The 498923-nt window shown below is 47.5% G+C and overlaps 173 protein-coding genes and 2 non-coding genes across 175 annotated transcripts; 91 read left to right on the forward strand and 84 right to left on the reverse strand.

Annotated features, from left to right (window-relative positions):
- Positions 1 to 2723: 2723 nt before the first annotated feature.
- Positions 2724 to 6003, reverse strand: F5147DRAFT_769130 (uncharacterized protein; the record flags this gene model as incomplete). The annotated part of the gene is made up of 11 exons (XM_041441021.1): positions 2724 to 3141; positions 3216 to 3942; positions 3997 to 4103; positions 4153 to 4281; positions 4342 to 4443; positions 4547 to 4770; positions 4825 to 5061; positions 5113 to 5159; positions 5473 to 5651; positions 5706 to 5867; positions 5924 to 6003. The coding sequence occupies 11 exons, from the start codon at positions 6001 to 6003 to the stop codon at positions 2724 to 2726; spliced, it is 2412 nt and encodes an 803-aa protein (XP_041297093.1).
- Positions 6004 to 6442: 439 nt separating this feature from the next.
- On the reverse strand, positions 6443 to 7028 carry F5147DRAFT_769131 (uncharacterized protein; the record flags this gene model as incomplete). Its single annotated transcript, XM_041441022.1, has 3 exons — positions 6443 to 6572; positions 6623 to 6764; positions 6815 to 7028. The coding sequence occupies 3 exons, from the start codon at positions 7026 to 7028 to the stop codon at positions 6443 to 6445; spliced, it is 486 nt and encodes a 161-aa protein (XP_041297094.1).
- Positions 7029 to 7601: 573 nt separating this feature from the next.
- F5147DRAFT_743324 (uncharacterized protein) lies at positions 7602 to 11134 on the forward strand (the record flags this gene model as incomplete). Its single annotated transcript, XM_041439596.1, has 11 exons — positions 7602 to 7829; positions 7879 to 8094; positions 8200 to 8532; positions 8580 to 8773; positions 8823 to 8988; positions 9039 to 9187; positions 9243 to 9637; positions 9698 to 9874; positions 9921 to 10059; positions 10111 to 10775; positions 10830 to 11134. The coding sequence occupies 11 exons, from the start codon at positions 7602 to 7604 to the stop codon at positions 11132 to 11134; spliced, it is 2967 nt and encodes a 988-aa protein (XP_041297095.1).
- Positions 11135 to 11560: 426 nt separating this feature from the next.
- Positions 11561 to 13317, forward strand: F5147DRAFT_628973 (cytochrome P450). Its single transcript, XM_041432744.1, has 12 exons — positions 11561 to 11683; positions 11740 to 11882; positions 11935 to 12047; positions 12102 to 12207; positions 12267 to 12280; positions 12329 to 12518; positions 12571 to 12627; positions 12681 to 12705; positions 12755 to 12877; positions 12929 to 12942; positions 12995 to 13127; positions 13178 to 13317. The coding sequence occupies exons 1-12, from the start codon at positions 11607 to 11609 to the stop codon at positions 13260 to 13262; spliced, it is 1080 nt and encodes a 359-aa protein (XP_041297096.1). The 5' UTR covers positions 11561 to 11606; the 3' UTR covers positions 13263 to 13317.
- A 500-nt stretch (positions 13318 to 13817) lies between these two features.
- Positions 13818 to 16403, reverse strand: F5147DRAFT_833901 (cytochrome P450). Its single transcript, XM_041443888.1, has 14 exons — positions 15914 to 16403; positions 15729 to 15858; positions 15485 to 15676; positions 15261 to 15412; positions 15096 to 15208; positions 14938 to 15043; positions 14865 to 14878; positions 14628 to 14817; positions 14519 to 14575; positions 14441 to 14465; positions 14270 to 14392; positions 14205 to 14218; positions 14016 to 14148; positions 13818 to 13969 (listed from the first exon to the last, which is right to left on the reverse strand). Exons 1-14 carry the CDS (start codon positions 16107 to 16109, stop codon positions 13885 to 13887), a joined length of 1530 nt encoding a protein of 509 aa, XP_041297097.1. The 5' UTR covers positions 16110 to 16403; the 3' UTR covers positions 13818 to 13884.
- A 1983-nt stretch (positions 16404 to 18386) lies between these two features.
- Positions 18387 to 19517, forward strand: F5147DRAFT_743325 (terpenoid synthase; the record flags this gene model as incomplete). Its single annotated transcript, XM_041439597.1, has 5 exons — positions 18387 to 18540; positions 18594 to 18632; positions 18691 to 18865; positions 18912 to 19194; positions 19245 to 19517. 5 exons carry the CDS (start codon positions 18387 to 18389, stop codon positions 19515 to 19517), a joined length of 924 nt encoding a protein of 307 aa, XP_041297098.1.
- A 651-nt stretch (positions 19518 to 20168) lies between these two features.
- On the forward strand, positions 20169 to 22590 carry F5147DRAFT_833903 (cytochrome P450). Its single transcript, XM_041443889.1, has 14 exons — positions 20169 to 20495; positions 20559 to 20688; positions 20741 to 20929; positions 20996 to 21147; positions 21200 to 21309; positions 21361 to 21466; positions 21526 to 21539; positions 21588 to 21777; positions 21830 to 21886; positions 21940 to 21964; positions 22014 to 22136; positions 22188 to 22201; positions 22254 to 22383; positions 22434 to 22590. The coding sequence occupies exons 1-14, from the start codon at positions 20300 to 20302 to the stop codon at positions 22516 to 22518; spliced, it is 1521 nt and encodes a 506-aa protein (XP_041297099.1). The 5' UTR covers positions 20169 to 20299; the 3' UTR covers positions 22519 to 22590.
- Positions 22591 to 24845: 2255 nt separating this feature from the next.
- F5147DRAFT_569056 (cytochrome P450) lies at positions 24846 to 27062 on the reverse strand (the record flags this gene model as incomplete). The annotated part of the gene is made up of 13 exons (XM_041430933.1): positions 24846 to 24930; positions 24981 to 25113; positions 25166 to 25179; positions 25241 to 25354; positions 25454 to 25538; positions 25591 to 25780; positions 25829 to 25842; positions 25902 to 26007; positions 26062 to 26174; positions 26227 to 26369; positions 26436 to 26627; positions 26680 to 26809; positions 26867 to 27062. 13 exons carry the CDS (start codon positions 27060 to 27062, stop codon positions 24846 to 24848), a joined length of 1515 nt encoding a protein of 504 aa, XP_041297100.1.
- Positions 27063 to 28463: 1401 nt separating this feature from the next.
- F5147DRAFT_379691 (terpenoid synthase) lies at positions 28464 to 30399 on the forward strand. Its single transcript, XM_041429471.1, has 6 exons — positions 28464 to 29026; positions 29083 to 29121; positions 29180 to 29354; positions 29407 to 29689; positions 29740 to 30005; positions 30064 to 30399. Exons 1-6 carry the CDS (start codon positions 28855 to 28857, stop codon positions 30227 to 30229), a joined length of 1101 nt encoding a protein of 366 aa, XP_041297101.1. The 5' UTR covers positions 28464 to 28854; the 3' UTR covers positions 30230 to 30399.
- A 1191-nt stretch (positions 30400 to 31590) lies between these two features.
- Positions 31591 to 32669, reverse strand: F5147DRAFT_569143 (peptidase S8/S53 domain-containing protein; the record flags this gene model as incomplete). Its single annotated transcript, XM_041430941.1, has 6 exons — positions 31591 to 31737; positions 31794 to 32045; positions 32096 to 32105; positions 32161 to 32246; positions 32304 to 32379; positions 32425 to 32669. The coding sequence occupies 6 exons, from the start codon at positions 32667 to 32669 to the stop codon at positions 31591 to 31593; spliced, it is 816 nt and encodes a 271-aa protein (XP_041297102.1).
- On the reverse strand, positions 32557 to 33976 carry F5147DRAFT_833908 (uncharacterized protein; the record flags this gene model as incomplete). The annotated part of the gene is made up of 2 exons (XM_041443890.1): positions 32557 to 32831; positions 32881 to 33976. The coding sequence occupies one exon, from the start codon at positions 33974 to 33976 to the stop codon at positions 32909 to 32911; it is 1068 nt and encodes a 355-aa protein (XP_041297103.1). The 3' UTR covers positions 32557 to 32831; positions 32881 to 32908.
- A 6569-nt stretch (positions 33977 to 40545) lies between these two features.
- On the reverse strand, positions 40546 to 40794 carry F5147DRAFT_568880 (uncharacterized protein; the record flags this gene model as incomplete). The annotated part of the gene is made up of 1 exon (XM_041430920.1): positions 40546 to 40794. A coding segment is annotated over one exon (249 nt), but the record flags the coding sequence as incomplete, so codon positions are not given.
- A 349-nt stretch (positions 40795 to 41143) lies between these two features.
- On the reverse strand, positions 41144 to 42124 carry F5147DRAFT_568656 (uncharacterized protein; the record flags this gene model as incomplete). Its single annotated transcript, XM_041430910.1, has 1 exon — positions 41144 to 42124. One exon carries the CDS (start codon positions 42122 to 42124, stop codon positions 41144 to 41146), a length of 981 nt encoding a protein of 326 aa, XP_041297105.1.
- Positions 42125 to 43503: 1379 nt separating this feature from the next.
- Positions 43504 to 44308, reverse strand: F5147DRAFT_568475 (uncharacterized protein; the record flags this gene model as incomplete). Its single annotated transcript, XM_041430904.1, has 4 exons — positions 43504 to 43665; positions 43728 to 43919; positions 43975 to 44113; positions 44163 to 44308. Coding segments are annotated over 4 exons (639 nt in total), but the record flags the coding sequence as incomplete, so codon positions are not given.
- Positions 44309 to 51416: 7108 nt separating this feature from the next.
- F5147DRAFT_649203 (uncharacterized protein) lies at positions 51417 to 53180 on the forward strand (the record flags this gene model as incomplete). The annotated part of the gene is made up of 8 exons (XM_041433325.1): positions 51417 to 51597; positions 51647 to 51750; positions 51879 to 51988; positions 52017 to 52045; positions 52143 to 52816; positions 52873 to 52893; positions 52954 to 53070; positions 53139 to 53180. The coding sequence occupies 8 exons, from the start codon at positions 51417 to 51419 to the stop codon at positions 53178 to 53180; spliced, it is 1278 nt and encodes a 425-aa protein (XP_041297107.1).
- A 412-nt stretch (positions 53181 to 53592) lies between these two features.
- On the reverse strand, positions 53593 to 54424 carry F5147DRAFT_817358 (uncharacterized protein; the record flags this gene model as incomplete). The annotated part of the gene is made up of 2 exons (XM_041443592.1): positions 53593 to 53738; positions 53794 to 54424. 2 exons carry the CDS (start codon positions 54422 to 54424, stop codon positions 53593 to 53595), a joined length of 777 nt encoding a protein of 258 aa, XP_041297108.1.
- Positions 54425 to 54457: 33 nt separating this feature from the next.
- On the reverse strand, positions 54458 to 55806 carry F5147DRAFT_769149 (uncharacterized protein; the record flags this gene model as incomplete). The annotated part of the gene is made up of 10 exons (XM_041441023.1): positions 54458 to 54542; positions 54593 to 54768; positions 54823 to 54887; positions 54955 to 55018; positions 55055 to 55105; positions 55167 to 55193; positions 55242 to 55547; positions 55602 to 55626; positions 55682 to 55704; positions 55765 to 55806. The coding sequence occupies 10 exons, from the start codon at positions 55804 to 55806 to the stop codon at positions 54458 to 54460; spliced, it is 864 nt and encodes a 287-aa protein (XP_041297109.1).
- A 773-nt stretch (positions 55807 to 56579) lies between these two features.
- Positions 56580 to 58907, reverse strand: F5147DRAFT_769150 (uncharacterized protein; the record flags this gene model as incomplete). Its single annotated transcript, XM_041441024.1, has 5 exons — positions 56580 to 56930; positions 56979 to 57122; positions 57842 to 58184; positions 58273 to 58467; positions 58522 to 58907. The coding sequence occupies 5 exons, from the start codon at positions 58905 to 58907 to the stop codon at positions 56580 to 56582; spliced, it is 1419 nt and encodes a 472-aa protein (XP_041297110.1).
- A 190-nt stretch (positions 58908 to 59097) lies between these two features.
- F5147DRAFT_743328 (uncharacterized protein) lies at positions 59098 to 62523 on the forward strand (the record flags this gene model as incomplete). The annotated part of the gene is made up of 10 exons (XM_041439598.1): positions 59098 to 59380; positions 59440 to 59954; positions 60008 to 60209; positions 60264 to 60492; positions 60575 to 60704; positions 60766 to 60941; positions 61087 to 61090; positions 61146 to 61584; positions 61634 to 61810; positions 61961 to 62523. The coding sequence occupies 10 exons, from the start codon at positions 59098 to 59100 to the stop codon at positions 62521 to 62523; spliced, it is 2718 nt and encodes a 905-aa protein (XP_041297111.1).
- Positions 62524 to 62879: 356 nt separating this feature from the next.
- On the forward strand, positions 62880 to 63303 carry F5147DRAFT_769153 (uncharacterized protein; the record flags this gene model as incomplete). Its single annotated transcript, XM_041441025.1, has 2 exons — positions 62880 to 63026; positions 63079 to 63303. The coding sequence occupies 2 exons, from the start codon at positions 62880 to 62882 to the stop codon at positions 63301 to 63303; spliced, it is 372 nt and encodes a 123-aa protein (XP_041297112.1).
- A 6115-nt stretch (positions 63304 to 69418) lies between these two features.
- On the forward strand, positions 69419 to 70642 carry F5147DRAFT_758307 (uncharacterized protein; the record flags this gene model as incomplete). Its single annotated transcript, XM_041440398.1, has 9 exons — positions 69419 to 69676; positions 69731 to 69746; positions 69794 to 69818; positions 69848 to 69899; positions 69947 to 70101; positions 70155 to 70195; positions 70284 to 70368; positions 70492 to 70531; positions 70589 to 70642. 9 exons carry the CDS (start codon positions 69419 to 69421, stop codon positions 70640 to 70642), a joined length of 726 nt encoding a protein of 241 aa, XP_041297113.1.
- A 4267-nt stretch (positions 70643 to 74909) lies between these two features.
- Positions 74910 to 76234, forward strand: F5147DRAFT_769157 (terpenoid synthase; the record flags this gene model as incomplete). The annotated part of the gene is made up of 6 exons (XM_041441026.1): positions 74910 to 75081; positions 75145 to 75183; positions 75242 to 75416; positions 75472 to 75754; positions 75805 to 76070; positions 76129 to 76234. 6 exons carry the CDS (start codon positions 74910 to 74912, stop codon positions 76232 to 76234), a joined length of 1041 nt encoding a protein of 346 aa, XP_041297114.1.
- A 1704-nt stretch (positions 76235 to 77938) lies between these two features.
- On the reverse strand, positions 77939 to 78405 carry F5147DRAFT_379775 (uncharacterized protein). Its single transcript, XM_041429472.1, has 2 exons — positions 78241 to 78405; positions 77939 to 78188 (listed from the first exon to the last, which is right to left on the reverse strand). The coding sequence occupies exons 1-2, from the start codon at positions 78368 to 78370 to the stop codon at positions 78010 to 78012; spliced, it is 309 nt and encodes a 102-aa protein (XP_041297115.1). The 5' UTR covers positions 78371 to 78405; the 3' UTR covers positions 77939 to 78009.
- A 1363-nt stretch (positions 78406 to 79768) lies between these two features.
- On the reverse strand, positions 79769 to 82274 carry F5147DRAFT_674414 (peptidase S8/S53 domain-containing protein). The gene is made up of 10 exons (XM_041435838.1): positions 81831 to 82274; positions 81342 to 81774; positions 81116 to 81288; positions 80792 to 81060; positions 80667 to 80742; positions 80524 to 80609; positions 80459 to 80468; positions 80157 to 80408; positions 80079 to 80100; positions 79769 to 80020 (listed from the first exon to the last, which is right to left on the reverse strand). The coding sequence occupies exons 1-10, from the start codon at positions 82251 to 82253 to the stop codon at positions 79959 to 79961; spliced, it is 1806 nt and encodes a 601-aa protein (XP_041297116.1). The 5' UTR covers positions 82254 to 82274; the 3' UTR covers positions 79769 to 79958.
- Positions 82275 to 84354: 2080 nt separating this feature from the next.
- On the forward strand, positions 84355 to 86795 carry F5147DRAFT_674418 (peptidase S8/S53 domain-containing protein). Its single transcript, XM_041435839.1, has 10 exons — positions 84355 to 84817; positions 84875 to 85307; positions 85360 to 85532; positions 85588 to 85856; positions 85912 to 85987; positions 86045 to 86130; positions 86187 to 86196; positions 86247 to 86498; positions 86555 to 86576; positions 86630 to 86795. The coding sequence occupies exons 1-10, from the start codon at positions 84389 to 84391 to the stop codon at positions 86689 to 86691; spliced, it is 1812 nt and encodes a 603-aa protein (XP_041297117.1). The 5' UTR covers positions 84355 to 84388; the 3' UTR covers positions 86692 to 86795.
- A 948-nt stretch (positions 86796 to 87743) lies between these two features.
- Positions 87744 to 88846, reverse strand: F5147DRAFT_674424 (uncharacterized protein). The gene is made up of 2 exons (XM_041435840.1): positions 88558 to 88846; positions 87744 to 88508 (listed from the first exon to the last, which is right to left on the reverse strand). The coding sequence occupies exons 1-2, from the start codon at positions 88720 to 88722 to the stop codon at positions 87954 to 87956; spliced, it is 720 nt and encodes a 239-aa protein (XP_041297118.1). The 5' UTR covers positions 88723 to 88846; the 3' UTR covers positions 87744 to 87953.
- A 3278-nt stretch (positions 88847 to 92124) lies between these two features.
- F5147DRAFT_674430 (uncharacterized protein) lies at positions 92125 to 93370 on the reverse strand. The gene is made up of 2 exons (XM_041435841.1): positions 93118 to 93370; positions 92125 to 93061 (listed from the first exon to the last, which is right to left on the reverse strand). Exons 1-2 carry the CDS (start codon positions 93283 to 93285, stop codon positions 92507 to 92509), a joined length of 723 nt encoding a protein of 240 aa, XP_041297119.1. The 5' UTR covers positions 93286 to 93370; the 3' UTR covers positions 92125 to 92506.
- Positions 93371 to 93890: 520 nt separating this feature from the next.
- On the forward strand, positions 93891 to 95607 carry F5147DRAFT_379944 (uncharacterized protein). The gene is made up of 2 exons (XM_041429473.1): positions 93891 to 94358; positions 94408 to 95607. The coding sequence occupies exons 1-2, from the start codon at positions 94149 to 94151 to the stop codon at positions 95350 to 95352; spliced, it is 1155 nt and encodes a 384-aa protein (XP_041297120.1). The 5' UTR covers positions 93891 to 94148; the 3' UTR covers positions 95353 to 95607.
- F5147DRAFT_379953 (uncharacterized protein) lies at positions 95505 to 97141 on the forward strand. Its single transcript, XM_041429474.1, has 2 exons — positions 95505 to 96065; positions 96121 to 97141. Exons 1-2 carry the CDS (start codon positions 95862 to 95864, stop codon positions 97066 to 97068), a joined length of 1152 nt encoding a protein of 383 aa, XP_041297121.1. The 5' UTR covers positions 95505 to 95861; the 3' UTR covers positions 97069 to 97141.
- Positions 97136 to 99716, reverse strand: F5147DRAFT_674436 (uncharacterized protein). Its single transcript, XM_041435842.1, has 7 exons — positions 99369 to 99716; positions 99136 to 99311; positions 98596 to 99081; positions 98055 to 98544; positions 97778 to 98005; positions 97431 to 97721; positions 97136 to 97379 (listed from the first exon to the last, which is right to left on the reverse strand). Exons 1-7 carry the CDS (start codon positions 99592 to 99594, stop codon positions 97351 to 97353), a joined length of 1926 nt encoding a protein of 641 aa, XP_041297122.1. The 5' UTR covers positions 99595 to 99716; the 3' UTR covers positions 97136 to 97350.
- A 67-nt stretch (positions 99717 to 99783) lies between these two features.
- F5147DRAFT_674438 (vacuolar membrane protein-domain-containing protein) lies at positions 99784 to 101382 on the reverse strand. The gene is made up of 5 exons (XM_041435843.1): positions 101217 to 101382; positions 101058 to 101146; positions 100857 to 100999; positions 100538 to 100805; positions 99784 to 100487 (listed from the first exon to the last, which is right to left on the reverse strand). The coding sequence occupies exons 1-5, from the start codon at positions 101295 to 101297 to the stop codon at positions 99878 to 99880; spliced, it is 1191 nt and encodes a 396-aa protein (XP_041297123.1). The 5' UTR covers positions 101298 to 101382; the 3' UTR covers positions 99784 to 99877.
- A 365-nt stretch (positions 101383 to 101747) lies between these two features.
- F5147DRAFT_674439 (P-loop containing nucleoside triphosphate hydrolase protein) lies at positions 101748 to 104763 on the forward strand. Its single transcript, XM_041435844.1, has 11 exons — positions 101748 to 101860; positions 101898 to 101986; positions 102036 to 102182; positions 102233 to 102688; positions 102738 to 102895; positions 102951 to 103123; positions 103177 to 103311; positions 103359 to 103826; positions 103871 to 104153; positions 104203 to 104282; positions 104335 to 104763. The coding sequence occupies exons 1-11, from the start codon at positions 101792 to 101794 to the stop codon at positions 104683 to 104685; spliced, it is 2409 nt and encodes an 802-aa protein (XP_041297124.1). The 5' UTR covers positions 101748 to 101791; the 3' UTR covers positions 104686 to 104763.
- A 63-nt stretch (positions 104764 to 104826) lies between these two features.
- F5147DRAFT_674441 (uncharacterized protein) lies at positions 104827 to 105986 on the forward strand. The gene is made up of 5 exons (XM_041435845.1): positions 104827 to 105043; positions 105100 to 105224; positions 105281 to 105562; positions 105614 to 105684; positions 105736 to 105986. Exons 1-5 carry the CDS (start codon positions 104919 to 104921, stop codon positions 105844 to 105846), a joined length of 714 nt encoding a protein of 237 aa, XP_041297125.1. The 5' UTR covers positions 104827 to 104918; the 3' UTR covers positions 105847 to 105986.
- A 167-nt stretch (positions 105987 to 106153) lies between these two features.
- Positions 106154 to 108154, forward strand: F5147DRAFT_674445 (NAD(P)-binding protein). Its single transcript, XM_041435846.1, has 9 exons — positions 106154 to 106591; positions 106639 to 106668; positions 106728 to 106745; positions 106804 to 106868; positions 106924 to 107142; positions 107197 to 107281; positions 107339 to 107572; positions 107649 to 107707; positions 107947 to 108154. Exons 1-9 carry the CDS (start codon positions 106265 to 106267, stop codon positions 108014 to 108016), a joined length of 1107 nt encoding a protein of 368 aa, XP_041297126.1. The 5' UTR covers positions 106154 to 106264; the 3' UTR covers positions 108017 to 108154.
- Positions 108155 to 109259, reverse strand: F5147DRAFT_674449 (ORMDL family-domain-containing protein). Its single transcript, XM_041435847.1, has 5 exons — positions 109051 to 109259; positions 108886 to 108998; positions 108668 to 108822; positions 108516 to 108615; positions 108155 to 108423 (listed from the first exon to the last, which is right to left on the reverse strand). The coding sequence occupies exons 1-5, from the start codon at positions 109223 to 109225 to the stop codon at positions 108292 to 108294; spliced, it is 675 nt and encodes a 224-aa protein (XP_041297127.1). The 5' UTR covers positions 109226 to 109259; the 3' UTR covers positions 108155 to 108291.
- A 5692-nt stretch (positions 109260 to 114951) lies between these two features.
- Positions 114952 to 115537, forward strand: F5147DRAFT_568928 (uncharacterized protein; the record flags this gene model as incomplete). Its single annotated transcript, XM_041430925.1, has 3 exons — positions 114952 to 114999; positions 115047 to 115259; positions 115316 to 115537. Coding segments are annotated over 3 exons (483 nt in total), but the record flags the coding sequence as incomplete, so codon positions are not given.
- A 20655-nt stretch (positions 115538 to 136192) lies between these two features.
- On the reverse strand, positions 136193 to 136390 carry F5147DRAFT_544285 (uncharacterized protein; the record flags this gene model as incomplete). Its single annotated transcript, XM_041430299.1, has 1 exon — positions 136193 to 136390. A coding segment is annotated over one exon (198 nt), but the record flags the coding sequence as incomplete, so codon positions are not given.
- Positions 136391 to 142029: 5639 nt separating this feature from the next.
- F5147DRAFT_769180 (uncharacterized protein) lies at positions 142030 to 143049 on the forward strand (the record flags this gene model as incomplete). Its single annotated transcript, XM_041441027.1, has 1 exon — positions 142030 to 143049. The coding sequence occupies one exon, from the start codon at positions 142030 to 142032 to the stop codon at positions 143047 to 143049; it is 1020 nt and encodes a 339-aa protein (XP_041297130.1).
- A 6076-nt stretch (positions 143050 to 149125) lies between these two features.
- On the reverse strand, positions 149126 to 150080 carry F5147DRAFT_769181 (uncharacterized protein; the record flags this gene model as incomplete). The annotated part of the gene is made up of 2 exons (XM_041441028.1): positions 149126 to 149349; positions 149930 to 150080. The coding sequence occupies 2 exons, from the start codon at positions 150078 to 150080 to the stop codon at positions 149126 to 149128; spliced, it is 375 nt and encodes a 124-aa protein (XP_041297131.1).
- A 3818-nt stretch (positions 150081 to 153898) lies between these two features.
- On the forward strand, positions 153899 to 154105 carry F5147DRAFT_568920 (uncharacterized protein; the record flags this gene model as incomplete). Its single annotated transcript, XM_041430924.1, has 1 exon — positions 153899 to 154105. The coding sequence occupies one exon, from the start codon at positions 153899 to 153901 to the stop codon at positions 154103 to 154105; it is 207 nt and encodes a 68-aa protein (XP_041297132.1).
- A 4844-nt stretch (positions 154106 to 158949) lies between these two features.
- On the reverse strand, positions 158950 to 159470 carry F5147DRAFT_649219 (uncharacterized protein; the record flags this gene model as incomplete). Its single annotated transcript, XM_041433326.1, has 3 exons — positions 158950 to 158965; positions 159063 to 159175; positions 159228 to 159470. 3 exons carry the CDS (start codon positions 159468 to 159470, stop codon positions 158950 to 158952), a joined length of 372 nt encoding a protein of 123 aa, XP_041297133.1.
- A 1556-nt stretch (positions 159471 to 161026) lies between these two features.
- On the forward strand, positions 161027 to 163323 carry F5147DRAFT_833921 (peptidase S8/S53 domain-containing protein; the record flags this gene model as incomplete). Its single annotated transcript, XM_041443891.1, has 10 exons — positions 161027 to 161446; positions 161500 to 161932; positions 161985 to 162157; positions 162211 to 162488; positions 162544 to 162619; positions 162677 to 162762; positions 162817 to 162826; positions 162877 to 163128; positions 163185 to 163206; positions 163265 to 163323. 10 exons carry the CDS (start codon positions 161027 to 161029, stop codon positions 163321 to 163323), a joined length of 1809 nt encoding a protein of 602 aa, XP_041297134.1.
- Positions 163197 to 164675, reverse strand: F5147DRAFT_674459 (hepatocellular carcinoma-associated antigen 59-domain-containing protein). Its single transcript, XM_041435848.1, has 7 exons — positions 164486 to 164675; positions 164276 to 164434; positions 164129 to 164221; positions 163886 to 164083; positions 163724 to 163833; positions 163538 to 163671; positions 163197 to 163489 (listed from the first exon to the last, which is right to left on the reverse strand). Exons 1-7 carry the CDS (start codon positions 164590 to 164592, stop codon positions 163454 to 163456), a joined length of 837 nt encoding a protein of 278 aa, XP_041297135.1. The 5' UTR covers positions 164593 to 164675; the 3' UTR covers positions 163197 to 163453.
- Positions 164676 to 164732: 57 nt separating this feature from the next.
- F5147DRAFT_674463 (uncharacterized protein) lies at positions 164733 to 166384 on the reverse strand. Its single transcript, XM_041435849.1, has 4 exons — positions 166245 to 166384; positions 166139 to 166189; positions 165957 to 166080; positions 164733 to 165907 (listed from the first exon to the last, which is right to left on the reverse strand). The coding sequence occupies exons 1-4, from the start codon at positions 166253 to 166255 to the stop codon at positions 164861 to 164863; spliced, it is 1233 nt and encodes a 410-aa protein (XP_041297136.1). The 5' UTR covers positions 166256 to 166384; the 3' UTR covers positions 164733 to 164860.
- Positions 166385 to 166391: 7 nt separating this feature from the next.
- F5147DRAFT_674467 (dynein light intermediate chain-domain-containing protein) lies at positions 166392 to 168434 on the reverse strand. The gene is made up of 5 exons (XM_041435850.1): positions 168092 to 168434; positions 167789 to 168034; positions 167453 to 167740; positions 167044 to 167405; positions 166392 to 166988 (listed from the first exon to the last, which is right to left on the reverse strand). The coding sequence occupies exons 1-5, from the start codon at positions 168342 to 168344 to the stop codon at positions 166488 to 166490; spliced, it is 1650 nt and encodes a 549-aa protein (XP_041297137.1). The 5' UTR covers positions 168345 to 168434; the 3' UTR covers positions 166392 to 166487.
- A 91-nt stretch (positions 168435 to 168525) lies between these two features.
- F5147DRAFT_568494 (TIP41-like family-domain-containing protein) lies at positions 168526 to 169629 on the forward strand (the record flags this gene model as incomplete). The annotated part of the gene is made up of 4 exons (XM_041430905.1): positions 168526 to 168848; positions 168902 to 169184; positions 169238 to 169405; positions 169462 to 169629. 4 exons carry the CDS (start codon positions 168526 to 168528, stop codon positions 169627 to 169629), a joined length of 942 nt encoding a protein of 313 aa, XP_041297138.1.
- Positions 169630 to 171253: 1624 nt separating this feature from the next.
- F5147DRAFT_t31 lies at positions 171254 to 171338 on the forward strand. Its single transcript has one exon. It is a non-coding gene; the product is annotated as a tRNA-Arg (tRNA).
- A 1204-nt stretch (positions 171339 to 172542) lies between these two features.
- F5147DRAFT_674473 (uncharacterized protein) lies at positions 172543 to 173305 on the reverse strand. Its single transcript, XM_041435851.1, has 2 exons — positions 173084 to 173305; positions 172543 to 172991 (listed from the first exon to the last, which is right to left on the reverse strand). Exons 1-2 carry the CDS (start codon positions 173228 to 173230, stop codon positions 172671 to 172673), a joined length of 468 nt encoding a protein of 155 aa, XP_041297139.1. The 5' UTR covers positions 173231 to 173305; the 3' UTR covers positions 172543 to 172670.
- A 279-nt stretch (positions 173306 to 173584) lies between these two features.
- On the reverse strand, positions 173585 to 174055 carry F5147DRAFT_649225 (uncharacterized protein; the record flags this gene model as incomplete). Its single annotated transcript, XM_041433327.1, has 4 exons — positions 173585 to 173725; positions 173781 to 173791; positions 173837 to 173975; positions 174020 to 174055. The coding sequence occupies 4 exons, from the start codon at positions 174053 to 174055 to the stop codon at positions 173585 to 173587; spliced, it is 327 nt and encodes a 108-aa protein (XP_041297140.1).
- Positions 174056 to 174421: 366 nt separating this feature from the next.
- On the forward strand, positions 174422 to 177216 carry F5147DRAFT_380271 (uncharacterized protein). The gene is made up of 8 exons (XM_041429476.1): positions 174422 to 174514; positions 174576 to 175997; positions 176047 to 176229; positions 176280 to 176624; positions 176675 to 176698; positions 176753 to 176933; positions 176986 to 177029; positions 177079 to 177216. Exons 2-8 carry the CDS (start codon positions 174585 to 174587, stop codon positions 177172 to 177174), a joined length of 2286 nt encoding a protein of 761 aa, XP_041297141.1. The 5' UTR covers positions 174422 to 174514; positions 174576 to 174584; the 3' UTR covers positions 177175 to 177216.
- A 307-nt stretch (positions 177217 to 177523) lies between these two features.
- Positions 177524 to 183610, reverse strand: F5147DRAFT_817416 (PLU-1-like protein-domain-containing protein; the record flags this gene model as incomplete). Its single annotated transcript, XM_041443593.1, has 12 exons — positions 182888 to 183610; positions 182617 to 182817; positions 182186 to 182567; positions 182043 to 182131; positions 181926 to 181995; positions 181520 to 181871; positions 181272 to 181452; positions 181180 to 181207; positions 180881 to 181128; positions 180663 to 180826; positions 178251 to 180601; positions 177524 to 178203 (listed from the first exon to the last, which is right to left on the reverse strand). The coding sequence occupies exons 1-12, from the start codon at positions 183506 to 183508 to the stop codon at positions 177524 to 177526; spliced, it is 5367 nt and encodes a 1788-aa protein (XP_041297142.1). The 5' UTR covers positions 183509 to 183610.
- Positions 183611 to 185607: 1997 nt separating this feature from the next.
- F5147DRAFT_674507 (uncharacterized protein) lies at positions 185608 to 188331 on the reverse strand. Its single transcript, XM_041435852.1, has 14 exons — positions 187858 to 188331; positions 187754 to 187810; positions 187627 to 187705; positions 187300 to 187576; positions 187223 to 187247; positions 187028 to 187116; positions 186893 to 186976; positions 186811 to 186846; positions 186742 to 186762; positions 186442 to 186695; positions 186204 to 186389; positions 186057 to 186148; positions 185782 to 185998; positions 185608 to 185723 (listed from the first exon to the last, which is right to left on the reverse strand). The coding sequence occupies exons 1-13, from the start codon at positions 188310 to 188312 to the stop codon at positions 185791 to 185793; spliced, it is 1863 nt and encodes a 620-aa protein (XP_041297143.1). The 5' UTR covers positions 188313 to 188331; the 3' UTR covers positions 185608 to 185723; positions 185782 to 185790.
- A 2915-nt stretch (positions 188332 to 191246) lies between these two features.
- F5147DRAFT_605755 (kinase-like domain-containing protein) lies at positions 191247 to 193921 on the forward strand. Its single transcript, XM_041432329.1, has 9 exons — positions 191247 to 191913; positions 191970 to 192005; positions 192061 to 192633; positions 192686 to 192754; positions 192808 to 192993; positions 193045 to 193075; positions 193129 to 193166; positions 193219 to 193443; positions 193496 to 193921. Exons 1-9 carry the CDS (start codon positions 191500 to 191502, stop codon positions 193721 to 193723), a joined length of 1800 nt encoding a protein of 599 aa, XP_041297144.1. The 5' UTR covers positions 191247 to 191499; the 3' UTR covers positions 193724 to 193921.
- Positions 193922 to 194608: 687 nt separating this feature from the next.
- Positions 194609 to 195409, reverse strand: F5147DRAFT_531288 (uncharacterized protein; the record flags this gene model as incomplete). Its single annotated transcript, XM_041430085.1, has 4 exons — positions 194609 to 194717; positions 194777 to 194868; positions 194925 to 195110; positions 195164 to 195409. Coding segments are annotated over 4 exons (633 nt in total), but the record flags the coding sequence as incomplete, so codon positions are not given.
- Positions 195410 to 195778: 369 nt separating this feature from the next.
- Positions 195779 to 197042, reverse strand: F5147DRAFT_380512 (uncharacterized protein). Its single transcript, XM_041429477.1, has 6 exons — positions 196593 to 197042; positions 196490 to 196543; positions 196366 to 196438; positions 196040 to 196316; positions 195945 to 195983; positions 195779 to 195897 (listed from the first exon to the last, which is right to left on the reverse strand). Coding segments are annotated over exons 1-6 (861 nt in total). The 5' UTR covers positions 197009 to 197042; the 3' UTR covers positions 195779 to 195895.
- Positions 197043 to 197071: 29 nt separating this feature from the next.
- F5147DRAFT_674536 (14-3-3 protein) lies at positions 197072 to 198573 on the reverse strand. Its single transcript, XM_041435853.1, has 6 exons — positions 198504 to 198573; positions 198403 to 198433; positions 198281 to 198347; positions 197925 to 198231; positions 197528 to 197871; positions 197072 to 197477 (listed from the first exon to the last, which is right to left on the reverse strand). The coding sequence occupies exons 3-6, from the start codon at positions 198345 to 198347 to the stop codon at positions 197431 to 197433; spliced, it is 765 nt and encodes a 254-aa protein (XP_041297147.1). The 5' UTR covers positions 198403 to 198433; positions 198504 to 198573; the 3' UTR covers positions 197072 to 197430.
- A 2033-nt stretch (positions 198574 to 200606) lies between these two features.
- On the reverse strand, positions 200607 to 200999 carry F5147DRAFT_569106 (uncharacterized protein; the record flags this gene model as incomplete). Its single annotated transcript, XM_041430939.1, has 1 exon — positions 200607 to 200999. A coding segment is annotated over one exon (393 nt), but the record flags the coding sequence as incomplete, so codon positions are not given.
- A 2432-nt stretch (positions 201000 to 203431) lies between these two features.
- Positions 203432 to 206459, forward strand: F5147DRAFT_674551 (cleft lip and palate associated transmembrane protein). Its single transcript, XM_041435854.1, has 17 exons — positions 203432 to 203525; positions 203581 to 203614; positions 203669 to 203991; positions 204042 to 204156; positions 204211 to 204296; positions 204352 to 204390; positions 204440 to 204512; positions 204561 to 204888; positions 204943 to 205017; positions 205149 to 205269; positions 205321 to 205396; positions 205445 to 205484; positions 205546 to 205696; positions 205758 to 205799; positions 205857 to 205927; positions 205992 to 206070; positions 206125 to 206459. The coding sequence occupies exons 1-17, from the start codon at positions 203442 to 203444 to the stop codon at positions 206230 to 206232; spliced, it is 1845 nt and encodes a 614-aa protein (XP_041297149.1). The 5' UTR covers positions 203432 to 203441; the 3' UTR covers positions 206233 to 206459.
- A 115-nt stretch (positions 206460 to 206574) lies between these two features.
- On the forward strand, positions 206575 to 209619 carry F5147DRAFT_674556 (uncharacterized protein). Its single transcript, XM_041435855.1, has 5 exons — positions 206575 to 206849; positions 206911 to 207153; positions 207309 to 208467; positions 208521 to 209021; positions 209071 to 209619. Exons 1-5 carry the CDS (start codon positions 206682 to 206684, stop codon positions 209472 to 209474), a joined length of 2475 nt encoding a protein of 824 aa, XP_041297150.1. The 5' UTR covers positions 206575 to 206681; the 3' UTR covers positions 209475 to 209619.
- Positions 209620 to 209923: 304 nt separating this feature from the next.
- Positions 209924 to 212285, forward strand: F5147DRAFT_769198 (MoaB/Mog domain-containing protein; the record flags this gene model as incomplete). Its single annotated transcript, XM_041441029.1, has 9 exons — positions 209924 to 209954; positions 210014 to 210240; positions 210291 to 210645; positions 210701 to 210804; positions 210851 to 210953; positions 211006 to 211355; positions 211404 to 211591; positions 211639 to 211984; positions 212037 to 212285. 9 exons carry the CDS (start codon positions 209924 to 209926, stop codon positions 212283 to 212285), a joined length of 1953 nt encoding a protein of 650 aa, XP_041297151.1.
- A 2056-nt stretch (positions 212286 to 214341) lies between these two features.
- On the reverse strand, positions 214342 to 215819 carry F5147DRAFT_674580 (uncharacterized protein). Its single transcript, XM_041435856.1, has 7 exons — positions 215531 to 215819; positions 215319 to 215481; positions 215021 to 215260; positions 214869 to 214963; positions 214745 to 214817; positions 214601 to 214696; positions 214342 to 214549 (listed from the first exon to the last, which is right to left on the reverse strand). Exons 1-7 carry the CDS (start codon positions 215747 to 215749, stop codon positions 214470 to 214472), a joined length of 966 nt encoding a protein of 321 aa, XP_041297152.1. The 5' UTR covers positions 215750 to 215819; the 3' UTR covers positions 214342 to 214469.
- Positions 215820 to 216524: 705 nt separating this feature from the next.
- Positions 216525 to 218479, forward strand: F5147DRAFT_833936 (uncharacterized protein). Its single transcript, XM_041443892.1, has 10 exons — positions 216525 to 216617; positions 216673 to 216705; positions 216765 to 216784; positions 217087 to 217100; positions 217152 to 217183; positions 217367 to 217426; positions 217488 to 217622; positions 217681 to 217915; positions 217970 to 218021; positions 218071 to 218479. The coding sequence occupies exons 1-10, from the start codon at positions 216545 to 216547 to the stop codon at positions 218263 to 218265; spliced, it is 849 nt and encodes a 282-aa protein (XP_041297153.1). The 5' UTR covers positions 216525 to 216544; the 3' UTR covers positions 218266 to 218479.
- A 476-nt stretch (positions 218480 to 218955) lies between these two features.
- On the reverse strand, positions 218956 to 221765 carry F5147DRAFT_758332 (alpha beta-hydrolase). Its single transcript, XM_041440399.1, has 13 exons — positions 221543 to 221765; positions 221279 to 221484; positions 221108 to 221231; positions 220974 to 221041; positions 220848 to 220916; positions 220752 to 220800; positions 220559 to 220698; positions 220373 to 220500; positions 220206 to 220320; positions 219908 to 220150; positions 219779 to 219859; positions 219507 to 219732; positions 218956 to 219450 (listed from the first exon to the last, which is right to left on the reverse strand). The coding sequence occupies exons 1-13, from the start codon at positions 221634 to 221636 to the stop codon at positions 219167 to 219169; spliced, it is 1827 nt and encodes a 608-aa protein (XP_041297154.1). The 5' UTR covers positions 221637 to 221765; the 3' UTR covers positions 218956 to 219166.
- A 1227-nt stretch (positions 221766 to 222992) lies between these two features.
- On the forward strand, positions 222993 to 224349 carry F5147DRAFT_674588 (uncharacterized protein). Its single transcript, XM_041435857.1, has 4 exons — positions 222993 to 223413; positions 223462 to 223626; positions 223678 to 223839; positions 223892 to 224349. The coding sequence occupies exons 1-4, from the start codon at positions 223043 to 223045 to the stop codon at positions 224154 to 224156; spliced, it is 963 nt and encodes a 320-aa protein (XP_041297155.1). The 5' UTR covers positions 222993 to 223042; the 3' UTR covers positions 224157 to 224349.
- A 117-nt stretch (positions 224350 to 224466) lies between these two features.
- Positions 224467 to 226156, reverse strand: F5147DRAFT_380832 (kinase-like domain-containing protein). The gene is made up of 7 exons (XM_041429478.1): positions 225721 to 226156; positions 225601 to 225669; positions 225356 to 225541; positions 225274 to 225304; positions 225186 to 225223; positions 224907 to 225134; positions 224467 to 224852 (listed from the first exon to the last, which is right to left on the reverse strand). Exons 1-7 carry the CDS (start codon positions 225832 to 225834, stop codon positions 224625 to 224627), a joined length of 894 nt encoding a protein of 297 aa, XP_041297156.1. The 5' UTR covers positions 225835 to 226156; the 3' UTR covers positions 224467 to 224624.
- A 301-nt stretch (positions 226157 to 226457) lies between these two features.
- F5147DRAFT_674596 (WD40-repeat-containing domain protein) lies at positions 226458 to 227892 on the reverse strand. Its single transcript, XM_041435858.1, has one exon. It carries the CDS (start codon positions 227619 to 227621, stop codon positions 226596 to 226598), a length of 1026 nt encoding a protein of 341 aa, XP_041297157.1. The 5' UTR covers positions 227622 to 227892; the 3' UTR covers positions 226458 to 226595.
- A 2151-nt stretch (positions 227893 to 230043) lies between these two features.
- Positions 230044 to 230711, forward strand: F5147DRAFT_769204 (ribosomal protein L13-domain-containing protein; the record flags this gene model as incomplete). The annotated part of the gene is made up of 4 exons (XM_041441030.1): positions 230044 to 230064; positions 230122 to 230245; positions 230297 to 230451; positions 230511 to 230711. The coding sequence occupies 4 exons, from the start codon at positions 230044 to 230046 to the stop codon at positions 230709 to 230711; spliced, it is 501 nt and encodes a 166-aa protein (XP_041297158.1).
- On the reverse strand, positions 230712 to 232025 carry F5147DRAFT_380854 (uncharacterized protein). The gene is made up of 3 exons (XM_041429479.1): positions 231358 to 232025; positions 230973 to 231312; positions 230712 to 230926 (listed from the first exon to the last, which is right to left on the reverse strand). The coding sequence occupies exons 1-3, from the start codon at positions 231886 to 231888 to the stop codon at positions 230796 to 230798; spliced, it is 1002 nt and encodes a 333-aa protein (XP_041297159.1). The 5' UTR covers positions 231889 to 232025; the 3' UTR covers positions 230712 to 230795.
- A 171-nt stretch (positions 232026 to 232196) lies between these two features.
- On the forward strand, positions 232197 to 237001 carry F5147DRAFT_649241 (P-loop containing nucleoside triphosphate hydrolase protein; the record flags this gene model as incomplete). The annotated part of the gene is made up of 23 exons (XM_041433328.1): positions 232197 to 232582; positions 232639 to 232804; positions 232855 to 233127; positions 233156 to 233297; positions 233335 to 233450; positions 233502 to 233811; positions 233850 to 234022; positions 234077 to 234198; positions 234252 to 234459; positions 234515 to 234664; positions 234711 to 234809; positions 234863 to 235052; positions 235105 to 235247; positions 235300 to 235372; positions 235421 to 235545; positions 235599 to 235749; positions 235807 to 235922; positions 235980 to 236108; positions 236164 to 236241; positions 236290 to 236359; positions 236415 to 236545; positions 236597 to 236683; positions 236738 to 237001. The coding sequence occupies 23 exons, from the start codon at positions 232197 to 232199 to the stop codon at positions 236999 to 237001; spliced, it is 3702 nt and encodes a 1233-aa protein (XP_041297160.1).
- A 220-nt stretch (positions 237002 to 237221) lies between these two features.
- On the reverse strand, positions 237222 to 238400 carry F5147DRAFT_743357 (aspartate-semialdehyde dehydrogenase; the record flags this gene model as incomplete). Its single annotated transcript, XM_041439599.1, has 3 exons — positions 237222 to 237926; positions 237970 to 238049; positions 238106 to 238400. 3 exons carry the CDS (start codon positions 238398 to 238400, stop codon positions 237222 to 237224), a joined length of 1080 nt encoding a protein of 359 aa, XP_041297161.1.
- A 201-nt stretch (positions 238401 to 238601) lies between these two features.
- Positions 238602 to 239397, forward strand: F5147DRAFT_674612 (uncharacterized protein). The gene is made up of 4 exons (XM_041435859.1): positions 238602 to 238915; positions 238975 to 238986; positions 239050 to 239146; positions 239214 to 239397. The coding sequence occupies exons 1-3, from the start codon at positions 238609 to 238611 to the stop codon at positions 239058 to 239060; spliced, it is 330 nt and encodes a 109-aa protein (XP_041297162.1). The 5' UTR covers positions 238602 to 238608; the 3' UTR covers positions 239061 to 239146; positions 239214 to 239397.
- A 96-nt stretch (positions 239398 to 239493) lies between these two features.
- On the forward strand, positions 239494 to 240501 carry F5147DRAFT_674614 (uncharacterized protein). The gene is made up of 5 exons (XM_041435860.1): positions 239494 to 239683; positions 239742 to 239748; positions 239802 to 239995; positions 240047 to 240113; positions 240164 to 240501. The coding sequence occupies exons 1-5, from the start codon at positions 239595 to 239597 to the stop codon at positions 240326 to 240328; spliced, it is 522 nt and encodes a 173-aa protein (XP_041297163.1). The 5' UTR covers positions 239494 to 239594; the 3' UTR covers positions 240329 to 240501.
- Positions 240171 to 243399, reverse strand: F5147DRAFT_380993 (uncharacterized protein). The gene is made up of 2 exons (XM_041429480.1): positions 241307 to 243399; positions 240171 to 241254 (listed from the first exon to the last, which is right to left on the reverse strand). Exons 1-2 carry the CDS (start codon positions 243275 to 243277, stop codon positions 240532 to 240534), a joined length of 2694 nt encoding a protein of 897 aa, XP_041297164.1. The 5' UTR covers positions 243278 to 243399; the 3' UTR covers positions 240171 to 240531.
- Positions 243400 to 243668: 269 nt separating this feature from the next.
- F5147DRAFT_674621 (uncharacterized protein) lies at positions 243669 to 244329 on the forward strand. Its single transcript, XM_041435861.1, has 3 exons — positions 243669 to 243740; positions 243791 to 243966; positions 244019 to 244329. Exons 2-3 carry the CDS (start codon positions 243884 to 243886, stop codon positions 244278 to 244280), a joined length of 345 nt encoding a protein of 114 aa, XP_041297165.1. The 5' UTR covers positions 243669 to 243740; positions 243791 to 243883; the 3' UTR covers positions 244281 to 244329.
- Positions 244330 to 245442: 1113 nt separating this feature from the next.
- On the reverse strand, positions 245443 to 247988 carry F5147DRAFT_569043 (P-loop containing nucleoside triphosphate hydrolase protein; the record flags this gene model as incomplete). The annotated part of the gene is made up of 11 exons (XM_041430931.1): positions 245443 to 245532; positions 245583 to 245651; positions 245702 to 246258; positions 246306 to 246477; positions 246524 to 246597; positions 246647 to 246845; positions 246898 to 246971; positions 247021 to 247172; positions 247221 to 247674; positions 247735 to 247815; positions 247868 to 247988. 11 exons carry the CDS (start codon positions 247986 to 247988, stop codon positions 245443 to 245445), a joined length of 2043 nt encoding a protein of 680 aa, XP_041297166.1.
- Positions 247989 to 248558: 570 nt separating this feature from the next.
- On the reverse strand, positions 248559 to 249854 carry F5147DRAFT_674631 (inosine triphosphate pyrophosphatase-like protein). The gene is made up of 6 exons (XM_041435862.1): positions 249630 to 249854; positions 249483 to 249575; positions 249368 to 249432; positions 249194 to 249299; positions 248945 to 249134; positions 248559 to 248886 (listed from the first exon to the last, which is right to left on the reverse strand). Exons 1-6 carry the CDS (start codon positions 249712 to 249714, stop codon positions 248778 to 248780), a joined length of 648 nt encoding a protein of 215 aa, XP_041297167.1. The 5' UTR covers positions 249715 to 249854; the 3' UTR covers positions 248559 to 248777.
- Positions 249855 to 249956: 102 nt separating this feature from the next.
- Positions 249957 to 254629, forward strand: F5147DRAFT_674634 (uncharacterized protein). The gene is made up of 9 exons (XM_041435863.1): positions 249957 to 250357; positions 250530 to 251742; positions 251794 to 252266; positions 252316 to 252435; positions 252488 to 252822; positions 252873 to 253332; positions 253387 to 253582; positions 253634 to 253968; positions 254025 to 254629. The coding sequence occupies exons 1-9, from the start codon at positions 250232 to 250234 to the stop codon at positions 254442 to 254444; spliced, it is 3678 nt and encodes a 1225-aa protein (XP_041297168.1). The 5' UTR covers positions 249957 to 250231; the 3' UTR covers positions 254445 to 254629.
- Positions 254569 to 255676, reverse strand: F5147DRAFT_381136 (HotDog domain-containing protein). Its single transcript, XM_041429482.1, has 6 exons — positions 255669 to 255676; positions 255220 to 255615; positions 255105 to 255162; positions 254952 to 255056; positions 254833 to 254902; positions 254569 to 254773 (listed from the first exon to the last, which is right to left on the reverse strand). The coding sequence occupies exons 2-6, from the start codon at positions 255464 to 255466 to the stop codon at positions 254693 to 254695; spliced, it is 561 nt and encodes a 186-aa protein (XP_041297169.1). The 5' UTR covers positions 255467 to 255615; positions 255669 to 255676; the 3' UTR covers positions 254569 to 254692.
- A 2487-nt stretch (positions 255677 to 258163) lies between these two features.
- F5147DRAFT_674642 (HotDog domain-containing protein) lies at positions 258164 to 259368 on the reverse strand. The gene is made up of 6 exons (XM_041435864.1): positions 259158 to 259368; positions 258870 to 259101; positions 258765 to 258822; positions 258612 to 258716; positions 258493 to 258562; positions 258164 to 258441 (listed from the first exon to the last, which is right to left on the reverse strand). The coding sequence occupies exons 2-6, from the start codon at positions 259015 to 259017 to the stop codon at positions 258346 to 258348; spliced, it is 477 nt and encodes a 158-aa protein (XP_041297170.1). The 5' UTR covers positions 259018 to 259101; positions 259158 to 259368; the 3' UTR covers positions 258164 to 258345.
- A 1461-nt stretch (positions 259369 to 260829) lies between these two features.
- On the forward strand, positions 260830 to 262888 carry F5147DRAFT_817475 (kinase-like domain-containing protein; the record flags this gene model as incomplete). Its single annotated transcript, XM_041443594.1, has 6 exons — positions 260830 to 261474; positions 261522 to 261602; positions 261663 to 261956; positions 262016 to 262168; positions 262220 to 262328; positions 262380 to 262888. Coding segments are annotated over 6 exons (1563 nt in total), but the record flags the coding sequence as incomplete, so codon positions are not given.
- Positions 262889 to 263595: 707 nt separating this feature from the next.
- On the forward strand, positions 263596 to 265353 carry F5147DRAFT_674648 (histidine phosphatase superfamily). The gene is made up of 9 exons (XM_041435865.1): positions 263596 to 263808; positions 263876 to 263932; positions 264055 to 264196; positions 264268 to 264299; positions 264444 to 264474; positions 264527 to 264717; positions 264767 to 264974; positions 265026 to 265109; positions 265159 to 265353. Exons 1-9 carry the CDS (start codon positions 263788 to 263790, stop codon positions 265194 to 265196), a joined length of 804 nt encoding a protein of 267 aa, XP_041297172.1. The 5' UTR covers positions 263596 to 263787; the 3' UTR covers positions 265197 to 265353.
- Positions 265354 to 265356: 3 nt separating this feature from the next.
- On the forward strand, positions 265357 to 266229 carry F5147DRAFT_751262 (uncharacterized protein; the record flags this gene model as incomplete). The annotated part of the gene is made up of 3 exons (XM_041440185.1): positions 265357 to 265416; positions 265502 to 265933; positions 265988 to 266229. Exons 1-3 carry the CDS (start codon positions 265395 to 265397, stop codon positions 266227 to 266229), a joined length of 696 nt encoding a protein of 231 aa, XP_041297173.1. The 5' UTR covers positions 265357 to 265394.
- A 215-nt stretch (positions 266230 to 266444) lies between these two features.
- Positions 266445 to 266907, reverse strand: F5147DRAFT_743367 (ubiquitin-related domain-containing protein; the record flags this gene model as incomplete). The annotated part of the gene is made up of 5 exons (XM_041439600.1): positions 266445 to 266529; positions 266588 to 266670; positions 266727 to 266756; positions 266815 to 266832; positions 266890 to 266907. The coding sequence occupies 5 exons, from the start codon at positions 266905 to 266907 to the stop codon at positions 266445 to 266447; spliced, it is 234 nt and encodes a 77-aa protein (XP_041297174.1).
- A 437-nt stretch (positions 266908 to 267344) lies between these two features.
- Positions 267345 to 270278, reverse strand: F5147DRAFT_629114 (uncharacterized protein; the record flags this gene model as incomplete). The annotated part of the gene is made up of 5 exons (XM_041432745.1): positions 267345 to 267373; positions 267432 to 267834; positions 267893 to 269585; positions 269634 to 269924; positions 269976 to 270278. The coding sequence occupies 4 exons, from the start codon at positions 270276 to 270278 to the stop codon at positions 267479 to 267481; spliced, it is 2643 nt and encodes an 880-aa protein (XP_041297175.1). The 3' UTR covers positions 267345 to 267373; positions 267432 to 267478.
- Positions 270279 to 271849: 1571 nt separating this feature from the next.
- On the forward strand, positions 271850 to 274198 carry F5147DRAFT_758345 (uncharacterized protein; the record flags this gene model as incomplete). The annotated part of the gene is made up of 11 exons (XM_041440400.1): positions 271850 to 271874; positions 271937 to 271975; positions 272038 to 272202; positions 272277 to 272375; positions 272437 to 272609; positions 272666 to 272737; positions 272789 to 273163; positions 273225 to 273371; positions 273546 to 273740; positions 273790 to 273959; positions 274021 to 274198. 11 exons carry the CDS (start codon positions 271850 to 271852, stop codon positions 274109 to 274111), a joined length of 1551 nt encoding a protein of 516 aa, XP_041297176.1. The 3' UTR covers positions 274112 to 274198.
- Positions 274199 to 281012: 6814 nt separating this feature from the next.
- F5147DRAFT_833954 (copper amine oxidase) lies at positions 281013 to 284030 on the reverse strand. Its single transcript, XM_041443893.1, has 12 exons — positions 283587 to 284030; positions 283344 to 283535; positions 282972 to 283292; positions 282885 to 282915; positions 282547 to 282832; positions 282475 to 282487; positions 282233 to 282356; positions 282141 to 282175; positions 281819 to 282091; positions 281551 to 281766; positions 281450 to 281499; positions 281013 to 281396 (listed from the first exon to the last, which is right to left on the reverse strand). The coding sequence occupies exons 1-12, from the start codon at positions 283980 to 283982 to the stop codon at positions 281123 to 281125; spliced, it is 2211 nt and encodes a 736-aa protein (XP_041297177.1). The 5' UTR covers positions 283983 to 284030; the 3' UTR covers positions 281013 to 281122.
- Positions 284031 to 284394: 364 nt separating this feature from the next.
- Positions 284395 to 288147, reverse strand: F5147DRAFT_674692 (copper amine oxidase). The gene is made up of 12 exons (XM_041435866.1): positions 288004 to 288147; positions 286979 to 287945; positions 286731 to 286922; positions 286359 to 286676; positions 286273 to 286303; positions 285928 to 286217; positions 285632 to 285755; positions 285551 to 285585; positions 285228 to 285500; positions 284961 to 285176; positions 284852 to 284901; positions 284395 to 284796 (listed from the first exon to the last, which is right to left on the reverse strand). The coding sequence occupies exons 2-12, from the start codon at positions 287648 to 287650 to the stop codon at positions 284523 to 284525; spliced, it is 2475 nt and encodes an 824-aa protein (XP_041297178.1). The 5' UTR covers positions 287651 to 287945; positions 288004 to 288147; the 3' UTR covers positions 284395 to 284522.
- Positions 288148 to 288278: 131 nt separating this feature from the next.
- On the forward strand, positions 288279 to 289288 carry F5147DRAFT_568681 (Sin3 associated polypeptide p18-domain-containing protein; the record flags this gene model as incomplete). The annotated part of the gene is made up of 3 exons (XM_041430913.1): positions 288279 to 288326; positions 288384 to 288493; positions 288544 to 289288. 3 exons carry the CDS (start codon positions 288279 to 288281, stop codon positions 289286 to 289288), a joined length of 903 nt encoding a protein of 300 aa, XP_041297179.1.
- A 1563-nt stretch (positions 289289 to 290851) lies between these two features.
- Positions 290852 to 291383, forward strand: F5147DRAFT_568964 (uncharacterized protein; the record flags this gene model as incomplete). Its single annotated transcript, XM_041430927.1, has 2 exons — positions 290852 to 291118; positions 291183 to 291383. The coding sequence occupies 2 exons, from the start codon at positions 290852 to 290854 to the stop codon at positions 291381 to 291383; spliced, it is 468 nt and encodes a 155-aa protein (XP_041297180.1).
- A 187-nt stretch (positions 291384 to 291570) lies between these two features.
- Positions 291571 to 294006, forward strand: F5147DRAFT_381484 (kinase-like domain-containing protein). Its single transcript, XM_041429484.1, has 10 exons — positions 291571 to 292038; positions 292094 to 292207; positions 292260 to 292398; positions 292457 to 292633; positions 292691 to 292936; positions 292991 to 293094; positions 293146 to 293227; positions 293281 to 293349; positions 293399 to 293458; positions 293513 to 294006. The coding sequence occupies exons 1-10, from the start codon at positions 291893 to 291895 to the stop codon at positions 293924 to 293926; spliced, it is 1551 nt and encodes a 516-aa protein (XP_041297181.1). The 5' UTR covers positions 291571 to 291892; the 3' UTR covers positions 293927 to 294006.
- Positions 294007 to 294219: 213 nt separating this feature from the next.
- Positions 294220 to 294726, reverse strand: F5147DRAFT_674698 (uncharacterized protein). Its single transcript, XM_041435867.1, has one exon. The coding sequence runs from the start codon at positions 294571 to 294573 to the stop codon at positions 294286 to 294288; it is 288 nt and encodes a 95-aa protein (XP_041297182.1). The 5' UTR covers positions 294574 to 294726; the 3' UTR covers positions 294220 to 294285.
- Positions 294727 to 296714, reverse strand: F5147DRAFT_674700 (uncharacterized protein). The gene is made up of 4 exons (XM_041435868.1): positions 296266 to 296714; positions 295919 to 296211; positions 295232 to 295873; positions 294727 to 295183 (listed from the first exon to the last, which is right to left on the reverse strand). The coding sequence occupies exons 1-4, from the start codon at positions 296591 to 296593 to the stop codon at positions 294869 to 294871; spliced, it is 1578 nt and encodes a 525-aa protein (XP_041297183.1). The 5' UTR covers positions 296594 to 296714; the 3' UTR covers positions 294727 to 294868.
- A 995-nt stretch (positions 296715 to 297709) lies between these two features.
- F5147DRAFT_674703 (uncharacterized protein) lies at positions 297710 to 298144 on the reverse strand. Its single transcript, XM_041435869.1, has one exon. It carries the CDS (start codon positions 297994 to 297996, stop codon positions 297736 to 297738), a length of 261 nt encoding a protein of 86 aa, XP_041297184.1. The 5' UTR covers positions 297997 to 298144; the 3' UTR covers positions 297710 to 297735.
- A 969-nt stretch (positions 298145 to 299113) lies between these two features.
- F5147DRAFT_674704 (uncharacterized protein) lies at positions 299114 to 301180 on the forward strand (the record flags this gene model as incomplete). The annotated part of the gene is made up of 3 exons (XM_041435870.1): positions 299114 to 299143; positions 299187 to 300658; positions 301155 to 301180. Exons 2-3 carry the CDS (start codon positions 299338 to 299340, stop codon positions 301178 to 301180), a joined length of 1347 nt encoding a protein of 448 aa, XP_041297185.1. The 5' UTR covers positions 299114 to 299143; positions 299187 to 299337.
- Positions 301181 to 302365: 1185 nt separating this feature from the next.
- Positions 302366 to 302793, forward strand: F5147DRAFT_758350 (uncharacterized protein; the record flags this gene model as incomplete). The annotated part of the gene is made up of 2 exons (XM_041440401.1): positions 302366 to 302598; positions 302653 to 302793. Coding segments are annotated over exons 1-2 (180 nt in total), but the record flags the coding sequence as incomplete, so codon positions are not given.
- A 192-nt stretch (positions 302794 to 302985) lies between these two features.
- F5147DRAFT_817523 (uncharacterized protein) lies at positions 302986 to 304080 on the forward strand (the record flags this gene model as incomplete). Its single annotated transcript, XM_041443595.1, has 2 exons — positions 302986 to 303651; positions 303823 to 304080. Coding segments are annotated over 2 exons (924 nt in total), but the record flags the coding sequence as incomplete, so codon positions are not given.
- A 183-nt stretch (positions 304081 to 304263) lies between these two features.
- On the forward strand, positions 304264 to 305128 carry F5147DRAFT_817527 (uncharacterized protein). Its single transcript, XM_041443596.1, has 2 exons — positions 304264 to 304755; positions 304791 to 305128. The coding sequence occupies exons 1-2, from the start codon at positions 304559 to 304561 to the stop codon at positions 305053 to 305055; spliced, it is 462 nt and encodes a 153-aa protein (XP_041297188.1). The 5' UTR covers positions 304264 to 304558; the 3' UTR covers positions 305056 to 305128.
- A 482-nt stretch (positions 305129 to 305610) lies between these two features.
- On the forward strand, positions 305611 to 305948 carry F5147DRAFT_674718 (uncharacterized protein). The gene has a single exon (XM_041435871.1). The coding sequence runs from the start codon at positions 305695 to 305697 to the stop codon at positions 305911 to 305913; it is 219 nt and encodes a 72-aa protein (XP_041297189.1). The 5' UTR covers positions 305611 to 305694; the 3' UTR covers positions 305914 to 305948.
- Positions 305949 to 305979: 31 nt separating this feature from the next.
- Positions 305980 to 308070, forward strand: F5147DRAFT_674720 (uncharacterized protein). Its single transcript, XM_041435872.1, has 2 exons — positions 305980 to 307663; positions 307922 to 308070. Exon 1 carries the CDS (start codon positions 306258 to 306260, stop codon positions 307587 to 307589), a length of 1332 nt encoding a protein of 443 aa, XP_041297190.1. The 5' UTR covers positions 305980 to 306257; the 3' UTR covers positions 307590 to 307663; positions 307922 to 308070.
- Positions 308071 to 308740: 670 nt separating this feature from the next.
- Positions 308741 to 311364, forward strand: F5147DRAFT_817531 (autophagy-related protein 22-like protein; the record flags this gene model as incomplete). Its single annotated transcript, XM_041443597.1, has 13 exons — positions 308741 to 308909; positions 308965 to 308984; positions 309042 to 309357; positions 309410 to 309627; positions 309684 to 309784; positions 309837 to 309874; positions 309927 to 310000; positions 310051 to 310128; positions 310177 to 310344; positions 310398 to 310471; positions 310528 to 310551; positions 310600 to 310696; positions 310756 to 311364. 13 exons carry the CDS (start codon positions 308741 to 308743, stop codon positions 310975 to 310977), a joined length of 1599 nt encoding a protein of 532 aa, XP_041297191.1. The 3' UTR covers positions 310978 to 311364.
- Positions 311365 to 311852: 488 nt separating this feature from the next.
- Positions 311853 to 314326, forward strand: F5147DRAFT_674747 (autophagy-related protein 22-like protein). Its single transcript, XM_041435873.1, has 13 exons — positions 311853 to 312118; positions 312176 to 312195; positions 312257 to 312569; positions 312624 to 312841; positions 312890 to 312990; positions 313040 to 313077; positions 313129 to 313202; positions 313250 to 313327; positions 313380 to 313547; positions 313600 to 313673; positions 313730 to 313753; positions 313804 to 313900; positions 313957 to 314326. Exons 1-13 carry the CDS (start codon positions 311872 to 311874, stop codon positions 314176 to 314178), a joined length of 1674 nt encoding a protein of 557 aa, XP_041297192.1. The 5' UTR covers positions 311853 to 311871; the 3' UTR covers positions 314179 to 314326.
- An 18-nt stretch (positions 314327 to 314344) lies between these two features.
- On the forward strand, positions 314345 to 315916 carry F5147DRAFT_674765 (WD40-repeat-containing domain protein). The gene is made up of 5 exons (XM_041435874.1): positions 314345 to 314611; positions 314664 to 314736; positions 314789 to 315513; positions 315563 to 315620; positions 315668 to 315916. The coding sequence occupies exons 1-5, from the start codon at positions 314417 to 314419 to the stop codon at positions 315724 to 315726; spliced, it is 1110 nt and encodes a 369-aa protein (XP_041297193.1). The 5' UTR covers positions 314345 to 314416; the 3' UTR covers positions 315727 to 315916.
- A 153-nt stretch (positions 315917 to 316069) lies between these two features.
- On the reverse strand, positions 316070 to 316148 carry F5147DRAFT_t39. The gene has a single exon. It is a non-coding gene; the product is annotated as a tRNA-Arg (tRNA).
- Positions 316149 to 316249: 101 nt separating this feature from the next.
- Positions 316250 to 319308, forward strand: F5147DRAFT_605836 (uncharacterized protein). The gene is made up of 2 exons (XM_041432330.1): positions 316250 to 316727; positions 316786 to 319308. Exons 1-2 carry the CDS (start codon positions 316433 to 316435, stop codon positions 318915 to 318917), a joined length of 2427 nt encoding a protein of 808 aa, XP_041297194.1. The 5' UTR covers positions 316250 to 316432; the 3' UTR covers positions 318918 to 319308.
- Positions 319309 to 319890: 582 nt separating this feature from the next.
- Positions 319891 to 323412, forward strand: F5147DRAFT_674779 (uncharacterized protein). Its single transcript, XM_041435875.1, has 23 exons — positions 319891 to 320090; positions 320145 to 320378; positions 320430 to 320542; positions 320598 to 320652; positions 320708 to 320889; positions 320944 to 321028; positions 321077 to 321188; positions 321241 to 321284; positions 321338 to 321425; positions 321473 to 321539; positions 321587 to 321634; positions 321686 to 321693; positions 321751 to 321803; positions 321857 to 321992; positions 322050 to 322139; positions 322187 to 322261; positions 322327 to 322434; positions 322531 to 322575; positions 322624 to 322656; positions 322704 to 322818; positions 322874 to 322996; positions 323044 to 323095; positions 323151 to 323412. Exons 2-23 carry the CDS (start codon positions 320254 to 320256, stop codon positions 323236 to 323238), a joined length of 1845 nt encoding a protein of 614 aa, XP_041297195.1. The 5' UTR covers positions 319891 to 320090; positions 320145 to 320253; the 3' UTR covers positions 323239 to 323412.
- A 161-nt stretch (positions 323413 to 323573) lies between these two features.
- On the forward strand, positions 323574 to 324684 carry F5147DRAFT_381774 (uncharacterized protein). The gene is made up of 4 exons (XM_041429486.1): positions 323574 to 323925; positions 323978 to 324075; positions 324139 to 324481; positions 324532 to 324684. Exons 1-4 carry the CDS (start codon positions 323888 to 323890, stop codon positions 324647 to 324649), a joined length of 597 nt encoding a protein of 198 aa, XP_041297196.1. The 5' UTR covers positions 323574 to 323887; the 3' UTR covers positions 324650 to 324684.
- A 1021-nt stretch (positions 324685 to 325705) lies between these two features.
- On the forward strand, positions 325706 to 328792 carry F5147DRAFT_381763 (uncharacterized protein). The gene is made up of 19 exons (XM_041429485.1): positions 325706 to 325771; positions 325834 to 326373; positions 326425 to 326537; positions 326586 to 326640; positions 326696 to 326877; positions 326932 to 327016; positions 327065 to 327176; positions 327229 to 327272; positions 327326 to 327413; positions 327461 to 327527; positions 327575 to 327622; positions 327674 to 327681; positions 327739 to 327791; positions 327847 to 327982; positions 328040 to 328129; positions 328177 to 328251; positions 328317 to 328469; positions 328520 to 328564; positions 328613 to 328792. The coding sequence occupies exons 2-19, from the start codon at positions 326117 to 326119 to the stop codon at positions 328679 to 328681; spliced, it is 1680 nt and encodes a 559-aa protein (XP_041297197.1). The 5' UTR covers positions 325706 to 325771; positions 325834 to 326116; the 3' UTR covers positions 328682 to 328792.
- Positions 328793 to 329611: 819 nt separating this feature from the next.
- Positions 329612 to 330670, forward strand: F5147DRAFT_381861 (uncharacterized protein). Its single transcript, XM_041429487.1, has 4 exons — positions 329612 to 329911; positions 329964 to 330061; positions 330125 to 330467; positions 330518 to 330670. The coding sequence occupies exons 1-4, from the start codon at positions 329649 to 329651 to the stop codon at positions 330633 to 330635; spliced, it is 822 nt and encodes a 273-aa protein (XP_041297198.1). The 5' UTR covers positions 329612 to 329648; the 3' UTR covers positions 330636 to 330670.
- Positions 330671 to 333137: 2467 nt separating this feature from the next.
- F5147DRAFT_381880 (uncharacterized protein) lies at positions 333138 to 335466 on the forward strand. Its single transcript, XM_041429488.1, has 17 exons — positions 333138 to 333245; positions 333298 to 333341; positions 333395 to 333439; positions 333546 to 333596; positions 333644 to 333691; positions 333743 to 333750; positions 333808 to 333860; positions 333914 to 334049; positions 334107 to 334196; positions 334244 to 334318; positions 334384 to 334536; positions 334587 to 334631; positions 334680 to 334712; positions 334760 to 334874; positions 334930 to 335052; positions 335100 to 335151; positions 335207 to 335466. The coding sequence occupies exons 2-17, from the start codon at positions 333329 to 333331 to the stop codon at positions 335292 to 335294; spliced, it is 1128 nt and encodes a 375-aa protein (XP_041297199.1). The 5' UTR covers positions 333138 to 333245; positions 333298 to 333328; the 3' UTR covers positions 335295 to 335466.
- A 121-nt stretch (positions 335467 to 335587) lies between these two features.
- Positions 335588 to 337057, forward strand: F5147DRAFT_769234 (uncharacterized protein; the record flags this gene model as incomplete). Its single annotated transcript, XM_041441031.1, has 4 exons — positions 335588 to 336006; positions 336059 to 336156; positions 336220 to 336574; positions 336625 to 337057. 4 exons carry the CDS (start codon positions 335588 to 335590, stop codon positions 337055 to 337057), a joined length of 1305 nt encoding a protein of 434 aa, XP_041297200.1.
- A 112-nt stretch (positions 337058 to 337169) lies between these two features.
- F5147DRAFT_743381 (nuclear protein) lies at positions 337170 to 339169 on the reverse strand (the record flags this gene model as incomplete). Its single annotated transcript, XM_041439601.1, has 4 exons — positions 337170 to 337451; positions 337503 to 338198; positions 338253 to 338822; positions 338876 to 339169. 4 exons carry the CDS (start codon positions 339167 to 339169, stop codon positions 337170 to 337172), a joined length of 1842 nt encoding a protein of 613 aa, XP_041297201.1.
- Positions 339170 to 339261: 92 nt separating this feature from the next.
- On the reverse strand, positions 339262 to 340838 carry F5147DRAFT_382051 (uncharacterized protein). Its single transcript, XM_041429489.1, has 2 exons — positions 340678 to 340838; positions 339262 to 340627 (listed from the first exon to the last, which is right to left on the reverse strand). Exon 2 carries the CDS (start codon positions 340571 to 340573, stop codon positions 339338 to 339340), a length of 1236 nt encoding a protein of 411 aa, XP_041297202.1. The 5' UTR covers positions 340574 to 340627; positions 340678 to 340838; the 3' UTR covers positions 339262 to 339337.
- Positions 340717 to 340950, reverse strand: F5147DRAFT_545472 (uncharacterized protein; the record flags this gene model as incomplete). Its single annotated transcript, XM_041430317.1, has 1 exon — positions 340717 to 340950. A coding segment is annotated over one exon (234 nt), but the record flags the coding sequence as incomplete, so codon positions are not given.
- A 3724-nt stretch (positions 340951 to 344674) lies between these two features.
- Positions 344675 to 345685, reverse strand: F5147DRAFT_758358 (uncharacterized protein; the record flags this gene model as incomplete). Its single annotated transcript, XM_041440402.1, has 3 exons — positions 344675 to 345058; positions 345127 to 345384; positions 345440 to 345685. The coding sequence occupies 3 exons, from the start codon at positions 345683 to 345685 to the stop codon at positions 344675 to 344677; spliced, it is 888 nt and encodes a 295-aa protein (XP_041297204.1).
- A 1304-nt stretch (positions 345686 to 346989) lies between these two features.
- F5147DRAFT_382086 (P-loop containing nucleoside triphosphate hydrolase protein) lies at positions 346990 to 350292 on the forward strand. Its single transcript, XM_041429490.1, has 22 exons — positions 346990 to 347212; positions 347287 to 347357; positions 347411 to 347526; positions 347594 to 347648; positions 347702 to 347883; positions 347941 to 348037; positions 348089 to 348197; positions 348246 to 348289; positions 348339 to 348426; positions 348475 to 348541; positions 348597 to 348647; positions 348697 to 348704; positions 348763 to 348821; positions 348872 to 348953; positions 349010 to 349099; positions 349151 to 349243; positions 349297 to 349449; positions 349502 to 349576; positions 349632 to 349755; positions 349808 to 349990; positions 350041 to 350092; positions 350146 to 350292. The coding sequence occupies exons 1-22, from the start codon at positions 347129 to 347131 to the stop codon at positions 350231 to 350233; spliced, it is 1971 nt and encodes a 656-aa protein (XP_041297205.1). The 5' UTR covers positions 346990 to 347128; the 3' UTR covers positions 350234 to 350292.
- A 17-nt stretch (positions 350293 to 350309) lies between these two features.
- Positions 350310 to 352048, reverse strand: F5147DRAFT_674849 (cell division control protein 14, SIN component-domain-containing protein). Its single transcript, XM_041435876.1, has 6 exons — positions 351935 to 352048; positions 351726 to 351870; positions 351600 to 351674; positions 351424 to 351548; positions 351127 to 351368; positions 350310 to 351080 (listed from the first exon to the last, which is right to left on the reverse strand). Exons 1-6 carry the CDS (start codon positions 351986 to 351988, stop codon positions 350351 to 350353), a joined length of 1371 nt encoding a protein of 456 aa, XP_041297206.1. The 5' UTR covers positions 351989 to 352048; the 3' UTR covers positions 350310 to 350350.
- Positions 352049 to 352255: 207 nt separating this feature from the next.
- Positions 352256 to 353568, forward strand: F5147DRAFT_769240 (uncharacterized protein; the record flags this gene model as incomplete). The annotated part of the gene is made up of 8 exons (XM_041441032.1): positions 352256 to 352273; positions 352332 to 352413; positions 352473 to 352651; positions 352704 to 352729; positions 352794 to 352995; positions 353056 to 353113; positions 353171 to 353285; positions 353343 to 353568. The coding sequence occupies 8 exons, from the start codon at positions 352256 to 352258 to the stop codon at positions 353566 to 353568; spliced, it is 906 nt and encodes a 301-aa protein (XP_041297207.1).
- A 1342-nt stretch (positions 353569 to 354910) lies between these two features.
- On the forward strand, positions 354911 to 356135 carry F5147DRAFT_674853 (uncharacterized protein). The gene is made up of 6 exons (XM_041435877.1): positions 354911 to 355018; positions 355075 to 355197; positions 355259 to 355377; positions 355534 to 355755; positions 355812 to 355860; positions 355899 to 356135. The coding sequence occupies exons 2-6, from the start codon at positions 355139 to 355141 to the stop codon at positions 356002 to 356004; spliced, it is 555 nt and encodes a 184-aa protein (XP_041297208.1). The 5' UTR covers positions 354911 to 355018; positions 355075 to 355138; the 3' UTR covers positions 356005 to 356135.
- A 201-nt stretch (positions 356136 to 356336) lies between these two features.
- Positions 356337 to 357383, reverse strand: F5147DRAFT_769242 (uncharacterized protein; the record flags this gene model as incomplete). The annotated part of the gene is made up of 1 exon (XM_041441033.1): positions 356337 to 357383. The coding sequence occupies one exon, from the start codon at positions 357381 to 357383 to the stop codon at positions 356337 to 356339; it is 1047 nt and encodes a 348-aa protein (XP_041297209.1).
- A 2970-nt stretch (positions 357384 to 360353) lies between these two features.
- Positions 360354 to 360968, reverse strand: F5147DRAFT_542787 (uncharacterized protein; the record flags this gene model as incomplete). Its single annotated transcript, XM_041430274.1, has 1 exon — positions 360354 to 360968. A coding segment is annotated over one exon (615 nt), but the record flags the coding sequence as incomplete, so codon positions are not given.
- A 458-nt stretch (positions 360969 to 361426) lies between these two features.
- F5147DRAFT_649275 (uncharacterized protein) lies at positions 361427 to 362186 on the forward strand (the record flags this gene model as incomplete). The annotated part of the gene is made up of 2 exons (XM_041433329.1): positions 361427 to 361555; positions 361893 to 362186. 2 exons carry the CDS (start codon positions 361427 to 361429, stop codon positions 362184 to 362186), a joined length of 423 nt encoding a protein of 140 aa, XP_041297211.1.
- Positions 362187 to 362268: 82 nt separating this feature from the next.
- F5147DRAFT_547411 (uncharacterized protein) lies at positions 362269 to 362652 on the forward strand (the record flags this gene model as incomplete). Its single annotated transcript, XM_041430347.1, has 1 exon — positions 362269 to 362652. A coding segment is annotated over one exon (384 nt), but the record flags the coding sequence as incomplete, so codon positions are not given.
- Positions 362653 to 363192: 540 nt separating this feature from the next.
- On the forward strand, positions 363193 to 363441 carry F5147DRAFT_569121 (uncharacterized protein; the record flags this gene model as incomplete). The annotated part of the gene is made up of 1 exon (XM_041430940.1): positions 363193 to 363441. A coding segment is annotated over one exon (249 nt), but the record flags the coding sequence as incomplete, so codon positions are not given.
- Positions 363442 to 368371: 4930 nt separating this feature from the next.
- Positions 368372 to 370047, forward strand: F5147DRAFT_382218 (uncharacterized protein). The gene is made up of 8 exons (XM_041429492.1): positions 368372 to 368587; positions 368652 to 368733; positions 368793 to 368971; positions 369024 to 369049; positions 369105 to 369306; positions 369361 to 369418; positions 369472 to 369586; positions 369639 to 370047. Exons 1-8 carry the CDS (start codon positions 368570 to 368572, stop codon positions 369862 to 369864), a joined length of 906 nt encoding a protein of 301 aa, XP_041297214.1. The 5' UTR covers positions 368372 to 368569; the 3' UTR covers positions 369865 to 370047.
- On the reverse strand, positions 369980 to 372293 carry F5147DRAFT_568421 (Aldehyde/histidinol dehydrogenase; the record flags this gene model as incomplete). Its single annotated transcript, XM_041430901.1, has 15 exons — positions 369980 to 370047; positions 370104 to 370507; positions 370558 to 370708; positions 370761 to 370834; positions 370883 to 371058; positions 371119 to 371251; positions 371303 to 371366; positions 371416 to 371442; positions 371495 to 371501; positions 371551 to 371583; positions 371635 to 371670; positions 371725 to 371796; positions 371851 to 371966; positions 372023 to 372116; positions 372165 to 372293. 15 exons carry the CDS (start codon positions 372291 to 372293, stop codon positions 369980 to 369982), a joined length of 1584 nt encoding a protein of 527 aa, XP_041297215.1.
- A 276-nt stretch (positions 372294 to 372569) lies between these two features.
- F5147DRAFT_743387 (uncharacterized protein) lies at positions 372570 to 373110 on the forward strand (the record flags this gene model as incomplete). The annotated part of the gene is made up of 3 exons (XM_041439602.1): positions 372570 to 372632; positions 372699 to 372945; positions 372968 to 373110. 3 exons carry the CDS (start codon positions 372570 to 372572, stop codon positions 373108 to 373110), a joined length of 453 nt encoding a protein of 150 aa, XP_041297216.1.
- A 441-nt stretch (positions 373111 to 373551) lies between these two features.
- On the reverse strand, positions 373552 to 374703 carry F5147DRAFT_568427 (ribonuclease III domain-containing protein; the record flags this gene model as incomplete). The annotated part of the gene is made up of 5 exons (XM_041430902.1): positions 373552 to 373995; positions 374051 to 374064; positions 374117 to 374243; positions 374300 to 374390; positions 374516 to 374703. 5 exons carry the CDS (start codon positions 374701 to 374703, stop codon positions 373552 to 373554), a joined length of 864 nt encoding a protein of 287 aa, XP_041297217.1.
- A 626-nt stretch (positions 374704 to 375329) lies between these two features.
- F5147DRAFT_674883 (uncharacterized protein) lies at positions 375330 to 376470 on the reverse strand. The gene is made up of 4 exons (XM_041435878.1): positions 375924 to 376470; positions 375764 to 375868; positions 375507 to 375707; positions 375330 to 375455 (listed from the first exon to the last, which is right to left on the reverse strand). Exons 1-4 carry the CDS (start codon positions 376320 to 376322, stop codon positions 375387 to 375389), a joined length of 774 nt encoding a protein of 257 aa, XP_041297218.1. The 5' UTR covers positions 376323 to 376470; the 3' UTR covers positions 375330 to 375386.
- F5147DRAFT_382364 (TFIID-18kDa-domain-containing protein) lies at positions 376442 to 378041 on the forward strand. The gene is made up of 5 exons (XM_041429494.1): positions 376442 to 376682; positions 376739 to 376825; positions 376877 to 377084; positions 377134 to 377379; positions 377433 to 378041. Exons 1-5 carry the CDS (start codon positions 376560 to 376562, stop codon positions 377888 to 377890), a joined length of 1122 nt encoding a protein of 373 aa, XP_041297219.1. The 5' UTR covers positions 376442 to 376559; the 3' UTR covers positions 377891 to 378041.
- Position 378042: 1 nt separating this feature from the next.
- F5147DRAFT_382365 (uncharacterized protein) lies at positions 378043 to 379060 on the forward strand. The gene has a single exon (XM_041429495.1). It carries the CDS (start codon positions 378379 to 378381, stop codon positions 378976 to 378978), a length of 600 nt encoding a protein of 199 aa, XP_041297220.1. The 5' UTR covers positions 378043 to 378378; the 3' UTR covers positions 378979 to 379060.
- A 392-nt stretch (positions 379061 to 379452) lies between these two features.
- F5147DRAFT_382309 (uncharacterized protein) lies at positions 379453 to 380268 on the reverse strand. The gene is made up of 3 exons (XM_041429493.1): positions 379934 to 380268; positions 379657 to 379802; positions 379453 to 379597 (listed from the first exon to the last, which is right to left on the reverse strand). Exons 1-3 carry the CDS (start codon positions 380030 to 380032, stop codon positions 379495 to 379497), a joined length of 348 nt encoding a protein of 115 aa, XP_041297221.1. The 5' UTR covers positions 380033 to 380268; the 3' UTR covers positions 379453 to 379494.
- Positions 380269 to 380287: 19 nt separating this feature from the next.
- F5147DRAFT_674899 (uncharacterized protein) lies at positions 380288 to 382035 on the reverse strand. Its single transcript, XM_041435879.1, has 5 exons — positions 381847 to 382035; positions 381706 to 381787; positions 380717 to 381652; positions 380594 to 380666; positions 380288 to 380533 (listed from the first exon to the last, which is right to left on the reverse strand). Exons 1-5 carry the CDS (start codon positions 381925 to 381927, stop codon positions 380488 to 380490), a joined length of 1218 nt encoding a protein of 405 aa, XP_041297222.1. The 5' UTR covers positions 381928 to 382035; the 3' UTR covers positions 380288 to 380487.
- A 34-nt stretch (positions 382036 to 382069) lies between these two features.
- On the forward strand, positions 382070 to 383062 carry F5147DRAFT_382424 (uncharacterized protein). Its single transcript, XM_041429496.1, has 4 exons — positions 382070 to 382173; positions 382221 to 382343; positions 382403 to 382536; positions 382593 to 383062. The coding sequence occupies exons 1-4, from the start codon at positions 382113 to 382115 to the stop codon at positions 382884 to 382886; spliced, it is 612 nt and encodes a 203-aa protein (XP_041297223.1). The 5' UTR covers positions 382070 to 382112; the 3' UTR covers positions 382887 to 383062.
- Positions 383062 to 385618, reverse strand: F5147DRAFT_382427 (uncharacterized protein). Its single transcript, XM_041429497.1, has 5 exons — positions 384886 to 385618; positions 384418 to 384838; positions 384339 to 384367; positions 384024 to 384283; positions 383062 to 383968 (listed from the first exon to the last, which is right to left on the reverse strand). Exons 1-5 carry the CDS (start codon positions 385548 to 385550, stop codon positions 383238 to 383240), a joined length of 2106 nt encoding a protein of 701 aa, XP_041297224.1. The 5' UTR covers positions 385551 to 385618; the 3' UTR covers positions 383062 to 383237.
- A 1464-nt stretch (positions 385619 to 387082) lies between these two features.
- Positions 387083 to 389007, forward strand: F5147DRAFT_674912 (uncharacterized protein). Its single transcript, XM_041435880.1, has 6 exons — positions 387083 to 387344; positions 387393 to 387522; positions 387575 to 388055; positions 388111 to 388216; positions 388267 to 388328; positions 388380 to 389007. The coding sequence occupies exons 1-6, from the start codon at positions 387227 to 387229 to the stop codon at positions 388557 to 388559; spliced, it is 1077 nt and encodes a 358-aa protein (XP_041297225.1). The 5' UTR covers positions 387083 to 387226; the 3' UTR covers positions 388560 to 389007.
- Positions 389008 to 389159: 152 nt separating this feature from the next.
- F5147DRAFT_569079 (yeats family-domain-containing protein) lies at positions 389160 to 390038 on the reverse strand (the record flags this gene model as incomplete). The annotated part of the gene is made up of 3 exons (XM_041430936.1): positions 389160 to 389673; positions 389725 to 389761; positions 389810 to 390038. Coding segments are annotated over 3 exons (780 nt in total), but the record flags the coding sequence as incomplete, so codon positions are not given.
- Positions 390039 to 390167: 129 nt separating this feature from the next.
- On the forward strand, positions 390168 to 390741 carry F5147DRAFT_674922 (uncharacterized protein). The gene is made up of 5 exons (XM_041435881.1): positions 390168 to 390257; positions 390317 to 390354; positions 390405 to 390456; positions 390515 to 390582; positions 390633 to 390741. Exons 1-5 carry the CDS (start codon positions 390236 to 390238, stop codon positions 390651 to 390653), a joined length of 201 nt encoding a protein of 66 aa, XP_041297227.1. The 5' UTR covers positions 390168 to 390235; the 3' UTR covers positions 390654 to 390741.
- On the reverse strand, positions 390742 to 397887 carry F5147DRAFT_751291 (uncharacterized protein; the record flags this gene model as incomplete). Its single annotated transcript, XM_041440186.1, has 22 exons — positions 390742 to 390867; positions 390920 to 391171; positions 391230 to 391442; positions 391492 to 391579; positions 391632 to 391754; positions 391806 to 391894; positions 391941 to 392065; positions 392115 to 392312; positions 392363 to 392636; positions 392692 to 392886; positions 392938 to 393139; positions 393197 to 393375; positions 393426 to 393717; positions 393773 to 394262; positions 394313 to 394829; positions 394882 to 396123; positions 396170 to 396394; positions 396447 to 396929; positions 396979 to 397075; positions 397134 to 397292; positions 397346 to 397666; positions 397718 to 397887. 22 exons carry the CDS (start codon positions 397885 to 397887, stop codon positions 390832 to 390834), a joined length of 5970 nt encoding a protein of 1989 aa, XP_041297228.1. The 3' UTR covers positions 390742 to 390831.
- A 465-nt stretch (positions 397888 to 398352) lies between these two features.
- F5147DRAFT_629182 (uncharacterized protein) lies at positions 398353 to 399324 on the reverse strand (the record flags this gene model as incomplete). Its single annotated transcript, XM_041432746.1, has 3 exons — positions 398353 to 398555; positions 398604 to 398701; positions 398754 to 399324. Coding segments are annotated over 3 exons (870 nt in total), but the record flags the coding sequence as incomplete, so codon positions are not given.
- Positions 399325 to 399617: 293 nt separating this feature from the next.
- F5147DRAFT_817592 (uncharacterized protein) lies at positions 399618 to 400694 on the forward strand (the record flags this gene model as incomplete). The annotated part of the gene is made up of 4 exons (XM_041443598.1): positions 399618 to 399744; positions 399802 to 399863; positions 399918 to 400077; positions 400137 to 400694. 4 exons carry the CDS (start codon positions 399618 to 399620, stop codon positions 400313 to 400315), a joined length of 528 nt encoding a protein of 175 aa, XP_041297230.1. The 3' UTR covers positions 400316 to 400694.
- Positions 400695 to 401045: 351 nt separating this feature from the next.
- F5147DRAFT_382601 (WD40-repeat-containing domain protein) lies at positions 401046 to 402148 on the forward strand. Its single transcript, XM_041429498.1, has one exon. It carries the CDS (start codon positions 401180 to 401182, stop codon positions 401969 to 401971), a length of 792 nt encoding a protein of 263 aa, XP_041297231.1. The 5' UTR covers positions 401046 to 401179; the 3' UTR covers positions 401972 to 402148.
- Positions 402149 to 402369: 221 nt separating this feature from the next.
- F5147DRAFT_649284 (uncharacterized protein) lies at positions 402370 to 403928 on the forward strand (the record flags this gene model as incomplete). The annotated part of the gene is made up of 8 exons (XM_041433330.1): positions 402370 to 402389; positions 402442 to 402468; positions 402522 to 402540; positions 402655 to 402831; positions 402887 to 403036; positions 403091 to 403242; positions 403486 to 403539; positions 403736 to 403928. 8 exons carry the CDS (start codon positions 402370 to 402372, stop codon positions 403926 to 403928), a joined length of 792 nt encoding a protein of 263 aa, XP_041297232.1.
- Positions 403929 to 404375: 447 nt separating this feature from the next.
- F5147DRAFT_382645 (uncharacterized protein) lies at positions 404376 to 405724 on the reverse strand. The gene is made up of 3 exons (XM_041429499.1): positions 405302 to 405724; positions 405062 to 405245; positions 404376 to 405001 (listed from the first exon to the last, which is right to left on the reverse strand). Exons 1-3 carry the CDS (start codon positions 405548 to 405550, stop codon positions 404688 to 404690), a joined length of 747 nt encoding a protein of 248 aa, XP_041297233.1. The 5' UTR covers positions 405551 to 405724; the 3' UTR covers positions 404376 to 404687.
- F5147DRAFT_769261 (uncharacterized protein) lies at positions 405592 to 406394 on the forward strand (the record flags this gene model as incomplete). Its single annotated transcript, XM_041441034.1, has 4 exons — positions 405592 to 405759; positions 405857 to 406016; positions 406069 to 406221; positions 406270 to 406394. The coding sequence occupies 4 exons, from the start codon at positions 405592 to 405594 to the stop codon at positions 406392 to 406394; spliced, it is 606 nt and encodes a 201-aa protein (XP_041297234.1).
- Positions 406395 to 406540: 146 nt separating this feature from the next.
- On the reverse strand, positions 406541 to 407141 carry F5147DRAFT_382650 (uncharacterized protein). The gene has a single exon (XM_041429500.1). It carries the CDS (start codon positions 407013 to 407015, stop codon positions 406662 to 406664), a length of 354 nt encoding a protein of 117 aa, XP_041297235.1. The 5' UTR covers positions 407016 to 407141; the 3' UTR covers positions 406541 to 406661.
- A 615-nt stretch (positions 407142 to 407756) lies between these two features.
- F5147DRAFT_758370 (uncharacterized protein) lies at positions 407757 to 410034 on the reverse strand. Its single transcript, XM_041440403.1, has 16 exons — positions 409787 to 410034; positions 409663 to 409728; positions 409577 to 409606; positions 409415 to 409521; positions 409325 to 409364; positions 409194 to 409266; positions 409111 to 409144; positions 409040 to 409062; positions 408982 to 408986; positions 408802 to 408930; positions 408732 to 408752; positions 408640 to 408680; positions 408540 to 408592; positions 408471 to 408478; positions 408354 to 408415; positions 407757 to 408255 (listed from the first exon to the last, which is right to left on the reverse strand). Exons 1-16 carry the CDS (start codon positions 409861 to 409863, stop codon positions 407975 to 407977), a joined length of 1050 nt encoding a protein of 349 aa, XP_041297236.1. The 5' UTR covers positions 409864 to 410034; the 3' UTR covers positions 407757 to 407974.
- A 4753-nt stretch (positions 410035 to 414787) lies between these two features.
- On the forward strand, positions 414788 to 418413 carry F5147DRAFT_382844 (uncharacterized protein). The gene is made up of 6 exons (XM_041429503.1): positions 414788 to 415173; positions 415229 to 415732; positions 415787 to 415873; positions 415926 to 415967; positions 416016 to 417013; positions 417061 to 418413. Exons 1-6 carry the CDS (start codon positions 414915 to 414917, stop codon positions 418267 to 418269), a joined length of 3099 nt encoding a protein of 1032 aa, XP_041297237.1. The 5' UTR covers positions 414788 to 414914; the 3' UTR covers positions 418270 to 418413.
- Positions 418413 to 421285, reverse strand: F5147DRAFT_382865 (uncharacterized protein). Its single transcript, XM_041429505.1, has 7 exons — positions 421056 to 421285; positions 420966 to 420998; positions 420826 to 420916; positions 420358 to 420770; positions 420106 to 420298; positions 419627 to 420046; positions 418413 to 419579 (listed from the first exon to the last, which is right to left on the reverse strand). The coding sequence occupies exons 1-7, from the start codon at positions 421184 to 421186 to the stop codon at positions 418557 to 418559; spliced, it is 2304 nt and encodes a 767-aa protein (XP_041297238.1). The 5' UTR covers positions 421187 to 421285; the 3' UTR covers positions 418413 to 418556.
- On the reverse strand, positions 421286 to 422801 carry F5147DRAFT_382864 (uncharacterized protein). Its single transcript, XM_041429504.1, has 2 exons — positions 422744 to 422801; positions 421286 to 422677 (listed from the first exon to the last, which is right to left on the reverse strand). The coding sequence occupies exon 2, from the start codon at positions 422508 to 422510 to the stop codon at positions 421386 to 421388; it is 1125 nt and encodes a 374-aa protein (XP_041297239.1). The 5' UTR covers positions 422511 to 422677; positions 422744 to 422801; the 3' UTR covers positions 421286 to 421385.
- Positions 422802 to 424082: 1281 nt separating this feature from the next.
- F5147DRAFT_382799 (uncharacterized protein) lies at positions 424083 to 425194 on the reverse strand. The gene is made up of 5 exons (XM_041429502.1): positions 425153 to 425194; positions 425009 to 425088; positions 424882 to 424954; positions 424575 to 424831; positions 424083 to 424518 (listed from the first exon to the last, which is right to left on the reverse strand). The coding sequence occupies exons 1-5, from the start codon at positions 425155 to 425157 to the stop codon at positions 424334 to 424336; spliced, it is 600 nt and encodes a 199-aa protein (XP_041297240.1). The 5' UTR covers positions 425158 to 425194; the 3' UTR covers positions 424083 to 424333.
- Position 425195: 1 nt separating this feature from the next.
- Positions 425196 to 427353, forward strand: F5147DRAFT_674985 (eukaryotic translation initiation factor 3 subunit D). The gene is made up of 7 exons (XM_041435882.1): positions 425196 to 425669; positions 425692 to 425738; positions 425792 to 425907; positions 425960 to 426092; positions 426141 to 426853; positions 426949 to 427141; positions 427192 to 427353. Exons 1-7 carry the CDS (start codon positions 425246 to 425248, stop codon positions 427288 to 427290), a joined length of 1725 nt encoding a protein of 574 aa, XP_041297241.1. The 5' UTR covers positions 425196 to 425245; the 3' UTR covers positions 427291 to 427353.
- Positions 427354 to 428810, reverse strand: F5147DRAFT_674988 (uncharacterized protein). The gene is made up of 6 exons (XM_041435883.1): positions 428679 to 428810; positions 428544 to 428617; positions 428454 to 428483; positions 428266 to 428388; positions 427996 to 428214; positions 427354 to 427945 (listed from the first exon to the last, which is right to left on the reverse strand). The coding sequence occupies exons 1-6, from the start codon at positions 428707 to 428709 to the stop codon at positions 427478 to 427480; spliced, it is 945 nt and encodes a 314-aa protein (XP_041297242.1). The 5' UTR covers positions 428710 to 428810; the 3' UTR covers positions 427354 to 427477.
- A 3638-nt stretch (positions 428811 to 432448) lies between these two features.
- On the forward strand, positions 432449 to 434168 carry F5147DRAFT_605900 (uncharacterized protein). Its single transcript, XM_041432331.1, has 5 exons — positions 432449 to 432553; positions 432610 to 432681; positions 432734 to 433228; positions 433280 to 433569; positions 433620 to 434168. Exons 1-5 carry the CDS (start codon positions 432490 to 432492, stop codon positions 433737 to 433739), a joined length of 1041 nt encoding a protein of 346 aa, XP_041297243.1. The 5' UTR covers positions 432449 to 432489; the 3' UTR covers positions 433740 to 434168.
- A 4366-nt stretch (positions 434169 to 438534) lies between these two features.
- On the forward strand, positions 438535 to 440749 carry F5147DRAFT_833995 (uncharacterized protein). Its single transcript, XM_041443894.1, has 2 exons — positions 438535 to 439744; positions 439798 to 440749. The coding sequence occupies exons 1-2, from the start codon at positions 438697 to 438699 to the stop codon at positions 440274 to 440276; spliced, it is 1527 nt and encodes a 508-aa protein (XP_041297244.1). The 5' UTR covers positions 438535 to 438696; the 3' UTR covers positions 440277 to 440749.
- On the forward strand, positions 440627 to 443022 carry F5147DRAFT_649295 (uncharacterized protein; the record flags this gene model as incomplete). The annotated part of the gene is made up of 12 exons (XM_041433331.1): positions 440627 to 440662; positions 440726 to 440852; positions 441012 to 441066; positions 441111 to 441228; positions 441447 to 441500; positions 441561 to 441593; positions 441631 to 441699; positions 441795 to 441859; positions 441962 to 442061; positions 442275 to 442457; positions 442650 to 442686; positions 442862 to 443022. The coding sequence occupies 12 exons, from the start codon at positions 440627 to 440629 to the stop codon at positions 443020 to 443022; spliced, it is 1038 nt and encodes a 345-aa protein (XP_041297245.1).
- A 1426-nt stretch (positions 443023 to 444448) lies between these two features.
- Positions 444449 to 446728, forward strand: F5147DRAFT_383048 (uncharacterized protein). Its single transcript, XM_041429506.1, has 4 exons — positions 444449 to 444755; positions 444813 to 445378; positions 445438 to 445672; positions 445726 to 446728. The coding sequence occupies exons 1-4, from the start codon at positions 444582 to 444584 to the stop codon at positions 446650 to 446652; spliced, it is 1902 nt and encodes a 633-aa protein (XP_041297246.1). The 5' UTR covers positions 444449 to 444581; the 3' UTR covers positions 446653 to 446728.
- Positions 446729 to 446735: 7 nt separating this feature from the next.
- On the reverse strand, positions 446736 to 451107 carry F5147DRAFT_675025 (component of IIS longevity pathway SMK-1-domain-containing protein). The gene is made up of 12 exons (XM_041435884.1): positions 450613 to 451107; positions 450199 to 450370; positions 450018 to 450140; positions 449750 to 449934; positions 449600 to 449696; positions 449470 to 449550; positions 448546 to 449411; positions 448361 to 448496; positions 448132 to 448305; positions 447913 to 448082; positions 447703 to 447863; positions 446736 to 447653 (listed from the first exon to the last, which is right to left on the reverse strand). Exons 1-12 carry the CDS (start codon positions 450967 to 450969, stop codon positions 446804 to 446806), a joined length of 3372 nt encoding a protein of 1123 aa, XP_041297247.1. The 5' UTR covers positions 450970 to 451107; the 3' UTR covers positions 446736 to 446803.
- Positions 451108 to 452198: 1091 nt separating this feature from the next.
- F5147DRAFT_383109 (kinase-like domain-containing protein) lies at positions 452199 to 454625 on the forward strand. Its single transcript, XM_041429507.1, has 6 exons — positions 452199 to 453334; positions 453390 to 453470; positions 453531 to 453824; positions 453884 to 454036; positions 454087 to 454195; positions 454247 to 454625. The coding sequence occupies exons 1-6, from the start codon at positions 452213 to 452215 to the stop codon at positions 454528 to 454530; spliced, it is 2043 nt and encodes a 680-aa protein (XP_041297248.1). The 5' UTR covers positions 452199 to 452212; the 3' UTR covers positions 454531 to 454625.
- Positions 454626 to 454743: 118 nt separating this feature from the next.
- On the forward strand, positions 454744 to 457405 carry F5147DRAFT_675033 (uncharacterized protein). The gene is made up of 9 exons (XM_041435885.1): positions 454744 to 454872; positions 454925 to 455125; positions 455177 to 455292; positions 455343 to 455369; positions 455667 to 455685; positions 455735 to 455874; positions 455925 to 456545; positions 456596 to 456694; positions 456745 to 457405. The coding sequence occupies exons 1-9, from the start codon at positions 454755 to 454757 to the stop codon at positions 457048 to 457050; spliced, it is 1647 nt and encodes a 548-aa protein (XP_041297249.1). The 5' UTR covers positions 454744 to 454754; the 3' UTR covers positions 457051 to 457405.
- Positions 457406 to 457421: 16 nt separating this feature from the next.
- On the forward strand, positions 457422 to 458041 carry F5147DRAFT_743409 (NADH dehydrogenase 1 alpha subcomplex assembly factor 3; the record flags this gene model as incomplete). Its single annotated transcript, XM_041439603.1, has 3 exons — positions 457422 to 457725; positions 457779 to 457879; positions 457946 to 458041. 3 exons carry the CDS (start codon positions 457422 to 457424, stop codon positions 458039 to 458041), a joined length of 501 nt encoding a protein of 166 aa, XP_041297250.1.
- On the reverse strand, positions 457844 to 458735 carry F5147DRAFT_383134 (uncharacterized protein). The gene is made up of 3 exons (XM_041429508.1): positions 458687 to 458735; positions 458308 to 458626; positions 457844 to 458240 (listed from the first exon to the last, which is right to left on the reverse strand). Exons 1-3 carry the CDS (start codon positions 458687 to 458689, stop codon positions 458140 to 458142), a joined length of 423 nt encoding a protein of 140 aa, XP_041297251.1. The 5' UTR covers positions 458690 to 458735; the 3' UTR covers positions 457844 to 458139.
- Positions 458736 to 458803: 68 nt separating this feature from the next.
- F5147DRAFT_605915 (Ndufa8, NADH-ubiquinone oxidoreductase complex I 19kd subunit) lies at positions 458804 to 459731 on the forward strand. Its single transcript, XM_041432332.1, has 5 exons — positions 458804 to 458986; positions 459042 to 459132; positions 459181 to 459253; positions 459313 to 459372; positions 459439 to 459731. Exons 1-5 carry the CDS (start codon positions 458830 to 458832, stop codon positions 459526 to 459528), a joined length of 471 nt encoding a protein of 156 aa, XP_041297252.1. The 5' UTR covers positions 458804 to 458829; the 3' UTR covers positions 459529 to 459731.
- Positions 459732 to 459762: 31 nt separating this feature from the next.
- F5147DRAFT_568662 (uncharacterized protein) lies at positions 459763 to 461243 on the forward strand (the record flags this gene model as incomplete). The annotated part of the gene is made up of 7 exons (XM_041430911.1): positions 459763 to 459911; positions 460017 to 460188; positions 460264 to 460566; positions 460612 to 460752; positions 460806 to 460877; positions 460927 to 461001; positions 461052 to 461243. 7 exons carry the CDS (start codon positions 459763 to 459765, stop codon positions 461241 to 461243), a joined length of 1104 nt encoding a protein of 367 aa, XP_041297253.1.
- A 125-nt stretch (positions 461244 to 461368) lies between these two features.
- F5147DRAFT_383170 (NADH dehydrogenase 1 alpha subcomplex) lies at positions 461369 to 462069 on the reverse strand. The gene is made up of 4 exons (XM_041429509.1): positions 461957 to 462069; positions 461813 to 461886; positions 461616 to 461699; positions 461369 to 461559 (listed from the first exon to the last, which is right to left on the reverse strand). The coding sequence occupies exons 1-4, from the start codon at positions 461988 to 461990 to the stop codon at positions 461494 to 461496; spliced, it is 258 nt and encodes an 85-aa protein (XP_041297254.1). The 5' UTR covers positions 461991 to 462069; the 3' UTR covers positions 461369 to 461493.
- A 7377-nt stretch (positions 462070 to 469446) lies between these two features.
- Positions 469447 to 470536, reverse strand: F5147DRAFT_675059 (Phospholipase/carboxylesterase/thioesterase). The gene is made up of 3 exons (XM_041435886.1): positions 470330 to 470536; positions 469817 to 470275; positions 469447 to 469763 (listed from the first exon to the last, which is right to left on the reverse strand). Exons 1-3 carry the CDS (start codon positions 470399 to 470401, stop codon positions 469509 to 469511), a joined length of 786 nt encoding a protein of 261 aa, XP_041297255.1. The 5' UTR covers positions 470402 to 470536; the 3' UTR covers positions 469447 to 469508.
- Positions 470537 to 470715: 179 nt separating this feature from the next.
- On the reverse strand, positions 470716 to 471673 carry F5147DRAFT_569031 (Phospholipase/carboxylesterase/thioesterase; the record flags this gene model as incomplete). Its single annotated transcript, XM_041430930.1, has 3 exons — positions 470716 to 471009; positions 471081 to 471548; positions 471614 to 471673. 3 exons carry the CDS (start codon positions 471671 to 471673, stop codon positions 470716 to 470718), a joined length of 822 nt encoding a protein of 273 aa, XP_041297256.1.
- Positions 471674 to 472091: 418 nt separating this feature from the next.
- F5147DRAFT_675069 (guanine-1-methyltransferase-domain-containing protein) lies at positions 472092 to 473801 on the reverse strand. The gene is made up of 5 exons (XM_041435887.1): positions 473485 to 473801; positions 473084 to 473431; positions 472817 to 472924; positions 472225 to 472753; positions 472092 to 472161 (listed from the first exon to the last, which is right to left on the reverse strand). Exons 1-4 carry the CDS (start codon positions 473764 to 473766, stop codon positions 472478 to 472480), a joined length of 1014 nt encoding a protein of 337 aa, XP_041297257.1. The 5' UTR covers positions 473767 to 473801; the 3' UTR covers positions 472092 to 472161; positions 472225 to 472477.
- A 144-nt stretch (positions 473802 to 473945) lies between these two features.
- Positions 473946 to 475349, forward strand: F5147DRAFT_383425 (Phospholipase/Carboxylesterase-domain-containing protein). Its single transcript, XM_041429511.1, has 2 exons — positions 473946 to 474145; positions 474265 to 475349. Exons 1-2 carry the CDS (start codon positions 474080 to 474082, stop codon positions 474955 to 474957), a joined length of 759 nt encoding a protein of 252 aa, XP_041297258.1. The 5' UTR covers positions 473946 to 474079; the 3' UTR covers positions 474958 to 475349.
- On the reverse strand, positions 475067 to 476589 carry F5147DRAFT_383362 (S-adenosyl-L-methionine-dependent methyltransferase). The gene is made up of 9 exons (XM_041429510.1): positions 476351 to 476589; positions 476187 to 476298; positions 476098 to 476136; positions 475839 to 476040; positions 475720 to 475787; positions 475509 to 475656; positions 475407 to 475459; positions 475303 to 475358; positions 475067 to 475256 (listed from the first exon to the last, which is right to left on the reverse strand). Exons 1-9 carry the CDS (start codon positions 476582 to 476584, stop codon positions 475176 to 475178), a joined length of 993 nt encoding a protein of 330 aa, XP_041297259.1. The 5' UTR covers positions 476585 to 476589; the 3' UTR covers positions 475067 to 475175.
- Positions 476590 to 479968: 3379 nt separating this feature from the next.
- On the forward strand, positions 479969 to 481369 carry F5147DRAFT_568911 (uncharacterized protein; the record flags this gene model as incomplete). Its single annotated transcript, XM_041430923.1, has 5 exons — positions 479969 to 480176; positions 480228 to 480382; positions 480434 to 480545; positions 480597 to 480829; positions 480887 to 481369. 5 exons carry the CDS (start codon positions 479969 to 479971, stop codon positions 481367 to 481369), a joined length of 1191 nt encoding a protein of 396 aa, XP_041297260.1.
- A 224-nt stretch (positions 481370 to 481593) lies between these two features.
- On the forward strand, positions 481594 to 484858 carry F5147DRAFT_383487 (uncharacterized protein). Its single transcript, XM_041429512.1, has 8 exons — positions 481594 to 481665; positions 481723 to 482039; positions 482096 to 482256; positions 482311 to 482322; positions 482382 to 482509; positions 482571 to 482962; positions 483018 to 483107; positions 483163 to 484858. The coding sequence occupies exons 1-8, from the start codon at positions 481641 to 481643 to the stop codon at positions 484717 to 484719; spliced, it is 2682 nt and encodes an 893-aa protein (XP_041297261.1). The 5' UTR covers positions 481594 to 481640; the 3' UTR covers positions 484720 to 484858.
- Positions 484813 to 489249, reverse strand: F5147DRAFT_817638 (uncharacterized protein; the record flags this gene model as incomplete). The annotated part of the gene is made up of 11 exons (XM_041443599.1): positions 484813 to 485468; positions 485520 to 485748; positions 485796 to 486658; positions 486711 to 486737; positions 486787 to 487340; positions 487391 to 487639; positions 487692 to 487897; positions 487948 to 488561; positions 488611 to 488736; positions 488811 to 488896; positions 488949 to 489249. 11 exons carry the CDS (start codon positions 489247 to 489249, stop codon positions 484998 to 485000), a joined length of 3726 nt encoding a protein of 1241 aa, XP_041297262.1. The 3' UTR covers positions 484813 to 484997.
- Positions 489250 to 489416: 167 nt separating this feature from the next.
- F5147DRAFT_675094 (nucleoporin autopeptidase-domain-containing protein) lies at positions 489417 to 493103 on the forward strand. The gene is made up of 8 exons (XM_041435888.1): positions 489417 to 489551; positions 489607 to 489705; positions 489760 to 489999; positions 490056 to 490207; positions 490269 to 490722; positions 490772 to 490903; positions 490956 to 491177; positions 491230 to 493103. The coding sequence occupies exons 1-8, from the start codon at positions 489443 to 489445 to the stop codon at positions 492759 to 492761; spliced, it is 2940 nt and encodes a 979-aa protein (XP_041297263.1). The 5' UTR covers positions 489417 to 489442; the 3' UTR covers positions 492762 to 493103.
- F5147DRAFT_675096 (uncharacterized protein) lies at positions 493087 to 494053 on the forward strand. The gene is made up of 6 exons (XM_041435889.1): positions 493087 to 493334; positions 493392 to 493582; positions 493637 to 493658; positions 493730 to 493834; positions 493891 to 493920; positions 493971 to 494053. Exons 1-6 carry the CDS (start codon positions 493125 to 493127, stop codon positions 494013 to 494015), a joined length of 603 nt encoding a protein of 200 aa, XP_041297264.1. The 5' UTR covers positions 493087 to 493124; the 3' UTR covers positions 494016 to 494053.
- Positions 494054 to 495088, reverse strand: F5147DRAFT_675101 (cytochrome b5-like heme/steroid binding domain-containing protein). The gene is given in 8 exon segments (XM_041435891.1): positions 494054 to 494184; positions 494246 to 494412; positions 494462 to 494535; positions 494588 to 494638; positions 494658 to 494686; positions 494744 to 494780; positions 494844 to 494872; positions 494926 to 495088. The coding sequence occupies 7 exon segments, from the start codon at positions 495002 to 495004 to the stop codon at positions 494346 to 494348; spliced, it is 366 nt and encodes a 121-aa protein (XP_041297265.1). The 5' UTR covers positions 495005 to 495088; the 3' UTR covers positions 494054 to 494184; positions 494246 to 494345.
- Between the last annotated feature and the right edge of the window lie 3835 nt (positions 495089 to 498923).

The following is a 498923-nucleotide window of genomic DNA, read 5'->3' on the forward strand; positions in this document are numbered from 1 at the left end:
TTTTTTGGGATGCATACGGGTGGGCGTGAACACATTGTAAGTCTAAGAGAAGACGCCATTGAGTTGTGAAATGAGTATGCCAGCTGGCTAAAAGGTACGTGTATAAATACTTACATGGATTTGAATCTTATGCCAGATGGTGCGAAGATGAGCTGAGAGGAATAGTGGGATGAGTGGTATCCTGAGGCTGGTGAGGAAGTTAGAGCATTATCATGTTTAGAAATGAATACAAGGTGAAGGGTAGGAACGAAATGGAAATATGAACGTAGCGTTATGTATACATGGGTAGCCAGCCGGACGTTTTGGAGTTTGTGGCGTATAAAAGATGTACACTAGCACTCAGCCTTAGTGCAGCAGTACTCGCAGTAGACTGAATGGGTAGTAGAAGTGGCAGCCAATGTCCTTGAGCACGAGGAAGACTGTGTCTGGAGGACCTGTCACAGGAGCAAACACTTTAGATAAGTACTAGGAAGACCAAATACTAGATGGAATAGTCGTTCCTTCTAATTTTGATACCAGTGCCTGTCCATCGAGCTTCACGAGCATGTCGATTCTTGTCCTCCATGATATGATCGATGCAAGAGAGTCAACAAGAGAGTATGAAGGGCGCCAGCGGACAAAATTCACAGCGGTCCACGCGCGAGCCCTGGTTGAGTTTTACTCCCGGGTTAATTGGGTTCGAACCCCAGCCCTCCACACTGTTGGACTACATGTCGACACCAGCAGCTTTCCCACCACTCACCCCAAGAGGTGTGCGATCGAGTAGTTCAAGACACTAACCTGTCGTAACTTGGGTACCCCCTACGCCTACCGTGACAGCGTGATGACAGCGTTACTGATCATGTAATTTAGCCATATTAGGTAGTCGTTCGTCGTACAATGTCAAGTCAAAATGAATCAATTCAACTATTGCAAAGCAAAACAGACAGCTGCAGCGTGAAAACGAGTACGTATGCGACTGGAATAGGTGCGTAAAGTAAGTAATCACGAATGTCCAGATGATGTATTAGAATAATGTGAATGATGATTTGATCCGTAATGCATCGTTTGATAGGAATCGTCCTCGAAGTCCGTGATGTATGCAGTTTTGTCGTCGTTATTACTTGAAGCAAACCATGAGTCGTAACGTGTAAATTGATGAGTCGTAGAATACATAATGAATGAGGTTTAAGAGAGAGAGATGCGAGTCATTGACGAGACACGTTGAATCGATATTGATGTGTCGTATTGATATAATCAGTGATCACTCACGTGTTCTCGAAAATCACATCCAAGATCTGACATTTAGCAGGTACCGTCTTTACATGCTCGTGTTTCATTAAGATAACTATCTAAACCTATTCTACAGTAGTAAAAACACCCCCTTTACAGTACTCGCCTAACAATTTTACGATGATTTGAGGCTGGGCGAGGAACTTAAAATGTGTTGCTCGTAACTTCATGTGGCTATGTATTAATGTTTTTTTGCTTCTAATGTTGAGCTCTGTGTTCGGGATTTTGCGAACGCACACCTCTTGACTCACCCCACACGCTTCACATGCAATGACGTCATCATGGACCGGTGATGTCATGTGACATTAGCATGACTCCACCCAGCACTATTGGGAGCTTAGTCAACCCAAGTGTTGGAACCAAGTCCTGGGGACTTGCTCCCCTGGTGGTAGAGGCCTTATCAGCTTCGGTCGGGAGGATGGCCTGAAGTTAAATAATTAATACCACACCACGGGCAGTTTGCAAGTTCAGTCGGCACCACCGTTCACACCTTTCGCAATTTTGTGTCAAGATATGCCCTTATATAGGAATTTCCCACGTAAGCCGAGTTTCCTGCGCAACATAAGCTGCTGGCACCTGAAGATGCCAGTGCAATATAAGCCGTAGAACACGCAGTCATAGGGGCCTGAGGGTCACACCAAGAATATTGCTGAAGGATAACACTGGTCAGGCTATGCTGTCATATTCATGTATGATATAACTAGTACTGTAGTTATGTAGTCATGCATGTTTGTACTGTAATGAGAATCATAGATAGACCATGCATGCCACCATGCATGATGTGTAGAAATGAGAATCACAGATAGCAGACCATGCATGGTAGCATGCATGACTGCCACTGCGGCGGTCAACCTACCATACCATCATGCATGGCTCACGTGGATCGGCACAATTGTTCTCCCACTGTTTTATGCATGGTATCATGCATGGGGTGCTAGTACTAGTATTACTACTACCGCCACCTTACTATGCATGATATCGTGCATGACCCTGATACCATGCATGGTTACTGTACTTCAAGTTTTTCCTGCCCGGTTATGCGTGGCATCATGCATGGCCTACTAATCATGCATGATCGTCCGAATCTGCTGTATGTATATATGTAACACTACCACAAGACTTGTTTACTTAATTCCCCCATGTCTTACTACTGTCATCCTGCTATTACTAGCCCGTTATTGAACATTTACCTTCGTATGCGCGTGATAGCGACTCTCTCAAAAAGCTAGTAAGTTCCCCCATTCACAACTCGGATGCTACAAGATATGAATATATTGCTCAAGATTACATTACGAATATGTTTGCTACGAAGATACGGGTATGGGGATTATCAAGATGCGTCACTAATCACTTTCAAGAAGACAAGAATAAGTAAAACGAAGAGTCAGATACCTGTGCACTAAGCCTGGGCCGTGGAAATAGCAGCCACCTTTTTTTTCCTAAACCAACGGTCAGTGGCCATTATTTCCGATGAAGCGTACGCAGTACTTAGCAATAGGCTCTCCACCTGCTTCCAGTCCGTGTTTACGGACCTTTTTTCCCCCCACGGTGGCCGTATTTTCCTTCTCCCGCATTTCGCTGAGGGCATTAGCGCCAATGGCATTAGCGGTTTCGTTGCGAGTAGATGGTTTCGGTGGACGTCTGGACTTGCGAGTAGTGGGTTCGGGCTGGCTGGTAGAAGCTGCGCGTTTAGCTTTACCACCTGCTGCCTTCTGAGGAAGGCCTGCTGGAACCGAGGGAGGATCGCCTGTGGGCACGGGTGGCAGTGGTGGTAAGGTGACCGAAGGAGACGGAGTGGGAACGGGTGGCAGCGGTGGTAAACCGTCTGAAACAGACGGTGTGGAACAGGTGGCAGCGGTGGTAGGCCGTCTGAAACAGACGGAGTGGGAATAGGTGACAGCGGTGGTAAGCCGTCTGAAAGAGACGGTGTGGGAATAGGTGACAGTGGTGGTGAGCCGTCTGAAGAAGACGAAGGAGAATTGTCGGTGGCAGGTGGTGACGGTGGTAAAGCATGGCTCAGATGGCCACTGGATTGCTGGAGGTAGCTCGCAGGCTGGGGGAAGTTTGAAGGCTGGTAGTTCGAAGGCTGGGGATAGCCCATAGGCTGGGGGTAGGGGTAGCTAGGGACTGGGTTGAAATGGTTGAAACTGTTGAAATTTTGAAGCGGATCATAGATTGGTGGAGGGGCGAAAGTCCACAATTGAGGATTGCTGAGCAGTTGACCGAGATCCGCAGAGTGACCATCATTGCTGAAGTTGGTAGAGTTGGCGAAGTATGATGAGTTGGCATCATGCATGGCGAGATTTGCCTGACCCTCAGGCTGCTGGAGGCCATGCATGTTGATGGGTTGCTGGAGGCCATGCATGTTGATGGGCTGCAATGAGTCATGCATGGTGTCAGGCTTCTGAGTCGGATTGTCATGCATGGGCATAGCATAGTTAGGCGAATAAATATCGAGAATCTGCTCTTGACGTTCCTCCCTCCCGTCCAAAACATTCCCCTCACTCTGCGACACCTCTATTTCCTCCTCCGGCTCATCTGTGAAAGGGTCAGCATCTACTTCGTCTTGATCTTCAAGGTCCGTCTGGTCTCCATCCCCGGCCTCTCCGTTGTCCGCAGCTACCGCTCTTTTGGCATCGCCTTTCATCTCAGGTTCGGGGGAGGAATAGCCTACATCATTGTCGCGTAAGTGCAATGCCCTTTTGACAGTAACGATTAACTTACCTTGTACACCTTGAAGGAATTTCAGATACGTTCCAAGAAAGTGTTCCTTGAAGTCAGGCAATAATTGCGGGGCTGAATGTCCCAGCTTGGTGGTACCGACGTCAACCCTGCTACTAGTAAGCGCTCCATTTGTTCACAAGACATTCACAAACTTACGATGCGACAGAGATTTTGTTGTTGTTCGAGGGATCTGGCCCACCCATTAACACCAAGAACGAAAACCCAGTTTGGTGCTCGAGGTACGTGAGGATTGTGTTGAAGATAGCAGGTAAGTTTTCCTGTGCTCTGTTTGAATGACATGTTGCTCAACAAACAAATCAAAAAAAATAGTCGAGAAGAACGTACTCAAGCATATCCTCGGTGGTTGGTGATTGCTCCTCTTCATCTTCGTCCTCCAGAGCCTCGGCGTCTTCATCATCTGCATCAGTATTCGCCTTCCTCGATTTCCTTTGCTTTCATCATCTGGCCTTGACGTCCGCAATAATAGTCTCATCGGCTTCTCGCTCCCAACATTGACGTGTGACCTCTCGTACAATCGTTAGTCTTTCACCTCTCTGTTGTGGAGCCACGTTCGCTAACTGCAGCTTCGACAGTTGGACGGATATTGGTTTTATAATATAGTCGGGAGTACATTTCGGCCTCGCTCAGAGCTCTTGCACCACGAGGCTGGAGGAGGTCCTTGAGTAAACGAGTGGCCCGTGTGGAAGATTGCGCCACTCTGCCTTTGCGAGATGCGGAATTACCCGAATGCCACGACATCCAGGTGCGCAGTTGCTTCATTTACTTTTCGGTTAAGATCTCAAGCTCACAATTAACTAACGACATCACCTTCTGACGCCTCTTTACTGCCTTCCCCTTTGCTGCCGATTGTACGGCATTCAGACCATCCTCATCGGGAAGTTCTGGCCAGAGCTCTTTATATATGGGCCATTGCTGCTCCCATTGCTCATAGATGGGGGGCCAGAACTTTGCATAGCTAGATTTAGTCGAGCACTTTTGATACCCGGGAAGCTGTGCCGTTAACCACTCCTTCTGCTCCTTAGATGTCCATTCACTAGCAACCATCTGTGAGATATATGTTAGGCAATTGTGTGAAAAATTGATCGGCCCGCGCACCTTTCGCTCTCTTTGAATTTCGTGATGGGGATTTAACGTTTTGACGCCTGAGTGCAAAAATAACAAAATGAAAATTTTACAGCATCAATACAGCTCCATCAAGCCACAAGGCAATTGCCGAATGACATGAACACACGGCAGCACACGGCACGCTTGAGTCTATTAACCTGAATCTCATTGATGCGGTCACCCAATCTACACGTAGTACAGCTATCAACCTGTATCACTACATAATAATGAAATCGGATGTCAACTGATACCTAAGAAATCCTCGACTATGTGCAGATGTGATGTCATCATCTTCAAAAACACGCAAGAGAATGTCTTCAAGAAATAGTATGACTTGCCGGCACTGCATACCATCATCTCCACTTCTTGTAACTGCTTCTTCGGCCTCTTGAGCGATATCAAGTGCATCCAGAATAGGCCGCCGTGAGTCTTCGGAACGAGTGCTACCCGTATACTGCAACACCAGGTCATCCAAGAACTTATGGGTGGACCCATTGACAAGCCTATGGAATTTAATCTGCGGTTCAGATCTAAAGGTTTGTTGTCAAAGTGAGTTTGAAATGATATGGCGATTGAGTACATACAATCTAGTAGTGAGGTCGCTGGCTCCTGTATCGCCGCTGTCTCCTGTATCGTTTGACTCGGAGTTCTGAAGGGTTGTGCGTAGATACCTTGGATGCTGCGGATGCTTCGATGTACTATCATGATACTTTAATTTCATCTTTTTCAAGATGGCGACTTTGTTTCTGTTGGAGGATGCAATGAACACTAGCGACTGCGACTCGAAAGAACATGAACGTACCTCTCATAATACACCTTTCTGTATCCCTTAGCAGCTTCTTGGCGTTCTTTGTTGGACTTGTGCAGTTTTTTCCGAGCCATGGTAGGAGTGTGAAAGAGGTGTTGAATGTCGAGACTGAGAGAGAGAGAAAGACTAGTAAGTAGTACGAATGATGCGTGATCACATCCGAGTCGCTAAGTTACCTAATTCGAGTTTGAATGCCTGTTCGTTGTATGCACTGCAAGACTCAAGAATACATGCTCAGCAACATTTTTTCATGCAACATACCAAGATAAACGACTGTATTCATGAAATAAACAGAGTCTGATGCAGGACAAGGCCAGCATTACATGGTGGTAGGCGTGTTGTATGTTTTACCTGCCGCAGAATACTTTCTTAGGATTTATTTATCAGTGCCGCGTTCGTTCAACTACTGGCCTTCCCTTCACTCGTATGTTCGATCAAGAGAACCAATTCAGTATTGCCGTGACTCGGATGATACACACTATGAACAACTACTTGACTTGTATATACAGTATATCACGCCCCCAAGTACTGACAATTATTGCGTTCAATGGCTGCATGGATCCGTGCAACGCCTACTTCAACTGACGGACAGCGGCTATGGATAGCACCACTGACCCCCGTGACTTGGGGAGAAGTGTCTTCCCTGTTGGTTGATTGTTAAGTGCGTAAGATAGAGCCAAAAAAAAGGCGTACCAAGTGGCCAAAACTCCAACACGTTTGCCTTTAATCACGCAGTAGAAGGGCCCTTCAGCAGACAGATCCGGAATCTCGTATGGGAACCCTTTATACGAAACTGATCTGGGCGGAAGCCCAACTAAGTCTGCGTTGGTCCCAACTAAGTCTGCATTGTTGCAGAGCGAGAGTTTCGCGATGGCTTCAGCATACTGCCGATATCGGGTGCCAGTGTGGTGGAGGAGAGCGGTGGAGTGGTGGTGGAGGCTGGAGTAGCCTCAGCTCCCTCATCAGCATTGTCTTCAACATCACAATCGGCTGTGTGATCTTTCTGTCCAGGGTGAACGGCTGCTGACGGAATGGTCTGGCCACCATCTGCAATTGCTTGGATGATGGTAACGAGTGCATGGGCAGTGACAGAACTCATGTTAAGATTCATGAGTGCTGTCACAAGAGCATCTAGAGAGAGTCAGTGCACATTTTAAAAAAAATATCATAAACTTACCGACTGCGTGACTAGAAGACACCGAGCCTTGGGTTGTTTGATGTCATCTAGTAAAGTAATGTTCGTGTTCGGGTTGAAGTGGAGTGATGGGAGAAAGACACTTACCGTCTGGCAGCTTATTTATGGTAGTACCATGGAGGCTCGCGACTGATTCTGGGTGGGAGAGGAAGGCGATAGATTCATCGCCCACAACGTAATAGTCATGGTGTATGCAAGTGTAATACTAGGTGAGTCTCAGGAAGGCTTGGCGGATGCGTCTAAATTCAACAGATACAAACAAACACTTCTTTGATTCACCACTGCAAGATCCTTGGATGTCGGGTGATGCAATTGATAAGGCGTGTCTCAAATTTATTCGCTGTGATGAATTCATTCGTTTTTTCATTCGTTTTTTACTGTCTGCGTTCACAATGGGCAAGAAAAAAACAGAAGTTAGTGCGTCATACTGCTGAGCAGCTTGCAGACACGCCTTCAGCCAACATCCACACGGCCTCCATGTACACATTCCAATCTGGCAAGCCCTTAGTACGCACGGAGTCCCTGGTTGGCGCCCATGTTGCTCCCACAACTGTCCCCCCTATGACTCTTCTCCGTAATGAGGATTCACCACCAGCATCTAACCAATGGCAAATATACCAAGCTGGCTCTTTCCTCGACTATATGCCGATTCCTGACGAGTTTCGCGTCGAGACTGAGACTTCGAAGAGGAAACGCACAGCCGGGGTAAGTTTGTTCTTTATTCTCAACATTTTGCTTATCCTGTACCTACCAGGATCACCCCCTTGCAGCATGGCAGCCGGAATGCCCCACATTTTTGGACGAGATGATTCGCCTGGAAGGCCGCAGAGATTACGCCGAGGATTCTGTCTGTCGACACTGTCAAGAACATGCCCCAACCATCCGATGCGCAGATTGCTTCTTACAGGAACTCTACTGCCCTTCGTGTACTGTGGAACGGCACCGATGTCTGCCCTTACATCGTCTTCAGGTAATGTGATTCCCAAGATCTATACTTTAGGATCCGCTGACATCCGGTATTTACTATTATGCAGCGCTGGAATGGTAACTACTCTTCGAACGAATCACCCTCAAGTCATTGGGGTTACGCATTCAGCTGGGGCACCGTATCGGAGACACGTGCTGCAACCCTCACCGTGCGTTCAATGACGACTTCATAATAATCGACTCGACTGGAATACATGAAGTGGGACTGGATTTCTGTGCTTGTGGGACCATGCAAACACACGTTAAGCAACTGCTATGCTCTCGACTCTTTCCAGCAACCGTTACTGACCCCAAAACTGCGGCTACTTTCGGCGTGCTCGAACAGTATCACTTACTGTCTTTTGAGTCTAAAGCCTCCGCGTTTGAGTTCTATCAAGCCCTCGCGCGCTTATCCAACAATATGGGCATGGATCCGCCAAAGGTATTTTATTTACTTATTGCGAAGCACTGTGATAACAAGAACTACAGGACCGTTATCCTACATTCTTGCGAGTAGTGCACGAATGGCGAATCCTCAAGTTGCTCAAACGTTTCGCTCGGGGACACTGTCCGGATGGCGTCGTGACAACAGAGCCTGGACAGTGCGCAGTGCTCTGCCCTGCCTGTCCGCACCCCGGAAAAAACCTGCCGGAGAACTGGGAGAACGCCTCGCTTGATAAGCGGTAAGTTCCATATTGGTTCAAAATTCTTTACCTTCTAATCCAAACACAGATGGCTGTATGCTTTATTCGTTGGCATCGATGCCAACTTCCGTCTGAAGCGGAAGTTGGTATCAAGTGATATTGTTGATCCTGGAGTCAGTAAGGGATGGTCGTATTTTGTGGAGGAGAAGGCGTACAAATCATATCTAGAAGACAATAAAGACCGGAACCAGGAGGTAAGTCTTTTTTGGTCAACGATTGTTGCAAACAACTCAGTCACCGATAGCGCAGTACATGCGCCAGTCACAACGCTGTGAATATGGCCGATACAAAGAAGTCTAGAGGCCTTGCCGCTACAGGTGTTGGGACGGTGGATTGTGCCAGGCACAATATGAAACTTCGCAACGCAGTTGGTGACTTACAGAAGGGCGAGAAGTATGTATTCCCCATTGTTTATTTTGTCACGCTACCGCCTTACAACACTGCACAGGTATATTAATATGGATTACCTATTTTTTTCGGCAATGAAACACCACGACGTCATCGTTCTCAACATATCATACGATATCGCGTGTCAATGGTCCAAGCATCTGTGGTCGCGGATGTCAAAGCTTCCTTCCGCGTTTCATCTGGATCACGACAACAAACAGGTCAACTTTCTTATTCCAAAATTCCATCTACCGGCCCACATCGAGCCATGCCAGATTGATTTTTCTTTTAATTTCTCTCGGCATGTTGGTCGTACTGATGGCGAAGCTCCGGAACGCGGGTGGGCTAATATTAACCCGATCGCATCAAGCACCAAGGAGATGGGCCCAGGCTCTCGGCGTGATACACTCGATGACCATTTCGGTGATTGGAATTGGAAGCGTGTTGTCCAGCTTGGTAAGCATTGTCGTTGGCATTTTGTTCTTTCTACTAATCATGATGCAATATTGCACTTAGGACGACTCACTGCTCGAAAATTAGCAAACGCCGTGGAGCAAAAAGCCGATCATCAACGCGAGCTTTTGGAACTTGAAAGCTGCCTGCAAGCACAAGATATTTCCGAATGGAGAATTGACATAGAGGCTTGGGAACTGGATCGCATGCAGCCAAATCCATTCAAGGTCCGAGTAGCACGTATGTGTTTTTGTTCGTTTCAATTTCTCTCCGTTGACTTTATTAGCCGAGACACAGGCTGCTATTCGTCTAGAACTCGCACGTATTGAAGCCGCAGAACTTGAGTCTGGCACAAATGTCTCCCTTCATGCAGAAGTCCCCCCCTCGGTATTAATCAGTTCCGCAATTGACCTAGAAGATCAACAGTAAGTTAACCAGCTCGTGAATTCACGAGCAAAGAACTAATGAGCACACAGACGACGTTTATCGCATGAGATAGCAGCACTCGGCGCCCATGCAACCGACCACCAACTCGCTAAGGTCCAGCTGCATGCCAATACATTACGCAGGAAAGTTGATGGGTGGCAGGAGATCCAATTGCTTTATATGCCATTCGTGTCTCGCCTACGCGCCAATGAAGATTGTGCACGCTCCTCTACGGATGCAACACCCGCTGTCAAAGCTATTAATCTGTGGCTACCATCTGCAGTCGGCCCAGACACACAGTGTCCTACTCAGCTTCATCGCTTCGAATGGATGTTACGCTACGCCCAAGCAAATGATGCGTTAAAGGACATTCGAAATCTTTTGCGTCTCCGCTCACACCTATATAAATTCAAGGATAACAACATCGTCGGCCAAGCAGCTAATACCCGCGCAAGAAGTACTATCAATAAGACCGATGTCAAAGTCAGCATGGCCGCTGAGCGTTATGAAGTTGCGAGGGCGGCGCTCACTGCTCTGGCGCAGATTCTCGATGAAGGCCCGGCCTGGCAAGATATATTCAAGCCTCTCAATCGCAACAGGGACCTGAAATCGTTGAAGGACATGTGGGAAAAGGAGACGGAGGGGACGAGACACCTGTCGTGGATCTGGAAGACACCGGGGGTGGCAGAGGACGCCAGTGTTGGCCTACATGATGGTAAGGCCTAATATTTTTCAATTTGCTTGCACTGACAGACATGCTTATGGTTAGCCCTTCGTATCGAATGGTGCAAGGCGCGCGCGCGCGCGATGCGATGGGAGGAGGAGGTCGATTTGCTGAAGGAGGAGCAACGGCGGGTCATTGCATTCCTGGACTGGCAGGCAGACTGGTGGTGGTGTCAAAGACAAGGCCGCGATTCAGAACACTTGGATGACTGCTTGAGGGAAGGTTTGAAGGCCTATGCCGAACGCCAGGCATCGCTGCGCAGGGCTTTATCGGCTCAATTTCAGGCATTGTGGACGACACCTACCCTCCCAGCAGCAACAAGCATCGACACAGCAACATTCACTGTTTGATTTTTGAGATACATGCTTGTACAGTAGTCACGTTTTATCTACTATGATGCATTTTGGCCTGCTATTCTCAGTGTGGTATGGGTGTCGGTCACCGTGAGAGGCAACAGTGGGCGTCGGTCACCGTGGGAGGCAACTATCATGCGTCGTGCATGATATCATGCAAGGCAGCGGCTGTCGTGCATGGCAAGACGCAATGCAAGACTGCGGCTGTCATGTATGGTGCCATGATTGTCATGCATGGGGTAACACTGCGGGTATCATGCAAGGCAGCGGCTGTCATGCATGGCAAGACACTATGCAAGGCGGTGGCTATCATGCATGACGGCAAGACACTACTATGCAAGACTGGGGGTGCAGCCAAGACACCATGCATGGCAAGGGACAGTGTAGCCTGATGTATACCATGCATGAATGACAGACTAGGATAGCAGTACAAGATGCATGACGTCTGTACTCTAGTAACAGTACTATCATGCATGACTACCCCACCATCAGGTGGGTCATCAATCTCTTAGGTGCCACCTATGACCTACAGCAACATACTGAAGCGTTTGTACCCAATCCACTGGTGTCGTTGTGCAGTTGACGATCAATCCCTATGACAGATACACGGGATCCCTAATCGTAGCCGTGACATACGGACACCTTTCTCACGGCTCACATCTTACCCGCGCGCACGAACTCATCGATATTGCAAAACAGATTGTTACTCCCGAGAAGACTGCCATGTTCATAGCCTTTCCTTTCTGTGAGTGCCTCTGTCGACGACATCATTATGAATATTTAGCATGAGGTTGCAGTCGAAAAGTTACCGTTTTGGTGCTTCGGTGGAGCACATTCCCAGATGGGACGCAGTAGAGAATTATCTCAACAGCTTTTGAACGAGCCCTTTAACGAAGTGAAGGCACAGATAGTACGTTTGCTCACAGTTGTGGATGAAAATCTCGCCTGATCTATTTGCGTGAAGGCAAATGGCACTGCTTCACACTCATTAATCAGTGACTTTCTCAGCCAACCTCACGATGACGCTGACGAAGATATAATGAAGGCTATTGCGTTGACAGGATTCATAGGTAAGAGTCTTTATTTACCAGGATAGAATTCATCTATTGACGGGAATTCGGCATCTTAGCTGGCATGGAAACCGTGAGTCGCCACTTGAGCAGTCCTGATTTTTACTTTGATGTCCCGCAGACTGCATCCGCATTGCAGACATTCCTGCTGGCTATGGTGCTATATCCTGACGTCCAAGCTCGGGCTCGTGCAGAAATTGATCAAGCTGTGAGGCATGATAGAATGCCGTGCCTCAACGACAGGGCGTCCCTGCCTTATCTTGATGCCATTCTCCGCGAGGTCATGAGATGGTATCCTGTCGCCCCCATAGGTTTGTCGTCAGTAATATAGCTTTGTGTTTGCATGACTTACCCCTTGCATAGGATTTCCACATACAACTTTAGATGATGATGTTTACGACGGGCATTTTATACCCAAAGGTTCGAATTGGTATCAGTCAAGGTTGCCGTTGACTCATCTGTAGTTCGATCAGGTACAGCAGTAATAGTCAATCAGTGGTATGTCAGGGTGGAGTGCATGCAACGGTTTGAGCTGAACATTGCTCAGGGCACTGTCTCGGGATGAAGACATATTTCCCGATGCATCGCGCTTCGATCCCAGTCGCCATCTAACTGTTGACGGGAAGCTGAAGAACCCTTTCGTCAACCATTTTGCCTTTGGTCACGGCAGGTGAATATTCCACACTTGCTATCATTTTAAATCATTCACTGACCCTTGCAGACGTATTTGTCCTGGTAGGCTGATCAATGATCTGGCAGTGCTGAAAATGACAAATGCTCTCGGTAGGTCGTTGGTTTGTAGAGAACAGTCTATGGACTGCGATTGCTGCCATACTCGCTGTCTTGCGCATCGATCATGCCAAAGACTCAAACGGAGACAGGATTAAAGTGAAACCAAAGTTCACCACCGGCGTGACGATGTAAGTGCCCTAGTATGCATCCAATAACCTGCGGGCTGACTCTGTCGAAGTCAGCCTGAACCATTTCACTGCTCTTTTGAAAGCGTGAGCACAGCAAGAGAAGGACAGATCCGAGCAATGATGAATTCTGAGTAGACTTAGTATGTACTACGATGAACAAGAGAATTGCTTTCGAATACATTGATTCCTCAGAAACTGTCAGGAAAAACATTGACAAACAACCCATCGCATGCAGCTCTCCGAGTCCTGGAAGAGATAATTGACCTCACACGATCTCAGACTATCGCCAGATGCAACATGCAGCGGCGACGATAAAACACAACCAATTCAGACCAGTGCTATCACTGGGATTTAGACACGGCATGAACACACTGCCAGCATGATCATCCAGGTTTCGTCGTTCTTCTCCGTCTCTTATTGTCTTATTTTTGTTCGTTTCTCTGCTTCGTTATTGTTTTCATTGCTACCCCAGAATAAAGTCATGTACCCGGATCTCTGATGGAATAAACACCTCACTCCTGCTCGCTGAAGGTTCTACGAAACACACCAGTCTTGCATAAGATCCAAGAGGAGACTCCTGCGGAGGTGGACGCCTTTGGTACCTTTTCCAAGTGGTGCCAAGGGTGGCCCGTGAACCGATCAACGATATGCAGCCTGGTTACGCCGGTTCACGAGATTTTGGAAACGGATCTATTAGTAGTTTCTGAAGAATCAATGTATTCGAAATCAATTCTCTTGTTCATCGTACAGACTAAGTCTACTCCGAATTCATCATCGCTCGAAGGTGTCCTTCTCTCGCTGTGTTAATGCTTTCAAACAAGCAGTGAAATGGTTCGGGGCGACTTTGGCAGAGTCAGCTGCAGGCGCTTGAATATATACTACACTTACATCAATGAGCCGGTAGTGAACTCCGGGTTCACCTCAATCCTGTTTCCGTCTGGGTCTTTGGCATGGTCGATGCGCAAAACAGCGAGTATGGAAGCAGCTGCAGTCCACAGACTGTACTCTACAAACCAACGACCTGCCAAGGGAATTTGTCATCCTCAACACTCCCAGATCAACCATGAATCAGCCTACCAGGACAAATACGCCTGCGAGGATCAATGAATGATTGGAAATGATAACAAGTGTGAAATATTCACCTGCCGTGACCAAAGGCAAGATGGTTGACAAAAGGGTTTTTCAGCTTCCCGTCAACAGTTAGATGGCGACTAGGATCAAAGCGCGACGCATCGGGAAATATGTCTTCATCCCGAGACAGTGCCCTGAACAGTGTTCAGCTCAACCATCGCATGTACTCCACCCTGACATACCACTGATTGACCATTACTATTGTACCTGATTGAACTACGAATGAGTCAACAACAACCTTGACACATGCGACTTCGAACCTTTGGGTATAAAGTGCCCACCGTAAACATCATCATTGGCGGTTGTATGTGCAACTCCTGTGCACATGGTTAGCCATGCAAACACAAATTTATGTTACTGTCGGCCAACCTAGGGGGACGGGAGGATGCCACCTCATGACCTCACAGAGAATGGCATCAATATAGGGCAGGGACGCCCTGTCATTAAGGCACGGCATTTTATCATGCCTCACAGCTTGATCAATTTCTGCACGAGCCCGGGCTTGGACATCAGGATAGAGCACCATAGCCAGCAGGAATGTCTGCAATACGGTTGCACTCTGCGGGACATCAAAGTAAAATCAGGACTACTCAAGTGGCGACTCACGGTTTCCATGCCAGCTAAGAAGCCGAATTCCCGTCAATAGATGAATTCTGTCCTGATAAATGAAGTCTCTTACCCATGTATGATGTGAACGCAACAGGCTTTATCGTATCTTCGTCAGCGTCATCGTGAGGTTGGCTGAGAAAGTCACTGATTAATGAGCGTGAAGCAGTGCCATTTGCCTTCACGCAAACAGATCAGGCGAAATCTTCATTCACAACTGCGCAAACGTACCATCTGTGCCTTCACTTCGTCGAAGGGCTCGTTTAAAAGCTGTTGAGATAATTCTCTAGTGCGTCCTATCAGGGAATGTGCTCCACCGAAGCACCAAGACGGCAACTTTTCGACTGCAACCTCATGCTAAATATTCAAAATGATGTCGTCGACAGAGGCACTCACGGAAAGGAAAGGCTGTGAACATGGCACCCTTTTCAGGAGTAACAACCTGTTGTGAAAGCTCAGCGAGTTCGTGCGCGCGGGCAAGATATGAGCCTTCATTGCCGTGAGCAAGGTCTCCGTATGTCACGGCTACGATTACGGTTCCCGCGTATCTGTCACAAGGATTGATCGTTAGCTGGACGATACGTCACAACGACTCAGGCACCGGTGGATTAGGTACGAACGCTTCAGCGTGGTGCTGTATGTCATCAGTGGCACCTAGTAAAAGATTGATGACCAGTCTATTTGCATGGCGAGAGTATATCTCGTGGTATGAGGCCGAGACTTCGGCCTTGAAGACTTGATGGAAAATCTTGCGATGTTGTCGTAAAGTCTCACCATACGGAAGCAGTGCAGTATTGAAATCCAGTCCAGCTCTGCGTCATCAGTGGATGAAAAACAAATTGAATGAAGACCGGCAATGCATACAATTCGTTGATGCGAAAAATGGGGCGACCAGAGTAATTTGCAGAGCGCTTTTCCAGCAAGTCCTGCGCGATGGTTTCGGAGTTTATGATGATCAAGTCGATCCCAAGTACGCGGCAGCGAATGATGTTTCCTGTGATCAGGTAGTATGAAATCGAATACAAGAAGGTTATTGGCTTGCTACCAACCATATGCCTTCCCCCACGCAGTATATGTGAGCCAAGGTCGTTTAGTATCCAATTGCAGCGCGTTGCCTAAGAATGGTAAGGGACGAGGGCCAGGTGGCAAAGGCATAGGGTAGACGCGTCTGCGAATGAGACCCAAAGGGACAACCAGGGCAATAATGCACGATATCCCTAGAGCGAGAATAGCAGAGGAGAGCATGAGAAAGGATTATGCTAGTCGAGCGCAACACATGTGTTAGTTCGTCTTATATTATTCAAATCGTCAGTTTGCTTCTTCAACATGTAAGAAACTAACACTGCGTAACCCGTTCATTACCCATTACCGCCTTAGTTATGGATGTGTTTAGAGTTCCGAATATGCGTTCCAAACAAGAAGTTCCTCCCCATCATTTGTTTAATGTAGTCTCGGGCGACTCGGATGTGTTGGATGCTATTCTCGTGCGTACCACTGTTTAGTGTAGTCTCGGGCGACTCGGATGTGTGGGATGCTATTAATCTTGTGCGTACGCTATCTCGGTTAGTGCTGCCGTGCAAGCGAGTAAACAAACTAGAACAAGTTACTAAGATGTACTTATGGTTGTTCACCTAGGTCCTAGCCGAGTTCGGCCGGTCAGACCGGTCAAGCCTGTCCAGGAAAACGGGACTTATACCTACGCGCAGCGCCAACACCTGGTGTAGTACAGGCTACTACAAGCAGTCTATACTCTGTAGAAAGGGTCAGGAAAAGGGTCAGGAACGGCTTTTCTCCTGCTATTCGAATGATATTGAATTAAGATACAGAGCAAGGAGGCAAATCGGTAGCATGGCACCCAATAGTACTTGGTGCTGATCTGTGCAAACTATTCTTCGCCAGGCGCGCTAATGATCGACTTCAACATTAATTAGAGCCACGATCCCTGTATCAATCTACGAACTCAACGCGTCGAGACCATCGGAGTTCCCTTCCAAGAGCACACTGACTTTGCTCTTGCACTCTTGTTTGACGACGTTCTCCTCGACAGTGCTTTCTATGACAAAACCATGAAGCTTTCAAGTTGGGCCGTCTGGTTCCGACAGTTCTTTGCCTCCTTCGACGGCGACCTTGTCCTGGAAGCTCTCATATTCTCACCTGACTCACTTCGACTGGCTCGCACGTTTTACGATGAATCCAATGTCTACATACACAAACCGACCTCCGCTCTACTTGCTATACAGTCTATCCCTCCCCAAAGTACGCATAGGCCCACATGAATCCATCTTTTGTGAAACTAACCTTCTCTCAAAGACCGATGCTACTCTCTAGCATTTCCTTGAGGTATGTATCCCACTATTATCATCACGTTACGCCAATTCACATGAATTATAACAGTCTGACACAACCCGTCGTCATGCCGTCGTACGCAGAATCCCAACGAGACGGCCTGTCATTGTATCATCTTTTTTTCCCAGGCATCAAATCCATTCGCCTACAAGTAGACCATCAACAACCTCTTTTCCTTCGCCATGTCCGCAAACTCTTTCACTTTACTTCTCGAACGAATCCAGTTCCTCCTCTATAGCCTCGCGATCCATGGAATGTTCGTCTAATATCTACTTATCTCGTTTTTTAGAGTTGATTTGACCGTTTCTCAGTTCCCTGCTACGTCGCCCTTGCCTCCCAGCAGCTCAGCCTCGCTACAGGCCACCACTCAGTTTGATGATGTCAGTCCTTCAGTCTTAGTATACTCGCAATGCATGACTGAGTTCGTATTCAGTTAGCAATGAACTCTCCGTCCCATATGGTCGGGCATCTCGGAGACGTTGTAAGACTATATTACAAACCACTGGCAGAATGGGATATGAATTTTGTGTGAATGTTACTATCTGAGCCTTTTGAGCTTCTAACTGAGCTTAGGCCGTCAGAGAATCCTGAAACCTACTCAGAGTCCCACCAATCTTTGGTCGAGTTACGCACGATGAACGATTTCCATTGGCCGATTATGCTACTGAGGCACTACATACTCGTAAGTGATCACGAGGTACAGAAGTCAGGAAGTCTCCATTAATTTGCGAAGTATTGATGGACATCAAGATACACGAGATTCAGATTCAGGAATCAGAATCGAAAGTGGCTGCCGCAGCACTAACCAATATAGCGTACGTACGAGAATGCAACCAACACATTGTCCGAGACTAAACTAAATAGGGATCGTAAAATCTTAAAAGTTGGACGAGAGTTTCAACTCTAAATGTACCGCTTAGACTGTGAGTTACCGGTTACCGATAGTATGGATAACGGAACTGACAAGACACTCCTCCACTAGTGTTAATGCGGGAGACAGAAACCAAGGACTTATCGATTTACTGATGCGGATCGCAGGTGGGGCATTCCATAAATTGTTGTCCTCACATTTTGTATAAAAGGGACACTGCACGCCTTTTATCCTCAGCCCCCCTGCAGTTCATAGGCTCTATCACTGTTCATCAGAAATAGGAGGCCATGGAAACTCGCCCAAAGATGTTTTACCTCCCAGATACCATGGCCAACTGGCCGTGGCCTCGCATAATCAGCCCTCATTATGAAGCTGTGAAAATTGAAGCTGAGGCTTGGTTTCGTAGCTTCAAAGCTGTGGATCCTGACACATTGAAAGAATTCAACAAGTGCGATCCAGGTTCGAGCTATGTTACTACCTCTAAAGATCGTTGACGCGTATCATTCTTATAGCTCTCGTAGTAGCACTGTGTTATCCCACTGTGTCAAAAGGTCCGTATTCAACCCCTGGCGCGCACGACTGACCCTTGATTTTATTCTTGCAATGTAGAACATCTTCAAGTCATTTGCGAAATGATGAATATGACCGTAATTATAGAGGACACCACCGATAAAAGCACTGCAGCGGGCGCCAGAGGAATAGTGGACATCGTCCTCGATGCCTCACACAATCCGCATAAGACCAGACCAAAAGGTGAACACATCATTGGAGAAATGATGCGACAGTAAGCACCCCCTGCTTGTTTGATGATGCATCTGAATTTTATGTAGATCTTCGGCTCGTATGGTACAGACCATGAGCATGACTTGTCATTCCCGCTTTGTCGATGGCTTGGCAACATACCTTCGTGCAGTAGCTGTCGAGGCCATCGACCGTGAACAAAGACGTTGTCTCAGTATCGATGGCAATTTCAAGTATCGACGGGAAACATCTGGCATATTACCTTGGCTCGGACTATGTGCAATGGATGTCGATCTTCCTGATGAAGTATTCTACCATCCTGCTATCGTGGATATAGTGGAATGCGCCGCAGATTTGATTACAGTTGATAATGTAAAGTCACACAAAAAACTTAGTTTCCGGTATCCTAACGGCCTTCACAGGATATGCTCTCGTACAATAAAGAACAAGCGAGCGGGATCGACCACAATTCACTGATAACTGCGGTCATGCTAGAACTTGGCCTTGACATAGGCAGTGCGATGGGTTGGGCAGCCGCTTATCACACTAAACTCGAGGAAAGATTTACCAACGGTCTTGCAAATCTTCCTTCATGGGGTCCTTCCACCGATATCCTGGTCAAGGAATACCTTGATGGACTAGCAAACTGGGTGCGAGGACATTATTGTTGGAGTATCGAAGTTGAAAGGTCCTAAGAATTTCAGTGGTATGGATTGTCACTTACGATGATTTAATTTGCAGGTACTTTGGCACACTGGCAATGGCTGCGGAGACACAGCAAACTAGGCTTGTCCCATTATCGCCAAGTGTTCAATGGAAAGCCACTGGCGAAGGATCGCACCAATTGCCGCCGCAGTCAGTAACGGGGTCTCTCCTTTCGTTTATTATGTCCTTTGTCTACAATAAATAACAGGAATGTATGTACTATGTATCATAACAGCACTTACGCACCATGCCCCGAAATTTCTCCTCTTATCGAATTTATTTGTCTTTGAGCTTGAAACGAACGTTGCCCTATTAGCTAAAAAAAACTGAGTGCTTTTTTCGACCAACCCGATCAGGGTGGGGTACTGTTAGGTATCGCAACAGCACTCACGCACCAATCGCACGTACAAGAAAAGATTGGAAAAATCTTCAGCGACATCACGCCCCCTGAAATCAAAAGATCAATTAGGCAATCGAGCGCAGAAAGCACAGAACACCCCACAATCCTACATACTAGTACATACTAAGTGATTAGCTAAGATGATCTGGGATTGCGGACAGAAGTCAGGAAGCCTCTATTACATAATACAGCGCATGGATCTAGATATAACTTATAAGGAACCGAGGAACGTCTTTGTCAGTGTACGTCATGATCCATCATTTAGCACTAAGCTAAGGCGGGCAGCACACGAAGATTCGTCGAAGAAGCAAGTTACCGGTCTTAGTATATGAAGACAACCAACATGTCTGGGTGCGACTATAATCCCTTCCCATGCTCTCCACTGCTACTCTCGCTCTAGGGATATCGTGCGTTATTGCCCTGGGTGTCGCTTCGGGCCTCATTCGTAGACGTGTCTACCCTTTACCTCTGCCACCTGGCCCTCGTCCGATACCATTTTTGGGCAACGTGCTACAATTGGATACTAAACGACCTTGGCTCACATATACTGCGTGGGGAAAGATATATGGTTGGTAGCAGGCCAATAGCCTTTTTGCAAAGTTCTTGTACTCAATTTCATACCTAATCATAGGAAACATCATTCGCTGCCGCGTACTTGGGATCGACTTGATCATCATAAACTCCGAAACCATCGCGCAGGACTTGCTGGACAAACGTTCTGCAAATTACTCTAGTCGCCCCGTTTTTCACGCCAACGAAAAGTATGCATTGCCGGTCTTCATTCAATTTATTTTTCATCTACTGATGACGCAGAGCTGGAGTGGCTCTCCTTACTCCAATGTATCCGTATGGTGAGACTTTACGACAACATCGCAGGATCTTCCATCAAGTCCTCAAGGCCGAAGCCTCGGTGTCATACCACGAGATATACTCTCGCCATGCAAATAGACTAGTCGTCAATCTTTTAGGTGGCACTGTTGACATACAGCACTACGCTGAAGCGTTCGTACATATTCCACTGGTGTCGTTGTGATGTATGGTCCAGCTAACGATCAATCCTTGTGACAGATACGCGGGAAGCATAATCGTAGCCGTGACATACGGACACCTTGCTCACGGCAATGAAAGCTCATATCTTACTGACGCGCACGAACTCGTTCGTATTGTAAAACAGATTGTTACTCCTGAGAAGGCTGCCATGTTCACAACCTTTCCTTTTCGTGAGTGCCTCTGTCGTCGACATCATTTTGAATATTTAGCATGACGTTGCAGTCGAAAAGTTACCGTCTTGGTGCTTCGGTGTACATTCCCTGATAGAACGCAGTAGAGAATTATCTCAACAGCTTTTGAATGAGCCCTTCGACGACGTGAAGGCACAAGTGGTACGTTTACGCAGTTGTAATGAAAATTTTGCCTGATCTGTTTGCGTGAAGGCAAATGGCACTGCTTCGCACTCATTAATCAGTGACTTTCTCAGCCAACCTCACGATGATGCTGACGAAGATACAATGAAGGCTATTGCGTTGTCAGTATACTCGGGTAAGAGTCTTTATTTACCAGGACAGAATTCATCTATTGACGGGAATTCGGCATCTTAGCTGGCATGGAAACCGTGAGTCGCCACTTGAGCAGTCCTGATTCTTACTTTGATGTCCCGCAGACTGCAACCGTATTGCAGACATTCCTGCTGGCTATGGTGCTCTTTCCTGACATCCAAGTCCGGGCTCGTGCAGAAATTGATCAAGTTGTGAGGCATGATAAAATGCCGTGCCTTGATGACAGGGCGTCCCTGCCCTATATTGATGCCATTCTCCGCGAGGTCATGAGATGGTATCCTATCACCCCCCTAGGTTTGTCGGCAGTGATATAGCTTTTTGCTTGCATGACTTACCTCTTGCATAGGATTTGCGCATGCAACTTTAGATGATGATGTGTACGAGGGGCATTTTATACCCAAAGGTTCGAATTGGTATGAGTCAAGGTTGCCGTTGACTCATCTGTAGTTCGATCAGGTACAACAGTAATGGTCAATCAGTGGTATGTCAGGGTAGAGTGCATGCAATGGTTTGAGCTGAACATTGCTCAGGGCACTGTCTCGGAATGAAGACATATTCCCCGATGCATCGCGCTTCGATCCTAGTCGCCATCTAACTGTTGACGGGAAGCTGAAGAGCCCTGTCGTCAACCATTTTGCCTTTGGTCACGGCAGGTGAATATTCCACACTTGCTATCATTTTAAATCATTCACTGACTCTTGCAGACGTATTTGTCCTGGTAGGCTGATCAATGATCTGTCAGCGCTGAGAATGACAAATTCCCTTGGTAGGTCGTTGGTTTGCAGACAACAGTATGTGGACTGTGATTGCTACCATACTCGCTGTCTTGCGCATCAATCATGCAAAATACTCAAACGGAGACAAGATTGAGGAGCCAAAGTTCACCACCGGCTTGGGGATGTAAGTGACTTAGTATGTATCCAATAACCTGCGGGCTAACTTTGTCGAAGTCAGCCTGAACCATTTTACTGCTCTTTTGAAAGCGTGAGCACAGCAAGAGAAGGACAGATCCGAGCAATGATGAATTCTGAGTAGACTTAGTTTGTACGATGAACAAGATAATTGCTTTCGAATACATTGAGAAACTAGATCCGTTTCCAACATCTCGTGACTCGGCGCAAGCAGGCTGCACACCGTTGATCAGTTCACCAGCCTTGGCACCACAAGGTACCGAAGACTTTTCAGGGTAGGTTTCATTATAGTAAGTAGTACATTGATGGTAATACGGCATCCAAAGATGTCAGCAACTTGAACGCGAGTGGTAATGACAAGGAGCAAACATCTAGGGAAGAGTCCGGGGTCTTGTCAGTATGAACATGATGTGGGTATTTGTTTTTTCAGGGATTGAAGGAAGCGAGGAAGGTCTGAGTGATTATCAGCGCCGATCAACAAGAGACCCACGCACCGGCAGTTTGCAACATTCTTACTATACATTTTGACATGATAAGAAAGCAAACTTTATCACTGACATTTGGAAACAAATCTTGCATAGAGAAAAACTCCCAAACCGCCGGTGTGGCCGCTTGTCAAAGTTTGATGCTTACGGCGCTGGTGATCTCGGAGCAGCGTTGCGTTTGGACTAATACCGTATTTAGATTAGGATTTTAGACTATCACGCTAAAAATAACACCCACTCCAGTCGTGTCTGGATGTCATCGACTTGCCAAAAGTGCAATGGCTCGCGAAGCTCTTTCTATTTACAAAATCGCAGCCGCCGAAGATGAGGATGAGGAACTGATCGGCTATGTAATTGTCGTTGCCATGCTTGCTTTAGCCGAGGGCCCGTGAGGGAGCAATAAGCTTTAGTATGGTTTGCGTGTACCGTGTATCTTATAGCCAGGTAACATCGGAGAACTTCCAGGAAATTTTGGTCCGCCATCATTAGGTGTGATACAGTGATCGTAGGCGTTGTATTCAGGAAAAATCCAGTTCGGCAGTGTGTCCATTGCGCACACTCGTTCCAACACTGTCGGTGGGACCTATTTGCGTAATAAAATAAGAATTGAGTGGGGCTAGTAACTACCCAAGCTTTTTGAGCTTCTAACTGCGCTTACCCGGGGTCTGACATACTTGTCCCGAGACTAGGTCCATTATGCATTAGTGCTTGGACGTTCTGAACGTTGAATGACAGTTTCAACTCTATGTAGCACCTTAGATTGTAACCAGTTACCGATTACTGATGGTATGGAGCCTCCTCCACTATTAACGCGGGAGACGAAAACCAGGGACACTGATGCGGACATTGCGGAGATTAATCCTGAGGAAGCATCTAACACGTGATCTTGACCAAATATAAAAATTCAAATTCAAATTCAAATTCAAATTCAAACTAAACAGAACAATGCTTGAATCAATGTAAGTATAACTGCCGTTTCATGTATAGATATCCAGCTGCCACCTTAGACCGTGACCGGTTACAGATTACCGATAGTACGGAACCGACAAAGTCCTCCACTAACGCAGGAGGAGTCGGAGATCAAGGACTTATCTTACTGAGTACTGATCAGTAGCGGCGGAGTGCTTTGCAAGTCTCTTTGTAAGCTCATCTGAACTGCCAGTACGGGTAAACTGACCATCGGTTAGTCTCTTGCCCCATGTTAAACGATGGTGAAAAATTCACCATGTCTCCCGAATGCGCTACAGGCTGAACGAGTGGTGAAGATAACATTTCGACCCCTGTATGTAGTTAGATGACTGAACACACAAAAAGAAAATGGAGATGAGGGACCTGGGACTGGGGTTGGGGTTGGGACTGGTTTTCGTAAGGGAGAAGTGACTCGGGATGAAGCAGGCGATGCCGAGCGGTCTGAGCCGTTGGCGTCGTTACCGTTCCCAGCCTCAGTGCTACTGATGACTGTTTCTTGTTTTTCTTGATGAAAAGTCCCGGAGTTGTCGTAAGAGGAGAACCTTCGGAAGAAGGCAGGGTTGACGGTGCTGGCAATATAGGTGTTACCGTAGGTGTTGGTGGTGTTGGTGAACTGGTAGACGAGCTTCCGCCTCCCCAAAGTTTGCGAACATCATTTGTTTGTAGTATAATTGGCAGATTGGCCTGCCCGCAGAGAGCAGTGCGCAACTAGCCAGCAAGCCTTGGGAAATCCGGTGTTCGTTCATTAGGTATTGTTCCGGGGGAAGGGGCTTGAAGTTTCTCTGGGTGTATATCCAATATTCGAATTTTGCACACCTCTTGAACACACTACGGTCTTCAACAGCGGGTATTCAGCCAGATTACTACTTATACTGAAACCTACCCTGAAAAGTCTTTGGTATGCAGCCTGGTTGCGCCGAGTCACGAGATGTTGGAAACGGATCTAGTTTCTCAATGTATTCGAAAGCAATTTTCTTGTTCATCGTATAAACTAAGTCTACTCAGAATTCATCATTGCTCGGATCTGTCCTTCTCTTGCTGTGCTCACGCTTTCAAAAGAGCAGTGAAATGGTTCAGGCTGACTTCGACGGAGTTAGCCCGCAGGTTATTGGATGCATACTAGGTCACTTACATCCCCACGCCGGTGGTGAAATTTGGCTTCACCTCAATCCTGTCTCCGTTTGAGTCTTTGGCATGATCGATGCGCAAGACAGCGAGTATGGCAGCAATTGCAGTCCACATAGTGTACTCTGCAAACCAACGACCTACCAAGGGCATTTGTTATTCTCAGCACTGCCAGATCATTGATCAGCCTACCAGGACAAATACGTCTGCAAGAGTCAGCGAATGATTTAAAATGATAGCAAGTGTGGAATATTCACCTGCCGTGACCGAAGGCAAAATGGTTGACGACTAGGGCTCTTCAGCTTCCCGTCAACAGTTAGATGGCGACTAGGATCGAAGCGCGATGCATCGGGGAATATGTCTTCATCCCGAGACAGTGCCCTGAGCAATGTTCAGCTCAAACCATTGCATGCACTCTACCCTGACATACCACTGATTGACCATTACTGTTGTACCTGATCGAACTACAGATGAGTCAACGGCAACCTTGACTCATACCAATTCGAACCTTTGGGTATAAAATACCCCTCGTACACATCATCATCTAAAGTTGCATGCGCAAATCCTATGCAAGAGGTAAGTCATGCAAACACAAAGCTATATTACTGCCGACAAACCTAGGGGGGCGACAGGATACCATCTCATGACCTCGCAGAGAATGGCATCAATATAGGGCAGGGACGCCCTGTCATCAAGGCACGGCATTTCATTATGCCTCACAGTCTGATCAATTTCTGCACGAGCCCGGGCTTGGACGTCAGGATATAGCACCATAGCCAGCAGGAATATATGCAATACGGATGCAGTCTGCAGGACATCAAAGTAAGAATCAGGACTGCTTAAGTGGCGACTCACAGTTTCCATGCCAGCTAAGATGCCGAACTCCCGTCAATAGATGAATTATGTCCTGGTAAATAAAGACTCTTACCTACGTATCCTGACAACGCAATAGCCTTCATTGTATCTTCGTCAGCATCATCGTGAGGTTGGCTGAGAAAGTCACTGATTAATGAGTGTGAAGCAGTGCCATTTGCCTTCACGCAAACAGATCAGGCGAGATTTTCATCCACAACTGTGCGCAAACGTACCATCTGTGCCTTCACTTCGTCAAAGGGCTCATTCAAAAGCTGTTGAGATAATTCTCTATTGCGTCCCATCTGGGAATGTGCTCCACCGAAGCACCAAAACGGTAACTTTTCGACTGCAACCTCATGCTAAACATTCAAAATGATGTCGACGACAGAGGCACTCACGGAAAGGAAAGGCTGTGAACATGGCAGCCTTCTCGGGGGTAACAATCTGTTTTGTAATATCAATGAGTTCTTGCGCGCGGGTAAGATATGAGCCGTGAGCAAGGTCTCCGTATGTCACGGCTACCATTACGCTGCCCGCGTATCTGTAACAAGGATTGATCGTCAACTGGACCATACGTCACAACGACACCAGTAGATTAGATACGAACGCTTCAGTGCGGTGCTGTAGGTCATCAGTGGCACCTAGTAAAAGATCGATGACTAGTCTATTTGCATGGCGAGAGTATATCTCCTGGTATAACACCGAGACTTCGGCCTTGAGGACTTGATGGAAGATCTTACGATGTCGTCGTAAAGTCTCACCATACGGAAGCATTGGAGTAGCGAAAGCCAGTCCAGCTCTGCATCATCAGTGGATGAAAAACAAATTAAATGAAAACAGGCAATGCATACAATTCGTTGGTGCGAATAACGGGGCGAGCAGAGTAATTCGCAGAACGTTTTTCCAGCAACTCTTTCGCGATGGTTTCGGAGTTTATGATGATCAAGTCGATCCCAAGTATGCAGCAGTAAATGATTTTTCCTGTGATCATCGATCAGGTATGAAATTGAATACAACAACCATTGGTTTGCTACCAACCATATGTCTTTCCCCACGTAGTATATGTGAGCCAAGGTCGTTTAGTGTCCAATTGTAGCACGTTGCCCAAAAATGGTATCGGACAAGGGCCAGGTGGCAGAGGTAAAGGGTAGACACGTCTGCGAATGAGACCCGAAGCGACACCCAGGGCAATAACGCAAGATATCCCTAGAGCGAGAATAGCAGTGGAGAGCATGATAAAGGATTATAGTCACACCCAAGACATGTTGGTTCGTCTTCATATAAGGTCGGCAGCTTGCTTCTTTGGGTGCTGCCCGCCTCATCTTGAACAATGGACCATCAGCAGAAGTGGCGCAGCCAGCTGGCAAGCCCTTTCTAGACATGGCAAGATACCACCAGTCTGACGAACTTCACCAAGACTTAATACGGCTTGCAGACAACCTCTCCGTCGTGCCAGATGGGCACCAGGCTGGGCAAAAGCCATCAGAATCGTGTATTTTGAAAAGTCTTGAGGCACCTTGCAATGTTGATCCAGCCTTGCCAGTTCCAAGCAGGCTGTTCATAGTTTACATGACTCGTACCAGACAGATAGCTGCAATGCAATAAATGGAATCCAGCTAATAGTTGAGCCGTAAATTATATAAGCTGGGACCATTTGCCGGTTCAGCTTTTCATAGCTCGGGCCGCAGCTAAAACCGGCAATAAGCCGGAGCCGCGGCAACATTACCAGGTCGCCTACGCTCCGATGACGATGGTAAATTTGGCTATCGCGCTGTTGTGCCAAATAGCGTACCCAACTCCTGGAGACGTAAGTCGATGTTTCATGCCTACATGATTCTCACACTGAATGTCGTCTCTAATCACCCGCCCTCACATCTTCACCCCTCCTCGCATCTTCACCGACCTCACACGTTTACCTGCCCTCGTATCTTCACCCCTCCTCTCATTCTCACCCTCACCCGCCCTCGCATCTTCACCCGCCCCCGTATCTTCAAGCCTTCCTGTCATTCCTGTATCCCGTCCTCAAAGTACACGAAGATACCCATTTGTGCATGGTCGCCGTCGGCATCATCGAGGATATCTCACGTGCACCAGATGGATGGATGTGGATATGGGGGAATTGATGAGGAAGAAGAAGGGACTAATGAAGAAGGAGGTGAGCCTGGTCTTGAGGAGGCCAATGATGAGGTGGGACCGGAGGATGGTGAAGATGATGCTGTAGATGAGTATGAGGGGTACGCAGAGCTCTAGCAACTGATTGTCTTGTACGACACTGAATTTCAGTGATTTCCTGAATTGTTGCAAGTACTAGGATGGGTAAGCAGCGCTGACTTGGTAGCGAGAGTTGATAAATATGATTTTAGACTCGACCTTGCGGCAGCGACGAATGTAAACCAACAGTAGTCTTTTAATTATCATACAAGTCGCTACCGGTCTTTGCTACCTCCATCATACAAGTAACCACCAGTCTTCCCGCATCCATGCAAATCTCCGTGACACTGGCTTGAGATTACAAGAAATTCACCTGCAGTCTGCTGCACTCATACAAGATCACTGCAAGACCATATAATGATAAACAGACGTGCGTGCTGATATAAGCTTCACAAGACCATATATGATCATATATGCTAGTAACGCTACGTGTTGTTTTGTTGATGAGTATCGACGGAACGCGCCATTTGTCGACGCTCATATACGCCAGCTGTTCAGATTCCATCGATTTCCGTCATACCCCATGCGAGGGCATCTGTCCAATTCTTACTGGGCCTCAGGCCTCAGGCTCGAGCTCCGGCGCCCTATCTCAGGCTATCTGCAACTGGAACTGACAAAGAACATTCTCCACGATTGCAATAGTTGGAGGTGACGTCGAAGACTTATCAATTTACTGATCGGCGGCGGTGGAATGCAGGTAAGGCCAAATTTCTGTCCTCACATTGTATAAAAGGGACGGTATGTGACATGCCATCTATTCTCAGCCCCCCCTACAACTCATAAGCTCTGTTACTGATCATCAGAAATAAGAGGTCATGGATTCTCGCACAAAGACGATTTACCTCCCGAATACCATGACCAACTGGCCATGGCCTCGCGCACTCAACCCTCATTACGAAGCTGTGAAAATCGAAGCTGGTTTTTGGTTTCGTAGTTTCGAAACTTTGGATCCAGAGTTATTGAAAGCGTTCGACAAATATGATTTAGGTTGGAACTATTCACGATGTCACCTCTGAAGATAGTTGACGCGTATCGTTTTATAGCTTACGCGGTAGCACTGGCTCATCCCACTGTATCAGGAGGTTAGTATCCAACCCCTGGCGCACACTACTGAGCCTTGACTTTATTCTTGCCGAGTAGAACATCTTCGAGTCGGTTGCGAAGTACTGGATGTGCAACTCGTTGTAGACGAGGTCACCGATAGAAGCACTGCAGCAGGTGCCAAAGGAATAATAGACATCGTCATCGATGCCTTGCACAATCCTCATAAGATACGACCAGAAGGTGAATACATCGTTGGAGAAATGATGCGACAGTAAGTACCTTCTGCCAGTGCTTGTTTGAACATGATTCTGAATTTTGTGTAGATGTTCGGCTCGTGCGATGCGGACTATAAGCACGACTTGTTACCCCCGCTTTATTGATAGCTTTACGACATACCTTCGTGCAGTAGCTGTCGAGGCTATTGACCGCGAACAAGGACATTGTCTCGGTATCGATGACCATTTCAAGTACCGACGGGAGTCAGGTGGCATGTTACCTTGGTTCGCACTATGTGGAATGGAGATGAATCTCCCTGATGAAGTGTATCGCCATCCCGCCATCGTGGATATGCTTGAATGTGCTGCAGATTTGATTACAGTCGACAATGTAAAGTCGTACTAAAGACCTGGTTTCGAGTATGCTGACGATTTTAATAGGATATGGTCTCGTACAATAAAGAACAAGCAGACGGGACCGACTATAATTCGTTGATAACCGTTGTCATGGTAGAGTTTGGCCTCGACATAGGCAGTGCGATGGGGTGGGCAGCCGCCTATCACACCAAACTCGAGACAAGGTTTATCAACGGTCTTGCGAAGATCCCTTCATGGGGCCCTTCCACCGACATCCTAGTCAAGGAGTACCTTGATGGAGTAGGGAACTGGGTGCGAGCAAATTATTGCTGGAGTTTTGACGATCAAAGGTCCTAAGAATTTCCCAATGATATATTGAATTGTCATTTACGATGAATTATTTTGCAGGTATTTTGGCACAATGGCTACGGAGATACAGGAAAGTAGGCTCGTCCCATTATGGCCAAAGGTCCACAGCAAAGCCAGCATCCTGGGTGGGTGGCGAAGAACCATACTGATTGCCGCTGCGATCAGTAGCGGGTTTTTTGTATTTGTTTCAATCCATTTCCCCTAGATCATCTGTTAGCTGCCATTCGTCTACATGTTCCTATGTTGTCTCACGATATTGCCTCTCCGAATCCTCTCGTTTGTTATGTCCTTCCGAACGGGCCTGCAGGACTGAGCATGCACCATTGCAGTTACCAGTAGCATTATTTGAACCGAAGTGCCACGTCAAACTCTGAGCCGTTCGAGTCACGTCAATGCTTCAAGGATTTTGTTTGGATTAGAGGCTCTCGCCAAACAAACTACAACCGAGTCATTGACACATGCACAGCTTCCCTACCATGACAGTGGATATGACCCGAAGTTGTGCTGCGCCTTAAGCTTTGTGATTAGTACTAAGTGCAACAAAGCTGGTGAGCGGTGTAAAATCGATTTTGGCCTATCAATATTAAAATCGACGTGGTTCTAGTCTATCACCTCCCACACCTTGTGTCTGCTGCCACCCTTGTGCATGATCGATATTTCCCGCCCACTCATGCGAGTCTCCGAGTCTTCGATGCTCCTGCCTGTCTCGACATTGATTATAATTTGAATTAGTTCATACTTGAAATTTTGAAATTCAATCTATTTGTAGATCTCTTCGTACGTAGTGTGGCTCAAGAAGACAAAATTCGAGTATTCGATATCACAAGACCGTACCATATCATCACACACCGCCGGACCGCGTGCTATTTCACTACCATCGAATCTCCACCAGGACTCGGCCAGCCACCAAAGCCCCAGAGTGACCGTTTCCCGGACGTCCTCAATCATTATCATTTAGTGACTCACCGTTGCTAAGAGCTGTTAAGACGGACAGCGTTGAAGCCTCAACGAGCTTGGGAACGGGAACCATCATCGGGCCCCGAGTCCAGGCTGACACGCGCAAGCATCGCCGAAGATCACAGACAACCTTATGCTCGGAGGTCCGAAATATCTATCGGTGCAACACCAAGGACTGCAATACGAGTGACACAGCCTGCCTGCGAGTGGAATAAGGGCTGTTGGAAATACTGACTTGTGTAGATCGTGGTGATGGATCGCGCGGACGCCGGAATAAGGGATTAGATGCTCTGATGGGCCTATATCATATAACTGTACTCTTGCGCTCCTTCGGAAGTGGTTGTTCTGTGCCGGTTGAAGGAATACTTGGGAAGACCTCGAGAAGAATGCGGAGATGAAAGATTAAAACAACATCACTTTGCTGCTCCGGATGTCCTTGTTTTGTTGTCCATCATATAGCATCGGTCCGAGTTACTGCCTTGAACTGCGCAGTACATAATTTTGCTCGCTCATATAAAATTATTCGGTGAAAACCCTACAGGAGTGAATGTATACGATGCACGTACATCCATCGTAGATGCTATCTACCAAAATGGATTTCGTGTGGATTTAATTTAAGGCAAGGCCAAGACCAAGTCTTTCAATTTTTCGAAGTTGGGTGTGCCGTGTCCAGTGACTACAGGTATGATCAGCATGTAGACACGTCATAACTCTGTTTGCCTTCATGAACTCACCAGGATCCCATCCAACCGTGGCCTGCATACAGGTATCACATCAGCAATGTGACCTGAAGGCGTGCAGACATGACCTACATTGAAGCCCGGAGTTCCACATCCTGGGTTGCTCCCTTGGGTGATATCATTTAATGCAGTGTAGCCAGTGGAATATAACATTGGATTCAAAAAGCCGAGAGGAGTCTTTCCAGCATTGATGCGTACGTCGTTCAGCATGGATACAAATGCGGCAAAGGCGGGCGAAGCACAGGATGTACCACCGATTGGACTCTCCTGACCTTGATAAATAATAGAGAAGTATTCTGCTTGTGCTACCACGTCTAGATATGCCTAGAAAAATGGTTTTCATAAGATTTACGCAAGTTGAGGAGTCAACATACACGTCCGGTCCTAGAGATGATGAGTCAATTGTGCGTTGTGCGTTCGCCAGTTTGTAGTGACTTACGAATTATAGAGACCTTTGAACGTGCCGGGAGCGAGCATCGCTAAGTATTCAGAGACAGCAGCCTCCCGGTACGCAGGACGAGCAAACTTATACATTGTAATGCATGGGTCAGAAGGTTTTCATGTGGGGCAGAGATTACTTACATAGTCGCTGAATCCACCCCCAGAAAAAGACACGGCAGTCTCTGGGATGTTGACGGTACCACCAACAGCAGTCACGCTTTGGTCCAAATTGGTCACTGTACCCCTTGATCATATGCCTCACTATGGGCAGGAACAGGGGAATGTTGGCAGGAATTCTGTGACATTGCGCCCATCGTTGGATTTACATGACTGAGTGGCAAGGTCGGTATCGCCATCACCAACACCACTATCACTAGAGGCAAACAACAAAGAAACACCGCGAGCACCGAGAGACGACGCCATACCAGCGCAAACACGGATCGCATAGGTGTACGGGACAGTTTGTTCATGATCACCGTAACTGGTAGAGATTGTCTGAGGATCCATGGAAAGGTTTCGGAGGTGTCATTTGCTGTTGAGTTTCGAGGCGCGAAGTTCGGGCGCGGGGAGGATGTTCCAGATGGGTTGGAGAATGTCGATGATGTCCGCTGCTTCGCCTGTGTATTCGACTGGAGGTTCGGAAGGTGTTGACGAGGCATCGATGAGTTCCTGTGGTTGGGATGAGCACTTTTCATACTGTGAAATAATAGAATGTTACCTTGACTCGTGACTCAAGGGATTGGACTTCAAGTTGTGCGTTGTCCCTTTCCAGGCGAACGGCGTCCAGATCCTTTGAGAGAGTTTCGTTCCATATGCACTCGCAGCTCATCTCCGAGGCGTGCATGCTTATCACTATGCCCCTGCAGCGCAGCTGCTAACGTTTCAAGATGCGACGCGACCGAGGCAAGTAGACCCTGCAAGGACGTATCGGGGGAAATCTGGATACCATGCAGTGGCATGACCGTCCGAAGTGCCTCGGTAGCTTCATCCAACTCTGCTCGTGCTTCACCACCAGCCCTCGCATTATCCAGCTCATCCTGTAACGCACCACGCTCTGTGAATTTGTTATCCTCCAACACAGTTCTCTCCGCCTCCCATTCCTCTCTTGCATCCTCGAGCTCATCCTGGAGGGCACCAAGCTCTGCAAGTTTATCTTCCTCCATCACAGCTTTCTCCGCCTCCCATTCCTCTTTGGCATCCTCCCGCTCTGTCTTCAGCGCCGCGACCTCCTCATCCTTTTTCTGCAGTTCCGCATCGCACTTTGCCTGCATGTCTGAGAGTGCGCGTTCCATTTCAGTTGCTTCGCCGCTCTGCTCCTCTAAGACCTTCAACCGCCTCTCCAACCTCTCCACCTCCTTTTCCCTTGCAGTCAACTGAGTCCTGTCCTTTTCCCACTGCGCACGTTCCTCGAGTAATTCTTGACATTTCGCATTCAGCTCCTCGAGATGCGAAAACTCTTGCTCTAGCGCAGCGACAGTTTCCTCAGCAGTCTGAAGCTGCATACCCATCTTCGTCTCAATCTGTTCCTTCTCGAGACAGAGGTGAGATGATTCGCGTGCCATCTCAGCTTGTTTCTGGTTCGCAATGCTGAGGGCTTCAGTTGCAGCGCGGAGCTCGTCTTCGAGCGCGACGACATCATTGACGGATGGTGGAGCTTTGGGTATTTGTGCATCGGCGTGGCCTGCGAATAGGTGTGCACCGTCGAATCGCGCTTTCAGTGGTGGAGAGGTAGTCGTAACGGGGCTAAAGGCCGAACTCCTATTGGGCGTGTTCAAACCCGATGCATCCCCACTGGGCGTCATCTTTCTCTCCATCTTGGCGACGGAGAAACCAAGCACGCCTGTACGATGTTCCAAAAGTTTTCGTTCGACCTCGTTTGCTCGTTCTGAAATGCACCATAGTTCAGTCTATGCAGCATTGACTCTGCGTTCTGCAGCATCTAGCTGGTCGTTTGTGGCTTGTGACACTTTTTTGTGCGCAGTGTTTACTTTTGAAAGAGATAGAGCTGCATCGCGTATCTTTGTTTCTAACTTGAGCTTCCTCTGTGCTGCAGCGAGCCGAATCTTAAGAATTTGGTGTTCCTAAAGAAACAGTTTGTTTAAATTAAATACAAAGGCGCAGATCGAGTGAATGAATGGAAATCGAACCTTTTTGAATTCTTCGACTTCTTCCCCCCTAAGATCTCACATTCGCGACTTTCTACGATTGCTTCGCTTGTGAGAAGACTCATGAGGAGGTCGTCTCTTATATTGAGTAATCCTGAGGTGCGTTTCCATCCTGAAGCGGTAGACGTTCTTGGTTGTAGGGGGGTAAAATTCTTGGAGATGAGGGATCTGGGACTGGGGTTGGGGTTGGGACTGGTTTTCGTAAGGGAGAAGTGACTCGGGATGAAGCAGGCGATGCCGAGCGGTCTGAGCCGTTGGCGTCGTTACCGTTCCCAGTGTCAGTAACGGATGCTACCGATGACTGTTTCTTGTTTTTCTTGATGAAAAGTCCCGGAGTTGTCGTAAGAGGAGAACCTTCGGAAGAAGGCAGGGCTGACGGTGCTGGCGATATAAGTGTTACAGGTGTTGGTGGTGTTGGTGAACTGGTGGACGAGCTCCCGCCTCCCAAAAGTTTTCGGACGCCATTCATTTGTAGTATAATTGGCAGATTGGCCTGCCTGCAGAGAGCAGTGCGCAACTAGCCAGCAAGCCTTGGGAAATCCGGTGTTCGTTCATTAGGTATTGTTCCGGGGCGGTTGTTTATAATTGTTGAATTCAGAAGATTAGGACAAACCTTGACAAACAACCCATCGCATGCGACACGACATCAGTGAACCTATGAACATATTAAAATGTCATAGTTGACTATGTATTGACAGCAATCACAAGAATCCTCGAAAATGTGGCGGGGGGGGGGGTTACATGACCTTATGTGGGAACGATGAATTTTCCAGGTAGGCTACGAAGCTGTCCTATGTTCTGCATACCATCTTCTGCTTGGATTATCCTGCCAACACATAGTGAAACTCAAGCGAACAAAGCAAAATGCTAGTTCGTAATGGTGAGGGTAGATGTAGAAATTTGCCAACTGGCACTGGTGCAAAGTCCTTTCGTCATGTGGCAATCTGCAATTTGATATGTCCAGTGCGAGAGCTGCAACTCCTCAGACTAGTTGTGAATTGCTGCTGTTAATATTTGCTTGCATAATATCAAATGTGAACTTCACATTTGACAACTTGTTCGTTCAGTGAAACTCAGGGCACAAGACACCTGCATTGCACAAAATTACCCATACTGACTAACATGTCTATCATAAGCTTCGCATGGAGTCCTGTGACTACTTCACATCGCATCCATCGTTAAAGTATTTTGTCAATCATGCTCTACCGGCGCTGATTGGAAGAGTGAACTCAACTTACGACACCGGAGTTCAAGATAGTCTCCTTTGTGACGTCCGATATTCATAGTCATGGGTTTCAATGAATATTTGTAAGCCGCTGGTCTAGACTCCTTGTCGACCTAGATATTTCCAGACTGCCGTATTGAACATAATTCTATGTTTCAATGCTCATGAGGGACTCAAACCAAACAAGTCCAATATTTTATTCAACTGCGAGACAACAGTCAGGAAGGACTCAGAAACTAGATATGGTATTGTTGAACTATCAATGTTTTGGGGAAAGGAACCTCTTTTAGGTTCGTTCGACAGAAGACTAACTCCAGGACCCTAATGAGAGGGAAAAGGGCAAGAATGAGCGATGTTTCCCCCAAGTAGAGGGAGCAGAGGCGCACACAAAGGGCCAAAGAATCAGACGTCAAGTCAAGGCATTTCAACCATAGAACCAAGTTCTAAGGGCAAACATAAGAAATGTCAAAGAATACCTAAAGGCAACACACCTGAGGCTACAGGCAAATCTGTCCTCGAGTTAACCCTAGGTGGTCTGCAGGTCTTTTCAACCACACTGCAACGTCTCATTCCATGACATCTGGGCCAAGGGAAAAGCCACCCCCAGAGACGTTCTATGATGGACAAGCGACAGACTGAGAAAGGCAGCTGGATAGTGGTGGGAGGGGTGGGCCAGACACTGTGAACTTCAACCCCAAACTCCACTGTGGAGGAGCCCCAGCCAACAATGTGGGAAAGATTCCCAACAAAGACAGGTTGATGAAGATGGGGTTCAATCCCCAAGGAGGCATCCCAAGCCTGACGATAGACAGCAATGGTATCACCAGCACCCAGAAAGGGGATGCCAGAGTTACCAGTGTCAAAATGACAATCGAACATCCAGGAATCGTGGTCAGATAGGGGTCGAGATCCATCAATAAATAAAGATGCAGCAACAGAAATGACAGATGAGGAGACTAGAGGGAGGGAGGGAGTGAAACCGTGCTCAAGAGAGAGGTCTGGGGTATTAGGACGGTCGACAGATAGAATATGCATGTGAAGGAGAGGAAAGGGAGACTGGAGCTATGCAAGACCCTGCAACGCTTGTTAAATACTCCAATGTCATCAACTGGGTCCCTAAATGAGGAGCCGAACAGGTGACAATCGCGCCCACAAATTAATGGGACAAAGATCCATAAGGTCAAATTAAGGCTAATGGATCTGCCTAGCCCAAGCATGAGGCCAGGGAGAGAAAAGGGTCTGACAACCAATTGATGTTAATGACAATGAAAATCATGTGTCCTAACTGACCCAATACCAAGGAGCATGAAATACTCTGGAGCAGGAAGCCTGCCCACTGGTATCCAAGAACATCTTGATGATAAACAAACACAGAGGGATGGGAGGGAGGGAATTTAAAAGAGCAGATCGATGTTCAAAGGTAATGACTCTAGGAGATGATCGATGTGCTGATACACGCGCCAGGCTGTTGGTAGCGAGAAAGAGGAGAACGAAGCTGTCCTTACTCGGCTCATACATAGACTTTGTTCTATGCGCGTGTTCGTTCCTCACTCTTACATAAAACCTGATCTATGTTTCAATGCTCGTGAGGGACTCAAACCAAACAAGTCCAATATTTTATTCAACTGCGAGACAACAGTCAGGAAGGACTCAGAAACTAGATATGGTATCATTGAACTATCAATGTTTTGGGGAAAGGAACCTCTTTTAGGTTCGTTCGACAGAAGACTAACTCCAGGACCCTAATGAGAGGGAAAAGGGCAAGAATGAGCGATGTTTCCCCAGAAAGGTAGGAGCTTGACGACGCAAATAGCGCAAGCTTGCCCCAAGTGATAGGAGGGAAGTGAAGACTCACAACAAAATTTTTAACGCACAGGAGGCAATGCATAACGTGTGAAAGGTTCGAGTATTGGCGTGTCTTGAAGGTATGGTGCCATGATGACAGCGTGTTGTCTTAAATACCTTAAGAAAGCATCACCACCCCATCTACCCATAGACTTCACCGTTTCGAAGGGAACTCCCCGCAACAAGTACTCCAGTGTGCCTCCAATGCGGATACCATGGCCTTTCAAAGGCTCGATCTGAAGAGAGCATGAGGCGCGGTCCAGACCATGCAGAAACTCAGAGCGAGTGAGTGGACGAAGACCAGTGCGATGCTTCCAGCTAAAAAGAGGAGCTGATGCGGGCGCGGAGTTTACTGCAAGATGATTCGACAATGCATAAGCCGGGTCTGCATCACCAGATTGTGGTGCGAAGTACAGGTCTTCCCCAGTTGGGGACATCTTGGTGCAAGGTAAGTGTAAGATGGTGACACGTAAGCCGTGACGGTCCTCTCCATAACGAATGTCTGAGCGTTTGACATGCAAGGAGGGATCAAAGGCAGACAAAGAGCGGAGAGTTACCTCTCCCACGCGTGCGAGAGAGAAAAAGGATACAGTGAGGCATCCAAAGATTGCGGCGTCGAGAGGAGCTGACAGATCTAGTACTGAGTGTATAGCAAGCAAAGTACTGATGGTGAAGGGGTGACACTTTACATGTTTTGATGTAGCTGGTGCTAAACACGCAGCACCTGCTAATGCCGAGGAGATTTGCGCTGAGTCTGGTAACCAGTCGAGTCCATGTAACAGGTGCCAGGCTCGGACACCATAAAAGTAATTCTCTAGGGTTTTTCCGGAGTACAATCCAGCGCAGCTAGCAATGAAGCTCAGCAGTAAAATGGAGGAGGCAGGGCCACGTTGGTCTTCGGGAATAAGCCGGGCATCGCAAAACACATGAAATACTAGTAATCCAGCACCGTAGGTCTCACGAGTGCCGGAGGCAAGCGAGTACCCAATAACTGTGAGGATGCGATTGAGATCAACATCTGTCAAAGCAATATACGTCCCACTATGACCAAGAGGTTTACGGCGAGTTGAAGGCAGCCAGAGGCGAAGACGGTCTTGAGCTAAACAGTGAGGACGAAGGTTTGAAGGTAAAGGATTGAGGGAAACTGCGTAAGGTCTGGGACTGGCGGTGGGCAGTGACTCTGGCGCTAACGTGGCCATGTTTACAAAGCGTGACTCGTTAATCACTCCAACTCTCTCGGAACCATAAGAGTTCCTCTCCATAATCCCAGTGCTCTGGCCTGTCAGCCACTGAGAAAGTACTTGAGTGCCGTTGAGAGTGGGAACAGGAGGAGGAAGACAGGGTGTCAAATTCATCGTGCACGAAGTCTTGAAGGGCGGAGGGGAGAATAATGGGGGGAAGAAGCATGGTGGTGGGAGGGAATACTCCACGCGAGGGACCATCTGCTGGGTTGGACACACTGGGGACATAAGAGAGGTGGAAGGAGGTGTGAGGACCAAGAGGTTCGAGCATAGAGAGAATGCGTCGAAAGACGCAGTTGGTTGCCCAGTTTCGGCTTCTTCCATTCTTCCAGCCCTCAACGACTCCGAGGTTGTCGCAGTGTAAGCGGAAATGTCCACCAGCCGAGGGAATGCCAAGGCGGATGATGCAGAGTATGAGTAGTTCGAAACCAACTGCTTCGGCCCAGCCGATGTCTTTGGCTCCGTTGAGAGATTGCCAATCTCGGCGCAAGCTCCAAGCGCGCCAAAACCCCTTGATAACAACTCCAATTCCGACACCGGAGCTTGCATCAGAGAATGCATGGATGTCGATGATTGAGAATGGCTGAGGGATGATCCGGTGGAGGGAAGGGCAGGACAATTGCTCTGTCCACCATGCAAGGTCCTCGTTGAGATGCTGGACAGAGTGATATGGCACGAATGGACGTGAACTGGCAATGCTGAGCATGGATTCCAAGGACGTGAGATAGGCACGGCCCTGGGGAAGAACGAGGCAGGCATGTAACAGTTTGCCATAGAGCTGCTGTGTTTCGAGAAGGACATGAGTGGGACATTTGAGCCACCGAGCGATGGCCGCCAAGTACTTTTCTCTTTTGGCATCAGCCAATGCAATGATGAGACGTGTGAGGTTCCACAGAAGTCCAATGAATAAAACGGTATAAGCGAACTGAGTATCCTTTGTAATCTCCCAAGGAATGCCCAAATTGATGGAAGACTCGTCAATATCAGCGAAAGAACTACTGAAAGGTTGGTCTTCAGGAGTGCGATTAGAAACTGTGGAGAAGTCTCGTAGCGGGAAACGATGATCCTCACTGAATACCTCGCATGTTCCATCCTCAAAGGTATCACCCTCAAACCAAATTCGACCCCCCGTTTGACGCATGCCACCAGTAGACAGGTGCTGGCGTACAGAATCGCGATAGCTGTTATAAGCACGAAGATGTTCACACCTAATCCTGAAGAATAAGTGGTCATCGACCCACTTCGTGAGAGGACCGAGTCCCAATGCGCAAAATAAGTCTGCACCAGCATCAGCAACGTAACCGTAGGCTCCTGCTGAGGGCCCCATACCAAACGAAGTACAGGTGTCCACATAAAACGAGTCAAGGTCGGACCGCACAACAGTAGCCGGCCATTGGGCAGACAGAAGAGGGATAGTTCTGTAAGCTTCTGCAACATCTCTGGTTGCAGCCTGCGAACCAGGGGGAAGGTGGCGTATAATGGAACAGACCGTGTCAAAAGTGCCCCAGGTGCAAGGGAAGTTGTCGGATATAACCATGGAGTTGATCGAGGGCTGCGGAGCATGTGGAGAGGGAGAATGCGGAAAAGAGAAGTTTTGAATGACCCGAAATCTACCGGGTTTACCAGACTTAGGAATGATCGAGACTGGTGACGTTTGAAAGGGTCCCACCAGAGACTGTAAGTCAGAACGTGTGAATGGGCCGATGTACCGACCAGCAAGAAGTTCTCAATCGATGATGTCATCAAGTGCCTTGCTATGTTCCATGAGAGAGGGACTGTTGAGGGGAATTTGAGAAACGAGAATGTGAGGGAGATCCAGGTCAAAACCAAAGCGAAAGCCGTTTGTAATCTTGTGGTAACGCTCCCGAAGACCATGTTCCTCAAGCAAAGCTTCCCAAGCCAACACATTATAAGGACACACTGGATGAGAGCGTCTGTGCTCGAGGGCAGTTTTGAGCTCCATGGGAGAGCGAGAGACACCCGGAGCATAGGTGTCGTTCGTCGTGCAAGCGAGATGGGCAACTTCGACCTCGTTGCCAATCGACACAAAGCGGCTTGTTGCTGCTTCGGACGAGCAACTGGCGAAGGACCCGTTTGCTGACGGTAGAATAGGAATTGTCCCACAGGCGGTCTGCGGGACATTCGGCGAAAGGATGATTGTTGCGCCTGAGACAAACGGCGCACACGGCGGGAGAGCGTTGGCCGTGTGCGCCGTTGGAAAAACCCGCAGATGAACGCGGTGTTTTGTCCTGCCTAGCGCTTTTGTTACGCGAGGAGGGGGAAGGAGAGCGCTCACGCTCAGCCACTGATGAGCGCTGATTGACAGAAGGTATGGAAGCGTGAGGTCTCTTTTTGGAGGTGCGATAGTCCTCTCCTGATGACCTGGGGTTCAGACTGTGCAACCTCTAGAGACCAAACATAATCGCAAATGCAAAACGCAGATCGCATACCGCAAAATGAAAATGCAACGCAACGCAAGTAACCAAATATAAGTCATAGATAGTATCATGACAACAAGTGTGGATAACAAGTGGAAATGAAGCAAACAACATTAATATCGATTTGAAATTTTAAAATGAAGGAACGAACCTTGAACTCGAAGTCTAAGTCAGCACGCTCTCGTTCAGCGTGATAGAGACGATCGAAGGTCCGTGACAATTCAACTTCGTCAATCAGAGCGATGTTCCATGCTCCAGCAGGCAATGGAATAGCTTGATGCCACGCCCGACGTTGTTCCTCCTGATAGGCAAGGAGAGCATGCCGCTCAAGAGCATTGTCAGACGTCCAATAGGTGTGTGACATGAGTGCACCGAAGAAGTTAGCCAACATAAGAACGCGTGAGCTGTCCCAGCCGCGTTGTTGTAAAGAGGCAATGAAGCGAGGGATGGCATGAGAGAAGTCGAGCGGAGCGAGGAGATGATCAGCGATCACACCAGAGGCAGGACACGCAGCGTTGGCAGCAATCCAGGTGGTGGAGCCATCTGTGGCAGTTGTCGGTACTAAACTATCGTCATCAGTAGTGTGGAAATTCAGCCGCGCATCTGCGAGCCCTTTGTTGGTCCAGTAGTAAAGCTCAATGAATTGTACTTTGTCCAATTTACGTAGAGCGAAGTCAGACACAAGTATAGCTTCGGAAGCCCGTGTGGGACAAGGGCGGTCAGGGATGGGAATATGGTGTAGACGGTTTTTCTTCTTGTCCTCTTCAGCAAGCAGGTCGGCTTGAAGCTTTTCAGCGGCCACATGCTGGGTGGATGCTTCGTCGATGATACGTTGCTCCTCCGCGGCCGCTAGAGCATCAGCTGCAAGTTGCCCCTGCCAGCGGATCCTTAAAGTTGAATTAGTGGCGGTCCAGATGGTGGTCAAGATGGCCGCAGCTTGCTCGTCGGTGGTCGAAGGACCGAGCAAAGGCGCGCAACTGCTCTGAAGATCGGTGGAGGTGAAATCCGGACACTGTTCAAGATGCGGATCAGCCGAAAGTCGAGTCATAGTAAGATGTAAAAGAAAATTTAAAAGAGCAGATCGATGTTCAAAGGTAATGACTCTAGGAGATGATCGATGTGCTGATACACGCGCCAGGCTGTTGGTAGCGAGAAAGAGGAGAACGAAGCTGTCCTTACTCGGCTCATACATAGACTTTGTTCTATGCATGTGTTCATTCCTCACTCTTACATAAAACCTGAATTGTGATGCTGCCCAATCTTCTGCTCAACGATACGAAAGTTAAAAATTCTTGATCAAAACCCTAGTCCGCAAACTCATACACAACAAATGCATTTGGTAGGCGGGGAACTGTCGTAGGTGTTGGCACGTCAAAATACAGATCAACCAAAAGCACAAACGCGAAAAAAAACCCCGATTTGAATATATATATATATTGTGCTCTGTCTAAGCAAGGACCGAGCATCTCACTGGAATGAGAGATACAGCAGATGCTAAAGCCAAACTGCAAGACTGTCAGGAAAAAAACACATCAGCCAATGGCACAAACGCGAAAAAAAACTGATTTGAATATATATATATATTGTGCTCCGTTTGAGCAAGGACTGAGCATCTCACTGGAATGAGGGATGCGGCAGATGCTAAAGCCAAACAGCAAGACTGTCAGGTTGGTGCCAGTTCTAAACAAGACAGGAAAAGTCTTCTGACGGGAAGCATGGTGAAAATCAACTGGAAGACACATGGTTCTGGAATCGTTTGTGTAGAGAAAGATGAGTTACTCTTGGGAAAGACAACAAATGGTGACAACAACTATTTCTCCATCCCGCTTGCAGGCTGGATACAACAAATCTGGCATGGAAGAATGATTTGCCCCTTGGATACCGAAGAGCAAGGTGACGGGTTTGCGAGGAGATGATGGGGTATGTTTAGTATTTCATTTAGCGACTAATTAGTCTGGCTTCAAACGACCTGACGTCTTGGAGGAGTTACAGCATACGTGCAATGAAACATTTGTTGTCACAGTCATAGACACATTTGATCACATAGACGGTATCCCCATAACTTGACCGGATTGGAAGGAAGGATAGTATTGGCAGTAGACAGCATACTGAGCAGTATTGAAACTACTTGGTATTGTGAATCAAAATCATTCATGCCTCAAATAATGTTCCATCCCTGTAGCAGTACGTACGACAATATGATTGCATGAAAGAAAGCTATTGTAAATGGTATATAATATATGACAATGAGACTGGATCCAGTTAATCAGAATCGAAAGCGGCATCCTCCAGCGCCTTTCTCTGTTCTGCTAGTGCCGTAACGGACATCTGGGATACGACCTCTGGTGTCAGATCCTCGTGATGGTTTTTACCGAAAATCTTTCTAGAGAGTGGCATTAGATAATTGATAAAAACCAGAAAAGAGAGTCAATACCTGGTCCACCATTCCAGGAGATGGTTCACCCGCTGTTGTGTGATGGGGCCAGGGACGTTCTCGAAAAAGTCTACGACATTGCTCCAGAATACTTCATAGTCAAAGTCGCTGTCAACGGTGTGCCAGGATGAGATGTTGGATAGTGCGAAACGAACCTGTCACAGGCTGTCAGATACACATTGTATAGACGCGGATGTACATAATAGCATTTACTCACTTGGCAGACAACATACGCCAGGGAGCGAGGAGTGACTTTCCTCATGTTGATGATGGTGGCCACACAAGTTTTAACCTTGACCTGGTTTAATTGTTGCCGGGCACGCCTGTTATTTTCAAGTATGTCAGCTCTGTCGCCGTCTCTATCAGCTTCTCTTGCGGAGGATGGAGATGTAAATACAGCCTTGAAAGCCTAACACAATAACGATGAACATAGTCATCATGAAATAAGACCGGAGGCAACTGACCTGAACAAGAATCTTTGACTTGAAGAGGCCCTGCTCCAAGTTGTCAAGCTTGACTGTGTAATTCTCGTACAAGAATAACGGCCAAGAATTTTCTGACACGATATAATCCGACGTTCTGTCGCGGATGCCAGCCTTCACACTGTGCAACCATAAGGGTTATATAATGGTTGACAAAGGCCGACACTCACCGGTTATCATCCCAATCCCACTCAGAAGGACACAGTAACTTCCCGCAAACATCGTGGACGAAGCCACGGGCATGCTTGTCATCAGACTTGAGTAGAGAGGGTGGATGAAAGTCTTGATTGATCCAAGTAGCAACAAGGTCCTTGAGAGTGGAGGTGTCGTCACCGCGCGCAGCATCTGCTCCTCTCTTAAGCTATGACACCATCAGTATGTTGAAGAAGCAGTTGGAAATTAAGAGCTTAGACCTGTTTCAGCATGTCTTGAGAGTCATCCACGTCGAGTTGCGCAAGCCTTTCATGCAGCCATGGCAGGACCTGCACGAGTATGATATAACCACGCTGCAAGCGATCTTGTCTGATTTATACTATTAGACTTAGTATAGAACAAAAAGGTAATGACATACTCTGGGGTGGCGCCCTCCGAGCCCTCCTCGTACCTCCGATCATTTTCAGCAATCAGGTCCTCCACATTGGTGTAAAGGACGCCCATGTGGCGAATCGCCCTGCCCTGAGAAACGTAGAAGGTCGTCTTCCTGCAAGGTTCGATGAGCAAACAAGATGACCAGAGTGCAAGACAACAAACCTCTGCTTCCCTCTTCTTTCTTGCTTCATGTTTTCCAATTCGTCTTCCAACGCAGCAATGCGACACTTAGCCCTCGCCTCTGCGGAGGTAGGGACTACCCCAGAGATGTCTGGAAGCACGAGGGTGTATGACCTGTTATGATGGTCAGCCTCTGGCGTAGACATAGTAGAAGTGAGAGAATTAAGGTGAGGTGTAGCACAATAAGAAAAATAAAGAGCATGAGTGACAAATAGAGAGAATGGGGGAGATGGATGAAGAGAAGATGCAAGCGAGAAAACTCACCTGCACCATTAAATACCGCTAAATGCTAAGATATATAGGGCAATGCTGAATGAGGACGCGCAAACTGCAATGATTTCGATATTAGTAAGCAGTCTCGCACCTGGGAAAAAAAAATGGCACCATAATGTACTAGTACTAGTACTAGGTCGAGTCTCAGGCTGTAGATGAGTCTATAGATGCATGCTCGTCCTATGCTGAATAAATTGCGAAAGATCTCGTTGATGCCGCATAAGCTGCCTGAGATCAATCGTTGAGATGTTGGCGGTGCACGCGAAAAGAGAGAGCAGAAACCTACTACTAGTAGTACACATTAAGCATCAGAGACGAACAAGATATTTGATAAACGAAATACGTACTCTCGACAATGCTGACAATTCCACACAATTTGCTGCCCATGGACAAACTTGGAGATGAGCGGGTGGGCTCGAAATCACAATCAGTTACGAAGAGTACGTGCGCATTGGCTGACCACTGAAGTCATCAGCCTATGCCATTCTGCGAGACAGAGGAAAATGAATGCACTCACAAGCACGTTCTGAATCGCATATGAGTGTGCTAGTGAGGAGGACGACATACGTGACTGTGTGGCACATGCATCAGTTAAACTAACCCCGATACCAAAACAAATAGCCACGAACCACACAAGGAGGTGGAATCACAAATAAAGGCGAGGCAAGATACGAACCAGAATACCGGTCTGCTCCATCTGTGCTTTTATCTGGCTCCTTAATCTGTGTGACAAACTGGTGCGAAGGCGCGAGGAGAGCGCGGTCTGAGACTGCACCAAGGTAGGTAGTCCTTGTTCTTGTCGTCTCCGGAGCAATACTATACTCTGCGGGAGCTGTGGGTAGGGTGGCTTCTAAAAGAACATAACAGAATGCAATGCATGGAGATAGGTGTTAGCAGAAGAAAAAAATAGGCGGACACTATTATGCTACCTAGGGAGTCTTGGTTCCTTCTTGCCTTCACAAATGTATGTCATATGCTCCTCCAGAGATGCATCTTGCTCTGGATTGTGGTCTGTAAAGTTCCACCTTCCCAATAGGTTTCTTGAGGTGGTGGAAAGCATTCCAAGCAGCTTCGTTGTCAGCTTAATCGAAATTTAGTCTTTCAAGTCTTTGGGACTATGGTGAACACGAACTTTGTTTGATACCTTCGCCTGCACTGTGGAGCATATTAGACATGGGAGTCATGTGCTTGACTTGAGTAACATTGCAATCACCACACTCTTGCTCCAATTCTAGGTCCCATTCTTGTTCATGATTAGGCTCGATTTCTTCTTGGGGCGTAGGCTCATAATCAATCATGGCATCAACATCCACACCAACATGCTCTCGCATCAACTGCATTCGCAAGGTGTGTGCAAACCACCCGACCTTGAAGGGTTTTCTTGTCATCGTGCTGATGCACCACAGCTATCAGAATATTAGCAGACAAGACCGAGAAAGTCGTACCCGTCAATTAGGTCAGTGTCTCGGATGACTGCAGCAATTTCAGAATCTTGATCGCCACATTGAGAATGCTCATTGATGTTTGCACTGCCAAGAATTGCCAGACGATCATCCACAATACAAACCTGATGAGATCGGTGGGTCTGAGTATTCAGTTTTAAGGATTGAATCGGTATTTATACCTTGCCATGAATATATAACTATAGCGTGGTCAGGGGATTCGAAAGCACAGCAGCATAGGCACTTACTATCTCAGTAGTCAATACACCATTCCGCATTTTAGCCCAGTTTCTCAGTGAAAAAACAGAGATATATTCCTCAGGCTAATGATACAAGGATAAGCACAGTGGTTCCAATCGTAAAATCAACTACGTACCTCCATACCCTCTTTGCGAAGTTGAGTAAATATTGAATTGGGCCCACAGCAGATAGTGCGGTTCTGACACTCAACAATGATTCAAATCTGGTATGTTTGTTCAGTAATATTTCAGAAAATGTATTTCTTAACTAACTGTGCTAGCGTCGCTGTGACCAATGGAAAAGGGGAAGCCAGGGAGGAGGGGAATGACCATGCAACATTTCCACGGAGTGCCCTCACGATGTGCACGGATGATCCAATCGACCAACGCATCACCAATCCGGTTCTCAACCTTGAAATCATTCACGACGGTCCTGCGAGACAAATCAGCAAGCAGTGGTAGCAGAGGAGTGAGTACTCACGAGGTTATGAAGAATTGGTTCTCAATGTACACGAAGTGTTCCGACACTGCACACCGTTCCTGTTAGGTGTTGTTTGCTAAAGGTGCATGTGTGAAGGTTACACGTGATTTGACGCACGTCAATGCGTCAACATATCAGTAAAACAAAGTCATTGTGAAATCATGGACGCGGTTACAAGTATAGTAATGAGATTTTATGGGCTAAATGTTCGGACTCATACGACATGCAAAGAAATTGTATTGTAGCATGAGTGGCAGCTAGTAGCTTGCGATGAACGACGTAACAATGTGTGAGCAAAAATCCCCTTCAACAACACCCGGCTTCCTCCCTAAGCAACACTAAGCCTTCACACGCTTACTACAGTGTTTGCATGTACACCTCAACCCCGCAAGGTCATGAGCAAGGCTGTCTTGAGAAGAGATAGTGGCCGATACTTGCGAGTCCGAGGAGCTGCACTCCGACTCAGTAGGCACGTAGGACTCGTCGTCGTGCGAGCATTTGACGCCTCTGAAGACTTCATCATGCCAGAGATCATAACGCTGATGTGCAGTGAGATCGGCTGCTTTCATCACGTTCTTGGCACCACGACGCCACACAAGGGGCAGCCCGACTACTGCGTTTTCTAAGTCGGAGCAATCAACTTCATCGCTCAGCTGCAGCGAGAAGGAGACCAAGCAATCTCTGATTTTGCGTATGCCTCTCTCGAGCATGGCCGTCACAGTGTCCATGTTCAAGGTGGGGGCCAAAGTCTGCAAGATTGTTATATAGATCCAAAACACGACCATCGATGTGACTTACCCCGTGAGCCATGAATTGAGGATCATGATTACGAATGTTGATCCGATCTTGATGATCGCCTTTCACCCACACGAAGTACTCAACAGACTGGATGTGGCACCAGTCATGCTCACCAACCCTAATAGGTGTGTCGAAAGATTGTGGCATTGTGCATTGGCTAATGAATTGGTCCAGAGAGAGAGGTTGAGGGTCATCTTCCCCATTACGTAACTCCCTCGATGCAATTGAGTCGGGATTAGGATAGGCGTAATGTATGCCTTTGCGCACGAGTACTATGACTGCTAAGACCGCATCTGGGTGTGCTTCGATTTCATCTTCCACCCTGTTGAACACGTTAACCCTGTGCTGCAAGAATGCACATTCCCCGACAGCGGGAACTAGGACCACCGATGGTGCATCATCAACCGCGGTAATGGTGATGGTCATATCCGGGTTTACTATCTTACCACCGCCAATCTTCAACGGATAATTCATACTAATCGTCGGTTCAACTAGCTCAGGATCATACGGAAGTTGAGCTATGGCCAGTGTGAGGTGATGCTTGAGATAATTGAAAGAAGCTTCGTGTAGAAAACTAAGCATGTCGATGGACAATATGTGCTTGTCATAGTCGTAAGCAAGCCTGTATGAGTTTAGCAATCCTCGAAATAGACAGATTTGTTAACTCACCTCGGCTTTGTTAAAATTTGGCCCGCTTCTCCTACCTCGTGTTGTATTGACCTGAATTCTGCCGGTCTCACGCCATGAAATTCCTGTTAGTAAGCACATCAGTCGTATTCACTGACTCAGAAGACTTCCAAGTTACCTTGTGGCCTTTATCAGGAGTCAGTTCACCCACATAGTCCAATATCCTCTTCACATCTTCAACACAATAAGAATTCTATCCGATAAATGCTTTATTTCTCGGAACTTACTTGAGGTAAGAACTTTGGAATGCAGAGACCTCTTGGGAACATCGCCACACAACACATCTGTCGCTATGGTAGGGACGCTCTCTACTGGTTTGCTCTGCTCTATCTCCTCTGCACGCGAGGGTGTTTTAGCGGATGCTGCTTTTTCGGCTCTGTTTGGTAGAGGGAGAGTTGAGGCATGTAATTTCTTGTGTTTGGGCTTGTGATCTGATTCTGTGAGTGCTGGTGTTGTCAATGGACTTGTAGATATCAATCTGGCCTCATAGCACTTGTATGTTTTGGGCACCAAAGTGGTGTAGAAGGAACGGTGGTCCACTTGAGTTACTACTGTAGACATGGCTGTTGGATGTCAAGTGTTGTTGAGTGCTGAGCAATGCCTTTGTGTGAAACATAAGATCAAACGTGGAAGCTCCAAAGATAACTTGAGATTACAAATGATAATGATCAAATCGGGTAGTGGGAATAACAAATGCCATCATCCTGCTGTAGTACTGACTTACTAGCCTAGCTAGTCATCTCTCCCTCCTCAACCCCTTTCCAACGGAGTATATAGAGTATAATACCCCCGGCCATACACTCGATTATGTATAGCACCTGGTCTGTACCACATGTTTGCTACCCTTCTATTTCGCTTCTGACACTACTTAATTCGCTAGAGTATTGCAAGTTAGATTCATAATTATCAGTATTAACTCCACATCCTATAAGTACTATTACATGTTATCTGAGGTCTGAGCCTTTCAGATAGTGAAATCGTAGCATAGATCACCTCATGCTACGCGATGGTACCACCCACACAATAACCGCTTCTCAGCGGCAACTTTCATCTTGCCAACATCATGTCATATCGCCTTCAGCCACATTCCGATGTGAACAGCACCAATCATTCATTTCTGTAGGTCATGGGTAAGTCATGGTGTACATCCCTGACAGCCCGGCCTTAACCACATTCAACATCCGCCGGTTCCTCCTGTCGCCTTATCTTCTGCTGCATTTCCAAAATAAATACAATCCATGATCAGCACAGCTCACCACGATGTAGAAGCAAGGTTTTACTATCTCCAACAAAATATATCAGCCATTTATTATTAACACCAGGGCCAGTAGCCAGCAGTAGCCTTCCAGCTACACTACATAGCTAGTGAGGGAGAGGGATTTGGAGTTTAAGCTATAGAACCAGAACTCTACCTCAAAATCAAAAAAGGTCCATTCGCACTCGCAGGTTTCTTCTGATGACTCTCCAAATGTCCACGTCGTATCTGAGCAGCACGGAGATCTATCATAGTCACGACTTCCAGTTCGTGCAGTGTTCGATGGCTCTGGAGATTTGTACTTGTTCGGATGCTGCGCGTGAACAGTTGGCTTCAATTTAGGATAGCTGTCACAGTGCTGTGTTAGGTGAGATATGATAGGAATGATTGGACTAAGGTTTACCTCTTTTTCATATTTTTGGCCTAGCAGGCGTTTTTTGAGAATTTCCCGACGCGTGAAGGGGCAGGAGGAAAGGTGCTGTGGGAGGTTTGGGCATTTCACCTTGGGGGTCTTCTGGTATTGGGTGTTTGAAGGGCGAAGAGAGAGACACTGCATTTTGATAGCGTGCTAAGCTGAGTGAGACCGTGACGGTCACGGTAGATCAGGGGAATGGTCGCGCATCTTGAAAAGTCTCCTTCAGCATCTTGGTCTATGGGCTCATCCTTGGCTTTTGAGCTTGAAGCTCGAGAGCGGCCGTCTTCAAGGATTGACTCGACTTTGAGATGAAAGTGGAGTGTGTAGGTCATCGCTATGAGAGGCGCTGGTTTCTCACGGAGATTGAATTGAGTCAGTAAATTCGCATTGTCACAGTACCGCTCTGAGTCAGATCATGATTGATGCTAGTGGGCTTCAAGTTCATCATATACCATTCTTGCTGCACTTACATCATGTTCATTGCATTCACACCGTTTTTGCTACATTCTTCATGTTCTCGATTGACTGCTACTGTTCTCATGGTCTTTTGTATTGTCCTCGCTGTCATTTTTACTGTTTTACGGTATCGTCATAGGTTGTTATGTATGTTTCAATTGATATCTACTCAATCTATGCTAGTTTCTGTATCTACTAGTAAGTACGCTCAGGTTTGAGCCCCAGCCTGAGCCTGAGAGAGGTGTAGAATGAATGGACCTCCGAGTCGCTGGGGCTTTTTTTATATGATATATACTAGCCCCAGCGAGAACTAAAATAACGAACCTCAGCGAGCTGATTTGGCAGGTGCGCTGAGACTCGCTGGCGTGCTCTCTCGCTCTCGCGACCTTTCACTGGGGAGCACTCTGTACCTACATAATCATCATCGTGATTGTGCGGCGATTAAAAATTTGGTACCAGTGGTGTGGGAGATTTGATCAAGTCCTTGAGCCGGGCCCCTGGGATCATGATACCAATGGTTGAAGTCAGCAAGAAAACCAACCACCAGTAATTATTAATTACTACTTGCGGGGTACTACATCAGGCACTGTGCCGCATCCTCAATTTCTTAATGTTCGGGTGTATATCAACACGACTCTCAGGCTCAGACTATGGCAGCTGTTCGCAAGTTAAGTTAACTCAAACATCTTCAAGACAGGCTACCGTGACTAGTAGTGCACGAACTTCAAGTCAGGCATACAGTTTTGGGGACAGCTTCTGCTTGCGCAGGCATGAGCGTATCATCAACCCCTGTGAGTCAACTCAAAACCTAGCCTATGATGCTGTTACTAATCTGTACAGTTTTAGTTCTGAACCCTGCAAGAATCAATACGCGTGCAGCAGCGAGCTGCACTCAGGCTAATATGCCGTTTCAGGCTCCAGCCGAAGGCCTATTCGGTACATGGGTAAGCGTCCTTGAGTCTGGAGGCCCTGTAAAGCTTCAGATTTGTACCCCATTTAATTCAACCATGCTGCTCTAATATCCTGATAATATGTAATAGGCACCTTGAGGTGAGTTTAAATGCCCTTCCAGATCGAAGTTCTACCAACCCTCAAACTCATTGTCACGGTTCCCTCTGCAAAGCGGCTCGACCGTCCTGTAGCCGTTTGCAGTGTTTACATCAATAAAATTCATGCCCCCAAGTAAGTTATTTCTCATTTTGATGGCCAGTCCAGACACTGACAACTTCAACATCAACAGTACGCATGCAGGATGACCCCTTCATTCACTGGAAGGTGGACATCGAACATGCAGAAGCAGCTAACTTGGCTCCTCTGACAACTTCGACATCAACAGTATGCATGCATGCTGACCCCTTCATTCACTGCAAGGTGGACTTCGAACGTGCAGAAGTGGCCAAGGCTTCTCGGCAACAAAGGCAAAAATTCATCACCAGCGCCATGACTACCATGGGATCTACTATTAGTGCTGCCCCAGAGAACGCAGGTCAGATGTTGGAAGGCCTTGCCAACGTGTTCTACCACTACGTCCCCCCCACGGTCCCTATGACAAGTCAAGTCTCCCTTCCTCAGCCTTACGTCCAATTGTCCTCCTTCCAGGCACCCTGGCAAGCACCTCTCACCCTGATGCCCTTTCAACCACCACTTGCTCCGCCATTGCCATCACCATCACCCCAACCACTCCCACCTTCCATACTACCCATATTGCCCATCCTGTCCCCATCGCCCATCCTGCCCCCATATGAATCACCCCCATCGCCCATACTGTCCCCATCACCCTCATGGCCCATACTGCCTCCACCGCCCCCACTGTCCCCATCTTTTCCATATCAGATCATGTGGCAAGATCCAGAGACAACACCAGCATGCTCAGGGTCAGCCTCCATCTGGCAGTGGGCACGTGAGCCAGCCTTGGGTAGCGAATTCAACTTGGACGAGTTGGTAGCAAAGTTGAATCTTGTGTGGGACGTGCGGAATCAGACATTCTGGGAGCAATTCACTCAAGATGTAGTAGAGTGAAACCTGTCATCGTGTTGTTGTCGTTTACTGCTAGTAGTACCACTTAGGATGGTTGGATTGGAAGTTCAGTCAGTGTTCGGGAGCTTTAATTGCATACTGGCTGATCCGCAGCATGCATGTTCTTAAAGGGAAATGCCAGATATATTAGGGGGACACGTGATAAGCACTCGCAAATTCAGAGGGCAGCTGCACCATGGGAAGTGGAGGCTTACTACAAATGGTCGACTGTTTGTTTTGCAAAGCACGTGAGTTTCGGCATCACATGACATGTTGAGCGTTAAAGTAGATTCGGCGCTGCCATGGCCGATTGCAGGCACAACTAAACAATCTTAGCTTATCACCGGAGGCTACATAGTGGGATGTAGTACAACAAGGAGGATAAGGAGAATATAAGGAGATTGCCGTCGACGAGAATGCATAGCAACTCAGGATCCAGATACATGGCAAGAATGACACAATAATTATTGGCAACAATGAGCAGTGAGGGGACCAAAAAGGCAAAGAAATTTATTGTATGGATAGACGAAAAATTAGGGTATGTAAGGCCAATGGTATCTATAGTCAAAATGAGATGAGACATCGAGTGTGTCGAATTTGAAGATTGGCATGGCGGGGAATGAAGCAAGGATAATATGGAGGTGTAGCTATTGTTCCTGCATGCCCAAGACGCGAATGCACACAAAGGAGTGTCCAGTTCTGACGTGACGTGTACAACGGCCGGGGTGTTTGGCAGACCTGAGTGAAAGGGTTGCAGCATAATGCCAAGTTTAAAGTAAGTCGGAAAAAGGAAGATCCTTGTGACGCTTCCTGCTCTGTTCGTGGCGTTTGCAGTCGCTCTGATTGAAGAACGCCTGACGACAGCCAGGAACACTGCAGACAAATGGTCGGACACCAGAGTGAGATTGCATACGACCTATTGCATTTATCTCAGTGACACCGTAGGAGGTAGTTTGACATATAGAACTTACACTTTAAGCTAAACACAGCTGTGAAGGTTTGCCCACATTCATTGCACCTATGGGTAGCTTCGTGGCGCCGACGTTGTTGATTGGCATCGAGCATAGCTTGATTCGCAACGGGACAAGTCATGCTTGACTCTGAATGTGAGCGAACGTGCCTACTGCCGACAGCCGGGGGTTGAAGATAAAATGTGGAATCACTTTGGGAATGGTGGTGTCGGAGAGAAGCTGAGCTCCCCCGACACGAAAGACTTAAATGGGGGATCATAGGAGACACGCTACCCTCAGAAGAAGGGGTAGTAATTTTGGACCATGGAGACGAAGGCGACTCGTGACTGGGGCTGGGGGAGAGTGTGGTGTAGGATGAGGTGGGCGATGGGGTATATATGGGTATAAGGCGCATGTTGTCAGTTGTACTATGTAACATCGTTTGTGGTGGTGGGGAAGGTGGAATGACCTGGAAGGTATCAGGAGACGGCGAAAACATATCAGGGCCAGAGATGTATTGCATTGGGCAGAATATGTCTTGTGACTGCTGAGGTTCGTTGAAAAGTTGCAGGAAATCATCAGGGCTCATATCATCCGATGGCGAGAATTGAGGATCGTAAGATGCAGCTGGGAATCTGTTCAGCTTGAGCATAGACAACACGACATGCATCGACTTACATCCTTCTTAAAAAAGTGTAGAAGAAGACGTAAATGGCAGATCATTGTTGTACATAGTATATGGAAAGGAGTCAGTATCGGGCCTATGCGAGCTGATGTATGAGTTGAGAGTCAATGATAGAAAGTACGAAAACAAACGTACTGTGCGGGAGCACGTCTGATTTGGTCAGATCCAGAAGGTGACTCTATATGAATGTGAGGGAGCGATGTGACCTGCACACGACGAGAGGGACTGTTGTTGGTAAAAGACATTGTAGTGGTGAGCGGATAACAGACCATGGAACAAGATGACTCGCGATTAAATAGAGGTCCAGCCTCCTACATATGATCCTATTTAAGCCAGTGCCGAGGCGACTATACGGTATCACAAACCTCGGCAACTTCTTTTGGGGAGACGCCCAAAAACGCCTGTCTCCATAGTGTTGCCACGGCTCCGGCTTGTTGCCGGTTTTAGCCGTGGCTAGAGCCGTCAATAGCTGAGCTGAACACACGGTTATAGCTTACGTAATTTACAGCCCGGCCCGGTTGAAGTAGCTGCAGTTGCAGCTTGGATCCAGTTCAAAGCCAACTAAATTAATATATTTAAAACTAAAACTAAAAATACATTAAGATCAAGCGCTGAAGATGCTGTAGCTTCAGCCTTCGAGTTGATCGTCTGAATCACAACGAAAATATAAACATATATTTGAAGCCAATGGGCCCTCAAAAAAATGTACATGTTCTTCCTGGTGTTCAATCAAACACTAAAACAAATTAGATCTGCTGCAGCTTTGAGCGCGCACGAAAGATACAAGAGTGGGAGAGGGAATTTGAGCGCCACTGTGCATCAATGAGGAGGGAGGCAGATCAAAAGACAAGAGAGCAGGAGAGGGAAGAGCGCAGATGCGCATCAAGGAGGAGGGAAGCGGATCGAAAGATGAAGGAGCAGGAGAGGAAAGAGCACCGATGCGCATCGAGGAGGAGGGAAGCAGATCGAGCTGATGGGCCATCGAGCTCGAAGTTGAAATGGAAGCCGAAGTGGAGATGTTGGATCTTGAGGATTTGGGGTCGCAAGGTGTGGGAGGAGGCAAAATAGTGTTGAGTGATACAACTGGCTTCTGTTCAGGTGAAGTAGTAAGTAGGTATCCTGTAAGAGTAGATAAGAATGTTACCTTTGGAAAATTGGGTCCAATGTGTCTTGAGGGTAGCACTATAATTCAATTGTAAGCAGAAAATGAAAAAAAACACATACCTGACATTTTGTGATCGTGCGGACTGAGATGGGAGTGATCATAAGCAGAAAATGGAAAAAAAACACTCGCTTGGAGTACATACCTGACATTTTGTGATTGTCCGGACCGGGATGGGAGTGATCATAAGCAGAAAATGAAAAAAACACTCACTCGAAGTACATACCTGACATTTTGTGATCATCCAGACCGGGATGGGAGATGAGCGACTTTACACACGATGCAGGACTCAGAGTAGGGTAGAATAGGCTGAGGGGTGTGATGTGAGTATAGATGAGGATTCTGATAAAAGGATGATGCACGGATTAGTCATATCGTAGACGACTAGCCGCAGGCTGCCAGGATGTCAGGACCTGAGCTGTCTGCTTGGTCTGTTTTCTGTCGATGAATGCTTGCAAACCGCTATGATTCGATCGTAAGCAGAAAATGAAAAAAAAAAACATTCGCTCAAAGCACATACCTGACATTTTGTGATTGTCCGGACCGGGATGGGACATATAGCAACTTTACGCATGATGCGGGACTCGGAGTAGGGTAGAATAAGCTGAGGGTGTGATGTGAGTATAGACGAGGGTTTTGATAAAGTATGACGCACGAATTAGTTATATCGTGGACAACCAGCCGCAGGCTGCCAGGATGTCAGGACCTGAGCTGTCTGCTTGGTCTGTTTGCCGTCGATGAATGCTTGCAAACCGCTATAATTCGATCATAAGCAGAAAATGAAAAAAAAAAACATTCACTTGAAGCACATACCTGACATTTTGTGATTGTCCAGACCAGGATGGGACATATAGCGACTTTACGCATGATGTGGGACTCGGAGTAGGGTAGAATAAGCTGAGGGTGTGATGTGAGTATAGACAAGGGTTTTGATAAAGGATGACACACAGATTAGTTATATCATGGACAACCAGCCGCAGGCTGCCAGGATGTCAGGACATCATCCTCATCAGGCGCATCACTGGTGGTAGTCCCTGAGTTCCCAACACTTTTTGCATGCTTGGCATACTGTTGTGCCTCCTCAACAATGCTCGCGAAGACGTTGTCAAAAAGTGCTACAATGGGCCCCATGAGCTTGATGGTCATATACCCCCAGATAGGTTTGCTGAAAGCAAACTGCTCACCCTTTGTGATGACGGGTGTCCAGATATCACCGCCATTGGTCTTCATGCCTTTGCGTTTGCCACGGGATTCTTGAATGACTTCAAAAGTGATGTTCCCATCAACGATTAGCTGGAGAGTACGATAAACCTGAAAAGAATATTTTAGAAAAAACACAGCAGAAATTGAATTACTTACAGCAGTAACAGCGAGGGCAAATGCAGCCCATGCACTAATGCTCTTGGTGTTGAGGTCAGGGACTTCAACACGGCCAAAAGTGAAATTGAGGTGCGATGCAAATGTCTGAAGTATGAAGGGAGATCTCCACATGCCTGTCCAGTCCTTTGAACAGACAATTGAGATGATTTCATAGTAATAATTATGGGTACTTGTGTAGAAGGGGGGGCACAAGGAGGGGGGGAGGATAAGGACTCGGTCCTTGCCATTATTGGTGGGCGTTTTTTTGGTCGTGATGGAGGTGGCGATAATGAACTACTATCACTAACCTCCAATACATCCTGAGTGGGGAGTGAGTGTGATGTGAATGCGCAAAAGATAAAAGAAATGTAAGGTGGCTATACGAGTTCGGAAGGGAATTGATCGAGGATGAAGTAGATAGACAATTATGAAGATGAGTATGCGACTGACAGCGACAGACTTTGAGACGAGCTAGACGGAGCGACTGTTATTAGAGACGTTCTGAGGACACTTGGAGTGGGGAATCATGGTGTTAGATTCTACTACTGAAAATGAGAGTACATGTGCCGTATATATACGTTTGAACGAGTTGACTAGTCCTGAAGGAGCGTGAAGACCGTATGGTAGAGTGAAGGAAAGACTGGAAAGACTGGAAAGGAATGGCAAGAAAAAGGGTCCAGTTGGTAAGTGTACTGTAAAGCGATGAAAGAGAAAGGAAAAGGTCAGGGATGTGTCCTCGCTGCTCGGACGCAAAGCGTGAAGCTTCTTCGCATCAATGAGTCATGTGGAACGTCGGATGGATCCGAGCATCTATCTAAAGTTGTGGTCGGTGTGTAGAGGACATAGGGTCCTTACAGAAATACCATAGAAGATGTGTGCCTGGCACCAGGCTTTTTAGTAGCCTTGAAGGCAGCCTGACGCTCGAGTGAATCGTCCTCATCCAAAAATGCTGTGGTAGGTTCTTCAAGATTGCCTTGGACATTGTTTGTGGGGTGTGGGCTGTGAGTGGGATCAGCACCGGCGCTAGTCACTTTTGAGATCTTTGAGATGGCAGTTGAGGTGGTAATCGAGGACACCTGTCTGTGTGATGTGGTTCGAAGGCTTTCAAGTTGAGGCCGGAGCAACTTGCTTGTTGCAAGTTTCTCAGCCCAGTCCTTTGTTTTCCCCATCCCCACATAGTCATCCTTGGCTGTGCAGACGTCCGCACTGAATTGATTGAGGCGATCAAGATGAAAAAGTGTCGTTTCAGTGAGTAACAACATGGTAGTAGATGGGAACAATTAGAATCACTTACATGAATCCTTTCTTGCCTTTCTGGTCACCATGTGCCTTTGTGCGATCAGCATCTGATACGACATCATTCTGATGGCTCATGCCATCATGTTTGATGCCCATATTATTAACACTTCGCTCAGCATGGACAGCCTCACGATATGCTGTCTTCTGTAAACGCTTGTTCCTCGGCTGCACCTCTGCATTCTCCTCCTCACTGGATACAACATGGTCAGCCCGAGTGTGCATGGTGAGTCCCCTGGAAACTTACCTTAGATGAAAGTCCTCATCGCCATCATTATCATCTGCAGCTATATTCCTCATTTCAACTTCCTCCATCTCAGCCGCACCTTCCGCAATCCCGTCATCATACTCAATGTTTGGCTCGCTCACCTTTGACTTTGAAATAGGATGCGCCCGAGGCCTAGGCTTTGGTGCATGCATGAGGATCTTCAAGTCCTTCAACGTCTTCTTGTCTTCAATAGAGGCAATCTTCTCAGTGGTGTGCTGAGCGGCAGCTTCCTTCTCCTGCCATTCATGCTCAACTTGCTCGTTGTCTTCCTGGATTTGATGAGCAGTGCGTCTTTTCCTTTTGTTTTGGAGGAGAATCTCACCAGGATGCTGGTTTGCATTTTTAGGACAAGTGTTTGGGCGCATCATTGTTTGAAAGGTTGGGCTTGCAGAGGAGAAAATTTATGGTGTAAGGCAGAGCGGTTGCGATGGTCTTTGAAACTTTAAGATATGTGTCACACACTCTGTTTTGTATGTATTACATTACATTCTACCTAGCGTGTTTGCTAATGGTTCAGGCTTTTCAGTTGGTTTTCTGGGATTCTTCCCATCCATCATGCTGGACAAGATCCCTCATGTGCAACTCAAACGACAGGCATTTAGTGCCCGACACATTCAATGTTCCTACCCAGGCTGCAAATGCTGGTTGAAAAATGCCTCTGGGCTGAAGTGTCATCAAAGCTCGGCCCATAGCCACTTGTTTACCCATCCTGGTTTGCAATGCACGCAACGTGCTTCTGTTGAAGAAATCGAAGACGAAGAAGCTCCGAGACGCACTAACAATGAGCTCTGGGAGTTAAAGCATGGACTCATTCAGGATTATCACGAGACGCTGACTGGTAAGTCGATGGTCATGCTGCAGTACCAGCTTGTATCTGATGAAAACCTATACCCACAGGTCGTATTTGTGATGAGAATGGCAACTTTCTCAATCCTGGTACTCCTCCTCCACCATACATGGCAAAAAGTCCTGACAACTGGACTCCGTATCGCAACCGACTAGAGTTTGAGTGTGCAGATTTTATATACACTGAAAACCAGATGTCTGCTGGGGATATCAACAAGATTCTCTACTTGTGGGGAATCACTTCCGCTGTTCATCATGACAATCTGCCATTTTCTGACTACAGGGACTTATACAATACTATCAACGCAACACCGCTAGGTGATGTTGCATGGGAAAACTTCTCCCTGAAGTACAACAGCAATAAACCCACTGGAGAGTGTCTGCTCTGGATGGAACAGTCATACGAGGTTTGGTTCCGGGACCCTCATACTGTTGCCAAGAACATGCTTGCAAATCCGGATTTCAAAGGTGGAATAGATTATACACCCTACTGTGAATTTCAGGAGAAGGATGAGCAATGCCGCTATAAGGACTTCATGTCAGGAGACTGGGCCTGGCAGCAAGCAGTATGTATTTTGTGTCTGGTAGTACTACATTCTTATGTTGATGTCATGTACAGGACGAAATTTCACAGGACCCACAAACACATGGTGCAGCTTTCGTTCCCATCATCATAGGCAGCAACAAGACAACAGTGTCCATCGCTACCGGTCAAAATGACTACTATCCTTTGTATCTTTTGATTGGAAACGTCCACAATAATATTCAGCAGGCGCATCGCAACACATTGGCTCTGGTTGGATTCTTGGCAATCCCTAAGAGTATGTACCAGTTTCTCTCCCAATCTACTTTGATGTTTACACTATTGTATACAGCAGAAAAAAAGAATTCAGATGACATAAAATACCGCAAGTTCAAGAAGCAGTTGTTTCACTCCTCATTGTCGAAGATCTTTGCCAATCTCAAACCTGGAATGACGACTCCAGAAGTCACACAATGTGGTGATGGACACTACCAGCGCATTATATATGGACTCAGACCCTACATTGCAGACTACGAAGAGCAGGTGGTATTGGTGTGCATGGTCAAAGATTGGTGTGGAAGGTAAGTGGCTACCAGAGATCCTCAGGACACCACCTATTCACGTCCGCATTCATTTTATGCTGAGTCTCATTTACATTTGCAGATGCCTTGCATTTCCCTCAAATCTTGATGAAGGAAGCATTTCTTGGTCATGTGAACACACTGATGCGCTTGTGGATTCTGTCGATTTTGGTATACTTTGGGATGAGTATGGTATTATTGGCGAGCTAGTGGTATGTTCCCCCCACATCATTTGTGCGTGGTTGTGATCGCATTAACTGTCGCACTTCGTAGCCCTTCACCAATGACTTTCCTCGTGCTGACATTCATGAGTTGCTCGCCCCCAACATACTGCACCAGCTCATCAAAGGAACATTCAAGGATCACCTTGTTGAATGGGTGGGTCAATACCTCGAACTCACGCATGGAAAAACACGTGCCAAGGCAATTTTAGATGATATTGACCGAAGGTACTTTCAATCTGCCACTGTCTATCATGATGACTGACAATACACTAGAATTGCTGCCGCACCACCCTTCCCTGGCCTATGACACTTTCCACAAGGGCGTGGATTCTCACAATGGACGGGCGATGACTCCAAGGCACTGATGAAGATATGTTTTTGTGCTTTAATTATCTTGCATTTGTTAAATTTACACAACTGTTTATCTAGGTCTATCTACTAGCAATTGAAGGCCATGTACCAGACGATATGGTTCGGGCATTTCGAGCCTTGCTAGAGTTCTGCTACATCGTGCGCGTGGATGTGGTTACGGACGACACTCTTGCAGAGCTGAATGATGCCCTTAGGCGTTTTCATACTTACCGTACCATTTTCCAGACTACCGGTGTCCGTTTCGACATTTCCCTACCCCAACAACACTCTCTCATCCGAATGTTTGGTGCTCCAAATGGCCTCTGCTTGTCGATCACGGAATCAAAACATATCAAGGCAGTAAAGCAACCATGGCGATGTTCAAGCAAGTACAATGCACTCAGCCAGATGCTCCTTGCCAATCAGTGCCTGGACAAAATCACAGCAGCAAGAGTTGACTTTACGATGCGTGGCATGCTCAAAGGGTCTTGCACCTTCAGCTACTACAATCCATTTTGTACATGGTCTGTATGATTTTAATTGAATTTTACTCATTGAATTTCCAGTTGAGAATCCCTCATATATTGGCAATGATGATGGAGACCTGGAGGTCCAACAGAGCCAAGCACGTGCAGGGAATAATCTTTTTGCTATTGAGAGTGACGACTTCGACGATGTTGAGGATCAGGGCATCGTGGATGACATGGATGTCATTGCTGATGTGCAGTTAGCACGGACTCTTTGTGTGTATTCAACCTTTTGGTGATCTTCTTTCTTAACACAACATTCAGAATGAAAACGCGCCCGCACCGTTGCTGATCTCGCAGGTGAACTTGGCATCCCATCATTCCCAACCCTCATTTGTCTCTTCTTGTACGACCAAATACATGCAGACAACCACCATTCTTCTGCCGACGTTCCACTTTGTGACTGTCCATCCTACATGGGACCAATCAAGATTTTCCATTCAGCCGCTGCAACTTTTGTTGCACCCAGTGATCCAAGTGGAATCACTGGCATGCGCCATCAGCACATCCATGCTGTGCCTTCGTGGCGCAACGGACCAGCCCGCTTTGACTGTGCCTTTGTCAACATGGATGATAGGCATGATGGAATGTTAAGCATGATTGTTGTTCAAATATTCTGCTTTTTTTCTTTCACTTTCACTAACGGTTGCACATATCCATGTGCCCTCATTCACTGGTTCTATCGCATCACTGAGGAACGAGACGAGCTCACAGGAATGTGGATGGTGGCACTGTCTTTCAACGAAGATGGCTCTCGTGATCTGTCAATCATCCATATTGACAGTATCATTCGTAGTGCTCACTTACTCCCAATATTCGGTATGCAGTTCGTACCACGCGGTCTTCAATTCTACGATTCTCTGGATGTCTATCGAGGATTCTATGTAAATCGGTTCATAGATCACCATGCTTTCATGCTGGCATCTTAATACACTCATTTTTCTTGCAACACTTAAGTTTAAAAATTATCTTAAAAATGCTTTTCAGCTCTGAGTGTCTTTGTCAGCTTGATGTTAAGATATTCAAGTCACCCTCCAAGTCAAATCGAGACCTTGGACATCTTGACATACTTGGGCGCCAAACCAAGTGGAGTAAGTTCTAAATAAGTTAATTTAAGCAACGTGGTGTTTTACTGATGTACTAGATTGAATCTAGTGGTATTCAGAGTCCTACTGCTCGGCTTTCCACCATTTAAAGCCCCGATGGCTCCGATCAAATATCTCATTCAATCTTTATATCATGGCTCATTCAACGTTTTAGACCCATACATAATATTAGAGTTAGAATGTCACCACCGTCAACAACGCCGTTATCGTCACCCTACCACATCGGGGGTTCTCTTTGTGACATCACAGGCAACATGCCTGAACTCGCCGGTCCAATTTTCCAGGTCGAAACTGCTGGGCGCAAGCGAGAGATGCAGACATATATGGTTGGATCTTCCCATTGCACTTAGTAGCAGGCACTGACTTTCTTGTTATAAGATGGTGCTCGATGGAATCGAGACAGAAGCTGATGAGCAGGACGCACTGTTTACGAAATTATGCATCGAAACAGTGCATTCGAGCTATCTTGCGGTGCAGAATCATGTGCGCCAGTACACCCAATTCTTGACACTGCTAAAGTGTGAGGAGGATGCATGGGCACAGAGAGCTAGCAGGGCATGTTGTCTAATGCCGGATTACAAGCCTGGCAGTCACTCATTCTAGGGATTTTTTAATTTTTCTGTAGCAAACTCATTGAAGTTCCTACTAGTTTTAGGATATTTTATCTTAGCAGGTGATCGCATCACTTGTCTTGTTCTTTATGTTTCCATATACCGTACTATTCCGCTTATCTACATTCCGCTATCAACTTTGTACTAGGATCTGAACCCGACAATGTATCCCTTACTTGCTCATTATGCTTGGCAAATGAACGACTTGTCAGTTAAAACTGTATATGGTAATGTCTGAAAGAGGACAAAACTGTCGCACGCAACTATATTATTGCCGCCAGAGCTTGAAGTCAAGTCGTCAGATGCGTCTTTCTCAACTGCCTTGGCCCGGCATTCTGTTGCTTATCTTCGTCGTCTCAATGGTGCTCTGCGGTGCACCACGTTGCTCTTGGGAGAGGGGTACGGATTTTCGTGGACTTAGCAGACACCGCTCGGTCTGCAAGCACTACCAGAAGGCAAGCACATTAGCTACGGAGAGAAGGCGAGACCGGGCAAGAGGGTCCATTCAAACCTTGCAAAAGTCCTCGCAGCTCACAACTACTAGCGGTACAGTTCCTAGCGTAAGTCTCTAACTTCATACTGTACATGATTTACCCTACTAAACCCTCATATGACTCTCCTACTACCTCCCATCACAGCTTGGGCCGATCCAATTTACCAAGGATTGTTGCTTGAAACCCATAGCTCAGTGCGAATCTGGGGTATCTTCCAGTAGTAGCTTCGAGTCCAAGTCGTCACCTGGGCCTGCTATCGTCGCAGGCAGCACTGCTCACGCTACTAGTACTTCAACCTTTACATTTCAAGACCCCCAAGTTTTTGATGTTGCAATGGAGGATGCTGGTGAACGGGCCCATGACATCTGAGGTGTGAACCTTCCCATCGTCTTGTACACAGCACTCAAATCGCAAGCCAATTTAGTTCTACATTCCTCGCGACAGAATCTCGGGCCGATCCCAAGAAATTTTGAAGATGTTCTACCTGCTGACGAAGACATTAACATTTCGGATGCTTCTTGGAATCATACCGCGACCGAAACTCAGAATCTGCCTCAGTGCAGAATCCAAAGAGTCCTTTTGACTCTGCGGGATTCTCTTCAGACTGCGCTCAATGCTTTTGGACTTTATCGACAATATCCTAGGCGACCTTCCTTTGAGCCTGATAAATATATCCCGTCTTCGCTACTCGCTAAGTCCTGTCCAATGGCTACTGACGGACATTACGCCCAAAGGCCTGATACATCTCCCAAGCCACCTCATCCCTTCCCCAATATGACCACCTACCGCCTCATGACTTGGATGAACTCTGGAAGTCATTATAAATCGGAGGCTGAGGTGTCGCGCTTAGTTAAAGATGTGATTCAAGCGGAGGACTTTAATCCAAGGGACCTCGATGGATTTTCTGTGAGGAAGAGCTTGCGTGCATTAGACCACGATGATGACGGAGAAAAGAGGACTTGTGCTTTCCCAGATGACTGGTTAGAAGCTGATATCACTCTGGACATACCTACTAAGTCAAGAGATGACCCTTCCAAGTCGTTCACCGTTCCGGGGTTTCATTATCAACCGCTCCTAGGAGTCATCCGCTCCGTATTCACCGACATCCAAGCTAACGCGTTCCACCTACTTCCTTTCAAGCGACTGTGGAAGGACCCTCTTGATGACAGCCACCAATGGGTATTTGATGAGCTGTATACATCTGACTCATGGCTACAGGCTCAGGATGACCTACAGCGGCAGCCGAGAGAACCTAATTGCACACTAGAGTGTGTCATTGCCGGACTTATGTTCTTCTCCGATGCGACTCATCTTGCAACCTTTGGAACGGCGAAGGCTTGGCCCCTTTACCTATACTTTGGAAATCTAACCAAGTATGCACGCTCAGCACCTAAATCTGGTGCATGTCATCTTATCGTGTTTCTACCTTCGATACGTTAACGGTCTCTAGCTTCATACACATCTCATGTTAGATTTTCAGCTTCCGGATAGTGTCAAGGATGTCCTCAGCAGCTTACCTCGGATATCGAAAACCGGGATAGCTGCCCTCCACACACATTGTCGGCAGGACTTATTTCATGCCTGTTGGAAACACTTACTGGACGCAGACTTTCTTGAAGCATACCGTCATGGAATTGTGTTACAGTGTCCGGATAGTATACTGAGATGGGTATTTCCACGCATATTTACTTACTCCGCAGATTACCCAGAAAAGTGCGCACTTTTTACTTTGTCTTCCTCGTTGAAATGAAACTCGACTTCCTAGGGTTTTGATAGCAACAATAAAGGACATGGGATCTTGCCCATGTCCACGCTGCCTCACGCCGAAAGCCTCCTTCTATCTCCTGGGCCTGTTGAAAGATATGCGAAGTCGTATAGGTAACCTCCAAACTTACTGTCTGGACAGGGTGACAAGTGCCCAGGGGTTCATCTATGGGTTGGGAAATACCGTCGATGGTTCAAAGGTGCAGGCAACTCTGGGAGAAGGTTCATGGGTGCCAACGGTGGTGAGTACCTTTGAATTCATTGGTCTTAGATTACTACCTGACTTTTTACCAGAACACTTTTGCAGAAAAACTGGGACATTTAGGATTCGATACCTTTCGCATGCTGGTGGTCGATTTCATGCACGAATGTGAGCTGGGCACTTGGAAGGCCCTGTTTACCCACCTCATCCGTCTACTCTATGCATGTCCGGGTGGCGAACACCTTGTCGCAACTCTTGACAACAGGTTCGTCCCTCACCTTTATTCACCTTATTGATTTAATAAGTGATGGCACTGAAACCAGATTTCGCCATGTTCCATCATATGGTAATGGAATCATACAGAAATTTTCAAACAACACTTCAGAAATAAAAAGACTCGCAGCGAGAGATTTTGAGGATATCTTACAAGTATGTCGCATTGATCGAGTTGAGTTGTGGATGTGCGCTGTTGACATCTATCTCAGTGTGTCATGCCAGTCTTCGAGGGGCTTTTCCCAGAAAGCCATGATGAGCTGGTACAATCTCTTTTGTACAGGTTTGCCCTATGGCATGCCCTGGCCAAACTAAGAATCCATTCCGACACTACGTTGTCATTTTTAGATGAGACCTTCAAGCGGCTCTCCCGTCAACTACGCAAGTTCCGAGACTTTACCTGCGCTGCTTTCACTACCTTGGAGTTACCAAAAGAAAAGGCCGCTCGAGATCGCAAGGCCGCCCATGAACGCTCATGTGTCAACAACCCAGACACTACGAGTAACAGCCGAAAGACTAAGAAATTCAATTTGAGTACGTACAAATTTCACGCCATGGGTGATTATCTCTAGTCAATATGGCTCTTTGGGACCACAGACTCCTTTACATCACAAATTGTAGGTGAACGTCTGCTGTACTATTGCCTTCCCATCTTAATTTGATTTTGGGCAGGGAGAATTGGCGCACAGAGCATTGAAGGCCTTCTATCCACTAACAAATAAAATAGATACCCCAGCACAGCTTGCTAAGCACGAGCATTGTCGTCGTATCCTTTGGCGAGTCGCAGAGTCAGACCACAGTCTATACACTAGCAATCAGGTGCCGGTCGACTTGCCTGTAGGGTTCAAAGATCACCACTACATACCGAAGAACTACAATAACCCATTGCATATCTTCACTTTTCTTCGAGATCATGGTGATGATCCGGCTGTAGCAGTAGGTCCTGGCTCCTCTTATTGTTCATATCGTTCATGCTAAGGCCCAGGCGTTCATACCGAGGCTTAAGGATCATATACTATATCGTCTGCGCAAGTTAGACATCACCCATTGCGACCACGTGTTCACAGATGAGGAGTGCAATTCTGTCATAATATCAGACAGTAGACTATACTCAGTCCAGACCATGCAGGTATTTGATTCACCCCTTGAGTCTTGCTAGCCTACTCAGGCTAGTGTTCGCCCTCATAGGTCCATTACACAACCTATGACCTTCGACGAGAGTACGACACCGTCAATCCTCGGACCCACTCTGATATTATGGTATTATCCAGCGAAACCAGGCCACAACATCCATATTTGTATGCCCGAGTTCTCGGCATCTATCATGTAGATGCATGGCTGAATGTCGAAGCTACAATGAAACGACACCAAATCAAGGTTCTTTATGTTAGATGGATGGCACCCTTGGCAGACCACCGGTCAGGCATGAGTTGCGCTAAACTGCCAAAGGTTGCTTTCATTGACGAGTCTGACCACGATGCCTTTGGCTTTCTTGATCCAGGTCAGGTAATCCGAAGTGCGCACCTCATTCCAGCTTTTGCCTCTGGGCGCGGAACCACCTCCCTTCGCTACAAAAAATCATTCGCTTGTCAGAGTGGTGATTTAGATGATTGGGAGGCATACTACATTGGAATGTAAGCGAAACCTCCAACCCTGTTATCCTGACTCAAGCCGTAGCTCGCTCAGTTTTGTTGACCGGGATATGCTTATGCATTATACACCTCATGGAATAGGGCATCCAATGGTCGTGCAGGAGATATTACGAAATTGTGCCAATGCGGAACTCATGGACAATGCACCGTGCGAGCATAGCATCCAACCCTGCGAGGGCGATGTTGAGCAGGGTGGGAGTGACGACGACAATGAAGGAGAGAGTGATGACGACAATGAAGGAGAAAGTGATGATGGTGACAGTGAGGAGTCCGATGCTCAGGATTCAGATGATCAGGAGATGGAAGATGGGGAAGGCAAGGAAGACAATTTTATGTCCTTCTAATTCACTAGGATCGTCGAAGCTTGTACCTGCCGCCACTTTTCGTTTTCAGGCTAGATCGCCATCATTCTGTGCTCCATCGCTTTCACTCAATGGCTCACGAAGGGCGATTTGTTCTGTCCGGCTCTCAGGCCACTAGTCCAAAGGTTTCACCACACTTATCATAGCTTTCGGGCTGCATCATGGCTGTACATGGGCCATAGCGCACTGAGCGTCACCGTCAGGATATAAGAGTTATCTGATTTGATTCACAAGTAGTACAGATTTGAGACGAATAGCTAGATAAAAGCAAGTCATAAGCCAAAACACCCTCAGATCGGGACAGATGTGAGCCATGTCACCAACCCAACAAACATTGAATAAGAGATATACATTTAGCATATCTTGGTTATGCATCAGCAGGAGATCCGTTATGGAACAGCGAATGACATACCTGGATATGCACAGTTCTCAATGACATCCGTCACAGGCTGCTCTGCCTTCAAAAATAGCACCAGCGAGAGAAAGAGGACAGTACAAGTTATGATACGTGCGTATGTCAGGGTGGTCCCCATCTTTTTGCGTGGTGTTTCCCTGAGTGTGTACTAAGTCATGATGACAAAGCACATTGAAAGACATCTTTATTAACAAGGTAATGAGCCCCGATACATCCACTTCATATCACTCACCAACTAGAAGCTGCACCACGATATGCGGTTAGAATGGGTACCCGGGTGTAGTAGTAGAGGACGACGAACGTTAGCTTGAAGGCAGGAGAGTCCGTGTACTTTTTCGAGTTCTCAACTTATATCACGTGATGAATGATGTAATACTGTACCCGCTACGCATAAGCATCAACAGCTTCAAGTTGAACAGCATTGAATATTGAATATTGAAGAACCTTCTCCACAACTAAGACCGTTCTCGTCACTGCCAGCGAGAATCGTCCAATTCCAGACGGCAAGTACCACTAGTTCACTGCCAGCCTTCCTTCAATTTGCTCATACGCAACTGTGTAATGTAACTCATGGAGACCTGCTTCGCTCCCGGTATAGTCCCCCCTGTCGCCCACCCCGCAGGCCAAACTGGCTAGACTCAATAAACGCTGGCATCTTTCTTCTCTGGCAAGGTGCCAAGTCCACATACGTCTGTAGGCGCTACGCTCTCATTAAGCTAAGGTATAGGGTGCAGCTAACAACCATCCACAGCAAACCACTTGTGACCCCACACTCTGGATATTCCTTTGGAACAACTTTTCAGTGAATTGGGAGAACATCACCTCCAGTCGCATGTGCATCTGACTCTTGTTGGGCGTTGCTTCGGATCTTACCTGATTCATCTGGCAGGTTTCTCCCATCAAGACATAGAGCACATATTGTTCAATGGCCTTTCATTCTACTTCATGTCGCCTGGTGTCATGCAAGTCCTCGAGAACTCGCGTTTCTTGGGCCTCTGCTGTCTCGGTATTTCTCCACTTCTCACTCACGCAACACCACTAACGAAAAATACCAGGCGGCATCGCATCCAGGGTGACGAGTCTCGCATGAATCCAACTACTCTTCACATGGCGCAAGCAGTTCGTCCATCTCATGTCAGATCTTCAAAGCATTCAAAGAGTATTGGTAACTTTTTCAATGCTTTCTTGGCTGTCACAAATCCTGTGGGTACCTTCTTATGTCTTCGAGTAACTTAGCATTGCTTATCTGCTCATTAGGTTTTTGCATATGCAGGTACGGAATTTTGTGATGTTAATCAGCATTCCTAGATACTTTACTAGGGCACTTCATGCGACTTTTGGCATGGTATTCCTGCTGAAACTGACCTATGACAGGTTCTTTATTCTGATATATAAGATGCATAAACCCGAGGGCACTATGATAAAGGTCAGAACGCTCCTGTACTCGATGTTGTGACTGAAGGCCATTTTCAGGCAGCATGGTGTCTACAGGGCTTCGCTACAGTATTCGTTTTCAGCGTAGTCATGTATGTCAACATTGGAAACACAATCCAGTCCCCGATCCTCTTTTCTCTTCCTATGGTATGGGCAAAGGCAGTGTTTGCCATTGCTCTCCCAAATTTCCTGTGGTCAGTGATGCCTTGCTGTTTCGTTTAGTCCTCACTAATTCTTTTTCGGGAAGCTCTTCCGGGCTACTAATACACTCATCCAGCTACAAAGCTGGTGTTTGTTTGCATATTTCATCATTCAGAACACGTCCATTCGCATACCTTACTCGGGTGGACGGTTTGGACTCTGCTGTGTTTTGCAGGCACAGCTATTGCCACAATTCTCGCCATCACAGTCCCAATATTATCCTACCTAATTGGCATCGTGGCAGCCCTCTTTGCCGCATGGTACACGTAGGGTTTGGCCGAATTCTTCTGGTTACATGACACATATCATCTCGAAGGTGGCATGGACGGGCTGGAACAACCACCAATCAGGACCACACTCACAGTGTTGACTATTATTTCCAGCACTTCCATCTGTGTCACTGGGACTTATGTGTCGATAAAGGTCAGTGTTCGTGTCTTCGCATCTGACACTTGTCTCACTGTCAGTGATTGATGATAGCTCATCGTCAAAGTATACGCCAATGGCCAAGTTGGGAAACCTTTCGTTTGCTAGGGGGGATTCTATTGTGGCGTAATGTGTAGTCCGTGTTGAGTCCTTTGAATTTAACTTTTAGAGCTTTTCCTAGGACAATTAAATCATAGATGTGGGCCTGACTGCTTTACTCTCGGCTCTCCTGTTTCTTTGTATCTAAATTTCCTGGTGGGAATTAGCGAATGTACTCGATTTTAAACTTTTCTGTCTGCTAAAAGTTCGCTTGGAGAAGCCCTGACAATGCTGGAGAAGGTTAAGAACCATCGCAAAAGTGGTGCTGGTGGCAGCATGTCACAATTTTGTTACGAAGTCTAATGCTATTCTAGATTTGTTAACTGGTCCCAAAAGACACAAAGGTCCTGAATAGCATCTTAAATCAAAAGATAAATCAGGCAAAACTAGAACAATCAACGAGATTGAGAAAAGTGCGCTGCTGAGCCTTGCCTGCTGCGGTGACAGCATGTTATATTTTTGTTATGAAATGTAATAATATTCTATATCTGTTGACAAGTGCTAAAGGCACCTCCCACAACAAGGTCTTGGATGGTCTCTTAATTCTAACCATACGTGACGAAACACGAGAGCATCCGAGAGGTATGAGGGAAGTACACCACCGTCCTATGTTGATGTTCACTGCCACAGGTCACAACTTCATTACAAAGTCACACGCTATTCTACATTTGTTGACGAGTGATAAAGGCACCTCCCACGGGAATGTCTTAGATGAGATTATAATGCAAAGCAAAGTAAGACAAAATGACAATACTCAAAATGATTGCCACCAGTATACTACCACCCCTCATTGACTGCAATGCAGGAATGTCATCATATTTTTGTGCACTACTCATGTGACTCTAAATTTGCAGGCACTGATGGCTATGTATCTACAACTCAAAATTTTCACAGTATAGATGAGCATATTTAGTAGAGCAGAATTATATTCTTCTACAGTTCGCACTAGGGCTGCACACCGTACCGTATACGGTAGACGGCCATATACATACGGTATAAATACGGTATATGGCTAACCCGTACACCGTACATGACATTGGTGGTGGACGAAGTGGACGGTACAGTACAGTGAATTATACGGACGTATACGGCAGTGTACGGTACATATGGAATGCAAATCAACTATGAACGACCCAAACGAAGCCTCGCCTTCACGAGCATCAATGTCCTGATAGTCTCAGGCTTGAGACTAGCGCGCCGCAGTGAAACCGTGTCATGACCACCAGAGAAAACTCGTTCAACAGCAACAGCAGATCCTACAAAGAAGAGAACTAAGTACAGACACCTGGGACATGGAGTAAGTACTCACCAGGTATTGAAAGGATATCACGCGCAAGTCGAGAGAGGTTCGGAAATTGTGCTCGGTGACCTGCCCACCATTGAATGGGGTCACAAAGGTCAAAGTCCTCTTGCGGAAGCTTCAGATACTCCTCGAATTCGTCCACTGACAGATTCGACTGCTTCTTATACCTCGCTGTAAAGTTCACCTTTGATGGGGACATTCTGCCATCTGACACATTTGCATGGCGGCCTGTGCTGGTAGATGGTGTGCAGTCCCGTGCAACGGATGTAGCGATATAGTCAGCTTTATATAGGGCATGTAGGTCGTTCTTCAGCGAGTCAATTTGCAACTGCATATTTCAGTAAATATTGTAACAAACATACTGACAGTGATGCTTCCATTAGTGTAAAGCACATGCAGAAAGCCATCAGACTCGTCGCTGTCGTTGTCGTTGGTGGTGCAGGGCATGGCGGTTCAGGGCAAGAAGCTACCGGGTAAAGCGGCACCCTGTTCCGACCGTATAAGCCGTAAAGGTACCGTCGACGGCCGTATGGAAGACGGTTTGTACGGTGTACGGCCAAGCCGTACACCGTACCTGTCTGCCTCCCTTTGCAGACCAGCCGGTACGGCAACCGTATCCGTCGACGGTCGCCGTACAAACCGTCTATTACGGCGACGGTGTGCAGCCCTAGTTCGCACGGCTACAATACCAAAGTCTCATCAATTCACTGATGGATGCGAGGGACTCGGTTCCGCTAGAAACTTGAATGCGGTCCAGAACTAGAATCCAGGTTAAGCTTTTCGTGGTGTATCTCCTGCTACTAGAATGGTACTGAATTAGGATACAGAGCAAGGAGGCAACTCAGTAGCATGGCATCCAATACTTGATGCTGATCTGTACAGACTATTCTTCGCCGTGCACTGCTATGGATGCTAAGCCAGGCGCATTAATTATCAACTTCAAGATTCAGAGCCACGATTTCCGTATTAATCTACGGACTCGACGCGTCGACGCTGAAGTCCATCGGAGTTCCCTTCCAAGGGCACACCGACCTCAGTGCTCTTGCACTCTTGTTTGACAACGTTCTCCTCGACAATACTTCCTATGACAAAACCATGAAGCTTTGTGCCTTCTATTTCCGACAGTTCTTTGCCTCCTTTGACGGCGAACTTGTCCTGGAAGCTTTCATATTCTCACCTGACTCACTTCGACTGGCTTGCACTTTTTTTTACGATGAATCCAACGTCTATATACACAAACTGACCCCCGTTCTACTTGCTATACAGTCTACCCTCCACAAAGTACGCATCGGCACGCATGAATTCATATTTTGTGAAACTAACCTTCTCTCGAAGACCGATGCTACTCTCCAGCATTTACTTGAAGTATGCATCCCACTATTATTCTCACGTTACGCCCATTCACATGAATCATAACAGTCGGACACAACCCATTGTCATGCCATCGTACGCAGAACCCCAACGAGATGGCCTGTCATTGTATCCTCTTTCTCCAGGCATCAGATCCATTCACTTACCATAGACCATCAATAACCTACTTTCCTTCGCTATGTCCGCAAACTCTTTCACTTTACTTCTCGAACCAATTCAGTTCCTCCTCTACAGCCTTGCGATCCATGGAATATTCGTCTAATATCTACTTATCTCGTTTTTAGAGTTGATTTGACCGTTTCTAAGTTCCCTGCTACGTCGCCCTTGCCTCCCAGCCGCTCAGCCTCGCTACAGGCCGCAACTCGGTTTGATGATGCCAGTCTTCAGTTTTAGAATACTCGCAATGCATGACTGACGTCGAAACGAGCTCTCTGTCCCATATGGTCGGGCGTTTCCAAGACGTTGTAAGACTATACTATTGCTAACCACTGGCAGAATGGCATAAGAATTTTGTGTGAATGCGAGCCTTTTGAGGAGCTCAGGCCGCCAGAGAATCCTGAAACCTACTCTCAGAGTCCCACTAATCTTTGGTCGAGTTACGCACGATGAACGATTTCCATTGGCTGATTATGCTACTGAGGCACTACATACTCGTAAGTGATTACCTCGGGTGGTCCAGGGATTGTCGATCGCGGAGGGTGATCATGAGGTGTTAATTCGCGAAGTATCGATGATACACGAGATTCAGATTCAGAACCGAAAGTACTGCGGCGCCGGCAGCACTCACCGAGATAGCGCACTTATGAGAATGCATCCGACACTAGTGTTACGAGGTGACCTCGAGATGAGTTCAATTCGGTTCGAAAATGAGGCAGTGTAAGCCTGCTCTGACGCAGCATGTGACGCTACTTATGACGCAACACCTCTTCGATGACGCGTTGTGTTCATATCGCTGATTGGACAGTGTGGAACTGATCAGTGCAAATTATTTTTAGTCGTTATGGGGCAAGAACCGAGGGGCTATTTAAAGCAACAAGAACCGAGAGGAAGATATGAGGATCAGCCAAAGAAGTTCAACACTTAAATATTAAATATTAAATATTAACACCCAACGCCTACGATCACTGTATCACACCTATTAATGATGGCGGACCAAAATATCCTAAAAGTTCTCCGATTTTACCTGGCTATAAGATACACGGTACACGCATACCATACTAAAGCTTGTTCCTCCCTCACGTTTTTTCTCGGGCCCTCAACTAAAGCAAGCACGGCAATGACCATGGCCGATAAGTTCCTCGTCCTTATCTTCGGCGGCTGCGATTGTGTAAATAGAAAGAGCTTGGCAAGCCACTGAACTTTGACATCCAGAGTCCAGACACGACGGGAGTGATGACATCTAGTGTACGGTCAATTTGGAACTGTCAGGGTAAATTTACAATGCGCCCAGGGGCCTTCAAATTCACCACCGTGAATTACCGTAAATTAACACAAATTTCTATCCTCACATTTTGTATAAAAGGGACGCTATGTGACATGGCATTTATCCTTGGTCCCCCTACAACTCATAAGCTCTATTACTGATCTCAGAAATAAGAGGTCATGAATGCTCGCCCAAAGATGTTTTACCTCCCGGATATCATGACCAACTGGCCATGGCTTCGCGCAGTCAACCCTCGTTACGAAGCTGTGAAAATCGAAGCTGATGCTTGGTTTCGTAGTTTCAAAACTCTGGATCCAGAGTTGTTGAAAGCGTTCGACAAGTGTAATCCAGGTTGGAGCTATCCATGATGTTAGTAGTACCTCTGAAGATCGTTGACCCGTATCATTTTTGTAGCTTACGCGGTAGCACTGGCTCATCCCACTGCATCAGGAGGTTAGCATCCAACCCCTGGCGCGCACTACTGAGCCTTGACTTTATGCTTGCCGAGTAGAACATCTTCGAGTCGGTTGCGAAGTCCTGGATGTGCAACTGGTTGTAGACGACGTCACCGATAGAATCACTGCGGCAGATGCCAAAGGACTAGTAGACATCGTTATCGATGCCTTACACAATCCTCATAAGATACGACCAGAAGGTGAATACATTGTTGGAGAAATGATGCGACAGTAAGCACCCTTTGCCAGTGCTTGTTTGAACATGATTCTGAATTTTGTGTACTAGATGTTCGGCTCGTGCGATGCAGACCATAAGCACTACTTGTTATCCCCGCTTCATTGATAGCTTTACGACATGGCTTCGTGCAGTAGCTGTCGAAGCTATTGACCGCGAACAAGAACATTGTCTCGGTATCGATGACCATTTCAAGTACCGACGGGAGTCAGGTGGCATGTTACCTTGGTTCGCACTATGTGGAATGGAGATGAATCTCCCTGATGAAGTGTATCACCATCCCGCCATCGTGGATATGATTGAATGTGCTGCAGATTTGATTGAAGTCGATAATGTAAAGTCATACTAAAGACCTGGTTTCGAGTGTGCTGACGATTTTAATAGGACATGGTCTCGTACAACAAAGAACAATCGGACGGGACCGACTATAATTCGCTGATAACCGTTGTCATGGTAGAGTTTGGCCTCGACATAGGCAGTGCGATGGGTTGGGCAGCTGCCCATCACACCAAACTTAAGACAAGATTTATCAACGGTCTTGCGAAGATCCCTTCATGGGGTCCTTCCACCGACATCCTAGTCAAGGAGTACCTTGATGGACTAGGAATCTGTGTGCGAGCAAATTATTGTTGGAGTTCCGACAATCAAAGGTCCTGAAAATTTCCCAATGATATATTGAATTGTCATTTACGATGATTTATTTTGCAGGTATTTTGGCGCAATGACTGCGGAGATACAGGAAAGTAGGCTCGTCCCATTATGGCCAAAGGTCCACAGCAAAGCCAGCATCCCGGGTGGCGAAGGACCATACTGATTGCCGCTGCGGTCAGTAACGGGTTTTTTGTATTTGTTTCAATCCATTTTCCCTAGATCATCTGTTAGCTGCCATTCGTCTACATGTTCCTATGTTGTCTCATGCTGTTGCCTCTCCGAATCCTTTCGTTTGTTACGTCCTTCGTCTACTGTAAATAGCAGAAATGTATTACAACGGTACTCACGCACCAAGCCCCCCGCTAGAACGTATTTCTCTCCTGTTATAGAATTTATGTGTCTTTTAGCTTGAAGCGAACGTTGCATTATCAGCAAAAAAAACTGAGTGCTTCCTAGACCTGATCCCTGGATCCGATCAGGCTGAAGGTATCGTAACAGCAACCACACACAAGCCCCCGACCAGAGCGAAGTTCTCTCCTATTATCGAATTTATTTTTGAAACGAACGTTGACTGTGGATTATCGCTGCGCTCCTTATTCCACGGATTTCACCTACGCATTTGAAGGAGCTGGTTGATGGGGAATGGAAATTGGCGCTCTACAGGAACTTGCGTCATGACGGTGGGCCTGTGAATGAAAAGGAAAGTTTAATGATGAATATACGAGATGCACAGGTAGCACTGCCGTGCAGGAGCGCGTTACGATATATGCAAGGAAGACTGCTATGCTCGCATGCAAGAAACCCTCGCTCTTTATCTCTGCAAGCTCATCAGGACTGCCAGCGTAGGCGAACTGACCATCAGCTCAGTGCTGTCATCATTCAATTTGATATCAGCGTCAATGCACGGGGACAGCTCAACTTTGAACGCATCCAAAGAATATAGCCATTGGCTACTTAAACCACGACTTCGCTCGCAGAAACACAACCATGACTTCCACATCAACAAAACCGTTCGGTGTAGAAATCAATATGACCCTGACACCGGTAGAGATGGGAAGAGACTGGGTAATATATCCCTAGCCTACTTTCCAGACTACAGGCGAATGATCAGCGGATGAGCCTTCTTCATCTCGGGGTTCACCGTCGGCAGCGCAAGGACAGCTGGTAAGACATTAGGAAACCACGATGCCTTCAACAACCGCGATATATCGGGATTTGTGGATGCATCCAAAAGTGTGAATAAAGCGTCTTCATCTAAGTTGACGGGTCAAATATTGTCTCGAGTTCGAGCGCTTGTTGGGAGAGTGAAAACAACCTAAGAATGTGCAAATCCAGGAGTCTGCGAAGCAGAGCGAGAAGGAATGCATGCAATGGGATAGGACTGTGCATCGTCCTACGAAACGAGTTAATGGGTTCAGGTGAGGATTAACTTCGGAAGACGTACCCTGGGACCGGCAGCCTCTGAGACCTTTTTTGCAAAACGATGCGATTGATCTGATAAAATGACATCCACCACAGGATGGCTCAAAGATCGGAATGCAGTATCTCAATCAATACCCATTTCTTGTTCAGGTCGGAGCAAAGACGCGGAAATTCCGGGAGGTTCCAATCATCATTAGGTTGCTCGAGGCAGAACATAAGGCGGATGACGAGGGAAAGGGAGGACGCATTGGGAATGAGTGCCAGCAAATTCCTCGCAAGAGCAGTTGGATCGTTACTCTAAGCCCTTTGCAGCATCTAAGGCATGCACGAAGGGAACAGAGGAATGGGTGGGTAGAGATAGGAGAGAATAAGTAGTTAGCTTGGGTGGACTATCTGAAACAACTTCACCTTATATTGCCACGATACTGTTTCAAAATCTCCACATACAATTGTTGAACAAGTCGCGAACTGAGATTTCAGTTGAAAATACAAGATATAAATGGCATTCAAAGTGCCTCAGAGCTTGTGTTCACTCGGCACTGCATTTTCCACTATACCGTCTGCGTATGGAATGACGGTTGGCATGAGTGCATTAGTAGGTGCCTCGAGCTTTTGCTTCGCGTCCACCAGTGAGCCTACGAGGTAGGCATTGAAATATACATCAAGAAAGGGCGCTTCTGGTCCTGTGCGGCCGACTATATGGTTATCTCTATATCATGCAACATGATCAAAAATAGTCGCACTTACGCGATGATGTCTGGACACTGACCAAAGGGCTGCAAGTCTGGGAAATATCTTGATAGAATGTACTCTGCTTGGTGACGAGAATTCGATAGCAGAAAGCTTGGACGGGCCTGCAGGACTGAGCGTGCGCCATTGCAGTAGCATCATTTAAACCGAAGTGGGTCAAACTCCGACCCGTTGGCACATCAATGATTTCAGTGTTTGGATTAGAGGCCAAACAAACTACTGAGTCATTGGCCGCCGACACATGCACAACAATTAGACGATTCCCTACCGTGACAGTGGATATGATGTTTCGATCTCGAAGTTGTGCTATGCCTTTGTGACTAGGTACTCCAAAGATAAATATCAAACAGAGTTGGTGAGTGGTGTAAAATTGATTTCGGCCTATCAATATTAAAATCAACGGTTTGCCTCATAGACGGGCTGGTCACCAGTCTAGGTGCAGACAGCGTTATAGGGACAGTTTCATCTCTAACAATAGACGCACGCTGCATCAAGCACTTCAACAGTTCTGACTCCGTACGCCTCGTCTTCGTTTATCCGCACATCTCTTAATGTTTTACACTGTCACACCTTTGCTCATATTTAACCACCTTCTTCACTACTTGGTCTGATTGTTATCTCATTTTTCACGATTGAGAATAATTGCATAGAAAAATGTCACAAATGAAGGTATTAGATTCTGGGTACTGAATAGAACAAAGGCTGTAGTGCATATACGGAACGGTGGCACTACCAAATGATACTGATGTAGACTTGCTCGTTGTTTTAATCTATCAGATACTATATCACCACCTTGTGCCTGTTGCCACCCTTGTGCATGATCGATATTTCCCGTCCACTCATGTGAGCTCCGAGTCTTCGATGCTCCTGCCTTGTCTCTATGATGACGACATTAATGATGATTTGAATTAGTTCATACTTGAAATTCAAGATTTCTTCGTAGTGTGGCTCAAGAAGACAAAATTTGAGTATTCGATATCACAAGACCGTACTACATCATCACACCGCCGGATCGCGAGCTGTTTCACCACCATCGAGCAGCGTTTAATCTCCATCCAGAGCCAGCCGCGAAAGCCGTTTCCCGGACGTTCTCAATCATTTAGTAACTCACCGTTGCTAAGAGCTGTTAAGACGGGCAACGTTGAAGCCTCAACGAGCTTGGGAATGGGAGCTACCATCGGACCCCGAGTCCAGGCTGACACGCGCAAGCATCGCCGAAGATCACAGGCAACCTTATACTCGGAGGTCCGAAATACTCATCGGTGCAACGCCAGGGACTGCAATGCAAGTGACACAGCCTGCCTGTGAGTGAAATAAGGGCTGTTGGAAATACTGACTTGTGTAGATCGTGGTGATGGATCGCGCGGACGCCGGAATAAGGGATTAGACGCTCTGATGGGCCTATATCATATAACTGTACTCTTGCGCTCCTTCGAAAGTGGTTGTTCTGTGCCGGTTTATGATATACTTGGGAAGACCTCAAGAAGAATGCGGAGATGAAAGATTAAAACAACATCAGTTTCCTGCTCCGAATGTCCTTGTTTTGTTGTCCATCATATAGCATCGGTCCGAGTTACTGCCTTGAACTGCGCAGTACATAATTTTGCTCGCTCATATAAATTATTCGGTGAAAACCCTACAGGAGTGAATGTATACGATGCACGTACATCCATCGTAGATGCTATCTACCAAAATGGATTTCGTGTGGATTTAATTCAAGGCAAGGCCAAGACCAAGTCCTTCAATTTTTCGAAGTTGGGTGTGCCGTGTCCAGTGACTACAGGTATGATCAGCAGGTAGACACGTCATAACCCTGTTTGCCTTCATGAACTCACCAGGATCCCATCCAACAGTGGCCTGCATACAGGTATCACATCAGCAATGCGACCTGAAGGCGTGCAGACATGACCTACATTGAAGCCCGGAGTTCCACATCCTGGGTTATTCCCTTTGGTGATATCATTTAATGCAGTGTAGCCAGTGGAATATAACATTGGATTCAAAAAGCCAAGAGGAGTCTTTCCAGCATTGATGCGTGCGTCGTTCAGCATGGATACAAATGCGGCAAAGGCGGGCGAAGCACAGGATGTACCACCGATTGGACTCTCCTGACCTTGATAAATAATAGAGAAGTATTCTGCTTGTGCTGCCACGTCTGGATATGCCTAGAAAAACGGTTTCCATAAGATTTACGCAAGTTGAGGAGTCAACATACACGTCCGGTCCTAGAGATGATGAGTCAATTGTGCGTTGTGCGTTCGCCAGCTTGTAGTGACTTACGAATTATAGAGACCTTTGAACGTGCCGGGAGCGAGCATCGCTAAGTATTCAGAGACAGCAGCCTCCTGGTACGCAGGACGAGCAAACTTATACATTGTAATGTATGGGTCAGAAGGTTTTCATGTGGGGCAGAGATTACTTACATAGTTGCTGAATCCACCACCAGAAAAAGACACGGCAGTCTCTGGGATGTTGACAGTACCACCAACAGCAGTCACGCTGTAATCCAAATTGGTTGCTGTACTCCTTGATTAGAAATACCACTCACTATGGGCAGGAAGCGGGAAAAGCAGGCAAGAATTCCGTAACATTGCGCCCATCATTGGATTTACATAACTGAATGGCAGGGTCACCATTACCAGCGCCAACGCCACCATCACCAGAGGCAAACAACAAAGAAACACCACGAGCACCGAGAGACGCCATACCAGCGCAAACACGGTTCGCATAGGTGTACGGGACAGTTTGTTCATTATCACCGTAACTGGTAGAAATTGTCTGAGGAATATCATTCTGTGAAAGTAAGTGTTCAAGCCACTGAAGATCGTAGCCATTAATACATTAAACCCCAATCGTGATGGTCTGAACGCACGTATGTGTACGGCTCATTTTGATTATTTGGGTACGGCAGGTCGGGGATGTAAGGAGGCTGGCCACCAGTTGTGTAGAACGTTCCAGGAGTGGGCCATACGAGTCCGAAACCAAACTGAGTGTCAAGGTTGGCTTCCCCACCTGCCTCCGCATAGCTCTGGTTGTTCTTTCCGCCTGTGAAGCAAATGAACAATATGACTATCGACGAGGCCCGGACTGCAACACACCATGAATAGAAACCAAAGTATAATTCGAACCGTAAGCGGAAGGATTTTGGGCCTGGTAGAATTGCTGAAGGTCCTTATTATTGGCATACTGGTCAAGATAACCAGTGATACCCAGCTTGTTGCAGTTTGTGGCGGTTGTTTTATATTTTTCTGCATTATACAATTGTCTCAAGCAAGAAAGGGTGATCGTAGAGTTGCAGCTCGCATCGACGGGATTGCCTGCAGGCCCCGTGATCGTTTTGCCCGGCGGGGATGGCGCCGCAGGCTGTGCCTGGTTAGTCCAGTGCAGTGTGCTCTTGAATGCCTTGAAACGAGCGAACATGGTCGTAGGCTGAATAAGATCAACATGATGGTGCAAGATGTCAGGAAGACTGTAGCTCGTAGTCCTGACAATACTCTCTCCAGTCTCGGCGTGTTTATAAACATGGTAGGTCTAGAAATAAACTGTCAATGCATTGTAATCTCCGAAGGTGGCATTGCCTCGCTCACAGTATCCAGCATCTCTTCTGCGAGACCGATCGGGACACGAATAGTGACCCAATCGCGTGCGGATGAATGGATAACTTCTTCTTCTGCCAGACCGTGCAAGGTAAGCCATTCGCTGACGACGGCCAGACTCTCAGGGTGGGGGGCCATGAGTATCTCAGTCTCCTGCTTCGACAAGTACGCCCCATAACGTGCGTGGCTAGGATCGCTTATCTCCCAGAGGTGCTGCTCGAGTTCCGGGAACCTGGGCTGAGAGAGAGCGATCTTGAGCTCAAGCATGTGGTGCTTTGGTGCGGGAGCATGCTTGTACCACCCGCGGGGTGGGCCGTGGATACTCTCTTTCACCTTTTGCTGGCAGCCCTTGAAGGGTACGATGCTAGCGAGAGCAGCCGCGAAGGGAAACACAAGCAGAGTGACGAACTTCATCGTCAGGCTTCAGCGCACAACACAAACTGGGTTGGTACTCACGATAATTTCTCGAGTACTTACATATAGTGAGATCGACATTAACCAAGACAATGGAATACGTATCCAATGGTTTGATTGACGTGGCCGGCCGTGTGCCGACGTTCTTCTGTCACTAAGCTGGCAAATGACAAGGCTTCGTTATACGTGTCGATAGACCTGAAACATTATGTTTGGCCCATTAATTTGCTTCCACCGTGACAAGCCCGATTGCTCAGGCTAATCTCGGAGAAATACACCATTGCAACTTGCCTGTCATATGCATGAAGTAGAGCATACGGTTGGGGTAGAGCAAACCATGTGGTTAAAGTTGCCATGATCCTCCGCCAACACACAAGAGATTCCTAGTATATAAATATTCACTGCGTCACAACGAAGAACTCAAGGTGTTGTTGAGGAGTGCTCTTCGCGCATGAAACAGCCATAAACCTGTATCACTTGATGTGATTGACATTGTATGAGTACTGCGTGTGCTGATCGTGGGCCCGACGTTGTCCACACGAGAGGTTTGCGAGAGGTAAGATCATCTATATCATATATGGCCTTATTCATATACACGTAGATCACATGACTTTTCGTGATGTTCATGTAACTACCTTATGTAATTAAGAGTGTTTGTTCGCATCAGACAAGTTGTTCGCATGCTACAATGCATGCACTTTCTACTTATTGCACGAGAAAAGTAAGGTAAGGGACCAGGTGTTTTACTGATGGGCCTACAGTGACAGTGGCATCGAAAGCTCAGCGTCGCCAAAATCATCATGGGTCGCAAAAGGCCTCATGTTATACGCACTCGAATACTGCCCCAAACAATTTACTACATTGTTGGTGTGCCTTCATAGAAGCCTTGGTATCCTTTTCGATGCCTGAAGTCACATACCGATATCGAGTATGAGTAACTACTAGAACGGAGACAGCAGAAGCTCGAGCTCGCTTCATGGGACCATTGTGTGTCCCATGAGCAGATCCCCGGAGTCATTTGCCTCAGCGAGGAGTGCAACTGTGATGGTTTCCAAGAGGTTCGTTGTGGATTCTTCTCTCTTGCCGCTCCAGCGGCGGTGACATTGTCGATGCAAGTTATCGTGCACGGTGCACCATGATGTACTGGGTGTTCCTTCACAGCACAGTGTCGGTAAGTCATGATGTTTCACTCTCCGCGACAGAACAGCACACAAACCTTACTTGACAGTTTATCGCAGTTCATTTCATCCTGCATGCTCAAAAAAATGAACTGACAACATAAACCGTTGCTGAGTAGCGTATTGGAGTATGACGGATAGAAATAATTGAAATGAGTTTTGATTGACGAGCGCTTGATTTTATTCGTGACGAACAGCAGTGCGGACTGTGATTATATTAGAATATGCCGAGACGCCACAACGCAGCTCGCTGCTTGAAGCTTGAAAGCTTAAACGTTCAACGTTCAACGTCGACAGTCATGGATGATTAGTAGACAAAAACACTCATCCCCCGCTTGCATTGTCATAAGTTAATAACTTCAATATAACTGAAATGAAGAGCGCATCACTACGGCCGCATCATAATCATCAGTTCTCTGATGGCTATTGAATCGTGGGAAGTATAGCACGAACTTCTGTTTTTTTTTCTTCTGTTCTATTCCGCTTGTATTCCGCGCGCGGTATTTGAGCTCTACGTACGAATAATATTATAATAGTCGCCCAGTAACTATGGAGGAATATTTGACAGCTTGAGAATGTCTTATATAATTACAGGTACCGGTGGCGCCATTCGCAAGCCTGGTCATTAAGAAGTTCAATTCACAGGGCAGAACTCATCCCGCAAGCCTCTCGGCCGTTCTGACTGCAACTTGTCAGCTTGAAATGGGTACTATATCACAGCTATCTTATCACGGTCAATGGTCTGATGGGCCAGTTGTCCAATCAAATCAGTACCACGGGGAGACTGCATGTGGATCAAACAGATTTTCTCAGCAATGCATGCGGACTGAGGTCTGAGGATCCGAGTTGAGAGCATGATCATTTGGGGAATCGGCTAACGTCACACGGGATCGCCAAAATTATCGCATATAACAATCTGTCAGGTTCTCGTGAGTGCAAGCATTTCCCGTACTGACGATGAGACTCATCTCTCTGCTCGGGCTCCCCTTTGTGGCTGCTCTTGCTAGCGCAGCCGCAGTACCCTTCAAGGGCTGCCAGCACAAGGTGAAAGAGAGCATTCATGGTCCACCCCGCGGATGGTCCAAGCATACTTCTGCGCCCAAGCACCATATGCTTGAGCTTAAGATCGCTTTACCTCAGCCCAAGTTCCCGGAGCTCGAGCAGCACCTCTGGGAGGTGAGCGACCCTAGTCACTCACGTTATGGGGCGCACCTGTCGAAGGAGGAGACTGATGCTCTCATGGCTCCCCATCCTGAATCTTTGGACATTGTCAACGAATGGCTTGCTTCATACGGCCTAGCAGAAGAAAGTCTCCTTCGTTCATCTGCCAACGATTGGGTCACTATTCGTGTCCCAGTCAGCCTTGCCGAACAAATGCTGGATACCGTAAGCAAAATAATATCGTCTCCAGAGATTACAGTCCATTGACTCCTGGATGTCTAGACTTATTCTGTTTATAAGCACGCTGAGACCGGAGAGAGCATTGTCCGCACCACGAGCTACAGTCTCCCAGAGATCTTGCATGATCATGTTGATCTTATACAGCCAACGACCATGTTCGCTCGCTTCAAGGCGTTCAAGAGCACGCTGCACTGGACTAACCAGGCTCAAGCTCCAGTCTTGAGCACATCTAGTGGAACGATCACAGGACCTGCAGGCAATCAGGTTGATGCAAGTTGCAACAGCTCGATCACGATTTCATGCTTAAAGCAGTTGTATAATTCAGTAGCTTACAACACGTCTGCTACAAACGGCAACAAGATGGGTCTCACTGCTTACCTGGACCAGTATGCCAACAACATGGACCTCCAACAATTCTTCCAGCTTGAAAACCCATCTGCTTACGGTTCAAACTACACTTTCGTTTCCGTTAACGGTACTATGCTGCACTCAAAGCTCGGTAGCTATGTTACTGATTTGTTCCACAGGTGGATTGAACAATCAGTCCTATGCGGCAGCAGGCGTTGAAGCTAACCTTGACACTCAATTTGGCTTTGGACTCACATGGCCCACTCCTGGAACGTTTTACTCGACTGCTGGCGAGCCCCCTTTTGACCCTGATTACTTCACGCCGACTGATACGAATGAGCCATACTCATACGTAAGCTTGGGCCACTATAATCCAACTTCTAATGTGCTGATGTCTATGACCCCAGTGGCTCGACTACGTTCTTTCGCAGCCTTCACTTCCTCAAACAATCTCTACCAGTTATGGTGATGATGAGCAAACTGTCCCATTCACCTATGCAGACCGTGTCTGCGCTGGCATGGCAGCTCTCGGTGCTCGTGGAGTTTCTATCTTGTTCTCCTCTGGTGATTCTGGTGTTGGTGATGGCGATCCCAATCCTGCCACACAGATGTGCCACTCCAATGACGGGCTCAACGTCACGAAATTCTTGCCCGCTTTTCCCGCTTCCTGTCCATAGTGAGTGATCTTGGTGATCGAGGAGAGGAGTATAACAACTAAAGATCGAATAAAGTGTGACAGCCGTGGGCGCCACTGTCAATATCCCAGAGACTGCTGTATCCTTTTCCGGTGGTGGCTTCAGTAACTATGTGAGGAATTTGACGGCTATGCTTGACACCTACTGGAATGCTAACACGCTCCCACAGTTTGTTCGTCCAGCCTACCAAGAAGTTGCTGTCTTAGAGTACCTAACAAAACTCGCTCCTGGTACCTACGAGGGTCTCTACGCTCCGTAAGTGCATTGAGCTACTCCTATTGGTGTACATTAATCGAGTCGTTTATCTGCAGCGAAGGGCGCGTAAGTGACCTCTTCAGCGTGTGAGGATATGAAGGCTAACATCCATACAGGCATATCCCGATGTGTCAGCCCAGGGGGTTAACTTCAGTGTTGTCTACCAGGGCCAGACGATACCCGTTGACGGCACATCCTGTTCTTCACCCACATTTGCCTCGTTCGTATCCATGCTGAATGACGCACGCCTTACTGCCTTCAAATCCCCTCTCGGCTTCCTCAACCCTTTCTTGTACTCCGCTGGGTACTCCGCGCTAAATGATATCACCATGGGCCACAACCCAGGATGTGGAACTGAGGGCTTTAATGTATGTCATATCTGCATACTCTCAAGTCGTGACACTGATCTGATGCCCGTGCGCAGGCCACGACTGGCTGGGATCCTGGTGAGTGCATGTATTTGGCAAGTGATTTCCTATGTCGCTGACAATACCTGCAGTTTCAGGCTTTGGGACACCCAATTTCGAGAAATTGTTGGCACTGGTCTTGAGCCTGCCCTAAATATAGTAGATGAATAAATCATCTATGTATGATGTATTTACTATCTATGCTGTGTACATCATGAATAAGTTAAGGTTACAACGGTACCATTACTAGAGAGGCCCTCCGCTGAAGCCAATGACTAAAGGTAATTACAGGAAAGTGCACGTAGTGTTTCCTCTACAATCGTGGGCCGCAGCTTGTAAGCAATTAAACGTTGCTTCACACAGTGTGGACGTCAGTGAGAAATCGTGCATCTACCATCATGTCAATGATTGCAAAGTCCATTAGAATTCAACCTCGTGCTCGATTGACATGAACAAATTCAGGCATATGCAGAGCACCTAGAAATGGTGTTTCATACAAGTAGAACAAAATATTCTTACATGTTGCAGTACACGAGTGGTTCAATCCATCATACGCGGCATCTGTCCTCTGCTCGAGTCTCACAGATGTTAGTTTCCCGTCACATCGTGTTGCATCATTCTCTCCAACATTCACCACATCACAGGAAGGTAACCCAAGCAAAAGCCGACGATACCGCTCGCGATGTCAACATTACGGCCGCTATCCAGGCTGTCAGAAAAAAGGGGGCTCAAAACCGATTGGCAGCAGCTGGCCGGTTTAACGTCCCATACCATACCCTTCGTCGGCGTGCGCAGAACCTCGCACGACCTCATTTGAAGCAAATTTGTCACGGCTACTTACCGAAGAGCAGGACAAAACTGTGTGGCACCGGGCCACCATGACAGGGACACCCACCGCAACCTTCGTGCAAACCCTCATTTGCACCAGTAAGTCGCGGTAATACGAATTTCCGAGTCGGGGACACCTAGTGCAGACTATGCAGGGCATCAATTCTATTCAGCGGCCTATCAGCGACACAAGTATGATCAGTATGATTGCAGTAATTGTCATCGTCAGTATTATTGAACTGAGATACTCAATATACTGCTATATTCAGCGTTTTCGAGCCTTTCGCGATGCGCGCACTTTGAGTTCGACGGTTGCAGAGAGTGAAGGTCGACTATGCTGCTACTATGTTGAGGCGTGACAGGACATGACCGAATTGATCCGGTGGGTAGACCCTGGGTTTTATCGGGTTTGCTCCGACACCACACTACATCATCCTAAAAATCAGTAAAATCGGATCCATGTAGAGGAGATGCGAATCTATGATGGGTCAAGAAAGAATATGTGATATCATCGAAGAGCTACAAAAGATTCGTTGAAAATGTTGCATATTATCGTAATAGGCCTTCCCGACACAGTGGGGATTGGGTTTAGTAGATGCCGGGTATGATGCGGTACCTAACCGCATTGGCCCACCTCTGCCATTCGTCTCCAAACATTGACTTCACGACCTCCTCCTCTTGATTGATCCTGCGCACGAGGCTTGTGACAGTAATCGTTCTCTCCAACAACCATGCTAGGAGAACCAGTTTCACTCCAGGGAGATCTAAGACCCCTGATTGTCTAACCCACGAAGCCGCAGATCCGTGCAAGATCGTTACACCGATATACTGCAGAATAGCAGCTGCGTAGGAGGGATGGCGTACGATCGAATATGGTCCACTCGTGACAAGCTGGTGACCCTTGCGGGCGGTAAGCTCGAATGTGAAGAAATGACCAAGGGTCCGAAAACACGACCAGCGGAGGTATCCCGCTGAGGCAACAAGTGCGGTGCCGAGAATGAAAGGACGAGTGATTGGCACGTCCTGGATCCTTGGAAGAAATGGACCGATTGTGCTTTGCACCACGCTGGGAAGTGTTTTGAGGTCCATCGTACGAGATACGATGAGAGCTATTTCTGCCAAAGAAATACCCCAGTAAACTATCTGGGCGTAGTTCCATCAAAGAGGATTGTGGACAATCGTAAACAGGTACCTTTGATATCGGGAGCCCGTATCTAACGTGCTGGATGATAACCCACTCATTAAAGGTATCATGAACAACTTCGCTCTTCGATGGAGCGTGCGGGGGAGTGAGCGCTACGTGCACAGCGACAGCAGACGAAAGAATGAGTGGGATTTTGAGGAGGGACATTTTCATAAAGAACCCTTGACCATTTGGTTGCTTTTATAGAATCCAATCGCCGAGTACGGCAGGGCGGGTAATTCAAAAAGTTACGTGTATGCGTTGTCACTGACCGGTCTTATGGATGCTCAATTCAATTGTTGTCGCAAACACACGCTAAGCGTCACCAAACCTAAAGGGACTTACGGCGCGCAGCGCCAACACTTTCAGTCTTAAAACACATCCTAAACCTCAGCCAAACCTCAGCAATGCTCAATCCTTGTGGTTCATGGCATGTTCATGTTCTTAACCCTTAGCAGACTTAATCCTTAACATTCCTAAACCTTTTCTGACCCTCTCCATAGAGTATGTCCAGTGCTATGTAGTATGTTTATGAATATAATGCACCTCTCACTCGAAAAATGGAATTGATTGATTATATATTTCCTACATAAAAAGGTTTAGATGCGGGTTGCGGGTTAGACCTACGGCGGGCCAGGAACCACGAGGATTAGGAGCACTGCTGAGGTCTAGGATGTGGTGTAAGACTGAAAGTGTTGGCGCTGCGCGCCGTAAGTCCCTTTTAATAGGACAGGTTTGGTGACGGTTAGCGTGTGTTTGGCTTGCAAACGACAACGACATTTTGGAATTGAGCATCCCCCGAGGCAGCACGGAGGTTCCAATCAGATTGGAGCGGTTATACTATATTTACACCAGGTGACAATTGAGTGACAACTTTGGTTCTTCCACGCGAGTCTGATTGGTCGATATGTTTTAAGTTTTGTCGCGCGGGCCGATGGGTAGTGAAACGATAAGAATGGTGAACAACGAAATGACGTAGAGGGATGTATCCGCGTTGGCCTGGCGCAGCTGGCAATGTGCCTGGCAGACGGAAGCTGGTGCCAGCCTGATGATGGTCGCTACCTCGCCCGGAGGCTCTACCCCCACCGACTAAGCCATGCAAAAATGGTAGCAAACACCCACCTGCACCACCCCCATTGGAGGGATATACGATCCTTACACGAGTCTGACTCGGATATGGGGCTCTTGGCTGGCTAATTATGGCCAGCGAGAATCTTGGTATCAAATCGAAGATTCTTGCATGGCGCAGTGTTTGACGCAACGTCCTTGCTCATAGTTAACCCTAAACTGTTCACATGAGTGCAATATGAAAACGTAGATTGATGCAAACAGCCTTACTCGCTTCCGGAAGATAGTGCTAGCAAATGTAGCTATTGACGTCTGATCCTCTTGGGATGTATATGGACGTCTAAACTCATACATTAGCCGGCGTCCTTCCTAAGGGATCAATTACACAATTGACAGGAAGCAGAGAGGGATACGGTGATCACAGTTGAAGACACCGAGTTAGTGTCCCGTATCGAAAACCACGGTGAATTATATGCTGAGAAAATCAGATGGAAAATCTCGCGCAGATCCTGGCCAAAATGCATTGCAAGTCATTGTCGTCATCCTAAAGTGCAGGTAAAAAGCGTCGGGATCTCCAATATCCTGGTCTACCCCCCTCCGATAGTTCTGAAGGGATTCGCTAAAAGGCTCCGTTGATGCGGGTAGCCCTCAAAGGAATGAGACAAACGTTGCCAATCTTGGACGTTTGCTGACGAGGAACAAATTAATTCCGGTACACGAATCATCCGAGGGGGGTACGTAGCATGGATATGCATGTGAAAGTGATAAAACAAGGTCTCTGTTGCTCACAACATGTAAGAAGTTCGTCGGGACGTGTACGCCTTCAAGCCCAGAATTGAACGTGAGACTCGGATGCACGAGATGTCGGACAGGTGGCAGTGAAACACAGAAAGCCAATAACGTCTCCAGGTATCCCTACAACACAGTGAGAACACGGATTGAACTCCGAGTTGCGCCTGCGCTGTCTGCCAGCTGTGAAATCTCCCATTACTAAGGACCTCGAAGTTGTCGAGCTTCATGAATTTGGTAAGTGGGAACGCACCAAAGCTCGACGGGTTCGAAGTCACCGCCGTGTATTTTGATATCCACCAATTCTCATATGCCTTCGCCACTGCGGCGGGCAAGGACATGCATGCCTTGTTTATGGTGAGCGAGCTGCACGACATCAATGCCACGCGTAAATAGAGATTCCCTTGATCTTGCTCGCGGCGACGTCGACAGCCTTCTCGAATCTCGACATCGTGGCTCTCTAAAATTGTCACGCAAGAGATCCAGGAGATCAGTCGCCGTCACTTGGGAAGGCGTTCGGAAGGAACCGGTTATTCGTCTTGCCCGTTCCAGAACTCCTACCCGGATCAGCGGGCGTGTAAGAGAGCCCCCGGCCACAACAGACCAAACAAAACCAAGCGCAGTGGCCCCGGGTATATTGTCGGAGAAACTTCGCTTGGTTTTGTTTTGTTTGTGGCGATGCCATCTTGGCTTGTATGTCTGCTCCGAGAGGCCTGCGTGCGCATCGATATATATGTTCAACCTCTAGTACTTGCAGCTCCTTCTTTCTCGCCACTAGTGACTCCCGGTTATTCACTCATCAATCATGCTTACGCATTCTTGGATGTCAAACGTTAAGTATTGAGCCCTCAGCACTTTTACTTATAACTGTAGTCAATTCTAGAAGTTGCGACAAGTTTAGCTTTAGGCTGCCGCCTGGGAGCAGAGCTGTGACATGATGCATGATGCATGACGCGGACAACCCGCCAATCCTTCCTACATATGAAATTTCCATGTGTCCATCATGATCCAAGCCTCCGTCTTGTCGGGCGAAGGTTCATCGCTCTTTGTTGCTTCCTCGTGGTGGCAATATTATCTTCTTTACCCACTCTCCTGCGGAAGTGTTACTTCTATTTGATGGCTGAGTAAAACCATTGCAAATATATCCCTTCCAGATAGTGGCCCTAGGCTAGGCTTCCAGATCCTCGTACGAATGGTCTGATTTTAGTAAGTACTGATTTCTAATTGGTGCACAAGTTTGACCGTCATCACTGACGAGTATCCCTTTTTGTCCTCTCCAACATTTTTGCTGTGTTACCGCCCGTATCGATTCGAAACAATGACCAAAGGAACATCTCCTTACAAGTGAGGATTCTGTAACGACGCATAAGACACGATACGGTGATAAGTGCAGCGACAAAAGTGACACTACCAGTTGTATACGTCCGAAAGACCATCCGACTCGACATGTTCTTAAAAAGCAGATGTGGACATTGGTTCCAACTTTAACTTTAACTTTGACTCCTCGGTCAGGATTCAGGAGGATAATTCACACATAATACGCTGGGCGGATTCCGAGCCCACACAAGCAATAGTTGCATTTCAGATACACAATCCGAATAGCGAGCTCCGCAGACTATTAAAATGTCAAAACGTTTTCAAAAATTCCAGTCAGTACTGCTGACTTAATTCAGGGCTCCATCCTTCGCACGCGGATACTATCCAGTTATTCAGCATCAGGTCCCTCGCTTACTGATTTTTTTGATCATCAGATGAGATCACTCGGCCAACCGTTGTATGTTTTTGGATGCTTTCAAGAGGGTTGTTGTTTGTCGGCCCACCTCTTTTTAAATACTCACGTATGATTGACCCATGGCTGCCAGTTGCTGTACTACATAATATGGTGAATCGTTGGTCGCATCTAAATATCTGTGACTTGTCGCGCAGTTTCAGTCAAGTAACATAGCCTTGGGCGATGTTGCTTGAGAGTACAACTTCAAACCATTTGTATTTTGATTCTAAGTCACTTGGTACTAATCATACACGAAGTACTAAGGTACAAGACTTTCGGGCCTATTGAAATTAAACAGACGCTTGATGTGGTCACACTCAACACACGGCTTCAGTACACGCCAGGTATAACCCGATACTTCACATTTCTTGCCCACGCTTCCCATTCTTCTCCGAAGGCAGAATGCATCATCCTATCTTCTCTCTTCATTCTTGAAAATAATGCGAAATTCACCGCTGTACAAAAAATGGAAGTTCCAGCGACGACCGGTAACACTCCAGGGATCCTTGCTGATACACCAGAAGCCCTTAACCATGAGTTGTGAGAGCCATGCAGAATGATGATTCCAAGGCACAACATCATCATTCCTGTGTAAGAAGGGTGCCGAACGATTGCGTAAGGACCGGTGGTGATAAGTCGATGGTCTTGGCGTACGCTGAGCAGAAACGTGAAATAGCGACCGAGGGTTCGGTAGCAGAGCCAGCGGATGAATCCACCGCTAGTCACGAGGCCAGAGCCCACAAGAAAAGAAGGAGTAATAGGGACATCTGTGAGAGTGCTCAGAGCTTCGGATGCCGTTCGCAAAACTGATGGTATTTTTGAGGAATCGACGTGACGAGCTATGATGGCAGTTATTTCAGCCACTGCCCCCGCCCAGTACAACCCCTGAGCGAACCTTGTTCAGTGAAAATCTCCTAAAAATACGCAAAATTCGGACGAACAGCTATCATTTGCGAAGGATATCTCATTTTACGAAAATAAGATGGGAGACGAATCAGGGTCCGACCATTATGATATAATTCATTGTCGGATGCAGAATGAGGAGGAGTGACTGCTACCTGGACTGCGATAGCTGATGAGAGAACTAGAGGTATTTTGAGGAGTGACATGTTTTAGTTGAATGGATAATTTCTGGCATGAGTTACTGCAGGTCTTTGATATAAAGCTTTAGTACTTTGGTAGTGACACCAACACCGTATGTATGATTTGATCGGGATTGCACGGATGTACGATATTAATAGAGTGCTACGTAGCATTCTAGAGCCGTGACGTAGAAGCACTTTGCCACGAGGTGCCACATCGAAGATCTGATCCCGGCCCCAAGTTTTTGGGGCTGCCAGGTACATACATCATGCTGGATCTTTGGGGATCTTTATTCATGGTTGGATTTGCCGTTATGCCGTAGAAAATTTTCACAGTCCGCCACATTTATTGTTGTATATCCTAGTACATGCAAAACACGCGAGGCCCGCGTTGAATATCAACACTGCCGTTGGACAGATATGAGACTAACACCGACTGGACAATGGATAGCATGAAGTGGTGCTGCAGTTGAGCTCTCTTTTGCCCACACAGCGAGCATGGCCTACATTGGTGACGTTATATTATTGTTAGAAAATAAGAAATACAGCGGACTATGAAAAATGTATTCGGCATGACGGCAAATCGACACCATGACCGGGGCCCCGTACTTTTCGACTTGAACGTAAGCCGTCAGCGCCCGAGTCACCCGCTTCTTCATACCCGACCGTTTACCAATGCTGCGGATGTCTCTGGGTAGCACCGTTTTAAATTTACACCATCCCACTCCTATAGGATCCACGGCGGACTACCACTGGCACCAAGAATAATGGATGGCATCAATTACGTCTTGACGCAGGTGTCATACGAGCGGATCCCGGCCGTTCTCGCTCTTATAAAATGGCTCAGTTGTATCAAGCACAAGTACAATTGAACATCAACATCAGTATTCATGGCTCAAATGGCATCTCCTCATGCGCTCTACATATCAGAGATATTGTTTGCTATCTCATACTACCTTGAGGATGACAGGAAAGCGCTAGCACGTCTTGCTCGTTGCTGTCATGCATTTTCAGAACCTGCTCTGAGTGTCCTATGGTCCTCAGTGCGGTCTTTCTCGCCATTCATTCCCCTCCTACCGCCGACCGTGAAGTTCTTATGGGTGAGCATAAAATCCTTGAAGTCATTACGTCATACTCAAGGACTTTTAGGACCACAGTCAGTTTGACGAAGTCACCCTTGCCGAGTTCCAGTGCCCGCCTGAAGAAGAATGGAGGGTATTTGACAGTTACGCCCGCAAAGTGCGCAGGCTATATTCTGGATCGCATGGTCACCAAATAGTAGCCCGCATACGCTCCGAAACCACTTTATTCCCTTTGCTACGATCCCTGTCTCTTCAACTCGTCGAGCCCCTTGACATGCAAAGCCACCTCTTCCCAGACTCGCTACGCTCTTTGAAGATATCCGGACCTGCATATGTACACTGCGAGGATGACCGCGTCCAAATGGCCATCGCAAACGTAGCCCGCGATGCGCCGTTGGTAGAATATCTTCACATCGAAGATTATACCTATTCTGTTGCCCAGTCATCACTGCCGCCTCTCCATTTTGCTCATCTCCGAGCTGTCGAAATATCTGCATTTTTCGATTACACCCTCCTACAGTCTCTATGTCACATCCTTTCCCAAGCACCTGTTACACAACTCAAACTCGAGCTTCCACCACTCCCAAATAAGGAGTGGAATATTTCAACCCCTGTCTTTCCCGCTCTAATATCATTGCAAATTTGTGGTCCTCCGGCTTCTGCCGAACAATTTATATTCCATCTTGCCAGCAAGGGTCTTCAGGAGCTTAGTATCCACCACACAAGAGGACCCGCGAGCGTTGCGGATTACCGCCATCTTCTTTCGCGTATTGCGGATAAATACAGCAAGACTCTTCAGCAACTCTCGCTGTCACTCAGTCAGTCGCCCACCCCGGGCTACCCGTACGATCTTTCCCAAGCAGTCCTCGATTCCTTTTACGCACTCGCACCAAGTTTCAGTCGACTAGAGACTCTACACCTGTCGTTGCCACATAATCGCTACGTTCATCTAGCGCCTGAGCTCACATTTGAGTCTCCTACATGGCCATCTCTCAAGCTTCTTGACTTTTAAGCGGCATAGTGTTTATACGGAGGAACTGAAGGGGCGCCCGGTGCTGTATATTTTAGGAAGTATATATAACATGTTGATCAGATGTTAGGTTGCTGTTAATGCGAGTGTAGAACATGAGAAGACTGTGGCAGTGTGGGAGTGTTGGTGAACACTGAGAACGGTGCGTCACGCGTCAAGGGGGACAAGGCAAGCTATTATGAGACGATACCGCTGACCATGTGTGGCGCTGCTGACTATACGATCCCACAAGCAAGGCCCACGGCTTACTACAGTAACAAATTCTCGTCTTCCCGTGAAGCATGATTTCCACTTGCATTCATTGTATTCACAGGAACCCATGCACTTTACTAATGGGTGAGCGTCACTCTCGAGCAAGATGAAACACTCGCACCCATGATATAGTACCAGTATCAAAAACACCTGGTCTTGTATTGACTCACATCCTCACTTCTCGCCAACCCCAACTTATCCTCCCAACAAGTACATGATAAGAGTTTGATTGATTAGCCATGGTCTCAAGTTTTCGCGCCCTCTACATTTCCGAGATTCTTTCAGAAATCACATCCCAGCTAGAGGATGATAGGCAGTCCCTTTCATGTCTTGCACGTTGTTGCAAGGCATTCTCAGACCAAGCTTTGGATGTCCTGTGGAAGCGGATGAGCCTTTTCTGTCCTTTCATTCCCCTTTTGCCCCCAAAAGTTTTAACACTTTGGGTACGTATTATCCTTGGGCGGGTTTGGACTGGTATAATTTTGACGCATCCTACAGGTGGAGTACCAGTTCAGCGCAGAGAGTCTCGCGGGCTTCCAATGCCCCCCTATGCATGAATGGCGAGCGTTTGATGCTTATGCTAGGCGTGTGCGGATTTTATACAGCGGCGCCTCGCACTTCCTCGCAGGTGTGGCCACCATCCGAGCAGACATTAACGTCTTCCCCTTCCTTCGATCCATAACGATGCAGCTTCAGGAACCTATACACCCAGGGATCCGGCTGTTCCCCGAAACACTGCAAAGGTTGCAAATTTCGGGCCCCGCTTACATCAACTGCAAAGATTCCTGCATCCAGACTGCTCTTGCGCACGCGGCGCGCGATGCACCCTTCCTAAAACATCTGCACGTCGAAGACTACAGCTACAACAGTGACCGCTTGGACACGCCACCCCTGCATTTCAAACACTTGCGAAGCGCCGAGATATCCGCATTCATCAGCTCTAATGTCCTTGGATCATTATGTCGTGTGCTTTCGCAATCACCCGTGATCGAGCTCAAGATCGAGCTTCCTCCTACTAGCTGTATATGGGATACTCCGCAATCCCTCTTCCCACATCTGGAGAAGCTGGAGATACACGGCACCCCTGCGCTTGCGGAAGCCTTCATCACGAATGTGTCTAGTCCGTGTATCCGCTCGTTGACTATCAAGCACAGTCGTGGGCCCGCACGACTGACAGACTGCAGCCGGTTATTCTCTACCGTCGTGAAACAGTACAGTTCATCACTGCAGTCGCTATCTCTCACAATCAGCCGCTCGCCAGTACTCCACAATCACGATGGCGTGGCGCATGATATAATGGATGCGCTGTTCCCTTTGATGCCGAATTTCGAGCACTTGGAGGAACTTCATTTATCATTGCCTAGTGCAACTCAAGTTGACGACTACCCTGCTGTTGAAGTGTCTGGTTGGCCAGCTCTGAGGCGGGTGGAGTTCATGGCCACATGATGATTCACAGGATGATCACGAGAGGCTTGAAAGCTGGTTTTCTTTCAATAGTGGAATGGCCGGACCATAGAAATGTTTTGATCACATGTATTTGTATCTGGGTACTTATGAACTATCGAGATCTGCACTGCAATGATACTCATAGGTCAGGCATAGTGAGGGAAACAGTATACTTTTGGGCACCCTAGGGACGCACAGTGCGTAGCCATGCAAGGTGTCAAAGATCGCCGGTACTTAACCGAGAACAGATAACAATCAGATGGAACAGCATATATCCAACCCTTACCAATCACCATCGAATCCAACAAATCCTGCGCAGGCAGTCAGTTACAAACAGTCGTCAAGTTTTATAACAAGCATACCTGTGAGCAAAAACACAGGGAAATACCTCTTCTTTTCCAATTGTGCACACCAATTCCATGCGCTGGTCAAACGGCCGTCGATACAGCTTCCCGCGTCAAAGAAGTTATCGGCTCCAGAACCATCGAAGCCATGCTGGAAGAAATCGCACAGGATCTCGCGCATACAATTATCTATCGAGCCGAAGTCATCCTCGATGTAGGAGCGTAGCGCAGGTTTTTCCGCAAGGCTGGGTATCTGTGAGAGGGTATTACAGATAGGCAGTAGGATCCGGTAGATCTGGGAATATTTATCTGCGTGAAGCATGTCTGAATTAAGACACGGGCGGCGCTGTGATAGTAAAACATACCGATGAACATGAGTGCGTTGGGCACATTATGATCACCCATGTGGATGGCGGACGAACCAATCCAGGTTCCCACGCTTTGTTGCGCACGGTGTAGGATCGTGTGCATCATGCGGAAGGTTTTGGGAGCTGCTTGCACACGATTTAGCCCTTGGCCGGTATCCCTCAGCCGGTAAGGTACGTTCTCCGCAAGTAAATCCTGTTCAGCGAGCGACCATAACCGGAACATGTCTGTCGAACAGAATTAGCATGACAAACAATAACACCTTCAGAGACTAACCATGCAGGATCTCCCGCCATAAGGTAAGACTCTGTAGGACATACGCGTATTGTTTTGCATGATCGTGACTAAGTCTCGCGCCCTGCTTGCCACTTCTTATTGCCAAGCTAGACTTGTTGTCTTTTGCTTGCGTTGGATGGAAGTATTGCTTCAAGTACGTGATCATCTTTTCGCAGGGATCTCGGTTCGTCCGCAAGAAAGCGTGATTATCGCCGATGCTGTATATGCATTGACGAACTTGTTCCTGATTTAACCCCGAGCGCTGGTATTTCGAAGCGAGCGTCTCAATCGCGCGCTCCTTGTTTTTGATATCCCGCTGGACTTCTCTTTTTGAGCGTCCTTCAGAATAGATTTCCTGCGTGGCAACCATGATGAGATCATCTCGTAACATGTTGAGAGCATCTTTTTCTTCAAGAACGGTGTACACAGATACGATGGGTTTGACGCAAGAAAAGCTGAGCATGTCTCGAACGTCTGGGGACTGGCTGTCCTATGGAGAGCAGTGTTTGCATAGACAAAGACTGTGAAGTTCAGAGCTTACCTGCAACAAATAGATCAACTTTCCATACGTCGTGCGCATTTTATCTGGGTTCATGATTTTATGTCTCCGACCGAGCTCAAAGATAGTCTGGTAGAAGTCCGCATTGGACTGAAAATCACGGTCAGTGAACAATTCTTGGCCCTGTTTGTAGTCTGCGGCAAGGACGAGGCCAGATAGAATCGCACACAGCTCGCGAATCTGATGCACAATACGCTTCGGCTTCGAAAGTCCAAAGCCCAGCGTGTCGATCTTATCTGTGTACTCGGATACCTGAAGTGCAGCGTCGAGGAGGCGTAGGTACTTGCGCTCGCCGTACGTGAGTCGAAGAGGGATGTATTTCGAACGGTCGACGAACCACTCGCCGACTTTGGATCCAATTGTAGGTTGGGCGCCTAGTAACTGGGTAGAGACGGGCGCCTTGGATGCTTCGATTGATATACGGTCGAGTTCTTCATAAGAGTCATCCATATCAACATCGTTTTCTTGCTGAGTACGGAAGTAAGTATCGGATCCACCACGGTCAAGCTGAAAAATTCGTACCTCCCCATTTTTCTTGACATCTTCCGCCACATCATTTTGCACCGACCTGGACTTGGCGCTACTTGGGATTGGCTTTGCGATGTGCTTCTTTCTCGACCCCTTCCGGTGCTGCGCCGCAAAGCACACTTCACAGTAATTATCTACGCATGTGTCGCACACAACCTGAGCAGGCTGATCTATATAGGCGGTAAGCTCGACCTCATCCGTACGATCACTTCCTATCAACCACAGACCTTCACATTCGATGCAAAACCCGTCCGCAGCAGGCCTGACAGCTGATTCTTCGTCCCATCCATGACCGGGCTCAGTAGCATCGCCTGAATCTTTTTCCTTGAGTCGTGGGTGTTCAACTGCTTCGTGGTTCGTTCCGAGGATGTTTTCTAGGGTGAAATTGCCACTCGTGGATCCATCTGGTTGTAAGGTAGGTTCTATAGAGGCTGAGGATGTGTTTACGGCCATTATTTCTAGGGATATGACATCTATCTGTTCAAGATTTGCACGAGAAACGGTGAGAAGCGAGTAAGGGACGCGTGTATGGAGGGAATTCTGCTGCCAATGTGACACGCCTGACCGTCCTGACGTAATTAAGGCGAGCGTGTAAATATCTCAAAAAGTTGAGCGAACGCTCTAATATTATGTAATATTAATCCGCGAACATATGATACAAATGGGTGGTGCAGCGGAATGGAAATCATACATGATGAATGAATGAATGTGGGATGATGACAAGGAAACCGATGCTTCACAAGCTCCTAAGCGTACGGCGCCAAATCATATCGACAATACCCTTGGTCTGTTCTATCCGTGTGCCAGCCCGCTCCTCATCCGCTACTTGTTCATCACAATCCTCTCTTTCCAATGTGCTATGGTCCACATCTGTTAGATGCGATCGAGGTGGATCGGGGGAGTTGATTGCCGGTATATGAGACGTTTGGAACTCAAGTGGAGATGGCGGTGAACGCTTGTACTTGTGCCGAGAACGGGAGCTCTGAGACGACAAACTTCCAACGCTTGGAGGATAATCGTGCGGCACCAGAGAAGACGTGGAGTGTGGTATCGATAATGGAGAGGCGGTTCCGCTGTATTTTCCCTTGGACTCTTCAGATGCAACTATCGTCTCTGCGTCATCTCCAGTTGACATCCTTATGTAAGGGAGTCGAGGATTCTCTATATCGCAATGAGCATCGTCCTCTTCGTCTTCTGGCGCACGAAAGAGCGGTTCTCGATCATGCACATCAGACATACGGGGTGAATTGGTGAGAAATTCGACTGAGTTTGAAGAAGCTTTAACAATGGAATCAATGAGCCAGAATTGAAGGATGTTCATGATGATAGGGAAGAGACCCATGACACTATGAAGGCACGATAAGACCATTATCACCATGAAGAAAGGATAACACACAATATAATTTGAAAGGCATCGCCGTTACCGATAGCAGTCCAACTGAGCAACCAGTCCCCCACTTGCGAAATCCCTGGCCACACTGTAAACAACCCTACAACAAGCATTTTCATCGTCGTCAACGCAACAACGTAGACTGCGGCCTGACGCGCCCAATACGACATTAACGGTGGGGAACCATATTGTCCCGACTCGTAACCTTTGAGGTGGAATCTCTTTGCGAAGAGGTATGTGAGACCATGGTGCACGACGTATATTATAGTAACACCTATGAAAAAGGTGAGCATTGAAGGTAAGAGTGAGATCCATTGATATTCACCGAGAGTGGTATCGATGAGAACATTGAGAAAGTAGTAAGTGCAGGCATTGCCGGCATTATGATGTGAACCAAGGTTGGAAATCAGAACGTTGACGCCGTGTACAAACATCTGTCCAACAATTTGCTTGGATACATCAAAGAGCCTGTGATTATAGAAGGCTTCAGTGGTTTCCTACATCGCTGTAAGCCATGAGGACGAACCATATTCTCCAAGGTCGTTTCTGTGGTTCACGATGCCTCTTATACACAAGCGAAAGTATTACGAGCACACCCATGAGCGCCTGGACAACCTGATGGATGATGTGACATTAATTGTGAACCTCTCCTGTACAGTGTTCTACGAAAGAGTTTTTGACCTACCAAAGCAGTCGGACCAAACAATTGACATGAACGTCGATCCATAGGAAAATCATGGTCGATAATACGTGCAACAGAGAACATGGCTGGTTGAAAAGGAAGACTGTGGCTGCTCGCAAGTGTGCGAACTTCTTGGACGTGCTAGTGATGGCAGAGTCATCTCCTCTCCTTCTCAGCTGGTATGCCCTATTTTGGTAACTTCACTTTGGTGAGAACAAGATTTCGGTTACAAAACCTCAATTTGTAATAATAAGCTTCACATGTATGAAACAACTGGGACTCCGCTTGAGCATATGATTTATTAGGTAGTTAGAATGAATGTGGGCATCTTCATGCACTCATTTACAAACATTGTTTTTAGGTAGAATTAATACTCTAGCCCGTATAATTCGAAGTGCTGCGGCGTCGACAGGTTGAGCATTTCAAATGCGTTTGTTTGCTGCGACCAAGGGAGTGGGTTTATTATTGATGACTATTTGGCAAGAGCTTTAGAATTTAATAAATACAAACAACCTTCTACCATTTGCAGCTGCGGCCACGACTGCGTTAATATTTGGATTCACTACAACTACCATACAATGTCCTTTTTCTCCAGATCTTCCCAACCATCGCCTTCCCCGTCATACTCAAGTGTTCCTCGTGAATCTGTTCCAAGGTCCCATGGCACGTAACCTTCCTCCACAGACACAATACAACGACCCTTCTCAGTCTCTCTTCGAGAAAAGATCATACGATCGCAAGCCCCCTCCGTCACGTTCTGGTCCTGGAATGAGGTATGTCTGCATGACCCTACACGTCTACTCATGCTGACTACACTTATAGCTACGCAGTAGTTACTACGCCAAACGAGGGTCTTGCTCTCAGGAACTGCTTGGTTGTTTGCCCCTCGGACTTTTCAAATGGTGCGCAGGTTTTGGTACGCAAGATAGATCGTGATTCTGTGCAGAGGGAATATCCCTTTACAACATGGTTGGTACGGCATCTTCTACCTGATTCAAGTCATGTTAAACATGATGTAGCCATGACACTTCTGGAACAATCAGACCGGGCACAGTCGCCATCGGACTCACGCAGCGCCAATGGATAGGTGTATCTCTGTCAGGCGACGACGTCACCATTGACATGATCCCTCAAGCACCCCCATTTCTTGAATCCATCGATATTCAAGTCGGCTTTATACGAAATCGCAATGAAAACCAAGAGCCTTACTCTGCAGATGAGATCTCGCGCAACTTCGTCAAGATCTTCAATAATGTTGTCTTTGCCCCGGGCGAGATACTCATTTTCGACTTCAAAGGAGAGAAGCTCAAAATGACTGTTGCATCTATAAGCGTGGTAGAGCTCCCGAATCAGCAAGACAACTCCCGCTTCGGAAAACAACCACATATGGAGATGGGTGTTGTGATGGACAGGACTGACGTCACTATCATGAAGGCAAGCGATAGTATGATTAAGATTAAATCAAGTGCGAAAAAGTGAGTCTTATAATCTCAGGATTAGGCTCCACTTATTATTCATGTCTAGGGCTGCGTCGAATGCTATCATCGCGCCCAATTTCAAATTTGAAGAGATGGGTATCGGTGGTCTTGACGAGGAATTCGGTGCTATCTTCCGTCGTGCATTTGCGTCACGCGTATTCCCTCCAGCACTCGTCGAGAAGCTTGGAATACAGCATGTAAAGGGTAAGTTTTCATTTAAAAAAACGAATTGAAAAACGTCTAATGTCGTACATGAAAGGTATTCTTCTCCACGGTCCACCAGGAACTGGTAAAACCCTCATAGCTCGTCAGATTGGAAAAATGCTGAATGCTCGGGAGCCCAAAATTGTCAATGGTCCTGAGATTCTAAACAAGTACGTTGGTGCATCAGAGGAGAATGTCCGGAAGCTTTTCGCGGATGCTGAGAAAGAGGTTAGTTACGGCTTCTGTTCCCACTTACCCATTTGTGTTGAAACAATGAACAGTACAAGGAAAAGGGAGACGAGAGTGGCCTTCATATCATCATCTTCGACGAACTAGATGCTATCTTCAAACAACGTGGTTCCACGAACAGTGGAACAGGCGTCGGTGATAGCGTGGTCAACCAGCTTTTGTCAAAGGTAATGTACAGTATTTCCTTGCTAGCTCAATCTCTCACTTCTCTCAGATGGATGGTATCGATCAACTGAACAACATACTCGTCATCGGTATGACAAATCGTATCGACATGATTGACGAGGCCTTGCTGCGTCCTGGACGTCTTGAAGTACATATGGAAATTTCCCTACCGGATGAGCATGGACGGTTCCAGATCCTGCGCATTCACACTGCTAAAATGCGCACCAATAATGTGATGGACGCTGATGTTGACCTGGCTGAACTCGCTGCCATGATGAAGAACTATTCGGGTGCAGAGATTGAGGGCTTCGTGAAGAGTGCAACCAGTTTTGCCTTCAATCGCCATGTCAAGGTTGGCACCATGGCAGGCATTTCGGAGGACGTCGACAAGCTTAGAGTCAATCATGGTGATTTCCTCAAGGCACTTGAGGAAATCAAGCCAGCGTATGGTGTGTCGGAAGAGGAGCTGACGGATGTTATTGTGAATGGGATCATTCATCATGACCCAATTGTTGAGGTATGCTACGCGTCTTCAGTATATGTTGTACTGATGTTTTCCAGGAAATCCTCGATAAAGGCAAGCTATTTGTCAACCAGGTTGCCAGGTCGACACGGACACCGCGTGTTAGCATCCTGCTCCACGGACCCCCTTCGTCAGGAAAAACTGTGCTGGCTGCATCCATTGCTTGGGCTTCCCAATTCCCGTTCATCAAGCTCATTTCACCTGATCGCATGGTTGGATTCTCGGAAGCCCAGAAAATACAGTTCATCACCAGAACATTTACCGACAGCTATAAGAGTCCACTGAGCGTTATCGTCGTTGACAACCTTGAACGACTGCTAGGTGGGATCGCTCATAAGGCTGTATCCATTACACTGACTTTAACCGGCAGAGTGGACGTCGCTCGGTAGCAGGTTCTCGAATCCTGTTTTGCAGACGCTTCTTGTCCTTATTGCTCGCAAACCACCTAAAGTTCGCATTTCTGTCAGATATATGTGGAGTGTGTCTAATCCCATGTCCTCAGGACAAACGTCTACTCGTGATAGCAACAACCTCACTGCGTCCCCTTCTCACAGAGCTTGGCCTGTCTGATGTGTTCGATTCTGAGTTGCGCGTACCTCCGATTTCTAACCTTTCGTCACTCGAACGAGTCCTACGCGAAGTGCAGCTCTTCTCCTCAGAAGACGAACTCCGACAAACAATGCGCATGCTTGCAGATGCAGGGTTTGCTATTGACCTCAACGCGGAGGAGGATGCGGCCTTGCATTTGCAAGTTGGCATCAAGAAGCTTTTGAGCATCATCGAGATGGCGAGGCAGGAACCCGAGAGGGCTGGAGAGAGACTCGTGAGCGCGATCATCAACCTGAATTCGTAGATTCTAGTCGCATACCTGTTGGATCGATATCATTTGTAGAGTACATACAATCTGGACATCATACGCATCACTTTTAAACGCTTGGCCAGGAAAGGTATTACATGCCTGATATGGTATGCTCCTCAAAGATGGGGAAGTTCAACATGACTTCCAGCTGGCTCCGGCACATCCACGATCACCTACAGCCGCATCTTAACTACTAGTACTGACAGCAACGACAAAGAATCACTATCATGTCTTCCGTTGAGATTATCAAAGACCCAGCTCAACCAGCCCGCTTGCCACGATCAGCCTCTAATCCCAAACCAAAGGGGATCCTCAAGAACGCAGTTCCACAACAACCAGGGTCACAATCGCAGTAAGCCTCCGCGCAGATACTAATCAGTGTCCTTGTTAATCTCCTTGAGTGTGTAGTAGCTTGCAATGGGACGAAGAGAATCTCGCGTTGACTGAGATCCAGAAAGACAGTCTTATGAAGATTACGGAACCCAAGACGCCATACGTACGGTATAACGCTGAAACAGACCAAGTGGAGGGCGGTATGGTCCCTTTTATCAATCATTCATTACATGTGATCTAAAACTGTATATAACAGATATCCCATCGCTTGACCTAGGCGGGCGCGTGCCCTCTCCAATGGAATATTTGTCGTCCTCTCCACGATCGGTATCACCGACAGGCGCAGATACATCAAGGCGGTCTTCTCGCAGAACCTCTCTTAGCAGCGCGGGGCGCGCTTCATCTGGAAGGTCAGCTAGCACTGGATCTAGCAGGAGCACGAGCTTCAATCTCCCGAATGAGGCTAAAGCGGAGATAAGAGCTGTGCAAGGCAGCCCAGGTGAAGAAGTCGAGACGGATGAGGAGATGGATGAGGAATGTGCGTCGCATTCATCATTTCTCAATGCGAGAGATTTATTTGCTGGTACAGCTGCTGCTAAGCATGCAGCTTTCGTACGAGCTAGAGGACGGCACTATTCCAATGAAGCAGAGGCGATGAAGGTGAGTAGTTGTTGTCAAGTATTTGGATTATACTCAGCAGAAACTACACAGCGGGCGGCGAAGATGGCGGATGAAGAAGAAGAAGAAGCAACTGAGGACTCGGCCTCAGCACTTGCGGACGGTGTCGAGGATGTTGCAGTCAACGGCGTTCACGGTGAATGATGGGACGACATAGGACGACATATGCATATGCTCTGCGTGTTTTCTGGATGGAGTAGATGTGGACATGCTCACGAACTTTGAATTCTTCCACAGGTATATATTGTATTTTTTTTACCAGAATATTATCAGTCTTGAGTCCATTCGGTTGCACCCTACCACTGACACTATTCTGTGGATGGGAATTTTAAGAATCGGGCCCATTGACACGGTCCTTCAATGATATTGAGCCAGCGATGACCTTGGGCTTGAGGTCTGTTTACATAAGGGTTGTGGCTTTCCAAAATAATTATTTCGACCACGTGGTTATCAATGATCGACAAGGTGATCGCAAAGTCGTCGCAAAGCAGGTAAATTTTACTAGACAGCTCGTTTTAACGGCGGAACAAAATCGACTACATCTACCCTCCACATCGGTAGAATGGCCCCAGATGCTGCTGGAAAAGGTGTTCTCCTCAAAGTCGACCCTATCGCGGAGGCTTTCCGCGCTGAAGTTAAGGATGGACTTGCAGCCTTGCGGCATCGTACACCGACGCTTATCGGAATCTTGGCAACCAACGCGTCTCCGAGTAGGTTCTATGCTGACTTCACGAGGAAGCAATGTGAGGGGCTTGGAGTAAGGTTTATTCTCAAGGAGGTGGGGAGTGCAGTGAAGCAGAATGAAGGAGAGGAAGCGAGGTCAGATGGGGACGGTGTGGAGGAGGTAATAATTGAGGCTAATGAGGATGATAACGTTGATGGTATTATGGTGAGTTCAACGGAGGCCTCGTGGAACACTTGTTGATTATTACAAAGGTGTATTATCCAATATTTGGAGGCCAGCAGGTGCGCACCGGGGAGCACGAATTAGCAAATCACTTTAAATTGATGAAAAGATTTTGTAGGACCATTATCTGCAGCAGGTACTGTGTTTATATCATCATGATGTACCTGCGCGAATATCTAAGTGTGCTGTCCTAGATTGTCTCTCCACTGAAGGATGTGGAAGGTCTTCATTCGAAATTTCACTATAATCTGTACCACAAGTACGTTCATATCTCCCCTGACATTATCAGGCTATTATTAACTCAAAATAATCAGCATCCGTTTCATCACGCCTGCCTCGCTTGCATCTACTATTCCGTCTTCAAAAGTCACCCAGCCAATAATAGACGATATTCCTCCACCAGGAACAGTCAAATCCATCATCCCTTGCACTCCCCTTGGCGTTGTCAAATGCCTTGAGTATATTGGAGTGTATAACAACATCCTTACATATGGCGATCGCGCTTACGGAAAGACTGTGACCGTAATCAATCGGTAAGGCTCCGGTGCAGTCAGTTTCTAAGGAATGTCGCCTAGAATATCGCACAGGTCAGAAGTTGTAGGACGCCCTCTCGCCGCACTCCTTGCGAATGATGGCGCGAGAGTGTTTTCCGCCGATATTGATTCTATCCAGGTAGCTCACCACCTACCTACCTTTCTTTTCTTCTACTTACGCTTATTTGCTTCGAAGGAATATACAAAGCGGCCTCGTTTCTCAAACCCGACCTCTGCTCGGCAATACCTCCCACACCATACTTCGCACCTGTGCACGCTCTCACTGGAAGAATGTCTTGCGATCTCAGACGTCGTTATCAGTGCTGTGCCCAGTGCATCATACAAGGTCAAGACAGAATGGTTAAAAGAAGGATGTATATGTGTCAACGTCGCAGCAGACAAGAATTTTGAAAAAGATGTAAGAGATAAGGTGCGTTTCAGCGGATTCTCAGATTGTTCCCTATCAGCCGTCTATGTCCGGACGGCCACTAACATGTTGGATGCAGGCATCTATATACATCCCAGCAGTCGGCAAAGTGACTATTTTGATGCTCCTTCGGAATTTGTGCGTCCGATCTTGTATTGCGTTTTATTTCCTTCGTCACACCATGGTTTCTCGCACTGGTGTCAACGTTCAGCCACCGCTGGTGCATTGTCACACACTTTCACTCTGTGGCCATGTCTTCCTGTTCTTCATTTGTTTAATCCTCTCGCTCGCAAGGGGTTTTCTGTGTTCATTTTCACATCGTAACGACTCATGTGTATGTTTTACTTTGCTGCGAGCTCTGTGCTTATTATGTTTAGGCTGCGTCTTTCACACTACAACGATGTGTCGGCCCCGAGTGGGAGCGAAGACATCATACCCGCTCAATAAGTGAGATTCCTCGTGGAATCATGTCGGTGCCGCAGGTGGAAAGGAAATAATTAGAGGGTAAGATCTAACTCAGAAGCAGGAGTCACGTAGAATCTAGCACAATGCATTACAATTGCCATTGCCCGGATATATACACCATTAGTTGAGATTATCACTGCAGCATGGGAATTTATGTATATGTTGTGCAGATTGCGTTCCTCCCCTGATGGCTAAAGAAAACCTCCTTACGTAAAGAGATAACACTAGTGCTGAACAATGCGAAGGGATGCACGATACTACCCGAAGTGAGCATCTGCTGGGTTTGTGGCATGTAGTGGATTCTGGTCCATCCTCGGGAAGGAGGGCGTGACAGGCGTTGAGACGCCTGAGGCGTCGCCTGTAAGGAAACGAACGCGTTGTCTGTGAAGCTGAAGTAAAGTGGTCATGTTTGGATATTCATTAATTTGGACGCAAGGGGAATTGAGTGGGAAGTCAGGTGGTTGTGACGTGGACGACGTACCTGAGGGAGTTTTGGGATGATGGCAAGTACGATGAGAGCGGTGAGATTGATAGCGAATAGCCAAGGATTGTAATTCGTGTAGTGTGTCGAAGCCAAGAAACTGGTATGCATGCCGTGAGTGAAATACGGTGCGTCACAAGCACAAGACGTACAGTAATATAGGTGCAGTGAATAACCACTTTTTAGATGGTGTATATTGCGCGCCGTCATCAATTTGCTCCCAGAGTGTGAGATCGTCATATGCGCCGCCGTGAAGCTCGTTGTCGAAGGGAATGCCGGTAACCCAGTGGAACATGAGATACGAGAGCTGCGGAGATGCATGGCATGTCAAATATAACGCAGAACAGACCGAAGGATGAACGGAGCGTACATTGAGGTATATAAGGTTAACGAGTGTCCAGCTGATTTGTTGCGTCATACCAGGTATAGTATCGATAATGATCTTTCCCATGAAGACCAAAACGACGTGTATGAGCCATGCACCTGAGCAGGTGGTTTAGTGGAATAATCACATTACTTGAGTAGTGTTATGCACCCTTTGCATTCACCCAGTTAGCATTGATATTGAGGTACGCGCTACGGTCCAAAAGTTCCTCTGTACGCCCACCGACTTCTTCGACCTTGACGATGCTCCCGCTTCGCCGACGACCTTTGATATCAGCCGGAACAGATACCGTAAGATGTAGTAACTTTGGTGAAGGGCGCGACATTGATTGCGACGATGGCGAAACGCTGATGCGTTGGTTGGGAACGAAGGAGGATGGCCGCAGTCTTGACCGAATATTAAATTCATGAGCGCTGACCAAATAGTAACATACAAACCGTAGTACCTCTGGGTCGTCGGCGGCCAATTCGACAGTTCTGCGTAGCTCTACAAGTACTTCTACAATCCTTGTGCACACAAAGGACCGTTCAAAAGCTTTACTGTATAAATAATGGATTATTAGGAGGTAAGCATTGCAATCTGGCGCTTAAGTATTCTGGACTTTTAGCACTAAAAATTCAAGCTTGTGGGCCCGATACAGAAATGGCCTCATGAATTCGGAGACTCCAGAGGAACAGCATGATATACCTGCCACTAGCATATGTTCAATTAATGAAATCAAGTCCCTTACCTCCCTCTACGTCACACCACTTCCCCCGTTCTGACACGTCCTTCTGGGAGAATGGCAATTGATAAATAACTGGGCCCAGGAAAGTTAATATGAAGGACGTTCTCTCTCATGTATCTGGATTCCCTCTGTAAGCTTTGTGGAATTTCTTCGCTCCAGCCCAAGTTTCTACTCAGCGTGACTAGTGCCTGAGAAGAAAGCAATCGCGCCTCTACATATTGACGTCGTTCGATACAGCCCCATTGCCTTTTTCAGTTCTCCTCGTATTGTCAAGATGTGATCTCCGACTTTGCTGCGGCGGATGCAAGAAAGTCGAGTGCTCCCTAGTTGGCTCAGCTTTTCACAGCCTGGCCTTGTGTAATATTATATTCGAGGCTTGGATGCGCTCACTTCATCAGAGATATTTCGGAGACCAAGAGCTTCCGTGAGTCTTCAAGCTGTTGCACGTTCTACACACTCACCTACCATGTAAGCATTGTACTCGTTTCTAATGCAACAACTATACATTTCTCTTCAGGTGAACTACTGGACCTCAGTGGTATAACTTATGCAGCGAATGCAGGATTGATACCAAGAAACCATGCCTGCAAGGGACGCGCACAGAAGTACTCTCCCAGATCACAGATTGGGTGAACAGCGTTGGAGACGAGGTTTCATGCGTACTGGGCTATCTGGCCCTGCAGGCAAGTCAAGCGAGTTGAAACGATCGGGGACGAACGGGATCAGCTAGAACGAATATATTATCTCAGTCTCAGGAAAACGGACTCTTCATAGGACTAGTAAGTACCTAGAACGAATATATTCTATGGATAGTTAGCTCTGATGTGATAATGAGAATGGGGGGACTTTGACTCACATCTCAGTCTCGGGAAAATGGACTGAGATGCTCATTTGTACGACTCGTAGCTTTAAGCTAGTTAGCATAGTGATAGGTAATGAAGTAGCATATAAAAAATAAATGGTTGCATATTGTGTACCTTGGCTGATGTCACTTTGTCATCCATTGTGCCTTCAGGTAGTGCTCGTAATGTTTCACTTTGACGTCTCCTATTTGGCCTTTGATTCTGAATCCAACACTCCCCCTTGAGCACTATCCAGGCTCATTAGGCCACATAACTTCTGGAGCCGTGGACGGGGTAAGGGCTTGGTAAAGGCATCCACGATGTTATCATCCATTGGGCAGTACGAGAGCTTGAAGTTTCCATTCCTGACGTGTGCACGGATGTAATGGAAGCAGAGGTTGATATGCTTTGTGCAAGAGTGGAACTTTTGGTCTGAGGCCAGGGCTATAGCAGCCTGGTTGTCACAATAGATGGGAGTGGGGATAGTAGAGGTACCGTAGAGCTCCTCAATGAGGAAGTGTAGGTAGTGAATCTCCTGTCCAATTGTAGTTAGTGCAACATATTCAGCCTCAGCTGTAGATAGCACTATGATGGGCTGCTTTCATGCGCTCCACGCTACTGGACCTCCATTTAGCAAGACAACATACCCTGACATCGAGTGACAATGTGCCTGTGACACCCAATCCGAGTCAACATAGGCCTCCAGGCCAGCATCCGTGCTGCCTAGGGTTATACCGTAGTCAGCAGTACCCTTCAGGTAGCAAAGGACATGTTTGGTAGCTTCCCAATGGGCAGTACCGGGGTTACACATAAATTGGGATAGTGTTGCAATGGAGAATGCAATGTTGGGACACATAGAAGTGGCTGCATACATCAAGGAGCTGATACCCTGCTGGTATGGGATATCCTTCATGGCCTCATGCTGTGTGTGGGTCACTGGGGAGTGTGTGTCAGATAAAATGGCACCTACTTCCATTGGTGTCTGAGTGCTCTTGGCATCCATGAGTTGGAAATGCTCTAGAATCGTGTCAATGTAAGCCTTTTGTGACAGAGTGATAGTTTGGGCGGAACAATCATGCTCAACCTTAAGACCCAACAGCCAGTTGAGTTCTCCAAGGTCCGAGATTTCGAAGTATTGACTGAGCTGCTCCTTGAATAGAGTAATGTGATGGAGATGCTTCAAAGTTACAGCCATATTGTCGACCGAGATGGTGACAATGGTGTGTTTGTCTGCGGTTCACTTGAAGTACACTGCCTGATCCACCTGTGAGCATCTGAAACCCAACTTCCCAAATACTCCTGCTAATTCCTCCGCCCACTCGTATCCAGCCTGCTTCAGACCTGGTGTGGAAACAATGATCTTGCTGTGTGGCAAGAAAAGGTTGGGTCAAGCTAATGCCTAGCTGCTATGTCTAAACAGATGTGTTTGACCCTAAAGGGAATTGCTACTAGAATGATGATGGATATGTGCGACCCAAGGGCACATTAAGCGCGGGAAAATAGTGGACAGGTAATGTATGAGGTATAGGAATGTATCTGAGGCTATTCGAGGTGCGGGAACATGCGGCTGAAGGTGCGGAAAGCACGGGAAAGTGCAGACAAGGTATAGGGAAGTCAAGGAACGAGGTTCGGGGAGAGTGAGGGCAAAGGTATATTGTGAGGTAAGGAAAGTCTAGGTATAGAGAGGTATAAGGAACCTAATAGGGGCTAAAAAGCGCACACTACAAGGGACTACTCCGAAGGTAAACCTATAGAGAAAGGTATACAGTATGAGGGAAGTATAGTAAGTAATACTAAGAAGTAGTCAACTTATACTGTCTAAACTCTCACTCAGAGAGGGAAGGGATAGGAAATATAGGAAATATGGAAGGACATGTAATAAGGCTGCAACACATTTTACAAGCCTTGAGGTAAGGAAATTCACATACCAATGGGGTTTGGATGGACTATGGATAGATGAGGGACCTTCCTAATGCGTTTCTGAGGTATCCGAAGCACGGGAAAGTGTGGATAAGCGGATGTGCGAAGCGCAGGAAAAGCAGATTTGGTTTCGGACAAGATTATTTGCAGGATAATGAATGTGTGAGGACAGGAAACTCATAGTGTTCTATGCTCCTTGATACAAGTATCAAAATGGCCTATTTGCTGCCCAGCGTGGGTCCGAGCGTCACACCAGTAAACTCCTCTTCAGCCTCAACACCTTCCTTTCATCTCCTTCCCTCAAGTATCCCAGTGGCGCCCACATGAAAATTTCCTCCTTGAGTTCTGCATAAAAATAAGCACTCTTGATGTCGACCTGGTGAATTTCCCAGTCACGTTTGGCTGCCATAGTAAGGACTGTTTGAATTGTTGACATGTTGGAGGTGGGGGCGAACATGTCAAAGTAGTCTATCCCATATTTCTGTTGTTGACTGTTTGCTACTAAGCAAGCATGCAGCTTCAGCTTCTCACCGTTGGGTCCACATTTCATTGCCAAGATGTAATGACACGGTATCAGGTTCACACCTGCAGGTGCATCTACCACTTCCCACATGCCCAATTTTTCCAGCTGACTAATCTTGTAGTCGATGGCCTTTTGCCATTCAATGGCATCCGGACTGTTCAATGCTTGCTGAAGCATGACTTTCAGCTCAACTGTGGCCATGGCAAATTGCTGGTAAGTGAGTACCTCTTCATCAACGAAGTCTGACTCTTCAGGTTCGAAGCTGGCCTCAACAGCAAGGGAGACACTCTCCCCCTCATTAAGGGCACTGTAGTAGCCCAGGGGTGGTCTTACTCGAGTCGCCCTTGGCGCTGGCAGAGTTACAGGTTGATGAGTCAGTTTAGTGGAAGTTGTAGGAGCTTGGGGTGGGGAGGTGGCCTGAACACCTGGATTCTGTGTGCCAATGGTAAGTGGTTTAGACTCCCCCTCATTTGGGACATCCTCTCCTACCACAACCTCCATGGGCGCAAAGGTCACATTATGTTCCATGGAAATCCGACACTTCAATGGCCAATACACTCTGTAGCCTTTGCTCTCAACATCTACACTCACAAAAATTGCTTCTTCCACCTTGGCCTCAAGTTTTCCCCCATCCAGGACCTGAACATACACTGTGCTGCTGAACTCATGTGCCAGGCTAAGGTTCGGCTTGCCCTTGTGCACTAGCTCATATGGAGTTCCGGGAGTTGCCCTAGAAGGTATGTGGTTCTTGAGCCAAGTGGCATAGTTGATAGCTTCTGCTCACAGGAACTTTGGGAGGTTCTTCACGATCAGCATGGCCCGTGCGTGCTTGACAAGGGTATGGATCAATTGTTCGGCCATGCTGTTCTGTTGTATGGAATCATGCATGGTAAGCTGGCGTTCATCACTCCTTGGTCTCATGCCAAGTGTAGTGATGTGCAGGGCCAGGGCTCAGGCCCGCAGGCCCACATGGCCCAGCCCTATAGAAGCCCAGCCCAGCCCAGCCCTATGAGTGGGCTGACGAGGGCCATGGGCTGGGCCCACAACATCTGCAGGCCCATACCCAGGGCTCAGGCCCGGGCCTGTAACTTACTTTCTCGGTTCGTGCTGACAGTATTGCGACAGCATCTATACAGTTAATATACGTATTTCAAATGCAGAAACCTTCCATTGACTCGGACCATACAAACCCATTGCAGTCAGAAATATGCCGGCAACAAATCAAACTGACCAAGAGCCACCATTGCATTCTAAACGCGCACCTGCTCCCTCGAAGAAATTAACCGATGCGTCTAACACCGCTACTCCCGAAATCAGTGCACACTCTGAAGCTGTTGCCCTCAAACGAGCCGAGGATGCCAAGCGTGCATCTGAGCAATACCAGCAATGTCTACCACTACCTCCTGCAGCGGCAGAAACTTCTCACGTTCTACCACCTGGCATCAAAAGATCTCGAGATGTATCTGAGGCCGATTTGAGCTACCACTCTTCCAGTGGTGAAGATGACAATGACAGCTCGATGGCTCCGAAAAGGCCAAAGAGTATGTTGGTTTACAAATACTTATCCATGTATGTCACTCAACCTCACTTTGTGCAGAGAAGAAGTCTCGAAATGCAGCTAGTACTACCATCTTGTCTGAATCAGACTTGGAACACACTGGCTCTGGCGGTCCTTCATTGTCTACCACTACAAAGGCACCAAAGAAGAAAAACAAAGGTGCGATTTCAAACCTCATTACTGTAACTCACTCATGCAACCAAAAAATATGCAGATGCAGTTGATGACAGTGGCTTCCTTGCTGATATCGACGTCGCGAGCCTTTCAAATGGCAATGACAAGCCGAGGCATGAGAATAGAGGTCAAGATGTTGATAAATTTTTCAGTGCCAAGTACTCTGAAAATGGTATTGATGGAAAGCCTCGCACTTACCGTGACTGTAAGCTATGCTCGTAAGTCTGAATCAACTTTGATGGTAGCATCGTGTCACTACTGATACACCACCACCCATACTAGCCAAAAAGGTCCGCATAAACGATTTGTGAAGGACTTATCAACCTGTCACCGTCACCTCGAAAAGGATCACGAGGTGCGTAGTATATTTGAGTGTGTAAAATTGCTCAATGTACATTCTAGCTTACATATAACAAATGGGCGGGCGAAAATTCGTTTGATTCAATGCTTCCGAAAGCCGTTGCTAAGCGCAGAAATGACACGCTAAAGGCCAGTGCAAGTCAAACTGGTCTCGACAACCATCTACATGAGCGTCCGAAAGCTGAACGTATCTTGCCATACTCCGATAAGCTGTTCCGAGAGGCAGCAACTGAGTGGCTCATTGCCACAGATCAGGTCCGTCATTTAACTTATGCATACTTCGAACATGTTGTCTGAGCCACAGCAATTAGCCAATACAAGCACTCGACCATCCTAACTTCCATAAATTGGTTGACGTGGCCTCGAGGGCCACAAATGGCGTCAAAATTCCAGATCGTAAAGTAACGCGGGCCGAGATCATTGCTATGTTTCAAAAACAGATGAAACACCTTCGTGAACGGCTGAATGTAGCTTCATGCTTTTATTTAATATATATATACATTGTGATCACTATTTCCAGAGTAACGCTGTGAAAGGCGAGGTTAGCAATACGTGCGATGCGTGGCAAGCCTCCAATATTGATGGGTACTTTGCCGTCTCTGGCCACTGGATCGAAGAGCTATCACCCAGCGTATGGGAGCTTGAAAGTGCACTATTCGGCTTTACAGTCCTCAATAACTCCCATAACGGACAACACCTCGGTCAGGTCCTTTTCAAGATTGTTGATCGACTCGACATCTCACACAAGGTAGGGTTTAATTCTGTTGAGAGTCCTCATGTTCTCATATCATGTTTAGATTGGACACATTACCTGCGATAATGCAACAAATAACGACTCAATGATGGATGAATTCTTGGAACAGATTATGAAGAAGACGGGGAAGGAATTTGATGCGAAGGGACGCCGCATCCGGTATGTAGTTCATCAATTAATCTAGGGTGTATTAGTTTGATGCTTTGCCCAGGTGTCTTGCCCACGTTATCAATATCGCAACACAGGCACTCATCAAGACTCATACGAAATCAAAATACTATAACCCTGCAAGCCCCGAAGAGCATGTGCCGAGTACTATGGGGCGTGATCGAGACGAAGTTGGGCTCATTCGAGCAATCTCTGTGAAGGTATATATAATTTGATTGATTCATAACTACTAACTAAACTGAATGAACAGGAACGATCATCAGCACAACGGAAACAACTTTTTAAGGACATCCAGATCCGAGAGGGTGTTGAACGCCCCCTTCAGCTGCTACTCGATATGCCTGTTCGATGGTCATCAACATTTACGATGCTAGAGCACGCAGAAACACAACGACAGGTAAGTAATGTTAGCAGTGCCATATTTAATCCTATAACGTGTGGCATACAGTATATCAATACCTTTATCTATGAAATGGGCCTGAAGGAGCCGAACTTGGACAAGCGGAAGAAGATTGGCGAGTTAGAGCTACGGAATGATGAATGGGATCGCGTCAAACTGTTTCTCGATCTCCTCGCTGTATGTATTCTCATTTCTCATCATCTGGCTTGCTTTTCCGGTGTGATATTCACATCTTATTTAAAGCACGCAGATCACGCGCAACAAGCCTTTTCATCTGACCGACACCCGAGTCTACACCTTGCCATTCCAGCACTAGAAGCACTACATAAAGCATGGAATTCGAGACTTGCAAGACCGAAGTACGGCCACTTCAAACGACCCCTTCAAGCTGCAATAGACAAGATCACGGTTTACTATGAGAAGACTGGTGGCTCCGATGCTTATATCATAGCGATGTGTGAGTTATAACTTATTGTTTTTAGTCCTACCCAGTAACGTCTGATTGAATTGATGAACAGTACTTGATCCGAATGAGAAGATGAACCACTTCAAGAAGTATTGGGACGAGGGTCTGCAACACGAGGCTCGCGAGAATGCAGAACATATTGTAAGTTTTTAAATTATCATTGTGACAATTATTTGACACCATATGATCAGTTTCAGAAGTATTATGTGCACATTCACGGTGATGCTGAGCACCATGCTCCCATAAGGAAAGGTCGTGGATCTGGCAGCAAAGTTACTCGGCTTCTGCGGGAACTTAGTGACAATGACACGGAAGATGACGACGATGACATTTCAGCGCATCAGCATCGTCAATTGACCCACGGAAACCTTGGCTACAAGACTTCAACTACTATGTGAATATGTTTGACCAGCTTGCCGAAAACCAAACCATTGTTCAGTGGTGGGGGGTATGTATTCTTTGACGAATTCACTCAACGAAGATACTGAATCTATTGAAAGTTAAATGCAACGAGGTATGGGCCAGTTTGGACGGCTATTGCTCGCGACTTCTTAGGAATCATGGCCTCATCGGTCTCGAGCGAGCGTGCATTTTCTTCAGCTGCGCTAACAATTACAAAGCGCCGCAACCGTCTCAAAGGTGATGTTGTAGAGGCACTACAGGTAATGAAATGCCTTCTTCGTCATGACCTGGTCTTCCGCAAGTCAGGACCTTCGTCATTGACTGAAGATCCTGCAGATGAGGAGGATGAATTACTTGATGGGTGTACAGAGAACTCTGGTGAAGATAGTATGGTATGACTGGGAGTCTAGAATGATGTTACGAGTCCATGTTTCATTGTCACACAATGCTATCTGTACTGTAGGACATGTTCACTTATTTTACAATTTCAGGCCCGGGCTTCAGCCCAAGCCCAGCCCAGCCCAAGCCCAAGCCCGATGTCAGGGCTGGGCCAAAATGTTAGGAAGCCCATACCTGCTCAAGCCCAGGCCCAGCCCTGGGCCACAGGCCCAAGCCCAGCCCGCACAACACTAGCCAAGTGGCACCCCAACTAGGACCCCAAAAAAACTCAACCATCAACGCGCCCAATGGCGTCAAAGTCGCCCAATGGCGGCCCAAACATCGACAAAGAACACCTAACAAATAAAAAAACTCACTAAATATGTCACTACTAAAGAAAAACCCCAACAAAAACCCAGGAACAACGTCGGCAGGAGGCCCTTCGCCACCACCGCTGACAAATGGCACTACCACCCGTCAAACCAGGAAGTCAACACTATCCCAGGAAGACATAGAAGCATTGCCATATACTGTCATGAATACTAACCAAGCCAAAGAATACCTCACAAAAAACCTACTGTGCCATATCGACCAGCCGTTCACTCTATGTCATATAACTTCCGTTCTGTTCCATATCACACAACTCAAAGCAATCCCGCTCCCAGCAATAGAAGCCATTAGAGCAGTTGCGTTCATTCTAAAATTACACGAAGCTAATGAAATCGCAGAATTAGTATCCGAACATATCACCACTAACCTTACCCCGAGAATAGTAGACCACGTCGTCGCGGCAATTGCCCCCCAAGTAGCAAAGATCCTCACCACATCAGAAAGCCTGGACAACACCCTCAAGGAAGCAGACCGGATGAGACTTATGTTGGAAAGAGAAACGGAAGAAAGAGACAGCAACATGAACACCGCTGTGGAACACTTCGAAGAGGCAGCAGGAACCCTCCTCGACTCCATCGAGGAATGCAACGGGTCTATGAAACTTCTATCACCCTCACTGGACAAATCTATTGAATGCCTAAGTCAAGCCTCACAAGCAGCATCCCCGGCAGACGAAAACACGATCCCATACCAGCACCAATGGCTGACATACAGCACAATAACAGCAGCTCACCTCCCCCCATCAATCGATCAAGCACTAGCAAGAGCAGCGATATGAGCACGTCAAATTATCCTAGACCCATTGCCTGGCGGAAAGATGTTCCCCTCGGATACCCCTCACGCGGACATCATCAAACTAATCAAGGAAGCCATAACACTCATCTCAGATGAGACCACCCCCGAAGGAGGAGTCCATGCAGTCACGCTCTTTCATAACAGAGGTCTGATGGTAGAAATGGAGAGCGATTCACTTGCCACATGGCTCAGGAAACCGGTAAACAGAACGGCACTGATGAACAAACTAGGACCCACTGTATCGTTCCGCAGCAGCGCCTTCCCAGTAGTAATCGAATACTTACCAATTCACACACAGATCACCGACGAAGACTTCATATGGGCAACGGAGAAGGAAAACAACCTCCCAGAAAAATCCCTCATCAGCGCCAGATGGATCAAACCGGTAACAAGAAGATCCCAAACCCAAACTAAGGCCTTCGCACTCCTACAAGCACTAGATGCCCCGACAGCCAACAAGATCATCAAGGAGGGGCTATACATCCGCAATGAATGCTTCTCGACATGAAAGGACAGGAAGGAGCCCATCAAGTGCGCCAAATGTCAGAAATTTGGTCACATCACCTGCAACTGTATGGCAACTTCGGACACATGCAGGACTTGCGGGGATCAACACCGAACAGCCGACTGTAGCGCCTACAAAACAGAATTTTGCACCAACTGTAATGTCAAGAATCACACAAGTTGGAGCAGGAAGTGCCCGGAATTCCTCTGTTGTCTCGACATCCTCAACAACAGCTATCCTGAAAACCGAATGCCATATTATCCGACGGAGACCCCATGGACCCAAGTAGCCCACCCTCCACGCAATACCAACAACTCCCAACAACCTCCAACACGCACATCCTCCCAACCTCAACCTCAACATCAAAACTGCTCCCAATCCGCATTTTCTTCCCTCCCGGCATCTCACTTCACCCAAACTAAACTAACCTTCAACAGCAGTCCTCCTAGGGGACAATCTTTCATCCCTCTCATGCAACCCGAACCTGACTCTAACCTCTTCCCCCCGCCCCCACAGATGAATCCGACGAATCCAGCAAGCACACCTCCAGCTGGTTCGATGCCTGAAGAACACCATGAGCCAACCCCCAATCCCGCCAGACTATGTATATGGCAGCAGAACCTAAACACATCTCTATCCGCCCAAGAATCTCTTCTCAACAGCCCAGTCACCAACCACTGGGACATAATAATAATTCAAGAACCTCATATAAATTTCCTCCATAATACTCGAGCTAACCACAGGTGGCACGTCCTCTATCTGACGCACCACTACACTCACCTACAGAAACGCACCCGTGTGATAACTCTCGTTAACTCTAAAATAAACACTAACACATGGTCTCAAATAGCCTTCCCATCATCGGACGTAGTCGTCCTACAGATATCAAGCAACCACAGTAAAGTAGCCATATTCAACATTTACAACGCCTGCGAGAATCAAGATACACTCACTGCCATGAGCCACTTCCTCGAACGGAATATTCAAACAATCAGACCATCGGGCGAAGATCAAATGTTATGGATGGGAGACTTTAACTGTCATCACCCATCGTGGGAAGACATGCGCAATAGACATTTATTCAACTACACTACGTCCCAACCACTAATTGACCTCATTGCTGACTATGGACTCCTACAGCTTCTCCCAATAGGTATCCCCACCCTTCAATCATTAAGTACAGGAAACTGGACAAGGCCAGACAATGTTTTCAGGATGGAACAGATGCTCAACATGGTCATATCCTGCAACACCGACCCCGAAGCAAGAGGACCTAAAACGGACCACCTCCCAATTCAGCTCATCCTCGACATGAACATCCCCTCAACAGAAGACAAACCTCAGAGAAATTGGAGAGACGTTGATTGGGAAAAATTCAATAAAATGCTAAGCAATTCCCTATCCTCTCATCCACCTCTACCGCTAGCATCTGATGAGGAGTTTCAATTCATGGCAGAGTTCATCACCCGGTGTATCACTGAAACCATCGATAATCACGTCCCACGATCCAAACCGTGCCCTCACTCAAAGCGCTGGTGGACGAAGGATCTATCATTACATCGTAAGGAGGTAGCAAAGCTGCATCGCCTAGCCTACCAGATGAGAGGAACTCCTTCACACGAGGTACATGAGGAACTCAAATGGACCAAGAACGAGTACGCCAACTTAATTCAAGAAACAAAAAGCAGCACTGGCAGGAATGGCTAGAAGATGTCGAAGGGAACAACATTTGGACCGCCAACCAATACATCATGATGCCCCCCACGGATGGCGGGAAAACGAGGATCCCAATGCTTACCAAGACGAACCCGGATGGAACAGTAACTACGGCTAGTACTAATGAAGAGAAGAGTCATATGATCGTGCAGGCCCTATTCCCAAGTCCCCCGCTCATTGATAGCACCCCAACTGACTTCATTTACCCAAATCCCATCGCAAGACATGTCCCATTCACGGAGGACCAGCTCTCCAAAGCAATCTCAAACCTCAGTGGTTTCAAGGCACCGGGCCCGGACGGCATATGCAACATAGTGTTCAAACGTTGCAGCACCCACCTACTACCCTACCTCACCCACCTATTCAACGGGGTCTTCACCCACCGTACATATTATGAACCCTGGCGAAGATTTACAACGGTAGTATTACAAAAACCCGGCAAACCCAGCTACTCGACACCGAAGGCATACAGGCCCATTGCTCTCCTGAACATGCTATGTAAATTGCTAACTGCCATAGTTGCGGAACGAATGACCTACCTCCTCAAACGACACCAACTCCTCCCAAGCACACACTTTGGAGGACGGCCGGGAAGATCCACATCTGACTTGTTACACCTCCTGGAGGAAATGATCCACAACCCCTGGCGATACAAGAAAGTCACCTCAGTGCTATTTCTGGACATCGAGGGAGCATTCCCCAACACCGTCACCAGCAGACTACTGCATAATATGTGCAAACGTAAACTACCGAGGGAACTAGTAGAATTTACAAAGAGATTACTAACGGGAAGGAAGACCCAACTGCGATTCGACAGGTACACATCTGAGTGGATCCCCATCAACAATGGCATTGGCCAAGGGGACCCTCTATCGATGATCCTTTATATCATCTACAACTCAGACTTAGTGGAGGTCGCCAAACCAAGGTCAGGAAGGGAATCACTTAAGGAACTAACACTTGCCTTTGTAGATGATACAGTGTTCATAGCCATAGCCAAGGACTTTGAAATGGCACACAGTACACTACAGGACATGCTAGAGCGAGAAGGCGGCGGATTTGAATGGTCCCAGGAACACAATTCCCGATTCAAAACAAGTAAGTTCACGCTAATGGACTTTTCAATGAACAGGAGAAGGAACCGCCCAAACATGATGATACAAGGCAATGTCATCCGTCCCTCACCCACCCATAAGTTCCTTGGGGTGATGCTGGACCAGGAACTCAGATGGCACACCCAAGTGGACCATGCGATAGCGAAGGGTGTCGCACACGTCCTGCAGATCAAACGACTCTCAACCATGACCAAAGGGATCCCCATGAGACTCATGTGTCAGCTCTACCACGCGGTAGCAATACCGAAAATGTTATACGCAGCCAATCTATGGTTCACCCCGGCATATTGTGACACGTCGGATACCCCCCAGAGAGGTTCATTGGGAGTAGCAAAACACCTCACTACTGTTCAATGCATTGCCCTACTGGCAATTACAGGAGCGATGTGCAGCACAGCTACTGACATCCTCGAAGTACATGCTAACATACTCCCAATAACATTACTCCTGCAGAATGTCTGCCACAGAGCAATAGTCCACCTATCAGCACTCCCCAAAACCCATCCCCTTTACGGCCCAGTCCGCAGGGCAGCAAAGATCCAAGTATCCTCTCACCGTTCATCACTCCACAAACTGATGTGTTTATACTCCATCATACCAGAAGACATTGAAACTCTGAATCCGGCGTGCAGAGCACTGTCAGTATCACGTCCTTACAAAGTAAGAGTGACAGACTGGAAGACTGGAAGACAGCCATCAACGAACACACGCACCTTATGGATAACATCCAAATATACTGTGATGGCTCCGGATTCAAAGAAGGTATAGGCGCAGTGGCAGTGTTGTTCTGAACAGGCTCCCATCCAAGGACACTCTGGTTCTACCTGGGAAAAGACGAGGAACATACCATCTTCGAGGCAGAGGAAGTAGGGCTCACTCTCGCAGCCAAACTGCTAGCGACAGAGGAAGATTTAATGTTCCCAATCTCTATATTGATTGACAACCAAGCAGCAATACAAGCCGGTGAGAACTCACAACCTCGGTCCAGCTCCTATATTGCAGATTATTTTGATAGGGAAATGAGAAACCTCGCTAAGCAGCACCCCAACTTCGACGTCACGCTGAGGTGGTCACCAGGACACGAGGGAATACATGGAAATGAGATGGCAGATAGAGAAGTGAAGTTAGCAGCGACCAGCAGGACCAATAACAGTGAGAGAGAGCACCTACCTCACTACCTTCGACACAGCACCCTCCCACTCAGTATCTCAGCGCTTAAGCAAGCCCAACGGAAGGAAAACCATTCCAGATGGAGGAGACTATGGGCCGCATCCCCCAGATACACATGCACCCAAAGACTGGACCCAGACGTCATCAATCGCTCATTCATTAAGCTAACTGCCACCTACCCCAAATGACTCACAGGACTGCTCATGGGTCTTCGGTCACAACACATTCCGCTCAACCACCACCTCCATCACATCAACAAGTCTGAGCACCCGTACTGCCCTCATTGCCCCATGATCAAAGAAACAACTCACCACTTCCTGATCGAATGCCCGCAATATCAAAGAGACCGTCACATCCTGCACTGTGCGCTAGGATGAGACGCCTCGTCCATCCCGCACCTCCTTTCCAATCAAAACGCAATCCCTCATCTCGTTAGATTCGTGAACTTGACATGTCGTATGAAGTCGACATTCGGTGAGGTACCAACCATCAAAAAACGTAAAGACTGAATCGCTGTTTTAGAATCGACCCACAGCCGCAGACATCAAAACCAAATATACTAAGACTCCCCAAAATAATCGTACAAACTTCTACCCTTCTCACATAATCATCCCTAATCTCTCGGCTACACGGGCTCCAGACCACAAACAGAGTGCAGAAGACAAGACAACCTCAACCTGTCGTCCCACTAACCATCTTCTACAACTCGCTCCCTTAGATCCCTGCACTAATCCACGAAAGTGGACGAGAAACGAGTACCATCACCGCACATATCATATACCCAATAGCTAGAACATCACTCTACCATGCACTTATGAAATGCGCGTCTAAAACGGCCAGCAGGAACGGCGGACTGATGGGGCACATCCCACATCAGGGCATTCGCGATTTCAGCATACAAGGACACCAGGGGTCCAGTAGAATAGAAAGTATTGTCCTACATAGAGATATCTCTCAATGGACAGAAATTGGAATAAAAAATAAAAAAAAGCTGGTGTTCTATGCCTTGACTCCGAAGATACTGATCAAATTGTGTGCTAAGGTACTTGCCACCTCAGTCAGAGCGGAGCTTGGAGATTTGAGCATCAGGATGCTGACAGGTGAGGTTAGCCTCATATTCCTTGAAAGCTGTGAGTGCCTCGCTCTTGAGTTTCAGGAATTTGACCTGTGTCTCACATGAGAAGTCATCAGTGAAACTGATATAATATGAACACCCTCCTAAGCTCGCGGTCTGTGCAGGACCCCACAAGTCCATGTGGACAGTCTCTGCATAGGTAAGTACCCGATTTTTCGACTCCTCGGGGAAAGATTGACGGGTAGCTTTGGCCTTGGTACAGGCTTTGCAAAACTCCGGCATTGATGTCGCATCCAGCTCTATACCCTCAACAAGTCCTTTTTCCACCATCTGCTTTACGGTGGCCTGAGACATATGGCTGAGGACGTGATGCAATTCACAAACAGTAAGCTTATGTCTGGCAATGTTTGTGTGTTCCTTCTGGTGGTTGACTATGCTGTAGAGACCCTCCACTTGCGGTATCTCCACAATCAGCTGCTATTTGGGACCAGGTGAGAGTATTTTGCACATTTTCCCTTCAAAATGGACAGCTAATCTGGCTGCAGTTATCCTATTCGTGGAAATGAGGGTAAACACCATCTTTGGTGGATAGAGGGTGTTTTTCAGCATCACAGAGGTGCACTTATCACCTAAAGGCAAGTTGATTTTCACGTTGTAGAGATACAACAATGGCTGAGCACTACACGAAGTAAGTAGCCAGCAATATAAAAATGTTGTGGTCGTGCACAGCCTAGTCTGCTTTACTTGGAAGACAAGTGCGTTCGACCCAAGGGGTTAGCTATTGGATTGGTCTGTAGTTTGTGAAATGATAAATCGGTCAAAAGTCCGAGCGCGGGAAACAAAGTCCGAAGGTATATCTACGATGTCCAATGCCAAAGTGTCAGGTCCGATGATTTCAGGTTTCGGGTTCGGGTTTAGCGGGTTAGCAGGAATGGCGATAGCGAACATTGGGAAAGCGAGCGGTGTGTGGATATATGATAATGACGGGTATTTCGGATAGAAAGAGCGGTAATATTCGCAATGTCAACTAAGAACTACAAAATATCGGGTTTGACCACAAGATATCGGGAAACGGCTCCCTACTACTTGGATAATGAAAATACTCGTAGTCAGTCCAATATATATATAAGTACGTAGAAATTTGGAACCCTATAGGCGAAAGTAGCAGCCAATGATTTCGGGTCCGAAGTACATGTAAACTAACATGAGGCGCTGCGGATGATGGGAAAACATGTAATGGTGCTTGCTATGACATGAGTAATGTGTGAAATAATCAACTACGCACCTAGTGGGGCTAGCAGGATGGGACGGGACACGGATAGGGCAAGTGCGCGGGAAAATATCGGGTCCAATGCGGCCGAAACGTCGGGTCCGCTAGTCAAAGCATCGGGTTTGCGTCGGGTTGTGCAGGTTACAGCGGATAGTGACGGGCATTGAATGTATATCGGAAAATCAATGAATATGAGCCTAGCGCGAGCTCAAGTGCTACAATGTCACCCTTTCCTACAACGCTGAGAGCAGAGCCATTGGCAGTGTGGACATCTTGGGGGGTAATAGAGACGAAATTGTTGAATTTTGAGTGATTGGGACAGAAGTGAGAGGTTGTGCCTGAATTCATGATGGCTCCATGATGTTTGGGAGGTATGACAAGCTGCTTTGCGACAGCTGCTAAATCTGATGTCACAAAGGTGTACTCATCCTTGGACTCATTCTGCATTGCGCTATTAGTGGCTTCTTTTGGTGTGTGGCTCCCTTTTCTCTGATTCTGCCTTAGTCCTTGACCCTCCTTGCCTCCCCCTGCTCTCCAGCAGTCACTTTTATAGTGACCCTTCTGGTCACAATTGAAACAGGTGATCTCTGGATTTCTCTGGCTCATGTTGCCCATTGTAGGAACTGATTCCTGGCTAGGCTTGTAGAGACTGTTCTTACCTTAGTGTTATGTTGGCACTTTTGTAGCTTACATAATCAAGTTATCTTTTCACCAGTTACCAGTATGGGTCTGAGTCTTCAGCAAGTTTTCATGGCAGTTCCTCTCTTCTGAGCCTTGAGCCTGGTCCAGAAACCCTTTAGGGTCGAATAGTAGCTAGGTTCTGCAAGACCCAACACATTGTTCTGAATCACCATCAGAATTGTTGTACCCACACCATCCCTTGGGGCTTATTCTGGGCAGCCTTGGCTGATAGCGCAAAGTTTGTGCCCTTTTTCATAGGACGATGTTCAGTGAGTAGTCTATGTTCATACTCCTCGGTCACAACACTGATAAGTTTATGGGGAGTAAGAGGCTTCTGGGCAATTTTAGCTGCTGCGTTTATAGACAATAGCAATGGATGGTGGGATTCGGGGAGGAAACCGAGAACTATGGCGTAGAAATTGCAGTGTTCAATGTTGGCACCCATGCCAGCAAGGGACTCGTGCAAGCGCAGAAGTTTGCTAAAGTGAGCTTTCACATTGCCATTCTTGTCATATCTCATATCCTGCAGACATTGTTGAAGGTCTATCTGGACCAATTCAGTCTTGCCTTCATGGATGTCATGAATCTCCTCCCAGATCTTTGCAGCACCCTCAAGCTTCTGCACACGCAAGAGCAGTTGATCTGTGATCATACTGAACAATTGCTGCTTTACCAGCAAGTCTTTTTGAAAATGCTCATCAATTTTCTTATCTAGCTTGTCTATCTCTGTTTGCGTAGGTGTCAAACTGTCTGGTTTTGACATGGCCCTCATCGACAGATCAATCACATATGGAATCAGTTTTATAGCATGACTGTCAATATACCATATCAGCCCTCTTGCTCCAACAGCAGTCAACATGCATTCCTTATAGGTAATCCAGTTGCTGCTGTCCTCAGCTAGCTTTGGGACATTGAAGAGTGCAGAGTTGGTACTAGGGAGAGTGGAATCCATGGCCATGGCAGGGCTCATAACCTCAAGCGAGTTGAAACGATTAGGGATGAGTGGGATCAGCTAGAATGAATATATTATCTCAGTCTCAGGAAAATGGACTCTTCATAGGACTAGTAAGTACTTAGAATGAATATATTCTACAGATAGTTAGCTCTGATGTGATAATGAGAACGGGAGGACTTTGACTCACATCTCAGTCTCCGGAAAACGGACTGAGATGCTCATTTGTATGACTCGTAGCTTCAAGCTAGTTAGCATAGTGATAGGTAATGAAGTAGCATATAAAAAATAAATGGTTGCATATTGTGTACCTCAGCCAATGTCACTTTGTCATCCATTGTGCCTTCAGGTAGCACTCATAATGTTTCACCTTGATGTCTCCTGCTTGGCCTTCAATCCTGAATCCAACAGCAAGGACAAAACAGCCATCGCTATAGAAGCTCTCAGAGGCAGAGTCCTATTGTGATCAATGCACTAGACAAGAGCGGTGTGGTCAAGACATGATCTGATCTTCTTCATATTTTTTCTAGTAAACTTTAGAACTCTGCTGTTCCTTGAATCACGGAGGTCCCAAGGAACTTCCAGTTTATCATCGCCTCTCACCCGCTTCTTAACATTCAGAATGCATTTGTGGGCACTCAACACATTTAAAGGATTTCCAGGACAACATTCCACCAGAAGTCGCAGACATGAACTACCCTTCAATATCTGTGATTTAAAATCATCTCATCTCCCTAACTCTGAAGATCCTGGTCTACAAGAATGAGCTGAAAAGTGTATCCCCCCATACCTGTCTTATGCCTGTCCATTCTGGCCTACACATACAATGAGCCACTGGCTTCAATGCAGAACTCACCAAAGACATTAAATTATTCTTCAACTATGAGCGACTGTTCTTCTGGCTCAAAGTACTCTGCCTTATCAATGCATTGTAGCACTTGAGTTCGCACTAGGCTCGTATTCAGCTATTTCCCAATGCATGTCAGATACCCGTCACACACGAATCACTTCCTGATGTTATCCGACACTTACCTGCTCAATCCGATGTTTATCCGCTAAATCCGACACTAATCCAATGAAACCTGATACAAACCTGATGTTTTGGGTCCTCCCTATGTCATGTCCTTCGCATCTATCCCCACTGGTGTGCAGTTACTTGTTTTCACATCACTAACATTGTAGACCGCTGTAGCACTCGAGCTTGCACTAGGCTCGTATTCTGCTAATTTCCGATGCATGTCAAACACCTGTCACACACAAATCACTTCCCGATGTTATCCGACACTTACCCACTCAATCCTATGTTTATCCGCTAATTCTGATGCTAATCTGACGAAACCTGATGCTAACCCGACAAAAATGCCCTCCCTATGTCATGTCCTGTTGCATCTATCCCCACTAGGTGCACAGTTATTCATTTTCGTGTCACTAACATTGTAGAATGTGTTATTACATGTCCGGAGTACCACATGTCTTATGTATTACATAGGACATTGGACCTGAAAATCAGTGCTACTACTTTTGCCTATAGCACTCCGAAATTCTACATAGACACTATATATTTCACATACCTCCTACCTATTTACTTACCTTTCTACCTCCAAGTAGGAGGAGGTCATTCAATATTTAGTAGTTCTTAGCTGAATTCCACAATATCATCCATTCTTTATCTGAAACACTCCAAAACATCTGACATTTGCTATCCCTGACATTTGCTATATTCCTGACGCAAACCCAATGGAACCCGCTAACCCAAAAACATTGGACTTATAATTATACCTTCGAACTTTGTTTCCCACGCTTTGGACTATCTTCCTTTTCGTATAACTGATTATTCTAATACCAAATAGCAAACCCCTCGGGTCGAATGCACTTGTTTTGCAAGTGCAGCAGACTAGGCAGTGCTAGACCACGACATTATATATTTGGCTATGAGTTTATCTACAAGTTCCCTACTCAGCCATAGTTGTATCATTACACCGCATTATTACATGTCCGCAGTACATTGTGTCTTATTACATAGGACATCGGACCCAAAAATTAGCACTACTACTTTTGCCTATAGCACTCTGAAATTCTACATAGACACTATGTATTTTGCATACCTCCTACCTATTACTTTATCTTTCTACCTCCGAGTAGGAGGAGGTCATTCAATATTCAGTAGTTCTTAGTTGAATTCCACAAATATCATCCTTTCTTTATCCGAAACACTCCGAAACATCCGACATTTGCTATCCCCAACATTTGCTATATTCCTGACACAAACCTGATGAAACCCGCTAACACGAAAACATCGGACTCATAATTATACCTTTGGACTTTGTTTCCCATGCTTTGGACTATCTTCCTTTTCATATAACTGATTTTTCTTATACCATACAGCAAACCCCTTGGGCCAAATGCACTTGCTCTGCAAGTATAGCAGACTAGGCTGTGCAAGACCACAACACATTTTATATTGCTAATCACTTACTTCATATAGTGTTCAGCAATTGTTGTATCATTACAGCGCTCAGCAGCGCAGTCCTCAGCCTTCTGTTTATTGCCAAGTGGTTCTTATTTTTTATTCCAATTTCTGTCCTTTGCAGAGTTGTACTCTATGTAGGACATTACATCAGACTTTGATGCACTTTTATCAACAGTGAAATATCAACAGAAAGAGTAGATATTTGGCACAATAATTGACGATTTTTAGATTAGTGGAATATTGTTGGAATGAGCCCATGTTCATCTGTTTTTGATGTCAAAAATTTGAGATTCTCCCTAATTATCTACCTGCAGGCTATAGTGTCATATTAATGCATTAATTGAATGGTAGTTACAAGACTCATGTTGTGCATTAAGTGTTGTAACTATCAGTGCACCAGCCTTTAATTTACTTTTAATTTCACTTTTCACTTTCCAAGACAGAATATAATCATAGCTGACAACTAACTAATCGCTAACTAACTCTAACTAACCACTAACCTCTAACTAACCAACAAACACTCTAACATCTAACATTCAACCCCCAACCTCTAACTAAAATTAATAGTAATCATTATGTAAATGTGTCATAAGTGATTACAATGAATAATGCACAACATGTGTCTTGTAATTACAATGGTAATGCATTAATATGACAGGATCAGGTGCTACCTGTCAAAAATTGTCTATATGTAGTTCAATACAGTGTGAGCTCTCTTCTTGCTGGGAGTGGCAACTCAGCTAAATAAAGTGTGGCATTATGTAAGCAAGAAATGTGATCAACAACAATGTGGAAACAACAATCTTTAACAAAACATTAACAAAATATATTTTATTATTTATTATATTATTTTTCAATATTCTTAGATCAAACATATTGTGAACAGGATAAAGTAATTGACATTTTTGCTATACAGAACATTGTAAAAATATAGGCTGTTTCTTGGGGGAAAATAACTCATTTTTAGATTATGTCTCACATACAGAAAATCTTCAATATATTTATTATTATTTTTAAATGTTTGAATATACAAAATGCAAGGAAATTCAACTAAGTTGGAGACTTAGTTGAAAAGGATATTTCAGGTATAATCCAGTAGATTCTATATAGTGACTGTTCAAGCAGAGCTTATAAATGGTATAGCCAGGATAAGAAAACATGAGGTAGATAGCCTGCTTGATAAGAGATAGAAGATAAGTGGTCTGGATGATGATAGAAAGAATGCAGACAGCCTACTTAGAGATAGCAAGAATAGATGGTCTAGGTGGAGTCTAGACCATGACATAGGTAGCAAGATAAGGAAAATGAATAGGGGCATAATGTTATTATAACAGACACCAGCAGTGTTCTATCTATATCACCTGATTCTTATTCAGCTAGAAGCTTATTATATCATGTATCCAGCCTATTATGAATCATGGCTACTGACATTAGACTCACAAGGCAGTTATGCCTCTCAGTGATAGCATTTGCTGTAACTTTTGTACCTATCAGTGAAGCAGCAAATTCAACAAATGAACTTACCTTCTTCCAGTTAAACCCTAAAACTTATAGTCCTTGCAGAGACTGGGCATGAGAAAGAACGACACATAGCTGCTCTAATGATAATATTAACTCTTGATACTTAAAGAATTGATGACACTTGCCAGAGAAAAACATGTGGAAATGGTCTACAGAAACTTTCTAAAATCCAGAACCTTGGCTTCTGTGAATAGTCATCACCCACCCCAGAGAAAGAGGCACCTAAACAAATGTTAGAAAGATGACTAATCAGTAAATGAGCAGTAATGACTTGAATTTATGGAGATCCCATCATTTTCTCTTGTTCTTTATAATCAAAGGTAAACTTTTCATCTAAAACAAGAACATGTTTGTGAGTGTCCACTTATTTAAACTTTACAAGAGGAAAGAAATTTTCTTTGTGACCTCCAATAGCATGATGAGTGTCTAGCTGAGCATGAAGAGGTCTGGAGTTCTCATTGACTTTAATCTTACAGATGCTAAACAAAGCCTGTGGTGAAGAAGACCTATCTTCTTCAGGTTGTACATTGTATGATGTGTAAAATCCAAGTATAACTTCTGGGCTACTGTTGTGTAATTTAATACCAAGATTCTTTCACAGGATGACCTATGCTTCTATCTTAAGTTTGACTAAATGTTCAGCTGGGCCATTGTCAACTAGCTTTTTTGCATGATCAGTCATGGTGTCATCTATATAAGTGTACCTTGTTGTATGACTACATATCTCACTCAAATGTTCCTTATTCATAGTGTTTGCATGTGAGCAAGTGAAGAACAGAAGAATGACCTCTACCTCAGGCAAATAAATGTGCAGAATTGTCCAGATTATTTGGGTCAGTATGAGAGTTGATGTAATGTAGTATGTTGTTCCATTGGCAACCATGGAACAGCTCATTTATCTTTGCCTTCATATCATCCAGAGATAAATTAACTGAGTTTTTGAAGGTTTTTAATAGTATTAGGAATCCATTGATAGACGCCATAGCCATCTCAGGGTTCCTTGCAAAGCAAGAGAGTCTAGATTCTGAATATGATAGGACAGACAAGAAGGCCATTTTCTGTTGCAGACCTATGAAAAGAGTCTAAGGGCCATTAATAAGATAGTATTAGACGAGAACCTCATATGTCTTATGGAAACAGTGGTTAGTGAAAGGTGTAGCATGGAGTAGTGATTATACCTACTTTAAGAGTCATTCTTATAATAAGGCATCATTTGCATAATCTCATATGCTATTGTAGCACTCAGGTTGGTACTGGCTGCATATTCAGCCAAATGGACAGGTATCTCTCATAAGTATTCCTTGACACTCCTATTCTAGTTCCAAAAGCTCTACATACCATCCGAGTTATCCAAAGGCATCTGCTTGCTTCTGAGGTCTGTGTTCCTCCGTAATTCACTGTATCATCTCCTGTCCATATTCATTTGACTTTGCTGGTGCATTTTCATTTTGTTCTCTAAGTATTGAATATGTCATAGGATGTCAGCCTGTTGGATACTTGATTAAGTATAGAAGAGTAACGACTGAAAGCATCCAGGAGTAGAGCAGATCCATAGGAGAGCTTATAATTATATAATAGCTTTATATTCAAATGCTAATCTGATGTAAATATGATAGTATTCAGACTGCGATCAGACATGTGGACACTACAAACTGTCATTAACAATGAAGCAAGGAATAGCAAGATGAAATTTACATGGCAAGAGATGAGTTCAACTTGGAGATCTTGATTATGTAATGGATGGCACATGGAACTGTAAACACAGCAGGAAAAGCAAGAAGTGTTGTGATAGATGGGTTAGATCCATGGAAAGCTATCTGGAAACTTTATACAATTAATGTTCAGGGGTTTTTATTTCCTTAGTGAGTGGTTATGCTTTAGTGCATATATGATTTTGTTCTAGGTGCTCTGAGTCATATAGTTATTACCAAAGGACTAACCCATGTACACCCAGGCTTGCTGACTGATATGAGTAGTTAAGTCACTTCAAATTCTTCCTATTCAAATTTTGATCCTCCATGAATTACTGGGTTCCCCAACTATGTTATATTCATAAACTTCACTGGCTATACATGACACACCCTGTAAATCCCTTAAAAATGTCATGATGATGTCACATGCACTTGCATCAGTGCACCTGCACTGGAGAACAGTCACAATCTGCAACCACAGCTTGTGGTTAAGCCTTATTATTGATCTTCAGAAGATCATCTGCAACCAAACCAACAGGGGCTTGATATTTGCAACTACAATAATTACACGATCAGGATAGTCCTTAGTAAATATTATTATCCAAGCAGAACAAGAAGTACTGAAAGAATGATATAAGATGCCCATCAATTTCAGTCAAGGATAGCTGTCTAAATGTCTGCCTTTAGGAAAAGAGAAACAAATTTTACCAAAACAAAGGCCTAATTCACTGACTGTATGCCCACTATTTTTAATATTGTATTTCCCAAGATATATTAATGATGTTTGCTATAAATTATTAGTAACACTCAGTTATCGATTCACCAAGCTCTCCAAATTCTTAATGCACACAGGATGACATTTGGGCTTAGTAAAAAGTAGATGTTAGAAAGGCTTGGTCAGTATCCATGTTGCAAAATATTATCAAATCTTAGCAGATTAAGCAGTTTTTTGGCCTTAGTGCTTCTAGGGAAAATATGGCCAGTCATGCTATGTGAGTACACTAGCTTAGCTGATATTTACTAAGTTTCTTTAATTGCTGCACAAATTAAGTGAAATAAGTTATGCATGCAATTGAGTGTGGGTGATCACAATATATATGTAATATATACTCTGGACCCTACACTGAGTCTGGAAGTAGCATGTATATGATGAAGATTCCTTACCATATCTATCCTATATGAGAGTGACAGAAACTTCATCTGTGACATTTTCATAAATACAGCATACACTTATATGTATTAGTTAATGTATGCACTAATAACATGTAATTCTAGATGACTAAGAGGTGGTTTATATTATGAGCGGCATGATTATGGCCATGTACTATGGTATCAGCTTGAATAAGCTTTATCTCTGCACATCATCTAGTTTGAAGGTTTCTACATAAAACAATGACTAACCCTGTGCAATACTAATCTTAGATGCTATGTCATGTTAGTACAACTGCATGTACAGTCATACATCAACTGCCTCATTAGGCATGGAGTTGGCATGTTGAAGACCTTAAGTCCATAAATCAGAAACAGAATATTGTGGTTAATGGTACTATGGTGTTTTTCAAACACTTCTGTCATTACTTTTCAACTTTCTCTTTGTCTCTTATACAATATTATATAAGCTATAGATGAGGCTGAGATATAATCACTCAAGCTTTCCATACTGGACTTATCATCAAGTGCCATATGTTATATGTTTAACACACTTATACTATATTTTCTTAAATACAAGCTATAACATATATGCTCATGTCTCTTGAGACAATCTACACTAGTTAATTAGTAATATATGATCTATTATATGAGCTATCATTACCTATAGCAGTGTATGCCCTAGTCTATATCCAACCAGAGAGACTGAATACTATCAATCTAATTCTAAAGTTAAGGGTGACATAACTTAGTACTACAATGACAATAACTATAGAAGGGTACTAGAATAAGTAGGCAGTCTAAAACAGAGGCAATTGATCAAGTACATCTTATCAAACAGAAGAACTTTAATTAACTTTCAATTAGTTTGGCTCATAGAAGATAAATGTGATACCATTGAGTTTTAGCTATTCCCTTCTATAATAAGCTTTAGCAGTATATTTTGTTCTCATTAGCTTTGCTTTCAATCACTTTATAAGTTAGTCTAACTTACTGCACTAATTAGAGTATTAAATTACAAAATGCTACTCTCAACAACTTCTAATCATTTATTATACCACCTCATGAAGGCAAATATAATGACATTGTATGAAGATATAGTTGTTTTTAATTTGATGACTCATTAGAATACTTTTTTGACTTTAAGTTTAACCAATATAATCTCTATAATTCTAGTACTTTGTGTGACCTCCTTTTGTCTTAATCACTTCTACCACTCTTCTAGATATAATTCTCAATCAGTTTGGGATATTCCTCCCTAGTAATCTTGTAGTATACTAAAAAGTTAATATCACTAAGAATCTAATAAGAATATTAATATACTCTCTTAGCCCAGTTGTTAAAAGTCTCAAAGTATGAATATATGAAACCTATATGGGTTATAAGTGTGGATATGAGGATTAAAAAGTATTATTATGTTTTAGTGTTTTAATGAAAGTCGTGGTACTAGCTAAAGTGATTATATAGATTGACTTATATTACTAAATTGCTCATAATTTGAGTCAACAACAGCTTAAATATATATTGCTGCTACAGTAGATATGCTCATAATGCATACTGTCGGGACTGTCAATAGTTTATGCATTATGAGAGATATGCAACACCACATATGTCACATTTCTGTGACGCATGTGACCTCCGCCAAAAGTGTGACATCAAGTATCTGCTGATTATACCGAGAAAAATTGTCCTAGAGAGGTCTGTCTAGCATTAAGTAGTTCTTCTCATCGTAGTTGAGCACGAAATATACGAAGTTGTGATGATAAGTCGAGTGAAAACTGTGGATTACCATATTGCATGCATCCAACTTCGAGTTGCTGGCACAAATCAAGAAGATCTGTCCATGTAATTGACGCAGCCGCTGAATCGTCGTCGTCATCATCATCAGAATCAATCTCGATGACATCACCGCTTGCAATGGTAACTTCACGACGGACCTCATCCGCAATGGCTTTGTCACCACCTTCGAATGCGGGAAACTCTCCCATATCTCTCTCCTCGGCAGGGTCCAGGAGTTCATCAAGAGTTGGCAATTGACCGAAAATACGATTGCGCGCCTTGAGATTGTTGACAGACTGCATAAGGTCAGCTTCAGCGGAGGAAAGTTGGTTATCCGCTTGCTGTGGACACGCGGGAATATGAATTTTGAGCCCAGTGCGACAAGACGCAGCTTCTGCAAGTGCATTTACAGCATTCAAGGCAACATCTGTGTCTCCTTCGGCATCCATGATGGCTTTAAGAGCTGGTCTCCAATCTGAATCTACATAGTGTTCACGAAGATGAGCCTTTAGGTCATTCTCGACTGCTGGAAGGGACATTTCAGTGGTCGTGAACTTGCGGATGATATTCCATGCGGCAGGATTGACATGAGGCCTCGAGTCTAGGCCTACTACTGTTGGATCACTGCCACGAAAAATTGAGCACTGAAAATGAGAACATCAAATAATTGACTCACGGTTGGATTTCAGTGTGATCCCAGCAATGTTTGATGGTCTCAGATGTAATGGTGTACCATGCCTGCTTTGCCATTGTCATGCCTTCGAGAATGTTGAGTTTATAAATGTCTTGTTCACCAGCATCATCAAGAACAATCGCGCGCGCGCAAAAATTACGGCGATATATTGCCTTGAAGCATCGGATGATTCCAGCATCGCATGGTTGCACAAACGGTGTCATATTGGGCCCGAAATACTCGAGATCGATGTTTGATGGTTGATACAAGATGCTGTGACCAGAGAAGTTATCAATAAACATGCAAATGTGCCGGTTTTGTTGTTTCATTTGAAGATCAAACTTTTTAACCCATCTAGACAGCGCATTAGGTATCATTGACAGTCACAGGATCATGTTAACATACTCTTCAAATAGAACTGCTGTCATCCAAGCCTTCTTGTTGTTTCGATAATAGAACCCATGCTGTTCTGGTGACTGCTTCTTGAAGCATCGTGGTTTCTTTGCCTTGCCGATAAAAATAGGCTCGAGCCTCTCACTCCCATCTGCATTGCAAGCTAACCCAATGGATATGCGAAATTTCTCCTTCTTGCCATTCATTTGTCGTGTTGCAAGACCACAATCTGGAGGTGTGCTAAAAATGAATAAATCAAGCACTGCAAATTACAAAATGAAATAAACACTCACTATGGAAAGAAGGATGTCTCGTCGAAGTTCCACCGATCTTGAGGAGCAAACTTTGCTAAGATCCTGCGACAATGTTCTCGTTCTGCAGCAACAGCTTCAGTGTCCACAGATCCAGATTCCCCATGCTGTCGGTACTTGCGGATTTTGTAGGTTTTGCAAAATGACTGAATCCATGCTTCCCCTAACAGCCTTTCATTGTCTGAGACATCAAACTCGTCCTCAAACCTTTTCCGTTTCTCTCGTAACATAGGCCCAGTCACCATTTCATGTTTGTTTTCCATGTGCCTGATCCACAGAATCAAGGCATGCTCGACATCAGGTCTGGTGACAACCCTTGGCCGTTTTGATGACAATGCATCAGGGTTATCGTTGACACAGGCTTCCATTTTGGACCTTTCCCTTAACTTGTGAGACAAAGTTGACTGTGTGAAAATGAGAGCACCAGATTTGAGAGATTTAAAGTGTTCTACAATTTGGGCTTGTGTGACATTAGGATGAGAGTCGATGAATGAATAGACCGTCATCCAGTCTGAGAGAGTGAGATTTTGATGAGAAGAGCATTCAGGTGAAAGAGCCGAAGTTTGAGGAGTGTCCTTTGTGATGATTTTTCGCTGTTTCACAGGTCGGTTGTATGCTGTGGGCTTATCATGGGGTTTCCACTTCAAGTTTAGGGACACTTTTGTGTATGATACTGCTGTAATTACTTGCTAGCTTCTATACATAGTTCAAAGAAACAATGCCGCACAAGCGGAACAATACATTTATGCAGTACCTTATGTCCCACCCTATTAATTTCGCACTTCATAATGCATACAAGCCATGCCGAGGCCATGCATTATGCAATATGCAATATGTAAACAATTACATAGGAACATCATCGGGATCCTGAAAAGTTCATGCATTATGAGATTTATGCATTGTTACGATATGCATTATGAGCATATCTACTGTATATAGAAATATAAAATATAAGTAATCCTACTGTAAGCTAGAAGTAACTGTAAGGAAAGATAATACATAATAAGCATACATAGAAGAATGAAAAATAATAGAATGATGAAGTTTCTCAGGACATAATCATAATATCTTACATCTGTAGCTAAGTGACTTTGTACTTGTACTGACCAAACAGAAACCCCTTCACTATCTAGTAGTATCATTAATGTTAGTAATATAAAAATATGCAAAAATCTTTACCTGGTTGTCTATAGCCATTATAATCTACCTCAATATCCTACATATATCTTGAGTTAGTTACAGTTCTTGCCTAGAATTTTGCTACTAAGGTATTACTACCTTGGTAAAGGTTAGAGTGGTCCTTGTAGGGTAAGCTAGTCCTTTTGGTTATGTAATTATTCATACAATTACTGATATATACAAGTTGTATGTTCTAAGCAAGGAGTTTGGTTTATATTGCTTAAAACCAATCTAGCAGATGCTGAAGAATAAGAAGAAAGCATATGATTAAGACATCTGGCAAGATTACAGTAATGCACTTGAGCATAGTTAAAGGTTAGAATATCATCTAATCAACTTGAGTACTTGAGCCATAACTTGGCTTACATAATTGCTGCATATCAATATACCTATCTGTCTAGCCATAAGTTTGATACCAGCAGCTGACAGTGCTCACTATTCTGCTTATTATTTGCTACTCTATTGATAGCACATGAGCACATTGATTTTTTGTCTAATTTAAGCATTCCTGATCAAAACAATTGATCTGTACTAGTAGAATAAGAGGCAAGATTATAAAGGCAACTCAGTTTAAGTATCATATAGTGGCTCAAAAAACTTTTTATATGTTTTCATATTTTTTACTATCTATGATATTGTGTAAGAATACACAAGCACCTTAAGAACATTCTGGTACCATATTGTAGTACTACTTCAGGGCCCCCATTTTAGCACTATTTTATGAGAATTAGTAAAGACATGACAAAGATATAAGGCTTATAAATAATAACTTATACAGGCAGTTTTTTGACTTAAGTATTTTACAGTAATAATCAGATATTCTAGTACTTTGTGTGACCTTTCCTTAGCTTTAATTGCTGCCTCTATCCTTCTAGCATACTCTCAATCAATTTCTAGCAATCCTCTGCTATAATATTTCTCCATTCCACTATTATTTTTCTCATAGCTTCTATACTCTTTTAGAATAAGTTTCATCAGCTTAAAGCTTCTTCTTAAGTGTTTCTGTCATATCCTGCATTCCAGACCTACATCCGACAATGTTCCCACGCCTCATCCAGACCTCCGGACCCCTTCCTTGTCCATGTCTCCAGTCCTCTATCTGTTTAGATCCCCATACACCTGGTGTGGGTACAACAATTCTAATGATGATGTTGGGTCTTACAGAACCTAGCTGCTATTCAACCCTAAAGGGTTTCTGGACCAGGCTCAAGGCTCAGAGGAGAGGAAATATGATAGAAACTTACTGAAGACTCAGACTCATACTGGTAACTAGTGAACAGATAACTTCTTATGTAAGCTAAGGTGCAAATATAACACTGAGTAAAACAGTCTCTATAAGCCTAGCCAGAAATCAGTCCCTACACCGGATTCCTGCACCTCCACACATCCACATTGAGACCCCTGTATCTCTGTACAAATGGACCCTAAATCCGATCTGATCTGATGGACAAATCCGTTGTAACGATATAACAATGGCTGAGTAGGGAACATGTAGATAAACTCTCAGCCAAATATATAATGTTGTTGTGGTCTTGCACAGCCTAGTCTGCTATACTTGCAAGACAAGTGCATTCGACCCAAGGGGTTTGCTATAAGGTATTAGAATAATCAGTTATATGAAAAGAAAGATAGTCCAAAGGTATAATTATGAGTCCAATGTTTTTGGGTTTCAGGTTAGCGGGTTTCATCGGGTTGGCATCGGGTTTGTGTTAGGTTAGCGTCCAGAATATGGCAAATGTCAGGGATAGCGAATGTCGGATGTTTTTGAGTGTTTTGGATAAAGAAAGGATGATATTTGTGGAATTCAGCTAAGAACTACTAAATATTGAATGACCTCCTCCTACTTGGAGGTAGAAAGGTAAAGTAATAGGTAGGAGGTATGCAAAATATATAGTGTCTATGTAGAATTTCAGAGTGCTATAGGCGAAAGTAGTAGTGCTGATTTTCAGGTCCGATGTCCTATGTAATAAGACATGGTGTACTGCAGACATGTAATAACACATTTTATGATGTTAGTGATGTGAAAACAAGTAACTGCGCACCTAGTGGGGATAGATGCGACAGGACATGACATAGGAAGGACATTTTTGTTGGGTTAGCATCGGGTTTTGTCAGATTAGTGTCAGATTAGTGGATTAGCATCGTGTTTAGCAGATAAACATTGGATTGAGCAGGTAAGTGTCAGATATCATTGGGAAGTGATTCGTGTGTGATGGGTATTTGACATGCATGGGAAAATAGCTGAATATGAGCCTAGCACAAGCTCGAGTGCTACACTATTTCTGATCCAAGATCCAATAAAGCTTTTGAATCCATTTCCTGTTCATATCACATTAACACAGCTTATTTCTCTATATGGTATTCCTTGTTCCCAGCTTCTTGGTTATGCTTACTTCCACTACTCTTACTGATCCATAAACCTGTGTTTAATTTCTGACTCTCGATTGATGAGCAATGCTCATTACTGATAGACTTTGCTTATACTTCATACATAGCCTCAGACCCTTGCTTACTGATCTTTCCATTAGTCACTTAGTATATAAACTCTTGTATATGTCCTGTTACGACTAGGATAGGTCTTCTCAACACTGGTCTGAATGGACCGTCGTGCTGTAGCACTTGAGCTCGCGCTAGGCTCGTATTCACTGATTTCCCGATACACGTTCAATGCCCGTCACTTTCTAATGTAACCCACACAACCCGACGCAAACCTGACGCTTTGACAAGCGGACCCGACGTTTTGGCCGCATCGGACCCGATATTTTCCCGCGCTCTTGCCCTATCCGTGTCCCGTCCCGTCTTGCTAGCCCCACTAGGTGAGTAGTTGATTATTTCACACATTACTCACATCGTAGCAAGCGCTATTACATGTTTTCCCATCATCCACAGCGCCTCATGTTAGTTTACATGTACTTCGGACCCGAAATCGTCGGCCGCTACTTTCGCCTATAAGGTTCCGGATTTCTACGTACTTATATATATATTGGACTGACTACGAGTATTTTCATTATCCAAGTAGTAGGGAGCTGTTCCCCGATACTTAGTGGTCAAACCCAATATTTCGTAGTTCTTAGTTGACATTGCGAATATTACCGCTCTTTCTGTCCGAAATACCCGCCGTTATCATATATCCGCATACCGCTCGCTTTCCCGACGTTCGCTATCGCCCTTCCCGCTAACCCACTAAACCCGCACCTGAAACCCGCTAACCCGAAACCCGAAAACATCGGACCCGACGCTTTGGCATCGGACATCATAGATATACCTTCGGACTTTGTTTCCCGTGCTCGGACTTTTGACTGTTTTATCATTTCACTAACTACAGACCAATCCAATAGCTAACCCCTCGGGTCAAATGCACTTGTCTTGCAAGTATAAGCAGACTAGGCTGTGCACAACCACAACATTTTTATATTGCTGGCTACTTACTTTGTGTAGTGCCCAGCGATTGTTGTATCTCTACAACTGGAGCCCACTGCGAGGGGTTTCTTTGGTTTAGTTGATTTTTGTTATCTAGGTCATTCCGCCGTTTCCGACATCCCGATTTTCGGACCCAAAGCCCCTATCTTCGGATCCGACGCACCCGACATTTTTGTATTTTGACTACGACATTTCCTGCACCATGGACGCAACCCGAAACACACACAGTATGCCAATAGCCAATTCCCGATTAGCCCCGCGTTTTTCAGGTAACCCGTATGAAGTTCTAGACTTCTTGAACACAGTAGACCAGCTCAGACAACACGCTGATTTACCCGAAAATATTCGGATTAAGTATGCCTTGAAGTATATGGACTACAATGAAAGAGAACTATGGCAAACTTGCGAAGAATGCACTGGTAACAACTACGAAGATTTTGCTAACACGATTTTGGACTTGTACCCAGAAATAGGCCGACGATATGTCCGACCCGAAAGTCCGGACCCGATGTCCGACCCAATGCACAGTTCCCAAGAACCAGAAGCATCCAAAGTTCAAGAGAAGATCTCCGAATCTGCAACCATCTCTGAAACCCACACCAAATCTGAAGAACTTGAAGTATCTGAAGCAGTATACTCCATTGTAGTTTCTGCCAACCCGATTTTCGGGTCTGATGCACCCGAAATTTCGGACATGATCTTCGGACATATCAATTCAGCTTCGGAAAATTCAGAGACCTTTGTTGAGACCGTTGAAACTAATGTACTGACATCCGAAACACAGAGTATAGAGCTAAAGCTCCTAGGACACGATATACCCGAAAATTTCGGATCAGATCATTCAGAAATCAGAGATATTGACATTGGAGCTTCAGATTATGAACTTGGACAAGTAGTATGTCAATCGGACATCACTGACAATTTTGTTCTTGCAGCAATTGCCACTTTAGCATTCACAGGTTATGTTTATTTTTGTAGGATCATATCGCACCAGTCAGGAAAAGAAACACCCCAGTCACCATCCGAAACCCCTGAAAGACCTCCCCAAAGCAATCCGAAGATATCCGACAATTTTCTGAAAGTATATGCTACAGTTTCACTAACCCGATGTTTTTCATACCAGGTCCGAAAATTCCGTCACAAGTATCCCGTCAATCGCTCCTACCAGTATTGCCGACCCTCGCACTCCCGGATCGCATTTGACCTATACGAAAGCCGATGAAGATCATCTATCAGGAAGAAACCGTAGTATGACACCCGAAAACATCGGACAGTCCGAAACCCGAAATTTCGGACATATACATATGGTATTTCGCACATACGATATCACTTGTTTTACCCCAGGATTAGGCTGGAGATTCCTTGCACATACCCCCCTCACATACCCATCAAAGGACTAGAATTTCGGACAAGAATTTCGGACAGACATTTTCGGACATTTGATTTTCGGACATTGTGCGGACTCACCCGATTAATTAGCATTTCACCTTCGCACCGCAGCCTCGCACCTGCACCATTATCTATGTAGAGAATCGGACAATCAGAAAACCAGACAAAGAGAAAGAAGAAAGTTGCTCGAAGAAACCAAGTCAGACGGTACTCTGCACCCAGTATTGTTTTGATGTCCGAAAATTTGTGTTTTGCTTGCACTTATGATTATTTTTTTCTTGTTTTTTGTTAGCACCCTAGTGGGGGACATATAGTACGAACTCGAGACTCGGACATAGGGAAATCGGACATCGGACATCGGACATTCGCAAAACATCGGACCCGACCCTTGGAATTTCGGACATTGCACTTGGACACTCGGACATTGAGTTGTTCACACTGGATATATTTGTGCAGATGGAGAAAAGTGATAGATTGCGCAGAGAAGCTGAAAAAGATGACAGAACAAGAGCAGATGCATATCAGTGCATTTTCGGACTTGCACTCGGAAAGTTCCCGCGCTAACATCGGCTGCTCGGATACATTCCTGCACTTTGCATACCCTCGCATCACTTCCCCTATGCTTGAAATACCTCGCATTATCAGATTCATTCAGCCTGGTACTTATACTGCGGAACGCCGAAACAATCACACATCCCCGCTGTTTTACCCGATTTTCCCGCGCATCAGCCGAAGAATTCGGACATTCGGAAACACATTTGTTCGAACCAGAACATTATTCCCTCCAACATGTCCCCTATCTAATCCGACGCATTCTTATGATTTCCGACAGATTTTCATGCACCTGACATTTCAGGTTATTGACGAAGTTTATGACTGAGGACAGTCAGTATTCAAAGCCCCTAGGAGATGTAGCACTCGAGCTCATGCTAGGCTCGTATTCAGCTATTTTTCCATGCATGTCAGACACACGAATCACTTCCAATGTTATCTGACACTCATCCGCACAATCCAATGTTTATCCGCTAAACCTGACGCTAATCCGATGGACCCAATGTTTCCCGCACATCGGACCCGATGTTTTCCCGCGCACTTGTCCTCCCTATGTCTTGTCCTGTCGTATCTATCCCCACTAGGTGCGCAGTTATTCATTTTCACGTCGCTAACATTGTAGAACATGTTATTACATGTCTGCAGTACATCGTGTCTTATTACATAGGACATCGGACCCGAAAATTAGCGCTACTACTTTCGCCTATGGCACTCCGAAATTCTACATAGACACTATATATTTCACATACCTCCTACCTATTACTTTACCTTTCTACCTCCGAGTAGGAGGAGGTCATCCGATATTCGTAGTTCTTAGTTGGATTCCGCAATATCATCCATTCTTTATCCGAAACATCTGACAGTAACCCGCTGTTCGCTATCCCCGACATTCGCTATATTCCCAATGCAAACCCGACACTAACCCAACGCAAACCCGCTAACCCGAAACCCAAAAACATCGGACCCGACGTTTTTGACGTTGGACTCATAATTATACCTTCGGACTTTGTTTCCCGCACTTTGGACTATCTTCCTTTTGTTATAACTGATTATTCTAATACCATACGGTAAACCCCTCGGGTCGAATGCACTTGTCTTGCAAGTATAGCAGACTAGGCTGTGCACGACCACAACATTTTTATATTGCTGGCTACTTACTTTGTGTAGTGCCCAGCAATTGTTGTATCTCTACAGCGCGTAGCGTGTCAAGGGTGTCTTACAGGTCGATTGAAGGTCGACAGGTCTCTCTGTCTATCTTGGTAAGGTAGGGCGCCTCGTCGAGATGAAGGTCTAGTGAGAATATGGCTAAGGCGTGGGGAGCGACTTAGAAGTGCGATCAGAGGTTCAAAAGAGCGAGTTGTTTAGACAAGCTGGTTCAAGATGAACCTAGTTTCTGGGATACAACCTAGTAGATTAAGTAAAGAACTAATACAATAATATATCGGCTTATATACTGTCTGTACATAAGGGTTCAAGCTCAGTCTGTATCTATGGATCTATGCTATCAGAGATAGCCATACATGAGGTTTAACCATGAGGATCTGATAAGAAGATAAGATACATGAGGCTTAACCTCTGATCAACCATGAGGCGCAAAGAGGTGCTGCGGATCTACATGAGGCAGCATGAGGCATACATGCGCCAGTCTAGGTGTCCATGAGGTGTACAGCCTCTGGAGATCAGGTACAAGGCCTTCTAGGCCAGGGGCGGTGTCACAGCGGTGTAGCACTCGAGCTCGCGCTAGGCTCGTATTCAGCTATTTTCCAATGCATGTCAAATGCCCATCGCACATAACCACTTCCCGATGTTATCCAACACTCACCTGCTCAATCCAATGTTTATCTGCTAAACCCGACACTAACCTGCTAAACCCGACGCTAATCCGACAGACCCGACGTTTCCCACGCATCGGACCCGATGTTTTCCCACGCATTTGTCCTCCCTATGTCTTGTCCTGTCGTATCTATCCCCACTAGGTGTGCAGTTACTTGTTTTCACATCGCTAACATTGTAGAACGCGTTATTACATGTCCACAGTACATCGTGTCTTATTACATAGGACATCAGACCCGAAAATCAGTGCTACTACTTTCGCCTATAGCACTCCGAAATTCTACATAGATACTATATATTTCGCATACCTCCTACCTATTACTTTACCTTTCTACCTCCGAGTAGGAGGAGGTCATCCGATATTCATAGTTCTTAGTTGGATTCCACAATATCATCCATTCTTTATCCGAAACATCTGACAGTAACCCGCTGTTTGCTATCCCCGACATTCGCTATATTCCCAACGCAAACCCAACGCTAACCCAACGCAACCCAATGCAAACCTGCTAACCTGAAACCCGAAAACATCGGACCTGACATTTTTGACATCGGACTCGTAATTATACCTTCAGACTTTGTTTCCCGCGCTTCGGACTATCTTCCTTTTGTTATAACTGATTATTCTAATACCATACAGCAAACCCCTCGGGTCGAATGCACTTGTCTTGCAAGTATAGCAGACTAGGCTGTGCACGACCACAACTTTTTATATTGCTGGCTACTTACTTTGTGTAGTGTCCAGCAATTGTTGTATCTCTACAGTGGTCCAGACCGCTGTCTTTCTAGGTGCTGGCGGCGTACCACTGCATTGGGAGTCTAGCAGAGCGGGGGCTCTTGTAGATGTTGCAGTAGACTGTAACATGTCCTGTAGTACCTCAGTTCGAATATCAACTTAGTTTGTCCTCTTTCCATCCTCTGGACTCGAGTCTAAATAACTCTTGTCACCCTCTGAGACTTAGGATCAATTCCTATAGTCTATCCTCTGTTGGTTTCTAGTTCAGACTTGTCTGGATTAGCCTTACACATGTTTCCGATATTTGGAAGTCTTCCAGATATTACTATGATACTCATCCAACCCTCTGGGCACATTATCCTCAGTCTCTGAAATAAGGGGTAGTACTTGGGAAAGGGGCACAGCATACAAGCTGAGGCCAAAGCCCTTCGAATCCATTCCCCCGAGAGCACGACCTTAACAGTTTCCCAGAGATGTTCAATAACATTGACATTAGGAAACTGTCATGGTATTAGCCAGTCAAAAATATTAATATCACTGTAGGCATTTTCCCATTTTCCTCCACCAAACATCCAAAAAACATTGATTGAGAAGATAGCATTTTCCTCTCATTTTGTCTGTCAAAACATTGAAAAAAAGTAATTCATGTTTCAATGATTTTCTGTGTGTGGGACATGATGCAAAAATTCATCATGTTCCTTCAAGGAGAATGCTATATTTTCCATCTATTGTCCTTTAAATAGCAGCTTACAATAATGTTAATTTTCTTCTCTGTGTTTTTCAAACATACTATGTTTTTCAAATGTTCTGTGTATATTTGAAAAATAAGTGAATATGGCGGGTATGTCAAAGTATGTCGAAGTATAAGACTTGTGAGAGTACCGAAGTATGACTATGCAAAGTCTATTGAAAGAAATCTAAGACAGCAAGATGCGAAATAGCAGCAGCCAAGCCAAACAATCACTCTGAATGAACAAAAGATTGATTGTGTGAAGTATGACTATCTGAAAGTGACTCTACTAACTATGACTCGTAGCAAGGGAAGTGAAGTGAAGTGCAAGGTAGCTAGCAAGCCAGATTATATCCTACAGCATGAAAATCTGGAATTGCATAGGTGAAACTAGTAGCAAGATAACTATCCAAAATGTAATAAGACTTGAGGCAAGTCGCTACACAGATATGCATGTAATAATGCACAAGGCATGCTGCTATACATACTATTCAAATAAACAAAGCTTCAAACAGGCCAATAATGTATCTGTCCCTATGACATATTCAATAATAGACAAACAAAGTGAAAATGCACCAGCAAAGTTAAATGGACACAGACAGGTCATGGTGCAGTGGATCATGAGTGAAAATAGGCTTTGGAAATGAATGGACGGCCTTCAGATGACTTGGATGAATGTGTGGAGCTTTCGGAAGGTCAAGGGAGTGTCAGGGAATACAATGTGGGTTATCGAAGTGAATTTGGCAGGATACATGCTCAGCGCTGACCTGAGTGCTACAGTGATTCCAACAGTGGTCCAATCATGTAAAATGATTAAGATTTGATAAAGTTATGAGACTTACAAGAAAAACCCACAAATTCATGTGATGTCTTGTATCTTAGCTTTTATCTAAACAAAATCATAATCAATTGATAAGGTAGGACAAGTGATAGACTCATCTATGCTATGACTACAGTTAGTATTGAGACACCTAACCCTTGTAACAACTTTTATTTTTTGATATTTCATATTTGACTCACTTACAGGGCACAGTTTGGTAAAATGCTCATATCTCGCTTAAATCTCAACTGTTTAATACAAATATAGCACCGTTAAAATTGCAGGAAGGAATAATACACTTCTACATGACTGGTTTTGGTTGCAACTAGTCTAAAAATGGATGTAGGACTGCAAAAGACCAAAAATATTGGTCTTTATCAGTCCAGTCCAGTCTTTTTGATATTGTGGGGAATAAAAAGACTGGACCAAACCAGACTTTAAAACACTATTCAAAACAGCCAAGGAGTGTTGAGAAGTACTTCTGTGAGACATGTAGAAATTGCAGGACATGAGTCCAGCACTAGGACCATCACTACAATATTTAGAGTCATATTATACACACCATCTCTCTCTGATTAGGGTCTGGCTAAGATCTTATTTCTGCAGTGAATATCTAAGAAGTAAAGTATAATGGGTTTCAGGAATGGCTGGGCACTCACATGGCTTTTGCTAAAGGCCATATATGAGCACTTAGCTCACTTAGACTGTTATGCACTCAAATAGATCTGTTATGCGGAGCCCTAAGAGGGGTGTCGTCCGCTAACGTTCGTGACGTAACCAGAAGGATCCGGTATGGCAAGTGAGACTGGCAACGACGAGTCGGCAGTGATCACAGTACGTGCGTGTCACGTGACTTCTAAGACAGATGTCTATGAAGTCACTCAAAGTAAGGACAGTCTTGTCTGAACAATGAGGTCGATCGAGATAGACTTAGTCGCGATGAGCAACTAAGAAAAGATACTAGAGACTGAAGCCAAAGGGGCGTTCAGAGAGGAGTATGTTCCAGGGAAGATTGAGTAGATTCAAGTTAGAGAATCTAATACAAGATGACCGACTACTTATACTAAGTGGAGAGAGTTAAGGGCAAGGCTACCGCACAGTAGGTAAGGGTAAAGGGGAAATGAGAATGGTATAGGTGCATTGGCAACAGAGCCGGATTAGTGATGGATGGTCGAATGTGGAATGAGACCGAGAAACGTTGGAACAGACCAACGGTAAGAATACAACGTGCGGGGATCCTGTTAAGACCGTGCACAAAGGGTAGGACTGGTTCCAAAGGGCTTGGCTTCAGCTTGTGCGCTGCACCCCTTACCCAAGTATGTGCCCTTAATTGCAGATGACATCCGGAGGAAGTCCAAGGAAGTCCATAGGACTTCCAAAGGAGCACGGGAAAGTCCGGAAGGACTATCCGGATCCGGATGAGTGCGAGAAACTTTTGGAGGGGTGCGGGAAAGTTCCGGAGGAACTTCCGGAAATTACTATGAGGTTTTGTCCTGGTACAGATATGTGTAATGGCTACTCAGGATGAATCCTGAGTAGAATGGATACAGAGGAAAGGCTGCAGGGACAAAGTCCGAAGCAGAATAGGTCCGGAGGACCGCGGGAAAGTTCCGGAGGAACTTCCGGAAACTCGGAGGAGTGTAGGATCAGAGGAGCAGAGGAGCAGAGGAGCAGAGGAGCAGAGGAGCGGAGCTCCGGCCTAGGGAATTCCTCCCTAGGCCTGAGATGGATATTGACTAAGTCGGAGGACTAGAACTAGTATGAGGACTTAGTGTGAGGTCTAGTGCGAGGACTAATATGTGTAATATTCAGACTAAGGAAATACAGGAGTTTCTACAGGGTTTATATACTATGGAGGACATAACGGAGAATCAGTCAGCGCAGTCCGAAGCTATGCGAGGCTGTGGATGGAGGATGTAGAAAAGTCAAACACTAGTCTATCGGAAAATAGTAAATGAAGACGGAAATGAGAACATAGGAAAATAAAGGCGGAAATGAAATGAGGTATGGAAAATGAATATAGACTAACTCGAGAAGGAACATACAAAGGGAAAAGGCACGGAAGATAGATGCGGGTCGGATCCAGATGTCCAGAGATGTTTGGATGTGAGGGAGTGATTGGTCCGGGTCCAGAAACAGGTGATTACCATAAGGGGATGAGCGCTGATTTAAGGTTTGGGTTTGGATATGGAGCATAGGTCGGATCCGGAGATCCTGGCAGGTGGATATCAGATTTGAGTGTCTGGGTTTCGGATCCGGATGTGTGGATATGCAAAGGTACAGGGATCCGGGTGTACAGGCATCTGGACAGATAAAGGACATGGACAGGGGGTCCGGAGGTCCGGATGAGGCGTGGGAACATTGTCGGATGTAGGTCCGGAATATGGGATATGACAGATCCGCAGTCAGAAGGGAACAGAAAAGGAAAGCCACATTGGTGGCATGAGTCAGACCGAGTCACAGGTGTGGGACCACATTGGTGGTCGAATCAAAGGAGGAATGTGCGTGCACGTGCATAGAGGCAGGCGATGCGAGGGACGTGAATGGTCCCGAGGATCCGGTCAATGGAAAGTCAGTAAAGGAGGACAAGCCGGTAGATGGTGAGGGTGAGGATGAAGGGAAAATGATAGGGGGGCCACGTGACTGATGTTACTTGTAACATAGACCTCTTTTTGGTAACTCACATGGTTTTCATTTATATTTCAAGTGGCAACTCAAATAACGTCACCTGTTGGAACTTAGCATAATGTTGATAACTGTATATGTACATGGCATTAAATAATAATAAAAGATGTGTTTGAGTAGGAGAAGATAGATTTGAGTTTTTTCCCTACTGTAATTGTTATGGTAGTATATGTATATATACAGCAAATAATGGAACAACATATAATACAATTACAGACAGGGAGAAAACAAATATGTGGTGATATGAGATAAAAGAAATCAGGAATGAGTGACAGAAGATTATGAAAAAATAAAAAGGAAGAAAAAGACAATGTAGAGACTTGAAAACAGTAAGGAGATGGGAGAGAGAAGGTGGGAAAATAAATACATTCAATGATATTGTTACATATTTTGTAATTTTACTTTGTCAAAATCCTGCTCAAAGAATGTAGAACTGATTGATCTTATGTACTATATGTACTTTGAGTTTTTTCGAGATGCTGCTCATAAATGTACCTCTTTTTCAAAATGCACAATTTATTAGGATGCAGCCTGAGGCCAGGAAGCCAAAGGAGGGCACAGCCCTCCTTGGCTTCCTGTGATGAAGGAACAATGCTCATCAAGAGCCTTCAGAATTATTAGGCAGCAGCTGAGGCTGAAAAGCTAAAAAAAGTGTGTGAAGCACTCTTTTTTGCTTCTTGTGCTGAAGGCAGAACAAGTAGCTGATGTAAAATTTCAAGCCCCGCATGATTTTGCTGAGCTGCCACCATTCTGCCACTGGTCGAGACACTGGCCTGTTGAAAAACCACTAGATGGTCCCAGAAGTCTGTGTCCCAAGAGTCCATGCATTGACTCTAGCACATGTAATTCTGCACAGAATCCTTATCTATGATAGATCTGGATTCATTTAAACATAATACACACTGCCATATATATATATTTTTGAAGAAAACCAAAGTAGATCTTGTTCTATGGGCAACTTATCAGTGTGAGAGACATAGAAGGCTTGCTCTAAAGGTCAGATCTCCACATATAATTCTGAAATATTGTGAGATGGTTATACATTATTAGAGAATACTAAAACAAATTTATTCAGGGCACATGCTTGTCAGGATCATCTGTGATAAAGAAATAAGCCCCAGACGTGACAATCTGCCCAAAGTGTTACATAGAGACTGTGTAATTAGTGTTGTGCAAGGCCCATCTTGGCCCAAAAGCCAGGGCTTGGGCTCAGCTTACCAGGGCTCAGGCCTACTCAGATTGCAGGCTGGGCTCAGGCTCAGGCTGGGGCTTTGTATTCATTTAACAGATGAGTCCGTGACATACGGATCCGACAGAGGTGCGAGAGGGTGCAACATGCAACAGAGGTGCGACAGAGGCGCAAGAGAGTGAGACAGAGGTACAACAGAGGTGTGAAAGGATGTGACAGAAGGCGCGACAGAGGTGTGACAGAGGTGCAAGAGGGTGTGAGAGAATGTGACAAAGTGTGCGACAGAGGATGCATCAGAGAATGCAGTGGATATATGAGAGGGATGCAAGATGATGCGCAGGATATTAATTAGTGTATTAAGAACTTGGGAATGATATGATCACGTTGACACGCACCAAACTTGTTTTGTGCATGGTCATGGCTACTTTTTAGCTTTGACATTCTCTGCTATACTTTACAAAATTACTAACAATTTTCCATAACACATTATGATTTGATTTGAGTAATTTTCAGACATAACAAACCCATAATACTACATAATAATTCAATTAACACTTATCCAACTTAAAAATAAGTTCCAAACATACCACAACACATTAGTCAGCATTCTCTCACAATCTCATGATTGTTTTTTACAATTCTTCATATTTTTTCTGTATGTTCTGAAACATATTTACAGTAGCATTCCAATATTTCAACAGTTCATGTGTGATCAATGGCTTAGTCAGATGAAATGGATTAGTAAGATGAGATGGATTAGTCAGGAAACTGAAGGAAGAAAGTTGATAGATGGGAATATTTGAGAAGTGAACAAGTCATCATGAGACATTTCAACTATGACTCAGTATGAGTCAGGATGAGTCATATTTTATTAAATAGATAGTTACACAGCCACATTTAGAGTAGTATATAAGGGGCCCAGTTTCCCCTCTGAATAATGATAATCTCCCTTTTGAAATAAGCTTCCTTTGAGAGGACAGACATCCCCCTTTTAGAGAGAGGGAGGAGGATTTGAGTATCTTCCTGAATTTCTCACCCTATATTTGTGTGAACATCTGAGTGAATATTAGTTTATTCCCTCCATTCTTTTGTCATCATTTCCCACAACATACTGATCTTCTGAGGCCTACCTTGAGCCAATCCTTGAATTACACTAGCTGGTACACAGTTATCAGTCATCTAGTTGTAGTTTCGTCACATTCTCTTTACAAACACAGGATACCTTTTCTGTTGGGAGAATTTACGTATTTTTAACAATTAGGAGGACGACAAATAAGACTAGCACTTTATTCAACAATATTAAGAGCTTGGCTGCTTTAGGACTACATCAAGAGGGTGTACTCTGTTCTGATTCTGTGTCATACTCATTGTGAGTGCCTGAGCAGCAGAGAAGTTAGTTTCGAAGCCACATATTTCGGTTGATTCGATTGTGTTAGAGGCTTAGTTTGATCTCCTCTCATTTTTGAGAATAGGGAGTGTTTACAAGATATTACTCTGATTCATTGTGTACTGTGTGACTCATATCTTCATCTTCATATTGCACACCTTTGCAATCCTCTTCTAGTAGCATCGTAGTACTGCATCAAGCCAGTTATTGATTTGGCTACACCATTTACAATCCTTATCTTTAGCATTCTAAGCACTGCATCAAGCCAGTTAATGAACTATCAACCTTCAAGTACCTAAGCACTGCATCAAGCCAGTTAACGATCACTATCTCAACCCACCTAAAGTCATTAGAAGTTGTTTAGATTGACCCAGCTATTTACGCCTCCTCCCACAAACGACCACGTTATCAACCATTGGTATTTGTCTGAACCGTTGACCATGGAGGATAGTGAGAACTGGTGATTTTATTGCCAATCACATCCTAGTAAGACACCACAGTGGAGAGTATCTGAGTGACAAATTCACTCAACACCTTCGATCACATGAAACAGTTCGAAAACTCACCACCCACAACACCCCACAGCACAATGGAGTTGCCGAAAGGTTGAATCAGATGCTACTAGAACGCGTCCGCGCAGTGCTACATGCAAGCGGTCTACCAAAGAACCTGTGGGGAGAAGCCATCAAGCACGCCGTTTATGTGAAGAATCGCACCGCCACACGCTCGCTGGAAGGAAAGACACCATATGAGATGTTAACAGGGAAGAAACCGCACTTAGGGGACCTACCAGTCTGGGGGACCAAGGTATGGGTACATGACCCAACCGGTTCCAAGCTAGATATGCGAGCACACATGGGTCGGTGGATAGGCTTTGATGTGGAAAGTGGGGTGCATAGAGTCTATTTCGAGGATCACCGGAATATCGCCGTCGAACGCAACGTCTCATTTGACAGATGAACCGAGGAAGGTCCAGCACTAACACCACATTCACTGATTGAGAGGGAGAGCGAAACTACAAAAACCAATCAGCAAATGCCCAATCATCAGGACGCAAACCCACCAGTAGACCAAGAACCCCAGAATGACTCACTCGGCCCAAACTTTGAACAGCCACCAACTGGTCCAAGACAATCCACTCGCCAGCGGACAGAGTCTCCCTACATGCGCATGTTGCGCAGTGGTGAAGGTACCCATGATGGTAGAGGAGGCAACCCAGTTATTCCAAGAGGAATGCAGGAAGTAGAGAAAGAGGGAGAGCAAGGTGGTGAAAGCATGGGAGCCTATGGAGAAGGGTTAGGAAGTAACCAGGATTTGATGAAGAACCTACCGCTTATGCGATGTTCGCAGGAATGAGCGAGGCTGAAGGACTGGAACCATGCACCATAGAAGATGCGAAGATGCGATCTGATTGGACGAAGTGGAAAGAAGCTGTTAGTGCGGAAATAAAGAGTCTCAACGAAGCACATACCTGGGACATCGTCAAACGACCCAAGAACAAGAACGTCATCAGCTGCAAGTGGGTCTTCAAGATAAAAAGGAACACTGAAGGAGAAATCAATAAGTACAAAACCCAATTGGTGGCGCGAGGCTTCACCCAAGTGTATGGGGTGGACTACTATGAGACTTACTCACCCGTTGCTCGTCTCGCATCATTGAGACTAATCCTTGCCATCGCAGCATGCCAGGACTGGGACATTGATGTATTCGACTTCCACAGCGTGTTCTTGAACGGCAAGCTAGACGCCAATGAAGAGATCTATATGGAGTTGCCACCAGGAGTGGACTTAGGAAGAAAAGACGAAGTCGCGAAGCTTCAAGTCGCGCTGTATGGATCTAAGCAAGGCGCATTGAAATGGTACAAACGCCTATGTGGAGAACTCACCATGTTAGGATTCACTCGGATGGAAAGTGACTGGGGAGTGTTCACAGCACACATAGGTTAAGACATACTCATCCTTGCAGCGCACATCGATGACTGCACGATAACTGGCAGCTCGAAAGAGCTAATCAAAGAGTTCAAGTCCGAAATTGCATCACAGTTCAGGATAACGGACCTAGGACCTATCAGCTGGTTGTTAGGGATGAAAGTAACAAGGAATCGCAAAGCACGCACCATTTCGTTATCACAGGAATCATTCGTCAGCGCCATCATCATGAAGTACAACTTCATTGACGCCAAGCCTGCAGCAGTGCCCATGGACCCAAGCATCCAATACACAAAGGACCAATCCCCTACGACAACAATGCAAATTGCTGAGTTGAAGAGAGTCCCATTTTGTTCGGCACTTGGATCCTTGATGTATCTGGCTGTTGGAATGTGCCCAGATATAGTGTTCGCTGTATTGACACTCGCGCAGTTCGCAGACAAGCCCGGATGGACACACTGGGAGGGAGTGAAACGAGTCTATCATTATTTGCTGGGAACAAGGAAGTTGGGACTTACATTTGGCACTAGTGGAGCAGGGCTAGTGGGCTACACTGATGCTGATGGCACAAGCCAAGAACATAGGCGTGCAATAACCGGATTCGCATTCTTGGTGGATGGAGGTGCAGTACTGTGGGGCTCAAGGAAGCAGGAGTTGGTGACACTGTCAACGGCAGAATCAGAGTTTGTGGCGGCCACTCACACAGCCAAGGAGACCCAATGGCTCCATTGTTTCATCGGAGAGGTCTTCCGGCCATTACAACACCCTACAACACTGTATAGTGACAATCAGTCAGTGATCGCACTCACGAAGGACGGAAGCTATCACGCACGCACCAAACACATCGATATCCGTTACCATTACATTTGTTTCTGTGTTGAGGATGGCTCCATTCAACTCCTATACTGTCCAATGGAGAACATGGTCGCCGACACGCTAACGAAAGCCCTTCTGAGCGTCAAGGCAAAGCACTTCGCATATGAGCTTGGTCTTCGAGTCGTCGTTTGAAAGGGAGTGTTGGAAGTTAGTACAAACGACGATGATGGTTATTGTCACACGTGACTTATCTACTTACATAATCACATTCGTTTATTCTCGGTCTTCGTACTCAACACACCTCAGTTGCTTGTATAGTCAACTGAGGTGAGACACTTTCATTAATGGTCTATCTATCTAACTAATACTCTCATTCAGTCTATATATTCAATAGGTATATCTAACAATTCAGTTGCTTGTATAGTCAACTGAGTCTATATATTCAATACAAAAGCCCTCATAGACCCTACTCCAAAGCCCGGCTCAGCCCAGCCCAACAGGGCCTGGCTTGGCTCAGAGCATGTTCGGATAGAAATATTTGCATGAAGTTTTGAAATATTGATCACGCAAATTCGTCAGCATTGTGCCGAAAGTTCGTCGGAGCTTTAATTAAATAAGCAGCTGTTATCAATTGATATTCAAAGGTATATCACATATCATATATCTCCTCGTCATGGATGCTCAAGAAGATCAATTCGAAATGGATCGTCAACGGCTCGCCTTGCTCGTTTCCAATCCTCAACCGGAGGTTCGGGATCGTCTTGTTAAATGTATAGGACTTGTTATCAGTATAGTAGTCGCTGCAACACATGGTACATTGCAGACCATATATCCCAAGGACCGACAACCATATCACACCTCGGCCCTCTCTGGGCAGGACTGGGTTATTGAATTACTAACTGGTCACCCAGAGCGCATCCGCTGTGAACTTGGCATGCATGCCTCTGCCTTTGTGGAGCTTATCACTCAGCTTCGCGCTATGGGCCACTCAGATTCCAAATTCATCTCCCTCGAGGAACAACTCGCTATCTTTCTGTACGCTTCGGTGACCAGCCTATCAGTCAGACATGTCGGGGAGAGATTCCAACACTCAAACGAAACAATATCTAAGTACATTTATTTTTATCTAGGATGCAGTGGATATCTGACTCTAGTGCATAGGTACTTTCGCAAGATCCTCGTTTCTTTCTCCTCCGAACCATTCTATTCAACATACGTCCAGTTTCCTGATGGGTCCGTCCCTCGCGAAGTCCGCAGAAACCCTAAGTGGTGGCCTTTTTTTAAAGGTGCCATTGGTGCAATAGATGGGAGCCATATTCAGGTGACCCCCAGGGCTACTGACCGTGCTGTGTATCGTAATCGGAAGGGGTTCCTATCTCAAAATTGCCTTTTTGCGTGTGATTTCGATCTCAAATTTACCTACGCGCTCACCGGCTGGGAAGGCTCTGCAACGGACGCTCGTGTTTATGAAGATGCGTGTCTGAACGACTTCAAAGTTCCCCCACGCAAGTATTTTCTTGCAGATGCGGGTTATCCACTCCGTCCCGGCTTACTTGTGCCATACCGAGGTGTGCGCTATCACCTAGCTGAATGGGGACGCGCAAACACCAGGTAGGTCCTTTTACTTGAATCAAGCTCAATTTGGAACTCATCTTCCCTACAGGCCTGCTAATAAAGAAGAACTATTTAATTTGCGACACGCATCAGCAAGAAACGTCATCGAGCGCATCTTTGGTGTTTTGAAGCGTCGTTTTCGGATCTTGCTGTTGCCGCCTGCATATGCCATGGAGTTGCAAGCGCGAATTCCCGCCGCATTGTGCGCCGTTCACAACTTCATCCGCGTGCATGATCCCACAAACATCCCCACCAACGAAGCCGACGATGAAGATGACGACGAAGACTGGCAGGGTGGATATTCTGGTGGAAATGCTGAAGAAGACGATATTGCGGCTATCGAAGAAGATAACGAACTTGAGTTTCGTCAAGGATCTGCGATGCGTGATCGCATTGCATCTGCGATGTGGAATGACTATCAGCGCATCTTGTTAGAACGTACTTTCGAAGGGATAGATCTTGATGAGGGGGATGAGGACCTCGAGGACGCTTTTGATGAGGATGAGGATCAGGACAGTTTTGCTTCGGAATAATTCACACTTCGAGTACCACTTTGTAGCCTCCAAAATCAGACAAACATTGATGCATTGCGACAGTTGTGAACATGTAGTATTGTACATACATTGAAACGAAAGCAAGCGGTAAAGAACAAGGTACATGATATATTTTCAGCCCGCCATTGCATCTGTGATGAGCTTCTCAATAAACGGACGCCTGATTGCTTTGTCCGTGAGGGACACATAGAACTTCAGGAATCTCTCGTTGTTCTTCTCACCAAGGACCATTATCAAGACAGCACGCTGGTCAGCAGGCATGTCAGCATCCTCAGTTTGCAGTAGGTGTGCCGCGCATGTCACCAAGTCCATGCTGTCCTCAGGCTTAGGCACAGGTGGAGGCGGAGGCGGAGGCGGAAGGGTACCATTATTCATGGAACTAACAATGAATTTTTCAAAGATATCTGTCAGACGGTTGACAGTGCCCTGCAGTCCCATCACGGCAGCAGCAGGCGTGATCTTGGCGGCCTGTGTTGCACTGCTCATCTTGGCCGCATTGGTCATCTTCTGAGAGACGTGCGAACGTGCTTTCTTTGAGGGGGGGGCGGACACCAAGGTGGTGGAGACCGGCTGAGCCGAATCATGGGTCGACGCGAACGAAGTGGTCTCAACAGAATCCACATTGGTGCCCTCATAAGGGCGCTTGGCACCAGCAGAGCTGGTAGCGGTAGAGAGACCACCGGTGTTAGAGCGAGGACCGGTGGTGAATGAAGGGCCGGTGACAGATGAATGATTGGCAGTGGTGGAAGGACTGGCAGAAGAGAGGGCTGGAGCCTGAGCAAGGCCAGGCTCATCCTCATCAGCGTCTGGTACTGGTGGAGGACCCATAACACCTGGGTGGAAGGCATGGCGCCCTCTAGCGCCACCCAAGGGAATTATTTCCTGCATTTTCTCAAAGTAAGGCCAGCCTGTGTTGCGGAATGAACGCATGTGAGAATTGGACTAAAAAATGTTAGCTTTTATTTGAAAAATAAAAGGGGCTGACGTACACTGAGCGCAACATACGAATCCCACACAGCGGACGCTGCAGGGCCATGGATCCCAGCTCCATTGGCACCGTCCCAGTGTGTACCGGTCTGGTTGCGGTATTTATCGATAGCGTGATGAATAGACTTGAGCTGAAATATTGAATCAGTAAAGTGAGTGAAGGACAGAGTTGGATGGACGCACTGATGCCCACTTGCTCTTCACCATCTTGACGGTCTTTGCTGGACCGATCCGCAATGGTTGAAGGTCGGGATCATCGTTGATGACTGTTAGTGCAGAAGTATACACCTGTGGCTTGAAGTTGCCGGAGGTATCACCACTTGCACGGTTATCGTACATATGATTAACAAGTGCGGTGATTTCTTTGTTTCTCCAGTGCGCAGGTGTGCGCCTTGTAGGGATTTCATGGGCCTCAGGTTGAGCCATGATAAGATTGGTATATTGAGTACAGATCGCAGTGATCGCGATGACACCAGCGATCAGTCTATTGCGCTGGTGGATATCAAAGGAGGAGGAGGAGCAAGAGATCTCCATCGATTAGTATGTACAGTAGGAGACAAGGAAGGTTTAAGCTCCGACGAACTTTCGGGACAATGCCGACGAATTTGCGTGATCAATATTTCAAAACTTCATGCAAATATTTCTATCCGAACATGCTCTCAGCCTAGGGCTTCAGGCCAGGCTTTGCACAACACTATGTGTAATCAAAACTCCGCAATGCCGAAATGCTTTACACCATACATAACTTCATAACACTCAAACGGTGCGGACTATGCGGAGCGTGAAAAGGCATTGCGGCAGACGTGTGACATAGTGTGACGAAGTGCACGAACTTTAGGGAAAATGCACTTTTCTGCACAGTAACTCTCTGCTGGACTCAACACGTCGATTTTCGAAGAAGAAACTAGCAGACGTTGTACTTTTGATGTCACACTATCAAACTGTCAAAGAATTAATTTTGTTTGTTTGTGCAATGTGGAGTAATAACCGTTTTGCGAAAAATGCGCGAACTCCCGTGGACACGTAGTAGACTTTCTGAGAATTTGATGCCGGTCTTAACTCCGCTCGGCTTTGCACGGCAACTCCTGTCTACCGTCACCAACTGACTTCTACCTGTAATAGACACCTCTTTGGACTGCAAACTTCACTCATTGGATACTCAACTTTTCACTCGAAGCAGGAGGCAGACGGCCCTAAATTTTGGCCCCATGGTCTACGTGGAATGGGCCTAGAGTGTGGTAATTTTGAGAGCAGTTCGAGATATGGAGGCCTGCAACACAGTGCCTTGCGTTGCAGTGGATTCTGTAAATCCATTATAGTAAGAATAGGTATAAACGTGCTGGAGGAGACAGATTGTGAGTCTGTCAAATCTCCGTTAGAAGACTTGCACAATATTCAGACTGGGGTTTAGTGCAGCGGCATCAACGTTGCGAATTACAAGGATGTGTCATGAGGTGGCATTGATCAAGACTGCAGCTACCACGATCGGCGCGTTACAGACCATGGGAGGTTCCAATCAGAAGGAAAGAAGGGCCCATACATCTAGAATTGCCGGTATTAGAATTTGCAATGAGACTACCTACCCATTACGGTGCGTGTGGCACATACGGAATTCCTGATGAGTAGACTTTAATAATAACGTGCATCCTACCTGCATATTCTACATACAAATAGTATGCAAGGGCAGATTATGATGGTTTTGTTAGTGTACGTGCTCACACTCACCGTATGACCCACATCACTCCAGCGATTTTGACGCCTGATGCATTTGGCTTTGGTCATTTGTCGTGAAGTAATCAACTACAGTAAGTACTAGAACACCTATTGCATCAACGAGATCTAATAACGTTTTAAGTGCAGAGCCAATTTAGTAAACAGATTGCCTGACGTTATTCGAAGTTTTGTTCTCGATATAAATTAACGATGCGAGCTCTGACTGACTCGTAGGCGTTGAAACCCTCCCCAATTGTTGCATGCTGACGATGAGACTCGCTCTGCTTAGTCTCCCCTTCGCGGCTGCCCTGGCTAGTGCGATGCCTTTCTGGGGTTACCAGCAAAAGGTGAAAGAGAGTATCCATGGTCCACCTAGTGGGTGGTACAAGCATGCTCCTGCACCAAAGCATCACATGCTTGAGCTCAAGATCGCTCTGCCTCAGCCCAAGTTTCCGGAACTCGAGCAACACCTTCGGGAAGTTAGCGACCCAAGCCACGCACGTTATGGGGCGCACTTGTCGAAGCAGGAGACCGAAGCACTCATGGCTCCCCACCCTGAGACTCTTGCCGTCGTCAGGAAATGGCTTGCCTTGCACGGTTTAGCGGAAGAAGATGTCATCCAATCACCTGCAAAGGATTGGGTTACTATCCGTGTCCCTGTCGGTCTCGCTGAGGTGATGCTGACTACTGTAAGCAAGTGGATGTCATTTGTGAATATCTGCATTGATGGCTAGATACCTAGGATTATCATGTTTACAAGCACGCTCAGACTGGAGAGAGCATCATCCGGACGATGAGCTACAGCCTCCCTGAGATCTTGCACGATCACGTCGATCTCATTCAGCCCACTACTATGTTTGCTCGTTTCAAGGCGTTCAAAAGCACGCTGCACTGGACTAATCATGTGCAGCCTGCGGATTCCAGTCTATCTGGTTCAACGATCACAGGGCCTGCAGGCAACCAGGTTGATGCGAGGTGCAACAACACAATCACCGTTTCGTGCTTACGACAGTTATATAACGCGGTGGATTATAAAACGTCTGCCACTAACGACAATGCTCTTGGTATCACTGGTTATCTCAACGAGTCTACCAATGACGTGGATCTTCAGCAATTCTACCAGGTTCAGAACCCATCTGCTTATGGCTCAAATTACACCTCTTTGTCCGTTCATGGTATGTCGAGATCGAGTTACTGTCGGCGATGCCTTATTGTTGTGCTTCGTAGGTGGCAAGAACAACCAGAGCTATGAAGCAGCAGGCCTCGAGGCCAACCTTGACACTCAGTTCAGTTTTGGGCTTACTTGGCCCACGCCCGGAACGTTCTACTCCACTAGAGGGGAGCCTCCTTTTGACTCTGATTTATTGACAGCGAGTGATACAAACGAGCCCTACTCATACGTGCGTTTAAGCGATTGCGGTTAAAACTCAATGTTGACAATCCAGATAATCAGTGGCTTGAATATGTCCTTTCGCAGGTTAAAATTCCTCAATCGATTTCTACAAGTTATGGTGACGATGAGCAAAGCGTGCCGCAGTCTTACGCGACTCGTATTTGCAATGGCATGGCAGCACTCGGTGCTCGTGGTGTCTCAGTGATGTTCTCGTCTGGCGACGGGGGCGTGGGTGACGGCGTTGCCATTGCTGATGAGCCTCTCGGGCACCAGTGTTATTCCAATGATGAACTTAAAACCCCGAAGTTCTTGCCTGTGTTCCCTGCTTCATGCCCATAGTAAGTGACCTGTCTGAACGAGCACTGAACTAAAATAATCAATTGCTACTTGAAGTGTGACTGCTGTTGGTGGAACTGTCAACATCCCCGAGACTGCAGCGTCCTTTTCTGGGGGTGGATTTAGTAACTATGTGCGTGGCCTCTGCCTTCCGTAACACCTCCTGACCAATAGGGCTCGTTCACACCAGTTTCCTCGTCCTTCATACCAGGATGATGCTGTCTCGGCATATTTGGCAACGCTCGCTCCCGGCACCTACGAAGGTCTCTATAACTCGTAAGTCATCACGAGCTGGCAAATGGATATATCCAATTAACTCCTCATCTTCAGGACTGGACGTGTAAGTTGACCCTTCAACTTGCGAAGGTCTTGTAAAAAATATTTCTTTAGGCATACCCCGACGTGTCATCACAAGCAGCAAGCTTCTCGGTGGTTTACCAAGGCCAGGTGACACTACTGGATGGTACATCCTGCGCTGCGCCTGCATTCACTGCGTTCGTTTCCATGCTGAACGACGCACGCCTTTCTGCCGGAAAGACTGCTCTTGGATTCTTAAACCCTTTCTTATATTCGGTTGGATACACAGCATTGAATGACATCACCGAGGGTCGCAACCCAGGGTGTCAAACTGAGGGCTTTAATGTAAGTTATATCCATGTTTCACGATCCTCAGCGACTGATGTGATAACTGTACGCAGGCCGCGGTTGGATGGGATCCTGGTGAGTTCATGAATGCGCCGAACAAGGTTACATATTTATATGCTGATAATCATTGCAGTCACTGGATACGGTACACCCAACTTTGGAAAGTTGAAGGATTTGGTCTTGGCCATGTAGAGGAATAGACGGGATTTAAGGTGTATATCTTTCCGCGATTCGTAACGAGCAAGAGGTACTGAGCGATTCGAGGCAACCAGGTAGCGCTGGAAACAAAGCAGGAGATCATTCGCAGGAAAGAGATAGTAGTTCACCTGCGCATTCTTTTCTTGAAGCGCTCCATGACCTGAGAGATATGAGTTAATGATTATGACAAATAGACCAGTCTTCATACCACTTCATCGGTCGCCATTTGTGGACGTTCACCGCGAGGTCTTCTGTCTTCTTGAGGTGGTAAACCCATTGCTTCGAGTTTGGCATCTCGCATAATTTCTGCGTCAGACTTCTGCTTGAGATGCGGCCGATAAACTAAGCAGTCCGTCAATAGTGAATTCACAATAGCAAGCTAGAGACAACGAACATCGAGTTGCGACGAGATGCTCCTCATCATTAGGTCGTTTGCGTTCTTTGCGGACTTCAGCAACTTGTCGTTTCGCTTTCTCGGTTTCTTCAATATTCTTCAATCGTGTGCTATCTCACGAAGTCAGCCAAATCAGATGGATTAGAATGGAGGAAACCCTACTCCATACCGAGATCAACCTCGGGAATGGCGGTTAGCATAGCCATGCTGTTAGTAACATTGCCCTCATCCGCAGTTTTCTTTTCTCCTTTCCACCGCTCGGAAAGAGAAAATTCGTCTTGAGCATTTGCCCCAGGCTTGGATTCGGATGGGTCTGAGGGGCGGCTGCGAATCTTCAGATTCTCTTCAATATATGCCATCCTACAACAAGGTCAGAATATAAGTTAAGACAGACACCACACTCACATGTGTTTGTCGACATCCAAAACATTCGTCTGCTGCGTAAAGTTGCTCGTTCGAACAGCTCGCCTTGCTTTCGCATCCGTACTGGTTTCTTCGCTGTGTGTTCAGAGTGAGCGGAACTACAAACACTGGAGTATCATGTTCACGTACTCATCCACTCTCGCACCAGGCCTCAGACCGCCCTCGGCTTCTTGTCCATCCTCTGCAGTTTTGCGCTTCCTCTTCTTGGCATCGCCTTTCGATAGTTTTGAAACATCAATTCCTTGTCTGGACTTCCTGAGCTTCCTGAGCTCAATGAGCTCCGAGATGCTGTCTGCGTTTTATTCTCTGAATTGAACTAGCTCTTGGGTCATAACGTACGGGAGTGATTTGTCTTCGTCCTCGCCTTCCTCTAGCTCTGAAGGTTGCTCTGTGCCTGGCGACGATTCTCGTACCCGGGGCTGTGGTCTGTTGCGTCTCTTGATCATGGATGTTCGGAATAGATCTTATTTGGCTATTACAACCTTGATTCACATGACTGGCGTTCGAATGCGGTGCATGCAGATCTAAGTAAGATCCGGAGTACACTTTAGACGTGGCAAACTCGTAACTTTAGTTACTTTACAAATTCAGTATGATCCGTCTAAATAGTGTTCTGTTTTGCTAGCATGTGCTACGAAACATATGCAAAGTGGAGGCGTAAAAGTAAAAATAATACAAATATCCTACCGAGGAATAAATCATATCTCTACGAGTCTATGGTCCACCAATAGAGTGTAATATCTCTTCTGATACAGATCGCGTCTGCTCTTGACGCTCAGCTGCCGCGTTCTCAATAGCAGCTATCTCCTCTGATACCCTCAGTGCCAGCCCTGCGTTAATGGCAGGCGAAGCATGCCGTGAGAGCATAGATTCCGGTGCTCTAAGGCCGCCTCGCCGGAGCCGAGGTGCCTGGGAGCGCTCTTCACCAACTTGGCTATCGAGTGCCAAGGATGCAGTGCGGTCTGATGGGGATGATGACCACGGGGCTGGTGGGAAGAGCCAGTCTTCACCCGTACTGGGTGCAGGTCGAGGTGTGGGAATGACTTCAAAGCGTCTTGAGCGGAAAGGGAAAAACCGCCTGGCCTGGCCCGGCTGTCCAGATGAAGGGGGGTCGGAATCCTCCCTGGGTGCACCGACGTGTGGACCAGGGAATGTGCTGGACGAATCGAGTCTCGATGGGCCCTCCTCATCAGCTAGGTGTCGCGAAGAGTTTCGACGCCGTGCGCTGAAGTCACTGAAATCCGCTGTTCTGCTTCTGACAGGACGGCGAATGGAGGGCTGTCGACTCAGTGAGGTATGGAGCAGGCCACTCGCTGATGGAAGTGTCAAACCACCGAGTCGTGGAGCAGGGGGTGAATCTAGAGGAGGAAGCACCCTGTCGTCTGGCACAGGTGCTGGATTCGGTGCAGGGTAGAAAGCAGGAGAGAACGCATGGTAGGCTGTTGTTGGAGGATTCGGCCGTGGAGGATGCCGGTATGCCTCATACAACTCAGTGTTCATACGAGCGCCCTCGAGTGGCACGAGGCCATACTGCTCTAGTGACTCAAGCTCATCAGCCTCTTCGTCCATTTCGAGTTCATCCGGAGGTCGCGACAAGTACTCTGAAAGGTCCACTGCTCTTCGACCACTGGTGGCGCGCCAAGTATAACGTTCCCTGTAGGTAGTGGTTGGATTAGATAGCCTCCTCAGCGCTCTAGCGGTGCGATCTCCAATTAGACCACGGTCAGTGGCGTTCTGGCGATGGTGTCGGTCTGCCACTTCCTGTAGCTGAGGTGAGAAGTGAACAAAGGGTATGTGGCAGAAAGCGCACCTTGACCAGAATCTCAATCAACGAAGTGGTAAACGAGTCACCACCGTCTAAGTCCTCCACGAAATGCTCATAGCTTATCGTGGGTTCGATTTTCTCAAGCCTATGGCGCTTGATTGCTCCGGAGCTGCAGCAGAGCAGAGGTCTCCTTAGCCAGAAGTTATGTAGTAAGAAGACACTCATACACCAAGCTCCTCATTTTCGCGCCGAACAGTTCGTCACAATATTCGGCTGTCCTACACGCCGCGACATGCGTGATTAGATAGACTTGAACTGATTAGATTAACGCACCATCTGCCCATGTTGTGGTGTCAGGGGAATGCGGTTACAACGAGGCTGACAAGTTAGCGAGACGAAACTAGTTAAGACCGGACTTTGCTGCAAATTTCGGCTGCCCGTTGATGGAGGTAGGGTCTTAAGGTGACGGTCGCTTTTGTTTGGTCACTTGTTTATTGTCCGAAAACACACAATAATAGTGTCCACTGCGTGTATGATACAAAATCCATCATTCTAAAGTACACCAGAAGAATACAATCAGCTTGTATCGTCTGTACCACTAGTATTGCCATTTGTTTTTGGGCCCACGCTCTTAGCTGTTGCACTGGCACCACCGCGATCCCGTGAGCTAAGCAAACTTTGGAAGAAGTTTTGTAAGACTTCATGTTGAGTTTGTCCTCCAGGACTAGGTGAAGTTCCAGTAGTCGGCGAACTTGGTGGTCGACCAACGTGAGTGGTCGCGTTTGCACCCGTTGCAGCCCTTTGTGGTAGTCTGCGCGCCCCATCAGCGGTCGTGCTGGCGTTGAGTGAACTGGTCATTCCCATCCCGGCCTCCATCTCGCTGAGGGCACGCTCAACGTTTGGAAGATTGAAACTACTGCTCCCCAGTGGCCCAACAATGCCGGCTGCGGCCGTATCCGTGGGATTTCGGAAAGCGCCACGGGGATCCCGGTCTGGCTTTTTGGCGTTTTCGTCATAATGCTTGGCAAGGAACGCCTGCTCCGCCATGGGGGAATTAAACGGAGGTAAAGGGGGTGGCTGCACAAAAAAAGATGAGGTCCGTGTGCCAGATTACCAGAATAACGTATTTCACCTTCGCGCCTCGATCTGGTACTAGCACCTTATACATCTTTGTTGCACCTGAATGATCCTCGGACTCCACGTCGGCATCAAGGTCTGCTTCCCAAGCTTCGCCCCAAACCTTCGCCTCAAACCCTTCTCGAAGGACACCAATCTTACCCCAACTATCCCAACCAGCAGGAACGACGATGCGATCGCGGTCTAGGGGATTTGGCTTATGATGAAAGACAAATGGATTGCGTAGAGGAGCCGGAGCCTCGGATCCCGATGCCATAGGAGACGGTGCCGGTGGGATAAATAAGAGGTGCAGGGCATATTGCCTCAGCACCTGTAATGTGTTAGGTTGCTGCGTGGTATAAAATAATGATGCTCCATCTAGAGTAGTGTGATGAGATGCTCAATATAGTTTACAGAAAACTTACATTTTAAACAAATCGTTCGTAGAACCTGCATTACGCCATCCGTACGTTCCTCCCACTCACCACCTTTACCTTTCACCATGCCACCCATACCGGAACTGCTGGCGCCCACGAGATCATTTCCCTCGTCTATCAGGTCTGATTTGGTGCAGACAACAATAATCGGCACACCGGCAGAATTGTGGGTTAGAGTGCCAGGGCCGAGCGGTAGGACTGTATTCGAGGAAATATTAGATGTGGTAGGGACTGCGTCGACGGAGGGCTCAGTGTAATGCTGTAAATGATGTTGCACTGCAGGATAATGTCAGCTATCGGATTGACTCAATCAAATGAACATACATCTTTCATGATTCTCTTCTCGAACGATTTCGAGATCCCGAGATCCATCACCCTTCGCCCATATCTCTACCCACTTGAGCCACGTCTGAAGATTGTCTAAAAATGTCCAAGGGCGCGTCCAATCCAAGACAATCATTACAAGGGTATGAGGCAGCGATACCCGAGGAGGCAGAAAGTGTGGTATCAAAGAAGTATGAGCTATCGCATCCGAAGGTACTGTGTACACCGATAGACGCGCCAAGGTGTCTAGTCACGGCATTAGCACGCTTCATGTACAGAAACTTGAGAAGCAGTGAAGCACACCCTCGTCGCCGTCATCTCTTATATCGGCCCAATCATATCCAAGAGCGAAATCTGACCGTGTCTCGTCTTTGCTCTCTTCAGAAACTGGTTTCTGTAGCAAGGCCGAGGCAAGTACGGACTTGCCAGACGACGAAGGACCTAGAAGCAGAACTTGTTTTGAAGGGATTGATCGTGAAGAAGAAACTGAATCCAATATCGACGACCATAGGTTTTCTGGAGGTGCTTCTGGTGTCGCTGGACGAGACCCCTCCATGATCTCTAGTGTACTTACTTCTAGTCGAGTTCGAGTACTTGAGAGTCAGACTACTAGAGTACTACACTTGTAGTTTTGAAACTCCGATCAAGGTTGATCATCTTTGACGACGACAGCTACGACGGCGACAACAGTCACTTCCTAGGAGATCATATCAAAGAGTTACTTTCTTACTGAAGTCATGTCTTCAGTAGCCGCGGTACCGCAACACAAGCTATCAGAGACTCCCAACTCACGTGCAATCGAAATCAATGATTGGGTGATAATCGCGTCCACCAACCCAATATCTAGCGCGTCAGAGTGCGACGCGTTGCAAGCTTCGCTGGGATTCCCGTTGCCTGAAATGACGTTTGGAAGTAACTATCTATCTCTCGAACATCAGCCATCTGGGTGGAAGATGATGTTTGACACTCATAATGCCCTCAAGTGTGTGAAAAAAGGTGAGCTCGGGGAGGGCGATGGTGGAGTCAAGGTTGGCTATGCAGATGCCTGGCTTAAAAGCCGGTGAGGAATCCGTGCTACATATCTACCAATGTGATTTTGAGCGTACCCACCAGCACAGACCCTGGAACGAACCTTCCGTTGCCTGTTACAGTCGCAGCCAAGCATTATGACTGGACTTACACCATGACTTATCCTGGTCATCACCTTGATTCTGCACTAGGCACCTATTCGCCAAGTTCTTCAATACAATGGATAGATGCCGATCAAGACAACCCATCTCATTCTATTCCGCTCTCTGAGCTCACGCGACCAGATCCGATATTATTCTACGCGGAAATCCCTCTTTTTGAGGATGAACTACATGATAATGGATCATCCAACCTTCTCGTGCGAATAGTTCGTGCTGTTGTCCCTATAGTTTTCTGTTATCTGACTAGGCCGGATTGAAGCGCGTCATGCCAACGTGTATATTCATTTTGTCGCGATTCACGCTTCGTGTGGATAATGTGCTTTTCCGCACACATGACACGAGAATATATCATTCTTTCAGCTCAAGCCCTTCGTTAGTCATACGTCAATTGAGTGGTTGGGAAGCACCGTATGATGGCGTTAAGAGGGTGCGTCTAATGTTTCCTTTCGTGTTGACTCATCCCTTGATAACTGTCAACTTCAGCGACTTCCCAGTCGCCATGATTTGACCCCTCTGACGGACGCAAACTTCATTGCGAAGGTGCTGACGGAATTACCTGTTACGGAATCTCAGCAGATAGGGGCGAGGACACGTTGGAGGGGTTTGAGGACAAAAGTAGAGATAGCGGTACTGGCAAGAGATGGACCCTAATGCACCAGTGATAAGTGGTAGAACCATCTGCATTGTATTTGTAGCTCATGGATTCTGTTTTCATATCCGAACCTTCCCAGCAGAATTCGGGGTACAGTCAGACTTTGGGAATTTTTCCAGAACGCATGTTCAACACCCTTTTGCAGCATGCATTCTTAATCAATGACTTGCTTGCATAGAAGATTGACTGCCGAACAATGAGCGTTATCCCCGCTGGCGGGGCTTTCATGTGGCTGACGCAACGGAAGCAGTCGTAGATGCCCAATCCATGGTAAGGTTTGCAACTACGTTGGACAAGCGGAAGGATCCTAGTCGGTATGAGACAAAATAGTGGTACGTGCATTACTATTGGCTGACTATATATATGCTATGTGTAGAACGATTCCTGAAAATGAAGGAACGCCGTCTTCCTTCTTCCAAGGCATGGCTACGGGAATGAATTGCGATCACTCTATGGTGTGTTGGCCGCCTGGGCCACTTACATCCATGCTGTGAGCAAGCCGTTCAACCTTGAATATGAGAAGGTGTATCTTCACCTAGAAGAGTATGGTATGATCAGCTCAGTGCGATCAATTATGACAGGCTACTGACCAGAGTGTCACCAGCACCTCAAGCAGCGCCAAAGACCACCCCACCATGACCAGCATCCAGCGTGTTCGTCTGAACTTCCGAAAGTATCGGATGAGACGGATGATAACTGCGAGGCGCCATCATATACATATGATGGAGTGTACACCTTACGACGAGACACCTGGTGATCTCCTGTTCAATCTTCGCAATCGAAATTAAGAAAGAAGATGATCATACATTATAGACAGACCGACTTTCCATGGTGAACTTGTGCGTGTAGGGAAACAAAGGTGTGGAGCACGCTGACGTCGCTGAGCGTTTGAGGAATGTGAGTTGGAGGAAAGGGGAAAATTCCTGATGCAATTTATACCCAAGAACATGGGATCATTACGAGCACGAGGCAGGCTGGGTGCCGGGTTTGGTCCGACACTAGGGGGTTGTGGTCTGTTTTTTTTACCGTCATGCAGGAATCTGGGGAACTCTCTTTTGATGACGAGGTAATTGTAATGACCCCACGCACTACGTAGCGATATGTTACGTGGCACTCGCTACTTAATAGTAACTCTGTGCTGTCTATGTGGGAGTTTAAACACTCGAAGTCTTTGCCATCATGAGTCGATGTAACGTGGCCGAAGCAACCGTCTGGTAAATGTAAGTTATCCTCATAAGTGTAAGAAATTCTATTCAATGTCGATTCTTCTATGTGCTGCTATGCTACTGCTGTCATGACTCCAAATGCCCCAAAGCAATACAAATTTTCCACATATGGTCACGGTGTTTAGCAACACATGTTTTTTTGGCCATCCTCCGCGGCCCGAATCCTCGAATCAGAATTGTTCAACTCGTGGAGGTCTTCAGAACCATTGATACACGCTTCAAGTGAATTGATTTGTCTGGCCGTTATTTATAACCAGTGCAACAGGTTTTTGTGCGGCGCTAGCTAGCTACAGAACCCTAAACGGTTCCAACGAGACTTGGAGAACGATCATCTGGGATATGTTACATGGGAAAATGAGCTCAGGATCATGAACGTCATTTGGCGCTTGTCACACAAGCCCTTGTTGTCTAATGGCTATGACGTCAGACTTCTACTAATGAAGCGCATCTGGAGGTTGCGGGTTCGAGTCCCGCCAGGGGTTGATTTTTATTCTTTGTCTATTTTACGTTATAACCTTTTCTCGATGGGGGAATTTGATGATTTTGATGTTCATCTCGGATCAACATGAGAGAATTAGTAAGTCACAGTTAATCGATACACCAGATTTCCGTTTTACCGCTTCTATATATTTACTCGTGGAGCTGGACAAACAAAAGGGTCCCCTTGGTCGGGCGGAGTACCTTGGAATGGCACTGAGGGTGCACAACGTACCACCAAATGCGCGATAGCGGGTTGTCAGAAGCAGCGAATTTCCAAGTTCTTAGCTAGCCATCCTGGGAGGTATTCCACCCTTGTTCCGCCTGAACAATATGTAAAAGGTGGGACCCTGTTTCCAGCACCACGAGCTTGCTAAATAGAAGTGGTAAGCTAGATGACCAAAATGAATAATCAAGAGCTATCAATCCGTCTGAGTTTTTTCGTGGTAATATCCATTCCCATGAATTATTTCATGGAGAAACATAGCCCAATAAATAACGGTGAATTTCATGATACCTAATTGACTTCTTCAGGCTTCAGGCTTCCTGCCCCGAACACGACTTTAGTAGTAATTAGGTCCCGATAGAGTTCGAACCCCAACTTAGCAGAATTGTTTTGCCACGCTATCTCTGGGACAAATGCGAAGGATCCTGATTTACTTATCCATGCTTCTGATTCAAGTTAAAGCCGCTCTTGCAATGAGTCAAACTCACAGTACCAGCGTGTTCCACCTGCACAAATGCACAAGGAACATATGCAACCAACGCTCGGAACATGATCCCGAAAACTGGAGTCCAGTTGCGAGGTGGGTGACTTCGTCGGGCGTCTCCTTATTGCCAACAGCGGTATGACACACTGATAACAATGCGAATTCAGAGTGTGAAGTGTCGTTCTCCATGATATCAAAGGTTTGTCTCTCATGTCGCAACGTGAGTCATAAGGCTGCTTGCGGTCCTGCTTTCCATGACAAACGAGGTGCACCCAGGTGTTGCGTTGGAAAGCATCGAGTGCACCTACTCATGTGAAGTTGTCGCCAGGGTGAGTAGTGGGGTTGGTTGTTGTAGAGACAAAGCTCAGTCTCGCTGTCGATAGTCAAGAGCGCCTCGCCTTGTCCCGCGCCCGGTTCACTTTGTACAATTGCAGTGAAAGATGGAGTCCCACATGCCTTCATCATATGTCTAGATCCCATCTGAGCTGAAAGTGTCGGCGAGTAAGAACAGATGTAATAGTTCCCGCCCACGTCCGTCTGCCTTCGTTCGAAAGGGATGAGCTGCGTAGAGTGCTGACCCGGAACATTGAGCATCAGAAACCTTGTTGAGCTCTGAGAACTTGTGGGCTAGGTTGAAACTCGTGAACTCGAGATCTTCCTCAGGCGAGGACAACGACCACCGCTGGCCACGATCCTGCTCCACGAGTTCATCTGCGTGTCATAGATCGTCACGGCGGATGCCGCATCTACAGGGAGTGATCTGGCACTGATGAAGGCAGTGGCAACTTCGCGCCGTGAAATTGTCAATGATCGTGTTGCCAAATTACCGGCAAGAAGGTCAAAATATGTGTTATAGGCCTCCAATGTAGATGTATGATAGTACTGCTCTGCTGCGGTGACTGTGCCCAACAGGGCGCAGGCGCAGCGCTTCTTTGTACAAAAAATGGCCTCGTTGAGACCAAGAGAGTTGCTGTGGTGGTAGAAGCAGTAATACGGCGACGAGGCCAAGTTAGCGTTCAGAACCCCCAAGGCAGAGAAACGGCTTCACGATAACATTGTATGCACTCGTCTAAACAATCAAAACTGTTGAATATTGTTGAAGGCGTTACACAAAGGCCCACGCAAGCTTGTCGAGCGATCCCGGACGGTGTCCATTGCCAAGAGGACAGAGTCCGAGCACGATTCATCGAAGGTGGATGCCTTCATCGGATGCGTCTATTAGAAGTTGGTTTTATTCGTGGAACACATAATCGACGCGATTTGCTCCTACCGCGATGCTACGAAGGTAGGTGCCCTCTGGACAGAGTGATAATGGCTTGCAGGATGGCAGTTGCGTGGATTCGTGGATATATACGGCGGTGTGCACCCTGTTGTAACACCATGTCAACAGTTCGGTGAGATAATAGATGGATAAGGATGATTGGGGTGGCCATGCGGACGCAACGCAAGGGCTTCGCAAAAGATAAAAGTGACTCGAACAAAGTCGATAAGGGGGGCTCATGCGAGGTTGGTGAGAGCTGCTTCCTGGCCAGGATGGCCGACTAAGCACTGGTCCAGAACAACTGAAAACGCTTGACGGCATCATTCAGGTAAGAAACCCTCTTGATTTTGCGTGTCACATATTTTGCGAGTCGTGCATGGCCTGCATCTGCATTTCGAGCAATCTCGCAGTTGATGATGGACTGCAGTTGGTGTTTGGTCAACAAAAGTCAACAACAAATGCAAAGGTCAGCGTACTTTACACTGTCCTGATTATCACAAGCAATTGTATGAATGGGAAGCAGGTTACTCACTGGATGGCTCATCTCCATGACCGAGCAGCTCATATCGTGAAATCTCTAATTTTCTGATGACTTCCCTATTGCCTAACATTTGATCGAGCTCGATGGACGCCCACATGACAGTGATAATGATGATGATGCATCGACTGTTCTACAAATAGAAGATGAGTCGTCGAATCGTGTTCAAAAGTCTACATTGGGAACTTGGAAGGTTTCGGTCTCGCCCCACATTACATATCCGTCTGATGACAGGACTCTGACGGTTGATTTCCAGCTTTTCCTGGGGAAAGGGATATGTAAATCCCAGCTGGAATGCGCTCGAAAGGGACTTTGATATTTTTACCGCTGATGACTGAAGTTGACGACGCCTTTCCTATATCGTATCTTCTCAACTTCCGAAGTTGCATGGACCGAGGCTTGGAGGGCCTCGTCCTCACGTCCTCTCCATATGTTTGTTGGTAATTATCTGTTAAAGACCAGTGATACGATTCCAGAAAGAACAGGCACTTCTATGGGGTCTATTTGGTCATGTTTGGATGAGAGGCCTCTTGCCAAATAGCGCACTCACCTTCATAATGAGTTGCTGCAGTGGAAATTGGTTTGTCTTTCAAGGTTAATGTGTCAAGCAACTTAACTTAAGACAGGTTATCAATTAGGTGAGCTATTAGCATACACTTTTCTTCAAATCTGGTACGGCGCTCAGCATTTAAAGCTCCATAAATTTGCGCGGTTCGCTGACCAGGCCTCGTAGGTTGGCCCCATGACTTCTCCAACTTTCCATGATCCGCCCGTGCTCTCGAGCTCCCCTGTTTCAATCAGAGCCGCTTCTCCTGTTCGACGAAGGGATAATAGAGAATGTTTGTCGTGTCAAACTGACGCGGTGGAATCTGGGTCTCGACCCCACATCTCGCCGACGCTTATCTCCTCTTATGATCTGAATGACCCAGAAGTGAGGGAGAGGCAGAGAACATTGGATGTAGACATGGCTCTGCATTTGTCCAGGGCCCGGAGAGAGACTACAACGACGCCTCCAGCAGCATTACTTGAATACGAATCGGTCCCGCACCCTGAAACAGCGCCCCCTTTCTCTCACTTCTCAGCTATCGAGGAACACGACATCGATATAGCTCGTGGGGACAGAATTAATAACATCAATCATGATGGTGTGAACTGCGGCTCTGACGGGCTGCACTCGCCACGATCCCTAACTCCTATCGACTTGCGGATGCAGCACCTTGACCAAACCCATGACCCAGCGCTTCTTACGACTATGACAAGCGAGTATCAACCGATTCGCAGTGAAGCTCTCGCTTCCATGCCCGGCCTTCCCGTGTATCAAGCGAATGCATCTCGTTCCGCTTTTTCCTTTGCTCATCTGGAAGCCTTTGCGGCTCAAGAAAAGACTCAGTTAGGCATATCATCACCTACGGATACCCATGGCACAGCATTCCGGTTGCGTCTCCCAAGCTTTGCACAGAACGGGGGTCCAGAACTGGCCGCATCTCTACCTGGAGGAACTCCTCCATTTGACGCTGCATTTGACTCTTCTTATCGCGGTAATATTCGACAACGTAAGCTCAGCCAGAGCAGTCCTGTCCCAAGGCATAGTCGGAAAAGCACCCGGGGCAAGATGGCCCTATTTGAGAACCACGGTGGAGACCCAAACTTCACTCTTCCAAGCCGGCTTATGGGACATGGGCATTTAAGTGCCATCCCATCCTCAGATAACGTGTCAACAAATCAGTACAACGCTGCAGGGATGGGTGGGATCATGACACCTGGTCATGACAGACCTTACCGCTTCTCGTTTTACTCCAATGCGTTGTCTGCAACTATTCATGCGCGAAGCCTCAGCGAACTTCCTGCAGACGGGCAGTCCTTCGAGGATTTGTTTACTGGTCTGGCTCCTCCTGACCGTCCGCGAGATGCAAAGGATGGGTCTGCCCCTGTTCCCGTGCCTTCACTACACCAAGGGGCAGCTTCTGTTCAAGACGCGAACAAGCGGCCCCCAGATTTCGCAACCCTTAACCAAAACGGGGGTCGTCCAGAGAAGGGCGGTGCTAGTAATTCAGGCCCACCAAATAGTCTCAGGAGTGGTGGCGAGCTTGAGGGGAATACGTGGTGGCTAGATGTTCTAAGCCCGACAGATGAAGAGATGAAGGTTCTGAGCAAGGTGCTGCCTACGCAAACGGTTGGTTCTCTGAACTCAAGCATTGTCTTAGGTATTCTCTATCCACCCTTTGACCGTTGAAGACATCCAAATGGAAGAAGCTCGCGAAAAAATTGAATTGTTCCGGAACTACTACCTTGTCTGTTTCCGGAGCTTCGATCAGGATCCTTACAGCCCCATGCACCTGGAGCCCCTGAACATGTACATTATTGTATTTAGAGAGGGAACTTTATCTGTAAGTGCTTCGTTTGTTTTCCTATAATGTGTTATTTACAAGCCTTCTAGTTCCATTTTCGTCCCACCCCACATCCACAAAATGTCCGCCGAAGAATAAAGCAGCTCAAAGACTACATTAATGTCACATCAGACTGGATATCGTATGCATTGATCGATGATATCACCGATGCCTTCGGACCTCTTATCCAATCCATTGAATATGAAGTGGACTCTATCGATGAGCTCGTCCTTATTTTGAAGGAGGCAGAGCAAAGTGACATGTTGAGAAGGATCGGAACATGTCGCAAGAAAGTCATGGGATTACTGCGCTTGATGGGTAATAAGGCGGATGTAGTCAAGGGGCTCGCGAAGAGATGCAACGAAAACTGGAGGGTGGCACCAACGTCAGACATCGTGAGTTATTCGGTACAGGTCATCCGTGCCACGACTCATCTTTATAAAAGGGTCTATATCTTTCCGACATTCAGGTTAGTTGCTGCCGACGCTAAATTTACTACTTATTGATTCCAATGAGTTGTTAGGACCACTTGATAACCATGACGCAAAATCTAAATCACTACGAAAAAATCCTGTCCCGGTCGCACTCCAACTACTTGGCGCAGATTTCCATCGAAATGACAGATGCTAACAACCAGATCAACGATGTCCTCTCGAAGTTGACGGCATTGGGTACGATTCTCATCCCTATGAACTTGGTAACGGGTCAGTGCCTTCTCTTCACCGTCGATGATCTGTGTCCTCATGACTCATCCAGGTATGTGGGGTATGAATGTACACGTCCCAGGCCAGGATGATACGGTATGTAGGCTACCATTTGCGAACCGCCGCTGTTTATTTGTTTTTTTAGGTCACTTACCACTGGTTCGCTGGGATCCTTGCCGCGCTTGCAGCCTTTGGCATCATTGGCGGGTACACTACATACAAACTCATGGTTAAACGATAAACGCATTGAGGGTTGATCGTTTTGTTTTAATTCTGTTCTCAGTATCTAGACCTCTAGACCTTCGCCTTTCTGGTTCGCTGTCATCATTTGTTATTCCAGATCTCGTTATCGTGATTTGCGCCTAGACTTTTATCGAGTTCGCGGGAGAACTCCAGGATCGTCCTCAATTTCCCATTCGCAACTTCGCTTCTTTTCCCATTCATATATGTAATATTCACGTACATCAACATTCCATAGAAAGGGTAGTGAGGACGATTGCAACTACGGTCAACAAATAACAAGTACACCATAGACTTATCAAAACCAAACCAAAATTCGTAAATGACGCATGAAAGAATACACTAGAGGTCTATTTGTGATTTCCAACCAACAACTTTACTGACTTCACAGAAGAGCTTTCTCCATTCATTGTGTTAAGAGACGGGGAGGAAGGTGGTCTAGCATAAGGAGGAGGGATTGAAGGCGGTCGCCGAGGGGAAGGCTCGGTGTCAACTGGTGATACAATCATGGCCAGTGAAGGTGAAAGCGTCTGCTGCATCGAACGAGCTGCTACGCTCGCGGGCGGGAGAACAGGAGTTTGAGGAAGGCGTCGCTGCTTGGGTGATCTCGGCTCCGGGTTGTCTTGTGGAGTGTCATCCGCATACTTACGCTTCTTGTTGTGTGGTGACTGTGGGTAGGATTGCCAAGGTGGGGGAGGTGGGACGTGATGCCCGTTTGCTGATGGCTGCCTTGCAAGCTCATAAACAGGTGTTGGTGGTGTGGGAAGTGGTATGGGAGCGCTGTGAATATGCGAATGCCGGTGGTGCGTAGAAGGTCCAGGTTCAGCACTGTGAAGCATTGTATGCGCTGGAACGCTCCGTGAAGCTGGCGCATTGCCGTTATTGAGATCTGGCTGGCCGGGCAAAAACCGTATGAGTTCCACGAATAATGTTTGAGTATATGGGGGTAACATCTTCGTATAAATAACATCTTTGCTGAAGGTGTCCAGCATTACGCTCGTATTGACATACGTGTCTGGATCTTGGTTATCTGCTGGTCCGTTAGTGTGGGCAATACGTTTAACGGATTTTACTGACCAACGTGCTTGACACGGACTTCTGAATAGATGTATGGCCGGCTCCTACGCAAACAACACAGCGGGCACATAAATCGATTGCTGCCGGTGACGTTGGCCTCTATAGGGAAGAAGACACAGCCAGAGTGGTAACGTCTTTTGCAAGCTTCGCATTCAACGGTTGGATAATTGATGAGGTATGGCGTGCGACCGCGGCATATGCAGCGCGTTCCATCCAGCCAATCCTTGTCGACATCTTGACCAAAAGTAAATTTTGGCCTTCGCCTCTTCTTGACTCGAACAGCTGGAGGTTGACCAGCGAGGATGCGATGCAGACCAGCGAGGTCGAGACCGTATGAGACTTCGCGACTCGGAGACACAGCAAACTGGATCTTGTACAATTTGCGCATGTAATGACGCACTTGAGGAATATATTCGGCCCGTTTGTTGCCGGGTTGTGAGGCATACGTCAAGAATTGGCCGATGACTTCGCACAAACGATCTATCCGACGAACAATGATCTCCAGCTGCTTCCAGGCTTCCGAATAATTTTTGGTTATTGGAGGTGCTTTAAGGAGGATGGTCGGCAGGAAACAGAAGTGCCAACTCCGTTCCTTGTGGATGGCACCATTCCAATGATGATGATCACAGAAGGGGCATGAACCACCGTTAGCTGCGCAAACGCCGTGGAACCTTGCGAAGCAGTGGTCACACTGAACCGCATCGGAGTGAGTCCCAGGTGGAGGGGGGCGAACGGGGGTGGTGCAGATGCAGGTGAAGTACTCATCAACAGGGGGTTTGTCATCCTCCTGTCTCGTTGACTCTTCAACATCATTCAGGATGTCCCGACCATGAGCGCATTCATGCTGCGGACAGTACCACGGTAAATCTTCTAACCATTCTTGATGGCGAGTGAGCTGATCGTCCAGCTTCTCGAAAACAGGAAGTGAGAACATAGTGAGATGCTCCCGGGCGTAGGATCTCCACTTCCGCATCATCACAAAGACATCTGTATCCTCTCGGTGCTGGTAACGATGCTGAAGGATTGATTCACATCGATTCTCAAGATCCAAAGCAAACTCGGCAGTTTGCTTCAAATCTCTAATAGCAGGAATGCTGAAGTCTTTTTCAGCGCGAGTAACGAACCGCGTGACTTCCGAAATCTTGGGTTTGGGTCCCTGACCATCAGGGGATATCCAAGTTTTTGCCTGTTTCTCGAAATCCTTCGCTTTGTTGCGCGCGGACATCAGCCGGTCGTAGATTGTGACATCGATAGGAATGGTAGAGTCTGTCTCAAAGAATTCGTCCAGCTCTTCGATGGTCTTGTGTGGCTGGTCCAATAACAGCCTCGCCCGCTCTTCCCAGTCATCCCCAGCTCGTTGACGAGACTCTAGGGTTCGGACAGACTGGTTTTCGGGAGGAACACTGCAACCGCGAGCGCGGGTTAAAAGCCCACGAATGTCTTCCAGTGTAGCTGACGCATCCTCCGCCTTCCCCTCCAGCTCCCTAATGAGTTGCTCCCGAGACACAAGCTTCTCAACTTCAAGTATTTCATCAAGATGGACATTGATTGATGATGCGCCAAGGAGCAGCCGCTCACAATCAGCTATGAAGGCGTCCCGACTGGCCACAGAATTGGCGGAATTGAGTAACGCTGAGGCTTTGCATTGAATATCTTCTGCTTGTTCAGCCAACGTACGGAGGCTTCCAATCTCCGAGGTTTCAAACCCGAGATTTTGCACTTCCATCAGGAGAGCATAGAGATCGTTGAGTCCACGGTCAGGCCTATCTCCAGCATCGCGGTCATCAAACGCAGCGTTGTTTGCTTCGTGCAAAGACGGGCGGCCACGTGAACGGCGGGTGAGTTTACGACCTTGTTTGCGACTAATGAACGCATTGGCAGCCTCCAACCACTCGTTGCCACGGTTGACGCATTTACGGAGGGCGGTGAGTTCAGGGAGGTGATGAGTGATTCGCTCGCCTTCAGCAAGGAGCGCACGAAGAGAACGTAACGACGGAAGGTCACTTTCCACAAGCACCTTGTTGAATTTTGTCCGCCATTTCCCGGGAACGGCTGCGCGCTCAACGACTTTTCCAAGAGTCTCGCGGAGGTCGGCATCAGAAAACCGTTTCCTCAGTGTCAATTCTTCTGGTGAATGATCGCATAGTTGATCCATATGATCGACGCAAACAATCTCGCTCTTGCAATGACAGATGATCTGCGAGAGGTAGCAAAAGGCTTTGCAGATTGTGCATTGGTATTGATCTTCGGGGCGGTCTTCTTCCTCGAGACGCTCGCCAACACCACGATCACGAGCCAGCTGACGAGCTGCAAGCTCCCGCTCAGTCATTTCCTTAAGACTCGACTCCAGCCTTCAAAAAATACCGTGAGTTTCACGAAATAATTTATTAATATTTTAATTTTAATGCTTACCATAACGCAGTTTTAATAGATTGAGATTGTTGCGTAATCGTTACGAGAAGCTCATCATGGGAAAAGACTGGCAGTTTCTTGTGTTCACGGTAACGTTGAACACAATCACGACCAAAAGGCAACCAGTCTGGGAGCGCAAAATTGACGGCCTCATTGAAATTGAACTGCCATGAAAGTCAGTATCAAGATGCGATCGATCGAAAACGTGCCAAACGCACTCCGTGGTTGAAGCCTGCATGGTATGCTTTCGGGAACGTGATGACAAACTCGCCTGCCCGTTGGTTGCACGCATACACGCGGACTCCGGCATCAGCGAGACGTTTCGGGTTCATCAAAGTTACGAGTTGGAATAGGAGATCGGACTGCGCCTCAAAGAGGTCAGGTGCCTCACTTTTGATGGCGGCCTCGAACTTTTCTGCGTCTTCTCCTGGGATACCATACCAGGTCTTTGTTTCACCCCAATGCACTAGGGAGAGTGGTCAGAAAAAGTAACCTGCTGCAATGGGACACTGCGTACTGAAGTTGATGCTATAAGTATAATGATCCTGTCGTAGTGTAATTGAATCAGCGATCAGTGTTTATGACTGAAATGTATCAAGATGGACGCACCTCATTGTGCCAACAAAATGTTGAAAAGACCATTCCAACGTATGTCCAAGGGACGGTCATACCGGAAATATCAGACTTAATGTATCTGAGAAGGGAATCTGGAAGAATAGGCATGTTGTTCAGATTCCATGGGTCCTTCGAGGCGGGCTCCAGTGGATGGGTCTCCAGGGTGGGCATGGCACTGGACGAGGGCAAAAAAATTGTCGACATTGATTTGAACGGTGAAAAAAATCCAAAAATGCTCCTACCTGCCATGCGTAGTCGAATGTACATCAGCACCATATTCAATCTCCACGGTCTCATTCGGCGATTGCACAAGGCGCCAAAATTCATTCTCCACATCATATTCAGATATCAGCGTGCTTCCGACGTAATTCACCGTAGGGTCATCAAGATCCGCGGCCGATGGAGACGGTGGAGGATGAGAGGTCCACCACCTTCTGCGGAATTCAAGATCGCGCGCCTGGAAACTCGAGAGACTATGTTCCTCGCCCTCATCAAAGCCGAAATCGCCACCAGTACCAAAAAGACAGATGTGGCAAAACCACTGCCCTTTTGGAATGGTGGCCAAGGGGGGGTCGAGACAAAAGATGTGAAATCCTGTGGTAACAAGGTCAAATGCGCACACGTTTCGAGGCTATAGAGTAAACATACCACAATCACACCCATCACACAGCAACATTTTTTCGTCCTGATTTTTCTTCTGGCAAATTTCGCAGGAAAGCTGAAAAAGAGTGAGTTCATCAAAAAGAGGGGTGCGATGATACGTACTTCTAAGGTGCGCTTGTACTCGTCGTCAGGCTGAGGTGAAGCTGACACCGGAGATAACCGACTGTGAACATCCAGAGACTTCCTCGTGGCTGGGCGGTGTTCGCGGTTAGATATTGACTAACCGGGTGCATTGACTGGCTTACGAGTCATTTCTACTCTTGCTCCGCGCTTCACAGCAGTGCTCTCGGGTCGAGGCCCGCTACGTTCCTTATAATCACCTTCATCAGGGGGTTCTGATAATGGGCTAGATGTAGAAGTAAGTGGGCTAGATGGTGGGGAACCACGCTCGCGAGGAGATGTCAAAGGATGTGTGGCAGTCTGGATGTTCATATGAGTCTTCAGCTGCGGATCGCGCGCTGCAGTCGGAGATGTGGACAGGGTTGGTGAATTCCGAACACAGTCGCAGAAATGTTCATAAGGCAAGATCACTCGTGTATAAGAGTTCTTGATCTGCGTGGATAGTCCAGGGATGCCACGGTAACCGAGGAGAGCCCCGAGGTCCCCCCATTTCTTGTTTTTAGTCACCTATGAGACTATTCAGGCACTAGCTACACTATGATGGAGGATCACGCACTGCCTCGTAGCCACCGAGTTTCTGGACCTCTTTGCGGAGTAACCACAGGTCTAGGGGCTTGTGGTTGATGGTGGGCACAGATACACGAGGATTGCCTTGTTGTTTATGGAAACGGTATAGCTGCTCCAAAAAATTGACCTTCGCACGAGATGAAGCCTCAATAGAGTTAAGGCGTTGCAGCCGAGTCTTGAAACGAAATGTCTGATACATGATTTATTAGAGCCATCATCGTAAAGAACATCACTATGTCACGGAGAAAAAATATACAAACCTCACTATCAGTAACACAGGGCATTTTCCAACCAACGGGAGGAATGATCTTGCAGATGCCATAATTTTTCGCCTTTTCTGAGATGGAGCGGATGTAAGTCATAGGGTCTTTGAACTCATCTGACGTCGGGTAAAAAACTGGGCAGTCTTCTAATTCAAACGGACGGGGTTTGGAGCGCATGGGCTGCGTTCGAGGACTCGACGTTTTGACTGTGGATAAGTCTAACGTGGGTGAGACAGAGATGGGAGTGCCATCTCCAGAAAAATTGTCGGTCGATTCCTGCTGTGTTATATCATCATTATCGTGTGATGTCACATGGTTCTGCAAGGCGGCCAGAGCATGTGTCTTGGATTTACGTGGGGCGCGTTTGGTGCTACTGGATACGCTCCGCTGTGCTCCGGACTGGGAAGGAGAAAGAATTTCCTCCTGTGGGTCTATAGGGACTGCACCTTCTACAGGAATTGACAAACAAGAAGTGAATGTAGCAGGCTGTTTATTCGAAAATTCGGTCGGCAAGGCGTCTGAAGAGCGTGGGGCGCTGCTTTGCGCAGGCGTTCGCGGAGAGCGACCGCGACGCGAAGGCGATCCCCGCGAAGAACTCGGAGAAGAAATAGTCTGCATAAAGCAGCAAATGAGCAGTAATAATTGTTATCGTCAAGCAGGAGGAAGAGTTATTGTGAGTGAAAGCTGCAGACTTCCGAAGGTCCTGAATTCCAATGTGTGGGAGCGGGCATTGAAATTGTGCACTGAGTTATCGTGTTGCCTTGTTGCTTCTGCGTGGGAATATGACTACATATTCGCGGAGTTTAGTGAAAAGCCTCCTTTGCGGAAATACCTTTAGCTGTTCCTCTTATTTTAATTCCACATTCCTTGCACTTTACACTTAATAGTGAACTGTCCACCCGACATGTATCATATACTAACATATTATGCATTGAGCATGTCTATTTTACACACAAGCGCCAAAGATACGCTTAGATCACTCACTGTGGAAATGTTGATCCAGATGAACTTGCCACCGATACGGAAGTCTTCCGAAGACTACCAAATCCAGCCAAGTGGCCACCTAGATGGAGCTGAGGGGGCCAAAGATCGAGAGCGGTGCGCTTTACCAAAGGAACACTTGATTAAATCCACGCATTGATGTTTCATATACCTCCTGCGATGTGGCCGTATTCAAAATCCAGCGAGCCAGACATCAGGCAGTAGAACGACATATTACTACACCAATCTCGGGGAGATCGGATCTGCCTCCAGCAATATTACTTATGCGAGGCATGCGTTACGCGCTGTTATGTACATAGCTTCTCCATGAAGCTTCAGGCTAGGCATATTACTCCAGCACACGCGCCATCCATGTGCCATTCTGTCACGATCAATATCGAGGTCTATATGTCAAGTCTTGCCTGTACCACGTTCGAACTTGCATGCTCCGGCTGGCAGCCATAGCACCGTGCCTTTCACTGTTGGTCGGCTTTCGGCACAGAAATCAAATCAAAAAACACTTCCACGCCTCCACCGCGGCCTGTGTGGCAGTTGAGCCGAGACAGCAGCTGTGGACCAATCGGTGTCCTTTGTATTATTTTTAGCACTCAAAGAGAGACAAAGAAACTCTAAACAGTCGTGATTATTTCTGGGCAATCAAGAAATATGTGGTGTTATCCTAAACGTGGGCGGTTCATGCGAATTCTTGAATTCAAAATCTCATTTTTTTAGAGATAAACAAGCATCACTCCCGCTAAGCAGTTTTCGAATTTTCACGGCCCGTACGTCCTTTCTGAGAAAGACGATGGAGTTACCGATACTTTTTCTACCTGGTTCTCGAGCTTATTGTGCTTCAAATAGTGGCACGCCACAAGGTTCGTGTATAGGGACAAATACATTCTTTTGTCATTCTCAACGATATCAGGATTATTTTGCATCCTTCGGAATACTGTCTAGTATGACCGTATCTCTGATCAAGATAGGTATGATATTAATAGCTAACCATACTAGTGCAAGTCTCTTCTAGTTGCGAGAATCGAACTGCGCCCAATGATCATCTGCATTAAGGCTCTCGAATGGGCTACCCACGATATTTCCCGTGTTGTGTCCCATGCTCGCAGCATATTTATCTGAGGCAAGCTTCCTCGACAGCGAAGCTAGTAAATGTCAAGGTGCTCTCCGGGCGTTTTTGAGGAACGTAATATCGTGGGCTCGCCGACGGTGGTATTTTTGAAAGTACCTCACTCTCGCTGGCAAGGTCACATCTTACTGCGTGGCCGTCTGCTTGGGTCTTCTTAACACCTCCGAACACACGCGAAGTTCTGCATGTCAGCTGCGCCTTCCATATTCCCGCACGTTTGTTTCGCACATAAAGAGATTTCCCCCTCAACCTTCAAAGTCGCTAGTGAATGGCACGTCTGATTTATTAAGCTCATTGTTCTTCGACACGGATACAACGATGTCGAGGTAATGGCATCGGGTAGACACGTGCGACTATATGGATTGATTGGGACCTGGAGATTGCGCGAAGTTAATATCAGTTGGCAGCCTTGGCTACATACGGCTATGCATTCATAGTGTGCCTTCCTTACGATACTGAAGTTTGCAAGTCTCACGTCGACTGAAATGGTACACATTCAAATGAACAATAAGACTTCGATAGCCGTCAAACTTTGATATCGAATGGGAGATCGGTGACGTGGAGCGGCTATTAATTGTAGGCCAGAGCTGACTGGCACTGTATTAAATGTCCTGACCTGCGAAACCTAAGCCTGTCTGAACACATGACAGGTTCAATAATCAACCTCGTAATATCACCCTGGACACGTATACGCAGCCTGTACGCCGGTATCTATATATTCCATATCATATAAATAGTACACCAGATCACAGATTGGAAATTACATAACTGAGCTGTGTCACACTGTATTCGGGTCTCTTGCCTTGCAAATGGAAGCCCGGAGCCACTCAAGAAATCGTGTTGAAATATGGAAATCCCTCGCCGCGTATATGAGCCACAACGTGAACAGCGCCACAAGGCCGCATGCGCTTCCAGTGGTAGCGAGCGTCAAGGTGGGCGTAGAGGTGAAGACTTGATAAGAGAACGCGAGCATGAAATACAGCATGCTACAGAAGAACACGACTTTCGTGAGCCAAGAAGGATGTACAACAGTAGGATACTCACCCCCACAACAACATAGCATACGGAAGACCATGCACAGTCGCTACAGCTTTGGTGCCAAATGCGGACCCTGTCATCTTCGTGAGGAAATCGACCTGCAACCCTTTGTTATAGTGATATGCGACAATCGATGCGCCAGTCTTTGCTCACCGCTGTGTCAGCAGATTCCTGCCCATATAACCGATTCTGTCGGGTGAGAAACAGGGACACAACCAACGATCCAACAATGCAAAAAATGGAAAGATATGTGCTAATAATTGGGACCGAACCTGAATTCTGAGAACTGACGGAAGGCACAGCCAGAAAGCTGACGTCCACAGCTATCATAACAGTTGACTGACATAATTAAGTAAAAACGGACCCGAACAGCGAGAATTGTGGCACGCACGTATATTGTGATGCTTGACCATTCAGTGCTCAGCTTGCTGTTAAAGTTCTTCCAGCGCGGAGAGTTGATACTGCGGTCGACCCATACTCGTCGGAGTTCTTCCATGTGTGACTGCGGGGCCCCGAACATTGCAACGTTGAAGGTCCATGAAAGAACCAAGATTAGCTTGTTCCTCTTCTTCTTTTTGTAAACGGTCTGATCCGCATCCAAACGGGCAGCAGGGAGCCCGCAGAAGTTGAAGAATTTGGCTCGGACTGGTATGAAGCTTAGAGAGGATGTATTGTAGAACGTGCAACTTACCGAAATATCGCATAAACCTGGCTGCTAGACAGTCACCACCTGGAGTAATGTGGAAATGATGATGCTTACCAATGACACAGATAGAATAGGTGTCGCCGATATTCTCTAGTTTGGAGAATCAGCAATGCCACTGAAGAAACCTTTCACTTGCCTCCAAGCTGGTCGATCAAGTCCAGAATTTTCGATAATTCATCACCGTCGAAGGGCGAGAGCGACACATCTGTTGTAATAGTCTCTGCAAAGTCCTTTCAGCGACTCGTGCATGCAGTCAAAGAGGGAATCTCACCAGCGCTAGCATGCACAACAACTTCTTTGAGTTCCTTGAGCAACTGAGCGCATGGTAGATTTGCATTGGGATACATCTCGCAGTGTTGCCTAGGGAACACCTGATTAATCTTGTATTAATCTTGTATTTTCTATTTCGTCACTTCGTGAGAGGATTTTACAAACGGAGACAGAACACATACAATGAAAGACTTGCCAGTACTGATGTTCAACAGCATACTCTGGAAATGCAAATTATCAAAACACGACGATTATCCACTGTTGAGGGCGCACTGATATGGCTCAGCTTTTCGACACCCTTAACTCCACAAAACAGTTTTTCTGTAGGTAGCTCATGGAGCCAGAAAAGCAGATGCTTGTCGTGATCAATAAAATAGTATCTGCAAATTCTAACTTTAGACTTCTGGTTCCATGCCAATTGCACCACAAGCTCGATCTTGTCGCAACATAGCTGCAACTCAGGAGGCGTAAGAGCAAGTACTTCATCCATACATGAGTCCATTTTGCACCGGCGATCTGCGTTCTGCAAGTTCGAGTCCGTATAGATACCCTGTTGCTAGCAGTAAGAGTCTCCTTATATTTCGGTAATAAATGACGTACCCGCGTGGGGTTATGAAAATAGAGTGCTCCTTCTGGGTGTATACAGGCACGCCAATCTCCACAGTCTTGTTGACGCGGGCTGCATCCCATTTGTGCTTACTTCGCCCAAGAAGAAGGTAGCACTCACTCTAAAAAGTCTATCGTTTTAGGAGGAATAGACTTGTATTTGTTGTTGTCGGGGTTTCTGTGATCACATTAGTACTGGATTGCGGTCGGCACACAAGAACTCACATTGACGGAGTTTTATCGTACCGCATCACATCGGAGGGCACGAATGGCTCAAAAGTAGTGGAACTCTGGCTCTGGGGGATGACTGGAACTGCAGGAGATAACTGCAGGACACAACTAGAGGATGACGGAGGGGCCTGGACCGGCAACAGTGAGCGGGATGAACAGGAAGCGGGTCCTGGTGATGGTGAGACTTGCGGCTGATGGTTGCTCAGAGGAAGAATCATGGTAGGCTGGCTTGAGCCAGCAACTCGCTCTGGGTGTCCATCTGTGTGAATGAGCTGGAATCGGCGCCTGGATGCGATGCTACGTGAATCGTAGTATAACCGCAGAAGGGTGCGCCACAGATGATGTACAAGTCGCAGCGGGAAGGCAATATATCTGAATAACACCTTCATAAACAGTCTCAAGCGGTGTATGAGCCTCCGAACGGAGTCGCTATCATGATTGCGCAACATGGTGTTAACTGACAAGTTCAGGACACGAGGCATGACTTAAGGAATGGTTATGTCTATCGGATATATTTCTTCCCACGGTCGCATAACCTTATCCTTAGCTTCAACCACAGTGACCTTTACGGTAACAACTTGAGGCATCTAGTAACTCTATTTCGGCTTAATCACAGATTCGTGTTTTCGATTAGCTTCATAAAATGGTCATTCAATGAGTCGACCGCAGGCCTCATGGAAAGAGTCGTAAGACTGGGTATAATAAGCTGGGCAGAACTGACCTGCTGATGCACATGCACATCATTATCAGAAATTGACCGAGCCGAGCCGACTGTGACTGTATCCGACATTTTGCTCTGTAAGCCCAAATCACGATAACATGTTGACTATATCGAAGCATGAAAATACCTCGCTGCGCATAGTATGAACTAGCACCAGAACACCGCATCCGCTCAAGCGTTCTCAGTGGTTGTAGTAGGTGTAATAGTAGCCGTGGATGTGAAGACCTGGCAAAAGAATAAAAGTATGAAATACACCATGCTGCCGGAGAAACCAGGCTTCAATGAGCCAAGAAGGACCCTCCATGTACTGTCCTCACATGAAATAGCCGGTTTGGGTATAAGTCTGCGCAGATTCCCGGTCTGTGTCTAGGTCATGCTGCGTACCGCATGTTCTGCGGCGTTACCTGCAAAATTTTAGTTCTGGATCACCGATGTCATGATCCGATGCACTGTTCATTAATGCATTCGTTGCCACCGTTGTGTCAGCAGATCCCTGCTCACAAAGCCGACCTTATCTGTTCAAATAAGTATAACGAGGACGCCACCAGATCCGACAATGCAATATATCACCGGGACTCGATGTGATTCCTACCATACTTATTGACGGAAGGTACCGCTAGAAATGGCTATGTAGCATTACATTTGCCTGACGCAGGATTGAGCAAACGTAAGAGGCCAACAGCGAGAATGATGTCACACACATGCTAATCGCGATGTCAACCATTAAAATTTCTTCCAGCACCGAGGGTCGATGTCATGGTCGACCCATCCTCGTCGGAGTTCGCTCGTGTGTTACTGCGGGGCCCAAAGCAATGCGGCGTTGCAACGTTGAAGGTCCATAAAAGAGCCGATATCAGCTCATGCCTGTGTTCTTTGACGTAAACAGACCGGTCTGAATGTACTACTAAATACTTGAGAATCTTTAAAAGTTGAAGTATTATATTTCGCTGGTTTTAAGATCGGGAACGATGTATTGCGGAATAGTAACTCTCTGAAATACATAAACCTGGCTGGAAAACGATCAACCCCTGCAGGGAAACGAGGCAGAATGGGAGTACTCACAGATGAAAAAACGAAGTGGGCGCCGCACCATCTAATTTCGAAAATGGCTGATATTTCTGCCATCAATGAAGGAAGCTTCTGCTTGCCTTCAAATCCACCAACCAAGTCGAGAATTCAACATCAAAAGGCGAGTGCCGCTGTTTATCATAATCTTGCATTGCTGCCTGGAATTAGATGCATATTGCGTCGATATTGCCCATTCTGTGCCATAAATTTGTCAGAAGAATCTCATAATGAAAACTGAAAAAGAATACACACAATGATGACTTGCCAGCATTGATGCTCGACAACATATTCTGGAAATATAAACCATCAAGACTCCATACGACACAATCAGAGGACGACGGAGGGGTGTGAACCAGCAATAATGAGATGCATGAGCAAGACGAAGATCATGATAAGGCGGGACCTGCAGTTGATGGTTGCTCAGCGGAAGAAGTATGACGGGGCTGGTTTGGGCCAACAAATCGCTCTGCGTGTCCTGTGTAAATGCGTCGGAACTGCGACATTAGTATGTGGACATGATCACAGAAGGGCGTGAAACAGATTATGACCGAGTGGTAGCGGAAAGGCAAGATATCTAGACAATCAGAAACACTCGCAAACTTATCATGAGCTTCTCGAACATTATTGTTGCGTGACAAGATGTTGTAAGCAGAGAAGTTGAAGACACCAGAGAAACTCACGGAACACAACAGTTAGGGGCAGTCATATGTGATAATACATGAAAATGCTCATCGACTGAAATTACTGCAATATCCCTCAATTGGTAAGAACAGGTAATTTTTGTAGGGGACTCCGGGCTAGTTGTGGTGAGACTCTGTCGAAGAGTATGTGGAAATTGTTTTTGTAACTCCAGCAACGGAAATGGATACGGTATGAAGGTAAAAAGCAAGCGGATTTGGATGGGAGGAGGTTGCAGGATTGCAGCGGTAACGTTAAAGTCAAAGCTGTGCAAAGAGCTGGATTAGGAAGGGTTACCACTGACCAGGCGCCCGCACATTCGAGTCAATCAGTGAATCAGCTCGCCTATTCCCCGAGTTGCGAGCCTTTAGGTAACATCGAAACATTCTAAACCTTCTGTGCTGACGGACTGATGATCGGCAGGTAAAGTGAGCTAGCTGCTAGTCGTTGGATATCCTTGGAAATTACCATCAAAATCAAGCCACAGGATACGAGAAAGCCTCACCGACGGTCCTTCAAATATCTTGAAATAAAACATTGTTCGCATCTGCTACACCTCGCTGGCAGAGAAACGGGACATGACTTCCACATCGCGACCGCCCACTACGGCAGAAAAAAAAATGACTCTAACACCCGTGTTGACCTTCGAGAGTTATAAAGGATTTATTCCATCTTTATCCTACTTTCCGAACGGGAAGCGGATAATCAGTGGGTCAAGTGACAAGACCACTCGCGAATGGGACCTAGAAACGGGTAAGGAAATCGAGGAGGCGCGGAATGTTTGTGAGCAGAAAGTACATGCCGTGGGGGTATCAAGGGATGGTCGATGGGTTGTCTCTGCGGGTGGGGATTTCAACATCGGGGAGCTCGAAGTCCGTGAGGTTGCGACCGGGACCGTGAGAACATTTAGAAGTCACTCACAGAAGGTCAACTGCGTCGATATCTCTGGGGACAGCACCCTGCTGGTGAGCGGGTCATGGGATGGTACAGTGCGAATATGGAGCTTGGAAACAGGCAAACTCGTGGCTGGTCCAATCAAAAGTGCCGACTGGGTGGGGGCAGTTCGATTCTCGCAAGACTTGAAGAAGCTCGCAGTCAAATCATTGTGGGGGAAATACCTTGAAGTGTGGGATATCCAATCATGGAATTTGGATGTTTACACTGGGGAAATGGGGGGCTCGAATTGTGTTCATGTGCCAGTGTTTTGGACTACCAGAAACACCATCGTAACCGCACTCAGATTTCCAGACACCCGAAATAGCGTGATCTATGAATTTGACGCGCCTACCCTGAAGACTATCAGACCCACCTTTGAAGGACACACCGGACCAATAATCGATCTAGCACTTTCACTTGACTGCGCTCTCCTTGCCAGTGCTTCCTCTGACAACACCATCAAACTCTGGGACTTCGAGTCCCGCCAGCTCCTCGCCTCATTCAAGATTTTGTCTATCTACCGCCTTATCCTCTCACCCGACTCGCGCCAACTAGTTTACACCACCCGGCACAACTCCGACATCATTTATTTATGCAATACTCCCCCTGAGATCCTCACTAGCATTCAACCTGTACCACAAGTCAGAGTGCGCAGCCAACATCGAATACTGACTATCTTCCGTATGCTAACATTGTCTTACAGACTAGTGCTCCTAAAATCCTATTACCCCTCGCTGATGTACTCTTCCCTTTGTTTTGTTCATTTGCTCCACACCATTAATCCCATTTTGCAGTCTCGCGCTCTCTCTATCACCGCGAACCAATCCAGTTATGAGGCCCCGCCAAATGTGCAACAGAACCTTCCTTACCCCCGTCGTTATGCAAGGTCGGAATACTGGAGTGACAGACAAGTCAGAACCCCTCGCATACAGCCTACCGAGACGCGACTGCTTGCTCGCATCTTGCAGCGGCGTGCTGGCATGCGATCGTTAACTCATAAGACGTTGGGGAAACCTTACGAACTAGGATTCCAGCTACTGCGCCAGGACGCAGTGCATTCTGACGCAGGACCCACAGCAGATCTCCCAAGTATAACGATATCGCCTCATATATCACAGACACTCTCTTCTACAGTAGGTTCACGGCTGCCCCAGTTACCCTCTGACCTCAACGAGCTCCTTCCCTCCTCTTCCCATACGCATACAGTCACCTCTGCTCATCATGATAAGCTTCACTATCTGCCCCCTGAAGCGATGCTTCAAAACCTCACGGGATATATCACAAAGGACGAAGAATACCCTGTTGCTCGTGGCGGGTTTGGGGAGATCTGGAAATGCACCTTCTACACCAATCGTAGACCAATCAAAGTTTGTTTCCTATCTTTTGTCTGTCCATCTGTCCGAATTAATGATTTGGTAGGTTGCAGTGAAAGCATTGCAAGTGTACGCCGCCGATCAACTTGGCGCAGCAAAGACAAAAAAGAACAAGGTGAATTTCTTGATGAATGACTCCGTCTTTCCTTACGGGTTGCCACTTCGTAGAGGATAATACGTGAACTCAGAATATGTGCCAACCTCAAGCATCCGAATATTCTACGTGTTTATGGTTATACGCATGACTTCGGCCCATTTATAGCGATAGTCAGCCCTTGGGCGGGGAATGGCAACCTGACGGACTATTTGGAGCTCAAGGGCGTGGCTCTTACTCTTGTTAGAAGATTCCGGATCGTAAGCACCCCGTTGTATTTTATGCAGACTACAAACTAATGGCAATCTCAGCTCAAGGATATTATAGCTGGTCTGCAATATCGTACGTGCTGACCATTCTCGGTGCTGGACCTTCAATAGTGATATTCCTCACAGTTCATACAAACAGTGTCATCCATGGTGACTTCACTGGGGTAAGTTCGACCCTTCTCGTTGTTTTCAATTTGATTCAAACGTGAGTTCTAGCCTAACGTGCTGATCCTTGATGATGACACTGCATGTGTTGCCGACTTCGGTCTTTCCTTGATGTATTCCGAGGTCATAAGCGCTTCTCAGGCTTCCTGGACGTCTACGTTCAAAGGAAACATGCGCTGGATGGCCCCTGAGCTGCTTGTAGAGCGGGAGGATGGATCTCAAGTCCGGCCAAGCGAGCAGAGCGACATGTATTCATTCGGCGGGATCATGCTGCAGGTACGCCTGGGTTATATTTGCCTCTCATTTATATCACGAGCTCCACTCGTAGGTCCTGACTAACAAAGTGCCCTATTATCACCTCACGAATGATGCCGCCATCATACTCTGCATAGCCAAGTCGCAAACGCCTTCTCGATCTCGTTATCCTGAGCTCCCTGAAAAATACTGGCAGTTGATAGAGCAATGTTGGTCTACTCATCCTCAGGACCGCCCATCGACGGAGGGAGCTGATGTGACGATCAGGAATGAATTTTACTCGCTGTCGAGATCTGGTTGATTCTTGGATTGTTTTCTGTATAACAACTCATTTACGGTATAACTAGATGGACATCACGAGGGGATGGTATGCTGAACGTAGTCTCAACTACAGACTTGTCTTGGGATGTAATATCATAATATACTGAACGTACTAGTACCGCATGCACTAGTACTCGCATCGTCGCGGCAGACCTCACATATGTGCGATATATTGTCCTCTACGAGTTGGTCCATATGTCGATAACCTGAAGACTGAAGACGGACGGAAGGCACAGATAGGAAACTGATATTCACGGCTGAAATTACAGTTGACTGACATGATTGAGAAACAAAGGAGTCGGACAGCAAGAACCATGGCATGCATATAGGTCACGACGCTCGACTAATCGCTCATGAGCTTGCCAGAAAAGTTCTTCTAGCGTGGAGGACTAATACAGTGATCGACCCACACTGGTTGGAGGGTTGTCATGTTTCATCCCGCATGTACGAGTCGGTGTAAGTACCCTGTTACCTGCAATAAGCGACCGAGGGCGCATTGTAATAAATAACATACGTGCACGGGGTCATGAAGGTATAGCGCTCCTTCAGGATGTATACAAGCACACCGATTGCCACTGTCTTTCTGTGGGTTGTGTCCCCATCATGAAACATTGTTCGATCCAATGAAGTGTGCAAATGTAGATGCGATTATAAGGTCTGACAGCATAAGTAGCCGTAGTGCGCTGTTGGGATATCTGATATAGAAGTTGCTATATATCCGAATCATTGATGATCAGAATCTAACTCAACCGAGTCAGTTTCAAGGCCGTGTCCGATGGAGTTTCCGACATTTGTCTTTGAAACCCTTAAGCCACGCCTGGAACAATGGTAAAATATGGAAATCCCTCGCCGCGCTTACGAGCCACAGCGTAAAAAGCGCCACAACGCCGCATGCACTCCCAGTAGTTGCAAGAGTGATAATGGGCGTGGACGTAAAGACCTGGTAAGAGAACGCAATTACGAAATACACCATGCTGCAGAAGAACAGGACTTCCCTTAGTAACGAAAGTCCAACAAGAACAAAAATACTCACCCCCACAGCAGCATAGCATATGGAAGTCCGTGCACCATCGCCAGAGATTTAGTGCCAAATACAGATCCTGTCACCCGCGTGAGGAATATAACCTGCGATGGTTTTGTTTCAGCGATATTCGATCACCAGTGCACCGTTCTTTGCTCACTGCTGTGTCGGCAAATTCCTGCCCATGCAACTGATTCTGTCTGGTGAGAAACAAGGACACGACCAGCGATCCGACGATGCAAAACAAGGAAATGTACGAGGTGATAACCGTAACCGAACTGGTATCCTGGGAATTGACGGAAGGTACAGCTAGGAAACTGACGTCCACTGCTACCATTACAGTTGACTGATATGATTCAGCGAAAATAAATGTCAACTGATGGGAATTGCAGTACGCACATACATCGTGATGCCCGACCATTCACTGCTCAGCTTGGTGTTAAAGTTCTTCCAGCGCGGAGAGTTGATGCAGCGGTCGACCCACACTCGTCGGAGTTCTTCCATGTGTGACCGCGGAGCATCGAACAGTGCAACGTTGATGGCCCACGAAAGGGCCACTATAAACTTTGACTTCTTCTCCTTGATAAAAAGAGACTGGTCCGCATCCAAACGGGCTTCACGGAGTCCGCAAAAATTGAAAAATTGTGCTCGAGCTGGTCTGGAGGTTAAAAGCCACATATCATGCGCCGCCGCGACAGAGCTTACTGAAATAGCGCATAAACCTGGCTGAAAAACAATCATCTCCTGGAGGGAAAAATGGTTGAAATATGATACTCGCCTATGACACATGTATAATGGGCGCCCTGGAAGTTGTCTAGTGTCGAGAATCAGTGATGGTTCAGTCGCCATAAATGAAACTTTCGCTCGCTTTCGAATCGATCAATCAAATCCAGAATTTGCGATAATTCATCGCCGTCGAAGGGCGACAGCGACAAGTCCGTCGTGATAATCTCTATAAACTCCGTTCAGCGACACATTATGAAGGTACACTGAGAAGGACATATCACCAGCGCTAGCATGCACAACGACTTCCTTGAGTTCCTTGAGCAACTGGGCATCTGGCAGCTTGTCACTGGGATACAGTTCGCAGTGTTGCCTGAAATCATATCAATCTTGTTTGTACTAATCCTGTTCTATCGCTTTGTCAGAAGAATTTAACGACCAGACAATGAACACACACAATGACAGACTTGCCAGTACTGATGCTGGATAGCATACTCTGAAGATGTTAAGCATAAAGAGCACGATGATATTTACCCCTGCAAGAGGACGTACTGATATGGCTCCACTTCTCAACGCCCAGAACTCCATCAAAAATCCATTTCGTAGATATCTCATCGAGCCAGAAAAGTAGACGGTTGGGATGATCGACGAAATAGTACCTGTATACCTTATCATTGTTACGTTTCCTTGTCAACTCCACCACGAGCTCTATATCACCGCTGCACAGCAATCCACACTGGTGAGTGAGCTGGGCGAGTAACCTCTCGATACACGAGGTCATGCTAGATCGGCGTTCTCCGTCCCGCATGTCCGAATCGGTGTAAATACCCTGTTGCCTGCAATAAGTGAGAGAGGGCGAGTCGTCATAAATGACATACGCGAACGGTGTCATGAAAGTATAGCGCTCCTTCAGGGTGTACACGGGGATACCAGGTACCACTGTCTTCTTGACTACGCTCCGTCATTAAGCACCGCTCGATCCAATGGAATGACCGAACTTACTCAGAATAGTCTCTCTTTCCAGCGGGGATATTCACAAGTTTGACCTCCCGCTTGCTGCAGTCCTATTCAGTCCATGGATTCATTCGAAATGCGAGAAGCTCACATTTGAGGGGTTTTGTTGTATCGCATCACCTGAGAAGGCGTGAATGGCCTGAACACCGAGCGGACTGAAGGTGCAGGATGCAACTGCTGGCCCAGATTAGTTGATGTCGGAAGAGCCTGAGTGTGGACTGGCAATAGTGAGACGAATGAATTGGTCGCGGATCCTGATGATGGCGGTGGCACCTGTAGCTGCACGGTGTTACTCGGAAGGAGGGAGGGCTGGAACGAGCCAGTAACCCGCTCTACACGTCCGTTTCTTTGAACGGGTCGGAACCGACACCTGCGAGAATATAGTTGCAGAAGGGCATGAAACAGACGATGTACGAGTCGTAACGGGAAAGCAACATATCGAGCTAATGCTTTCAGAAACACTCTCCATAGGTTTGTGAGCCTGCCAACTTCATGCCTGCGTGACATAGTGTTGGTACCGGACAAAGGACAAGCTCAGGACATGAGGCAACAAGTCCAGATTATTCAAACAGTAGCTGGGCACTTCCGCTGTGCTTGCAAGAAATTAAGATTGAACTAGACTGATAAGTCACAGTACTATGTAGGAGTGTCATAGCGCTCCGTCATCATCCGAAACATGGAGCCCAGTAAGATGATCTATCACACGATAATGAGGAGTTTCAGAATATCTTTGTTTGCCCCTAAAGGCTAGGTAACATGGCAAAGCCACAAGTATGACTACGGATAATAAGGAAACATACGAAAATGAGACGATGCGGGAGGTGAGGAAATGCAAATGAAGTGTCAAGGACCCGAACTATCGGACGTCGCGTCGAGGCGAGATAGCAGCGGGTAACCAGATATAAAGATCAAAAGGAAAAGGCAAACCTCTAGTCGTCGCCTGCAGCCTCAGCCTCGTCTTTCGTATCTGGTTTCTCTGTAAGCCAGCTAAGAAACATAAATTAGATTGGTGGGAAGACGACGTACCCGAATCCTGCATGTCTGAAGTCCAGAGGGTAAGGTTGTCCCGTAATAGTTGCATGATGAGGGTCGAGTCCTTGTAACTCTCTTCCGAGAGTGTGTCAAGTTCAGCAATCGCGTCATCAAAGGCCTGCTTGGCAAGGTGGCAGGCACGGTCGGGGCTGTTCAAGATCTCGTAGTAGAAGACTGAAAAGTTGAGTGCGAGACCAAGGCGAATGGGATGTGTGGGCGGTAGCTCCGTGACAGCAACTTCCGATGCATCCTTGTAGGCACCCAGGGACTTGTCTGCGCTGTCCTTGCGCTTGTCGCCAGTGGCAAACTCTGCGAGGTATCGGTGATAATCACCCATCCTGTGGGAGAATGACATCAGTGAATGGTTACGCGTGACACAGAGAGAACGTACATCTTGTGGTAGAACACCTTCGACTCGCCAGAAGCAGCGGAAGGAATTAGGTGCTTGTCAAGGACATCGAGGATGTCCTCGCAGATTTTGGCGAGCTCGCCTTCGATCTTCTCCCTGTAACCCTTAATCATAGCTACTTGAGCCTCGTTACCCTTGGACTCCTCCTTTTGTTCGATTGAAGAGACAATGCGCCACGATGCACGACGTGCACCGATAACGTTCTTGTATGCTACGGACAGAAGGTTGCGCTCTTCGACGGTCAACTCCTGGTCCGACGATGCCACTCGCTTCATGTTCTCAACCATTTCTAAATGTCGTGAGTGACTTTTACAAGCCAGGCATGTTGGTTGAAGTACCTTCATAACGCTCAGCCTGCTCAGCGAGCTTAGCGAGGTAGACAGAGTCCTCACGCGTTTCAGGCATCTAAGGAGCAGTTAGCAACGTGATTTGACGCGTTTACGACGCGTCAAATACTCACTGTTGTATGGATTGAGGATGAGTATAGAGAGCTAGAGAAAAAGTAAGACTATGAGCAAGGCAAGTTTGTCGTTGAGGAAGACGACGAGGACGAGGACGTACGAGGAGTTGAGGATGGTGGTTGTTTAGAAAAGAGGAGTGTTGTGGAAATATTAAATTGTGAGCTGGGCAGAGGGTTCGGGTATAGGGCAGGGTCTAGGGTATATCCAACTTTGGAAGATATTCTCACGCCACGATCACCTAGATCTGTGTCTTTGATTGTTGCTATTGTCAATTCTAGAACCTCGTTTGTGTCATTTCTCTTGTCGTTGTCTGCCTCGTTGTTCGGCCACCTTTGGATGTTGTGCTCATCCATTTTTATTGCAGATGCGGCGGCCTGGTAACTCCATAGTAAGTACTCGGATTAAGGCAAGTTTACTCGTTTTTGTGTTCTTATCAACTAAGCGCTCAACACAGCCACAAACACCGCCAGTCACCAATTATAGAATTTGCTGCTCTCCAGACGTGCTATCATTGCCGTCATGAAGCTCCATCATGAACGTTACTGCGACCCAGGCGGTGATGACACTGACAGGCTATACTCCCACTACAACGTTTTTATTATTTCACACGACCGACCTTATCGCCGTGGTATGTATGTAGGTTCTATGCGCCGGAGACGTCGTCCAGTCATGCCACTATCAATTTACCCGCGCGTAATCTATCCCACACTGGAGCGATGCATTTCTCCGCGCTTAACGGATTCGAGCGAATGCAGCGGCCCGCGCTCGTAGGAACGACTGTCTTCTATATGGTCTGACTTCGGGAGACTAGCCGCGGTTATACACGACGAAGTCTTGTACAGAAGCAATCCCCTCATCAGGTTAATGCGCGAACATGCTCTACGGCAAGTTTCTACATTACTTGCAGTGTCATTCTTAGACCCCGCCTCCTTCTCCTACTGGCGTAAATTTAATTCTACTTATCTCTGGATCCGTGACTTATCATCCAGTACTTATTTAATCGCCGGAGCGGATGGCGAAATATTTATGTAACCCTTCCTGTATTTGTTGTCCCCTCTTGACAGCAAAGGCGCTCTTCGGTCTTGAAAGCGGCGTCGAACGGTCTTCAGCGCATCAATCGATCATCGTGTGCCGAAGGCAGAGTATTTTGATAAAGAGAAATTTGCCAGCATAAAGGCAAAGCACTGATCGATGACCGACATAGCCCATAGGAAGACTAGCTCTATTTAGCTTCCATTGAGCGGACCATATGGAACGATCGTTCCTTCTTCATTACGCCTTTCACGACGGTCGCGGGTCCGGCACGTTTTCACAATAATATCATCCTAGTATCTCGACCCCGAGTCATATTAATTCCCCCCATCCAGATCATTATAAGGAGGACAATCGGCTGCACAGGGTTTCACTAGGCTTCAGCGTGCCCGTTCTAGTGATACTTCCCTTTGCCCTAGGCGGTTTGTTTTGGAAACCTAAATTCAAGAGTACGCATGAGTCGTTGACAGGGCGGAATAAATATAGATATACATCTCGTCTGCATATACATAATTCAGTATTAATGATGCACTGCCGGGTACCCCATCATGCTGTATTCGGAATAGGGATATTAACCTCGACCAAGCCCATCCCAAGCGGTGAAATTCATGTCAAGGGGAGAGGCAGTTTCAAGCTTGATTAAATCGGCTGATCTGTGTGCCCAGGTATCTATCGAGTACGAGCATTTGCGGAATAGGGTAAAGCCGGCCGACTTGAGTCACTTGACCTTAATCCTTAGCACTCGAGTTATCTTGAGCGAGTAGTTGACAGTTCCAAGAGCGTGGCCGCTCAAACACCTATGAGGAAAAATATATATTGATCTCAATTTGGATGGTCGGACACAGCGGACACTCGAGTATGACAGCCATAGCATACGGAAGCAACCGGCGGACGATGAGAGGGAGTGATACAATCACAAATAGAGGCTAATCAGTTATCTCTAGTAGCTCTTTACCCAACCGCACATCTCGATGGCCCATAAAACTCTGTGACGATCTAGGAATAACATGCGAACTGTGATGTTTTGCAGCATCGCGAGATCAGAAGGGTTACCCACCTGCATGATAGCCCAGCCTGCGGAATGCGCAGTCCCTGCACGACCTCCAAGTCAACACCCAGCAGAAAATATGCTACATCTTCAACCTTGTTGTTTTGCATCTGATTGCCCACGTCATGCGCATCGCACGGACCTGGATAAAGCTTGCGTAGATGACGGTGCCGGTGAAGAGGAATGCCGGTAACTCTCGATGATCAGAATTTCCAATATGTGGAGGGTTCTTGTCATTTCATCATCTGTCAAGGGTATCCAGGCTTGTCGATCTTGAAGCTGATCTTGGCAGGTGCAAGGGGGTCTTGTGACGTACAGCCCCTGTCGTCCATTTACCATCCTCGACGGACCAGATGGATGATGCAAATGGGCCGAGTTGGGATACCACCGAAATATGGAACGCCTCGGCTCGTCGAGCTCAGCATTGATCTGTTTGTCAAAGCGGCAAGTATCTGACCACGCAAATTCCACTGGCCTTCTCGCAGAAAACGCAAACTTTTGGAGCTTTGTGAATCCCAAAGCTCTGACTTGAGTCTTTTTTTATTCTTCAAGAGTCACGTCCCCTGTTTTGAATCACCGGTGAGACAAGGTGGTGTTTCAGACGACGCCCGAGTGCCTACACCATGAAGACTGGATGAAAGTAAGCCTAAAGAGCTCTCTCACGTCATCGAGCTCAACCAAAGCCACGTCTGATAGGCGTATGAGAAAGATTGGGGTATCGTTCATCACATATTTATCAAAGATGAGTAGGTCGTCTGTCGTACGACGCATGATAGGTCACTATCAGCTGCAAACCAAATTGAATGTCTCGAAAAAAATGGCGCGACACTCAACTCAACTCACCAGCTGGAGATCACGAGATGTTCCAACGCATCAGAAGGCTTCACAAAAGTTCCCCGCGCTCAAATCAACCAACTACAAATAATCAGGTGAGACTTTAGCGTCTAGGTTACGGCAACATCCTCACTTACCTCAAGTGAGCAGTAATTCCAAGGCAGTACATTTTTCATCAGCATCAGTTCCTCAAATGAAACAACATCTTCGAAACATCACCTCAAGCTCCATGGGGAGGAATGAAGACATGTGTTCCGTATGCTGTGAAGATGCTGCATAGCCTCACGAAGAACAGCGTTAGCACTGCATATTTTTGTGCTCATCAGAAGAGGTATGGTCTCATGTCCGAGCAGACCCCGTGCAGCCCAGGCCTGATGTACGAGAGCACTCCCGTGATCACTGATCCATCATTAATTAAGACATGTGGGCAATTGAACATCCTCGACGGAATAGCCTGACACTCGAGCAGGTGATATGTTCGGTGCCAGAGCGGAGGAGATCTGATCATCGTTTTGGGTTAAGCCCACCACTTCAAAGTTCAGTACTCGGTGCCCGGTCCCGGCGTGTTAGAAGTTGCAACTCACCCATATCAGGGCTTGTGTGATTTTCACTACGCACGAATGCTGCATATGGACACCAATGTCATGATCTGTGCTCATGCAATTTCTGTATCTGTGTTAGTTACTTATGTGAGCAAAGGGGAAAAACGTTGGCAGAATTACTTATCTGAGCTAGGCAGAAGTATTATCGAGTGGCATGATTTGTACATAAGTCCGAAGGGTTAGCTTAGATCCGAATAATCGGCCCGCAATGCGCATCTGTGTAGAAGTCGAAGATGCATCGATGAGTGATGAATCCAAATCAACCGAAGGGGCCCCGGGCAATGCGTCTGGAAAAGCTTAATCACCCCGTAGAAAGAAGAAGGGCGTGCAGAATGGTACATACCCTTGATTCAAAGCGTGATTGAAATATTGACGCTTGCCTCAGTCGGTACTTAAACGAGTTAGAGGTGTGTGACGTGACAACGCGTTGTGTCACGTCGGGTATAAACGCGTCGCGTCCGCTTTTACATACCGTTCACAACTTCTCACCCACTGTAAATGCCTCTCACGACATGCCAGCACAAAAAGGCCCACCAGACGCCGAGGATATTTCGTCATCTTCAAAGAAATCGCGCACTTCTCACTCGCTGCGAAAGCGTGCATCAAACTATTCTTGCTCGCCATGACACATACCCGATCCCAGATTCAGACATGACGAGAGCTCTGAAGATATCCATCAGGCACTAGTCGAGTTGGCTCAGTATGCTAGAGCTTGAGCAGGATGTTCAGCGAAGAGGGCTGGTTCCGCCCCCAAGGTTATAAGCGTTGATCAAGTTGCGGCTATCGAGAAGATCAAAAAGGCTGCTAACGGGTGGTATCAAAAGCAGATGGCCGTAGATATCCTCGGTCATTCTCATCTGCCAACCTGTTATAAACGCGAAGGAATTGGAAACCGTCGTGTAATACATTTAGGTCTCAAGATCTCAGGTCTGAGATAATGGTCTTGAACTGTTAACACAGATCAACCATTAGGTGTACTGCCAAGTGGTTCTATGATGGTGTTTGCGTTGATCTAGCCGAAGGGCGTGGCGGTCCACTTCAACACATCTGCCAAGTCTGTCTCATTGATTATTCTCTTTTTAAACATGACCTGTTCCTTTAATGCGAAGCAGATATTTGGACCTCCACCTCAAAGATCGCCATATACACATCCACTGGAGCGATAGTGGAGAGCTCAAATTAGCTATGGAACGTGTGGCACATGTCACTCATCGTCTTTCTTGCCTTACAAATGTTTTGAAGATACAGCTTCTTTCTTGGTACTGATCGATTCCACAGGTACATACTCACCCTATAATTTACCTTACACCGCTGTTGCTCCTATAAATGGTCTCCAATATTTTCATTAGTATCCCTGGCGGCCGTCGAGAGATGACGTCGATGATAAACCAGAAGAACTTCGTGCGTGGAAAAATTAATCATGGTAAAGGTATCCACCAGAAATGTGCCTGATCACGTGATGGTGGAGCTGACTTGAGTGTGCGCGTGTTCCTTGGTTTGTCACAGCTAGTACTGAGCTATTATGTCTACGCCAGCGCATGCTCAAGCTGGCCCTCCCGCTGAGCAGGATGAAAGTCCAGTCCGGAAATTGTTTTCAGTGGTTCAAGTCAGCGCATATTTACCTGAAATCTATATAATACCACAGCTAACCCAACCCATAGCAAGTGTTTTTGATATGGGCATTCTCTCAACTTGGTGCGTCACCAATTATTTGCTTAGCAACTCAAAGACTCATTGGAAAATGTTTAGCTATGAAACTCATAGCACCGGCAAAACCTGCAACTGTGCCTTCCGTAGCGACACCTGGTAATGATGATGCCGCCCAACCAGGTGAGGTCAACCCATTCCTTTTACCCCCCGTACAGGCATATACTGCGTGGAAACTTGGACAACCTCTATCCATGCACGTATATTTCTCGACCTCGCCTAATGGCGATGTGTTTTCCCGTCAATGGACGTCAGCGTGGCGGGAAGACCAGGACGCCGGTCTTCCCAATTTCGTCTGGGAGAACATCACTTTCGGAGACTGGAAGGAGACAAGGGTTGCCACGTATGATATTAATCTGCCCCTAGTGAGCTTCTTAATCTCATTCCTCTGATGTCCATATGGAAACTTGTACAGGCTGTGCAAAAGAATGGATCCTTATGGGCGGATGTTTTCCTTGTCAAAGATGGCGCAAGTCCGGACCCTTCAAATCCCTCTTTCGATCCTCATTCTGTGCATCATGTCCGGAAACGTGAGTTTAGAATCACACAGCTTCTACTGCGAGATTGACTCGAGTCCATTTCAGTTTTGACGCGGTACATGCCCAAAGTCAAAGCACGCAAAGAGAAAAACTTGCTTTCCAATCCGGATGACAATGAAGAGGTGGAAGAGGTTTGTCGCTGTATTCATTTTCTTGCTACTGCTTTCGACCAGTAGGATCCTTCAGGAGCCGCAAGACGATATCATAGTATCGTATTGGCACAAGGTAGATCTTGATTTGCATGAATATTTTCCCCACATAAACCCATAAACAGAACCTCACGTTGGCCCTCGTTTCCGACGAGACGGTCATAGCAGTCAACAAGGTGCCCCCAGTTCTGGTTGAGCGTATGTCTGTCTTAAAGGGTTTAGGACGCATAATTCACTATGATTTAGATATACATCTGGTTCCGGGCGCGCGGGATGACACTGGCACTAAAGGATTCTACAAGCCTATAATCTTCCCCAATGACTTCTGGTTACTTCGCTCGCATCTGACCGAAATTAACACAACTACTCCGACGTTGCCGCTGGAAGTAATTTTCCAACCCATGTCATACTTCAAATTCCAGATACTTGCGTCGATGAGTCATGGCTTTGACGAAGCCCTCAAGCAACAAGGTGGTGGCGCAGGAGCGGAACTTGATGAGGTCAAACGAATGCTTACCGAGACTAATCCGTGGTTCCTGGGTTTGACTGGACTGGTTAGCATATTGCACGTTGTGTAAGTGCATCGTAGCGATTATCGGATATGTTACTAATCCTGTGGCGTATGAAGATTTGAGATGCTTGCCTTCAAATCAGACGTTTCGCACTGGCGCCAGCGGAAGGAGTTGGTGGGTGTCTCTGTCAGGTGAGATATTACGTGGTACAGGTGTCGTTGGCTGTCATAATGACTCCTCATTCTCCTTCAACAGAACGGTATGTTCCCTTTTCTGGAGACGCCCCAGTCTCAAATTGATCGGCATATTGGATCGTTTTTTAGATAATGACGAACGTGTTTGTCCAGACCGTGGTGCTTTTATACCTCATTGACAACAACGAAAACACGAGCTGGATGATTCTTATGGGGTCTGGGATGGGTGTCGTTATCGAGGCCTGGAAGGTGCATGAGGAACATTGCCGCAAAATTGAGTTGGGCTGATTCTATTCGCAGATCACCAAGGCTGTGGATATCAGCATTATCACTACTCCGTCTGGCTCTCAACTGCCCTATATGCTTAGTATCAAAGGTACAGTTTCTTGCACGTGGTTTCGTGAGCTGAAATATGGCCCATCAGATAAGCATGTCCTCAGTGACGATGAGAAGAAAACACAAGAGTGAGTCAATGCAGTCGCTACTGATTCAGGATGATGAATATTGACATAAGGATTTGATCAGATATGACAAGCTTGCATTCCGCATTGTGTCATACTTTACTATTCCATTACTCGCCGCTTATACGATCTACTCATTGATTTATGAGACCCATAAAGGATGGTACAGCTTCGTGATCTCGACGCTGACTTCTTTTGTGTACATGTTTGGCTTTGTAAGTCCACATTACATGCTGCTATTCGGCTACTTCCTGACACCGATTTGAACTATGACAGGCACAATTGATACCTCAACTCATTATCAATTATAAACTCAAGGTTTGTCACTTGCCCATACGGGGTGTACATCCTGTCCAGATTGCTATATTTCTTCAGAGCGTGGCGCATATGCCCATGAAGGCAATGATATATAAGTCGTTATCAACAGTTGTCGACGACCTTTTTGCGTAAGAATTCACGAATAAACCAGTGCGTGATTCCAAGCTCACAAGACCTTTCGCGGGAATACAGGTTCTGCATCAAGATGCCGATGCTGCACCGGCTGGCGTGCTTCCGGGATGATGTTGTGTTTTTAATTTTCCTGTATCAGGTGAGTTCTATTTCTCCATACGTTAGTCTAGACTCAAGCCTCGTGCCTGCTCAGCGCTGGATCTACCGCATCGACCCTAAACGAGTGAACGAGTATGGTCAGGTGATGGCGGAGGATGTCATTAAAGCTGATGACAGTGGTGAGACAAAGAAGGACAAGTAGACTTCCAAGGACGCTTGATCAACACAGCGTCTTGGAATGCTTTGTCTAATATTTTTATTCTTCTGCGTGTTAACTCCTGTGGGACCCGCGTAAATGCGATTGACTCATCCTGAAGTGCCTAGTGTTTTGACGTTTGCTTGCTAAATCAGGTGGAGTGTATTATCTAGAGTACTTGAATACTGTGATCAGGAGTAATATCCCAATTGTTCTGATGCATCATGCTCCTTTGTTTTGGCCGTCGTTGGAACATTTTTGACTTTTGCGGCTATATTGGATAAAATTAGGCAGAAACACGCGAAGTTTACCGCACTCATCGGACCGTGGAAAAACGTTCTTGATTGGGATGACTATGACACTGGAATCTGGATTCATATCCGCATCTCTGACTCCCCCGTCAACACTAGTGTTATAATCTCCTTGTCTTTCATCTTGCTAGGTCACCGTCAACCATGGCGAATGTCCGCCAGGATGATACAACCAGGGCTTGTAAATGTCTCAATATTCGAATAGAATCTAGGCAACCGCCACCGCAGAGCACGCCTCCAGATTTTCTCAAGGACAGTGTAATAGATTCAGTCTATACACTGATGTATGTTGGTCAGGACGGTCTCAGTGTTGTCAGTCGCATCTTTCATCTGCCACAATTTTTTTTGCCGTGAATTCTGATTTATATCATAGGCTCATCCTCAATTGACAATGAGAACACGCAAAATGGGTCCCTCTCTGGCCGATACAAATCGATGCATCCGGTATACGACATTGACTTGTTTATTGTGTCAGACCCTCGCATATCGTGTACAACAGTTGGTCCCACTGGATGTAGAGGGTCAGGAGGGACCGTTGCTTCCGACTTATGATTGGGTTGAGCAGGACATACTGATGAGCAGTTGCGGCTGGATTGAGGTACACGCCGAGTGCCTGGTGAGTCACTTTCCTCCGGTTGCTAGTGATGAAGCTAGGTCTCTAGCACAATTCCCTCAATCCTTTGTACAATTTCCGGGGATATGTCATGACGTCTATGACGTGATGTCATTCATGATTGCATGCAGGGTTTACTGACAGGATACTTTCTTTAGGATGCAGATGCCGTCTTCAGGCTCTGGTCGTCAACGACATATTCCCCAATTTTTAATGTTGCTGTGCCGCCAAGTACCTCCACGCCGTCTACGCAACCCTCCGACATCGCCTCCACTGACGTGTCGCGCTCCCGAGTACTCTCTGATCCTATATTGTCGAACTTACGTCCCTTGTTTCCACCCGCGCCCTTTGTACCTTCACATCCCGTTTTCGCTCACCTATCGTCCATAGCCACATCTAAGTCACAGGGTCTAAGATCGTCCGCTGAGGAGCAGTTCGCCGCTCTTATACGGGATAAAGTCGCTGAAATTGAGAAGGCCGAAGAAGATTTGAAAAGAGCTGTGGAAAGCCTGTGGAAAAGATTTCTGGAGAGCTTAGGTCAGACGGAGAAGGATTGGGGCGCTTCCGATGTTGCTAAGCGGAGGGACCCTTCAAGAAAGCCCAACACCAACAATGCAGGGGGGCCGGCCGTTGGTTCACCGGTGGTTACCGTACGGGACTTCGTACCTGTTGTTAGCCCCGGAAGAATGGTTTCCCCTGGGCCGCGATCGGTTCCAAGAGTATCTTCGCTATCTGCTTCGCTTGCAACTTCAGCATTTCACCATCCTCGTGCCCTTCGGGAAGGAAATACACATTCTGGACAGGCAAGCGATATTCCACGTTCGCCACCGCCTTATTCGTCCCACCCGTCATCTATCGGATCAGCTGACAGTCGGTCACTGTCATCCACTACTTCATCTAGAGAACTACTACCACTGATGACGGGCGAAAGTCTCATTCAGCCGTTTAAACGAAGCATGGATGAGGCTCGGGACACGGCTGCGAGCTTCCGATATTTTATCGATATGGAAGCTGAGATGGAAATTATGCGCGGACGTCAGCGACTCCCAGCAACCGGAACGACCGCTACAGAGACGTGGAAGGCGACCGAAGGTGCGCAACCGAGTAATGCTTCCACTTCTGCCAGCGCACCCGGTGACGAAGAGAATAAGCTGAAGGGAGCGAAAGAGGGCCGATTGCAGAAGCCAGATCACGGCAGGAATGGCAATGAGTCGAGGGGGAAGCGCAAGGTAACATTTGACATCAAACCAGACACGCTGATAGCCGACGGGCCGAATCCGGAGAAAAATGGAAGCAGTCAAGGACGTGATGTTCAAGGTAGCCAACTATGACGATTTTTACGCGATTTTCTGACGATGGTTTTATTTCAGACATGATATTTGATCTGGATGGTGAAAGCAGCGATCGGGATTCGTCAGACGCAGCTCCTGTCCTTCCATTCAAAGAGATTCCACACATTCCCCGACGCCGTGCACGCGTCCGCAACAGCACGAGTCATGTTGGCCTACCCACATCTCTTTCATCATTGAGGCCGACCTCTTTGCCCGCCTATGCTTCTCTTCGAGCCCAGATAACTAAGCAGAGCTCGACATCTAGAACACAACCCCCAACTTCTGAGCAGTTGCCAACTGAATCTATTCGACACAGCATTGAAGCTGAGGCTCCTGATCCCCAGGAACAGGAAATTTTAAAGTTGGTTGCCGCTGATACCCCGAGTCACAGAGGTGCTTGGAAGCCCAATAGCAGAGCGTGGCAGTTGTTTGTCAGTAGACGAGGTGGGAAGAACGGCTCAGCTGGAGCATTTATACCAGAGGAGGCTGAAGTGGGCATTACTGTTAGTGATACCGATGATAGTGACGATATAACTTCGGGTCAGTTTTTTTCCATTTAATGAAGTCGCCGTGCTGAAAACTCATTTAGGTACACATTATCATCTTCCAGGAATCCCGGGGTCGTTACCCATTAGTATTGGGCCGTTGTCACGCAAACGAGAACCTCTATCATTGGCGTCATATCAGCCAAAGACATCCCTTCCTGACCGTGCTAGTGCGATGGTGCCTCCTTTGCCAAATATGGTTAGTAGGCATTCTACTTCTGCTTTGCGCAAAGCTTCGTATGCTGCTCGCGATCGTGACCGTTGCATGGACCCCGGGACCCTGGATTTTATCTCGCAAGATGATGAGGGTGACGAGGATGATGAGAGTGATGATGAACTTCCTCAAATGGACCTTCCTGACGAATCACGGGGGAGACAACGAGCATTAAAGATACTTGAAGCGCGAAGTAAAGTTCCAGCGGCTGGGATGTGGAGAAGCCTGGCATAGGATGCGCTTCAAGTTGATGATCTACTTTATTCTTTCAATAATAACCGTGCCCCATCTACTTTGCACCTTGATAGCCTACTTGTACCTATACTATTTGTTGTACATGGTACGGATTTTCTGGCTTGCATCATGGTCCGTTTCCTGCGATCGCGGAAGGCTTTATGTAAGTTTTGATATCTGTGGCGTCGATCGCGGAGCCCCAATGAGGTACGTTTGCGTATGTAGTCAAGACATAATATGGCCCTGTATACCGTCATCTCGTTCCTGCAGATCTTGTTAGACGCTTCGCTTGGAGACCATGATGTCGTTTATAGAAACCGAGTTATCGAGCACATGGACGAGTTCCACCATTGCACAAGGTCGGAAATCTCCGGATGCCTGCAGGCTGCTTTGTGGCTGTGTGATAAGATCCCGTGAGTCATGCTGCCACGCTCGCTCCTTAAACATTCATGAGCGCGATCAAAGTCGGCGTTATCACAGGTCAGGGTGCTGTCAACTTCATATCGCCGACGGTAAAACTAAGCTCAAAACTCCGTCAGTCAGCGATACAGCGTCGGTGGACGCGGCTGCAGACAAATCTGGTCCAACCATCCAGGAGATCGTTCGCCAACGGGGGCATGGCTGCGTACGCTCGACCATTCTTCCAGATGATGAACGACAAATAAGGGAGACAGTCAAAAACTGGTGCTATGACGTTGACAATACTGTTGACTGGATCATCTCCACTGGGGGAACGGGATTCGGCGTGCGCGATCGGACACCCGAAGTAGATCCCATTCATGCTGCTTCTGCAGGTACTGACTTCCTCCTTTTTAGGCGATTGCCCCTTTATTGGAGCGCGAAGCAGCAGGAATCGTTCATCTACTGCTAGCCGAGTCGTTAAAGCGCACTCCGCTGGCAGCACTATCTCGACCTGTTGCAGGTACAGTGAAAAATACTCTCGTCGTCACACTGCCTGGCAGTGTGAAGGCAGTCAAAGAAAATCTGGAGGCTCTTTTCGCAAATGGGTTCATTGAACATGCCATCGATCTCATCAGAGGTGGAACTGGCAAGCAGGTGCATGCTGCTATGGGCTCGGGACACGGTGGAGTTCCGCATCACCACCACCACCATCATGATCACCACGTGCCTCAGCCTCGGGCAATTTTATCTCATGATCCTTCTTTACCTGGTATGTCTTCATCCAATACTGAGTCCGCATCGAAGCATTATGCGATTATAAACAGTTTATGCTCGTCATCGCGTTTCACCATATCCGCAAATATCCCTCGAGGACGCTTTGAATATAATCGTGAATGAAATACAACCACTGGGCGTGGTATCTCTTCCTGTCAGTGAAAGCCAGGAAACATCGAGTACGTGCTGAGTATTAACAGGTGACACCTGCACTGGCTGGTAACATTCTCGGCGAAGATGTCTATGCTCCACAAAATGTTCCTTCATCCAAGACCACCAGCGTAGATGGTTATGCGCTTCGCTGTTAGTCTTCGTATCTGTCACATATGACGAGCTATGCTGATGTAGCCGTTAGCGTCTGACCCTCCTGGAACGTACAAGGTTTTAACTTCTAGAACTCACGCGCTGGCCGATGTTCTTCCTGAAGGATCAATTTTTCGAATTAACACGGGAGGGCCCCTCCCAGCAGGAACTGATACAGTGATCATGGTTGAAGACACTGAGCTATTATCCACCGCCAAGGACGCTGATGGACAGGATGCAGAAGAAAAGGAGGTGAAAACACTCGTACAGGTCCCGCCAGGCGACAATATCCGAGAACCGGGCTCTGATGTGCACAAGGGTGACCTTGTGCTTCAGAGAGGCGAGATCTTAACAAGTCTCGGAGGCGAAGTTGGGACCCTAACGTTTGTCGGGCGAAAAGAGGTATGTCGACGAATAGGCATGTGTCAGTGCAGAGATGAACTGGTATAGGTCAAAGTGCATCGCAAGCCTGTTGTCGCTATCCTGAGTACGGGAAACGAGCTTCTAGATCTCCAATCTCCTAAACCACTTCCCTCTGATGGTTGGGGAGGCATTTGGGATACAAACCGACCATCGCTACAGGCAGCCCTCGAAGGAATGGGATATAATGTTGTTGACCTTGGAATTGTTGCCGATGAGTAAGAGGTTTTATTTCTTCAACACTCATCGTCTGATTCGGCTCTAGTATCGACGCACATGTGAAAGCAATAAAACAAGGTCTCGAAAGTGCCGACCTTTTGCTCACGACAGGCGGGACATCCATGGGAGCAAGCGACCTTCTCAAGCCTGTGATCGAACGCCAGTTCGGGGGTACGGTCCATTTTGGTCGGGTATCAATGAAACCCGGAAAGCCAACTACATTTGCGAGTCTTCCGACTGCGCAAGGAGAACACAAGAGGAAATTCATGTTTGCTCTCCCCGGTAACCCTGCCTCTGCCCTGGTCACATTCTATGTCTTTGTCATACCAGCGTTGCGGAAGCTTGGCGGATGGCCTGGTGAAAGATGCCACCTACCACGTGTACGTGTGAAGGTAGGTGTAACTCATGCCTTCAAGAAGGTTTTTCTTGACAACGATACGGTAGCTGAGTGATGCCATGCGACTGGACTCTCGTGTTGAATTCCATCGTGTGATCGTGAGAGCCGGGGAGGAAGGTTTACGAGCAACGAGCACAGGTGGCCAAAGATCTAGTCGAGTTGCAAGCCTGAGCGGAGCGAACGGCCTTGTACAACTGCCAACAAAAAGGGAGGGTGGGCCAGATAGATTGGAAGCTGGGAGTTATGCAGATGCTGTCATTATCGGAGAGTTGTACATGTCAGATCCTACATCATAAACATAGTCACGACTCACTAGCAACGTTCATAATGAAATCAAGCTCAAGTCCTGTAAGAGTTTGTGTTGCTACATCGCAGTGGTTCGGTGCAGCCCGTGGCTTAAGGGGGAAATGGCGCCATTTGGTGCGCCTGTTGCATTGACAACACTGCGATACATACAGCCAGCAGATATACACCACTTGCTCGCTGGAAACGTTGACAGCTTCGACAATGGTCAACGCAGCTTTCCAGCTGCCGGACTGATCAAATTTAGTGAGTAACGGGGTGTGACATCACATCCCGACTCCCGACGCTCTCGTTCCGGGGGGTGCGGCAGTCAAGCACGCTGAGCTACATGTACACAAGCTACACATCTCTCGCTCAGGCTTGGCTAGCCTTGATGGAGGCGAACAATCTCATGTCCCTGGGCTTCCATGTAATCACGAGACGATTTGATGTCGATACTCACAGCCACAATTCCATATCGACCATCGACCTTCAAAAAATGGAGTTGTAGCTCATCTCAAGTACCACACCTGAATGATAGTCTGAAGACCATGGGGGCGTCATAGCCTCTGTCGCAGTTTTCTCCGACAGACACCATATGGTCACCGGCTCGTTAGACAACACGCTTCGCGTGTAACCTGAAGACAGGTGTCGCGTTGAAGAAAATGATAGGGCATCGCGGCGGGGATTGGCAGCATCGGAGGTACTTTTACGGTCATTTCTCGCCTTCTCGTTGTCTCAGTTAGCATCTTTTTGATGTCAAGGCTAAGTCTTTGATTAAAAAAAGTATGTCCATTGTCCACACTCTTGACTGTTATGCTGCAAATCGAGCATGCGTCATCCCGCAGACGACTGTTCAAAATACATACATCGCGGGGGACTTTTCTGTTGCCGAAGAGCTATTCACATAACTTGAAAAGATCGACACTGCTGCCAACGGCCACACATCGTGTGCCAACCGCTCACTCGTTATGGCATGCAGATATCATTGGGACTGCGCGCTTCAGGACAGGACGCAATCAAGATGAGGTGTACTGACTGACCCAACATGAGCACTTTATGACTCTAACCATCGTCGTCATATAGTCCATCAAGAGCCCTCACTGGCAGGCTATATCTCTAGGGACATTGCCTTCAGTGGAAAGGAGCTAGTGACCTCACGTTCACGTTGAGTTCGCTCGGTATTGTGAAGTTGCGGACATTCTGTGAAATTACTCGCGATGCAGGGTTCGCCGGGCCTAGAGCGATACATGCTACATCGACTAAAGCAACCACGTTCCTCGCTGCGAAATATCGTGGCCGCGGAACCGGCTTCAAAACTCTATACCCTGCTTGGCAACATAGGCAGACTTATTTGCCTTCCATGGTGTTCCGTATCACAGGGGTCAGACGGAGGCGCGATCTCACTATCAAACACGCGACTAGAGTCACGTATGGAGCCAAAACAGACGGGATTCATGGCCTGCTGATCACGATGGAAAAGAGGCTCACTCCGGTATGGCCTGGTCGCCAGACAGTCTTGCCTGTCCGTGCCTGGAATCGGTATCTCCTTAAGCCCACTCCTTTGGAGATGATACACTAAGCGAGGATGAATATTGGTCCGCGCCTGGATCTATTCGATGAGTCACCCGGTAGTTCTGATAGAGGACATGAGCTGGCTGATTCAGAATCAATCTCACGGGCTTTGCGATTGATTGCTCGCCTCAGACAACCTTTCAGCGCACTTTTGCTAGCGCAGCATTTCTGGTGCAGAATACAAAAGGATTGCTTCGGATCACAATACTATTGCAGAGATCAAAGACATAGCTTCTGTCGACGACATGATGGACGTCAGGTCCGTAGAAATATTATAATTGTGTGTATTTATTTGAAGATCAGAGATCACTGAGCAGTTGTTGTTTGTTTCTTTGACGATAACACTTGCACATGGTGTTTGCACGGATTCTACTTCACATCCATCTGCACAGGATCAACTATACACCACCTTTGCAGACCTTGGTGTTGTGATGAGATTCAAATTGCATTGTTGTCGACAACAAGAGATGAAAAACAATACTATTCCTTTTCAATGTTACGTCGTATTTATAGTCATCATAATGCCGTTGTTTTGAATACAACAATAAAATACACTGGATCTCAAGGAGACCGGCGCAGGTCTAGTTTATGTTACAAAATGACATGTCAACAGCTAGTAAACTCTACGTCTGGACAGCTTCGCTACGACCTACAACCGACGCACGACGTTGCGCTGCAACATAATGCTGACGCTTTTCCAAATCTGAAGAAAACATGAGAATGTACGAGGGCAAAAAGCGGTGAACAAACATACCATGAGCCCACATAGCAGCTCCAATGCGATTTGATACTGTGAAAACAAGACCGACGATTGGTAGACCCTCGAGTAGCGCCGCGACGAAACCGAACACTGAGCGTGATGTGAGTAAACACGCGAATCACGAGACGTCGTGCATACTTCGGTAGTCCCATTTACGTTCCTCAATAAATACAGCTTCTTGATGGGCCGTCATCTTCTTGGTGGCGAAATACTTGCCACAGTAGTCAGTATTGACGAGGAGAAGATAAGAATGAGTGCTTACTGGCTTGTGCAAGTCCTGAGCGGTGCTCAAGCCTTTGAAAGCCGCAGAGATAAATGTACCGACAAAAGGATACAGTGAAAGCGGAAGTAAGACGACTAGAGATGTAATACCTCAGGGAATAGCTCTGTGAATACCATAGAACACATGGTCACCTTTCTGTATGAGCATCTTCCAGAACCATATCTTGAACATATTGTCCAGACGACCCCAACGTTCATTGACAACAGGTGGGGAATCCCATTCTTCAACATATGGCTGCCAGAAATCGGGCCCTTTGCCGCGCGAGGCTACTGTTTGATCCCAGACACGTCGGCGGACAACGCGAATATTGCGAGCGACAAAAAAGTTGATGATGCTGGTAGCTTGTGATCCTACCAAGAGTATCGCGACGTCTGGTAGGATAAGTACATGATCAGTGTCAAAACATGATAACCGAATGAGCAGGCGCACATGTGGATATGCTGAAGGGCAACTTAAACCCTAGAAGCGTCTCGTGAGATAGTTCGCCTGCGGTTTCTTCGAATCGTGTTATGTAGCGCATGGAGAAGATGGAGGATGGGTTTGTGATGGCTACTTTGATGATGCGGCGCTGGATGCTGTATGATGCGCAAATCTGGCCGGAAGCTGTTGAGCATGTGTGCGTAGGGTATATTACAACTTACCCAGGCAAAACCACATATCAGCCCTCGTCGGGCGCCGTTGCGGCATTTATCCCACGCAGGAACATAGAGTGACTTATCGGTGAAGAGTCGGTATGCACCGACAACCACATATGAGGACGGGAAGTTGAGCCGCAGCATGGCTCGGTGCAGTTCCTGGGGAACCTCGTCATACTTGGACAAGTGGCTCACTGAATGTTCCAGGACTGGTTCTTCAGGCATATATCCAGAGTTTCAGGAGGTGAGGTCGAAGTTGCTAGTCGTTAACCGTGCGAATGCTGGACTAGCGAGTCGGAACCCAGAAGTGCATGCGGCTGTGTTATTTGCTTGAACTTCAATTTCTTTCTGAATGCAAACCATCTCTACAGTGACGAAGCGCTCCTGGGGCCAGTCTCATCTGTCTAAACTGTCACCGCACCTCACAAATGCACACTCCGAAAAAGCAAGCTCCCGCTACGTTGCCTGCACTGTCTGCAAGTGTGCACTGCAATTTTGACTTGACAACCACGAACAAGCATGTATACGTACAAACGTTGCGCATGTCGACTTAATGCCGCTACAAACGTAAACACGTCAATTACACTGAACATGAAACATGTGCCAACGAGTGAAAATGCGCCATACTGCAGAGGATCCACTCAGGGTCCAAAAGGAAGTGCGACCGCCCGCAGTGAGTGCAATTCTGTTACAAGCTGGGCCAAAAGGCTGTTGCAGGTAAGCTGTCCATCATCGTTGATGCAATACAAGGGTCCGGGTGTGCGAGTTCTTCAACTTCTTGTACTTATCAGCCTTCCACTGTAGTTGTTCCCTACTAGGCAATTCATTACCTTGTTGCGGTATCACAGGATTTTCCAGTGCTCAAACATGATGAAAAAATCAACAATGCCATCACTAGAGTCAACACTGCATCTTAGGCTATTCGGCGAATTGGGAAAGCGCTAGGATATTTAGCACATACGTTGTTTTCATACGTCTACCAATTTGCAAGTTTCCATCCACTGACACCAGTTCCTGAACATGACCCTAATCTCAAATGATCCCAGTTTCTGGCCGCAAATCGCTCTGACTCGTACTGTCAGCTATTTTGCAGGTTCGTAGAGTGCGTGTTGGTGATGTTTTCACTGTATTTTTGACTGGTTTTGTAGTTGCAGGCTTTGCTGCAGTGGTGTATGATTGGGGTAAGCAAGGAAGCACTTATCCAGAAACTGTTGATGATTCTATTATCACTATTGTCCAGTATCGACACTCGAACAGGAGGTAGGTTGCTGACATTTTCGGAGGAGGTATATCAGTATGAACGGTTTCATAGATCGAACTTATCTAGGTGAGCAGAGTCCAACCACAAGAACAGCAGCATATAGAATAATTTGGCCAGAGGCAACGATGGTCCCTCGTGACTTTTTTATATCTCAGTGTACGTACTATGGAGCCTATATTACAGGCCATTTGACAAGCTTGGCTAACTTCAAGATATTATAGCTACGCTATATTGGACTGCTATGCTCTGTGTATGTTTCCAAGAACTAACAAGTTGGCATTGCGCTGATAAACTATCTCAGGGTCGATGTACTAAGTACGTCTCCTTCGCATACAATGCTCATTTCTTTTGACCAAAGGCATGCAGCCGAACTCCCGACCTTTTCATTGACAGATATGGTGAGTATTCTGCAAAAATGCGTGCCATTCTCGTCCACCCAAATTAAACTAATTGCACTCCTATGCAGGGGTGAGTGATATTCTCAAACAACTTGTTGGTTCAATATAACCACTGATAACAGTTGTGAGTTTGCTTCACGCAGTCCTCCAATGCCTATTGGTGATTTGAACTGGTTTTTCTAGGCACTGGCGCCATCAGCGTACAATGGTGGATGTTATTCGCTGCAGACATCATGCTAGGCGGTAAGCTGTTCAACTCTAGTGACCAGTCAATAATATTGACTCGACTGAAATATCATGCAAGCCATCGTGATCATTCGGTTACACGCCATGTACCAACGATCCAAAAAGATGTTCATCTTTCTCATTGCAACCTTCTTTGCTGTCACTGCTGCTGCTTCAGTGATAGACGGCGTAGGAACCCACCCTTTCATTTGGGGTAAGCTTTATTTTTGGATGAAAAATCGAGCCCCTCAAACTCATGGGACCAATGCCAGAGGAGTTCATCCTATCAGGCACCTATCAGTGCCATGTAGTTGCGGAAGACCAGCCCCAACTTTCCCTTTGGAGTTGGGTGATCGGCATTGCATGGGAGGCCCTCACGCTGTGTCTTGCAGTCTGGATTGCTATCCAACACTTTCGTAAAATAGAACGAGTCGGACGATCGACAGCATCGACCATCGGGGACTTTTTAGCGGTGTTAATAAAAAGCCACGTGCTTCACTTTATAGCGTGAGCTCGTGATTTGAATGATTATCATTTCTGCTGAAATCCAGCACATTCCAGTTTTGCTACTGTTTCTTATTTCCGCCTCGGCTATCTCTCACCAAAGCTGTCGGTATGGCGATCTATGATTGATATCTGACCGCTGCTCATGATTTTTTCAGGATTCGAATTCTGCGAGAGATCAAATTTATTATGGCATCGCTGTAGTTGTCCTGCCTGTGCAGTTGTTCGTGCTGGGACCACGCCTCATCCTGAGTATTCGAGAATATCACACAGAACTCGCGGACGACTCTGACGCAGGAACTGGCATAACTACAATTGCTTTCCAGGAATTTGACACTGGCAGTAGTGTGTAGTACGGAAATTGCTCTAGGCAATTAATACGTGCTATCAGGTGCTCTACAGGAAACATGAAGATGTCGTCGGAAGTGAAGATCGTCGCCGTTATAATGTCCCTTGGGTACTGGGGTAGTTTAATCTATAGACAGATATAGTTTTTGGCAACCCATTTCAATATTGTTTCACTAAAAGTCACTTAGCTACTCACCATACTTGCACGATACTTTGGCTATGTATAAATACATATATTGCAGACTAGAATCGTCAATCCACGCCTTAGCTTCTTTCATAGCGTACCATTATGTATTTATCTTGATGCCTCTATCTACCACCTAGTAACCCGACAGTAGTGCTCGGGGCAGAATTATTCACAGGCAGTTGTGCCAGCATAACCGGCAGAAGTAGCAGGATTGCTTGGCAATGGACTTACTCTAGAGAGAGTGACCTCAGCAAAACGGATTGGATGGAATTGACTGGGTGGAGGAGTAATCTAACGATGTCCACGAGAGAGGTGAGTTTAATACCATACTTATACCTAAGTGGATCACTGGTGTATCACACCCGTCGTCGCAACAGAGGCTTCTGGCTACAAGTACGATTTCAACAATGAAAAGTGCGAGTAACTCAATTGAGGCTTATGGCGACTCAGGAAGCCCGTGTAGGAGGTATTTTTTTCTTCCTTGCCATTAATATCATAACACTTGATTCATGTCTTTTTAGCTTCATAACAGGAACAGAGTTCAGAGGGTATTGTAACATGATCAGCAACCACGTACTCGATGTGTAATGCCAAATAGTCCGGTCTCCTTCATGAGTCAAGCTACAAGGTCTGCCGTGTTCAAGAGATGATTGTTCTGACCCGCGGTCAGACATGTCAAGCAACAAATGGGCTCTCAAGCGAATGCTAGAATAAATAACCTAGTCAATTCTCTCTTTCCGCACATCATCACTAGTATACCCCTCTTCATCATCTCCAACATCAAAGATAGCCGTCCCGCTCTCATCCTCAAGAGCCCTTTCCTTCCCTTTGCGTTTTCGATGTGCCTGGTCATCATCGTATCCGTTTAAAGGGATATTTTCTTCCGATTGAGGATCCCTTGACAACCGCACTGGTCGACGACGCAAACGGCACCATATACAAAGACCAATGGCAATAGCCAGAAGAAGGAAGATCAGGGCCACAGAGCCTGCATTATAATAGGCTGACGATAACACTGAGTGAGCACTCGTTTCCGTATTCAAGAAAAAATATTATCACCATCCCACTGCGCCTTAGTCTGCTCAGGCGTCTTGCCGGGCAATGGCGATGACAACGGCACATCATCGCTGTCCATAAATATCGGTTTGATGTCGTCCCCGACTGCGCTTGGTATACGTGCGGACCCGTCGACGATGGCAGAAAAATTCATCCCCATGAATCGCAAGATCATGTCATGCGTAATGTCAGGAACGTCGTATGGCACCATGTGTGATGCGTTGAAGATCTGTGGCGTTGTGAGTAGAGTGCCTTGTGGGGGGTACACAATGTACCTTGGCATACGTGAGGTTTCGTGAAGAAACCCAGGTCCCTGCTTGCATACCGTCGACCGTCCAAGATTTGGTTTGCACTTTCTGAAGTGATGGTCAGTTCTGAAACTCTGAACATGATAAAACACTCACCCCTAGCCCCTTTTCTCCGTTCCATGTCAAAGACTTGATCATGTTCTCGATACCCATGTAATTGCAGATAAAATCTTGATCACCAGCAAACAACAAAACGGGTATTTTTTCTAGCACTGAAGGAAGGAGCGTGACAGATGACGGAGATAGATAGTCTTGCATCTCCATGCTGACCCGCCCGGAACATTCGACCCAGCTCTCAGGTTTGGCCTCGGCATGGAGCGCCTTGATGACATCTTTGCGCTGGAAAAAAAGTTTCGTTAGACAGTAAGGATAGCATGTCGAGAGAGGGACAAACAGCAAGGTAAGAACTGATGTTTTTCAACTCTGGAGGCCACTGCATACCGCAGTACGGCTCGTCATCTTCCAACCGGACATCATAGACGTTCACACATTTTGGTTGTCCATCGACACTGTTGTGATAGTGAAACAGAGATTCGAAAGATTTTCGGAAGCATTACTCACGTTCGCGACTTGCTTTTGAGGATAAATTGCAGCAGCCCCTCGCATTGATCTATATGAATGGGTTCTGTAGTAGCACCCCTGAACTCCGCCATGCATCTGTTAGTTTCCTCTTTGCTGTCTTTGTAGTGCTATGGATCATGTTAGGCTCGGTGCGAGCAGGGCTCTTGAGATGATCAAATTACTCACCTGTGAGCTCTCGTCGACAAGTCCATGCGTCACGGCGTAGTCTAAGTATGCAGGGTATTGACTACGACCATCTATCCAGCCATTACCGATTGCAATTCCGCGTAAGGGCATTCTGAGTTCTGATGAGAGAATAGCATCCGCTATTCAAACGGGTCAGTGCCACTCATTAGGGACTGATTCAGAGTTGCTATACCAAAGTACGGAACATATTGTCCAGCATAGCTCTCGCCACCCAGATAGGTCTGCAAGCCGCTGTTAGGTGAGCTCCGGGATGAACAAAGTCACGTACGTCTACGGTTTCGTATTCAGGGAACACTTTATAGAATGTCCGTAGAAATTCCATGAGTTGGTCAGTCGTCTGAGATAGCATAACTATAAGTTGGCCAGCGTTGTGCCCATGCGTCTCAACACGTACCTGTTGTAGACCGTGCACGTAGTGGTTCGTGCTAGTATACGAGAGACCTGTTCCAGCAGGTTGATCCACTGAGAAAGTAGAAGAAAAAATTAGTTGAGCTTGGTCGCATGATGCAACATACTTTGTAGACTTACCATATACCACAGTAGTGTACTCATCCCAGCCCCCATCTATAGTTCTAAGGCCACCCTCTCCGTCAATTCTCCAAGGTCCAACTTCCATCATCAGGCCGTCAAATGAGGAACATCCCGGTCCGCCCTATTGCATTCAGTTCGCTGCATACCACTGTAGCATATGACACGTACATTAAACCAGAACATAAGCCGTTCCTTGTCTGCAAACCTACGAGCCTTTACCATTACGAAGAATAGATGCGCGAGAACGTCCGTGCTGGCTGCTGAATCTGCATCTGCATCTGAAAGAATGTGTCCAGCGTATATGTGTAAGGGGTGTGTTGTATCCTGGTGCAGGCCTGGGAGGTAAGGAACATAAAAAGAGGCTGCTGAGGGAACTGTATGTTTTCTGCGTTAGAACTGTCAAGATCTCCGAGTGGTAAGTCCGTGCTATACCTTCAGTTGGAGCAGCTTTCACGGGTTGACTTACGAAAGCCAGAAGCGACGTGGCACAAGTCAGCGTGCCTCGCAGATATCTCCGCATTGGCATTTTTGATGTTAAGACTTGCTGGTTGCTGGTTAAGAAAAGTCCGTTGTATGGCAATATGTGGGCAGTGCTGCTTGAATTTGAAACTCGAGGATTCGGGGGATTTAAAACTGAGTATTCGGGATATGACGTGGTGCCTGCGCAGCAACACTCGTCAATTGAGAAGTATTTACAAACCTGTACATATGTAATACATAACGACCCTAGGCCTCAGGTAGCTTCCACATCTACAGGACGGCATAACCTGCTTCTAGAGACCTTCGAGGTCCTCTGAAGGTCTACTAATAGTACTATAGTGGAACTTCCGGGTGCAATTCTTTAAATTTTGACTCTAATACCAATTAGCAAAGTCCGTAGTTACACCGTGTTAGAGAAATTCGTCAAATCCTTCAAAAGGTGAAAGTTACACGTGTACACCATAAAGCTTTACATAAAGACCCGACTGTCTTTCATTTATCTGAAAGATCTGACTACAGGAGACTCAGTTGGACCAGTGCTCGCCTGCATGCTGAACACTAGGTCGTCACAGAATCCGTGAACAGGATAATTGTTTTTCGTCGACTCCACTGTGACTGTGGCTGGCCGCTGGCCGTGCACCCCATAGAAATCACTGCAGAATATAGGTGCAGAATATCCTCTTCGTATACCGAGATGGGACTGGGCTCCTCGTCACCGAGAAGTAGTCAGGTCTGCAACTATATATCACGAGGTCACCAGGCAACTGAATCTGAATGAAGTTTGCGATGAGATGAAATCTCCAATTTCCTAGCGACAGCAAGACACGAGTGTACTTCGAGACTCAATAAACCAGAGGTGGACTATCCTGATTCATCTAGGGAGACTAATCCATACTCACAAGACAATTTTACGACAAGTTCGTCGAAATCGTGAAGCAAGCTTCAAGTGGCTCATCTCGTTGGAGTAATCCAGGATCAGGCCTCAGGCTTGGATTGAATGGCATAAGGGCGCCGAACGAGGCTCGGAAGAGCCCGCGGGCATATTGCACCGCGTGGTATGTAAGTCATCTACTTTTGTAGTCAGATTTTGTGCACGAACACGCACCAGCTAGCTGACAGGTAACTTTGTTTTAAAAATAATGGAACGGCCACAGTCGGTCCGAGACCCATTCACGCTTGGCACAACGTTATACGTGTGCATTTTCGTCCACGTCGAGGTGTGTATACGTCTTGGGACACTGAGAGTTTTGCTTACGATCGATAAGCATGAGAGCAAGGAGGAAATATTAGTGACAGCTCATGCGGACGACCTTGTAGCATCATGGTGAGGTACTATTTCATTTGTAATTGGGCATGAGAATAATATAAACGCTCGTCAACCTTATGTAACTAGTGGAGTGTTATTGGTACTTCTTTTTGTTCCATTCTACCCGAACATACATATTTTGAGAGATGAGGCCTTTGACATACGTTGCCAGTTTTCTATCACTCACAGGGCTAGTCAATGCTCAATACTTTTCGGCTGGATGGACTCCAGGGCAAGCCGTCCCAAGTCAAACACCCTCGCCAGAACACGTCCCACATTCCCCATCCACCCCTGCGACGCAACATGGGCCAGGCAAGATGTCGTTCCTAGACAATCTTGTGACCGTAGGGCCTTTAGGCGCTTTATCCTCTCTCATCGGTCTCAACATTACCGGAACTCCATCTGCAACTTGGGATGAGCGGATACCTCTTATCACGGATGAGAACTATGCAGAAATGATTGTGAACGAGACACTGACTCCCGAAGAGGAGAAAGAACGAGTCTGGTTTCTCATAATGTGTGTATATCGTATTTGATAGTCCGTCAATTAATGCATCCTCACCAGAACTGTCACCGCGGGACAGCCAGAAGGTGTCTCGAAGTTCGTAGACCAGGTTTTTGATGCCACATATAATTACACCCTGGAGAAAGGAGAGCTCCCTCATGTGCGCTTTGGACGAATTGATTATCTCAATGTTACGAGCATCACTACTAAATGGTCTGTCTGGTCGTGAGTATCTAACGTTTTTGTACTGTGTTCGTGTCCCTGACCTTTTATCAGCGCACCTTACCTCGTTGTATTGAAAGACCGAGGGCAAACTTTGCGTTTTTACAAAGCCGGTCAGATAAGGCTGACCGACGAAATCCTACACCAATTTCTCAAGGAGGAGGGGTGGGGCATCAAGGAGCCATGGAAATCCATCTATGGTCCCGGTGGTGAACGGTAGGACGGGTCAGATTTCAGTATCCTACCAACGCTCACCGCCCATTTTCAGTGAATACATTTTAGACTACCTGGCACAATTTCTGTCCATAGTCTACGGCGCTCTTGTTCGTGTGCCGAAATGGCTCATGTACATGATGAGCGGAGGTTTTGCGACTTTTTTCATCAACTTTTTGCACAAGCCTTCGCCTCCACAGAGCGCTGCTAAGCCTGTACCCAAGCCTGTGTCTGCACCTGCAGCCCCAGAGCACACAGTCTCATCTAGTGCGACGAATACGCCGCAGAAGGGGTCTACTAAAAGGAGGGGAAAGAAATAGTCGAAGGGATTTATGTACCTATGCATTGTTGGAGAGCTTATTTATTGTCTCAATGTCCTTCCATATCGAAGGTTGTACAATCAACTGTTGTGCACCAGTTTCCAGATGGACAAAGAGAGTATCATTTTTCAAGATACTTGGTATTTCTCGAGCTCATCTCGGACGGTGAATGAATGCATTACTTTCTGGCAAGGAACTCGCGTGATCTAGTTGTATCATATTGTACCAGGAACTAATCAACCATGATCGGTCAAGCGGTCAGCATACTTGCAGAGGAGAACATTTTGCTTGAGGTCAGCCGCGGAGAGGCCAGTAGTACTAGTAGTGCCTGATTTTAGGAACTACAGAGCATTGCTGTGCTTCAATATTACGAGAGAAATCTTGGAGTGAGCCTACGTTACTATACAGATGTACCTAGGTTTATCTATCTAGTAGTTGTACTGTTTGAATGCAAGTCAAGTGCAAGAATCAACGAGCTCTGGACAACGAGTAATATTCATTCCTGATCGTCACATCAGCTCCCTCCGTCGATGGACGGTCCCGAGGATCAGTAGACCAACATTGCTCCATAAATGTCCAGTATTTTTCGAGGAGCTCAGGATAACGAGCTCTGGAGGGGGTTTCCGACCTAGCTATGCATAGGACGATAGCGGCGTCATTTGGGAGGTAATAATAAGGGATTTTGTTAGTGAGGACCTAAAGGCAGAGCCAATGATATCAGAGACAAAGTTGAGAGTACTCCAGACGTACCTGCAACATGATACCCCCGAAGGAAAAGATGTCGCTCTGCTCGCTCGGACGAGTTGGAGATCCATCCTCCTTCTCTGGTACAAGTAGCTCAGGGGCCATCCATCGCATGTTTCCTTTGAGGGTGGATGTCCAGGAAGCCTGAGAGGCGCTTATGACCTCGGAATACATCAAGGAAAGACCAAAGTCAGCAACACACGCAGTGCCATCACCACGGATTAGCACATTAGGCTGGAGCTCGCATCTCAATGAAATTGGAAGTATCGAGAAGATCAAACCTACCCCATTGAAGTCACCATGGATGACACTGTTGGCGTGAACTATAAGCAGTAGTTAGAGCTCGATCTGGCACTGACAGTAACTATCATACGATACTGCAGACCAGCTATGATATCTCTTAGCTGAGTTTTCCATCAGTTTTGTTACCCAAAATACATGAAGAGAGGACTTGCCATCTGGAATCGTCGAACGAGAGTGAAAGCCGCACCCTCGCGCTCCAAATAGACCGTCAGGTTACCATTCTCCGCCCAAGGACTGACCATCGCTATAAATGGGCCGAAGCCACGCGTATAACCGTAAATTGGTAGAATATTTGCATGCTTGAGGTTGGCACATATCCTGATTTCACGCTTTATCCTCTAGGAAGCGGCGTCCTGTAGTGTAAGTGATAGACTCGGTCCTTTAGTAAGACACTCGCCTTGATCTTTTTCGCCTTCGCTTCCCCAATTTGATCATCAGCGTACACCTGTAATGCTTTTACTGCGACCTACGAAATTATGAATTAGATAGGTGGGCGGACAAAAGACAGCAAACGAACTTTGACCAAGCTACGATCGTTGTTCAAGGTGCACCTCCAGATCTCCCCGAATCCGCCACGAGCAACAGGATAGTCTCCGTCCCTGATAATATATTTTGAGAGGTCTTGAAGCATTACTTCAATGGGGAGATCGTCAGGCTCATTATTACGAGCAGCGTATACCGTATGCGTATGGGAAGATGAGCGAAGGAGATCATGAGGGTCTAGGGGTAACTGGGGTAGCCGCGAACCTACGGTAGAAGAGGATATCGGCGGTGGGGGGGGGGGGAAGAAACATGACAGGCGGTATTGTTGTACTTGGGAGATCTGCCATGGGTCCCGGATGCAGTGGCTTAGATCCTAGTCTATAATGTTGTCCCCATATCTTACCAGGCGACGACTGGGTGTCAGCAGACCGCTGCCACATGTCAGTCAGCGGTGGTATGTCAGTGGGCTGTATGTGAGACGTTCCGGCTTGTCCGTCAGTCCTGGATTCGGACCATCCGCCACCTCTCGAGGTTAGGCTTGTAGTCCAGTAGGAGGGTTCCCCTGGTGTTTGAGCCCATACATGTTCCATTGTTTGGTTACTAGTACTATGAGGACTGATGGTGATACCAGAGGCCTTCCTTTTGCGACCACCAGACTGAGCTGCGCGACGACGGGTAAAAATGACGGGAGGTGGCAGAGAGTAGGAAGGGAGGTTCTGTCGTGCATTTGGTAGGGCCTCGCTAGTGGGTTGATTCCCGGCAAGTGAGAGAGCACCATACTGAAAAAATGGGATTAATAGAGTTGTGTAAATAAACAAAAGAAAGGGACGAGTACATCAGCGAGGAGTAGGTTTCTAGCAACACTGGTCTACAAAAATGTTAGCACATGAAGGATAGTAGTATTCGTGGTTAACTGCGTACTCTAACTTGTGGTACAGGCTGAATGCTAGCAATGATCTCAGGGGGAGTGTTGCATAAGTAGATGTTATTGTTAAGCTGGGTGGTGTAAACTAGTTGGCGCGAATCGGGTGAAAGGATAAGGCGGCAAGCGGTAGACCGAACATTGAATGAGGCGAGGATCCGGCGGGATTCAAATGCCCAAAGTTTGATGGTGTTGTCGCAGGAAGCACTGGCGAGGAGAGCACAATCAAATGAAAGTGCTAGACCAGTGATGGTTTCGGTGTGTCCTTCAAAGGGGGCTCCGATAGTTTTCAGCGTGGACGCGTCGAATTCATAGATCGTCTTGATCATGGTGTCTGTAAAGCTGAATGCGGTTACGATGGTTTTGTCATTGGTAGTCCAAAACACTGGGGCATATGCAGCATAACAGTTAGCTGGTTTCCTCGTGCAAACATCCAATTTCTGTAATTGGACATCCCACACTGCAAGGTGCCTCCCCATATTTGACTGAACTGCGAGCTTCTTCGAGTCTTGCGAGAATCGAACTGCGCTCGCTTTGTGGGGAATATTGAACGGAACAGCCACAGGTTTACCGGTTTCCAAACTCCATATCTGCACTTTGTAACTGCTAGCATGTAATCCCCCCGCCAGTAACGTGCTGTCCCAGGAGATATCAATGCAATCGATTGGCGAGTTGGACTCTTCAAATCTTCTCACGGTCTCCGTCTCAACCTCATAGACTTTGAGCTCCCCGTCGTTGTAATCATGTCTTGCACAGACAGCCCATCGACCGTCCCTTGACACCCCCACAGCACGTACTTCCTGCTTACTAACATCCCGCAATTCCACAATTTCTTCACCCGCTTCTAGGTCCCATCGACGAGTGGTCTTGTCGTCTGACCCGCTGATTATTTGCTTCCCATCCGGAAAGTAGGATATGGATCGAGTAAAATCTTTGTGACCATTCAAAGTCAACACGGGTGTCAGGGTCAATTCCTTTACTGGTACAACGGGCTGTGGCGATCTCGAAGTCATGGCCGGTCTGCCAGAGAGCCCAGCAAAGTAGTATGAGTAAAAAGTATTCGAAGGACCGTCGGTGAGGCGAAGGAAACCCAACTTTTGAAGGTGCTGGTACACTTTGCCTGCTGAAGCTGATCGTCAATACTGAAAGCCCAGATCAGTTTGATGTTACCTAGAGGCTAGCAACTTGGGAGAAGAGCGAGCAAATTGGCTGATTGAATGTGCGTGCGTTCTGCAACCCCTTCCTGTACTTTCTAACGTGCCCCTTCGGCATGGCACCTGTGCATTGCACAGCATTTATTTTCACACACTGCCTCATGTTCACCAAAACTGCTTGCTTAGTTAGGTACAAGTTATTCACGCGCTTTCAACGCAACAAATGAACGAGTTTGACCAGTGTGGATCACCAAATCAACGATTTCGCAGTTCATCCTTTTTATAATTCTGAATATGATGGGACCTTCATTTGGTGCGAAAGCGATCGCGACCCTGGGACCTGTATGGTCTTCCGCGTACGAAATGTTATCCTGTTATCTATTTCTATTCTGGAATATCCTTGTCTCACGGAAATCTCTACAGCGTGGTCTGTTCAAGACATGTCGATCGCAATCACTGGTAGCGGAAGCAACGTTTTTCTAACATATGTAAGCATACATCTCCGGCAGCTCGGTGTCAATCGTGTCCACCCCGTCCCCCGTTATGCTGTGCTGTGTATTTGCCATCCATTTGCGCTTCTTTTCGCTTCTTTTCATCCTCTTCAACTTCTCAACTGCACTTCTTATTTGCGCAGATCGTACTTGAAAGATATTAATGTCACTTTGGACAGAATTCAAATACTTTATTCACATCGTCCGTTCTCTGCAGCGACATCAGCGATTATGAACGCTTGCTGCAAATTATTGACGGCCACCTCTCTCGCTGTGGCAAGCATTTAAGAGGCTATGGACTGCCTACTGCACGACGACAATCTTTTGAAGTGTATAATGAAGAGCTACACTCACGACGCAACTAAGCAGCATTTGGAGCGGAGAGCGAGAACATGTATAATCAGCTCAATGCTGAGCAACTTTTCTGAATCATATTCACAACGCAGTTACAAACAACAGAAACATTAGAAGGTCGCCTAGGACAAGGAAAAAATATTTTTAGTCAGAGCCTTATCCGCTTGACGTGCGCAGGGCAAAATTGTGCTGACCGTTGGTAGTAGCGCACTTTGTGCAACTGCTTACTACAGGCCTCCATCATCGATACGTCGAAGTCCAACTGCTCAGCAACCTCGAAAGTCACTGTAAAGATGCAAAGGCTCTGTTCGAGTCCGGTTTCTCATGATGTGTGCATTCATATCTGATAGTCCGTCAATCAATGCATCCTCACTAGAGCCATCACTGCAGGACAGTTAGAAGGTGTTTCGAAGTTCGTATGTCTTCAATGCCACGTATAATTATACTCTGGAGAAAGGAGAACTTCTTGATGTGCGCTTTGGATGAATTATGTTACGAGCATCACTACTGAATGGGCTGTCTGGTCGTGAGTCTTCAACATTTTTGTACTGTGTTTGTGTCCCTGTCCGTTTCTTAGCGCACCTTACCTTGTTGTATTGAAGGACCACTGAGGGCAAACTTTGTGTTTTTACAAGGCCGGTCAGATAAGGCTGACCGACGAAATCCTACACCAATTTCTCAAGGAGGAGGGGTGGAGCATCAAGGAGCCATGGAAATCCATCTATGGTCCCGGTAGTAAACGGTAGGACGTGTCGGGATCAGGTGTCCTACCTGTGCTTACTTTTGAACTCCGAACGATCCGAGAGGGAAGAGAGGAGTGGCCGAACGATCCGAGATAGGTACGAGGGAGAGATAGTGGTCCCGGCGTGAACGAAGTCGAAGTTCAATACTCAGTAGCCAATGTATTCTTTGGATGTGTTCAAAGGTGAGCTATTCTCGTGTGCTGACACTGTTAATGTTGATGATGATAACACTTTTCTTGTTGCACCAATTGTTAGTTCACCCACGCTGGCCCGGGCAGTTCAGATGAGCTTACAAAGAGGCTTGATAAAGTGCGAAGAATTCTTGAATACGAGCATAGCAGTCCTCCTTGTATATATCCAAACGTGCTCCTGCATGGCGAGACGGTCAGCTGTGCTTCTCGCCTATGTAATTATTCAGGACTCAACTTTCCTTTTCTTTATGTTTCGCCCACGGACTCACAGGCTACAGCCATCTTACTGAAGTTCCTATGTTAGAGTGTCAACTCCCATTTCCACCAAGCTACTTTCTTTGAATTGTATAAGTGAAATCCGAAATCATGGAATAACGAGAACAGCGATGATCCACAGGCAATATTCGTCTCAAATAGAGCACTATAACATGTCTAAAAATAGCCACATCACGTGCGACTCCTTCAAAATGAAACGCAGAGGTCTTCCTCAACCAGCACTTTCATGTCTCAAGCAGTAGGCAACGTACGCAATTTTGTCTCTGTGTACCAAGGCGAACATCTAACTCGAGGCTGATTATAGACCGCTCTTGCTTATGCGCGAGTATGGCATCATGTTAATGCCTCTGACCGCGTTCTCGGAAAACTGGCGGAACGAATAGCTCTCGTGCTTATGGGCAAGCATAAACCGATATACGACAAGAGCTGTACGTTCCCTGCATTTTTAAACATCATTTTGTCACTCAGTTGCATTTTAGTGGACTGTGGGGACTATGTCGTAGTTACAAACGCAAAACACATCAAGGTAACTGGTCGTAAAGACGAACAACTGGTGTACCGCAAGCACACGATGTTCCCTGGTGGGTTGAAAGAGACCGAGTATAAGGATATGATGGAAAACAAGCCTTATGAGGTTTGTTTTGTGGTTCTTTGCACAAGACCGTATGCTTACCCCGCCCTACGCGAATGTAGATCATACGACACGCAGTGTCCGGCATGTTACCTAAAAACAAACTTCGGGAACGTCGATTGGAACGGCTTAAAGTATTTGGCGGGTCGAATATGGGGATATACAGAGGGAATATTTTGAAGCGGTGGGAGGATGGGACGTTGACGGATGATTATATTCTGAAGCTAGATCCAAAGAATAGGATGAAAGCGAAAGCAAAGTAGTGTTTGTCCTATCATCTTTTTGCTTATATTTTATTACGCTGGAATATAATACTACCGTGTCTAAGTGAACGGGCGATGTCGATATCAGTCGGAATCGAGCGAAGGTAAGGAAGAGCTTCGCTCTATGGAATAGTGCCGTCGTCGCACACGTTGTGCATGAGTACCGGAAAAGCCGGTAATCATGGTATGCGCAATTTGCTCTTGGAGAATTATCCCTGGATACTGGTTAGCGAGGCGGTGAGGAGTGGTGATTTTGAATACCTATTGCGACCAAAGCTGAGCCGTCAAGAGCCTTGTACATATCTTTATGTTCTTCGTTGAGGAAAGCGTTTTCGCCATCATCTTCTTCGTCTTCCCATTCATCTCCCCCATCTTCCAGCTCATATTTCTCATCTTCCCATTGATCATCATCGTCAGCATCAAGGGAAGAATCCCTCGTCCACAGCGCCGGTTTGCTTGTTGACTGATCGTGAACATTGGACACACTACGTTTGGAGCGCCGTGTTTTCCTCTCGTCTCGGTAACCCCTGCTTAGATTAGACAAAACGCCTTTCTCCTGATAGTATTGGCTGGCAAAGTGGTGAATGCATTTTAACAGCTCCTACCGATTATAAGCCGATGTTATTGAATGAAGATAGACTCTTACGGGTGATGGGTCCGGAAACTTGATTTTGATCTCTTCCGGTTCCGAATCAGACGAGGAAGACGATGAGGATGAGGAGTCGCCTTCGGAGGTTGTTTCTGTCGGTGGAAAGACACGGCGCGGGGGTGATGGTGCCAAGAACGACAGGTCTTCGGAAAAACTGCGTCGTTTCTTTGCCCTCCAATTCCTGCCGGTACGGTCCTTGGTACTATCCTCTCCATCGCTCTCAATTGCCCTTTCTTTACCTTTCTTACTTGTCCCTACCGTGGATCCATCTTCACCCAACTCATCAGAAAGACGAATATCAATTGACTCTCCATCCTCATCATCTACCTTGGCAGTAGCGTTTCTAACTCTCCTCACGGCAGCCTTACCTCCTGCATCACGAGCGATCCAATTTCCTCTTGCATCTGGGACTGTTGATGGAGCTGTGCGTGTTCTTCTATTGATAGACGATTGTTGGACGCGCGATCCGTCCGGATGGAGGCGTAATGTTGCTAGATCATGTGTGGTGCTTTTCCGTCTGATACTCATGGGAGTTCGGATCAGGATCTAGCAGACTACGTAAGGCGAACGTTAGAAACAACTCCTGAGCGGATTTCTGTGTGTAAAAGCTGTAGCCAATGCAAGTAACCGCTCAAGGGTAAATGCGACCTAAGAAATGATTAATGATATTCAAGGATAGTCTACAATAGTCCAAGTTGGAGTAGTCTCTTCTACTAGTTCCATAGACCCGGCCCTAAACGCGTCGCGCCTACTATGACAAACAATATCAAACATTCGAAACGCGTCAATTACTACAGCTTCCTCTAAACCTCGCGCGTTCCTCCGGTGCGACAAACATGCCTCGTCGAACAAGAGCAGAACTGCCAGAGGGCGATACTGACTCTCTCAAGGAGAACTCTGCTCTTTCTAACGGCGTCAAGGATTCGGTCAAAAAGGAGAAAGTAAACGACGGGAAAGGGAAAGGCAAGGCAAGACGTATCGAGCCTGAACCTGTGGATGAAGAGTCAGATCAGACTCAGGCTGATGACAATGCCGATGTCGACGCTGATGGCGATGTAGATACTGACGGTGATGTGGATGCTGACGGTGATCCCGAGAATGTGGATGGTTCTCCAAGAAGCCGCAAGCGCGCTCGCGTCAATGCAGAGGGCGACTTTGCTCCCTCAACCCCGACCACCCCGAAAAGAGAGCAAGTAGCGACACTTCCTCGTGATGCCGACGGGTGAGATGCCAGAAAATTCATTGCAGTTATTTACGTTTCTCACTATCAGCTCTTAGTTTCATCCCTGGTTCAATTGTGCGCATTCAGTTGCACAACTTTCTTACGTACGACTGGGTGGAATTTCGACCTGGTCCATACCTCAACATGATACTCGGTCCCAACGGCACTGGTAAAAGCAGTATTGCTTGCGCAATTTGTCTCGGACTCAATTGGCCTCCGAGCGTGAGTCTTTTGTTATTCCTGTGTTTATAACTCATATCTTTCTCCACCAGATCCTTGGTCGCGCAAATGAGATTTCTAGCTTTGTTAAGCATGGCAAAGAGAGTGGCTACATCGAAATTGAACTTAAGGGTGCAAAGGGTCAAAAGAACCTTGTGATTCGACGCAACCTGAGCGCCAAGTCCAAAAGCTCGACTCTGACTCTTAACGGAAAATCTTGTACTGGAAAAGAAATTACTAACCGCATGGCGAAACTCAATGTTCAAGTTGGAAACTTATGGTACCTTGCCCTTTCTGTGCTAAGCGCTGGTTCTGACTGCGTGTATGTGCGCTTTCAGTTCGTTCTTGCCTCAGGACAAGGTCTCCGAGTTTGCGCAAATGACTCCGCAACAGTTGCTTAGAGAGACGCAACGTGCCGCGGGGGATGTTAATTTGTCGAATTGGCATGACACACTGATTACCGCCGGCAAGGAGCTTAAGAATCTCCAAGATGTTTGTGAATTTTCTGCTTTAACATCGCCTTCGATTCACAGGTACCTTGCAGAAATCCAGTGATGAGCAAGAGCGGTTGAAGACAATGCAAGAGCGTAATTCCCAACTTGAGCGAGACGTTCAGCGTTATCAAGAGCGCAAGCGTATCGAGAAGGATGTGAGTAATGTGCTTCGCAATATTATTATGCGCTGTTAATCACTATCATAGATTGATGTCTTAAAAGTGTTGATACCTGTTAACGAATACCATGAAGCTAAAGAGCGCTACCAGAAAGCAAAAGACCGCCAACGGGAGTTGCACGCCCGGGTACGGAAACTGAAGGACAGGAACGCGCCCGCACACGCCAAGCTAGAGTATGCTCTCCCTTATGTTTTATCGCCCATCTACTCACAGACTTCAAGACAGCTCGCAGTTCAGCACAAGGAATACGAGAAAGCACGTGAGAAAAAGAAGACTGCGTCTCGTCAGAAGTTCCAGCAGATGAAGAACAAATGGGGCGAGAATGACAAGCTTGTTCGTCTGTTGGTTCATTGTTGTTTCTTTTCTGATCATTAGCCACTCAGGAACGTGACGCCGAGGACGTTACCAGCAGACTTGACGGTCTCAAACGGGCAGAGAAGGAGCGCGTGAAGAAGATCAAAGAAATACAGGGGCACAATGAAAAATGGCAGAAAGAGCTTGATAACCCACCCAAACTAGAAGACGTAGAAGCAATCAATGCTGAGATGGTTGGTGAACCGCATGAGTAGGCAGTGTCATCTGTGCTAACGATCATTTTCTAGAGGAAAGTCAACAGGGAGCACAGCCAGACGACTACACGCATGGAGGACTTGCAGGAGCGACAAAGGAAGAATGTCGATTCGTCCGCCGCCCAACAGGCGAACATCAGTGGCGCGTTGGACCAGTGAGAAACACAATTTTATCTAACACGGGACATGCATAACGCGTTTGTCATAGGCTGAAAAACCTGGAAGACGAGCGCCATCGTAAACTCGAGAAATTGCGGCTCTGGGATAGAGATATGGCCGATGCAGTCGTGTGGCTTCGTAACCACCAGGACAAGTTCAAGATGGAGGTGTTTGAGCCCCCTATGATATGTTGCACCGTTCCGGATCGACGCTATACCGATGCTATAGAGGCATGCTTTAATCAGGATCAGCTCAAGGTCTGTACCACATCCTGTCCATCGCTTCTATATCAGGTGGCTGATTGACTTGCAGATCCTTGTTACGCAATGCGAGGAAGATTATGCTGCCCTCAATAACTACTTGAATGACAGTGAACAGGCCGGGCTCCGAAAGGGTGCGCGTATCAACGTCTGGTTCAGACCCAAGGTGGACGTGATCCCTCCTCCCATGAATGAGGCAGAGGTATGTTCATGTTACCTCTATTGAATGATCTAACGTTCTGTTGTAGTTGAAGGCACTTGGTTTTGATGATTATGCGATCAACAAGATTGAGTGCCCTGACGGCCTTCTGTGGTTCCTTACGCGAGAGGTCAATTTGCATCGCACCGTCAGTGAACTATCCTTAATTTAGAACTGTGCTGATTAGTTTTATGATATTAGGCTATTGGTTTGGATGCTTCTAAGGTCGATGTAAATGCTGCTATGGAAGCTGTTTCCCGAGATGGTGGCGGGGCAAAGTTCATCGCGGGAAGGGTGATGAACACGGTTTCACGATCTCGGTATGGAAAACGAGCAGCTGCGAACATGACGAAGGACCTCCGTCCAGCTCGGAATCTTGTCAACAGCACGAGTAAGTGGTTCGCCATTGCACCTTCTTGTGAAGTATATTTACAGGGATGCAGTCGACCCTGAGATCAAAAGGAAACTCGATCAGACTATCCAGGAGGCCAGACAGGCTCTTGAAGTCATCAACGAAGATGCAAATAACCTCGCGGCAGAGGAGCGTGAGATCAGGTCCGAGGAAGCACTGTTCAAGAAGACATTTGTATGTCATTTTGTACTGGTTGGAAAGTTAATGCCACTTATCATGTCTGCAGGACGCACTCGAGGCACGAAAGAAGGATGTTAATAACCAGAAGAGGCGTTTGGCTACGCTCGCAGCTAAAATCGGTACATATTGATACCGTCCCGCCGTTTTCATATCTAACCGCACCACAGAGACCAACAAGAACAAGCTGAAGGATCTTGAGAATGCACCCTCCGTGGAGGATGAACGAGCGAAGCTCAAGAAGAAGTTGTTTGAAATATCCAAGAAGCGTGTTAGGATTGTAAAGGAATACACGGTTAATTTTCTCTAACCTGAATGCGTGAGCAAAATTGACAATACTCTCCGCAGCAACTAATTCGCGCTGCAATTGCTGATCAAGTAGAAGCAACCCGCAGTGGACTTGAATTTCTCCAGGTCGGCGCAAACAAGAATGCACTTGAAGTGCTGTGCCAAGAGAAGGATGAAAAGTACCAACGGGCTCTTGCCGAGTTCGAAGAAGGTTCGTCATCAAACTTTCCTGCAACGTCCGCGGATATGAAGTAACCGCCAACACTAGCTGATCAAATATTCATTGCGACAAAGGCCGACGCGAAGAGTAAACGGGACATTAGTCTGGAGCTTGTTAGGGGCATGGACGAAGAATTCCAACAACAATTTGCCAAGATGGAGATGGTGGGTGACCCTAAAGTGATGATTAATATAAGGCCGAGATAACTTATATCCATACAGGATGGTTCGGTTCACGACCGGAGCGTGAATGACCTGCGGAAGGCACTCGAAGTTCAGCGCGCCAATCTCGATATGATCTCGCAGACGAACCCAGGCGTTGTTGAGCAGTATGAGCGGCGAAAGAATGAGGTTTGCCTGCTCCACCTCTGATATGAAGGTCTTCATTTATGACGACGGTAAACAGATCGAAGCTCTGACAAAAATTCTGGAAGACCGGGAGAAGGATACCCGCAGAGTGGAACGAGAAATCAAGAATGCCAGAGTAGGTGGTCTTCTTGCTTGTCAATTTCATTTCTGAGTTTTCTGTCAGGACCGATGGCAACCTGCTCTCGAACAGCTTGTCGCTAGCATTGGGAAGAAATTCTCTGCTGCATTTGATCGTCAGTCGTCAAAGCCTGCTGAGCGTCATGAATTTACGCTTATCGACTATTTCAGGCATTGGTTGTGCAGGTGAAATCCGGATCAGCCCCCATGATGATTATGACAAGTGGGCGATCGACATTCTCGTCAAATTCCGTGATAACGAGAAGTTACAACTTCTGACGGGACAGAGGCAGTCTGGCGGCGTAAGTAGGGGTCAAATTTACTCAGCGCACTGATCTTTACATTGGGTCCAGGAACGGTCACTCACCACTATCTTGTATCTCATGAGTTTGACTGAAGAGGCCCGAACGCCGTTTTCTCTTGTTGACGAGATTAACCAGGTACCCCTTTTTTGATCCTGTTTATACGTCAAGTGCTGACGACGTTTTCCGAAGGGCATGGATCAACGCGCCGAGCGCGCGGTGCACAATTCTTTGGTTGAGGTCACATGCAAGCCTGACAGCGCCCAATACTTCTTGATCACCCCTAAGCTACTTCCTGATCTCGATTATCACGAACGCATGAAAGTTCTTTGCGTCAACAATGGAGAGTGGCTTCCCGAGACGCCAGGACTGGGTAATATGAATCGCCTGATCGAGAGTTTTGTACAGCTGAACCGTGACCGTGTCTCCCGAGACCGTTCCTTCCGAGCTGGTTGATCAAGATGTTTTGCTCACATTTTTGTTACAATACTGTATCAACGTCATCATCGCACTAACCTGCAGTATACAATTGTATCAGTTACCAGTGCGTTCGCCCATAATATACTCGCAGTAACATAAAGCTATTATTTGATCTTTCTACTATCGTGCAAGACATCACCGCCGAACTTCTAGATCTGGCACGTTGTTTAGGCTGAACGGCATGGGAGCGCCCCCGTTACTCCACCTTTACAACCCCTTTCAACACCGCGAGCTCCGCGTTGATGATACTGCTGGTAGCTGCTCCGATAGAGACGTTGTTCGCGAGGACAACGAACTTTATGTCAAGAACGGGACATTGGCGCACTCTTCCCACTGACACTCCTGCACCGTCTTGATAATATCGGTCCAACCGAGGTTGAGGGCGGTCCGGCTCTTCATGCACAAAAATGGCATGAACAGGAACAGAAGGGCACCCGATGGATTGTGCCTCTGGAGTATAAGCTACCAGGGCCTCTCGGACTTGTTGTGGGCTAGGAGGAGGTTTCTGCTGAAAACGTACAGAAACGCACATGGTGTGCCCATCGATGACGGGAACTCGGTTACACGACGCGGATACACGTAACGGATGGCGTGCGTGCATGTCAAAGGTTTTCACTCCATCATCGCCATCGGCGATCCCTCCCAAAATTTTCAGCGTCTCCCACTCCATTTTCTCTTCTTCGCCACCAATGTAGGGCACAACGTTATCGATGATATCAAGACCGGGAACACCTGGGTATCCAGCGCCGGAGATGGCTTGCATAGTGGTAACCAGACACGACTCGATGGGTCCAAAGGCCTTTTCCAGGGCACGAAGGGGTATAACGTAGCCCGTCGTAGAACAATTAGCATTTGTAACGATGAAACCTTTCTTGAGCGGGGGATTTTGCAGCGCTTGCTGCTGAGGAATGATGGACAAGTGTGAATCGTTTACGAAGGGGGACGATCAGAGGTACGGAAGGGTCTCTGCGGTAATTTTTGGCATTGGAGAAAATAGCAAGATCGGCGCTTCTGAATGCAGATTCTGATATTTGCAAATATAAGCCATGATAAAGAGGGGTTATAAGCCTAGGAACGTACCTATGTCTCCAGCCGCATCAGCGTCAAGACCAGAGAAGATGACAGCACACTCCGCAAAGTGCTTTGGATGGCACTCGCGCACTATCATATCGCGGACGACAGATGGTATTGGCGTCGTCTGCTTCCACATAACGGCCAGCGTATATGGCTTCCCAGCCGATCTGGAAGATGCTCCAAGGACATGGATGGTGAACCACGGGTGTTTTGCGAGCAGGGTGACGAAACGCTGCCCTACAGTACCCGTCGCACCAAGAATCCCGACTTTGATTTGTTTTCCATCTGGATTCTTGGACATGACGACTTCACCTTAAGTTCTCCTGAGAGATGGAAGTATTAGTTGTTGGACAACCTTCTGCTGTTGATTCGACCTTGTAAAGGCGCAGTGTTACGATAGATCATCTCGTTTGGTATCGGAAATGCACTAAGACCGTGGGAGATCTTTCCGGTGTCCGAGTCGTAATGCCTGCCAGCTCGACCGACTCTCACACTCAACGTCGTCGTCGATGGCGACAACTACAGATAATGCAGCCCAGCTTATATTTGCACCAAATGTCCTGCACAATCAAGCGTTAACATCTGTCAAATTCCTATCCTTTTGCTTTTCCGGTGCAGTTGCAGGAATCCTCGGACTAGAGAACTGGCTGGGATTCGCACTCTTTATAGCATCCATCGTTTCAACCTCATTTATCATTTATGCCATAAACTGCAGAGGGAAACCTGCAAAATACCTGCCTGGCGGACTTGGGGAGCTGGTGAACCCTGGTCAAGATAACATCTTTACATTTATTCTTGTATGGACATTGTTTTACGGTGCGCACTTAAGGCTTTTTCGCCGTTCTACGCGTATTTACGCAAACCTGACTCACTAGGCATTATACATGGTACGAAATGCTAGAATCCTCGGACAAGCGGATCGGTGGTAATAATCCTCATCTAATTAACAGTGTATGACTGAACGGACAATTCGCTTTTCCGTCTGGTTCAGACCTTTATCCACGTGTGTCATTCCTTATCATTTTGGGAATGAGCTTATCGATGTCAGTACGTAGAAGTGGAGCTCGCTAGTCACATCGGTGAACCTTGACCTGTTTACTGGGTTTCTTCTCAGGAGCGCTATTGTAGTTTGCATACACTTGCAGACACACGAAGGTCGTGCATGATTAATATCCACAGATGTCCTTGGCATAATTTAATGTTTCACTTGATAACCTAGAATAAGAGCCGTTTGCCCATCGCACTTAAAAAGTGTGGAAGACTGGCAGAGGCCCTGAGGCCAAGGGGATCAATGAAATGGCCGGTTCGGCTGCTGAAATGAAGCAGGAGCCACGAGGAGCCACGTGGGCCTCTTTACGTGGGCTTCTTTGTGGCCGTGCCTAAAAATCTCTTATTCCCAATCTAGCATGTTCTTGTGTGTTGAAAAGGTAAGCTACATCTGAGTGACTGGAATGTAACGACCCAGAACCCACATCTCTCTTCCGCATTTCCCGTCATGTCTGGCTCATACGTCCTCCTTCAATTCGGATCAGATCTCTTCAACCATAGATTTGAGGATCTCGAGAGCAGACCAGCGTTCACGGTGTATGTAACTCTTTTGACGCTCTCGGTCTAAATTTAATCCGTGACGGCCGAAACTTAGGACGACGGTAACAATGTCTGAGGCCCAGCGTTCAGCGTCCTCTAACATGCCATTCCAAAGGTTGACAGAAAAGTAAATTTAATCGTTCACATCGCTCGCGAAGCGGCTTGGAGCCAGCAGCACCCAGAAATCATGGGTCCCAGCAATTCTTACTTGTATTTCGGCCCATCCAGAACACCAGGATACCTCGTGTACGGTAATGGGCCGGAGGTCGCCATGGTCAATCACCTACGCCATAAGAAAGACGCTAGCACGTAGGTGTTGTGGATGTCGCGTCGTTGAAATATAATTCAAAACAATCATAGATCGCGCTATTTTACGGCGCAGAATGGTAAGGAGCTGAAGTGGAAAGTTTTTCCTCAGAAGATGGAGGTGGGATGTTGCTAGCTTTCGTGCCTTTCGGTTTGCTCATCGAATTTCAGTGCCTAGATGGACGCTCTACAGTCGCTACGTGGGAGCTCAGTCAGCCAGAAGATGTCTTCAGTGCTCGTCTGACAATCAAGCATTCAGGCCTTACGATGGTCACTGAAATTTTGACCACTTTGTTTCTGAATCGCATCGCCCTGAATTTAGACTGGAAGCTGTAACATTTTTTCCTTCATGATTCATCTTCTATGTAATATACCACGTTTAATCCTCATTTCGCCTTGGACTCCCACCCACATGCTACTGTGTTTTAACTACCCTCACGTCACATACCTCACAATACGTGTATTGAACACAGTCAGTCATCTCATACTCATTAGCATCTGCTTTCCCATATTCTCAATGCGATATCATTCAACTATTTCTACTCTTCACTACGCAGCTCGCTTTGAAATTCTACAAGGCGTGACCATTCCGCCTGGTCTTCGAAGTCTTTGGAGCGTCCCATGAACGTCCGAACGATACTACGCGCCTGGTGTCTCCAGTTGATGCCTTGTACCCGCGGCCCGAAATTTTTGAGTACATCTATCACGTCCTCGACTTCATTTACAGCTTCTCGCCACTTCTCAGCGTCAGTCTCTCCTTTCTCAAACGTTCCAGCCACGCTACAGCGATACCAATCCAGGTAGGCTTTCAATGCATCTTCCCACCGGGATTGAAAAGTCAGAAGACGTGCGTAGGCGCGGAAGATGCGAGGCGAAGATACGCGGGGAAGAATGGTCCGGTCAAAAAGATCCAGTACCCTCCTGAGCAGCCCGTGGCCCTCGTTCGGATTATTTACAGCATCCCGTCTCCTATCATCAGCCCCAGCTGACTGATCGAGGCCTGCCGGCACCCTGGTAACGGCATTTACCAAGCGCTCAAGAACTTCTTCGTCGACACATTCTGCACCGGTTTTTGCACTCCGTTCTTCAACAATACGCGTCAGTGCACGGCATGCCTCTGATAACTCCCCGACATCCATGGCGACAATCATGTAATTTGTCCACATGCGCCAATTGTCGTAGCTGTATTTTAAGCCCTGTTTTAATGCACGGAAAGCCAGCATCCTGTTTGAGAAAGATTTGGCTTTGCTAGGCTGGTTTTCCTAAACATAAACTTGAGTTCGTATAGGGTGAAGAAGATTCATCCCCACTTACCCCACTCACATCCGATTCGAGGATATTCTGGGAAGAGTCCAAACGGAGGTACATGCTAGCCAAATTATTCCAGCTCTCTCCGTCTTCATCGTCGATAGAAACACATCGACTAAATGAATCTCGGGCCCCCTCCCAATTTTCGAGACGGATATAGGCACACCCTAGGATAAACCAAGAACGGGATAACAACGGATTGATTTTGACCGCACGCTGCAAGCAGGGAATGGCCTTCTCGAAATCTCCGTGTGCGAAGTAGTAGCCTCCAAGAGACCGCATTGCACGGCCGGAAGTCTCCTTTGACAGCGCCCATGCACGCTCATAATGCTCCACTGCATTATCTGGTTCCAGATCTCCTAAAAGGCACCACAACTTTGCCTGTCGTGCCGAATCTAGTTTGCCGCGCCGCGGCGAAGGTAAATCTTTACCCCGCAAAATCACACTCTCTGCTTCCTCTTTGCGTCCCTCAAGTAAATCGCGGACAATGACAACTGCTTTGTCCGTCATCTCCATAGACTGCCAGCATTTAACCACCTCCTCCCACATCTCAAGGCGTTCAAAGATTTCCAAGGCTGACTTTACCACCCCTAGAGTGAGGAAACGTAATGCCAGCTCGCGTTCCATCTCCCACTTGCTTGGAAGGGGTATTGAATGAAAGTAAAGCAGCCGTTCCGGTAAGGGGGAATCGGCGGTTGGCATCTGGTCTACGAGGGCTTGGAGCTGGAGCACTGAGCGCTCAACAGTCCGTGTACGTCCAGACTCGAGACGGGACCGCAGAAGCAGGGCCATAGTGTGAACTGACCAGTTCTTTGGATGTGATATGACACGTGCGACATAAGGGGACATCTGTTCGCTTGTGAGGCCGTGCGAAGGAGATGTATTTCGTACATTGAGGCAAAGCGACAGAAGTATACACTGATCGAGCGGGTGTAAAGGGGGTTGTGAAACAGGATCTAGATGGCTCAGCTGACTTGTTGTGGATGAGGGAGCAGATGATGTGAATATAGTCTGCTCAAGAAGCGTGTCGTCATTCAATCCCAAGGTAACAGGAAGACTGGAATATGACATGTTGGACATGTCATCAGGCGTACATGATTGATCAGCAAGATCATCGGGAATGGTTTCGGCGGGGGAGTCATCCCTTTTCCGGCTCTCTGCGAGTAGCACCAATTGGCTAAGATCATTTTGTTGAAACTTTGTTCGTCTCCCAAGCGCTCCCGTGAGTTCATACTGTAATCCCGTAGCACGTGCCGCTTGGACAAAACGATCGGAAGCGGCTTTGTCATGGCAAAAAATATGTTCAAGTCGACCCTGTTCTAACTGCAGACGGCCAGCAAGATCGCGATCCCCTATATCTCCCGTAAGGGTTTGCAATAGAGACCCCAATGAATCATGGGCGTCTGTTGGAAGAGGCACTGCCTCGTCCAATAACTGCTCGTGAACGATCATTGTACGTAACCGCCACCAACAAACGGATATACAGTGACGATATGGTAAGGCGAAAATGAGTTGGGCGAGACGCAAAAAGGTGGCGTGTTGGGCGAGGTGGTAAGCAGGCTCACCGCCGTAAGCAAGTTCGGACACCGCCTTCATATGGAGGACCTCATCAGAAATCGAGGTCGGGTTCATCACGTCAACGATCACTTCCGATGGATTGATATCGAGGTCCGGTCCAGTCCAGTTTGCTTGGATGAAAGCATGTAAGGATGCGACAGCTAGAACGACTTGGATAAGCTCTTTTTCTGCTTCATCTGTCACAGATGGTAACTGCCTAGAGAAAGATTCTTCATAGCTGTTATCCTGCAGCCCAGATGCCCTGAAAAATGCCCGGGCCCAAAGTGAGGTTAGCACTTCCCGAAATTTACCATCGATGACATCCTTTGCGAGCATTGCAATTGCAGGACGCGACTCCAGCTCTGTATCGAGCTTGGAGTCCCATCGCCCGTTTAGCAGGGAACATTCAAGGATGTTCATAGTATTTTGATTGAACAGCGAGAGAGAGAATGATGAAAACCGGACATGGCCAAAACAGTCACTATAGTGTAAAATATTGTTTAGACATAAGATTTATCTTGTAATATTATGTAATCTTCAACGACTCTGTGCCATAAACATTACCGTAATTGTTGTCTATTTGCAATGCGTTGCTCGTGTCGTCGATCGTGTTTTCGTCAACACACACGTCCAAGTTGTTCTCCGAGTTGTCAATTCATGTGTGCAACACAATCCCACATCATTCTGTCAATGTCTCGATGACTTCAATGCATCCATCGTTCGGTGTCATAACTTACTCTGCAAGGCTTAGCTTCATTTCTCGCGCAATATCACGAAGTTTTTTGTTCGAGTTCAGAATCTGCTAACACCCCGAGTCAAAATCCTTGGGGGACGTCTTCCTCCAGTATAATATCACCCACCGCATGACCCGTCGGCTGCAAAGGTTGTAAAATGAGTCATATCAACAACCACTGGGGTGCTCAATACCTCTAGGACTCTTTCAAAGCTGCCGCCACCATCCCCCTCAAAGACTATGGACCCTATAAACATTCCTCTCCCACTAACAGTGACGTCGTCGATGGTCCCATGCATCAAGCTTTTCCCATCGCTGGCTTGCTTGTCTCCCTCCTTGACCATTTTACCGTTTTATACAGCTATATGATACAGAGGTAGTAAATGAGACCTTTCATTGTATTATCTAGTCTAACGAATATCCCTTAGGAAAAATACGGACTGTGGACGAAGAACAGTGGCATCGTCGACGGTGCTATATACTAGCTTCGCCTCGCTGGCAGTCTTCTCCTATCCTATCTTACGGTCCTCGCTGTCATTGGATCCTCTAATCTCGCGAGTCGCTACTGACCGTCTGCTGGCATTCCTTATCGCTGCTCTATGCCTGCGATTGTGTCATTGTCGTGTCGCTTGCCTGCTATCGTGTTTCCATTGTTATTGCCCCATATTGTGTTTTCTAATCGCGGGTTGACGACGTTGCATCGCCCGAATATAACCGATTTTGTCGTACTAGGTGGAGCTGATAGTAAACTATCTTCTTAACAACACCTTATATGCGACAAGATCCGAACATATACGAGTCTCTTGTGAAATGATAATGATATGTTGCTTCCATGCTCCAGGCCCGAGGATCGCGGGCCATCTCCAATTGTAGTTCAACATGATTCAAGGAGCGGGTTTCATTTCAGCGCCTTTTCCCTGGACCCCACTGGAAAGTTTGAGCCATGAGGACTTCTACCTTGAGTTTAAACCCATCACGCCAGGGCAGTATTTGGCCTCGAGGCGTTTAGGTCACATCTCCAGGTCGTAATTGGATCAGAGTCATCTCAATGGGTTCCACTCTCCCCACCATCAAGCCAGCCCTGGTATACGGCACGTTTCATACACCAAGCCCTCGCGCTATTACAGTTTCATATCAATAGGATCAGATTTCATTTTTTTTTCGCTTCTATTTATGTACTATTTGCGGAGCTGGACAAACAAAAGGGTCCCGCTTATTACGATACCTTGGTCGGGCGAACTTGAATACCCTTGAATGGCATCGAAGCTTCAGGCGCTCCGAGTCTGCCTGCGAGTGGACACCGCCGTATGCACCTGTCAAACAGTAATAGGTCTGCCCACATGTCGCGGCTTGGTTTATGCCTAGTGGATAGTTGTCGTGATCATGATCTGTATAAATACAAAACTGTATGACGATGTGTGATGGTCGCGAGTTGGGGGAGATTGTCGAATTTCCGAGTCATCCTGGGGGTATTCCGTCCTTGTTTGGCCCGAATAGGATGATCGTAAAAGGCTTGTTGTTTGTCCAAGCTCCACAAGCAGATAGAAGTGTTAAGACGAAAAAGTGATATCTGGTCTATCGGCTTTAATTCATGGTTGACCAATAGTAGCACGTGTATATAAGTATTACCCACAACGCTGGGACTCGCTGATCCAAGAACCAGTCGGTAAAGTCTATTGGAAATAAGGCTTGGAAATGTTGCGCCCCTCGGAGTCTCGTGAGTCTAGGACGAAATCTAGGATGGGAAACGCGTGTGCTTCTGAGATGTATAAAAATGGCTAATTCAAACGTACGGTATGCTGCTACACCCTGTGCTAGATCATATGAGTGTACGAGAGAACACGTGCCTACACTATGCTTCCCTCGCTACTGGTGTGACGTTACTAAAGAAGCTCTTTGGAACAGAGGACACACCCCTCGCATAAATCTGGCTTGTGTAGACCTGCGCCATAAACTTTAATCGTGAACAAAAGGGAAAAAAATGACACTCACAAGCTCATCGTAGATGATAGCGGGTAGTTTTTTGTCGCAGAGCGTGGAACCCGGATGAATTTTAATGACCTTGTGCACGTTCGGTCTTTTGATTTCACAGAACGAGGGGTGAAACTCACAGAATGACCCATCGTTTGCTTGTACGTTCCATCCGGCTGTAAAAATGCCGACTGCTGAACGAGGCCAGTGACAAAACATCTTAGCACTGGTTCCTCGTTATCTGCCGTAGAAGCATGCCAGTCAATGCCAACTCGTTGGCATGTCTGTCTCAGCTGATCTCGAATCTTTGTCGCCTCCACAAACGTTCTTTCATTCACAAAGTGCTGGCGACACCATTCTTTTCTTGCACCCTTGCTATCAGATGCGGCGACCTCTTGGTATGATCGGAGGGCATTGAGCATCGTCATGTGATCCCCACTCGCATGACGAAACTTGCCCCGAACTTCTGAAATAGTATCGCGCTGGTCGGAGATATCGAGGAAAAGAGCAGAAGAGGATGAGAGAAGGGACACGATGTCTATTACCTCGGAGGTGCAGCCGTGGGTTTTGGATGCGAGGATGATACGCGCGAAGTACGGCTCCACAGGGAAGGATGCCATTTGACGTCCCAATGTGGTTAGAGTCTTGGAGTTGTCTAGCGCACCAAGAAGCCAAAGAGTTTTGAGTGCGGAAATGACTGAAAAAAGTCAGGGTTGGTTATGGAGGTATGTCAGGGGGTCGTACCTGACCCAATCTCGGGAGGATCCATGAAATCGACCGCTTCAAAGTCTTGACCGAGGCATTTCAATTGCAAGACGCTCTGGGTTAAGCTACATCGGCGAATCTCGGGCTCTGCGGAAAGTGCCATAGAATTGAATGCGTCTTCTGTGTACAGGCGGAAACAAAACCCTGGACCCTACTTCACGTTAGAGGTATCAAGAGAGACAAGGTTCAGGGCATACTTCGCGACCGGCGCGACCAGCCCGCTGCATAGCAGACGACTTTGTGATATCTCGAGTTAACAGGGTATCAAAACCTACCGAAACGGTCAGTTGTGAACTCAAATGGACAGTCACCCCCATTACCTCCACCTGTATCCTTTGACAAATATCTTTTTTCCTTACACTTGCCGGTATCGATTACGTATTTTATTCCAGGTATCGTGATGGACGTCTCGGCGATGTTAGTAGCAAGAATACATTTCCGAGCGTTTGTAGGGGCGGACGAAAATATTCTAGACTGCTGCGCAGGCGGCAAGGCAGCATACATTGGGCATGTTAGAACCTAGATGAGGACCGATGAGAACGAGAGTCATCAAAACGTAATAATGTCGTACAGTCATACGCTCCTCAGGAAGTCTACGAGCATACATTTTTATCGATTTGTCTAAACTTTCGATATCCTCTTGGCCTATACGATATCAGAAGTTAGCATGATTCCGGCAAATTAACACACTAACCTGGAAGAAATATAAGGACATCTCCTGGAGGTCTATCAGTATGGATTTGGAAGAACGTCCGTAGAGCAGCATCAACATAATCCGTCTGGCTGACAGATGTGTGGAATATCTGGACAGGGTGTTGTCGACCCTTGACATAGAGTATTCGAGCACTGAAATTGCCATAAGCACGTGCATCACATGCGCAGTAATGCACCAACTTGTTATAGAACTTGCTGAACTTTTCGGCATCCAGCGTTGCACTCATAATAATGAGCTTTAACGGGTTAAGGGCTGACGCAGGACCCTTTCCCTTCCTACTGACATCGCCCACCTTATTTCTAGCGGTCTGTATCGTTTTCAGGTTTGCTATGAGGAAATCCGTCCGAAGGGTTCGTTCGTGCGCTTCGTCTACGACTATAACGCTGTATTTCGACAGCAACTGATCCGACAGTAGCTCCCGCACGAGCATGCCATCACTGACATATTTTATGCGGGTGTCGGAGCTAGAAGCCTCGTCGAACCTCACGGAATATCCAACAAGTCCACCGACAGAGACATTTTTCTCTTCGGCTACGCGAGCGGCGAGAGACGTTGCTGCTACTCGACGCGGTTGGGTGACAGCGATCATGCCCTTGCCTGCGATGCCCGATTCGAGGATGTATTGAGGGACTTCTGTACTTAAGATAGAGTCATGAGGCGCAATAGCAGTTATACGATGACTAGCAGACGCACGAGTGGTTTTCCCTGACCCTGTCTCTCCTAGTAAAATCGTTGTGTCATTTTCCTGTATTTCGCGGATGAGAGCTTCCCGTCCTGCCAAAGATGCTGAGAAGAATTTCGCATGATAGATGGATATGCTAGTTACCTCGTGCTATTGGAAGTTGCTCGCGTTGTTTTTGTAGGGAGTTCACTGGGCGAGTTTTTGCGGAGGATACGTCGTCATCCAGACGGATCCTGGCCTTCTTTCTTGGAGTATGGATGGACATGGATCTGGAATATTCGCCAGGATTTCTCGCGTTGCTATTGGATAGAAACTTGTGTCCAGTGAAATAATAGGGAAGCAAAATGGGTTCCTCCTCGTGGTATCAGAACGTGGGTATGCACTAGGGGGCTGGTGATGGAAGCGTGTGCGCTCGGCTTGTTGCTCGATCACTCAAAAAAGTTGTATCGGAAATCGGGAGTCGGGAATCCGGATCAGAAACCTTATTATCATTACTACACAAATCACCCAGCCTCATGATAGCAGTGGCAATAGATCGCAGAAACTCTACGTACAATGTATATACACGACCATGAAATATTAAAGCCTTCGCAAGTCGTATCGTAGCATACTATGAGTAGGTGCATAGTACTTATGTTCTACGGTCCGTTGATGAATTTCTCTTCGAGGCACGGCGCCCCTGGGGAGTTGATCTCACAAAAATGACTCTTCCGTCCAAGATAAATTGGAAGGGAGATAAGAAACTGAACCGGATTGGAACCGGAGTTGAATGCAATCGCGGAGCGTGTGTCTACCAACACCGTAATACTGACTTGACGCAGTTTTTTTGGCCCTGGCGTCTTGGACATGTGAAGCTATGTAATAACACGCTGACCTGTAATGACATGAACCCTATCAAATTTGCGCCCATGAAGTGATACTTGAAGTGGAATGTACATCATTTTTACTGCAAGTCAGGGATTCGGATCTAAGAACTCCAGATGTATGTAAGATATATCTTATCGCACAGCCAATTGTATATTGGATTCTGACTACCCTGCAAAGAAGCAGCTTTCTAGAAGTTGTTCTCAGCGTTGAGGGTTGCCAAATATACCCTGAGTTTAACCAGTGCATGGTATCGGTGAGAAATGACATTCTTCTGTTCCTTGCTCATTTCGGCGTAGCTTCGTCCCAATTTCAGTATCTTGAACAACGGAGCAAAAAAAAACGAGAGAGCCTCACGTTTGATCAAAACCTTTTGGTTGGAAGATGGGGTCCCACCCGAAATCGCCTGGTCCCCTGGCAGGGACGATGGTACCGTCTGTGCGGCCCTCAAAGAGAATCGGCTCAGTGCCCGGACCGGCGCTGTATGCGAAAGTACAGAGTGCATACGCGTCTTTCGTCGGAAATCCTGCGAGCATGTTATTCAAGCCTACTCAGGTGACACATTCAGAAAGTCTCGTTTAGCAGAATGCCCCTGCACCCACCGACCTTCGTGACCGAGTGTTTTCATAAAGTGCTTGATGTATGGCCCAGGTAGCCCGTGATACGCTACGAAGCACAAGGCGGTATCCTCCGTTATGCACGGCTTCCCCAGCTGCCAGAAGGTATAAGCATTGTAGTGGGGAGGCAGATCTATGAATTCAGATTCAAGGAGTGACTGACTAGCTCAGCTGCGCGACGGCATTTTGCTATGGCAACTTCTTGGGTGGTGCCCTGCAGTTCGGGTACTTGAGTGTTTAATCAGCGGGTGAATAAGCATTTGATCAGAAAAACTTGCTATCTAGGTCTTGCGAGTCTAATTCTATTGGCGTTCCTTGAGATAAAATATGCTTGGTCTCCTTCAATTTATTATGGTTTCCAGTTACGAATGCTGATGGAATATTATCAGGATACATTGAGCATGGCTAAAAGAATCGAGACCTACTCAAGCGCTTGGTGGCCATTGTGACAGAAGAAGCAGTCCTACTCAAGTGCTTAGATGCCATTCTGATAGTAGCAAAAGTGACCATGGGAGTTAATCGGAAATTGACTCAACCAACCACTGGAAACTTTATGCTCTTATTTAAGCTGCAACAACATGCCTGCTGTCGAGATAGTATCGGATAGTCTGACATGGCCAACTTGTAGCTTTTTGAATGATGCCATATTACACACTGAACTATGCTAACGAATGGCGGTTGAACTGTATTGCTGAGTCATCATAGCCAGGTGTGAGCCGGTTCGGGTTGTATTCGCAAGTACTAGCACTCCTGGTAGTTGTTCTCATCGAGGTTAACGTTGACGGGCTCGTGGAATCTCAACGAACGGGTCGTGGTATCGGGTCACTCAGCACAACTTGCCACCACTCTCTCATCTATACTACCACCTACTAACCTTTCCAATTGACGGGTGTCATATTTCCGCCGTCCGTCCCTGCTACGTATTCCGCTAACTCTCGCTAATTCATAGATACGCATTACTTCAGGAGCCTTTTGACTATCATTTTCGGCACCGGATCGTTTGCCTGCAACGAAATCTACCGGTAAAATGCCAGACTATGTGTATGCACTTCACGACTTTCAGCCCGAAAACGAGGACGAAGTTGACTTCCGTGCGGGTGAGCCCATCGAGGTCATAGAGAGAGATGATCAATACAGCGATGGCTGGTGGCAGGTGGGTACTACCTGACTCTTTCACCTTGCGCACCGTGTGTATGTCGGCATGCACAACTCTGCAGCGCAGTTTCGGCCCACATAAACTCCGCCATACCCTACGCTCTGTCGAATTCAATTGCATTTGTTGTTTCGTTCTATGATATTAACTCATGCGCGCACTTTATTACCAGGGACGCAATCTTGCAGGTAAAATCGGCCTGTTTCCCAAAAGCTACACTACACCGGCTGCCCCTGCCTCTCCACGTGCATCTTCACCAGAATCCACCGCTGGCCCTTCCATAAATGAGCCTCCCGACGCATTACAGAGAGTTGATGAAGAGGCAGCTTCATTAATCGGTAGCGACGCCGAGTCCAACATTGGTGTCGCCCTTGGCGAACCACCTTCAGCACATCAGGAGGAAGTTATGCATGCTACTATGACAGACGTCCAGAAGGCCATCGAACAGCTTGGCCGAGATGACCGGGATGGAACCCGCAGCTTCAGCTTCGCTAGCACTCGGCACGGAGACACAGATCGCGAAACGGATACAGAAACCGACGGAGATTCCAGCTTACGGGAGGACGGAGAGGACTGGCACCGTAGTGCTCGAGACAAGCTTGCAGAACAAGCACGTAAAGTCGTGGAAGCGAAGGCCGCTGCGGGAGTGGATATCCGCTCGCTCGCTCCTCCGATAGACATCGAACTGAGTGATGAGAGTGAGGCAGAAGAGGTGGACGACACATTTCACAATGTACACCAGGTGGCACGTGATCATCCCCATATTCCTGAGGAAGATGAGGAAGATAATGACAACGATGGCGCAGTAACTCTGAATCACAGGAGGAGGAACTTGAGTATGGCTTCACCTATGACACTCCCCTTGCAAGCTTTACCACCCCCTTTATCCAATGATGGTGAACAAACAGCCAAAGTTCATAAGACGACATTTTCTGTTACCTCAACCTCTCGCGCAATCTCCCCAGCGCCTACTGGTCATGAACGCAATGGATCTCAATCTCGGTCCGCTCCCGTATCTCCTATGGTTAACATATTTGCACCTGCACCTGTTCTTGCCGTCGAGCCATCCTCCATACAGTTACCTGCTTCCCCCGAACCCAGTCAACCCACCACCCACGCTACTCCCACGCCTGTGATTCGCCCAGTTTCCAATGCTGTTTCCTCCCCCATCCCACGTGTAGTGAGCCTACCACCGGCGTCCAAGCACCTTAGTGTTGCATCCAGCGGTCAAGTCTCTACCACTTCCATGCCACAGATGTCGCCTGAACCCACACGGGAAAATAGTCTGATGAAGCCTGTTTCTCCATCGGAGTGGAGCGTTGAAGAAGTTGTTGACTGGCTGAAGTCCAAGAGTTTCGGCCAGGACATCTGTGATAAGTTCATAGGTAAATTTCGTCTTGTTGTTGTACAACTTGAACTAATCTCGTACCCCTTAGAACAAGAGATCACAGGCGATGTTCTACTAGAGCTTGACATTAACCTCCTCAAGGCTGAAATTGGCATTGTCGCATTTGGGAAGCGTATGCGCATTGCCAACGCTATTGCTGAACTACGACGACCTCTATCAATCATCTTCCCAGATGTCCAGTCGCCACAACATCCTCAGTCATTGTCGCACTCCCATTCATACTCCTACACGCATTCGCGTTCTGGCTCAACTCATCAGTCTCTGAACAGCCCCATGTTCGCGACAACCGTGAGCTCAGCTCTTACTGCGCCGAACTCAGCGACGTTTGGTTCGATGTGCACCACCGAGAGTCCAGCTGCAGACATGAGCCAATTCGCAGAAAGATTATCTAGTTTATCGAGCACTGGTGCTAGTATCATTGGAGGCTCGCTGGACAATCATGTCTCGTCTAGTGCGGTGGGTCTCGGCCTCGGGGTCCCGCCGAACGGTAACGAACACAAGGTTGGTATTTCATCTTCTACTGTTGTTTCTATTGCTTACGCATCATTAGCGTACGGCGTCGGGTCAACTTGTATTATCACCTAGTGATGGTGCCTTGAACAGACGATCTCGACAGGACGCACGCGAGCCTGAAGAGTTGCAAGACGATAATCGCGGCGCCTTGAGCGAGGTGATTTCATATCTTTCTACTGCAAGTAGCATCAGTTAAACCTTTTCGGCAGGGAGAAAATGTACCATCTGCCACCAAGCAACACCGACACCTCTTTAGCCGTTCCACAGAGTCCACGTCTACCGCAAAGGAGAAGGGCGACACTTCCTCCAATTCCAACAATAATTCTACCACCGCACTCCCGACCTCAGTGCCCTTGGCGTTGGCGGTAACACCGCCCAGATCATCACGGAAACGGGAGCTGCTGGACGACTCCAGTATTGGTAGCAAACATAGCCGGAATAAACGGGACGGTACGACGAAAGGCACAGAGCGGCATAGTTTGTTCGGCAACACTTTCTCCACTTCCCTTGGGAGGGCTAGGAAGCCTCCCCCAAGGATCAGTCCGTACGCATTGAGCTTTTATATAGTTTGCTCGACCACTCACTTCAAAACAGGTCGTTGATTGATAACGAAAGCCCAATGGAGAAACCTTCGAGTCTCAATCTTTCCCGGCTGTACGGCAGCAGCAAGAAGTCATCGGGTCGCCCATCGACGTCAGACGGATCGCCTTCCAGCACTCTTCGCAATCCCTCGCACAGCGATTCTCTGGAGGAGAAGAGAAAGTTGAGGGAAAAGGAGAAGACACTTGAGAAGCTGAGAGGCAAGGATGCGGATAGTCAAACGCTGAAAGAGAAAGAGTCCCCGACGGTACTGAAAAAACACGTTGATGGTCCCGAGAGCCAGTCTCGAGGTCCTAGTATCTTCAAGCCAGGAAAGAGTATCATTGACCAGATCGGCATCCCTGATCACCAAGGATGGATGCGCAAGAAAGGCGACCATTATAATGCCTGGAAGGTGCGGTACTTCGTTATCAAGGGCCCGCATCTGTACATCCTGCGGAGCGACAGTAAGACGGTGGGAGTGAACTTTACTTAATCATGAAGTTATACACTGATGCACGTTGTTCAGGAGGTGAAAATCAAGGGCTACATCAATATCGTCGGATACAAGGTTATTGCGGACGAGAACGTCGATCCAGGACGTTATGGCTTCAGGATAGTGCACGACACTGACAAGACGCATTACTTCAGTTCTGATGAGCAAATCGTGGTACGCGAGTGGATGAAAGCGATCATGAAGGCCACCATTGGCAGAGACTACTCGAGTAGGTCTGAGCCATCATCTTTGGTCGCTTATCTAACATTATATTAAACAGAGCCTGTTGTTTCTTCTGTCAACATTCCCACTATCCCTCTAACAGTCGCCCAAGCGATGAACCCCGCCCCCCGACCGCCGTCTCCTACTGCTCGCGATGCGACACAAAAGGCATTGCGCCGTGAGAATCCAAATCAGCTATCTTCTCGTGATGCTCGCGTCCTGATGGGTTTACCATCGTCGGACGCACAAGATAGCGAACGAACGCGTCTTGATTCCTTCTTGATTCAGCAATCTATTTCAGAGCAGTCTGAAGACCAATCCAAACCATCATCTATAGCAAACCAAGCTCCTCCCCGCCCGACTAGAGAGGCACGCCCTTCACCAACTACCGCGGTTTGTCCACTGCCTTCTCCGTGCGTTGTGATACTGACCTTATGAACCTTGTACAGCTGAACTCTTCTGACGCGGGTCTAGTTGAATGGGCTAATTCACACCTACCAGCTGCGTTGCAAAATTACGATCCCACTACTCATCTTTTCAGCGGTCTTGCCCTTCTTCGTCTCTCGGAATCAGTTTTAGGGAAATCACCCTCACCCCCCGTGCTAGACTCGGCATTCCCGTCTGGCCCCGGCGATGATAAGCTGGACGGGTTATTCCGCCTGTTTGACTTCCTCCTTGACAACGACGTAAAAATGGGCAGCGTAAGCATAAACGACGTCCGACAAGGGAAACGCGATAAAATATTACAGCTTCTCAAAGCACTCAAGGCATGGGAGGACAGGAGGATGGACATATTGAGATCTATTGGCACAGGGACAATTCAGGCTGGTCCCTTCATGGGCCCCGATATAAACACTTGGAAGAGATGAATTCATTTGGGCTGCTTATCATTCGAGATCGTGGACTTGATCTTCAAACATTCATTTGCGCTACATACATCATGATAACACTCATTTATACGTTTGGGTTATTTTCTCTGGATACCCCTTGAATATCACATCATGTGGATTACTACATTATTGTACATGGAATAAGTGGACTTTAAATTCCAAGTAGTCGTGTATGATGGTGATTATGGTGTATGTAAGGAATCAACATGACTGACATGCACAAAAGGTCAGAGTTTGGACGATTCAGATGGAACCATGTTGATGTATACAGCTGATGCGACTAATCGGTGTCGCGTTACATTCCATACCTGTCGAAGCCAAACATAAGCTAATATTAATAAGGCAACGAGAGAGCTCAGAATCTCACTTCACAACGACCCGAGCGTGCACGGCTACCAAGGGTAAGTGTCGTGCACACGATGCGTAGCTTGTCGCCCCTGACTTAACGGTTCAGCAAAAAATAATTGATATGCCATCTGAACGTACGGCACTGCTGGTGAGTGGAACACAATATTCAAAGACTGCTGTACGCCGAATGTGCCACAAGCGCCAGTCGAAGCCATAAGAATATAAATGGGCATTGGCGAGCAGCTGCGCGTGCATATTAGCTCCAGATAAATCTGAGTGGAAGAAACATGCATTTCAATTAGCATGGCCAAACAACCGCCGTGCATAGTTCCAACCTCATTAAACATGTCTAAGGGCGCCAAATGATATATCAGTGAGCAAAGCGCATATCAGAAATCGAGGGTACCTTCGTCCACAATCACCTCAAAGACGGTACGTCCTTCGAGTTTGTCCGGCTCCTCTGCTTTCGATGATACAGATGCCTCTGCTAGTTGCATCCGGGACACGAACTCGGCTTTGAAACCTCTGAAGGGCTTGCCAGTCGAATGCGAGATATGGCCCGGCTGCGCCAGAGAGTTCAACAATGCAAGTTTTACCTCCGGAGGAACATTCCCTTTTATTTGGGAAGTGTCGATATTATTCTCTGGCGTCATCTGGAGGAAATAGCCAAATCACAGGCTGTGGGGTGAAGTTTCCCACTTAAAATGTACTTGAAAGTTGAGCATTGACGCTGCGAATCCCATGCTAGTATATCAGCTGCTAGATGTACTCGAGAGCTGCGGTGCCAGCTTCGTCTGGAACCCTGTTTACCAATCTGAACTGTAATCACAATTGCATAAAATGTCCGCCACATACTCGAGGCAGGTTAGCATCCATTCTAGCTTATCTGGTACGACTTCATCGGAGTTCCAGAAGGTATGAAACTCGTGAAGTACTTACTAGGGTACCACAATGGGCAAAAGCTCAATGCACAGAAGACTGACTTGTGTTGAATGACATACTTCAGTTTGTTTGGGGAAAAACAAAGCCTCCGGTTGCTTCCACGGTCATACTTACGGTGAAGAGTCCGTTGACACATAATGTATGCCCGGAATCTCGGAATATTCGAGTGGCAAGTGCACCCAATTACAGGTGATCAGAGAGCCTGTCGCCCGTTACAGGAGTTCTGTTATCAAATCAAGTACGCGCTTCCGGCACACTTACATTATTTACAATTACAGTTGGCCGAATGAGTGGTTATAGTAAACAAATGAATGGTAACCGATGGTGGCATGCCCTAAACCATTGTTAGCCATTTTTGAGCGATGAGGAGGATGACTAAGCGCGTGTCCCGACCCCCGGATAGCGCTCGCTCGTTGTGTGTCGATGAGCGAAGGTGGGTGGGGAAGAAGCTGGCAGGGAACGTTAGCGTCTGTAGGAGGGGTTGTTACTAAATTCTGAAGTAGATCATCCGAGGGAAGTTATATACAATAATGTAAACAATAGAGTACGTACTGCAATCCGTCACAAAATGATAGTTCAAGTTCGTCAGATATAGCCGGCGTGTATATATATATGGGTATCCTATCTTTGACCAACTTGAAGCATGTTTGCATGGACTTGGCACTCGCGTTGATCAACAAAAGTGCAGACACCCTCATCTATTCAGTGTATTCCACTGGTTTAGCACCAAGATATACCGTCATATATCTGCACATATCATCTTCCTTTCAATGACCGATGATTATCCTAACAATCTGTATTTGGCGTCAGTCGCATGAACTATAATTTGTGTTGTGACAATGGTGAGATTGATCTCAAGTAACAATGCATGTTTGACGAGGCGTCTCTCATTAAACATTCTAGCGGGGATCTCCTGTGCGAGAAGTATTTTCTATTCTATAGTTCTATGATATCCTGGCACCCAGTCTCTATCCCAGTGGCTCATTTGCAACACAATGGTAAAAGACGGGTGGTCATGATGAGTACTGCGAGCGTCTTAAAGTTCGACGAGAGCAAGGTATAAGTGTGGTTTGTTGCCACTGCTTTCGTATACAGGATTTTCAGGAGTGCAGCAGCAGACAATCAAATTCGACAGTAGGATACAGTTCAGCCAATGGGATACAGTCAGCCATGGGATCAAGCGCTGGCCATTCAATCGAGTTTCGACCATCAAGTCGAGGATCGCTCCCAGCCATGCTGTCAAAGCCAAGTTCCCTGAGCTTGGAAATCCGACGGAAACGTGGACCAGGGGGGACTTTCTAGACCGGGATTTCAATTGAGAAAGGAAGGAGTGTTAATGAGTGAGTAGAGACAAAGCGAGCGATTGTAGGTGTAGACCATCACGGGGATGCACTGAAGAAGGTCCGACAGAGTCAGATAACAAGTAATAGGCTACTTCTTATCAATGACTGGAAAATATACTTGGTGAGTGGTGATTGAGGTCTTGACTTGTTCTGCCGACACATACCTCGTTTACTTTGAGATCCGGGAGCCGAACCGTTTCAGAGTAGGAAGAATGTCATTATTAAAGTTTGGAATGGAGCAGGGTTGTAGGGTAAGGCTATGAGCTTCGGTATCAGTTGCAGATAACAGAAACAAATGGAGAATCGAACTACTTAGCTTTGTTCAGCTCCGAGGGGAATTCACTTCAGTGGTTTGGCTCAGAACGTCAGTTCGGGATAAATGACTAAAATAACCACCATATCAATTCACTTTGAATGAAAGCCGAATGCAGGCTTTTACTACTAGTAGACTTGAGAGACCAACTTGAATTCGTCTGTGCGGCTAGTAAATTGAGTATGGCAACCTTTGCCTTGGAGAGGAACAAGGGGCAAGACTATATGTAGGCTGAGGAGCGGCTACATGATAGTATGTATGGTGGAACTCGGTACCACGTTCGAATTGGTGGTTTGACATTAGTGATAAATTGCAGAAGTTGTTGATGTATACCTCACAGGGGATGTGCACAGACTGCCAATGGCAGCGCCGTCGTGCTAGCAGTAGTATGTCTCGGTGGAATGTTTCGCGATGAGGCCAGATGCTTAACTGCAGAGGATGTTGTACACAAAGACCGCGAGCTCGATGAGTAGAACAATGAAGACGATCATACATAGAAAATGAGAAAAGGCTTCGTACCTTTCTCCGACAGTTTACGGGGTCCAACCTTTATTATCGAATGGTAACATGTCAGTAGATAAAGAGCCGATCTATTTCGGAATACTGACGCGTCAGACATCCGTCTCTACAACAATACCCAGAATTTTCCGCCACGAAAACGGCGAAGAAAACATGTCTCCTCGCCCGTAGTCTTCAAACAGTCACGTGACCGGGAAATTTCAGCCCGTTACCCGAAGGTTTTCCCTGAGTCGTTCGATTAGCCAACCAGTGTCATTGAGGAAACTAAGGCTACGCGACATTAGCTTGTCAATGAACAGAGTGCTAGAATCCATGCAGAATACGAGCAGGCCAGAGGACTACTTTCAAAACAGCCATATAATGATTGTGGTATGTGTAAATCAACATGTCACCTAGACTTGTGACCGCACCCAGGTTAGAGTTTGGCAGATTCAGATACCTTAGGTTCAGATGGAACCATCTTAATGTGCACGGCTGATGCTACCAATCGGTGTCGCGTAACATTCCATACCTTCGAAGCCAGTTATGAGCTGATAAAGCAAGAGACTGAAATCAATCTCACTTCACAACGACTTGAGAGTGCCCGGCTGCCAAGAGCGAGTGATGTGCTCACAACGCGTAGCTTGTCTCCCCTGACACGATGGTTCAACAGAAAGTGACTAGTGTCATATTTGAACGTACAGCAATGCTGGTGAATGGTACACAATGTTTAAAGACTGTGATACGCCAAATTCGCCATGATCGCTTGTCGAGGCCCCAAGGACGTAAATGGGCATTGTCGAGCAACTACGCATCTATATTAGTTCTAGGCAAACAGGAGGAGAAAAAACATGCATGTCAATTATCATGGCCGTACATCCACCGTGGACGTTTTGAGAGACATTGAGCAATTCTGCGAACCTGTCAATAAGTACAGCGAATATGAGAAACGAAAGGTACCTTCGTCCACAATCACCTGGAAAACGACACGACCTTCAAATTTCTCCGGTTCCTCGGTCTTTGACAATATAGATGCCTCTGTTAGTTGCAACCGGGACGCAATCTCGTTTTCGAAACTGCTAGAGGGCTTGCCAATTGACCGTCGCATGGACTGCAGAATGCTGAGCAATACATGTTTTATTTCCGGGGAAGCATTCCCGTCGACTTGGGAAGTGTCGATATCGATTCCTGGCTTCATCGGAGGAAAAGGTCAAGTCACGTTCAATAGTTCGCCGGTGTGAATTTTACCAACTTGAAATAGTAGAACCCCCAAATTGCTTAGGCGGCTACTAAATTATGATGTTGCCCTCTGTTGTCGCCAGACGTCGTAGACTGGCAACGTCCAGGCCGCTCATGTGCATGACCAACAAATTGCTTTTGTACGTCGTCCTCTCGGTGCTGTGGTAGAAATGCCAATGCCTTGCCTTGAGAAATGTTTTGGTGTCCACCAACTATGTACATTGTAGTGTTGTAGAGGTCCTTGCACGCCCGTGAGAACAACATCCAAAGGCGCCACGGATATTTCCGGCACCAGTTACTCCCAATTCCTTCATCCATGAAATAATCACCTTACTGACGAGCTTCGACTATATGACATATATGTCCACTTTAACTTGTTTGATGCGGTATCAAAGAAAGACTCAAACGCGATATTCCTTGGGTGGCATTTAATCTGGATCACAATACTATGACAAAACTTTCTCGATTTCGTGTGCCAGGGGAGCATTAACAATACTTCTCCAGGATTCCTTCTCACTTCAGGTCGATAATACTACGCGCCGCTTTGGTTCTACACTGCATACAGCTTTAAAGCTTTATGCTGAAGGCAAAGCTCATAGCTGAACAGTGTCCCAATCAAGATATCGTTGTTGGACGCTGCAATTGTTTCCTGATGGGCCCGCTTTGCGATGAGCCAAAGCGTTGTGGTCCCTTCCTAAGCTTTGGCCACATCCACATTTGTGATCCAGTATTCCTAGTGGCGCAGAATATGTCCGAGCTCTATTTAACGTCCGGTTTCTTCAGAACTATAGCTCACATATTATCATAACGCCACCCGCACTTATCAATGGCCCTCAGACACTTGCTTGCTCGCATCTTCAAACGATTCAAGACGTCTGGATCTGCCTCTGCATTGGACCTCGCGACTGCTGCAACACCTGCCCTTGCATCAAATATCTCATCCCTAATCGAACGGTCTCCAGCTACCCAAGCGATTTTTCCTGTCAATGTAAATCTCCGATTTCACGTGGTTTTGTCCCACACTGCCGATGGCACCCATATGTCAATCCAACAAAGTCAAGTATTGCCTACTCTTGGTACAAGTTGTGGAGGACATGTGCACACCGCCCAGGAATCTACACCGCTTCTCGAGACTTCTCCATCAAATCCTCCAGTTGGATTTAACATCGAAACGACCGCCACGCAGTCGACGGAGATGGTCGATATGATTCCTGATTCCGTTCTTTCTCCACCTGCCTTCACAACGGACACTGCTCGGGACAGTGATATTCCGAGTCAATACATACCACCAGTTGTGATACCTACTCATTCTCCACTTTCCGAATTTACCGTCGCGACACCAGTTTTGTCCCGGACCATGCAGACCATCGAGAGCAAGGACATTGAGACACCCAAAAAATGCGCTGGCGCAAGTTCACTCATTCACGTTTCAGGACCTTCCTTCGGACCTACCACTGAAGCTATTGTACCGTCGATGGTCCCTACTACCCCCGACGAACCTTCTTTTCAGAAAGCACGCCTGGGCTCACAACAATACGACTATATGTTTACACATTCTCCCCTTGGCCAATCGCTATTGTCTGCCACTCACGCTTCCTCCTATAAGTCATGCCTGGACCCACAGCAATACGATCATCTAATTCTACAACTTCAATGTGACCGATCACCATCGTCTACCCCCCATGAGCCACCGCGATGCCCACCTGGTCTAAAGCTTCCCGTAGATAGGAAGCCAGGAGTCCAAGCTGGGCACTTACGTGCACCATCTGTACACTTTATGCAGCAGGGATCACCCTCCGAATTACTACAGGATGTTACCAAGCGGAACCTCGGTAACGACGCATCACTACGACTTGCGCAAGGCAATACCGAGCTAAACCTCGGCAATATGTTCTCGACTCTTGAACCCAGTGCCTCGAATTTTCAGTCATCGTCGACACCTGAGGCAAAACAGGCCAGTGTTATCGTTCAGAGGATTTCGAACGATGGGAATCTTGCCTATTCTATTCAGGCAGGTGGTCATACGTACGTCGCTACGGCACAGGTCGGCAGTGGTGCATTCGGTTACGTCTGGTACGCTATCAAGGACCAAACAGAGGAGGTCGCTATCAAGGTCATTAACAAGGTTGGGTTGCTTGCGCAATTTGTTTGCTGCGCCAAAGACAAACGACCGACCATGCAACAACTGCTCGAAGGTTCTCAAGCAGCAGCAGCAGCTATCAGTGCTGAATATGAGGCATTCAAGCGTGTCACCGAAGAGCAATCCCCATTTTTGACTCCTCTGCTGCATGCCTTCGAGGACGAGGATAACTTCTACTTCGTAATGGTGGGTCTTCCTAATTATCATCTGACTTGGTGCTGAACGTGCCCCAGAGGTTCTACCCCCAGACTCTTCGCACTAGAGCAAAATTCGGATTCATGCATTGGCAGTTGCGGCTTGTTGCTGCTGAGCTTGTAAGTATCTCCTATATTCTGCATGCAAGTTTGATCTAATGTGCTTCGCTACCCCCAAAGCTTCTCGCCCTCCAGCATCTTCATAAGCTGCGCGTCGTACATTTGGACTTAAAGATGGAAAACGTGCTCGTAACTCCGTCCGGTCACGTATGCATTGCAGATTTTGGCAATGCTGAAGTCCTAGACCGCAAACTAACCTGTCAGCAATTTCACAACGAGCTCATGTATGGTGCATCGGGTACTAGCGGTTACCTTCCTCCAGAACGAGTCGAGGGAAACCAGGGATATAACCTCAAGACGGACACCTGGACCTATGGTACCATTTTACTGGAGCTTTTACTAATAAACGGCGGGGTGAGCAGTCATCTGTGGTTCCAGATCGTCCTGGCACTAAAGCTTACTCGACTCTTAAGCACTGGTATTCTATATATCATTTCAATGATGGAACACATAAATATCGTAACGGCCACAAGATACCCGCGGGTTACAGCCAGCTGGCCTTCATAAGACCGAACGACGAGATATATCTCATCCAAGACAAGGACGCTAAGGATCTTCTTTATTCTGTATGTCTCCAAGTCTTTGTGTTGTCGACGTTGGCTTAACTCCAAATTTAGATTTTCTTTCCCAAACACTATGCCAGGAGGCCTGACTTGGAGTCAATTCGCAGTCACCCGTTCTTTGCCTGCATCGACTGGCAGAAGTTAGAGAATCGGGGATACGATCGTAAGTCTATGATCAAAGTCCGCTGGCGTACCCTTGCTCACGTCCAACTAGCCATGTTTAAAGCTTGCTTGGGCAACGCACCACTCGAATCTGTAGACTCTGGAAAGATTGCCATCGAATGCTCTCATCCTCGGCTACCAGACTTCAAGAAAGCCGTGCACGAGCAAGCTAACGGTGGTTTCTCTCTCGGGCAAATACACGTAGACTACGAGTGCCCGAGCGAGTTGGCACATGATGCTATGCATGGAGCAACTTGCAGGGTTACAGCCTCAGGGACTAAGGTTCCGCGGAGGCATGTTTGTAAATGTGACTTGCCTGCCGACTGGAACTAGGGTTGATATTTACCGATTTGCCATGAGGCATCCGAGCAGGTCGCCTTGTCTACAATATGTAAGGACGGAACGTTTGATCCCGCGGAACCAATTCGCGTGACTCTCCTGTCTGTACTCCACCTGTCCTCCAAATTGGTCTAGCACCATGCGCGCTTGACATCAATCTGAGCACTTTCTCATCGATTGATCGCTCATTGTCCTCCTAACTGCATGTTCCTGTCCTAATTCATCCCTGCATTAATTTTTCTCCCGGATCTAAGCTCCTACTCTTTCACCACCATGGCTTCCGTGTGCTCCTTTCACGGAGTAGACCAAGCACCTCCAGACGCACCTGAGCAAACGCCCGACTACCTCGCTATGTCGACTCCGAATCAACGGCTCCCCATCGTTTGGATCTCAAAGTGGATGCTATATGCGCAACACAACGCAACATGTCCGATAACAGATTAGTGCAAAATGCGCGAGTCTGCATCACCGCTCTGCATCGCAAACTCGTGGAGGTTGAGATCCCTCAAACAGGAGAAATACATTCCCTGCCTCGCATCACATTCTCTTTCAATCCAACGGGGTCAAGCTAGACCGTCGATTGAAAACAATTTCACTTGCGACCTGCTTATGCCACCACATTCAACGGATGTCAAGGACTCACGCTGGAGAAAGCGGCGCTGGACCTACGTACTGATTCGTTCTTCAGACAGCCGACGTCCGAAGGTGATCGAAGCGCTTGTAAATTTGTATGTTTCAGCTGTTTATGATCGTTGTACTTGTAATACTTAGTATACATACTCATGACAAGTCACTAATATCAATTGATGTGCACTTGTATTGAATTGAACACGTAGGGGTCGCTGACATGAGTCCTAGTCATTCCTCCTGTGAAGTTGTCCTGTAAAGCGACTGAACTCTAAATTTACATAAAAACCAGTTTAATGGATCGGCTATCATGAATTTCACCTGACTTGAAACAGGAACCCAAATATTCCCCCAAGTTGCTTAGAACTAGTACTATTGTTTCTAGTTGGCCCTGAGTCCGAGTCGGAGCATACAAAAGCTCTGAGACGAGCTAGCTGGTTATAGTAATTTCCTGTGATTCCCCACGAATATCTCCCCTAGAGCCCCGGTACACCATGTCCCATCGGTCTTATGAAGTCAGTTTTTACTATCCATCTCTCTCGAGATCATATGAGGTCGAGAACTGAATGAGTCCAATGGCAGGTGATCAAAGGATTCTTCGAGCAAGAAGTTGGCGCTGGTTATGGCCAAGGCAAGGTAGTGTTTGACCATCATAATTTCGCTTGCCACTGAGTGGCTGATGCATAATCTCGTTATTTCGCATCGAAGGCTGTAAGTCTCTTTGTATTTCCATCGACCACTAATGAAGATTTGAACTCTAGCTTCCTGCTCGATTCGGGCTAATAGACCCTTCCGATGATCGATGGAAGACATTCAAGCAAGAGATTGATCAGCTTAATACGTCCTCTCCCGTCGGCACGCAGTACAAGGTATTTTTCGTGGGCAGACACGGTGAAGGCTTTCGTGAGGGTCTCATGTTGCTGAAGATGACATTTAAAGAATTGATCACAAATTTTATGGACTTTTCCCCGCAGACAACGTAGCCGAGGCGAAGTACGGCACACAGGTGCGACCTATCTACATCATAGTGCCCATCCTATCCTAACATCTAGTTCCCAAATCGGAAGAAATGGAACAGGTGCACTCTACCATTCTCTTTCTCCAATGAAGTTCCTTGACTTGATTGCATCCATCAAGCTACTGGTCAAAGAAAAACGGAGACGGAAATTTGATCTGGGGACGTCAGTGTTATCACCCGTTCACTGAATTGCGCTGCCTCACAGCTTGTAATAGCGGATCCAGAATTGACGATGCTTGGCCAGGAGCAGGCGAAAGCAGCCCATAACGCATGGAAACAAGAACGTAAATTCGATATTCCCCTTCCGGGGAAGCTCTACTGCAGTCCTCTCACACGAGCTATCCATACGAATAAGATAACATTCGACTCCATCATACCGAAATCGCAGAGAACCATGATTATCGAGGTATCAAGATACAAGAATTTTTCGCTAGGTTCACTCACTCGCACTATAGAACCTTAGAGAAACATACGGCGTCCATACCTGTGATCGGCGTAGAACGCGCACTTATATCGAACAAACTTTCCCTGATTTCGACATCGAAGAGGAGCTCGTAGAAGAAGACGAACTATGGGACTCCCAAGTGAGGGAAACCCACGACGAAATCGATGTCCGAATGAGGGGCGTACTGGACATGATTTTTGACAATGATCAGGAACAATGTGAGCATCATACCCCACCTGTTCATGAATGTAGACTGAGCATTCGACTAGTCATCTCGTTCACTGCCCATGGGGGCATCGTTAGTGCAGTGCTGCGGGTCGTGAACCACAAACAATACATTTTACCCACTGGAGGTTCGTATTCGAACCTGATTTGACTCAGCGCGTGCTTATTCTGAGGCAGGGGTTTTATCGATGGTTGTTAAGTCATCTATATCTTAGAATTGCTTGAGGAGTAGTTGGACAAGTGCTACTGAATCGTACCCTGACATCGCTTTTGTCCTGCTGGATCTGAAACACGTTCACACCGTCCACAGCTTACGTGTATATTTAGATTGTATGCAAGCTTCCACGTGTGATACCATATCCCTTCTCGCTATCGTCAGCACTGAGTGCTGAGCACTGAGGCATCTGTTAGCAATGTACGCAGTAAACGGTGCAGGTGCGCTTTTCAACTTTCAGTGAAGTAGAGCATAATGAATTCAGCGGAGCAGAGCATGACGCTCGTGCAACTAGCCCATTCTCAGAAGACGGTGACTCGCTCTTTGATGAGCCTCAGATTGCCATGCGCACTGCGCCGCCAATACCTGGGCTTTTCGTTCCACCCATCAGATTGCCTCTCGAACTGGCAAACGACATCGTTCAGCAGTGCATGAACCTTTACTTCGATGGGCGAGACGTAAATCAGATCATGCTCTTTGGACGCACAGCATCCGAGCACAACCAGAATATGGGAGGCGGCTTACCAACGTTTTTGATCACACTCCTGCACTGGCTTGCCGAAATGTTACGTGGTCATCTACCCGAGAAAGTGCACGAAATGTTATTTCCGCCCAAGGATGCGCCACAGCGCGCACGACAGGCGATCCTGAACCTGTATCATCCTGGAGAAGGCATCTCACCCCATGTCGATCTACTGAGACGGTTTGATGATGGAATCATAGGAGTAAGCTTTGGAAGTGGGTGTGTGATGAACTTTGAGCGGGTTCAGTGTCGAGAGGAGCTATTCGGAGAGGCCGGGCCGCTGGATAGGAATCATTGGGACCTCTATCTGGAAGAACGCAGTGTTTTAGTCCTATCGGGGGATGCGCGCTACGATTGGACTCACGGGATTGATGGGAAACAGAAGGATTTTGTCAGTGGAGGAATGGATGGACAAGGAGAACCCGACTGGATTGATAGGGGAACGAGATTGAGCATCACATTCAGGTGGCTGCTGCCAGGCGCAGACATCGTCGGAGGACCTGATCCATGATAAGTACGTGGAACTGCCTAGAAATTATCAGCTGCACGTGTAGAAAGAAGATATGTACCATGTCAGAGTAAGTCACGTCAAAGAACCGGCGATGGAAGACAAGTGATGCGACAGCAAGTAAAAATCAAATGATATCTAACAATGCGCGGAATCCTACACCTCATAATTAAACTCCTTTGCTAGAGCACATCTCTGAAACCTCCAAGGGTACGATATCAAAAGCCGCCACGTAGAGCAAGAACAAGATGAAGAACAGATCCAGCGGTGATATTAAACTCCTTAGCGGTTTTATCATCCGGCCTTGATCAGACATGATGCGGTGAGTTTACGCGATGATGTAGAAGCTAAGACAACGCACATTTGTCTCCCTCCGAAGATCAGTCTCTGTTGTTGTGGTGGCACACCGGACTGCTCTTCGACCTTCTCCTTTATTCGAGTGATCTGTTCTGATGGTGTTCGTAAGGTGTTACATAAATGGTGCCTTTAGTTGCAGATACCTTGTCCTCGAGGTCTATGTCCAACTCGATCTGTGCGTGAACCTTCGTTAGCTAGTCACTATCGGATGGCAAGGATTAGATTTAGCACCTCCTTGCCGGTGAGTGTCTAGCGGAGGTCATCAGGTTAGCGAAATGTTTCCTGGCAATATGCCTGCGTCCTTACCTTTACTTTGATGAGCATGGTCGAAGATCTAAGGGTAAGAACCCCCTTTAGGCTTTAAAAGTATGCCTCTGATTCGGAACTCTCATCGTGACACATTTCCACGGTCTTTGACACCACTAAATACTTGACTCAAACTAAACATTTATAAAATCAAATTCCAACTCATCCATATGCCGCCATGGTCAACCCGAAGCATTTTTTAGCAAATTTATCAAGAAATCGCACCTTTCGACAGGAACTATGTCCTGGTTGTGACCATACTATATTCCGAAGCTCTCGGTGTCAACAGTAACGCTGTTATTGTTTGATGGTTATTCAATAATAGACGTGCAGACGTTGTGCAGATGTCAGTTGAACCACGGTCACCACCTTGGCGAAGCATCCACGGGCTGGTCAACATTCCAGGGCTCGTGAGCATTTCTTTAATTGTCTGTGTTGGACAGTGCTAGTGGGTCCATCAGGAAAAGCCTCCTGGGCAAAAATTGTAATAATTTGCGCTAAATGATGTTATTCTGATAATTCTATCTAATTTCAAGTTTTAGGAATAAAATGGCTAGAAGACGATAATGTACAATGGAATTATCAAGACTTATTTGAAAATACAGTAAGTGAATCTATCTAGATACGAGTTCAACCAAAAAGTGTCACAGTCATCTAGAACTGTATCACTGGACCACTCTCGCGGGACGACGGCACCGAAATTCGGTAGAAGATGGGCACTCCGCACGATCTTCGACAATGGCACAATGCTTGCGACTTTTGCGCCACCAAGAAAGGAACGCGAGACCTTGTAAAGGCCGTGGTGTCGATCGGGAGCCAATGCAAACGGCGAGAACCACTCGATATAAGCCAGGTGGCTAGGAACCTGGACTGTTGGTGGAAAGAGGAGCGGGAGAGATTTTGAAGGTAGTGAGAAAACGACTCGCACTTGACCAACGCGGAGTGCTTGAGCCAGTCAACTGTGAGTCACCAATATCCTTGTGAATACTCGTTGCTGACTTACCTTCTATACCTGCGCTAACGGCTTCTGTATTCGCACCAAGGTTCACCAGCACTGTGTCTGAACGACGGGGCAGCAGACCAGAACCCGATCTCCGTTGTGGTCTTGCGTGAACTGAATCTAACGTGACGGTTGCGTCGCCATGACCACGAGCATCGACGGAGACCCACTTGATCTTGTGGAAAACAGGAAGCGTTCGAAACGGGAAATGGATGTCGCGGGCCAATATTTCCAGTGCTCGCTCATGGAGGGGGTTAGGATCCTCGGCATGCCTGAGCTGTGTGATATAGCGAGCAAGTGCCTCGCGGAAAAAGGTAGCGCCGTAGTCATCAACTAATCTGTCTATAGTGACAGCTTTTGCAGTAGGGTGTTTGGGCATAGTCTGAAGGCGGCGGAAGGTCATATCTGGAGGACGTGAATGGTGGGGCTCAGACTCGACATCACCAGCAAGTCGCCAGATGACATACTTGTCATGGCGCAGTATTTTCTCTTTGCGTTCGAGCCACCGTGTCATCTGCGCGAACTCGTCCTTGTGATTGGTAGCGCGGTAAGCGTCTTTTGCATAGTCGATGTGTAGTCTTTCTGTATACTCTGTATTATAATTATCTGTTGTGCCCAACATCATAATCATGTACGAGTAGTGCCGAGTGGCATGCAGCTTCGGTAGATTGAAGTTGTCTCGGATACCGAGATCAACGAAAATGTCTTTGTTCTCGTGAAAAAGACTGAGTGCGTCGTCGAGTAGTTGTAGGGTCTCCGAACTATGACACGGATATTGTGCGAGGTAGAGAAAATCGAGGAGACCATGGACAGCTCGTAGAAGTCGGTTTGCATTAAGATTATTGGGCAAACGGATACCAATTACGATACCCAGAAGAAAGCGGCAGATTTGCGAGTGTTCGGTCCCACTGATACGCGAGAGGCCAGTGATGCCCTTGGTGAACAGACGTATATGATGGTTGGGAGGAAGTCGCCGACAACGAGCATCAATTTCAGCCGCACCACAAGCAGCCTTCAACCAGCCTAAGAGATGTTTGACTAGTCCTTGATATAACTGGTGCAACACATCTGGTGTGATTGCACGGAAAACATTTGCGAACGGGAGGTCTTCCCAGAAGGGATGAATTATGGGCTTGATCCCTGCTGCTGAGCAAGCTCGAACGAAAGACATACTGCCTTCATCCAGAGTAGCGAGCGCATCTAACACTTCGCGCAGTCTTCGTAAATGATATGGTGCCGTATTGCTCCCCGTTTCATCAGCCTCAATATCGCATTTGGGACACTCTCCGAACTTTATCCCAGTAGCAAGGAGTTGCTCTGGGTAGTCGCCGACAAAGCTCGCAAACAGTAGGTGGCAACGGCGGAGAGTACCATCCCCACTCGCCATAGTAATCCCATCCAGTCCAACAGATTTCAGGGGAGCGAGAACACGGCTCATGCAAGCATGGTACAGATTTGCCAAAGTTCGGCGGCGTGAAGCTTTGTTAGAAATATGATCGAGGCGTGTGCATGGCAAATATGCCAGAAGTATATGGGCACCGCGTGATGGCTTGCGTCGAATTTCTTTTGGGATGTTGCCGATGGTGAGATAGACAGGGTAAGCAGATTTGTTGCGGAACAAGGTTACTTGAGTTTTGTCGGACGAGATGATGATTGGAATTATGGTGCCGCCTGGGCTGTGCTGATCGAGTTTTTTCTGAAGTATCATTAGTATCATATGGTAGACGTAGTCAATGCAACGTACCTGTGTATCCCACCACCATTTTCCTGTATGCATATCGTGAAACAGACGAACTGTCTCATCCTCGTCGGCATAATGACGCTCAGGCACAAACGCAAGGTATCTCGCGAAATCGGGATCACTGTACAACGACTTGACACATTCAATCACATCGCGATAATAGACGTCGAAGGCTTCTCCCGCAACAATGATTTGCTCTCGTTTGAACTTTGGCCGGCCTGTTGGAAGCTCATGGTCGACGATGGCATTAAGCTCGTTCGCGTTCCTGAAAGAGAGCGACAGGCGTTCACTGACCTGCAATGAACATAAGCGCATGAACCAGAAAATAAAAGGTGACCGACTTACCCCCTCAATAGCAAGTAAGTCAGACAACGCAGTTGAACTGAGTCCACGAAGTTTTGCCCATCTTGCGACCTCCCAATCCATCTTAGAAGCAAATGGGTGATATGTATTCTCCTGGTTGGCATTGGAAAGATGCGCACCATACGCAACATTGGCAGTATGATTGTTAGAAATAGGTTGCCCAGCACGCGAGTCTGGATAGGGCACGATAACACAACCATGCTGCCCTTGGGCACGTTCTTGAATCTCCTGGTGACCATGGTGTTGTTCTTGACCGGTTGCTTCATCAGCGGCCAAATCATCCATGGCATCCATGTCATCGTGGTCATGTTGCTGATCAACCGGAGGCTCCCACTCAGGTTCGTTATTTGCTTCATCTTCCCATCCATCGTCCGCTCCCTCATCCGCATCACTACCATGGCCAGATCCCTTGCGAGCCCACTCAAACTCTTCCATGTCATACCCTCCATCATCATCAGGCCATTCCAACTCGTCATCAAGTTGCGGTTCACTAGTGTTGGCGTGTATCTGGGAGCGTGAGTAATTGTACAGCGCTCGACAATCAGGGTTTCGGCTCTTTGATAGATGATGACTGAGGCCTGTGACAGTGAGATTGTCCTGTCCACAAGCTGGGCAGCTTGCGGACATTGTGTTAGAGACAAGGGGGGTAGAGGTGAGGGAGTGAGACAAGGGGGGCAAAGGGTAGAGGTGAGGAAGAGACGCCCCCGACCAATGATAGAGAGTGAGAGAGTAGAGAGACGCCCCCGACCAACGATACAGACAGAGGGAATAGAGAAACGCCCCTGACCAACGCTACAGATGGTTAGACGATAGAGGGTGAGGGTGTAGAGGGTGAGGGAGTAGACGACAGCGCCCCCGACCAACGATAGAGAGAGAGAGGCAGTATCTGCTATGAGGGTGGAGGATGAGAGGGTTGAGGTTAGCCTGAGTAATGTTTAGACCCTCAAATTGAACGTACCAAATTGACTGCCTCCGAGCCCCTTGAAATGCAGGTCAACGTTATATTCGGCACCCAATTGAGGTGAACGGGAGCGGGAATTGAGACAGAACATGTGGCATGCGCATAGGCGTGACATAATGTGAACGCAAGTTCTTTCAGGTGGAGGGAGTAGTAGTAGACGGGAGCGGGAGGGAGTATAGGCGTGACATAGTGTGAACGCAAGTTCTTTCAGGTGGAGGGAGTAGTAGTAGACGGGAGCGGGAGGGAGTATAGGCGTGACATAGTGTGAACGCAAGTTCTTTCAGGTTGAGGGAGTAGTAGTAGACGGGAGTGGGAAGAGCATAGGCGTGACATAGTGTGAACGCAAGTTCTTTCAGGTTGAGGGAGTACTAGTAGACGCTATTAGAGATGGAGGTTAGTCTGAGTATTGACTGAAAATTGAACCCTTGACGGCGAATTGAACTCACCGGTAACTGCCTCCGGCATCCCTTGAAATGCAATAATGAACAAAAATTTTGAGGCGCCGAGAGGTCGAGAGCCAGGACCCGCATCCGAACAGCATATGCGGACGACAGGAATCAGGAAGTAGACCAGTGCCCAATGAGCAGTATTAGCCGAAGTGAAGGGTGGACAGAGTAAAGGATGCTTTGTGCCAAAGATAAGGTGAAGGGTGAGGGAGTGGTGGATCAACGTGGCCGATATACGCGCAAATATCCTAGTGAGTCTGAGGTAAAATGAACTCACCTAACGACTCGGAACTGCCACCGATGCACTGCAATGCACACAACGTCACCGTTAAAAATGACAACGAAAAATCTAACAGCGTTGTCAAATTTTTATTTCACCCCCCCTCCCGCTCTTTTCGTATCCTGAACATTCATTCAGTTAGCTTCCTGTCCTTGCAATCCAGTATAGCATGTACGCACCTCTTAATTCTCGTGGTGAGTTAAGCATATTATTTTGAAGATTGGCGAGACGGCAGCTTCTCACTGGGCTTGAATAGAGCCCCGAAATGCAAAGAAAAAAGCTATGGAAAAAGCCAGTAAGCAAGCGACTTCGGTCAGGCTTGAAATCAGAGAATTCAATGCTCACCTGCTACTTCAGTTTGGATGCCTGAAAAGTCGGCAAGAAAAGTTCTTCAACAGACTCAAGCACCTCCCAACCCACCGGCGAGTAGGCCACCCACCAAACCACCCACCAAACCATCTACCAAACCACCCACCAAAGCGAAACGACCAGCGCCAAGTGCGGTTGCTCAGATTGACCAGGGTTTGCCTTCAAAACTGAGTACATCACGTATTTAATCTTGAAATCATAGCGATAAGTACTAACTTTGATGGTAGAGCGTCAGCGTACCTTTGTGAACGAGGAATCGGATGATGGGTATGGTTCTAGTGGCCATGGTAGCGACTCAGAGGACTTGCGACCTGAAAAAAATCGAGGTGAGTTATAGATAACAAGGGGTTTGAATCTTACTCACTATGATGATGTGCACCATCCCAGCTGCCCGTCCTAAGAAACTCTGTCGCACTTATGCGATGCGCGATGTGACTGCGATGTTCGACTCCGACGAAGATCTTGAGGACAAGCCACCAAATGGCATTGATACTGATGCCGACTGCGAGGAGAGTGAGGGCGAAGAACCAGAGGCCACTGCCTTGATGCTCTCAGACGAGGTTAGTAGTTGCACTGGTTTACCTAAGCTGATCCTGCTGATTCTGAGTTTCGGAAGATGCCTTCGCTTGTTCAATCACGTGGCAACTCCTTGAAGCAATCCGCCAGAGAGCGAAAGCAAGCCGAGGAGGTGAGTCCATACTATTATATACTCTACGCTGATACTACAGACTACCTTCAGACTCCAATGTGGCGCGATGTCGACAACGCTGTCTCAGAGTCAGTTGAAGAATCCACTACTCGTGGTGACTCCTTGGAACCTCCCTCCAGCGACATTGAAGTTGTCCAGAAGGTCACCTCTGCAGCTTCTCTCGTTCGAACGGAGAAAGGAAACGTCAAACTACTCGATCAGAACCTGGAGACTCGGCGAGTAGTCCGGGATGCCATTATTGACGCTAAAGGTCACATCATCTTCGTCAATGCTTACCCTGAGCTCGTCGACAAAAACCAGGTATCACTCCAGTCTTTGCTAACGGTGGCCGAGAATCGCGGCATAAAAGCCATCAAAAAACGCCTTCAAACAGATGCTCAGTATGCTGCTCTCCTTGGTAGCTTGGTAAGTCATTCGCATGTCTCGTTTTACGGATTTTTTTTAACTATCATTGCTATTACTTGAGGTCGAGCCCCGGATCCCATTATTGCGGCGTGATCTGAAAGTCGCTGCATGTGCGAACATCGATAGCTACTTCCGTCTCAGCAACAACATAGTCAAGGCAAAAAAACTCATGGAGCAGCACGCATATGTATATGCCTTGAGGTTTGATGTGAGTTTACTCTGTCCCTTCCCTCCTTCGCCAACACCCAGGAGCGGGTTCTTTATCGTATTCCCATATCTTCCCTCCTTCACCAACACCCAGGAGCGGGTTCTTTATCGTATTCCCATATCGTTTCTCCTTCCTCGACCATTCTATTCTCTTACTAACTTCCCTCTTCAACAGTCCAACGACGATGCTTTGCCCATAGGGAAAAAGCCCTACCAGGGTGAACTACTGATTTTTCTGTTACACGACGGAGTCTTCAATGGTGCGAAGTCCATCGGCGTCAGATTTTCGGCGCGTTTTGTCGAAATTGCGAGAAACAAGGCCAAACGCCCCGAAGTCCCCATTCCATTGCTGGCGCTGGCGGCAACAGCAGTAATGTCCTTTCCACTAAGCCTTCATGCTGTGCTCATTTGTTTTCAAGATCTACGCGGCCCTTTTCTGGAAGACGCTTGGTTCACCGGGAAAGTTTAACTTTACCGGGAATCAATTCAGTGAAACTTATGTTTTCCATGTCAACTTTCTCGAGGGTTTGAAGAAGGACGCACCTGGAAAGTTTCACTGTATGATGGCTGACATTTTCGAAGCTGTACAGTAAGTTTCGCTGGTGTGGATGGTGCCATTCTGACATGCTGGATACTGACGCTACTTGCAGGGCTTTGAAACAGAAGGGCAATGATCATCTCGCCAGTGAGCATCGAAATGCTCTGTCGCTACTCGACTTGGATGGCATGGCCGATGATTAGGTTCTGTAGTCACGGTGCTGATCCATTCCTGTATATTGTGCATTCATTAGTGATTGTACCGAAATTCCTCATACCCTCGTCGTCAGCTGTTTCGCAATTACTTTAATACACATGTTTTAATCCAATATTAGTCTTTTGTTCTTGTAACATTGCCTGGGACGCGTGATCTGTGAACCAACATTTGTAATAACGGCTTCTGCAATTCACCACTATTATGTCTAATATCAGCTAAATCTTGATAATTATCCAACACTGAGGAGGGGGTTAAAAAGTCCTTCTAAACTATATAATCTTCCTAATTCTCCTAAGGCTGCTAATTAGACCTAATTCTTGGATTTTATCAAAGATTATCGAAATTTTTGCCAGGAGGTTTTTCCTGATGTCCACCATTGTTGCAAACGTGATCCAACGCAACCTCCAAGTTTCCTGTTACATTGACAATGGGTCGTGATTTGGCAGGTCTTCACAACCGATCTAATGCAGCTTCATACAGCCTATCATTCACTTCTTCAATGTGCCTTGCAATTTCTTCTGCGGTGAGCTTGATCATCGAGTCTGGATGCACGGCGAACAACAAACTACGACTTTCGAGTTCTTGCGAAGGAAGCGAATCTGAAAGCTGGAGGATGGGACTTGATGGATTCCATTTGTGAGCTCAAGTTGTCTCATCATATTGCAGGAGCCAAGGCTTCTTTTTTCAGGCAGTAGAATATGAATCCGTGACTTGCACGCTATATTGCAACTATATTGAACACAGGCCCCGTCGGGTCTGACTCTTATGATATCGCCTCAATTTTTCGTGTAGTTCATGGGTAGCCAAATGAATCATGATGTACCAATACTACGACAAATTGACAACAACTTCGTGAAGTATTCTATGGGTCACTTGGATCACTTGGATAGTTTCCCGTGCTACACACCGTCACCAGTTGACACAGGTATGTCCTCTTGGAAAACAATTGTAGTTAGGTTAGCTCCTGTCTCAGAGTCGGCTATGAGATTAGCATGATATTCTCGAACGCTGAGAAGGAGTCGTGGCCCCAGAACAAACATCTGCACGAAAAGGAAAATTTCAAGGATGCCAGAATAAATCTCAGTTTCCACTGAAGAAGAACCCTATAGAAATGACGAGAGTTGTCAGAAGCACGTGTCAGTCGCAGGTTGGCGTACCGATATCTGTGGAGAGAGAAGGCTGACAGTGACCAAGCAAGAAACAGCAGCGTGCCTGGTGAGGAAGTTCAGTCATAAAGGATATATTGAATTGAAGTCTCGAACTCACGCTGCAAAGTAATACACATGAGTTTTTATTAACATAGCGAAACAGTCCCTCCCTGGGGATGGTCGTTGCAGTTCACGGAAGTGTTTCATAGCAATCCAGGCTGCAAGACATAGTACGAGGAGCTCCCATACAATGCCGAGTATCCAAGGCTCAGATAGTGGGTAGCCACTATTTCCGCTGAGAATGCACTGATAGGTGCCAGAGAGAATAAACTCCTCTGGTATTCATGAGCCTGATATGCTTGCGTCTTTTGATGATAATCGAGGCTCACCTCCTGAAATGGTGCTGCTTGATATTGCAAGGATCGCTCCACACATAATCGTGCAAGCCAAAGAGAATCCGACAAGAAAGATTGAAATCTTTCTTGATTGCCGGTACATCGCACGTAGCCGAATAATTAAGATGTCTGGCATGATATTTCAGTCCAGTTAATCTTAATGAGGTACTACAGCCAAGTAGCTCACAACGCAGCATGACATTTACGATAAAAATCATCCACCATTGTGCAAGGCCAAGAATTGTGCCTGCCAGGAAGATCCAAGTCAATAACGAGCTCAGAGTACTGGATGCTTCAAACGAACTCACATCTGTAGTAGTCATTATATTAAATCAACAAAGTGGTCGAGGTTCTCACTCACCCCTACATAGGAGGACAGTGAGTTGAATAAACTGATAGAACATGGTGCGGAATCCTCACTGTATCTGTCACCGAAACTGACGGAAGACCTATTACATGCTACCGGTCAGAAGAAACAATCGCAATGAATATGATAAGACATACACAGTATGCTGATGCTGATTGTGAGATGATGTCTTATTAACACAGTACTGGCTCGATTAGCCTGGCGAAATAGTACCCAAATGAAAGCATTCCGACGTAGCGCACCTAAAATATCTCATGAATTAGCACGATTTTACAAGCAAAGTTAAAATATGAGTTAGGTACACTTATATATACGACGGTCATACTGGACCAGCGTTGCCTCTGCCACTCGGAATTAGCTGTATCAACCTGTTCCGAGACTCTACTTACCAGGACCAGTTCAAACTAGAGAACCGTGAGATAGCTGCTCTACTGCCAGAGAAATGCCATCAACTTACCTCTTGTCCCAATGTCAGCGCTGGATATCATAGGGCATCAATACGTCTCTCGATAAGCGTATGATTGCACATTTCTCACCCCAATCGTATACGACTACCGTAGAGGATGCAACTGTAAAGTCGCAGTGGTAAAAGGCAGATCTGAGTGAGCCATCATCGACATCGCTGACTCTACCTGTCCACGAACCTACAAAATAACTGTAAATCCGATAAAAACCGAGCAATGGCCACCAATTAGGATCATTAGAGACTAGGGTCGTATTGAAGGGATTAGTGTTGGAGTGTCACTGGCAAAGAAGCTGGCCGCAAATTTGAAATGATGGCCGCACTAACTTCATATACCACCATCGGATCAACGCTTGGGCCTGGACAGTGTCATTTGTCCTGTCGAGAGGTCCTTCACATTCACATCGAGTTCTGATATCAGTAAAATCACGTAGTCATAGATCCAACACAGGCATTCAAGGGCACCACTCAAATAGTCCGTTTCTTGAGCTCAGCCTTGAGGCCGCTTTTAAGAGGGTGATATTACGACAGAGTACAACTTGAGGGTAGCGAGTCAGAGGAAACCATGATGGTCATGGTGGTGACGTTTGAAGAGGCTTGAGCTTTGGCGGACCGTCAAGATTATACCCGCATAAGCAATACTCGGTGCTGACATTTTCAAAGTGGAGCTCAAAGTTAACGTTAAACGGTTAAACATTGAAAACCGTGATCGAAATGACCAGATTCGACTGAAATAAAGATGACCAATATTATTTTAGGAAAATCTGGTGTAATCAGAAAATAAAGACTCGTGATCATGTGCATGCATGTGTTTCCTGAAAATAATCACTTCGAATTCCTTAGAGCGTCGTCATGTTCGAAAATCGCCAAGTCTCACCTGCATAGCTGCAGCGCGTATGCTCACAGTACTATGGCACGGGTGCTCAGCTCGTTGTCGTCTCTCACGATGATGGCCCGGGCATGCATCACATCCTGCTTTCTTTACAACACTCATCATCTTCACGTTGTTCGCAGTAATACAGCTTCCCCGGGACGACTTGGAAGGTCAAGTTTGCCGTTGCAAATTCTTATGATGTCGCTTGAATGGTGTGCGTGCAGTCAATGTTCGCTCGCTGATGGTGGCCGTCTTCTGCAGGCCAAAAAGACCTGCCTCAGGCATAGTGAGCTCGATCAGCGCAATCAAGATGATCTTGCCATGCTGCAAGCGCGGCAAGCTGAAGACGAACTCCCACTGAGTCTTCAATTTCCCTTGTATCTACCCATGGCCCTGCTTTAGTAGGTGGGCATTTGTGTGCTGATCCCTTGCCTGAACTTCAGATAGACGACGACTGGGGGCTGGACCTATGGTGATGGTGATCTGATGGTTTTGGATGACAAGCCCAGTAATGATGGTGACGGTTGCCTTTTTCAAAGTTCGGATGATAATGAAGCTCGCAACCATGATGTGCTGTTTCTGCATGATCCGGAGGAGGAACTTATCATAGCTGATGATGGTAGTGACCACATCTCGGATGACGGTGGTGATCTGGTCAACCCGAAGCATCCTAGCAAATCTATACCTTTTGACTCCTAGATGTGACGGTATATCCGAAGCTCTCAGTGTCAACAGTAACGCCGTCATTGTTTGATGATTATTGGGTGGAACTTGATGGATTCCATCTGTGAGCTCAAGCTGCTCTTAATGTTTGATCATACTGCGGGAGCCCAAGCTTCTTTTTTTCAGGTAGAAAAATATGAATCCGTGACTTGCACGCCGCTTTGCAATTATATTGAACACCAAGGCCCCGTCGGGTCTTATGATGTCACCTCAATTTTTCGTGTAGTTCGGAACACCAGATGGGTAGCCAAATGAATCATGATGTACCAATACTGCGATAAATTGACAGCAAATTCGAGAAATATTTTATGGGTCACTTGGATCACTCAGATAGTTTCCCGTGCTACACGTCATCATCAGTTGATACAGGTACGCCCTCTTGGAAAACTATCGTAGTTAGGTTAGTTCCTGTCTCAGAGTCAGCCACCAGATTAGCGTTATATTCTCGAACGCTAAGGAGGAGTCGTGGCCCCAGAACAAACATCTGCGCGAGCAGAGAAATTTCAAGGATGCCAGAATAAACCTCATTTCCCATCGAAGAAGAACCCTACAGAAATGACGAGAATTGTCAGAAGCACGTGTCAGTTGCAGGTTGGCGTACCGATATTTGTGGAGAGAGAATGCTGACAATGACCAAGCAAGAAACAGCAGCGTGTCTGGTGAGGACGTTCAGCCATAAAGGATATATTGAATTGAAATATCAAACTCACGCTGCAAAGTAAAACAAATGAGTTTTTATTAACATAGCGAAACAGTCCCTCCCTGGGGATGGTCGTTGCAGTTCACGGAAGTGTTTTATAGCAATCCAGACTGCAAGACATAGTACGAGGAACTCCCATACAATACCGAGTATCCAAGTTATCCAAGTCTCAGATAGTGGGGAGCCACTATTTCCGCTGAGAACACACTGATAGGTGCCAGAGAGAATAAGCTCCTCTGGTATTCTATGAGCCTCATACGCTTGTGTCTCTTAACGATAATTGAGTCTCACCTCCTGAAACATTACTGCTTGATATGGCGAGGATCACTCCGCTTACAACTATGCAACCCAAGGAGATTCCGACAAGAAATATTGAAATCTTTCTAGATCGCCTGTACATTGCACGCAACCGAGCAATTAAGATGTCTGGCGTGATATTTCAGTCATGTCTCTTAATCAAGCACTGCAGTCAAGTAGCTTACAACCCAGCATGACATTTACGATGAAAATCATCCACCATTGTGTAAGGCCAAGAATAGTACCTGGAAGATCCAAGTCAATAACGAGCTCAGAGTACTGGATGCTTCAAACGAACTCACAACTGTAGTAGTCATTATATTGAATCAACAAAGTGGTCGAGGTTCTCACTCACCCCTACATAGGAGGACAATGAGTTGAATGAACTGATAGAAAATAGTGCGGAATCCTCACTGTATCTGTCACCGAAACTGACGGAAGACCTACTACATGCTACCGGTCAGAAGAAACAATCACAATGAATATGATAAGACATACGTAGTATGCTGATGCTGATCGTGAGATGATGTCTTATTAGCACAGTACTGGCTCAATTAGCCTGGCAAAATAGTACCCAAATGAAAGCATTCCGACGTAGCGCACCTAAAATATGTTATGAATCAGCACAATTTTCCGACCAAAGTGAAGATATGAGCTAGATACGCTGATATATATAGCAGTCATACGGGACCAGCGTTGCCTCTGCCGCTCGGAATGAGTTTCGTCGTCCTGTTCCGAGAGACTCTACTTACAAAGACCAGTTCAAACTAGAGAACCGTGAGATAGCTGCTCTAGCAATGCCATCAACTTACCTCTTGTCCAAATGTCAGAACTGAATATCATAGGGCATCAATACGTCTCTCGATAAGCATATGATTGTGTATGTCTCACCCCAATCGTATATGACTACCGTAGAGGATGTAACTGTAAAGTCGCAGTGGTAAAAGGCAGATCTGAGTGAGCCATCATCGACATCGCTGACTCTGCCTGTCCACGAACCTATAAAATAGCTGTAAATTCGATAAAAATCGAGCAACGGCCACCAATTGGGATCATTCGAGACTATGGTCATATTAAAGGGATTAGTGTCGGAGCGTCAGAGAGCTGGCAGATGAGGCTAGTGCATTAAGATGATGGCTGGGCTAGCTTTATATACCACCATCGGATCAACGCTTGGGCGCAGACAGCGTCATTTGCCCTGTCGAGAGGTCCTTGCCACATTCGCATCGAGTTCCGATATCAGTGAGGTCACGTAGTCATCGATCCAACACAGGTCTAGTGATGTGACCATTAAAGGGCGCCGCTCAAATAGTCCATTTCTTGAGCTCAGCCTTAAGGCCGCTTTTAAGAAGGTGATAGCACAACAGAGTACAACTGGAGGATGGCTCAGAGGAAACCATGATGATGGTGAAGCTCGAGCTAATTGGCGGATCATCAAGATTATGGCCGCATGAGCAAGACTCGGTACAGTGGAGCTCAAATTTAACGTTAAACGTTGAAAACGCTCAACGCACAGCGCCAGCGCCCGACCCCGTGATCGAAATGAGTGTACCTTGAATCAATATTACCATATTTGGCCAATAGCGCCAGCAGACAAAACGAAGCGAAATCATATCGTCATCAAGGATACTTTCATCCCCTGCCGCTTTCGTTATGTGGTGATAATAGGATTGGCGACGTAAGGCGTCGTTTTTTTCTTTGGTACTTGAGTGACATTTGATAGGAAAAAAAAAGTTGCTACAAATAAAATCATGGTCATATGTGGTTATGGTGAGAAAGTTTAGGTGTGAAAAGGCTGGGGAGACGCAAGGTTTAGCTTATCACAAATCCTTCTGTTAAGGTACATTCATTTCGGACACGATGTTGGGCGCTGGCGTTGGGCGTTGAGCGTTTTCAACGTTTAACGTTAAATTTGAAATTCGAGCTTCCATAAATTTCTTGAAAGAGACACTGCTTCTCGGATGAACACAATCTTCAAAATGGTACATAAACAAGCTAAGCTAACTCCTATGATCTTTAGTATTCCCGTGGTCAAAGTTCAAACTTGATACGAAGGTAAAGCTCAGAAGCCTTCCTCATCTCCTCAACCGTTGAGGGAGGTGCAGGTTTCCCATCCAGGTCGTACACTTGCTCCGGATAGTACTCGAATGCGGCAGGTGGTTGCGGGACGCAGTGGGCTGGACGAACATTATAATCATCATAAGAAAACGGGTCTCCTGGCTTCTTGGGAGGCTGGAGCAATATGGCGTTGGCAGACTCGATCGACACATCGTAGTCGAAATAATTAAAAGGTGTCAGGAAGAAACTATATAATGCAGCGAGTCAGCACGTCGCATTGATGCATAGCTAGGATTTAACCTCGAAGCGGCTGTATTAGTCCTTGTATTCGGAACATCCTCTGATGCAGGCTGTTACCGAGCAGTTTAGCTCTGCACTAAGATACTAGAAGGTAAACTTACTAGGTGGTGCATCCCAACGTTAATCCAGGTCACCAGATCCTGTTGAATGATATTTTCGCCGTCGAAAAAGTTGTGGAAGTCGACAGGAGGAGCCCCTGGAAGATTAAAGTTCCACATGCTGCTGGAAGAGGGCTCCGTATCTTTGCGACGGGACACCGCCAGGTTATAACGCGCCCAGTTGGCATTCTTGAGCAGACGCTTAGATCCTACGACGGTCTTGGAAGAACGTTTGTCAAAACAATACAGGAACATTCAATGTGTCGCGTACATTATAAACCGGCGAGTATCCCGGGTGAATTGCGTATCCTCTAGGAATTCCCCATTTATTGGTTTCATCAGTGTTCACAATAGTATAACCTCCTTGGAAATTGGCGGGAAATCTCAGCAGGGCTTCGTCTTCGTTATCGATGTATTCACGGGTGATCTTTTGTTGGATCACTTCTTCGCCCCAATCGTCGTCGAACCACGGTTGGGTGGTGACCTCCTGACTAAGACTTGTTTTCAACAGCGAATTTTGTGTTCCTCCTACGTCGAGGTCGACCTGCAGAAAAGGCTCAGATCATGAAGTATGTCACATGGATTTTCAAAACCTTGAAGTTGATGACATGATCGTGGAGGCTTCCAACTGGTTATTTGCATCAGCAATATACATATATGTCGAAAGTACTGGGAGACGACATACGAGTGGTGTTCCAGATTTTGCTTCCGTAAGCTCCTTGCTCGTCATCCCAGAACCCTGATAAAAGGTATCCGGATGCTGATACACGAACCTCGATAGTTCCATCGACGTGGAAGATATATTCAAACTTGGGAGAGGGTCTCGCAAGTAAGTATATGATCACCAACCGAGCGACAAGTACTCACCACTAAAGAAAGGTTAAACAATAGTCGAATTTTGGAAGACGGAAGCTAATCATGATACTCACAGTAATCATAGCTAAATGCAATATGTTGAGTGCATACATTCTAAAGAACTTTTATCATAATGTAACTTACTTTCCAACGGTGGAGACGCTCCTAATGACCAGCTGGTAACCTTTGACGGCACCAAATTCACTTCGCTCAAAACCAAGATGTCTTGATACAGGACGTCCGCTATCCTGCTCAAATATACATATCGCCCGCTTCCTAGACATCATCCCTGTCGCAGAAAAAGTGGTAGCTGGGAGGTAAATCGCCTCATCTGGGCAATCATATCCTGGTAGTAGGTTGCGAACCGATTGCCCCATGCCAAAGTATGAATCTAGAAGTGCAGTGCTCGACTTATAGGGATCATTCCCGGCTGTGTTACACAGGTCACTTATATTCCCTGCAATTCAGATTCGACAACTCACTGTATTGTGCCAATGCTTCTTGGGGCTTGAGCTAGTTTGAATATTAGTCGGATAGTTAAAGCAGTGCAGTAGACAATGAACAATCACCTCGTAGATGATCCGCTCACCTCGGAAGCGTATATCCCACAAGTTTAGTCCCATGTCACGATCGAAACCCAGGTAAAGCCCCCACCCCATCCAACTGACGTATTGCAGGTCATAATCAACCCTAAATCGCAACCCAGCAAAAGATACAGAACGAGGTCCTGGAAGGTTGTCGAGGTCGCGTAAGGCACCAATACGTTCTCGTGTACTCCAAGAAAGGTCTTCTTCTTGCTTTGTTACTGGAGGTACACGCTTGAGCGTACCATTATGAAACGCATCCATGAATGATTCTGCTGTGTCAAATACTTGATGATTGTACACGATCTAACAGATATGGGTTGAGCACGAGAACGTTACAACCGAAATAAAGTTTACCTTCAGCTGGTCCCATTTTGAAGGATCAGTACCGCTGACATCGACATATTGCCAAAGGTTCAGTGGATGCAACCAAAATCCGGGTGTGTCTCTTTGCCAGTTTAACCAGAAGCGCCTGAATGATCCGTCGAAACCGAACGGCCCAGCACCTCCAGCAACAATGGTATCATTGGGCAAACCACCTAGAAGTTCCTGAGAAAGTATAAGGAAGATTAGGCAAGCCAGATGATCAAAACGACTCGCCTTGTACGCATCCATCAGCGGAGCTGCTATCTTGGTGTGGATTTCGGGCACATTCCAGTCAAGGGCATCATATCCCCTTGCGTTGTACGGAAGAGTTTCGGTATGATAAATCTTTGTCAAATGCATCATCTCTGTAGCTGGTGTGACTGGGAGCGGCCCGACGAGATAATCTCTAATCACGGGTTCCACGGCCCCGCCATGGTGAATGGTAACCCGAGCAAACCTTGCAGGTGCGTTACGAGGATCTAAAGACGAGAAGTACTCGAGGACATCAGCCTTGGGAGGATAGTATGTCTGTATCATATAGACGGAGTTATCGGATGGCCGAGCTGTATCTCCTCGCGTGAGGTTTAGGTTCATTTGGGTGTTCAGGAGCCAATTTTGAATTTCCACCATTTCATCGATAGTAAGAGAGGCCCATGGGTTGATTGGAGCTGGAGGGCGAGCAGGAGGGGGAATATTAGATGCACAGATCTTGATATCTTCATCATAGCCGGCAAGTGTCTCGGAACCCCCGAAAACAATTTTGGAGCCAGAGGTAGAGGGTCTGATCTGGATGACGGTTAGCGAAGCTAGTACAAGGATGAGGATGAATGAAAGGCCAAGACGAAGAGAGGTGATCCTGTTCGGTGCTCGCGTTGATTCATGCTTGGGTTCATCCAAGGATGCAGTTTTTAGCTGCTCGTATCTTCTGGGCATGCTGGTGGACAGATGAAGAGGTACGTGTGACCGAACAAGACGGAAATACACAAATCTTATGTGCACTATCAAGCGCCTACCCGCTGCTAAACGCGGAGTCAGTTTAAGATGAAAGACGGATCAGGAGCTGAACCTCCTTTTGTTCAAACCTCGTGGACAGACTGATACACATGTTGCAAAGAAGTCACATTACTAGCTACCTGATCACTACACCACCTTCCCATCTCCAATAAGGCTCTACAACTCAAGTTTGATGCGATGATATAACTCCGAGGCCTTGCGCATGTCTTCAATTGACGAAGCAGGTGCAGGGATCCCATCTAGGTCAAACATCTTCGCCGGATGGTACTCGAAAGGTGACGGGTGTTCCGGCAGGCAGTGAGCGGGTTGAACACCATAGTCGTCATATGTGAAGGGGTCGCCAGGCTTTTCTGGGTTCTTCAGGAGGACAGCATTGGTCGACTCGATAGATACATCGTGATCGAAGTAGTTAAGAGGCGTCAAGAAGAAGCTAATAGACCGTTAATCAGCTTTTATTCCATATGGCAGGAGTCAACGAAGCCAACCTTGATGTCGCTGTGTTTGTTCGTGTGTTAGGTGCGTCTTCTGATTGGGGCTATAAAAATGAAAATAATGAGGCTTCACAATTAGTACCTCATTAAGCAAGCAACTAACAAGATGATGCATGCCAAGGTTCACCCAGGCAACGAGATCTTCTTGTGTAATATTCTCTCCATCAAAGAACTTGTGGAAGTCGACAGGAGGGCCACCGGGTAAATTGAAGTTCCACATACTGCTCGAGGAGGGTTCTGTCTCCTTACGACGGGAGACAGCCAGATTGTAGCGTGCCCAGTTCGCGTTCTTCAGGAGCCGCTTAGAACCAACGACTGTCTGCAATCCAGAATTCAGACCTTGTCATGACATCCTCGATAATATACGTACGTTGTGAATCGGAGAATAGCCCGGATGGACGGCATATCCTCTCGATATGCCCCACTTGTTGGTCTCTTCTTGATTTACGATTGCATAGCCGCCCTGGAAGTTTGCCGGAAATTTTAACAAGGCATCGTTCTCGTCGTCAATATATTCTCGGGTGACTACTTGCTGGATGACTTCATCTCCCCAGTCATCCTCGAACCAAGGCTGGGTAATTGCTTCTTGACTCAATGTAGTCTTCAACAACGAGTTTGCTGTACCCGCCACATCAAGGTCAACCTGTAATGGATCATCAACGCTATAAATTTATCGCAGGGGAGGCTGTTGACCTTATAGTTGATCACGTGGTCATGCAGACTACCCACTGATACCGTGTTAGATCAATATAAGGGATGAGTGGAAATACAAACTGCTGGTTTCCCAGATTCGATTTCCATATTGCCCTTGTGCTGTATCGTAGAAACCAGCTTGCAGATAGCCGGAGGCGGAGACGCGGACCTCGATGGTTCCGTCAAGATGGAAGATATAGTCAAACTACACACAAATGATGAGGTCAGTTGTGAAAATAGCACTTGGTTTATCACTCACCACTACAGGAAATAATACAGAATCCAGTCAACATCACGAAGATGGCGAAACTCTGCACGTACAGTAATCATAACTAGGGTTCGAGTTTCAGCATCATCCCACAGACAGAAAAAATCACACACTTTCCGACCGTAGCAATACTTCTGATCACGAGTTCATAGCCTTTGACTGCCCCAAACTCATTTTCTTCGTAACCAAGATGTCTAGTAAGAGGTCGTCCGCTATCATGCTCGAAGACGCAAATTGCACGCTGTTGTGTGGTTAATCCATTCACCGAGTAAGTGGTCGCTGGCAGATACACGGCCTCATGTGGACAATCATAGCCTGGTAACATGTCACGGACAGATTGCCCCATGCCGAAGTAGCGATCGAGCCAAGCAGTCGTTGCCTGGAATGGATCATTGCCCGCTAGAGAACAATATCACATGAACTGAAGTACAGAAACCAGCGTTAGATCACCCACCATACTGTGCAAGAGCTTCCTGAGGCTTGAGCTACGCAGGAATCGTGAGATTGCATGAATGGATGGCTACGTCGAATACATCCTACCTCATAAACAATCCGTTCACCACGGAACCTGATGTCCCATAAGCTCAAGCCCATGTCTCTGTCGAAACCAAGGTACAAGCCCCAGCCCATCCAACTGACATACTGAAGATCAGGATCCACTCGGAACCTTAGACCTGCAAACGACACCGAACGAGGTCCAGGAAGATGGTCGAGATCACGTTGGGCTCCGATACGCTTACGAGTACTGTACGACAGATCGGTGTCAGGGTCAATAACAGGGACACGTTCAAGGCTGCCATTGTGGAATGCTTCCATGAAAGATTCTGGGGAGCTAAAGACTTGGTGGTTGTACACAATCTAAGACCAATTTAAGCGCATGAAGTCTCAGTGGGGTTATATTTGAGAACATACCTTTAACTGATGCCATTGAGAGGAATCGGTACCGCTGAGATCAACGTACTGATATAAGTTAAGTGGGTGTAAGAAGAAGCCGGGCGTGTTGCGTCGCCAACTAAGCCACAGACGTCTGAATGAACCGTCAAAGCTGAACGGCCCACTTCCGGCCGTCGTAAGAGTATCCTGGGGCGTTCCGCCCAGAAGTTCCTAAAAACCAACCTCCCTGTGAATAGCATGTACAGAAATAAGATGGCACAAATGACCTTGTATGCTTCCATTAAAGGGGCCGCCATCTTCTCAAAAATTTCCGGGGAAGTCCAGTCACGGGTATCAAACCCACGTGCATTATGCGGAATAGCGTCGAGATGATATACCTCCGTCAGATGCTCCATGCGAGTAGATGGTCCAATAGGAAGCGGTCCAACAAGATAATCCTTTACGACAGGTTCCGGTGCAGAACCATGGTGAATTGTGACCCGTGCATACTTTTCCGGGATGTCTGATGAGGATAGCGACGAGAAGTAACTTAGGACGCTGGCTTTAGGCGGGTAGTACGCTTCTATCATGAATATGTGATTGTCTGAAGGCTTTGATATAGCCCCGCGCGTCAGGTTAAGAGCCCGACCAGGCTCCTCCAACCACTTCTGGATCTGAACGGTCTGCTCAATGCTGAGAGAGGCCCATGGATTGATCGGGGCTGGGGGACGGGCAGCAGGGGGCGTGGGTGAAGCACAGGTCTTCACGGAGTCTCCGTCATATTGATCTTGTGCTCCCAGATCTCCTGATAAAGGAGGATGAACATGCAGAAAAGAAAGCGTTACCAACGCCAAACATGTGACGAGACCGATCGCGACACGACGTATGGTGCGATACGGCTTGGGTGACTGGACTTCGTTGTCCTCTCCGCTCTTTAGGAGTTCATAACCACTGGCCATGGTGGTAGTGGAAGGGTATGAGACAAGAGTGCTCTGGCGTTCTCTTTAAATGCCCCGGGCCGACCCTGCGTGATCACATGAACTTGCGAGTCAGAACGACTTCCTTTGCGAGCCGATTAGGAGTGATACAACGTATGCGCCACGGCTGATGCATATGACAAAAACTTCAAATCGTTATCTCAACGACAGGGATTGCCATGAGATTACGCCCCGCTATACATATCTTCCTCCCACATGACACCGGACTTGAGCATTCTGAGCTTTAAAGTAGCCACATGTTTCTGTAAGTTTGGGTCTGACGCAATTGGACAAGTTGAGTTGCTATGTATAGTCGTTATCGAGTTTGTACTGACCTGCAATTTGAAAGATGTGGCAGATGAATATTCCGGTTGAAATGTTGATGGCTAGTGCATCACTGCAGGATTTTGGGTGGCAGATTCGTGGCTCAATTGCAAGTTTTTCATGTCAATGAGGTGTGACTTGAACTTAAGCTTCAAATAATCAGTGACGGTGTGGTTTGGCTATGTTTGGCATTTGGCCTCAAATGGTAACAATTATATAAGCAAGCAGCACCGTGTCAAGTGCACGCTGCAGGTCCATCTGACCGTCTCAATATAAAATGGCCGACATGGAGACTACTACCCCAGCGGGACAGCCTATCGTCTCAAGGGAGAAGGTGATTTTAAATTTTTGGTAGCTTGTCGGTTAATCCTCAGTTGTTTTTCTCTACTAGACGGCCCCATTTCTCATCCGAACATTTGTAAAGGTTGGGTCATTCCATAGGCTGACTTTGTTCGAGGAGAACACTCTGCCAACCGCAGACGAACAACAGATTTACACCTGGTAAGCATGCATGTGTATTTGTTCTAACTCTCTTTTGATCCCATGACTAGGAAAGATGCCACCTTGCGTGAAGTACTGACGACTCTCCGAAACGCTGCACCCCAAATACCAGAGTTTCGCCACCCTTTGGCTCGTTATTCCTTCCGTGCTATATACGCAGACGCAGCAAACAGGGGACGCTTTGCACAGAAAGAGCTTGGTATGGTGTATTCTCGCGATATCCTGGGCGAACCAGGTACTCTTGACAGCCCCGCGGCACGCCTGCTCAGCGACATGGATGGCGAATCCAGAGAGCAGACAGAGCGGGAGAAAGAGGAGAGGACTCTTGATGAACTTCGATTCGTGCCAGGAGACTATCTTTGCGTCTCTATTATCCTTCCAAAAGCCGCCGCGGCTGCAGTAGCTGCAGCCACCCAGGTTGAGAGCACTGTCAAGATTCCAGTCCAAAACGGCTGGAGATCCGTACCAGCAGCACGGCAGAGTGATGCAGGTTGGGGAGCAGCAGCTCCTGCTGGCCGAGGTGGGGGTCATTGGCGAGGGGACTCCAACCCTGCTCCTCCCAGTGGTCCACGAGGAAGAGGTGGTGGTGGTGGTGGTGGTGGTGGAAGGGGTGGAGACTTTGCTGGAAGAGATCGCGACTTTGACCGCAACAGAGATTCGGAGAGACGTCTGCCACCAAGGCGCGATTCACCACCTCACCGAGGTGGCGGCTGGGGTGGTAGGGGTGGCAAACGGTCACCATCAGGTTCGCGGTCAAGGAGCCCACCGCGACGCAGAGGATCTCGTTACGACTGATATCGTTTACTTGTACATCCATTGTAGCTCTAGCTACCGATTGCAAAACTACTTTAGTTCTGAATTCATTATGCAGGAATCAAGATGTCCAAATTTTGACAAGGACTTACATTAACTTTTCAATGGTTTCAACTTGAAGTTGTACGTACTATATGCTTCCAATCATACCATATCAACGTGTTGTCTCGCGCAAGTCTCACCAGTAATATTTCGACCTCGTATCTTCTTCATGACCACAGTCCAACCCTGACTTATTGGCCTTGTGCTAGTGCTTCTAGTTTGCTTCTAGTATTCCTTCGAACTCGTGTTTATACATAATCACATATCAGCGACATCGCCACCAACATGGGCGCTGGACCCTCAAAACATAGACCCTATCCATTTCCAGTTCCAATCGTTAACTCTAACGGAATGCAAACAACAACTTGGTCCTCAGTCAGGACGAAGAAGGGCAAGGAGAAGGCACACCCAGAACTATATCAGCAATATTCAAATGGATATCCGACTGCTGCATATCCGAGTCATGGATTCCAGTATTGTGCGTGGCAGTCACTTGTAAGAATAGCGTTTACTAACAGTGCCGGATGAAAAGACCCACAGGTACAATCTGGGTATCCACAAATTAGTGGGTATTATCCGGTGGCCATGGTTCCTATGCAGCAGCCCCTGGTTATGCCGCAGCCATATGTTCCGGTCGCTGCTTTTCAAAACGCAGCTGGTCAGCCACCTGTACCAGTTATTCCCCCTGCAGAGCAAGTACGGATGCCAGAGCCATATAACAATCAAGGCCCTGTGATGCCCAATGTGACTGGTCGACGAGATCCCGTTGTTCCTCCACCCCCTGTCATAACTAACGTGCAACCCCAACGCGACACAGCTTTTCCTCCTCCTCCTATCATAAATGACTCGTATTACTCATCTCACCCACAACCCACTGCGCGTATGCCCGAGCCACATGTAGGCAATCGGGCGACTCCAGGCCCCGTCATCCCCGGTATGACTGGTCGACCAGGAGATCCAGTTGTTCCTGCTCCCCCCGTCTTGACTGACGCACAGCGTGCAGCTAACTCGTCATCTCGTCCAAGATTCACCGACTTCTACCAACCAGCTGATCATCCCATTTCCATGCCCGAACCTTATTTAAGTGATGTACCATTCAGGCCACCGACTGTCCCTCCCATACGAATGGCAACGCGGCAAAATCCCCTTCCCTCTCCTCCTAGAGACATATGGGATACGACCCCATATCGTCAAGTTTTACAGGAACTCCCAAAGGACATAACCCTCTCCTTCAACGTCGAACACATGGAAGAAATGGAAGACATGCTAGCTCAACCAGCAGGTCCAATATCGCGTTTAGGACAGCTATTTGGCTCTAGTAGTAAGCGCAAGGGTAAATCACGAAAGGGACTCTTTCGCACGTTCAGCACATCGGGGAGCGATGGCGAATCTCGTGGTCATCATCATCGTTCCAATACCGTAACATCATTCGTTATACCACCAACTGCAGTCATGCCCGATAGGGTAAACCCATACACTGGAAGTGGAGCCCCACCGCAGGCTATGCCAGTTCCCGATCGCGGACCACCTGTCAAGTTTGACCATACGGGTGAACTATCCGGATTTGTAAATCACTCACAACATCGAGTGATGTACAAAAACAAAATGTACCCAACGGCGATGCACCTCCTTGAGGCGATGAAATTCACGGAACACCCTAAGCTTCAGGAGCGCATACGAAAGTGCACCGATGTTGGTGACATGTACCCGTTGTCGGCTAGTTTTCAGGACCACGTGCGACCAGATTGGGGTCAGGTATTCTTGAGGACTGTGAGACTATTTTCATTGGCATTCCAATCGGATCAACTTTCCCTGACTATTTTTGTGTTTTCAGATGGAAGATGTGCTGTATATAAAGTTCAAGCAACATCCTAGCCTTCGGGCATTGCTTTTGCGCACAGGCCTTGCTGATATTGTGTATGCCGATGCCAATGATGCGTACTGGGGTCATGGTCCTTCAGGTGATGGTGCCAACGAACTTGGAAAGGCCTTGGTGCGCGTACGGGACAGACTTCGTGCGGAAGGGGAAAGATAGTAGTCTTCCTTGAACCGACTTATAAGAAGGAACGTTAGTATGTAGTTCCTTCCATCTATGCAGATTATATCATGACGTAATTGTGTTTACGCTTCCTGTTTGTAAGGGTTGCTTTTCATCTGGCGGTATACGTATTCGTGAGAGCTAGTCCTGCTTGGCGAAATGATACATCTTACAAGGGTTGTCATCCAGCGCTTCAGCTTCAACACGATAAGTGACACGTTCCTGGCTTCCCTCAGACGCAATGCAAGGGCTGGACATTTATTTCTTCTACAGCCTGACAAGTTCTATAGATATCTTCCTCTGAAACAAAGTACTCATTGACAGTGCCCTCGAACATATTTGGCAGGCTGTGGGTCAATAGGTCCCGGTAAATTCTCCACAGAAGTTCTCGTGCGAGACATGCAACATGGAAACTGCACCGATTACCAGTAATTCAATACCCAGCCTCCAACGCGCTCTCAGCTATATACGACCGATGACTTCAAGCATTCTATTGACCAACAATCATGGCTACTTTTGCTTCCTCCTTCCACATTAATCCCGCTTCAGCGCTATCTCAGGCAACGCAGTCCACTCCAGCTCCATGGCTGGGTCCAGCATTCGGTGCCCTAACCGCCCTCATCAACCTGCTGGCTAAAGCAGAGTCCAACAGGTATCTACCGTTTTGCCATGCTGTTCTTCCCACTGACCACGACGACTGTTGACAGAAATGGCATACGACAACTCGAGGAACGCTGCCTCAGTTTTCTGGCTATCATCAAGAATGAAGGCGAAAGCATGGCGCCGGATGACCAAACCACGCTTTGCTCAGGCGCACAAAGGTTGGTAGCGCGCAGATGTTATTGTCTGAAAGGCAGCTGATAACCTAGCCAGCACCATCCAAGGCATCCTCGACAGAATGACTCCATGGTGTTTGATGTCTCGAATCAAGCTATTCATCAAACAGGACGAGCTCACCGGAGTCATCCAACGATGTCATCTTGAGATATCTGATTGCTTGAACAAGTTACAGGTACGTCAAGTGTCTGTCCTCAGCTATTATCTATAAATTCATCTACTTATTTGACCAGATAACCTCGCACCTCGAGATCCACAAATGGCAGTCTGCCTTCGAAGATAATCAAAGGATCGACAACGAATATATGATCCACTTTCTCGGGGACCTAAAAAACAAACAGGAGATTCTCTTGAGTGACCAGCTGCAACAAACCACCGTCGTAAACCAGATCTTGAAAGTGATGCAAGAAGTTGGTACCACATCCCCTAGTCTCTTGCCAACCCCTTCATTTAATTTCCATTGACAGAATCTTCCGGTCCACTTCTCTGCAACACCTGAATACGGTCTGGAAAGTAACTTGTACAATCTTCTCCAAAGTTCCAGAAGTTTACTTCCGAACATGAACCTGCAACGCGGGGAAGTGAGGCGTACCAGTAGTCATGCTGTGAATGGGACGAGTCGGACCGATGTCTGGGAAGGATGCTACCTTAACGAGGAGAAGGTTGCTATCAGAGTCCTGCGTGCAGTCTATGCTACACCTAAGACGCTCAAGGTACATTATTTCAATGTCGTCGTCGTCGTGAGCGCTCAATCAATTGGTTTGCAGAGGTTCAAGGCAGAGGCAGAGATTTGGAGAAGAGTGTTTGAAGTGGACAAAGGAGAACACATCCTTACGATATACGGTTTCTGTCAGACTGACGGGGAATATCCGTGGGTCTTTCCTTCCTCAGGACCTCATGTTCGTTCCTAACAACAGAGCAGTTACACCGTAAGCCCCTGGATGTCCAATGGGACCTTGAAAGACTACGTTAATCAACACCCCGAAGTTGACCATCGATATATGGTATGTACCCTACTTTTCATCAAGGAGAACAGCGTTTTGACCTGATTGCGTAGTTGAAAGGCATTGTCGAGGGCATCAAATTATTGCACAGCATGTCTGTTGTTCACGGTGACATCAAAGGGGTGAGTCATGGTGACAATCACCAATCATAGGATCTTTACTTCATCGTAGGTCAACATCGCCATCAGCCCAGATGGCAGGCCACTGCTTTCCAACTTCGGATTCACAAGGGTAACGTGCCTTCTCGTGTCGATCACTGCGCTCTGACTCATCCGAGCAATATAGCTCGAGGAGGAGGTTATGAGCTACTTCGACGTCAGCAATGGCAGCACTCTTAATCAGGAGTCTCTGAGATGGTGTCCTGCTGAGCTGTGCAGGAGCGGAGGCAAACGTACAATGGCGTCCGACGTCTATGCCTTCAGTATGACCGTGCTCGAGGTACTTCTATCACGTTTGGTTGATCAGCCATATTTTGAACCACCTTCGCAGCTTATGACTCATGAAGAACCTTGGGCGTCGGTTCGCCTCGCAACTCAAGTCATCCTCAAGGTTTGTCTGGGCGAAACTCCACCTCGACCCACGAATCCAGTCGCTGTAGAACGAGGCTTGGATGACGCGCTTTGGGCTCTGTTGGAGAAGTGTTGGTGTACGGACATGCACGATAGACTCACTATGCAAGAGATCGCGAGTTACTTGTAATGTCAGGTTTCTAATGTTTGTCTCTATAGTGGGTGACTTCCCGTGGACCTAAATAATCCTGAATAGAATATCATTTCACGTATTAGGAAGGTGTGCCGCGATGCCGGGTGTCATTTCATCACCGTTTGAAATTCAACGAGGGTCTGCCCCCCCCCCCCCCAATAAACCTTAAATCTGTAGGGGGGGGTACCCCCCCCCCCCCTACAGATTATTCTGACGCGGAATAAACCATACTTACCTTTTTAGGACCACTTACACCAGCGATATCCGCTGACATAATCATACCGCGCCGTATGTGCGCAGACTCTGTTGTCTGGCGCCGTTCGATACTACTACCGTTCCTGCACTCCAAACATCCCTCATAATGTCTCGACATCAAGCCCCATTGTTGTGATAAATGCACGATTGTTCTGGGTGGCAAACAGGACCTGCCATGGGGTATCTTTCCGTGGGTTTGGAAGGAGCTGCGGACGGCAGAGATATAGACGTCGTGGCTGCCGATTTTCGATACGATCTTGGCGCGCGAGCTCAACACCAACTAGGATGGTGGCAGCAATAGCCAGCGCAGCTTCTTTGTCGTCATCTTCTTGCTGTTGCAACTCTGCTCCGTTCTTTAGAGATTGAATTATCAAGTCATCTGAATCCATAGTGGTGGATGCAGTCAATATTCCGTATTATCTATTGGTCTGCGGTTTAGTATTTTTTACAGATTATCCTACAGACTCATTTTCAAATTTGTTTTCGAGCTCCGGTTTATGATAATCCAGATTATTTAGCCCACGGGAAGTCACCCAGTAGCCTGTAGGCGTATCTTCACATGTAATAATAGCAAACCGTCACGTAATTTTCTACTTCCACGGTGCAATAACGTGTTGCACTGAGGGCGAGGCCATCGTAGACACAGCCTGGGCTGGTGATGTCGAAGAATCGCATATTCTGTAATTAGCCGCGATTTCTCTTTTTCCGCGGCCTGCTTTCTTCGGAGTGATCATGCGCAGTGTGTACGGAAGCCGATGACTGTTTGCCATTGAGAGCCTTCACTGCTTTCTCTACAGCCTGTTGTCTGACTTTCTCTGGAACTTTCTCCCAATAGACTTCCTCCTTTTTGCCTTCGATGATCTCCGTCGCGATGGCCTTCTGGGATACTTCAGGAGTCTTGCCTATGTCATCAAGACCGTGGGACTGCACGACGGGGTGACTAGAGAAGCGGTCGACTAAAACACGTCCGTGCTCAGGCGAGGCAAGCCGAAGATAGCACTAACGATGCTGTGAGGGTGTGATACTCATAAAAGATCCAAGACTTACGGAGTCCATTCCTTTGTTGAAATCGACGTAGTCGATACCGACGGGATCTACAAGAGACGACTCGAATGCGGTAGCAAATAGCGCTCGAAGAGTAGTCTTATTTGTTTCGAGATGCAAATTTCGGGCAAAGACGAGACAGCCGAAGGGGTACGGTGAATACATAGTTGTCATGTTCCTAGGCGGAGCAGGGGTGTCCTCCAAAATGTCGTCAACGACGTCTCGTACATCAGAGTCGGGTGAGATATCTGGTTCGTTGGCATCCGCTAGCTCGCTAATCAATTTCTGGCGGTAAGCAAGATACTCCTCGTTCAATTGATCCCAGCGCGCTTTTGGTAAAGTGCGAAACCCAAACTTGGAGGCTTCCTTTGTCTCCAAGTTACCTTCAGCGAGATCAAAGTCGTCTGATTCGGGTTCGAATAACCGCGTCCAAGGCCACGATTCAAGAAACATCTGACACAACTCTGCATTACTTAGTGTAACGAGAGCGAAGCCTTTACATTTTGGACGGTCCTCAGCTTTATCCAAGTGGTGCGGAGGAAGTGTGACATTTTGGATTGGAACCAGACAATTTGAATGAGACAGTAAGCCTTGCGCAAATCGGATGATACCAGGTATTGTGTGATATTGTGCGGGGATGTTTTCCTACGATCGTCAGATTATGGTCCGATGCCAAAGAGATGTACCTACCATGTAAATAGTACGGTCATCCCACTGACCCCGAGTGAATTCACGAGTCGCGTTATCCAATAATGTTGTCCAATCCTTCCTGCGTACTTCATAACCACCAACTGAACTCCTCTCTGATTTCCAGGAAGGGTACCACGCAGATGCAGACGGAGCGGACACAAGCATTCTAACCTCCAGCACGTCGCCAACGTAGGTCCGAATCGCCTTTACTGCGTTTGCTTCAGTCGGCATATAATCTTGACCCAAGCTCTCTCTACCAAAAGCGCGACGCATCAGGTAGCTGAGAGGTAAAACTGCGTGGATACATAAACCCTGCCTGATACGCGTACGAAAAAACGGAAACATACATCCAGCATCTTGCTCCTCGCCCTGAAAAGACTCTTCGGTTTTCCTCCTCAGATCCGAGTCAAGCCAAAGAGCATAGTCCGAAAATGCGAGAACGATAAGGATGGATATATCCTTCTCATTGTAGACTGGTTTCACTGGCGGTTCAGAAACTTTCTGTTTTCCTTTGTCGCTTCCGGACGGTCCTGGGTACGCTGATTTTCTTTCGATGGCGAGTGTCGGTTTCAAACTATGTGACGACTCTGACGAGGGTACATGAGCGGAAGTGCCTTGCTGTTTCCCACCCTTGGAAATATTTCGGGGGACAAATGCAAAACTTGGAGATGTCATCTGGTTCGTTGGGCGTTCGGCACAGTCGACTCTCGAGGTGGGAGTAAATCAGAAGTTCCTCATTGGACTTACGCCAGGGCCTATAGCTTTACACCTCGTCAATATTGTTCGGAACTTGCCTGATCCAATCTCAGCTCTCTTACGTCCCGTTAATGCTGGTAGCAAAGTCAGAAGTAGTTACATAAAACTTGATAAAAGGTGAATCCATATGTTTAGCAATTAGTAGCTGCTCGCCTCAGAACGTGAGCTGAAGGGGAGATGCCGATTCTAATACGTAGTACCGTGAGTCCGTGACCAGTACTATGAGTCGCGACTCGCACACACTGGCACAACGCTGCGCTCAGCTGTAGTAGTCAGTGGCACGAAACGCCCATCATATCCTGATATTAAATTATATGGCATTCCACGCCTGAATCGGCCTTGGCGTTGTTCCTGTGTAGGCAGAGGTCCACGGAACTAGTCTTAGATAGCTCTGTCAGGGGATACACCGGCATACGTTCGTGTCATAGTGATGCCATCAAACAAGACAACTGTATCAGACCCGTGATGCGATTCTGATTGAGCGGCCGTTCCTGTGCTCCTGTGATACAGTTAGAACTGAAAGCTATTTGCCATTTCGTGTGTGCATGCTACATCTGGCGTTTAGAGGGTCAAGCAAGCGGTGCTCTCACTGGGCCACCCTATGTACAAGGTCTCCACAACAACACGATCGTGCGAAAGAGCCAAACAGATTAGTAAGTAATATTAATTACAGCTTTTCGCCTTCTGACTTACTCCGAGTTCTCGTTGTAGCAACTGACTCATCAGCGGATTGCGCTACAGAATGCTACAGAGTGCTCTGTAGCACTCTGTAGTGAATTACGTTTTCCTGATGGCCCGAAATACATACTATGTGCATTGTGCAATACCGTACATTGGGACCAGTGGTATAACTCTGGGTCCCAGATTTCGAAACGTTTGGCTTTCTTGTGGTTTAGTTTGATCACAACATGTGCCGGAGGGTATTCCAACTTCACAGTAGCCTTTGTAAGTGAAAAATCTGACTCCCGTCCTTACCACTAATGCTCTTCCCTCATTTGCAATGTCCAGATCTGTTTCGACGTTGAAGGTTGCCTTAACCTTCATGCCAACTGCAATCTCTATCACGTTCGATAGTGATCGCTCGTTCCAAGTAGCTTGAAATCCCTTGGGACTTGAGAATTTGTAGTAAGTACGAGGGAACGGAGCAACTCGATATGCTGACGACCACGGCTACCATACTGGATGTGACGAACGAGGTCATTCCAATGTGGATCAGTGGCACGTACTTGTTCCTTTAGACAGACAACCGTTGTGAATTGTTCATATATCTTTAGAAGCATCCAATCCGTCCAAACAATGCAATCTTGGCGCTGGTCCTTCATCAGACATGCCTTTTAAAGCAAAGGACCGAGCTCACGTATCTTCCGAAAATACAATTTTAGAACGAAGCTATGCAACGATTGATCGCAATCATTTATCAGGCCTTCAGGCCTAGGTCAGGAACCGTCTGAATGTGCTGCAACAGTTGTACTAGCATTATGTTGTATTTGGATAGCGAAGTTGGCGCAGCTTTTCTTGATCATGGACACTCTCAAATGTAATTTACTTCTGAGCGCTGACGGACGATTAATGTACCACATGCCTTCCATGCCTTCCTCCGAAGATGTGTCGATAAGGACACAACACTTGTGGAACAAGGTTGCCGCCGGCGAAGCTTGGCAGTTAGTGTTGTCGGGACATTAATTCTTGAAGGGGTAAAAATATGGATGTGTTTCTGATGCTTTTTTTCTGTATCCCTATGGACCTTGTATTGGGACGTAGATAGACAAAAAGCGTTCTATCGTGTACATAGCCTAGACAAATACTTCTATAGGTGGATTCCGTGACAGGAATGTGCTAAGGAGGAGTATGAGATTCGACCGAAAATGGCCATGTTTCAGTGACAAAGTTCTTTAAATGGCCTGCTGCGATGTTAATATATTGGCTGTACTGCAGCGATGATGCATTCCTGCAGTACTAGTTGCAGCAAAATCTTACATCAATATGACACGGTCGCCTGCAATACAAACCCATATTATTTAGTCTTGGCGCTATGTGCGCCCACTTGCACTGGCGATTTCGAGGGTCAAGGCAACATCTCTTTCTAAATTTAATTCAAATGAACAGTGGCATCACTTTCGGTCTCTTTTTATAATATATATCCCATTTTATTTTACAATATCTGGGCCTACAGATAGTGGCAGGCGGATAGAAAGAAGTCAGTCGTTTCTCCTGTAAAAGCGGGGCCGCGGGCGGCCATCAGAGAACCGGTGAGAAGAAGACATTACGACATATTTTCGTCACGTTGGAATAAAGCAATAGTATATGACCATGTAAATGCATCGCAATCAGCATAATCGCCAGCAAGAACTCACCGGTCTACTGATATTTGAAAGAGGCGAGGGAAACTGGGTGCCGGGAAAAGTCAAATAAAAACATACAGTGCTTTTTCTTGGATCTATCATTTTCTTCGGACAGGCCTAAGGCCAACAGAGACAGGCCAATCATCGAAAAGGAGACAATATATATCAAGTAGATCCCCAATTGGGTTTGCTTTGTTATTCGTGTAGGCGCGGTGAATCAAAAGGCTTCGCAGGAGCTGTGCAATGTCTTCGGGGTGGTACATATAAAATCGGAGAAATTCTAGCAGTACTGCACCAAAAGCAAAACCCAAGTGTTCCACAATGTCTATCAAATTACCACTTAGCAAGGCGTCCTTCACCCTTGATACCTCTGGTGTCATGGGATTTTTCGGCGGAGAAGAGGCGATCTCTGCGATGTCCACTGTCCATCTCTACCAGGGCAGGCATTTACTCGGATGGTACAACTCTCCTAGAAGCTATACTGTCGCCAAGAAATTTGGCCAGTTGGCGAAATCTCGACTCTGGGACGGCATCTTTCCAGGACCGAATCCAACGCCTGAAGAAATGTTCGGCCTGGATGGGAAGGAGGGACCTCGCTTTATCGGGGCGTTATCGGGCACAGATATGACGACCACAGGACATCTCGCATACCTTATAACCCAAAAGGCAAAAGAGACCAAGGCGAAGACTGATTCCGGAGGAAGAATCACTATACCGGGGTCGGTGAGCATCATAGACGTCGACAATGCGGAATGGCAGCAGGGAGGTAACGTGCCAAGAATGAACGTCTTCCATGCCCTGTATGCTGCTATACCTATCGCCAGCAGTCTGGCAGCGTGCCTCGCTTGTGCATATGTTCTGGATTGGCTCGCATTCTGGCTGATCATTCTAGGCATGGTCTCGAGTGGCCTGTCTTGCCTTGTCATCGGTTCAGGGAGGCTGCATTTCAAGCTTGTCAAACCTTCATCATATGCGCCGCGGGGAGACGGATTTCTTTTGATGCGCAATGATATTGTCATCTTGAAGGGCGCAGAGAAACAGGTGGCGTCGATAACCAAGGGCAAACTCGTGCTGGACATGGGTTGTATTCACGATGAAGAGTTCAACGCCATCGGGATCTGCTCCCTGCTACTCCTGTCACAGTTTCTCATTCAACTTCTCCTCGTTCCTCAAGCAACACTATTCGGCCAGATTATGTTCCTGTTGTCGCTTGCAGTGTCTTGGGCGTACAATTCGTTTCTGTCGTCACTGGAGAAAGAGAAGATTCAGACGGATATACTGTGGAAATCACTAGATGAACCACCAATCACGAAATTTGCGCTCCCCAACAGGACATCGGAAGCGGCGTGCGTATGCTTCATCTTGCACGCAGGCGTCGACAAGTCGAGGAAACCGTCTAAAATTTTTAAGCCGAAGAAAATTCTGGAGTACATGATCCCCAATGATACAAGGGTTTGGAAGGCATGGAGGCAACAGGTGACGGAGCAGGTGTTGAGAGAAGACAAAATCAAATGTTTTAGGCCATATGGAGAAAACGTAGCGGCCTTGGACGATGAAGAACGGGAACTCCTGGGGCAATTACTGGCAGACGCCGAGTACGGTTATAGATGTTACCAAAAATATTATATAGGACTCGGAACCAGTGGCTCGAGTCTTGACACCCTAGCATAGATAAAACGTAGTACGAAAAGGAGTGCTTGGAGGCCATCGACAGAAAGGGTATCATTTGTTGAATTACACCTGGGGGAAACGATACAAATCGTCAGTAACTTACTTAAATTAGAGCTAGGGATGGCAAATAGCAAAATACTACATGATATCGAGCGCTCCGATTGCAAATTACAACCGTCATCCAGCCTCTATAAGGGTCAATTGCTGGCGGTTACTGCTGCTGAAGCAGAAACACAGCACAACTAGTAACCTCAGGCTGTTGGGAGTGCTTGGGTCGTCTTTGCGCAGGAATTAAGGAATGAGAATTCGGATTAGCAGTACGCACCATCATAATCTGGCATTCGTCTACTGCAGAAATAATATACGTTGCCTGACCGATGCGGATAGAAAAGGGCGGATCCTTTCAGTATTAGTGTCAGATCCGCAGCCTGCTAACGCTGCACTTGAGGGATTTCAAACACCTTCAGCGGCGCTCATGGTAGTCCCGAAATGAGTGATCCTTACCATCCAGCTGAATATTCCAACACCCACTCTTCAGAACTCGAGTGACCATGCGATTGCAGGGCCACAAGATCGTCTAGCACGAAAACCTTGGTCAGAACGCCTCGTTTGTAGATTAGCACTCAGTGCTGAAACGGATGTAAGCACTGTGACAGATGCATCCGAAGGTACCCGTGGACATCACAAGGTCATCATGATGGTCTCGTCCTACCCTAGTGAGACATTCATGGGATGATAGGACTCGAATAGCTGATCTCAGCATCTTCTCGAGTCGACACTGACGTATAGGTAAATGCCAGCGGGCGTACACCAGGAGGGGACATTCATATGTTTTGCGCTGGTGACTGTAGACCTGAGTCGAGCATAGTAAGGATACCGAAATGGGTATGAAGGTGATATCGCGAAACCAACAACAGAGACAAGCCCAAACTCCCTTGGACAAGATTCAGACCGCGAACAAAAAAGACACATCAAAAGTGCCCCTTGCTTTGGAATTCCACGAGGTGCAGCGTGATGTAAGTAGTGTTTCAAAACGTTGAGTCGTTGATGTCGGTGGCAGTTGCGTCACATGAGCAACACGGTCACGGGAGTTGTACTGAAATAGAAAATTGAATTGGCATCTTCTAACCTTGTCCGAGGATGACGCGGAAAGGTGGCCACGAACTCAAGGAACCACGAGTCGATGTCCATCTATTTGGTGATTCCCTGTACATCTCTCCCTCATCGAAGCCCATGCATGTCCTCGGTCAAAATGACATTAATATATTCCCCTCACCTTCAAGCCGGCAGCGGTCACAGCTTCCTGAACATTCGTCAATTGCCCTTCACCGCATAAGCATACAATTGGTTGCATCCTTGCTTTTCAAGTTGACAATCTTTTCTCAGTTCTCTGTCCAGGCAAGATCATCCCTCCCCCATGGCACTATCGGCTCAATCGGATGAGTCGTATAGAATCATTCGGTTCTTCTTAGCGTGCCGTTTTCAGTGGTCTTCACATTGTGCGCATTACTATACGAAATACACTCGATTCTACATTTGGCCTCGGTGTGCTGACTGAGTAGTACCATACAAGTCCAATCACTCTAAGATTCGCCCCCTTCGACCTCGGCTGGCCACTTTCGCTGAAGACCGGTCACGACGTTGTCTACATTAAATTCTTCCGCTAATCCTGGTCGTGATCTCCATTACCAGCGCTTAGTGTAATCATACCAGGGTCTATATCGTACGAGCAGCCCCCAACAGCATGGTAATACACGTGTAGTATGAACTGAACCCTCAACCTCTCTCTCAGCTGAACTCTATCCAGTCCCCATATCCTTACCCCCGTCTTCCCTTCTCACAGATTCCGTCCATAACTCCATCGCACCATCATGCCTGATAGCTCAGAAAGCCGATATATCAGGCTTGAAGGCGAGTTCCTCCTGCCTTCGCATCTGTTTTATCATCCTCACACTCTATCTACAGTCATCAACGGAAAGAATATTCGAGTTCCTTCCAAGCACATGGCATCCTATGAGCTTAGTCGAATGCTAGGCGGTGGTGAGGTTGTTGGAGGCCTTCAAATGTCATGGAATGAGCTACTCGATGATGGAGATGAGCCATTTGGTGAGTGGTTCGCTTCTCGTTCATCCGCATACACTAACGTCTCGTAGACTTATCCTTCCCACCCGTGCGCGGTGTCCACCCTTCCCTCAAGCTGAAGGCCGCCATTGTACATGCTTGCAACTATCAGGACGACGCACTGTTCGATGTGAGTGACGCTGGTATCTGTTCTGTTGGCTTTTGCTGACAGAACGCAAACTGCAGTCCCTCTTAGACTGCGAGATTGCTCGAGACACAGATGCTGGCCACGTACAATTTCCCGCATACGTGACGAGCAAGACAGTCTCTCACCTGAACGACGCTGTAGAGCATTTTCAGTTGGTTCTGGACCAGTGTCCGGTCAGCCATCCAGACCATGCAACGGCTCTCACCAACCTTGCGTGGGCCCGCCTCAAAGGCTACATCCGAAATGATCTTCAAGACATCGATGCCACCACTTCCCTCTTCCGCGACGCCCTTACATTGCGTCCGCAGCCCCATCCATACCATCCATTATCTCTATATAATCTCACCGAAGCGCTGACTTGGCGCCACAACAAGAAAAGTACTGCTGCCGACATCTGCGAAGCCGCCCAACTCTATCATGAACTACTGCCCCTCTGTCCAGAGGGCACCTACCTTCGTAGCATCGCAGCAGGGAAAAATGGTGTTGATTATGTGATCAGTGGATGCAACAATCTTCCAACAGACGCATCCGATGAAGGCATCCATCTTCGAAGAGTCGTCCTCGAGCTCTGTCCTCTGGGCCATCAACTCCGTCCCAGAGCCCTCGGCATGCTTGCATACGCAGTCGAAGGACATTTTAATCAGCACGGCAACATCGATGATCTTGACACGAGCATACAGCTTTGTCGTGAAGCCGTGTCTCTGTGCCCTGAGGGACATACTGTCCATGCTGCCTACCTGGACAACTTGACCGTCTCACTCGTGGGCACAGATATCACGATTCCTCCTTAAACGACCCCCATCGCCTGTTTCGACAAACGCGGCAACATTGATGACATCACCCGAGCTATCAGCCTCTATCGCGAGGCACTGACGTTGCACCCACCTGGGCATCCACATCATGACACCACGCTTAACAACCTTGCCCTCGCGCTCAATACCAGAGACGAATCGCATGTTAGCGAGGATCTTAGCGAGGCCATTGATTCGCATCGCGAATCCCTTCGGTTAAAGCGGCTTGACCATCCAGGGCGCCATGCAACTCTTATCAATCTGAGCTCGGCGCTTTGCTCTCGTTTCACGCAAACTCAGAAGAATGAAGATGTCAAGGAGGCCATCACTCTCTGCAAATAATCATTAAAGGCTTTGTATTCACTACAGCCAGACAAATACTACTCATATTCCAGGCTACAGGAAGCCTCGTTACCAGATTCTACACAACCCTGCTGATTTGTCGCTCGCTATAAAGAACTTCAGATTTACATTTTGACAGCCACGTGATGACACAATCATCTCAAACTAAAACGCCGCTCTCGAATCTGGTTGTGTCCCACTACAGCTTTCACGTCCATTCCTCTTCATGCAGCTCATCCATTTCAAACAAAGGCAGATCGGTCTGGGAAGGAGCCATGCCTGGAGGATCTCTACATCTGCTCTTACACGCCGACACTTTCTGCTCTGTTCAGGTCTAGACAGTCGATGAAGAAGCGCATGCCTCCGTCCTTTGTGGCGACCGGACAGGGTCAAACGGGTGCACGGAAAGGCAAGGCACTCTTGGCTGTCGGACAGCGAGCTCGAGCTTGTCCATAAGCTCGTCCCTGCAATGGTCAACCGCACCACTATTTCTGGCGGCGCAGCCACACGAGCAGGTGCACTCGAAGTTTTGCAGCAGAACACCTGGGTGCACCTTGCTTGTCATGGCAAGCAGGACCTCAAACAGCCTTACAATTCGCATTTTGTTATGAGAGACGAACATTTGACGTTGCTCGATATCATGGAGAAACATATTCCGCAGGCCGAGTTCGCGTTCTTATCGGCTTGTCACACTGCTGTAGGACACCCGACGAAGTGATCCACCTCGCAGTTGGTATTCAGTTTTCAGGGTTCAAGAGCGTCGTTGGCACGCTGTGGGAGGTCCACGATCCTGTCGCGAAACACGTCGAAGCTTTTTACAGGTATATATTTGGAGATTTGAAGGATGGTGGTGTCGTGGACTGTACGAAGGCAGCCTGGGCATTCAACTGTACTACGCACGCCGTGAAGACGAAAATGCCGCTCGAGCAGAGGATAGTTTTTGCTCATATTGATATTGGTGTGTAGTTCTACCTCGTATTGCTGTCGTCTGGTACATATTTACATGCCCATCACACATCCTGATATCAAACTGCATGACATTCCACGCCTGAATCGGCCTTGGCGTTGTTCCTGTATATGATAGTAATTGGAGAGGCCACGGGGACTAGAGGCCAAAAACAGATGCACAGGTTCGTGCCATAGATAGTGATGCATCAAACAGGACAACTGTATCGCACCCGGGATGTGATTCTGAATGAGCGGCCGGTCCTGTGCTCCTGTGATACAGTTAGAACTGAAAGCTATTTGCGAGCATGCCACATCTAGCGCTGAGAGGGTCAAGCAAGCGGTGGAGTAGGCTCACATACATATATGTGTGTCAGGACATTAAGGGTAAAAATACAGATGTTATATGTACAACTCTCTGAGCTCTGGAGCTTGTATTGGGACGTAAACAGACAAAATGTTTGTTCTATCGTAACATTATGTACATAGCATAGACAAATACTTATACTTATCGAAAGGACATAGGTGGGTGGCGGACAGGAATGTCACGGTGCTGAGGAGGAGTGTGGGAAATGTTGAGATCCGACGTTCTTTGCACTCTGGTGGGCCTGCCGCGGCTAATGATGCATGATGTATTGGCTGTACTACTAGGCAGCGATCATGATGCATCCCTGCAGTCGCAGCAAAACCTTGCATCGATCTGACATGGTCGCCTACCCATATTTAGTCTTGGCGCTCTGGGCGCCCACTTGTACTGGCGATTTCGCCAGGTCAAGGCAACATCTCTACAAATTCAATCCAAATGAACAGCAGCGTCACCGCCCTACTTCATCTGTTGATATCTTCTTGTCATATTTTGGTTTGTTTTGCAATATCTGAGCCTATAGCTACGGATAGAAAGAATAAGAATTCAGTCGTTTCTTCTGTAAAAGAGACGAGGGAAACGGGGTGCCGGAAAAGTAAAAGAAAAGCATACACTGCTTTCTCCAGGATCAGTTTCTTCGGACAGGCCTAAGGCCAATGAGGCCGAGCAATCATTGAAAGGTTGACAAACGTATATATATAGATTTCCGATTGGGTTCGCTTTGTTATTCGTTAGTCGCAGGCCCGGTTAATTTTAAAGGTATCACCAGGAGCTGTGCAGTGCCTTTGGGTGTGGTACATATAAGATTGGAGAAATTCTAGGTGATACAGTACACCAAAAACAACACCCAAGTGTTCCAATGTCTATCAAATTACCACTTAGCAAGGCGTCCTTCACCCTTGATACCTCTGGTGTCATGGGATTCTTCGGCGGAGAAGAAGCAATCTCTGCGATGTCCACTGTCCATCTCTACCAGGGCAGGCATTTACTCGGATGGTACAACTCTCCTGGAAGCTATACTGTCGCCAAGAAATTTGGCCAGTTGGCGAAATCTCGACTCTGGGACGGCATCTTTCCAGGACCGAATCCAACGCCTGAAGAAATGTTTGGCCTGGATGGGAAGGATGGACCTCGCTTTATCGGGGCATTCTCGGGCACAGATATGACGACCACAGGACACCTCGCATACCTCATAGCCCAAAAGGCAAAAGAGACCAAGGCAAAGACCGATTCCGGAGGAAGAATCACTATACCGGGGTCGGTGAGCATCATAGACGTTGACAACGCGGAATGGCAGCAGGGAGGCAACGTACCAAGGATGAAAGGTTTTCATGCCCTGTTTGCTGCCATACCCATCACCAGCAGTCTGGCAGCGTGCCTCGCTTGTGCATATGTTCTTGATTGGCTCGCATTCGGGCTGATCATTCTAGGCATGGTCTCGAGTGGCCTGTCTTGCCTTGTCATCGGTTCAGGGAGGCTGCATTTCAAGCCTGTCAAACCTTCGTCATATGCACCGCGGGGAGATGGATTTCTTATGATGCGCAATGATATTGTCATTTTGAAGGGCGCAGAGAAACAGGTGGCGTCGATAACCAAGGGCAAACTCGTGCTGGACATGGGTAATCATCATGGCGAAGAGTTCAACGCCGTCGGGATCTGCTCCCTGCTACTCCTGTCACAGTTTCTTATTCAACTTCTCCTCGTTCCTCGAGCAACACTATTCGGCCAGATTATGTTCCTGTCGTCGCTTGCAGTGTCTTGGGCGTACAATTCGTTTCTGTCGTCACTGGAGAAAGAGAAGATTCAGACCGATATACTGTGGAAATCACTAGATGAACCACCAATCACGAAATTTGTGCTCCCCAACAGGACATCGGAAGCGGCGTGCGCATGCTTCATCTTGCACGCAGGCGTCGACAAGTCGAGGAAATCATCCACAGATTTCAAGCCGAAGAAAATTCTGGAGTGCATGATCCCCAATGATACAAGAGTTTGGGAGGCATGGAGGAAACATGTGGCGGAGCAGGTGTTGGGTGAACAGAAAATCAAACATTTTAGTCCGATTGGAGAGCTCGTAGCGGACTTGGACGCTGAAGAACAGAAGCTCCTGGGGCAATTACTGGCAGACGCCGAGTACGGTTATGAATGTTACCAAAAATATTACGTAGGGATCAGTGGCTTGATACCCTAGTCTAGAGAAAACGTAGTACGAGAAGGAGTGCTTGGAGGCCATCGACAGAAAGGGTGTCATTTGCTGAATCACACCTGGAGGAAACGATACAAATTGTCAGTAACTTAATTAAAGTAGAGTTAATAGGGATGACAAAAAGCATAATACTACTTAATATTGAGCGCTCCGATTGCAAATTACAACCGTCATTTAGCCTCTGCAAGGGTCAATTGCTGGCGGTTACTGCGACTAAAGCAGAAACACAGCACAACTAGTAACCTCAGGCTGTTGGGAGTGCTTGGTTCGTCTTTGCGCAGGAACTAAGGAATACGAATTCGGATAGCAGCACGCACCATCATGATTTGGCTTTCGTCTACTCCGGTGCCCGACCGATGCGGATAGAAAATGGCGGATCCTCTCAGTACTAGTGTTAGATCCGCGGCCTGCCAACGCTGCACATGAGGGATTTCAAACACCTTCAGCGGCGCTCGTGGTAGTCCAGAAACGAGTGGTATTGCATGCACAGCCACCTGCAAACCAAATTTCGAGTGTCTTATTATGTAATCACCGAGACCTTCCTTCCAATGTCAGACGACTTCAATTCAGATGTTCTCTAATCTCTCCTACTAGTAGACTAATCGAAGAAAGATAGGCATTTAACATCTCTCCCCGCAAAGATGATGGACGATTAAGGTTCCAAGCTTTCTCAGGGAACAAAGCTTGATCTAGAAGTCAGCGCTGGGATGCGGCTACCGACTTAGAGGCCCTTGTGACCATCAAGCTTGTGATAAGCCTCCATATAAGGTATGCCTAACCAAAAATACTCCAGCATGCACATGTACATAATATGGAGAACGTATCTGACCTCAGTCACGCCTGTCCTAATTAGAGCTTTGATGGGCCTCCCTGGGCCTCAGGCCTCAAGTGTGGCAATACTTACCTCGTTGGCTCAAGCATGGATCCGAAATGACAGTAATCTCTGGTAGTCGGACATGTGTGGGAGCAGCTCAAGAGTGGTCTACTTTCCGGGGAGTTGAAATTTCTCCCCAACGTAATATCTGGTACAAAATCACATATCTTTCATCTCCACTTTTCACAGCCTAGCCGTAATACCAACCTTCCCTCCAGTTTCACAGCGCTTCTTTGCTTGACCTGATATATCGGGTCTGGTCATGTCTACGTCACCTCCATCCCTGCCCAGCGCCCTCCACAATGAGGTAGTACAGGCTGAGGACATCCAGTCAGAAGAATCGTCCGACAAGGACTCGAACCAGATTGCTATTTTATCCATCAGCAATGATGAACCGCTCGTGACGAGAAGGGAGTTGTGGAGCTATTATCGTGAGTGGTACACATGTATCGTCCCTTATCATTCTCCGACAAAGCTCAACGCCAGTATACTGTAATGGTGACAATGTGAGTCGGTCGAATATTATGGGGCCCGCTCTGCTTATATATGCTTCACACAATCAGGGTGTCGGTCCTCTGGGCTATACACAAACTCTGTTCCAGGGGCTTGCCACAGCAGCGGGATATGATCCCGTCGCAGGCCCCGGCTCGTCATGCCTTGCAACAACTGCTTCTGGTCAATGCGTGGTTCCCTGGGGTGGCGGCACAAAGTCGGTTTCTAGTGTGGTGCTGATCGCGAATGGCATCAGTTTCGCCATAATGACAGCCATATTCACTACCATCGGTTCTGCCGCTGACTACGGCACGTTCGGACGGTGGTTACTGTTTGCTGTCACAGTGGTATGCTGGGCTGCACAGTATGCATGTATGGCGCTTACCAGTGCGTTTCCGGGCATCTTGTGTTTCCCGCGATGTCTGATCGTTTTGTGCAGCGCCGAACCGATGGGTCCTTGCGATGGTTCTTTACATCCTCGGTTTCGTATCATACGGCGCAACTCTGGTTTTCTTTTCCGCTCTATTCCCTCGCCTCGCGCGTAATACCCCACATGCACGCCAATTGAGAGAGAAGTACGAAAACGGCGAGATTTCTCCTGAAGTTTACGAGCAAGAGGAATCTCTGGAAAAGAATAGGATCAGTAATATTTCTACCGTGCGCTGTAGGGGCTGTGTCTTTTGTCGTCGGAAGCTAACGATCGTTCGATATAGGCTCATAGTAATGTCGGGTATGTAGTTACCTTATTACTAAACTTAACGCTTTTGTTGCCGATGACGAACAACCCGAAGGTGGACAATTATGTCCTCGTGCTGTAAGCTTCTTTTCAATCAAATATTTGAGGTGCTGTATTGATTGACGTGTAGTGTCACCACGTACTGGGTGGTGCTTGGTATCTGGTGGTGTGAGTATATTGTAGCTCGTCTTTAGTAGGCTTCTTACTGAAAACTCTCGAGTCATCCTCCAGGAGCCCAGGCCAGGCCCTAATTTACCTGCAGGCGAACACTACACGACGATTGGGTGGAAGCAGGTGAGTATTTGGTAAAACATTCCTGAGAAATCGACTCACACGAACATCAGATCTGGGCTGCGCTGAAAACATACAAGCATCTTCCCTACACCTTTGTGTATCTGTTCTCTTTCTTCCTTCTCGCAGATGTTTGTTTGGTTGTCTGTCTCTTGAGCGATGCCTGACATCTTGGACAGGGACTGAATACCACCGGAACTCTCGTTAGCATTTGCCAGAACAACAAGTTCAGTTTCTCGTTCCTGCAAAACACCTACTTGGGCTTGTCACAGGCGATTACCTCGACTATCAGTACTCTCGCCTTCTGGTACATCCAGAGATATTGGAAGATCAGCACGAAGAAGATGGTGTGTGGCGTTAGTGTTGCACGTACTCGTTTATCTGACTGTCAACGGTACAGTTTGTGGTGACTAATGTTGTTACTATTTTGATTCCGCTGTGGGGTATGATTGGAATATGGACAGAAAAACTTGGGTCGGTATTATTCGACTTGTTTCTTCTATCCATCGTCCCTCTAACATGTACATCAGATTCCATAATGTCTGGGAGTTCTGGTTCGTGAAGAATCCACCTTTTCTATCTTGTTTTCATATCCTTCTCAGGGCATACAACATTGTGTTCGGCCTTTTCCAGGCGCCCTACTACGCGTTCTCCCAAACAATGATGGCCGAGCTTAGTCCACCCGGTTTTGATAACATGGTGTGTACTTTACCTTTGTTGTGCTTCACATCACATTGCGTTCGGCTTACATTGGCCAGTTCTTCGGTCTCTTCGGTCTGTCCAACCGCGCTTCTTCTATGGTAGGACCCAATGTCATACAGGCCATCATCGAGAAGACGGGGAACAACTGGCAGGGGTTCCCGTTCCTCTTTGCTTTGTGCACGGCTGCATCGCTGGTGATCTGGTTCGGGGTTGATGTCACGAAGGGGCGTAGGGATGCTGTGAAGTGGGCGGCTGAGCAGCGCAGCCACACACACTAGAACGATTTATATATATGCTCTTTGGGTGGCTTCAGGCATTTCTGATATATCCATCATGTCAGGACACAACATCCAACATCCATCTATCAAGGAAACAACAGTGGCCAAGGTGCAGATAGAAGAGGTAGAATTGTGTCATATCCACCACAGTTCAATTCACTTCAAAGGAGCCTGGAGGCCGTCTGATCGTCTTTCTGACGTTGCTGCAGTTTCGCGTGGTACCCAGTGTTCGGATTCGGTGTACGGCTCAGTACTTAACAGCGACTTCGGGTGTTAATGTTTTCAAACTGGCCTGATAATTTGGGCTATGTCGGTTTATACTTTTGAACGTCCAGTTTCTATATCTCTCCCTGAAAGGATGACGAACGATGACTAGTCACTCTCGGCTTGATAGGAAACAAAACCGGTTTTATAATAATACCGTACAAAGTTGCCAAGTTTGTTTCATATTTGTTCCACCACAAGTTGCAAGCTGCAAGTCTCCAGCGACGCCAGCTACCACCTTGAACTTCGGTCCGGAATCTATCTCGTTTGACAACATCCGAGTCAATGCTGAGTTCGTTCGACTAGAAGACATTTGTAATGGGGAAAGAACGATGCGCCGAGAATTTGCCTTGGACTGGGATGTAAATGGTCCAGGGACAGAAGTATTAGAAGAGAGTGTATTCAACTTTGCGAAACCACCGCGCGGTTGACGAGGGACTGTCGACTAGTGCCAGCAGTCACCGAACCACAATGCAAAGACTTGGATTCCGATGCAAATTCTGCCACCTGGCAGAACATGGTTCTGCCGAGAAATTTTGCCAGTTTTGCCGGCAGAACTGCTTCAAAATAGCTGCCCCACAACACTAGCTCAGCCTTTGCCCCATAAGGTACGCGCGCAACCATTAGTAAATGCGAAAGAGAAGTTTGGAGCACACATGGCCAATCACGCATCTTTGTTCGGTCTACCGGAGCTCGTTCTCGACCGCCATGTCTACGTTACCTCCATCGGAAGACTTAATAGCCCGTCCCTTCCACGCTGATGTAAAACAGGTTCAACTAGATATCAAGTCTGACCTGGACGCGAACCAAATTGCTATTTCATCGATCAACTTGGATGATCCGCTCGTGACCAGAAGGGAGTTGTTGAGCTATTACTGTGCGTTCCAATACACGTGCTTCCTCCCCGCCACTCCTTGATTAAGCTAAACATCAGTGTACTCTAACGGTGGTAACGTGAGTCAGTCCCAGAATTCGTGTATCCCCCACTCTACTTATTTCACGTGCCTCCAACCAGGGTGTCGGTTTGGGCTATACACAGACCCTGTTCCAGGGGCTTGCCACGGCGGCGGGATATGATCCCGTTGTAGGCCCCGGCTCGTCATGCCTTGCAACGACTGCTTCTGGTCAATGCGTAGTTCCTTGGGGTAGCGGAACAAAGTCAGTTTCCAGTGTGGTGCTGACTGCAGATGGTATTAGTTTCGCCATCATGACAGTTATATTAACTACTATCGGTTCTGCTGCTGACTATGGTACATTCGGACGGTGGTTACTATTCGCTATCACAGTAGTATGTTGGGCTGCACAGTATGCTTGTATGACACTTACCAGTGAGTTTCCGGGTACCACGCATTTTCTTAAAGTCTGATCATTTCGTGCACCAGCACCAAACCGATGGGTTTTTGCGATGATTCTGTCCATCATCGGTTTCGTCTCATACAGTATTACTCTGGTCTTCTATGCTGCTTTATTCCCTCGTCTCGCGCGAAATACACCACGTGTACGCCAGTTGAGAGAGAAGTATGAAAACGGCGAGATTTCTCCTGAAGTTTACGATCAAGAGGAGTCGCTGGAAAAGAATAGGATTACCGATATTTTTACTGTGCGTCTTCTTCGTGTTGTTGTCACGTGCTGACTATCTTTTGTACAGGTTCATAGCAATGTCGGATATCTAACCACATTATTGCTGAACTTGGCGCTTTTGCTGCCGATGGCGAACAACCCTAAGGTAGACAATTATGTGATCGTGGTGTGAGTTTCTATCGTTTGCGAGTTCAAGTCGTTGTATCGATACATGTAGTGTCAACACATATTGGGTGGTATTAGGCATTTGGTGGTGTGAGTACACATTGGCTGGTCTTTCTGGGCTTCCTGCTGAGAACCTTTGAGTTGTCTTCCAGGAATCTAGGCCAGGCCCCGAATTGCCTAAAGGTGAACATTACCTGACAATTGGATGGAAGCAGGTAAGCATCTAGCGGGATACCGTGAACTTTGCTCACGCAAGTGTTAGATCTGGGCTGCGCTGAAAACACACAAGCATCTTCCCTACACCTTTGTGTATCTGTCCTCCTACTTTCTTCTTGCAGACGTACTGTTTGGTTGTCCGTATTTCAAGCCGCACCTGACATAATTTTGGATAGGGGCTCAATACTACTGGAACCCTTGTTGGCATATGTCAGAACGACAAGTTCAGTTTCTCGTTCCTGCAAAATACATACCTGGGCTTGTCTCAAGCGATCACTTCGACAATCAGCTCGCTCGCCTTTTGGTACATCCAGAAATATTGGAAGATCAGCACAAAGAAGATGGTATGTATCGCTACCTTGTCATGTTATCTCTATTTGACTGTCAATGACACAGTTTGTGGTCACAAATGTCGTGACGATTTTGATTCCGCTATGGGGTATGATCGGAATATGGACAGAGAAACTTGGGTCGGTGTCATTCGATTTGTTTCATGATATCATCATCCCTCTAAGGAGTGCATTAGGTTCCACAACGTATGGGAGTTCTGGTTTGTCAAGACTATGCGCCTGTTTCGTTGTGTTTTTATATTCTCATCAGGGCGTACAACGTGATGTTTGGTCTCTTCCAGGCGCCCTATTACGCGTACTCTCTGGCAATGATGGCTGAACTTAGTCCGCCAGGTTTTGAAAACATGGTGTGTAATTCGCTTTCCTCGTTCCCATCGCGTTCACTCACATTCAAGTTAACTAGTTCTTCGGTCTCTTCGGTCTGTTCAACCGTGCCTCTTCCATGGTAGGGCCCAATGTCATACAAGTCATCATCGACAAGACGGGAAACAACTGGCAGGGTTTCCCCTTCCTGTTTGCGATGTGCACGGCTGCCTCTGTGGTGATCTGGTTTGGGGTTGATGTCACAAAGGGGCGCAGTGATGCTGTGGGGTGGGCGGCTGAGCAGCGCAGGCGTATACACTAGAGCGATCGTTGTATATTTTCGCTCTTTGAGGAGACCTGGACCATTTCTGATCCATGTTAGAAAGTTGGAGTAGTCCCTAGATCTGACATAGATACTTGTAGAGTCTAGACATTTTCACCGCTGCTTTATTGCAAAACAAGAAATCACGTGACCACTTCTGCTTTGAACTTCTTCGTTCACTGACGAGTCTACATCTTGAACTCAGAGTCACAGCATCCAGATTCCACACCCGGTCACGATGTCAAAACGAGGCGCATCTCCACCGCCATCTACAGAAGGAACTCTCATTAAAAGAGCGCGCTCGAACTCCCCTGCTCAAAATCAAATTATCATTTCATCTGGCAACGATGACCGACAGAAAGGTCTCATACGAAGCGTCAAGCGCACAAGCAACCTAGAAGCACCTATCGTTAGCTTGAGCGGATCTCACTCGGTGAGACTTGTAAACAATTTTTGTTTAGGATGGTGTATTAATGAGTTCGAAGGCGGAAATTCTGAGCTGTAGATTTGACCCTACTGGACAAAACATTGCTGCTTGTTCAGCGGACAGAAGTGTCTGTACGTGACATCTCTGAGTGTACTATGCGAACTGTTTACAAGTGAGGTATAGCTTTGTGGAGGACGTATCCACCAAATACCAACTACGGCCTCCTCTCTAGCCACCATAAAGCGCCCATCCTTGACCTTCAATGGTCCCTCTTCTCACCGCTCCTTTATACCGTATCCGCAGACCAAATGCTGTCCTTTACGGATCTTACCACCGGCCAGCGGACAAGAAAAATTCGTGCTCATCGCGGAATTATAAACGCGCTGGACCGGACTATGGCAGGCGGTGCTGGTATCGAGCTCATTGCCACCGCCTCAGACGATGGAACTGTACGTGTGTGGGAGGGTGGCGAAGATGGTTCGAAGAGCAGTGTTGCAGTGTTTGAACTCGGATGTCCAGCGACGAGTGTCGCGTGGAGTGCGGATGGGCAGAACCTCTATATTGGCGCGCTAGACAACGAGATTCATGTATATGACTTGCGCAAGGGCGAGCAGGTTTATGCCCTGACTGGTCATACGGACACGCCGACGTCGCTTGCATTATCACCCAATGGTGCCTACCTCCTCTCACCTTCATTCTCATCTCATACCGTCATTCATGATGTACGCCCGTTTTCGCCCTCGCCAACGAGGATACACCGTGTGTTGCAGGGTGCTCCAGCTGGTTTCGAGAACACGCTTTTGAAAGGTGCATGGAGCAAGGACGATGGGGGACAACGGGTCGCGGTCGGTGGTGCGGATCGGATGGTTTGTGTTTGGGACGTCGACAGTGGGCGTGTGTTGTACAAGGTTGGTGTTATCCCATTCGACTTCTTGCGTGTGACTTACCATCTTTTAGCTGCCGGGGCACAGGGGCACAGTCACTTGTGTAGACTTTCACCCAAAAGAGCCCATCAGTAAGATTTCCTCTCTGTCTGGTTGATTTTCACTGACGTGTCTACAGTTCTTACTGGCAGCAAGGACGGAACTATGCTGTTGGGCGAATTAGATTCTGGTGTGTAAAATAATGCGATGCGTCAAGTAACGCGGAGCGCCGCTGTCACATTTGATAGTTTGATATTTCAGTTCAAACTCACCAGACATCGATTTGTTGTTATTCTTATCATCCATGCTGCATTGAATTAATATTAGTCGCGGCTTCCTCGGAAAGTAAGTTCGTGCATTAGTAATTTAAAAGTATTGTCGACTGTGAGATGGACTTCAAAGTTCCTTACGTTGCCATGTCAAACGATGTAACTTAAAATTAAGCAGCCTCCACGAATTCCAGGAGTCAGGCGGTTATTTTTCGAATTTCTAACGCTACACAAAAGAAAATAAAGGTGTCCCGAAATACAGGAAAATATAATGACCACCGCAGGGGTCGAACCTGCAATCTCCTGATTACAAAGTCGTAGTCAGACGCGATGCCATTTCGCCAGGCGGCCTTGTTGATGGCACTTTATTTATGTTACACATGCACGACAAGCAACTTCATAACGCGGTCTTAATGTAAATGATAATTTTAAGCCGAACTTCTGCTGTTTCATACAAGTCTCATATGTATGGGACACGAAACGTCACAGAACGTATCACAGAGTCTCCTTTTCTCTTTTCGCTCTATCACCAGTGCTAAGCACCAGCTAACGAGGATCGGACCCGAGCGTTGACTGACCCTTCTCTATTTGACTGCTATATCTGTTATCTGCGTCTACCTTCTGAGTTGTCTCATATGCTGTCTGCGTCAGTGACGACCACTCCTCGGCCACGACCGCCAGGTCGGGTACGAAGAATTTCTACCCACGTCAAAACTTCCCCGCCTCCTCCGTACGTTGCCACATCGCTTCTTGATGATCCACTGGATAACTCCTCGGATCTGAAACGAGAGTCTTTCAACGGCGCATCTGCAATCGCTGCATGGGATGACATCCCTACTAATCATCCTCAAGATTGGAATGGGAGGTCTCCTGAGGAGCTGTCTGAGCTCCTCCTGAAAGCTGATGAGCTCATTAAAGACCGAGAAAATGGTGTGTCCTTTGATGCTTTATTCTAGAGAAATGGACTCAAATCGTTATCCCCGTGTAGAACTCAGTTTCACTACAGCTGTCTGTAAATCATTGTACGAAAATAATCTAGAGCTCCAGAACAAGCACAAGGCGCTTCTGGCTCGCTTGCCTACTTCATCAGCATCTGTCTCTCCATCCGGATCCTCAGCATCCTCTCCAACTACTCCCGGAACACCTCTTCCACACTCCCCGCATTATTATACCAATACCTCTTCCTCCTCCCACGCGAGCACCAGTGCATCTCGCTCGCGCCGGTCGCAGAGACGCGTCTCTGTCTCCCCTGCGGACCTTGCTCTACTTTCCGATCAGAATGCTGAGCTCCTTGCTAAGCTAGAAAAGCTTGAATCTGAATCCGTCCAGACTGATCAAGCGGGACGGCGAAAATTGCGCTGTTTGGAGAAAGAGATTCAAGGGCTCCGAGAGGAGCTCGAAACAACTCGTGCCAGGAGCGACGAGCTCGAGAACAAGGCGAAACTTGTTAGTCCCAGCCTTGAGTCTGAGGAAGCGTCAAAGAGGCGACATGAGAGAGAGGAGCGAGTCCGCGCCCTACGGGGTAGGAGCGAGAGCGATGCGAATGACGGAGAAGTACGGGACTTTGCGCCAGGGGGGGCTCTTGCATCTCAAGGGGTCTCGAAGAGATCTACCGTGCTAGGCAGGTCAGAGAAACGCAAGCGTCCATCGCAGTGTCTACGCCGGCATGCTTCTGAAGCCATCTTTCGTTCGGCCCCTACGGATAGCAAGCTTTCAAGAAAGATGTCTTTATACAACGGTCCCTCTCGATCGTTCTCGCAGTTACAGTCTCCTCCCCCCGCTCAGTTGCCAGTCCAGACAACGCCCGAATATGCGCTCGTGTCGCAGCTCCTTCAAAAGATCTGTGAGCTCGAACAGATTAATTCACAAATAACGGTGCAGCAAGAGAAAACGACGGCATCGCTTCAGTCGGTTCAAAGAGACGCCGCAAGCATCCAGCTCCTATATGAGAGCCTTAGTGATGTCGATGCCATTGACTGGCTAGCTGAAGATGACAGCTTCGAGAATCCCGGTGTCCACGAGGAAAATGAACATGACGAGGAAGACGAGACAATTCGTTTCGCCAGTCTCCGTCGGTCTATGCTCGCGGATTCCTCGGTTGATTTTGATAGCGGCATTGAACCAGACAAACAGAGTAGCATGCGGCACGCAATTCTTCCAGAGCTCTTCCCTCTACCTGCACATCATCGCACACGTCGATCTGTTGTTGGATTATTTGACTCCCCGACTGTATCTGATGTCAGTGATGCACCGTTTGTACAATCACTGATTATCCCTGGTCTATCGGCCGTTCCTTTTGTCCCTCAGCCCATTACGGAACCTGTAACCCCCGAAGAATTGGACTTGCCATCACCTCTAGCTGCGGCATTACCTACCGCAGAATTCACGCCCCCCCAGACTCTGGACAATGAGCTAGGGCTTGCATGGGACAACTGTCATGAAAACGACCACTTCCGCACACCAAGTTTAATCGATCTTACATCGCTTTCTCCTTTATCCGCTGGCAATGCCGTCGGCGTTCCGGATTCCGGCACTCCTTCCCCGAAAGACAAGCTATCCTTTCCTCCGTCTTCAAGTTATAGATCAGCTCCCTCCACATCTTCCACCTCGTTTGCGGAGCAAGTTAGCTTGAAAATAGACGGTGTTCATGATTTTGAGTCCCTGACGTATAGTCCGCCCAATGCGCACATGGAAACACTTGCAGACAAGAAGTATCGCAAGTCGCACACCATTCGCATGCGCACAAACCACTGGACTGAAGGTCGCTTTGAAGCAACACTTCTTTCTGCCCCGCAGAGGGGGAGCTCTGCTGATCTCGCCCGTCCTTCCACTCCAGTCCCTCAAAGACTCGTAAACGAGTTCGTGGATAGCATAAGCCGCCATCGCACTCATTCCCTTTCCCGCGGTCTCACAGATAATGAACCAAGGACAGCTTCTGCATCGCCAGCCTCCCTTCGTCAGCGACTTCAGAAGCCCCAGAAGCGACGGTTCGTATCGTTCGTCTTAGAGCTGTGGTTGTGGTTTCAGTTCGCTATCGTTGTGGTCATCTTTCTTTGGGCGATGGCGAAGCGCGGACCGAAGAGTGTGTTGGAGGAAGCTCAGAGAAGGAAGATTCAGTGACAATGTTTTGGGCGGTGTTTCATTGTACTGTAGGTTTAATATTGAACATGCCCTAGGCTAATGATATATGAGATTCTCCGCTAGAGCTTTGATTTGATGTGCTACGGTACGACCGGAACGGTGCACGCAATAGGCTACTTACGCAACCCATTTGCGCAAAATGTGCTGACTAGTCTTTGACCGAATGGCATGTTCTCGAACTCGATGCTGACACGGGTGCCGGTTCCTGGAATCCTAGCCTAGTGCAGCTACGGTGCCACACGTGTGTCCACTAGCTGGTAGTTGGGCGCGGTTGGGGCGCGGACGATTTTTTTCGGAGTGGCGTCTACCACGTACATGCTGTACACGTTTCAAGTAAACCTGCCGAATTATTCATCCTCTTTTCTTTTTTTGAGACACAAGTATGCTCATGTTACCGTTGTGCTCAGGCTAGTGATATAAACATCCTAAATATTAATATACCAACACTCAGACACACAGTCTATTGGTCAGTCAGTACTTCAGTATCGAGTCAAGACTTAGTAGCACACTGGACCCACACACCCGCGCCCCGAACCGATTCGGATCTGGGACGAAGTACTAGTATGGCACAACTACTAAGTGGCCAACTGCGCGCGTCTCTCGCACAAGTCTGAGCAATAATGGTCAAGCCATGATGGCATGGTGTTGCGGAGTGTGTCGTTCGACTATTAATTTCACTTGACACTCGAGCTAAACTGTTCATCCGCTTGAGTCTCACGTGTTGTCCTGGCTTGGTCCTGGCTTCATTGATAAAAGCTCATAATGTAAGCTCCGAGCCTTAGTTACGGTCCCCGAACCCTTGATGACGTTTTGTATGGCTCCACAGGCATATCTATGACTACTAGTACCCCATATCACAAAATGACACCAGTGCCTTGGCAAATGAAGCATTCCTGTGCTGCTACAGTGAGGCTCGTATAGCCAGTTTTGACTTTCTTACCCCAGCTTGTATCTTGGCATCTCGAACGGAAAATGCGGCACTCACGTACAGATGTGGCAATGCGCCATGTGCTTACAAGTGAGGGTTGGTAAACCCCCACTAGATTTGTCTGTTCACACGACTGCACACGACGCCATCAAACTTCAAAACTGACAAATCCGACGGCGTTGGCATGAGAGTATAAAGTGATAGAAAATACCTTTCGATCTAACGCTTTGACAAACAGCTTTCTCTCCTTTTGACGTGTCTGAAAAGTCTAACATACAGGAATCACTCGTGCAAGTTATCCCCTCCGCCGATACCACCGAGTCCCCGCTACCGATTAGAGAGCCACTCCCCGGAACGTCGACAACTTCCTCACCTCCCGCTGTGGAAATGCCTTTACCTGCAATCAAGGTACCGTCTCCAGTCAGCACGTCGAGGTCTGTGACGCTCGAAGAATGCAAGTCCGGCATAACCGAGAGACAAGAGAATGGCTTCCTTCGACGGTGGCAGCAATGGTTCGTACTCTCCAGTCAAAGTAATCGGGCGATCTTATTGATTAATTCTAGGAACTACCTTCATGATTGCTGGAAACCCTACGAATGCATCGAACAGACTCCCCGTGTAGCCACCCAGGAGCCTACTTATTTCTACTTAAACGTTCGACGGAAGACAGATGAAGGTGCGCCCTCAGGCCTCAGGCATTACATAGCTGCAATTGATGTACCAGTATGTAGAGAAACCAAAACTGGTTTTCAGTGATTCTAGTCCCATTTTACTCGCCTGCTTACGGTACGGCGGATTTAAGCACTCAGTTTATCAGATGGTGAATCATTATCTTCTGCAGCTCCATTGTCGGGGGTGAATGCTTGAGCCAAGATCCACAAGTCCACATCGACGAGCTACTTTTGGAGCTAGATTCGTTGGACAGTCGCACCGGTGACGCACGTAAGGCTTTGGAAGATAACAAAGAAGATGACATCGCACAAAGTGCGAAAGCGCTCGGGCATGCGTATGAGGGTCTACATGGTATGTAACTTGTACCCTTTATGGTAACTGCTTTCATACCTTTTATGATGGCAGACGGCGACGTGCGCACGTACCTTACGGCCGCAGTCCAGCAGCTTGACATTCTCTTACTCTTGCTTAAAGAAGAATTCAAATCAATGTGCGACATGTCCTTTGTTTTTATCTCTTGGTATCTGATTTCCCGTAGAGCTGAAAGATTGAAACATGCAGTAGTACACGGTCGCATACCGCTCGATCTGCTGGAGTTCTACTTCCGGAAGAATCAGCAGTACTACTACCTCGACGATAATGATGATTTTGTGAGAGAACCAACAATACTCTGCGAGACCTTCAGATAGATGAAATATGCAGGATGCATTCCGTTTGATCTCAACTTTTTACGATGACTTTGACCAGTAAGTTGTAAATGTTACTTGTGGGAATGGCATTTTCCCATTTTCTTCTGCAGAACATTCACCCTCAACGGCGAGGGTGTATTCTGGAACGGAACCAAGTGGGTTACGGTCGAGCGAGGTCGGGTGGTTAAACTAACTGAGGTCTGTCCCCGATACTATCCTACTTTCGTCGTACTAATGACATTCAGGGGTCGTTGATCTTGGCTGATTTTCAAACATACGAGATGACGCCTGAGATACGTAGACGACTTACAGGTAAGAGCACATGTCCCGCAAATGTCCCGCGTTAACCCTGGCTCTAGAACGCGGCAGGAAGTACGCCTCGCTAGCGGGGTTCCATTACAAACTTCGTGCGTTCTCTAATTGCTATTGAATTATTAAGTCAACCTTACCCCTCTTAGACAGAGGAGTGCGCCCGATCATGAGATAGGTGGATAGTTTCTCACTGACCTGTCGTCTCCAACAGCGACGGATCATAGTTGATCGCTTAGCCTGGAATACATTCGGCTACAACCACACGTAAGGAATTGTTTGCCAGTCATTCATTGTGTGATCTCATTGACTCCGACTAGAGATGATACCTCTTTCCCGTACCCTCTTCTTCAAGACAGAAGCAAGGCCCGAGACAATGATAATATCCCGGCTGTGCCGGAAGATGATATCGCTCTTCTCCCGCGATTCATGCCAGGTTTTGATCTGGAACGCAAGGTAATCACATAAAGGTATACATTCGAGCGCCTCTGATAGTGCTTGGCTTCCTGCAAGTCGTGGGGCTTCTTCGATGTTGATGAAATCGAGCCAATAAGATTCAATGAAAATGCCTGGAAGCACATTGTGCTTGACGAAAGCTCAAAGGTAAAGCCAATGAACTCAAATATTTGTTCGTCTTCTCATTACGACAGGATGTCATCGAAGGAGTTGTGGGTGCATTCGACTTCAGCAAGGAGGCCATGGCAGATGAAGAACAATCGGGCTTGGTAGGTCGAGTTACCTGTTTGTTCAAAAATAGTACCGAATGTTACGGTGCACCTCTCGCTGGCAGGTTATACTCCTGCATGGACCATCAGGGACTGGCAAAACGGCGACCGTTGAAGCTATAGCGGAACATTTTAAACGGCCCTTGCTCTCTCTCGCAGCTATGTTCCCTTCCGTTGGATACGACCTTACTTGTGGACACGTTGACATCCCGTCTGGATGTATGTTCATGGACTATTATCCACCTTGATGCAAATTCAGTATTTCACAGGTAGCAAGATCATGGAATGCCATAGTATTGATTGAAGCTGGAGATGTGCGGTATTTTACATGTTTTTTCAATCATGAGTTGACTTGCATCCAGCTTCTCATGCAGACTCAGAGGCACGAGCCAATAGTGCGCATTAGGTGTCTCCGTCTTGTGCTACCCTGACCTGTGATCAGATGGAGGAACAAAATCGCATCTCGACGATACTCGACTTCTTTGAGCGGCATCGGTGCATTGTATTTGTTACTGCGAGAACTACATGTACTGCATACATGTCGCATTTTGCTATTAGTACAGGTTTTATTTGCTAACTTATCAGTCCCATGCTCACCTATCACTCCTACAGCTATCCAGTATCCTGAATTAGATGGCGATTCACGCCAAACTATGTGGTCCAGTATGCTCTCAGAGGAAGCAGACAATATATCTCGCCGAGACATCGAGGAGCTGTCTAGAGTTGCAGTCAACGGTAAGTAAACCCACCCTCTTGTAGACTGTCGCTTCAATATTTGGCAGGTCGGGCGATGAGGAACATTCATACTACAGCCAAAGCACTAGCGCGTTCTCGGTACTTGTCTTCATTTTCATTTGCTGTGAGATCTCTGATTGATTCAATATCATAGTAAACAACCTATATCTCTATACCATTTGAAGACTGCTGCAAAAATACAAGGACAGGTTGAAGGTGCAGGATATCATCTTTACTGGTGACCTAGTCCAGAGCCGCAAGTTTATTAGAATACCCTTTAACTGAACTGCAAGAATGTAATACTTGGATGGACAATGTATGTAGACTCTCGATAGACGTATAGTAGGGCATTTTTTTTGGATTTCTTGATTATGAACGATGTAGCAAGTGTGATTGTCATCGATCAGTAAATCGCGTGAGCTCCTGTCACGTGTGTCGTCACATGATTCACTGATATCATATAATTTATTATAATTTATTATAAATTTATAATGCATTCCCTTCAAGTCTACTTCCACTAGGCGCCGTCGCCGGCGATGACCTTGCTTTCGTTTGTAATTTGAAAGACGAAGGGAACGAGCACACTTGAAACGGTATTTTGGAAGGACAGAGACTGGTCACAATCGTAGGAAATGTATGAGCGAGGACTACGATTCGCCAACAGAGAATGCGGAAAATGCCGTTGTTTGCAGTTGTGGACGATTTGCAGGTTGGCATATCACCTTGTGGCAAGCAAGGTGAAAATGTCATCTGCGGCCGCCGGCGTCCTCATCAAACTCTTCTAGCCCACTACAGGTCAAGAGAAAGAGAGTTACCGAATAATGTGATGGTTCAATACTACGCCGGATACATTGCGAGATTTTCTTTGATGGCGTCGGGGAGATCACGCGCATGCCCACCAAAAAAGGAACCAAAGAAGAGAATATGGGGTGAGCTAAATTGTTTGCCTGCTAAACGCGTGATCGACTGAAGATAAGCTAGCTTTGCCTACGTCGACTTTGCTACGCCAGATGCCAAAGTCATAGCAATAACCCAGTCCGAACCAGAGCTTCACGGTCGGAATTTACTGATCAAAGATGGTACGTATGCGTGCGGTTTACTCTACGCACTCGATGTTTAAGCTTGCATTCCCGTATATGTAGGAAATGATTTTGTGGGCCGTCCCATAACTACACCACCGGCGGGAACACAAGAGGACGCCAAGGGTCCCTCTTCAGGCAAATCAGTGAGCGACCTGACGAAGACTCTGCGTGTACAGAAGCAGCCTCCTGCACAAACATTATTCCTTGGAAATCTTGGTTTTGATACTACCGTGGACTCGATTCGTGAACTCTTCGAGGCTCATAGACACCCACAAAAGTCTGGAAAAGGTGTGAAAGCGAATGAGGCCGAGGCTAGTGCCGGGGAGGATGACAATGTCACAAAAGATGTTTGGTTACGAAAGGTCCGCATGGGAACTTTTGAAGACAGTGGTGCATATGAAGAGTGAGTGCTTTGTCGTACAAGGCGCATGTAATACCAACGGAAGCATCCAGATTTGCCTTCCGACCTTACATCGCTTTCTCGTTCTTTATCCGCTGGCAACGCCGTCGGCGTTCCAGATTCCGGCACTCCTTCCCCGAAAGACAAGCTATCCTTTCCTCCGTCTTCTAGTTATATATTAGCTCCATCCACATCTTCCACCTCGTTTGCGGAGCAAGTTAGCTTGAAAATAAACGGTGTTCATGATTTTGAGCCCCTAACGTATAGTCCGCCCAATAAACACTTGCAGACAAGAAGTGTCGCAAGTCGCACACCATTCGCATGCTCACAAACCACTGGACTGAAGGTCGCTTGAAAGCAACACTTCTCTCTGCTCCGCAGAGGGGGAGCTCTACTGGACTCGCTCGTCCTTCCACTCCAGTTCCTCAAAGACTCGTAAACGAGTTCGTGGATAGCATAAGCCGCCATCGCACTCATTCCCTTTCCCGCAGTCTCACAGATGATCAACCAAGGACAGCTTCTGCATCGCCAGCCTCCCTTCGTCAGCGACTCCAGAAGCCCCAGAAGCGACGGTTCGTATTTTTCGTCTTGAAGCTGTGGTTGTGGTTTCAGTTCGCTATCGTTGTGGTCATCTTTCTTTGGGCGATGGCGAAGCGCGGACCGAAGAGTGTGTTGGAGGAAGCTCAGAGAAGGAAGATTCAGTGACCATATTTTGGGCGGTGTTTCATTGTACTGTAGGTTCAATATTGAACATGCCCTAGGCTAATGATATACGAGCTTCTCCGCTAGAGCTTTGGTTTGATGTGCTACCGACCGGAACGATAGGCTATTTACGTAACCCATTTGCGCAAAATATACTAGTCTTTGACGAATAGTATGTTCTCGAACTCGATGCTGACACGGGTGCCGGTTCCTCAGTAAACCTGCCGGATTATTTATCCTCTTTTCTTTTTTGAAATATATATTCGAGCTCATCGTGTCACCACGTGCACTGTGCTCATGGGCTAGTGATATAAACCTTCTAAATATTAATATACCGACGCTCAAACACACAGTTAGTAGTACTATGGCACAACTAAGTTAAATGTGCAATACTGGCCAACTGCGCGCGCCTCTCGCACAGGTCTGAACAATAACTGGTCAAGCCACTGTGATGCATGGTGTTGCGGAGTGTATCGTTCGACTATTAATTTCACTTGACGCTCGAACTAGTTCATCCGCTTCAAGGAGTCTCACGTGTTGTCCTGGCTTGGCGCGGCCACTGATCCTGCTTCATTGATAAAAGCTCAAAATGTAAGTTCCGAGCCTTAGCTACGGTCCCCGAACCGTTGATAACATTTTGTATGGTTCCACAGGCATATCTATAACTCCATATCACAGAATAACAAGTGCCTTGGCAAATGAAGCATTCCTATGCAAGTGAGGCTCGTATCGACTTTCTTCTCCCAGCTTGTATCTTGGCATCTCTAATGGAAAATGCACTCACGTACAGATGCTCATGTGCTTACAAGTGAGGGCCGATGCTTCCCAGTAAACGCCCACTAGATTTATCTATTCACACGACTGCACACGAGTATAAAGTGATAGAAAACACCTTTCGATCTAACGCTTTGACAAACAGCTTCCTCTCCTTTTGACATGTCTGAACAGTCTAACATACAGGAACCACTCGTGCAAGTTATCCCCTCCGCCGATACCACCGAGTCCCCGCTACCGATTAGAGAGCCACTTCCCGGAACGTCGACAACTTCCTCACCTCCCGCTGTGGAAATGCCTTCAACTGCAATCAAGGTACCGCCTCCAGTTAGCACACCGAGGTCTGTGACGCTCGAAGAATGTAAGTCCGGCATAACTGAGAGACAAGAGAATGGCTTCCTTCGACGGTGGCAGCAATGGTTCGTACTCTCCAGTCAAAGTAATCGGGCGATCTTATTGATTAATTCTAGGAACTACCTTCATGATTGCTGGAAACCCTACGAATACATCGAACAGACTCCCTGTGTGGTCACCCAGGAACCTACTTATTTCTACTTAAACGTTCGACGGAAGACAGGTGAAGGTGCGCCCTCAGGTATTGCATAGCTGCAATTGATGTACCAGTATATAGAGAAACCAAAACTGGTTTTCAGTGATTTTAGTCCCATTTTACTCGCCTGCTTACGGTACGGCGTATTTAAGCACTCAGTTTATCAGATGATGAATCATTATCTTCTGCAGCTCCATTGTCGGGGGTGAATGCTTGAGCCAAGATCCACAAGTCCACATCGACGAGCTACTTTTGGAGCTAGATTCGTTGGACAGTCGCACCAATGATGCGCGTAATGCTTTGGACGATAACAAAGAAGATGACATCGTACAAAGTGCGAAAGCGCTCGGGCATGCACATGAGGGTCTACATGGTATGTAGCACGTACTCTTTATGGTAACTCGTTTCATACCTTTTATGATGGCAGACGGCAATGTGCGCAAGTACCTTACGACCGCGGTCCAGCAGCTTGACATTCTCCTGCCCTTGCTTAAAGAAGAGTTCAAATCAATGTGCGACATGTCCTTTGTTTTTATCTCTTGGTATCTGATTTCCCGTAGAGCTGAACGATTGAAACATGCAGTAGTACACGGTCGCATACCGCTCGATCTGCTGGAGTTCCACTTCCGGAAGAATCAGCAGTACTACACTCTCGACGACGAAGATGATTTGGTAAGAGAACCAATAATACTCTGCGAGATACTCAGATAGATGAAACATGCAGGATGCATTCCGCTTGATCTCAACTTTTTACGATGACTTTGACCAGTAAGTTGTAAATGTTACTTGTGGGAATGGCATTTTTCCATTTTTTTCTGCAGAACATTTACCATTAACGGCGAGGGTGCATTCTGGAACGGAATCAAGTGGGTTCCGAATGACCCAGGTCGGAAGATTAAACTGGTTGAGGTCTGTTCCCGATACTATCCTACTTTCGTCGTACTAATGACATTCAGGGGTCGTTGATCTTGGCTGATTTTCAAACCTCCGAAATGACGCCTGAGATACGTAGACGACTTACAGGTAAGAGCACATGTCCCGCAAATGTCCCGCGTTAACCCTGGCTCTAGAACGCGGCAGGAAGTACGCCTCACTAGCGGGGTTCCATTACAAACTTTGTGCGTTCTCTAATTGCTATTGAATTATTAAGTTAATCTTACCTCTCTTAGACAGAGGAGTGCGCCCGATCATGAGATAGGTGGATAGTTTCTCACTGACCTGTCATCTCCAACAGCGACGGATCATAGTTGATCGCTTAGCCTGGAATACATTTGGCTACAAGCATACGTAAGGAATTGATTGCCAGTCATTGTCATTCATTTATGATCTCATTGACGACTAGAGGTGATACTCCTTTTCCATTCCCCCGTCTTCAAGACAGAAGCAAGGCCCGAGACAACAATAACATCCCGCCTGTGCCTGAAGATGATATTGCTCTTCTCCCGCAACTCGTGCTAGGTTTTGATATAGAACACAAGGTAATCACATATAAGTATACACTCGAGTACCTCTGATAGTGCTTGGCTTCCTGCAAGTCGTGGGGCTTCTTCGATGTTGATGAAATCGAGCCAATAAGATTCAATGAAAATGCCTGGAAGCACATTGTGCTTGACGAAAGCTCAAAGGTAAAGCCAATGAACTCAAATATTTGTTCGTCTTCTCATTACGACAGGATGTCATCGAAGGAGTTGTGGGTGCATTCGACTTCAGCAAGGAGGCCATGGCAGATGAAGAACAATCGGGCTTGGTAGGTCGAGTTACCTGTTCGTTCAAAAATAGTATCGAATGTTACGGCGCACCTCTCGCTGGCAGGCTATACTCCTGCATGGACCATCAGGGACCGGCAAAACGGCGACCGTTGAAGCTATAGCGGAACATTTTAAACGGCCCTTGCTCTCTCTCTCAGTATATTCCTTTCCGTTGGATACGATCTCACTCGTGGACACGTTGGCATTCTGTCTGGATGTATGTTCATGCACTGTTGTTCACCTTAATGCAAATTCAGTATTTCACAGATGGCAAGATCATGGAATGCCATAGTATTGATTGAAGCTGGGGATGTGCGGTATTTTACATGTTTTTTCAATCATGAGTTGACTTGCGTCCAGATTCTCATGCAGACTCAGAGGCACGAGCCAATAGTGCGCATTAGGTGTCTCCGTCTTGTGCTACCCTGACCTGCGATCAGATGGAGGAACAAAATCGCATCTCGACGATACTCGACTTCTTTGAGCGGCATCGGTGCATTGTATTTGTTACTGCGAGAACTACATGTACTGCATACATGTCGCATTTTGCTATTAGTACAGGTTTTATTTGTTAACTAATCAGTCCCAAGCTCACCTATCACTCCTACAGCTATCCAGTATCCTGAATTAGATGGCGATTCACGCCAAACTATGTGGTCCAGTATGCTCTCAGAGGAAGCAGACAATATATCTCGCCGAGACATCGAGGAGCTGTCTAGAGTTGCAGTCAACGGTAAGTAAACCCACCCTCTTGTAGACTGTCGCTTCAATATTTGGCAGGTCGGGCGATGAGGAACATTCATACTACAGCCAAAGCACTAGCGCGTTCTCGGTACTTGTCTTCATTTCATTTGCTGTGAGATCTCTGATTGATCAATATCATAGTAAACAACCTATATCTCTATACCATTTGAAGACTGCTGCAAAAATACAAGGACAGGTTGAAGGTGCAGGATATCATCTTTACTGGTGACCTAGTCCAGAGCCGCAAGTTTATTAGAATACCCTTTAACTGAACTGCAAGAATGTAATACTTGGATGGACCAATGTATGTAGACTCTCGATAGACGTATAGTAGGGCATTTTTTTGGATTTCTTGATTATGAACGATGTAGCAGTGTGATTGTCATCGATCAGTAAATCGCGTGAGCTCCTGTCACGTGTGTCGTCACATGATTCACTGATATCATATAATTTATTATAATTTATTATAAATTTATAATGCATTCCCTTCAAGTCTACTTCCACTAGGCGCCGTCGCCGGCGATGACCTTGCTTTCGTTTGTAATTTGAAGACGAAGGGAACGAGCACACTTGAAACGGTATTTTGGAAGGACAGAGACTGGTCACAATCGTAGGAAATGTATGAGCGAGGACTACGATTCGCCAACAGAGAATGCGGAAAATGCCGTTGTTTGCAGTTGTGGACGATTTGCAGGTTGGCATATCACCTTGTGGCAAGCAAGGTGAAAATGTCATCTGCGGCCGCCGGCGTCCTCATCAAACTCTTCTAGCCCACTACAGGTCAAGAGAAAGAGAGTTACCGAATAATGTGATGGTTCAATACTACGCCGGATACATTGCGAGATTTTCTTTGATGGCGTCGGGGAGATCACGCGCATGCCCACCAAAAAAGGAAACCAAAGAAGAGAATATGGGGTGAGCTAAATTGTTTGCCTGCTAAACGCGTGATCGACTGAAGATAAGCTAGCTTTGCCTACGTCGACTTTGCTACGCCAGATGCCAAAGTCATAGCAATAACCCAGTCCGAACCAGAGCTTCACGGTCGGAATTTACTGATCAAAGATGGTACGTATGCGTGCGGTTTACTCTACGCACTCGATGTTTAAGCTTGCATTCCCGTATATGTAGGAAATGATTTGTGGGGCCGTCCCATAACTACACCACCGGCGGGAACACAAGAGGACGCCAAGGGTCCCTCTTCAGGCAAATCAGTGAGCGACCTGACGAAGACTCTGCGTGTACAGAAGCAGCCTCCTGCACAAACATTATTCCTTGGAAATCTTGGTTTTGATACTACCGTGGACTCGATTCGTGAACTCTTCGAGGCTCATAGACACCCACAAAAGTCTGGAAAAGGTGTGAAAGCGAATGAGGCCGAGGCTAGTGCCGGGGAGGATGACAATGTCACAAAAGATGTTTGGTTACGAAAGGTCCGCATGGGAACTTTTGAAGACAGTGGTGCATATGAAGAGTGAGTGCTTTGTCGTACAAGGCGCATGTAATACCAACGGAAGCATCCAGATTTGCCTTCCGACCTTACATCGCTTTCTCGTTCTTTATCCGCTGGCAACGCCGTCGGCGTTCCAGATTCCGGCACTCCTTCCCCGAAAGACAAGCTATCCTTTCCTCCGTCTTCTAGTTATATATTAGCTCCATCCACATCTTCCACCTCGTTTGCGGAGCAAGTTAGCTTGAAAATAAACGGTGTTCATGATTTTGAGCCCCTAACGTATAGTCCGCCCAATAAACACTTGCAGACAAGAAGTGTCGCAAGTCGCACACCATTCGCATGCTCACAAACCACTGGACTGAAGGTCGCTTGAAAGCAACACTTCTCTCTGCTCCGCAGAGGGGGAGCTCTACTGGACTCGCTCGTCCTTCCACTCCAGTTCCTCAAAGACTCGTAAACGAGTTCGTGGATAGCATAAGCCGCCATCGCACTCATTCCCTTTCCCGCAGTCTCACAGATGATCAACCAAGGACAGCTTCTGCATCGCCAGCCTCCCTTCGTCAGCGACTCCAGAAGCCCCAGAAGCGACGGTTCGTATTTTTCGTCTTGAAGCTGTGGTTGTGGTTTCAGTTCGCTATCGTTGTGGTCATCTTTCTTTGGGCGATGGCGAAGCGCGGACCGAAGAGTGTGTTGGAGGAAGCTCAGAGAAGGAAGATTCAGTGACCATATTTTGGGCGGTGTTTCATTGTACTGTAGGTTCAATATTGAACATGCCCTAGGCTAATGATATACGAGCTTCTCCGCTAGAGCTTTGGTTTGATGTGCTACCGACCGGAACGATAGGCTATTTACGTAACCCATTTGCGCAAAATATACTAGTCTTTGACGAATAGTATGTTCTCGAACTCGATGCTGACACGGGTGCCGGTTCCTCAGTAAACCTGCCGGATTATTTATCCTCTTTTCTTTTTTTGAAATATATATTCGAGCTCATCGTGTCACCACGTGCACTGTGCTCATGGGCTAGTGATATAAACCTTCTAAATATTAATATACCGACGCTCAAACACACAGTTAGTAGTACTATGGCACAACTAAGTTAAATGTGCAATACTGGCCAACTGCGCGCCGCCTCTCGCACAGGTCTGAACAATAACTGGTCAAGCCACTGTGATGCATGGTGTTGCGGAGTGTATCGTTTTCGACTATTAATTTCACTTGACACTCGAGCTAAAACTGTTCATCCGCTCCTTGAGTCTCACGTGCTTGTCCTGGCTTGGTCCTGGCTTCATTGATAAAAGCTCATAATGTAAGCTCCAGAGCCTTAGTTACGGCCCCGAACCCTTGATGACGTTTTGTATGGCTCCACAGGCATATCTATGACTATTTTTAGTACCCCATATCACAAAATGACACCAGTGCCTTGCAAATGAAGCATTCCTGTGCTGCTACAGTGAGGCTCGTATAGCCAGTTTTTGACTTTCTTACCCCAGCTTGTATCTTGGCATCTCGAACGGAAAATGCGTCCACTCACGTACAGATGTGGCACTGCCGCACATGTGCATTACAGTGAGGGTTTGGTAACCCCACTAGATTTGTCTGTTCACACCGACTGCAACACGACGCCATCAAACTTCAAACTGACAAATCCGACGGCCGTTGGCATGAGAGTATAAAGTGATCGAAAATACCTTTCGATCTAACGCTTTGAAAACAGCTTTCTCTCCTTTTGACGTGTCTGAAAAGTCTAACATACAGAATCACTCGTGCAAGTTATCCCCTCCGCCGATACCACCGAGTCCCCGCTACCGATTAGAGAGCCACTCCCCGGAACGTCGACAACTTCCTCACCTCCCGCTGTGGAAATGCCTTTACCTGCAATCAAGGTACCGTCTCCAGTCAGCACGTCGAGGTCTGTGACGCTCGAAGAATGCAAGTCCGGCATAACCGAGAGACAAGAGAATGGCTTCCTTCGACGGTGGCAGCAATGGTTCGTACTCTCCAGTCAAAGTAATCGGGCGATCTTATTGATTAATTCTAGGAACTACCTTCATGATTGCTGGAAACCCTACGAATGCATCGAACAGACTCCCCGTGTAGCCACCCAGGAGCCTACTTATTTCTACTTAAACGTTCGACGGAAGACAGATGAAGGTGCGCCCTCAGGCCTCAGGCATTACATAGCTGCAATTGATGTACCAGTATGTAGAGAAACCAAAACTGGTTTTCAGTGATTCTAGTCCCATTTTACTCGCCTGCTTACGGTACGGCGGATTTAAGCACTCAGTTTATCAGATGGTGAATCATTATCTTCTGCAGCTCCATTGTCGGGGGTGAATGCTTGAGCCAAGATCCACAAGTCCACATCGACGAGCTACTTTGGAGCTAGATTCGTTGGACAGTCGCACCGGTGACGCACGTAAGGCTTTGGAAGATAACAAAGAAGATGACATCGCACAAAGTGCGAAAGCGCTCGGGCATGCGTATGAGGGTCTACATGGTATGTAACTTGTACCCTTTATGGTAACTGCTTTCATACCTTTTATGATGGCAGACGGCGACGTGCGCACGTACCTTACGGCCGCAGTCCAGCAGCTTGACATTCTCTTACTCTTGCTTAAAGAAGAATTCAAATCAATGTGCGACATGTCCTTTGTTTTTATCTCTTGGTATCTGATTTCCCGTAGAGCTGAAAGATTGAAACATGCAGTAGTACACGGTCGCATACCGCTCGATCTGCTGGAGTTCTACTTCCGGAAGAATCAGCAGTACTACTACCTCGACGATAATGATGATTTTGTGAGAGAACCAACAATACTCTGCGAGACCTTCAGATAGATGAAATATGCAGGATGCATTCCGTTTGATCTCAACTTTTTACGATGACTTTGACCAGTAAGTTGTAAATGTTACTTGTGGGAATGGCATTTTCCCATTTTCTTCTGCAGAACATTCACCCTCAACGGCGAGGGTGTATTCTGGAACGGAACCAAGTGGGTTACGGTCGAGCGAGGTCGGGTGGTTAAACTAACTGAGGTCTGTCCCCGATACTATCCTACTTTCGTCGTACTAATGACATTCAGGGGTCGTTGATCTTGGCTGATTTTCAAACATACGAGATGACGCCTGAGATACGTAGACGACTTACAGGTAAGAGCACATGTCCCGCAAATGTCCCGCGTTAACCCTGGCTCTAGAACGCGGCAGGAAGTACGCCTCGCTAGCGGGGTTCCATTACAAACTTCGTGCGTTCTCTAATTGCTATTGAATTATTAAGTCAACCTTACCCCTCTTAGACAGAGGAGTGCGCCCGATCATGAGATAGGTGGATAGTTTCTCACTGACCTGTCGTCTCCAACAGCGACGGATCATAGTTGATCGCTTAGCCTGGAATACATTCGGCTACAACCACACGTAAGGAATTGTTTGCCAGTCATTCATTGTGTGATCTCATTGACTCCGACTAGAGATGATACCTCTTTCCCGTACCCTCTTCTTCAAGACAGAAGCAAGGCCCGAGACAATGATAATATCCCGGCTGTGCCGGAAGATGATATCGCTCTTCTCCCGCGATTCATGCCAGGTTTTGATCTGGAACGCAAGGTAATCACATAAAGGTATACATTCGAGCGCCTCTGATAGTGCTTGGCTTCCTGCAAGTCGTGGGGCTTCTTCGATGTTGATGAAATCGAGCCAATAAGATTCAATGAAAATGCCTGGAAGCACATTGTGCTTGACGAAAGCTCAAAGGTAAAGCCAATGAACTCAAATATTTGTTCGTCTTCTCATTACGACAGGATGTCATCGAAGGAGTTGTGGGTGCATTCGACTTCAGCAAGGAGGCCATGGCAGATGAAGAACAATCGGGCTTGGTAGGTCGAGTTACCTGTTTGTTCAAAAATAGTACCGAATGTTACGGTGCACCTCTCGCTGGCAGGTTATACTCCTGCATGGACCATCAGGGACTGGCAAAACGGCGACCGTTGAAGCTATAGCGGAACATTTTAAACGGCCCTTGCACTCTCTCGCAGTATGTTCCCTTCCGTTGGATACGACCTTACTTGTGGACACGTTGACATCCCGTCTGGATGTATGTTCATGGACTATTATCCACCTTGATGCAAATTCAGCATTTCACAGGTAGCAAGATCATGGAATGCCATAGTATTGATTGAAGCTGGAGATGTGCGGTATTTTACATGTTTTTTCAATCATGAGTTGACTTGCATCCAGCTTCTCATGCAGACTCAGAGGCACGAGCCAATAGTGCGCATTAGGTGTCTCCGTTTTGTGCTACCCTGACCTGTGATCAGATGGAGGAACAAAATCGCATCTCGACGATACTCGACTTCTTTGAGCGGCATCGGTGCATTGTATTTGTTACTGCGAGAACTACATGTACTGCATACATGTCGCATTTTGCTATTAGTACAGGTTTTATTTGCTAACTTATCAGTCCCATGCTCACCTATCACTCCTACAGCTATCCAGTATCCTGAATTAGATGGCGATTCCCGCCAAACTATGTGGTCCAGTATGCTCTCAGAGGAAGCAGACAATATATCTCGCCGAGACATCGAGGAGTTGTCTAGAGTTGCAGTCAACGGTAAGTAAACCCACCCTCTTGTAGACGGTCGCTTCAATATTTGGCAGGTCGGGCGATGAGGAACATTCATACTACAGCCAAAGCACTAGCGCGTTCTCGGTACTTGTCTTCATTTTCATTTGCCGTGAGATCTCTGATTGATCCAATATCATAGTAAACAACCTATATCTCTATACCATTTGAAGACTGCTGCAAAAATCCAAGGACAGGTTGAAGGTGCAGGATATCATCTTTACTGGTGACCTAGTCCAGAGCCGCAAGTTTATTAGAATACCCTTTAACTGAACTGCAAGAATGTAACACTTGGATGGACAATGTGTGTAGACTCTCGATAGACGTATCGTAGGGCGGTTTTTTGGATTTCTTGATTATGAACGATGTAGCAAGTGTAATTGTCACCGATCAGTAAATCGCGATTGACCACAAAGCTTCGAAGTACTTCATGGAAATCGCGTGAGCTTTTGTCACGTGTGTCGTCACATGATTCACCGATATCATAATTATGATGCGTTCCTTTCGAAAGTCTACTTCCAAAATGTCATCTGCGGCGTCCTCATCAGACTCTTCTAGCCCACCACAGGTCAAGAGAAAGAGAGTTACCGAAGAATGCGATGATGTAGCGCGCGAAGCAGACACAGCAGACAATGCACCAGTCCCAGATGACTGTGTCGCGTTGTCTCACGCCGAAAAACGCAGACAGAAGAAAAAAGAGCAGAAAGCTCAAGATCGGCCGTCAAAAAAGAGAAAGGTGACAGATGGTTCTGAAGCTGTCGTCTCTACGAAGTCCTCGAAGCCTGCTGGTAATAGCAAGCCGAAACGTCAGAATTCGGTCTGGGTAGGCAATCTATGGTTCAAGACTACGCCGGATACATTGCGAGATTTCTTTGATGACGTCGGGGAGATCACGCGCATACACATGCCCACCAAAAAAGGAACCAAAGAAGAGAATATGGGGTGAGCTAAATTCTTTACCTGCTAAATGCGTGATCGACTGAAGAGAAGCTAGCTTTGCCTACGTCGACTTTGCTACGCCAGATGCCAAAGTCATAGCAATAACCCAGTCCGAACGAGAGCTTCACGGTCGGAATTTGCTGATAAAGGACGGTATGTATGCATGCGGTTTACTCTACGCACCTGATGTTTAAGCTTGCATTCGCGTATATGTAGGAAATGATTTTGTGGGCCGTCCCACAACTACACCACCGGCGGGGACACAAGAGGACGCCAAGGGTCCCTCTGCAGGCAAATCGGTGAGCGGCTTGACGAAGACTCAACAGAAGATTTTGCGTGTACAGAAGCAGCCTCCTGCACAAACATTATTCCTTGGAAATCTTGGTTTTGATACTACTGTGGACTCGATTCGTGAACTCTTCGAGGCTCATAGACACCCACAAAAGGCTGGAAAGGGTGTGAAAGCGAATGAGGCCGAAGCTAGTGCCGGGGAGGATGACAATGTCACAAAAGATGTTTGGTTACGAAAGGTCCGCATGGGAACTTTTGAAGACAGTGGTGCATGCAAAGGGTGAGTGCTTTATCGTACAAGGCGCATGTAATACCAACGGAAGCATCCAGATTTGCCTTCCTTGACTTTACCAGCACCGAACATGCAACTGCCGCCCTGCTCAATCCTCGCAACCACCGTCTCAATGGTCGAGATCTAGTTGTGGAATATGCCTCTGCTGATGCAGTACGTCGAGGCGGCGGTCCAAGATTACAAAGCGAACACAAAAGTGGTCCTGGCAAAAGACATGGTGGTCGGCAATCTGACGTGACTGAGTCGCGTCCACGATCTCAATCACGCCCGGGGACACGTGGTGAAAATGAGAAAGAACATATCGCACAACAAGATCACGCAGAATCAACACGACGGAACCAAAAGGAGGGACCACGACATATAAAAGCTGACAGGGTTCGAGGACGCCCGAAACCTGGTGCCGCACTGGCCCAAGCGCCGCGTGAATCGGCTGCTATCATACCCAGCCAAGGTCAGAAGATTGTCTTCTAGGATATCACGATGGCAAAAGATAGCGAGAGATACGACATGTACACCCTAACGGTAGATAGCTTCACAAAAATTCCGTTGTCTACATGGACATACCGAATGCATTTTTTTCAGTTCATGAATCTTCCTCGTCATCCTGAACCATCCCCACGTTGAATTCAGCGCAGATATCCCACCGAGAGCCAGCAGCGGCAGCTGACACATACTTGACAAAGCGCATAACGCCCTCGTCCCGCAGGACGAGAAGGAGTCTGTTAAAGCTAGGCTGAATGGTTAGCAAAGTGCTCTCGTCATCATCGTCATCATCGCCAGAAGTATCGTTGACTTGGTGATTTTTGCTCGACCCAGAACGATAGACTGCTGGATCATCATCCTCGTCATGGGGCGCCATGTAACACTGGACAACGAATAAATCAGCAAACATCGATGAGAAAGATCTTGGCCTAACCTCCCATCCTCCCCACTCCCCAGCCTGCCAACCATGCGGCTTTTCGTCCTCTTCGTCCTTTTCATCCGCCTTCGACTTGCCATTCGATCGCGTCTCATTTTCTTCAACTTCTACTTGTGGCGTTAATCCCAACACTACGTCCAATCGCGACTCGTCCCCCTCGCTCGTTGCAAGAGTGTAGTCCAAGCCTGGTCTAAACCTTCGCGCTTCTACAGTATAGCTCAGCGGCACCAACTTTGTCATGATGCTTAACCAAGCGCGAAACGCATCACTTGGGAAAACTTCGTCTTGCAACTGACGAAGGATTGTGTCTGATTCACGTAAGGGCTTCGTTGTTTTTTGAAGCGTACAGTAACGCCATTTGTGTGGTGGACCCCGTGCAGACCATGCACCGGAGACGCCAGCAGTGTGCGGTGGTATCCTCCCCTGGCGAGTCTCACCATCAAGACCATCAGCTTGGTCTGCCATACGCAGGTCAGGTTCAAGTTTCGATACGAGAGACGCGGAAAGGAAATGGTGAAGTTCAATACTCGATTCCACGACAAACCGTGCCATCAATGCCTTCATCGTGCGTGTTTGAAGGTAAACTGGGTTTAGGAACTTTGAGAGGTAGGAGATATATTCTCTTCGGAGCGGTCCATCTGGATAGAGTGACTCCAAGTCGGGATATGCAACAAAGGTGGTAGAGCTAGATGTCTGTAGTAGTCCTGATGAGACGAATGCACAGACAGTACATCTTCCAAGACACACCAACTGTTCTCGTGAGCTTTTGAGCTCAGGAACTGCTTGATCAGCTTGATACCCCTCCTCACCCTCCTGTGCAACATGAAACCAGCCACTTATGCTAAGTCTTGCCCTGCCATCCCCTCCTACTACCACCTCTTCTACAGAATGGAAGCTTTTGCCTGGTTGCACTTCGAAGAGAATGAATTGATTCCAGCTTGGAGGGATAGCTTTGCATGGTGCAGCCTCGGGCTCGGGGATCCCATCGGCACCGGTTTGAACAGGATACAACTCTAAAGCACCTCCCCATTCTTTTTGCCATTCCTGGCCGTATGGTAGGGGCATATAGAGGATGTACGATACGCGCCTGGTTCCAATCACATCGTCGTGGTTGAGCAGGTGACACCCCTGCGTGTACGAGTTGACAGACATGTCCTGTTTCGTTCCGGAGAGTGGTCCACACCCAGTGACAGCCTGAATGAACTTGCGAAACTCTGAAGAATAGAGTGCATCGCGGAGAGCAAGGAGGTTTGGAAAAAGTGCAAGTTGAGCCTCAGAGAGGTACGAGAGTGATGCAAGGTCTCCGGTTTGGTTCACCTAGGAAAAAGATCTCGGACAACAGATAGTCGATTAGGACCGAGGAGACTTACCTTGTATATGTCTGTCTCCTTCTCAGTGAAGCTCAGCTCCTTCATACATTCATCCTTCACATTCTTAAGAAGATCGTCCTGGAAAAGCTTTTCGACAATCGCATATTTGAATGGTTCACTGCCAGCGTAAGCCTGATGCAATTGCTGCACATTTTCTGGCCCAAAGAGACCAGGATAGAAGCGCAACCGATGGTCCACGGTCGATGTCGACGAGGAATGTGTCGTTTTTAATCGCTTTAGAAGCGAATTTGAAGAAAGCTCAGGTGAAAGAGATCGCTCGCGAACATGGGCCATTATATTCTCTTGAAAGTGTGGTGAGGGGGCGCCTTGGTTCTCTAGTAGCAGTACATACAGCGATGATAAGTGCTAAAACCATCAATATCATTATCACATTTACGTAATGTAATTGTCAGGGACCACTCGACTTCGAACAGTGAGAATACAAATCTGCACTACATGAACCTAGTGAATCCCCAATCTAATCCTCTCCTGCTTCTTGATCATATGCACATCTCGCAGATACGTTGCAGCTCTCGCCCATTTCTCGTGTCGTCTCTCCGTTTGATGTGGTACAACTTCAAATTTAGTGTACAGAATGTTCTTCAAGTTTGGTAAAACGGAGGAGAGGAAGGCAGCGGCAGCCAATGGATTGTCGATCAGCGATGCCCCGACAGAGAGTGCAGTGATCTTGGTATTGGTTACCCCACCCCCTGGAACCTCGGGTGTCACAACACTGTATGAGGTGGCGTCCATACCGATGCCAAGTGTTCGCAAGTCTGGACAATGCAAAAGCAGACTGGCAAACCCATCCAGGGTGATTTGAGGACGCGTTGGTGTTACCCACGTGGCCTCGTCACCCAGGCGTAATTTTTTCAGCTTGGGCCACGATTTCACGGCTCTAACGAGGTCTTGGTCGTTTATAGTAAGGTTGGCAGAGTGAGCTGGCAGCGTTAGTTCTTCCAACGCGCAAAATGAGCAGAGTGGCATGATTTCACTGATTGTAAGCAGTGAATCACAAGTCAAATCGAGTGAGAGAGCTTGCACTTGTTGCGCTGTTACACGAGAGGCAAGGAGCAAAAGAAAGGTTTCGTTACTGGAAGATCGCGGGACGTTTCCGAGAGAGATGGATACTCTTCTCGCGGGTATCCACGTTGCTTCAAGGAAAGGTACGCATAGCTCGGAACTCTGCGCTCGGATTGTGAGATGGCGAAGAGGGTTTGAAAATGTGGTCTGCCTGTATTTGGAGGAGTCCCTATTCTGTGATAGAAATGAGAGTTGCAAGTTCGTAAGGGATGGAAGAGTGGAGAGATGAGACAAGGCACGCCAATCGACAGCTTCTGTGCTAAGGGTCTTGAGATGGTGCCAACCACATACAACAGCTTTTGAAACCGGGATGGATGCAGCTGAATCAGAGCCAGTGGTGGAGAAGGATTTCATGAGGGGACATGTAACTCCCAGGTTTGATAAAACCGAAAGCATAAACAGGTTACCCATCGCATGTAGATGAAGCTCAGTCAGGGTGGGGCTGAGAAGGTTGGAAAGGAGGTGGGTAGATTCATGGCTACTGTCCGACCAGAACAGTTTTTCAAGGCCAGGGAGTAAAAAAGGCCAGGGATGACTGCAGAGGGTATGTGCAAGTTCCTGGGAGATGTCACCCATGGCACTACGCCCCAGTTTGCCAAGGGCGCGAACCCTCATAAGGTACTTTTCGATGCCCCGCCAATGAACAATCAGAACGCAACTATCTATCTTCTGCACGCCGTTTGAGACATGGGTGTAATCATAGAATACCGGAAACCTACCAGACTACGATTGTGACGATGTCGAGACCACACGTGCCTGGGGAGACATTGTACTACAGGGTTGAGAGTATCTATGTGAGCCCAGAGCACATCCAGAGCAAGCTCCGAGAATGTGCGACAAGTCCTAGCGAGACGTGCGAGAGTCTGGCGTCGAACATCTACACCGTCAACGGGCCTGGATGGTTTCTGTACGTCAAGTGTGATGTCTTCATAATTGTTTAAGGCCGAAAAAATGTTCCGCAGAACTTCACAGATCTGGAGGCAGGAGTGCATGAGTAGTGCGATAGTAAGGGGCATTTACCTGCACCTACGACGTCCTCATCCGGGTCATGACGTCATGAAGAAAGTACTAGTTAAAATTTTCAACAAGCCTGCAATGCTTGCTCAAGGCTGATAGGTGACCGGTCGACCGGTGATCAGTGACAGCTGAGGCTTATGGTAGTACTTGGTAGTAGTTAGTTAGTAGGCAGCAGAGACTCGACGAGCTGAGGATAAGACACTCACCATGATAGAAACAGTGGCGGCCAAAGCACGACATCCCGAACACAGACATCAGAGCCTCGAGACTTGAGCGCTGAGCTCTAGTTTGACGAATCGCAAAATAGAAAATGCCGGCATCACCATACATCATGACTACTACGGTAAAGTCTGACTTTGAACCATTCAACCAACATAAGGGAAACAACATGCAAACAGCCTACAAGTCAATTTCATCCTAGCCTGGTACTCGGACATCATCGGTGCGCTGTAAGTACCAAGTTAGTGAAAATCAGTCGTGCTAATTGAGAATAATGACCAATTGCTTCAGCTTGCTCATTCCCAAAGCACTCGTGTATATAGCAGTTGATCATTTGTCTGATGCGGCAAATAATGAGATGCCAGGCCTCGAGAGTCGAAACCCCGCACACTAAAGCCTATTTTCCTAACACCAACCACTCTGTTGAACTCAAAGGCGACAGCATCAGCGCCATTGCCAGCGAATGCGAGTAGCAACTGGATGCAGTGTTGCACGATGTCTCAGCTCTGGACACAGTTATGGTCGGCTTCAATTCGGTTACTTGTCGAACAGACCAAGATTCCAGTCCAGGCATTTGCACAAAGGATTTATATCGGCTTTCGGGCGACTGTCAACTGAAACCCTATCCCATATATCTCACTACTGTCTCCTCAAACACAAGTACTTGTTCCCCGCATCAAAGATGGCCCCCACACTGCTGACCAGAGCATGCCGACGGAGGCTGCTGCAAGTATACTCAGTTTATGGTGCAGGTTATCGGTAGAAGTCGACGACGGAGACTGGCAGCGGGCAGCTTTTTCCTAAGACTCGTGACTCAAGGGATCACGACTCTCATTAGCACTCGGGCGCCACCCATTGACCAAGTTATTGCGAAGCCCTTCTTCAGCCTTACATCAATCAAATCAGGTCTCTTCATACTTTTTCCTGGGAAGAGGGCCAACTTCAAATTTTGTTAAAAGACTTACCAGCACTTCAGGAGCTGGCTATACCAAGGATGGGTCTTTACAGTGCAGCTTTTGTACCATCTATTTCGTTAGTGCCGTCCATTATGTGCAGCCTCAAAGTCTTTGACGTGAGGCTGCCTTTCGACCTTGAGCTTACAAATTCTTGCAGTTCCTACCTGACAAATGTCGAGATCGCCGTACATCGCCCGAATGCAATCCTGTTCCTGCTCCAACCTCTCCTCGATCACGATCGACGTAGCGTTCAAACAAAGACAGTCCTTAGAGCCACTTACGCAGACCGGAATCCAGACCTTTCGCATCGCCGATACCGGTCCTAGCACACGCTCTTTGGCGGAGATTTTTGACGGTCGTACGAGCATGACGGATGTTGAGCGGGCAGAATATGTTTCCCTCATTCCTTCCATTGACATTGTAGATGATCCCAGTCGCCGATATTTTATGTAAGACTCGATTGTCACACATTTCTCGAAATGATGTAAGTATTGGCCTGCACAGTCAGTCGTTTTGTACGTTCGTTCTTCACAGGAAATTCTTTTGACAAGCATCGACAAAGCCATATTACGCATCTCACGCCGGCACTTTATGTCACGGACGCGAGTGGGTCTTCGATCGAATAGTTTTACAAACAAGATGGTGCCCAGTCGTTCAGCCTTCCGAGACAGTCACCGAACAGAACTTGAATATCTAAATGACAGGAAGTGAGTTCAAAGTTGATGCTTGAAAGACCCTGCTTGACCAATTTCTTGTCAGCTTGGTGCAAGTCCATTGTGAGAACGTAGATGCCAAAATCAAGATTCTTAGCAGAAATATTAACGAGATTTATGTGGTCAATGGTGTAAGTGGTCCCTCTCGTCATCAACTACCCTGTCACGCTAACTTGTAGAGTGACATTTAGAGATGCAAGCCAAATCTAAGAGGGCGAATCGGTATAGCCGATCAAGTTAATGTCACGTATGCATGTTGATCCAGAACGCGTCGTCGGAGTTGAACTACACCTGCAACTAATAGGACCACAACTGCGAGGATATGTCTGAAATGGCCGGTCTGGGTACAAGTCTGCACAGACTCGGAGTCTGTGCGTGCCACTGCACTGCACTGTTCTACCGGGTTTAAAGCTGCTGGCACCTCCTGAGTATAGATGGCATGCACAACCGCCCGCCGCACTCGTGCTCGTCGTGTGCGGCAACAGGGTCAATTGAACGTAAATTTCAGTGATTTCGAGTCCTTCATCGAGATTCTTGAATGGATTTGCCTGCGTTACCAAGATGTTCTCTGAAGTCGAAGCACTACTCGCCCCCGACCGCGGGCAATTGCAGGCGTGTCGAGGCATGTCACGGGGGCGAGAAGTGAGTCACATTTTGAAATTCAAAACGAAATTCTTGGGATCTGGAAACGGGTGGTGCTCGGCGTAGCTTGAAACACATGTCGGGCATGTGTCCATCGAACTTCGACAGGAACTACCCGGGCCAGAACGAACGAACGGCGGAAAGGCGGACCGGTCTATCAAAACATGGCTTAGGTTGTGCGCCAAGATATTACGATATCTTGTTATCTAGTATTCTGGTCTGCCGTTGTTCATGCACATGATCAGTCCTAGCTAGTCGGAGGAGGAATAGTCAAACTGTTTCAACTGCGCAATGGAAGAATAGAATGATCCAGATCACCGGACATTAGGTAAAGATATTCTGTGCATGCCTCGATGGCTTACGAGTTTAGCAAATCGCGAACAGAAGATGACCTATATACTCACACGTACAAGGAACTGCGGCACGCGATGACTGCTGAGCGCTGAGTCACTGACAAGGCCTTAATGACTGTGAACCTGGAGTTCAGCTAGTTTCAAATGGCCGACCCCATATAAGATATGGCAGTAGGTTCAGCATAGTAACGAAGCGCGAATTGTGGTCATGTCATGAGAAACAGCTACACCGGTACCGTAGATTTATCACAGCAGATGCAGCGGGAGCCGCGTTGGGAAGTATAACGGCGTTCTGCTGATGCAACATCTTATCCGCATATGTCTTTGGGTGTCTGAATCATACAGATGTGACTGCACGACAGGAGCGGAGAGTAAACAATGTGCGCACCATATTCATGTGATTGTGGGTGAATTGTTAGCCCGCGAGTACACCGCAGACACCCATCTTGCAGTGCAATACCGACGCCGAGCGACAGTCAAGCAAGCAAGTGAAGGGAACTGCGAGAGCTAGACACCATTAATGATCAGATCCTGAAGAGGAAGACATTTGGGAGAACGAGAGAACTGAAATGGAACAGAAGGGTGATATATTGATGTCAGAGTTGCGAATTCAGTTCAGTACTACAAAGAGCTTCCATGCTATACATCATTACAAAAAGGACGACACTGGTCCTTCTGATTCCGAATAACTGAGATAACTAAAGTACAAGCAAGCACCAACTCATTAACACAATAATACAAGCAAGAGCATAAAGAAGCAGAGACACCACCGCAACATGTCAGAAGTTAATACCGTCATTTCATCCAATCCTAACCTCATGCCTTTTCGTTTCCCAGCGAAATCAAGTCAGCAATCTGACCTGCTCCCGAACCGAGGTCCACAGACTGATGACGTGCCAGCGAGAGGCTGGGCGGTCGTACATGTTGGGCTGAGTGTGATCGAGAAACCCATGCTTCGGTGGCATTTGCAAGCAATTCCTCCGCGACTTGCGAAGAAACATGCGTGAGCGGGACTGGAGCGTAAACGGGAGCGTCTACAAATCGTAGGTCGACGTCGGATGTGCAGCGCGCTTTGTTTGCCATTGAATGGACTGGTAGGATATATATCCGCTCATAGTGAGGTGTGTGGGATGACAAATGGAAGCCTTGATGACTGATAAGAATGGTGTAGTAACTGGATAAAGCCAACACGAAGTGAAGCTGCGTAATCAAATCACAAACGTCAGCCTTGCGGCTCGCCACCAACTATTAAGGCAAAATTTACTCACGCGAATGACGGTGATGACCATCAAAACAATCATGAACACGAATACTCCCCGCTCAAACCATGGTTCACAGTTCTCCAAAGTCAGCCCCAAGTCGATGAAGTCCCGAAGAGTGTCTGGCTGGCGTGACAACAATTCGCAAATACTAGAGCGAACTGATGGTCGAAAAGCAGCGTAAGAGCCTATGGCTGCAAACAAGGTGCCAAACACGAAATCTCCGACAATGTAGTCACGATATATGCGGACAAATGACGCTTTGCCCTAGAGAAGAGGGCTCAAGATTTTGGCAATTAAAAAAAAGAAAATGTTAACGTACTCGGACAATGCCTGCCAGGCCGAAGAGACAGATGACAGATGCCGCAACAAAATATGCGCACAATAACGCCCATACGAGATGCACTCCATCTTTACTGATGGAATACTCAGAACTCTCCCATTCGCTTTCTGGTTCCCATTTGAATGACCGCCAAGCTCCTAGTAGTCGTACTGCAAGAGCGAAATTGAACACTGCGCCAAAGATCGAAACGGCTAGTGATGTAGTCCTATGAGAATTGAAGAACATGTCAGTCGACGGTCAAGAAAGATAGGAAATTGCAGTCATAAATCCAATGCCCGAGCCGGACTTTTGTAAGCGGGCGGCAGGGAGAGGGGCTGCGCAAGATCAAGCGATGTTAGGACAAACCTTGTTACAAACAAGCGGGCCATTTGTCCAAAATTCTTGCTGGTCGGGCCTTTGGAGACAAGAAGAAATATGGTGGAGCCGGTGGTTCAAATGGAAGGTGAGTATTGTGGTCCGAGAAGGAGTGTTAGCTGGTGTATGACTAAGCTTGCAATGTAATCAGATTGAGGATCGGCGTTTCAGGTTAGTCTTAGACTTTATTTAGAATTATCCGGTACATGTCTTGCGAGAGGATGTGTAGATGTGCGCGAGTCAAGACGGGACTCATCGACATCAAGCTCAGTAAGTTGTCTGTTAATATCTGGTTAGTGAAGCGATTTACATCAAGTGGCACAGTGTGTCAACTTGAACATATTTCTGACAGAATATTTTTCATTCAATGGGCTGATTCGTTTTTCCGTTCAGTCTGTGGCCCAGGCTAGCCCGAACGGACAAGTCCATTCGGCAACCATGCGTTTCCCCTCGCTCGGAAGCGACCGGCATAAATAATAAGCCCGATGGGTTTGTTTGATACACTAAGGACACACGACCGGGTCCGTGATTCCCTCCACGAGTTGTCCATGAGTAAATATTGCACAGTCAGGAACATTGACTCATGACTGAACTTTGGATCACGTGACATTCGGGCTTGCCAATTACAGGCCGTCAACTTCGCAAGGATGATTAATATTGGTGGGTGCAATAATTGCAACGCTGGTCGCTGCAGTACTGTCAGTACTGATGAGTTTATAGGTAATTTCCCTTACCGGGTGTCGGAAGTAGTTCTTTTGCGATGGCAATGTGGTTCCTTCTTCACTCAAGCGAAGCATGCTTTATCTGTGTACACATATTGTGCATCCGAATCACATTTCTCCCTTTGGTGTGTAGCCGTAAAAAAATCACTCCTCTGGACTATGTAGGTGAAATAATCGTGTTCCAACGCGGACTTACACCGTCTCTAGAAGTTGCCCACTGTTTATCCCTATCTTTGTTGACTCGAGTCCGCTCGCACAGTCATTTGAATGCAATCGATGCCTTGCGAATTCGAAAGGCTCGTGCCCAATGTGACTCACAAGATCCTAATCTACCACCCCAATTCTAGCGAACAAGTGTATCAGAAGCTTAGTATTGTTATGTTGTCTGACTTGAGTCCCCCATTAGGGCCTGAGTGGCGGAAATCAAGTTTCGAAGCGGAGCGTGCATAACGCGTGTGCATCTGGAGAATTCCAAAATCGATGACTGGCGTTGCTGGGATGGGTTTAAAACATCATCCACCGTTCTTTCATCTCTCAAACTTACAAGCCCACATCTCATTCACATTCTTCCTACCTTGCAGACTCTGAGGTCATGCCCGACGACAACACAGCTTCATTGCAGGACGCCATCACATCCGAAGGCATGAATGTAGCAGAGGACGCTACTGGAGCCAAGGTCGGTAACCCATATTCACCATGTTCACCGTAGAGCGCATCTGAATTTCAAGTTTTGCTAATCGAACGAATCAGGCGGCTTCAGAAGATAATGTCAGTAAGACGCAGAACACTCAGAATCGTTACTTGCGACGTTTTCAGATGTGGTCTGTAATGAGTTACTTGACTGCTCTGACTGTTCGCTTACATGCAAACACAGGGATGGTGCTACATGCACCTGGAGACCATATGATCCATCGTTCATCAAGCCTGTCTCTCAGCGCATAGATCTGAACAACTATTTCTATCTCGATGTCCAATATGAGGATGAGCAATGTACGCACGATTTTCCACGACTGTTACTATCAAATTACTGTTGGCCTGTATTGACGACTTCGTCTAGCACCCCCTGAACTGATTGTGAGCAACTTCAGCAGTGTATTGATTGATTTCTTTCGGTGAGATTGTGATATAAGCTATTGCCTGGTCAATCTTAGCGTCGCCTTGGCAGCTGCGCCATTGGGAATAATTTTATCAAACAAAACCCGACGTATCCTCTTCTGGATTTTTTCGCAAGAATAGATGACCTTCGGGCCGATCTTGCGGACGTCCGACAAGTTCTTACTTCAAATTTGGATGGTGAAGATCTCAAGCAAAAAGCGAATGATATGGGTTGCACAGATGCATTGGGCCGTATGTCTGGCCATGATAATATGATATCCCCATTGACAATCTCATCCCTTAATACAGTACATAAAACCGAGGAAGACGCCCGGCGGTACTTCGAGGACGTGTCAGAGCATTTTGGCGTCCTATTAGGTATGATAGAGAAAGAATTCGAACCGACGTGAGCACATTTATATACTGTCCTGACATTTAGGTTGACACGAGGTTACAGCGCTCAAGAACTCGAGCTTCAACTCTCTTACGGACACATTGCTTTCGACTTGCTCAGATACTACTTCAAGCGGGGTATCAAGTACTATACTACACAGAAGGGTGACCTGGTGAGTAATAATATATGATAGTAACTGTCTGTTCCAATCTTGCTGCAGACTGGATTTACGCTCAGTAGCGCAAGCTATAGTAACAGTTTAGCGTATGTTGCATTGTATACGAAGGATCCGGTCCTCATTACTTGCCTACAGATCATTTTACCTGAATTCCGAGACAACGAGGTGGAACGGATACAGATATATCGACGAGAAAAAGAATTTCTCGGTTCCAAAATACGATGTTTGTACTTTTTGCGCTTGCAATTCATGAGAGCTCATGATCGTTTAGGGAACGATGAAACTGTCACAACTGGATTGCAAAATCATGACAGACGATGTACGCGCCAAGCTAACCGGTACAGTGCCTCACGCTTTTTGTTAGATGTACAGAAGTTCTAAACATCATTTTAGCCCGAGGGAATTTGTATGGATCATTTTCTGGTGGTTTCCATTATAAGTCATGTATGTCTGACCCATTCTACGTTGCCGTCAGACTAATAACTGTGCTCAGACAAAGGGGTAATTTTCCTTCCTTCTCTTTTCTAGAATGGAAACGAGCTTATTGATTCGACCCTAGAGTCGAATCATTATCGATGAGCGTGCATTCAATGTTAGACAGGGCTACACGTGTAACCCGTATGATATCATTGCTTTTGTTTCTAATCCATGCACTAATGTCGTCTCAGAGACGAGAAGATCCCTGACATTCCAGAGGGCAAACACGATCAACTTCCGGCTTTTGTGAATGGTTTCGATCTCAAGAGCAAAGTAAGTTGAACTCTTTTCAAGTTAATTTGGTTCGACTGACTCACGACGGGCTACAGCGATGGAAATCATTCGATGTCGAACATATTGATGACATCACGTATGACGAGAAAGCCTGGGACCACTTGGTTGTAGATGATGATGTTAAAGTAAGTAATAGCCCTCTGTTTATTGTCCGGCTATTGTTGATGGTCAAGCAGAACCTGATCAAGGGACTTGTCAATGTTACTAAGAATGTCAATACGTCGCAGCATCTTATGTCGGACGTCATCACAGGTAAAGGTGGAGGTTTGGTAGGTTTCCCTGTACCTCCCAATGCTGTCAACCTCATGTTATTCTGTGTAAGATTGCGGTACTTCATGGGCCTCCTGGGACCGGAAAGACGCTAACAGCTGAAGCTGTCGCTGAACACCTCAAGAGGCCTTTGTACATCGTGAGCTCTGCGGAATTGTCGACAGAGCCTTCACACCTAGAATCTAAGCTTTCGGCGATATTGAAGGTACATGCCATGATGTACAATTTCGACTGAACTGATAAGAATTCTCTACTAGTTAGCTACCGTATGGGACGCCGTAGTTCTTCTTGATGAAGCCGACGTGTTCCTGGAACAGAGGAGTTTCCATGACGTACGTTTTTGCAATTCATCATTAATTCCACGATACATTTCTCATTTTATTGTAGCTGGCACGCAACGCACTGGTTTCCGTTGCATTAAAGGTCATTGAGTACCACCGCGGTGTGCTCTTCTTGACAACAAATCGCATCCAAACGTTTGACGATGCCTTTCTTTCGAGGTTCTCCATTGGTCCGTCCTCCATTTATATCATATCAGTTTGAAATAAACACAATCTAAACAGCGATCAAATATCCTGAGTTAGATGCTTCGGCCCGGCTTACGATCTGGAAAAAGTTCATCGAGCTTGCTGGGTGGCCATTTTTGGACTCAGAGTCTGAAGAGTTCGTCAACATCGATGGCAAAGAGCCACGTTGTTATATTTCTCACTCAGATCTGGAAGTATTGGCGCAAAAGCCGTTTAATGGTCAGCATATCCCTGTCATCCTGCCTATCAGAATTCAATATAGTTTCTAGGACGCACCATTAAGAACCTTGTCCGGACCGCCCAGGCGTTAGCACTCTCTGCGTAAGTATTATTGTCCGTGTGTTTGCTTCCCTGTTACTCATGAGAATGCACAGAAATGAACCGCTTTCCCTCGACCATGTCAAGGTCGTTATCCGTGCGCAAGAGAAATTTTTGACAGAGTTTGCGCAAATCCGCTCTTAGTTGGCACCTTATCGATCGTATCAGTCCAAGTATATCCATATCAATATTGTAACACCACCAAATGTATTCCACAAATTTCGGGCAGATGACGCTGGTATGAGAGCAGCATCGAGAGCATTAGCCAAGCCCCCATATGCCTGCTTTCCTCACACCATCGACGAGAGCATCTACATTCCCCAGCATGCTCCCTAGTATTTCTTTCTTCTCATCAATGGTCCGCACACGGTCATGCCTGCCTGTGTGAGCCTCTGCACCCTCAGCACGGCCTGATAGGAAGGTCTTACTGCTAATCGTCTCTCGAAAACGTGATACGGAAGGTGTGGTAGGGATGGGTGCATCAGTGACTCCGAGACCTGGTCGGAACCCTCTGGGTTTCTTTGGGCTCAGCGGCTCATAGTCCACTTCCTTCCGTAGCATGAGCATCGAACGTGACTGTAGTGGAGCCGGTATCTTTCTAGTGCTGGATGTTATCGAAGGTGGTGAGCTAGGAGGAGTGCGTGGGTCTGATGAAGTGAAAGTGGAGGTGGAATATGATTTCTTGATAGGCGAAGGTGTGTGGATGCTCTCGAAGCTAGTGGTTGTACTAGTTGTCGATGAACCTGTTGACATGGAGAAGAAAGAAGATGAGGTTGATGAATTCGATGACGACCTGGTAGAGGTACACGCAAATGAGATATTCGAGGCGCTAGATGCAGGACGAGCAAATATTTTGGATTCAGGAAGTAGAATAGGTGTGCTAGGTTGGGTGGCAACGGGGGAGGAAGGTAGTGAGTGTGCTTCATCAGGCTGTATGTGGGTGGGAGTCTCATCCATCAGATAGAAGTAGAGAAACTCGAGGCATTTCATTCTGGATCTACATCAGTGATTGCACAGCAATGGAACGGGTAACCCACCTGACTTCGCGTGGTGTTCCTGCTCGTTTGAGTATCTTTACCACTGCTTGAACCCCATTCACTTCCTCAAAAGCGCGTAGCGCTGGAGAGGAATCAACCAGAATACACAACAAAGTATCCAAGACAGCAGATGTCAAATGCATGAAGGGCGCAGGTTTTTCTGGTGATTGGGAATTGTTTTCCCTCGAAGAGGCATCAATGGTTGGCGTGTGTCGAGAAGTAAGCAATAACCCGATCAAAATCTACGATGGATGATGAGGTTTGGGCATCTCAAGGACTTCACTAAACACAACCAACCTCAAGAGAAAACCGACGACCCAGAAAAGACTTGCTTGATTTGTGGTGAAGAGAGACTCCTTGGATTATTGACAAGCCTTGACATAACTGGGAGCACGAGGTATCCATTTCAGTATCACGCTCTTCTGTGATTCAGTCAGCCATGATGTTGAGGAAGAAAAAGGCTGCGTACTTACTGGTGGAGCTCTTGCTTGCGCACAGTTCTAGTTGAGGTGTCGTACATTGTATCCAAGCCAAGATCCGCGATGGAACTATATATCCGAATTAGACGGTACGCAGCAGGTTGGGTGGTTATTCCCCACCATTGGATTCAAAAGCGTCTTGAAGGTCCAAATACGTTTCTAGTGTATCATCATTGGAGGACTGCACGCATGCAAGCGCAAGCTGGTGCTCAAGAACAGCCAGAGCTCTATTTCGTCTTCCAAATGATGAACGTGTTGAGGTCACCTGTAGTGGTAAACCATTGTCATAACTAACCGAACCCATCCTCAAGATCATCCTTGTTACTCACATCGTCCAAAGCATCCTGCAGCGTCGTCTTCATCGAGCTCACTGTTGACGACATCGGTGAAGAGATAATTCCGTTGTTTCAGAAATCACTGGTCAGGACTTCCCTCGAGGCTCGTGACGAGCAATTGATGAATTGTTTGAATCTTGGAAATTCAAATGGGTTAAACGCGTCGCTGCCACGTGACTGGAACGTGACGCGGAAATTAGCACTTAGTACGACGGTCTCGACCGCGTGAAGCTGTACTGCCAGCAGTGTGGGGTCCAAGTAACTAACGCTTAGGTACGCATTCCCAGACCTTCACAATCTTTGTTGTTGATCATCATGGCACCCATTCTAACAGTATGTGCAACATATATCTATTCTACTATATGCTCACATAGAGGAATCGCGACTGCAGCAATGGACGCGGCTTATTCGCTTTGTTGCTGCAGAGACCGCACAAATCCATATTGGACAACCGGTTGACCCCAGACTTGATGGTAAATCACAAGCTCATTCTGTACCTCCTTGACTATATGTTTATGTTCGTGACATACAGTTGGCCTTGCCGCATGGAACAAACAGACCATCAGAGTTTATGAGATCTCTGGGTCTACCCTTGACCCCGCCTCTCGCGTTACGAGTAATATCTTAACAGTCGAGAAGCTTCTCTCTCCTCTCTCTCGCGAAGAGATGAAGGTCGTTCGGTGCTTGGGTCTCAACTACTCGGACCACGCAGTAAGTTCTGTCGAAATCGAGTGATATAGTATGATATTGACGCCACAAACAGGCAGAGACAAAAATGGCTAAGCCTGCGTAAGTCGATGCTTACCAATTTTTCCTGTATTCTATTCAAAATTGCAAACATTGTTATATCCAGCGCCCCCAACTTGTTTTACAAGCCCCTGACGTCGATGATCGGTCCCAATGCACCAATTTTTATTCCCAAGGTTGCTCAGCCTGTCGAAGAGCACCTCTCCGACTACGAAGTAGAACTCACCATCGTCATCGGAAAGGCGGCCAAGAATGTCTCCGAGGCGGACGCTCTCGACTACGTCCTCGGGTACACTGGTGCCAATGATGTAAAGCTTACATTATTGTTATTGTTTTGAGGCCGCCTTATCTCATATATTCGACAATAGGTGTCATTCCGCAAGCACCAACGAACAACTTCCCAGTGTGGATTCTCCAAGGGGTTCGGTAAGTCATTTTTCTCGGACAAGATGAGATATGACTTCATACGACGAACTCGAACAGATAACACAACTCCCCTCGGTCCTGTTCTTGTATCGCACAACGCCATTTCCAACCCCCAGGAAATCCCGCTAACTTGCACGCTTAACGGACAAGTCCTCCAGGACAGTAACACCAAGTGATACTTATCCATTCCCTCGAGAGAGCACACGCTGAAGTGATGATTGTTTATTAGCGACCAAATCTTCAATGTTCGTCAAACGGTCTCTTTCCTCTCGCAGGGAACCACCCTGGAGCCTGGGTCGGTTATCTTGACTGGAACACCCAAGGGTGTTGGTTTCGCGAGGAAGCCCGCCATTGTACTCAAGAACGGCGATGACTGCAGGGTATGGTTGGGTCACGGTATTGGCACACTCATCAACCCTGTCATTGAGGAGGGCCATCACCAGGCGAAGTTGTGAATTTGTAGTCACATATGTATACAGTCTTGTTTATATACATGCTTTATTCTCGTGAATTGACGACATCAGGTAACAGATATGATACATAGTTTCTTGTGTACAAAAGTGTATTATTTCAGAGCCCGTCAAAAGTGATGAGTTTCTGATTCAAGCTGTACTCCTCGATAACCGTGGCCGACCTAAAATCAAACGGATTCAGCATTAACCAAACAGGAGAACTATTAAAAACTCACCAACGCCACTGAACATCAGCAAACTACCGAGCCCTTGTACAAAATTGTACAAGCAATACAATTCGACAAGTCCCTCCTTTACAAGTTTGTCACAAAGCCTTACAACCTATATAAATAGTCACAATCTTGACATGTTGGACATTACTATACAGACTAGATATATTATACAGTTTAGACATAGCACACACACTTGAATCAAATTCAGTAGTACTGTACGCACATAACATGACGGACACAGTGTGCAGGCCTAGTAAGGCACTGCAGCCATTCTATTCAAACAATGTGATACTGATAACTGAAGATAAAAAACTACTGTTGACATCATCGCTGCCTGCCGCACTGTCAGAATCGTCCCGAAACTCACCGGTGCACCCAGCATCCTCATATCAGCCCATTCCTCTAGCATCAGGCTAAGATGTGTGAGCAAATTGAGACAAAAACAAGCAAAACGCAAAGTTACGAGCGATGCAATACAAGACAAAGTGAAGTTACAAGCATGTTCAAGCTGATACGATGCAATGCGCTCAATGTGCGTTTTCCATTATCTGCCTTATCTCATCATATCGAGTACGATACAAACATTAAATATCATATTCTGTCGTCTCGGTTTCTACTGGGCCTCGAGGCTCGTGATCGTGATGTAGGGTGCGGTGAAAAATTCAATAATTTTTAACAGCGGTTAATTAACCGAGTTATTAACCGGGTTATTAACTGTAAATAATTCAACGCTGGAGGGACATCGGTCAAGAACTGTAATCTATGTGTTGCTAACAGTTTTTCGTGTTAACGTTCAAGAAATCAGCTTTATTAGTTCTGAATAACGGCTGATTTCTAATAAATAGTAACAAATAACTATTGAAGCTATTTGGGCTCAAACCCGAAGGGTTTGCGACCCGAAACATCGTTTCGAACCTGCAGGAAAGTCCAGGATGATAGTGCTGCCGCGGTCCGGTCCAGAACCATGGTTCGAACCGGACTTTTGGTCCGGTTCTCCGCGGTTCGGTCCATGGTTCTTGCGCCAGCCAGAACCGGACCGGAAAACGGTTCTCGGTTCTAGATCTTCCCAAACGGTCCAGTTCTGGTTCGGCCTTCCCGAACCATTCCGAACCCTTATCGACTTCGACTTCGACAACACCTGCCTCGACGTCAGACTGTCGTCTTCGGGATTCACATTGTTGATTAATCAAGCTACATTTAGCCTTTTCGAAGGTATACCGGTAAGCACTAACTAATTAAACTCTCAAGTCTCTCACCCTGCTCACCTCTATAACAGGAAGTTCTATTCATTGAGGACCGGCTACAACACTGCGCAAGACTACCTTTTACTGGAGGTGGATATGTTAGGCACGGTCAAGGTGGATTTTGGAGGGATTGTGTCTTGCGCTATGCTGCAGAGGTGCGTATTTGTGCTCTGAATGCTGATGGCTCCCTCAAGGGCCAGCACCCATCGCTACCAGCGCACAACCCATCACACGCCACGCCACCTGCGCCTATGTTGATGCCCGCCACCTCACTGCATCCCCTCTCACTCGCTTGCTGTTCTTGCCGGCTGGCTTTTGCTGGCTCGCTTGCCAGTGTCTCACTCGCCCACTGTCTCTCACCCTCTGTCTCTCGCCCGTTGTCTCTCACCCCGCTGGACGCGACCCAATCTTTCAATACGATGAGAGTTTTTGGAGGTACGTTTTATTTGAGTTGTGATGATGCGATGTTGAACGATCACCTTGCACTACAGGCTTTGCGCATTGCGCGATTGAGGACATCATTTGGAAGAACTACCATCATTTTCGTCCTCTCACCTTTGGGTTTGACGCTTGTGCTTCAGGGCTATCACAAACAATCCTGAAGTCTTCCCCGAACCACACAGGTTTAATCCTCAGCGTTGGATTGATGATGCAGGTCGCACGCGATGATCTCCGGTTGATCTCCGGTTTTTCACTTTTGGCTTTGGCCGTCGGTGAGTAGTATCGTTCATCTCTCGACCATTTCTTACGCCTTACTTGAAAATGTCAGAGTGTGTCCTCACGAATTGGTCAGTCTTCATCAATATGGCTCTCATCATGTGGGCTTTCCACTTTTGGAGAATCCTGCGGCCACCAGCATCACAATTTTTTCTGAAGCGCCGGCCACGTCAGCATCTTCAGCAGCTACAGAGGCAGAGGGGTATGGAGTCATCATTAGAGTAGCTACTCGATGTGTAAACTAGTATTTCAATGTTTTGTTTTTCGCGCTTGCCACTGAAAATTTTCGGGTTCGGTTCGAGTTCGGACCAGAAAAAAACTGAACCGGACCACAGAGAACCGTTCTCTGTGGTCCGGTTCGGGGTTCGAAGATTTTGCAGAACCGGACCATGGACCGGTTCTCAGTTCTCGTCCAGGGCCCTCTGAACTGGACCGAACCGGACCACGGCAGCACTACAGGATGAGCCATGATTCCCAAAAAACCCGAAAGGAGCCCTGTGACGCGTCAGGCGCAGCATGGACTCCCGTCTCCCAAGGAGGAGGGCAAAGCATATTAAGAATCGATATTACTCACTGTTTAGTGCACTGGGGGCATTGTATACCTGGTAAAAGGTTCTAACGCTGGGGATTCTTGAAGGTACAGGGCTAATATATGCGCATGTTTGCGAAGGTACCCGGTGAAGGCTTCACTGGACCATCTGCCTATCGACTTCACTACGTCGAAAGGCACTCTGCGCAGCAAGTATTCCAGAGTGCCGCCTATGTGCAATCCGTGTCCTTTAAAGTTTCCTAGACCTGCTCTCTTGATTATACCGTTAATCCTTTTCCAGAATTCGTTCCTCGTCAACGGTCTCATTCCTTTGACGTGCTTCCACGCAAAGAGATGTCCGTCGCGCTGCGGATCATTTATTGCGAAATGATGCAATAGCGCCGTCTTTGGATCTGTCTGATTGTCTTGTTGCGCCCAATAAACGCTCTCTCCCGATGCTGATACCTTGGTACGTGGTATAAAGATTTTGGTCGCATGAAAATGATGCCTGTCCTCGACGTCAAACTCCACATCCGAGCGCTTGACTGTTTTCCCCGGGTCAAAGTCTTTCATCGTCTTCGTTGTGAGTTCTCCCAATCGACATAATGCATAGAATGCTGTCGTTAAGCACGCGAATACGGCAGCATCCAACGGGGTGTCTAGATTAAGATGCGCTCGAATCTCAAGGATCAGTTTCACCATGAATGGTTCTCGTTTGGAGCGTTTAGACGAAGAGGGTGTAAGTTCTGCTGCCCCATCTAGTGACACTCGTAACTGATCCTGGTTGACTATCCAAGACTGTCCATGTATCGTGTGCCAAGCTTTGACAGCGTAGACGTAATTCGTAAGTGTTTTGCCTGAGTATGACCCTGCGCAACTGGAGACAAAGTTAAGGATGGTCCGTGTGTCAACCGGACAGCGTTCATCCTCTGGAATTGATCTCTCGTCGCAGAATACATGAAAAATGAGAAAACCTGCGCCGTAACATTCTCTTGTCCCAGCTGTCCATGATAAATTCATGACGGTGAGCACTCTCTCTAAGTCTTCTTCTGTGATCGCGAGATACCTTCCGTCTGGACCTGCAGCTACTCTCATCTTCAATGGATACCATAACCTTAGCCGTTCTCATGCTAGGCAGTGCGGGCGTAACTGCGACGTCACAGGTACTAACCCCTTCTTGTAAGGCTGAGGCTTAGCGGGTAGCTCTGTTGGTAGCGACACTTTGAATCTGGAATTACTGACGATGATGCTGTTGCTCTCGATGGATGAAGAAGAGTGAGTCCTTGGTTGCTCTGTGACTGTCGTTGTGAGATTCATCTGTATCGTTGCGAGCAGAGCTTTTGACGATGGGTGCGTCCGTTCTGTCTGTACTATAGTCTGCTGGGTTCATGGATACGACGAAGGGATCGACGATGAAGGGCTGAAGCTTGGCTGGGATGGGGATGTAGGGGAGGAGGTATTCTGCGCTCTTGTAGATACCTCTTGATGGTTCATCTGCTGGATTACATTTACTTGTGACATAGGCTGGGTGGAATGAGTAAGGCATTGCGGAACTGTAGATAAGGTTGAACATTCGTCTGAAGACCAGGTTAACCGCTTTGTTTCTACTACGACCGTTGCGCCATCCTTCGATGATGCCCTTGTTGTCCCTGTAAATTCTGAAATGTCTCTCTGACTTTCCCATTCCGACAATGTGCATAGCAAGGAGCTCGAATCCAACTGCCTCTGCCCATCCAATGTCCTTTTGTCCATCGAGTGTCTGCCAGCCTTTGCGTAAACGCCAGGCTCGCCATCTATCGCCAATGATGATAGCAATTCCGACGCCCCAACTGGCGTCAGAGTATGCGGCTGGGTCATGCAGCGTAAGCGGTCTGGGAATTGGTCGTCCGACGAAGGAAGATCGCAGAATCGTCGACCACCAGAGAAGATCGTACTCGAGACTCTTAACTGGTCGTCGTGAGATAAATGGCTTTTGGGAGGCAATGCGTAGCATTGCCTCCAAGGACGTAAGGTAAGCGCGACCTTTCGGTACCACCAGGGTAGTGTGCAGCAGCTTACCGTACAATTGTTGTATGTCCAGAAGAACGTGCGTACCTCGTTTCTGCCAGACTTCGATTGCTGTAAGATACTTAGTTTTCTTCTCTTCCGCGAGGTATACTTTGTCCAATTCCAGGTCCCAGATAATGCCGATGTAAGGATTGTTGAAGTTGAATGCTTTGTCTTTGAGTTTCTCCCAGGGAATGTCGAGTTCTTCCGAAAATTCGTCGATGTCCTCCATGCTACATGAAAAACGTCCGTCTTCCGCAGATCGTGGCGATGCTCCCGAGAAGTCCCTGATCGGAAACTGACAGTCCTCGTCGAACTCCTCCAGCATGCCATCTTCGAAAATGTGGCCTCCAAACCAGACTCTACCTCCATCCTGCTGTCTCCCTCTTTTCTTAATCTCCTTGTGCCATAATGCCCTCTTGACGTTGTAGTCCGGTATACATTCTTTGAGGATTCGAATAAAAATGTGATCGTCGACCCATCTAGAGTTCGGTCCAATTCCTCTAGATCAAAATAGGTCAAGACCGGCATCCGCCAGGTTCCCATACGCTCTGGCTGATGGCCGGAGGCTGAAACACATGCACGTGTCGACACAGAATTGTTCTTCTGAGATCCGGACAACCGATCCTGGCCATTGTGATGTGTGGATTGGGATGGTATGATACGCCTCAGAGACGTCTCTGATGGCGATCTGCGAACCGGGCAGCAATCTACTGATGGTGAGTGCGAGGACGTGAAACGTTCCCCAGGTACTGGGAAAGTTGTTGGAATCGATATATGAATTGATGGAAGCATTGGGAAACTTGACAGAAGGAACGTGCAGAAAAGAATAATTTTGAATGATCCGGTATCGACCTGGGCGACCCGGCTTCGGAATAATCAAGAAGGGAGATGTTTGAAACAGTCCGATAAGACTTTCGACTTCATTAAAACTAAGCGGGCCAATATATCTTTCTTTCTGAAGCTCGATTTGCACAATAGATAGGAATTCTTGTTGGTATATAGTGACAGAGTCTTTGTTTGGAGGCGCTTGCGTGATCTTAATATTAGGAATGTCCAACATGAAACCCCGACGTAGGCTCTCAGGAATATGCGGGTATCTGTTAATGAGACCTGTTGCGACGAGTTCTGTTTCCCATGCTCCTGCGTTATATGGCGTGAGCGCTCTATGCCTTCTGTGCTCGAGGACACATTTGAGCCCCGTGAGTCGAGAGTCCGCATCCCGAACAGAAATGCCTTCGGTCGTGCGTGATCTCCGCACATCCGCTGACTCTCTGCCAGTCGCTGCAAACCGCTTTTCCGTCTCGCATGGTGAGATCCTTCCGATTCGTGCACAAATAGTGTCGTGCGACTCGTCCCAGAGTTTGGCCGACTTGCATTCGATGATCTTGTGCGGGTTGCGTCCCAGACATACGGCGCAGGCGGAGAGGACGCCTCCGCTTGCGCCAGCACAAAAATCCTGATGCGGTCTTTTCGCTCTATTGCTATGATCCGGGGACACTGTACGTTTGTGCGAATCTTTGTACTCTCACTGCTGCGAAGACGAGTTAAATCAGTGATCCGACTGTGGCATGAAGCGAAGCGTGTGGCATGTGGCATTTTGGGTGAGGCATGTAGCGGTGTGTGAGGCATGTAGCGAAGCAATTGGTATATTATATCAAGATTTAATGTTTTAATTCGTGACATAATTAAGGCGAAATAATGATTAGTGTGTGCTTGCTTACAACTAATGAAACGATTGCTGACCTTGTAATCCTGCGCATTGTCTCTCTTTGAACGATCCTCCCAGTAGACTTTGCTCCTCATGTCCTCTAAGACCTTCTCGTTGATTATTGAGAGATCATATGGACCTACCGCGGATTTGGCTGCAACGTGCCAACGTCTCCGTTGTTCCACTTGGTAGACTAACAGCGTTTTCTGGGCTAATGGGTCTCGGAGAGACCGGTATTTGTGAATCTGCAGATTCCTCCAAAAGATAGCCGTCATCCTAATCCTGTCTTGCAGCCAGTCTGCTTCCTCTAAGGCTGCTAGGAAACGAGGACATGCCTGACAGAATTCCTCGAATGGTAGGTCCTCGTCGTTGACGACTGAACGTGCGCTACGAGTCGAGGCTGATGACACCCAAGCTGTTGAACCGTCCGGTAACGAGGATAGAATCATTGCATCGTTGTCTACCGTCTTCTTAGTTGAGGCTTCATCTAATCCGCTGTTTGTGAAATACCACAACTCAAGATACTCTCCCTTGTCGAGCTTGCGCAGCGCGTATGAGCAAGGAGTGACCGCCAGGTCGTCTGGTATGCCCGAATTCTGAATTGGAATGTATTTGTGTTTATTCTTTTTGCGTTCTTCCTTGCGTGCGTCCTCCTCCTCATTGATACGTTCTTGTTTCAAACGCTCTTGCTCATCTTCTTCCATGTGTCGCTGATGGGCTAATTCCTCCCTGTCATTCTCCAGCTGTTGTTGCCATAAACGCTTGTCTAGATTGTTGTTAGCTAGCCAGATATTTCTGAGCAACTGCACCGCTTGTTCTTCTGTAGTGTTATCATTCACTAGCTGCGCTCGAGTGTTCGTGAAGTCCTCCGAATTGTAATCCGGGCATAAATTCAAGTTGGAATCACTGCGAATGTGCGGCATAATGATATTAACTGAAGAATGTTCTTTTTAAAGAAGCTGCGACGAAACGAGGGTGCCGTCGCGGAGAATAGTAAATGCGAGTGCTGAGTGGAAGTACAAACCAAGAAGCATGAGAACCCGAAAACACTGCGCCGCCACATAGATCTAATTCTACGTACGTTCTCGTGCCTCGAACTAACGTAGAATACACATAATGTACCATGTCCTACCATGGCATCCTAGGCATGCCGTTATATCAAATTCGTCCTGATTTGCCTCATGTTGGGTGGATAAAGGCTCGTAGAATCTCATACTGACATATTTGTGTCATTCCAGCCATTGGGTTGCACCTGAATCATACTAATATGTCAGGAACATTTTTCGGAGTGTCGGACGACAGAGTGATTGGGATAATAGATATGTCAATTAAAATTCTACTGATCTAACTTTTTGCTTGTATCGCAGACCTCCTTACAGATATGACAGCTATGAGTGGTTCAGTTCTCGACACCTCAGTTCCATCCGAAACAGTTCACGATGGCCTTATTCCGAGTTCTGCAGCAGCCGATTTTCGCCTTTTACTGGCAAAGCTCCCCTTGGAAGGCAATGTGCACCTGTTTTCGATCAGTTAATAACAGTTAATAGAATTTGAATTTTTATATTTGGCCATCTAATAGCTTGGACGAAAAAATCACGTGCCGACTGTCAATATGTGTCAGGTTTTATGTAAGAGTGAGGAACGAACACGCGCATAGAACAAAGTCTATGTATGAGCCGAGTAAGGACAGCTTCATTCTCCTCTTTCTCGCTACCAACAGCCTGGCGCGTGTATCAGCACATCGATCATCTCTTAGAGTCATTACCTTTGAACATCGATCTGCTCTTTTAGATTTTCTTTTACATCTTACTATGACTCGACTTTTGGCTGATCTGCATCTTGAACAGTGTCCGGATTTCACCTCCGCCGATCTTCAGAGCAGTCGTGCGCCTTTGCTCGGTCCTTTGACCACCGACGAGCAAGCTGCGGCCATCTTGACCACCATCTGGACCGCCACTAATTCAACTTCAAGGATCCGCTGGCAGGGGCAACTTGCAGCTGATGCTCTAGCGGCCGCGGAGGAGCAACGTATCATTGACGAAGCATCCACCCAGCGTGCGGCCGCTGAAAAGCTTCAAGCCGACCTGCTTGCTGAAGAGGACAAGAAGAAAAAACCGTCTACACCATATTCCCATCCCTGACCGCCCTCGTCCCACACAGGCTTCCGAAGCTATACTTGTGTCTGACTTCGCTCTACGTAAATTGGACAAAGTACAATTCATTGAGCTTTACTACTGGACCAACAAAGGGCTCGCAGATGCGCGGCTGAATTTCCACACTACTGATGACGATAGTTTAGTACCAACAACTGCCACAGATGGCTCCACCACCTGGATTGCTGCCAACGCTGCGTGTCCTGCCTCTGGTGTGATCGCTGATCATCTCCTCGCTCCGCTCGACTTCTCTCATGCCATCCCTTGCTTCATTGCCTCTTTACAACAACGTGGCTGGGACAGCTCACGCGTTCTTATGTTGGCTAACTTCTTCGGTGCACTCATGTCACACACCTATTGGACGTCTGACAATGCTCTTGAGCGGTGTGCTCTCCTTGCCTATCAGGAGGAACAACGTCGGGCGTGGCATCAAGCTATTCCATTGCCTGCTGGAGCATGGAACATCGCTCTGATTGACAAAGTTGAATTGTCACGGACCTTCGATTGTCTCTATCACACTGAACGAGAGCGTGCTGACTTAGACTTCGAGTTCAAGGTTCGTTCCTTCATTTTAAAATTTCAAATCGATATTAATGTTGTTTGCTTCATTTCCACTTGTTATCCGCACTTGTTGTCATGATACTATCTATGACTTATATTTGGTTACTTGCGTTGCGTTGCATTGCGTTTTTGTTTTGCGGTATGCGATCTGTGTTTTGCGTTTGCGATTATGTTCGGTCTCTAGAGGTTGCACAGTCTGAACCCCAGGTCATCAGGAGAGGACTATCGCACCTCCAAAGAGAGACCTCGCGCTTCCATACCTTCTGTCGATCAGCGCTCATCAGTGGCTGAGCGTGAGCACTCTCCTTCCCCCTCCTCGCGTAACAAAAGCGCTAGGCAGGACAAAACACTGCGTTCATCTGCAGGTTTTTCCAACGGCGCACACGGCCAACGCTCTCCCACCGTGTGCGCCGTTTGTCTCGGGCGCAACAATCATCCTTTCGCCGAATGTCCCGCAGACCGCCTGTGGGACAATTCCTATTCTACTGTCAGCAAACGGGTCCTTCGCCAGTTGCTCGTCCAAAGCAGCGACAAGCCGCTTTGTGTCGATTGGCAACGAGGTCGAAGTTGCCCATCTCGCTTGCATGACAAACGACACCTATGCTCCGGGTGTCTCTCGCTCTCCCATGGAGCTCAAAACTGCCCTCGAGCACAGACGCTCTCATCCAGTGTGTCCTTATAATGTGTTGGCTTGGGAAGCTTTGCTTGAGGAACATGGTCTTCGGGAGCGTTACCACAAGATTACAAACGGCTTTCGCTTTGGTTTTAACCTGGATCTCCCTCACATTCTCGTTTCTCAAATTCCCCTCAACAGTCCCTCTCTCATGGAACATAGCAAGGCACTTGATGACATCATCGATCGAGAACTTCTTGCTGGTCGGTACATCGGCCCGTTCACACGTTCTGACTTGCAGTCTCTGGTGGGACCCTTTCAAACGTCACCAGTCTCGATCATTCCTAAGTCTGGTAAACCCAGTAGATTTCGGGTCATTCAAAACTTCTCTTTTCCGCATTCTCCCTCTCCACGTGCTCCGCAGCCCTCGATCAACTCCATGGTTATATCCGACAACTTCCCTTGCACCTGGGGCACTTTTGACACAGTCTGTTCCATTATACGCCACCTTCCCCCTGGTTCGCAGGCTGCAACCAGAGATGTTGCAGAAGCTTACAGAACTATCCCTCTTCTGTCTGCCCAATGGCCGGCTACTGTTGTGCGGTCCGACCTTGACTCGTTTTATGTGGACACCTGTACTTCGTTTGGTATGGGGCCCTCAGCAGGAGCCTACGGTTACGTTGCTGATGCTGGTGCAGACTTATTTCGCGCATTGGGACTCGGTCCTCTCACGAAGTGGGTCGATGACCACTTATTCTTCAGGATTAGGTGTGAACATCTTCGTGCTTATAACAGCTATCGCGATTCTGTACGCCAGCACCTGTCTACTGGCGGCATGCGTCAAACGGGGGGTCAAATTTGGTTTGAGGGTGATACCTTTGAGGATGGAACATGCGAAGTATTCAGTGAGGATCATCGTTTCCCGCTACGAGACTTCTCCACAGTTTCTAATTGCACTCCTGAAGACCAACCTTTCAGTAGTTCTTTTGCTGATATTGACGAGTCTTCCATCAATTTGGGCATTCCTTGGGAGATTACAAAGGATACTCAGTTCGCTTATACCGTTTTATTCATTGGACTTCTGTGGAACCTCACACATCTCATCATTGCATTGGCTGATGCCAAAAGAGAAAAGTACTTGGCGGCCATCGCTCGGTGGCTCGAATGTCCCACTCATGTCCTTCTCGAAACGCAGCAGCTCTATGGCAAACTGTTACATGCCTGCCTCGTTCTTCCCCAGGGCCATGCCTATCTCACGTCCTTGGAATCCATGCTCAGCATTGCCAGTTCACGTCCATTTGTGCCATATCACTCCATCCGGCATCTCAACGAGGACCTTGCATGGTGGACAGAGCAATTGTCCTGCCCTTCCCTCCACCGGATCATCCCTCAGCCATTCTCAATCATCGACATCCATGCATTCTCTGATGCAAGCTCCGGTGTCGGAATTGGAGTTGTTATCAAGGGGTTTTGGCGCGCTTGGAGCTTGCGCCGAGATTGGCAATCTCTCAACGGAGCCAAAGACATCGGCTGGGCCGAAGCAGTTGGTTTCGAACTACTCATACTCTGCATCATCCGCCTTGGCATTCCCTCGGCTGGTGGACATTTCCGCTTACACTGCGACAGCCTCGGAGTCGTTGAGGGCTGGAAGAATGGAAGGAGCCAAAACTGGGCAACCAACTGCGTCTTTCGACGCATTCTCTCTATGCTCGAACCTCTTGGTCCTCACACCTCCTTCCACCTCTCTTATGTCCCCAGTGCGTCCAACCCAGCAGATGGTCCCTCGCGTGGAGTATTCCCTCCCACCACCATGCTTCTTCCCCCCATTATTCTCCCCTCCGCCCTTCAAGACTTCGTGCACGATGAATTCGACACCCTGTCTTCCTCCTCCTGTTCCCACTCTCAACGGCACTCAAGTACTTTCTCAGTGGCTGACAGGCCAGAGCACTGGGATTATGGAGAGGAACTCTTACGGTTCCGAGAGAGTTGGAGTGATTAACGAGTCACGCTTTGTAAACATGGCCACATTAGCGCCAGAGTCACTGCCCACCGCCAGTCCCAGACCTTACGCAGTTTCCCTCAATCCTTTACCTTCAAACCTTCGTCCTCACTGTTTAGCTCAAGACCGTCTTCGCCTCTGGCTGCCTTCAACTCGCCATAAACCTCTTGGTCATAGTGGGATGTATATTGCTTTGACAGATGTTGATCTCAATCGCATCCTCACAGTTATTGGGCACTCGCTTGCCTCCAGCACTCGTGAGACCTACGGTGCTGGATTACTAGTATTTCATGTGTTTTGCAATGCCCGGCTTATTCCCGAAGACCAACGTGGCCCTGCCTCCTCCATTTTACTGCTGAGCTTCATTGCTAGCTGCGCTGGATTGTACTCCGGAAAAACCCTAGAGAATTACTTTTATGGTGTCCGAGCCTGGCACCTGTTACATGGACTCGACTGGTTACCAGACTCAGCGCAAATCTCCTCGGCATTAGCAGGTGCTGCGTGTTTAGCACCAGCTACATCAAAACGTGTAAAGTGTCACCCCTTCACCATCAGTACTTTGCTTGCTATACGCTCAGTACTAGATCTGTCAGCTCCTCTCGACACCGCAATCTTTGGATGCCTCACTGTATCCTTTTTCTCTCTCGCACGCGTGGGAGAGGTAACTCTCCGCTCTTTGTCTGCCTTTGATCCCTCCTTGCATGTCAAACGCTCAGACATTCATTATGGAGAGGACCGTCACGGTTTACGTGTCACCATCTTACACTTACCTTGCACCAAGATGTCCCCAACTGGGGAAGACCTGTACTTCGCACCACAATCTGGTGATGCAGACCTGGCTTATGCATTGTCGAATCATCTTGCAGTAAACTCCGCGCCCACATCAGCTCCTCTTTTTAGCTGGAAGCATCGCACTGGTCTTCGTCCACTCACTCGCTCTGAGTTTCTGCATGGTCTGGACCACGCCTCACGCTCTCTTCAGATCGAGCCTTTGAAAGGCCATGGTATCCGCATTGGAGGCACACTGGAGTACTTGTTGCGGGGAGTTTCCTTTGAAACGGTGAAGTCTATGGGTAGATGGGGTGGTGATGCTTTCTTAAGGTATTTAAGACAACACGCTGTCATCATGGCACCATACCTTCAAGACACGCCAATACTCGAACCTTTCACACATTATGCATTGCCTCCTGTGCGTTAAAAATTTTGTTGTAAGTCTTCGCTTCCCTCCTATCACTTGGGGCAAGCTTGCGCTATTTGCGTCGTCAAGCTCCTACCTTTCTGGGGAAACATCGCTCATTCTTGCCCTTTTCCCTCTCATTAGGGTCCTGGAGTTAGTCTTCTGTCGAACGAACCTAAAAGAGGTTCCTTTCCCCAAAACATTGATAGTTCAACGATACCATATCTAGTTTCTGAGTCCTTCCTGACTGTTGTCTTGCGGTTGAATAAAATATTGGACTTGTTTGGTTTGAGTCCCTCACGAGCATTGAAACATAGATCAGGTTTTATGTAAGAGTGAGGAACGAACACGCGCATAGAACAAAGTCTATGTATGAGCCGAGTAAGGACAGCTTCGTTCTCCTCTTTCTTGCTACCAATAGCCTGGCGCGTGTATCAGCACATCGATCATCTCCTAGAGTCATTACCTTTGAACATCGATCTGCTCTTTTAAATTCCCTCCCTCCCATCCCTCTGTGTTTGTTTATCATCAAGATGTTCTTGGATACCAGTGGGCAGGCTTCCTGCTCCAGAGTATTTCATGCTCCTTGGTATTGGGTCAGTTAGGACACATGATTTTCATTGTCATTAACATCAATTGGTTGTCAGACCCTTTTCTCTCCCTGGCCTCATGCTTGGGCTAGGCAGATCCATTAGCCTTAATTTGACCTTATGGATCTTTGTCCCATTAATTTGTGGGCGCGATTGTCACCTGTTCAGCTCCTCATTTAGGGACCCGGTTGATGACATTGGAGTATTTAACAAGCGTTGCAGGGTCTTGCATAGCTCCAGTCTCCCTTTCCTCTCCTTCACATGCATATTCTATCTGTTGACCGTCCTAATACCCCAGACCTCTCTCTTGAGCACGGTTTCACTCCCTCCCTCCCTCTAGTCTCCTCATCTGTCATTTCTGTTGCTGCATCTTTATTTATTGATGGATCTCGACCCCTATCTGACCACGATTCCTGGATGTTTGATTGTCATTTTGACACTGGTAACTCTGGCATCCCCTTTCTGGGTGCTGGTGATACCATTGCTGTCTATTGTCAGGCTTGGGATGCCTCCTTGGGGATTGAACCCCATCTTCATCAGCCTGTCTTTGTTGGGAATCTTTCCCACATTGTTGGCTGGGGCTCCTCCACAGTGGAGTTTGGGGTTGAAGTTCACAGTGTCTGGCCCACCCCTCCCACCACTATCCAGCTGCCTTTCTCAGTCTGTCGCTTGTCCATCATAGAACGTCTCTGGGGGTGGCTTTTCCCTTGGCCCAGATGTCATGGAATGAGACGTTGCAGTGTGGTTGAAAAGACCTGCAGACCACCTAGGGTTAACTCGAGGACAGATTTGCCTGTAGCCTCAGGTGTGTTGCCTTTAGGTATTCTTTGACATTTCTTATGTTTGCCCTTAGAACTTGGTTCTATGGTTGAAATGCCTTGACTTGATGTCTGATTCTTTGGCCCTTTGTGTGCGCCTCTGCTCCCTCTACTTGGGGGAAACATCGCTCATTCTTGCCCTTTTCCCTCTCTTAGGGTCCTGGAGTTAGTCTTCTGTCGAACGAACCTAAAAGAGGTTCCTTTCCCCAAAACATTGATAGTTCAACGATACCATATCTAGTTTCTGAGTCCTTCCTGACTGTTGTCTCACGGTTGAATAAAATATTGGACTTGTTTGGTTTGAGTCCCTCACGAGCATTGAAACATAGATTAAAAAATGTCGGTTAATAATTAACTGCCATCTCCTGGGTTAATAACCCAGTTAATAACTGGCTGGATAATTTTTCACCGCACCCTATCGTGATGAGCATCTTTGAATAAATTAAACGCGTCGCCGCCACGTGACTGGAACGTGACACGGAAATTCGGAGGAGCGTTTACGACCGCGTGAAGCCTTGAGCGCTGAGTGTCCCACTGTGGGTCCAAGTAAATAACGAGTTCTACGCTTAGGTGCGCATTCCCAGACCTCCCCCAATCTTTGTTGTTGATCATCATGGCACCCATTTCAACAGTATGTGCAACATATATCTATCAAAGTGGACCTATATGCTCACATAGAGGAATCGCGACCGCAGCAATGGACGCGACTCATTCGCTTTGTCGCTGCAGAGACCGCACAAATCCATATCGGACAACCGGTTGACCCCAGACTTGATGGTAAATCACAAGCTCATTCTGTACTTCCTTGACTATATGTTTATGTTCGTGACGTACAGTTGGCCTGGCTGCATGGAACAAACAGACCATCAGAGCTTATGAGATCTCTGGGTCTGCCCTTGACCCTGCCTCTCACGTTACGAGCAATATTTTAACAGTCGAGAAGCTCCTCTCTCCTCTCTCTCGCGAAGAGATGAAGGTCGTTCGGTGCTTGGGTCTCAACTACTCGGACCACGCAGTAAGTTCTGTCGAAATCGAGTGATATAGTATGATATTGACGCCACAAACAGGCAGAGACAAAAATGGCTAAGCCTGCGTAAGTAGATGGCATCCAATGTTTTCTGGATTCTATTCAAAATTGTGATATGCAGCGCCCCCATCTTGTTTTACAAGCCCCTGGCGTCGATGATCGGCCCCAATGCACCAATCTTCATTCCCAAGGTTGCTCAGCCTGTACAAGAGCACCTCTCCGACTACGAAGTAGAACTCACCATCATCATCGGAAAGGCGGCCAAGGATGTCTCTGAGGCGGACGCTCTCGACTACGTCCTCGGGTACACTGGTGCCAACGATGTAAAGCTTACACTATTGTTTTGAGGCCGCCTGATCTAATATCTGCGACAATAGGTGTCATTCCGCAAGCACCAACTGACAACTTCCCAGTGGGGATTCTCCAAGGGGTTCGGTAAGTCATTTTTCTCCCACAAGATGAGATGTAACTAACTTGAACTTGAATAGATAACACAACTCCCCTCGGTCCTGTTCTTGTGTCGCACAGCGCCATTCCCAACCCCCAGGAAATCCCGTTAACTTGCACGCTTAACGGCCAAGTCCTCCAGGACGGTAACACCAAGTAATACTTATCCATGCCCTCGAGAGAGCACACACTGATGATTGTTTATTAGCGACCAAATCTTCAATGTTCGTCAAACGGTCTCTTTCCTCTCGCAGGGAACCACCCTGGAGCCTGGGTCGGTTATCTTGACTGGAACACCCAAGGGTGTTGGTTTCGCGAGGAAGCCCGCCATTGTACTCAAGAACGGCGATGACTGCAGGGTATGGTTGGGTCACGGTATTGGCACACTCATCAACCCTGTCATTGAGGAGGGCCATCACCAGGCGAAGTTGTGAATTTGTAGTCACATATGTATACAGTCTTGTTTATATACATGCTTTATTCTCGTGAATTGACGACATCAGGTAACAGATATGATACATGGTTTGTTGTGTACAAAAGTGTGTTATTTCAGAGCCCGCCAAAAGTGATGAGCTTCTGATTCAAGTACTCCGTGATACCGTGGCCTCCCTCCCGACCTAAAATCAAACGGGTTCAGTATTAGCCAAACGGGAGAACTATAAAAAAAACTCACCAAGACCACTCTCTTTGACGCCACCGAAAGGAATAGTAGCATGGCTGATCATCCCAGTGTTGGTGCCAACCATACCAACCTCCAGCGCCTCTGCAACTCTCCATACACGCCCGACATCTCGACTGAAGAAATATCCAGCGAGGCCCACATCTGCATTGTTTGCTAGGGCGATCACCTCCTCTTCTGTCTCGAACTTCGTCAGAGCTGCAACAGGCCCAAAAGTTTCTTCAAAATTGGAAAGTGCTCCAGCGGGAACCTCAGAAAGGACAGTAGGCGCAAAGAAAGTTCCGGCCCCATCGACACGTTTACCACCAACCAATACTTGGGCACCACGAGAAACAGCATCTTCTACATGTCGCACAACCTTCGAGATTGCTCTCTCATGAATGAGAGGGCCATGCGTCCTGGAAATGAGTGAGAAAATGGCAGAGATTAACTGGCGCATTCCACCAACGTTGTTTCATCCAAGCCATTTCCGACTTTAAACGCAGTTACTTTCTCAGCGAGTTTAGAAGCAAAAGCAGCGTAGACTGAAGACTGAACGTAGATACGGTTTGCACAGACACAGGTTTGCCCTGAACCACGGAATTTACATAAGATTGCCCCTTGAAGAGATAGATCAGCCTGGAGAGGGTTCAGAAATCTTCCTATGCTGACCTTCAACAGCCTGGTCGATATCGGCGTCATCAAAGACAATGAAAGGTGCGTTCCCGCCAGCTTCGATGGAGACTCTAAAGAGAGTATTTATAAGCACGGAAGGGTGTTTTGGTGGTGCTCACTTCTTGAGTGTGGAGGCAGCCATGCCATACAAGCTCTTAGCGACGGGTGTTGATCCGGTGAATGATATCTTTCTGACTATTTTGTTTTCGCACATCTCACGGCCGACCTCAATGACGTTCTTTTGAGTTGTAACAATGTTGATGACGCCATCTGGGACACCTGCGCGACGAGAAAGCTTTCGAATAGCAACGACGGTGAAAATCCAAAGCTGCAAGAATTATAAGAAAGGTCTTACCTCAGCTAGTGCAAGAGCTGAAAACGGTGTTTCAGGTGGAGGCTTTATAACTGCTGTGCAACCTGCTGCGAGTGCGGCACCCAATTTTCGCGTGATCATGGCAGAAGGGAAGTTCCACGGGGTGAGAATAGATCTGATGCGCTTTCTTAGATAAAGCATTAAATGATCGCATGAAAGGTCTCACACGACACCGACAGGCTGTTTAATCACAACGTTCCGAATGTTGGTGAACGGCGAAGGTATGTGTTCTGGTAACAACAATCAATGTATGAACTCTTTGAAACGGAAATGACAAACCTCCATAGATTCGGACAGCCTCCTCAGCTAAGATAGAAAAAATGAATAAAGGTTCAAGCCATCTGGCGGGATAACCTACCATACCACTGCAAATGACATGCAGTTACATGACTCAATTGAACCGAATTTACTTACCTCCATGAAAGATGCACTATAAGCATTCTCGCCCTTGTTTCCAAGGAATTAGCTTGAGACTGGGGAGATGTCTAGTGATGTTACCTTTGCCTCCGTCAACGTCTTGCCATTCTCTAATGTCTGTCATTGTCAAAGAGTGAGGAAACCAATAACTTGTTCAGGTAATACACGCACGATGATCCTGGCCAAGTCATCATTGTGTTCTCGCATTAGATTATAGAACTTCATCAAAATGTCATGACGGTGCTGTCATGCAGAGTGTACGTTAGTATATGCCAGCAGGACATTCAAGATATCAACCCTGGCCGTAGTTTTGCCCCATGATGCAAAGGCATTCCCGGCAGCTGCAATGGCAGACTTGGCCTCCTCAAGGCCCATCTCTGGAACAGTGCCAAGTTCTTCACCTGTCGCAGGGTCTGTAATAGGTTTCTGAATTAATTGATCGTATCCCACTTGTAAGAGGATAGCATACTGGTAACAAGAATAGTTCCACCCTCCTTTGCGCTCACCCACTTCCCATCGATATACGATTGATACTTTATCAACGATGGGTCCTGCAGACCCCACTAAAAGAGGCTTAGCAACTCCAAGTAGTAGACCTGAGGCCTACTTACAACATTGGCGTTCGTACTGGCCATTCTGTACCACAAGCTGAGACTCGATCGATTGGACTGTCTGGTTGCAATCGGAGCTTTCACCAGCACTCTTAGTGCATGAGAAAATGGTAGGGGCTGCGGAAACATGCTCCTTGTGGAACTGGCCCGTTCGCGGATGCAGGAAAGCCGTCCGCGTCGAAGTTGAAGTCAGGTGATCGGCGAGTGACCTCATATATGAGCTGTGAGAATTTCTCGGACAACGACTTGGTGGCGTGGCACGCTAGTGAGCTGAGTATAGCAGCGAAGCACGGACTCCAGAACTCGAAGTCTCAGAGCAGTAAAATAATTGGTCTGTGTAATATTGGAGTCGAGCGTCTCATTTTATGCTAACTTGTAACAGTTAGACCCGACAGATCACGATTCATGGCGAACGAGCAATACGTATCCAAAAAGACCGTTGCTGCATCCTATCGACCACGCAGTTCTGTACGTCGCATCTGCATAACCAAGTACTCCCGAAAACAAAGCACCTTTGACACATAACATCCATAGCTTATGTCCCCCGGCCTCCAGCGCGCACGCGCACCTTTTCGCCTCCGAAACACTATTACCGGTCTCATACTCGCAGGCTTTGGCGTCGGTGTCTGGGCATACTCTATCAGCGCGGTGAAACAAGATGACTTCTCCGACGTTGATGAGGAGGCGCGGGCGCTGATGCGTGCTGGGCCAATCGTGGAGGAGGTCAAAAGTTTCCGTGATGAACGAGGCAAAAGCTGTGGCGACACAGACTCCGAGCAGCGTACCTGTCAAGGTCAAGGTAGCTACCGTGCCATCAATACACCGAGGTTTGCTTGTGCCCATTCTTGAGAGGCATTTCCCCCGATTGTTGGACCCATCACGGAAGACGCTCATTTGGGGTGCGCCTTCGGTGGACAACATTGGGAGGCTCCGCGATTCGGTATAAAGGTTTTTCAGGCCCTTGGATATATATTTCCTCTACAGATAATGTATCAGTAAGTCATAAGTTATCAAAAATCGAAAGCACGATAACATTGATGAAAAACTTCTACAGCAAAGTACAAGACGATAAACTAATAGTAGACCATTTCGCACATATATGTATGGACACTCGTTCGATCCAGCCCCCTTCATAAAACCGGATAGTGCGAAAAGCCAAAACCAAGAAATCAAGATGATTGAGAAGCAATTCACGTTCATGTTGACGCATTGACGCAACGTCTCATACACAACCTCTACACACTGGCGCAGGCCGACGATGCCACCAATAGAAGATAGATCTCCAGCCAGCGCAAGTCTGGAGAGACGGTGCTGAAAGCCTGTTGCAAAGACCGATCAAATTGAGCCCTTTAGCAAACAACCCATCACTCACCCGCCTCAGCCATTGTCAGACTTCGATGCCCATCTTCTTCAGACCCTCCTTGGCAGCTTCGTTTCGGGCGGCTTTCTTGGTCCCACCTTGTCCGCGACCGTAAATTTCCCCATCTACTTCGCACCTGACGAGCCAAATTGGAGTCGTCTTCGTGCCTTCACCAGTCCCGTCTGCGTAGATCCACTCGACTATCCTGTTGGCCTTCTGGAGCTGCTGATTGAACAACGCGAGGTGGCCTATGGTCGTGGAGGTAGTGCAGGGGCGGGGGTGAGGGGGCGAAGGTGGGGGTGAGGACAGAACTGAATCAAGTGCGACAAGAGCAGTCGTCGGAATGGGCGGGAGACGATGTTGCTCCCGCACACGTTTGTAAGCCTCAGTCGCGTAAGGCGTAAACAGGGCTTTCAACCAGGGCTGGACTCCCGGCAGATCCTGTTCGAGATAGAGCCCGCCCACGTAGGACTTGTCGGTGGCATTGTGTCAGCATCCATTTGTTCGGGTATCAAGGGTAACGTACTTCGAAGACGTCAGCTGGGAACACTTCTTTCGATAAATTGACTTATGAAGGACAATGAAAACGTACCCTGAATGTTGACGGAAGCGCGTAAGGTAATTGCCTGAGCAGGGTGCAGACGCAGTCTTCTTGGTAAGTCGTACATGCGCGAGACGTCAGCAAGGGTGGAGTTGCCTACGACCAGGGCTCGGATTTTCTGAAGAGGATGTAGTGGGCGAGCATGCTTAGTGCCCATTAAGAAATGAGGCATACCGTAGATGGCCCAACGCGCAAGTTGGGGTACATCTCCAGAAGGAGCTCGGTCACGACCAGACCTAACACGGTGTCCCCTAGATGCTCATACCTGCAGAATGCATCAGCCTATCAACTTCACACACGAGCACCTTGATGGAAGCTTGATCGGTTGGGTGTGGTTTTCTGGACAAGAACACAGCCTGATGGCCTAAGGAGAAGAGAAACTTTGCTCACTTTTCATTGTCTGGACTCGGGTCCTGTGGTTGGTCTTCGAATACATGATTCGGGCGTCCGTAATATGAGCGATGTGTAAACACCTGCGTCCGAATGCTGTCCTTGTTGATATCAGGGAGTGGAGGAAACGGCTGAGCGGCATTGAACACTGGATGGAGTATAGACGGTGGACTGTCAGATAGTAACATACGAATATTGTTAGGAACACGAGAGAGCATGTTCAGCCAGTAGCTGCTGGAACCCACATACTTGATAGACATCGTTGTTGCCTGGGAGGAAGAATTTGGAAGAGAAAAGAGCGACTCGGCCTACCTTCGACCCGGTCAGTGCCTTCCGTCTATATGAGGTTGATAATTATACCCTGACTAGTAAATCGCGGCGTTTATTAGCGGAATCTATCACTGGTACGTGGCCGGAACCAGTACTGTGGATATGAATTGGCTGGTCACTGGCATCATGTGATAGCTTTAGGCATACTACTAAATGCTTCTAGTAAACCATCATTTATTATTAGTAGGCGCCTTCACCATGGCGTAAAGCATAGGGTACTGACATGAGATTTATGACAGGGATTCGACATTTGTGGAATTCCCCTTCAACCTTGAAGGAAATCAGGCGCATCTAAAATTATAGCTGAGAGATAGAAGCCAGTGTACTGTAATTCCAAGACTATCGAAGCCTTTTTTTTGCCTAGATTCGTCAAACACCCCGAGCGTCAACGAGAAATAGATCTACACACCGCTCTGATCATCAGATAACGAACGTTGCACAGCCAAGAGAAATTCTCAGACCCTTAGACCAGCACTTAGACTGAGAAATGGACAGCGATACATATTCAAGACTTCTCAGCATCGTTACACCATTAAATTAATTACGCAGGAGGAGTGGCTACCTCCGAAGCAGTTGTTACTTCTTCTGTTGGTATGCGTTGCTCCTCGAGCTAATATCATTATATCATTAAAACATCCATATCACCAGCAGATCAACGAACCTTTGCCCTCGATTTCATCTCAGAAAAGTTCTTATGGAGACCACATTCAGTCTTCCCCTCCTTGTCTGCCCATCTCCCAGCACGTTCGCCAGTATCGCCCTCACGACTGGGCTGCGTGCTATGCCAGTCACCGACACTGCGATACCCCTGATCGAGCAATTTATTCCTTGGAACATTGTTCTCGCGAATGTATGCATCGACCTGCGCGAAAGACCATGCAAAAAGTGGGTTAGCTTGAGGAGCCCTGTTTCATCGACCTCAAGCGGCTGGAGGGAAGCACGATCGCCGCCCTGAGATCTACGCCGGCCCGTGATAACGCTATGCACGCCAAGCTCCTGGTACGCGCGCTGGGCGGGTTCAACCTGTATGTGCAATCCAGCTCAGCTATCTATTGAAACGTCGGGATGAACAACACACCTTGACCGCAAAATCGTATATGTCTTCGTCTTTCTGCCACAATTCTTCGCCGTGTTTCTTTTCAAAATCTCCAATGGTCTTGCATCCCTCGGGCTTGTACACCTTTATGTCGACAGCATAACGTTCCCGCACCTCCTGCACGAGCTCATATGTTTCCGCAAAGTGATACAGCGTGTCTAGAAAAATAAGCTTCGGGATTGGGTGACCAGACTTGGAAAGCATATCGAGGGCGACGAGCCCGGTGAGACCAAAAGCTGTGGTCTGGTAGAGGGCAGGGAGGTGCGTGAGTGCCCATATGAGGATGTCTTGTGGAGAAAGCTGGGAGAGGTGGGCGTTGATAGCTGTGAGACTTTCTCCGCTGAGTGGCAGCTCAAGTGGGGTGCTGAATTGGTCGGCCATTGCGTTTGCGATAACAAAAAGCTTAGATGTTAAATCGTGTAGAACAAATAAGAAAACAATAAATTGTGGATGGGCCAGTAGTATATATGTTATTTGAGATGGTCCACATGATGGGCCGGGATGGCGTAGTGATTGCAACACAGAAACCACGGGACTACGTTTCTCACTACGGCAAGGGCTTATCAACCATTAGGAATTCGATCATTGGTTACTTCATTCAACTGCTCGCGGCTCACTATGGCGCCAACACAAACTGCAGCCCCAGCTGCAGCGCCTGCTCCAGCACCAGTAGCGGTCCCGAAGAAACCCTCAGATGGCACCAGTCGCGACTACAAGTACATCCAGGAGATATCCCAGATGGTACGTCATTGCTATTTACATGTCACACTCGGCATGAACGAACGGAATGCTCGCAGATGTTCGTCTTTGGCGAAATCCAAGACCCAAATCCAGAGACTGTCAACCTCGTCGAGGATATCGTGCGCAGTCAGCTCATCGAACTCGTGAGTGACTTTAACTATGAGATTCTCCTGTGATGTCTTATGCTACTCTAGATCCTGCAAGCCCGCCTTCACGCGAATCGGCGTGGTGTGCGCTACATTACCGCGGAGGACCTCATCTTCCTCATTCGCCACGACCGCGGTAAGGTCAACCGTCTCCGGACATATCTCTCGTGGAAGGACGTTCGGAAGCATGCCAAAGATTCGGGTGGTGATGGAGGTGGTGGTGTCGAAGTCGAGAATCTTGAGGATGGAGCTGATGGTCTGTATTTCTCCAACATTTTCCAACGGGTCTACTGACATTCACATAGAGAAACTAACGACCAAGGCGCAAAAGATTACTATCAAGCTTCCTTGGGAGATTTCGACAATCTATAGCGAGGTGCTCCGTCAGTCTGGACACCAATCTGATGACGAAGAGGACGAGGACGATATTGAAGCCCATGAAGCAAGTATACAGCGCCTCAAAGAAGCCGACGATGCCACACGACAAATGACGAGGGAAGAGTACCAACATTATTCAGATTGTAGACAAGCGTCGTTTACGTATCGAAAAGGTGAAGTCGTTTCATGAGCTAGACAGAATCTTACTGACACGATGAACAATTAGCCAAGCGCTTTCGCGACTTCCTTAACCTTCCTCCACACCTGGACCTCAAAGCCAATGACGATACCGTCGACATCGTTGGCTTTCTCGCATTCGAGATGGTGCGCTCCCTTACGCTCGCAGGCCTCGAGGTCAAAAAGTCCCTCGAAGAATCATATCTACGAGACGACTACCTTGGTACCTCGCCCATCCTTGGCAAGCGCAAGTCGCACCACTTACACAGGCGAGGGGAACAACGGGAGAAACGCGCGAGGAGAGAGGAGGAAGAGGAGGAGGAGGGAGAAGCACCACTGCCTACAAGTTCACTGTTTTTACCCCCACCAGAAGCAAGGACGGCTCTGCGGCCTGAGCACATTCAAGATGCATTTGCGCGGATGCAGGGGGACTGGTCGCACCATCGCAGTGCGGGGATGTGGAATTGGCGTGGCGGGCTTGTGCGTACGAGAGTCAGTCTTATCTAGACTTGCTCGTGTGGTTTGTGTTTTTTGGTTTGAGAGGATGATTGGGCATCCTTTATATTTGTATATCTGCAGACTACTAATACTTCTGTATAATTACCAAAATGTAAGCGCGAATTGTACTAGTATGACATTCGACACGACTACCCATGTATGTTCCGGTGGATATATCTGGAGTGAAAAGGGACAGTCGATACGAGGACGAGGATGTCAGCATCAGGCTAGTTACTTTGTGTGAAAGACTGATGCCCGCTTAGCATGTCCGCGTCCCAGTATTATCTTTCGAGGCAACAGTGAAGAAGCTGATGAAGTTCTTGCGACGAGCTAGGCATGCGAATTTACTTCATTTATCATTCATCACATCGTACATTTTACAATTCCAAAGATACAAGATCCAAGAATATTGATGTCTTCTCATCATCCCCGCCCACCCTGGGACTCAGAACAACAAACTTGCAGCAGCATCCACATTCCCACCTGCGGCATCCAACATGCTGATTGCCACCTCCCGCGATACGCCAAGTCCCATGATCAACTCGATAGCAGAATCTGGGTGTCGTGACTGGGCAGCGGCGGGACGTGTCGATGTACGTGGTGTAGGCGCAGAACCCAGTGTATTTCCTCCACCTGGGAACGACGAGCCGCTGGCACCAGCACTTCTACCACCACTCGTCTGTGGAGGTTGTGGAGCGCTGCTGGAAGAGCCCGGGGTAGACGCGGTGGGATCGTCCGCTCCCGATTCGATCAACCGTGCTTTCTCGGGGAGTTCGTGTTCGGAGAGGAACCGTACTTCGCGCCCTTGGATACGCAGTACGGATTTTTCGAGGTCAATGCATGCCTGGTGTGCCTTCAGCATGTCGAGCCCGAGGAGAAGATCTACATCGCGGCCCTCAAGTTTGTGTGAGCTTTATTATTGGTGGAAATATATCAGAAAAGAAGAAAGACCGACCTCCATTATCGTGAACGAACACGGAAGATGCAAGTCCGCAAGTCGCATCTGTGCACTATGCACACGTCCCAGAATCTTTGCAGTCCCCACTCCACGTGCGATGCCTGCAAATCGTCCATCAATGAGACGCATTATTCTGTGATACGTCAGTTTCGTCTAATTCAGAGAAAAATTGCGCACCCGCATGCTTCTGCACATTCGGGGCTCACTGTACAAGTGAAGTGAAGTCAGACAGACACGACAAGGATGGGACAAGACGTACTGATCGTCTGTTGCGCTCCACTATCCACAAACGCTTTTACAGGATGCGAGTTCACCTCCACCGGCACGCTACCGTCCATCAGTACATTTACACTCTAAAGTCAGACAAGTACTCACTAAAGCATCGTTACCCGCCCAAACGCCTCCGGGGAATATTCAAGTGCATGTTCCATGTTTTCCATGACTGCCTGATTACGGATAGCTTCTTCGATACGACGCTGCGCCTCGACATCGAACGGGTCAGCATTGAGAGCTGCAATCTCGCGCTGCCGACCAAGTTCAGCTTGCTGTGCGCGGTCACGTTGTTGGCTTAGGAGCTCTGCGAAACGTGTGGGGTTAGATTGGGCAGCAGCAGCTATTTCCGGTAGTGTCTGAGCGAGAAACTCTCAGTGAGAAACTAAAGCAAGAAAGAATAGTCACGCACATCTTGTAATTGTCTCATAAGTTGCGGATCTCCAAGGATTTGCAGTCTCATCATCTCTGCATCTTGTTCTATGGGTCTGTAAAGGATCATCAATGAGTGCGTACAGCAAAGGCCGAGAACAGATTGGGTGCCCACCTGCCTTCGGGCCCGGGCACGTTGACACGCCTGCGTAAGAGGAGCATAGCATGCTCGCCCACACCAAGCGCCCGGATGGTAGCTTTTGGATCTGTAAGTTCGCGCCCATTATGCGAGATGCTTTGTTCGCCAGGGGGTATACTCGACTGCATGATCCAGAGATGTGGATAGCACCATGCAGGTCATCGTATGAGAGGAGAAATCAAAGACAAGAACAGAATTGGCATGTCACTTGGTTAGGGCTGAATGAAAGTGGGGTAGATAAGAAGCGACCCACCTCTGCCTCTAGCAAAGCCATCACGTTCTCGAGCTCCATGTCAGGGTCGATATCAACAGCATACGTCTGGCCTAGATCCGTCACGAACGTCAACTGCATCGTTGCCGCGTTCGCTGTCTGCCAGTATTGTTTTGGCTCGGAACGAGTGTATATGAAGGGTAAGCGGAAGATGGAATCTCGATGAAATTGGACAAGTTTAGATTGTGGGTGTTGTACTAACTGGGAAGAATGCAGATATGATCGAGAGAGAAAGTGAACGTGATTTTTCAAGGCGCTTTATATCAGCTCTCAAGCGCCTTTGTATTCTGACAATCCTGTGCTGATCGGCACAAGCACTTAGTAAGTAGAATGATCATCATGGACAAGAACACGCTCGAATCATGTAGAAGCGGAGTAAGAGCACGGGACGCATCAGTCCAGACTCTGACGTGTCTAGGTTGATAAGATTAGGAACAGATACACGGAAGCTTATGATAAGAATGGTAGTGGTACAGTTTTCTTTGAACAGAGCTCATCAATAGAAAACAATAATGAATCAGTCAGATGGGGGTGTGCTACAACCGCACACCACGTACAAACCTACTTCTTGCAATTGCAGACCTGTGGGAGACAATTCCTGGTGAGTGCTTTACAGCAATTACTAATTTCTAGAATACTTACAGACGAGACCCCGCTCCTGCAGGGACATTTGACATCAGCGCGCTCTCTAACGCTGACGCCGAAAAGCTTGCTTCTACGACAACATTGACGTGGGGAACACCGAAGATAAACATAATCACGTACCACTTATGTCACTAAAGCTCGAGGCAGAGCTTCCATGACTGCTCTCCTGCTCGCTAAGCCCCGCAAGTGTCCCATAACGCATGTGCGACTGCCCCCGTGCATTCCGCGTCGACACTATTGGTGGGCTGCTCGACTTATTCGTGGTGATATGCCGGGTCATCGGAGATTGAGACTCTGGCGAGGGGGACGGGATCGAAGGGATTGAATTCTGCGGAGAAGATGCACTCGATACAGACGCGCTGTGATCGCGGTTCCGTTCTTCATGATGTTTGAAGCTCTCATCATTGCGTTTGAAGCTTGCGATATCCTCACCCTCGCGTCCAGGGCGGAAGATAGGCACTGGCGCACGCCCGCGGATCACGTCTCGTGCTTTGCCTTTCTCGTTGGATAGTGGGGAACTTACAAGGCCGAGGGCCTCACTCGTCATCATGCGCTGCAGGCTTTCAAGTTTGCGTGACAAGGTTTCCGCTTCTTCTGCCGCACGGTCCGCTTCTTCTTCTTTGGCGGCCAGCTCATCCTCGGAATCGCTCTCGTCAGATGAGAACGGAGAGGGCAAGCGTAGGGGTCTCTTTATCTGAGTTCCCTGAAGAGTAGACGTTGATGAAGACGATGCTTTCTTGCACTTTGCAGGTGATTGGACAGAGTTGTGTTGGGTGAGGGAGTTGAGCCGGGCACGGACGCCAAGAGGCGTTGCCAGCTTGGAAGAGGAGAGCCTACAGGCGCTATTCAGGGAGTTGATTCGTGCAGTAGGAATCTGAATGGAGGGGGGACGGTCTGGGAGGACAGGTGTTACCTCTGTGGACTTGGTAGCAGGCTGGTTCTGTTGATTGCCAGCGTGGAAGCCTTGCAATCCCCGTAGGTCATCTTCATATCGGGCCTGTGCACGATAAAGTAGATACGGAAGTGGCACTTCCAGATGTGCTGCTAAGCCTTTCCCTATTGGTAGCTCGGTATAAGCTGTCGTCTACATTGACTGGTAGACTACTCACAATCCGTGCCACCATTATCGCTCGTCCGAGAGAGTGCGATAACCTCCCATAGAATGTTAGCTTTCTCCGTGTTCCATTCAATCTGCACGGACCAAGCTTGTTCAGCCAAGAGCCTAGAGAACTACAACTGCCAGTACGCACATGGGGAGGATCGGGAAGTGGGTGGTCAGGGCGGTTGTGGGGGAGCTGCACAACGACACGAATGCGTGGCTGCTGGGGCATAGCGTAGCTATGAAGCTGTTGGTTGATTAGTCCTACAGACAGATAGAAGACTGTCGCTGAGAACGCTGCCCTCTTATACGCGCTCGCTGATGGACGCGACGAAGCGGCTGTTAGTTACCAAATTCGGTGCATCTCCTTTCATTCACACCAAAACACAGCATCAAATTCTTATCTATTTACATAAAATGTCGCATTCTGGATCCAAACTCGAAATCGAGGACGAGGAGATCAGGCAACAAAGGATATGTGAGCAGCTTTGTCTGACACACGACCGCTGGCTCAGTTATATCTAGGTAGCCTCCTTGAGCAATTGAACAGCTCTTCAAGCTCACCACCCAAGAATACATCCAATGCTGCTCCACCAACCTTTGACTTTGGTGAGAGAAAAACCTACGCAGTAGATCCACCCAGCGAACGTGCGTCGTCTTTTATTTACTATCTTTCTCATATCCCATGGGTGTGAATTCGATGGCAGTGCTCGCACGGATACAAGACTTCCTTCCCCGCCTCAAGGAAGAGAACGACTCGCTTTCCCAACGCATCCGGGACAACCCATCGAGCGTGGATATCGAAAATATCGAAGAGGATGCAGAGCAGTACATCGAAATGGCAAGTCCCAATCCCAACTATTCCTAAGCAAAAAAAAACTTATGATAATTTCATAGAACCTCGGACTGGGCGTGTTGGAGACTCGGCTCAGAGATTCAGACTCTCATTCAGACGACGAGGATTCCGAGAGCGAAGATTCGTCATCATCGTCGTCATCGTCTTCCCCTTCGTCAGTCTCGTCCTCCGAATCAGACTCAGAATCGGATGGGTCGCACTCAGACAGCAGCTCAGACTCAGACTTTTCATCGATTGGCATGAAAGCTATCTCTTCCCGCCCACTCAAGCCCCTGCCTCGGCGTACCGCACAGTTTGATATCGACATGCTTCCCGATCCACCTTCTGCCGGCTAGACACGGCGATGATCACTTTCGATCCGGCTCTATTCGCATCAATGATCCACGAATCCGACTTTGCCCACTCATGAAAGCCTATCTACATAGCCTATCTTTCATGTCGGGAACTCAAATTAAAGCTTCGTCAAATACCTTGTAAAAATATACCAATTACAAGAAGATCGAGAAGAGCTGCGGTAATACATTCAATTCCGGAGGAAGGTGGTTATAGTAAGCCAATACATGACGATGTAGAAGAGCTGACATGCTACATGCTACCTGGTATATGTAAAAAGTACCTGCGTCGTAACGTAGTCAAAATAGTAACAGAAACTACGACACTAAAGTAAATATACCGTCCCTGCCAATCTATCTACCCTTCCCATCGCTCAGGTTGGACATAAACGACGACCAGAAATCATTATCAAGGATAATGTCCGAATTCATGAAGTAATTTGGGTCGTTGATTGGGAACGACGGGAATGACTGCTGCTCTGTGGAGTACACAGAGTGCTCAGCAGGTGCTGATACGCGCTCTCGGAAGTTGCGCGCAGCCGTATCAAAGTGCTCAAGTAACGGCTGGCTGAACTCCCGGGGATCTACCTCCGACTTCTCCGACGAGCGCCTCCGGAAACTCAGCACGCCAGCTTCGATAACCCGAGCGCATTTTGCGGGAACATGATCCGGAGCTGCGCTCACCTGTTGCATGCGATCGATCGTCCGCGCAAGAATGCTGTCACTTGACCCTGGCAGTTGCTCGCCGGCGTTTTCCATCACGGACCATTTGCTGAGGATGACAAAAAATGTCGCGAGGGTGAGCATTGCGAAGAAATTATCAGGCGCAGCGCTGAGAAGCACGAGCTCAGGTCGTGATAGTGCAGTGATGAGGATGCCTTCAGACAGCACAAGCGCTTGGTGGCCCCAACTCCGTCCGAGATTGATTCCGTTATGTTCTGCAACGAGGAACCAAGGGTTTTGCTGGTCGCACTTGGAAATCACAGCCTTCGTTTCCATCAGGGCATGGACCAGGACCAACAGCCTGCAGAACTGATAATAGACCTGCAACATCGTGAAGAAGAAGACCTCGTGCTCTGCTAGGACTGGTGTCAGGGTTCAGAGTTAAGCTCTCAAAAGTGAATGATGCGGGCTGCATACCTGGAAGGGGATAAATGAGACGTTCGATCACATCCATGCGCATCAGGAAGTCGAGCACTTCTTTGTAGAAGACCCCAATTTCCTCCGCGGAACGGAGGTGTATAGAGAGCCCGTATTGCGTGGCAGCGAACATCTGGGATATCAAAGTGAGTCGCATGTCACGACCAGCCCCAATCGTTGCCATCGATGTTGTATCGATGGCGTCATGTATAAGACTGGCACAGTCCGATATTGGGCTGCGCCCGGTACCCATACAAAGCCTGCAATAGAATTTATCAGCCGGAGGCACCGAGTGGATCACACTGCTGTACAGACATCGACTCAACATTATTCAATGCGAACCACTACAGCCACACATTCAGGTTAATTATTTGAGAGCCGGTTGAAGACGTACGAGGCGTGCTTTGTCAATGGCTTCCATTAGCTCCGCACTAGGGAGGTCGTTGGGTTTTTTCTGCCTCCGGAGAGTTTTAGAATATATCATGGCCTCGCTTAGGCGAAGGTTCATAGCCATGCTGACGGCAGTCGAAGCAATTAGCCGACCATCGCGCGACTCTTTTGTCGTTGGATCCCCTATGGGTTCCCATAGTGAAAGCACGAGCACTGCATGTATTGCATCTGTAGATGGCAAAGGGTGATAGGCCTGTTTGAAGATAGACTCATCTGCCAGGCGGTATAGCTGAGGAGAAACTACCGAGCGTGTTGATGAGCCGAGATGTCGTGATGCAACGCAACACTGTGCCACTTTTAGAAGTGGTCCTTCTGGTTGCTGAGAAGGCTGCAAATTGAGCCAGGGAGCGTAACGTTCCTCGAAACTATGCCAAGATGAGAGTCTCGCAGGGGATAGAGTGTCAAGGCTCACATGTCAGTCAGATAATCCATTTGCTCCCTCCCAAGAATATGGAGCAATGACTGATCCACCTTATTCCGCGAGGAGTCATCAACCGAACCTGCACGGGTAAGCGCCTGCATAGCCAGCATAGGCACCATAGTGCCGTCAAACCCTCCAGGGAGCTTTAAAAATCCCCACGGTTTGTGACGCTCAGGTAGTAACCGTTGAGGATCTAGAAGGTCGACTTCTTCCTCTTGCGGCTGAGATCTAGAAAACGGCGGCAGGGTGTTTGAACTAGAATCCCAATTCCTTGAATAACTGGGACCTGTGTGAGCGCGAGAGTCGTCCATTGGTATATCATGGGATTTTTGGGAAAGAGCAAGGGAAGGACGACGGTCCTCACGTTCTCGCATGGAACGGATGTCTGGTGTGTGCACAGGGCGGGAGGGTCCAGCACGATCATTCGACGGAGCGCCATTTTCTTCGAATGAGCAAGGGAGGGAGAGGACTTTACAGCGGTGGCATTGGGCGCCGGAGTTGTCTCCATCAAGCATTTCGCAACGTGTTTTGTGTTTCCTGCATGATAAACAAGCCTGGACTGCCTTGGCGCGTTTTGCGGGCGCAGTCCTGGGACTGTGAGCCCTTTTGCTACCTGCAGAGACTGCCGTCGGCTCTCCTGGATCAGAAGCAGACATTTTTACAAGCAGATTTATAGCGTGAGCAGCTGATCGCAGGTCGGTGCACCTGGTAGCACTGATGAAGGATTAAGGCAAGTTTATGTGTTTCGTATGATGCAGCGTGTGCGTGTTATGTCATTGTCGCTGACTTGCAGCGGCACGGCTCAAGCCGCTTGGCATGCCGGAAGCATTAAGCGCTGCCTTGGTATACGTAGGCTACTACGTACTACTGTTGCCTCAGTGTACTAAATCAATCTGATCGTATGCTCCATCAGATCCTTCAGAGCTGTGAAAGCGAGCCCTCGAGGCGCTTTCTTTGACTCAACAGGTGAGCATCTTTCGAGTTCGACTTATTATATTACCTTGGTCAATAGCCGCCCAATCTTACGATGAATTCGAGTCATCAAGACGAATATTTTTATTTTTACCTATGAGAAGCGGCTAGGTATCTCCGCGCCCCTCGTGGATATCGACACTCGGGGTTTCACATGAATTTTCCGATTCTCGGAGTGGTAATCATAGCTTCATCTTCTTGCAATAATTTCCGATCTTTAATGGACAGGTTTAGCTCACCCTTTCAACTTACCAACTTGGCTGTCTTGCAAGACAGCCTCGAGGCCTAACTCGCAAACCTTGTCAAAATATCAAGTGACTCCAGGCGTAATCGTCGTCGACCTCGCACGGCTTGTTTAGTATAAGGCAAGTAGTGTTTTGCAGATTATAGTAGCTGACCGGCAACTCATAAATTTTGCAGTCAACTCCTAATTGGATGAACCAAGCAAGGGCCCGAGTGATTCACAATTACAGTTCAGCACAATGACAAGGTGCTGCCTTCTCGCATCTATACGGTCGGCGCCTGTGGCAGGGACAAGGTCATTCTCTCATGGGAGAGCCAGATGTGAACCAGATAAGTATCATGATTTGCTCCATCTACTACAACGTCTACGCGATACACAGAGTCAACTTCCTTTGTCGCTTAGTTTTTTTTACCGACTTTAGGTAAACCTGAACCAGGGTCCCTAGTCTAGGTAGCCATGACTCAGTCATCTGCATTATGACTCTGAGGCGTACCAACTATGGACCATTCCGAGTCAATCACGAAGTCGAATTTTGGGCGTGCACCAGCTGAATATCCAAGTGCTCATATCAATTTATCTCAACACACTGAGACCTATGGGACATACGTTTCAGCCCACGTCTACCTTGCACTGTTCAAGTTGTTATCCATCAATGGAACGTACGCTTCATCCACCTACCCACCCAAAGACCCTTGCCCTCTTTGCCTCGTATCACGTCCTCATTTTTTCACAAGGATGTACACGCGTCGTACCTCCACCGGCTCCGCTTGTCCTTGTCTCCCCACGAACACAGCACAAGCACAAGCTAATGGTGGGAATCTGTCATTTAAACTTTCAAACATATCGGGTCGAATATGGCATTTGACAGCGTAGGACTCAACCATCATGATGTATTAGCAACCCTGAAATGCATGTGACAATGAAGTAGTTTTTCCATGAGCTAAAAGGACTTTTCCTGTACCGCCGTGGACATCATATGCCGCGGACTTCAAATTCCTGACCTGGCCTCCGTAGTTCTTCCACCTTCACTAGGAGATTTCCTTTGCAACTTAAATCGCAAGAATTCTCGAATCACGTACAAGTAATCTTAGAGCCTTGAAGCCAGTGGCTACTGCTATGGACACCAATGTCTCCACTCAATCAACTGATTCGGACACTGCGATGGAGCTCAGGGACTTCATTGCGAAGTTGATGCAAAGTTCCGACCTCGAATCCGTTGCTTCTGAGATCGACGGTAAGATCTGATCATTCAAAGTTTCTCGACGGATCCTGATCATTACAGTTCTCCAGTCCATATACGGAGACCATGCTATCCACCTATACCGTTCATCGCCCGGAAGCCCTAGAAGCGGCATTCCCAATCACTCATCTAGCAATGCTTCAGGCGCCATCCGTTACGAAATTTCGCTCAAGTGAGTGTATCATCGCACTGCTCGAGTTTCGTTCCGACGCCTGCTCCGGAAGTCTGCCATCCCACGAAGATATTTCCATACGTATACTGGTCTCAATTCCCCCAACATACCCCGCCTCAAACCCCCCTCAACTCCAGCTCCTCTCCCGTTATATCGGCGCTTTTGGTGTCGACTCCTCGCTTTTTGGATCTATACTGCGCACGTTCATATCTGTCTCGGGAGTGGAATGGACGCCGGAAAGTGTCTGCGTTTTTGATGGACTACAAAATGTGCTGGAGCGGTGCGAAGCATGGTATGAAGATAAACTCAACAGGGAGACGGCTGGAGAATTACTCAGAGAGGATGCACATACCCACAACCATGTCTCGGTCGAACCCGATGAGCCTTTTGCATCATCAATTGCTGACGAAAAGGACCGAGTACCTCTCGACACTGCTTTACCGGAAGGAATCAAAATCGTTGAAGCGGAACCTATTGTGGACAGAAAAAGTGTTTTCATTGGCCGTGCATGTCGAATATCTGATCCCTCGCAGGTATTGTACGCAATTGGACGCAGACAGATGTTTTACTGACCGATTTGTGCGCAAGGTACCACTCATTTTGAATAATCTCATGTCGGAACGCCATATTTCTCGCGCTGCTCACCCAATCATCAATGCCTGGCGTTGCCAGGTGGGTAGTGTGCTTCACCAGGGTATGTAGTACAAATTCTTGTTTCAACGATGTGAGATTGACAGTCTTCAGATAATGATGACGATGGGGAAACTGCAGCAGGTAGTCGATTGGCCCACTTGCTTTCCATCTTAGTGTGTACGCTATGTCAAATCCGAGGTCATAACTCCTAATTTATGATACAGGAAATCAATAACGTCCTCGTTGTTGTGACCCGGTGGTTTGGTGGAATACATTTAGGTCCTGATCGTTTCAAACATATCAATCATGCTGCACGCAACGCACTAGAGCTTGGCGGCTTCTTAGAACAAACGGACGAATCAAGGGGTGGTGGGCGAAACGCAGGAAAGGGGCGAAAACGATAACACAATTGTACTTATTCTGGATACCGCTATGCTGAGCACCTTCATCACGTTTTTATCGACATTTGAATCAAGTACAGGGAAAGACGATGGTTTCATTTATTAGGTTACCCTGGAACTCCTCCGCTCCATCTAATGGCCTACTTGCGCAAGGAGTTCGTTTGTTGAATTCTATCCAAGTTCTACCATGGCCACAGCCAAGTCATCGGATAGCCATCTTTCAATCACACACGAATAGTACCATATTGGTTAGCGACATTCAGCTAGCTAGTACATGCCATGTTCTCGACGCTTGCAAAGGCTGCAGTATGCGGCATTGTACAGAAGGAGCGATATCTAGAGATCACATCACAAGTCAGCTGCTGTGAACCTCTGGTTGCCTTCGGCTAATCTCCACGAGAGGGTCGTAGGTCTGGTATGTCGTGGACTCAATCCCCGACCGAGGATATTGCTGTAGTCTCAGAGGGACGCCTGAGCACACTTGTTCTGATGTCCGTTACTTTTCGCATGCTTACCAATATCCTAGAGAGACTAAAGTCACAAATTAGGGTGCGAGGGTAGAGTTGTTGGCAATTGCTGATGCTCACCCAACGTCTGGCAAGATCACTCCTTCGATGTAAGTAGCTTCTGAAGTCTTTCGAGCTCCTTTTCTTTTTCTATCAAGGTGGCTCGCCATTTCTCCTGCTCTTTGATAATCTTGCCCTTCGCTTCTTCCAACCTATCGGCCTCATCTTTCTCCATGGCACTGGTGAACTCCGGCACACCACCCTTTAGACTCGCCTCCAACGATGCGGGGTTAGACGAGTGGAAAGGAACGGGCTTCTTGTTTATACTCGCTTTCGGCAGCGGCGTTGGTGGATGTGCAGTTAGAAGATTAAGGAAATTTTGGAATGGGTCTGTAAAGACAATCTCGTCGTATTGCCAGCTATGCACAGGCCCGAGCTTGGCAGCGTTCTCGGGAGACGGAATTTCAGGCTCTACAGGAACTGCAGATGCATTTGGCATAGGGAAGGTAATCGACCAAGGATGCAACTTCAGGTGGTGGTATAGCGTGGTGGCTTTCTCACCAGACTCTGCTACATATGTGATGCGAATTTGAATCTCAAACTCCCCCCAACTGAAAGAAACTTGTCAACCTTGGTGTCTGACGCGCTCGAACAATACGTACCCAGTCTCTGACACCTCAAATGGAGGTTTATCGATATCTATGAATGCGTTCAGACACTGCAGAGGATATCAAGACGAGACTTTACTTCTGGTCGGATTTGGATATGTATCGTGCAATTTAAACGTGACTCGTTTTATGAAGTACCCCAAGTCATCTGCTCCACCTACAACATCAGAGTCTGGGGCGCTCGGGGCGCTACGAACTGCGACTGTCCACCGATGAGTGTGATCTGGATAGTGAGATGTCTCCCTCTCAGCAGGAGTAAGGACTGTCGCAATGTTTCCATATATTACGGGTCTGTGTATTGTGACACCCTAGACATCACACAGAACAGTGAGCAGGTAAACATCTATGAAACGAAAAGCATAGCAAACATACTCGGACGCGGACGCGATCAGCCATGATCGAGGAGGGGTTCGGGAGAGCTCGGCAAATACCGTTCGGACTCCGCCACATTTCCTCTCGCGTCGAACAACTGCAGTAACAAAATACAATCCTCCAAATAACTACCATGATTGACGCTGTAGTTCACCGTGAGTGCATCGGTAATCTGTTCTCCATTTTCTTTCTCATTCTTGTCCAAAATTTCTAGGCCCAAACCACGTTCCTGAGAGGCAGAGGGCCTACCAGGTAACAGTCAACTACCCGGCATTGTATATGTGATTGACCATCATTTTCAGGCTTCACACTCGCCCGTTTACTATCGCCCACCTCGTTCAAGACTGTATCTTGGTAGGTGGCGTGGCAGCGTAGTTCGGTGTGCATGTCATTCATTCGGGGTACCGTCTAGGTGCCTACTTCACTATCTTTGGTGTGGGTATGGTTGGAACTGTGTATGGTATGTACCAGCTTACCATGGTAAGAGTTGAGCTGTTATTAGCAGTTACTGTGATTGATACTGTTTCCAGGGCAAGCCTGTCAGGCAGTAATCTCGCGGACACAACATGCTTATTACTTAGATTTGCCAAATAAGTATCTACTCTGCATGGAGTATCGCCATTGTCGTCCCAATACCTGAGTCGGTGTGAAGAGTCATGCTACCGTGAGATAATAAACAGGACGTATCACGCAACAATACGATATGAGCTCCTTGCCAAGGGTGAATTCCTAGTGCCATGCAGCCCATCCAGGATACATCTTGCCCTAAAGACGAGTCAGTATTCTATAAGTTGACAAAGTACGGCAGCGGTCTCACCAGGTTCGCGGGGTCGATTGCCTCCTGTATGAGCATCTGGACGAGATTGCTTGTTGAGATTTCCCGTTCGTCTTCTCCTCCTCTTGTGATTCCTCCATAGGTCCGCTCCTTCACATTTGTCGGGGAATATAATCCTTTCAATTTCCGTTCTATCGGCCGCAGCGCGGTCTTGGCCCATGATCTCAAATCGGCAGGCTTGACGGTGGCAGAATCCATTTTGTCTTTATCCTTGTCCTTGGCATTGCGACGCTGCTTTGAAACATAAAAGTTTGAGTCGTCAGCAAAAAATACTTGGAAGACGTTGACATACTCTCTTTCTCGTCTCATCCTCCCATTCAACCAGCGGATCATGTATAAATGCATCGAGAACATTCATGAGGGGGTCCTTGTTATCGCGGAGGAGTTGCATTGTAATTTCGCAGGCGATACGGAAGACTCCTTCTATGCCAGTTACTCCAAGACCGTCAACAAGATTTTGAGTAAGTCTGAAAGGAACCCGTTCGGGTGTCTCAAGCGTTTTACCCTAAGCGCACGTGAGTGAAAATAAATAAATGAGAGGAGGTTTGGAGTACCTTCTCGAAGAGACAGTTAAAATCAACATGAACGACGTCTCCGTTGTTGGTGTCCAGAAGGATATTTTCGCAGTGCCTATCTCCCAACCTTCCAAAAATCGGTTAGGTGTTGACTACCCTCAAGGTAGCCATCAGCTCACCCTAAGATGAATCCGACCATTGACATCACTGCCATGGTACGCCCATAATTCAGGCGACTAGCTAGCCATACCGACGGCTCAGGGAATGTTTCCACGAACCACTCGTGAAAGATCGGAGGAAATCTGCACCACTTACATAAATCGCAAAGCAACTTATACACAACAACCACTTACTCAGGAAGAATTTTGGTCACAAAAAGTTCAGCGGCTTCTTTATCGGTACCGTCTTTGATGTGCCTTGTGACATCATTCAGCTCCTTGGACTGCTTCTGTCAATATGCGTGTTCTTGGAAAACTGGAAAAACGTACCCAAGCTGGAACATTCTTCGCCTCATAGTATTTCAACAGTACGGGTCGCACAGGTATAGTGTTCGGTACCCATTGAATAACACCACAATCCTCATTCAGTGCCACTACGCCGTACGTCCGAATATCTTAGAAAAAAAGTGAGCCTAATGTCATTTTTAGTTCGTTGAAACGTACGAAGTTGCCTTCTCCGAGATTCAGAGTTAGTCTTGAGGAGTTTATTGATGATCCCATTGAAATCCATAAGGCGCGCATCCTTCCGCAGATCGTCCTTCGGTTTGGCAAGAAACATATATTTGATACCATCGGAACCGGTAACGGTGAGTTTTCGTGGCTTGGCCAACGAGTGCATAATTTCAATTTCGTCGTAGAAGACTGCATGGAGTTAGTCAAAGTCGCCGCTTCGAGTTGTAGGTATAATTTACCAGTAAATGTGGGCGACAAAGGGTCGAAAAGATTATGTCGTTTATCACGGTGATTCATAGACGAGACAGGCGGGAGGTTGACCGTCAATGATGATTGCAAAGGAATGAGGATATTGCTCTCTTTCATTCCAAGTAACTTGGGAAAATCTCGGCGCATGCTGAGCGTCTTGCGGTCGCCGATGGAGTAATTGCAAAGTCGAAGAAGTTCGTCAATCATGGCATGAAGACTTGTGATGAGGTGCGGAAAGTTAGAGTCTGTGTTCGCCGGGCTGTTCTATAGCATCGTCTTGAGTCGAATACTTCAATAGCGGTGGATATATACGACCTACTTTCAGCTGATCCAATATTGTTCTTCCGCGTTGCTGGCGAGTGGCTTTCGTCGAGTTAACGACTGACGCGAAGAACCAAAGCGCTTGACGGGGGTATTCTCGGATGACCGATGAAATAAGTCTGGATAAGACTAAGTATACAATGCGATTGGGATGCCCGATTCGAGACACGATTTGAGGGAATGCAGTGAACCACTGAACGCAGGAATCAGCAAAGCGTTTCGTTGAGTTGTGAAAACTTCACACCTTGTATACCGGGATGCTATCGATGGAGCTGGCAACGACGTTGTTGATCTTATCAAATAACGGATGTTCCGCTGTCACCTTGCGCTCGCCCATGTCTAGCCATAAGGTGAGCAAGCGAGGAACAGTCTGGTATACAAATTTGTTTCCATAAGCAGCAGCTTCTGTGAAACACTTGATGGTTTGAAAGTTCATTTTAATTCCACTGTAACCATCTATCAGCAAAATATCGAGGCGCTCGCAAATAACCCTAAAAACTTACCGGTTTGACTTGTCGTCTGCTGATAGATTCCTATAACACTGATCCTGGAAGTGGCCAAGGTGGTAAAATGCACTCTCCCATCCTGGAGCTGAGTCTGCGGCATTCTGAAACTGCTTGAGCACGTAGGAAGCCTCGTATCGATCAGACTCGTTCATCCAACGTGCAAGGAGAATTTGCGCCTGATTGCGATATCGTGAGCTACATATCCATCCGATAAATGTGTCCGTACCTTTGCCTTCATCCGTTTGGAATGTTCATCTTCTCTTGTCAAGTCAACAGTATTATTATCCACAAAACCTAAGAGGCGCATGGAGTTTTCGAGTTCTTGTAGCGCGCGTAACGGCTCTCCCCGTGCTCTGACCAGCTTCCCACTTTCCATGAAACTAAATCGAGCGTTGGTGTATTGCGCTTGCAGCATTGCACTGTATGCGGTCTGCCACTGTCCGGCTTTTCGAGCAATTTTAGCACTCGCCAACCACGATTGACCAACTTGACTTGTGATCGATGGTCGAGAGACTGTACTAAACATGGGCGGCGTAAGAAGAATGTCAAGTCCAGTAGGGCGAAGTGATTTACCTTAGTGAAAATGCTGTTCGCCGCATGCTAAGTAGGGATTCATGTACGCGGAAGGTAGGTAATGTACGGTCCAAACGTGCACTAAGAATTTGGCTTAGAGCCACAATGGCAGATTTACGGCCTTGTGAACTTGGCGGCAAGTTGGACACAGTTTCGTGGATCAATTCGAGTTCGTGAATCATGTGGAGATCGACCAAAGCGTCATAAGCACGACGATGCCCACTTGGCCCTGAAGCAGCAATTGGAGCACCAAGGACAAGGCGTGCTTTCTTAAGACTTTCTTCGACCTGTAAAGGTTCACCAGACCGCATAGCAAGAAGAACTCGAGCTTTAACCACGGAAGGGCCTTCGTGTTCTATATTCGCTGTGATGTTATGAACGTCGTCCCATGCTCCTATCATCCACGCGCTTTCGACCTGGAAATCTGCCAAAACCGACTGCCACCCTGGGTTTCTAACGAGAACACCCTGGACATGCGTGCGGAGCGTATCTAAAAAGGCTTAGCCTTGCAGCCAAAAAAAAACGCAAGAAAAACATTACCATAATGTCCAAGATTGCGTAAACATCGAAGGAGTCCAAGATGGAAGTCCAAATTGTCAGGTTGCTGCTGGAGGCGGACTTCCCAACAACTCTGAGCAGCAGTCCAGCGTCCAGTACTTTCGTGTTGACGGATTTGATGTTCCAATGAAGGGGACAAGATCAACGTCGATATGCCCTCCATTCCATCTGGTTGGTCAAGCTGAGCGTAAATCTCGTGAAGGCGTTCATAATAGGGTGTGAAGTCTGTCGCAGGAGGAGGAGGTTGTCGCTCTCTCATTGAGACTATCCGCTTCTCAAAGTTCATAAGTGAGCGAGCGTGAGCTCGACACTGCAGCGCAGCTTTAGCCATGAGTTCATGGTCGATGCTAGAAAGTACTGAATCGACCCGGATAAGCTGCTGCTGACGTATCGCGAATTCAGAATTTCCTCGTGATCTTCTGCCCTCGACTTTTTTCGGTAGATCCTGTCGCTGGACTCGCACATATGCGCTGAGATGGTCCAACAACGTGAAAACAGCCTGGGGTAGATGTTTTAGCGATAACGATGAAAATGATCGAATTTGAAGATACCTGTGCACTAAGGAACTTCTTGTCCGGAGTGGACGAACTATCAGAAGCCACTTGATCTTTCAAAACAGCTGTCAATTCCTGAATGATGCAGCCGGTATCTTCTTCGTTCTCAGAGGCAAGGATGTTCAATACGAGGTGAGGCAGTATGTGGTGAGCGACGCCAACATCCTTGTTACGCACTGCTGAGCGAAAGACCCCGAAGATCTGCTGTGCCATATCATTGGATGCTTTGGTGATCAGATGAGCTGTCCATAGCTGTACCCACTCTCGATAAGTCTTCTGATGAGGGTAAATGGGCGAAGGGAGATCAGGCAATTCCTTATGCGAAGCTTTGAATTTGCCCGCCAAGAGTGGAGAAACTGTTTCAAGCACATGCTTTGGGAGCCCGTTCCACCTCTGGCGGACCCGCGCCGGAACGGATGTCGTGCTTTCTGATGACACCAGGGCAGGCGTGAACTCGCACAAGAACAAGAGTTCTTGTATCGTGTAGGCGAGATGTCCTTGATACTTTATGTCGCTAGTGGACCGGAAAGCATCCAGGAGAACGTCCTGGATCACGTGCAGAGCAAACAATTTTGCTTCTGCATCATCTTCAAAGTTATTCCGCACGATCATTTTTGTGTCTGTCGAATTAAGGTCGCAACGATCCGGATCAACCGCCCCCAGAATTCCCATGCATTCAAACGCCAGTCGTCGCAGAGTGTCGGAGCCCTCTCCATCACGAGTGACAACCTGAAATAAGGTCAATTGTATACTTCCAATTAAGGGATCAAATGCGTCGCCCGCTGCAAGGTTCTGTATAAGCGAGGGTTGATTGTTCTTCATGAAGTTTTGGAGTTCAGCGAGAGCCACCTGAGCAACTGTGATGTTGTTACTGGAGCACCGATCTAAAATCTTCTGGAGTTGCGCGTGCGGATCCCAGATGCGAACACTTTGAAGTTGGATGTGTATTTCAGAGAGTTCTGGGATATGACCGAGGTCCACGACCTCGTTTAGATGTGCCTTTGCGTCATTTCGGACGGTGCTTCCAACATCAAAGACGATATGATGCAAACACTTCTTGGCGGATTCCCGTACAGAAGGAGATAAAGCAGACCAGGCGGAAACGATGGCTGCGCTAGTAGTGCCGATATGCGGAATAACGTCCTCGACATTCAATGTGGATAGAAATGTGTACCACGTAGACAAGGTGACTTCAGCAAGTTCGGGGACCAGAAACATAGTTTGCAGGGTAGCCATAATCTGGGAAAGTTATATATCGACACGAAAACATTATAAAAGGACGTGCCTGAGGGGAAACCTCGTTTACAAGAGGTCCGATTTGGACAATCAGTACTCCTAGACCGCGTAGAATCTGCTTCTTTGCTGGAAATGATTTCTTGCCATGAACATCTTGTAGCATCTCATTCAAGTTGGATACAATGCCAAGCATGTACATCTTGAGGAACAGAGACATTTCGAGTTCGGTATTGTCCGTTACTGACCGCTGGACCTTTCGCAAAGCATCCACTGCCTAATAACATGGTCAGGTATCATGAACGATCGAACAATAAGTAAAGCCAGACCAAGGCAGCCCGTTCTTCATTTTCATGTCCCAGGACCACAACTAGTTCTGCAAGCAATGCCACCACACAGCTCTGGACCATGCCTCTGACGGTGAGATCAGCAGACTTGGACTCGGCACCCCTAAAAATTATGTTCTTAATGAACGTCAAAGACCTAGTCGTTTGTGCTGGCCCATGTTGTTGATACACATAAGCAAGGATCTGGTGAGAATGCTCCATGAACAGTGACAAAATAGTTCGCCTGAGATCCTCCGAAATCTCCTCTATGATCTTCGCTTCAGAGTTAGCAAAGAGATACGGAAGAGTTTTGGGTAGCGTGACAGTGATAAAATCGGCTGGATGCACAGATAGAAATCGACACATCTCGAATATCAGCATTGGGTTCGTACATTTCCGGGAGACGACGAATGTTGCGACCTGAGAGAGGTATGGTGAGACAAGAATGTAGGGGGACTTCATTTGTGCTTTCGCTATCTCCAAAAGCTGTTGGGAGCGGGTCAGAGTCTGATAGATGTTTCATAAATTGACGTACCTGTGTGTACGCTAAGCCTTTCAATACATGATTATCTTGGCCCAGTTGGGATATCAAACAGTGGACAACTAATCCGAGAAGCTCAAACTGGGCATCGCTGGCGCAGGGAAAGGTTGCATTGGTCGACGACTTCAGGGACGTGTGGACAAGCTTACCGCCCAATAGAACCGATACTAACCAGCAGCGTTTCCTTTACTGCATCCTTCACACCTGATTCAAGTAAGCTGTTTATCTTCATGAAAATTGGTTCGTTGAATTTGCATCCCCTGTCAGTTGCACGGGCGTGGAGGTGGACCAAATCCGAAAGTGCGCGACTATACATGATGCAAATGAGAGTAATTCGACCCCCAAGTAAAGGGTTTCGTACCCAGCATCGACTCTGACAGAACGGTCCTTGTCATTGAATCCGCGTTGCAAGAAATCAAATACAGGTGGCGGCTCATCAGACTGAATATCTGCTGAATGTTCTCTGATGACGGTTCGGAAAGCATTGAACGCCTGTCGTCGTACATTAACGTCGACTTCAGTTGACGGGCCTTCGACGATTTTGTTCAGAGGTAACAGAAGAGCGGCGGCAACGCGGAACTGAGATGACTGCTGCTGAGAGAACGGCTTGAGGTGAGAGGCAAGGGAGGTAACATTTTCAACCAGTGTTGCACGCGCAGAAGACGAGGAATGATGCAGTCCCCTGCGGTAGCGTTCAGAGAAAACTTATCATCGACGAGTAACGTAGACTCACCGAGCCCACCTGGACTTGATCTTATCTAATATTCGTTGCATGTAGGATGCGGTATCTTTGCGCCAAATACTCTTCCACTGCAGTTCATCAGGCACAACGAGCGCACTAACGAGCCTCTGCAATTCTGTGCGCCAATGCAAAGAGTCTATGCTGTCTGCAGTCTGGCTCATTGGACTATGAACGCGATTACCGGCAGTGATAACCAGCGGTTCCAAATCGGGGTAGGAGGGATTTCGTTGAAGGAATGATTGCACTGCCTTCAAACTTGCTGCATCTAAACGACTAACACAACCGCGTATGTACACGACTGCAAGAGCCTACACCGTTTCAGCTTGCGAAGTGTTTGAAAAAATTTACAGTGACTCACCCGAAGCTCACTCCCAGGTGACTCCCATGTTTCAGAGCGCAAGAGTTCCAGAGTATCATTCACATAATCGACTGATAGATTTGTATTGGACGTAAGAATTTCATGTAACTTGCGGTCGACTGATCGTTGCGCAGGATTTGGACCACACTGGAGTCGTTGAATTAAAAGACGACAAGGCAGTCCTGAGAGTCCTCCAATAAGAGATGGGTCACTAGACATAAGAGTGTGAGCAGCTGCTGCTACTCGAAGCAGGCATCGGGATCTTGTTGCAGGAGAGGTAGGACATTCAGAGCAAAAATCGTATACACGACGAGTAAGTTCAGAGACGTGACGGAGCATAGCAGCCGTGATGAAATAAGAAAGCCTCGCAGTTGAAAACAGTCTGCCAAATAATTCGACGATGATGCTGGTCAAGACAGGAAAATGAGATGGGGACGGCAGCCTGATCACGTTTATGGTGTCTATGGGACACTAAAAGATGTCTAAGCATAAAAAGCATCTGACGGGTAATGACAATACCGGAATGGAACAGTCCTCAGTTGTGGTCTTTAAACACGGTGGGGTAGAGAACCAGTGAATGTCAAGAGGACACGATTCGTGTCGAGCAGAGATTATTGCTACAAACTATCAGTAACTATGTAGAAGTTTTACGAGGTAAATGAGACTCACTAGTACATAAGTTTGTCGCTTCGTACAAAATGTCCTGCAGGACTCCCCTTTGCAGATCACTAGAATCTCCTCCTGGAAAACTTGAAAATGACAAAAGTTGTAAGAATTCGACGAGAGTTCCGCAAGCTTTGGAATATAGCGTGTTAGATGCACCGCCTGAATCGCCTTCGTCGGCAACTTCTAACCATGATTCTGTCGAAGTGCAAAGGCCCAAAAAGTGTACAAATACTTTTTTAGATAAATGCTCCTCATCAGCATAAAGCCAGTCAAGTGAATCAGCCCTTTTTCCGACACGTGAAAAGACATCTAGCGTGACGTCTGTAAGCTCGATGCGCTCGTTGGTGGTGCCTAACATTGTTGGCTTGAAATAAGGAAAACAGCCAAAGACTTGCTCCAGTAGGCTGGCAAGCAGGCGCAGCCAAAGTGGTTTATCCAATACTAATGGTGGATTGTCGTCATTTAAAGATTTGAGAAAGTCCCGAAGATCTTTGGGTGATGCATTATTCGCTCCATTAGGTGTTTGGAAGGTTGTAGGAGGAATAGGAGGAGCGCTTGAAGGCGGCACGCTCATGGTTGATCTGAGAGTGAAATGATATTGTAGATGGGGGAGAATGGTGGCATTTACCAGTAAGACGAGCTGAAGGTGCAACACTAGTACTAGTGCAGATCTGACGCGTTTGCGAACGCGTGCCACTAGAATTTCATAGCATCACGTGAGCACCATTTCTCTGACTTACACTCTGAGGACATGTACCCGACATCCTTACCAGTATCGATATGGCCTGCACAAGAAGCAAATTTCGCCGTCCGAAGCAACACTTGGTTCCGCGCGCTGTAAGCGAATGATAGCGTCTGTCATATCTCATGTCCCCGCCCATTAACGCCTCTGCCAACGCCATCCTGCATTCCTTCATTCCCTTCACCAACTCCTTCTCTTCCGGCACGAGGGTAGTTCCTCCTATTAGGAATGATCAAATTCGCGATCTTTGGGGTGTGTGTCTCTTGTACATGTTTCCTTTGCAGTTAGCCCTCCATGTCTCTTTTACAGCTCCTCACTACATCACTCGTACCTTCAAAGCGCTCTCCTTCGGCACATGCATCGACTCAAAGGTTTTGACATCTAAATCTTCGCCAGAACGTGAGCATCCACTCCTCTAATCACAGTCATTCAACTCACTTCTTATCAGCCTCGACTTACACGCACTGCCCACTACCTCATCCCCTACCACCACATTGAAGGCCCGCCTAAGCCAACTGTTCACATGGTGGCCCATCCATGCAGGTGGTGCAATTCGGCCTATTGTCGACGTTCCTCTTGCACCAAGTAAACTGGTGTGTTGAGTTGAGTTTTCTCACTGTTCGAGGTCTCAAGTTGATTTCCAGCGCTACACCGCAGCAGGTGCTTCCGTGATGATGACGATGATTTAATACGTGATGAAGACGCCACCTTTCCTACTCCTTCGCCGAACCCCAATTCACGACCACTCGCAGCGGGCATATCAACACCGGATAACATGGAAAGCACCAGCTGCTTTTCTATAAATAGTGGCGATTTTTCTTGAGTGTTGCCCCTCGTGGTATGTATATCGTCCTTGACTTTCAGTGAATATCCGTGATATTTGGTCACTACATTGTTTTACTTGTTTTTGTATCACTACAGATATAGTATTGCGAGCAGCACTACTCAGTGTTCACAGCACAACTCAGTCCTACAGCATCGAGGACAGTCCCGCTGAATATATGAACAATGCCTCAGTTGTTCAACAGCTAGCATCCATCATCCTCGCCACCGGACTAATGCCGCCCTCCCTTCATTTACCTTGTCGTTGGATTGGTGCGTCGTGCACAAATTGCTGTGGTATGCTACATAGTAGACTGGTGATCAGCCTGTCTATGATGTCTCGATGTAGATTAAATCACCTGAATGAGCTTAAATCGAATCTATGTATTGCGATTCAAAATATTAAGTTCACGGATGTCTCAGATGTCAGGAGCAGGCACGAAGATACGAACACCCACACACCTTCCTCGACTGTCTCACCCCGAATATCAATCCTTCCTATGCATCCCGAGTCATTTGCATATTTACAAACATCCCTCCACGACACCTACATTGTACTGCAGATGCTACGGTCAGAGCGCCCGGGCTGCAAACTGACGCTCGCTCTACAGCAAGTATGGAGGCTGTGGGTTGAACGCGAAAAGGAAAGGCCGGTCTAAAATAATGAATGCTTAAAAAAGTACATGCTGTGTACGGGAAGAGCTTATAAAGAGGTGGATGTGCCCAGACGCTCATAATCAGACGATTGCAGTCAGCCTCTTGGTAACATCATGCTCCCCAGTCCGAATCTCCAACGCAGAAAAACTGATGTTTGATTTCAGCAGGGAAAACGCTGCAGTGTTCTCGCGATCTAGACATCTTCAAAATGCCTATCAATGTCAGGTCTATGGAACACCAGGATATCTCACCAGCGGTCCTTCAGAGTTCGAATTCAACCTCGCCGGTGAAGACATCGGCCACGGCCTCCAACTCGATGCGGCCTGTTGAGGCAACGAAAAAATTGACTCTGAAACCGATCATGACCTTGGAGGGTCATAAACGAGTCACAGATGGGGTCATTAATGCCAAGAATTACCGACAAGTTTCATTCATTTCCTACTTTCCACTGAACGGTAAGGGAATACTCGGCGCATCAAATGACAAGACCACTCGACAGTGGGACCTGCGGAATGGCAAAGAGATTGAGGAGGCGCGGGATGTTCGCGAGCCACAAACGCAGATGATGGCATTGTCTGGGGATGGTCAATGGGTTGTCACTTCGAGACTTCCGAGTGTTGCTTCATATATTGATGTCGGGAAAGTCGAAGCCCGTAATGTTGAGACGAAGATCGTGAAAACATTTGAAGGCCACTTCGATTGCATCGACTGCATCGATGTCTCTGCGGACAGAACACTGCTGGTGGGCGGGTCATGGGGTGGTGTATGGATATGGAGTATGGAAACCGGCAAACTTGTGGCTGGTCCATTCCGATTCGTCAGAGCTACTAATAGAAGTCCACGTCCACCCTCGATCGGGATGGTTCGATTTTCGCAAGACTCGAAGAAGTTCGCAATCTCATCAGGCACAGGGAGGCGGCTTGAGGTGTGGGATGTCCAAACACATAAATTGGATGAAGATATCAACACAAACGCCAATATTCTGGACAACCAAAGATAAATCCATCGTAGCCGTATTTGAATTCAAGGACAAGGAACAGGGCCCAGGTGGGATCCCGCGGCGGGACGATATATTTGGTGAACCGGTTGACCTCAACACGATCTACGAGTTTGACGCATTGACGCTGGAGATCGTCGGAACTCCCTTCGAAGGGCACACCCACACTATTTTTGGTTTAGCACTTTCATTTGATTGTGCTCTTATCGCCAGCGCTTCTCGGCACACCACCAAGCTATGGGCCTTCGAATCTCGCCAGCTCCTCGCTTCATTCGACTATGTCGACCTCCTCGTCTTCTCGCCCAACTCATACCAACTAGCTTACACTAACAGGGGTGACACCAACATATACATTTATGACGTTCCACCCGACATCCTTTCTAGTATCCGGCCTGCACACGATGTCCATGCACAGTCTAAGGTATGCCCTTGCATGTATCTATCTGTTGATGCGCTGACTCATTCTCTTGCAGACCACCAAAAATCCTGATCTACTCGATGTACGTTCATTTAGCCATCTACACCACCCTGTTCATATATACCATTATTGCAGTCCGATGCAACACCCCGTCGTAAGCCAGTGATAGTTCCCGTCCCCCGCACACTCAGGCCTCCTCCCATAACACACCCAAAGCAACGTCTTATTCGCTACCTCCGTAGAATCCTTCATTCTCGCACACACGCAGGTCCTCTTGTTCGAAATGACGAGCCTTGTGATCCTCTGGATGTATGTCCCTTCTACCTTGTTCCTTCGCAACTGGCTTAACGGTCCCATGCAGTTCCCTGCTACATCGCCCCTACCTCGCTCTCTTTCCGTGCAGGCCATAACTCAGAGGCTTTCAGATACAGATTCCCCCGAAAACGTGAGTTATTTACTATTGACCACCTGAATCACATGTTCAACTTACATCTTTTCAGTCTCGATCCACACCACCACCGCTAACCACTCAATCCTCTGCTACAACCTCCTTCAGATCTCGCCTACACCAGCTATCAATCTGGCGGCCTGTCGGTGCAGGTCATACATCACTGCCTGTTGTCAATACTCCCCTCGCGCAGGCTAAAGAGGTGTGCTGGATTCATTTTCTCACTGTACTACATGATTCATGGATCCATTTATAGCGCAACGCTGCGGCGGGTGCTCCCAAAAAGAATAAAGACTACATAGCCGACGAAGAATATGCTCCTTCTCGTCCTTCCTCACCCGATCCCCATTCACAGCAACCACCTGCAACAGCGCCAATTACCACCGAAGAGCATGGAAGCGGTAGATTGTGCGGGTGTTTCTAAATATCGTGCACGGTGTGGAGATGTAGTAGCCTCACAATGTCGATGTATCTGCCAAGAGGCCGATCCCCATGGGACTTGATTGTCACTGTAAGATATACTCTCATGCTATGTTTTTGATTGATTTTGCTTGAACACAAAACACCTGCGCATGATACCATCAAGGGAGGTGGTATGCGTAAGAGAAGACACTGCATGCAGCGCCTGAGTTGACGTTTGGTGGTTTACAGGAAATACTACATTCTGGGTGGGTCGGAGCGCTCTAACATGGGAATGTCATGTCAGTGAGCCGGAGAGAGAGAAGCTGGTTTGACAAGGAAGCAAACATACTGTGCACAGCTACTTAGGTTTGAACACCAGTTGGTGTCAGGGGCCTACGTCGCACGTCGAAAAGTCACCCCCAGATCCTCGAATGCATCTCAATTGCGATAACTGACATACTTGCCAACTCCTCGTGAATACAACTGATCAAGTTTTCAGCTCGATACAGCCCGCTGCGGCACTACACGAATTGATTCTGACACCGGTTATCAACCAAACACTCATTATAAATGATGAGGAACATAACGTCTATGTTTCATCCATTTTCTACTTTCCGGACGGATCTGCACTGAACATTTCTCGGAGTAAGCAGCTATGGCTACACGATTCGGCAAACAGCAGGAAATCTTGAACAGCTCGCCGTATATGTTATGATCGAGGATGACCTAAGAATTAGAAGCCCTAAGATTTCGATAGTAAAACTAGGTGGGTATTTGTACGTTGATATCGCAGTGTTTGTAGTCACTCATACCGGACTCGGATAGTCATCCCTTCTTTAGAGTCGGCCAAATCCCTGACTTTCACTGGAAATCATGAGACCCCAGGCATCAGTACGGTCACTTTGATAAACCTGCCTTGCTATCGTCTTGGATACCCATAGCATCTGAGGGGAACCAGCAGAGCATGTGAGATGACCCAACACTAAGCGGTACACTAGTTAATGGATGTTGCAGTGTATGTGACACTTTGAATGTACAGCCTGTAGCAATAGGTCGTTCGTATACCTGATTTTAAACTGCGTCTGCACTGTGCAGATCTTATGTAAATAGACGACGACGCCCTGACTATGAAACACGGATGAGCGAGAAGTCATGATGAGATTAGTTATACATGCAGCAAGATTTAGATGAGAGAGGGTGACCGAGCGAGGTAACAAACAGCAACTGGAACTATCACAACAAGTCGACGACAAAAATAAGCTATCTAAACTGAGCCAAAATCTCACTGCTCGCTGCAATAAATAATACATCCTGATTCCGTGTGAAGAGAGAAAACAAGGGGTCAGCGCAAAAAAAACATGTATACGTAAAAATTGAAGTAAGAATGTTCGAAAAGCAAGAGGAATGAAGCAAACACATAGCCCGAAAAAATCATATCTTCCATTCACCGTTTACTTGAGACGTTCCACACACCCTGGATCGAACCATTCACGGAAGTCTTGCTCAAAGTGTGTCCGAAACATGGATGGGTCTAGGTCCTCCAATGCTGATATAGATTGCATGGAGTCTGAAGATAAATTGGATTGTGGTTGGCTCGTGGGATTTGAAGCCGGAGGTACTGAAGGTGTCGGATCGAACCATTCACGGAAGTCTTGCTCAAAATCTGCCCGAAACATGGATGGGTCTAGGTCCACCAATGCTGACATAGATTGCATGAAGTCTGAAGACATGAAATTAGGTGGTAGATCTGATAAATTGGGGTGACCTGAAGGGTTATTGATCATGAGTTTAATATCCTTCTGATCTTTCATGGGACCACCGATACCTGGTGACGCAGGTGGCGACATGCCGCCCATAGGTTTGGCTTGAGCCAAGTTCTGTCCGATTCGATTGTTCTGAGGACCAACAAACTGCTGTTGACCTTGCACAGGATGAAAACCTTGCTCAGAAACACCGGGAGCAGCCGCTACTAATAGGTTCTTCATCTTTGCGGTCATATCTTCCAAGGCCTTCAGAACAGTTGAGCGCCCGTAGCCAAGCGCCGCAGCAAAAATCGACGACTTACTGCATTGGCATTGGCCAGATTCATCATGTTATGACCTGGTCCTGGAACCATGCCTGGGCTCATGGCGTTACCAGGATTACCCATGTTCGGTGGAACACCATGGGGCTGGAAGTTATTCATGGGCGCGCCTTGCATCGGCCCTGGACGCATCATGTTGCCATCGGGCATTTGTCGTGGCCCACCTGGCATACCCTGCTGTTGCGGGTGCGGATATCCTGGCCCGGGGCCCATGGATGATGTTTGTTTCATGGGGGGAGGTGTACGGCGCTGAAACTATTCGGGAGCGTGCCATGCTCACAAATCGTAAGGCCGCGGACGCGCCAGTTCCCGACTTCGCTGAAACACGTGCCGTACCTACCAACCTCACAATCGCCCACAATGAGTTATCGGTCTTACACACTCTTACTCACCCAATTCAGACAGCCGCAGACCATCTGAGACCTCCCCCAAGCGAGACTGTGTGATCGAGACAACTGCCAATGAGTCTTCCGCAAGACACCCCGAATACGATTGATCGAGCGTTTCACCCAAGCCGTCGACCAGCTACTGTCGTAGGACCCGCCATTCATAAGCAACGGTCGCATCGCGCCCACTCCTCTAATACGTGTTCCAATTCCGCTTGAACTCGATATGACCACCGTCCTTAGTATCGTCATGCGCGCCACACTGTTCGAAGTTGCCGAGCAGCACTTTTGGCGAGGAGGGTTCATATTGGGTACGCCGCACAACTCTCCTTGTTTTCTCTTCTGCTTAAAGGATCATAACAGTTTCTCGGCTGCATGGCAGACCTGCACGTTTTTTTGCCATCCCGTGCACAGCAATCCGCCACCGTGCCTTGCAGAGACGAGTGCACAGGCTTCAACGCATCACAGTCGTCGACTGCGATATCCTCGTCAGTCCCGATGTGAATGCTTACCGCGGTCCGTCTCATTCATCACTGCTCGCACCCACGCATTAAACTTTCTCAGCGCTTATCAATTATATGGCTTTCTCGTCCGGCCTTACATTCTATTACATCGAGCAACGTGTGCGGCTCATCCGTACCGCTATTGATGTTGCACGCGTTGCCAGTATTGCGCGTCAGACTGACTGATCCTAAATGCCATCCGTGTCTCATAACGAGTTGTCTCACACATAGCAGTAGTTAAGCCCACGTCGCATATTGTAAATGACAAGCCTGAACCATACAAGTTGGGAAGAGACCAGAGGACAGGAACGCACAAAGAACAGTCGAAATTTTTGTACCACATTTGAAAGGTCGAAGACAACCACACAAGTTGGGAAGAGACCAGAGGACAGGAACGCACAAAGCACAGTCCAATTTTTTATACCACATTCGAAAGGTCGAAGACACCAAGCCTCAACGGACATAATGTACAAGTGAAAACCCAGAACTCCAACGAGGGAAAAGAGACACACCAAGCCTCAACGGACGTAACATACAAGTGAAAACCCAGAACTCCAACGAGGGAAAAGAAACACACCAAGCTTCAATGGACTTAACGTACAAGTGATAACCCAGAACTCCAACGAGGGAAAAGAAACACGCTATACCATGGGCCTTCCGAATTGTGGACACCCTTGCTTCTTCATTAAGGCAATGAAATATGTCAGTAACAACGAGGGCACTAGCGGCCAGCGAGAGACAAGAGATCAAGATGGGTTGGAGATGCTGAGGGAAAGCATGCGTGTCAGTGGAGGTATGGGCAAGCATAAAAACTCACTGGCGAGAATAGAGGTGAAACCAAGGAATGGGCTGGCACGGGAGAGTGTTTTGGACCCACCGACGAAAGGAAATGGAAGTGCAGACTCTGAGGCTCGCCGTTCTTAAACGATCGCGAGCGGGTTTCACATGTGAAAAGACAAGGTTCCGAAAGCGTTTCAGATATAGTGCATCAACAACTCGATATGCATGGAAATGAGGTAGACAGGATACATGATTAGGCCAGTGCGAGCTCCACCTATTTACACTGTTCGCCACCCGGTACACCAAAGGCAGTTACTAAGTGAGGAGGGCAGAGCTACAAGCATCGTCCGATAACCATAACAGTGGGTGTAAGAAATGTATGTGTCTGGACGTTGCTGAAGTAATCGCTGACATAAGAAATTCCCGCAATCATTTTTGTAGAGAATTAGGCGTATCCTTCCCACAGAACCCTCCTTAGAAGTCGGGAATTATGTAATGCGCTGTAATATGATTAAGCCAATATTAATGATCTTCGAATGCATCTCAATTACGATAACCGACATAGTACTTGCCAACTCCCTCCAACTCCTCGGTGAATATAACCGATCAAGTTTTCAACTCGATACAGCCCGCTGCGGCACTACACGAATTGATTCTGACACCGGTCACGAACCAAACACTCATTATAAATGATGAGGAACACATCATCAATGTTTTACCCATTTTCTACTTTTTGGACGACGGACAAATTATCTGCACTGAACATTTCTCGGAGTAAGCAGCTATGGCCACACGATTCAGCCGACAGCAGAAAATCTCTTGAACAGCTCGCCGTATATGTTATGATCGAGGACGACCTAAGAATTAGAAGTCCTAAGATTTTGATAGTAAAACTAGTATTTGTATGTTAATATCGCAGTGTTGAGTAGTCACCCATTCCAGACTCGGATGGTCATCCCTTCTTTAATATGCCCAGTGCCTCAGATTCATTTCACCCACGAACTCGAATGCTCACTGGCAGGTTCGTCCTTGTAGTCCACCATCACCGAGCGCTCGACGCGTACCTGTATATCGAGTTCCATGTCGTTGGAAGTGCAATGCGATGCGGGCCTGAATTCCGCATCGCCGGCGGTTTTACTAGTACAGCCTTTGGAGTGACCCTCGGACTCGAACTGTGAGCGCAGACCGGACATTTTCTTCTGCGCACCGAGTGTGGGACGCGCGACGATCACATTTTCCAAGTGTTGAGGGTCTGGTTTTATATTTTCTTTGTAGATGTGCGTGAACGGAAAGAAGATAACGGAACGAATGAACATTGCGGCATGCGTCAGTGGAATAGCAGTAAAGTTGTGGAGTGGCGCGCACCTCGTACGTTGATGAGGATCCGTTGGGTCATGATCCATGTTACAGCATAGCCTACTGATGCCCTAATAGTGTTCTGAGTGGTCTGGTCTCCTTGATGTTATCCAACGCGAAGCTTACCCTGCCGTCTAATAATAGGAGTGAGCCAAGCTGAGTCAAAGTGGTGTATCCGTAATTGAGCATACGTACCTGAGTCTGGATATTGGGTGTATGATAAAAGACGAGATTCAACACATTCGACGCTGAGGAAATGTCAGGAGGGTGCTTATTATATGCAGAGCGTACTTGCCAGACAACACGATGAAATACCCAATGCCATCATAGATCAGGCTAAGTATGATTAGCAATATGCATTGACCCTGCTAGTAGCTAAGGACTTACACCCGTATCAACTGCTCTACTCTAACAGCAATGATTGAGCGATCATCAAGACAGAATATAAGAGGCGCACCTGCTACTGAGAGGGTTATAACGTAGAAGATGCATGGTTGAAACCGTCACAATCACGACGTCATACAATATCACAGCGAGGTAGTAGAACCAGGTTGACAATACTTTGCCAGAATTTGTTGAGGTACAGCTAATATTATAGATCAGAACAGTCCAGACTGGAGGTCGAGGAACCACTTACTTTCCCTAAAAAGGACGCTATTTGCATGAGATCTTGTTGTAACAAAACACTGACGTACATCAATAACACTAGCTGTTGGTTCTGATGGTCAGTACAAGTTCAAGATTAAATTATGAGCCCTGAGCTTACGGGTTCCGTGAAATATATCGGCAAACCACTCCGCCTAAAACGAATCAGAGGAAGGATATCATGGTTGTGTAGTAAAAGCCCACCGAAGTTGACAAGAGGTATAGGCACAATAGTATAATTCCTATCTGCCTATCTTTTCTTGCAATATGGAATGTCCTACATGGTATTTCAAGTCTGTGCAGCTGCAACCCACAAAAAGTTCAACAAGACGTACCTGACACCCAAGGTGACCTGTGATATCATAGTTTGTATGGCTACAATGTGATCAACAGAGTCCTGGTGAGTGGATACCGATAGAACAGACCTTTAAAGATAGGCGCCACAATATAGTATTGTTGACACGTTTGTTGGGTATAGGTGGTGGAGAAGTATCCATAATTACTGACGACCATAGCAATGATACTAACGTAGCTGCACTTGATGTGAGCGAAATAAATCAAAATAATAAACTGGGGACAAAACGTACCGTATGAGAATGAACAAGACGCAAGCAAGACTGATGGAAATCGAACTCGTTAACGATGATACGTGAATGCCCTGCTATGTGCATACCTTAAATGAAAGATTGACGATTGGCTTCGGTAAAAGCGCCATTCTGCGGGGAGTGTTAGGATATAACTGAACATAATCGGTCAGAATATTTACGGCAACAAAGAAAGACTCGGAAAGGACTTACTCGTAAGTTGCAACGGAGATGGATGCTATTCGCAAATACTTCTCCGAGGTTACGCTGTTTGTAATTGAGCTCTCCATTTAATAGACGAGGTATGAAAAAAGGAATGTAGGACCAAGCAGGACTCGGACGATGTAACGAACGCTTCTGGGGACACTACTATGACCCGGACGCCCCGCTTTCGAATTCGATAGAAAGGAAGTAACGCGACTCAAAGAGGAATGGAAGCAAGTCCCATCGTTTTTCTACCACGACCAATTCTACTCAATCAAACATTGGGCATTTCGACGAAATACTAAATTGTCAAGTAAGGTTTGCGTCGCTGTTCCTGTCACGGAGAATGAATTACGAGCAGCCGACCGACTGTGCGAAGGCCAAGGAGGCACTAGGACCCACCAACGTGACAGTTCAGTGCAACGCCAACTCGGGGCAGGGAGAGACAGAGTCCACGGACCTCTTAAGAACTCCGTAAAAAATCAGGTAGTTTGAACACTCAATGTCTTTAACATGTCGAGAGCTAGAGCTCTGTCGATTTTTGGGGTGTGAAACCACCCTAAATATTAATGTATGTATCATGTATCATGTACCTGATTCTTCGGGACTATGCCAGATTCAGACATATTCGAGTGTCCGAAAAATCGGAAAAGTAGAGTGTTTGAGCTCCTCATTTAACACTAGATTGGGACTGCATGGGAAATCCAAGGCCACACCTTTCAGCAGGAGGCGGTGCTTAGACCTGAGACTAAATGCAGGTGACCGACTACGAGCCAGGACTCATGCCACTGCTCCAGGACCCTAGCACTCCCGAGGACCTGGTGCAACACAGCATGCTACCAATAACTCAGGAGTTTCTTTGACACTATTGCTCAAAATGATCCACGACTCAAGCACCTGTAGACTGTGTTCACTCACCTCCCAGACTGCATCCCTCAGGGCAACTCAAAGTGTCACTTTGAGAACTTTGCACCAGATCCAGGAAAGGTCAAGCTGTATGGCAGTACAGAAGTACTAACAATGTATCAGAATTCAGATTTGCCAAGGATTAGTCTGTACCTTGTCCATCCAGATTTCAGAAGCGCGGGCTTGGCCTCACTGCTGTTGTGGATGTCCTTAATGCTGCATTTCCAGATCCAGCATTACTCCAAAATGGGCAGAGGAACTATGGCGTGCTCCAGTTATTAATCCAAGTCTGCAAAGATGACAGCGGGTACATACCTCGTCAGAATGACATAATCCAAAAGGAAGTTTAAGAGTTGAACACGACCCACTTTACCAGGGCAGTGACAGCTTGACTTTAGCTGGCAGCCCGTATGACAATCATCTTGATTCGCCTCGCGGTTCTCGCCTGTTGAACTTGCTCTCTGATGAGTTCGAACACAGCACCTCCAGAGAATGAATCTATGGACTTCAAACAGCGAATAATCTGTTGAATGAGGTTATTGATTAGACATGCTCGAGTAGGCAATAGAAAAAACACCTGTACAAGCCAATTAGTGCAAGCCAGCGATGCAGGAGTCAACGCACATTAATTAAGGTCCAACCCCAGTCGGTAGTGTCAATCGATTACGGTCATTTCGTGGAGTCCATCGATGATGGCATCACACATAGACCGGATCGTAACTAATAGCAACCGATAGTACAGACACTAGTACTGAAGGCGCATCCGATTGTCACAAGGTCCTGGTCCAGATGTCTCGAATCAGGTTGCTCTTATTTCAATTATTCATCATTTGTGATCTTAGCCAAAATCGGGCCAAGAATAATTTGGTCGAAAGTCGAAAGACTTCTGACCCATTTGACGTCGAAACGTAACATTCATGCTGACAGGCTTATCATCGCCAGGAATTTCTTTGATGGTTGTTTTCAGTTTTCTGGGAGATGAAAGGCAGGGACTCCAAGTAGCCACGTAGCTCCAGGGCCTCTACATTAACTGGGGTTCGTGCTATATTTGAATGCCTGAATATCAACATAATAACAAGACTACGAGAGACACCAACATGTCTTCATGATAAACTTACGAAGTAACGATGTAGTTGAGGAAAGTTGGCACTTTGCTGTATACAAGTGGCAGCATACAATGAGGGTGGATCTGCCAAAGAGGCAGATAGCCTGGGTACGACTTGAACGTTGGTGAGCACTAACGCCTACACATAACATGTCATCAGAGGAGAAAACATTGCATACGGCGCTCGAAATGGCACTTAGTAGCGCACGGCAATAACTGCAGGCTGAACGGGCTTGAGAGCTCGAACACAGGAATGGCATGAAAATTGACTGGAAAGTGAGGTTGGTTTGAGAAGGAAGGTATAAAAAAGCACATGTGTCTAGAAAAGGCTTGTTAAGAGGTAGCAGGCGCGCCTATACAAGTACTCACCAAAATCCTTTGGCAAGATGAAAATCCTACCTCAGCATGTCATGAAAAAAAACTGATGAATTACGATTGGGGTCAAGAAGTTATAAATTGCAAGGATTCTTGATCGTACAAGTTGGGTTTGAAATCCCTCGACGTCGATGTCAGGCCTGGTTTCCAGCTGAAGATCGATTCTATAAATGACCAACGACGGGGATCGTGAGAATGTTACTTCAAACATCAGCTGCATTGATATCTCCGCGGACAGCTGCTGGCAAAGCACGTCACTCGAATCGGAAGCACAGTCATATGCTCGGACAGTGGACACTAGAAAAATCATGCATCATGGCTGGTCCATCGAACTCCATTCCAAATTGATGACTGGCCGGGCGCGGTTCAAGACTGGAAAAAGCTCGCAGTCAGGCGGGATGCCTTGAAGTGTGGGATGCCCAAGCACAGACATTGGATGTCAGTGTTGGGCGGGCAAATAACATATACGCCAGTGTTTTGGATAGCAAAGAGCAACCACCGTGACATTTCGCTCCATGAACGACGTTACTCGGACGCTGCCAGGACCATCTGGGAGTTTGACTCGTGTGTTAACGTCGGTGACTGCAGGAGCTCCTTTCGAAGGACACATTAACACCATCTCTGTCCTGGCACTTTCATTTGATTGCGTTTTTCTCGCTGCTAGCGCTTCCAAGGACAACTTGAACACCATCAAGTTCGGGCCTTCGAGTTCTGCCAGCTCCTTGCCCAAGCCAGCTTGCACGAGCTCAGAAGATACGAAGATCTACATACGCGACACTCCACATGTTTTTTCTAGCATCGCAGTTTACTGTAAGCATTCACCCACAGTAGGTGTATTCGTTCGTGCACTAATATGTTCTTGTAACTCACAATCAACGTCTCGCTGATATACTCAGCATAGGTGACCCGTACTCATCTCCTTCATTCTGTCAATGCCAACATTACAGTCTGATGCAACATGTAGTGCCGCGCGCTGTAACCTGGTGATATCGCCTCCCATCTCCCGCCCACTAAGGGATTCCCCTAGGGCACACCCGCAGTAACGTGCTTCCTATTGTTACATCCGCAGGCTTCTTTCTTCTCACGTAGATGCAGTTCCATCTGTTCGGAATAATCAACGTCATCCCCTGGATGTAGGTCCCTTTTACCTGTCTCCTTCGCAGTTGACTTGATTCCACTTTAGCACTTTCCTGCTACATCGCCCCTACCTCTCCCTTTCTGCGCATGCCATGACTCAGGGGTGTCTAGTTTAGTCCCGATCCGCACAACCACCGCCGCACATTACCCGATCCTCTACCCCATGACCTTGAAAGCGCACCTACACAGCCTATCGTCCTGGCAGCCTGTTGGTGCAGATCGCCTGTTGCTAATGTTCCTCTCGCACAGGGTAAAGAGGTGCTCTGGATTCATTTTCTCAACGTACTACATGATTCGTGAATCTCTTTACTCCTAGAAAGAATGAGGACTTATACCCAACGAAAAGCATGTTCCTTCTCGTCCCCCTTCACTGAACCCCAATTCGCAGTAATTACCCGCTGCAGCACAGATTGCCTCGGGGAAGCACGACAGTGGCCGATAGTGTGTGGCCGATTCTAAACGGTTTTGCATGCGTTATTCACTCTTTGTTATCTGTGTTCACCTTTCGTTCTCCATTTACAAGCAGTCTTTTATGTCTAGTCACTTACGATTTCTTTCAGTACCATCTGTCAATCGAACACTACGGTGAGTATATATCGAGCTATATACGTACTTCGACTCTTCTGACTACAGACTTAAATGTTTTGTCTTCCGGTCTCTAGGTATGCTATCGTAGCATAAATCTCTCAATTGAAGACTGCCCGTCTCTAGTCCTCCTTGAGACAGTTTCAGCACGATTCAGACGGATAGAATGAAGGTTTTTTGACGAGTCTTTAGTAAGACTGTCGCTGATGTTTGCAAAATGCGTGTCTTTCACACAAAGACGAGAAATGATCGATCCAAGAGCACAGTGACCATAAGTTATATGTACGTGTTGATAGGACAACGCATGTGCGACGATAGTCAAATGCTAGTAGCAACCCGGAAAATGTGTTCGGAACCGGTCTACAAGCAGAAACACTTGAAACGGCTGCTTCCATGCCTTTCCATCTCACCGGTCTTAATGATTAATCTGCGCTACCGCGGATCATCACGGTTGTAGTGAATTGGGACATACCCTGTTAACAGCGGCAACGCTGGTACTGAAGCTTGAAGGCCTATGAGACTAATGCATTAGCAATTATTGCCAAGTATTTTGAGGCTATGCTAGTCACGATCGCTGAGTGGTGGATTATAGTGCGCGTGTTGCTAAACATCAACTGCGCAACCTCAGTACCACTATCAACTCAAAGCTGCGGTTGCACATTCAATTATATACTCCAGATACAGGCTTGCGCAAGCAGACTCAAAGGAAAGACCGTGGTGCCAAGTTTAGATCCGTCGGTCCAGGGTAGTGCGGTTACGGTATTGCGCAATTGAGGAACATGGACGCATCGGGTAGAATGGTGATGGGCAGGGTCTGTCGGTCGACCATTATTCTGCATCCTACCGTGCAAATCAACGATGTCTGATCGTTACACACAATGAGTGGACGGCCCTGAACGTCCGCAGCTACAAGAGCCTGTCTTCGACGGACGGAGATGAAATCCGTGTTGGTGGCGTGGTAAACGGTGGGAAGCCTGTGCACCTGGACCAAAAGTCTGGCAGCACTTCCCGTACTCGTCGTATTCCACGATGACCACGATCCTTTCTCCGTCGTGTTGCCCGGTCTTGAGGTCTTTCATTTTTCTGTCATTTTCCGCGTCTCTCCTTTCGACATTCGCACAGCCCGCAACACTTCCGTTCTATGACTGTTTCTCAGGAAGTGCATCACAGAAACTTTCAGTTGACACAGTGTACTCGCAAATAATCAATGGACAGACGCTGAATATCACGATTCTGGGGAATGCCTCCCAGCAGATTGTCGCATCTTCTGCTAACAGCACCAGCCTTTGTACGCATACTTGCTCGTGTGCTTTAGCGGCATGACTCATGTTCTTCCCTCCAAGCTACCCTCTTCACGGAAGCCACGACGCTCACCATGAATACCTTTAGTAATAACTCTGCTTTGTGCGATACATTACGCCCACCTTCTCCTCTGCCACCTCTCGATGGAAATTCCACATATTGCCCCATACCTGCAGGGCAATTTGCACTCTCTGCATCCATACCATTTAATACCCAGAATTCTTTGACAACTATGGACACAGAACTCCGAGCTGTCGACCCATCTGGAAACGAGATATTATGCCTTAGCGTCACAACCACGCCACTTCATCCTGGACCACTTGATTCGCCGTATGGCAATGCCCACATCATATTCTGGGCAACAATTGCTCTTGCAGCAACTTATTGGCTCGTTGTTGGGTTTGCTCGGATCGTATCTGCTTGGAGTCGGGGCTTCAGTAGACCTGGTCCGGGCATCTGGCACCGGTTTGAGAGTACTGGGTTCATTCTTGCTAGTGCCATCAGCGGTGAGCGTTTTTCAACATCACCTGCATTGATGAGATTTTGTAAGTAATTTTACATGTTCTGTTCGTATTTTTGCGGTGCTCATGGTTCATCAGGCTCCCCATCATTGCGTGACATCATCTTTCACACGCAGTGGTGTGCAGCCCTAGCTATGGTCGCTGTTCAGTGGCCGCCCTTTATTTGTGAGTAGCAATTCAGAATTTGATATACACCACACGTGCTAATGCATTTCAGATCCCCTACTTTCGCAAACCGCCTGGGCATCGCTGACGTATAGTAGGTTTAGATCTGGATAGTGCCGTACGAACTGCTAATGGTCTGTAGACATCACATTGAACGCACATTCCACACACTGGAATCCGCTGAATGTCCAACCGTATAATCCACCATCAGACTTCGCCGATCAGTTGGCCGATCCATCTTCCGTTATTTACATTGACCAGTCAATTCCGAACACAATTTTCCTACTTCCACCGAACACTACAACTGGGATGCAATCATTTGCATGGAGTGTTGGAGTACAACCCCAAGATCTCTTTTCGATCTGCTTAACCCTGTTCTTGGCCATTATAGCTGGGACAATCTTGCTCAGTCTGTTCCTATGGACGGTAGATTGGGTATTTTCACAGCGGCCGTCAGGCAGTTTATCAAGTTCTGCTGTGCTTACAAACGCAACGAGCAAGGGTCATATGCCGCGGCTTTCAGCGGGCAGTAAGGACATGCTCGACACAAGTGGAGATGAGAGCAGATCATCAACTGGATTTGGCCACAACTATACTTTACTCAGGAGACGCTTATTTCGACCGGAAGTCAGCTCTTTTCACTCTAGCGTGCTCATAGGAAACCTTGTGCGCGTTCTCGTCCTTTTTCATTTACCCGTCACCATATTCTCGTGCTACGAATTTTCAACAGGAAGCTCAGCGTCTTCAGTAGCCCTTGGTGCTCTCTCATTCGCACTCTTCTCTGTAATCGCTCCTTCTCTTCTGCTCCTGCGGCTAAGTCGGACGTCAACAACCAAATTATACGATGAAACACGCACTCTTCTTGCGTTAGGCCCACTCTACAATCACTACCGCCAGAGCTCGCAGCTTTTCTCAGGCTTGCTTTTCCTGTCCAACCTCGTCCTCGGGGTGACTATAGGGTGCGGACAGCACAGTGGAACAGCACAAGCGATTGTAATTTTGGTGGCAGAAGTTGTTAGCGCTTTGGTCACGAGCGTATGGTTACCATGGGGTGCAGGAGCAGGCATGGGCCTCATCAGCTTCCTATTTTGCGTTGCACGTATCGTGGTTGCCGTGCTGCTAGTCATTTTGACCCCAACTGTAAGGTCACCTATCTCCGTGAAGTCCGATTCTAACAGCTCGTTCAGATTTCAATAGGCGCAGGCGCAGGCGGTTGGGTAGCCTATGGCATACTGATCGTCCTTTGCCTTGTTTATCTTACGTTGTTTCTGATTCTTGTTATCAAGGTCATCGAAGCTATTGTGCGCATTCTTGGTCGGGTCGGCTTTGATCACTCCAGACGGCCAGTCGATAGCGGATTGATCGGTGTGCTTTCTCTTCTCGGATGTTGCGGGCCACGGAGAGGTGGTCGCGAACGAAGACACTACAAAGCCACGGAAGTACGACATTCACCCGTTGCTCGAGACTCTTTCGCTGCACGCGATTCATCTCCTTATGTGCCACCCAACGCATCTTTCGCGCAGAAAGACAAAGGTTCCAGCTCCTCTCATCATTCTGGTGGGCCCCCGCCATCAGTATTGCGACCCGAGCATGCTCTGCAGCCTTACAGAGAGGACAGCGATGACGATGCAGAAAGTGGTTATATAATGGGCGCGTGGCAGCCATTCCCAGGTCCAGGTCCCCGCAGCTCATACGACCGCACATCCATTAGTACACCTCCCCAACACTCCAATTCAGGTTTCTCCCGCATCGGTGGCGGTCGCGCCCACTATGACTCACCGTACGCGATTGCCAGTGAGACTGGGGGGAGCTCAACTTTCACGTTCCCTAGCATGGAACGCAAGCGCAGTGGGCCGGTGTCTGTTGGCACACCAACGAAGACGATCTATGACGATGAAGAACTACCTACTCCAACTACTTCCATAGCGAATGTTGCGCGCCTTCCTGCGCTCATGAGCTCTGGAGTACCTACTGGAGCAATGTTGCCACACATGCGCACGAAGAGTCAAACAGCAGTTATTATTGGAGATGTGGCTGCATTGAATGCAACACCTGTAAGTGCTCCTACGCAGGAGGAGCATCCTTCGATGGCGACCAAGACGAATAGCGGGGAATCGAACAACAGTGATCCTGACCAGCCAAAGAAGAGACATTGGTATAACATTCGAAGGAATCGTAGGCACAGCGAGGGTGATCGACTGGACAGTGGGGTGAGTGAGGTGGAGCCTGAAGGCAGTTCATCTCCCAAGGATTCTGGAAAGTCGTTTGTTGTTATTAGGGCACGGAAGCCTCAATCATCACAACCCGATACTCATCCACACATTCACAAGGTTAGATACTCAATGGACGAAACTGGAGGAGGACCTTCTTCTCAAGCAAAATCTCTGAAGCCATGAATTGACATTATAATGTGCATACACGCCTTTTATGCTTTGTTTTTACTTTGTCCTACTTTGCATGTATGATGTACCACCTCGTGATTCTTACGGTACGCATCATCTCTTGCATATGTAATATTTACTGCACTCGTGTGTCTGAACCACACTCTGTTTTGTGTTACTGGTACGTACGGTTACAGTACTGGATTTGATACATGCCCTGACATGAGATAAATTAAGTTGTCGTGATTAAACCGAAATAAGATGTCCAAGGAAGTTCCGAGTCAGTGAAAGGTTAGGGTCGTTCAGTCATCCACAGGGCTGCTGGTGTCACTTCCTAACCAGAAGATTCGCCAGTCCTGCCACTCCTTCCGCCACCACCCATATACACCTTCCTCGGCCTTCGCGCGCGACAAGAGTTCCTCCGTCTCAAACGAGCTGGTAGACATGGCGGACATGGCGGAATTCATTCTCTCCAACTGAGGCGCGCCGATGTAACGACGCCAACGTCCTCCAATCGTGAGGAACCCAGCCTCGCCGAGTGGATTCTGCGCAAAGGGAGGCTCAGGAAGTACCTTGCCTTTACCCTTACAATTCCCGGAAAGATATGATAGAGGCACTTCGTGTGCCTCAACGCCTTCATCGCCCATCCCAATCAACTGTAAGAAAGGTTCAGGGACTTCTTGTGGACTGCCCGGCGCTGGTAGATGCGTTCGGACAGTCACGCTCGAAGGCGGGAAATCCCAGGTTATGGTGTACAAAGGAGGTGTGGCTTGAATAGATGCAGGAAGGGGGGCAGCAACGACGTGTGTGATTTTGCCACGCGTGAGGACAAAAACGCTGCTGTGGGAGGCACCAATGTGAGGAATATGTATGGTTGGGATGTCGGCTTTTGAGGGTAAAACCCAAGCGCCTTTGTGTTCTTTTCCAGCCGCGAAATCGACCGAACCTCGAGACCGACGACTTGGGAGAGATCCTCCAGTGTTCAATGTCAGGCTGGATCCACTTCCACCTACAGGGGAAAGATTGCTAACGCTCCCTCCATTTTCGAACATATCCACTTCCGTGACTGCTGAATCAGCTACTCGTATGATTCCAGCCCTTTTGTCGAACACCACAAAAATTGCTGTTTGGGCTTCATATGCGATGTTCACAGGTGCAGCTACGGGTGTACGCGGGTTGCTCGAGGCATCTGCGGAAGCTACACGGTTATGACTATACCCAACAGTCGTTCGAGAAGATCCAACATCAGACAGGGATCGAAATGTATCTTGTACACATTGCTGAACGAAGGTAAGAGAACGTGGTGGGGATGGAGTGTAAAATTCCTGTAGAGTCTTGTAGTCAAATTAAACATCAGAAGATCGATACACACCTTCACGAAATGAAAAGCCCTCTCCCCTCTCGGAGTCTCGTATAAAAGTATGTTGGTCTTAGTTGCCACAGCAAGCAGTGCACGGCGAGTGGAGCTCGTGCTACCTTCGTGCCAGAGGGCATAGGAAACCACACTAGTATTTGACATTCTGGACCCAGTCGACGAGAGTGACGTAAAATCAGTAGCCCAGCGCAATGGTAAATCGTCAACGACATCCCAAGATGGTTCTCTCTTTGGTGGTATCGACGGGCGATTTGTATTTGATGTTGGAAGGAAACTGGATCGTCGCTTACGAGTGGGGGGCTCGGTGATGAGATTTCGTAAGCCTCTCGTAATACTATTTGCTGGTCTGTGCTTCTTCACTGGTGTCTCTTGGGGATGCCAGTCTGACAACCTGTGCAAATCAACTGGCTGTGCGTCCTGGCATAGCAAAGTGAATACGTGGGATGACGTGAGGGAAGACTAAGTAACTGTCTCACTTGATGTGCGATGGTCCACCTCGCCAGGCTGGTCAGACTTGCGAGTTTATACATTCTGAGAAAGCGCGGGGATTCTTGATGCGAGCCAGGAGATAGAGAATCTTCAAGCTCAGGACCGACCAAAGCAAGTACGACTCCCTGCGGGGCGCTTTCACCGGCGTCTTCGTACTCCAAAAGTGACAACTGGTAAACACTGTAATATACTGTCCGTTAATAGCTAGGCAAGGGGAATATGAATGATCGTTTACTTACGCCTCCCCTGTCCACATTACTTTGGCCTGTGCGTCAGCAGGTCCCTTCTGGATGAGGCCAGTCACCCCATCAGGACTTGTTTCATCTGCCCACTTTGCAGGGAACATATTAAGGACTGACAGCCCGACATCGGTACCCATGAGCAGGAGACGATCATGCTGGAGAGGAAGAATACATCTGATAGGCGCAGTTGAGTGTGGTAAAAAACGGGATCCGAAATGATGGATTGAGAGATGAGTTGGGGACAGGTGTTCCTCTGGTATGTGCAGAGAAGGCTCCAGCGATGGTTCTGGGGTTGTATATTCATCGCGAAGTACCTGCGGAGGAGGAGGAAGATCTGCATTTATTGTTAAGCGCTGCGGTGTTGAGCTGCGACACTCTGGGATAGAGTCGTCTTGATATTCCTCCGAATCCTGTGCGATGCCAGATGAGTAAATAAAAGCATCATGAGGCAGAATAGACACATACAGCAGCCTGCGAAGACCCATCTTCACTCCACCCTCTAGCTCGCCTGCGCTGAAATTCCTCGGCAGTGACGTCTGCATAACGCTCTGCGGCTCTGCATTCCGATCAAAAGCTAGCATACTAACCAAGACCAGCGTGCTCACCTCTTTTCTATCCAGCCTCTCCAGCGACCAAAGCTACCATCAGTGAATACGTGAGATTATGTCGATCAACGGGTTCTCCTGTTTGCGCACCGTGAATTTGGACCGCTTTGAGCTGCAACATCGTTATAAGTTGGTAGGTCCCCAGAACCCTGTTCATCTCGCTCAGCTCCCTGAGTGTAAGTCTCAAAACTCTCAACAGTGCCTCCTGGCGACGTGGACATTTCTGTTACCAAATTGACAGTGTCAGCGCTCAGCAGATACAAGGTGATGTGTTTGTTTGTAATGTGGCTAAGGTTACCGGCTGTGCAGGAAAGGAGACGGCAAGTCAAAACTAACAATACACACTACTAGCATGCAGATTTGCGTAAAAGTACTTTATGAATGAACTGGTTGTCAATGTATTGGACAAGGAAAGTCATTTCAAGAAAACGCCAGTCCCGTGAATGTCGCTACAGCACCCACCAGTGCTCCGCCAGCGGCAACACCGAGATTCCCCTTTTTTTTCCGCCCTTTCTCTTCTTCCTCCGTCAGACGTTGTTGAAGGAATTCCGCTGCATCCCCCTCCTTAGCCAATATAACCCATCGGTGCTCTTGTGAGCTTCCATTGGGCAGCACTCGGACGCTGAAACCTAGTTTTTCTGCGTCGCACTGTACAGCCTTGAGATCGATCAATGGGACGGAGAATAACATGGCAGGTGCAACCCCTGATGATTGCGTGAGATTATCGAGGAATAATGATCTCTCATCTGCGCTCATTGTTCGTGCCAAAGGATTTGGTTTCCTTTCGCAATCGGCATCAAGGAAGACAGTTTTGTTCATATCGACGAAGTCATTTGTGGGGTGGCTAGAAAGTGGTTCTGTGGACACTAGGCTCGCAGTTGGAGTCCGCAGCGTGCACGGCATAAGACGTGACAGGCCGGTACCCGGACTAGCACGACCAGTTGTGTATGGCTCGTTTCCCGCCCTGGAGCTGATTTCTGGAGCCTGATCCGGAGGTGATTCAGGACTAGTTAAAGTCCGTCTCCATCGCATTATTGCTCTCTGATCATCGCCATCGCCACCACCACCACCACCATCATCATGATCTTCATGATCTTCACCATCGGACACGTTACTCATCATTCCTGGTTGGAGAAGTCTCTCTACGATTTCGGAAGATGTGGTGGAGAGTGAAGTGAGACTTCCCGCTGGAAGAAGGGCAAAACGAACAGAGAGTCGGCGTTTGAGATTCTTGGATTGGGTGGGTGTTTCAGTGGAAACAGAAGAACGCTCGTCATTGAAATTTACAATGCGCAAGGATGACATTTCGTCCACGATATCTTCTGTGGCACCACTAGTCTGATCCGACATCGTAGGCTCAATATAAGGACAGCCGGAGCGAGGATGTCCCTGCCTGGGTCGGTGGCATGTCTTGCAGTGTGGAGCACGGCGCGGAGACGTGCCTGGAGTTGAAAGATCTGTGGTCATTCCAACACTAGAGCAAGTTTTGGCTTTGGATGACGTTGATAGTGAATTTGGGTTGGCAGAGCGAGTGACAGGCATCATTCTGCCAATCAGATAAAATTGTATGACGAGTTAGAGAGTAAATGAATGTGAACAACAACCTGAGAGTTTCTGTTGCGAGTCAAGGGCAAGGTATTTAACGCCCTTTGATGATTCTCTCCTCTACAAAAAGCACCTTCGGAGTTAAATAATACGATTGATGAAAGTGGCTGCAAAGACAATAGACTTTGTTTAGTCCAAGAAAGCTCCATTAGTGAATATTTGGATGTTCTCACTGGTGTCCAAGACGACTATATGTCAGACGTTGATCTGCTCACAAAAAGGGCTTCGTCGCGACCGTGACTGATTTGTTAGGCTCCTGAATAGTTGAAGTCACGTGTGCGATCGTCATCAACGGTAAACCTTGTGTGGAGACCAGCGTCTAGCGGCGCTATTACTAGGTTCACCGTCCAGACATACTGTCACAATCCACCAGTGCTTTGCACTTGAAGCTGAGCGTCCTTCTTCTCATCAAACAAAAATTGATTTAATTTTGCTCTTAGTTTATTTTCGTCATGCCACTCATCATTCTATCAGATGATTTAATACAGGGCGTCACGTTGCATTGGGCATTGTCCCCTCATTACTCCATCAATGGCCCATGCATGATAATGTCCAGCTTTGCTTTATAACCACACACTCTCGCACCCTTGGGACGACGGTGTTGTCTATCTGGACCGATACCGTGACATATCCTGACTTTCAAAGGCTCCAGAATACGTCCACTACCGCGAATTGTACTACATCACAATCAATATGTGAATAAACGTATGTATGGTATATGTCAGTCATGGTTTCTACGGTCTTGTCGATGCTCCTCATAAGTGGTTCAAAGGGCGTGCATCTCTTTATCCAGCAAAGTAAGCCACGAGTTTTGTGTCGCTGGCATGGAACTGACTTGACTATATAAGAGCAGCTATTTTTTGCCATCATCTGCTCTATGAAATAGATTTCTATCACGACGCCGCACCGTATGACCTATGCGTATTTATCTATCTTGAGCATTCCTGGTCGGCATTAAAGCTGTATGGCTCAATGATTATGAAGTAGAGGCCCCGAGTCAGTCACGCTCCGAGGCTCCGCCGTGACCACAGCACACATCGCCATCCATAACCCCACCGGTCTGTAATAAGAGGCTCCTTTCAATTGTCATCCACGGAAGTCTAAGGAGCCCTCGAACACGGAAAGTCTACCCATATTTGTGCTTTTAAGTGTCACCAGGGACACTCTCGAACCCTCTTGATCCCGAACTGACACTTCCTTGCTTCAGGTGCTAGTGAATTTAGCAAGCACTGGCTTTACCTCTCTCACGTTTTGTGTATGCCTAAATGACAGGATGCCCGGTTGATAATTCATGCATGCCACACGAATGGCAGCGTTTATTAACGTTGCCTTCACAAGACATCTCAAGACAGTTCAAGAATTCCAAACTTATCCTCCTGTTTTGGAGTATTTTTTAAATCAGCTACTAAAAAAGTCCCTCAAGCGATCATGTGTATAAAGACTAACACAGTATGCAGTGAGTCGCGGTTCTCTAGTTTGGTGCGGGGGTCGGTGTTCTCACCTGACAGCAAGACAGGTGTCAGCCGCTTACACTCAAGAGCGAGAGCCTGCATCTTAATTTATGCAATTTCTCCCGGTCAGAACGAACGCAAGTATTACCAAAGTTCGGTTCTTGCCGTGACCGTCCTCATATGATTTCATGCTGCCCAAAAGGATACCTTCCATATATCCGAAGTCTCGCATGTCATTACATTATATGCAGACTCTGGCGGTGTTAAGACACAGCCATAATAAAAAAACACACTTCTTATTACTCATTTCTGTCATCTCTTGTCATCGTCACCGCGTCGCTTCTTGGATGTTTTAGATTTCTTCGATTTTTTGGATTTTTTAGATTTCTTCAGGGCTTTTTCTTCTTTCCTCTGTGCCAAAATGTAGTCCCGCATAGGATCTTCCGGATCGATGGAAATAACCGAAGATGCATCTGAATCCGATGCTTGACCTCCATCTGGGACGGCAACACGCATTAAAGTGTGCCTGCAATTTAGGAAGGGGGCCACTCACTAATGATCATCTCTGGCCTGGCATTCAAACTCTGTTCTTCAGGTTCCTCCCACTCTCCATCCTCGCCTTTCACCTTTGGCTGTTTATAGTTCTTTACGTGGTCTACACGCAGCGTCTTGCCCAGTACATTGGCACCGTTGAGGTTATCGACAGCCAACACAGTGGACCTTTGATCTTCATACATGAGGAAGGCAAATCCCCTCGGTTTTCCAGTCGTTTTGTCCCGAGGGAGATTGACATCCATAACTTCCCCATACCTTTCCAAGCGGTTCAAACGACATTCAAATAGCTAGAGTGATTGACGCACTGGGAAAATATAGTGATCACGTCACCTTCAGTCAAGTCAAAGTGCAGACCGCCGATGAATACATACGCAGAATCTAGTGTAATGCGCGCGTCAGAGCACTGGAACACTGCAGTGAACTGCGACTCACCCTTGTATTCATCATGCCATGAACCTGAAATCCCGAGTTCAAGTTCACGTTCATTGATCTTATTTATTTCCCGAACGACGCTGCCAAAATTCAAGAATTAGATGGAATAGACTTCGGAAGAAACGATCATAGACTCATACCCACTTCATGACTGTAGAGGATGAAGACGAGATTCCCACGCCCTCCTGAACTCAAAATTTCGGTAGCTCATCTTGTTTGCCATCAACGCAGACCACAATGGCTTCCTTCACTTTACCGCCAATTCATGACAATCCTGATGGAGGATGGGGTCCATCGTCTTCTAACATTCCTGAACAGTTCAAGTTCAAGGACATCCCATATGCGCCATACTCAAAGTCTGATAAGCTTGGCCGCTTCGCTGATTGGAATGATACCACAGGCGATACTCGCCAAACTGCAGTAGGACTTCCCTCAACAAGGGATGCCCGCGGTCCAGGTCGCTCAAGAAGAGATGGTGCTCAGGCATTCGGCAGTGGGACTGCCAGTGCTTTCGCTTACTTCCATGTGGAAGACGAATCCAGCTTCTCTCTGGTGGACAATAAAGCTGCTCCTCCACGCAGGGGTGGGTTCACCCGTGGAAGGGCTACTGGCCGTGGCGGTATGTCCTTTGCCAATCGGGGGGTTGCTCAACGAGGTGGCCGTGGCTGGTTTCAATAACCGAGGGGGCGCACAGCGTGGGGGTCGGAAAGGATGGAGAGATTGGGAAAAGGTTCACTGCGTGTCCTATTTACTCCTAGCCCAACTAATATTTTCGTGGATCAGACAAATCGCACTCGTGAATCGTCTGTTGCAATCAGTCCACAATGGACCATGTTGGAGGAGATTGAGTTCCATCGGCTTGCCAAGCTCAAGCTTGAAGTCGATGATCCGGAAGATATGTGAGTGTTTCTAGTTCTTCTGCTATCGTTCCCTATCGAAGACAGCCACTAGTGACACTTACGGCCGCGTTTTTGCGTATGATAAATCATATGATCGAATTACAACGAAGACCGAACGCCCGTTACAACTCGTGGACCGCATTAAGTATAACACTACAACTTCTGATGATCCCGTCATCCAGCAGGTATGTTCTGCTATCTCTGCACCTTATGCTGCCTAATGTCGCACATAGTTGGTCTCCAAAAATGTTGCCAATGTCTACACCACGGATGCTATTTTGTCGGTCCTTATGTGCGCACCTCGATCAGTCAACCCTTGGGATATTGTCATTCTCCGTGAGGGTAATAATCTTTACTTCGATAAGCGTGATGGTGGTCCATTTGACACTGTTACGGTGAACGAAAACGCTTCGGACCCTCCGCAGGACCCTACACCCCCAAACCCAAATAACCCGGCCGAGAAAACAGCGGTTCCAGAGCCACCATCCATTAATTCAGCCACGTCACTTTCTTTGGAGGCGACTTACATCAATCAAAATTTTGGATTCCAATCTGTTCAGGAAAACATCACGGCAGACTTTGCCCACCCTAACCCATTTTATGGCCCAGAAGAGACAGAGCCTTTAGCATCTTGCGGATACCGCTACCGTGTTTTCGACCTTGGTATTACGGAGGACGAAGATGTGAAAATCTGTATCCGCACTGAAGTGGATGCTTATGTTCCCGGACCAGGAAATCCACAAGAGGGCCACGGATTGGTCACCATTCGTGCATTGAACGAATTTGATCCCCGTGCCCAAGGAGCAGGCGGTGCTCCTGACTGGCGGTCCAAGCTGGATTCACAGCGTGGCGCTGTAGTTGCTACAGAAATGAAAAACAATAGTTGCAAACTTGCCAAGTGGACTGTACAGAGTGTGCTGGCAGGAGCTGAACTAATGAAAATAGGGTAAGCACCGTTTCTTATTCGAACTTTCAAGCACTTTTGTTCTTTTTTGTGTTTAACAACTCCCAGTGTCGAACTTTTTTGACCTGCGTTCATAGTTATATCTCGCGTGGAAACCCTAAAGACAACACGCGACACGTCATTCTGAGCACAGCTTCCATGCGTCCAACCGACTTTGCTGCTCAGTTGAATGTCTCTCTCGCCAATGGCTGGGGTATCGTCAGAACGATCACCGATTTATGTATGAAAATGCCTGAGGGCAAGTACGTCCTTATTAAGGACCCCAATAAGGTAAGAGCCACACCAGTCTATTTGGGTTCATTCTAATTCATATGTTTCAGTCGGTGATCCGTCTCTACGCTGTGCCTATGACTGCTTTCACTATCGAGGACGAGGACGGTGAGGGGTACGAAGGGGATGAACCCGAGTCCGCGGCTTGAAGATACTCTTTCACACCGAGCTATGTATCTTAGTGTGCAAAAATATATATGCATTCCAAGAATGCGTGAGACACTGTTTACAAAGAGATGTATGCGACGGTGTTCAAACTGAAATCGTCAGGAAGCCAAGAGCAATTCAACTGCTCTCTCGATGTTTGGACTACAAGTCACATGTCAGAACCTGACACTATCTTTGGAATAATAGGAAAGCTAACCTCCTTTGTAACGCCCCGACGATAACGGCTCGTTGCATATTTGGGAACATTGTTGTCAACTGAGTAATCTCAGCGTCAGTCGGGACACGAACCCCTGTGGTGCCTTGCTCGTTCCTCCCCGTGAGTTCGTTAACCCATTCCCGCATGACAGAACCTCCTGTTTCTTCTGTGCCTGTGGAAGGACGCGCGGTGGCAATTATCTCTTCATTCCCGACGTCAGGGCTAGACACTTGATGAGTTGTTTCGGGACGAGCGCGGGTAGATCGTCGTGGTGCGCGAGTAGAGCCCACTAATGGAAGTAAGAAACGCGTACTAAAGCGGATTATGGACGGTGACAGTCGCCAGCTTTTAATATTGACAAGTTCTGAACGATATATGTAGCCAGTGAGCAGTCCAACGACCGCCGAAGCAAATGAACCCGGAAGGTGCCCTAAAGCAAGCTGATGATAGTTATATTAACGATAGAACGTGGACCAAATCCAGGTATTACCTGAGAAGCGAGTATGTACATGAACGCTTTATTGCTTCCAGCAATTCCAAATATTCGAAAATGGTACGCTGGAGGAATTAGCCTATACCACTGATATAGGATGCTGAACAGTAGCGCCGATGGACCAGATGGGATCTGGTTGATTCCCATGTTGTGGAATAGTATGAGAGCAAGAAACTCTAGTATCGTTGCAAGTAGAACGGAGGCAACGGTAAATGACTTTATTATAGGTTAGGGCATCAACATCAGAACGGATATGTTGCTACGCACCGCGAATTTGACACTTCCAAACTGACGTTCTACATGTACACCGACGCCATATAGCACAATCACAGCAATGAGGAGATCGCTTGAGTTTGAAAACGCAGTATGGTGAAGCAAGAGACGCCAATACTGTAAAGAAGTGTTTCTAGTTCAGATTCAGTTTTATGAAGCATGAACGGACTTCACTCGGATACCTGATGGTTGCGTGACACGTGAGGCACGAGCTGCAAGAATACAGTTAGCTGAGCTAAAAAGTCTTTCTGTTTACTGATAAAGACTCGAACCTGAAGGTGTAAATAGTGCTTGACATCGAATATGCCACCGACAATGGATGTCAATGCGCTACCCATCATGAGACCTATAACACAGTAGGGAAGAGTAAGTGAACTGGTTCATGAAGTGAAGCAACCTCGTTAAACCTTTGGTGACGGGAGCGTGCTCGAACGACATGACGGTGCTTGGGAGGACTCGAGAGTAACACGTCGAGGTCACCGGGTGCTGCCAGTGGTGGGCATTCAGGCGCTCAGACTGTGGCTGTGCACTTTTCTCCCGGCTGTGATGAATCATGATGCCATGAATCATGATTGCACGATACTCATTATCTAGTCAAGGATCATCGATGTCATCGATCGAGTCCGAACGGACTTGAACTCAAGTAAGTACCGGTATGGCACGACTCGCTAATTTTTGTTCGTCTAGTCGTTGTCTTGGCGCAAAGAGACAGTGTATCGCTCGCGGATCCTGCTGCTGCGTGCGGTCCACTGTCTAAATGCACTGGTATAACTCGTATATTAGCTCGGGCCACTAGGTGCACATGAAATCATGAAAAGCCGTTTCAATCATGTGTATGGACTCTAACGTGTTTAGGCTCTACTCGTCTTATCGACTCAGAATTCTCACTATCTCAACCTAGAACCTCATAATCTTTATCAATGGCGGCCATCCCGTCTAGTCATTTTCCCTGGTCGCTTCGGTAAAGAAGCAGCTCACGGACTTGCTAAAATTCCTGGCTTCCATGCTCCACAACTCCATTCGCAGGGACGTCTTTCACATTTACCGAATAATCCAACCTGTGGCACCGGATTAGGCTTAAGATTGTTTTGTGATCTTAAACTGACGATTCATAGAACGCGTCCTTGTTTTTACTAGATCTGCCATACAATGTATTGGCTGGCTTGTGGACGGACAACGGTCCCTCTATTGATGACGGAAGGTTGCGACCTCATTCTCCTTGTCCCGTGTCATGATCCACCGACAATTACTTCCCATAGGGGTAAGAATTTCAAACCGGATCGATAAGGACATTGATTGTCTAGGCACCGAGGCTCACGCGTCTCATTCTTGCGTGTGACTTGCGCCGTTATAACAGCGCACGGGTACACATTTTGCAGTACCAGACGATTCAGTTGATCAGCAGAATACGGCAGATGCAAGGATTTAGATCCCAAGGACTCCGCGGAACTGTGGGTGCCAATAATGGATGAATTGTCGCGGGCTTGGTGAGATGCTATGAGGGTGTTTTATGTTGGGCTTCTTTACATCCCTGCAAGTTCGTCCAGGAATCTTTTTGACACTTTCAGCTCAAGTCGCCGCGGACGGTCCTGCCTGCAATAGTAGTCTCTGGCCCCTGGGTATCTTGAGCTTAATGACGCTTAAATCAGGTTCTCAGGTGCTTACAGTTGTTCGCGTGCTGTCCAGCAGCAAGGGACTCGGACACTAGGCTGGTGGCACGACAGCTGTCTTTGAGCACGCGCTTGTCGCAGTCAGTGACGTAGAGAGGTTCACGGATAGCGAGAAACTCGGCGGCGGGGGTTGCCTGCATGCAGGTACCCGTATCAGATAGACGCACAAACGTTTGCCGTCATTGCCAACTAACTTAACTGAAAACGGGGTCCGTTTTTCGCATGGAGAGGTACGCGTGTCCAAAGAGTCTCATGCACACGGCCATTTTCATCCGATGAGTTACGTCCTCGTCACGGTGAAGCCCCTTTATTGTCAGTATTGAGGTGAGTTGAGAGGTACCGCACGGAGCGTATTGAGTCACACAATCAATTTGGTTTTCCGATAATAGTACTCTGCAGCTAGACACGGTGCCTCTGCGACATTTTCTCGCAGTGGCTAATCTAGGCAGTCCCCCCGGGCCGCCATCCTCGCTCCCGCCCGGTTCCTTGTCATCTAGCAAGCTCCACACGCTACCGATTACGACGAGCGCGTGCTGTTCAGGGTCATCGAACGACTCACCGTATAGCCGCTTTCGTCCGAGGGCACTAAATGTTCCCCGCATAGGGTCATGCTCTATAGCAGGATAACAAATTAACCCTGCGAAAACTGCCCGCATATGTCAAGGACAAGCTTAGTTGTAGATCTTTGTCATACATACATGGATGACAGTTGGAAGCAGAGCATTAGCTCTTCTTCTAGGAGCCTTCTCATAGCATCATGTGCATGGGACTCGGATCTAGATGTATGACTTGATCGAGTTGCCCGCGCGCGTGCTAGTTAAACGCAGATGGACACTTTTGAGCATCAATGGAATTCGGAGGGTGTAATCTCCATTTTACTTAGAGTTTTTCGGTGCTGTCCCCTCTGAAACACGAAGCCGAAGAATATATACACTCGTGACCAGTGATAGTGCGCCTATGACACAAGTCCGCAGGTCACCAGTCCACGCCACCGATCGGTTGGGAACACTAACACAGAGAGCTGGGGCAGTACAGAACTTCCTACAGGGCCATCATATTCAGCAAAGGCATCGGAAGACCAAAAGTGAATGAGATGCGAACTAGCTTAGACACCCCCGACGGACTCAACCTTAACGACGACATGTAGGGTTCAATAGCAATGGCGCATTTAGTAAGAATTGACCACGGTGGCATCGCTACATACTGCTGAATGACAGTGCGGAGACCTGCTCGTGGAGTTCGCATCAATATAAGATGATATCGAAGGACAGAACTTTGTGTACATTACATAAACACAGCATTACCGCAGCTTCATCGCAATGAACAGCATCCCATCATTGTTGCGGCTTCACTACGGATAGCCAAAGATAAGACAAAGTGTAAATGAACAATTTCGCGAGGTAGAAATGCGCCCCAAGGCGCATCATTACAACCATCCCATCTCTGATATGATTAGAACACTCCGAGTCGTTGGTATCTCTCCGTGCTTCGCAGACTGTTCAGGGATTTGAATGTATTTATTTTTATTGGATGGTTATTTCAACACTTCATTGTATTCGCCATGGTGGCGTCGACAGCGGAGTATTCGACCGGGACTGAATGTCGTATTTCAAAGATATGCACAGCCGAACCTTCCACGCTACTGCGAAAGCGGATGGATTGCAATGTTCCTGATAAAGTTTGTACGACAGGTGATGTCAGTAAGCGTCTGGGCCTTGAGAATGTGAAGACGACATTGGCTGACCTTGAGTGCCAAGTTCAACGCGGTACATCTAGTATACTATTCTTGTGGTTATCATGGTCGACGTCGTCACACGGTCGTTAAAATGGCACATCGGGTGTGTTGGTGATCAGGTCATCCCAATGTTTCATCCTGTGAAAGCGTTTCGATCGTGTCAGCGAAAAAGTCGATGACATGAACCTCACCAAAATTAGCACATGTGATCATAGATTCGCAAATGCTGTGGTTTTGTGAGAAAGTGGGAGTGTAGAAGTCCGCATAACCTTCTTCGTGTATTCGACCAGCACCGACTCGGAGAACTGGTCATGACGGAATTGACGCACGGACAACAGAGAAGACTTGCACAACGTGCGAAAGTTCTCATTGAAAAAGCGAGGTGCCCCGTTAGCTTCTTTATTTAGAAGGGACGACCGTCGTCCTTCGTCTATAAGGGTCCGGATAGGGGAGACTACTTTGATCCTATCAGTGGCGCAGGATGCTGGGCATAAGTCGATGTTCAGGCTGCACCATAGCAGTTGGGTATAGTCAGCGCTATGCTTCCGTTATTCCATGGCATTGTTGCTGACAGAACCTGCGAACAGCTGACATCGACCTGTTCGAATATGTCGACACCCTTGCGCCTTGACTTGATTCGAGTTGGATGAATGATGAACGGTTTTCATTGGTTGACTGCGCCTTATTACTTTCATTACATAACTCCAAAATTCGCGGAGTTTGAACACCACGGTCGTGGTTTGTCATCTGGTCAGCATACCCTGAGCCGAAACCTCAACGACTGACGATTGACAATATTAGAACGTGGAGACCATGAGCACTGCGAGCGTCCAAAATTTGGAGGAAGCTGTCACGATAGCGTCAGAGTTCATAATGAGTGAGCCAACCTCAGAGTTCATGTGATTTGGCAAGCTAAAGAGGCTCAATAATCAGCTCTTGACAACTTGCCTAGCGAAGTACAATTTCTGCTGCAAGAGCTTCGTTCGAAAGAGACCGATTCTCAAGGTATGCAGCTACAATATTACAGACTCTGACAAAACATTTATTTATATTGAAGACATTCAGAATGATCTAGCCAAAGAGGCTCATAAATACATGCGACATGTCCTACGATCAGACGGCACAGACCCCATTTCGAAAGAGAAGGATAGGACGATAGCACCGCCGACTGAGAAACTGAAGGATGCTCAAGAGAAACTTTCAGTGCTTTCAGACGAGAAAATTGCTCTGGCCTCTCGTATTGTCGACCTACTCTCTAGGAAGCGGGCCCGGTTAGAATATGACCTGGGCCGTGTCCTTGTTCTACAAGGAGAAACAGATCCAGCATCTGTTTTCGCCGGAGCCGCATCTTCGACTCCAGTTTCTGTATCAGGACTTGGTAGTGGCACTGCCGGCTATGTGCTTGGAGGACGCAATCCAGCCGCTCAAATTAATGAAAGCTTGCGAAATGCGTTCGCTGGCGGTACCGCCACCCCTTTGGCAAGTGGCTCAGGAAGCATGGCCTCTGCCGGAGGGCGTGCTTCGGTTGCTGGAGAAGACAATGCTTTCAAAAGTGAGTTCGCGCTTGTGCGATTGAACTTTGGTGCTGAATGTTAGATTCAAGAACGGAGATTGATGGCGACGCAGGGATCTATCAAGCTGCCATCACCGGCACCGTCTGCTTATGTACCGTCTACTCGAGGTCGCCGAAGAAGACGGGGAGCTTCATCTGAGGCTGAAGACTTCGATTTTGATTATGGAGATGAAACTCAAGGTGCAGAGGAAGCAGAAGCAGAGGAAGGTGATGGCGAGGAGGGCGAAGATGGCGAAGACAAGGAACTGTACTGCTTCTGTCAGAAGCTGAGTTACGGAGAGATGATCGCGTGTGACAACCCAGATTGCCCGTATCAATGGGTAAGCCTAATATTTCATCTTTTGGCAACCGTAATCTGACACGTTTGTAGTTTCACCTCCCTTGTGTCAACCTCAAGCAACCACTGCCCGAGAGTTGGTTCTGTGACGACTGCATTAGAAAGATGGGTCCTCCTGCATCTGGTCCTGGCCGTAAGGGCCGGAAGAAATAAACCTTGCTACCCTCGCTCACCATTTCGGGCTTTCCCCTACTATGTCCGTCCTTGGCAACGTTCGTGGCAGTGGAGTACGGGATAGAACCCAGCCAGATATGACCGAGTAAACCGAGAGTACACTCACGACACAGGCTGAAGTGAAATCAAATCACAGGTCCTCAAGCAGGGCGTCTACTGTGAGAGCATTCGTCCATAATGGAATACTTCTTCCTCGTCGTGATCGTGATGGACCCAATCCGTACGTTCGCTTGTTGTCTTACTTGGTTGGTCTTCTGCTTTGTAGTATACTGAGTGCCTCTCTGTGGCCTGTGCATGTGGCTTCGGAGCTGTCTAGGTTCCGTTGGAAGCATGGATCCACAAGTAGATTGTACGCGTGTACATGTGGTGAGGTGGTCGACTCCTGAATAAGAATCCTTCCTTCCTTCATGAATAAGCGCTGTCAGCCCGTCTGAATTTCCCGCGTTTGAAACTAAACGTATGTGTGTGGCCTAGTAGTCTCGCCAAGTAAAATTCCAAGACTAAGCCTCCCACAGTGCAAACTACACTGCCGCCGGTGTACCTGTTATGCGGGGTCAATTTCTACACGTTCGGTTTTCGTTGGTTTGTTGAAAGCGAAGAAGAACCTTATTGTTGACGTGCCCGTTGAGTGGCGTAGCGCTGCTCTCGAAACAGCAGCACAAGCGGCCTGTACTAATACTCATACGATTACTGTTCGTGGTGCTAAGATCTAAGATAGCTAGCTGTTGACCATAGGGGATAACTCCCATGACTTGCCCTCCACGTGTGATGACTGTAGTGGCGTTTTGCAGGCACCGACATTCTTATTGTGGCGCGAGACCCACGTAGGCCATATGGATGGATGGTGGAACGCACATTAAGGCTCAGCTGAGTTGTTGGCTTAAACAAAAGAAGGCTCCTTAAGATGGAATAGGAGAAGCTCTTACATACTTGAAAATGGAAGCCGGGTGAAACTTGAGTCAGTAAACAAACGACGACGGACCTGTACCCACTCTTGGCCCACAATTAATGGCTGAGGGCATAATTACCATATGCCATAACGGATTCGTAACGGGTTTACAACTATATTTTTACTTCACGAGCACCCTGGTTGCGATGTATCGATGCTAGGACCGCGGTTAGATATAATGCCGTGATGTCAAGTCTTTTCCATGTCTATCTAACCAAACCAACGATCGTATACTCGGTGATGCCGGAGGCGTAACTGTGTGAATGAAGTGAAAGCTATCGACTGGTTCGCTGGCATCGGCTTTCCGTCGTGTCTCTGCTCCACTGGGTAACCGACCTCGGGTAGAATATGGGCGCAAATTATGTTCTCTAATGAAAATCTCGCTAGAGGGTCGTACGGCTAGTGGGGGGCTCACACTAAATTACTCGTATGTAGCTTAATACAGAACAGGGTTACACGCTTGTCTCGACTTCTGATTACGGCATCATGATTATGGCGGCGCGTTCAAACCGTCCGACGGGTAACGTAAGTCTCCCTCCTGCCACCACACGACCGTCCCCGGCGGTGATCTATTGTACGTAGCACGTCGCTCTGAACAGGGCACAGACGTCTTAGAAGCCTTCGTGGCGTTTATGTCCAGGGCCCGGGTTAAACGGCCCGACAAGTGGCGTTAGGAATGACTCGTCCACCACGTACTTTTCATCCATCAAGCACGCCAGGAGGAAATCCAGGCATAAACGGATCACCCAGGCCAGAAATGTACCACAGTGCACAAGTGCCCACATTCCCTGCGCCCTGTTGCCAATACGTACATAGTGCTAGTGCCCACGGCGTGCCTCCGGATAATTTCAAGATCACCGTAGAACTTCGTTTGAAGATAGAAAGACGCGAACCTGCCTAGAAAACTCTGGTTCGCTGTGAAAAGTACGGAGTTTACCGGTGTGAGGAGCAGCTCATTGGGCAGGAGAAGCGTTCATCGCGAGCTGCCGAAGACATGTGCTTCCAGTTCGATAAGTAGTAAATTACTATCCTATGACCGGAGCCGCGCAATCGAATCCTACTTTGGAAGAAGCCCTTGCAAATGGGTGTGGCACGCTAACAAAGTGCTCTTGATAAGACCCTTTGAATGCCGGAGTACCAGTGCACCCGCGAATGGTTCCTGTCAATGGTTATGAATAGAAAGGGGTATGCCACTTAATTCAGAGCTGCGGCGACCTCATGATACCCTGACGCCTTTCCTCCCCCCCTCTTCCAATACCTGACGATAGGAGGTTGGGCTGTGGAGTCTCTGTGGGTCACTCATCCGCTGACATCGCACTGGAACCGAGCGAGCTACCATTCGCTTGGACTCACATGATACTGCTGTCTTTCCATAACAGTGTACCCTCCTTTGGGCAATGGTGAAGAGAGACAGGCACATTGAGTGTCCGACGCCCATACAAGACGGGAAAAACCGAATCGACTCAGTCTGAGTTAGCCAATACTAACCTTTGGGGCACGTGGAGTGGGTGGGTAGACATAGATAGAAGTGGGCGGCCTAGGACGTCCTCAAATTTGCAAACAAGGGTTTCCTGAGGGTTTGCGCTAGGAACGTTCATCTTCAGGGGTTCGGGGAGACTAGCGACTTGCCCGTTCATTTAATCGTAGAATGTGCCAATGAATGAACGATAATTGTGGCCGTTAGTACTATGCTAGTGAACCACCTATGAGGTGGCGCGAGAATGGCCCATCGGCTTTAAACTTAAGTTGCGCGACGAGTCACGATAAGCCCCCGTCCCGCTTATATTCAGTACGTTGACCCAGTATACTCCACACATAGCTTTTTTGACAGCGGTATCAATGTAATTGTGCAACGTGATAAACTTATGAAAGGCGCTCAAGCAAAGTTCAAGACCTGCAGACAAAAATACGTCATCTAGACCACAATGCTGGCTACAAGCAGAACACCGTAACCTGACACGCGTCCTGCAGAGGGGAAGGCAATGTCAATCCTTATGCCTTTTCATCTCCGTCTCCGCGCTGCACAGTTAATGTAATGAAAAGATGAAATCATGGAGGTGCTTCTGGGGCGGGCGATGTGATTATAACACATGTCCCACACTAAACCCATGTTTCAAAGTCGAGGAAACCTTCTTCAACCTGTGCCACATCAGTGATCATACTGGAAGATTCGCGCTCTGGGATTTGAATATTCACCGTACTTGATGCGAGGGATGATCCACCATGTGTCTGTGTCTGTGTCTGTGACATACTTATGATGTACAATTGCTCCACAGGGTTATAGGATGAACCAGGCAACCGAACAATTTCAATTGACGACGGAGCTTCTGGTATTTCCCCGACTCGGATTGCTAGAGGTTAGAGATACCAGTAAGATGAATAGAGCCTGTGTTTCATTGGAAAGTTGAAATACAAGCGCCATTACGTTGAATACTAGACTCTGGGCCACAAGTGCCCAATCTGAGGACCATAGGACTCCCGGAATGAAACCGACAAAGTTACACCCCGCCAGTGCAACAATACAGCATCGCAAGCATAGCCCATGCAAAGATGATCACATGGATAAGCTTTGGGGTTATGCCGTGACAGTGCTGTAATTCCGACGAACCATAAGGTCCATAAAGAGGACACAGCATGGATGCATGTGGCAGGATGTTCAATTGTCCTTTCGGGTGTAGCGCTAGCACAGGAATTCAAGAAGGGCGTTAGAATGATGCTGAATTGAGGCAACATGAGAGCGGGCTATGACGGGTGACGAAACAAGTTCATTGAATTGGACTGAATCCAATTGGACCTACCTCTCGAACCTTGATCTTCCTTTGAGTGAGTTTCGGTGTACAGTATGGCGTGATGGCGAATGCGGATGATCGCAACAAGGGTAGGTCGGAAGTTGGTAAGATACCGGAGTTTCAAGTTGAACTGAAGTTGTGGATGACCCCGCGGAGGAGAGTTCAGATAATGGTTATCGAGGGGAGGTTGAATTAACCCGCAGTACTCGTGAGCGGTGTTCAGAAGCGATAGGCCTGGTTTAACCATCAAGAGCTTAGACCACGGATATATTTCATTTATCGATTCGAGCTAGGGGACGTGGGTGTCGGGGGTGGATGGGGCTCGCCAAGCGGGACACCCCACAGGATAGGATATCGCACTGGAAGTTAGGACCAGCAAAGCAAGTTCCATATTTAGACACGAAGCACTGTGAGAACTAATAATAAGAATGGAGCTGCGCAGGCGGCCACTCGCAAATAGGTACGGTAAGTGGCAGGAAGACCTTTGTGGCAGTGAAGTATTGTCAAAAAGAAGAATAAAGGTGAACACAGGATGACTCAAAGGCTACGGCAGCGTATGCGGAGGATCAAGAAGACTTCCTAAATTGGATCTTATGCGAAAGTAGAAACATTTAACTCACTCTTTTCAAGGGAGACGGGGTTTGACTTGCAATAATTGGCGGAGGGTGAGGGGAAGCGTGAGATAAATAGTCTTAAATAAGTAAAAATGGTACAATACACGGGGTCACAAGACGGCACGATGTCGGCACGGAGGGCATTATCCAATCAGGACAGGCCAACGAAGTGAGACTAGGACTCAGTTCCGACGGGGCGCTACTCTCAAGTTAAAAATTGTTAAAAATGTACAAATTTATTGTGAAGAGAGCGTTTGCATGCTGTGCGTGGGAATTCAATGGACGTAATATGGAGGAAGCGGTTTGTTTGTTTGTGTTTGCATTATATTTGATTATATTTGGGGCGCGATAAGAGATCTACCGGAAGAATCTGAATCTTGTTTTGAACGGGATGTTCCGCGAGTACCGAGATAGTGGAACGGGCTAGAAAGAAAGAGTAACCAAAATCTGGGAGAGGAGCTTTTTGCTCTAGTCCAAATTTGAACACTGCATGGACCTTCTTCTTATAATTTACCCGTACAGTGTCCTTTACCGATTCTTGTCTTCAACAATTCTAAACTTTTTTTTTCTTTCAATCCTCTGTCATGGATTTTGCAGCCTACGCATCTCCATACCCCGACTCATCCCCCGCCTACTCCGAGTCTTCTTCGACTCCTCGTACTCCATCTCCTCAATCCGTTGACCTCATCCCCACTCATAACTTTAAACATCCGATCCCCACTGTTCCAACAATATTTCAGGAAGACTCATATCTTCCATCCGACGTAGGATCAATGATCCAAAATGATTCTTGGGTTTCCCAAGCCAACTACAACAATTATCCTGCGCCACAAGGCTCCCTCCTTCGCGAGTTGTACGAGCCCGAACCCTACCAGAGTGAAGCGTACATTGACGATCACGCGCACTACAATGAATGGCAGCACCAACAACAACAGCAGCAACATCATCATCAACAGCACCAGCAAATGCACTTGCGCCAGCCCGACCACCACACACTTCGTCGCGCCACTTTCCCTTATGTCAGACATGACTTTCCCCAGCACCATATACCTCACCACCCCCAATTTTATGACCAATACCCGTCCATGTACAATGACTCGCTTTCAATGTCCCCAGATCCATCTGAGTCCCGTCACCCCCACGATCCTCAGTCCATTAAGCTAGAGGACACCCCCCTCATTGTTCCTTCCCAATTGGGTTTCGCAGCTCATACTCTTCACGGTCATCACCACCCTGGTTTCCTCCCCTCCGGAGCCGGTGCTTCAGTTCCAATTCAACACACAGATGATGCTGCTAGCAAAGAGACTCAGTACCTCAGAAGGCGTTGTTTTAATTGCCATACCACAGAGCCGCCTTCATGGCGCCGCTCCACTCTCAATCCTGGAAAGATCGTCTGTAATAAATGTGGTCTTTATGAGCGTACCCACTTGCGTCCACGTCCCCTTCGCTTCGATGAGCTAAGGGCGGGTGGAAAGACGCGTAAACCTGGCGAAAAGAAGGTACAAAAACCTGCTCCTCTGGCTGGTTCACCCCAGATCAAGAAGGAGCCGCGAGAGTTCGGTATGGCAAGGCGTAGCTCCGTTTCGAGCACCGCATCGAGTGGTGGCGCAGTCAGCGACTGGGATGATAATGGTAAGTTTCATTATTTCTTACCCGTTGTTAAGCACGTGCTAACAATTTCACAGTGTCGGTGTATTCGTCACAGCCTCCTACCCCTGGCTCTATCTCCGGCCCTCCTTCTAGCTATTCATCGCCTTCCATCGCCACGTTCCCCATTCCTCGTAGTTCGCAGAGCCCGCCTATCGATGCCGGCCCTCAGGGTCCAATTCGTCTCCCTAACGCCCCGTTGACAGACATCGCGTCTCTTCAACAACAAGCGCCTAGGAAGTCGGCAACTGCCCCGGGCTACTTCCCGCAACCTCCAGTCTCATACCAGGGACAGGAGATGTTGCGTCGGGGCTCAATGCCTAGGCATTGCGAGCAGCCACGCCAAGTGCAGTTTGCTTCGCCGCAGATTCCAACGCAATCACTAGCTCCCCTGCAGGGTCCTACTTCGGAAGCGCCCGCTGAAAAGTCGCCGCAGATCGCGCAGATGCAGATTTTGTCACCTCAAATGATCACTTCATCGCCTGTACCCGCAACAGCCGAGCCACCGTCATCCTGAGAGGACGGCACGAGACACGTGTTTTTCATGCCTCACCCTGATTATCACGCTCGTTTGGATCTTGGTATTTATTCCGTTTTACAACTCAATTCGCACATCGTCATCTTGAGCTCGATTTTCGCGGCCTATTTAATTATTCACGTCGTCGCAAAACGGCGACCGACAAAGACGCGGGCAAAACGGTATCTATATCCCGACATATATCCTGTATCCTATATTTCCCGCCTCGCATTCAACCCTGTCGACTATGTCTATATTGCGCATATACATATCGCCTCATAAACCATACCCTGCCAGCCATACCGCGTTTTGTATGTCGTCTCGATGATAGATACCCGTCTCCAATACGAATGACTGCCGAATGTGCATGGAAGAAGAAAGGGAGTGTACTTGTATAACGCCATTGTTATTAGTTAGTATACCTACTTAGAACTCTTTTCGAATTTCAGACGCAGGAACATGATTTTTTGCTATGCACACTGTTGGAGTGGCACCATTCAAATATTCATGTCCGCCAAAAAGTTAAGGTTGACTCAACCGCGTTAGCAACGACGAGGACTAAGTTAGCCTGGAGAGGTAAATTGCTGTAAATTGATAACGTTCTTGAGGTGACCACGCTGGACACGCCCCTTCATTAACCTGCTGCTTCGGGAGGCACACGCTCGCTAGGAAACCCACTCATCCCCTTTGCGTCGCGTCATATTCCTATTCAATTTGGACTCCTTGACCGCCCAGGTGCGGCGAACATGAGGCGCGCGAGAAGCACCAAAGAATGGACGCTTAGTATAATGTAAGTGAAACGTTCCTTGAAATGTACCTCTAGCGTCATGAAAGGCAACGTTATTCTATTCAGTTCTCATCAATTGGAAAGCTCCAAGACAGCCCCAAGAGCGCTAAAAACGGGGTGATCAGGCGCAATACGTACAAACTACGTGGCAACAGTGGAATCCGAGTAATGGACCATTATTCCTCGGCTGTGCAAGCGCTGAGACAGCAAGTTTGAAGTTAACGTTCATCGTACCTTCGAAACATTCGTGTGACCGGCCGCCATACCATCGCTTTGAGTGGGGGCGTGACACGCCGGAACCGCCCTAATAGCATCCCCAGTTGAAATTTTCTGCCAGCGAAGCACTTTGTTCTTCCGAATTCTGCTCTTCTCGTCGGATGCAGTCTCAGACGACGCTTCGAGGGCTCACGTGTCTTGTCAATGTCACTCTTGTCAGGGTCGGTCGTGGATCTTAGTATTCTTACACTTGTGTGTGTGTATCTCAATGCTCCTGGTAGGTTCGCCTCGGTCGCACAGCTACTAGAGACTCGGTATGTCCCCACACTATGAAATCACACGTGGACTCAGGCAGGGTTGGTGACAACTGACAACCCGTCCACGCCGGTCCACGCCCGGCCCGCTCGAATGGAATCGAAAGTCAGTTCCTCGTCAAGATCTGCCAAACGAAGTGCCACCGTTAATTAAGAATTCAGCAAACTGAAACAATATTCAACGTCCATGGGCTCCGGTAGTTATGCAGGGCCGAGGCCAGCGTTTTTCCCAATTCCCAGCCAGTCTTGCTTGACAGCGTGTGCAAGTTGGTGGTCTCCGCCGTAGAAGTTCTGGGATGAAGGACCTGGCGAGACGAATTTTTGTCGGCTCGATTGTCTTTGGGTGACCTGAATTTGAATCTTCACAGATGCGGGTTTAAGGAGGAGAAATACCATAAATTTGGTGGAGCGTTGATAGGACTAACTGTTGAGGCTACGATGTTCCAGATAACTGGTCACGCGCGGCCGGTAAGTAGGACGATCACATATATGAATCGTCAACCATAATTTCACTGTAACATATTATATCTTACCAACGTCGAGACGCAAGCTATAAGATTTTGATTTTCTTTGACGTGCGGGTGAATATAATGGTAATGATGTTTTGGTTTCATGCCACGTCCGCCATTACTGAACATCAAGCTCTAAATTGAAACTGGACTAATTACATTGTGCCTGTAGCGACCACTCGGGTCGTCATACGGACCGAGGGCTCGCGTTTTATGCTCGCTGGAAATGAGCCACGAGAACCAATGGTCCGATGAAAGAAATAGTAGCCCTGGAAGACGAAGGACAGATGAGTTTGCAGTGCTCCTGACGATAATTTTAAATCTGATAATACCTAGCAGAGGAACATCCGAGCCAGTGGGTCACCTGGTAACGCGAACCTCCCCTATTTTTACCCATGACCAGGAAGAGCCAGGAGGTTCCGGGTTTACGGTCGTTCACGGTAATTAATGTGGGCACATAACTTTTAGGTGCATCATGCAGGCACAGCTGGCCAATGGTGCAGGTTTTGCGCTGCTTGTGTCTAAAATTTCATCCCTGTCTCCGTAGGTAAGTGTTTTGAAATTCTCGGGCCATCCGCACGAAGGTGAGTTCGTTATGCTATTGGGTAGACCAAAGTAAAACGGATTATTGCAAGTTTATGCGGCTGGTTTGGCCTTGCAAGTTCCCCGCACTTTTACTGCGATGGAATATTATTGTCAGCCGCCGCGAGTGAATATTACGGTGACTGATCATCGGATATGATAATTTCCAATCCCAAGGCTGTCGTCGAGCAAGGACTCAAACGTTTGGAGCTGTCAAAAACGCGGGGTCATTTATCGCTACCCCTGAAGTTTGGCTCTGGATGTTCAACATCTCCCAACATTTCCCCCGACTGCCGCACCGCATCGGAATGACGTACCGACCGCCATCTACGGGCTAGATATCCTGGAGGAATAACCAACGCAATAACCAACATTTGAGAAACAGGGGAGACGCTGGGAAATGACCGTTCTTGTGGTGCAGGAAGTGTAAGTAATTGCCGGGAATGAGCCAGCGCTGATCTCAAGTTGAATGCGCAGGACTAGGCTTCCTTTGAAATTTGAGACTTACGACAATGAAGTGTACCCCTTTTTACTAGCTGGCTCCAATGATTCTACTAGGATGACCGGCACGGTCTCTCAGGCTGGTGTACTCCGACACCACGGATTTACAATTTACTGTATGGTTTGGTTGGAAAGCTCCATGGCGTAGCTGCTAGCTTTGTGCAGAGCGGTGCAAAATTGCCAATAGAGTGTGAAGTATACGGTGATTTGAAATAATTCACCACATGGTTCCAAGGTCGTCGTCGTCATCGTCTGGTGGTGGATCGTGAGTTCGTGCGTTGCTTATCTTGGGCTCAATTCTTCAAAGCATACCGATATAGCATCATGATCTATGTTACGACTGGTTACGACGAAAATAAGCCTTTCAGAGGTTGAACTTCACTGGTGGAGATTTCCAATTCCGGTGCGCTCAAACGCACACGGATTACTTTACTGGTGAATGTATTGCATTTGCTGCATTAATAGCGACTCCACGGCGAATTCATTGGTCTCGCCGCCGCACTGATATTACGTGCTCCAACCAAGAGGTCGCCTCTACCCACGAGCGACTTCACTACACCACAGAGGTACGATACGATCCTATACATCTCGGACTTTTCTCCGCAACCGAGGCAGTCGAGGCCTGTCATCTCCGCTACACGAGCAGTAACAGGGATCTGCGCTGCCATGGCTGAGCGCTGATTGATCGATGAATCGTGCAATGCACAGCCGCTGATGCTACCGACCTCCTTCAAGTGAGCAGCCACAAGGCATCGCAATCGTGATTGCGACATGTCCACTGAGAAGTTATCTACGTTATCAACCCACTGCCACCACTGATGCTCGCTCACATACCCATCCCTTGACCCTTGTGCCACTACTTGTGACCTGAATATCTAATTCGGACGAGAGCCCCCGTTGATTTCGAATTTTCTACGATAACGGTCCATGATCCACGTATATAGATGCCTTCATTTATTTTTCATAGATCAAGTTCTCCGTTCACTGCAACGTTGTATTGCGAATATACAGGGATTTTGACAGTACGGTAGAGTCGGGCCCACAGTTTGTTTTCCCACCCACGTTTCGGGGCACATTTGAACCGTACGTTTTGATGCCACTCCAGCAGATTCAAAATTTCCATACACATGAAACTCAGCGATCTGTTCCTCACCCAACCTACTTCAAGTTTGAGGGAAGGAAGTAACCACAGCTCGAAACCGAGTTCACAGCCGCAGAATGCCACGATTTATGGATCCAAGCCATTTCTAGCACAACTTTGATCCGGAAGCTGGACGTCTAGAACACGAGTCGTGCTCTCCATGCGGTGCTTACTGCGTATCGACACTCACGCTCGACGCATGAGAAGGCCTTGTTGCCACAAGTCGCAACAACACTGTTTCATGTGAACATCATCATGCACATCTCCATCTCTTCAGTGCGCAAGGCCTTCCGACCGACCGGCAAACGGATGTCATGCTCTTCCTTCGAGATGATTCAAGCTGTTATCTCATTTGAAACTCTACCAGAAGATATACTCTACCATATTTTCAGCTACCTATCAGTAACGGAAATCGTGAGGTTGCAAAGGGTATGCTTTGGTTTCGCATTCTGTCCCCTGTGGCTTCGATTGACAGAAATATACAAGGTGTCCAAGACACTCAAGTCAGCCGTGCTTCGCGACGCAACCTGGTTTAATATCTACCGTACTTCCTCACGACCACGTATTCCCGCATTATTGTCCACCAACTCCGCAAGCTATCTTCAGTCGTGGCTAACTTCAAGTGAGAAATTCGATCGCTGGTGCTCAAATGGCCCACGAGATGGGAAGATGACTATGGACAATAAGAGATATAATTCCCGAGCACTGAATTTCGGCAACAAAGAACTTCCACTCCCTGGAGTCGCTCGCAGAAGAACGGTCGAGCTCTATCCAGATGCTACCGGGAATCACACCCCTTACGGCCTCATTTTCAGCCGTTGGTTGATTGTCACCAGCATTTGCTCTTCAGAGGCACCTGTCAGGTGCTTTGACCTGGATGCAGACAAAGGAAATGACCCAGCCGAAGAAGCACCCCTGCAGCTTTATGCTAAACATTCGACTGTGTTGTACACGACCTCCGGCATGATTTTTGACCTCCGTTGCGTCCAAAGCACGCGGACGAACGGAGAACGTGTGGCATTTGTAATTTTGGTGGAGAATTTTTTTGCATTGTCTGTCGCTGTTTCTTTTTGTTCCATGTCGGTGAAGTTTAACGTTGGTTTTGATACAGGAAGGTGTTTCAATTCCATATCAGCTCGAAAGGCGCTCAGCCCCACGTCGTACTTCAAGATGTTTTTACAAGACATGACATGCATCTATCTAGTCTTCGAGAGGTTTCGCTTGGTCCGAGGTTAATTGCCATCAAGTACGCGCGAGGTGGCACTTTCAGGAGCCCAGGACCCAAGAGTGATCACATTCTCTGCCTTGACATTGAAACGTTCACAACATTTACTGTGACGCACGATGTAATGCACATGTCCATGCCTGTGCGCAGTTTAGCTGATTACTAGTCTGTCAGGATGCTGCTTCACCGAGCCCAGTCGAGTCTATGCTTTCGTGCACCTCGCACCTGCTGCTACTGCGCGCGTCATCGACTCACACGTTGGTCGAAGCATATGAAATCCCTCCATCCCAACCCAACGAGTGCAAACTGCAGGGCCCGGCTAACGATCTTAATCCAAATACGTCTGCAGGTCGCCTGCAACGTAGCCACGAGGGTGTCGTTGGTAGCAAGCTGTCCAATGTAGTCATTGTTCACGACCCCATGTTTCCTTATTCTCGTTCTGCCGCCAGTGGCGAAGGCAGCTATCACGATGACGAAGGCGTCACAATCACCGCCTCGTTCCACAATCGCACGGATGACCACAAAACATTCCTTGGTCTCGTGCGACTGACTTTACTGCCCCGGGATAGTCTCTCCAGCGGGGGCATCGCCACTAGAATATTGGGCTCACATATACATCCTACGGATCCGTCCCCGCCTACAGTAGTCATGGACTCTTCATTCAATGGTTCAACAAAGGGCTTCGTTTTCTATCCTGAAGAAGTCACAGAAACATCATTAATACCTAGGTTCCGCGTACGACCTGCACTGAGCGTTCGTTCGCCCCAACCTCCTGAAGCCGAGTTCATCTCCGTCATGCTTGGGGAGGGAACGGGGGAAAGATTGAAGAAGCGTCGGGAGATCACATCGCTGGTACGAACTACCGCAGCATCTCTACGATACACCGACTTTGCGTCTGGTGACGAGGATACCTTGGAAGAGGCACAAGCTGCTAGGAGGGCGCGAGCAACAATACGCGTGGTTCCATGTCCACTTCCGGTCGATGGTATTTCGGCAAGAGATATCTTGTTCGACGGCTGCACAGGTCGGATGGTTTGCAAGCGGCCCGTACGTGTCGCTCACAGATGGATGAAGAGGATCGAGGTCTGGGATATCGTTTGAGGCGCTCGATGAGCCCAAAGCATTCTAATAGGCTATAGCATGTCCCGTGTTTTCTAGACTTTATGTAGCCTCGTTTGCGCTCAGTTTATTTCGCGTTCCCTCAAATAAAATTAACGAATGTACGGTCTATGAACACAGGGAAGACAACTAGCTAACCAGTATCCCCGTCTTTTGCACCAGGTTCTGAAGGTACAGGTGTCGAGGGTTGCGGCGCTGCAGTCACGATACCTCGTAATGCAAGCTTGAACTTTTTTGGTGGATCCTCCCCAGGCTTCACCGCATTTGTTCTACCGCTCGAAGGCTCAGGCTCCTTCCGTGAGCCTAGATCAGCTCGTTTTGGCTTATTAGCCAAAAGATCTAGTTGCTCATCATCATCCTCTCTTCTCCGCTTGTCACCAAGCCGTATCGGCAGCATTGAAAGCTTGGATGATGCCTTTGAAGGCACGTTTGAAGGAGATGGGGCTATGGATTTAGAACGGAGTAGAGACTCCAAGAGGTTGTCCTCTTCATCCAAAGAGGACCGCCGAGGAAGTGGGGGCGGGCGTGAAGAAATTTGTCGATGAGATATTCTAGGACTGGGTGGTATGTCTGCAGCAGGTGAAAGGGGTGAGCTGCGTTGGCTGGCTGTTGTAGCGGCTTTGGATATTGGTCCCGAGGGTACTTTGGGCGAGGGTGGGCCAATTTCTTCCTCGTCTTCGTCACGATATTCCACTAGAGATTTCAAGGGCGGAGTGCGAGGAAGTGCAAGTGTTTGTGGACGAAAGCCTTTCCCAACCATAGCACCGCGTCGCTTTCGCTTCAACGCAGTATGCACGGGTGATGACGAGCGCCCGCGTAAATGAGGAGAGATAAACGGAGGGTTTTCGTCATATGGATCACGACTGCCAACTTGGGGAGAGATGGAGGGCGCATGGTTATCGCTTTCTTCATCCTCAGCATTGAAATAATCTTCTTCCTCGGCATCGACATTTCGGCCCATATGTCGGGGATCTCGAAGACTCCTATGACGAGAATGAGCAACGGCCTGTACGTCAGACAATAAGTACGTACTTGACCGGTTGTGACTCCTCTTTGGGAGGAGGTTCGATGTTGATCTCCCACCGCCGAATGAAAGACATGAACCTGTGACCACTGAGTGGCGATGCGGCCAGTTGTCGTACCAATGATTCATGCTTCGTCATGCAGTGATTAATTGGGTCTTTAATATTTTCCTATACAACATAATCAGTTAAACGGACAAGGAACGAGGAAATGACGCACACGACGCATATGTTCGAAGAACTCCTGACATGAGGCACTTAGTAAACTATCTCGCCGAGACTCCTGTATCGTGAGATCCAAGATCGGTTTGAACACGTCTAGTTTCATAAGGTGAATCATGAAATTTGGGTTGTTGACCTTGAGGCATATTCGGAAAAAGCGAAAGGCAGCTGCGCTCTTCAGTTAGTATAAGTACTACACAATATGAACGAGATGTACCAAGACGTAAGTGCTTGTCCCGGGCTTTTAGGAATGAGGCCATACGGGCAGAGATGTGGGAGGAAAGCATGGAAAAGTGAATGCGGAAGCCATGCTGTTGAGCAAAGTTGCATACTAAGTCGCATAAGTATAGGTAAAGGTTAGTCTTCTCGCGTGAAAGCTTCAGCACTGGCTCTGCGATCAATAAATCAGTTACAAAATGTGATTCACGCGTCAGGTAGAAACGAACCAGTCTGGGTCTTGAAATCAGGGATGTCGTGGAATGGTTTGAATAGGAGTTCTATACATCTCTTGTAGAAGTAATCGAGAAACTTCTCAGTTCCTGGGTCGTCTTTCGGACGAAGTAACTTGACGTTCAAACCAGCCTGAAACCGCTGTGAGATAGTTACAATACGTAAATCAAACAACGCTTACGGGTGTCAAATCAGGACCATCCTTGGGAGATACATCCAGCATGGTCTTCAAGGCATCTCCGACCTGACATTGCAACGCCAAATCCCGAGTATGTGTCAATACTTTGCACATTATTCGTAAAAGCGTCTCAGCTTGCTCTCCCATCGGCCGTCCCTCCTTACTCTCCCTCTCAATAGCTGAGGCTTGCTTGGTGATGTGATTTCGAACACCATTTAAATCGTGATCGAGCAGCGCAGACATCACTTCACCCGCAATGCTGATTGTTGTTTTCGCTTCTGGGTCATTCTCTGAAAGTGAGAACGCCCACTGAACAGCGAATAGGATACCCCGGTTGACAAGGGATCGAAAGAGGGAGATACGAGCAGCAAGCGGCACATTTTTACCCATGACGCAAAGCTGCTGTATGAGCACCAATACCTCTCTACGGAGGGCCAATTCATGCTCCGAGAGATTATCCGGTGGGCCGAATGAGAAAGGCCTTGGGGTTGATGTAGAGCCATTCGCACGAGCGCCGTTGGGTTTGCCGTCAACATCCATCTCCTCGCGCTTCTCATCCTTGTCTTTCCCTCCCGTTAAAACCTCCTCGTTCACATATAGCGACAATATTTCGCGGAGAAACATGGTGTCCTGCTGGACATGGTTAATTATGTCGATTTGGTTGAAGATAATGCAGGAGTTGAGGACATTGAAGGTGGAGTCGTCGAGAGCGCGCGCAAGAACGACGTCTTTGAGGAACTGTAAGCGATAGGTGTGGTGGATTTTCTTCTGGATCATGATGTCCTGTATGGGAATAGGTTGGTGAAATTTAGAGGTTACGTGGAGAAACTCTCGGTAGTTCGCTTTGTGATTTGGGAACTCCGGGTCATCTTTGAGGAAGTCAGATTGAGTTTGATGCACATCGTGCAGGAATAACAAGCAACATACATTCAAGCATGCCTACGGCACCAAAGAACACACTGTCATCGAGGATATGCTCGTATAGTCCATGATCATGAATCATTACTACTACAAAATATCGTCAACAAAAATTCGTCACGGCGGCAGACAAACGCACATATGGTTTGCATGAGACTGCACAGTGCATGAAGATTCTCGGCATTCTCTAAGTCCTCTGCCAGCTTGAAGACTTCTATCATCTTCGCGATATATTCCTGCTCAAAGCTTAGCGGTCCATCGTGAGGAATTTGGTGATCTGACGACGGACCTCGCGCAGAATATACTCGCATATTCTCTCCCTAATCGCCTGTCCACGCACCAGTGTTTTAATGGCACGTTCGATATCGGGAATATTCCCGAGTTCTGGTTGAGGCAAGTGGCCCGAGCGAATAATCGCTGCTGTCGTAGAGTGGTCGCTTCGGGGAGATGATGAACCGCCAACACTACTTTCTCCTGGAGGCGTGTAGGTGAGATAGTGCAAGAGGCAGGGGACCAGAATAGAAGCAGCGCGGCATAGGGTCAAGGGTTGTACATACCAACAACATTCATGTGACGCTGGACCTCAATGATGAAATTCCACACCTCTGCACACCCTTCTGCGTCCTGGAAGCTCAAGGCGTAATCTGCACCGTCCGGTTCCGTCCAGACAATCAACGTATCTGGCGGTCGCGTGAGTAGGTATCAGCAGATCCTTGCAAATATATATACCAAACGGACCTTGTTGGCGTTGATAGACGTCAGTGGTGCGGATGCGAGTAGTCAGGATGAGTTTGTCGAAATGGACTTCTGAGCGAGCGATAAGGAAAGCCTGGTTGGTCTCGTTCTCGAATTGTCCATAACAAAAAGCGGTCCCTTGGTCAGCCCATTGTGAGCCAATAAGTTTGTAAACCTTTGTAGAACGTGGCAAACGACGGTCAGAGTTGGCCCTTAATGAACTCATGAAAACAAGACAGGCACGGAAGAACGAGCAAGAGCGTCGGCACTCTTGCTGGTGCGTAGCAAGTTGGTCTGCGCCAAGGTACGCCACGTTGTTGAAACGACCCATTCCTGGCATAGTTGACAAACCATACAAGGACGAGATGCAAGATGCCGACATGCAGAAGGGTGATGGATGATATATGCATGGCTCACCTTGACACGCTTAATATCAGGCTCTGTGTCTCGACTTTCCTGTGTGTCCTCGTGTGTATCAGAAGGATTCACAGCCTCGAGCATTGTCATTTCGTCAAGTTTAGGATGGTCTCCCACCCGGTGAAGGTCACCTATAAGCGAACTCCGTGGGTCATGGAGGTCAATATGATTGACAACATGATTTCCTAGTCCATCCTCCGTTCCAGAAAGCCCAGAAAAATCCAGCGAGAGAGGAGGCTGATGTGAATCCTCTTGGTGGAAAAGATGCGTAGCCTGTGATGATAAATTATGATGTTGTCCTTCGTTGTCGCCAGACGTCGTAGACTTGGATTGACTGACAACCTCCAGGCCGCTCATGACCAATAAATTGGTTTTGTACGTTGTCCTCTCGGCGCTGTGGTATTTCCCTCCAGAAATGCCAATGCCTTGCCTTGGGGAATGTTTTGGTGTGAGCTCCCTTCGACCAACTAGAGCTTGCACGCCCGTGAGAACAACATCCAAAGACGCCACGGACCTTTCCGGCTCTAGTTGCTCCCAACTCCTTCATTGCTGAGCTACCTTGCTGACGAGCTTCGACTATGTTCACGACTTTAACTCCCTTGTTGTGGTATCAAAGAAAGGTTCAAGCGCTCTTCTGACGATAACCCTCGTGTAGTATTAATCTGGATCATGGTGCTATGACAAAACTCTCTCGATTTGGTGCACCAGGGGCATTTAACGACACCATCCAAGATTCCTTCTCATCGATACTGCTACGTGTTGCTTTGGTTCCGCACTGCATACATCTTCAAAGCTTTACGCTCAAGGCAAAGCTTGGGCAAAGCAAAACCTTTCACATCGATATCACATTACGTAAGATATGTGCCGATCAGTTGTTGTGGACTGCAATTGTCTCCGCTTGCTTTAGGATGAGCCAAAGCGTTGTGGCCCCTTCCCAAGTTTTGGCCACATCTACATTAGTGATCCAGTATTTCTAGTGGCACAGAATATGTCTGAGCTCTATTTAACGTCTGGTCTTTCCAGGACCCAGTCATAGCTCACATATCATCATAACGCCCCCCACTTATCAATGGCCCTCAAACATCTGCTTGCTCGCATCTTCAAACGTTTCAAGACCTCTGCATCGGATGTCGCTACTGCAACGCCTGCCCCTGCATCAAATGTCTCATCCCTAATTGAACGGTCTCCAGCTACCCAAGCATTTTTCCCTATCAATGTAAACCTTCGCTTTCATGTAGTTTCGTCCCCCATTGCCGATGGCGCCCACATGTCAATCCAACAAAGTCAAGTATTACCTACTCTTGACACAAGTTACGAAGGACATGCGCACACCGCCCAGGGCTCTGCACTGCTTCTCGAGCCTTCTCCGTCAGATTCTGCAGTTGTATCTAACCTCGAAACGACCGCCACGCAGTCGACGGAGATGGTCGATATGCTTCCTGATTCCGCTCTTTCTTCCGCACAAGGACTAAATTTCTCCGGACTCGGCACGACGTGCCCTCAAGGTATGTAAACCATCGATAGCCTTGGAGAGGTGTCTTTCATCGGTGTAATATGGATGCTTACTGTTGAGTTTCCAGATGAGCAACAACCCTCGAACATGGCTGCCTTAACCCGATCTGCCTGCCTGATGGACATTACTCGAGACAGTGATATCCAATGCATAGCACCGGTTGAGGTCATGGCGCCTGTGATACCTGTTCATTCTCCACTTTCTGAATTTGCCGTCGCGACGCCAGTTTTAGCTCGGACCATGCAGACCATCGAGAGCAAGGACATTGAGACGCCCCGAAAATGCGCTGGCGCAAGATCACTCGTTTACATCGCAGGACCTTCTGTTGGACCTACCGCTGAAACTGGCGTACCATCGATGGCCCCTACTATCCCAGATGAACCTTCCTCTCAGAAAGCACGCCTGGGCTCACAGCAATATGACTATGTGTTTCCACATTCTCCCCTTGGCCAATCGCTATCGTCTGCTACTCACGCTTCCTCCTATAAATCATGCCTGGACCCACATCGATACGATCCTCTAATTCCACAACTTCAATGTGATCGATCACCATCGTCTACCCCCCATGAACCACCGCAATGCCCACCTGGTCTAAAGCTTCCCGCAGATAGGAAGCCAGGAGTCCAAGCTGGGCACTTACGTGCACCATCTGCACGACTTACACAGCTGGGATCTCCCTCCGACTTACTACAGGATGTTACCAAGCGGAACCTCGATAACGACGCATCACTACGACTTGCGCGAGGCAATACCGAGCTAAACCTCGGCGATATGTTCCCGACTCTTGAACCCAGTGACTCGAATTTTCAGTCGTCGCCGACACCTGAGGCAAAACAGGCCAGTGTTATCGTTGAGAGGATTTCGAACGATGGGAATATTGCCTATTCCATTCAGGCAGGTGGTCATAAGTACATCGCCACGGCACAGGTCGGCAGTGGAGGATTCGGTTATGTCTGGTACGCTATCAAAGACCAAACAGAGGAGGTCGCCATCAAGGTGATCGACAAGGCTGGGTTGCTTGCACAATTTGTTCACTGTACCAAAGACAAACGGCCGACTATGCAACAACTGCTCGAAGGCTCTCAGGCGGCAGCGGCAGCTATCAGTGCTGAATATGAGACATTCAAGCGCGTCACCGAAGAGCAATCCCCATTTTTGACTCCTTTGTTGCATGCCTTTGAGGACGAGGATAATTTTTACTTTGTGATGGTGGGTTTTCCTGACCATTATATCATTATCTGACTTTATGCTAAACGTGCCCCAGAGGTTCTACCCTCAGACTCTTCGCACTAGGGCAAAATTCGGATTCATGCATTGGCAATTGCGTCTTGTTGCTGCTGAGCTTGTAAGTATCTCCTATGTTCAGCATCCAAGTTTGATCTAACGTGCTTCACTACCCCTAAAGCTTCTCGCCCTACAGCATCTTCACAAGCTGCGCGTCGTACATATGGACTTGAAGATGGAAAACGTGCTTGTAACTCCGTCCGGCCACGTATGCATTGCAGATTTTGGCAATGCTGAAGTCCTGGACCGCAAACTGACCTATCAGCAATTTCATGACGAGCGCATGCACGGCGTATCGGGTACCAAGGGTTACCTTCCTCCAGAGCGAGTCGAGGGAAACCAGCGATATAACTTTAAGACGGATACCTGGACTTATGGTACCATTTTACTGGAGCTTTTACTAATAAACGGCGGGGTGAGCAATCCTTTGTGGTTCCAGATCGCCTTGGCATTAAAGCTTACTCAACTCCCAAGCACTGGTACTCTATATATCATTTTAGTGACGGAACACATAAATTTGGCAATGACCACAAGATCCCCGAGGGTTACAGCCGACTGACCTTCATAAGACCGAACGATGAAATAGATCTCATCCAAGATAAGGACGCCAAGGATCTTCTTTATTCTGTATGTCTTCAAGTCTTTGTGTCGTCGAGGTTGGTTTAACCCCTCATCAGATTTTCTTTCCCAAACACCATGCCATGAGACCCGAGTGGGAGTCAATTCGCAGTCACCCATTCTTCGCCTGTATTGACTGGCAGAAGTTAGAGAATCGGGGATACGATCGTAAGTCTACGATCAAACTCTACTGGCGTGCACCTGCTCATGTCCAACTAGCCATGTTCAAAGCTTGCTTGGGCAACACACTGCTCCAATCTGTCGACTCTGGCAAGATTGCCATTGAATGCTCTCACCCTCGGCTACCAGACTTCAAGAAAGCTGTGCACGAGCAAGCCAACGATGAATTCTCTCCTGGGCGAATGCACGTGAACTACGAGTGCCCGAATGAATTGGTGCATGATGCTATGCATGGAGCAACTTGCAGGGCTCCAGGGACTCAGGTACCCCGGAGGCATGTTTGTAAATGTGACTTGCCTGCCGATTGGGAGAAGGATCGATGAGGCATCTGAGCATGTCGCCTTGTAAATTTGTATATTCCAACTATTTATGATCGCTGTACCTGTAATATTTAGTATACATACTCACGACAACTCACGAACGTCAATCAATGTGTACTTGAATTGAATTGAATTGAACGCGTAGGGGTCGCTGACATAATTAATTTTCCGGCTAAGTGGTCCAGTGAAACGTTCGAACCTTTTCTGTTCTCTTCTTCTTGCGCAAAATGAACAGGTCTACTACAATAATGACCGTTGCAAGCGTCGCGGTCGGCGGCGTCCTTGCATACGCCGTGTACTTCGACTACAAGCGGAGAACCGACGCCAACTTCCGCAAACAACTTCGTAAGTTTTCACCAACAGAATGTTCTGTCACGCAGCTGACATAGGGTTTCAGGGAAAGAAAAAAAGCGTGTCAAGCAGAGCCAGAGCCAGACACCGTCTGAATCTGCTCAGACTGCAACCGAAGGAGTGGACGCAAATGACTTGCGGAGCGCGTTGGAGAGCGTACGCAACGAAGAAGTACCAGCTGGGCCAGAGGAGAAAGAACAGTATTTCATGAAGCAAGTTGGGGTAGGTGAACAACTATGTGCGAAAGGTACTTAGCAGTTTCGTTTTTGGAAGGATTCCTGCTTGATTGGTTTTCAAGGTCCTATCTACCACCTTTCTGCTGCGATGTGTTTCTACCGCGCGTTGCGTGTGTATCCATCACCCGTGGAGCTGGTTGTGATTTACGAGAAGACTGTCCCTCCACCTGTTTTCCAGGTACGTCTGTTGTATGATGACTATTGGTTGTGCTGACCTGGCCATCATAGCTTGTGATGGAACTTACTAATTTGGACGTGAGTAATGATCATTCACTGGCAGAGGGGAAAATTGGACCACTGTCTGATGGGGAGGACGAATCGAGTCTCTCACGGGGCCCACCCTCGGAAACATCCTCACAAGAGTGGGTCAAGGTCACAGACTAGGGCAGTCAAACGCCTGCCCTGTGACTATGACTGCGAAACACGGATATGCTAGCCCTGTAGCCTGCACCCTAACCCCTAATCTGTCAAATTGCATATCTATCTCTTTCTTGGTTGTTTCAATGGTATCTGATTATGAATTTTGTTTCATGTTTTGGTCGTCACCGTTAGGTCAAAGACCGAGTTGAAGGTACGCTGCTTGGGTGCGTGTTTCTTATGCAGGACTAAAGATGGGATAGGATATTATACGTTCTTCCCGCCGAAGGCAATGAATGTCGCAGTTGAGACTATCAATGTCCCTGACGGCAAGGGCGCAACCATGTCGAAGAAAGTCCTTGTCGTGACAAAAGATTTCGAGGCTGGTGAAGTCATCTACCAGGTAAATCGCCTGTCCCATGTTTCCTGAATTCTTCCTGATCTCCTCCACAGGAAGATCCAATCGTGGCCGTTCTCGATGCCGATCTTCAAGGGAAAGGCACACACTGTAGCTATTGCTTGCGCCAGATCCAAAACGATCCCATCCGTCCAGAATCGGATCGCCTCCACAGTGTTTATTGCTCATCTGATTGCCAGACCCAGCACAACGCGCATTCGCAGACTCTGCTCTTCACGCTCGAGTCGCCTTTACCTGCCGCCCTAGCGCCCGAAATGAAAGGCGCGCAACGTGATGAGCGGGAAAATGCCCAAAAAGCGTTCGTCGAGTATCTCATACAGACCAAAAGGGCTGCACCAGAGCTTGTGGCACGATTCGTTGCGCGACAGGTCAGCGCGGAGACTGCTAAGATGTTACCCCGCGGAATATTGCCTGGCGTTGCTTCCGAGCCGGTGCTGACAGATGGTGGGGAGTACTCGCTGTACGATCACCTCGAGCGTCTAAGATATCTCGAGGTGAATCCCGCAGATCACGAGACTCGCGTCTTGAAGGATGTGTTGCAGACTGCGCTCCCCGGACTTGAACAATTCCTTACGGAGGATCGACATGCAACCTTTATCGGGAAGATGTCGTATAACTCGTATGGGGTATACTTCGGTGAAGGAAGGGAGGATAAGGTGAATTTGTTTTGCGTTTGAGAATGCTATGTTCTTACATCACGATGTAGCCTGACACAGCTGCTCGCCCTGAGAACGCCGAGAAAACACGCACCCCCTGCGGTACCTCCAAGCAGATCGGCACGGGTTTTTACGCAGTGTCATCCTATGTGAGTTCCTAGTTTTTCGATGCACCTTTTCTCATTACATCGGGCCCCAGATCTCGCATAATTGCGCACCCTCCGCTAAGCCCGTCTTCCCAACTGGCACTGCACAGCTGCAACTTATGGCCACTCACACACTTCAAAAAGGCGATGAGATCACTGTCGCGTATGTGGACGTATTGCAGCACTCTGAGGAGACACCCGAGGTAGCACGCCGGCGTCGTCGCATGGAGCTCGCGAGGGGATGGCGGTTTGCGTGCTCTTGCAAGCGGTGTGCTGAGGAAGGATTGGAAGGTGAGATTGAGGAAGGAGGAGATGAGAGCAGGGTGGAGGACGTTGTGACCAGGGTCGAGGGGTCATAAGGAGATTTTGGTGCGTAATGCGGCGACTCGGGGGCTGGTGGATCAGCAGATTCAAAATGGATTTATTGGCTCGTTAATGACTGCATGCATGGACCTTTTCATTAGCATATTATTCCCTACTCTCCACCATCATGCGCTATCATCGGCGATATTGCTATGTTCTGCGTCTGATAGGGGAGTGTACCCATGAGTTTTGTGCGCATGAATTATTACTGGTACAGCATCTGATATTTCAATGGGTTACTAGAATACAGGTACATTCGGAATTGTTCTGCTCATCATAGATCCATCTATAAGCTCAGAAAACGATTATTATTGCTTGTTGTTTGACTTCTGCGAATCAGCCTTCTTTCGTTTGTATTACTTCCACGATGTCTACATTCATTATACACCGCTTCCGCTCCTCACTGTTACGACGCGCCTTACATACGACTGCAATTCGGCATGTCGACCGTCCAACGGTGTTCACAAACATGCTTGCAGGGGATATTCCACCCCCCGTGCAAGTTAATTCCATAACATCGGCAGGTATCCAGCTAGCAGACGGGCTTATCCTTCCATCTGCATGCATCTTCCTGGACGGTAAGGTCTTTTTGTGGAACGTTCCCTCGCATCTATGGGATGGCTGGGGTCGCGAGCATTTGAGTGTATTTGAGACTGCTGTCCCAAAACCAGGTGCGTTCGGAGACTTGCAATTTGCTGACCGGGCAGGACTGAACACGAAGTAGAAATATTGGTGTTTGGCACTGGGAGACGGATGGAGCTTCCACCTCCGAGTATAAGAGGCTACCTGAAAGAAATGGGAATACAACTTGACATTATGGATACAGTGAGGTGTCTACTACCTATACACTGCGAATGTAGTGCTAATCTCAATGATTCCTCGTACTTCCAGAGAAATGCGTGCTCGACGTATAACTTGCTCGCGGAAGAGGGCCGGCGGGTAGCTGCTGCATTGCTCCCATACACCCCGCGCCCATGGCGGTCATGATACTGGCTGCAGTAATATGATCTGACTCTTGCCTCCCTATGCTCTTCGTAGTATATCCTTGCAATATAATATCCAGAACGTCATGCGGCGTAAGATGACTATTCAGACAACGCCTTGCGTTTGCCTTTATTCACTGGAGGCTCTTCCTCTTCGTCATCGAGGAGAGAAGGCTGCGAGACTTCGACTGGCATCAAATTACCTGGTGGAGACATCAAGATCAAGTATTAGCGGGACAATGAATCTCAGAGTTCGCATAGTACACTCACCTTCTTCATCTCTAAATTGAAAATATAGTACCTCCCAGTTTGTTAGGAGGCCTCTGACAGCCTTGTTTGACTCGAGGGCCTCATAAGTCACCCCTGACCTATTCTTCTCCTTCTCTTTTACTGCACGTGCCAGCTCAAAGTCGCTTGTGCTTTGAACATGAGGGAAGCTGTCATCCTCGGTTGCGACGCGAGATGTGAGCGCAGATAGTGCCTCATCCTTAAGAAATGCAATTGTTGCGGTTTGGGGGACTGTTAGGAATATCGTGACTTGGTGTGTTTTGGCCAAAATTTGGTAGGCTTTTGGGGCTGCTCTTGGAGGCTGGCAACATCGTACGCATCAGCAGGTTATACTATGCTAACAGTTGTAACGCGGACTCACCATCTTCCTTGGCTGTGCAAGTACCGTGCAGGAGAGAGTAAGCTTCTGCAGACCTAAAACGGAAAACTGAAAACTCCGCGTGATCAAGAAAGGCAATCGTCCACATCAAGTCCACATTCCGAAGTTGACCGTTCTCAACGACAATGAGCGGCTTTCGCGACAGCGCCACAGGCAGCCAGCCCTACAAGGACCCAACACCACTCCCGGACTCTGTTCCGCGCATCCAGGAGCTTGGCGCAACCAGTGCCCCGCTGAAGTCCGCTGCATTTTTCATTGGCGCTTACTGCAAAGAGTATAATGGTGCGTTGGAACCAAATTACATGAGGAGTGATGTTGATGAGATGTCTATTGGTAGAGGATTTTATGCTTTGCAAAAATGAGGGCCGGGGAGACCCAGGACAATGTCTGAAGGAGGGCAGGCGTGTTACGCGGTGTGCAACCGACTTGTGCGTATCGTTCACTGTTTGTTTATTTACTTCTAAGAAGGCCGTCAGGATTAACAAGATGCGGGAAAACTGCCTTGAGCAGTTTGACGCGCACTGGAACTGCCTGGAGTTGAACAATCAGGTGCGTAGAGTCTCACGCTAGATCAGTGGCAATTCTTACATTTCCCCCTCGTTTCTTAGGAATATTATGCATGTAGAAAACCTGAGCGTACCTTGAACAAGTGCATGTTTGAAAAGCTCGTACGTTTCTTGTTCATGTCACAATTGCTGTCTTTGTGTTGACGTTGACGTCCGGTCACTCGTCAGGGCCTGACCAAGACGGTACCTGGCACTCCAGTAGGGAAGAAGCAGATACATGAAGTAGAGAAACCGATATATACCACAGTGCAGCGATGAGGGCTCTTCCGACATTTACTAGACTACCTGCGGAGCCCTGGGTTGATTGTCCGTGCTGTTATGGATCAACGGTGCTTCCTTTCCTCGGAATTTTTGTGCAAGAAGCTTTTGAGAGACGATCCTCAGTAAAATCATGAAAGCGCCAGCTCGTGACCACCTGCTGTAAACATACGAGTTTGATTATTGAAAGATGTAAAATGAGCGCCCCTTGCACGCGTCCGAATACGAATATTAATGATCTTCTTCTCGTTCCGCTATGTCCCTTCAGCGGCGCGCAGACTTTACACAACCGCATCAAGCGCAAGCTCGGTCATAACACCCACACATTCTATATACCTCAGCACGTCAACCAATCCATATTTCAATCTCTCGTTCGAAGACTGGTGGGCTGTTTGCTACTTGGTACTTGGTACATGCTAATCTGACTGTTCACTTGGGCTCGAACTGGGAATCTGATGATAATGAATGATGCTGGCTTGACCCTCCAGGTTATTCAGACATGCGCCTCAGAAGGAGCCATTACTCCTGCTGTATAGAGATGCACCGTGTGTCGTCATAGGACGCAACCAAAATCCATGGAAGGAGGTCAATCTCCGTGCAGCCCGTGCGCAGGGCATTCCGTGGGTACGTAGGCGCAGCGGCGGCGGGACAGTGTACCATGTATGTTTCCATTACCATACAGTTTATCCTGGCCATAATAAAAACTGCGCGCTAACTTACTCTAACATTCCGCAGGACCTTGGGAATACGAACTTCTCCATCCACGTCCCACGCACAACTTTTGACCGCGGCGCTACTGCACAGGTCGTTCTCCGGGCCGTGCGCGCGCTCGGCATCGATGCAGGTGTGAATGAGCGGAACGATATTTGTGTGGGAGGTGAGAAGGCGTCGGGCTCGGCGTACAAAATCGTGAGCGGGCGTGCATACCACCACGGGACGATGTTGATTACCACGAGACTTGAGACGCTAGGAGATTTGTTGAGGGTGGATAAGGTTCGTTTTTTATGTCCTAACGATATTGGAATTTCTCTGTTTTCAGTGCAAGGAGCTTTTTTTGCTGATTGATATGTTGGCGTGCAATAGGACACAATGATTACGAAGGGTGTCGCGTCTGTGCGTTCGCCAGTGTGCAACCTCGCTCAATTCAGTAAAAAAGTTAGCCACGAGATGTTCGTGAATGCTGTCGTGGACTCGTTCAAAGCCGAATATGGCGTTCACGACGAGGTAACATTTTCTTATCTAAACACATCTTACGCCAGCTAAAGAGAAAATGTTAGCCATGCATCGTCAACGATACTGACGATCTCGCGAAAATAGGATATATCCAACGCGGGATGGCAGAGCTACCTGTAAGCTCCCTTTCATTATTTGCATGCTGTTATATGACCCTTCCTGCAGAGCTGGGACTGGGCTTTTGGCCAAACTCCCGAATTCGAGTACACGATCAAGAAGCCGTTCGTGTGGGGCGATGTTGTAAGTCCGTTCCCTTTTGTTGCTGCATTCTCTAAACTCTGTACCAACAGACAGCACACATCCACGCTCGACACGGGGTGATTCTCTCCTGCACGCTGCAAGGGTTGGACTCTGAGCTTGGAAAGGCTCTCGAGGGCAAACGATATGGGTTTGTTGAAGATGAAGAGCTGGGTGTAGATCTGAGTGGAAGGCGAGAGGTTGTGTGGGCATGGCTGAAAGAGGAGATGAAATCCTATGATTGATACCTTGTTTTCAGTTGGATGTGTACAAACGACAGTGCTGGTGGACACGGATATAACGCGAACTCGCGAGCGTAGACATCTTCGATTCTGGTAAATATGTTTTAGGTGCTTTTAGACTTTGTTCTAGCGCAAGACTATTTGTTCCTTTTGCAGGAAATCCTCCAATGACAGATCTCTGCCCACCGAATGTTGGTGTTTAGTATCCATCTAAAGAACAATTTCATTCAAGGTAGCATGGTATGTGGTATCGTTAAGATGTAGCTTCCGTGTACCAAGCGCTACTCGTCTCGAAACCTTCTGGAGGTACGGGGTTTGACTAGAAAAGTACATGATATTTATTCAAGCGTGGACAAGCGTAAAGACAGCACATACAGATTGTCCACGTGTGTGTCCTGTTAACCGCCTATCACGGTCCATCATCATCTCGTCCCAAGAATCGACGTGGTATCGAACAGGCTAGGGAGTTGCCAATGTTTCCAGGCGAAATGAGTTATGCGAATTAAAGAACACGGTGGAACAGTCAGATACTGGTGACATTTAGAACTTTACAAAACAAATTCTATACATACCTTGCCTTGATTCTGAGCCCTTTTAGAAACATTCAAGAGCGTTCCGGCTGCTGCAAACATTGAAGTGAGCAGGCCTGTAGTGTTATTAAGAATATGAGATTATCAAGTCAGCAAATTATCCTTTTGGATTTTGAGGCAGCATACCAAACGGAATGAGAGCTTCCCATGGTACAGGCATGGTGGAATGTGCTTCAGTGATCAGAAATGTTGTGTATGTGGATTGGTGTTCTGCAGAAGGTCGGCGTTTCCGATTTATTTGGTCTCATTTGTTCCAGTGAGCTGTGAGAATACAAGCGACGTATTATCCGTTCCCTCAATGCCTGAGTAATCCTTCCTCCCCAGTTACATATATATTCGTCACTTGATAGTTATTCATATCTATTACCGGATAGTTTGCGAGCTTTCTGACTTCTTTAGTTCATAGTTGAGCCAGAGGTCCTGAGCTTATGCGTGGTCTGACTTCCTAATCCGGTACAAACATAACAAAGTCACCAACCTCCGAAGCCCCACTGGGATTTTGCTCAGATTGGGCCCGGACTTTGGCCCCAGAGTCAGGCATCTCCCGGACGTCAACGTTCTCGTCTTTCTGAGATCGACCAGCCTGGCTTCGTCGCTTGGCATGTCCATAGTGTATAAGCCAGGCTGGTCACGATCCTAGGTTTAAATTTCAAATTTCAGGCCTCGTGTCCTGGGCATCTAATGATACACGAAGCAGGTCGAGGCTGTGTTAGATCAAGACACCCTAGACCACAAGCTCTCCAGCAGGTCGTGCTCAACACCATCCACCTCGAGCAAAATGACGGAAGCGGAACACCCCGCCATTCGCATCACCACGACTAGTCAAACATTCAAAGGTCATGAAGATACTCTTTTTGCAGTTGCAGTCTTCCCCGATAGACGCCGTATGGTGACCGCGTCGTACGACAAGACGCTTCGTTTGTGGGACTTAGAAGATGGTGTTACATTGAAGATAATGGAGGGACATCGCTTCGGCGTACGAGAAGCTGCAGTATCAAGAGACGGGAAATGGATTGCAAGCGGTGATTTTGGCGGAGAGCTCATCGCTTGGAACAAAGACGGCGAATCTCTCACCCAGCCCATCAGAATCCACTCCAAACAGATATGGTCGCTTGATTTTTCTCCAGACAGCACGTTGCTGGCGAGCGGCTCAGTGGACACCACAGCGGAGCTCTGGAACACACAAACATGGCAAGTGCAAGGAGATCCAATCAACTGTGGGCCTGGTGCTGAAATCCGCTGTATTCGGTATTCACCGTCTGGTGAATATCTTGCCATCGCAACCACGATAAATATCCAGATATGGAATCCAGGCAAGAGGGAATGCATCAAAAAGTTCCAGGGTCACTCTGCGCTCAATAGAGCATATAATATGTCGCTCGCGTGGACGCCCGATGGCAAACAGCTTGTCTCAGCTGGTGATGAATGTGATCCCACCATACGGATTTGGGATTCATCGACCTGGATGCAGGTCGGTGAACGCTGGAAGGGTCATACTGACTTTGTCTTCATGATTGCCTTGAACCCTGCTGGCACCCTCCTCGCGTCTGCATCTGGAGACCAACAGGTTCGCCTTTGGCGACTTTCAGATCGACGAACCATCGCCATATTCAAGCACCCCAATCAGGTGTTTTGTGTCAACTTCTCCGCGGATGGCAAACACGTTCTCAGCGGAGGTAGGGATGATATGATCTCAAAGTGGGCAGTACCTTTACTGGGCGATATTCCCGAGGACCAAGTATCAAATGTAAGATTCTGTTCATTCTCCTTCCGTTCTTCATTTCATTTTCTCAAAGGATGCATTACAGGAAGACACTTTGAAGGACCATGCGGCAAATCATGTGAGTTCCTGTTCATTTATAGTCAGTTTGTCTTTTTGCATATTGATCCTCAATCTTAAGGTCAAGGCTCAACAGTCTGATTGCGAGGCTTGTTTCTAGCCTTCATTCTTACTACGCGATCTGACCATGTGTAATGCAGATCCTAGTCATCAACACGACAGCCCGCGATGCATGCATATCCGGGGACTTGCCTACTGCTGACAGGCTGCTCACCCAAGATATCAACGCCGATAGCAACAACTACAACTCTTACGCGAATCGCTCGTTTGTTATGGCAAGAAAAGCCGACTGGGACCGCGCACTTGATGATGCGCTAAAAGTGAGATAGTCTTCTTATCGTGACCTCTTTAAAATAGGCTAAATTATATGGTGATATAGAGCATCAGTATTCAGCCATCCTTAATGGGCTGCATCTCCAAGGGCATCGCCCACTGTGGAAAACGACAGTTCCAAGATGCGATGAAAGCATTTGATCTTGCGTTCATGTACGTAGACGCAGACTTAAACAAAACTCGTCTTCTACTCTTAATTAAAGTACGTCAATATTGTTTTATGTACTCGCTTCTTACACGACAGCTGTCAGGCCATCGCCCTTTTCAATGCAGATCAACATGATGAGGCAATTCTGCGTGTCCAAGAGCTAGCTACCACTCGTCCCAATGCGAATTTTCTTGCCTGTGGTATTGTGGAAGTGAGCGCTCCTGACACAGTCAACTCCAGATTCATGTGTCGGTACTGATTTTGTGAGCCTCCTGCTTCAGGCTTATCTACACGTCCAAGTGGGAATGAATGCATTAAACGACGCACGTCACAACGAAGCAACTGGTCACTTCACTGCTGCTGTCAACAATATCGGTATCCCGTCTATTTCTGACATCCATTCTAAGTATGATGTCTTCGCGGTGGTAGGTTGATTACAATGCAACTGGTCATTTTTTCATGCCCAGCTGCTTTTTCTAGTTATTCGGATGGGACCTCAAGTCCTTGTGGCGAACTGTACACCAGAATTGGTGCCATGCGTTCCTTCGAGCAGGTAGACTTCCAGAAGCCATCAAAGCATACCGATACATGATGGATAGGGCTGATGAGGCTACGAAAGCTTGCTGCCTTGATTGGTCCACTGGCAAGTCTTTGTGATATCAACCGGGTATCATTCTCAACCCCGCTTTACTTAGTTTTCAAACAAGATTGCAGCGTTCTCTATACTGCTGCCGGTGTGACTGACCTCGCTGCAAGCGGAGATGATGCCCTCGTTGCGGGTCATTACGACAGGGCTATCGAGCTTTACTCTGCGGCAATCGACCTCGATTTTGCAACCGATACCGTCTTTGCGAACCGCAGCAAGGCAAGGTCGGGAAAAATGCTATGGGACGTGGCACTCCTTGACGCGGAAAAGGTGTGATGACATTTACCATTTCGTAATCGGCGCTCATTTTGGTGATATGCAGGTCATCGAACTCAACCCCTCATCTTACTTTGGATATCAGTTGAAGCATGCAGTACTTCATGACGCACACCGATACGACGAAGCTATCGATACGTTCAAAACCACGGTCTCCAAGTTTGAAAATGCTCACGACACAGAAACGACAAGTACGCCCCAAATAGCACGTTCTTCAAACATTGTTAACTCTTTGTCCAGACTTCCGCCAACAGTATGTCAGTCCATCCGAAGCAGAAGGTGCTATTCAGGAAACTATCAAGGATCAACTCGACGACGCTCCGCATCGTCTGCTCAACACCTTCACTGGTCGCTTGTGCAATCGCGAGGTACAGATCAAGACCTTCAGAATGAGCACAGAGTACAAAGAACTTTTGTCATCCACAATGAAGCATGCAGACCTTCAAATGGAGCGCATCCAAGACACGGTAGCAATGTACTTCCGTTATGTCATGCTATCACATAGGTGGGAAGGAACGGAGCCGTCGTTGCATGACATCCAGGGAAAAGTGGTATACGAGTTGGATCCAGTTGGTGGCATCGCAAAGTTGCAGTCATTCTGTGAAACTACTCGTGGCAAAGGGTATCGCTGGGCATGGATTGATACGTGTTGCATCGACCAGACTAACAACGTCGAGCTCCAACAATCGGTCAATTCCATGTTTATCTGGTATCGTCACTCAGCACTTACCATCATCTACCTGTCGGATGTTCCGCCTTCGTCACAACCTGGCGCACTCGCCAGTAGTGCTTGGAACACACGAGGATGGACAGTTCAAGAATTTCTGGCCCCAAGATTTGTCCTATTTTATCAGAAGGATTGGTCCCTTTATCTCGACGATCGCTCTCCCAATCACAAAGATTCCCTTTCAATCATGCAGGAGATGGGAGATGCGACAGGCATAGATGCACAAGCCCTCGTCGCATTCAGTCCAGGGATGAGAGACGCCCGGGAGAAACTCCAATGGGTGTCAGCGCGTGTCACCACGTGGCAGGAAGATATTGCATACTCATTGTTTGGTATCTTCGGTGTCAACCTGCCTGTCATTTATGGGGAGAAGAAGCAAAGGGCGCTTGGAAGGCTCTTGCAGGAGATCGTAGCCCAGTCAGGTGACATCAGTGCCCTGGACTGGGTGGGGCAATCATCCGAATTCAATAGCTGTTTGCCGGCCGATATTACCTCGTATAAAGCTCCACCATACACCCTGCCATCTCTGTCCGAACATGATATTCAACTGTCGATTTCCTCGCTCCGACATGCTATCGCTGTGGATTTGGCATTGGAAATTTACGCCCTGCTTGACAAGCTGAACGCGCCTCGTTTCGCGAACTGCAGACTGCATCTGCCTTGCATCACATTTCGTGTCACAGCAGTCAAACAGAGTCGCGCTGAAGACCAGGAGACATATGAAATCAAGGCCGAAGGGCTTCATGACCTGCTGATCACCACGAAGGACAAGCTGAATCAGCCCTCATCAACACGACGCACTATGCAGTCATTCTTGCTTGTTCGTCCGTGGAATCGTTATCTCCTCGAGCTTCCTGATCTCGCAGAGCCGTCTGGCTTGGCAGAGCTGTCAGACGTTGCTGACGATACGCAGAGCGAAGAAGTTTATTGGTCTGCACCCGGGTCCCCATTACAGAATTCGCCCGGGGGGTTCCCTGAAGTACAGGAGTCGGTTGATTCGGAACTGAGCGGCCGAGCTTTGCGATTGATTGTTCATCTTGAACAGCCTTTTGGCGCATTTTTGCTAGCGCATCAGCGTGGCGGAGAATACAAGAGAGTCGCGTCGGATCATAATATTATTGCACAAGTCAAAGACCTTTCTTCTATTTTTATTCCGGACATGGTCAAAACGCTAGAGATATTGTAGCATGCATTTGGGGTGCTATTTATATCAATAATCCAAGAATGTGAATCTGTACATATGAGACGAGTAATACGATGTCCTCGAAGCTTAAGGTGATTTACGAGCAATGAAACAACCAGCTGTTGGCTGTTGCACGTTTGGTAATCGTACGTCCGTTTCTTGCATCGGCACATGCCACCAGCGTCTTATCATCTTGTTATCACCCTGAACCATGTGCTACGTACTATACAGTTTCACCTTCGACGCTCAGCCACAGATTCGCCATGTTCGTATATCAGTAGCACCGTTCGCTCGTCTCACCTCAGCGTTGTCCTAACATCACGTCTCGTTCTAACTCCGATCACCTACCCTGTGGCTAACGGTTTCGTCTACCATCATGGCCTCTGCGTGCTCTTTTCACGGCGTAGTCAGAGTTCGCTGCTTTTATCCTGAAGACACCTCACCTACTGGATCCCACAACTTGCCTCCAGCGAGCGCTCCTATCTTCTCACAATATATTTGTAGCCAAATTCAATGATATTACGCTAGACGCCCTGCCTGGAGATTTCGGTGAGCACAAGGAAGAACTAATCACCGGAAAGACTGATGACAGAATGAAACAGAATCATACTTCACTTCCGACTATCTCAAAGAAGCAGACCAAGCACCTCCAGACGCACCAGAACAAACGCCCGAAGATGAATCGATTGCGAATAATAGTGCATCACTGCTATTCGTTGTAGATTAATCGCGGTCGAGGTCCCTCAGACCGGAGAGACTCATTGCCCGCCTCGCATCACCTTCTCTTTCAAACCTGCGCGGTGCAACTGGACCGTCAATCGCAAACAGTTTCCTCTCAGACCTGCATATGCGACTACGTTCAACGGATGTCGAAGGCTCACATTGCAGAAAGCCGTACTGACAACTATACACTGCGCTTTCGAGAGTGCGATGTCGCCGAGACATTCGGGCACTGTTTCCAATAGAGAATGAGGAGTAAAAGACGACGATGAACCAGCATACAAGCATCTATTACTGTAATTGACGATAGGAAACGTCCGAAGGTGATCGGAACGCTTGTATTCAATATTCAGCTGTTGCCTGAGCGCTGAAGCTAAGCGCCAAATTAATGTTCCAACGTTCCAACGTACACTTAGATCCTACCATGTACCCTGTACCCGTGGAAGAGATTGGATGACCTCCCATTATTGTGGTGGGGATATCATGGCGATTCGAGTTCCTACTAGAGGCGAGTCGTTACTTTCCAATCGAATAAATTCCTTTTTGCTCATTCACCAATCAGTCGTGGTTCGATGGCTGCGTTGCACGCACCATGATCACTTCAAGTTGGCTTTCAAGGCTGTCAAATTGTCAGTATTGCGGAGCATACTCAGTTTCAGCGCGTCTTGGCCCACCCCATTAACCGCCGGACACATGGTGGTAGATGACAAGACCCCGTCTCAGCCTGTAGTGCATAAATGAAGCTCGAGTAGGGGTGGGCGTCCGACGAAGTGGAATCTCCCACGAGCAAATATTCGTCAGTATGAATTTCGTTGATGGCAGGATAGTTTCACCATTATTCGAGATATTGACAGCCTCCAAAGTCTATCACCATTCTGCCCGTTACAAGTAGTGTATGGCCATGGTACTTACTCCGCTTGTCACGGGCAGAATGGATCACGATCGCGATGCATTTAGACAGTTCGCAAAGAAGGTTTGCTGGTCCTCAAAAATCTTTTTAATGTACGAGCTTAATTACGTCGAGACATTCCGCCCGCAGCACGATCAAGACAAGACACAATTTTTCATTCCGTTCCGTAGTCTCTGCAAAAGGAGTAAGCATTTTTATGGTGGCAAACCTTAACTCAGAACTTATAAATCCTTTAGATATATTATATCCCCTTCCCGTTCAGAGTGTATTAGATACAATGCCCAGTTCTTTAACATCGTGCTAGATAAGGACGATATGGATGTACTTGATGCACTCGATTAAGGGGAGGGAAATTTGACAACGTTAGTGGCCACCGTGACTGGAAGGATGGCCCTGTCGAACACGAAAAAATCCCATTGTCAATGCAAAACTGTGCTGATTTTTCCATGGGTCGAGACTTTTATGAATCATTCCGATTTCACCGGTTCACCGACTGACAGGTGCACCCACTCACACCGTCGGCTGAAAACTTCCAGCACTAAACCCTTGTGAGCATGTTGGCTGACCGAGGAACAAGACCGAGCCGATGTGCTTGCCATTTGTGTATGCCAATTGGGGATGATAATAACGTAGTCTAGCCGGATGGTGCGTGAACTGGACCACAAAGTTACGTGAATAATTGAGCCATATCTTGAGCAACATCGCACGAGGCAAAGCACAATCAATTCAAAGTGGTGTCGGGGAGTTAGGGCGTAAACGCCGACACGACGCGGTAGCGAGTGAGTAGCCATGTCACATGAAATGGACTACGAGTGTTTTCAACTGTCCAGTCAATGCCAGGTCGATCGAGTTTTTATTCAGGGTGAGTCTCAGTACACAGCAGATTGACACGCCCCTATCCTTCCAAAGGAAAGACCTTTTTTAAAAACAACCTCAGATCGTCCATCTGAGATTCAGCCAACAGTGTCGCCACGCCATACGACATGAAGCTCACACCCGGCTCTCCCACCTTCGTATACTGTCCATATCTCACTTCGAGTCTATCTCCTATGAAATTGGCTGACTCCCAGCTCAGATCCCAGGTCACAGATTCATTCTGTACCCCATGACCCCAGAACACGGGTATCGTAGATGCGTGCACGGACAACCGCTGAAAACACATCTAAGACACAGCTAAAACCACACTTGAAAGTTTCCTCTCACCTTTTTGTATTTGTCTCGCATGGGGAGCCAACCGCCTAGACATATGACTCCTCCCAACTTCCAACCATCTTGCGTGTCAGAACCACCCCTCCACTGACTGCCACCCAAACCTGCGATCAGGGATATTGCTCCCCCTTGGCCAAATCCCCCAAGCACGATACGTCCTTGTGAAATTCCTGAATCGATCTCAGACTGGATAAAGGCATCTAAATGCTTGACGCTTTGCATGATTCCCTCATCATACTCCTGAATGTCATCGTGTTCCGACAAATATGTCAAAGGCTCGTCTAAGACGTCAAGCCAGCCCCTAGTCGAACTTCGCCTTCTTGTGTCTCCTTTCCATGCGGTAATGGTGCGCTCGGGCGCATTCGGAAACACCCACTTGATGTGTGGAAGCTGGGATGCGATCGTGCGCATCTCCTTGTTGTTTGAAAACTCCAGGCCACTATCTCCTAGTCCCTATGAGCAAGTCAAACATGAATATGTCCCTCTCGCGATCACCACAGCACGTACATGAGCAAATATGACCGTGGCGGTGTGCTTCGTCTTTGGGGTTATGGTCGCAAAAGTTAGTGGTAAAGACATTATCTCGCAAGACAGAGCAATTCTGGAGGAGCAAAGAGCGCCACGTGTAGGAAACTTAAGCCCCACTCTGCACCCAGATTCTCACTCATTCTCACTGTCAGGATGTGGCGGGCTGTGATCCATGCAACATCAAAGAAGAAGCGTGGGATTATATATAGGTGGTGATTCGCACACGAATATCGGCAGCAATTCAGAAGAGAGCATATACAATCTCAAAATTGTCTAATGTACCGATATACCGAGCACACGAATGGAACCAGTCCTAGACATGTACAATTGATTGGCTCTACAGGTTCTAAGTTTGCTACATATTGTCAGTATGTATTTAGTCGAGGAGGGTCACTTAACCATACCTGCTGTGGTACGACACTTCCCAAGAATGTCACCAAGTCATCCATCTCTTTCTTGCATGAAGCGTGGCCCATACGTTCATAAGACCGAAAGTTAATCCCAGGAGCGCCAAGTTGGTCATGGGCACCGTGCTTCACGATACCAAGTTGATCTTGAAGTAATTCAACTGAAATCTCCCCCACTTTATGGTATATCACCGTATCTGCTGTTCCGTGTCCCCATAATACTGGCATAGATTTGGCATGCGGGGAAATGCGCTGTATGAACGTTCAGTATCATCATACTTAGTACACGGGAGAAGAATTTATGATGGTGCATTACTACTGACCGAGTTGAACTTGTCTCTGACTGGCATCCAACCGCTCAGCACGACTACACCAGCCAGCTTGCTTTCATCCCCGGAACTCTTCGTTCTCCATTCTTTACCACCCAAACCCGCCACCAAAGCCAGAGCTCCTCCTTGACTGAATCCACCCACTACGATGCGACTTTCTGGTATTCCAGCCTTAACTTCTGCTTGAACCAAGTCATCTATGATCTTAACACTATTCTTCATGCTCTCGTCATCATCAACTACTTTGCTCAAGTACAGCTCCGCTGGAAGCGGTAGATTAGACATATCAAACCATGAAGGCATCTCACTGCCAAAATTCGCCGTGACAGCTTGCTCGGGCGCATCTGGAAAGATCCATTTGACGTGAGGAAGACGAGCGGGGATTGTCAGTTCACCGGGCTTTCTGTAGTCGTAATCACCGCTTATCGCTGCGCGCCAACTTGCTCCCTCGTCGCCGAGACCCTACAAGGTGAAACTAAATCAGCATATGCTTCTAGCACGATCAAGAGTTGGCATTATGAACACACATGAGCAAAGATGACGGTTGCGGTGTGCGCTGCGGTCGGCTGGATGATGGCTGACGGCATCTGATAGGTACTATGTCTGTGTGGATAGGTAGAGAAAGTGCGCGCTGCCAACGATATGATAGATTGCAATGCACGTGAACTAGGCATGGCTAATAGCATCATTGGTGAATATACCGGCTGCAATTTCCGGCCTCGTTCCTCGGCTAACCGACATTCCCGTGCACCAATGATAACTCATGTAGTCACAGTAGTAGACGGCGATCCTGGTCTCCCGTAGGCAGACCAATAGACACAAGGCAGTCGAACGTTCCTTCTACCGAGACAAAATGGTCACCGTGAAACACAAGTGACGCTATCAACAGGGTTATAACGTTAATGTAATCATGGGACATCAAGCAAGGTGAGCGTTAACCCCGGTGACAGCGCCTGGTTGTTTAAGCGAAGTTGAACATAGTATATGATAATAATATCTTCAAGTGGAGTTCGCTTCGAATAATATTGATTGCAGGGTTCAAGTCATGTCCTACTCTCCCCTAGCGGTCTACAGCCTGAAGGAAGACAGTTGTTACCCCTATTCATGGTCATGCCCACCGCACACGGTCTAAACTTACCTGAAGTACGTAGTATGCGCAACGCAAACGCGAATTTAGCACAATATGCCTGGAAAATTTTAATCACACGATAGTCACACTTACAGGATTCGGAAGGATGGGCAGGAAAAAAAATTTAACCAAGGACTTTCGCTAGAAGCAAGCGGTTCGTCCGTTCATGATGGAAAATGCATCCCAATCTGTTGGCTCCGCGGTAACTGTGCTGGATGTCACTTGCACTGCGCGTCTGATAGGAGTGCAGGTAGAGACATTATTAATATGCCATGGATAGCACTGGTTGGGGTCGAGAACCGGAAACCCCGCCATCCTGGTTATCTTCTTCCCCGTCCCCGTTCTCGTTCGAAGCCACCAGCTCTGCTTCGTCGGCATCCTCCTGGTCCTCCTGATCTTCATCTTCTCCAACATGCTCTCCTTCAGGGGATGCATCTAGATCGGTCGGTTTGTTTTGGAACTTTCTCTTTGGAATAATGCTCCAAAACGCCTGCTCCCAGTCTCGTGTTTCAACCCACTTCAGTAAGATTTCGAATACCTATAGGTAAACCGGACAGCCTTTGCTATCAGAAAAACAAACGACGTAACGAATAGATGTCACCTGGTTGACCGTGAGCACTTTCCTCGTCGTTAACGATGCTATATATCGGCCTATAGGAAGGCGTGCGTGTCGAATGGATGCCGTTTTAGCTTTGTCAAGGCAGAGATTCTGATATATTTTGTTAGATCAGGGTGGAGGAATTACGGGAGATCTGGGGAGCAGATCGGGGAAGGCGAACATGGGGTCGCTGAAGAATAATAACGGCTCCATTTTCTGGTTTTTGCGAAGGAATACTGAACAGGGTATGAGGTTTTTCAAAGCACATACCTTGTATCGGTTGTGATCGCAAATACCTCCGATAACGTATATTTCGCCCTCCTTAAGTTCTGTCAGCTCTTCCTCGGAGTCAGCGGTCAGGTAAACCACACTCGCGCGATGTGCATCCATGTCTTCATCTCCGCCGCAAGAATCAGATTTGGACGTCCATATTCGATCGTAACCTTCCTCCCACCATTTTGTATTCGTCCATCGCTTGTATCCAGCATCGTTTATGGCATCTAGCCGCGCCTTTGTCCGCCCATTGAGGGATGTAAATAATAGTGATGTAAACGGGGTAGATGATCGTCGATTCGCGCTGTATGTATATGCCAGTTGGGAAGTCAAAGAGGTCACTTCCTGCAGGTATGCTCATGTCAGTTTTAGGTAATACCGATAGTATTCGTACGCACCTTGTCCGTCATCATATCATCGAAACCCAGGTCTATCACCACTTGCGCAGCAAATGAAGTCTGATCAAATCCGCCCATCTTACGACGCTTCCGTGGCTCCGCATCGCCTGCTTCTGCACGCTCTCGTCGCTTGCGTTTTTTCGCCTCCTTCTCGCGCGCACGACGTTCAGCCTTTTGCTCTTGTAAGCGAGCTGCTTTTGCGGCTCTCTTCTGGGCTTTTTTTGAAAGGGGTTGTGAGGTAATAGAAATTTCTTCGGCCTGGGCAATCACTGGTTGCTCCATGATGTTCACTATCCGAGCTTCGGTGACCGTCTAGGGATCTCGGTGGTATTGGCACCAATGGTTAAGGTTGAATTGCCACCGCGGCCGGGGACCGCCGGCACTTACGGGATCAGTAGATAAGAGATCGATCGTACTGAGCGTAGAATTGGCGTAGAAGACGGGTCAAATATAACGATCAAAGTAGCTATTTGGAGGCTTGTACATACTTAGGGAGCCATTCTTCTCCTCCGGTGCTAAAATTCTTTAGACGTGCCATTTCTGACTCACTTGACCCATCTCTCACCTCCTCAATACACGAGGGAGACACCCAGCGATGTCCTTGCCCTTCCTAGTGGTGCAGCCAACCAAAACACATACCGCAACTGTAATTTGTGTACATGTAGGTGCTCTCTCTCACCCCGCATGACCTTCATCCATTTGCAACGGCGTTGGACGCCCAGTACCTTACTTCTTCTGTGACTCGCCTGTTTTGTCGTTCGTGCTGATCACATGCACTAGGGCATCGGTGATGATGGCAGAGGATTGATTCCCCTCACAAACGAGCTCGCGTCTGCCCTCCCACACGTCAAGTGGGTTCTCCCCCACGCACCTCAGCGACCCATAACAGTGTATAATAAAGAATGGCTTCGTGCCTGGTTCGATATACCATCTTTTTCCTTCACCGAGACCGAGGATGCACCGGGGATGTTGGACTCGCTACGTAAGCTAGACGCGCTTGTCAAGGCCGAGGTCGACGCTGGCATTCCACAAGAGCGTATTGTCCTCAGTGGCTTTTCGCAAGGTGGTGCAATGGTACTCCTTTCTGGTCTCGGAGGGCGCGCGGTACGCGAGGGAGGTGGGGGCTGGAAACTTGCAGGAGTCGTAGTGATGAGTGGATGGCTACCATTACGAGACCGTTTCAAGTCACTTATCTCCCCGCACGCGCTAACAATGCCGGTTTTTTGGGGTCATGGGACAGACGATCCACTTGTGAGATATAGCTTCGGGCGAAAGTCGGCGGAGATCTTGAAGGACCAGGTCGGTTTAGCACTGAGGTGGGGCGATAAAGGAGAAGCGGAACGCGCGGCCTTTGGCAGCGCTGGTGTGAGTTTTTTGGGGTATGATGGTGTACTACACGCAGTATGTTCTAAGGAGCGTGCTGACCTGAAGGAGTTTTTAAAAAGAGTAATCCCTGACAATCATACTGGATGATGAGATAGGGGTTATTAGACTGAGATGGTGCTACCATTTATTTTTCTTGTTCTTCATAGGTCGCATACCACGTTACAGTTGGGATTGTAGGATTTTAGTAATTCTTAGGAAGTGAAAGACAAATTCGATAGTCGGGATCTGATGTTGAGTTTATGAAATAGGTTAGCAATAGTTCGAAGCTAGAATGAGATTCTAGTCTACAACGATAGCGCGAGAAACTAGAGCACATCTTTGAGATTGGTCTGGGCTGATCCACGTTCGAGGGGCTTGGGTTGATTCGGCGAAGGTTTCCAGCCAATCTGAAATAGGATGAGGTAAAAACTTATCAAAAGGGTTTAGATATACCATGTAGATAATCTGGAATGTCGCTGGAACGGAACCGTCTTCATTTCCATGCAGCTCTATTGAAAAGAATTAGATTTTGTAGGTTACACATTGTGCTGTCACACCTTTATAAATAGCTGAGGCAGCAGCCAACGTATCCCTGTGCAAGAAGTGTCGCCTACAAAGTCACAATAGGAAACAAAGATACATCCATCGAGTTGGCTCACCGTCCAACAACAGCGTTGCTCTCACCCATGTCGCGCAGATCTTCGAGAAGCTCCCACATGCTTGGGTACCCAACCCGTACTTCATCGATATCTACAGTGAGTAGAGTGAATCCTGCACGAGAGAGAAGATTTGAGATGTCTTTAGTGTCTATACAAAAGCAAAGTAGAGCTCATGAAACAGTAATAGTGCGAGAGTGCATAAATGAGTTACCTGTCATGGGCGAAATATGTGGCGAGATGCCGCCCTCGCGGTCTACTTCCGCAAGCTGAAGGGCAGTCCTGTGAAAAGAATGTCTTTCAATGACATAGACGACCGTCCCAATCTCTTACCGGAGCTCAAACAAGGTATCCCCGCCAAACATGGCGCCTAAAAAGAGCCCATCAGGTTTCAGGGCTTCCTTTATTTGTACAAGCACGCCTGGTAGGTCGTTCACCCAGTGGAGGCTGAGACAAGATACAATGGCCTCTTGAGAGTTGCGAGGAAGAACATCAAGAAGATTCTCTTCATCTGCATGTACACGCTCTACTTCAACTGTGGATCGCTCGTATTATTGTCAGGGCGTTACCCCAGTGAAATAATATGACGTGCCTTCGAATTCTTCGTCCCGATCTCGGTTAAGGGTGGTCTCTGTACGACAGTCAGCTAAAAACGTTAAGAGTCAGAAAGAAAGAGCAAACTGCTAGAATCTATCATGAGTACTTTGCGCGTTTTTTCAGGCTCGAGGAGCTTGGAAAAGTGACCAGGCCCTGAACCAAGGTCCACGATGGTGTTGAATTTGCGTTTAATATCCTACACATGAATCATTCAGTTAAGTTGAAAAAAACAAAACAAGTCAACCGACAAGTAGTCTCTCCATCATTCGGTCTGCAACTTCGTCCCGGACGTAGTCCACAGTCCTGCTCCCAACACCTGCATCTCTGCTCACTGCCCGATCTCTCTGCTTCCTCTTAGCAGCCCGGTCGAATACTTTATATACCCCACTAGTTGCTGGAGGAAATGATGAGGGTGATTCGGAGGCAAATGCACGCGTCCAAGGACGAGTTGCATGACGAGCAACCACTTGGAGGTGGGACATCACTTGGCCTCGGAAGCGTCCGAATTGCGCTGGGTCGCGTCTACGCGTGACATGTAACTAACAGTCACAAGACAATCACGCGTTGTCTCCTACTTTAACTCTTTCATCGTCTTAGTTTGCTTTTACAGACTCGGGGCTCCCGCTCTGCAATTTTTCATTTGACTCGCTCGATAATTGGATATCGCGACAATGAACAATGGTGGTCAATCCAACTCAAGTGACTATCGTGCGATGGCTCCGTTTGTCAATGTCAACCCCTTCAATAGCCAAGAGTACGCGTCACGCAAGGCCAAGATCGAGGAGGCTAAGCGAAAGCTCGTCGAAATGGAACTACAAAATGAACTAGAGGAGATTGCAAGACAAGGGCGGGAGGCTGAGTGAGTGCTTTGTTGTTGAACAGCGTTGTAGCTAATGCGCCAAAAGGCAGAGACTGGCAGAGATGAAAGCGTCCATGGCAGCGGAAGTGCCGTGAGTAAAGAGATTTCGCAACATTCTGTAGTGATTAATATATGTGATCACTTCACTAGTGTCCCAGCAGGGCTTCCATCAGCAAGTGGCTCTAGCCACTATCCTAATGCAGTTTATCACTTTGCGGAAGAAGTGCCTTTGACAGCCAGAATCGAAGGAGAAATACGCGACACATCTCCAAATGTATTGCTCGTATTTGCTGTATCTTCTTTAGTCTCATTTTGTTCAGTCATCTAGGCCGCAAATGCCATATAACTACCAACATAACTACCCGAGCACCAATCAGTCACAGCAAGCAGGATTTCAGGCGCATGTTTCAACCCAGCCACCGTCGCAGAGGCCATCCTTTGCGCAAACACAGTCACAGGGAGCGACAAGGTCCCAAAGTTCGCATGCACCATATCCTCGTGGCCCCGCATTTACTGTTCGCGGCTATCAACATTCACAGCAAGCCTCGTCTACGCCTCATCAACAGCATCGATTTAAACTTAGTATGTAGAATTTTGTCCGTTAATTTTGCATGTTTATACTTACTGCTTCTGTGTTCTACAACAGATGAGGAATACTGGGCAAAGCAGAGCCAAAAGTATGCGGCAGAGCTGGCTGGTGCAAGTGCGCAAACTTCACAAGCAGGCGTCAAACCTCGAGCAAGCACGTTTACTGGAACGGGGATACCCCAGTATGCCCCTCAAGTTCAACATCAAGTGGCATCCCCAGCTGCACCGGCCGTTGCGACTATCGTCTCATCGACTGGGCGTCCATCTTTGTCATCCGCTGAGCAACCGTCCACCAATCGTCAATCATCGGGCAGCCTTGCTCAGTCCGCCATCACGAAACCAGAGTTCATTCGGCAGTTCCAGTTGGCTTGCAATGTAAGTTGTGACGTTGGTAAATTATGTACCTTCCTTTACATACTTTCTGACAGCACGGCCCGCAAGCTATTCAAGACTTTCTGAGCTCATGCCCTGTGGCCGTGGAATGGTGGGCCGAAGCTGCGCGCAGCCTCAATCCACAAAATTTCAAAGACGAGGGAGTTTTCAAGATGCTTAATGACATGAGAAATCTTAAGTGGACCCCCTTACCTCGAGCCAATTATTCTGCCTCTGCCGGTACCAACGTCCATGTTCCTACAGGGATTTCGGCAACATCTGGAGCCACAATTCAGCCTTTGCCTTTGCCCTTGCCTGCGAATCCCCTGCCCGCTCAACAAACGCCAGCAGGTCCCGGTACCAAGGAAGCTTTCGTGCGATACTTTCATGAACGATTTCAGGTGCATAATTTCGTACCTCGCTGACTAACCGAGTTTGACGATTTTTTCATCCTCAGGGAACAGACATGGACGTGACTGTCAAATTCCTTATGCAAAATCTGCATTCTGTGCCGGAGGAGTGGCGGAAGGCGCTCTTCGACAGTCTAGCTCCAGAGTTTAAAAAGGAGCTTGGTCAGGCATTGACTCGTGCAAAGGCTTTAGCAGCTAGCAAAACTTTACCTGTGACCAGTGCCGCGACGCCGAATACCTCCTCCGACCGTGTGCCAACTGTCGCACAGCAAAGTCGAACCACTACTGCCAGCAACGCTGTTACACCTGCAACTGCGCACACTACATCTGAGTCATCAAAGTCGATTCCCGTACCCCCCAGACCGTCTGTGACTAAAAATACACAGGCCAAGTCCACGAGTGTACAACCCCCAAGGGCATTGACTTCAAATCCCACTGCTGCAACTACCGTCGCTGCATTGGCTACCAAGGCAACCCCCGCACCTCAAGCACAGGTATCTGCATCGACCACGCAGACGGCGCTTTCAGCGTCCTCAATACAGCAAGCTACATCTCTGACCGGGACTAGTATATATGGACAAGCGGCGGGCGGTGCTTATAAACCACTCAATGTACCCCCTCCAATGAGTATACCAAGTGCCGATGGCAAGGTCGCTCAATACGCATATGATCCATATTTGAAGAAATATGTGCGGGCAGATATCCCAACAGAGGACGCAGTGCCATCAGGATCGAACACGGGTATATACTCCCACGACTCTGTGTCCAAAACATATGATAGGCAGCAGCCACCAGCTCTCGTGCCTCAGGCCATACCGGCGCCCACGCAAGCTCCAGCTACTGTATTGATTCCGCCTGCTACTCCGCCGCGACAGAAAGAGAGTGGGGCTACCCCAGTGGTGCGCACACCGCAACAGGCCGACAGGTCACGGCTTGCAAAAGATATCCTAAGGTCACTAGGAATAAACCCGCCACCCGTGACGGCGGAAGAGGAAGAAGATGCTCACGAGGAAGCTGGCGTATCACCGGAAAATCTACCAGTAGCCGCAGAGCATCAGCAGGAGACGCCACCATCTGATGACTTATCAGTAGCTGAAGCCCCACAGGAGACTAGCGTCTTACAATCTCCGAATGTTTTGATGGAACAAGAACAGCCTGAAATACAAACACCGCAAAGTCCTATCAAGGAAGTCACTGCTGATGACATAATCGTGGATGATGAACCAAGTACTACTACCCCCGAAAAGGACACTGCCTCCCCCGAATTCCCACTACCTGCTGCTACACCATGTCCAGCGTCCACATCTTTGGATCAGGAGGAGTTAGCGCGTGGAGTTGATGGAATGTCGATAACCACTGATGTACATCGTTCCAAGCCCAGTCGAGAAGATGGGCCTATCGATAGTCCCATATCATTCCCAGATCTGGATGAGTTTCTACCGCCTGTGCTTGAACCTGTGGGCATCTCATCTCCTGCCCCCAGCTTTAAGGCACAATCGCGCGAGCAGAGTGAAGACAACAGGAGTGGGGCTCTTCCGCTTTTCCTGCCGTCACTATCGGTATCACCTGCACCCTCGGGCCACTCTGGTGTCCAACTTCCACCGGAAACAGACGATGAGGTTTTAATAGTAGAATCCATGTTACGCGGTGGTTCGCTTTCTAAGAGCCGTGTAGATTCGTTGGATGAGGATCATGCACAGACCTCACTACGAAGTGTGAAGAGGAAGAAAGGTCAACGGGTCTATGTGTTAGTACCACAGCCTCCTCCTGAGCTTAGGAGGGCTATCAAGAAACGAAAGCTGGAGGATCAAGGCATAGTCTCTGGCTCAGAGGAAGAGGAAGAGTGTACGAGTTTGTTCCAGTTCGGGTGATTTTTGTGGCTTATGTTCGTTGCAGCCAAATACAATGATTTCGAGCAAGCCCTCATAGCGGACTGCAGAGTTCGAATGGTTGAGAGACCCTGCCAGTGGAACGGATGTGATGCTCTGATGAACAACGGCGAGAATCTCTATTTGCATCTCAAGTTGCACGTGCAAGAGGCTGGCTCTCAGGTAAGTGGATACTCGATGGCAAGATCAAGGTAACTCACCAACCATCTCAAGGAGTCCTTTACATGCCGCTGGCAGTCATGTCCTCGGAGACTCAAGTCGGCAGCAGCTTTGGAGAAACACCTACAGAAACATTCGTACTTCCCTCTGCCATGTCCTCTTGCAAGTACGTGTGACCTAACAGTCTCGTTTACTATATTCGATTGACGTACTTCAGGTTGTTCAGATGTTTTCGATAAACCAGTTGAAGCGATGGGACATGAAGTGCGCCACCAGCAACAGGAATCAATCAAGAAGTTGGAGATGAAACAGCCCCCAAAACCTTTCGCGCCAAAAATACCTCCCATGCTAGATCCTCCACCCAATAGTCTACCATCCTATCGTGTAGAACCGAGATACATTCGCCAAGCTCATATCCCACCTCAACGCCACGCTGTGATCGGTCCCTGGGTAAGTTTTATAATAGACGCTAGGTATGCCTGCGCTATAATTGACATGATCATCAAGGTTCTTCAACATATATTTGGCCCTGTCGAACAAAGCCTGAGAAAGCAGAACGCACCTATGCGACTCCGATACCCGCGCCCCGACGCTCGGCCGGAGAACCTGGATAATTTGAGGGCAAGACCGGACGAATATGACTTCCTGGCATCACTGTCGACATCACCAACACGAACGATTCGATATGAGGATCTTGATTCTGGAGATGTCTCGATGGCACTACTTGAGGGGCTCACGCTCTGGGATACAGATTTAAATTCAAATAGTCGTCAAGAAAAATCGAATCTCGAAGAGGAGGGCTCGGATCTGACAAAAGACATGGTGATCGAGGTGCCAGAGGGAGGTACATCCAATTCTGTACCCGTGGAAGGATCTGGCAATTTACCCATGGGCGAGGTCTCAACCACGACGGACGGAATGGATGGTAGTCACTCTACGGAGGGCGCCGTGGGGGATGAAGAGGCTGTGATGATGATGTTATGGGATTGATGTCGTTGTTAGTGCACACGCACGGTCCTTGAATGAAGAGGGCCTCCACAATATTATTGTGACTTGGACGGATGTCATTGTGGACAGTGCTGTCATATGTAACTAGGATGAGGAATTGAAAAAATAATTTTGTGGAAGTCGGCCACAAGTTGAAGCTTACTTTGGCAAAACTTCCCTATTGATGAGAAGCGTGATCGCAATCTGAAACCGGGTTCTAGGCCCGTCACCACTTTGGCCGCGTTATTCTCCTACGCTTTCCCGCCTGTACATTATGATCGAGCCCAGTGCTACTCAAGGTGAGCTCAACACGACGCTCTTCTCCAAATACATGGTCGTTGACCAGTTCACAACAGTTCCAACTTTTATTTCGTCTCGTTCTGCCGATGTCATCCTGTCCGATATTCGTCCTACTAAATTAACTCCCGACGCTCTCAACTCCATCAATGCCCTACTGGACGAGTTACTCTATAGCATACTTAATGCAGCTCGGTCGTTCAACCCTTCCCGACTCAGGACTGCAATGCACAAAGTTCTACCAACCACCCTGGGCAAAGAAGCTATACTTGAGGCTGAGATGGAACTTAGAGCGTACTATCAGCGTACCATTACCGCTGTAGGTTCGGGCTCGTCGAGCGAGGATGGTGTTTTCAATTTGCAGTGGGCAGCCGAGGTGCGTTTTATTGCATTGCGTTGCGTTCACTCGAACCTCAACACCACTGTGTACAGCTTTTAAGGCTTAAATGCGAAGCATATTCAACCTTAAGCGATACAGACGAGAATTCAGATGCCGAAAATCGCCTGAAGGAACGTATGCTTGCAGACGGTGTCCCTCCTCCCAAACAAGAAGTCCTTTCACCAGCCTCACTCTATCTAACCGCCATCATTGAGTAAGTACCTCTGCTGTTATTCAGAGTTCTCGGCCTGATAACCTATCTCGTTAGGTCCATATGCGAGTGAGTCTTAAGTTCTTTCGAAAGTGATGTTCCTGGTCCTGAGCTCATCCACATGATAGACACATTCTGTCAAATGTGGGACGTGTTGCATCACGAGATAGTAGCCGAGCAACAGCTAACTCTCAGGATTTATTCATTGCACTTTGCGAAGACAGTACGATATATGGTTTTTTCAAGAACATGAAAGGTTAGCTTATTTTTATCCGAATATTGTTCGGCACATTGATGACGTGTTTCATCGCTTCTAGTCTACGGGCAAATTGAGACACTGTCAAAATTACCGAAACTAAGACGGAGTAAATCCTTTACCCGGGAAAAGTTGTCGGGTGCGACGTCCCCGGCGTCCTCTCGCGAGGGAGATGCATCACGAAAGGACAGCTCACGCCATCGCATGTCGTCTGAGTCATCTAATATTGGACCCGCCATGATTTTGGGCTCTAATCCTCACTCTGCGAGATCATCTATCGACAAGGCACGCGCGATTAAAATATTTAGTGGCAACAGCAATAGAGGATCAAATGACCACCCAAATGGAACTGACTCTGTAATTGGTCATAGGAAGACAGATTCGTTAGTGAGCGCGAATGCGAAGCAATCCATTCAGAGTGGGGACATGTCTCCCATTTCGCCGACATTTTCCGTGCGACTTCCATTGCTTCTCCATTATGAATGCGTTGACTCATAATGCGTTCTAGGAGGATCGATCACAAGAATTTGATGACATGATGCGATCAGGGTCGACCATGAAAGTATCGCTCACCCCGGATAGGCTACGGACGATGGAGGTATATAAGGTTCCTTATCACGAAATTTTACGGATTAGTGATGATTATTTGCTAGGCTCTTAACAAAGAGAAGGCACGCTTTAATGGTAGAAAAACCTCCCTCCAATCATCCCACAAGGACTCTATCTCGTCCGAAGCATTATTAGCATCCACTGCACCTGACCAGCCCAAGCGAACAACAAGACCATCCTTGCGGCACGTTGATTCTATTCACGAAGACGACGAAATACAGCCCATAGTTAAACCCCCTCCAACGTCACGCCCTCGACAGCTCAGTGCCGCTACTACTTCAGGATTTAGTCCACCCTCTTCCACCCGCGCTCGCTCTGCCTCTTCCGCTGATCCAATGGTACTAAAGTCTACCACATTTCCACTACCAAGGCAGCCGCATCCGAGCCTTGGTTCGTCCCTGAAGCTACCGAACTTGACACCAAGCAAGGTACAGCAGAAGCGAACAAAGCCCGTCTCTCATGGATTGGACGTCGACCAGTCACGACCTCCTCGTACTCACACCGTCGCGAGAAACCGAGAGTCACTTGATCTTGATGATATCATGGGTGCTTCGGAAAACGAGGATGAGGCAGAGAAGCTGAAGAGTACGCCCTGCTATAATTCGCAGAGAGGCATATCAGCAAGCGCTAGAGAGCTTATTGACTTTCTCGCCGAGGGCCCACCAGAACCTCCCGCAACTTCCTCAACTAATGTCAACTCAGGGTCTCTCTTGACTCCAAAAAAAACTGGCCGCCTGCAGCGCATGATCTCTAAGATCACGCTCAACGGCAACGAGAAGGTTCGTTCCGATAATGAATCTGGCAAAAGCTCTCCCCGGAGGGCAGACGGTCCTATCCCTCTCCTACCCAACAAGTCCCTGACGAATCTCAGCTCCCTCGCGAACAGACCCGTTCCACCTCGATATCCTACCGACTTGCCCTCTGCTACATCATCAGACTCCCGTAGCTCTGTTGATAATGCACTCTTAGATCATCGGGTTCGGAAACAGTCTTTTTCACGCAAACCGGTGCCCCCACTTGATCCCAAAACAACCTCACCAGACTCTCTTGTCTCTACATTGGCTCCCAGCATGGTTGTGGTGGATGTTGGCTCCCCTGTACCTCCTATGCCCACCAGTTTAGTCCCAACCACCTCCAAACAGCATAATCCTGTCAGCAAACGTGGTTTTGACGATAGCTCATCGGCCGTAGTGCTCGTGGAAGCCCCTGCTCGTTCGAGCTCAGAGTCAAAGGCACCTACGGTGCAAGCACCAGAACGTTCCTCTTCCAGAGTTGTACTCTCACACCTTGCCAAACGTCCAACACAGTTGCCCACTGCTGCATCTTCACCTTCCATCCCGCCTTCTGTCATTGATCATGCTCATGACATGCGGCGAACACTCTCGCATGCAACGAGCGCAACCGAATGTCGTCTGCTCATAGATATCTTCTTGGCTCGGGCTGGTCTGGTGGCTGACTCGTCAGAGCTTCAAGTTCTAGTCTCCGCCCCGCTAACGCCCGAATCTGCTGCAAAGGAGTCTCGGATGGAGCACGCCATTGTTGAGCTATTGCTGGGTGGCGATGAAGAGTCGTCAGACACAACAGTCCAGTCTGAACCATAATCCACGCAAGCCTCATACCTGTTTCATGATTCAAAGTCACTATGGATACACCTAATGATACCCAACTCTCCTTCACTCGATCTTCCATGTAGATCTAACAACTACTCATTTCTATTGACTCTCGTTCTCGTTATTAGTGTCAGCGAGCTGACAGTCGGCCTTTTGTTCCCTTGGTATCCATAGCCTAATGTTATTAACGATGGTCTATGTATGGTTTTTGAGCCACGAAAACGACAAGAAGAATATTGATCTGAACACTGAATGGGCAACAAGTGTTTTCATCGTACTTCCAATGAAACGGCAATGCCCATGGCGGCCAGCTCGGCACAAAGATAGCGGAACACGTAGGGGACCGCCACAACATCGAGATCGCCACCTTTTGATGAACTGCGCAGCACGTTCGATGACGGTATAGCCACCATCACGCCTGGCAACGGACTTCGATCGGGATTTTGTCCCGTAGTCAGAGCCTGGCGAGCTCGTTCGTCATCTTCCTCGGCAACCGCGCGGCACACTCTACAGTATTCTCCACCTGGACCAGTTGCTTTTATCGTGCCAGTAGATGACTCGCCCAAGCTTATATCATCGTAACCAAGGGATATGAGACTGCCACAGGTCCGACAGACCCATGTAGTGGAGTAATCTGAACAATTCATTAACCGGTCCTGGAGAAGGAACGACGTCCCATGAGCGATCAGAGCGTCGCGTTCCATCTCCCCAAATCGGATGCCACCAGCACGTTTGCGGCCCTGTTCAGGTGATTAGCAGACATGCAGGACCATATATGACGACTTCCCTACCTTGACTGGCTGACGTGTCACGGGGTCAACCGGGCCAGTGGTTCTGACCTGGAATTTGTCTAAAACCATATGCCGCAAACGTTGGTAGTAAACAACGCCGATGTAGATATCCGCGGCGAACTCTTGCCCAGTGATGCCCGAGTACATGGGCTCGTTACCGTAGTAATTATAGCCAGCTGCTAATAGCTGTTCGCCAAAGTAGTCAATCGCTCTGTCTTCTTCAGAAAACCTGGATGCAATCAGATGGCGTTGTCAACAGGAGCAGTGGTGATTTACTGAAAAGGAGTCGCATCTTGTGCTAGTCCATGCATAGCACCAGCCTTGCCAGCCATGCTCTCCACTAACATGCCGATGGTCATACGACTTGGGAACGCATGTGGATTGATGATGACATCAGGTTGCATTCCGCTCTCCGAGAAGGGCATGTCAACAGTGGGCCATTTTTGTGAACATACACCCTTCTGACCATGACGAGACGAAAATTTATCTCCAATGACGGGAGAACGAGTTATGCGGAAAGTAATATGCAATTTTTGCAGCTCCGTGTCCCCGGTATCACCACCTTGAATTCCGTCAGCAGCTACCCGGATGAGGGCGAAGACCATACCTAACATGCGGATTTCATGCACGATTCCTTGCTCATCGCCCTTGTACTTGACGAACCTCGTGCGCCCAGTAGTCTCATCGATGTAAGCGGCTATAGGATCCCCAGAATCCAATTTGGTCCCAATGAACGGCAGGCCATCTTTATCCAAAAATTGACAACAAGTATGCTGTCCATTGCCTTCAGCTGTTCGAACATCGTGACCAAGACCAAAATGCAATGTAGGGGATGCTGATGATTTAGTAGCACCTCGCATTTCCTTTAGATCGATTATCTGAGATTTATAAACCGTTCCGTAGCCGAAGCCACGTTCATGAGCGGATTTGTTCAGGATCATGGCGTCCTCCATGTCGTAACCGGTATAAGAAATGACAGCAACGATGGCATTGGTACCGTTTGGGAACGAGTCCATGGCGTAAACATTGTGTAGATGTGGTCGAACGACGGGAGTTTGGCCAGTCTGTAACCGGTAGAGCTTATTGTCCGTTCTGTGTTGTAGGGCGGTAGATGGGGTACCCATCGTTTGTTTACCCATCTTGAGACACGAAGTCAAGCTGGGGTGATGGTTCTCGTGTACTGTAACTTACCTGACACTGATAGATATTTCTGGGACTCTACGCAGCAGATTAGTAGCAGCCTACATGGTGCGTTTTTGTGTATTACCTGATTAAAATCCGAGAACGGCGTTAAATTAGCCAAGATGGACAAGAAATTTGTCGGCGCATGTTCCACGTGTGTTGAAACACCTATCTCGACCTCGTCAGGTTTGATTGCAATGTTCATGTAAACCTGTTCAAATGATCCAACTTGGTCGTCTTTCCCGTTGGCAATGAACTTCACAGGGCGCATCATCCTCGCTCGGGTAGAAAACAAGAACAAACCGGGGTACTGTCCACCTTTCGATTCGGGGACGAAACCAATCTCTAGATCGAGGGGAACCTTGTGTCGACCCTCGGTTTTCCATATCCGTAGATTGGTGGCAAGTTGGTGAGCAACCGACTGTCTTGCCCAGCCGATGACGCGGCCATCAAGTTGAACGCAAAGGTTTTTTCGGCCATCTATTGAAGATGAGAAGGCCTGTGTCATGCCGTGAGCTGCCAGGAGTGCAGGGATTTCAGCAACGGAAAGAGGCGCCGTGATAATGCGGCACGTCCTCGAAAGATGATTGAGCAGACCGCATGGGGCACCATCAGGCGTGTGCACTGGACATAGGAAACCTGAATAATTGTTAGTACAGGGCCAGAATGACTGAAGCGCACTACTTTACCCCAAGCTTCTGGTAATAACTTTCGAACGGTTGTTGTCTTGAGCTCGGCGAAGAAGGCACCACGATGAATACATCGAAAATGACTTATATACCTCATCCAATTGAGTTTTTCGGCAACAATAGTAAACCCAGATGCTTGTTGCAAATCAAGACCCGACGGTGAAACCAGATTACCAGTAGCCAAGAAATTTGACATTCTGGAACCGATATCCCAGTTCACCTTATTGATGACCTTCATAATATATCGTTCTAGGATTATCATCAGTTCATCGCAAGGTTGAAGCGAAGCATTTGTGCATACTGTCAAGAAAATCGACTGGTGGTTCTTCTTTCCTGACGTCTGTCGCAATCTGGTTTCTTACTTGGCTCAGCGCTTCCTCAAGGCGCTCCTTGATGATCATGCCATATAAATAACCAGGCAGCAGTACTTCCTGGTGCTGTGGGGAATCTGGGTTATCTGCGCAGCACGAGGAGGATACCACACTATATAACTTTCGCAGCATGAATCTGGTGTGAACGTCAGTTCATATCAAGAAATGGAGAAAGCAGCTACGAACACCAGCATCCGGAATTTGTCGCGAGCCGATTTAAGATGTACCAGGACCATCTTCTGGATTAACCAAGCTCCAAGAGCTTGGTTCGTCCAGTCTTCGGGCATGCCAAGAACGACTCGAAATTTGTCGCCCAAGTACTCAAGACACTGATCACCAGTGTACAAGCTATACATCTTGAAACTACGCAGAAGAAGCTCAACGCGATCTGTTAGAAAAGTGTTTTCGTAATCTTGCATCATGACGCTATCAAAAATCTCCTTGTCGGAAGCACCGATGAGAGCTTTGAGGATAAGCATGATTGGTATCACATATTCTTGTTTTCTCCAGCTAAATCGTAGCATCGCGCTTCCGTTTGAGAGATAGTGGAGAGTATTGGTAACGCTGGATTGATCGGGGCGAACGCAGCGAATTTGTACTGCATATTGTGTGTACGAAGGACCACGATTAGCGAAAGATGGGCGAAGCAGAGAAGTGACATGATTTCGACGGGGAAGAATAAGATAGCGAATTAACCGTTCGTTTCCATTGATGATGAAGTAGCCACCAAATTCTTCTGGCTCTTCATGTCGCCTCACAAGTTCTGCAGAAGGTAGACTACGAATATTGCACCGAACAGACTAGTAATAGCAGTCAGTTTACCGTCTAAACAATGTAATGGGTGCTTACCCGAACCATGATCGGGACTAGACCACAGTCCCGCATTACAAATTGATCGGGATGAATGTTCCCGTTGATGCTCCAGCAGACCTTTGCTTGCATACGTCCCCGATAGGAGGTTAAACGCTCACGAGCCTGTCATGTACATCAGCTTTAGAGCATCCATCTTCAAACCTGTAGAACTTGGGGATTCGATGGAAGCAACTTACCTCTGTAGGAAATATTTTGCGCTCAGTGCTCCATGTATCTCTGTCTGGAACTCTAGGAGGAGCTATAGATACCTCTTCTATCCAAACTATTCCATTGATGAACATTATATGCAAATGGGAGCCTGACGCATCACTCACTGCTCAGTCGATTACCCCAACCATGCTGACCACTCTCTGTCCCAAGCTCGCCGCTGCCATCAAACACAACGCGTTCGCCTATGTCCTTCAGACCCAAAGATAATAGTCCTCGACCATCTCCGTCTCCCTTGGGCAGTCCAGAATCATCGAAGAGCGCGTTGAAGGATTCGATGTGAGGCGTGACAAATTCATTGAGGATCGGATATGTTGAGCCTGTTTTTGGTGGATTTTTGAATGATTCTTCGCGCTGGATGGTGTTAAATGTTGGTTGCCGCTTTGACTTATGTGAGCCGTCTGGCATAATGTCTGACTGAACTAGAATTCCCCCTGGCTTTTCCCCTGCTCTTGCCAAATTTTTGGCTGAATAAGGTTAGTTACTGTGAGAAATAAATTCCAAATATGTGCACATCGGACCTTCGATATTATAAACTCCGCATCCTACTCCCGATGTCGACAGCATCAGTGACAAACGACTGCAGGCTCTTTCTTCAGATATGTTCGGAAGTAACACAGTGCAATCTTCCTGGGCAAATCCTCAACAGAATCAGAGCCAACCGCAGAGTTCTGGTTTTGGTCAACCTAGCGGCTTCGGGCCCGGAACAGGTAAGCGAGTCATTTGCCTGTACAGCGTTTTACGCACCTGTTAATCGCCGAACAGGCTTTGGATCAACAGGTGCTTTTGGTCAGCCCCAGCAGCCACAAGCCAATCCAATGTTTGGCAACTTGGCGAACCCAAGCACGGGAACTTCAGCATTTGGTGTGTCCTGTCACGTTTATTGTATCCCTCATGACTAAATCACATTCGATGCAGGCGCATTTGGCCAGAATCCTCCACAACCAGCTGCGGGCACCTCAGCATTCGGAGCTCCGAAGCCTGCCACGGGCTTATTTGGAGGGGGAGGCACCTCAGCTTTCGGAAGTGGCAGTAGCACTTTTGGCTCAACAGCTGGGACGGGGCCCACGGGTTTCGGATCCAATCCCAACACTGGGGGTGCGTTTGGTGCTTTTGGACAGAATAGAGCCACCACTGGCTTTGGTGGTACCTCTCCAAGTAAGTGCTCTTTTCTTTTTACGAAATTATTCAAAGGAGCTGACGATTGTCTTCAGCCACTGGCAATGACACCACTGCGCCTGTCACAACAGGCACATCGAATCCCCCCTACAACTCCTTCGGTGAAAAGGATCCAACGTCAGCATCTATTACCCTGCAATATCAAACAATAACGGCTATGCCCGCTTATCGAGGGACGTCGCTTGAGGCGAGTGATCGCCACCTCCAGATATTAATCCCTCGCTTAACAGTCTTGAAATCTCACTTAGGAGCTTCGTTATCAAGATTATCAACAGGGACGGAAGACTGCAGGGGCATTCGGTCAGCCGTCCTTTAGTGGCACAACAACTACCCAACCAACGAATTTATTCGGAGGTGCCCCTGCGCAGCCTGCCACCACATCCATATTCGGCGGTGGCACCGGCGCGGGGACAGCGTTCGGAAGCACGGGAACAACAGCAGGCAATCCTGGTACCGGCTTTGGAGCTTTCGCACAACCCCAGCCCGCGCAACCGGCGACAGGTACTGGAACGGGAGTATTTGGGTCAGCCTTTGGTCCACCCCAACAGCAACAACAACAGCAACAACCTTCAACCTTTGGTTCCTTCGGGCAGCCACAGCAGCCAGCCACAACTGGGACCAGTATCTTTGGTTCGGGTGGTACATTTGGGCAGCAGAACAAGCCCACCACTGGCTTCGGGGGTGGTACCTTCGGGTCAACAAGTAGGATTCTTGCCGCTACCGATCTCGTACCTTCTAACATTCTACACAGTAGGCGGCGCGTTCGGTTCTACAGGAACCTTTGGACAGCCAGCCAGCCAGCCTACTGCAGGTACCACAGGCATTTTTGGTCAACCCCAACAGCAGCAGCAACCTGCAACTGGGAGCACATTCGGTGGTTTTGGTACATTACAACGTTCATGTTCTATGAACAATACTAACTTTGTCGCTGTAAGGTTCGAACACGACTGCTGCCAAGCCGTCGATTTTCGGTCCGCCTGTTCAGAGTGGCACAACGTCTACCGGCTTTAGCACGTTTGGCAATCAGCAGCAGCAGCAGCAGCAGCAACCTCAGCAGCAACCTCAGCAACCGCAAGCGGGTAGTATATTCGGGAATACGGGCGGTGGCCTGTTTGGCCAGACCCAACAGCAGCAACAGCAACCTCAACAGACTGGGTGTAGGTTTTTTTTCCTCCAGCAGTTCATCTTAGTGATCTTTTTCACGAACAGTATTTGGTTCCACCCCAGCTCAACCTCCAGGTGGCTCATTTGGAAGTTCGACCGGTGGAGGTTTATTTGGGAATGCCCCACAAAATCAACAGCAGGCCCAACAGCCCACTCAACAGGGTGGGCTTTTTGGGACCAAACCAGCCACTGGCGGGGGTTTATTTGGAAATACGTTTGGTCAGACGGGCACGACGGGAACAATAGGCTCACAACCCCAAACGAATCTTTTCGGGCAGCCTGCGGGTCAAATAACGAACCAGCAATCAGCAGCTGGCACGAACGCGTTGGGCACGTCTTTATTTGGCCCCAAACCCATTGCACCTGGCCTTGGCATCTCAACATCAACGGGTGGCTCCTTATTTGGAAATGGACAATCACTGTCTAGTCTAAACTCCTCTGCTACTGTTCCTGGACCACAGGGAACTCTGTTCGCCTCCATTGCTGAACCTCTTTCTCAGAATCTACCAATCTTCTCGATGCTCCCTCCTGGCCCGCGTGCTGTAGACCTTGACCAACAACCCAAAAAGAAACCCGGCTTTTTCGTCGATGTTCCTACACGTTCGCCTGTTCCATATCTCCAGCTCGGCTATACCCCCGCTAATTCGAAGCTGCGAGGCTTTGCAACATCAACGTCAGGGACTGCGCTCGGGTCCAGCACGAGTCCCTTCGCTACATCATTGACGAATGGGAAATCCAATGCGTTGGCACTTAGTCGCCTCGATGGGAAGGGTCCTGATGGATTGTTGGGGCGAAGCTCCACACCATCCCTAGGAAGTGGGGGACGTCAGAGCGTGAAGAAATTGATACTGGACAAGAAAGTTGAGCCTGCAGACCTCTTCAGTCAATCTGGTTCGCGCGCTAGTCCCAGCAGAGTAACGTTCAGCCCTGCCCTTGGCCAGGCTGCACGCGAAAAGGAAGTTGCAAGAGAGAAAGAAGCCGCCGTCAGTGCAACACCTGCTACTCCTCAAGTGGAGACTCCGACACCTATCACTCGCAAAGTTCCTGGTCGCTTTTCTGCACAGAGCACCACCAATGTGTTGGGCTCCCAACCGACCTCACCTGAAAAAGAGCCTCCAGCACCAGCAGCATTGCAGCATGGTAGCTACTGGGTGAAGCCCGACCTCCCGACCCTCGTCAACCTTGGTTACGAGGACCTAGTAGCATTCAAGGACCTCATCGTTGGGCGTGTCGGCTATGGCGAGATCCAATTCCTGGAGCCAGTCGACCTCACTAATCTTCCAAGACTTGGCGCTCTCCTGGGCGAGATTGTCAAGTTTGATGATAAAGAATGCAGCGTTTACCCGGATACTGATGATGCAGACAAACCTGCACCGGGCTCAGGGCTCAATGTTCGCGCACGCATTATTCTTGTCAGATGCTGGGCGACGGATAAAGCAACTCGCGAGCCCATCAAGAATGAGAAAGATCCTGGTGCAGTTAAGCACCTGAAGCGGTTGAAGACGATCAAGGAGACCCACTTTGAGGGCTTTGACATTCGGGAGGGAAAATGGACATTCACCGTGGATCATTTCTGAGCATGGTTCTCGTTTTACATGTGAGGTGTTGGTTCTCTGTCGGCATACCTGTGCGGTGCAGTAGTATTCCTCTCCATATATTTGTAAGGGTTGTCTATGCCAAAAGTGCTGTTCTTAGTTTAGGTGCAGTTAGGAATACTTTGTACGCAAGTAGATAGCTTTGAATATTTGAATAATAGGTTAACAAACACCAGAAGCGGACAATGATGATATCACCTTGCGCCTGACAAGTTGGAATGCGACACCTTGAAATTACCAGCTTTCCAACCAAGTTGCCGACTGCCATCATTGACCTATCATGCACACGTTGAATGCAAGCACAGGTCGTACAATACCCGAAATCATGCTGACCGCGTTTGACAGATGCCTGAAAACAAGCTTGAGGGGCAAAACGCGGCCGTCGCGCGCGGTGCCATAGAGGGCGCACTCTCAGGCTCGGCAATCGTAGCACCAACATGGTACCTGCTGAATCGCAGATGGCCCGCTTTTCGTGCCTTGCCTACTACGTTGAAGACGCTGGGTGCCGTCATCACCATTGTGCCCTTGATTTCCATTAGGGCGGAGCACCGTGGGCTGGACTTTCATCGTCAGCATTGGTATGTCGGGCGTTTTGTTGAGGCATCGTCTAACCTGGACTGGTATAGGACGGGTATTGGAAAGACGGAGCGGGAGAAGGAGCGTGAGGAGGAGCAGAGGAGGTGGGCTTCGTTGAGCCCGAAGGACAAATTAGCGGAGTGGACAGCGAAGCACCAGCTCAGCGTTATCGTTGGCAGCTGGGCCCTCACTATGGGTCTTGTCGGGAGGAAAGTCATGCGTGACCCGTGCGTTTTCCTTTTGCAGTGTGGTTTGAGCCGGGCTGACCACTGAGATGACAGCTTGATATCTATGCCAAACAAGGTATGATGAACCTTTGTCGCTTTGGTCACTGCTTGTTTTTGTGCTGAAACATGTTATATCGTTGGCATCAGGTCGTTCAAGTGCGTCTTTGGGCTCAGGGGCTTACTATCGGTGTCATCATCGCAGCTGCTGCTCTGACACACTCCCAGCGCGCACAGGCGGCCAATATGAGGAAGGTGTGCTTCTTTGCTTCTTTCCCCGTGTTTGGCAAATCTTTTAATGGGTTCATTAGCACTCTCCGGATCATACTTGGGTTTACCTGGTATGAATTTACACCCTTCAGTTTACATGTTGTGTTGACTTCAGTTCTAGCTGGACAAACAACGCCTTGAGAAGGAACGTGCACAAAATGCTTAGTACTTGCCCTGCCCATGGTTTACCTGCATCCTGAAGTGTTTATCTTTTCGTGTTGTATTAATACGCATTCCGTTTACCTATACAAAACGCCTGACTCATCAGCGCAGTCCATCAATCGTTTCATTTCCAATACAGATCCTTGCTTATCGGAAGTTGATTCAGGCTGAACCTGCAAGAAAAAATGAAGCTCTATTATATCCCAAGGAACCGTGATAGATATAGCGACAGACAAGGCAGGTTCATGGGTAACGAACAAGAATATCATGAGGATATAAACATGATGGATGTACGCCAAGATGTGTCAGGGGGACAGAAAGTCGACCCATGCCTTCATGCTCCATAAAAGCGCCATGCAAAGTATGCTCCCAGTAGGGTCAATGGGATAAAGTACATCAGGCTGCAGAAGAGGTTAGTTGTGAAGCGAACGAACGTGCAAGGAAACTTACTTTGAACCCTGCTCAACGGCGTCAGAGACCGAAGCGCCAGAGCCAGGAGCCTTGGTATCGCCGATTTTCAGAGCCTGATAAACCGGGTTAGTGTATTTTGAATGGGAATTGCTGTGGACATCTTACGCCGTCCTTCTCAAAACTTCCGACGAGGAGGGGAGGGAGGAGGTCACGAGCCTCAGTCAGAGTGGCCAACATCTTCGAAAGCTTGGGTTGCATCTTTGCCTGCAGACGACACATTTTTAGCCTGGGATTAGCCACCCGATTTCACAGAACACATACCAGCTTCAGCCAAGATCACGTCGTCACCTCCCGGGTGCTATAAAATGAAGTACCATCGTCAGAGAATGATAGCTCGGTATCCATCCTGGCGGTTGCATACCTCGTCGATGAATTTAGTAACATCGTACACTGCTCAACACGTCACCACGTAGACACAATTTGACAAGTTTCCTTGTACTAACCTTCTCCATGGATAAGAACATAAAGATTGTCCTTAGTAGAGTGTGCCTTGAGCTCTTCGTACGTGACGACCTTGGCCATTGCAAGTCCTGTTGGTTGCAAATGAGAAAGACAGCGATGACAGAAATGACTATGAAGCAAACAGGAAGTAAGTGTTTCAATGGCATAAAAAGCCCACTCGACTAACGTGGGAGTCGGGAAAACCTATCTTCTCACACAAACCAGAATCTCACGATTGGCTGCCAAACGTTTTCTCTAACCCGAGTTGTCTTAGCTGCCAATTCTCCACCGATCGGGATTTTTGTTTTGAAATATCGACATTGTAACGAGTTTTTGCCAAGAAAATAACATTATGCGCATCACGGACAGATACCATGATAACGTGGACGTAATTACACGACACGTCGTGGAAAAAATGGATTACAGAAGTATTACAAGTGTAGAATGTATATCCGCATCGGTTTAGTACTCGAATGACCACAGTAGTTACTGCACAAACAGCTGGACATTCAAGCGTGGAACTGAGCACGCTCTAATAGCTAAATCTTCCACATCATCAGTATAGGGACGAAAGCACTGTGAGCCATGTCCCTAGGCATTGGCGAGTGGAGGTTGCACATGAAAGAGTATTCGATCTAAGTCTACACCAAGTCACTTCAGCGATGTCCGTATGATTTGGCGTAAACCCTGGTCGGAACCGTCTGCTAATAAAATACGAATGAGGATGTCGAGAAGTTCCGGCGTTGGCAGCGAAAGTACGTGTCGATGAAAACTGCAGTGTGGCTGAGCACTCTAAGACTCGCTATCCCTCATCACTCCAGAAAAATTTAACAGAAAATCAAATTTTTGATCTCCGATTCACTCCGCACTCGGGCCGTGCCGAGGAGTGTGGGACACCTTTCTTGACCACTCCTTCAACTTCTCCCGCAAGGCGTCGTACCATGGCTTACGACGATGAGCATGCTGACATTCTCGGCGGCCCCATTTTGCAGATACCAGATGCTGGTATCCTGGGACAATGGTCCCAGTACTCGATTCTATTCAGGGCTAGTCTCATCCTAGCACTTGGTCTATTGGTATCGCTCATCTCAGTACGCGCCTGGGACATATGGAAAAAAAACCAGGAATTGGGCTACAGAAAGTGCGTCATTCTTCTTAGATTTCTTTAGCCTTTGCTTATGACACCTATGACAATCAGAGCGATGCGTCGCAAACATGGAATCCCAGACTCGGACTGTCGTCCCTTTGCTGTAGCATATGCTGCGGCCACCCGGGCGCGCGCTGAACGCGAGGCTCAGGACAGACTACAGGCCAATAACGTCACGGAAGAGCCTCCGGTGATAAATAATCAAGTTCCGTTGGCAGACGCGCATGGATTGAGGCGAAGGGCGGCCGAATCTGGTGTGTGGAACTTTTTCGTGTTTTGTTGTCTCGATCTGATCGTTATACAGTTACGAAGCCACATGTTAATCAACTCCCTGCCACAAGGCGTACCATATCTGGTTTTGATCACAAACCCAACGGATTTGACTTTGCGTACCGATATAATCCCCGCCTTCGGGATGGCCTCCTTCCTCTCTCGCGCGAGTCCCTAACGCCTGTGAAACGTTCTTATCGTCGCGCTAGCAGAAAGGATCTTGTTTTCGACCCGAACGTGGCGGCGGAAGGCAAGAAACGAGCTTATGATCATGAGGGCAATCATGAACCTGCAATATCAAAGAAGTCTCGTGTTGATAGTGATGACCTCATTGACGATGATGAGGAACTTGAACTCCTCGAGGAAGAGGATGAGCTAGAGCCCGCTCAACGGGGATCAAAACGGACTTTTGACTCGGATGAAGAAGTCGATTATATGCGCACCGATGGTCGTGACAAGCGCCCTCGGAATATGTCGCGAGCTCAGACACCTGAAGACGAGGAAATGGAAGATGTCGAGGACGATGTTGCTGAATTGCACCCAATTCCTCGTGGGAAGAAGCGTGATCGTGCTGAGGCTGGCTCGACTTTTGGCGGTGATGATGAAGAGGGGGTACTGGATGATCAAGATGACAGGTCTCACCGTCATCGCAAGCGTCGCACGGTTCGTCCAAGAAAACCAGATGGTTCTTCTCGCGGCAGGAAGCGAGATCGTGATTCTGAATCCCCAGCAAGCGAGGGCAGTACTGGAGGTTCTCATAGGCACAGCGAACGCACCTCCAAGAAGAAGAAAGGGGCCAAGAAATCTTCTTCGGTGGCAGCCAGCGATGCTCTAGACGGCTCGCAGGATCCCCTCTGCAAAGGTAGAAAGATTGGCGAGGTGTGGGAATCAAATGGTGTTCAATACAAGGTCGGGAATGAAGGCGAACGGCTTCGTCTCACATTGGTGAAAAAGGCTCGAAGCAAGTATTCAATGGTAAGTTACGGTCCCTTTGTTAATGTGCTTGTGGAGCTAACCGAAACACAGCCCAGGGATTCTCAGCACCCAGATCGGCAGGCTAATATGGAGATTTACGTGGAAGCCTGGCTGACAGATGAACAATACAAAGACTCTGAGGAGCGGCAGGAACTTGTGTGGCAAGAGACGCCTAGAGCCTCGATTGAGCCTAGCACCCCCGGTGAAGCTCCTGTATCACCAACGAAGACGGGTAAGGACCTGCTCTGGGATTCGATGAGGAACAGCCCTGTTTCTAGTCGTGCCTCCCGCCAGTCGTCAAACAATGGCTCAGTCCGGGTAAATCCATTTAAGCAGCCTTTACCTCAGGCTACAACTGGTCGACGTGTTGCCTCTTCAAATGTTCATACTCCACCATTAATTCCTGGTGTGGCGGAGGGTCCATCTCGTCCCGGGTTCCGTGCATTCTCAAAATGGGAGAAGCAGGATCTTGAGGCTGAGGCAATGGCGAGGATGCGTGCACGGATGCTGGAGCAGAAGAAAGGAGAGATCCCACAATCAAAGGCCTTTGAGCTTCCGACCAGCGCCACGGCACCTGAGCTAGGCCCTAAAGCTCCGGCTGTGCCCATCATCACATTCACCCCGCCACCCCCTACTGCATCCACGTCTGGCAGCACTGAGACAAAGGCGACACCGTCATTATTTTCATTTGGTAATACCTCAACGAGCACGGATACCTCAAAGCCCACTGCTCCTACTGCGTCTTCCACACCAGCAAGCGTTACTCCTGCAGCCTCAGCTCCAGTTGCCAATAAACCTAGCCTATTCCCTACCTCGTCTACTCCACAGATAACCTCCGCAGTGCCGCCGTCTTCATTTGGCCCGCCTACGACACAACCTACTAGTACCACCAGTACCATAACCACCACTGTACCTACCACATCATCCGCACCCTCTATACCCGACTTCTTCGCCAAGTCAGCTGCACCATCGACTCCTGCGCCTGCAGCAACCGCAGTTCCTACATTTTCTTTTGGTCCCACGCCTGCACAGCCACTGTTCGTTGCACCCGCTTCCACATCCACCAATCCCTTTTTTGCACCAGCAGCATCAAGCACAGAAACCGGCAAACCGGCACCATTCCCTTTCGCAAAACCCAGTGTACTACCTTCCTCGATGCCAGCATCTACATCAGCACAAGCTAACCCCACATCGATATTTGGGGCCCCTTCAAGCAACGCTGCCCCAGCTTCTGCCCCATCCGCACCTGCTCCACTGAAGTTTGACTTTGGCAAGAAGCCTGCGAGCACGATTCCCAAGCCTGCTGCTGCATCTCCCCCTACCATCACTGCTACCGATGCTGCAAAACAGACTAGCCCTTTATTCGCATTCTCGGCGGCTGCTCCCCAATCCAGTCCCTTGGGGGCAAGTTCACAACAAAAGATCTCGTTCGGTCAGCCCTCGTCAGCATCAGTATTTGGTTCTGGTAGCAATGCCACTGCTACATTAAAACCTGCTGAGACCTCGGAAGCGCCCAAGCCCAAAAGAGCAGAGACTGAGACGCCCAAATTTTCGTTTAGTCCGCTCTCCGGTGGTTCAGCGTTTAGCTTTACAGGTGCTTCATCGGCA

Source organism: Suillus discolor (assembly GCF_016758755.1).
Source record: "Suillus discolor strain FC423 chromosome Unknown F5147scaffold_7, whole genome shotgun sequence".
Lineage (NCBI taxonomy): Eukaryota > Fungi > Basidiomycota > Agaricomycetes > Boletales > Suillaceae > Suillus > Suillus discolor.

Bases quoted from the DNA above. Each gene is read 5' to 3' on its own strand.
- F5147DRAFT_628973 (XM_041432744.1), top strand. From the start codon at position 11,607: ATGCATGACTACCCCACCATCAGGTGGGTCATCAATCTCTTAGGTGCC. The intron at 11,684-11,739 runs GTTTGTACCCAA...TCCCTATGACAG, and splicing joins CTACAGCAACATACTGAAGC to ATACACGGGATCCCTAATCG. The intron at 12,706-12,754 runs GTATGTCAGGGT...AACATTGCTCAG, and splicing joins GCAGTAATAGTCAATCAGTG to GGCACTGTCTCGGGATGAAG.
- F5147DRAFT_833901 (XM_041443888.1), bottom strand. From the start codon at position 16,109: ATGCTCTCCTCTGCTATTCTCGCTCTAGGGATATCGTGCATTATTGCC. The intron at 14,576-14,627 runs GTTGGCCGACAG...CCATGTGCACAG, and splicing joins GCATCCTCCCGTCCCCCTAG to GAGTTGCACATACAACCGCC. The intron at 14,393-14,440 runs GTATGTCAGGGT...AACACTGTTCAG, and splicing joins ATAGTAATGGTCAATCAGTG to GGCACTGTCTCGGGATGAAG.
- F5147DRAFT_833903 (XM_041443889.1), top strand. From the start codon at position 20,300: ATGCTCTCCACTGCTACTCTCGCTCTAGGGATATCGTGCGTTATTGCC. The intron at 21,887-21,939 runs GTTCGAATTGGT...TAGTTCGATCAG, and splicing joins GGGGCATTTTATACCCAAAG to GTACAACAGTAATGGTCAAT. The intron at 21,965-22,013 runs GTATGTCAGGGT...AACATTGCTCAG, and splicing joins ACAGTAATGGTCAATCAGTG to GGCACTGTCTCGGAATGAAG.
- F5147DRAFT_379691 (XM_041429471.1), top strand. From the start codon at position 28,855: ATGGATTCTCGCACAAAGACGATTTACCTCCCGAATACCATGACCAAC. The intron at 29,027-29,082 runs GTTGGAACTATT...ATCGTTTTATAG, and splicing joins GTTCGACAAATATGATTTAG to CTTACGCGGTAGCACTGGCT. The intron at 29,355-29,406 runs GTAAGTACCTTC...AATTTTGTGTAG, and splicing joins GTTGGAGAAATGATGCGACA to ATGTTCGGCTCGTGCGATGC.
- F5147DRAFT_379775 (XM_041429472.1), bottom strand. From the start codon at position 78,370: ATGGCGCACGCTCAGTCCTGCAGGCCCGTCCAAGCTTTCTGCTATCGA. The intron at 78,189-78,240 runs GTAAGTGCGACT...ATAACCATATAG, and splicing joins CAGTGTCCAGACATCATCGC to TCGGCCGCACAGGACCAGAA.
- F5147DRAFT_674414 (XM_041435838.1), bottom strand. From the start codon at position 82,253: ATGAAGTTCGTCACTCTGCTTGTGTTTCCCTTCGCGGCTGCTCTCGCT. The intron at 81,775-81,830 runs GTGAGCGAGGCA...GTTTATTTCTAG, and splicing joins CAGAAGAGATGCTGGATACT to ACCTACCATGTTTATAAACA. The intron at 80,743-80,791 runs GTGAGTGGTATT...TTTGGATTACAG, and splicing joins TTTCCCGCTTCCTGCCCATA to CGTGACTGCTGTTGGTGGTA.
- F5147DRAFT_674418 (XM_041435839.1), top strand. From the start codon at position 84,389: ATGAGACTCATCTCTCTGCTCGGGCTCCCCTTTGTGGCTGCTCTTGCT. The intron at 84,818-84,874 runs GTAAGCAAAATA...CTGGATGTCTAG, and splicing joins CCGAACAAATGCTGGATACC to ACTTATTCTGTTTATAAGCA. The intron at 85,308-85,359 runs GTACTATGCTGC...TTTGTTCCACAG, and splicing joins CACTTTCGTTTCCGTTAACG to GTGGATTGAACAATCAGTCC.
- F5147DRAFT_674424 (XM_041435840.1), bottom strand. From the start codon at position 88,722: ATGAAAATGTCCCTCCTCAAAATCCCACTCATTCTTTCGTCTGCTGTC. The intron at 88,509-88,557 runs GTACCTGTTTAC...AACTACGCCCAG, and splicing joins ACGGGCTCCCGATATCAAAG to ATAGTTTACTGGGGTATTTC.
- F5147DRAFT_674430 (XM_041435841.1), bottom strand. From the start codon at position 93,285: ATGTCACTCCTCAAAATACCTCTAGTTCTCTCATCAGCTATCGCAGTC. The intron at 93,062-93,117 runs GTTCGTCCGAAT...AGGTTCGCTCAG, and splicing joins ATCCTTCGCAAATGATAGCT to GGGTTGTACTGGGCGGGGGC.
- F5147DRAFT_379944 (XM_041429473.1), top strand. From the start codon at position 94,149: ATGGCTCAAATGGCATCTCCTCATGCGCTCTACATATCAGAGATATTG. The intron at 94,359-94,407 runs GTGAGCATAAAA...AAGGACTTTTAG, and splicing joins CGACCGTGAAGTTCTTATGG to GACCACAGTCAGTTTGACGA.
- F5147DRAFT_379953 (XM_041429474.1), top strand. From the start codon at position 95,862: ATGGTCTCAAGTTTTCGCGCCCTCTACATTTCCGAGATTCTTTCAGAA. The intron at 96,066-96,120 runs GTACGTATTATC...CGCATCCTACAG, and splicing joins CAAAAGTTTTAACACTTTGG to GTGGAGTACCAGTTCAGCGC.
- F5147DRAFT_674436 (XM_041435842.1), bottom strand. From the start codon at position 99,594: ATGGCCGTAAACACATCCTCAGCCTCTATAGAACCTACCTTACAACCA. The intron at 98,006-98,054 runs GTTAGTCTCTGA...TCTGTTCGACAG, and splicing joins ATGGCGGGAGATCCTGCATG to ACATGTTCCGGTTATGGTCG. The intron at 97,722-97,777 runs GTATGTTTTACT...TGCTTCACGCAG, and splicing joins CAACGCACTCATGTTCATCG to ATAAATATTCCCAGATCTAC.
- F5147DRAFT_674438 (XM_041435843.1), bottom strand. From the start codon at position 101,297: ATGTTCTCTGTTGCACGTATTATCGACCATGATTTTCCTATGGATCGA. The intron at 100,806-100,856 runs GTGAATATCAAT...CCTTTTTCATAG, and splicing joins TCTCATCGATACCACTCTCG to GTGTTACTATAATATACGTC. The intron at 100,488-100,537 runs GTGTGTTATCCT...GTGCCTTCATAG, and splicing joins GATGCCTTTCAAATTATATT to TGTCATGGGTCTCTTCCCTA.
- F5147DRAFT_674439 (XM_041435844.1), top strand. From the start codon at position 101,792: ATGTCCTTTTTCTCCAGATCTTCCCAACCATCGCCTTCCCCGTCATAC. The intron at 103,827-103,870 runs GTATGCTACGCG...GATGTTTTCCAG, and splicing joins ATCATGACCCAATTGTTGAG to GAAATCCTCGATAAAGGCAA. The intron at 104,154-104,202 runs GTGGGATCGCTC...TTTAACCGGCAG, and splicing joins CAACCTTGAACGACTGCTAG to AGTGGACGTCGCTCGGTAGC.
- F5147DRAFT_674441 (XM_041435845.1), top strand. From the start codon at position 104,919: ATGTCTTCCGTTGAGATTATCAAAGACCCAGCTCAACCAGCCCGCTTG. The intron at 105,044-105,099 runs GTAAGCCTCCGC...TTGAGTGTGTAG, and splicing joins CAACCAGGGTCACAATCGCA to TAGCTTGCAATGGGACGAAG. The intron at 105,685-105,735 runs GTGAGTAGTTGT...GAAACTACACAG, and splicing joins ATGAAGCAGAGGCGATGAAG to CGGGCGGCGAAGATGGCGGA.
- F5147DRAFT_674445 (XM_041435846.1), top strand. From the start codon at position 106,265: ATGGCCCCAGATGCTGCTGGAAAAGGTGTTCTCCTCAAAGTCGACCCT. The intron at 106,869-106,923 runs GTACGTTCATAT...CAAAATAATCAG, and splicing joins CACTATAATCTGTACCACAA to CATCCGTTTCATCACGCCTG. The intron at 107,282-107,338 runs GTAGCTCACCAC...TTTGCTTCGAAG, and splicing joins CCGATATTGATTCTATCCAG to GAATATACAAAGCGGCCTCG.
- F5147DRAFT_674449 (XM_041435847.1), bottom strand. From the start codon at position 109,225: ATGTCGCGCCCTTCACCAAAGTTACTACATCTTACGGTATCTGTTCCG. The intron at 108,999-109,050 runs GTGCATAACACT...CCACCTGCTCAG, and splicing joins TAACTGGGTGAATGCAAAGG to GTGCATGGCTCATACACGTC. The intron at 108,823-108,885 runs GTACGCTCCGTT...GCATCTCCGCAG, and splicing joins TTAACCTTATATACCTCAAT to CTCTCGTATCTCATGTTCCA.
- F5147DRAFT_674459 (XM_041435848.1), bottom strand. From the start codon at position 164,592: ATGATCAAGAGACGCAACAGACCACAGCCCCGGGTACGAGAATCGTCG. The intron at 164,435-164,485 runs GTACGTTATGAC...AAACGCAGACAG, and splicing joins GACGAAGACAAATCACTCCC to CATCTCGGAGCTCATTGAGC. The intron at 163,490-163,537 runs GTATGAAGACTG...CATATCTCTCAG, and splicing joins AAATGGCGACCGATGAAGTG to GTCATGGAGCGCTTCAAGAA.
- F5147DRAFT_674463 (XM_041435849.1), bottom strand. The intron at 166,081-166,138 runs GTATGAGTGTCT...GCTCTGCTGCAG, and splicing joins GCGAAAATGAGGAGCTTGGT to CTCCGGAGCAATCAAGCGCC. The intron at 165,908-165,956 runs GTGCGCTTTCTG...CCTCAGCTACAG, and splicing joins TGATTGAGATTCTGGTCAAG to GAAGTGGCAGACCGACACCA.
- F5147DRAFT_674467 (XM_041435850.1), bottom strand. From the start codon at position 168,344: ATGGAGGGGTCTCGTCCAGCGACACCAGAAGCACCTCCAGAAAACCTA. The intron at 168,035-168,091 runs GTGTGCTTCACT...TGCCGTGACTAG, and splicing joins AAGAGATGACGGCGACGAGG to ACACCTTGGCGCGTCTATCG. The intron at 167,741-167,788 runs GTATGTTCATTT...ATTATCCTGCAG, and splicing joins AGAAGAGAATCATGAAAGAT to TGCAACATCATTTACAGCAT.
- F5147DRAFT_674473 (XM_041435851.1), bottom strand. From the start codon at position 173,230: ATGAATCGTGCTCGGACTCTGTCCTCTTGGCAATGGACACCGTCCGGG. The intron at 172,992-173,083 runs GTTTCTCTGCCT...GGTCTCAACGAG, and splicing joins TACAATGTTATCGTGAAGCC to GCCATTTTTTGTACAAAGAA.
- F5147DRAFT_380271 (XM_041429476.1), top strand. From the start codon at position 174,585: ATGACTTCTCCAACTTTCCATGATCCGCCCGTGCTCTCGAGCTCCCCT. The intron at 175,998-176,046 runs GTGCTGCCTACG...GCATTGTCTTAG, and splicing joins AGATGAAGGTTCTGAGCAAG to GTATTCTCTATCCACCCTTT. The intron at 176,934-176,985 runs GTCAGTGCCTTC...TGACTCATCCAG, and splicing joins CCCTATGAACTTGGTAACGG to GTATGTGGGGTATGAATGTA.
- F5147DRAFT_674507 (XM_041435852.1), bottom strand. From the start codon at position 188,312: ATGTTGCGCAATCATGATAGCGACTCCGTTCGGAGGCTCATACACCGC. The intron at 186,696-186,741 runs GTAAGTTGCACG...GCTTCATACCAG, and splicing joins CAGGTTTATGCGATATTTCG to TCCGAGCCAAATTCTTCAAC. The intron at 186,149-186,203 runs GTGAGCAAAGAC...AAAGGGTTGCAG, and splicing joins AGGAATCTGCTGACACAGCG to GTCGATTTCCTCACGAAGAT.
- F5147DRAFT_605755 (XM_041432329.1), top strand. From the start codon at position 191,500: ATGGGGGGCTCGAATTGTGTTCATGTGCCAGTGTTTTGGACTACCAGA. The intron at 192,006-192,060 runs GTACTCTTCCCT...CCCATTTTGCAG, and splicing joins TCCTATTACCCCTCGCTGAT to TCTCGCGCTCTCTCTATCAC. The intron at 192,994-193,044 runs GTAAGCACCCCG...TGGCAATCTCAG, and splicing joins TTGTTAGAAGATTCCGGATC to CTCAAGGATATTATAGCTGG.
- F5147DRAFT_380512 (XM_041429477.1), bottom strand. From the start codon at position 197,008: ATGTCACGCAGGCATGAAGTTGGCAGGCTCACAAACCTATGGAGAGTG. The intron at 196,544-196,592 runs GTGAGCTTCTCG...ATAGGACTGCAG, and splicing joins TACAACAAAACCCCTCAAAT to CAAGCGGGAGGTCAAACTTG. The intron at 195,984-196,039 runs GTACGTCCTCTT...TAACATCTTCAG, and splicing joins TGAGAAGTGGAGCCATATCA to AGTATGCTATCCAGCATCAG.
- F5147DRAFT_674536 (XM_041435853.1), bottom strand. From the start codon at position 198,347: ATGCCTGAAACGCGTGAGGACTCTGTCTACCTCGCTAAGCTCGCTGAG. The intron at 198,232-198,280 runs GTACTTCAACCA...CACGACATTTAG, and splicing joins GCAGGCTGAGCGTTATGAAG to AAATGGTTGAGAACATGAAG. The intron at 197,872-197,924 runs GTACGTTCTCTC...ATTCTCCCACAG, and splicing joins AAGGTGTTCTACCACAAGAT to GATGGGTGATTATCACCGAT.
- F5147DRAFT_674551 (XM_041435854.1), top strand. From the start codon at position 203,442: ATGTCTACGCCAGCGCATGCTCAAGCTGGCCCTCCCGCTGAGCAGGAT. The intron at 203,615-203,668 runs GTGCGTCACCAA...GAAAATGTTTAG, and splicing joins ATGGGCATTCTCTCAACTTG to CTATGAAACTCATAGCACCG. The intron at 204,889-204,942 runs GTAAGTGCATCG...TGGCGTATGAAG, and splicing joins GTTAGCATATTGCACGTTGT to ATTTGAGATGCTTGCCTTCA.
- F5147DRAFT_674556 (XM_041435855.1), top strand. From the start codon at position 206,682: ATGGCGAATGTCCGCCAGGATGATACAACCAGGGCTTGTAAATGTCTC. The intron at 206,850-206,910 runs GTCAGTCGCATC...TTTATATCATAG, and splicing joins GTCAGGACGGTCTCAGTGTT to GCTCATCCTCAATTGACAAT. The intron at 209,022-209,070 runs GTCAGTTTTTTT...AAACTCATTTAG, and splicing joins TAGTGACGATATAACTTCGG to GTACACATTATCATCTTCCA.
- F5147DRAFT_674580 (XM_041435856.1), bottom strand. From the start codon at position 215,749: ATGCCTGAAGAACCAGTCCTGGAACATTCAGTGAGCCACTTGTCCAAG. The intron at 215,261-215,318 runs GTGCGCCTGCTC...TTATCCTACCAG, and splicing joins GCCCTTCAGCATATCCACAT to ACGTCGCGATACTCTTGGTA. The intron at 214,697-214,744 runs GTATGCACGACG...CATCACGCTCAG, and splicing joins ACGTAAATGGGACTACCGAA to TGTTCGGTTTCGTCGCGGCG.
- F5147DRAFT_833936 (XM_041443892.1), top strand. From the start codon at position 216,545: ATGACCCTAATCTCAAATGATCCCAGTTTCTGGCCGCAAATCGCTCTG. The intron at 216,706-216,764 runs GTAAGCAAGGAA...ACTATTGTCCAG, and splicing joins TGCAGTGGTGTATGATTGGG to TATCGACACTCGAACAGGAG. The intron at 217,916-217,969 runs GTGAGCTCGTGA...AGCACATTCCAG, and splicing joins CACGTGCTTCACTTTATAGC to TTTTGCTACTGTTTCTTATT.
- F5147DRAFT_758332 (XM_041440399.1), bottom strand. From the start codon at position 221,636: ATGCCAATGCGGAGATATCTGCGAGGCACGCTGACTTGTGCCACGTCG. The intron at 221,042-221,107 runs GTAAGTCTACAA...CTACTTTCTCAG, and splicing joins GTACACTACTGTGGTATATG to TGGATCAACCTGCTGGAACA. The intron at 219,733-219,778 runs GTACATTGTGTA...ACAACGCCACAG, and splicing joins GAAACCTCACGTATGCCAAG to ATCTTCAACGCATCACACAT.
- F5147DRAFT_674588 (XM_041435857.1), top strand. From the start codon at position 223,043: ATGAGGCCTTTGACATACGTTGCCAGTTTTCTATCACTCACAGGGCTA. The intron at 223,627-223,677 runs GTGAGTATCTAA...ACCTTTTATCAG, and splicing joins ACTAAATGGTCTGTCTGGTC to CGCACCTTACCTCGTTGTAT. The intron at 223,840-223,891 runs GTAGGACGGGTC...GCCCATTTTCAG, and splicing joins TATGGTCCCGGTGGTGAACG to TGAATACATTTTAGACTACC.
- F5147DRAFT_380832 (XM_041429478.1), bottom strand. From the start codon at position 225,834: ATGCTTCAAGACCTCTCAAAATATATTATCAGGGACGGAGACTATCCT. The intron at 225,670-225,720 runs GTTCGTTTGCTG...ATAATTTCGTAG, and splicing joins ACGATCGTAGCTTGGTCAAA to GTCGCAGTAAAAGCATTACA. The intron at 225,542-225,600 runs GCGAGTGTCTTA...GCCGCTTCCTAG, and splicing joins CGAAGGCGAAAAAGATCAAG to AGGATAAAGCGTGAAATCAG.
- F5147DRAFT_674596 (XM_041435858.1), bottom strand. From the start codon at position 227,621: ATGACTTCGAGATCGCCACAGCCCGTTGTACCAGTAAAGGAATTGACC.
- F5147DRAFT_380854 (XM_041429479.1), bottom strand. From the start codon at position 231,888: ATGAGTATCAGACGGAAAAGCACCACACATGATCTAGCAACATTACGC. The intron at 231,313-231,357 runs GTAAGAGTCTAT...TATAATCGGTAG, and splicing joins AGTTTCCGGACCCATCACCC to GAGCTGTTAAAATGCATTCA. The intron at 230,927-230,972 runs GTATTCAAAATC...ACCAGTATCCAG, and splicing joins CTCAGCTTTGGTCGCAATAG to GGATAATTCTCCAAGAGCAA.
- F5147DRAFT_674612 (XM_041435859.1), top strand. From the start codon at position 238,609: ATGGCGACAACTACAGATAATGCAGCCCAGCTTATATTTGCACCAAAT.
- F5147DRAFT_674614 (XM_041435860.1), top strand. From the start codon at position 239,595: ATGTCTGGCTCATACGTCCTCCTTCAATTCGGATCAGATCTCTTCAAC. The intron at 239,996-240,046 runs GTAGGTGTTGTG...AAACAATCATAG, and splicing joins CATAAGAAAGACGCTAGCAC to ATCGCGCTATTTTACGGCGC. The intron at 240,114-240,163 runs GTGGGATGTTGC...ATCGAATTTCAG, and splicing joins TTTTTCCTCAGAAGATGGAG to TGCCTAGATGGACGCTCTAC.
- F5147DRAFT_380993 (XM_041429480.1), bottom strand. From the start codon at position 243,277: ATGAACATCCTTGAATGTTCCCTGCTAAACGGGCGATGGGACTCCAAG. The intron at 241,255-241,306 runs GTAAGTGGGGAT...GTTTATGTTTAG, and splicing joins TCGAATCGGATGTGAGTGGG to GAAAACCAGCCTAGCAAAGC.
- F5147DRAFT_674621 (XM_041435861.1), top strand. From the start codon at position 243,884: ATGCATCAAGCTTTTCCCATCGCTGGCTTGCTTGTCTCCCTCCTTGAC. The intron at 243,967-244,018 runs GTAGTAAATGAG...AATATCCCTTAG, and splicing joins TACAGCTATATGATACAGAG to GAAAAATACGGACTGTGGAC.
- F5147DRAFT_674631 (XM_041435862.1), bottom strand. From the start codon at position 249,714: ATGGTCACTTTTGCTACTATCAGAATGGCATCTAAGCACTTGAGTAGG. The intron at 249,576-249,629 runs GTAGGTCTCGAT...ATATTCCATCAG, and splicing joins AATGGCCACCAAGCGCTTGA to CATTCGTAACTGGAAACCAT. The intron at 248,887-248,944 runs GTGAGGCTCTCT...ATTGGGACGAAG, and splicing joins CCAAAAGGTTTTGATCAAAC to CTACGCCGAAATGAGCAAGG.
- F5147DRAFT_674634 (XM_041435863.1), top strand. From the start codon at position 250,232: ATGCCAGACTATGTGTATGCACTTCACGACTTTCAGCCCGAAAACGAG. The intron at 252,823-252,872 runs GTACGCATTGAG...ACTTCAAAACAG, and splicing joins CCTCCCCCAAGGATCAGTCC to GTCGTTGATTGATAACGAAA. The intron at 253,969-254,024 runs GTTTGTCCACTG...AACCTTGTACAG, and splicing joins GCCCTTCACCAACTACCGCG to CTGAACTCTTCTGACGCGGG.
- F5147DRAFT_381136 (XM_041429482.1), bottom strand. From the start codon at position 255,466: ATGACGCCAGAGAATAATATCGACACTTCCCAAATAAAAGGGAATGTT. The intron at 254,903-254,951 runs GTACGTTCAGAT...CCGTTAAGTCAG, and splicing joins TTCCACTCACCAGCAGTGCC to GGGCGACAAGCTACGCATCG. The intron at 254,774-254,832 runs GTGAGATTCTGA...TGGCTTCGACAG, and splicing joins CACGCTCGGGTCGTTGTGAA to GTATGGAATGTAACGCGACA.
- F5147DRAFT_674642 (XM_041435864.1), bottom strand. From the start codon at position 259,017: ATGCGACGGTCAATTGGCAAGCCCTCTAGCAGTTTCGAAAACGAGATT. The intron at 258,717-258,764 runs GCATGTTTTTTC...ATAGATGCGTAG, and splicing joins ACGGCCATGATAATTGACAT to TTGCTCGACAATGCCCATTT. The intron at 258,563-258,611 runs GTACGTTCAAAT...CCATCGTGTCAG, and splicing joins TACCATTCACCAGCATTGCT to GGGAGACAAGCTACGCGTTG.
- F5147DRAFT_674648 (XM_041435865.1), top strand. From the start codon at position 263,788: ATGTCCCATCGGTCTTATGAA. The intron at 264,197-264,267 runs GTGAGGGTCTCA...TTTTCCCCGCAG, and splicing joins CAGACACGGTGAAGGCTTTC to ACAACGTAGCCGAGGCGAAG. The intron at 264,300-264,443 runs GTGCGACCTATC...TACTGGTCAAAG, and splicing joins AGGCGAAGTACGGCACACAG to AAAAACGGAGACGGAAATTT.
- F5147DRAFT_833954 (XM_041443893.1), bottom strand. From the start codon at position 283,982: ATGGTGGAAATTCAAAATTGGCTCCTGAACACCCAAATGAACCTAAAC. The intron at 283,293-283,343 runs GTAAACTTTATT...CATATCTGTTAG, and splicing joins CAAAATGGGACCAGCTGAAG to ATCGTGTACAATCATCAAGT. The intron at 282,916-282,971 runs GTGATTGTTCAT...TATTCAAACTAG, and splicing joins GTGAGCGGATCATCTACGAG to CTCAAGCCCCAAGAAGCATT.
- F5147DRAFT_674692 (XM_041435866.1), bottom strand. From the start codon at position 287,650: ATGGCCAGTGGTTATGAACTCCTAAAGAGCGGAGAGGACAACGAAGTC. The intron at 286,304-286,358 runs GTAGGATGTATT...ATTCCTGCGTAG, and splicing joins GTGAACGGATTGTTTATGAG to CTCAAGCCTCAGGAAGCTCT. The intron at 285,501-285,550 runs GTCAACAGCCTC...GATCCATTACAG, and splicing joins ACCACGTGATCAACTATAAG to GTTGACCTTGATGTGGCGGG.
- F5147DRAFT_381484 (XM_041429484.1), top strand. From the start codon at position 291,893: ATGGCTACTTTTGCTTCCTCCTTCCACATTAATCCCGCTTCAGCGCTA. The intron at 293,228-293,280 runs GTATGTACCCTA...CTGATTGCGTAG, and splicing joins AAGTTGACCATCGATATATG to TTGAAAGGCATTGTCGAGGG. The intron at 293,459-293,512 runs GTAACGTGCCTT...CGAGCAATATAG, and splicing joins CCAACTTCGGATTCACAAGG to CTCGAGGAGGAGGTTATGAG.
- F5147DRAFT_674698 (XM_041435867.1), bottom strand. From the start codon at position 294,573: ATGGATTCAGATGACTTGATAATTCAATCTCTAAAGAACGGAGCAGAG.
- F5147DRAFT_674700 (XM_041435868.1), bottom strand. From the start codon at position 296,593: ATGACATCTCCAAGTTTTGCATTTGTCCCCCGAAATATTTCCAAGGGT. The intron at 296,212-296,265 runs GTATGTTTCCGT...GTATCCACGCAG, and splicing joins CGAGGAGCAAGATGCTGGAT to TTTTACCTCTCAGCTACCTG. The intron at 295,874-295,918 runs GTAGGTACATCT...TGACGATCGTAG, and splicing joins ATGACCGTACTATTTACATG to GAAAACATCCCCGCACAATA.
- F5147DRAFT_674703 (XM_041435869.1), bottom strand. From the start codon at position 297,996: ATGAAGGACCAGCGCCAAGATTGCATTGTTTGGACGGATTGGATGCTT.
- F5147DRAFT_817527 (XM_041443596.1), top strand. From the start codon at position 304,559: ATGGTCAACCGCACCACTATTTCTGGCGGCGCAGCCACACGAGCAGGT. The intron at 304,756-304,790 runs GTTCGCGTTCTT...ACACTGCTGTAG, and splicing joins AAACATATTCCGCAGGCCGA to GACACCCGACGAAGTGATCC.
- F5147DRAFT_674718 (XM_041435871.1), top strand. From the start codon at position 305,695: ATGATGCATCCCTGCAGTCGCAGCAAAACCTTGCATCGATCTGACATG.
- F5147DRAFT_674720 (XM_041435872.1), top strand. From the start codon at position 306,258: ATGTCTATCAAATTACCACTTAGCAAGGCGTCCTTCACCCTTGATACC.
- F5147DRAFT_674747 (XM_041435873.1), top strand. From the start codon at position 311,872: ATGCGAAAGAGAAGTTTGGAGCACACATGGCCAATCACGCATCTTTGT. The intron at 313,328-313,379 runs GTACTGTTTGGT...AATTTTGGATAG, and splicing joins CCTACTTTCTTCTTGCAGAC to GGGCTCAATACTACTGGAAC. The intron at 313,674-313,729 runs GTCGGTGTCATT...GGAGTGCATTAG, and splicing joins ATATGGACAGAGAAACTTGG to GTTCCACAACGTATGGGAGT.
- F5147DRAFT_674765 (XM_041435874.1), top strand. From the start codon at position 314,417: ATGTCAAAACGAGGCGCATCTCCACCGCCATCTACAGAAGGAACTCTC. The intron at 314,737-314,788 runs GTACGTGACATC...AGTGAGGTATAG, and splicing joins TTCAGCGGACAGAAGTGTCT to CTTTGTGGAGGACGTATCCA. The intron at 315,514-315,562 runs GTTGGTGTTATC...ACCATCTTTTAG, and splicing joins GTGGGCGTGTGTTGTACAAG to CTGCCGGGGCACAGGGGCAC.
- F5147DRAFT_605836 (XM_041432330.1), top strand. From the start codon at position 316,433: ATGCTGTCTGCGTCAGTGACGACCACTCCTCGGCCACGACCGCCAGGT. The intron at 316,728-316,785 runs GTGTGTCCTTTG...ATCCCCGTGTAG, and splicing joins CATTAAAGACCGAGAAAATG to AACTCAGTTTCACTACAGCT.
- F5147DRAFT_674779 (XM_041435875.1), top strand. From the start codon at position 320,254: ATGCCTTTACCTGCAATCAAGGTACCGTCTCCAGTCAGCACGTCGAGG. The intron at 321,285-321,337 runs GTAAGTTGTAAA...TTTCTTCTGCAG, and splicing joins TTTTACGATGACTTTGACCA to AACATTCACCCTCAACGGCG. The intron at 322,657-322,703 runs GTGCGCATTAGG...ACCTGTGATCAG, and splicing joins CTCAGAGGCACGAGCCAATA to ATGGAGGAACAAAATCGCAT.
- F5147DRAFT_381774 (XM_041429486.1), top strand. From the start codon at position 323,888: ATGCCCACCAAAAAAGGAACCAAAGAAGAGAATATGGG. The intron at 324,076-324,138 runs GTACGTATGCGT...CCGTATATGTAG, and splicing joins GAATTTACTGATCAAAGATG to GAAATGATTTTGTGGGCCGT. The intron at 324,482-324,531 runs GTGAGTGCTTTG...GGAAGCATCCAG, and splicing joins GACAGTGGTGCATATGAAGA to ATTTGCCTTCCGACCTTACA.
- F5147DRAFT_381763 (XM_041429485.1), top strand. From the start codon at position 326,117: ATGTCTGAACAGTCTAACATACAGGAACCACTCGTGCAAGTTATCCCC. The intron at 326,538-326,585 runs GTGCGCCCTCAG...ACCAGTATATAG, and splicing joins TCGACGGAAGACAGGTGAAG to AGAAACCAAAACTGGTTTTC. The intron at 327,177-327,228 runs GTAAGAGAACCA...TGAAACATGCAG, and splicing joins TCGACGACGAAGATGATTTG to GATGCATTCCGCTTGATCTC.
- F5147DRAFT_381861 (XM_041429487.1), top strand. From the start codon at position 329,649: ATGCGGAAAATGCCGTTGTTTGCAGTTGTGGACGATTTGCAGGTTGGC. The intron at 329,912-329,963 runs GTGAGCTAAATT...AAGATAAGCTAG, and splicing joins ACCAAAGAAGAGAATATGGG to CTTTGCCTACGTCGACTTTG. The intron at 330,062-330,124 runs GTACGTATGCGT...CCGTATATGTAG, and splicing joins GAATTTACTGATCAAAGATG to GAAATGATTTGTGGGGCCGT.
- F5147DRAFT_381880 (XM_041429488.1), top strand. The intron at 334,537-334,586 runs GTATGTTCATGG...AGCATTTCACAG, and splicing joins CGTTGACATCCCGTCTGGAT to GTAGCAAGATCATGGAATGC. The intron at 334,713-334,759 runs GTGCGCATTAGG...ACCTGTGATCAG, and splicing joins CTCAGAGGCACGAGCCAATA to ATGGAGGAACAAAATCGCAT.
- F5147DRAFT_382051 (XM_041429489.1), bottom strand. From the start codon at position 340,573: ATGAGGGTTCGCGCCCTTGGCAAACTGGGGCGTAGTGCCATGGGTGAC.
- F5147DRAFT_382086 (XM_041429490.1), top strand. From the start codon at position 347,129: ATGCCCGACGACAACACAGCTTCATTGCAGGACGCCATCACATCCGAA. The intron at 348,822-348,871 runs GTATGATATCAT...ATGTCGTCTCAG, and splicing joins CAGGGCTACACGTGTAACCC to AGACGAGAAGATCCCTGACA. The intron at 349,244-349,296 runs GTAGGTTTCCCT...ATTCTGTGTAAG, and splicing joins CAGGTAAAGGTGGAGGTTTG to ATTGCGGTACTTCATGGGCC.
- F5147DRAFT_674849 (XM_041435876.1), bottom strand. From the start codon at position 351,988: ATGTCGTCAACAGTGAGCTCGATGAAGACGACGCTGCAGGATGCTTTG. The intron at 351,871-351,934 runs GTGAGTAACAAG...TTACCACTACAG, and splicing joins TGCAGGATGCTTTGGACGAT to GTGACCTCAACACGTTCATC. The intron at 351,549-351,599 runs GTAAGTACGCAG...ACTGAATCACAG, and splicing joins CGCAAGCAAGAGCTCCACCA to AAGAGCGTGATACTGAAATG.
- F5147DRAFT_674853 (XM_041435877.1), top strand. From the start codon at position 355,139: ATGTTAGGCACGGTCAAGGTGGATTTTGGAGGGATTGTGTCTTGCGCT. The intron at 355,378-355,533 runs GTCTCACTCGCC...CTTGCACTACAG, and splicing joins TTGCTGGCTCGCTTGCCAGT to GCTTTGCGCATTGCGCGATT. The intron at 355,756-355,811 runs GTGAGTAGTATC...TGAAAATGTCAG, and splicing joins ACTTTTGGCTTTGGCCGTCG to AGTGTGTCCTCACGAATTGG.
- F5147DRAFT_382218 (XM_041429492.1), top strand. The intron at 368,734-368,792 runs GTAAATCACAAG...CGTGACGTACAG, and splicing joins GGTTGACCCCAGACTTGATG to TTGGCCTGGCTGCATGGAAC. The intron at 369,587-369,638 runs GTAATACTTATC...ATTGTTTATTAG, and splicing joins CTCCAGGACGGTAACACCAA to CGACCAAATCTTCAATGTTC.
- F5147DRAFT_674883 (XM_041435878.1), bottom strand. From the start codon at position 376,322: ATGGCCGACCAATTCAGCACCCCACTTGAGCTGCCACTCAGCGGAGAA. The intron at 375,869-375,923 runs GTGTGTTGTTCA...TTGCACATACAG, and splicing joins TATACGATTTTGCGGTCAAG to GTTGAACCCGCCCAGCGCGC. The intron at 375,708-375,763 runs GTCGATGAAACA...TCTTTCGCGCAG, and splicing joins CTTCCCTCCAGCCGCTTGAG to GTCGATGCATACATTCGCGA.
- F5147DRAFT_382364 (XM_041429494.1), top strand. From the start codon at position 376,560: ATGGCGCCAACACAAACTGCAGCCCCAGCTGCAGCGCCTGCTCCAGCA. The intron at 376,683-376,738 runs GTACGTCATTGC...GAATGCTCGCAG, and splicing joins TCCAGGAGATATCCCAGATG to ATGTTCGTCTTTGGCGAAAT. The intron at 377,085-377,133 runs GTCTGTATTTCT...ACATTCACATAG, and splicing joins TCTTGAGGATGGAGCTGATG to AGAAACTAACGACCAAGGCG.
- F5147DRAFT_382365 (XM_041429495.1), top strand. From the start codon at position 378,379: ATGCTGATTGCCACCTCCCGCGATACGCCAAGTCCCATGATCAACTCG.
- F5147DRAFT_382309 (XM_041429493.1), bottom strand. From the start codon at position 380,032: ATGCAGTTGACGTTCGTGACGGATCTAGGCCAGACGTATGCTGTTGAT. The intron at 379,803-379,933 runs GTGGGTCGCTTC...TGGATCATGCAG, and splicing joins TGGCTTTGCTAGAGGCAGAG to TCGAGTATACCCCCTGGCGA. The intron at 379,598-379,656 runs GTGGGCACCCAA...GATCCTTTACAG, and splicing joins GTGCCCGGGCCCGAAGGCAG to ACCCATAGAACAAGATGCAG.
- F5147DRAFT_674899 (XM_041435879.1), bottom strand. From the start codon at position 381,927: ATGCCCCAGCAGCCACGCATTCGTGTCGTTGTGCAGCTCCCCCACAAC. The intron at 381,788-381,846 runs GTGCGTACTGGC...TGGTCCGTGCAG, and splicing joins CACTTCCCGATCCTCCCCAT to ATTGAATGGAACACGGAGAA. The intron at 380,534-380,593 runs GTAAGTATTCTA...TGTCTCCCACAG, and splicing joins GCAGGAGCGGGGTCTCGTCT to GTCTGCAATTGCAAGAAGTA.
- F5147DRAFT_382424 (XM_041429496.1), top strand. From the start codon at position 382,113: ATGTCGCATTCTGGATCCAAACTCGAAATCGAGGACGAGGAGATCAGG. The intron at 382,174-382,220 runs GTGAGCAGCTTT...AGTTATATCTAG, and splicing joins GATCAGGCAACAAAGGATAT to GTAGCCTCCTTGAGCAATTG. The intron at 382,537-382,592 runs GCAAGTCCCAAT...ATAATTTCATAG, and splicing joins CAGAGCAGTACATCGAAATG to AACCTCGGACTGGGCGTGTT.
- F5147DRAFT_382427 (XM_041429497.1), bottom strand. From the start codon at position 385,550: ATGTCTGCTTCTGATCCAGGAGAGCCGACGGCAGTCTCTGCAGGTAGC. The intron at 384,368-384,417 runs GTACGTCTTCAA...GTGTGGCTGTAG, and splicing joins CCATTGACAAAGCACGCCTC to TGGTTCGCATTGAATAATGT. The intron at 383,969-384,023 runs GTATGCAGCCCG...CCCTGACACCAG, and splicing joins TCTCATTTATCCCCTTCCAG to TCCTAGCAGAGCACGAGGTC.
- F5147DRAFT_674912 (XM_041435880.1), top strand. From the start codon at position 387,227: ATGGACACCAATGTCTCCACTCAATCAACTGATTCGGACACTGCGATG. The intron at 387,345-387,392 runs GTAAGATCTGAT...TGATCATTACAG, and splicing joins CGTTGCTTCTGAGATCGACG to TTCTCCAGTCCATATACGGA. The intron at 387,523-387,574 runs GTGAGTGTATCA...CTGCTCCGGAAG, and splicing joins CGTTACGAAATTTCGCTCAA to TCTGCCATCCCACGAAGATA.
- F5147DRAFT_674922 (XM_041435881.1), top strand. From the start codon at position 390,236: ATGATTGACGCTGTAGTTCACC. The intron at 390,457-390,514 runs GTAGGTGGCGTG...GGTACCGTCTAG, and splicing joins TCGTTCAAGACTGTATCTTG to GTGCCTACTTCACTATCTTT. The intron at 390,583-390,632 runs GTAAGAGTTGAG...TACTGTTTCCAG, and splicing joins GTATGTACCAGCTTACCATG to GGCAAGCCTGTCAGGCAGTA.
- F5147DRAFT_382601 (XM_041429498.1), top strand. From the start codon at position 401,180: ATGCCTATCAATGTCAGGTCTATGGAACACCAGGATATCTCACCAGCG.
- F5147DRAFT_382645 (XM_041429499.1), bottom strand. From the start codon at position 405,550: ATGAAACAAACATCATCCATGGGCCCCGGGCCAGGATATCCGCACCCG. The intron at 405,246-405,301 runs GTAAGTCGTCGA...ACTGTTCTGAAG, and splicing joins ATCTGGCCAATGCCAATGCA to GCCTTGGAAGATATGACCGC. The intron at 405,002-405,061 runs GTATCGGTGGTC...ATAACCCTTCAG, and splicing joins GTCGCCACCTGCGTCACCAG to GTCACCCCAATTTATCAGAT.
- F5147DRAFT_382650 (XM_041429500.1), bottom strand. From the start codon at position 407,015: ATGCTTGCCCATACCTCCACTGACACGCATGCTTTCCCTCAGCATCTC.
- F5147DRAFT_758370 (XM_041440403.1), bottom strand. From the start codon at position 409,863: ATGGAGAGCTCAATTACAAACAGCGTAACCTCGGAGAAGTATTTGCGA. The intron at 409,267-409,324 runs GTACGTCTTGTT...AATACCATGTAG, and splicing joins CAGGTCACCTTGGGTGTCAG to GACATTCCATATTGCAAGAA. The intron at 409,145-409,193 runs GTGGGCTTTTAC...GATTCGTTTTAG, and splicing joins TATACCTCTTGTCAACTTCG to GCGGAGTGGTTTGCCGATAT.
- F5147DRAFT_382844 (XM_041429503.1), top strand. From the start codon at position 414,915: ATGACCACGATCCTTTCTCCGTCGTGTTGCCCGGTCTTGAGGTCTTTC. The intron at 415,174-415,228 runs GTACGCATACTT...CTTCCCTCCAAG, and splicing joins TGCTAACAGCACCAGCCTTT to CTACCCTCTTCACGGAAGCC. The intron at 415,874-415,925 runs GTGAGTAGCAAT...AATGCATTTCAG, and splicing joins TCAGTGGCCGCCCTTTATTT to ATCCCCTACTTTCGCAAACC.
- F5147DRAFT_382865 (XM_041429505.1), bottom strand. From the start codon at position 421,186: ATGTCCACGTCGCCAGGAGGCACTGTTGAGAGTTTTGAGACTTACACT. The intron at 420,999-421,055 runs GTGCGCAAACAG...CACTGATGGTAG, and splicing joins CAAAGCGGTCCAAATTCACG to CTTTGGTCGCTGGAGAGGCT. The intron at 420,917-420,965 runs GTGAGCACGCTG...ATCGGAATGCAG, and splicing joins AGAGGCTGGATAGAAAAGAG to AGCCGCAGAGCGTTATGCAG.
- F5147DRAFT_382864 (XM_041429504.1), bottom strand. From the start codon at position 422,510: ATGATGCCTGTCACTCGCTCTGCCAACCCAAATTCACTATCAACGTCA.
- F5147DRAFT_382799 (XM_041429502.1), bottom strand. The intron at 424,955-425,008 runs GTGAGTCGCAGT...GCATTACACTAG, and splicing joins ATGGCATGATGAATACAAGG to ATTCTGCGTATGTATTCATC. The intron at 424,519-424,574 runs GTGAGTGGCCCC...TTGCCGTCCCAG, and splicing joins CAGGCCAGAGATGATCATTA to ATGGAGGTCAAGCATCGGAT.
- F5147DRAFT_674985 (XM_041435882.1), top strand. From the start codon at position 425,246: ATGGCTTCCTTCACTTTACCGCCAATTCATGACAATCCTGATGGAGGA. The intron at 425,739-425,791 runs GTTCACTGCGTG...TTCGTGGATCAG, and splicing joins GATGGAGAGATTGGGAAAAG to ACAAATCGCACTCGTGAATC. The intron at 427,142-427,191 runs GTAAGAGCCACA...CATATGTTTCAG, and splicing joins TTATTAAGGACCCCAATAAG to TCGGTGATCCGTCTCTACGC.
- F5147DRAFT_674988 (XM_041435883.1), bottom strand. From the start codon at position 428,709: ATGTCGTTCGAGCACGCTCCCGTCACCAAAG. The intron at 428,389-428,453 runs GTATCCGAGTGA...ACTTCTTTACAG, and splicing joins ACGTGTCACGCAACCATCAG to TATTGGCGTCTCTTGCTTCA. The intron at 427,946-427,995 runs GTAATACCTGGA...AACTATCATCAG, and splicing joins TGTACATACTCGCTTCTCAG to CTTGCTTTAGGGCACCTTCC.
- F5147DRAFT_605900 (XM_041432331.1), top strand. From the start codon at position 432,490: ATGAGCACTGCGAGCGTCCAAAATTTGGAGGAAGCTGTCACGATAGCG. The intron at 432,554-432,609 runs GTGAGCCAACCT...CTCAATAATCAG, and splicing joins AGCGTCAGAGTTCATAATGA to CTCTTGACAACTTGCCTAGC. The intron at 433,229-433,279 runs GTGAGTTCGCGC...GTTAGATTCAAG, and splicing joins AGAAGACAATGCTTTCAAAA to AACGGAGATTGATGGCGACG.
- F5147DRAFT_833995 (XM_041443894.1), top strand. From the start codon at position 438,697: ATGGATTTTGCAGCCTACGCATCTCCATACCCCGACTCATCCCCCGCC. The intron at 439,745-439,797 runs GTAAGTTTCATT...ACAATTTCACAG, and splicing joins CAGCGACTGGGATGATAATG to TGTCGGTGTATTCGTCACAG.
- F5147DRAFT_383048 (XM_041429506.1), top strand. From the start codon at position 444,582: ATGCACATCTCCATCTCTTCAGTGCGCAAGGCCTTCCGACCGACCGGC. The intron at 445,379-445,437 runs GTCTGTCGCTGT...GTTTTGATACAG, and splicing joins GTGGAGAATTTTTTTGCATT to GAAGGTGTTTCAATTCCATA. The intron at 445,673-445,725 runs GTAATGCACATG...CTAGTCTGTCAG, and splicing joins CATTTACTGTGACGCACGAT to GATGCTGCTTCACCGAGCCC.
- F5147DRAFT_675025 (XM_041435884.1), bottom strand. From the start codon at position 450,969: ATGAGCGGCCTGGAGGTTGTCAGTCAATCCAAGTCTACGACGTCTGGC. The intron at 448,306-448,360 runs GTTCGTTTCTAC...TATTGATCGCAG, and splicing joins TGATTTCAAGACCCAGACTG to AGCCAGTGCTGAAGCTTTCA. The intron at 448,083-448,131 runs GTACATCTCGTT...TGAAGAGCGCAG, and splicing joins GGACAAGCACTTACGTCTTG to CTGCCTTTCGCTTTTTCCGA.
- F5147DRAFT_383109 (XM_041429507.1), top strand. From the start codon at position 452,213: ATGGCTGCCTTAACCCGATCTGCCTGCCTGATGGACATTACTCGAGAC. The intron at 453,471-453,530 runs GTAAGTATCTCC...CTACCCCTAAAG, and splicing joins GTCTTGTTGCTGCTGAGCTT to CTTCTCGCCCTACAGCATCT. The intron at 453,825-453,883 runs GTGAGCAATCCT...TCAACTCCCAAG, and splicing joins TTTTACTAATAAACGGCGGG to CACTGGTACTCTATATATCA.
- F5147DRAFT_675033 (XM_041435885.1), top strand. From the start codon at position 454,755: ATGAACAGGTCTACTACAATAATGACCGTTGCAAGCGTCGCGGTCGGC. The intron at 454,873-454,924 runs GTAAGTTTTCAC...ATAGGGTTTCAG, and splicing joins CAACTTCCGCAAACAACTTC to GGAAAGAAAAAAAGCGTGTC. The intron at 456,546-456,595 runs GTGAATTTGTTT...ATCACGATGTAG, and splicing joins GTGAAGGAAGGGAGGATAAG to CCTGACACAGCTGCTCGCCC.
- F5147DRAFT_383134 (XM_041429508.1), bottom strand. The intron at 458,241-458,307 runs GTGAGTGTACTA...TGTCTCCACCAG, and splicing joins TCAATTTAGAGATGAAGAAG to GTAATTTGATGCCAGTCGAA.
- F5147DRAFT_605915 (XM_041432332.1), top strand. From the start codon at position 458,830: ATGAGCGGCTTTCGCGACAGCGCCACAGGCAGCCAGCCCTACAAGGAC. The intron at 459,133-459,180 runs GTGCGTATCGTT...GAAGGCCGTCAG, and splicing joins ACGCGGTGTGCAACCGACTT to GATTAACAAGATGCGGGAAA. The intron at 459,373-459,438 runs GTACGTTTCTTG...GTCACTCGTCAG, and splicing joins AGTGCATGTTTGAAAAGCTC to GGCCTGACCAAGACGGTACC.
- F5147DRAFT_383170 (XM_041429509.1), bottom strand. From the start codon at position 461,990: ATGCCTGTACCATGGGAAGCTCTCATTCCGTTTG. The intron at 461,700-461,812 runs GTATGTATAGAA...GCAACTCCCTAG, and splicing joins GGGCTCAGAATCAAGGCAAG to CCTGTTCGATACCACGTCGA. The intron at 461,560-461,615 runs GTATGTGCTGTC...GTACTTTTCTAG, and splicing joins GACACACACGTGGACAATCT to TCAAACCCCGTACCTCCAGA.
- F5147DRAFT_675059 (XM_041435886.1), bottom strand. From the start codon at position 470,401: ATGTCTTTACCACTAACTTTTGCGACCATAACCCCAAAGACGAAGCAC. The intron at 470,276-470,329 runs GTACGTGCTGTG...ACTTGCTCATAG, and splicing joins CCACGGTCATATTTGCTCAT to GGACTAGGAGATAGTGGCCT. The intron at 469,764-469,816 runs GTGAGAGGAAAC...ATGTGTTTTCAG, and splicing joins TGCGAGACAAATACAAAAAG to CGGTTGTCCGTGCACGCATC.
- F5147DRAFT_675069 (XM_041435887.1), bottom strand. From the start codon at position 473,766: ATGGAGCAACCAGTGATTGCCCAGGCCGAAGAAATTTCTATTACCTCA. The intron at 473,432-473,484 runs GTGCGTACGAAT...GCATACCTGCAG, and splicing joins ATGATATGATGACGGACAAG to GAAGTGACCTCTTTGACTTC. The intron at 472,925-473,083 runs GTATGTGCTTTG...AAAATATATCAG, and splicing joins GCGATCACAACCGATACAAG to AATCTCTGCCTTGACAAAGC.
- F5147DRAFT_383425 (XM_041429511.1), top strand. From the start codon at position 474,080: ATGTCCTTGCCCTTCCTAGTGGTGCAGCCAACCAAAACACATACCGCA. The intron at 474,146-474,264 runs GTAGGTGCTCTC...CACATGCACTAG, and splicing joins CAACTGTAATTTGTGTACAT to GGCATCGGTGATGATGGCAG.
- F5147DRAFT_383362 (XM_041429510.1), bottom strand. From the start codon at position 476,584: ATGTCCCACCTCCAAGTGGTTGCTCGTCATGCAACTCGTCCTTGGACG. The intron at 476,299-476,350 runs GTCGGTTGACTT...ATTCATGTGTAG, and splicing joins GAATGATGGAGAGACTACTT to GATATTAAACGCAAATTCAA. The intron at 475,257-475,302 runs GTATATCTAAAC...ATCCTATTTCAG, and splicing joins CATTCCAGATTATCTACATG to ATTGGCTGGAAACCTTCGCC.
- F5147DRAFT_383487 (XM_041429512.1), top strand. From the start codon at position 481,641: ATGATCGAGCCCAGTGCTACTCAAG. The intron at 482,963-483,017 runs GTGCGACTTCCA...AATGCGTTCTAG, and splicing joins CCATTTCGCCGACATTTTCC to GAGGATCGATCACAAGAATT. The intron at 483,108-483,162 runs GTATATAAGGTT...ATTATTTGCTAG, and splicing joins ATAGGCTACGGACGATGGAG to GCTCTTAACAAAGAGAAGGC.
- F5147DRAFT_675094 (XM_041435888.1), top strand. From the start codon at position 489,443: ATGTTCGGAAGTAACACAGTGCAATCTTCCTGGGCAAATCCTCAACAG. The intron at 490,208-490,268 runs GCGAGTGATCGC...AATCTCACTTAG, and splicing joins ATCGAGGGACGTCGCTTGAG to GAGCTTCGTTATCAAGATTA. The intron at 490,904-490,955 runs GTACATTACAAC...TGTCGCTGTAAG, and splicing joins GAGCACATTCGGTGGTTTTG to GTTCGAACACGACTGCTGCC.
- F5147DRAFT_675096 (XM_041435889.1), top strand. From the start codon at position 493,125: ATGCCTGAAAACAAGCTTGAGGGGCAAAACGCGGCCGTCGCGCGCGGT. The intron at 493,659-493,729 runs GTATGATGAACC...CGTTGGCATCAG, and splicing joins TGATATCTATGCCAAACAAG to GTCGTTCAAGTGCGTCTTTG. The intron at 493,921-493,970 runs GTATGAATTTAC...CTTCAGTTCTAG, and splicing joins ATCATACTTGGGTTTACCTG to CTGGACAAACAACGCCTTGA.
- F5147DRAFT_675101 (XM_041435891.1), bottom strand. From the start codon at position 495,004: ATGGCCAAGGTCGTCACGTACGAAGAGCTCAAGGCACACTCTACTAAG. The intron at 494,873-494,925 runs GTTAGTACAAGG...CGTGTTGAGCAG, and splicing joins TGTTCTTATCCATGGAGAAG to TGTACGATGTTACTAAATTC. The intron at 494,781-494,843 runs GTATGCAACCGC...TTCATTTTATAG, and splicing joins TTACTAAATTCATCGACGAG to CACCCGGGAGGTGACGACGT.